The following is a 576,716-nucleotide window of genomic DNA, read 5'->3' as shown; positions in this document are numbered from 1 at the left end:
TTTGTAGTATAGTTTGAAACCAGGGACCATGATGTTCCCAGATTTGCTCTTTCTCAAGATTGCTTTGGTTGTTCAAGTGTGTGTGCATGTGATTCTTTGTGTCTTTAGGGTTTTCTGCATATCATATCATGTAATCTGCATAATAAAACTGTCATAATGACAGTTTTGCTGCTTTATTTCTGATTTGGATAACTGATTTCTTTTTCTTGTCTAACTGTCCTGGCTAGGAAATTCAATACTCTGTTGAATAAAAGTGGCACGAGTGGGCATTTTTGTATTGTTCTTGGTCTTAGAGGAAAAGCTTTTAGCTTTTTACACCTGAGAGTGATATTAACCCTGGGTTTGTCATATATGGCCTTTATTATGTTGAGGTATATTTCCTCTATACCACTTAGTTGGGAGTTTTTGATCATAAACAGGGTTGAATTTTGTCAAACATTTTTCTGCATCTATTGAGCTGATCATATGATTTTTATCCTTCATTTTATTAATGTGGTATATCATACTGATTGATTTACAGGTATTGAACTATCCTTACATCCCTGAAATAAAGTCACAGTTTATCTTGGTGTATGATTCTTTTAATGTATTGTTTGCTAATTGAATTCTGTTTGTTAATATTTTGTTGAGGATTTTTCATCTATGTTCATTAGGAGTATTGGTCTGTTATTTTCTTTTCTGGTGGCATCCTTTTCTGCGTTTGGTAACAGGATAATGCTGTCCTCCTAAAATCAGTTTGTTTCTTCCTCTTCCATTTTTTGGAAGATTTTGAAGAGAATTTGGTATTAGCTTGCTTTTAAATGTTTGATAGAATTCACCAGTGAAACCATCTGGTCCTGGCCTTTTGTTGCTCAGAAATTTTTGATTACCAATTCAGCCTCCTTACTGGTTAATTGGTGCATTCAGACTTTCTATTTTTTCGTGCTTCAGTCTTAGTAGGTTGTACATTTCTAGGAATTTATCCATTTCTCCTAGGATGTCCAATTTGTTGATGTATAATTGTTCATAGTAGTGTCTTATGAGCCTTTGTATTTATGGAGTACAGTTATAATTTACCCACTTTCGTTTCTGATTACTTCAACAAACAAGCAAAGAGAATCTCTCTCCTCACAGAAGGCCCAGTTCCTTTTTAAAGGGCTTTTTCCAGATGAAGTCAGGCCCATCCAAGATAGTATCTCTTTTGGTTATTCAAAATAAATTTTTATGAGACCTTAATTACATCTGAACAATTCATTCACCTTTGCGATATTCTATTGGTTAACTCTGGGAGATAGTGGAGGACAGAGTTGCCTGGCACGCTGCAGTCCATAGGTTCACAAAAAGTTGGACATGACTTAGTGACTGAACAATAACAACATCGGCTGGAAGGAAGTCATGAGTTTTGTCCACACTCAAGGGGAAATGATTACACAGGGTGTGAATGCAAAGGTGTAGAGATCATCTTAGATTTCTTTTCATTATACTTCCTATTCCAAGAAGTTATTTCTTAAGTTTTCCCAGGTTTTCCTACATAACACCTCAGTAAACTACTCTGAAAATTGGAGGACAATAAGAATTATCAGGTTATGGTTCATTCATATTCTATCTTATTGGTAGTATAGGATATATAGATAGAAACTGCTCAAAGTGATCTATGTTTGTGACATTACTACTCTGACAAATATTACTACTATTACTACTACTATTGCTACTATGATTACTATTAGCTAACACTCATCAGGTATTAATGCTAGTATATACTCAGAATTCCTCAAAGTGTTTTATCATAAGTTAATCTTTGTAAAAACATTACCAGATAAGGGCAATTTTTACCATGCCTATTTCATATTTCTGAAAACATTTGGATAGAGAAGTTTAGAACATGTAGTAAGAAGCTGAGCATGCATGTGTGCTTAGTTGCTCAGTTCAGTTCAGTCGCGCAGTTGTGTCGGACTCTTTGCGACCCCATGGACTGCAGCACGTTAGGCTTCCCTGTCCATCACCAACTCCTGGAGCTTGCTCAAACTCATGTCCATCGAGTTGGTGATGCTCAGTTGTGTCCAACTCTTCGCGAATCCATGGACTGCAGCATGCCTGGCTCCTCTGTCCATGGGGATTATCCAGGCAAGAAAACTGGAGTGGGCTGCCATACCCTCCTCCAGGGGATCTACTCAACCCAGAGATCAAACCAGGGTCTCCTGCATTGCAGGCAGAGACAAGATTTTAATTCAGCTAGTATATCTTCAGAGCCCATTTTTATAAGCACTAAATTAGACTGTTTCTAACAGTACTTACAAACTCCAGCTTTCCTCTTTAACTGTTCTTTTCTTAAGTTTATATTGTTTTTCAAAAGTTTTATTTTCCTCATTCAATTGCTGCTCAATTGCTTCATTTTAAAATGTTTACTATTTTAGGTTTTTTTGCTTTTTGTTTTTTGGAATTTTTTTCTGTGATATTGCTTTACTCCACTTTTTTTTCTAGACTATTCCGTCTGTATATATAAATAAGCCCATCATGAAGGGTAAAATATATAAATCCTTCAGTACTTACTGGTAAGTAGCTGCCCTACCCCAAATATCCCTCCTACCAGCCAGTCTCTCAATGCTCAGCTGAAGAACCCCTGGACCTTTCCTTAAACCTACAACTAGAGGATTAACACCTGGTAAATTAGCGGTCTTCAAACCTTCTTGGGGCTTCCCTGGTGGCTCAGAGGGTAAAGCATCTGCCTGCAATGCAGGAGACCCAGGTTTGATCCCTGGGATGGGAAGATCCCCTGGAGAAGGAGATGGCAACCAACTCCAGTACTCTTGCCTGGAAAAGCCCATGGGCGGAGAAGCCTAGTAGGCTACAGTCCATGGGGTTGCAAAGAGTTGGACACGACTGAGCGATTTCACTTTCACTTTTACTTTTTCAAACCTTCTTCTGTTCTAATGGGTCAGCGCCTGGTACCACAAGGATTGATAAATATTCTAAGTATCATCCTACTGTAAATTTAAGCCACATCTTTTTCTCTTTTCAGTGCCTTTGCATTTCTGTTTTACCTAACTTGAATCTTCTTTCTTTTGTACCTATGCTGACAGCCACTTTAAGTTCTACATTATGAGTCAGATCAAGCATCACCTCTTCTGTGAAATTTTCCTACATTCCACAAGGAAGATTTATGTTCTCTTGTTTTATATTTCCTTTATTTTTAGTATATAACCTCATGATTGTAATGATCTCATAATGTGAATCTGTATATATGACTCCTTCCTGATTAGAGGCAGTGTCATTTCCTCTGGGCATCTCTAGTACTTAGGAAAGTGTGTGAATAAATAATAAACACTGTACTTGTTGAATGAAACAATGAATGATTGGTTAGATTAACCAGCAGGTAGAATGGCTAAAGAGCCTATAAACATGTGGTTGAGGATATATGGGGGAAGATTCAAATATAATAAAACTGTCTAATTGGAGTTTTAGGGAGGCAAGTCTAGAATATGAGCAAGAAAGAATATTGACCAATTGGTGAGTTTAGGTTCAATTATTTTCCCTTTGTCATTAGCCAAGACAATTAAGAATGAACTACTATGAAAATGATTCCTTTTTATTTGCTTATAGAAGACAAAGAGAAAGCTAATGAACTCTACTATACCAATCTCATTTCTTATTGTAGAATTTTAAATATTGATAGATTTATAGTTTGCTGAGCATCTATAATTGAGCACTATGTTAAGTAAATTATAACACATAATTTGTTATAATTGAGCCTCTATTTGTAATTCATTGAGCACCAATGTACTATATTCTGTGCTAAGGACAGAATCAAATTATAGGAATAAATATTAACCACCTCACATTAATTTCTAATTATTTACAAAAACTTCCTGTTAACTTTTTTGTCTCCTCCACTATAGTAGAGATTTCTTAAAGACAGGCAAATTAATATAGGTCTGGAACACACTCATTGCTAAATAAATACTGAATGAATAGATTAAGCGTTAGAGTTTACTAACGATATTAAAAAAAAACCCAACCAAACCTCACTATCCGTTTGTCAGTCTGCTTTTGCTTTGCAGAACACATTTACATTTATCCGATCATTTAGCCTCCTCAACTGATTTGAATTACAGTTATTATCATCATTTTGGAGATGAGAAAACTGGGTAACACACTTATTTCAAATAACAAGCAAGTAAGCAGAAGTAACTGGACGTAAGCCCAGATTCTTCAAAAAAGAGGAGCATCTTTTTTTTTTTTTAAATTGCACTCTGTGGCCTTCATGAGGGTTTGGCTCGCAATAAAAAACTGAGTAACAGGGATACAACAGGTGGAAAGGTGTAACTGGAAGCGCTTGTTCTGGCAGAGAACAACTTAAAGAAAAGATGTGTTTGCGCCATTCCCTCGTGACTTACACAGTTTAAAGTATATTTTCCGAGTTTTTAATATAAACGATAAAGTAACATGCTACAGTCTTTTTCGAAAACCTTGCCCTAGCTCTTTTAACTTTCACCCACCTATTTCCTTTCTTCTTTCCTGAGGCTCATAGAGGGCGCTCACAAAGTGCTACTCACTGGTTGAGCGATGCGCCACTCAAAAAACACACCTCACTGCAACTAAAGGGCGCAGCGCCACCACCTCAGACTAGCTTCTCTTTCCACGGCAGGAGGCGGGGCCAATATTTCTCATTCAAATGAAAAACCAGGAGATTTGCATGGGGAACGGCCAATCCGGGAGCCTATTGGCTGAAAGCACGGAGGGCGTGGCCAATATTACGACCACCGAGCCCCGCCTACAATAATTTGCATAACGGCCCCGGCGCGTGCAGGGGAGAAGCGGGTTTGTTTTTGAATCTGCGGAGGCGGCGGCGGAGGCAGCGGCGGAGCGGCGAGTGGGGAGCGCGAGACTGAGGCGGCAGCGGTGGGGACGGCTGCGCGGGACGGCTCTGTAGGACGGAACTTGGTTCCTCCTGCCTCATCTCCCGCCTCGAAAGGTATTTGTGAGTCCCAGGGGCTGTTATAACCACATTTTGTTAAATTACTATTGTATTTCTTAAGAGTCGAGACCGCATTATGGCGGCTGCGGGAGTTGTGTTTGCGCCTGCGCGGTTGCGGAGCTGCGGGCGGGCGCTGCATGGGAGCACGTGATCTTGCGGGGTCGGGCTCTAGCTGCAGTTGTGCAGCTGGCGGGGCGGTGGCTGCGCAAGCGCAATATTCATTTTCAAGATCTAATGTTCTTGGACGCCATTCGGGTTCTAGATTTAATTTTTCTCATTCTTGAGGGGTTTCATTCTGTTACGCGGAAATTCCTGTATTTTTCAAGGAAAACGTTTCTCTTATGCTGTATTCCTGTAGTGACCTGAGAGTTTTTTTTTTTTTTTGGGTGTGTGTGTGTGTGTGTTTCTCCTATTCTCTGAGAAGCTGTGGTGTTAATTTTGTGTAAAAATGATTGTCCATTTGTGGTTCTCGATTTTAATTTCACTCTAAGTGTATTGCTGGATTCAAGTTTATACTTAGGGAGCTAAAGATCAGCACCTAGTGGTGTTCTCACGGGAAGTGCAATTATTTGAACTGCATATTTGCAAATACATTTTTAACCCTATCCTTACCAGTTCTATTATGGAATGTTTTCAAAATAGGAACAGTTTGAGGTTTAGAAATACTAGAGGGAGGGGGCATTGGAAGAATCTATATAATGTTGTTTAAAAAGAAATCTCAGTCTCCTTAGGTATTTATATTTTTTAAAATAATTTGATCTTCAGTCGGTGGAGTTTTAATCAGTGGTGTGACTCTGACCTTGGTTGCATTTGAGTTTTACATTTTTTCTATTTCTGATTGCTTGTCTATTACTGCTTCAGTTAGATTATTTTTGTTACTTTGACTTTTAAAATTGTAATGATATGTAAAATATAACTCTTAAACTCGATAAATTTTCCTGATAAAGAATTCTACAAATAACTCCCAACTACCCTGAGGCCTTTATGAGGAAATTGTGAATCATCAATAAATCAGTTGATTAAAAAACCAGCCTGCTATATATAAATGTGTGTAAGATACAGTTTGTGTTTGATTTAAGTTGTCTGTTCCTGGTTTTAGTTTCTTAAAGTACTTAAAAGTATCCTGATTATTTTAGTTTAAAATGGCACTGTCACTATATTTAAATCTTATGTAAGCCTCTGGGAGAAGTTTTATACAATTTAATATAATTCTACCATTGTGCAAATGATTTCTTACTGGCCTGAAAACTTGTAAATTGTTGTCATAAACGTCATCTTTGGCTTGTATGTACAACAACTGTTTTCTTGGTTGGTTATGTAACTCTTAAGTTAGTCACCTGTCAAATGAAGAAGTGGCTGTTGCTTTATAATCTTGGTTGGTTTAGGGACTTTATTGCCTACAGGTACTGTTAATAAGTATTAAATAGTTGAAAGGAATACTTTTGGTTGATGGGTTTTTTAAAAATGACATCGCATAGGGGATAGATTGCAGTGATAGGAATAATTCCTTTTTTCTGAACAGAGTATTTGTTGTTGTGATATAATTTTTGAACCTCCTAAGTCTTTCACACAGAAATATATTTAGAGGGCAGTTGTGTAATTTTTTCCCTTTTATGCCTCTGGGTTGATTACCCAGCACACCCCTTCCATCTCCAGATATAATTTCAAATATTTTAGAGTGAAACGTGTTGTTTTTTCTGTGTCTGTGTATGCGTATGTAGTTAGGTTAAGAAAAGAACTTCTGTCATAGGGCATGTTTCGTTCTACACTTCCAGAAAAGCGAAATATTTTGTTTTATATATTTAAGCTTATGTTTTCATTTGCATATACAAATGATTGCCTCTAAGGTTAATGTTGAAGCTTATAAGAGTCACTTGACAACACTGAAGAACCTAATGAACTATGTAAATATGTATTGGTAGGACAGTTTTGCTATTAAGCGTTTGTTAAAAAGGCAAGTATAGTTCTATAAACTAAAAACTAAAAATGTACTGTGTGAACATCTACTATTTTTTGTTCATTAGTACTCTGTGAATAACAGGCATGATTTGGAATTTAAGTTACTATTAAGACTGAAAGAATACTGAATGAATTCTGTTACTGGGAGTCAATTAAAATCCTTTTAGATTTGTACATTTTATTTTTTTTTATTTTTATTTTTTTCACTTTTTAAATAAATTTATTTATTTTAGTTGGGGGCTAATTACTTTACAATATTGTAGTAGTTTTTGCCATACATTGACATGAATCAGCCATGGGTTTACATGTGTTCCCCTTCCTGGACCCCCCTCCCACTTCCTCCCCATCCCATCCCTCTGGGTCATCCCATTGCCCCAGTCCTGAGCATTTGTCTCATGCATCGAACCTGGAATGGTGTTCTCTTTCACATATGATAATATACATGTTTCAATGCTATTCTCGCAGAACGTCCCACCCTCACCTTCTCCCTCAGAGTCCATAAGACTGTTCTATGCATCTGTGTCTCTTATTTTGTCTCGCAAGATTTGTACATTTTAAACAAAAAATTGAGGAAAAAAGGTTTGAATACTTATGCCAAAGCCATTAAAGTTTGTTTTTTTTTCTTTAAATTGTGATTTGAATATTGATATTTAAAACTTTTTACTTGTACGTTTTAGCACATTTAGAAGGTGTTGAAAATTAATTAGAAATAAACACACTAAATATTTTTGTGACTTTCCTATTGATTGATCGATCAATTAGTTTATCTTTTGGATCATAATTTCATTCCTGCCCCTTAACCTGAGCATATGCATACACACATAATGTCGTATTGTGGATATTTACTTCCCCGGTGGCTCAGCAGTAAAGAATCCGCCTGCAATGCAGGAGATATAGAGGAGACATGGGTTTGATCCCTGAGTAGGGAAGATCCCATGGAGGAGGAAATGGCAACACATTCCAGTATTCTTGCCAGGGAAATTCCATGGACAGAGAAGCCTGACAGGCTACAGTCCATGGGATTGCAAAGAGTTGGACACAACTGAGCATGCACACACACACACACACACACACAACCTACAGTTATATTGTGGGTATGTATCCATTTCATTGTTCTTTAGAAGTATGTTTTTCAAAAATGATTGCATAATATTCATTTTGTGAAAATATTGCAAATTATCAAATGTTCTGGAAATACATTTTTAAACAGCCACATAATATCAGTGTCTTTAATAAGAATGTACTGAGACTTTCCTTAATGAACATTTTGTTGCCCATTTCTCTATTATAAATAAAGCTACAGTGAACATCTTGTACATGAATCACAATCTATATCTTATTTCTTTGAAATTACTGTTTCAAAGGGCTTTTAAAGTAATTTACAAAATAGATAAAAAATAAGTTTGTTTGAAAAGCATTTCCCATGCCACCATGATTTTGATGGTTGAGAAATAGTAGCTTATTAACTTTTTTTCCTGGTAACTAGTAAAATTGAACTTTTAATTATTTAATGTATATGCAACTTTCTCATTTTTCCTGACTTTGCTGTTTGAGGATATTTTGTGTATCTTTTTTTGTGGTAAATGTTAATATTTTTCTTATTTGTAACAGGTATTTGTGAATAGGAAAATTGCTTTTCATATTTTTTGCAGGTTTTTTTTTTTTTTTCAGTTAAATTTTTTAAAACACTTGCTGTGGGCTGAAACAGTGGTAAAGAATCCACTTGCCATTGCAGGAGACACAAGGGGTATGGGTTCGATTCCTGGGTTGGGAAGATCCCTTGGAGTAGCAGTGGCAACCCACTCCAGTATTTCTTGCCTGGAACATAACATGGGTGGAAGAACCTGGCTGTCTACAATCCTATCGGTTCACAGATTTGGAAATGGTTTTACCTACTTAGAATTGTTATATTTTAATGTAGTGATGTGCACTGCTTTTTCATTTATTATTTTTCCAGGACTTCGCTGCATAAAAAATATTACTTGTTGTAAGATGAACTAAATACTTGTCTGTTCTATTTTTTCCAGGTGTTTTAATTATCTTAAAAAATACCTTTGTACCTACATAGAGTTTATTTTCACATTGTGTAAAGTAATGGGTTGCTAGTTTCAATCTTTTCCAGATATCTAATTTTCTTTGAATTTTGTGTTGGTGATTCATTTCTTATTGCTCTAAGTTGCTTCTTTGACCATAGCTTACTAGGTTTGAGCTGTCAGTTCTGCTTCATTTACTAGGGATATTTAATTAGGTCCATTGACCTTTGGGGGATCTATAGATAGGTTTGAAAACTTGCGTGGGTTCCATGATATACACAGTTTTATGTGAGTGAACATAATTTGCAAGTTTTTCTGGGGAGTTACAGTTTTATCAGCTTCTCACAGTAATATGTTATGTAAAATCTAAAAGCAGGTTAACAACACTGTAACTGGGCTTTGTGTATATAGCAGTACTGCATTGTTTTATCTGCTATAGTGCTATAGACTATATAAATATATGAAGGGACAATACATAGCATTCCTTTTCATAATTTTCTAAGTGAGTTCTCCCTGTCTTTGTAATAAATTTGGCAAATTTTAAAACAGCCAACTATTTGAAGTTTTGTTTAGAGTTGCATGAAACCTAAGTTAGGATAATTTACATCTTTATACAGTTTTTCAAAATTCATGAATATGATGCATTTCCTGTAGATCCCACAAAAATGTACTGTTTTCAGGAACTCTGGGAAAAATTGTGGTACTTGTTAATTTTTATTAAGGTGTTACTTTACTGGTTTCCTTTAATGATATAATGTTAATAGGGATGATAAGGTAGAGGATGTAGGATTTCATTTTCATTTTTAATCAGCTTTAGGATATAACATTATGTTAATAGTGCAAGTATAAAGTTAGAAGTAAGAGAAATAGCTTGCTGAGGTATAATGTTCTACAATATTTGAAAACCATTTTTCTTCTTTGTTTAACATAGACCTTGTTTTTTAAATAGGAAAATTTTGAAACATTATCTGATTCATTTTTTGGTCATTATGGCGCCTGGTAAATAATATGTAATAAAGATTAAAATTTTTTCTTTTTAATCTCTTTGGTAACATTAAATATTTCTCTCATAAGGATGTTTTCCTAATTATTAGCATAAATTCATTCTCTATTAAATCTATTCTTTGTGCTGATTGCAGTGAAAAATATAATCTTGATTAATAGTGTATTTCAGCTGTAATTCTACTTAAAAAATTTTTTTTATAATAAGTACAGGAAAGAATATCAAATAATTGCCAAAATATTTATGTTGAATATAGTGAAACTTGAAAATTCGTGTCATGTGTGTAAAAGGAGAAATCAAGGAAATAGAGATAAAAATCAAATGGTAAAATGTTGGCTTCATAAAAGTGAATCTAGGACTAGTTAGAAATCATGTTAAGATACTAAATTACTTTTCTTCAGTATTTTCTTTTTAATGAGAAATTTTGTCTTTGGATATTTTTCAAGCAAATCCACTTATAGAAGTTTGCATATTTTTACTTTTTTGTGTATGACGTTTGCCCTTACTTGAGAATTTTTCCTAGTTCTCAGTATTGGGATTCTTATGTTTCCAGATAATAGATAAGTTGCAGTAAATTAAAGAGTCTGCCTACAATGTGGGAGACGCAGGAGACATGGATTTGATCCCTGGGTCAGGAAGATCCCCTGGAGAAGGCACTGGCAACCCACGCCAGTATCCTTGCCTGAAAAATCTCATGGACAGAGGAACCTGATGGTCTACAGTCCAAGAGGTCACAAAGAGTTGGGTGCAACTGAGCAACTAAGCACATAGCACAGTAGTAAATTAGGGAGAGGAGAGAAATGCTACTGGAAAAATGCCTATGGATAGGGTCAGAAAGTGATGACTGGCATCTTGATAGTGAATTGGGGTTAGGTATCAACTATGAGAACAAAAATTTACAAAGTTAGTTTTGAGGTTATTTCCCTTGGGAATTGTTACTCCTAGAGATGAACCAGTATTTATAGAGTGTTCATTATGGTAACTGAGGATCTTATTAACAATTCTGAATTATAGAGGATATCTAATGATGTTAAATTTGTTCAAGAAGGCAAAGAGGTTTAGATATGATTTGCCTTACCAAGATTTCTATTACTTTGTTTTTAAGTTTTGAGGTATATGGAAAATTCATATATTATCATACCTAGTTTTTCAAAGGAGTCACATGTAGAAAGAAGTTTGAGAGTAAAGATCTTACTTTCAAGTTCCTAACAGCTGTGAGGCATTATAGGTAAAAATTAGGTGATGTTTTAACAGTAAATTATAAAAGTATCATTGAGTAATTCTGGGGAGCATTGTCCTTCTTAGTTTCCTAGAGTTCGCAGAAATTGCCTATCCATTAGTGGAGCTTCTCTTTTAACATTCTTGCCCATTTGATCTTGTTATGTTCTTTAGAGATTCCAAGACTAGAAATTACTTCTCAGTATTCTTTCTCAGACTGTCATGCAGTCTAGGGAGTAACTCAGTGGTCTTTTCTGTCGTTTTAGTTTTTTTTCAAAACAGAAAAGTGAATTCCAAAGTTATACTATGTTTATATATGCTTCAAGCTGTATGGTGAAATCCATTCTGTATTGGAGACGGTATGAGTGCTGGGCAGCATTTTCAGTGTTTTTAAGTGCTACAAAATGAGAAAACTAGGGTATTAGTATTGATTTATAATGGAATGTTTCCAGGTTTAAATTGTTATCTTTGGGTTTTTGAATCTTTAAGAGAATGACTAGGACATCTCGTAGGTCCTCCTCCTAAAAAATGTGGCTGGCCTAAGGGTACAGTTGATAGTGTCTGCTTGACAGTCTTTATATAATAATTGGACTTATATAAACACAAATGTCTGGGAGAAGATGATCTATTAACTTTACTGTCAGAAGTACATTATTTACATCTACAATGTTTCATTGTTCAGAATATTATTAAAAAGTTTTGTATTATTTTGTATCAGATAACTATGAATAACTGGCTGTATCCCTTTTAGTTTGGGAGGGAGGGAGAGCGAGCCTGTTTGTGTGATGATGATGTGAGGTAGTAGTGTCATTATGTCAAACTATATAATCCTTTCTCCCTCTGTTGTTTGTGTAACCCTGTGCTACTTTGTGAAACATTGTTTTGGTAGGTACCCAGGAATTATGTGTATGGCACTTTTACGTTCTAATAGAGAGCTTGAATTGGATGTAAAAATGGAGGTTCTTGAAACTGAGAGAGCTGTGAAAGAATCTCTCCTTGAGTCAGTAGTTGTCAAAGATGATGTCTTCCATTTTGTAGAAGGGTAAACTTAGATGTTAGGAAAAGATTCGGCCGTTTTGAGGACCAGGGACAAAAGAAAAAGAGATTGGTGAAGCAATAATGAATGACTTTACTGCTTCAGTCTTTCTCAGTTAAGACTTTTCAGCTTAGGTGTGTACCTGTCCTGTTACCCTTATTAGATTAAATGTCTCCAGAAAAGGAATAAATGGGGAAACGTATGGAAAAGAAGCTGTTTTTGAACTTCCTTTGTTTTCTTTTAGGTAGTAAGTGTCAGGAGCTGTTGGAGTACAGTAGAGGCTAAACTTTCTGAGAAACTGTTAGTATTAAGGATAATGAATGTTTATTTCTCTTATAAAATAATATAGAGGAAAACTCTTCAGGTGCGTAAGTGGCTTTGGCTTAATAGTTGCGGTTTCCGTATGTCGAACATGGTTTCTAGGTTGAACATGGATGATTTCACCAGCCAGGGACAAGGGAGAAAGAACAATGGGAGTGCACAATCATTCTTTTGAGAGCCTCATATGATGTGGCATATATTGGTTTGATTCATATTTTATAGATCTGTATGTAATCATTGGAACATACATAGCTGGAGAGGAAGGCTGGGAAATGTAGTATCTGGCTGGACAACCATTCGTTCAGCTAAAGTTAGAAAATTTTATAAAAGAAGGAAAGAGATGGATATTAGAGAAGTTAGCATTTTCTGCTACTAAAGGAAGCTGGAGAAGTGGTCTCTAATTCATAATTTGATACTGAAAACTGACTCTCTGTTTTAAGACTTAGATCCAATTATAACTCTCTCTAGCTTCCTTTGAAGGGCTTCCCTGAATGTTCAGTGGGTAAAGAATCCACCTGTAATGCAGGAGACACAAGAGACATGGGTTTGATCCGTGGGTTGGGAAGATCCCCTGGAGGAGGGCCTGGTAACCCACTCCAGTATTCTTGCCTAGAGAATTCCATGGACTGAGGAGGCTGGTGGACGGCAGTCCAAAGCTTCGCAGAGAGTCAGATGTGCCTAACTGAGTAAACACACATGCATACACACACACACATCTTCCTTTGAAATGAAATTTTGAGAGCTTTACAGGCATGATTCCTGACTGAGGTTCTAGTTACTATGAATATCTCATTAGGTAGAATTCTTTCTCTTTCTACTTGCCTCTGAAAACGTTAAATTATGATGAGTTTTGCAAGAACTCAATGAACTCGTTGAATCTTGCCAGTTAACTTACTTTAAAAGGATGAAAGACTGTAGGTAAACTCTGAGTGACAGTTTGAACTGCTTCTTTTAGCTTCAAAGTTGAGTTTATGTTTGAATTATCCAGATACTATTTTTCTTCCTTTATAACTATATAAATAAACTATACTTTTTTCAAGATAGAAAATGTCATTTTTGAGGGCTTTGGTAAAAAAAGTTGTGGTCATAAATTCTTTGCTTTCAGGTAAAACTTAACTGATGAGTAATAAGTAAGTAAGTAACAGTAGTTGTTTACAGGTGATAAATATAACACAATAGATATTTGTGTGAGGCACAAAAAGTGGGACTCTGTTAGATGGAGGGGAGGTCAAGGAAACTTTAGAAGAATTGTATTTTAAAGGAAGAATTAGAAGGATATTCTTAGTAAAGGGTATTCAGAATCTCAGAGGTGGGAAAGTAGTATGTTTAGGAGAATATACTCATAATGTGCCTAATAAAGGATATTGTTATCCTGAGCTAGGAGTTCTCTAATTTCTCTTTTTACTTTGCTCTACTTTGTATCTCTTTTAAAGGCTTTTATTCCTTTCAACTTTTATGTATATAATTACTTGTGTAGAACTTTATAACCATCCTGCAGTTAGGAATTTTATCTTATTGATGTATTTGACAAGTATCACATTTTAAAGACAAACCCCTTTTAATTAGGTATAAGACTGGTATTAAAATTACAAAGTTGTTTTCCCCAATACTTACCTTATTATTCAGTAACTATTTGCTTAGTGAAAGAACAGAACCCCTTTATTTTAGGTGCCAAAAAAAAGGGGGGCAGGGGGAGGAAGATGTTTTAACTCCTTTCATTTAACTCATGATGATCCACACATGTCAGAACTTTTCAGAAAATAATTATCCATGAAGTTTCAAACCCACTGGATAAATTGTCAAAAGATTTGACAGACACTTTGCATCTGGAAAATTATAAATAGTGAAATAACTTTTGGAAAAAAATCTTCAGTTTCATTCATTAAGAAATAGAAAAAAATTAAGAAAACACTTTTGCTTACCTATTAGTAAGTTCTTAAAATATAAATCTGAAGGACAAATGTATGCAAATTAATAAGGGTTTGATGAAAAGGTGGAATGACTTAATTTTGTGTTGTTTGTGTGATTGTCTTCTTCCCCGTAAAACTTAAGTGATATAATAGTTGGAAGATTAGAAATATGCAAGCGAATTAAGAAGAAGAAAAAGAGGAAAAGAAAAGGCAAAGGATTTTTCTAAAACCATTTAGTATTATAGTGAAATGGAACATATAGTAATTTTGTCTTGGAGCCTGGCCAACTAGTAAGCAGTATTTCTTACACATAAAATGGTGATACCACCTACCTGGTAGGCTTATTTTGAGGATTAAATGAGATTAGTTATACAAAATGCCTAGCATTTGTTCCTGACATACTTTTATTTGGCTTCAATCAGTTGATGAATCTTTTAGTAAGACATGAATATTTACTAAGAGGCAACCATGTGCAGCTTTAGAGAGCCCTGCAGTACAAGGAGGTAAATAGAAAATGACAGTATTCTTGATTACTGGAGTTAGAACTTTAAATGTGTTTAAAAAGTAACTTAAAGAGTAAGTTTGATAATGCCACTCCTTAGTAGGAAAAATATTCATTCAGAAAAGTAGTTTATTTGCAAAGGTTTGTGAGAGTGTCCAGATTTAGGACTTAACTCATTAAATTAAAACAAAAACAAAAAACAGAAAATACCACTAGAATATTTAAAGAATAAAAATCTTTCAGGGATATTGAATTCACCAGCCTCATCATGATGAAAAAGCAGCCATTTTCTCACATTAGTTATTTATCTTCAAGGTTTATCATAATTCTTCAGACTGTCATTATTGTCAAAGTTAGAAATGAAGTCATTTATTTGGGGGCCTAGGTCCATACAGAATTATCCTGTTTCTTTTTGTAATTTCAGGGTGCAGTGTGATCCCTCACCGCTTATTTACCTGTCAGCTGTGGAACTTGCTGGACATGCTAACTTAAAATTGAGGCAAAATAAAGTGTCAGTTTTCTTCCATAACCCTTCCTGTGACCAAGTTTCTATCCCATAAGGCATAGACTTGACCATATAAGTTTGTTTAATGATTTTCTGATTCTTTATTTTATTTTGATGTTTTATTTGACTACTTTATTGATCTAATGAAGTACTGTTAAGTATAGAAGGGCTTCCTTTTATCTGCTTAACAAAACTATATATGTTTGATATGAATTAACTTCTGTCTAGTTGTTTTATAAAGTATAATAACTTACTTATTTATCTGCTTGATTACAAGATTAGGAGCTAAGAGCCATCTAGTTTGTCTCGGTGAGTTTTCACCTGGAGTATTTAAAGCTGTACTGTATCATGGTTCTTTAAGATTCCCACACTTGTCAGTGTGCCTTGTCTGTCAGCAACTGATATTCTTTAGTCCTCTCAGCTGGGAATCCATTAAGTTATGAAAGAGATACTATAATGATTTCCTGTGAAGACCTACAAGGCATCATTTCTACACTTGAGGTGCAGTCCTTGTTCCCTGTCATAGCTAATTAAAAGAGATTTGTTTTTAAATGTCACCTGTCTCTGTGGTCATGCTTACAAGTTTTATTTATCCAGTTTTATCCTGGAAGGAAGGAAAAGAAATTCTTATTGGAAGTGTGTACGTGAGTTCATAAAAAGTAGAGAGACTTAGTTATGCTACTTTATACAAGATTTAATCATTCTTCCAAGTAGTTTTTAAACAAGGCCAATCAATATATTTAGTATTCTTCTATAGAATTGTGCTTAAAATAACCTGATGGTTTATTAACTTACAACATATATTAAGATCTTTCATAGAATATTTTTTTCTCCTGAATTCTGAGGGTATTGGATCAAGAGACTATTTAAACAATCTTTTGTACAAAATGTATCTTAAATTAAGAGTTAAAGGTACATTAAGAATATAGTGCTTTTCTTATATGGCCATTAAAAATAAAATGTTAACTGCAATTAGTTAACTACAGTGTAAACTAAATTAAACTTTAGTCCTAGGTAATTCTTACTCTCCTGTTCTAGGATTAAGTAGACAAAGTTGTCTACATTGAACTAATAGAATTATGGAAATCCTGACTCCTTTTCTTGATATAGTCATGACAGAAGTTGATCATGAAGGTAACTTTATACTAGGGTGTGTGTACCCATGAATCTCATCTGTACAATAGTTGAGATGTAGTCCAGTCTGACTCTGGGCAACCCTACAGACTGTAGCCTACCAGGCTTCTCTGTCCATGGGATTCTCCAGGCAAGAATACTGAAGTGTGTTGCCATTCCCTTTTCCAGAGGATCTTCCCCACCCAGGGATGGAACCCACTTCTCTTGTGTCTCCTGCATTGGCAGGCGGGTTCTTTACCACTAGCGCTACCTGGGAAGCCTGATAGTACAATTAGTACAGTTCTTTACTAAGGACTTTTTGATGTTTGTTTAGAAGACACTCCCCCTCCCCACCCATCCAGCTTCAGTGTCAGGAAGGATCATGATTCATTTTTGTTTCTTAATTCTCATTGCTCAGGGCTACCTACTCACTTTCTACATCTGGTACACTACTTTAATCCTTAAAATTTTATTCACTGTTGTGGGGATTTCTCTCACCCCTCTTCTGTGTAGGACTTTTGTTTTCTGTGTGCTATATCTTTTTATTGACTTACTCTGTCATTAGGAGGAGTGGACCACATTCTCTAGTAGCTTTTTGAGAAAGAGTATATGGGAAATATGTTTTTTGAGTCTGTGTGTCTGAAAATTGTCATTTTATATTTTTATGCTTGATTGATAGTTTGGCTAGGTATACAAGGCTAGGTTGGATATCATTTTACTTTAGAATTCTAAAGGCACTGCTCCATTATCTTCTTGCTTCTGTTACCACTGAGAAATCTGAGGCCATTCTTATTCTTGATTTTTTCCTTCAATGGAGGCATGTAGAATCTGTTATTACTTTCCAGGTGTTCTGAAATTTCACTTTAATTCCTTGATATTGATCTATTTATTATTGTTTCCTGGAACTCATCAGTCCCTTCCAGTTTAGCAACTGTTGTTTTTCAATCCTAGAATTTTTCTTAAATGATTTTACTGGTGATATCTTCTGCTATTCTATCATTCCAAGCTGGATTTTTGGGTAGATACTCACATTTTTTTTCTCTCCTGTTTACGACTTTGTCTTTTTGCTCAGGTAGCTTTTTTTGATGTCCTTCTATTGAGTTTTTCTTTTTTATCATGTTCTTAATTACTGTTGTGTATTCCTTGCCTGTAGTATTCTATTCTTGACACATGAATGCAGCATCTTTTAATATATGTGGATATTAATTTATTTTTGAAGTGTTCTCCCTGTGTAGTCTGTTGTTTTGTGTTTTATTTTGTGTGTGTTTGTCTTCCACATTAGACTTTTCTTAGTTGTCTTTCTCTTCCTTTCATGATTGTATAATATGTTGTGGCAGAGTAAAAAGTTGATTAGAATATCTAAATTTGTCAGTTTTAGACTTTATTATGGGCTGGTCTGGGTGGGCTGTTTTTGGAGAGTTCCCAAGACCTAAGGTCTTGTGTCTTGTGCTTGTTAAATACCCTTGGAAAGTAGTCTTTCATTTTCATACATGGAGAATAAGGATGTTATTGCCAGCATTCTGGAAGATTAATGGAGGAAGAGGATTGGGTTGTCTTCAGTGAGCACTCAATCCCTCTCTTTTTCGTATGCTACTCTCAGTTTTTTAAAAAACTTTTTATTTTATATTGGAGGATAGCTGATTAACAATAGTGTGATAGTTTCAGGTGGACAGCAAAGGGGCTCAACCATATATATACACATGTATTCATTCTTCCCCAAACTCCACTCCCATCCAGGCTGCCACATAACATTGGCTGTGCTGTGCTGTGCTTAAGCTCAGTCATGCCTGACTCTTTGTGACCCTATGGACTGTCACCCGCCAGGCTCCTCTGTCCATGGGGATTCTCCAGGCAAGAATACTGGAGTGGGTAGCCATGCCCTCCTCCAGGGGATTTTCCCAACCCAAGGACTGAGCCCAGGTCTCCTGCATTGCGGACAGATTCTTTACCGTCTGAGCCACCAGAGAAGCCCAAGAATACCAGAGTGGGTAGCCTATCTCTTCTCCAGGGAATCTTCCTGACCCAGAAATCGAACTGGGGTCTCCTGCTTTGCAGGCAGATTCTTTACTAGCTGAGTTACTACTCTCCTTTTAAACTGTGGATGTTGTTTTCAGATCTTTGCTAGGACTGGGGAGAGCAGGCAGTCAGTGGAATGTGGTAAGGACATCTAGAGATTTCACTGCTTCACAAACAGCTTTCACTAGTATTCTCTTTTTTCGTCATGCTCAATTTCCAAAGTGTTTAGTTCTTCTGGTTTCTATGTCTTTTGAAGACATAGAAATGTAAATCAAATTGGTGCCTAACTTATGCCCTATGCAACTTAGAATGTAGTGTTTTGGGAACTGCTTAGTTAGTTACCAGTGGTTCTGCTTATTTTCCAGTTCCCAGAAATCTTTGTAGCTATTGTCCCTCTTACTTTTCACTTTGTTTTTGAGGATTCATGCCTTCAAAAAATGGCCTCCAGTGTAGGTTAGTGGGATTTGAGTGAGTGAAGTCAGGTGTTTTCAATTTACTGTCTTAATAACCTTCTAATGTTACTTTTATCTTGATAGTAACCTGTGTAATTAAAGTGTATTAACAAAATTAATAAAAATATATTTTCTACTTAATACAGTGAAGCCATTTGTTTAGGTTCCATGGAAGTTTCAACATTCTACATATGCAAAGTTTTCCAATAGTGTGATATGTGATATATAAAAAGTATAGTAGTTGACTAAAGTTAATTCTCTTATAGTTCTTTTTCATTACTACTTGTGTGACCCCTGGCAAATGATTATATTCTCTAGTCATAAAATGTTTGAGGTTATAGTACCGTTATTTTACATGGTCATAGTAAGAGTGAAATGAAAGTGCTAGTTTTACTTAGGAAAAGGGTAAAACATTGAGTAATCATGGAGATGTTTACCTTACATTAGAAATGCCTTCCAAATGTGTTTGCTTTTACAAATAAACGTTAATTGGGTTTATTAAGACTCACTCTACCTGAAACAAGTTTCTTTTTTTTTTTTTTTATAAATTTATTTATTTTAGTTGGGGACTAATTACTTTACAATATTGTAGTAGTTTTTGCCATACATTGACATGAATCAGCCATGGGTTTACATGTGTTCCCCTTCCTGGACCCCCCACCCACCTCCCTCCCCATCCCATCCCTCTGGGTCATCCCATTGCCCCGGCCCTGAGCCCTTGCCTCATGCATCGAACATGGAATGGTGTTCTGTTTCACATATGATAATATACATGTTTCAATGCTATTCTCCCAGAACGTCCCACCCTCACCTTCTCCCTCAGAGTCCATAAAATTGTTCTATGCATCTGTGTGAAACAAGTTTCTTATAATCTATGACATTCTATAATCAAGCTGTACTCTTTCTTAGTACTATTGAAAATTTTTAAAGTAGATAATGTGATTATATCTGTAATTTTCTATAGACTTTTTTTTTTCAGAATTCATCTATTCTAAGCATATGTTATCTCCTGTATAGTGCCTATAAAAACACTTTAAAAACTGAAAAATGCTCTACAAAAGATATTTTTTCCACCTTGGATTTTGAAGTGCAGAGTTTTTTGACAGTTAAAAACTTAGCTGACATATTCTCCTTGCTAGAGAGTAAGAGTTGAGATCCTAAAAGTAAAGATTCTTAAAGATGTAAAATTTTCAGAGATTTTTGTGGAAGAAATGAAAACGCAGGGAATTACCCTGGATATGTTTGAGTGCCTCCTGGTTTATAGTCTGTGGGAACTTGAGTAGAATTTGTATCCTGCTATTGTGTGTAACGTTGTATAAGTCTTTTAATTATGTTGAATTAGTTCATAGTGCTTGTCAGGTCTACTATATCCTACTTTTCTGTCCATTCTATTAATTTTTGAGAGTTTGATATTGAAACTCCAGCTAAAAATCTTCATTTACTTAAAATAATTGTAATATATAGTGAAACTATATGTAACTTATGTTCTGTATTTTCCAAGTCTCTTGTGAATGTGTTATGGTACTTTCATAATTTAAAAAACAAGAAAAGAGAAAGACAAATACCATAAGAAAGCACTTATATATGGGCTTTGAAATTTGACACAGATGAACATATCTACAAAACAGAAACAGACTTATAGACATAGAGAACAGACTTGTGGTTGCCAAGGGAGTAGGGTGGGATGGGGGAGGGATTGGGAGTTTGGGATTAGTAGATGCAGACTGCATGTTATATAGGGAATGGATAAACAACAAGGTCCTAAGGTCCTACTGTGTAGTACAGGAAACTGTATTCAGTATCCTGTGATAAACCATAATGGAAAAGAATATGAAAAGTTATATATGTGTATGACAGTCACTTTGCTGTACAGTAGAAATTAACACAATGCTGTCAATCAACTATACTTCAATAAAATGCATTTTTTAAAAATTAAAAAATACAAGGAATTAATTCCAACTCACCAAATATTGAGCAAATAAATACTGTGTTTCACACTATGGAAGTGAGTGGAAAATGAATTAGGTTGTGATTTCTGTCCTATAAGGACTCATATGTAAAGATGTTAATGACAAAAGATGCTGAGTATGTTGGTGGTGTGTATAAAAGATCTTGAGAGAGCAAGTACACCTGGTTTGGGGTTTGTGCATAGTAAGGGAAAAGAGGAGCAAAAAAAGGATTGTCAGTGATAAGATAATTTAGGTTGAATTATGAATAGGATTTATTGGGTAAACCAGCATAGTTTCTTTAGGGTAAGGAGTGAAACTTTGGCAGTGACACCAGTTCTCTGAGTAGCAGCCTAACCATTATTCTTTTCTAAGTTGTTTAAGTGTTGCACAGAAACTGAACCAATGTAGGAAGGGATGGACAAAGCTCAAGTAGGCTTGGGCTGAGTGTAGTCTAGAATATATTTTAGCTATTAGCACTTTCATGAAGTTATTTAATCTCTAAGCCTGTTCCCTCAATCACGAATTGGAGATAAACCTACTTTGTAGGGTTAGTGTGAGAATTACTTTAAACAATGTATATAAAACTTACATGAAATCTTGATTTATGTTAATATACTTTTCTACTCCTTTGTCTTCTAAAGCCCCTTGTGTGTGGACAATTGATATATTTATTGATTTGACTTAAAGTGTCTTGGGATAATAGAGAGAATACAAATAAATTGGTGGTAAATTGGTTGTAGTGGCCGGAGGAGGACTGGTATAAGGAGGGAACTTAGATAATGTTTCTTATTTTGAAATCTAAATTGGGTGAAAAGGTAGCTCTTACAGCCAATAGCTGTTGGAAAGATCCCCTACAGGACGGCATGGCAACCCACTCCAGTGTTCTTACGTGGAGAATCTGCATGGACAGAGGAGCCTGGCGGGCTGCATACAGTCCCTGGAGTCACAAAGAGTGGGACACAAGTGAGCGACTAAGCACACATAGCCAGTAGCCAGCAGCTTAGCTTGCCCTGGAAAGCTTAGATTGAGAAAAAAGTATTTAGTATTTACATTGAAAAGGTATTTGGAAAGACACAGGAGGTTTAAGGGAGTGCGGGAGAGCAACCTACACTTGAAGGTATGTTACATAATGGTAAATCTTTGTAGAACAAGCTTCCAGAAGAATCTGCTTCTTGAATATCAGCTGCTGTTCATCAGGCAGCTCAAAATGTTTTGGTTGTTTGTCTCGCCATTAACCTTAGCCACATTCTGGTGCTACAGTAATGTCTGTCCTGTTGGAATCTTTCCCAGTTTACCAATTTCTTGCTTTTAACAAATAGATCTGGGCCTCAGAGAATCCATTATATTTTTGAAGAATTAATATGGCTTGGATCAAGTATTAATATCAACTTTTCTTCCCCTAATGCAGTACTTAAAGCAGTTTACATTGTATGGCTAATCTCATGGAGGATAAATAAGGACTTTTAAAAAGCAGAATTTTTTACCTTTATTATGGACAGTTTCAAATGTATACAGAAATAGAATGAAATAATGAGCTCCATGCGCCCATAACTCAGTTTACGCAATCATCAGTTTATGGGGCCAATCTCCTTTTGGCTAATCCCTACCACACTCTTAGCAAGTTTTCATAAATACCTACCTTTAGTGGTGGATAGAGACAAGAGAGCACAAGGCAGCTAAATTTAGGAAGGTAAACCAAGTAAGAGAAAAGGAAAAGATGGATTTCCTAGCTGATGTGAGTTTTCAAGCAAACAGGTTCTTTCTGTGCTTTTGTCCTTTTTCTTTTAATGGTTGGTTAATGCTAAAAACTAATTCTTGTTGTTAATACACCCACTTTCAGACTGAATTTTACCCTTTTGTTCTTCCTATTTGTTTTTTCCCCTGAGGGTGTCTACATTCTTTATTTTTACTTGCTTTTCACCCATGTCAAAATGTTGAGAGGTCTGTGCCAGGGCATGAAATTAAATTTGCCCTGGGACCAACCACTCACCTGGAGATGTCTTTGTGACCATCTGGACTACAGATGAGAAGAAATTGTTTTTACCTTTATGGAAGGTTACTCAAAATAAGCTTTGTTGCCATTTTAGCTCTAAAGTCTCTAGTCCTCCCCAGTACTTATTTAAAATTATTGTCAAGAGTCAAAAATCTGATTGCAAGATTTAACCATTTGGCTAGATTTGAGCACTTTGGAGCTTAGATTCTGTGGGCAAATCTTTAACTAGTTTTCTATAAATTGAAATTGATTATCAGGATTTAAAAAACTTAATTTTCTAGAAATTATAAAAATTGGCACTCTTTTCATGTAAAAAGTACTATTAAAAGAGTTAAAAAAAAAAAAAGACCTTGAGCAGAATTTGACTTTTTTTTTTCTGGACTGAAATGGAGGCTTTCTTTCAAGCGAATTCCCTGATGTTTGCTGTGTGTGATTTGGCTCTATCTCTGTAACTGCTAATATGTGGCATGGACTTTAAGCTGTTTGGGATCAGGATGTACCCAAACTCTGTATTGCAAGTCGGGATTCGCAGGCATTATGTTACAAAACTGGCTTGCTGCCTTCTGTTTTCTGTGTTCTGAGTAGCTGCATTGTTTGTTGCAGTATATGCATTAGCTGTTGTCAGTGTTCAGTTTTTGCAGGCTGACATAGTGGGAGGGGCTTTGTTTGATACATAGCTGAGTTTCCACTGTGTGAGTTCCTGAGTGCACACTGCAGCCATCTTAATTACACTTTAGTGCAACTGAGACAGTGCAGCTGTCTCAAAATGGCTGCTAACCTAGTCTTTGTAACTGCTTAGGCAGCCACTATGCCACTAAGGAGACCTGTCACATGCATCAGGATCAGAGGTAAGAACCAATTACTCTTTATCTCAGAACATTTTAATTAAAAAGTATTTGCATTTTACTAAGTTTATATAGGAAGGTGAACTTAGAGCTTGCTTGCCAAGAAGTTGAAATGTTTGCTGATAGAACCTATAAGCCTCTCTTACGGAAACAGTACATAGCATACTGAGGTCAAAGGTTAAATTCCTGTAATTTCTCACCATCTTATGCTCTGTCATTACCAGAACATTTGATCACCACAGTAGTGCTTTTCTGGCCCTGATTAACTTCATGTTCCTTTTATGTTGGAAAATTCAGTGTGCTTGTTATTTATTTGTAGAAACAAAGAACAGTATATTATCTCAGTAGATTTTTTTTTTAAAAAAGAAGCCATAAATAAGTCTTGTTTTGCATGAAGATTGTGATTTTTCTAAGTTTGTATGTGTGTATCTGTATGTTTTGGAGGTATTGTTTGGTAGCTTTCTGGGAAGAATGTTAATTTTCTGGACATAAATCACAGTTACAAAAATTTAAAAAAAAATTCTAACACTGTTACTTTTTTTGTACTGTGCGTTCCGGTTCTTTATTATTATACTGCCTCCTCCCAGCCACCCAGTTCTTTCACAGTTTTGATGGGGCTAACTTTTTATCGTTATATTTTTTGCTTAAATTGATATTCAGATTTTGAATTTAGAAATAGCTCACATTTTTTAGGTCTGGATACTCTTTTTCTTTGTATCTAATATATACTTATGCAACAGGACTGAAGTAAATCTCAGTTTTTTAGTTAATTAAGTGATATTATGTGTGTCCAGTTTACCTTAGTTAAAATCTGTAGTACACTTAAATTAATGACTCAGTAACTTTGTTAATTTAGTTTCAAAATTTTCAAAAAGCTTTCTTAACGTTGTTCTGAAGTAGAAAAGTTTATTGAGATATTGTAAGTCGGTAGTGACCCAGAAAGTAGAAGAATAAAATTTTTGTTACTGTATTATTTCAGATAGCAGAACAGTTATTTATAATTAAAACGCTGATGCTTAAATCGCAGTACTTAACATTTTTTTTCTAAATGATATAGTGCATCCGTCTATCTTTATCAATAGAGCATTATGAATATATCCCTGACTAATATGACATAGAACAGTAAGTTGTGAACTTTCTAAATACAGCAGCTTCTAAAAAATAGCAACTTTTTGCACCTTAAATTGTTATAAAGAATCCTAGCATATAAAAGGGATATGTGAATGGTGTATTTATTGTGTAAGTATTTTATAATGTAAACTTATGACAGTTACTTATTATAAACTTACTTAATAACATGAGAACAATTAGGCTGTTATGATGAAAATGAATGTTTGAAACCAGATCATGTATGACAATTGTGGTCTTTAGGATCTAGGTCACCTATTTGTAGACGCCTAGGTGCTAAGGGGCTGTGGAATTCAGCTTGAAAAATACTCTAGAACATATATCCTTCATTTCTTTTCTGATATACAAATTTTCATGCAAGTAGTGTGCAAGACCTATATTTGCATGATTTAACAGTTTAAAATTGCTGCCTTGCCCTGAAATTGTTTTTACTTGTTCGTTTTTTTAAACTTTTTTAGCAACATTATTGTTTTTCCTAACTTAATCCGTATTTATTTATTCAGTGGCCTAAAATGTGTTTGGGATCATTAGCTCAGTTTTATCAACAGCTGCAGTATGTTCGTTTTATGTATTAATTTATTACTTTGTAAAGTTAATAGGACTGTTGTGTGCCGTAATGAATTCTCATAATCTGAACATTTCTTTATGTAAATGTACATAGGAGCTTGCCTGTGAAAAAGTAAAAGAACTACAAATCCAATATGTGTGACAAATCCAATATATGTGAGCGATTCTATCCATTGTGCATTTTGTTTCAGTAAGGTTTTGCCCTAGAGTATGAAATAGGAAAGTGAATATGCTGTGACTCTAATCACTCTTATTTTTTTGGCTTCTTATAGTACAAACAGCTCACTGTATTTCATTGCATATGAAATTGCATATGATGTAAACCAGCTACTTGGTTTTATATTCTTTATTGCTGGAGAGAAACTGACTAGGTTGAAATTATTGATCAATTTATGTTAACCTTCAGAGTAGGGCCTCAGGGAAATTTTAATGATCCATTCTTCTTGCCTTCTATTGTGGACTATAAAATTTACATCCACCTTCCCCTCCACAAGATGAATCCACTAATTATTACTTAGACAAGGGGAAACACCAATACACTGTGGTTACTCATTTCTAATTCTTTCAGTGCCATGTTGCACTTTTGCAGCTATGAACATAAGTAACTATAAACATAAACTTGACCTCACTGGGATTATTACTTTTAGGATTGGTGACAGTTTTTAAATTTTCTATGCTGAATTCCATGTTAGCTACTATGCTTAATAATTGAGGGCATAATAAATCTGGGTGCTGGGTAATTAACGTGTTACATTATTATTTTGTCACTTTTTGCCCTTCTCATTTGGTTATCCCTTTTCACAAGCCATTTTGCTAGCATAAACCTTCAAGAGAAATGTTGAGGTAGCAGAAAGAACATTGACCAAGAGTTCAAACCTACATTTGAATTATACTTTTGCTACCTTTTTCTTCTATTGGCTAACTTTTACATCTTTTGACTCTCATTTCCTTATCTATAAAATGGAGGAAAAAATCCTATCTATTTGGCAAGGATATGTTGGCAATTTACATAATGTTTTTGAATAACACCAGAAAATACTCCACAAGTATCTAGCGTGCTAATTTCCCTGTAGTACTTGAATGCTCTTCAGTTTCTTTTCTCAGATGTCATATACTATATCAAATACGATTGGATCAGGGAATGTGTTATGTTTAGAAAAAATGGGAAATTTCTCATAGAACTCATGCTCAGAAGTGGTAACTAACACCATTATATCCACCTGGCCAATTGATATATTCATATTTGTATTCCTGGGTCCTCTCTGTTGAATAAATCAGCCTTCCTTTGCTGTATGTGGGTAGTGGCAGATGTATTTATTAAGTCAAGCCAATATAGAATGTTGTCATTGCAGAATTAGAGTAGGAGAAATGTTTCGGTTCCAGTCTGGCTGAGTAGTCCACACATGCGGTGAGAAAATAACTTTTTCTAAAGAGATAACTTGAATTCAGGGCCTAAGAGTTATGTGTTTCAGTACTGACGAGAGTCCTTACAGTATAGTTCTCTTTCAGTGGGCGCAAACTGGCAGTGAGCAGACTTCTTTCATGTTTTAACCACTGCTGTATTTCTCTAACACTTAGAGTTGCCAGATTTTACACAAAAATCTGCATGTCTCATCTTTTAGAAAATAGAATATTGGGTAGTGCTAGAAATGTATTTTGCTTGAGAAAAATAATCTACAGTTGAGTACATAGTCTCCTTCAGATAGGGCCTCCTCCTCACAGCTGGTCCTCTTCATTGATTCACATTACCTTCTGGGCTCCTGTGAGCTGTTCCTTTTAAATCCCTATCCTGCTTACTTCACAGATTGTTGGCGGCTGTTAATATCTAAAATACAGCTTCTCATCCAGAAGAAAGTAAACATAAGTAAAATCTAACCTACTTCATGTGGTAGGAGAGATAGCATATGTAAAATCAGCTTACTCTTTAGAAGATACGGCACATTTGTCTTGTCCTGGATTCTATATTAGAGTACCATGGTTACTCATTGAAGGAGATCCATTGACATCAGCAAAAAGTGACATTCATTTGAAAGTAAAGTGGTTAAAAAAATACAAACTAGGAACATTTAAGTTCCTCAAAGTCTTTTAATGTGATAATAAGTTCTCTTTACATGTTATCACTGTATTAAATCTATCACTGTATTTATTTGTTATATCACTATTGATGTTTTTAATGATGATATTGAATAAAAAATGTTAAATTATATTCACGATGTGCAATTTACTGAACAGGTAAATGGAATGAACTTTATGAAAGAGTTTTGCTTAAATTGATTAAGAAATATTAGCACTTAAAATGAGTAAGTTCCTAATAGAAAGTTCTCTTCACTGTACTAAACTAGATAATTTCAGAGGCCATTATATATACTTGTTTTTGTTAATATTTCACTTCCATGTATAAAACCTTTACCATCTCAACTATGTGAAGACTTCCTTGATGATACCTGAAACATAGTAGTGTATAATTGTGATCTGATGTGAATTTGAATTCCACATTTTCCAGAGTGAGCCAGCTTCTTAGTGTTCATGTAATGCCATGACATTGGTAACTCCGCTGATGTGCTAGAAGAATGTTACTCATTTTTAGAAAGTGAGTTTCAAGTTAGAGAGAAAGCTTTAGGGAAAATTGAAAATCCAGTTAACTTGCACAGGAAACATTGATTGACTTCCTTGTTTTCCCACTTCTTACACTCCTGAAAGAGAACGTGATTTGGAAGAAAGCCTAAAGTTTATTCACATAAGGGATTTTTAATAAATTACTCAGGTTAGAATTTTCACTGAGTGTTCTCTATTAATAATTTGTAATAGTCTGTTATGGGACATTAATGTGTAAATATGGAAATGATGAAAATAGTGCTTACTCAATAAATCTTTGAGTTTAATGAGAAGGGAGAGTTTAACACCAGAAAAACATCTGGAGTTGCTTCTGCATTTTCTTGAGGGCATCTGCCTTCTCTGCTGAAGTAAACCAGACAGTACTGCCCAGTGGAATCATCTGACTGATGCTTTTTTTTTTTTTTGGCTGACATACAACCATCATGGCATGCAGAGCGGAAAGTATTAGTGTAGAAGTCAGGAAGTGATTGTTTTGGTGCTGCTAGTGAGTAGTTGCATAGTTTGGATAAATTATTTAAGCTCTAGATGCCATTTTGTGACCACTAAATGAGGAAGGTGGTTGGACTACAGGTAAGAATACAAACTTTAGAATCAAACAGGGTCAAAGTGAATTCATGTTCTTCCACTCATTTGTTAGAATAGTGCTCAGAGTATCAATATAATGCCTATTTATAGTAAGTGCTCAATTGGTCCTATGCATTATTTTTTATGGGATGGAGGCTATTTGCTTATTTTCAGAATTTCAGTTTTCTTTAAAATGGGGATAAAGTACCATATAGAGTTGATACTGGGATTTAAATGGGCAAAACAAAGTAGTACCTAGTGTAGTGTATCATACAAATAAAGTATGAGTAAGATTTGTTGCTTGTTCCTCACAAGGTTCCCTCCAGCATGAATTGTTTTGCTCAGTGTTTATTTTTTTTAATCATTATGAAATTGAGAGGTCTTTATCCTCTAGAAAAGGGTTTAGGGAGAGAGGATTGTTAGGGCCCTGGCTTATACACAGTAACAATGCCCAAGAGCAAGGTGTTTAAATCTCAAATTGAAGACCTTCAAGAGCCTGAAGGGGACAAAACAAAGAGTTTTTATTTGTGCTAGGGCAGCATGATACAGTGAAACAAAAATGTAACTGAATTGATCAGTTGAATAAACAAATTTAATACATTTAAATTTAACAACAAATTTAAGTGCCTCTTAATTTGCCAGGCACTGTTTTGATGGCTGGAATACAAGATCCCTTGCTCTCAAGGAGTTTACATTGGGGCAGGGAAAAAAGGAATATAGAAGTAAATGTGAGACGCTCAACTCAAAATGCTGGAGGTGGGATGGGGTAGTGACTAGCTAGGTGAACCCTACTCAAAATGTGTTCTGTGGGTCAGTTATCAGTTCATCTGTTCCTGGTCCTCCATTAGATAACTAAAATTAAGAATGTCTAGAAAATTTTACATCAACCTAAGAAAATAATTTTATATCAGATCAAAGAATAAAAGTCATATATTTTATATGCTTCCCTCTCCCTCCAGATAACTCATCTTCATTGTGTTTTACAAGAGTACTAATCTGTAATGGAAATAAAACCTTGATTCTTTACCTTTGTTAGTTTGAGAAACATTGTTTCTCAGTGTTTCTCAACTTTAATTTAGTGTGGTAACTTCCATTCTTGGCACTTAGGTAAGCAGGCTGCAGAAAATTTGAGCTTCTTATGATTAGTTAATTCATTGTTGGGATTAATTTGCTTTAAAAAACAGTCTCTAAATACTTGTTATTAACATTATATTTTATGCTGGACTAAAGGACTTTAGGTCTTTTGATTTTAAAGTACATTATTCAAAGAGTTGGGTGTATAAAGTAGAAACAGAGAGAGAGGAACCAAAATTAAAACTGAAATGAATACAATACTTAGATGATTACCGACTCTGAGATTTTTATGATCAGTTGTTCTTTTGGTATAAAATTTTTCCTCCCACCAAGTGTTTACTTGCACAGTGTCTACTATATGAAGTCACACGATCTTATATATTTGTCCCTGTCCCTTCATTTGATGCTGGTGGAGCACAGATCCTAAGAAGAGAATATAGTTGTTTGAGGAAATCTACTACTGCTTATCAGAGATAATGTGGGTAGCATTTAGGATTATCCACATATTAGAAATCTACCAATTCCTGTTTATATATAGCTTTATCATTTCCCTATTTAGAGCCTTATTTATTGCACAGTAGGGATAATTTAAGACCTATGTTTTAAGACAACTGAACATAAGATTAAAAAATAAGGAACATATTTTGGATAACCCTTAGTTAGCATATTAAATGGACTTCCCTGGTGGCTCAGATGGTAAAGAATCTGCCTGAAGTGCAGGAGACCTGGGTTCAGTCCCTGGGTCAGGAAGATCCCTTGGAGAAGGGAATGGCAACCCATTCCCGTATTCTTGCCTAGAGAATTACAGGGACAGAGGCTATAGTCCATGGTGTCGCAGAGTCAGACATGACTTGAATGACTAACACTTTCATAGATAATGAGTCAATTCTTACCCAGTCAGATATGATCCATTAAAACAATACATAAGTGATTTAGGTTCAAAAAGAATATGCCACACAAAATATGTTCTTGTGTAGATACTTGTAATATAACATGCCTGAGTGTTGATGTTGAGTGCATACTTTTTTAGTATTCACCAGTGGTAAATATGTCAAATAATTTAAATATCATAATAGTGACACTTGAAGATGTATTATCTTATTATCTGGTAAAACATAAAGCAGTATGATTCTAAGAACACATCTATTTAATGATCATTTACTATTTAAGTGATTAATTAAAATTTGAAAGGCAGCTGTAGAATAGAAGGACAGCTTTTAGCTAATATGAATTATAATTTATATTTTTAATGATTGTTAAAGTAGCAATCATTGGATTTATGTAATCATGTTGATCTATGCCACAAATTAAGGCTTTTGACTATCTTTGGGGGTAAAAAATATTTTTGATGTAGTGGGGTTAGAATTTCAGTTATATAAGAACTCTAAGTTGGTTTTTTCTTATTACCTGGATTTTAATCATGTTAGTAAATAGATAACTAGATATATTCTAGAACCAGTCAGTGCCTGTTGGGGAACAAATGGGGGAGGGTTTACTCAGCAGTATTCTTCAGTTTGGTCATGAAATGAGGACTGCTTTATGTAAATTGTTCTTACTGGCGCCAGCTAGCTGTAACTGCAGTCTGGCTGTGCTAGGGCAGCAAATAATATATGTCATGGATTTCCTGTTTGGAATGTATAAGAATGAAGCCTTTTGGACTGAAAGAACAGAGTTGATGCATTAGAATAGGAGTACTGAGACCTCCACAATTGCCAGTGAATATGTGAAATAGTAAGAAGCTGTAAGCCTTTTAAGTTTCTGTTCTGCTTTTATAGATTTGTACCTATTGATACTATTGGGTAATATGTGGGAGGTACTTAACTGCACACAGTTGCTGCAGACCTAATAGTTGGCAGCATAGAAAGCTATACAAAAGAATTCTGATTCTAGGCATCTTCACTTGCAACAGTCCTTTGGAAGATGCACGTTGAGTGTTCTGTGAGCTTCACTGACATGCTGTCTGATGTTTTCTGGCTTTTGTGGTTGATGGGATGTTTGCTGCACAAACTACACAACAGATGTGAACCACTGAAAGGAATTTTAATATGTAGCCAGTCTACTGTATTCCTATTTTTTAAAAAATGAGTATGTACCAAACAAGGAATTTAGGCTCAAAAAAAGCTGATCTAGAAATCTGCATTAGCTTTTATGCTTATACAAATGAACTGAGTTGCAGTGGTTAACAGAAGAGGAAGTCTTTTTCACAGTATCAAGCTGCCCACAGGTAAGAGATTCAGGTCCTTTTTCTATGATAACTCTTTTCCCTCCACTACCTCCTCAGGCCTTATATCTGTCTCTCGCCTTTGGGAAGTTTTTTTTGTTTTTAGTTTTATTAATACCAGGATTGTTTAATGTTAATTTTCAGGAGATTCTGAATGTCATATTTGGATTTGATTTCTTAAAAATATTCTCATCGTCTCTAATTTATCTCAGGTTTAAATTGAAATTAACAGTAGACTTCATATATGAGTATTATTCATGCATACAATATGTTCTTATTACATAGAAATCAGTTTTAGGTCTCTTCATTATAATCCTGTTACTGTGTTCTCAGTTGTAGTGACACCAACTGGTACATACAGGGCGATGACTTTTTGTAATAACCTTACTAAACATGAAGTTTTAGTTTAAATGTACCCCTTTGACTTCAAAACCAGAATGCTTACGTTTTCACAAGTGACTCATTAACATACATTAGATAATGTATGTTTATACACATAACATGGTCAAGTGTTCCCTACCACCTTTATCATTTCCATTTCCACATATTTAAATTCATCACCATTTTATGAAGTGAATTTAAGAATCTAAAACTAACAAGAATGTATTAATTAGAAATTCTGTTGAGTCTAATATTTTATTTCTTAAGCTAGGTGAAAGGTACATGAGCATTTATTATTATTTTTTTGTGTGTCTGAAAAATTGCATACAAAAAATCTCATTGAAATAAAAACAAAGAGCTATATAAAATAATGAATATGGTAACCATTATTGTAAGTCGGGCATAACAGAGACAACTTAGCATGCATGAAAACATTTGAAGATTTATGCTTATAAAGAAATGCATACTGATATATCAGTATTGTTGTTCAGTTGCTAAGTCTTGTCAGACTCTTTGTGACACCATGGATTGCAGCATGCCAGGTTCTCCTGTCCTTCACTCTTTCATACCATACCAGTATGGCCAATGATAAGATACATTACAGATTGATATAATAGTTTTAGAGGAATGAGAGTGGTTGAATGAAGCTAAGAGGGGGTAGTGAGGCTAGTTTAGAGAAATGGAGGGAAGGAATTAGAGTAGGCAGTTCTCTGCCTTTGCATTCTTTTCTGGGAGTTAAATAGCAGGTTCTTCCTGCAACCTGAAAGGGCTGGTTTTAGTTGGGACTTCAGTTCTCTAGATGAAAGGTAGTTGGTCCTTTATTACTGTGTAGTTGAATACTTAAAATCTAGAGGTTAACTGTGATAAAAGGCACACTCATGTTTCAGGGGCCCGAACTATTTCCCGTTGCCCTTTGACTGTATTGCTTGGGATTTTAAAAATGATTGTTTTAATATATGTTCTGTTGAAGTATAAAAGTGAATGTTTGTGGATATATTTCCTCTAAGTAAAGAATTTCACTAGAATTGGAGAAAGGGTGATGGTAGAAATATATCAATTTTGAGTAATATGCTTGAGGTTCAGTGGAAGAGTGAGGCTGGATGTGTTCTCTTGGTGTAGAGAGCACAGCTGGGAAATGTTTTCAGACTTCTCCTTGAGGCAATGTTTGGGGGAATGTTGGGCTGGGAAGACAGTGTAGACAGACTGGTTTACATATGTATATAGATAAAGAGGCAAGGAGTTGTTAGACCAAAACAGAGGCATTTATTGATTCCTATTAGAGTTAGGGGTCACGGCAAAGAAAGATGATGGAAAATAGGGAGTATTCTGTCTATAGAGCATAATAAAGATGTGTAATCTTCAAGACTATTAAGCTTGAGTGTGCATGATCCAAAAATCTAGGGAATGAAATTTGAATTTTTAGTTTTGGTGTTCCTCTTAGACAACAAAACTTCTATTTAGCAAGCAGTGTAGACTTAGAAAATCTTCGAAATGAAACGGACATGAGTGATGTAGTAGTTCTAACATCACACCTTGCACTGGAGTCTACTGTTTGTTACTTCTGACAGGTAGTTATTTGGCTTCTGCATCAACATTTCTAATGACAGAAAAGAAAGGCTCTAATTTTTTAAGGCAGTTCCTTCTTTTGTTGGACATCTGAAACAATGAACGTTTGCAGATTTTGAGACAAAAATGGCCTTTCATTGTTTTGTTCCTGCCCTCTACCTTGTGTCTGTCTCTTTCTCCCTGTATCTCTCTATATTTTTTACATGACAGATCTGCACTATTTAAAGAAAGCCATTAAAATTCTCTTGTGCTTTCTAGGCTAAATATCCACCAATTTTCTAATGTTTGCTCATATACTGCATTGTTCTAGGTCATTCTTTAGCCTGGTCATCCTCTTGTTTATTCTACTGTTTTCAAAAGTCTCTTTTTATCTGTGATGCTCATAAGTAAATGTATTACTAAAAAGAATGTTCTTTTTTTTTTCTGACAGTGCACTTCTGTTCTCCAGTTTTAAGTTTGCATTGACATTTTTGGCAGCCACTTCCCACTGCTGAATTTTATTGAGTTTGCAATAAGTTAAAATCCCTTAGTCTTTTTCATGTATTCCATTGATAACATTTAATATACTTAAATATTTGAACCAAGTATTATAATTATATTTTCTTCTTAATTTCTAAAGTGGCTTATTATACTTTCTTTGATTTTCCTTGCTTGTTTTCCCCCTTTAGGAAGTCTTTCAAAGAGCTGGTTTTAGATTTCATCGATTGCTTGTTGTTTTATTGAGTTTCCCATGATAATTTCCAGTTTTTATTGTAGTTACTTTCTTTGGGTTTATAACTTTTACTAGCATGTTTGAGTTTGTGCTTCTTTATTAATATATGGATTTAGGTTTTCTCCTGAGTATCATTTTAGTTGAATTCCCTGGGTGGTATTTTGTTAATACTCTGTTGTTTATATTATTTTACCACTGATTCCTCCTTAATCCAAAGTATTTTTTTTTAATTTATAAGGAGATAACTTTCCCTCTCATTTCATTATTGTTTATCTAACTGTATTAAGTTATGGCTAGAGAATGTGGCCTTGTGTGAATTTTTTTGGGGGGGTGGTCTTTGAATTTATTAATATTTCCTTGTCACCACATGCACAGTCAATATTAATGTATGTTGATTTTTGTTCATAAAAATTTGTATTCTGGGTTTTTTGGATATACAATTCTATTTACTTTTCTACTGAGCGACTTCAGTTCTTCACTTCAGCATGTTAATTGAGAAATGCATTTTTAATATTGTTTTTTTCATCTGTAGAGTTTAGAAAGAGGTGTGTATATCTTTCTGGATTTATTAGTTTTTCCTTGAATTTTTAAAAATATATTTTTGGTTTATGTGATTTGAAGTGGTATTATTTAGGTATATCAGACATAGTGTTTCTAGTGGATTGTACCTTTTATTAATTAGAAATATCTTTTTTGTTCCATTACTGGATTTTAAATTTGAATTTTTTTTATATTTTACATGTAGGTTTTATACATATACTTAACTTTTTTTTTGGTTGGCATTTGCCTCATGTATCATTTTTACCCGTTAGTTTTCAATCTTTCTATGCTGTTTTATTATAAGGTAATATATAGCACATATTTGATGTTATCTTTGTCATTTTACCCAGTTTGAAGCCTAAGTAACTTTTAGATTGATAGTTTTCTTTATTCCTTTGTACCCTATTCCACAATCTTAAAGTCCATTAATTCCCATTTTGTAATTATCTTGTATTTTGTTCCAGAATATTTGTTTTAAAGATGGTCAGTCCTGAATTATTTTAGTCTGCTCATGAGTTTTACTTGTTTGTGGAGCATTGCTATTTCCCTTATCTGAGTTTCTTCCTAGGGTCTTTTGCTGTGTTCTGTCTGTAAGTATATCTCTATATAATTACGTTAGCAATAATCCATTAACTCAGTCTTTGCTCAAAAGTAATACTTTTATTTTTTCTATCCTTGTTGATTTTCTGGCAGTAGGATTCTAGGCTAAAAATAACTTTTCCCCTGAACTTTGGGGATATTGTTGTTTTATTTTAGCATTTAGTATTGCTGATGACAAGTCTGATGTCAGTTTAATTCTTATTCCTTTGTAGTTAAATGATTTTTAAAAAAATTCTGAGTTATTAGTATTTCTTCATACGGGTTTTCTGAAATCTTAATATGTCTATCTAAGTGTTAAAAATTTTTATTTAGCCTGTTTTGGTAATTAGTAGACCTTTTCTTTGGGAAAAAAATTTTTTTTTTTTTTTTAGGTCCGTGAAGTTTTTTCCTTATTTTTCTCCTTTTTTCCCTCAGTTCTTTTTTTCTATAACTCCTCTTGGATGAAAGTTGTTGCTTCTGGGTATATCCCTCATATCTCTTAGCTTTCTGATTGTCCGTGGTATAATCCTTACCTCCCCCTGCCCTGAAATTTTTAATTGATTGTACTCATTTTTGTGCTTGAGATTTCCTGTTTTACTTTGGGTGTATGCTGACCCAAGTGATTATGAGCGAGCTGTTGCTTGCTGCTCATGGCATAAGCTGGGAATTTGTGTTTTCAATGGTAGCCTTCCTTCCCTGTCTCTTCTGGAGCTTAGTGTCTGTGTCGGTCACTACCCTGTCTACATTCATAAATGTCACGTCACCTGCTGCCTTGGTTTAGCATTAGCATGAAAGAGATTGGGAAAAGTGGAATGAGCTTAACTGTTAAGATAAATCACACAAATATGTTGTCATTTGAAAATTGAAACTGATATATCAGGTCTAAGTAAAAGTTTATATTTATGTTCTGTTGTCTTCTTCTCAAGGGAACTGCTGTAACTAGTTTGGCGTTTATCCTTCTAGACTTTGAAATATCACTTATATGCATATGTAAATGTTTAGAAATATATTATTTTGCATTTTAAAGCATAATTGCATAAAATTTGGAAGACTTATTGACTACTTATATGTCTAAGAATTTTCTATTTATGTCCTTATTAATCTCCATAACATTTTTATGAAGGCAGGCATTATAATAGTCTCAGTTTCATAGATGAAGATACTGAGGCAAGGAGAGGATAAGTATCTTGGACAGGTAATTTAAGAAGGAAATGATCATACCTGTATTCAAAGAGGTATGTCTGACTTCAAAGTTTGTACTGTTGAGTACGTTGAATTCTGTAGCTACTTGTTGTATACTTAATATTCACACCAATAAAAAGTTATCTACTGTGTTCTTAATTTCTCTTATTGTTCTTTATTCTTTAGTGGATCTTCCAGTATTTTTTAACTATTAGGGATTGATTTTTAATTTGTTTGTTTGCTATTCTAGTACAGCAGTAGATATCCTGATGCATTACCTTTTAAAAACATATTATTAAAGTGTCTTTGGTGTGTCAAAGTGAAAGTGAAAGTGGCTCAGTCTTATCAGACTCCTTGGGACCCCATGGACTGTAGCCCACCAGGCTCCTCTGTCCATGAGATTCTCAAGGCAAGAACACTGGAGTGAGTTGCTGTTCCCTTTTCCAGGGGATCTTCCTGACCCAGGGATCTAACACGGGTCTTTTCTCTGCAGGCAGACTCTTTACTATATGAGCCATCAGGGAAGCCCTTTGGTGTATCAAAGTGATACACAGTTCTGCTTATTTGCTCCTGAAAATAGTTATGACACTGAAGTCTTATATAGCAGTGTATGATGCTACTCATTGCTGTATATTATCGCTAACAATATTCTTTACCATCTGAGCCACCACGAAGCCCAAGTAGTTGCCAATCTGATGTAAACAAAGTATTTTCTCTTTGTTTTGTCTTTCTCTGATTATTATTGAAGTTGAATATTTTTTCTATGTTCCTTTTTATGAATTGCTTATTTGATTTTTTTTTTGTCCTTTTGAATTTTTTGTCTTTTTTATTCACTAGTAGATACTTTTTTATTCTGGTACTAATGCTGTTAGCACTATGCTTTTCTTTTTTGAACTGGGGGCTGCTCTGCTACCGCAGCTGCATGGTAGGCTTGTGTCCCACCCCAGGCCACAATCTCCGCCTATTTGGCAGTGCAGCCACTAGGCTGGCAGGCTGCTGCCCACTGATTGGCATGCCCCTGGTGCGAGGCACCCCAACTCAGTGCAGTGTCCTCCCCGGAAGATAAGCCGAGATTGGTGCCCATGGAAGAAGGGCAAGTGGAGGAGCGGAGGAAGGAGGCCTAGCGCCTGAGAAGGGCCAGGGTGCGAGCCCACTATGCTTTTTAGCTTTAAAGTGTTTCTCAAAACTTGTGGTTACTTGTTACTTTTCTGTGCCTTTGATATTTCTCTACATTGAATCATATACCCAGCATAGTTCTAATATTTCACATATTTTCATAGCTTTATCAGTCTTTTTCTTATATGTTGATGTTTCTAAATACCTTTTTTTCTTGCTATTCTGAATTAAATGTTTTCTTCTTTATATCTTCTCTGAGGTCTTGCTCTTTTTGTCAAGATTTCTACAACAGTAAATGTATGAATATAGTACCACACTTTTTGTTTTTGCCTTTTATGGTAATATCTGTGATGTTTTACTATTAAATATGAAGTTTCCTATTGGTTTGAAGTTGCCATTATCAGCTAAACAAGCAATCTTTATGTTCTTAATTTTCATTTTTACCAGTGAATGAGTCAGGGAACATACTCAATGCCTTTTCAGTTTCTGTTGAAAAATGACAGTTAATTTTTAGGTTGTTAATACATATCTGAATATGCTTAATTTTTAAATTATTAGAGGTGTTTAAAATGTTTAAAAAGTGCAATTTAAGATAGAAAATTCTTTTCATTTAGTAGTTAGCCACGCCTATAGGGATAGAGTGCTTCTAATGAGAATGTATAATTTTTTGTTTATGGGCCTTAAAGATCTAATAGGAAGTCTCAGTCATTTCATACAGACTGCCCTCCTAGTTTCTCCAAGGACTGTTCTCTGCACAGTATATTATTGAGAGAGTTGTTATTGCCATTAACAGTGACCTGGCTAATCACATGTCTTCTCCAGTAGAATAACTTTAGAATATGTATTCCAGTATTTAAAGGATGGTAAAAAATTTTGTAGAGAACTGTGATAAATATTTGAAAATACCAAAATAAGGTCTTTGATCTGAATTTGTGAACCCTTGAAAAGAACTTGGTGGCTTATTGCATTTATGATTGTATTTCTTTGGGTTTCCCTCCCCAACCCCTTCCTTTTCCCTTTCTTTCATTTTCTTTTCTTTTTTTTTTAAAATTCTGGAGGCTCTAGGCTCAGTTAAATATTTTAATGTGGCAGACAGCCAGATTTCCAATAGTCCTGAACTCAGCATGTTGCTGTTGCTTAGCAACTACTTGTGAAGTCTTGTGGATATAACTGAATTATAAGTAGGGTTATGGGCAGAAGTGCAATTGAAATTGAGATTGGTAAGAAAGGCATACTCTTTTTTTTTCTCCTTCCGTTTGAATTTGAGTTATTCTTTATGCAGAGTCAGTTTTCAGAAATCTGGCTCATAAAAACTGGGTGTACTAACTCAATCAGAAAGACAGTAAGGGCTCTGTAGAGGTCGTGTTTGTAATTACACATTTGAAAGCCTGTTTTTGATTATTAGGATTAAATAGTCTATACTGGAGAGATAGCAGTGAATGGAAAATAGAGTACTTCTTCTAATTTTCATGGTTATTCACGTAGAAAGGTTTCTACAGATTGTATTACTGCCTAATTTCTTTTCACATTTATGTTAAAATTTACATGTGTAACACTTTAATTTTTGGTCATATTTCTACAAAAGTTATTAATCACATTGTTTCTTTAGTGTCTTAAAAACTGTCCTATAATAGTGACCATGTAGGCATTTGATAAATACACAAGTACTACAAGCTATCTTTGCCATTTCTCAGTAGAGTAGTGGGTTTTCGAGTGGAATTTATTAAAATTTTATTTAAGAATCAGAATTTAAGGATCCTCTCAGTCCTTTGTTTTCTGTTTATTCCAGATGGAAAACTTTAGACCTAAAGATCTTGAATGATTTGCCCAAGTCAAATCTCTCCAATCTGTGTTTTTTTCTGCCTTATTATCTTCTACTGATACAGATCTAAAAGCTTTTTTTTTTGCACTCATATTTCATCAGTTTATACAGTTTAATTGTAGTCTGTAATTTAAAGTAAAAACATAAACTGAATTCAGTAGCAAGCACAACTAATATGAGCAGATTTAGATGACAACAGAACAACATGAGATCTCAGTAATACTTCTGGTCATCAGTCAATCTGTTTATAGAATGGGTGGAAACATTGGCTTCCTTGGTCTAATGGTTAGTAGGAGAGAGATTAAGAGAGTTTCCAAAGTATAATGTCTTGGTCAGATTTGCAGATTTTTTTATGTTCTGAAAGAAAACAAAGTGATAATCCTTAGTTTTTGGTAAAGGAACTGTGTTTTCTTAAAATACATCACAAGCTTTTCGTAGTAGCTTCTGATAGCCCAACTTGTGAAACTAAGCTTTTTAGGAACATTTGCCTAACGCAAGTAGATTATATTCTCATGCATTTTTTGCCAGGGAAATTTCAGAGTGGGCATGTAATTTTTCTTTTTTTGCTCCCTGGAAGAGTGCTGGTCCATTCTGAGTTCTATGCCTAAGAGAGATCTTGTTATCAAAAGCATAAGTTTTTTCTTAAATTCTAACAGAAGAAAAACATAGATTTGCAAATAAGATCAATTCAAAAAGTTGCAGTAAACATAATTTTAGTTAAATCTATTCATTGATAATATACTAGCAAATATTGCTTTGCTACAGAAGAGAAAAATTATAGGTACAAAGAATTGAAGTTTCCTCTTTGAAATGAAAGATTAGGCTTCTTTTTTTAATTTAGTTATGTTTGTTGTTAGAGTTAGACTTCTATACACATAGGCTATGGCCACAGAATATCTGGTTCTCAGATGACACTTTGAATTCCTGTGTTGTAGGAGGGGAGGGTCTAGAGATGGGTAAGAGTATAGAGAGATGGAGGAGGGTGACATTTCTGGCACGTATCTAAACTTCTCTAGAGCATTTACTTGCTGTACTGATTTTTAACTCTAAGGTGCCATTGATAGTTCAGTCCTCCCAGAATACCAATTGGTGTGTGATTAAAATGTTTACTTTGAATAATATTCTTCAAATTTCATGCTTTTTCTGTTCTCTTGAAATATAAAACTGGTATCAGTAAAACTAAAACGTATCATAACTGCTTTAAATAATTTTAAGAAAATATGAAGTGCTGAGATATATATTTAAAGTGATAATTTGACTTACATATCTGGAATTGTAAAATACTTTTTCCCACTTGTTGTGCCTTGTTATCAAATTTTGACCCATTTGTTACATTCTTCCCCCCTAATTATTACTCATAGGTTAATTCATGTCTTTCCTTTTGATGAGGATCATAGTTTGTTCAGGTAAGTAAACAAGATGAATTTACATTTAAGATTCAAATTATCTTAAAGATGTGGATACAGTTCTAAGTTAGATCTGAATATCCAAGTCACACGTGAATACAACATTAAGAAAAATAAGTAAAACAATAAGCTAAGTTACTTTTCATTCAGACCACTGCTTAAAATAATATTTATGTTTTTAAAGGCTTGGTTAAACTTAATTTTAAAATCTAGCTATCCTTAAAAGGATATACTACCAATGGATTGCTTTTTTTGATGTATTTTCATCCTTCACTGGAGCTCTTTTTGTTACTTAAAACTCTTCTGCATTTTTATGTCTTAAACACATTGTTTATAAGCTTTATTAAAATAAGTCTTTTACATGTAATTTTCATAATGAAGTGTTTAGACTTTCCTAGTATCAAATACATAAGTTCCTTTTTTGACAAAAGAAAACATTTTAAAGTTAATTTACCACTTTATTAAAACATAATGGAGGGTTTGAGATATTTAAAACATGAACTTTGATAAGCCACATTTGTTTTAATATGATTTGATTGTAACAAACCTTTCATTTCAGGAGCTATAATTTAAATTCTTGAAATTAAAAAAAGATTTTTTCCCCTTTTACCTTTTCTCTTTATTTTCCTTTTATTTAGTTATTTTTAATTTTGGTATTCTTCAGTAGCCCATGAGCTTCATAGTTAATTACATTAGACTTCACATTGCTTCGCATCTTTATGATTCTCCAGAGTAAATGTGTTATATACATACAAGCATGCATACTAAGGATACTTGGGGCTTCCCTGGTGGCTCAGATGGTAAAGAATCTGCCTGCAGTGTAGGAGACCCGGGTTTGATTCCTAAGTCAGGAAGATCCCTTGGAGAAGGAAACAGCAGCCCATTCCAGTATTCTTGCCTGAAGAATTCCATGGACAGAGAAACCTGGTGGGCTACAGTCCATGGGGTCGCAAAGAGTTGGACACCACTGAGCAACTAATACTGAGAGAGACTGAAGCATAATTAGGTTGGGAAGTTAGAATGATGACAAACATTCTTTTATTTGGGTGACAGAATGTGTTGTTAACTTTAATATTATCCCACATTAGACAAAACTGAAAAACTGAACATAGCGGTATTGTAAAGATTACATATTTATATGTTTAACTTTTACTTGACATGAATAAGAAGATTGTTTGTTTTCCTCAGGAATTGTTTTAGTTTGATTGAGAAAACAGTTATTGAATGTTGACTGTGTGGAAAGCACTATATGTTGGAACAAGTTTGTGTCAAAAATAAATAAGGCCTAATCCCCACCTGTTTAGAGATCTGCTTTGATTAATATTTAAACTTTGTATTTTTAATAAACAGTAAAATCTTTTACCCTTAAGTAAGATTCTCAAATGATTGCGGGGAAAAGTGTTAGGAAAAAAATGCAGCGCTATTCAGATTTTGACAGATTTTAGAGGTTTAGAGATGTAAGAACTATGATTAAAGTGTTAACTTTTTCTCCTGAAAAAAGAACACTTAAATATATATGTACATATATACATGTGTACATATATAGGTAAAATGGTATGGACAATGGCATGTAACTTGAAATTGGTCCATTAATTTAGCTTAGAATTCATTTTTCTTTAATTGCCACTTAATAAGAAAAATTTCCAAGTTAATATTCTAGATGATGAAATGCAAGGTACATCATTTCCCCAGGAAAATAAAGTGTTTTTGATGGTGGTTTTCCTCTTATATTCACATCTATTCTGGGATTCATACTAGCATATTGTTTCTATTTTTAGGCTGTTGCTAGGAAGATTAAAAATTTCTCCTCTTAGGATTGCCCACTTTCTAGTTTTCTGATTGGTTACATGAACCTGCTTTCTTTAGCCAACCACAGTGACTATGCAAATTGTAGTTCAATTTCTGTTGCAGTGAGAGAACTGATAAGATGGCTGCAGGGGTTTTCCTTTGGGGTATGTTTATTATTCTAAAGAGGATTTTCATCGTTATGTAATAATAAGCAAAAGTAGATTTTTTTCAAAATGGTATTTTATTTTTTGAAATGTGAAATCAACTAATTAAACCAGTTTTATAAGCCTTGAAAAATGCCTCTTGAGTCAGATTAGGTTAATTTTAATGGAGCTCTGTATTGAACCTTGTTAGAGGCAGCATTTTGTGTGAGTGGGTATATGTTACTTTTTGTTAGTAAATAAACATCCTGACTTCTCAGAGGAAGGTTGACTTCTGTGTATACCTGCTATATGTGAACATCCCAGCATGTTAGTGTCTAATTCTGTCAGAGATATTCTAGATTACTACCTTTGCTCTATAAAATAATTTCATTGTTTCGCTTAAGAAGCATTTTTTATTTCAGTTGTATGTATATAGCCCATCATTCTTTTAGTTGGTGTTCACTAAATGTATACTATATTTCAGACACTGTGTAGCTCATTAATATTATTCCAGGATATTTACTTTATTTTTTATTCTTTTGTTAAATGACCTGTGAAGTACGTCATAGTGATACCAGCATATTTTTAAGATGTTTTCTGACAGCAAAACTTGGGCATTTAAAATGTATTAATCTTATATTAAATACATGATGAGATGTGCCATAGTATTTCATAAAATATACATAAATGTAGATATTATAGTCCATTTATAATAATTATTTATTTTTAAAATTGAAGTATAGTTGACTTACGGTTTTACATTAGTTTCAGGTATAAAACGTGATTCAATATTATTATAGGTAACATACCATACAAAGTTATTACAGTTTTACTGACTGTATTCTCTGTGCTGTGACATTCCTTCCCTGTGACTTATTTATTTTATAACTGGTAGTTTGTACCTCCTGATCCCCTTCACCTGTTTCACTCATTCCCCACATTACCTCCCCTAATAATTATTTCTAGAAAGATACATGTAACATACTGGTAAATACAGTGGCAAGACACTTCATATTGAATAAAGACAGCAGTGATAAACTGTGACAAAGCATTATGTAACTCCAGAAAGTTCAGTAAATAAACCTTGTTTATAAGCAAGTTTATCATTAATTACATGTAAGGCCTCTTGGTTATAGTGTCAGTTTATAGTAAAAGAGAATGCTCCTAAGTTTCACTTAAGACTCCCTAGTCCTTTTGGAAAAGACAGTTGATTGCATTTTCTGTGTATAGAATACTTGATTCATATATGTACCTGGAGTGTCCATTTGCACCATGCTCAGTATTGTTTTCTTGTTGGTAAAATTTGTTTTGTTCTTTTATCTTATATGAGTATCTCATGCCCATTATTACATCCTGTGAGATAAACATACTATACAATTATGTCCCATTTAGGACAGGGGGAAAAAAGTAATTGGCTTATCTGAGAGGAACACATGGAGAACAAGGTTGCTGTTTTTTTCTACATATTGCCTTTTATAGAAGTATACTAGTGTAATTACAGGTATACTTGTTGACCTAGAAGTGTTAATTCCCTAAAGTGGGAACCAATACTCAGTTCTTTTTGTTTTTGTTGCTTTGTCTATGTTGAAAGTGTGACCCAGTAAAAGTTATAGGTTGAAAACAAATGAAAAAGTATTCAACTCTAGTTTTGCGGTTTAAAAAAAAAAAATCACAGGCTTACTGAGATGTAATTCACATGCCATACATTCTGAATGTTTAAAGTATACAACTCATTGGTTTTTTAAAACATTCACACAGTTGTATAACCATCACTACAATTAATTTTAGAACATTTTTTATTATATTATAAAGAAATCTTGTATCCGTCAGGAGCCTCATTTCTTCCCCAACCCCCAGTCCTAGTCAGCTACTTATCTGCTTTCTGTCTTTATAGATTTGCCTATTCTGGACATTTCATATAAATAGAATGTGGCCTTTTGTGATGGGCTTGTGTCACTCAGCATGTTTTCAAGGTTTATTCATGAAGTAACATTTGTCAGTACTTCATTCCTTTATATAGCCAGATAATATTCCATTTTAATGGATATACCACATTTTATTTATCAGTTGCTGGACATCTGTTATTATGGCTGTTATGAATAGACACTTTTAGGAAGTTATGAGAGGTGCTTCTATGAGTATTTGTGTACAAGTGTTTGCATGGACGTGATTTTATTTCTTGTGGATATGTATACCTAGGAGTAGAATTGCTAGATTTTTATAGCAGCACTGTTGAAGAAGTGCCAGCCTCTTTTCCAAAGCACCTCCTCCACTTGACAGCCCCATGAGCTATATGAGGATTCCAATTTCTCTCCATCTTTTGCTACACTTGTTATTTTCTGCTTTGGTTATAACCATCGTGTTGTGTGTGAAGTGTTAATTATGGTTTTGATATTCATTTCTCTAATGACTAATGATGTTGAGCATCTTTTTATGTTTGTTGCTTATTGGCTTATCTTTGGAGAAATATCTATTCAAGTCTTTCGCTCATTTTTAAATTGGGTTGTTTTCTTATTATTGAGTCATAGCAGTTTTTATATATTTTAATAGATACAAGTCTCTTTTCAGGTATATTATTTACACATATTTCCCATTGTATGAGTTATCTTTTCACTATCTTGATGGTGACCTTTGCAGCACAAAAATTTTTAATTTTTATGAGGTCCAGTTTTTTTTCTTTTGTTGATCTCTTGGGTCATATGTAGGAAATCATTGACTATTCTAAGGTCATGTAGATTTATATCTGTTTTCTTTTAAGATTAAAAAATTTTAGCTGTTAGATTTAGGTCTGTGACCCATTTGGAGTCAGTCTTTATTTATGGTATGAAATAGGGGTCCAAAGTCATTATTTTGCATGTGGCTATTCAGTTATTTCTGCACTATCTGTCTGTTGAAAACACTGTTCCTTATTGAATGGTCTTAGCACTCTTGTCAAAAATTATTTAACCATAAATGTGAGGGTATATTTTTTGACTGTTCTATTCCATTGCTCTCTGTGTCTGTCCTTTTGCTAGTAGTGCGTGCTCAGTTGCTAAGTTGTGTCCTACTCATTGCAACCCCATGGACTGTAGCCCACCAGGTTCCCCTGTCCACGGGATTTTCCAGTCAAGAATACTGGAGTAGGTTGCCATCTCCTCCAGGGGATCTTCCCAACCTAGGGATCAAACCTGCATCTCCTGCATTGGCAGGTGGATTCTTTACCACTGAACCACCTGGGAAGCCCTAGTAGTACCACACTGTAAAGATTACTGTAGCTTTATAGTAAGTTTTGAAAATGTGAAGTGTGAGTCTTTCACTGTCTCCCTCTCCCCCACCCCCCCAATATTGACTATTTGGAGTTTCTCGCATTTCCATATGACTTTTAGAATCAGCTTGTCAGTTTCTGCAAAGAAGATAGTTGCGATTTTGATAGGGCTTTGCCTTGAATCAGTCGATCAATTTTGAGAGTAGTGACAATATTAAGACTTCTGGTTCAAGAGTATAAGGTATCCTTATGTTTATTTAGATCTTTAATTTCTTCAACACTTCGTAATTTTTTAGAGTATTGGTTTTGTACTTTTTGTTAAATTTACTTTTTATGCTGTTATAAATGGAACTATTTTCTAAATTTCATTCTGAAATTGTTTTTTGCAAGTGTTTTTTATTATTTTTTTAATATATTGATTTTATATCTTGCAACCTTCTAGACTCATTTACTGGTTCTAATAAAATTTTTAATGGATTTCTTAGGATTTTCTATACATAGCATTTTATCATCTGCAAATTGAGATAGTTTCACTTTTTTCCTTTCAAGGTGCATGACCTTTATTTCATTTTCTTGCCTAATTATTCTGGCTAGAACCTCTAGTCAGTGCCTAATAGAAGTAGTAAGAGCAGACATTTTGTCTTGTTTCTGATCTTAGGGTGAAAGCTTTCTGTCTTTGACCATTAAGTATGTTAGCTGTGGGTTTTTCCTAGATGCTCTTTATCAGATTGAGGAAATTCCCTGTGGTTTGTTGAGCTAGTTCTATTGTTACTTGCTTGGATGACTTAATGAAAAGTTACTTTTAAAAAAATACTTGGATGTTTAAGAGCTTCTTGGTTGGAGCTAATACGTGAACCCGTCTGTAGGCTGATGAAATTGAGAGTGTACAGTCAGAACTCATTCACTGTGTGAATAGGCCTTAGCAGTTATATTAAATGACTTTTCCATTTTCAAAGAGAGAAGAAAAAAGCAGCAAGTACAGTATAGTTTATTGCTTATTGTTTTGAACACTAGAACACCCCCATGGTTGCAAAATTTAAAGGATGAAATGCATAAGAAGTGTACATATGCAAAGAGAGCAATTTCATGCTGAATCAAGTGTCTTTTTGCTTTAATTATTTAATTTAATTATTATCCATGTAATGAATGACAGCAGCATGGCTATTGATGTATTAATTCAGATGTAAAGTTGAACTTGTATAACTTGTCACTTAAATGGGAAAAAATATGCCTTGGTATAGGGTCTGACATATAATTACCCCTTGATAATTGTCAGTTTCTTTATCCCTTTAAGGTGGGTTGTTTCATTAATAAAATGGGGAATTTAGAATATAGAAAAAAAGTATAAGACATACCTGGGAATAATAAACATCAGATTCAAGATTATGCTTATCTTTGAGTTAAGGAGTTGGGATGGGGAAGGAGTAGCATGCTGATAGTGTTATACAGAAGGCTTTGTTTTTAATTTCTTATCTGGATGATGGGTACACATATGTTCATTATATTAGAGTTTATATCTTGCTGCATGTTCTCTGTATTTAATAATGAAAAATTAATTGTAAAAGAACATCAGTATACCTAGACTTTAGTAAAATAATTCAAAATTTGAGCTAGAATCAAACTTAGCAAGCATCTAGTCTAACCTCCTCAGTTTTACAGTTGAGTGACGTGAAATCAGGAGAGTTTGGGTGATTTATCCTGTGACAACCATTATGCTAATGTTGGAACACAGAGTAGATTTGGTTTTGTTAGCTTAGAAATCTTTGTTTTGTCAAGCTTTTATAATTATGTATTTTTGAGTTGTGGTAGATTATATGTGCATGCATGCTCAGTTGTGTCTGACTCCTTGCAACCCCATGTACTGTAGCCTGCCAGGCTCCTCTGTCTATGGGATTTTCCAGGCAAGAATACTGGAGTGGATTGCCATTTCCTACTCCAATGAGTAAATTATATAGTTCACTGTTATTCTTGTTCTGGTAAGATTACATATCCCTGCGTTTTGATATGTGACATGAAATGTTTCCCCATGAGAGCTTTTTTCTCTCTACCCTCTTAACTTGGGCTGTGAGTGAAAGTGGTGTATACTGTGTCTAAGAAAAAGCTTTAAAATCCATTGTATATTGTATGGTTCTGTCATTGTGGGCTTTTTTTTTTCTCTGTCATTATGGGCTTTTCTCTATTCCACAAGGCCTGGAATTGTGGGGGCTGGGGAAGCACATGCTGCTTCTTCAGCTGATGACCTAGAATGAAGAAGATTGTTAGTTATTAGCCAGTAAAAAAACATTTTTTTTTTTCGTACTGCTTTATTACCTAGTGAAAGCTGACTGACACAAAGTAAGCTCTCAGTCCTTTCTCCTTAGATTGAGTTGATAAGAAAAGTAAGCACTGTTTCCTATCATTTGAAGGATTTACATCTTTCAACTTGCCCTCCTAAATCATTCTGGGTGTTTTAAATTCATCCAAGTAAAGTGTGAAAATTTTTGGACAAGTGGTTCTTAAATTCTTGAGGAAATAAAATACATAACTGTCTGTAACTTTGCTCATTGCTGCCTAGGTGCTGGTGGAGTTTGATGAGTTGGATAAGCTAGTGGGCCCTGATGGGTAACTGGCTAATTTTCTGAGGGGATGTAATTTAATAAGTGTGTTCTATAATTGAGTTTGTTGAATCAGGTCAGTTAATTTGACTTTGCGTATATAACAGAATGATCCCCGAAATACACTGGAAGAAGTGATTTTAAGATACATTGCGTTTGCATTTTTTCATGTAGACTAGTATTCTTCAAAATACATCAGTGAATGCAACAAATTAGACTGTAGTGACTGTTCTGGTTTGATGTGCTTATTAATCAATATTGATTTGCTCTTGCTTTGTCTATTTGTCTAAGGGATTGTTGGTAAAGCAAACTTCCTGTTTCCTTTGTTGCTGATTACTTTTAAATATTTAGTTAAGGGATATCCCATTATATGTTTTGATATCTCAGCTGATATCGTGAGGTTGCTGAGAGGCAGAAGAGGTTATTTGTTGCATCAAATATTATGAGCGCTTAAAACCATACCGAACTCGTGAGTATTAGATAAGGAACAGATTTCCACCAGTTAATGTTTCCTTTTATTTTTTAAAGTAGTAGTGTTTTTCTGCAATTGAGGGAAGAACCATCGCATAGTAGAATTGAAGAATTGGGATTCTGGATTCTCAAGTAAATATTGCCAGTGCTTTGTGAGTGACTTAAAGAGAAGTTTGGAAACAAGATGAAAATCCTTGTGGAAGTTTTAATAGGAGTAGTGATTATGTTTTACTACAGTTTTAGAAAAATAGTTATTGACAAAGTTGACAAGATATCTAGTATTTAAGATAAAAATTTAGAAACTATATTAAATCTGCACAGATAAATATCAAGAGGATGAATCATTTCACTCACAGTTTCACCAGTCTTCACTAACGAACAGTAAACAGTATGCAGATTATTAACATTTACTGTGCAGCGGAGTGATTATTCTTTATGATTTTATTTCCAGAACTATTGCAGAATTCTCAAGTAAAATTTAGGAGTGCAGAGTAAAATCACACGGTTCTCAAATCGAGAATGAAATTCTTAGCACAGTAGCTGAGTTGCATTTCTACAGAGGCTAGGAATCCTCAGCATAAAGTGATTATTTAAGAGCAAGCCATCATTAGTCAAGCCTACTGACTAATGTTTATTTAATCCATTTAACATAAACTCAAATCTAAATAAAAATTATTTTCAGCATCCCATTATTCAGAATAATGTTATAGTACTATCAGTTAAAAGCATGAATTTAATTGGAGTACCTGTGTCAAAGATAGAAGTGTCAAGTCCACTTAAATGGCTTTGCTTAGCATTTTGCAAGTTTTTGCTAAAATTTTATTTTTAAATAGACTTCATCACATATCCATACTTTGAATTAATATAGTGTTTGTGTATGTGTCTGTGCGCTTTGACCCAATAGTTTTGGTACTTCCTGTTGTTTTGTTAGTTGAAGCAGTTCTTGGAAAGCAGTAGTGTAGATCCCTGTTTTTTTAATCAGGAAAACCCTTCTATGGGCCTGTTATTGAAATAAGAATCTGGGGGTATGTTACAAATATATATCAATTTCATCGTTCACCTTTAATTTTACACCGTTTGGATTCTTGGTAGAGCACTTGCCCTCATCTGCTTCCCTTGTTGCCGGGCAAGGTTTGTGATGCTGATGTCTGATTGGTGTAGGCAGCTATGGCTTTCAGCCAATCAGACAGTAAATTTCAGTTCTCTCACAAGACTGAAGCATTCAAGCAGCTGCTGATTTATTTTTTCTATGGTGAGATTATATAAACTTAAGAGTATGGCTGCAGCAAGCTCCCTCTTGGGTATGTTTGAAAAATTACAAGGTTCATCTGTAATTGAAGGAGGAAAAAATGAAGTTTATTTTAAAAACTTAACTACTAAAAATCTCATAGTGAATTTGAGAAAAAATATTCTGATGACAGATTTCCTATTTTTATTTTATAATTTTGTATTTAAAGGACTAGAATGATGTCATATAGAAAAAATTTCGCTTCAGTTTCAATGAATATTTATTATGTAGTATATATATTTGCTTTATTTCTTCAAAAGGGGAGAGCTCATAACCTTTTTGTAACCTGCTGCCAAAGGCAGTTAAGGTGAAAAGAATATAGTAACTGTACTTATAACACTTAATACAGGATATCAAGAATCACATTTTAATTTCATTAAATGAATCAAACTAAGTCAGTTCAGTGCAGTAGACAACAAAACACTGATAATGCTATCCATAGTTAACCTTTGGGTCCAGAATACAATTAACTTTTGGAATTGAACATCTATAATGATAAGAATAGATGGGTTTGAAAATAATCTTGGTAGTTATTTGGATTTAAGATTTTGCTGGATTTTTAGTATAAATGTTTTATATACGTTAAGGACTATGGAATTTTAAAAAGAAATTTACAGTTGAATTTTGCAGATTCTAACTCATTGTGTAGAGATGTATGTTCTTGTTATGTATTGTCCATATTTGACTCATTCCCCAGGTAGGGCATGGATTTATATTTCTGGAAACATTCTTTAAATGAAGATAAATAAGATTTACACCTTTTATCCTATTTTATTTATGTGGTATATTTTGTGCATATTATAGGTTTAGAATTTTATGCAATTATGTTCTAGATTACTTTTATCAGACAAAGAACCTCACTGAAGTGTTGTGAATCCAGGTTTTAACTATGTTTTTCTGACCTTATTGTCTGTCTCCTGTTGCTGGGCAGGAATCAGAATGCTGGCTGCTGATTGGCTGAGTTTGTGAGCAGCTCTTGAACAGCCACTTAAATTCTTGAGCTTTTTGAGCAGGCAGATTGTAGGCTAAGACATTACAGCTTTTGGTAATACTTCTCTTTGTTGTTTCATAGCTATAATCTCTTTGCTAGAAAGAAGAGTGTGAAAGGAATGGGTAGAGGGGGATGAAGCAGAGAAGAAAATAATGGTTTCACTTAAAGAAGAAGAGGCTTATTGGGCTTTCCTTAAAAATAATTTACCCAAAATTTGAAAAAAAAAAAAAAATTCCAAGCCATAGAGACTTATTTGCAGGTAACACACCCTTCTTGGTTATTTAAATACAAATTCCTTTAGTAAAGGTGAAATTCTTGTTAATGCTGTAGAAAAAGATTTTTTTTTTAAGTGATGATATTTCCCTAGAGTTCTTGAATCTGAACATTAAAGTAAGGACTTAAAACATTTTTGTCTTACTATCTTCCTTATGAAAAATGTTTTCAGGAAAAAGTAGTTCATTACCTTTTACACGTTTACTTCTAGGTATGGCAGACACTTTCTGCTGTAAAATATAAGTGCTTGTCCTATGAAAATAAATTACAGTCCTGTGAGAGCTTCATGACTGTAGTGTTGCCGCCTAAAAAAGTAGTATTTCTTTTGTAGTATAGTTTTGTGAATGACATGTCAGTTCCAGATGACGATATTTAAAATGATCTTTAGAAATGTTTTGTTCCGGTCATATAGTAATGGAGACTTGTTTGCAGGTAACACACCCTTCTCTCCTGTGTCTTCCTTAAATATACATTATTTATTAAAAATAGATTTTAAAAAACTTACTGCTGATTGGTTTGCATAGATATGGCTGAATTAGTTTGAACTGGTTGTTCATGCTACTTCCTTCTTGATTTTCTTATTCATTATATTTACTTAGAACCCTTAAAAGATCTTGTAAATGGCTGTAGTGTGTGCCCTTGTGGGTATAGATGGTAGTTATTCTGTAATTCTTTGTATAGTCTTTTATTGTACTGTATTGATGGCAATTTTGTTGATAAAACCAGCTTGCTTTGATAACATTTATTAAATGTTACTTGGTGGCAGTTAACATTGAAGGTGATGTTTGCATGTTAGATTTTCTAATGCATATACAAACTACCAAAAATATTTAAGAAAAACTTGTTTCAGATTCTGTATGCCTAAAAACATCCTGAATATACATACACAATTACAGTAACATTTGTTGAGTGCTAACTGCCTTCCAAACACTTAATGTATAGAATCTCATAATCATTACTGCAACCTCTGTGTCGGGTACTGATATTCCCTTTTTAAGGTGGCTGATATTAAACATTGAAATGCTAGGTAACTTGCCCTGTGTCACATAGTAAGTGCATGGGAGAGTTAGAAATCAAGCACATGTTTCTGTTGGCAGAATTCATGTTCTTACTGGAATTACTAAAGATTATGAAAATAGGCTTTTTAAAAAAGAGGAATGTTTGTTTTTAATGCATCTGGCAACAGCGACCAGTTATGTATATAACAGCTGAGAAATATGGCTGTTACAATGTCAAAGTCCATAAGAATTGCAGTTCAGTAGTTGAAAATATTTAAAGGGTAACCACACTCCTAGTACTATAAATTTAATCATTTTTATGTTTGGAGTCAGCAAGGAAAATGTCTACAAAACTTGCATTGTATCTTCTTTGCAGAACATTTTTCAGTAAGTGTGAGTTTAAAATGGATTGTAGGTGGGAAAAATTTTGAAGTTTAAATTTTAGCTGCATTTAATAATCCTTAAAAATAGTGCTATGATAATTTTGCTTTGACATTTCTTCTCATATTAAGGTAATTTTTGTAAATAGTTTTACTCAGCTCTATAACTTAAAAACTTAGGAAGACTAAGAAATATAAATAGTTGGCTTACAGTGAGAGTATGAATGCAGATTTTATACTGCAATCTAGAAGAACTGTGACAAAATGGTTGGTTCTCAAGCTTTATTGGCCTCCAGCAAATAGGCTGGGCCATAGTTTTGTGCTTTTCAGCTAAATGGAATGTCAGGAACATACCTGTAATTGAAAAGTTGGGATTATTATTTGTTGCAGTGAGAGGAATGCTCCCCACAGGGGAAACTGAGGCATATCAGTAGGAGGATATTAGAAAAAAACCTGGTAAAGGGTTTATTTATAGTATAGATTGGGTTTTGCGGGGAGGATTTGAGGCAGGAGAGCCTTGCTCTGGATTAGGTACTATCAGAAAGGGGCGGGGGAGCAATTCTGTGCTCAGTAACTATCTCAGTAACTGTTATCTATAAGGAAGACAAACTACAGTGAGGATAAAACTACAAGTGATTAAAAAAAAAAGTGTAACCATCACTTATTAAGTCAGAGGAGGAGATAATTAGTAATTTATGGGTTGCTGGGTTGCACAGTGACCTTGTCTAATTCAAATGCTGAGGTTGTTTTATGTCCAACATGGCTTAGCTATAAGCATCAGATCAGTTTATAATAACACTGAGCTTTGAACCTTAAGTTCCTAGATTTCAGAGCTGCTTTTTTCCCTTCTCCAAGCAAGTATATCCTAGCATCATTCGTACTGGTAATGGTGATATTAAGTGAATATCCATTTAAAAGCAACATTCATGATTCCTGTATATCTTAGTCCTTAATAGGATGTTTGTTTTATTCCACCATAGAGTGGCAACATTGTCATTTTCTAGGACCAAATCTGTACTGGCCAGATGTTAACACAGAAACATTGATAGAGAACATCCTTATCTTAGTTCTGATCTTATTTTACCATTAAGTATGATATTTGCAATTTTCTTTTGTAGATAACCTGTATTAGATTTGAGTTGTTTACTTCTATTAGATTTCTGAGAGCTTAATTATGACTCAGTTTTGAATTTTGTAGAATGAATATCCTGTGTTGAGATGATCTGTTGTTTATTTTTACCTTCTATGTGGTAAATCACACTGCTTGAAAAAGAAAAATTTTTTTCTTAAACAACAGAAATGTATTGTCTTACGTTTCTGGCAGTTAGAAGTCTGAAATTGAGGTGTTGAGAGGGCCATGCCCTCACTGATGAAGCTAAGGAGGGATCTGTTCCATATTTCTCTCCTAGTTATGGCTTGTGACTGACTAACTCCATTTACCACACAGTGTTCTGATGTGTATGTGTCTGTATCCAGATTTTTCCCTTTTAATAAGTGCACTCATCATATGGAATTAGGACCCACCCTAATGACCTATTTTAACTTTATTATCTCTGCAAAGACCCCTATTCAAATAAGGTTACAATTTGAGAAATTAGGTCTTAGGGTGCTAATTTATTTTTTCAAGTGGACGTCTTCGTTGGGCCTAAAATCTGCAATATTAGTGACTTGTAAATCTACACTGCCTGACTTTTTTATTAATGAAATCGACTTTATATATATATATTTTAAAGAGCTTATTCACATAGTTGTGTGTTACTACCTTTTAAAGAAATATACTTTGAAATAACTCACAGATGAAAGAAGAAATCACAATGGAAATTAGAAAATATTTCAATAAAACTGAAAAATAGGACACATTAAAATGTGAGGTGCAGCTAAAGCAGCGCTTAGAGGGCAATTTATAGCTTTACATGTATACATTACAAAAGAGAGGAAAGATTAAATTTAATGCTTAATATTTAGCATGTTGTGGAACTGCCAGACTATTTTTCCAAAGCAGTTGTACCATTTTACAATCCCATTGCCATTGTATGAGAGTTTCAATTTGCTCACATTCTTACCAACACGCGTTATTTCTTTTGATAATAGCCATCCTGGTGTGTGTGAGGTGTTACCTCATTTTGGTTTTGATTTGCATTTCTCTGATGACTAAATGATGTGAAGCATCTGTTTATGTTCATTGCTTATTGTCTTTTTTTGTATCTTTTAGAGAAATGTCTGTTCAAGTCTGTTGCCCATTTTTAGGTTGGGTTTTTTTGTTGTTATTTTTCAATTGCAATAGTATTTTACATTTTCCAGATGTAAGTCTCTTATCAGATATATTATTTGCAAATATATGATTTGCAAATACAGTTGACCCTTGAAAAATGTAGGGACTAGGGGTGCCCAACCCCTGTACAGTTGAAAATCCTTGTGTAACTTCATAATTAGCCCTTGTACCTGCAGATTGGACCAACCGTGGGTCAGGTAGTAGTGTAGTATGTATTTATCCAAAAAAAAAAAAAATTCCAAATTTAAGAGGACCCCTAAAGTTCAAACCACAGTTGTTCAAGGGTCAACTGTATTTTCTTCTATTGTGAGTTGTCTTTTCGCTTTCTAGATAGTAATCTTTTATTAATGTTAACAGTTATTTAGATATTTCTGGTTGTAAATGTAATATTTCCTTATGTTCCTTAATTCTTTCTTTTTTCACCTATCTCTGTACCTCTCCCCCATTCCTCTACTTCTTTCATTCTCTTATTTTTCCTGTGACAACTACTTTTTTACTTCATGGACTTTTTTAACACTCTCTCCTCCATACTCTGTGAATCCATTAGCTTACTGAGAATGAAAACTAGAAATTAGTCACTTTTCCCCTAACATTGCCTAGTAATTGATCTCTTATGAACTGTACCTGTTATCAATTTTATGTTATATAAATTCAATAAATATAAAAATTAATACACAGCGTTATGTGTGTTATGCTTTAAATAAATTAGCATAAATAATTATGCTTTGTGTAATTACTTTAAAATTACATAAAGTGGTGCTTGCTTCTAAGATCAATTTGTAATAAGTCTATAATTACGTGGCTTTGGTTTCAATTGTTAAACTCTTTCTTTTTCTTTCTTTTTTTAAAGATTCAAAATGGATAGTATAGAAGAACCTCAAAAAAAAGTCTTTAAGGCTCGAAAAACAATGAGAGTGAGTGATCGTCAGCAACTTGAAGCAGTGTACAAGGTCAAGGAAGAATTGTTGAAAACTGATGTCAAGCTGTTAAATGGCAACCATGAAAATGGAGATTTGGACCCAACCTCACCTTTGGAAAATATGGACTATCTTAATGACAAAGAAGAGGTGAATGGCATAGAGGATCTTTGTTTGGACCCTGAAAAAAGTAAAGCAGAATGGAAAGAAACACCCTGTACCTTAAATGTTCATGTAAAAAGCAAGCAGGATGATGACTTTAAGTGTGAACCTTTGTCTGCAAATAATGTAAGTCCAGATCTAGCCTCTAAACTGACTGCTGAACCATCTTCTGGTGATCCAGCTTCTGATCTGGCTACTGGAGGTCTGAGGTCTGGAGATTCTGTCTCTGGAGACCTGGCCTCTGAAACATTAACCTCTGGTGATCCCACCTCTGGTGATCCTGCTTCTGGTGACCCTATCTCTGGTGAAATTGTCTCCAGTGAACTGGTCTCCAGTGAGCCAGTTTCTAATGAACTGGTCTCCAGTGAACCAGTCCCTGGTGAATCGGTCTCCACTGAACCAGTCTCCAGTGATTCAGCGTGTGATGATCCGGCCTCTGGTGATCTTGCCTCTGAATCACTGGCCTCTGATGATCCAGGCTCTGGTGATCTGATTTCTAGTGATCCAGCTTCTGGTGATTCAGCCTCTGGTAATCCAGCCTCTGATGAACCAGCTTCTGATGAACCAACTTCTGAGACAGCCTTTGACCCCACCTTTGATCCAAGTTCAGTACCAGCCTGTGAACCAGTTCCTGAAACTGATAGTACAGAGCCCAGTAGCAATAAAGGTGATGATTTTCTTCAACAAAATAGAGACGATGAAAAGTTAGATCAAATTTTCTCATTTGATGAGAAAAATAAAGCTGATAGTAATAGTGATGCTGATGCAGAAGCTCTCAAAACAGATGATAGAATTATTTGTTCAGATCTGTCTCCTGAAAAGAAGTTAGAAGAAGATGCAATCACAGAATCCACTCTTGGAGAGGAGGCTATATCTAGCAGTGTGGAGATTGACCAAAGTGAAAAGAATGAAGGAGAAAATTCTGCAGACCTTATGGAAACCATTAGTGAAGATGTTATGAAAGATGACAAAAATGAGAATATCCTAGAAAATACAGATTCCATGGAGACAGATGAAATCATTCCTATTTTGGAAAAGCTTGCACCTGCTGAAGATGAACTCACTTGCTTTTCTAAAGCTTCTCTCCTTCCAATTGATGAGACAAATCCAGATTTGGAAGAAAAGATGGAAGGTTCTTTTGGTTCACCATCTAAACAAGAAAGTAGTGAGAGCCTGCCAAAAGAAGCCTTCTTGGTCCTCTCTGATGAAGAGGATATTTCAGGTGAAAAGGATGAGTCTGAAGTTATATCACAAAATGAGACATGCTCTCCAGGTTAGCATATTATTTAAATTTTAAAGATTTTGATTAGCTTTAATAAACTGCTTAGTAAAACATTCTCATAAAGTTTTAAGTTTCTTTTAGTTATGGAGGAAGTTGAGAATGATGGTGACTAGAATACTCTCTTAACTTGACAGATTCTTAACTTCACAGAATTCAGAATTAACAAAGACACACTCTGAGAGCAGCATTGTGTAAAGTGCTGAGAAGGGAGATAAAAAACGTAGAAAATATGACGCTTGCCCATAAGGAGCTTGTAGACTGGGAATAGAGATAAGATGGACCAATATAACACTGTGATATAACAATTTCTAGTACATAATTAATCAAAATTCTAAAAGTTATTCTTGCTATCACTTACCAACTGAATAACTTTGAATGTTACAAAGGCCTACTGTTTAGTTTATTTTCTTCAAGTGTAACAAATTCCATTTTACAATTTTCCAATTGAAATCTGATTCTTTTAATATTCTTTGTCCAGGAAATGATACCATCATTGCTGGAATTCAGAAACCTGGAGGCCTAATTATATGTTTGATAAAGACTATCCATTTGCTTCCTAAGCGTTCTAGATTCTACCTAATGTTTGACTCATTTTCTAAATGATCTCTTAATAACTTAAATCTCTATTATTTGATTATGTTCCTCTCTTTGGCTAGATCCCTATTACTTTTAGGATTATTTCCGACTCCTTATATAAAAACTGTATAAACATCATGATTTGGTCAATGCTTGTCTTTCCCATCTCTTTTATTATTGCTAGAGAAAAAGGGAGAATGAGAAAATCCTATTTTGCTTTCATGGTCAAACTCAAGCATCATTACCATGTGAAACTTTCTCAGTTACTTTCAGACTGGCGTGAGTACCTTTATGTTTCCATTGTGTCACATTCTCTTAGCCTTAGAGCCCTGTGAGTGGAGTGACCTTGTGACTAGAAACACAGCATTTGGTTTTAGTTTGTTTGAAGAAAAAAAAAGGCAAACCTAGAAGACACAGGATTCCCCCACCCCACTCCAATATATCATACCTACATTTCTTGTGGAGATAGAAACTTTTCCCTTATTAAAGATGACTTCATTTCCAAAGAGCATTCATTCATTTATTAAACCTGTATATATAGAAAGGCCAGGTTCTTCTTGGCTTGGGGATTTAAAGGTAAAATTTATTACTTGCCCTGAGGATTCTGACAAGAATTAAACCACAGGCCATTAAATACAAGGTTGTGAATACAGTAATAATGTTAAATTGGTAGACTGGGAGTTTAGAGGAGAGTAACTTTATGAGATATAGATATATTCAGGGAAGCACTTTCCTTTCACTATCTGTGTCACATAGAGTTTTAGTGAAGATAATCCCTCTTAATTGCAGCTCCATCCTACTTGCTTAGGTCAAAGATCTTGGAATGATTCTTTTTTTGTTTCGTTCATGTTCCATATCCAGTCTGTCAGGAAATCTTGTTGTTGCTACCTGCAGAATAGATCTAGAATGTAGTCTCATCTCGTCATCTTCACTGCTATCACTTCTGCTCTGAGCCATCATAATCAGGCCAAAATAATGCTTGGGTCACAGTTAGTGCTCAGTAAATGTTTGTGGGATTAATTAAGTAATTCATAATATAAGATATATAAGAATATTTTAAGTAATATAAAGAAAAGTGTGTCATGGAGGACCTTGCTTATAATGCTGAAGCATACTAGCACTGGGAAACCATTGAATGAGTTCAAGGAGAGGAGAATAACATGATCAAATTTACATTTTGGAAAGATAATAAGTAACAGTGTTTAGGGTGAACTTCACTCATTTCTCAGTAAGTAGAGAGACAGTAGTATTAAAAATATCTTTTGGTAGTGAATATAAGAAAGTGAGAGCAAGCTGAACCTTTAATGGGTTTATACGTTTTACCTTTATTCCAGAATCTGGGCTATTGGAGACTATCCCTCCCACACAGTGCTGTTTGTGTAAATGCAGAAAGATGAATATTAAGCTACCCCTTTGCATACTTTGAAAATTCAGAGTTGGGTTTATTTTTGGTTACTTACTTTTAGACCTTTCTTTGGTTGTATGCTGTTAATAGAGTAAGTTTAGTAATAGGTTTAATTTCTTAGCTGGTAACTGAACTTTTATTTTCTGTCCCCGGATCCAAAGGAAATTTTGTTATTGTAGATTAAAGTATAGTTTCTTAACTGTTCTTTGTGCTCTTTATGTGGTGGTAGAATCTGTTTCATGTCATATTTGTTGCTGTTCATATGTCGAGGTATTACTTTCTTCAGATTTCTTATTCTTGACTAAGTTTTAGTATTTTCAGAACACAGAATTGTAAATCTGGCTTTTCCCTCTAAGTACTAATGCTTATGTGCTGTACTAGTAGGAAAACATAAAACTCATTATTTCAGACACTTCTTTAGCAAATTTGTTTTAAATGTAGCAGTTATGATGTGTATTAGCATCAATAAAAAATAATGAATGATATCAGAAAACAAATAGAAAAGCTATTTCAGGTTTACAAAGATAGAAACACCTAACAAACAATTGCAGCTATTACTACTGTATAATAACTGATACCCACTAAATGTTTAAAATCATAGTCTGTGTAAAAAGGCTAGGAAAAGAAAGGTTTCTTTCTGGGAACATTACAGCAACACTAGAGGAGGTATACACATTAATTATACCTTTCGTGTATTTTCCATACTATACTCTCCTCTAGCTACTGTTCCATCTTTCCCGTCTTTCAGTGCCACTCTTCAAGTTATGTTAACAAAGCTAGCACAGTGTCATCTGTTCCTGTTTACTCTCTAACTTAATTGAATTGTGATTTCCACATTGCCAGCCTCCTACCTAATTGTTCTCAGTGGAGTGATGTTGATACTCCTGTTGTTAAATCCAGGGGCATCCTTTTTTTGATTTTATTCTCTCATGCTTAAATGATCTCTTAGTAACAATCCCTCCCTCTTGAGATTCTCCTTAGCTTTCAAGCTACTGCATTCTCAAATTTTTCCTCCATTTTTGCCTTTTTCATTCTGTTTCTTATGGAGAAATGAAAGGGAGAGCTCTTCTGACTACTTGGCTTTTTAAAATTCTTTAAACATTGTTATTTCTTAATAATTTTGAGGAGAATAACCTGTTCTGGAGTAAATAAGATTTTATACTAAGTTCTGACATAATTCCCTTCCAGATATTATTTCAGATTTTAAAAATATCTGATTGATTTGTTTTTCCCTTTTCATTGAATCCTTAAGATAAATTCAGTTCAGTTCAGTCACTCAATCATGTCTGACTCTTTGTGACCCCATGGACTGCAGCACGCCAGGCTTCCCTGTCCATCACCAACTCCCGGAGCTTACTCAAACTCATGTCCATCGAGTTCGTGATGCCATACAACCATCTCATCTTCATTTAATTTATTTATAAATTAATCTCATCCAAATTTATTTATAAGATAAATTAAGTGATCATAAATGCTAATAAAGATAATTGCATGGGAATAGAATTGAAGATTTCTGTCTAATTTTGCTTTAGGGAAAGTGATAGAATTGCCATAGTTTAGACAATTAAAATTATTGATAATTTGTTTTCACTGTTTACTGTGTTCAGCTAAAATTCTTTATTATCTCAGCCCATTAATATTCAACTGTCTTACCTATCTGGATTTTCTTTATGGAACCTCGTATTCCTATACACTGGTGTGAAAGTTGCAGGTTTTTCTATCAAGAGTTGAGGAAGATCAAAGATAAACAAGTTTTGGAAAAGGAAATGTGAGAGGAAGATAAGCTTCAGATGGCTGTTGTTGCCCATGTTAGATATATATCTGGATTTTAGGGCAGAGGCTTGGACTGTCTAGGAATAATTAGGAGTAGATAGATTACCATATAGCTGGAGTAGGAAATGGCAACCCACTCCACTATTCTTGATTGGAAAATTCCATGGACAGAGGAGCATAGCGGACTGCACTTCATGGGGTCTCAGAGATTTGCACATGACTAAGCATGCCCACATAGATAATGTCCATATGACCATATAGACATTAGTTGATGTCGAGTGAGAGCTGAAATCACCTCCAAGTGAGTATAAGTGAGTGAGAGGAGGTCCAAGAACTGAACTCTTTATAGTCCATTGATTCGAGATTAAGGAGATCAGGAAGAACCAGCAAAGAGGACCAAGAAAGAGCTTCAGCTAGAAAGAAAATTAGGAGGTTTTGTTGTCTTAGAAAGTCAAGTAAAGAATGTTCTGAAAAGGAAGGAATAACTAGCTCTATTTATGTATCAGATGCTGCTGTTTGTTCAGTTAAGGTGGAAGAGAAATATTTAATGACCTGGAGATCATTTGTGACCTTGACAAGGGGCAGTGGAGTTGAAAGCCTATTTGAAGTTGAATTTCAGAGAGAATGGGAGAATTGGAGATAATAAAATGTAACTTTGCCCCCCAATTTTGCTTTAAAAGGGAGCACAGAAACTTACTGTGGAAAATATATTATTTGGAAATTTGTATTACTTAAATAAAGCCTTTAAAAATGTTCTGGAAAAGACATATTACCAGTAGTAATGCCATATTTTTCTGACATTTAATATATCATGTGAGGTTGACATTTACATTGGCTGTTTATGCTCCTAGTATCTATAAATTGCTTGTTTATCTTCTTTGCCCCCTTTTTTTTTCTGTGGATTATATTGCCTTTAGCTAGTCTGTAGGAACTTTTTAAGTGTTTCTCATAGAGCCATTGATCTAAGGCGGGGATTGGCAAACTATGACTGATAAGCCCTAACTGTTTTGGTCAATAAAGTTCTGTTGGAACATAGCCACATCTATTTGTTTATGTGCTACATATTTTTTATCAGTAGTTCCCATCGTAAGTACAGAATTGAGCAGTTGTTTCAGAGACCATAGAGCCCACAAGATTGAAAATACTTATGTTTTGGCCATTTACAGAAAATGTTTGTCAACCCTGACCCAGGGCAATGTTTTTGTCCGTATTTTTTTGGAATAAAGTTCTATTCCATGTAATTCTGAAAATGGAGAACTAACCCCTGATATAAATTCTGTCTTCTTATCCTCTACAACACAGTTTTTCTACCTTAATTTAATGGAATTATATTAAGGATAACTCATCAGAAAGATTTGTCTCATTTCTTTCCAAAAGTTTTTAGGATTACCAAAATTACAAGGTTTGGTACCTGCTCTTAGGGAACTTATCATCTCATCCGGTTGAAAGGAAAGAATACCACAGATAGAACTGCATATGAAAGCATGCCAATATATGAGGCTGTACTCAAGATGGGAGGAATTACAGCAGAAACTGTGGATGAGGACAGCTTCTTAAAAAAAAACGATCTTAGCCTAAGTATTTGGATAAGTTTTAGGAATCTCAGAAACTACTCTAAGTTATATATAAACCTGTCTGTGTACACAGACTTTTGATTATTATTCTGAGTTGATGCAAGTTCACTTAGATTCTGTATAGGCTTTGTGAACAACAACAACAACAAAAATTAAAGAAAGATAGGGCCTTAACTCCTTTCTGTAGATTCTGTTAATACCATTTTTTTAATCCCAGGTTCTTTATTAAGTCAAACTCTAGCCTAAATTTTAATTCTCTTTGTCTATTTTTAAGTCCTAATAAGTGTTTTAAGTATTGAGAATACAGTCACATTTTCTAAACATATCTGGAAAATGGGAATTGGATGATAAGAGGAATTTTGTGAATAAAATGAAGGAATTGCAAGCTCAGCTTGACATCTGTCTCAGAGGAGAGGGAGAGTGACATACAAGAAGACAGCAGAGCAACCTGGCTTGGTTTGGCCTGCCTCTGCCTCTCACCAAACCAGGCCAGGTTGCTCGCTGGTTTCTGATCAATTGAAGTTATAAGGCTTAATTTTGTCCTTTGGTGGTATGATGGTTTGCTGAATAAACACTAGGTAAATCTTCATCTTAAGCAACCCAGTTACTCTGTAAACTAGCAAACTATGGGAGTCACCACCCTTAGTATTAAAGACAGGAAAATTTGGAAAAGTGAATATAGTAAATGCTTTGTAATGAGTGTGCCGTCTACAGGGGAGCAAAACAAACTTTCATTGAACTGAGGTTGAGGGATGAGATCTTAAAAACATTTCTCATGAGCATAGGGTGGTAAGTGGGAAGTTAATTTTCTAATACTCATTTATTTTAAAGTTTAAAAATAGTCTCAGTAATCCTTGTATGTACTGTGTTAACATTCTTGTTTTATTTTGCTACTGTCATATTTTACAGATTGATTGTTTTCATATCTTAGTGTGAAAAATATTGTAATAGGTTCATCAGTGATCCTCGTCTTTGCCTGTTATCATGTAAAAATTCTTTTTTTTTTTTTTCAACCTCAGCTTCTACTTAGTATTCTTGCCTGGAGAATTCTGTGGGCAAAGAAGTCTGGTGGGCTACAGTCCATGGGGTCACAAAGAGTCGGACACGACTGAGCGACTAACACACCCACACACTATTCAGGGCTGTTGAAACTAAAACTCTGGTGTTTGAAGCAGAAATGCCTTATCAGAATCTTTATATAGTGCTATATGCACATGGTTGCTTATTTAATTTTGGTTGCAGTATATGATGAAATATGACATGTTTTATTGAAGCTAAAGGATATAAGGGAGAAAAATAGAACCCAAATATATTAATGGTTTGTTCTTCTCCCCTAAATGATTAAGTTAGTTGAGGAGCTATAAATGTATTGACCAAAGGCCATTTCTGGTGCCTCTGGAATTTTCTTTCTTATAACAATGCAGTTGTATATATATCTTTATAAATATTTTTTGGTCACATTCTTTAATTGTTAGCTTTTATATGCCTCTTGTGAAAATTACTTGTGCTGCATTGCTTCAGTCATGTTCTATTCTTTGCAAAGCCAACCGGTCTCCTCTGTCCATGGGATTCTCCAGGTAAGAATACTGGAGTGGGCTGCCATGCCCTCCTCCAGGGGATATTCCTGATGCAGGGATTGAACCTGCATCTCTTACTCTCCTGCATTGGCAGGCGAGTTCTTTACCACTAGTGCCACCTGGGAAGCCCAAAAATTACTTAACCTTTCTGAATGTTATTTTCCTTATCTACCTGATGGCAAAAATACTGTTTATAGTGTAGGATTATTTGGAGGATAAGAAATAATGTATGTCAAAAACCTAGCTAAGTTAGTTGTTGGCACTGGTATTGAAGTAGCTATTACTTTTTAGTAAAACTTTTTTTTATGTTTAGGATAGATTTTACCTATCCATAACCATTAAAATAATGAGTCAGCGTATCTGGTCAAAAATATTAGGTGTTTTGAGTTTGTCAGTAATTTGTAATTTTTTTTTGTAATGTCACAGTTAATGTTTTTGTTTTAATAACTGAATATAAAAGAGTCTAAACATACTATAGTAGTTGTTTTCACATGTGTTGATGACAGTAAATTATTAAGATATTTTGTTTTAAAATCAATATTATTTTTTTTCCATGTTAAGAGTTTATTATGAACTTGCAAGAACATTTAAAGCTAGACTTGGTCATTGATTTCCACCAGTTCATGCTCCTTTTTTTATTCCCAATATTTTACAATTTGAGACTGATTTCATAAAATATCATTAACTGGATGATTATACCAAAAGTGTAAATTATTATGAACTGTTGACAAATTATAATGGAAGAAATTTTCCTTTTCTATTTTTGTTACAGAAGAAGTAGAAAGCAATGAAAAGGACAGCAAACCTGAGGAGGAAGAGCAAGTAATACGTGAAGATGAAAGACCTTCTGAGAAAAGTAAGCATGTACCAACAAACCTGAAATTGTTTTAAAAATTGTTTCTGCTTTTAAGGAAATACTTTTGTAGAAATACTTTTGTAGAAAATACTCTTCTGTCCATGAAATGATGGTAAAATTTTTCAGCTTAAGTAAGCCACAGTAAAATCATTTTGTTGATGGTTAACTCAGTTATCTTTGAAGGTGTTAATTATTTCATATGCTTTATTGTTTTGTTTATTCTTTCCATTGTTCCATAAGGAAGATTTAAGCTTACTATTTAGTAAGGTACTATCTGAATATCTTAAGAGAAGTTGTTTTAGATTTTCTTTTAGAGCATGGGCCTATAGGAATTTTGTCTGAGGTGATACTGGCTAATGGAAGTATGTATCTCAGTTTATTTAAAGTTCTTAGGCTTTATGGGAAGGGGAAAACAATGTTACTGAATGTCATTAGATTTATGGAAAGATCACTGGACCAGAAATCAAGAAATCGGTATTCTGTAGCTGTCTTACTGCTCTCCATCTCTGCATGTGTAAGTTGTAATACAAGAGAAGTTGTGGAATAGAATTGGATTTTACATACATATGGATATAGGGTGAGGTAGAGAGGAAGATTTATGGTCACATATGGCCATTTTTCTTTAATAAGTGTGGAGATTTTAATATTTTCCTTCTTACATATTCAAAAAGAAACCAGATAAAACTTGCTTATGATCTCATGAGTGTTGTCAGTATTTAAAACATATTCCAAAGTGAAGGTCTTTGAATATTTATTGTTTACCAAATTACTTTCATAATAACATAATTTTATTATTTTTATCAATATATAGTTGCAATTTCTTAAGATATATTAAGAATAACTGTTGATATGTTATTTTCCTAAGGCTAGTGATTAAGGAAGAATTTTTCCTGAATTTAGTGAAGAAAAAATTTTACTGAGGGGAAAGAATTAAATAATTAAAGCTATGCACAGTTGTAGAAGTATGTGATGTGAGAATGAATACTGAGAAATCTGTGACTTGTGAATGAATGCTGTATTTTGTTGGAATTCATACTGTAGTATAAAATTTATTAAAAGGAATGAATTTAAGATGATCTCATATTGTTAGTGCATCTTCCATCTTAATACGAAGATTTTGAGGAAAGGATGTCCTTTGTTCATGTTGTTTGTCCATTTGCTTATTTAGCCGTTAGGAAGTTCTTATTTAGCATATTGAAAATCATTTCAAGTTTAAAGCTAAAAGATATCTACTAACTTTTCTGATCACAAAAGCAAATGATTGAGAATGCTGTTTTGTAGATAGAAATAATATTTTCCTGAGGATGGAAAATAAGCATTAAAGCCTATCTATAATAAAAGCATCTGATTGGTGTTTAATAAAAACACCTACTTTTTCTTCTCAGGCGAATTCTTTAGAAGAAAACGTTCTAAGTCAGAGGACATGGACAATATACAGTCCAAACGCCGTCGATATTTGGAAGAGGAATATGAGGCAGAATTTCAAGTGAAGATTACAGCCAAAGGAGATATAAACCAGAAGCTACAAAAGGTGTTAGAGAGTATAAGTTAAAACCATATTAAATAAAAGCCACTACCATCTTTATTCTTCTAGGTTTTTGACTTTACTCTGTATTTTATTGACATTCAGATTTCTCATAGAAACAAAGAACTTGAAAAAAGTGGTTGGGCTTATTACCTTTAATTCAATTCTGAAATTCCTTGTGACTCTTTTGAAGCTAAATCGTTCTTGTTTTTTTAAAGATACGATAATAATCATCAAAATGGGAGAGAAATTATGACTTCTTATTTGCTTTATACAAAACTGAGTATCAGTTTTCAGCTTGTTTTTCCTTCTACACTCAACTTCATTCTAGTAGGAACATTAGAGCCTCATATGTTAACATTTTAGCTTTTATAATTTTTTTCATAAGCTAGTTTCATGGCTGTTAAGTCCCTGCATTCTAAGATCTTTATTATGTATTTTAGGCTTAGTATTAAAAATGGTATGAACAACAAGGCTCTGGAAGGACTAGGGAAAAGGAATATTTAAAGTACAGGCTTTGGAAACTTCTCACTATATATATTAGACTAGAGATAGAAATAATGAAAATATCAAGTATTTAATATATTTTTCAAAATGTGTTCATAAATGTTAACAAATCGTTTTTTAAGAGAAGAATAGGAGACTTGGGTGAAATTAATTTTTCAAAGCCTTACAGATTTAATGGTGAAATTATAAATAATCTAGGCCAATGTTCTTCTATTCAAGGTGTTAATATCCCCATTAGAGTAAGGAACAGAGAGACAGTAAAAAAGTGGCTTTTTTTCCCTTGGATCTTTTTATCATATGGTGATAATAATGCCAGTTTAGTCTTTCTTTTAGGGCTATTAGAAATAAGAAGCTGGCTATGGGAAAGGATTTTGAAAACATCTATGTATACTGAGGGTTTAGGAAAGTGTTATTCGAGTGTGGTCCATGGATACGCACCATGTGTCCTCTTTATGGGTCTATAATGAGATAAATATAAAAACTGTGAGTAAATTTCATAGTGCAGTGAGATTCTTAGTGTCTCATAAAAATATCTTCTGTAACAGATTAGAAAATATTAAAATCTGATCCTTCACCTGGTTTCCTTAAATCACAATTGAGGGTATGGGAGGAAAATATTAAAACTTCAATTTCAAATTGTTTTAAAAATTTCACCCTCTGGAAATTTTCTATTTTTAGTACATTTTATTCTGTTACAGTAGATATTATATAGGCAGAAGTAGAGGATTTCAACAGATAGCAAGCATTGTGTTATGGATGCCAGTAGTTTTTTTTAAAACAAACTACCTAATGTATTAGTCTTATTGATACTTATTAGTACTTCACAATATTTACTGTTTGCTGCTTGCTTGAAATTCCTTTTTTGTAACAAAGGAATATATATTTTTAGGTTGTACAGTGGTTGCTGGAAGAAAAATTATGTGCGTTGCAGTGTGCTGTATTTGATAAGACATTGGCAGAATTGAAAACACGAGTGGAAAAGATTGAGTGTAACAAGAGACATAAAACAGTTCTTGCTGAACTACAGGTTTGTACAGTGAATTGCCTATCCACGTGTCATCATTTTCAGAACTTACTTTCTGGTATATGTTTTCCAAGTTGACAATAAAGTATATTTAACTTTTAAGTATTAAGAATAAAAAGAATCTCTATTAATTTGCTCAGAGTGCCATTAAAAAAAATACCATTGACTGGGTGACTTCCAAAACAGAAATGTAGTGTCTCATAATTTTGGAGGCTAAAAGCCCAAGGTCAAGCTGCCATCGGTATTGGTTCTTTCTGAGGGCTGTAAGAAAGAATTGTTCCATTTGTCTCCTCTAGCTTCCTATGGTTTTCTGGCAATCTTGAGCATTTCTTGTCTTGTGGAAGTATCATTGTGATTTCTGGCTCCATCTTCACATAGTGCTGTGTCTGTATGTGTGTCTGCTTCCAAATTCCCCCTTTTCTAGGGATACTAGTCACTCTGGATTGGGACCCACACTATTCTAGTAGGACCTCATCTTAACTATAGTTGACTTGTGGACAGTGTAGGGTTAGAGGTGCTGTCCCCACTGCCTGCAGTTGAAAATCTATGTACTGGTACCTGCCTCAGAAAATGAAGAAATTCATAAATGACTCACCCACAGCAGTAAGCTGAAACAGTTCAGATAGAATCAGAACTCGAACCCTGGTTCCTTTGATTTCAGTTATGGTGATCTCTAATTGAACACAGACGCTCACTCAATTTAAAGATCTGTAAAATGAAAATATGAATAGTATATTTATTGAAAAAAAATTTCTGTGTATAATTGGACCCATGCAGTTCAACTCCATGTTGTTCCAGGGTCAACTGTAATTACCTCTACAATGACCTATTTCCAGATAAGTTTGTGTTCTGATGCTTGGGGTTCAGTCTTCAACATACTTTTGAGATAATGTATCAACCCATGCCAAGCCTCAGAAATAATCTTAGTAGTGCATCTTCAGTATTTCTTCAGTCAATGAAGAAAGGCTATCATCTAAAATGCTGTTAAGTACTAAATAATGTTTGCTGTGATTCTTTTTATATTAATCTATTTCCTCCTATGAATTGTATTTTTAAAGACTTTAGTTTGTTGATCTATGTTCATGAATAATTGCTACTTTTAATTTTTTATTGAATATATCTGTATATTAACATGTAGTGCTTGAGTTTCTAATTAGTTGAAATGAGCACATGGTAGCATGCTTTAGTAATTCATTTTATTCCAGGATTAAGAAGCTGGGAAATGACATCAATACATTCATTCTGTCATAAGAGAATGTGTGGTTTCTATTTGGTAGGTTGTCTGAAATATGAGCATTGTCTCAGATGCTGACTTGAAAACCACTTACAGAGCCTTATTTACAAATAAGGGAGAGGTGGTTCATGAAAATAAAGTTACACAATTGAAAGCAAATTGCAAGCAACTGTGACTAGATTTTAGGAATTATATATCTCAGCCTACAAGTTTAGTTTTTTAATTTTATTTAAAGTGAGAGTTTATTAATAATAAGGTTATTGTAGTTATTTTATAATGCATCGTTTAGGACAACACTATTTCTGTTTCTTACTTTTAGTGGGTCCTTATATAGTTAGTGATAGTATTATCTAATCATTAGACTTTATTTTACTAGTACTATTTAGAATGTTGGATTAGAACTTGAAAATATTGGAAGATTTAAGAGAATAATTTCATTCATGGTTTGTTATCAGTCCCATGGCTGCATCTATGATTTTGTGCTTTTAGAACCTGAGATTTAAACTCTCATAGTTTTAAGATACACGTCTGTCTCTAACTTGTAGTAATAAACCTTTGCACTTGGATATTTCTTTGTAGCCTTAGAATCTTACTCTTTCCAACATCAAACCAGTTATCTTCTCCACAAATACGTCTGCTTGCACATTGTTCCCCTTACTCAAAATTCTTGAATTCTTAGAAAAATCTTCAAGGAATGTCTTCCCATTGTTCCTTTTATTCACAATTTTTCAGTTCTTGGAAACTGATTCCTCTGTATCACTTCACATACACACAGTGAGTTGCCAAATTAAAACTTTTAAATTTCTTATAAAAGTCTGTGTTTTGCATCTTTTAACTTTCTACAAGGCCATCATTAGCCAGTTCCTTGATTATAATAGCAACCTTTTACATGACCACTTTGACACTGCTTTTTACATCTTTACTAGTCCTTCTCAAGCATTGTATTCGTCTTTCTAAAATGCTGCTTGTTAATTCTCTTCTGTATAGTCCAGTTTCCTCAGTTGTGTACCAGTTTAAACCTGTCTTCATTTTCTGATTTGTGGTTTAGATCTCCTAGGTTTTGATCCACTTTTCCTAATCCCACCAGTTGCTTCACTGTCCTACAGAGGTTTGTTTTTTTTTTTTTTAAGATTCTTTTTGTAATAATTTTATTTATTTGTTGGCTGTGTTGGGTCTTCATTGCTGTTTGGGCTTTTCTCTAGCTGAGGCGAGTGGAGGCTACTCTCTAGTTGTGCTGGCTTCTCTTGTTACTGAACATGAACTCCAGCGTGTGCAGACTTTAGTAATTGCAGCACATGGACTAAGTAGCTGTGGTTCCCAGACTATTGAGCACAGGCTCAGTAGTTGTTGTGCACGGGCTTAGCTGTTCCACGATATGTGGTATCTTTCCAGACCAGGGATCAAACCTGTGCCTCTTGTATTGGCAGGCAGATTCTTTACCACTGAGCCACCAGGAAAGCCCCCTGCAGAGTGTTAATGCTCACAGTATTTTTATTTCAGCCATTTGACTTCATATTGTATCTTCCATTCATTTATGGTTATCATGCCATTTATTTACATTTTACTCAGCCCAATTTAGTTCCCATCTCTTTCTTTGTTATTCTGATATTTAGATTTTTATGGAAGTAAAATTTGGGTAGCAGTTACTTTAAAGTTTACAGTTCATTGTCATTTGGTACCTTCACACTGTTGTATGATCATCATCTTTATCTAGTTCCAGAACATTTTCATCAATCCAGAAGAAAACCTTGTACCCATTAAATAGTCACTTCTCATTTCCTTCTCCCTCTAGCCCTTGGGAACCACTAAACTGCTCTCTGTCTCTACTGAGTTACCTATACTGCATATTTCATATGACCAGAGTTATACAATATGTGACTTTTTATGTCTGGCCTGTTTTTTCATAGCATAATATTTTTAAGATTCATACATGTTGTAGCATGTATCACTACTATATTCCTTTTCATTGCTAAGTAAGTAATATTTATGTTTCTATACTGTTGAAAATAGGAATTAATTCAAGAATTTAACTTGTATATACACACACACACATACCCATATTTTGTTTATGTATCTTCAGTTGATGAGCATTTGAGTTCTTTCCACCTTTTGAATATTGAAAATAATGCTGTTGTGAACATTTGTATACAAATATTTGTTTGAATACTTGTTTTCAAATTTTTTGGGCATATACCTAGGCATGGAATTGTGGGTCATATGTTAATTCTTTTGTTTAATTGATTGTACAACAGTCAACTGTTTCCTGTTTTATATTCCCACCAGCAATGTTGAGGGTTCCATTTCTCCATTTCCTTGTTAACACTTTGTACTGTCTGTGTTTTTTAAAAATAATTATAATGTCCTAATGGATATGAAGTGGTATTTCATTGTGGTTTTGGTTTGTGTTTTCCTAATGGCTTCTGATGTTCAGCATCTTTTCATGTGTTGTTTAAACATCTGTGTATTACTTTAGAGATAATTTAAGTTCTTTTTATTCCTGGATTTTTTGTTTTTGCCTTTTTGTTGAGTTGCAAAAGTTCTTTACATATTTTGGATATTGAACACTTTAAAGTATATGATTTATGACTATTTCACCCACTCTGTAAGTTTTCTTTTCACTTTCCTCTCTTGATAATGTCTTTTAATGCACAGAAATTGTACATTTTGATGAAGTCTTGTAGGCAGCATAGAGTTGGGTCATGATTTATTATCCACTTTGCCAATCTCTGCCTTTTAATTGAGAGTTTCTCATCTGTTTACATTAAAATTAGTTACTGATAAAGAAAGACTTAGTCCTACCATTTTACTTGTCTTTCACCTTTTTTGTTCCTTAATTCCTACATTACTGCCTTCTTTTGTGATTTTTTTCTAGTGAAACATTTTGATTCTTCATTTTTCTCTTTCTATATTTCCTTAGTGATCACTCTGGGGATTAAACTTAACCTCTTGAATTAATACGTATTACTATTATACAAAAAAGTATACAAAACTTTTCCTTCACAGTCTTGTCCTCCCATCTCTGGTGAATTTCTTAATTTCAGTTATTGTACTTTCAGCTGCAGAATTTATACTTTTTAAAAAATATATAATATCTGTCTCTTTACTGATATTCTCTCTATTGGTGAAACTTTTTTTTCCTTTTTTTTTTTCAAGTTCTTTCTCAATGGTATTCTTTAGCTCTTTGAATAGATTTAAAACCATTTATTTAAAGTCTTTGTCTAGTAAGTCCTATGCCTGAGCTGTATTTCTGTTAATTTTTTTTCTTTCTGTGAATAAACCACACTTTCTTATTTCTTTGTATACGTCCTAATTTGTTCATTGTTACTGTTTAAATGGATATTTTGAGCATTGCAATGTGACAGTTCAGAAAATCAGATTTTCCCCTTCTATCCAGGGTTTGCTATTGCTGTTTGTTGTTGTTTGCTTGATTAGTGGGTTTTCTAAACAATTTTTGGAAAGTATATATTCATTATTGTATATGGTCACTGAAGTCTATGTTTTGTTAGCTTAGTGGTCAGCTGGTATTTTGACAGTTACCTTAAATGCTCAGACAGTAAGGAATCCACCTGCAATGCAGGAGACCTGGGTTCAATCCTTGGGTTGAGAAGATCCCCTGAAGAAGGGAGCAGCTCACTCCAGTATTCTGCCCTGGAGAATTCCGTGGACAGAGGAGCCTGGCAGGCTACAGTCCATGGGGTAGCAGAGTCAGACATGACTGAGCAACTTTCACTTAAATGCCTGAAGTCTAAAAAAGTAAAAAAGTTACTCTCCCAAATCTTTGCAGATTAACTGCATTGGGGTACTCTTTCAACACTTAGTCTAGGCCATTTACAACCTGTTTTATCACACTTGCCTTATCCTTCCCTTCCTGCTTGCATAGATTCTGAAGGCTAGTCTGAGGTGACAGCTTAGAGTCTTTTCAGGCCACTTCTGAGCTTGCATTCTGTCCTGAACACTCAGATATTCTTCTCAATTTCCTGAGATGGGTGAGAGCTTTTAAAGCCCCCTTCTGCCATGTGTCTTCTTTCCCAATCTTTTCCATCTCAGGCATTTCTTTTCTTTTTTTTTTTAATACTTTTCATTTTATGTTGGAGTATCACTGATTAATAGTGTTGTGATAGTTTCAGGTGGACAGCAGAGGGACTCAGGTATACACATACATCTATCGTTCTCTCCCAAATGCTTCTCCCATCCAGGCTGCCACATAACACTGAGCAGAGTTCCTTGTGCTATACAGTAGGACCTTGTTGGTTATCCATTTTAAATAATAGCAGTGTGTACATGTCTGTCCCAAACTCCCTGACTAACCCTTTCCCATATCCCTTCCCTCTAGCAATCATAAATTCATTCTCTAAGTCTGTAAGTCAGTTTCTGTTTTGTAAATGTTGATTTGTATTATTTCTTTTTGGATTCTGCTTGTAAGAGATGTCATACAATATTTATCCTCCTCTGTCTGACTTTACTCAGTATGAAAATCTCTAGGTCCATCCATGTTGCTTCAAATGGCATTATATCATTCATTTTTATGGCTGAGTAATACTCTGTTGTATATATGTACCTGATCTTCTTTATCCATTTCTTTCTCAATGGACATTTAGGTTGCTTCCATGTCCTGACCGTTGTAAATAGTGCTGCACTGAACACTGGGGTGAATGTGTCATTTTGAATTATGGCTTTCTCTGAGTATATGCCCAGTAGTGGGATTGCTGGGTCATATGGTAGTTCTGTTTTTAGTTTTTTAAGAAACTTCCCTACTGTTCTCCAGGCTTCCCTTGTGGCTCTACTGGTAAAGAATCTGCCTGCAATTAGGGAGACCTGGGTTCGATCCCTGGGTTAGGAAGATCCCCTGGAGAAGGGAAAGGCTACACACTCTAGTATTCTGGCCTGAAGAATTCCATGGACTGTATAGTCCATGTGGTCACAAAGAGTTGGACACAACTGAGTGACTTACACACACACACATACCGTTCTCCACAGTGGCTGTATCAATTTACGTTCACACGAAGAGTGTAAGGGGATTTCCTTTTCTCCACACCCTCTCCAGCGTTTGTTGTCTGTAGATTTTTTTTGATGACCATTCTGAGCAATGTGAGGTGATATCTCATTGTAGTTTTGATTTGTATTTCTCTAATAATTGGTGATATTGAATATATTTTCATGTGTTTTTTGGCCATCGGTATGTCTTTTTTTGAGAAATGTCTATCTAGGTCTCCTGCCCATTTTTTGATTGTTACTTTTTTTGTTTTGATGTTAAGCTGGATGAGCTGTTTTTATATTTTGGATAATCCTTTGTCAGTTGCTTCGTTTGTGAATATTTTTTCCCATTCTGAGGGTTGTCTTTTCATCTTATTTATGGTTTCCTTTGCTGTGCAAAATCTTTTAAGTTTAATTAGTCCCATTTGTTTATTTATTTATTTTTCATTACTCTAGGAGATGGGTCAAAAAAGATCTTGCTGCTATTTATCTCCCAGTAGGTTAATTTTTGAAAAGAAGTATTTGAGTACTGTAGATGTAGCTTCCCTTGTGGCTCAGCTGGTCAAGAATCCACCTGCAATGTGGGAGATCTGCGTTCAATTTCTGGGTTGGAAGATCCCCTGGAGAAGGGAAAGTCTACCCACTCCAGTGTTCTAGCCTAGAGAATTCTATGAACTGTATAGTCCATGGGATCAAAAAGAGTCCGATACGACTGAGCAACTTTCACTCACTCACATATGACATGAAGTTCTCTTTACACTGGCTGGCAATCATAACCTCTAGAGGTTAACTACTGTTAGCTCACTATTTATTTTTCTAGACCTTTCCCTGTATATAACATATGCATAATAATGTTTTAAATTTGCTTTTTAAGAAAGATTGGTATAATAATATTATATACATTATGCAATTTATAGAATACCAGATATCCAAGAGAAAAACTGAAAGACATTCTTGTATAAGTTGGAGTACAGAAAGCACTCTCATGTACCTTTCTTGAAAAAATTACTTAAATATTAATATTTAGTCACAGAAAGGTAAATCCATAATAAGAATTTTAAAGATTATGCTGTATGTCCTTGGGTGTTAATAATATAACTAAGTCCTGAGGAAAATCTTCATTTTGAGAGTCATAGGTAATTGATGGCCTAGCCTATATCAGTGGACTTGAATACTTTTTAAGTTTTGGGGTCTTCTTTAGAAGTGAATGTTTTGTGAAAGATGATTTGAAATGTAAATAGTATTTTCTTCATGATATGATTCTATTGGATAGTTGAAATTATCTGGAGGAGCACTTCTTTAGAGGTCTCGTGAATACCGTCAGAAGTCTAGTTTAAAATTCTTAAAAATATATTTACCGTGAAATGGCAGCAGCAACAGCAACAGGAAAAACAGTTGAATATCATAGCTTTGCCTCAGTAAAAAACTTAAAGGAAATACCAAAAAAAAAAAAAAATCATGTGGCAATTTGGTAATTTTTCTATTTATTCCTTCCTGCCTTCTATATTAAATTTTTATAAATATTGTATGTGGGCAAAGTATGTGATCAGGCAATTTTTAATAAGCAGTACAAATTAATAAAATAATCTCACTGCCAAATGTGAGCACTAAAAAGGTAACATTTTTGTCAGTTTGTTAAAGATTAACAGACTATGAAATTAAGTACTTCAAAAAGGAACGTTACACAAGCACTTATATTTATTGCTATTGAAATTAGCAAAGTTTCTCTGAAAAGCATTCAGATAGGAGCCTTAAAAATATACTCTGTCTTAACAATCCTCCCTCTGTGAATGTAGTTTAAGTAAACAATCTGAAAGAACAAAAGTTTTATTTGCAGTCTTATTTGACTATAGCATTTAATTGCGATACAATTGAACATATCCAGTAGGAAAGAAACTGTATAAACAATGAGTATATTACACATAGACTCATATGTACTATTGGTTAGGGATCTTCTGTGATTTATAGATATGTTTACTATTAATATATAATTCTCAGTGAGAAAATTAAATGTGTTGCCAACTATGTTAAATAATAAGAAATTCAAGCACATATATTCAGAAATATGCTGGTTTGTGAGCAAGGAGGAAAAAAGCCAATCTTCTAAAACTTAAGAGTGTTTACTTTGGGTTTTAAGTCAATTATTATACAACAACTTGTCTTATTTTCTTTGCTGTTGACTGTCTTCTGAGGATCCTATTACCCATAGATTTCTTGTTATGTATGCACAGGTTCCTTTTTAATACTATAATACCATTTGATTTTTGTCTCGTTTTTGCTTTTTTTAGGCCAAGATAGCCAGATTAACCAAACGCTTTGGAGCAGCCAAAGAAGATCTTAAGAAAAGACAAGAAGTAAGAATTTCTATTCTTGCATAGTTGATTTTTAGCTTTAAGTGGTAATCGTAGGAGGTACTGACCTAGGAAGAAAGAAGTCTGAAATTTTCTTTCATACTGTGTACTTCCTGCATGTTGTTTCTGGAACTTCTGCTCTAGAACTAGTCATTAACCCTTTCTAATCCTCACTGTTTTCATATGAGCATCAGTATATATAATATGTATATGTAAGGCATTCTTGAAATTGTATTTTCTATCCACCTTTAAAATTAAGCTTTGGGGATTTGCCTTACCATGTTTTTCTCAGGCATACCTTGGAGATACTGTGGGTTCAGTTCCAGACCACTGTAGTATAGCAATTATTGCAATATAGCAAGCCACAAATTTGTAAAAAAAAATTTCATTAAAGAAAAAAATACATAAATGTTATGTTAATTCTGTAGTCTATTAAGTGAGCAATGGTGTTATGTCTGAAAAATCGTCTAGATACGTTTTAATGTACATAATGCAAAACATAAAATAATTGCAGTAGTATCAGAGATCACTGGTCACAGATCGCTATAGACTGTAATAGGGTCTCCCTAGTGGCTACATGGTAAAGAATCTACCTGCCAATGCAGAAGATGCGGGTTTGATCCCTGGGTCAAGAAGGAAATGGCAATCCACTGCAGTATTCTTGCCTGGGATATCACATAGACAGAGGAGCCTGGTAGGCTATAGACCATGGGACCGCAGAGAGTTAGACACAACTTAGTGACTAAAACAACAGCAAATAACAGTAAAGTAATATTGAAGAAGTTTGAAATATTGTAAGAATTACCAAACTGTAACACAGAGACACAAAGTGAGGAAATATTATTGGAAAAATAGTACCAAGCTTGACGCATGTTGCTACAAACCTTCAGTTTTTTAAAAATGCAGTATTTGTGAAGTGCAATAAAGCAAGGTATGCCTGTACTTGCCAGTGTAGTAGTTTAGTCTATTATGTCCTGCAAAATAGTTCAGTATTACATGGCCTCAAGTAGCCCAGTTCTCCTCTTCCTTTCTTCCTCCATGTAGTTTAGTCCAGGTGTCGTAGCATAGCACAAAATGTGGTCTGTAATCACACTTTGCTTTCTGTTGTTTCCTTAGTTATTCTGTAATATGTATTTATAGTATAGCATTGTACACTGCAGTATTGTTTTTAGTTGACTTTCTTTTCCTCTTATTTTCATTTGAGCAAGTTATATTTCTTTGTGTCTTGATAACTTTATTGCCTGGTACATAGTAATTTCCAATAGTAGATTTTTCAGTAGTAGTCATTATTCCTATAGATATTTCTGTCTTGAATCATTTTCATATCTTATTTACTTGACTTTTAAAAACAACTTATTTTGAAATGATATATACACAAGAAATTGCAACAATAACACATAGACTCCTATGAACCCTTCACTCAGCCTCACTCACTGGTGAAATCTATACCCGTAGTACATTATCAAAACCAAGAAATTAGTACAGTTGTATCAAATAGTTTTGTAGCCTTTATCAGTTTCCTTCAGTTTTTACATAAATTAATTCTGTATATCTGCATGTTTCTCTGCAATTTGATCTCATGTATAGATTTATGTAACCTGCCACCACAGTTCAAGATACAGTCCATCACCACACAGGGACTCCCTCCTGCTTCTCTTTTACAGTTTCAACCTTGCCTTTACTCTACCCTCACCTCCTGTATTCTGGCAGCTACAAGTCTGTTCTGCATCTTTCTATTTGAATTTAAATTTTTAAGCTCTGATTTATCTTTCTTGAGCAACTGACAGTTTGTTTACACAGGCTAATCATCAAATCCTCATTTGGCCACACCCAAAGATTTTTTTATTACGGTCTTCTTCACTGATGTAATTACTTTTCTGATTTTAAACTCTGGTTTCTCAGCTTTAAAAAAAGGTTTTTTTTGATCACACTATAAAAGCTGTTTCTTCTGTTAGAAAATTGGTATAAACCTTTTTTTAACCTTTTATTTGCTATGCCTGAACCAAACATAGGGGTTTGAAATTTTTCCGTTGTTTTTTACAATATGGTTTTCCATTTTTTTCTTTTCATCCTGTGTCTGAACTAAGTAGTGCTGCCCACCTTTTACTTTCCCAGTGTAGGAGTTCTTTTTATGTTCTGGATATTAACACCTTAACAGTTACATGATTTGTAGTTATTCTGTGCCATTACGTAGGTGTCCTTTTCACTCTGTTGATTGTTTCCTTTCATGAGCAGAAGATTTTAAGTTTGATGTAATCTTCTTTGTCTTTGTTAATGCTTTTGTTACCTTTGCTTTGATCCAAGAAATCATTGCCAAATCCGCTATCATGAAGCTTTCCTCTGTGTTTTCTCTTAAGAATTTCATAGTTTTAGGTTTTACATTTAGGTCTTTAATCCATTTGGATTAAATCTTGTATATGATTTAATGGCCTGACTTCATTCTTTTGCATTTGGATATCCAGTTTTCACACAGTTTGTCGAAAGACTGTTCTTTCTCCATTGTGTAGCCTTTACACCCTTGTAGAACATCATTTGAGTGTATACATTAAGAGTATTTCTGGGGTCAGTATTCTGTTTCACAGTTCTATGTGTCTGTCTGCATTCCAGCACCATACTGTTTGGATTACTGTACCTTTGTAACATGTTTTAAAATTAGGAAGTATAAGCTTTCAACTTTGTTCTTTTTTAAGATTGTTTTGGCAGTTCAGAGTTTCTTGAGATTTCATTTGAATTTTAGGATACTTTTCCCTATTTCTGCAAAAAATGACAGGAATTTCAATTGAGATTGCATTGAAACTTTTGACCACTTTGGGTAAGATGGACATTTTAATAATACTATAGATTTTTTTAATGATGGCCATTCTGACTGGTGTGAGATGATATCTTATTTTAGTTTTGGTTTGCACGTCTCTAAGTTTACAACTGTTTTAAACTGGAAATAAATTCAGGTCACTTTTTTCCTCCCACCACTTTGTTGATATCATACATTATATCTTTTTGTATTGTGTGTATGTTAACATAGATTTACAATTATATTTTATACCTAAATTCTGTACCTGAATTAGATGTGATTTCTGTTCCCACTTTATGGTGATGCAGTATTCTGTATTTATTTTTGTATTTACTTTTACCAGAGAGTTTTATATTTTCCTTTGCTTTCAGGTTGCTGTCTAGTGTCCTTTCATTTCTACTTGAAGGACTCCTTTTGAAATGCACTCAGCTTTGTATTTACTGTGAAAATCTTAATTTTGCCTTCATTTTTGCAATGATAGTCTTGCTGGTTATGATATTCTTGCTTGGCAGTATTTTTCTTTTAGCACTTGAATATATCATTCCACTCCCTTGTGGCCTGCTAGGTTTCTTCTGAGAAAAGCACTGATAATCTTAAGGGAGCAGCCTTAAATGTGATAAGTCCCTTTTCTCTTGCTACTTTTACAATCTTTGTGACTTTTCACAGCTTGACTATAATGTTTCTTAGTGTAGGTCTCTTTGAATTGGAAGTCTTTCACCTTCTTGAATTTGTCAGTTTTCTTTCTTAAGTTTGGGAAGATTTTGGCCTTTTCTTAAGTAGGCTTTCTGCCTGTTGTCTTTCTTTCCATTCTTGTTCTCCCATATTTGTATATTGGCCCACTTGATGGTGTCTAATAAATCTCTTGTCTGTCTTGACCTTTTTTTTATTCGCTTTTTCTGTTTGATTCTCTTAATTCAGTAATTGCAAATGATTTATCTTCAAGTTTGCTGATTCTTTTTTCTGCTTGATACAGTCTGGTTTTTATCCCATCCAGTAAATGTTTCAATTCAGTTGTAGTCTTCAGCTCCAGAATTTCTGTTGGTTCTATTCTGAAGTTTCATTTTCTTCTTGCTTTGTTTTCCTAATTTCATTTAGTTTTCTGTCTGTGTTCTTTTCTGTCTCATCGAGCATCTTAATGATAGTCATTTTGAATTCTTTGTTGGGTAGTTCCTAGAACTATTTCTTTAAGGTTAGTTTCTAGAGATTAATTTCATAGATTGATTCGTATTTCTCTGGTGTTTTTTTTTTTTTGTATGTTTCTCTTTTGTTGAAATTAGGCATTTGAAAAAATATACTTCCCATCTTTTTGGAATATCTTTGTATAGATGAAGACCGTTACTAGTTGGTCCAGTTAGATAACTCTGATCTCCTTTCAGACCTTTTTTTCAGAGATGGTATTTTCTTGGAGTTTGTGTGTGTATCTCCAATCTGAAGAGTTTTGTCTGGTTCTATTTGGGAACTTCCCATCCGCCACCTGGTATCTGCCTTTCAAATTGCTGCTGCTTTAGCAAACCATTATATTGGAGTTATCCCTGTTGTCTCTCTGCATTACTGCCAGTTTTCTGGTTTAGTACCAAGCCAAGAGGTTTACCTTTCTTCTCATCTACCCCCAAGACACCCAGTGTGTGCTGCTTCTTCCAAGTTGGGTGAGACCGAAGCCAGTACCTTGATCACTGCCCCCTGAAGCTCAGAGTGTTGCATGTAAATTCCACTGTTTCTTTCCTGAAGGAAAGGACACTTGTTGGGATTTTTTTTCTTTTTCCTTTATATTTTACCACACTGTGTAAGGAAGGAGGTGGGATATGGTGGTTAAGTGCAACAGACTTTCCTACCATTTATCTCTTTTGGGCTTGCTCTCATTTAGGGTGCTCTAATCCCTCAACAGGTTTCTTGACTTCTTACAAGTGAAATTTGATCCTTAAGTTGTTAAGTCATTGTTTTCATAAGGGAAGGAATCCATAGGATTTTCAGTTCTGCCATCTTGCTGATGTCACTACTCTGTAGCGTTTGAGGTCCGCCATCCAGTGACACTAAGCCGTACTTTACTTATTTATACTTATTTATTATGCTTATACTCCTCCTTTTATATTTTTTTTCCCTCTGAAATGTTTACCTTCATTTTAAGTGTTTTGAGTGTACTGATTACTCAAAGACTCATTAGAAGATGTACTTCTTTCCCCTAAATTTTTTTTAAAACTTTTCCCAGTGATGCTACAATGTTACTTTCATTTGCTTTTCTAGATATTTCAAATGTTTCTGTGTCAGAGCAGTTTCTGTGTCTGTGTTTCTGTGTCAGAGAATTAAGATATTCTTTATCTTTTTTCCTCCTCTGAACAGATAAAATCATTCTTTTATCCTATAAAATGTAGCAAAATATATTTGTTGTTGAGAAGAGTGATTAGTGGCATCTGCTTCTGATCCTAAGTGTTTGTCACCTTTTGTTTAATATGTATTATTTATTATATTTAATAAAGTCTTGAGTGGACTTATTTTTCTCAATTTAAGAAATAGATGATGATAGTGGCATTATAATGGAGGCCCAAATAATGGTAATTAGCATATAAATGTTACAACTCTTATTTCTATAGTCCCTGTTTTGGAGGATGGAAAAAGGCTTAAATTAGTTTGTACTGAAGTTTAGAACTGGGGCATCGTTTTATGAAATTATAAGTCACATAGTGACAAGTAGTTATTTTTTAAACAAAAATTATAAAAATAATTTTGATTTGTGACCTAGGATATCACTTAATTGGTAATCAATTACTTCTGAGTATAAACAAATATTTTCCTTGTTTGTTGAGTTTCTGCTTGTAATCTGGTGCCTCCTCTGCCAGGTATATAGTAGGCATTTACTAGATGTTTATTGAATAAGTATCTAGTTATTCTTTAGATTCATATTGTTAATGCTTACTGAACACTTTTAGCATATAAATTATTTTTACATTCTTTATTTACTCATAAAAAACTGAGGTCTAGAAATTATTCACTTTTACATGATAAGTAGTTGTGACAATAGACTAATTTGTGTAAGCACTTTAATATGTGCCAATGCCAAGGTTTAACTTATTTTTCTTAGTAAGATTTTCTCCTGTACTATAGAAATAACAGATAACATGTTAACAAAGCATTTAGAGGTCTGAAAGATTCCTTGTGAATTGAGCTTTATTTTACCTTGGTATTTTTCTCCCCAGAACCCACCAAACCCACCTGTATCTCCAGGAAAGTCTGTAGTTGATGTCATCAGCAATAACAGTGTACCCTACAGGTGAGAACTGTAAACAGGCTGTTTATCAAGTTTCTCATTAAGAGAACAAGGTTCTGATTTTCTTTATTGTGCAGAAAGATCTTAGAATGTGATGCTATGTATTATCTAGAGATAAGTGTTTGGTATACTGAATTAAGTATGTTTGCGTCTTTTTGCTTTGCTGTAATTGTTCTCCTATGGATATTGATTTTGCTAGTTTTTTTATAAGGCATTCTTTTGTCATTGCAGATTTCTTTAGCCACTTGTGCTAAATAGTATTACCTTAAGTATTTGAGAAATTCTTTGGTCAGAGTTGATAAAAACTAATGTGTGCAGATATTCGGACCCATATTTGGTTTTCAGGTTCAAGTATTGAGGACATAGAATATAAAAGGAAGACTCTTCCCTAATGCCCTACACCCCAGCATTCTAGTGTTTTCGTACCAGCTTTGCTTCACTGCATTTACTCCCAGTTTAGTGCTTTAAATTAATATCCAAGTCTAGCTACCCTTTCTTCCTATGGGCCACTGCTTTCTGTGTGCATAAGTAGATATCCCCTAGAATGGCATGTCCAGTGACCATTTGTGTGTGTATATATTTCATAGAAATACAAACACGGTGAGACAGATGTTGGAGTCCAAAAGAAATATAAGTGAGAGCACACCGCCATCTTTTCAAACCCCTGTGAATACAGGTAATATTCTTAACATCAAAATACATTTTGTTAGGAATTGAAGGCTTTTGTTCTCTTTTCTTACACTCTTTTGAGCTTGAAATGGACTAAGAAACTGAACACAGTTATGTAAAATTGAGTGCTAAGAGCAAAATTTTTTTTAAAAGTAGGATCACAAATGTACATAAAAATACAGAAATTCAGATTTCTGCTGTAGTGATTCTCAAACTTTTGGGTGTTGACATGCCTGTATAATCTTAAAAATTATTAAGAATCTACAGAGTTTTGTTTATGTGGGTATATTAATTGATATTTACTATGGCAGAAATTAAAACATCATTTTTAAATGTTAATTAATTCACTTAAAAATAATTGCAAACCTATATTTTGTACCATTATACAGTCCAGTATTCTTGCCTGGGAAATCCCATGGACAGAGGAGCCTGGCAGGCTACAGTCCATTTGGTCACAGAAGAGTTGGGCATGATTTAGCAATTAAACAACAGAATTAGATACCATAAGTAACAAGTTTTGGTGAAAAGTAACTCTTTTCCAAAATTAAGAAATTAGCAAAAAGTATTATTACATTAAATTTTTATGTCTCTTTTATACTTCACTTAAAACATTAAGATGGCCAAACACACCTGGATTCTCATATCTGCGTCTGCGTTCAATCTGTTGCAATTTGTTGTTTTAGTTGAAATATGTGAAGAAAATTCAGCCTCATACAAATATGTAGTTGGAAAAGGCCTAGAGAGAATGTGGGTATTATTGTTTGACACAGCAAGTAGTCATTTCTTAAAGGTTAATTGCAAAGTGAGATCAGAAATCACACCAATAAACCTTTGTAAATTTTTCACTAAATTTGTTTGTCTGTCTTGTACTTGGATGGGTCTTTTACTAATGTCATTCATTGATCACTTGGAAAATATTCACTGAGTTTTCTAAGTCTTCCAAACACTGGTACATTTCATTAATAATTTTTTTTTAATTGTATTTATTTACTTTGTTATCAGTTATTCTCAGAAGAGCCTTTAAAGATTTGGGAAGCTAACCATGCTCTCAGGGTGGCAGGTAGATGTATTTTCCCAAGTTCTAAGTTTTTTTTTTTTTTTTAACTCAGATTTTACTGTTGCCAATATATACTGTTGGTTGTTTTCTTTGAAGTCTCTGCCTTATTTGGTTTATTTTCAAGAAAAAATTTGCCAGATACCCAAGTGTGAATAACCATAGTATGTTTATAAGTCAGTCTTTCAAGTAAAAGTGGCATTCCATTAAACAGGCTGTGAGCTCAGCTTATAGCTCAGCCAGTTATCCAAGCACTTTTCCTTGAGCCAGCCAGCCTTATTTGGTATGCAGCAGTAATGCTTTATGTGTGCCTGTGATTTTGGAAAGACTTTACAAATCAGTGAGAAGGAGACTTGGTCATTGATTTTTATTAAACCTGCTCAAACGAGAAGAAACACAAATGGCTGAACTAAAAAGACTATAAAACTCCAGTGACCAACACTTTGATTTACTCTGTTCTTTGTTGTCAGCTCCTTAATTCTTCTCCCATCTTTCCTATGTTATTTTCCATCTGACATAATGTCAATAGAATGTTAATAGAGGTAGTAGCCTCTCCTCACTAGTTCCTCTCCCAGGGAATTCAGTAAAATCGGATCCACAGGTACAGGTTTCACTTTATCCATATGGCAAAATATCATCACTAAGTTTACCTATTATGAATTTATGATACTCTTTCTAGATATTCGAGTTTATATATTGCCAGTGTTCTAAGGCATTTTTAATGTACTTTCAAAATTGTCTTTACAGTTTTCCCTAGTTTTCACTGTTTTTTAGTTGTATTTCCAGCTAGTTACTCTGAAGTAAGCATGCTAATTTTCAGACTGTTGATATAGAGATAGCAGTCCTCCATCTTAATGATAAAACATGTGCTATTTTCATAATGTACCAAATGTAGATGCAGAAATGACTCTGCAAATGATCTAAAAATTCAAGGATTTAACTCAAAAGATATGAGAGACTACTGTATATATTGCAGTATATCAAATTTGTATTATATTATCTTAGCTGATAAAGATAGCTATTTAAACTGAGACTTCTCGTTTTTTTTTTTTATAGTGTCTTCAACCAATCTTGTCACTCCTCCAACGGTTGTCAGTAGTCAACCTAAATTGCAGCCTCCAGTGACTTCAGGTTCTCTGACAGCCACGTCAGTTCTTCCTGCACCCAACACAGCTACAGTAGTTGCTTCTACTCAGGTGCCTAGTGGAAATCCCCAACCTACAATCTCTTTACAGTCTTTACCAGTGATTTTACACGTACCTGTTGCCGTATCCTCCCAGCCTCAGCTCCTCCAGAGCCATCCAGGGACTTTAGTGACCAATCAACCATCAGGCAACGTTGAATTCATTTCTGTACAAAGCCCACCTACAGTGAGTGGTCTTACCAAAAATCCAGTGTCTTTGCCATCTTTGCCAAACCCCACGAAACCAAACAACGTTCCTTCTGTGCCCAGTCCTAGTATTCAAAGGAATTCTCCTGCCAGTGCTGCACCATTAGGAACAACACTTGCTGTACAGGCCGTTCCAACAGCACACTCTATTGTACAAGCCACAAGGACTTCTTTACCTACAGTAGGCCCATCAGGACTGTATAGTCCATCAAATAATCGAGGTCCTATACAGATGAAAATTCCAATTTCTGCTTTTAGTACTCCATCTCCTGCAGAACAGAGCAGCACTACCACCACAAGAATTGGTAAGTCAACATGTAGATTTAATAATAGAAATGCAAGCTTGTTAACAGTCTGTAGATAATTGAATTCTGTGTGTATGTGTGTATGTATTTGACTAACATTATTAGAAGACAGAGTAAATAGAATTGCACAGAGACTATTTTAGTTACCTAAGAGAAATGATGGAGAAGGCACTGGCGACCCACTCTAGTGTTCTTGCCTGGAGAATCGTAGGGACAGGGAAGCCTGGTGGGCTGCCGTCTATGGGGTCGCACAGAGTTGGACACAACTGACGTGACTTAGCAGCAGCAAGAGAAATGATGTTGTTAAAGTGGGACCTGAGAGTTTATTTTGAGTGAGAAGTTACCATTTGTAATTTATCTTTTACTAGTTTTCCTAACCTGGGCAAATTTTTAATTTTGGCTTTGTAGCAATCATTATGAATTACTTTTATAATACATTTTCCAGATATATCTGAATATACAGGAAACAGTGTTTTAAAGTATCTAAGTGACATAATATATGCTAATAAGAAGAAAATAACAACCACACATCTTCTCTAGTGAAAGCGTTAGTCGCTCAGTCATGTCCGACTCTTTGTGACCCCATGGACTTGTAGCCCGCCAGGTTCTTCTGTCCGTGGAATTCTTCAGGTAAGAATACTAGAGTGGTGCTCACTTGGGCAGCACATGTACTAAAATTAGAATGATACAGAGAAGATTAGTATGGCCCTGCACAAGGATGATACACAAATTCGTGAAGCGTTCCATATTTTTTGTTCATGTTTGGCAGAAACCAACAAAATTCTGTAAAGAAATTATCCTTCAATTAAAAAATAAATGAATTAAAAAAAAAAAAAGAATAGTGGAGTGGGTTGCCATTCTCTTGTCCAGGGGATCTTCCCCACCCAAGGATCAAACTTGAGTCTCCTGCATTGAAGGCAGATTCTTTACCATCTGAGACACTAGGGAAGCCCCTGCCCATTACCCCATTTGGAAAAATCCTTTGTGCATTCTTCACTCCTATCTTCCAAATTTGAATGGTTTTATACTAGGTCTTCCCTCTTTAATTTACTATAGAAGGTTTGCTTGCTTCTTGTTTTCTCTTATATATTTTCTCATATGGCATATTTTACATGATTATGTTTGTATATTTATATATACTTGGAAGTATTGCAAGAAGGAGAACTTGATTGTCCCCTAATTTAAAATCTGTAGAACTCTGTCTTGTTCTTAGAAAGCATAGATTGTATATACATTCTTGAACTTACTTATTCTTCATTTCTGATTTTAGATTTATCCCCACTACTTTTGGAAAGACAGGAAAGAGTACCTGGGCATCATGTATATAGTGAAATTGTTGTAGTAGCTGTCCTATTGATATAGTTGACCTTGAAATATAAGAAAAATTTATAAAGTACAGAATTTCTTTTTACAAGTGAGATATACTGGGCTTGTTTTTTTAATTTCTTATGTGGTCTTCAGTAGAGTACTTGTCTTCTGAGTATTTATTCTCATAAAATAGAGTTTCATAGAGTTATTGAGAGAGTAAATGAATGGTAAATAAAAATTCATACTGGAATGAAGCTTAATATCACCCTCATACAATTAATATCTGGGATATAAGATTAAATCTGAAATTTCAAATACAGTTATTATTAGTATTTAAAATTAAATATTTGCATGGTACAGTAATGATATTTATTAGCATTATCTGCTGTCACAACATTCCTTAGATGCTTACTTTTAATTGAGTTCAGTGAGTGAGCAAGATTTTTGGGGAAGGTGGTTACATTTCTTCCAGTCATTACTATTTTTTAACATGTTAGGTGGAAGATGATTATCATGGACATTGTTTTCTGTGATTTTGGAGTTTTTCTTCTTTATGAAATTTTGAGCTTAGTTGACACTGTTTTTAAATCATGGTTACAAGGTGAGGTAAATTCTTAAATATAGAACTTTCCCTGAAAGACCATAGCCTGAAAAGAAGTAAATAACTTGAAAGATTACTTTGTCTAATGTTATGATTGCAAGTTCCCTAAATACTTGTACAGTATCAGAGTTTCCCAGGTGGCTCATTGGTAAAGTGTCCACCTGTCAATGCAGGCAACACAGGAGATGGTGGTTTGATCCCAGGGTCAGAAAAATCCCCTGGAGGAGGAAATGGCAACCCACTCCAGTATTCTTGCTAGGAGAATCACATGGACAGAGAAGCCTGGTGGGCTGCAGTCCATAGGGTTGCAAAGAGTTGGACCTGACTGAGCATACACACACACATCAGAATTATAATTCAATTTCATTATCCTGTTAACACTGTATGAACATTTGTTGGCCCAAAGGGTGTGTTTTTCCCAAAATTATCTAGCTTAATGTGCTTTATTAGTTGTAATGTCGGTCTGTTTCTGTTTAATTACATGGCTGTCATTAATTATTTTTGTATATAAAATTAATTTTAGTAATTATTATTAGTTTTGTGATAATACATTTATATTTATACTTAAAACTTTATAGTTTAACATATACATATTTAACACATATATACTTTAATACATAAATTATATTATGGAGATCTTCATTTTGAGTTCTATTTGGAATACTTACATACATTTGAAAGTAAATTATTAGATATTAACCAAAAATATTAATGATAAGCTTGGCTTTGTTTACCATGTTAATTAGAAGGAGGTCCTATGAGATGATATAGTCTCTGTTATGCATAATTTTAAGGATGCCATAAATGGCATGAAAGTAGGCATTTAGCTATTGAGACTTGCAAAACACTAAGCCAAAGTCAAATAGCAAAATTTGGCTGAATATGAAGGTTGAAGCCAAACTTTAATACATCCATAAGGTGATAAATTAATTAGTTATTTAATTAAAACTTTTTGAAAACTATGCTTATGTAAGTTTTATTTACATAATGTATAACTAGACAGCATGCATTTGCATATATTTATATACATATATCTTCATAAAATAAGTCAATATTTTTTATAAAGTGTAAAATAAAAGTTGTCCTAAGGATTACTTGGAAATTTAGAGACCAGATTATAGCTTATCTGATTCATTCATAAAACATTGAATGCCTGTTTTGTTCTAAAATCATGCAGACACACAGAAATGTACAAAATAGTCCCTCTTCTAACCAAGCTCAGAGTCAAATAGGGAACTTGAATGTTAAATAATTATAAATGTGATGAGTGTAAATGTATGCAGGTTTCTGTGAGAGGATATGGGATTTCTGGGAAGGTATGAGAATGGAGTGAATGGCACGATGGTGGGAAGTAGAGTTTTAAAGGGATTTTACAGAGAGGAAGGAGTGTGCCATTCAGGAACAGGAGGGGAGAAATGGAGTTGGAGAAACCAGAGGCTCTTGGGAGTGCGCTAGATAAGAGATAGGGTTGTAAAAATAACTTAAAAGTTTTTGCATCCCATTTATTTTCATTCAGTTATCCAGCACCTACCAAGGTGCTCTACTAATGCCTCCTGTAAAATGCACATGCTCATAATGCACATCCGTTTTATGATGCACATAATGTCCTGTGCACATAATGCACATCCGTTTTTTGGTGCTGGTAAAAATTCAGTGTTCGTTAAAACTGACAATATCTTTTAAGAATAAAGAGACAGAGATGTTTCTTATATGATAGAAAGAATTTGGTATACAATTTTTGACTTTATAGCCTGCCAATTTTATTGCTTGATAGATTCGTAACTTTTTACTTTCAAAATTCATCTGAAGTAGTAAAAGAAAACAAAAGATGCAGTGAAACTATAAAATGTTACATTGAGAATCAAGACAACAATCTAATAAAAGGGTAGGAGAAGTTAATGGAAAATCTAGGATAAAGAATATTATTACAGCTTTGTGAATAATTAACTTTGTGTCCTGAGACAATTAAGTCAAAGAGAGAATCATGCTGGATAAGAAAACTCTCATATTTATTAGTGTGTGTGTGTGTGTGTGTGTGTGTGTGTGTGTGTGTAGAAATAAAACATTTCATTAATCAGTTTAAGTCATTCCTGAATCTTGAGAATAATTGTATGAGGATAATTCCACAGAAAATTCCATGGACAGAGGAAGTCTGGTGGGCTATGGTCCATGGGTTGCAAGAGTCAGACACGACTTAGAACTAAACCAGCCAACCAACCAATCAACAGAAAATAAAAATGAAACTTCCCTCACCTGTTTTGCTTCTTGACTTACCTTTTATTTTCACTTGAAAATGTAATTTAAATCCAAATGAATGTATTCTAACACTGTATATATATTTTTAAAAATTGATAGTAAATTGCTTATGTTTTGGTAATGTCTTGAGTGTGTGTTAATACTCTGCATGTCAGTAACCAGGAATTAATTTTTTTTTATTAAGTAGTATTTTTAAGAAGTAGTATTTAAAATAATTTTTTTTTATTAACTAGTATTTCAAGAACTTTGCAGTCCAGAAATGAAGCTGATTCATTATAAATGAAGTAATTTTAAGATATTAAAGATATGTATATGTCTTTTTAAAGTTACACACACCTTAAATATATCTGGGAGATTCCTTAGGTTATATATACACACACATGCACATGTACATATGTGTATGTGTATATATGTATATTTTCTTGCTATGCAAAGAACTAAGATAATTCAGATAGGGTAGGCAGAAATTGGAAGGGCCTCTTTTACTTACCTAGCCTGTAAAACCTTAACAGGTAGATATTTATCCTCATTTTTTTTAATGTACAGATAGAAATAATTCTATCTACCATTTCTGGTTTTGTCTTTTTAAATATATTGATAAATGATTTACTTTGTATGTATGTTATGAAGATTTACAAATGAAAGGAGTGTCATATTTTGACTAAAGTTTTTTTGACAGAAAGTGTGGATAGGATGTTTCAGCATTAGAAAACTCCTGTTAATGTAATTGACCATATTACCAAAGAGAAAAAACAGATTAATCACCTCAGTAGATGCTCAAGACATTTGACAAAACTTAATACCTTTTCTCTAGAAATTGAGGCAAGAAAAACATACTTTGTTTCTTTTCTGTGCTGTTTTTTCATTCAGCTATCTTTTGTACAACTATATAGTTGTAGTTCTATACATGCAACATTCATATGTATGTTTGTGTGTGTGTACAAACTCAATACAAGTTTATTGGAAAATGAATGAAGGAAAATCATCTGTGATTGACCTGTTGAGATTACACATGTATGTTTCATCAGGATCACTTTATTTTTCTAGTGAATTTATTACATTTTTGCCATGTTACTAAATTTTTTTCTCCAGACGTGTGTAGTATGGAAGGATTATATTTTATTTAACTTTTTGTGTTATAGCATTTAGGTTATACACATCTTAAATTGCTTCCCTGCAATATTCCTTTGGTTAGAGTTAAAATTTCTGTTTAATGGGTATGAAGTGTTTGGATTTCTAGTATCAATTTGTCCTTCAGAAAGATTTGTAGCAGTGGTCTATGAGAGAGTAATTTACATATGTAACATGTTGACAGACAAAAAACTATTGGAGAAAATTAACGTGAATTGTTGTATATAAAGAAACCTGTCCTTTCACATTTTGTAGGTTCCTTTAAAAATAGCTCTGAGTTTTGCTTTGTTTTTTGACTCCTTAGAAAACCAGACAAACAAAACAGTAGATGCTTCTGTTAATAAGAAAGCAGCCGATAGCACATCACAGGTAAGATTTTTTCCTACTGTTTCAAAATAGAATTATTACAGTCCATGAAAGAATGGATTTCTATTGATATTCTTTGATAAAATGAAAATTATTCCAAGTCTGTCTTTTACAACTGTCCAAAATTTTTCAAACAGCTTCTCTGTGTTGTTTGACAAGAATTGAATTTTTTTAATTAGTAATTCTCTTAGTGATATTGGATTATATATAACTGACAGTCTAGTTATTTTCTTTCATACAGTGCAAAGTTTTAGTCTCCACATGTAATTTTCTTCCTGGCCCATCTTTTTAAGGTCTCACTGGTTTGTCCCTCTCCCCACGCCTCCCCATCCTCTGTCCTGCCGTTGCCAATGCACACAGAGACACCATTTTAGTTTGCTCAAAGCTGATCAGAAATAGTTTTATGGAAAGAAAATTTTGGTTTTTCTGATAGCTTATTAGCATTTTGCCAGTCTTGGTACTTTTTCATGTTAAATTTAAGTCACCCAGGAGTGGAGTAACTCCATTTTTCCTGTATTAATAAAGTTCATCATGATTCTTTTTCTACATTGCTTTAGGTGTAATAGATTTGTAGGGAAGTCATTGCATGTTTGATAGTCTAATTTCTTCCCTTCCTCTTAATCATATCTAGAAACTCATATATTTTCCTAGTGAGAGAAAAAATCTTGAATAAGTCAGACGTGAATAAATGATGTGAATTTTAAAACAAGGGCATAGTGATCTTTAATTTTGACTATTCATCTTTAAAATGATGGATTTTTGACCAAAGATAGATATATACCATGCTGTATAGATCAAACTAAAGCTATTAGAAATATTTTATTTCTTACGAATTTTAGCAGGCTTTTTGTATGATATTAAAGGTCAAAGTTTTGATTGTTTCTGAGGATGTCTTGTACCTATGTTTTTAATTAAAAGTATATGGAGTACTTTTTTGGAAGGCATGTAGTATAGGAAACATCGATATATTCAGTGACTTTTATGTAACATTTATAGGAAGTCTAGCTTTACTTTATAAAGTAAAACTAAAGCTAAACAAAGAAATTACAAACATCCTCATTTCTCTCAGTAGTTTTTTTCTTGTTTGTTTGGACATACTAGGTAATGTTTTAGGAGAGGAAGATGGACACTGTAATGGCTGTGTTTTCATCTTGTTATAAATGGTGATTCTTCTAGAGTTGTGCTGTCTAATGTGGTAGCCACTAATCACATGTAGGCTATTTAAATGAAAATTGATTTAATTTAGCCTTAAGTAAAAAATGGACTTCCTCTATCACAGTAGCTCCATTTCAAGGCTCAAAAACCACATATAGATAGTAACTACCATATTGGAAAACAAGGATATGGAATCCTTTCATCATTGCAAAAAGTTATATTCCAATGTTATATGGCAGCCTGGATGGGAGAGGAATTGGGGGAGAATGGTACATGTGTATGTATGGCTAAATCCCTTTGCTGTCCACCTGAAACTGGCATAACATTGTTAATTGGCTATACTCCAGTACAAAATAAAAAAATTTTTTAAAGTTATATTAGATTGCTGAAATAAAGTATATGTAATATTGTAAACATTTCAGTGAAATTAAAATTGATATAAAAGTTTGCCATACCTTTAAAATTATTTACTTAAAAATATTCTTTTTAATTTGGCTTACAGAAATAGTAATTCACTACCATTGTATGAAAAACACAAGTAGCATGACTAGGCAGCTAATCTGTTAAAGTCATGCCTTATCAAAGAAAGCAAGACGTTCAGGTTTGAATGAGTTCTAGTTGTGGATTTAAATAGTAAATATAATATGCAAGTTTTATTATATAATAAGAAATTATTATGGAAATATATATGGGCTGCTAGTTATAAAATGATGCTTTAATGGCTTTTTGCGTTATAGATAAAATTTTTGTTGTGCAAAAATACTTTGATAATGTAACACTACAGGTTTTTTTGAACATATGTTAAGAAATTACTGTTAGCTTTTTACCCTGTATGTTACTTGGTAGCAAATAGAATCTGGTAGAATCTGGTGTGAAATGGGTAGCGTATGATTCTTTATACTCTTAGCTTTCTAACCATTCAGATAACTTCTTTTTTCTATGCCAAGTCTTACTTAGTTGTACTTCTGAACACTTTTAAGACTATCATAATTTAGAAGGAATCTAGATGGCATGTATGGAAATGATTGTTGTTCAGACATAGCTAATGAGAAGATAATTAAAGATATAAAATATTCTCTTTTTGTAGTCCTTGAATGAAGATTTTTCTAATGTCTTCCAAATAAGCATTTATTAGCATGTTCCGTATAATTGTTATTACATATTTTATTCATAGATCTCATTTCATATAGTACATTACTAATATATTTTATGTGGTAAAGCATTATTTATTGAAACTACCATCATATGTTGTAAAACAGTGTAGGAATCATTTTCTGCTGCATCTGTAGTTTTATATTACTGTTTGGAGGGACTTGAGATCCACCTCAATTTTGCTGATTTGCTAGAAGGATTCATAAAACCTGTGACAGGCTATACTCATGGTTATGGTTTATCACAGCAAAAACCAGAACCAAACCAGCAGGGAAAAAACAAGCATCAAGTGGGATCAAGTGCAGTCAGGCTGAGGCTTCCGTGTTCTTCCCTGAGTAGCTCGGGAGGGGCTTCCTCTGTGGCTGTCACCTTAAGGGACAAGTGACGAAAGTCTTTGCCCAGGTAAGCCTGATTGAGTATCATGGCCTGAGCTGACTGGACACCTACTTGTTTCTGTGTAACCAGCTACGGCAGTCAAAATGCAGGACTCCCAACAGTGAAACCAGGTGTGCATCATCAGTCTTGGTGTTTGTGCAGATCAACCTTGATAAGCCAGTATGACACAGTTCATGGTTTAAGGTGTTTAAGGTGCATAAGAAAATTATCAATTTATGTAAACTTTCTAAGGACCACATTTCTGGTAGCCAACCAAACCTTAAGGTAGTTCCCAAGTTCCTTTGGAGAGATGTGTGTGGAGTGAACAGCCGGGTCTTCTGTGCTGGCATTCTCTGCAGTTGTCGAAGTGCCCTATTCTAGCCTTTCAAATATATTCTTTGTTATTGCCTTTTAAATATGATCTTATTATTTGTTTTAGTACAAAAAAAATACCCTACAAAGCCAATATCTTTGCTTTCTTGAAATTTTCTTAGTGTTCATACGATGAGAGTGGTCATTTGGAGGAAGGACACATGATTAAATAACTTTTTAATAAAATAGATTCTTAGTATTAAAACTTATTTGACACAAGATGTTTTTTAGTAGTTTTGGAACTTCAGTAATATGTATAAATGCAGATATAGGCATCTAATGTCTCTTAATTACATAAGTTTTCTCAAGAATTGATGGCAGAAAAAACATGACCCTAGTGACATAGAAATAAAAGGCTCTAGAGTCAGACAGACTGGCAGCTGTATCTCACCTAATACGTAAGGCTCGAACACGTCATCTAAACCTTGGATTTGATCTCTTCCCTATAAAATATGGCTAACGCTGATCCCAGCCACAGATTATTGTAGATGAAATTTGTTAATGAATGTAGAACACTGACCACAGAGCCTGATGGAAATAGTTTCAGCTATCATGACTATCTTTTATTTGCTGTTAATAATTATTGAAATAATTAGACTTTATTTCTTAAGAAGAAAATAGAAACAGGAGACTACTGCAGTATGTGATAGTAGACGAATTTTATCAGTCAAGTTAGGATAAATAAAAATGCAATTCAGTAGATTAGCTCATTGATTATAGACCTTCTCTTCCTATTATAGATTATACACTATAGGAAAATATGCACCTTATAATAGAACATTAAAACAATAAAAAGAAATAGACAAATTGACCCTTTTATCTTTATAAGGTTTACTCTTTGTATCTTCTCTAACATGAATGTAATTACAGAAGTTTTTTTCAGTGTGTTTGTGTGTGTGTATTTAAAGTGAGTATCTAGGAGGAAAAAACTAGTTATTTCTTGATTTTTTGATATGTTATTTCATCTGACAATCTCTAATATTGATAGGAAATTTCATTTCATTTAGTTGGTTTAGTCATTGATATGGTTGAATTTAGGTCTGCTGTTTTATAATTTAACAAATACATCATCTATTTTTTGTTTTTGGGTACTTTTTCCCCTACTTTAATTTTGTGTTGATTTTTAATACTCTTAATTTTTCTGTCTGTTGTCTATTCTTAAAAAGTTGAAGTATAATTGATTTACAATGTTGTGTTAGATTGTGGTGTACAGCAAAGTGATTCAGTTATACATATGTATATATTCTTTTTCGTTACAAGTTATTACAAGATATTGAATATAGTTCCCTTAGATATATAGTAGAATCTTACTGTTTTCCATTTTATACATAGTAGTTTGTATCTGCTAATCCCAGACTCTTAATTTATCCCTCCCTGCCTTTTTCCCTTTGGTAACCATTAGTTTGTTTTCTGTGTCTATGAGTCTGTCTGTTTTATAAGTGAATCCATTTGTGTGTTTTAGATTCCATGTGTAAGTGATATCATATATTTTTCTGACTTACTTCACTTAGTATGATAATCCTTAGGTCCATTCTTTTTTTTGGCTGAGAATATTCCGTGTGTGTGTGTGTGTGTGTGTGTGTAAGAGAGACATCTTTATCTATTTATCTGTCAATAGACATTTAGGTTGCTTTCGTATCTTGGCTGCTGTAAATAGTGCTGCTGTGAACATTGGGGTGCATGTATCTTTTTGAATTAAGAGTTTTCTCTGGATATGTGCCCAGCAATGAGATGTTTGGATCAAGTGGTAACTCTAGTTTAAGTTTTTTAAGGAGCCTCTATATTTTCCTCCATAGTGGTTGCATCAGTAGTTTACATTTTCATCAATAGTGTAGGAGAGTACCCTTTTCTCCACACGCTCTCAAGCACTTATTGTTTGTAGACTTTTCAATGACGATCCTTCTGACCAGTTTGAGATGATACTTCCTTGTAGTTTTGATTTGCATTTCTCTGGTAATTAGCCGTGTTAGCATCATTTCATGTGCCTGCTGACCATCATCTTTGGAGAAATGTCTGTTTTAAGTCTTCTGCCCATTTTTTGATTGGGCTATTTGTCTTTTAGTTATTGATTTGTATACCCTATTTATATATTTTGAAAATTAAGCCCTTGTCAGTTGTGTTGTTTGCAAGTATTTCCTCCCAGTCTGTAGGTTGTCTTTTTGTTTATGGTTTCCTTTGCTGTGCAAAAGCTTATGAGTTTTTTTAGGCCTCATTTGTTTATTTTGCTTTTATTTCTATTTCTGTTTATTTCTATTTCAGCCTTGGAAGACTGACCTAAGAAAACATTGCTGTGATTTATGTCAGAGAAAGTTTTGCCCACGTTCTCATCTGGGAGCTTTATGGTGTCATGTCTTACATATTTAAGTCTTTAGCCATTTTCAGTTTACTTTTGTGTATAGTGTGAGGGAATGTTACAGCATCATTGATAGACATGTGGCTGTCCAGCTTTCCCAACACCACTTGCTGAAGAGACTGTCTTTTGTCCATTGTATCATTCTTGCCTCCTTTGTCAAAGATTAGTTGACCATAGGTGTGTGGGTTTATTTCTGGGCGCTCTGTTCTGATCCATTGATCCATGTCTGCTTTTATGCCAACACCATGTTGTTTTGATTGTGATAGCTTTGTTGTATCGTTGATGTTGGGAGTGTTAGGCCTCCAGTTTTGTTCTGTTCTCCCAGGATTGCTTTGGCAATTCTGGGTCTTTTTTGTTCCCACGTAAGTTTTGGGATTATTTGTTCTAGTAATTCTTGGAATATATTTTTAACAGCTGCTTTGAAGTCTGCTAAATTCAACATCTGGCTCCACTTGGAGTTATTTTTATTGATTATCTTTTATTTCTAGTTGGGTTCTACTTTACTAGTCTTTGCCTATTGTTCTAGTAACTTTTGATGAATTTAAAATTTAATTTTAAAAGTGGACCTTAGTTGGACAAGTGGATCTTATAGATATGTTGTAGCAAGTGGATTCTGTTATGTTCTTCAAGGGTTTGTTAAGAATTTTTCAGTTTGAGTTTTACAGATTTGTGATGTTTATTAACAAGTCATTTTCTGTGAAGTCATTATCTTAGAAAAGGTTTATAATTGTAAAAGATTTAGAGTTACATCATGGTCTTTGGCCTGTATATCTAACATCAAGAAATCATTTTCTTTAATTTTGTAAAACTTTAGTATTGTAGATGAAAACCTTAATCATTTGGAGTTGACATGAGTGTAAATATACCATAAAGTAATTATGATTAGCATTTATTGAGCGGTTACTGTGTGTCATGCCTGGTGTTAAGCTTTTTGTATGCATATTTGTATTAATCCTTATAATAGACTTCATATCCAATTTTTGGAAATAAAAAAATGACATTTTAACATGTTCACGTAACATAAGTTAACTTAAGTTCACATAACTTGTAAGTGTTGGAACTAAAAGATTCAGTCATTCTTTCTGACTTGGAGATCTTGGCTGTTTAGGTCTATGTTGTACTGCTTTCCTGTTTTTGTTGCCATTACATAGTTAAAAAAATTTTTTTAACTACATTTCTAATAATTTTGGACAATGGGTTGACTTTGGTCAAATTGAATGTCATCTGATTATAGCACATTACATCCTATGATACCATACCATTCTTTAGGGAGAAAAATAGATTATTTTATGTAACCTAATTCTGGCTTTAAAATTGCCTTTGGTCTTTTTGTGACGGAGAAGGCAATGGCACCCTACTCCAGTACTCTTGCTTGGAAAATCCCATGGACGGAGGAGCCTGGTAGGCTACAGTCCATGGGGTCGCTAAGAGTCGGACACGACTGAGCGACTTCACTTTCACTTTTCCCTTTCATGCACTGGAGAAGGAAATGGCAACCCACTCCAGTATTCTTGCCTGGAGAATCCTAGGGACGGCGGAGCCTGGTGGGCTGCCGTCTGTGGGGTCGCACAGAGTCGGACACGACTGAAGCGACTTAGCAGCAGCAGCAGCAGCTTTTTGTGAATTAATGTTGATAATTTAGTGTAGGTTTGGTCAACATTTAAATATTAGAAATGAATTATGTTTGCATTTAATCACTTAAAGCATCTGATAGTCACTGTAATAGCTCTATGCAATTGACAATATAATTAAAAAAGAAAATAATTTATTGTGAAAGATTTCTTTTCTTTTCTTTTTTTGTGGCAGGTATTTAACTCATGAGTATCCTTGGGTCATTTATCTAACAAACACTCTTTAGGTAAAGTCATTTAGGGGTCCGGATTGAACCAGGCTATGCATTATCATTGCTTCCCCTGAGTATTGTTTTATTTTCCTTATGCCTACCGGAGTTCCCATAGCAAAATGCAAATGTTTTGTTTTTTAGAGTGCAAAAGCCACAAGCAGCGATTCAGGTGGTGTCATTGATCTCACAATGGATGATGAAGAGAGTGGAGCTTTACAAGGTACTTAAATATAAGTAATCACACTAAGGAATGCTTTGGTACCGTTTTTCTCTCTTCATTCATTATACTCAGTGAGTACAAATCTTGACAGCATTGTTTGTGTCCTTTTTAGAAAGAGTTTTTAAGATTAGAAGTAAAAAATAGAAATCAAATCTTGGGAGAATATTAACAAAGCATAAAGGAAAACAGAGCAACTAGGAGAATATTTAACTTATGGAATACTTTTCTTTTTATATCTGTTATTTCACTTGATCCTTACAATAAACCTATAATGCCCATTTTAGAGTTGAGGATAGATTCAGAGTACAAATTAAATCCAGGTCTTTTGACTTTAAACGTTTTTTCCGTATGTGTATATGTGTATTTTAACGTAGGCGTTAAATCAAGATATTGTTAAAAAGCATGTATACCCAGAATTCTCAGTATTATTCTGAGTTATAATATTTAGAAATTATATTGGTTAGCTATTGACCAATATTCCAAGTTATTCTTCCACAGTGTTAACAGCTGTTCTGTAAATAAAAACTTGCATGGTTAAATATACTTGGGAAATGCTGAGTTAAAATTATATGGTTTTTTTTCCTTAATACAGATATCTCTGAACCTTTACTGTACTGATTTACAATGTAAATCTCTAAGAATGATTCAAGCGATAGAGTATTTCTCAAACTTATTTGACTGTACAAAATAAGCTTTGTTCATAGACATGTCTATAAAACTTTGTGGTGGTAATTATATAATGCATGTGAAAAATCTAGTAGGATCAGATGTTACTATACCTTTTAAGACATTAATTTTTTTATAAATACTAGAGATTTTAAGAAATTATATTTTAGGGAATAAGACAGTTCAGTTGGTTTTAGGAAAACAAAGTTAAGTAGCTATACAATTCATTATGTGACATTAAAGTCAGGTTTTTTGTATAAAACTGATGTAAAATTGGATGATTTATGTCATCATTTGTTGGAGTTGAATTCATGCCTGTCTGATTACTGTTTAAACATTTCAAATTTTCTATATTGCTTTTACTATTTTTTTAATACACAAATCTTAATGAAAGAAATTTCCTAGAGCACAAAAGTAAATACTGGTTATTTTTAAGAGGACACAGATAGGGCTGGTTTTGGATAAAACAGTAAAATAAAAGTTTGTTATCTGTACTCTTGCCATTTCGCTTTGTAGCACCCCTGCCTCTTAGAATCTCTCTCCATTGCCCAACCATTGAGTGTTACTTAAATTCTCCCATCTAATGTGCGTTTTCTTCATCAACACTCGAATATTAAAGCAGTTGCTGCTAAAGCCTTAAGCTTGTTGTATTAAGTTAGAAGTAGGATTCTTTTCATTTTTAAAAGAAATTACAACTATATTTTCTTTAAATGTGATTTAAAATCTATGGTAGAACCAACAGTGAATTCTTTAAGCAATAATTCTGACTTGGTTTGCACATTGGCAAAAGTACACTTAATTAAAATAGAATGAAATTGTTCTCTTGGTGGTAAAATGCGACTGAATGGCAAAGATAAACTTGTATATCTAATATTTTTCTATCAGTAATCATATTGCCTCACTTTTAATTAACAGACCCTAAAAAGGTAAATCACACCCCTGTGTCAACCATGAGTTCTTCTCAGCCTTTATCGCGACCATTGCAACCCATCCAGCCAGCCCCGCCTCTTCAGCCATCAGGAGTGCCAACAAGTGGACCATCTCAGACAACCATACACTTACTACCTACAGGTAAACTTGCCGAATCACTGAGCTGAAACTTCAGTTTTGCCTGTTGTGAAATATGACTGTGAAACTGAGTGGAAAGGTTAGACAGAAAATTAGCTCATTTAGGTAAGTACCAATGGACGTGATTACTGGATCATAAATAAAGAATGTGGTTGGAACCACATGAAGAATGTGGTTTTGCAGAAACTGCCAGAGTAGAGTGGCTGTACCAGTTTGCATTTTTACCACCAGTGAGTGTGAGGAAGGAACTGTTGCTCCACATCCTCACCAGCATTTGATATTGTTAGTGTTTTAGATTTTCACCATTCTAATAGGGATAGTAGAATCTCATTGTTATTTGATTTGCATCTCCCTGATGATATATTATGTTGAGCAGCTTTTCCTGTGCTTGTTTGCCATCTGTTCATCTTCTTTAGTGAGGTATCTGTTCAGATCCTTTGTCCACTTTTTAATTGGGTTGTACATTTTCTTACTGTTGAGTCTAGGAGTTCTTTGTATGTTTTGGATGAGTCCTTTATCAAATAATGTCTTTTGCAGATATTTTGTCCTTTGTCTTCACATTCCCTTGAGATGAACTTGATTTTAACCCTAATTATATTAGTAATAAGTTATAAAAGCTGTAACTATTTTTTTAAAAGATTAGAAGATTAAGAATAATCTTCATTGTTATTTTTTTATTTTTTAAAAAGTTGTATTGGAGTATTCCTCATTGTCATTTTGAAGACAATGTGTGTTTTTGAATGCAATGTGACTTAATTTTTCAGACAGTCTTTTAACTAGTAGCACTGATACAGAATGGTTATAAAGAAGAGTTAAACTATATATGTCTTTGTCATCTGAGAGTGTAAACAGCAGAAATGAATATAGTTTCTCTGGAAGGGATGAATATAATGATTCATTCTAATTATAACCAAGATGTTATAATTGATCAAACAAGAGTTTTTCAGTGGTTCTTAAACTAGAAATTGTTTTAACTGGCCTAACACTACTATCAGAAGATAACCATTAATAAATATTTTCCCTGCTACCTCTCAAGAAGCTATTAATTAGACATTTTCAAGATGTAGCTTGAATCTGCTAATCTGTTTGGAAACCAATTAAGACAGGTCGTCTTCTTCATAAAATAGCCCATTGCTTAAGAAATTTATCTGTGAAATGCTTATATAAACTCTTTTCTCATTAAGGAAAGCATTGAGCTTACATGGAATTTTATCCAGTGAAATAAAATGACAATCAATTTAGATAATTTGGAAAGAAGTGTTAATAATATAGATAATAAAATGGGGGATAAAGAGATGAAGAGCTAAGTATTCCTCCTTATATACTTTCTTCTTCTTTGTAAAGATTCACATTGAAAGTTAGGATATATAAAGACTAAGGAGTCTCTTTATTGTATACAGTTTTTACCTCCAGATTTGTTTTATCATAGAACATATTTTTCCATATGAAAGTATATTGATTATTGATTTGTACTATATAGCTAACACGTGGTCATTTGTAAAATGTAGTTCTAATTCAGAAAGTTTTTAACAAAAAATTGTTAACTCCTTAAAATCATTATTTGTACTCCTTGCTGTCGGTGAACATTTAGAACTCATTATTGATAAATATATGTTAATATCACTCAAGGCATTAATGTTCTCTGGAACATAAATTAGGCGGAATGCCATGATAGAGAAGGAAGAAGCCTATATTTTAATAGGTATTTTATTGTTCGGAATAAGAGGTGGTTTGACTCATCTGAAGAACTTGTCAGTTATAATAGCCAGTCAGCTTTTTGAACTATGGGACCACAAGTTACTCTTTTGGATTTATACCCATTGGTAGAAGTCCTGGAGGGCCTAAAATTCCACTCTGCTAAGAATAATTTAACATTGAGGAAGGGGAAATTCACCCCTCTAAGTCACTCCTATAAGATCATACTCCCCAAAGTCTAAACCCTTTCTTCATCTTCACATGCTTATTTATCTAGACAGACTAGTGTGGGAAGGGCCTTGGATATGGCTAAGGTGTTCTTTTCTTCTGAAACTTGGATTGTACTAATATTAACCTTGGTTGACCCTGTCATTCTTTTTTTTTTCTCTCTCTCTCTCTTTTTTTTTATTAGTTTATTTATCTATTTTTTAACTTTACAATATTGTATTTGTTTTGTCATACATTGACATGAATCCACCATGTGTGTACATGTTTTCCCCTTCCAGAACCCCTCTCCCACCTCCCTCCACATCCCATCCCTCTGGGTCATCCTGGTGCACCAGCCCCGAGCACCTTGTATCATGCATTGAACCTGGGGCGAGGGTGGGAGGATATAGGAGAATGGCATTGAAGCATGTAAATTATCATATGTGAAACGAATCGCCAGACCCTGTCATTCTTAACTTTTTCATGATTACAAAAGGAGACTCTTGTCTATTTTAGTAAATTAGATTTTGTATAAAGTGAATTGTCATTTAATATTGCTTACTTAACATAGAATTTACTGCATCTTAAATCTATTTTTCTGCTTTTCATTAGCTCCAACCACCGTGAATGTAACACATCGTCCAGTAACTCAGGTGACCACGAGACTCCCTGTACCAAGAGCTCCTGCAAACCACCAGGTGGTTTATACAACCCTCCCTGCACCACCAGCTCAGGCTCCCCTGAGAGGAACTGTTATGCAGGCTCCTGCTGTTCGGCAGGTCAATCCCCAAAACAGTAAGAGACCATTTTCCAGTTTATGTTGTTCTTTTGCATGTAGTTGGAGTGGCTTATATTGATATTAGATGCAGCAAAAAGTGTTCAATATCATACTAAAATCATTATTCATTCATTTTCTTTTCTTAGGAGAGTTAACCAGAAAAAAATGGACTGGTATCTGATTTGTGTTCTGTGTGTTGTCTTCAGTTTAATTATTTATGGCCTACTTGATTTGATGTTGGTCTGTACTATACTTTAGAGACATCTTCCCTAATTAAAGTGGGAATGATCAATTGTGACTTAGACCAGATGGAGATAATGGTAAAGGATAGCCTCCAATGAGAGTCTTAAAGGTATGGAAAGTGACTGAGAAATACAAGATGGGAAAATGTTTAAGGTAACTTGTAATTTCCATATGTATGTGTATATATATGTATGTATATTGTGTATGTATGTGTGTGTATATATATATATACACACACACACATGCACACACACACATATATGAAATATATATGTTTTTAGTTGCAAAATATACAAAAAAGTTTCTATAAAGGATATATTTAAAGCTTAAAGAAAAATAGCAAAATGAGCCACCTATGAACCCTCCACTAGGCTAAGAAATAGAACTTTTATCAGAATCCAAAAGTCTACTATATGCCCGCTCTTAATTGCATCCTCCCTATCCATCAGAGGTAACCATCACCCTTACTTAATTTCTGTTTTTCTGTATGGTTTTGCAATCTCTATAGGTATCACTAAAAATACTTAGTTTTGCAAAACTTAGCAAGTAGGGACAAATCCAGCTGTTTACTGAAACTTTAGTCATGCCATTATTAGGTGATGGCTATAGGAGAAAATAAACTAAGCAGAGTCTCTAGTTCACATTCTGGCTTCGGCTTTCTCAAGTTTACAAGAGCTTTCTCTGGGGAAATCAGTCAGCAGTGTTTTAAATGAATTCTGGGAAACAGGGCTCACCCCAGGCAAGGTACCCACAGTACTGGATATATGGCAGAAATATAGTTGGGCAATGAGTGGCTTCCAAATTTTCTTCTTTTTTTAATTAAAAAAAAAATACATGTTATTTTTGGCCACGTTGGGTCTTCATTGCTGCACATGAGCTTTCTGTAGTTGCGGGGAACAGGGGCTGCTCTCTAGTTGTGGTGTTCAACTTTTGCATTGCGGTAACTTTTTTGTGCAGTACAGGCTCTAGGGCCTTGGGCTTCAGTAGTTGGAGCTGTAGAGTAGATTGGACTCTAGAGCACAGTCCCAGTAGTTGCCCTGTGGCATGTGGGATTTTCCCAGACCAGGGATCAAAGCCGTGTCCTCTGCATTGGCAGGCGAATTGTTATGCGCTGTACCACCAAGGAAGTCTGCTTTTAAATTTTCTGCTTTTGTTGCCCTGATGTCTGTATAAAGAGTTTTCTATTGGATGAAATGAGTATCCTCAACTGATCAGCAGGGCATGGAAAGGAAGAGAGGAACCTTGTTAAAATGAGGCAAGATTAACTTGCCTCTTCTGGAGGCAGCAGAGATCTTTGTGAAGAGAGCTTCGTGTTTTCTGTCTGTAGAGTCACAGTGCTCTGTCTGGCCTATTTGCCTTCTATGTTCTGTGTACCTCCAGTGTTTCAGTGTGCTAGGATTTTGGGTAGGGATTGCATTTCTTTCCTATGCTGGATCTCTTGTTCACTGTGTCTCCTCTTGTCCTTTGTTGATCTTCTCACTCGTGTGGCTACTTGAAGAAAAGTTCATGGAGGTAGACTATTTATTTTGGTAGCTTGCATATGTGAAAATTTCTTTATCTTCATGCTCAAATGATACTTTAGCTGAGTATAGCCTTCTAGGTTAGATATATTTTTCCTTTTGAATTTTAAAAACATCACTTTACTGATTTTTAAATGTTTAATTCAGTGTTCTACCAAATTTAGAATAGAATTCTAATTCTGTCACTTCATTTTCTTTTATAGGTGTTACAGTTCGAGTGCCTCAAGCAACTACATATGTTGTAAACAATGGATTAACCCTGGGATCAACGGGACCTCAGCTCACAGTGCATCACCGACCACCACAAGTGCATACTGTAAGTGTGGACCCTTGGCTTCACAAAATTCTCACCTATAAAGCTGTCAGATACCATTGCAGTTGGTACTTTTTCTTTAAACTAGTTATATCAAAAGAAAATAATAGGTCTTCTGTTTTTCCAACAGATGTTTATTGAAGAAAATAGATCTTACAATGGTAAGATCTATCACCATTACCCAGAAACCCTTCTGGGTAATGATGGTTGGGGAGTATAGAGTTTGCTTGTGGTGGTGTGCAGCCTATAAAAAGAGTCCACGTCTGGGGCATGAGAAGTGAAATAGACCATGTTAAAACTTATGATTAGGTTAAAGAGAGCATTCTTGAGGAGTGAATATTTTTTAATTAAAAGTATTAAATATTTTAAGAAATATTGTTTCATGTTTAATTTTATTTTTTCCTCAGAATCTTATACTAGTTCTGTTACATTGCTATCATTTTATTGGTTTTATTTTAAACTTTTAATTAAAAAAAATTTTTTTTAATTTAACTGTAGTTGATTTACAGTATTGTGGTAGTTTCAGGTATACAACTTCAGATTCTTTTCCATTATAGGTTATTATAAGATATTGAGTGGAGTTGCCTGTGCTATAGAGTAAAACCTTGTTGTTTACCTATTTTATACATAGTGATGTGTATCTGGTAATCCCATACTCCTAATTTATCCCTTCCCCTCTCCTTTGGTATCCATAACTATTTTTTGTGTCTGTGAGCCTGTTTCTGTTCTGTAAAGAAGTCCATTTGTGTTATTTTTTGGATTCCACATATAAGTGATATCATATAATATTTGTCTTTCTCTGACTTATCACTTACTACTTTTAATCATCCAATGGTATTGGGAATTCATTGGTTAAGAGATAATAGAGAAAACCAAAGATTTCTCCTTAGTTTTAATCTCCAAATCAATGTCACATTATCCTGTGACCTGACTGTAATACTATTTGGTATGATAGGGTGTGTGAATAGAAATGCTGGCTCTAATGGTGGTAGGAGATTGAGGCTGATACCACTTTTTACCAAGCAAAGCATCCTTTTTAAAATATACATAATAGTGGCTAAATTTGTGAAGTGCTTTCTATGCGTCCGGCACTGTTAATTTATGTGGTCTTTATACAGAAATTCTTTAGAACTCTAGCTTTCCTTTTTTTATCCTTTATTATAGGTATGGCAGCTAATGTACAGAGTGGTTGAGTAACCAGCCTAAGGTCATACCTCATAAAACCCAATTCCACTTCCAGAGCCTGTGCTCTTAGCAGCTGTTATTTTACTGTCCCACTGCAGTGAAAAAAAGTTACGTTAATGGAGCACTTCACATATACGAGGCACTCTACTATTTTACTTGTATTATTTTATTTACTCCTCCCAACCCTGTGTGCTTAGTTGCTCAGTTGTGTCCGACTCTCTTGACCGCATAGACTGTAGCCCGCCAGGCTCCTGTGTCCACAGGGGTTCTCCAGGCAAGAATACTGGAGTGGGTTGCCATGCCCTCCTCCAGGGGATCTTCCCAACCCAGGGATCAAATGCAGGTCTCCTGCATTGCAGGCAGATTCTTTACCGTCTGAACCACCAGGGAAGCCCTTGAGAATCAATATTCTCTGTTTGATAGAAGAGGCTACTGTATCTTAGAAATATTAAGTGATTACTCAGTGTCATTACCAAGCTAATGTCAGAGGCAGAGCCATTTTAAAATTCAGATTTTCTGGTCCCAGCACCTCCAGCATGTTGTCACAGTGCTTCAGATCGAGCCCTATAGGATCCATGGCAAATATCTCATTACTGTTGTTTGCAACTACAAATAACTTACTTCATCCCATATTCCTTCAAGAAATATATAGTAAAAATCTCTTATTTATGCCACAGTTTTGCCAATGTGATGATCTATCAGAGCTTTTTTAAAAACAGGATTCCATATGAATTGTCTTATAATAAATACACTGTATCTTATAGGAGAAACATTCTAATTTAATTTTAATAATATTTTTAACTGGGAATTTTCAAATATATATAAAAGTAGAAAGACTAGTACAGCAATCCCCACATACCCATCACCTGTCATCAGTAGTCATCAGTCTTCAGCAGTCCTAGCCAGTCTTCTTTCATCTGTATTGCCACCCACAAACTCCCACAACCTGTGTATACACTGGAATAATTTGAAGCAAATCCCTGATACATTATCTCTCAAACTTCAACAGAAACCTCCATTGCAGTGGCAGAAACAAAACAGTAACTCAGTTGACTTAACTGTTTTGAGATATGAGAGGATTCAGTAGCCTCGAATTTTAAGAATTAGAAAGGGTTGTTACAGGCTGTAAGCTATTATCATACTCCTTAAATTCCTACTCTCTTCAGTCAAGTTCATGACTTCAGCCTCCTTCTCTTAGATCTTACTAGTTGTATGCTTATTTAATGTTATTTACTTAATTTGAGAGAAGTAACGATGGCCAGCAAGATGGCCAGTATTCGAATCTATTTTTCTTCAGCTTTTGATGTTTCATGTATTTGCATTTGCTTTTTCCCCCCTCTAACTTTGTATTTATTTTAGCTTTTAAACTGCAGATTATGCTTTTTTACAGATGTGTATATGAATTTTTTTCCATTTCACATATGAATTTCAGCGTATTTTCATCCTTTGAGATTATTTGGCAGATCCTTTTTTGAGTTGTTACTATGTGCACGTTACTAGCACTGAACTTTGAAAAGGCATGGAGATTTAGAATATATCAGATCTTCACAGAATTCACTAGTGTATGCAAATTATCCATTTAATGAAATGCGTATTAAAACATAATTTTGTTAAATGAATTTCAGTTAAGGAAATCTTAATTTTTTCGTGACTTCCAAACTAAAGTCATTGAGCAATAATGTTTCACTTGGGGGGAAAAAAGACCACTTATATCTCTGTTTCCTGGCTCTTACTTAAATCTTTTTGGAAAAACTTATCACTGTAATCTTAAAACCCAGATGATAATAATGTCCAGCATTAGGTCAGTTTGTAAGCTTAGTATTCATGCTTTTTCATTATCTGGCCTTAACTTACCTTTCCAAATTTGTGTGTTCTTCTTCACATTCTCCATGTTTTTGCCCATAAATCCCTTCACTTGCCTATCCCCATGCCCTTCCTCATGCTTTTACCTATTAGCAGAAAGATTCACAACTATTTCTACATTTCTAATCTCTCTCTCACAGTCCGGTATAAATGTCACCTTTTTCATGCAGACTGACCAAGAACATAATATACAGTCATTGTTATATGAACTTACTTATAAGGATATGCTACTGTCTTTATATGGAGAAACAGTCTGAAAATGAAAGTAGAGTTGATACTCAAATTTTAGATGATAGACTGCCAACACATGTTATTAAAAAATGTTATATTAAAACAAGGGTCTGTGGTATAGATCATTAAATCATTAATTATTTTGTCAGAAGTAGATGATTATTTCAGTTTCTGTCAAGATGATGTTCCATCAGCCAGGGCTTTTGTTTCCCAAGGAAAACTCAGTATCTCAGATCCAAAAATCACAGAGGGAATAATCTCAACACTCATCTTCTGGGTCGTGACTGGTTACAAATCATCAGGGAGAACTTGCCAGATGTGTGATATTTGCTATTTCCCAGTATTCTTGATGTAAAATGAAGACTCTCTAAAAGTAAGTGATTTCTAGGATGTTATAGTTCTCGCATTAAGAAACAGTCCTTTCTCCGATCATTATCCATCAACATGACTTTTTTTTCATTAGGAGCCCCCACGCCCTGTGCACCCAGCACCCTTACCAGAAGCCCCACAACCACAGCGTCTGCCCCCTGAAGCTGCCAGCACGTCTCTGCCTCAGAAGCCACACTTGAAGTTAGCACGAGTTCAGAGTCAAAATGGCATTGTACTGTCCTGGAGTGTTCTGGAGGTGGACAGAAGCTGCGCCACTGTTGACAGCTACCACCTGTACGCCTACCATGAGGAGCCCAGCGCCACTGTACCTTCACAGTGGAAGAAGATTGGCGAAGTCAAGGCACTTCCCTTGCCCATGGCATGCACTCTCACCCAGTTTGTGTCTGGCAGCAAATACTACTTCGCAGTACGAGCCAAGGATATTTATGGGCGTTTTGGACCTTTCTGTGATCCTCAGTCAACGGATGTAATCTCTTCCTCGCAGAGCAGTTAAACCTTGGAGCCTTTCTCTCTTCCTCTTTCAGAAGTTCTACTTTTGGGTCTTGTTTTAATCTTGTGCATGATACCCATTGTAAAATGCACATTGTGCAGGATTTCTTGGACCGATGTGTATATACACTACATTTGTTTATAATCAGAATAAACTCAGCCCATAAAGCAGAATCTTTTCCTGAACAATTCAGGCTTCAAGGTTTTGAAATGTAAATGTGCACCTTGCTTTAGTTTTGAGGCTGGGGTATATGTGTGGTGTGTGCTTTTCTGTATTTATATGTTTATTACAGTGGAATCTCCCATTTTCATTCTTAAATTTACCTCTCTTCCAGTGTGAAGTAAGTAGATCAAAGGATTTGAGGTATGTATCTGGCATGATTCTGCTTCTACGTGATCTGTAGGCTTATAGATAGATGATTTAAACTGACTCTAAATGGAACCCAAAGAAAAAATAAAAAGCAAAATGGTCAAATAGTTGAAAATAGGTTAATTTGAACACAGGAAAAGATCTTTTCATATTTTCTTTTGTCTTTTCTGGGTTGTCCATTTGATGAAAAAGATCTGCAGTGGGCCCTCCCTTTTCTAATCTGAGATTTTTTCCATTTATTTTTGTGCCTTAAAGATTAACTGTAAGAGTAAACAGGGCCATTTTTCCATTGTGGTTTATTCTTCTCTGTCAACCTTTTATCTTCATTTCTCCTTTTTCTCCACCAAATGTAGCACATTTCCCTCAAGTAAATTTTAGACCAAGGCTTTTTTATGTAGTCTCATCAGTGACATCATTACATTTAACTTGCTCTTTTCTTCCAAGAAAATAGATGCTTTTTATTTCTGGTCACTATTTAACTCTGTGTAAAGTGAACCAAAAGAAGACCACATTGTATAAGCCAATTTCCCTTCAAATATATTTTAGTATCTATGTTGCACACTGTCTTAGAGATTATGAAAGCAATTCTGGTTTACCTTATCACCCAAAGTATACCTTATCACCCATAGTATTCTTTCAAAGAAAGTAAATAGTAAAATTCACAGAGTACAGTGAGCTAAACTATCAAAGGGAAAGCTCCATTTCTTCTTTATCCTCATATCATTCTTCCTGTGTTAATCTTTTCTTTTGATGGTGCTAAGTTTTATCTGATTCACCATATGTCAGCTTTGGATAGAGTTTAAAGTATATCCTTTGGGGTCATTTTATGTAAGAATGACTTTACAACTTCTGTGCATCTGTGTTCTCTTCAAAGTTTTAATCAAACTTTGGTCGTGGATTTTCTGTTTGAGTGCCAGTTATACTGGTATCAGGTACGTGTTGGAGTGTAGGTAGCTTAAGACAGGAGAATTGGCGTAATTTGGGGGATGAGAGTGGGGTTTGGTGATGCTTGGAAAGGAATTTATGGAGTTTGTGGGATACATTTTCAAGCCATCTTCCATATCATATTTGAAATCATATTCGTACCTTCTTAAATAAGTTAGTCATTATTTTTTTCTGGACTTACAAGAGGGAACTATCATTTCCATATTAATGCTTCTTTGTTTGCAATTTCAGTGGCTTGTAATAGGAAACATTCTATTGTAAAGAAACTCTCTTTAGAGACTTTTACTGGCCACTGTACTGTCAGGTTGGATGTGAAGTTTGATTGATGCTAAAGAAAGCCTACAGATTGCCAAAAGTAAATGCTCCAAAATCTTCCTTTTGCTTTCAGAAAATAGACTGCATTGAGAATTAAAATTTCCATGAGTCATATTTGCCAACCAACTGTGTAGGCATTACTCATTGTGGGTCTAATGATGATGGTAAAGAAATTGCCAATGTCATGCCAATGAAAATTTTAAAGGGAGAAATTGATGATCTTCTAGATGTATGTGAGCACCGGTCTTATATCTGCATGTACATATGTTTTTACCTGCAATGGTTGCAGTGTTGATTATGTGTTGAAGATCATTTCTGTCGACAGAATAGAAAGCCCATGTTCAAAATTGTTCTTTATTGACCGGTTTTATGGTCACGTGATAATTTGCTTACCTAGCCTAGAAAGCTTCCCTTGGTGAGTACTTTATGTTTACTAATCCTTTAAACAAACAAAAAAAAAACACAAAAGCTTTCATAGCATTATATAATCAGGTGAAGAAAGCCCAGTAGAATGAAAATATTATTTTGACCTATACTGTGTGATTTCTGTCAGAGAAAAAAGAAATAAATAGTAACCCTAAAATCCAGTACTCTTGCCTGGACAATCCCATGGATGGAGGAGCCTGATAGGCTGCAGTCCATGGGGTCGCAAAGAGTTGGACACGACTGAGCGACTTCACTTTCACTTTCCACTTTCATGCATTGGAGAGGGAAATGGCAACCCACTCCAGTGTTCTTGCCTGGAGAATCCCAGGGACGGGGGAGCCTGGTGGGCTGCCGTCTATGGGGTCACACAGAGTCAGACACGACTGAAGCGACTTAGCAGCAGCAGCAAAAAATAGATTTACTACGGTAAAATAAAACTTTTTATTCCAAGTGGTGGAGGGAAGGTACAAAGAGAGATTGTAGTTATTTGAGGGAAAAGATATAAGATGGTTTCTTTCAATTAGCCTGCCACAGGATATATAGGCAACAACTATGTTGGCGTTACCGATGGGTGCTAGACTTGAACTCTAGGTTTTTATTTCAGGCAGGTTTTTTGATGTTGAAGAAAGCTTTCTTTCTGTTTGGTTTGTTTCTTTAGAGACAGAGAGAATGGAGGACTCAACTAGAAATAGCTACTGGTCACATATTTTTTAATAGCATTTCACACTTCATGGTACCTTTTTTAATTTCACAGTATCTTTTCACAGAGTATTACAAATAAGCTTAATAATCCCATTTTGGGAATGCGAGTTTGCTACCTTTTTAGCCTGACAATACTTGTGTAAGTATTGCCTTATTGGAAATCCTGGAAACTTCTGACACTTCAACCTGAAATATAGGATGTTTATATGACGTTTAAAGGTAATGGTGATGTTTGTTACTGTCTACTTTGCACTTTGTCAGAGTAACTTTCACCCAATTTTAAGTGTGAGTAAACCTCACATTTTAAAATTATATTCTTGCCAGTACATTTATAGAGTATATACAAAGACATCTGTTGGTAACAGGTAACTTTATGAGGTAACTATATCCCTCTATTCCTCTGGACTCACTTTTTAAAACATGCAGAATACTGTGTGCTATTTAACACAGTTGAAGTTTATGAGAGAAGATCAGAGCTTGCTTCCTTGAAAAGTGAATGTTTGTTGGGATGCCATTTGCCTCACAGTCATGTGTTCCCCACTGTCCCAACCCCCACTGCCAGATAAGAAATGAAGAATTTGATTGAATAAAATGACCTCAAACAAGGAGCTTAGGACCACCTGTCAGCAGAACTCCTTAGGCAGGCTGCACCATACAGTTCTCTTCCTTTAGCCAATAAGTGTTAACGTGGTTTTTTTTGTTTGTTTGTTTGCTCTTTTGCTTATATTTTCCAAATTATCGTTTATGCAGCAAGATGTTAATATTGCATGATATGCATTTATCTTGTTCCACAAATTTTCCAGTACTGTACAAGGTTAACAGAATAATGCCTGCATTAACCTCCTCTCTCACTTGTATACACTGTGATGTTGGCACAGTACATTACTGCAAAGACTTCCAAGTGTTCTCCCAGACTTTCCTTGTTGGGCTATTTCAATACCCTGTGATTTATTCATTATTTTAGCTTTATCATTGACTAGTCATTGGCCCGTTTTATTCTGATTTCCAGAAAAATCATGTCCCAGTATTAGATTATTGCAAATAACTCTGTCGAAAACCAATGTATAATTCTGCCTGCCTTACTCTCTACTGGGTAAGTGATGGCCCCTCCCCTTTCTGAAAATTTTGGGACAAACAAAAAGGGTTAGAACAATTCCTGTAAAGTGTTTCATTAGTGTGGCAGGTTTATCCAATTCCAAAAACTTATTTCCCTTGAGCCAGCCAATGGGGAGGAATAGAATGATACAAACATGTGTTTTGTCTTCTCATCTTCAGTTTTATCATGCTAAGTTTGTCATTCTTTTTTTTTTTACTTGTAGAGTCAAACCCACCCTTTATATTTAATTGCTATCTTAAAAAAAAAATGTTTTTTTTTTGTAAATAAGGTAACTGGGCAATCAAACACCATTTGGGGAATCCTGGCTTTAGAATTTTATCAGCCATTTCAAAATTAAACATAAAAATAATTCCTTTGTAGGAAACTTGCATCCTAATATTTCTTTATTACAGTTGAAAGTGTAAATAATAAGACAATGTAAGACCTTCTGATGTCTAATAGAAACTGGGCTGTAGCAAGTTGCCCTGTTTTTATTAGGTTTTGAAGGTTTTTGTGTTTTGTTTTTTTTTTCTTTTTTAAATGTACAGTAGAGTGGTGTCTGTATAAGTGTTAACTGTAGTGGGATTTTGTCCAGCAAGCCTGAAATTTATACTTTGAAATAAACTACTGGGTTTTTAACATTCTGAGTACTCTGATTCATTCTGTTATTCTCAGACCTTGTGAGTATTTTTTTTTTTGCGAGTCTCTCACCTTGTTAAGAGTCACTGTTACACTGTTCAGTATGGTTTACCTAATTTGACAACACCATGACACTCAAACAACATATAATCCTCCAGCTTTGAAAGAAATGTTGTTAGGCAGAGCTGCTGCTAGGTTAGATAAGCTGTTTTTAACTAATAGGAGACAACATTAAAGTCTGCTGTATTATGTTTGTGCACCACAGAAAGACTTCAACTGTTGCTTGTTAATGACCAGAAAAAAACAAAAACATACTAACTGCATTTCTGTTGGAGGTTCCACCATCCCCTAGGGCTTTGTCATGAAGTCCATCCAGGGAGGAGAAGGGGAAAGAGCTTGAGGCAGTCAGGGTCTTAGGAGCCGGGCCTGGGAGTAGCACTCGACTCGGAATCCACCCTAAGAACTCTGTCACATGGCACAGCTGCCCAAGGGAAGCCGGGAGGTGCAGCCTGTGCGGCCAGGCATACATGGAGACAGTGGATCTGGGGCGAGGGAGCGTTTCTACTGTACTTTCTGGTGTATGAGCTTGTGTGCTGAAATGGTATTGTTTATTTATCACGTGTTTCTTCTGTGGTGCCCCACCCAATTGTAGGCGCTTGTTTTAAAAATGACAAAATCAGCAGCAGAAAATGAAAGTGATAGACTGAATTGAATATATTTCGTTAAAACTAATTCTGAATGGAAAAACACAGCTAAAATAGCGCCTTTGGTATCTTACTTGCAGCCTTCTATTCCCTTATCTCCCTCCATTTTATGTCAAGTTACAAAATAGGTTTCATGGTAATAAAATCAAAGTTGTAGGCCTCTGGCATGCCCTCATGGAGAGTTTTGTTGAAACGGCTCCAGTGAAAAACAGGGAGGCCACCTTGTACAGTGGGCCCACTGATGGCATAGGCTTTGTACTTGGATGCCAGGTAGACGTCTGCCACCTGCAGAGAGAGAGGAGGGAGATGTTTTAGAAAACCATTGGGAAAAAAACATGACTAAGCCCCTTTTGGTGTGGTCCCTGCTCTTTGTCCAAAGTCACAATATTAGCTTCCCTTAAAATCCTGCAAGCTTCCACAATATGCTCTTCTGTATCCATTTGGCATCCAAATGTGAATTGACTAGTTGTTCAGTCGCTAAGTCATGACCTTCCAGGCTCCTCTGTCCATAGGATTTCCCAGGCAAGGATACTGGAGTGGATTGCCATTTCCTTCTTCGGGGGGGTCTTCCCAACCCAAGGATCGAACCCATATCTCTTGCTTGGCAGGTGGATTCTTTACCACTGCACCACCTGGGAAACCCTGCATTGACTAGTAGAAGTGTATTAAACTAACAGCCCAAAGTGTGAGATCTGGAGTCAGGTTACTCATATTTAGAATTCAACCTCCAAAATTTATTTTGACTCAGTTTTCTTACTTGTAAAATTAGACTAATAACTCTACTTCATAGAAGAGTTGTCATGAGGATTAATGAGAGCAAATACTTGAAGCAGTGCCTAGAATGTATTAATTCCTCAGTAAAAGTTGTTATTAATCAGAGCAGTAACAAGAGTATTAAAGTAGAAGGAACCTAATATCAAAAAATAAGGTCCATGTTTCTTAAAAACACTTGAACATTGGGTTGCAGCAGATCTTAAGTTTAGAGAGGAAAGCAGAAAATGTCTTATAACTTCAGATTTTCCTCATATTCAAAATGGCTCAAGAGAAGTGATATTTTTAAAATATGTGCTTAAACAGAACCTTTTTTGATGAAAAACTGGCAGGCTCTTGTCTCCTGAAAAAGGTAAAATTTGGCAGATGAAAGCTTGGCAGTTCAAGTAATTCTCTTTGTGTACTCTGGAATGGATATAACACTTTTTACACACTTTGCTGAATGTTTGCAAATACCATTAAAAAGAAATAAATACAAAAGCATTCACTGGGGCTTCATGTGTGCCAGGCTCACTACATCCATTAAATTTTTTGTACATTACACAAAATCTTAAAGAGTCATTAAGACTAAAGCTTGGCTCAAACTGTTCTAAACTATCTTCTGTTTAGCCATTAGGCTGGTAGAAAAAATAATGTGTCAGGGGGTTGGCATTTTTAATAGTTTTCAGAGCTTCAGATAGAAAAGTTAACGCTAAATCTAATAGATTTCTTCAGAATTTAGGACCATAGATATAAATGAAAAGATGCATGCCTAAGCCCAAAAGGACAAAAGGATGTGGTAGAATGATTCTTTTCCACCCACTAGGTGGTTAATGCATAATCTTGGACACTCCAGATGCCGTCATGTGCCAATAAGTTGTTAACAATTAGCTCTCTTAGGAAAAAAGACCCTAATTTGTAGTGTTTGCTGATTTCTGTGATGGAAATATTCCACCATTTCAGGCTATCAAACTGGTGTTGACATTTTAAACAACTGGTTCTCACAAGCCTATATGAGTGGGCTTCACCCCCACTGTAAACTTACTTATTACCTATATTGTGAGACACATGACAGCACTTAACAATTCTAGTGTAGTGAAAACCCTTTAGTGCTTGAGCATCTGGCCCAATACTTATTCCTTCAGCTCAATTCAATTCCTCTTTAAAGTGATAGCACTGTGCTCTCGATATGTTCTCTGGACTTTGGGGCAGTCTGGTAAAACTTAAGACAGCAACACTATCACTATCACCATCACCATCATCATCATCATCATCATCATGGTTATGCACATTTACAAATAACATGCTAAGTACTGTTGTAAACATTTTATAGATATTAAATGTTCATCTTCACAACAACCCTAGGAGGCAAGTACTCTTCTTTCCATTTTTCAGATGAGGAAACAGAAGCACTGTGAGATGATGTGATTTACAATGAAGTGCAGAGCAGGGACTGAAAGTTAGTCCAAGGGACCTACTACTGTAACCTCTGAAAAAGATGATTCCGTAATTGAGTTCATGTTTAAGAGACATTGGGCTTCCCAGGTGGCTCAGCAGTAAAGGATCCTCCTGCCAATGCAGGAGACACTGGTCAGTCCAGAGTCGGGAAGATCTCCTGGAGAAGGAAATGGCAACCCATTCTGGTATTCTTGTCTGGGAAATTCCATGGACAGAGGAGCCTGGCAGGCTACAGTCCATGGGGTTGCAGAGTCAGACACAACTTAGCAACTGAACACAGGCACAATAAGTTAAGAGACATTATTGTGTTTTATGCCACAAAAATCTCTGCCTTTGAATAGGCCTAGGCGCTGGTGGAAATTAAATTCGAAAACCAATATGGTGGGGCTTCCCTGGTGGCTCAGTGGAAAGAGCCGCCTGCTAGTGTGGGAGAACGGGTTCGATCCCTGGTCCAGGAAGATCCCACTTGCCATCAAACACCTAAGCCCATGTGCCACAACAGAGCCTGTGCTCTAGAGCCTCGAACTGCAACTATTGAAACCCGTGAAGCCACTGCAGTGAGAAGCCCAGGCACTGCAACTAGACAGTAGCCTCTGGTCACCATAAGTAGAAAAAAGCCCGAACAACAAAGACCCAGCACAGCCAAAATAAAGCAAACAGAACCCAACAACACAATACCTTGGTGTCATAGCAACCTCCAGGACTCGGACTGTGTGAGTTTAGGTCCTCACGGCAGCAGATGGTGTTGCAGGGATCACCCTTGCTATAAGGGTCCTCCTTGTAATCTAGGGAACAGTGATGGGACAGAGTGAGCACTGGCCATTCCAAGATGCATTTTTTCACAGTAAGCTGTGTGGCCCTATTCAAGCCTAGGTGTCCCGAGTATACACCCCAGAGGCCTCCTCTGCCCAGCCTACTCCCACATATGGAAGGCCCCTATGGCTTGTACAGGAAGGAGGCAACCTCGAGCCCCCACACTAGGCTCAACCTGCGCTCACAAACCTTCACAGTGATGACTGGATAGAAGAGAAATAACAGAGCACAAGTGTGTGTCCAATTTTTTTTTTTAACAAATACGAACCTGACTTTGATATTGTTCATCAAAAATAAAGTGTTTATGGGTAATTTTTGTTTTAGTAGCTGCTTTTGTCCTTGGAAGGAAATCTGTGTTTGGGATGGTAGGGTAAAAAAGAAAAAAAAAAAATTTACCCCTGTATGGGTTATTTCTTTTGTGTTTTACATAAGACTTTTTTCAATTAAATCCATAGAACCTTCTTCCCTATCATTTTTATAAAGAAGGACAAAATTCTATTTGTTGAGTATATAATATGTATAGTATCAACTGAATACTAAATAATTCAATAACTTCTTAGACTGTCTTCTAGTACAGAGGTGATTAACTTATATGGATTCTTTATCCATGAGGAAGAAAAGGAGTTTTGAAGAATGATCCTTGAGAAATGTGCTACGTACTGTTGTATCGCATGATATATTTCATGGATTCCATATCAGTCACTTTTCCTTGGTCACGCCGGAAGATTTTAGCTCGGGAAGCCAGATCGTACGAGTAGTCCAAACCCAGCTTCTTAACCAGTATTGGATAGCCACTCCAGTTGTAAACTTTTTCATGGAAAGGAATGTTGTAGGAGGGCCAATATCCTGATTTGGAATGGAAGGGAGAGAAGGGTGGGATTGACAGGGAGGAAGACAGAAGAAAGAGGAAACAAAAGAAGTATTGTGAATGGTACTATCTTTTGAACATCAGCACAGCTGTGTAATTACAAAGTAATATTACACAGAAAATAATGGCTGTGAACTCTGGTAATCACACAGATCCTTAGAAATTTATAGAACCAGTATAGTCTAGATTATTCCATTAGGGGGAGGAGAATTCTTTGGTTTTTTACCCTAAATTCTTAAAGCAATCTATTAAGCAGAAGGAAACGTGACTTCTAGGCTCAGAGTTGAATAACCAGGCCTTTGTCAGTTAACCTCATTTCTGCCCCCTCTTTTTTTTTTAGTAAGAAGAGGGAAAGGAAGAGTTATATTGTGAAGGGATTGGAGATGATCTTAAGATTCCAGTAGACTTTTAACTCCTCTGACCCTAAACATTCATAAGGCTCAGCTTCATTCAAAGCTTCACAGTGTGCCAGCCCTTCGTCACTAGGCATCAAACGTGACACAACTTTAATAAAATCGCCATTTCAGGAACATCTCAGATTACAGTAGCCTGGGGTATTGCTACAGGACTGTCAGCCAATGTAGGGCAACCTTCACTGTTCAGGGTTGAACTTCCACTCCCATCTTCTCTTGGCTCTTGTCTGCCTTCCTTTCTTCTTACTATTTTATAGGATCCACTGCTTGGGGTGAAGTTATTAGGACAAAACAAATGACAAAACGTTCAACTCACTGATTCTGGGGCATGGAGCCAGCATCAGGGTGAAGGGAGACAAAAACAACATTGAAAGTACAAGCTAAAAATCAGGTTTATTATTGCAGTGTATCTAGGTAATTCAGACTTGGGAGTTAGACTGCCTGGCTCTTAAGCCTGGTCCTGCCATTATTAGGTATGTGACCTTACAAAAGTTACTTAACCTCTCTGTGGCTCACATCTTCATCTGTAAAATGTGAACAATGACAGTCTTGCCTCACAAGGATCACTGCTGTGAGCATTAAGTGAGTTCAAATGGATGGCAGAACTTACAACAGGGTCTGGTACTTTGTAAGCACTAGATGAACATTAACTATTACAGTTCTCTATGTGAATAGCTCAAATGAATAATAAAAATGGTTGCTGTTTACACTTTCAGAAAGCTTTATGATTAAAAAAGCATTTAAAAGAGTATCTTGTGTTGGGTTGGCCAAAAAGTTTCTTCACGTTTTCCCATCACATTGGCTGGAAAAACCTGAACGAACTTTTTGGCCAACCCAATATAGCATCAAAACCACCTGCTGATGTATAAATATTACCATCCTTCCTTCTAAAAGAAGAAACAGAGATTCAGAGAGGTTGAATGCCTGCCTTCTGACTAAAAGCACCCAGGACTTCTATCGATGTATCACTGCAGCTTCTAAATACTAGGTTTGTGGGGCTTTTTAAAAAATGGCTATATGATATCACTTAATTATTTGGGAAAATCATATGTTTCTTCCTCAGCTTTTCTTCCCTTCCAGTAAGATGGTAACAATACTACTTATAGGGAAATATGTTGTATGTGTGTGTGCTCAGTCACACAGTCATGTCCAACTGTTTTTGACCCCATGTGCTGTAGCCCGCCAGGCTCCTCTCTCCATGGTATCTCCAGGCAAGGATACTGGAGTGGGTTGCCATGCCCGACCCAGGGATCGAACCCAACACTCCTGTGCTCCAGCATTGGCAGGCAGATCCTTTACCACTGTGCCACCTGGGAAGCCCTTGGAAATACATTATGAAGGTCAAACAAAAGAAAATAAATAAAAGATACATCAAGTATATAGTAGGCAGTGAATTTAACTCTGTGTTTTCTGCCTCTGGCGGAAAAAATAAAACATAAACCCCCCCAAACTACAGACAGATCAGCATCAATTTATTTAATACCAGGGTAGATTTCTTCATGGGATATAAAAATGGGATTGCAAAGAACCCAAATCTACCATCATGTCATCAGCAGCCGTCCAAAGAAGAAAAGGCCTGGGGTAACTAGTCCACTTTAACAAGCATCTCCCTCTTGAGGCTGGCTATTACTGTCAGGCACTTAGGAGCTGGATGCTCCAGTCTTGAGTCAGATAGCTGGGTCCTCAGTTTTGAATTGTCGTGCTAACCAAATAACCGCCTAGTGATCTGACTTCTCAGGTGGATTTCCCAAGAAGAAGTGGAGGTAGGTCCACTGCTTGGTAGCACCTGATCTTCTTGGCAACTGAAGTTTCCACCTTAGTCAATTCTGTTTTACGCACTGGTATGCGTTTCACTGGCGGGAGCCACCATGGAGTGAGGCATCTCCCCCTGGGTGTCATTACAAGATGAACGCGAGGACCTGGGAAATGAAGGACCAGCCCTGATCCCCAGGATCCACACGTTATCTTGGTTCTGTTCCTACTCATCTCTCAGTGGACCTACTTCAACAGTTTCCTAATTCACCTCCTGTCTTCTCTCCGACCTTCAGTGTGTTCTCCCTTTTCCAAGACTCCAGTTTTCTAAAGCAAGGTCCCCAACCTCCGGAATCTAATGCCTGATGATCTGAGGTGCAGCTGATGTAATAATAACAGAAATAAAGTGCACAATGAATATAACGCATTTGAATCATCCCCAAACCCAAATCATCCCCACCCCCATCTCCAGGCTGTAGAAAAATTATCTTCCACGAAACCAGTCCCTGATGCCAAAAAGGCTGGGGACTGATGGATGCTCTAAAAGATAAAGTCTAAACTGCTCAGCAGGATCCAAGGGCTCTAGTTTTCCCATCACTACCTTATCTTCCACATCACAGCCTCCTCTCCAGCCATCCTGGGCTAATACATTCTCCTTCATGCCATGGTCTCATGCCTCTATCTGATTGATTAGTCCCCTTGTCAAACTGCTGAGCTCCTTCCTCGCATGTCTCTTCATTGTTTCTGGAGTTGTTTGTCCACTGATCTCCAGGAGCATAGTGGGCACCTACTGACCTGGGAAGTTCAACTTTCAGTGTCCGATCTTTTTGCCTTTTCATACTGTTCATGGGGTTCTTAAGGCAAGAATGCTGAAGTGCTTTGCCATTCCCTTTCCCTTCTCCAGTGGACCACATTTTGTCAGAACTCTCCACCATGACCTGTCCGACTTGGGTGGCCCTGCACGGCATGGCTCATAGTTTCATTGAGTTAGACAAGGCTGTGGTCCATGTGATCAGTTTGATTAGTTTTCTGTGATTGTGGTTTTCATTCTCTCTGCCCTCTGATGGATAAGGATAAGAGGCTTATGGAAGCTTCCTGATGGGAGAGACTGAGGGGGAAACTGGGTCTTCTTCTGATGAGTGGGGCCATGCTCAGTAAATCTTTAATCCAATTTTCTGTCGATGGGCAGGGCTGTGTTCCCTCCCTGTTGTTTGACCTGAGACCAAACTATGGTGGAGGTAATGAAGATAATGGTGAACTCCTTCAAAAGGTCCTGTGCACGCACTGCTGCACTCAGTGCCCCCAACCCTACAGTAGGCCACCAGCGACCCATGCCTCTGCTGGAGACTCCTGGACACTCACAGGCAAGTCTGGGTCAGTCTCCTGTGTGGTCACTGCTCCTTTTTCCTGGGTCCTGGTGTGCACAAGGTTTTGTTTGTGCCCTCCAAGAGTCTGTTTCCCCAGTCCTGTGTAAGTTCTGGTGGCTCTGTGGAGAGGTTAATGGCAACCTCCTCCAAGAAGGCTTATGCCATACCCAGGTCTGCTGCACCCAGAGCCCCTGCCCCTGTGGCAGGTCACTGCTGAGCTGTACCTCCACAAGAGACACTCAAACACTCAAAGGCAGGTCTAGTTCAGTCTCTGGTGTGCACAATGTTTTGTTTGAACCCTCCAATCAGTGGAGAAGTAACTCCAGAAAGAATGAAGAGACAGAGCCAAAGCAAAAACAACACCCAGTTGTGGATGTGACTGGTGATGGTAGTAAAGTTCGATGCTATAAAGAACAATATTGCATAAGAACCTGGAATGTTAGGTCCGTGAGTCAAGATAAACTGGCAGTGGTCAAACAGGAGATGGCAAGAGTGAACACTGACGTCTTAGGAATCAGTGAACTAAAATGGACTGGAATGGGTGAATTTAACTCAGATGACCATTATATCTACGACTGTGGGCAAGAATCTCTTAGAAGAAATGAAGTAGCCCTCCTAGTCAACAGAAGAGTCCAAAATACAGTACTTGGATGCAATCTCAAAAATGACAGAATGATCTCTGTTCATTTCCAAGGCAAACCATTCAATATCACAGTAATCCAAGTCTATGCCCCAACCAGTAATGCTGAAGAAGCTGAAGTTGAACAGTTCTATGAAGACCTACAAGATCTTTTAGAACTAACACACAAAATAGATGTCCTTTTCATCATAGGGGACTGGAATGCAAAAGTAGGAAGTCAGGAAACACATGGTGTAACAGGCAAATTTGGCCTTGGGAGTACAGAATGAAGCAGGGCAAACGCTAATAGAGTTTTGCCAACAGAATGCACTGGTCATAGCAAACACCATCTTCCAACAACACAAGAGAAGACTTTACACATGGATATCACCAGATGGTCAATACCGAAGTTGGATTGATTATCTTTGCAGCCAAATATGGAAAAGCTCTATACAGTCAGCAAAAACAAGACTGGGAGCTGAGTGTGGCTCAGATCATGAACTCATTGCCAAATTCATACTGAAATTGAAGAAAGTAGGGAATACCACTAGACCATTCAGGTATGACCTAAATCAAATCCCTTATGATTATACAGTGGAAGTGACAAACAGATTCAATGGATTAGATCTGATAGACAGAGTGCCTGAAGAACTATGGTCAGAGGTTTGTGACATTGTAGAGGAGGCAGTGATCAAGACCATCCCCAAGAAAAAGAAATGCAAAAAGGCAAAATAGTTGTCTGAGGAGGCCTTACAAATAGCTGAAAAAAGAGAAGCCAAAGACAAAGGAGAAAAGAAAAATATACCCATTTGAATGCAGAGTTCCAAAGAAGAGCAAGGAGAGATAAGAAAGCCTTCCTCAGTGATCAGTGCAAAGAAATAGAGGAAAACAATAGAATGGGAAAGACTAGAGATCTCTTCAAGGAAATTAGAGATACCAAGGGAACATTTCATGCAAAGATGGGCTCAATAAAGGACAGAAATTGTATGGACCTAACAGAAGCAAAAGAAGATATTAAGAAGAGGTGGCAAGAATACACAGAAGATCTTTATGACCCAGATCACATGATGGTGAGATCACTTACCTAGTGCCAGACATCCTGGAATGCGAAGTCAAGTAGGCCTCAGGAAGCATCACTACGAACAAAGCTAGTGGAGGTGATGGAATTCCAGTTGAGCTATTTCAAATCCTGAAAGATGATGCTGTGAAAGTGCTGCACTCAATATGCCAGCAAATCTGGAAAACTCAGCAGTGGCCACAGGACTGGAAATGGTCAGTTTTCATTCCAATCCCAAAGAAAGGCAATGCCAAAGAATGTTCAAACTACCGCATAATTACACTCATCTCACATGCTAGCAAAGTGATGCTCAAAATTCTCCAAGCCAGGTTTCAACAGTACGTGACCTGAGAACTTCCAGGTGTTCAAGCTGGTTTTAGAAAAGGCAGAGGAACCAGAGATCAAACTGCCAACATCTGTTGGATCATCGAAAAAGCAAGAGAGTTCCAGAAAAACATCTACTTCTGCTTTATTGACTACAAAGCCTTTGACTATGTGGATCACAACAAACTGGAAAATTCTTAAAGAGATGGGAATACCAGACTACCTTACCTGCCTCCTGAGAAATCTGTATGCAGGTCAAGAAGCTACAGTTAGAACTGGACATAGAAGAACAGACTGGTTCCAAATCAGTAAAGGAGTACGTCAAGGCTGTATATTGTCACCCTGCTTATTTAACTTATGTGCAGAGTACATCATGTGAAATGCCAGGCTAGATGAAGCACAAACTGGAATCAAGATTTCAGAGAGAAATATCAATGACCTCAGATATGCAGATGATACCACCCTTAGGGCAGAAAGTGAAGAACTAAAGAGCCTCTTGATGAAAGTGAAAGAGGAGAGTGAAAATGTTGGCTTAAAACTCAATATTCAGAAAACTAAGATCATGGCATCTGGTCCCATCACTTCGTAGCAAATAGATGGGGAAACAATGGAAACAGTGAGAGACTTTATTTTTGGGCTCCAAAATCACTGCAGATGGTGACTGCAGCTTTGAAATTAAAAGATGCTTGCTACTTGGAAGAAATGCTATGACCAACATAGATAGCATATTAAAAAGCAGAGACATTACTTTGCAACAAAGGTCCGTCTAGTCAAGGCTATGGTTTTTCCAGTGGTCATGTATAGGTGTGAGAGTTGGACCATAAGAAAGCTGAGCACTGAACAATGATGCTTTTGAACTGTGGTGTTGGAGAACACTCTTGAGAGTCCTTTGGACTGCAAGGAAATCAAATCAGTCAATCCTAAAGGAAATCAGTCCTGAATATTCATTGGAAGGACTGATGCTGAAGCTCCAATACTTTGGTCACCTGATGCGAAGAAATGACTCACTGGAAAAGACCCTGATGCTGGGAAAGATTGAAGGCGGGAGGAGAAAGGGACGACAGAGGATGAGATAGTTGGATGGCATCACCGACTCGATGGACATGAGTTTGCGTAAGCTCCGGGAGTTGATGATGGTCAGGGAAGCCTGGCGTGCTGCAGTCCATGGGGTTGCAAAAAGTTGGACACGACTGAGCGACTGAACTGAACCTTCTAGCCTGTAAACTTCCACCCACACATCATCTTCTGTTTCATTTATTCAACAAATATCCAGTGAGCACTTCCTGTGTGTGCTGAGCACTATGTTCAATGCAAGATGCTAGGACTTGCTATGGGCCGGTAATATGCTTCAGAATCGATAGGAATTATCTCAATTCATTTTCATAAAACCCGGTGAAATTGCAAAGGTGGGCTTCCCAGGTGGCCCTAGTGGTAAAGATCCCACCCACCTGCCAGTGCAGGAGACTTAAGAGTCTCTGGTTTAATCCCTGGGTCGGGAAGATCCCCTAGAAGAGGGCATGAAAACATACTCCAGTATTCTTAGTTGGAGAATCCTACGGACAGAGGAGCCTCGCAGGCTACAGCCCCTAGGGTCACGAAGAATTGGACATGACTGAAGTGAAGTGGCTTTGCACACGTGCACACACATGTAAGAGTACACTGTCATGGGACTTCCCTGGTGGTCCAGTGGTTAAGACTCCATGCACTAGGGGTGCAGGTTCGATTCATCCCTGGTCGGGGAACTGAGATCCCTTATGCCGCATGGTGCGGCCAAAAGTATTGAGCTGCTACTCTGTACTAGGAAAAATCATCACTGTGACTTAACCAGTACATGCAACAGAAGTCATAAGTAAATAGTAGAAAAACCTTTTTTTTTTAAAAATAAATAGTACAAAAAAGAGTACACTGTCATGTAAGAGTTTGAGGTGTAGGTTTTACATGTGCTGAACCTTGTCACTCTTTCCTTGCGTGACAAGCAACAGCATTCCCACCCCTGCATCCCCACCATATACCCCCCCATCGTACATTCACACACCACACATTATCCATCATATATGTGTGTGCATACACACACACACACACACACACACATACACACTCATCAGACTTCTAGCATGAAGAAAGTACCTCTCCGCAGAACAGCAGTTTGTTCAGAATATTCTACATATGTAGGAATTTGCTCCACAATGTACAGAGTGCCTTTGTCAAGGCTGTGGTTCAGGTTTACCTTCTTCAGGTCCAGGACCATGTACTGATTGTTATATGTGCCTGAAACAGAGAAGACATGAAGACAGGGCATGGGTATTGCTTGGCTGGTTAATTAAAAATCTAAAAAAAAACATAACATGCCTAAACGTTATTCTGCAGGGCCACTTACCAGAGTTGTATTTTGAAAAGACCTCTGCCCACTGCTCGCCATTATTAGCCATCATATTGGCCACCCGGACTCTTTGCCAGGCCAGGAGAGACTGGGGTACCACGTGCTGCAGTAGGGTTTTATTATACACGCTGTTTGTGGTCTGTAGCAATACCAAACCACTGCTAAGAAGGTAAAAGTCATCCAGAGACTCCAAAAACCCTACAGGAAACATAAATATATGAATCAGCATACATATATGCAAAATATCAAACCATCATTGTTAATGCAGAGCTTCACATACACAATGCATTTTGCAGAGTATCAGTTATTATTTCTTTGGGTTTTTTTAAAAAAATTTATTTGTAAGTGGAGGATAATTGCTTTACAATGTTGTTGGTTTCTGCCGTACATCAGCATGAATAAGCCATTGGTATACACACGTCCCCTCCTTATTAAACTTCCCTCCTACCTTCCATCCCATCCCACCCCTCTAGGTTGTTATAAAGCACCAGGTTGGGCTCCCTGCATCATACTATAAATTCCCACCGGCTATATATTTTACATATAATATGTATATATTTCAGTGCTACTCTCTCAATTCATCCCACCATCTCCTTCCCCCGCTGTGTCCACACGTCTATTCTCTGTGTGAGACTCTATTCCTGCCCTGCAAATAGGCTCATCAGTACCATTTATCTTGATTCCATATGTGTGTGTTAATATACGATATTTGTGTTTCTCTGACTTACTTCACTGTTTATAACTAGCTCTAGGGTATCAGTTACCATTATCCTCTCCCAGCTTTGGTTCACCTCTATAGCAGGTGCCAGTGAACCTCCATCCTGAGTTCTCCATTGAAAAATTTTGATTTTATGATTTGACAAAAATACTTTAAATCAGGAACTAGACCTAAGGATGCATGATTGACAAGCAAAGTATGAAATGAATTTTAATGACTATTCATTCACCACTTGGGCTGGAGTCATTTTTCAGTGTTTCATCTGAACAACCATACTGGCAGCCTTGAGGAAGCTCTCTGATAGAAAATCTCCACAGGATGGAAAGCTCTGTTTCTGGCCTGATACTCTTGCTAATTCACTCCTTATTATAGCAGCCTCTATGGACACAAGAGGGCAGGCGTTCTTTAATACGTATAAGTAAGTGACTAATACTAACATGAAAGGAATAGTCTTTCATTCAAGAGCAAGACTGTTTATAGAAGACCAAAAAAAAGAGTAGGCTATCCAGAGTTATGGAACAAAGAAGATAAACTGCCTTACAAAAAGCTTGAGTCAAGGAGTCTAATTTTATAATTTAAAGAAAGGAAAAGGCCCAGGGAAAGGACAAAGTCCTGAAATATTGCATTATAAGAGAAACAAGTGTTCTTTGACTATGTAAAATTATATTATTGCTCTAATCTGTCAGTAGCAACTTTGGAAAGCACACTATGTTAGATAAGGATAGAGTGAAACACTCCAGTATGAAAGCCAGCCAGCAAATTACATTTCATAGCAAGCTTCTTGCTAAATTTAATTAAGAGACAAAAGAGAACCCTTACAGTTAATAAAGCATCTTCCAGGACTTAAAAAATAACCACTTGAGGTCTTCCCTGGTGGCACAGTGGATAAGAATCTGCCTGCCAATGCAGGGGACACGGATCAGGCCCAGCAAGATTCCACATGCCGTGGAGCAACTGAGCCTGTGCACCCTAGAGCCCATACTCTGCAACAAGAGAAGCCACTGCAATGAGAAGCCCTTGCACCACAAGGAAGAATAGTCCCAGCTTGCTGCAACTAGAGAAAGCCTGCACAAAGCAATGAAGATCCAGTGCAGACAAAAATAAATAAGTAAAATCTTTTAAAAAATGGACTTTCAGAAGGTTTTTTTTTTAATAGCCACTTGAATTATAAACAATGACCACTCTCCTCTAATTCTATTTAGATCTATTGCTTAGTACAACCCAGAAGAGTTTATCCTTATTATCTTACCAAGTGTATTTAAAATGTGCCCCGTTTGGAAGAGTGACATCACCATCACAGGGGTGTGAGACACTCCCTTTATCTCTCCCCCTCAATCTACAACCAGTAAAACCAGTAAAGCCTCCATAACTCAACAAAAGTGACTCTGCCCCACACAGCAGGATGCTGGAGAATGTCACACATCTGTTATCTAAAGGTGGGTGAACTGGACCACGTGGAGGAGGAAGAACCAGAGGAACAATGGAAGGCAGTACCTGTAGTCCTGAACCCCTGGCCACAATGGCTGGGCCCAGAGCCCGGAAGAAACCCCTAACAGCTGGGGAGGTGGCACACAGGGAGTCTGGTGGCCTGGTCACAGCACCCACAGCCCAACAGCCAACAGCTGCTGGTTGCAGCAGGCCCTGCAACCCTGTTCCTCAAGCTACAGGGGCACCACGACTCAGCCTCCCCTCCCCCACTGCCTCCAGCAGCAGCACCCACAACCCCAGTCAAGGCAGAGACACCAGCGATCCCGGTTCCCTTTAACCCTCTCCTTCCCCATACCCAGGGAACTGCACACAGCCCAGGCACCTGCTATCTCGGTGCCCCAGGTGGCATTGCCAGCAACGCCAGCAGCAGCAAGGCACCAACTACACCGGTGACAATGAGGGTCCAGGGCAACATCCCTGACAGAGACAGTAGAGGGTGGGAAGTGGCAGCTCTCAAAAATAACCAGAGGCAGCTCTGGGAAAAGAACCCCCACCAATCCCCGTCGTAAAAAAGAAAAGAAAAAAAACCCACAACAAAACCAACTTGCGCTATATCGCCACCTACTGGAAAGCAAAAGAAAAGCATCTAATGATTAAACATTGCAGGCGGATTCTTCACCAACTGAGCTATGAGGGAAGCCCCAATTACTAAACTACTGAACAGTTACTCAAGTGAGGTAAAAAAGTTTTACCTAAAGAAGAAATATTTAACACTTCAAATTCACTGGATGAAGCACAAGCTGGAATCAAGATTGGCGAGAGAAATATCAACAACCTCAGATATGCAGATGAAACACCTTTATGGCAGAAAGTGAAGAGGAACTAAAGAGCCTCTTGATGAAAGTGAAAGAGGAGAGTGAAAAAGTTGACTTAAAACTCAACATTCAGAAAACTAAGATCATGGCATCCGGTCCCATCACTTCATGGCAAATAGATGGGGAAATGATGGAAACAGTGAGAGATTTTATTTTCTTGGCCTCCAAAATCACTGCAGATGGTGACTGCAGCTTTGAAATTAAAAGACACTTGCTCTTTGAAAGAAATGCTATGACCAACCTAGACAGCATATTAAAAAGCAGATACATTACTTTGCCAACAAAGGTCCATCTAGTCAAAGCTATGGTTTTTCCAGTAGTCATGTATGGATGTGAGAGTTGGACTGTGAAGAAAGCTGAGCGCCAAAGAATTGATGCTTTTGAACTGTGTTGTTGTAGAAGACTCTTGAGAGTCCCCTGGACTGCAAGGAGATCCATCCAGTCAATCCTAAAGACAATCAGTCCTGAATATTCATTGGAAGAAGACGCTGAAGCTGAAACTCCAATACTTAGGCCACCTGATGCGAAGAACTGACTCACTGGAAAAGACCCTGATGCTGGGAAAGATTGAAGGCAGGAGGAGAAGGGGATGACAGAGGATGAGATGGTTGGACGGCATCATCGACTCTATGGACATGAGTTTGAGCAAGCTCTGGGAGTTGGTGATGGACAGGGAAGCCTGGCATGCTGCAGTCCATGGGGTCTCAAAGAGTTGGACATGACTGAGCAGCTGAACTGAACATTATGTAAGTTTTTGTATATATAAATATTACATTTCTCCTCCGGTATACACTCCAGTGTGCTCATTCCCAAAATGCCCTCCCCTGCCACCCTTCCCCTTTGGTAACCACTAATTTATTCACTGTATCTATGTGTTTGTTGTTGTTTGGTTTGGTTTGTTCATTTATTTTTAATTTATTTTTGTATTCCACATATGAGTGAAATCATATGATATGTGTCTTTCTCCAGCTGACTTACTTCATGTAGTATAACACTTTCAAGTTTCCCAAATAGCCAAAACAATCTTGAGAAAGAGGAACAGAGCTAGAAGAATCATGCTCCCTGACTTCAGACTATACTACAAAGCTACAGTCATAAAACAGTATGGAACTGGCACAAAAAAGACACATCAGTTGCTTAACTTCATAGACTTGTATGTCCAGTTTTTCCCCCAGGTTTGGGTAGTCCTCAACTGTTATTTATTTCAATACACTCTCTTCACTCTCCCTTCTCCTTGCTGGGATACCCATTACCCTAATGATTCATTTCCTAATGGAGTCAGATCGTTCTATAGGATTTTCTTTTTTGTAGATCTTAATTTCCTCTCTTCTATCTATATCATTTCTAGATTTGTCTTTGAGCTCACTAATTCTCTCTTCCATGTGGTCTCCAGTATTTCCAGTGCTTTCTAATGCAGTCTTCATCTCATTTATTAAGTTCTTCAGCTCCAGAGTTTCTATTTGGTTCTATTTTCAAATTTCAGTTGGTATTCAGAAAATACCAATTTCTCTTTGGTATTCTTTCTGTTCATTAATTTTATTTCTGAGCTCACTGAATTGCCTTTCAGTTTTCTTATAGCTCACTGGATATCTTCACAGGTATCTGAATTCTCTATCACTTAGATAATGTTATAAACCACTAAAAATTTAAAATGTGTTCATTTGCACATCACATGCATTAACTGCTCCAAAGCTTTTGAAACCATAAGCCCCCATGTCCTTGTCTTCTGAAATAAAATATTGACTCAAGAGTTAATCATTGGAAAATGTGAAGATGTAGAAAGAAAGAATAGCTGTTGCGCTGAGGAACTGGTAACAATTTAGGCTATAATTCTGCCATACAGAAGAATCACTGAACTCCCAGTTCCCTGAAAGACATAGATAAAGGCCTGACATATGACATACATTCCTAAGTTGTTTTTACAAGAAGCAGAACCACCACCACCCCTTTCATCTGGAGAGATGAAAACTGCTGGCCACAAGCACAAAGACCCTAGACTGGTTGAAATCAGAAGACAGATGGTGACTGAAGCTTCACCCTGATGCCAGCCAATCCAAAAACTGTTGATTAGCTGATCATGCCCTGCTCCTCACACTATGAAACTCCTCATTACCCTCTTCAGGGTGGGTCATATAGTTTTGAGGGCATTAGCCCTCTATATCCCTCTTTGCCTGGCAAAGCAATAAAAGCTACTCTTTTCTACTTCACCCCAAACTCTGTTTCTGCCTTTCTATTCAGCACCAGTGAACAGAGGCTGAATTTCAGCAACACTCTGAAGACCAAAAACCTTCCTTCCTTTCAAAAGAATAGACTCACTGTTGACCAAGGACATGAATGACATACAACTCAGGGTCAGGCAGGAGGATCATGATTGTAAAAATATCTATGCTGCATGTCTTCACTCCTTGCTTTATCCATACTTAGCGATGGGACGTTGCAGCATCTCCCAGCAAGAGGCATTATCTGTTTCCCCACCCCTTAAGTATGAACTGCTTTGGCTTAACAAAAGGCGCCAGTTCTAGCCTAGGCCTCAAGAGACCTTGCACACTTTTTCTCACTCTCTTATAACCCTGTTACAGCTGAGAAAACTGGTGCAGCCTAGCCTAGTCTCTGGGATGGGAGGCAAAGTGCAGGAGGGCCAGTCTCTAGCTGGGCCGCCCCCCAAAGTGCAATAGAGTTCATCCAAGATCAACAGAGCTGCCCACCCAACTCCAGCCAACCATTGACGCATGGATGTGCCCAGCTGAGACACTCTCGTGTACACTCAAAAGCAATACTAATCATGTATGTGTTTACAGCACAAACTTTTGGAGGTTCAGCAGTAGCCAGTATAATAATAGTAATCCAGTTACACAACATATTTTGTTTTCAAATGTCTTACTGCCATTTGATTTTAACATAGATGGATGTGACACTTTGGGAATAGTTTTCTTTTTTAAAAGGAAAAAACAAAGTAATATCTTGGCATCATACTCACCTTTCTGCTCAGGTTTTTCCCACAGCTAAAGAGGAACAATATCACTTCTCAGACCTTGGGGAAGGCAATCACCTATGCTGGGCTGTCTGATGTCTCAAAGACTATCTAATACTCATTAAAACTTTATTTAATACCTACTAGATCCCAAGCACTGTGCAATGACCCCAGGCTAGAGAATGTAGTAGAATTCCTTCAGCTTCTCCAAAAGTCACATGCCCAGACATGCACATGCCCTGCCCACCTCTGCTCCACTCTGAGTCTCCACCGGGAGCCCTGCACTAAGGTGACTGCAGCGGGAAAAACCTCTGCTTCCTCCCTAAGAAAAGGTGCTCTCCATGTCATCTCACGACATGAAATCTTCCAGTCATTTGTTCTGTCTACTCTACAATGGACTCAGTCTTCCTACCTTACAGAATGGCATTCATTTACTTCTCTTTCTGCCAAGAACCTAACTGATACCAACCAATTTCCCCCTTCATTTTCCAGTAATTATTCTTCAATCAAGTATGGCTGGTTTTTTGGTTTTGTTTTTCAGCACATTTCTGCTTTACCCTGCAATAGGAATGTGATCAATGAGAGATTCATACTATTAGATATTCAGGCACATGAAGACCATACTCTGGAGTCGGAATATCCTGAAGTAGCTCATATAAAACAATAAGTATAACTCTTATTCTAAGATAATAATAATCTCTTGGGCCATAAAGATGGCTGAGCACTGAAGAATTGATGCTTTTGAACTGTGGTGTTGGAGAAGACTCTTAAGAGTCCCTTGGACTGCAAGGAGATCAAACCAGCCAATTTTAAAGAAAATCAATCCTGAATATTCATTCGAAGGATGATGCTGAGGCTGAAGCTCCAAAACTTTGGCCACCTGATGTGAAGAGCCACCTCATTGTAAAAGACTCTGATGCTGGGAAAGACTGAAGGCAGGAGGTGAAGGGGACGACAGAGGATGAGATGGTTAGATAGCATGTCACTGACTCAGGGACATGAGTTTGAGCAAACTTGGGGAGATAGTGAACAACAGGGAAACCTGGCGTGCTGCAGTCCATGGTATCGCAGAGTTGGACACGACTTAGTGACTGAACAACAGCAAAGATTATACAGAGTAAATATGAAGAGGTGGGTATATACACTTAATCAATGTTCAGTTATTATCCACATCAAAATTGTTTGCTTTTCTGCAATAAGAAATTATTTACTTTAGGTTATATTACTTGTTTACTGTTTCCTTTTCCATCTATCCCGTAGCATGTAAGTGCCACCAGGGCAGGAACTTTTTCTGTCTTGTTTACTCCAGTGGCAAGAAAAGGATTTGACACGTAGTGTGTTTGTGCTCAGTCACTGAGTCGTGTCCAATTCTCTGTGACCCCACAGATTGTCAGTGGAATTCTCCAGGCAAGAACACTGGAGTGGGTTGCCATTTCCTTCTCTAGTGGATCTTTGAGACCCAGGGATCGAACCTGTGTCTCTTGCATCTCCTGCACTGGCAAGCTGATTCTTTACCACTGCCACTTGGGAAGCCCCTTTGCACATAGTAGGTGCTCAATAAATAACTGTTCTGTACAAGAGAGAAGAAGATGGTGGTGACTAACATTTATAGTGTACCTACTACACATCAGAAACTTTGCTTTAGAAGGATGGATACTTTCATTTGATCTTCACAAAAAGAGCACTTAGATGAGCTTTTTTTTTTTTTCAAGTATTTAGCTTTTTAAAGCTTATAAACAGCGTTGTCAGGGACAAATCTAGAACTGAATCTCAACACATGCCTTTTCCACCCTAACATATGTCTGACAAAATTGAGGGGAATAATCATGCAAATGGCAACAACACATATGCACAATGGAGCAAATACATTAGAAACAATTAAGGAGAGGGTGAATCATGGGGAGTTGCATGTTTAAACAGGGTGGAGTTGGGGAAAATCACCTTATGACCAGTCAACCAAGAAAAGTGTGGAGAATAAGGTGGAATTTCTGGAAAGATAGAAGGGAAGAAGCTTTCTTAAGATTCAAGGCAGGTGTGGCCTGGCAGAAGTTATCAGCATCCTGGTGCTAAGTTGCTTCAGCTTGTCTGACTCTTGGCGACTCTTTGGACTGTAGCCCCCCAGGCTCCTCTGTCTATGGGATTCTCCAGGCAAGAATACTGGAGTGGGTTGCCATTTCCTCCTCTACGGGATCTTACCGACCCAGGGATTGAACCCACATCTCTTACATCTCCTGCAATGGCAGGCGGGTTCTTTACCACTAGTGCCACCTGGGTGGCTACTCAGTATCCTGGGATGGTACCAAAGAGGAACATAAAACAAAAGAAAGGTACATAGGAAAGCAGGAATGAAGTGCTACAAAATCTATCTACATCTTTGGAATAGGTGACCGAGTTCTACTTTTATTTAGTTCTACTTTTATTTCTTCTCCTCCTTTGGTTCTGCTTTTTAAAAGCAGAAGATATCAATCTTGGCATGTGTTAAATCATAGATTGTATATATTTCAGCCTTATGATCAAAGTATCTAAGATAGGTAACATGAAATTAATAAAAGTAATTGTACTTCATTAAAAATGTTTACAACTATAAAGGCAATTTAATAACGAATGAAAGTAGTAATATTATGGATTATGAAGGAGACTTGGCTACATTTTCCCCAGGCTTTGAGGGTATTCTTTTATCTTCCTGTGCACCTACTTTCAAGTATTAGAACTTCAAACAGGAGAAGGCTGAGCAAAATCATGTCTACCCAGACCCGAAGGGCTGCCAGAGTCTAAAAGGATAGACTTGGAAACCCAATAAGTCAGAGACGCCTAGGGTGCTTGTTCAAATGCACCAACCCAGATCAACTGGATAAGAATTCCTATGGATGGCACTTTAGAATCTGCATTTTTAACAAGCTCCAGAGGAAACTGTAAGGGGTATGTACATGTGTGTGGGAGGCGATGGAATGCCCAGATGTAATGCAAAGTAGGAACACATGCATGTTTGGTGAAACATACTGACTGCACTCTGGAGAGCTCCACTTACAGATAATTAAGTGGGAAGCCTCAGCCTCATAGGCATCATCATTATTTACTGTACTCCTCAATTAGAACACTTTGAATAGGTTCCAGCTTAGGTTCCCATGCAAAAGTTCCACCCACCCGCATCTCAGGAGGCCCTTTGAGTCCACGTCTCTTTTAGTTTTAACCATTTAACTCAGATACAAACGGAACCATTTCTGAAAACAAACAAACAAAAAAATGGGTATTTTGTAGTCAGATATGTTTTGCTTGAACCGCATTGCCCAACCTCTGAGCAGTATGGTTCTGAAAAGGCTATTTAACTTATCTGAACCTGTTTATTTGAAAAATACCGATACAATACCCTCCTTGTTAGGTCTTTATGAAAATTAAGTGACATAATACACACCAAATGTGTATTATGCATACACTGAGTGTCAGTTATAATGCCGGACACGTAAGTAGGAACTAAACAAATGTTAGTTTGAGGGGCTTTTTTTTCTTTTTATTTCAAAGACAGGTTAAGCACAAAAGAGTTTAAAGTAACTTACTTAAAACTTGGGTGCTGCTTCATTCCCATACAACTAGTTGGGTCCTATTCATGTCATTCCTATTAAGGTCCTAACTTGCTTCAGTTGTATCTGACTCTTTGAGACCCTATGGACTGTAGCCCGCCAGGCTCCTCTGTCCATGGGATTTTCCAGGCAAGAATACTGGAGTGGGTTGCCATTTCTTCCCAACCCAGGGATGGAACCCACATCTCTTCTGTCTCCTGCACTGGCAGGCGGCTTCTTTACTAGTGCCACCTGGGTGGCTACAAAGGATCAACTTACGGGTCCAATCCCTACGCTGCCAAGTGTGCATCTGAGATGCCTGGATAACAATTCCTGAGCATCTTAGAGTCTTGTTTTCAAATCAACAGTATAAAGGGAGGGTGCTAAGTAATTAAGCTAGCTTTAGAAACATGCAGTTTATTAAAAAAAAATAAAAGGGAGGGCAGGATGAAGAGAAGACAATGAGATTGTGATAGAGATGATGATCTCTTCAGCAGGCCCTTCTCCACCTCTCACTGAATTTCCCTTCTTTCTCTCTCCAGTCTCCACACGTCCACATCAGGATGGGTTGTCTGTAATCTGTCTGCTGTCTCCTTTCCTTTTTCTTTCCATTATCTTTTTTTTCCTTCCTGGCCTCCATAAGTATTTATTCAATGATTACCATGTACAAGCCTCTGTACTGGCCCTGGGGATGCAGACATGAATACGGAACATGGGCTCTGAAGAAGTTACCCACAGGCACCAGGGAAGCTGAAGGAGGGGTAGCTGGCTCTGCCTGAAAGTTAGGGAAGGCTTCGAAGAGGAGCTCTTGTGAGACTTTTGTTAACATGGAAAACATTTGGGTAAGATGCATTAAAAGACAATAAAAATGCTCATAGGGTGAACATGTCAATAGCAACACAAAGAAATTGGATGAGTCCTCCCACAAGTAAAAATGATAAACTGTATGGTGGTGGTGGCTTAGTCACTCAGTCACATCTGACTCCTGCGACCCCATGGACTGTAGCCCACCAGGCTCCTCTGTCCATGGGGTTTCTTAGGCAAGAATATTGCAGTGGGTTGCCATTTCCTTCTTCAGGGGACATTATGATTAATTGGGGCTTACCCAAGGAATGCCAAGTTGATTTAACATCTGAAAATTAATCAGTGGAACTCACTGTATTAATATAAGATGAAGATCAGATGATCATTTTAATAGAAAATGAGAACTGCATAAAGTGCAGCAGTTATTCATGATAAAAACATACAGAAAAGTAGTAAGAGACGGAATCCTCTTTAACCTTATAAAGGGTATCTACAAAAAGCCTACAATTAACATCATACTTAATGGTGAATGACTGCATACTTTTTCACTTAAGATCAGGAACTAGGCAAGAATTTCCATGCCACTTATAGTCTATAGTCTATAGACCTGGAGGTCTTCTCCAGTGCACTTGTGGAAGAAAACAAAGACAGACAAGGTAAGGGGGAAGTAAAACTGTCTTCCTGCAGAGATGAGCTGATGATACATCTAGAAAAATCCCAAGAAATCTACCAAAAAAAAAAGCTGTTAGAATGATAAATGAACTTAGAAAGTTCTCAAGATAAAAAGTAAATATACAAAAAATAGTATTTCGATATTGTGATGGTTTTTAAATTTCCACAAATTCCTTGGCAATTTTCCCTTGAAAAGATAGATTCTAACGTCCTCTTCTTGAGTGTGAACTAATCATAACAACCTCCTTCTAATAAATAGAATGTGGTGGAAGTGACAGCCTGTGACTTCTGAGACTAGGTCATAATAGTCACTGCTGTTTCTGCCTTGTTCTTTTGGATCACTTCGTTTGGGGGAACCAGGAGCCCTGTTTCAAGGATACTTGAGCAGTTCTGCAGACAGGCCCATGGAGGGGAATCGATTTGTCAGCAGCATCTTATTGACCATGGAAGTGAGTCACCTTGGAAGCACATCCTTTCGCTTCAGTTAAGTTATCAGAGATTTCAGCCCCTCAGTCTCTGAGTCTTCGTAGACACAAGCCATCCTAACTGGGCCCTATCTAAATTCCTTATCCATAGAGACTATGAGATGCTAAACAATTACTGTCATTCCTTCAAGTCACGAATTTGGGGGATGACTTGTTACATGGTGATAGATAACTAATGCATATATACAAGCAATGAACAATTGAAAAAGGGAATAAAAAACTGATTCTGATTACAGTAGCATCAAAATTCACTTAGGATTCAAATTAGTTTAAGGTATGTAAGACCAATATACTAAAAACTACAAAAAATTGCTCAAATTAAAGAAGAAGACCTAAATAAATAGACAAACAATATTTGTGGATGGGAAGACTCAGGATTACTGACATGTTGATTCTCTCTGATTGATTTAAAGCTTCAATGCAATAGAAATCAATAGATCTTTTTTTTTGACATGAACAAATTTTATTTTTCGTACAATTTCTGAAGGTTGCACTTCATTTACACTTTTACAAAATATTTGCTGTATTCCCTGAGTTGTAAAACGCACCCTGTAACCTATCTTACACCCTATAGTTTGAACCTCCCAGTCCCCCTACCCTCTGTAAACCCTTTCTCCTCCCCACTAGTAATAACTAGTTTGTTCTCTATATCTATGAGTCTTCATTTCTTCTTATATTCACTAGTTTGTTCTGTTTTTCAGATTCCACATATAGTGATTTCATATAGTATTTGTCTTTCTCTGTCTGACATAAGTGAAATAATTCACTTAGCATAATGCATTTCAAGTCCATCCGTGTTGTTCCAAATGGCAAAATTTCATTCTTTTTATGGCTGAGTGGTATTCCATCGTGTGTGTGTATCTATATATAATATATATATCACATCTTCTCTATCAGTCATCTGTTGATGAACACTTACGTTGCTTCCATGTCTTAGCAACTATAAATGATGCTGCTATGAACGCTGGGGGGCACATATCTTTTCAAGGTAGTGTTTTTGGCTGTTTTTTTTTGGATATGTATCCAGGAGTGGAATTACTGGGTCATATGATAGTTGTAGTTTTAGTTCTTGAGGAACTTCCATACTGTTTTCCATGGTGGCTGCACCAATACAGATTTCCACCAACCAGTGTACAAGGGTTCACTTTTCCCCACATCCATTAGAGATATTGAGTAGAGTTCCCTGTGTCATACAGTAAGGTCCTTATTAGTCATCTAGTTTACATATGTGTTGTCTGCCAGGCTCCTCAGTCCATGGAATTTTCCAGGCAAGAATACTGGAGTGGGTTGCCATTTCCTCCTCCAGGGAGTGCCTAGTGATGGTGGCAGAAACTAAGGATCCAGACAAGTATATAAGCTTTTTTAAAATTGTTTTTTAAATTAATTAATTAATTTTTGGCTGTACTGGGTCTATGTTGCTGCAAGCAGGCTTTCTCTACTTGCAGTACATGGGCTTCTCATTATGGTGGCTTCTCTTGTTGCACAGCATGGCCTCTAGGCACATGGGCTTCAGTAGTTGTGGTGCACGGGCTTAGCTGCCCTGTGGCATGTGGAATCTTCCTGGACAAGGGAGCAAACCTGTTTCCCCTGCATGGACAGCAGATTCTTATCCACTGGACTACCAGGGAAGTCCCAGTGTATAACCTTTTATCTGGGAAGTGTTCCCGAGCTATAGTGAGGCCAAGGGGGTGTGCCAGCATGATGTCTCCTAGCTTATGTTCCCTGGCTATGTCTCCTTAGCCTCTAGAGGGGTGGGAAACCTGAAGCCTGTCTGAAGCTAGAGCTCCAGGCTAAGTAAATAGGTCTTTTTCACAGGAATACTTGGGTTTTATTTCCACTTGCTATCTGTGCAGTGCCCTGGGGGTGTTTGCCTGCTGAGAACTGTCTTTCTGATGGTTACAGCCCTGTGGAGCTCAGGAATGCCAGTGTCCTTGGCCAGCAAGGCCAAAGGATCAAAGGGTGTCCCCTGTGTGGATTGCACCTGCTCAGCGGCTTTAGCAAGATTGCTGGGGAGTGTAGCGGGTGGGGCACACTCACTGGCTTCAGAAAGACAGCTCTCCAGCCCCAGCCAGGAGGTGAGGGAGTGGTGCAACCACTGTACCTACAGACTTCAGCAAGGACGTGGGACACTGTCACCACCATTCACCCCTGCCTGCTTAGCTAGGCAGTTGGGAGGGTGTTGTATCCAAGCTCACCAACCTGTTCTAGCATGCTAGGTGGAGAGTGCAACAACCAGGTCCATCAATGCCTCTGCCTTTGGGAGGGTTTTTTTTTTCTTGCTCTTATTTATTTATTTTTGGCTGTGCTGGGTCTTGGTTGCTGTGTGAGCTTTCTCTAGTTGAGGCGAGTGGGGGCTACTCTCTAATTGCAGTGCATGGGCTTCTCATTGCTGTGGCTTCTCTCGTGGTGGAACACGGGCTCTAGGGCACACGGGCTTGGTAGTTGCAGCTCCCTGGCTCTAGAGCACAGGCTCAGTAGCTATAGTAGCTAAAGCACAGGCACACAGGTTTAGTTGCTCTGTGGCGTGTGGGATCTTCCCAGACCAGGGATCGAACCCGCATCCCCTGCACTGGCAGGCAGATTCTTTACCACTAAGCTATCAGGGAAGCCCAGGAGCTTTCCAATTGTCCCCTGCCTCTCCAGCTGATGCCTTTAGACTGGCAATGAATCTTCTTCACATATGGCCCTTTCCAAGCTACTGTTATTCTACTCACTCTGAGGGTAAGACCACATGCAAAATCCTTTAACAGGAGAATTTCACACTCCTATAGCACTTTGGAACCCTTGGAGCTCAGCCCTGTTGGGTCTCTAAGCCAGGAGTTTTGGGGGCTCATCTTTCTGGGGCAGACCCCACGGGCTGGGGTGCCTGGGGTGGGGCACCAATCCCTTACTCCTCCTGGGGAAGTGGTAGGCTCACGAGAGTCCTCCTTGTCCAGTGTTGCTGCATACAATAAGGGGAGAGGTCTTTTGCAAGACCATGTCTCTGCCTCTCCTACCTGCCTCAATGAGTTCCTTTTATTTTGTGTTGTGGGAAGCATTTTGTCTAGTTTTCAGATCATTTTCAGAGGGAAATGTTCCATACTTAGCTGTAGATTTAGTGTGTCCACGAGAGCCCGTGAGTTCAGAATTTTTCTACTCTGTCATCCTGGATACTGCCTTAAAACCTTATCTTCGACAAAGGAGGCAAGAATATACAATGGAGAAAAGACAATCTCTTTAACAAGCGGTGCTGGGAAAACTGGTCAACCACTTGTAAAAGAATGAAACTAGAACACTTTCTAACACCATACACAAAAATAAACTCAAAATGGATTAAAGATCTAAACATAAGACCAGAAACTATAAAACTCCTAGAGGAAAACATAGGCAAAACACTTTCCGACATAAATCATAGCAGGATCCTCCATGACCCACCTCCCAGAATATTGGAAATAAAAGCAAAAATAAACAAATGCGACCTAATTAAAATTAAAAGCTTTTGCACAACAAAGGAAACTATAAGCAAGGTGAAAAGACAGCCTTCAGAATGGGAGAAAATAGTAGCAAACGAAGCAACAGACAAACAATTAATCTCAAAAATATACAAGCAACTCCTGCAGCTGAATTCCAGAAAAATAAACGACCCAATCAAGAAATGGGCCAAAGAACTAAACAGACATTTCTCCAAAGAAGACATACAGATGGCTAACAAACACATGAAAAGATGCTCAACATCACTCATTACTAGAGAAATGCAAATCAAAACCACAATGAGGTACCATTTCACACCAGTCAGAATGGCTGCTATCCAAAAGTCTACAATAAATGCTAGAGAGAGTGTGGAGAAAAGGGAACCCTCTTACACTGTTGGTGGGAATGCAAACTAGTACAGCCACTATGGAGAACAGTGTGGAGATTCCTTAAAAAGGAAACCATATGACCCAGAAATCCCACTGCGGGGCATACACACTGAGGAAACCAGAATTGAAAGAGACACGTGTACCCCAATGTTCATTGCAGCACTGTTTACAATAGCCAGGACATGGAAGCAACCTAGATGTCCATCAGCAGACGAATGGATAAGGAAGCTGTGGTACATATACACAATGGAATATTACTCAGCCATTAAAAAGAATACATTTGAATCAGTTCTATTGAGATGGATGAAACTGGAGCCCATTATACAGAGTGAAGTAAGCCAGAAAGAAAAACACCAATACAGTATACTAATGCATATATATGGAATTTGAAAGATGGTAATGATAACCCTATATGCCAGACAGAATAAGAGACACAGATGCATGGAACAGTCTTATGGACTCTGAGGGAGAAGGTGAGGGTGGGACGCTCTGGGAGAATAGCATTGAAACATGTATATTATCATATGTGAAACAGAACACCATTCCAGGTTCAATGCATGAGACAAATGCTCAGGGCTGGGGCAATGGGATGACCCAGAGGGATGGGATGGGGAGGGAGGTGGGAGGGGGGTTCAGGATGGGGAACACATGTAAACCCATGGCTGATTCATGTCAATGTATGGCAAAAACCACTACAATATTGTAAAGTAATTAGCTCCCAACTAAAATAAATAAATTTATATATAAAAAAAACAATAAAATGGAGGATATTATATTAATGTTTTCTTGAATAACCTCCTCTGTTTTTATGAAGTCAGCCGGGACTCTTGGTGAACACAGAGCATGAGATTGGCTTGAATAAGTCTGGGTGTGCTGGGGTAAGCAAATCCTTTGCAATATTGACTAAGGCACTGTGAAGGATTACTATGCTCCTCCTATCCCCCTATGCTGGAGGACAGTTTTGAGAGTGCCCTTGTAATAATGCTTACTAGGCAATTATCCCTCAAAGATTTTGGAAAGAAAAACAGGAATATAGAGACAGTCAAGATCTGCTATAGTAATTCAGCAGTCATATTTTTTTTTCTTCTTGAAGATGAATATTAATCTTCTATCCATATATTGATCTATAACATGTTATGTGGTTTGAGTTGCCTGGATTGTCGCCTCAGCCTTCTACATGTTCTGTTGGAAGCCTCTCTTGTCCACTGCTCAGGGGCTTGGCATTGTGTAATTCTAAAATGCAAATCTATTAATATCACTTCCACTTGTCACTTTAGTGGTCTTGCATTGCCCTTCATTCCCTCCCTCTGGGCTTCTCTGAACTTTTTCTTGCCTACAGGCTTTTACATGTGCTATGTTCCATGTGGAACATTCCATCACCCCGTTATCCCGATTGGTCTGGCTAATTTACACTTGCCTTTGTGTCTCAACATAAACTTCACTTTCTCTTAAAAGTTTTCTCATCATCCCCAAACTACTCTTCTCTATTATTATACAAATCACACTTTAAGCATTGCTTTCTTTATTTGTCTCTATTTTTCACCAGAAGGTAAAATTTTGTTAAAATAGAGACTGTCTGTCCTGTTTTTCATCACAAACAATCTGTCTAGCACATTTTAACAGAAAATCATAGATGAATAAATTATATCATGACTTGATCTATCAGTTCTGACTCAACAATTCTTAGTATATTTATCCATATTGGGAAGAAACTCCAGGTCCTGCTACTCTGAATACAAAACCAACATCACGATCCTAATTCACTCAATCTACCGTGGCATTCCTCCACCAAAGAAAAACAAGTCACCCAGCTTCTTTTCTGGGATCAACAGCACCTTCACATGGCATAGAGTTCATGGCAAAGCTTTGTTCCACACCTATTGAGTGAATCCAATGTGGCCGATCCCTTAATTAAACAATTCTTTGTAATATAAATAAAATTCTACATGGTTTTCATGTTTGCTGTTGAGAACAAAGCAGTTTAGTTAGAGAAATTATGAATTACACTGCTCCACTGGCTCATATAAAAACATCTTGGAGTAAGAAAGATGTCTTTTGTTTTCTCTCAGTTATATATATACTTCTGTATCTGTCTATTCTGGAAGGAAATCAACCCTGAATATTCATTGGAAGGACTGATGCTGAAGCTGAAGTTCCAATACTTTGGCTGACTCAAAGAGCCAACTCACTGGAAAAGACCCTGATGCTGGGGAAGATTGAAGGCAGGAAGAGAATGGGGACAACAGAGGATGAGATGGTTGAATGGCATCACCAACTCAATGGACATGAGTTTGAACAACCTCCAGGAGATGGAAGGACAGGGAAGCCTGGTGTGCTGTAGTCTATGGGGTTGCAAAGAGTCAGACACAACTAAGCGACCGAACAACAATAACATATGCAAATATTAGCAAGCCAAACATTTTCATATGAAATCCCTCCATGTCCTTCTCCCTCACTACTTTTGGGATCCAAAAGTTAAGATTGGAGAGATTTGAAAGCAAAGATTTCAGGTAGCAGTTGAATTTTGCATTTTACCAAAAATAGGAGGAAGAGTAGGAATGGTTCATTGTCTCAGTATTTTGCTGTCCTTAAATTTTGGCACAAAGAATCAAAGCATGGTCTAACCTGCAGAAAGGAGTCCTCAGTCCCCCTCAATACTAAAACAATTCAGCAAACAACAACAAAGATGAAATCCAAGTGGTCTCAAAGGAAGGATCAGGTCACACAGACAGTAAAACAGACCACTATTCCCCAGGTCAGAATTCCTGATAGGGTAAAGCTAGTATTATCAAGAACAACAGAATCAGAAGAGGCAATAATACTCTGACAAAAATACTCTTTCAAAGGTAGATATGACAGGTGGTTGGTATAACCACTCTGTAAGTTGCATATTTGTAATTAGAGGTTAGTGTCCACATCATATCCGTGTAGGACACTTGGATGTTTGGTATGAACTTCCCCCTTGTCTTTTTGCTGGTGATGTTTCCTGAAGAGGTTGCAAACCAGATGTTGAGGGCAATTCCAGCTATCAGATACAATTTTATGGGTTTACACAGTGGGTTTTGTTTTTTTTTTTTTTGTTTGGGTTTTGTTTTTTAAATCCATATTTCTCTCTTGAGAAACTAGAGGATATGGAAATACTGATCTCCAGGTCATGTCCGGGTGACAACAGTCAGTAGGTGCTAAACAGCTGACTCCCTTTCAATGGACCCTGTCTTTGCTACAATTGTTTCCACTTCTATTTACTTTTACTGATCCCTTTTATTCACTTATATCATCCTCTTGTCTCCTTTAGGCATGCGTGTGTGCATGCTCAGTCTCTTCAGTTGTGTCCAACTCTGTGACTCCATGGACTGTAGCCGACTAGGCTCCTCCGTCCAGGATTCTCCAGGCAGGAGTACTGGAGTGGGTTGCCATCCTCTCCTTCAGGAGACCTTCCTAACCCACATCTCTAATGTCTCCTGCACTGGCAAGTGGTTCTTTACCATTAGCACCACCTAGGAAGCCCATTGCAGGCATGAGCCTCCCGGGAAGCCCCCTGCTTTAGGCACAGGAGTTTGCAATTCCTACTCTATAAAGACTGTCCTTTCTCATCCGTCTCTACTTGCTCAAATTCTAGTCATCATTCATGGTTCATCTCAAATGTCAACTTTTTTCCTTTTCCCAACAATCAGATGTGAATTATCCCTATTTTGAATACTCACAACATTTCTAACACTTCTTTTGTAGCCTATACAGTATTCAGCAGTAATATTATTCTTATCTGTATTTTATCTTGTTAGTATAAGACCTGTAAGCTTGTACATTCATTCACTCATTCATTCAGCAAAAATTTATTTAAATACATGTTGCCACACACTAGGTAAAGTCCTGTGGATTCTGCAAAGAATAAGAGAAATGGGTAAATCAACCATACTTCGACTAAAAAAAATCATAAAAAAGAGAACAGGAGACAGGCTCTCAAGGAGAAACTGCAATCAGGATCTTTCTTGCTCATCTTTGCTTCCACTGCAGAGCCTCAGAAAGTGACTTGTACTTAATAAATACTCAGTTGGCATTTGTAGAAGTGAATTTCTGGCAACCCTCTTAACATAGTTTATGATGTAGTACTTTAAGTAATAGTTATGTTTCTTCAAACAGCACTCTAAAAACCAGTTTTCATTAATATATGCTAATCACTAAGCATTTCTTCATCCATTCCAGTTACTCTGAATCACCAAGGTTTTATCCTGAAATAGGACTCAAAGTACTGAGATGTCCCTCTAAATTTAGTTACCTGGGTAACTGCTGAAAGAGAGGCGACTGCTGCTGGTGTCTTTATCAACGATGTTGAAGTCCCAGTGTTTATATATCCTGAGCATGGCTGCATATGTGTACCAGCTTGAGTGAGCGAAAAAGACGTTCTCATATCCAGGAAGAACCTATAGCCAGAATCACATGAAGTAAACAGATAACTGACTGCAAATGTGGGAAATGTACAGGGATTACATCTACTGAGGTGTTTATTGCTATATTTGGTAGTGGAAAATTAACCTTTAATGTACACAAGACAGATTCTGTCCTAGCTTCCAAAATGGAAGATTCTGGAAGGTAGAAGTGGCAGGTACATACAGCATGAGAAAAATGATGGAAGAAACAGAAGTGCTGTGTGCATGCTGAGTTGCTTCAGTCGTGTCTGACTCTTTGCGACCCCAGGGACTGTAGCCTGCAAGGGTCCTCTGTCCTTGGGATTCTCCAGGCAAGAATACTGGAGTGGGTTGCCATGCCCTCCTCCAGGGGATCTTGCTGACTCAGGGATCGAACCAACGTCTCTTGCGTCTCCTGCACTGGCAGGTGGGATCTTTACCACTAGTGTCCAAACAGAGGTAACATCATGTACATCCAGTTCCCTCTATCAGTTCCTTCCAGTTCTTAACTTCCATGACAGAGGAACCCATGAAGTGATATGTAACTACAGCAGAGGTGATGAGATGCCATGTTTGGGTGACATATAGAAAGAATCTCCACAGACCAGAAGAAGGACAAAGAGAAAGGCTACTGAGTGACTCACCTTAATAAGGGCAGAGCAATGTCCCATGTCCCATCTCTTAAAAAACTGCAGGCTGGAGTTTTTTGTGGGAGAAAGTGAGGGAATCAGATCCAGCAGGTCTCCAATAGCATTCAGGAACTGAATCTGGAACAGGGTTATGGGCTGGGGATAGACAAAGACTACACTTAACACTGATTTGTTACTATCACATGTCATTTTCTATTGGGAGGGTTCCTCTTGTTAGGTATCCACTACATCATTCCTTTGTGAAGAGTCCCTCATGTAACAGATACCTAAATTTTTTTGTACTTTATAAAATAATTTTTATTACTTTATAGTTTACAAGATGTTTTAGCCTGTTATCCACAGATTTGAGGAGTGGGTCCCAGGAGAGGAAAACAGAGCACTCTGCTTGCATTTCTCTACCGCAAGTTTTTTCAGTCTTGGCACGAGTGATACATACGTACATGTGTGCATGCCCAGTCGTGTCTGACTCTGTGATCCCATGGACTGTAGCCTGCGAGGCTTCCCTGTCCATGGGACTTCCCGGGAAAGAACACTGGAGTGGGTTGCCATAAGATCTACAATGGAAATTCTTTTCACTCCTCTTCTCTATTTGCTCAAGCTTCAGTCCTATCTCCAGCTTACCACTTGAATTGGTTTCTAGCGTATCTCTCTAGATTTTTAAAAATGCCTTGTGCTGTGCTAAGTTGCTTCAGTCGTGTCTGACTCTGCAACCCTATGGACCGCAGCCCACCAGGCTCCTCTGTCCCTGGGGATTCTCCAGGCAAGAATACTGGAATGGGTTGCCATGCCCTCCTCCAAGGGATCTTTTAAAAATGCCTTACAAATACATTTTTTTTTAACATAAATGATAGTATATTATGTGCTTCTTTTCACCTTGATTTTTTTTTCCTCTTTGTTTCTTTTGGTATCTTGGGGACCTTTCTATATTGGATGTAAAAATCTTCCTCATTCTTTTAAACAGTATGTCAATGAATGGATGCACTATAATGTTTTTAATCAGTATTTTATTGATGGACTTTCAGGTGATTTCTAGTCTTTTACTATTAAAGACAATCTTCCAATAATCAGCCTTGGACACATTATTTTCTATGTGTGTAACTGTGTGTAGAACAGATTTCTAGAGATGATTTTGATTTTTTAATAGATATTTCCATATTATCATCACAGGGCTTATTTCAATTATACTATTACAGCCTCCACCACGAATTAAACAATTAGTTTATTTCCAATTTGATAAGGAAAAAACAGTATCTGGTAGCTTTTTTAAGATTTTTTTTTTAATGTAGACCATTTTTAAAGTCTTTATTGACTTTGTTACAGTATTGCTTCTGTTTTATGTTTTGTCCTTTTTGGCCATGAGGCATGTGGGATCTTAGTTCCCCAACCAGGGATCGAACCCCCCTGCACTGGAAGACGAAGTCTTAGCACTTGACTGCGAGGGAAGTCCCCTCATTGTAGTTTATCTTGGCATTTATGAATACGGCTCAGTATATATTTAAGAATCTTTGGATTTACTTTTTGTGAACTGTTAACATGCATTATTTTTCTACTACGTTATTCTTTTTTATCTACTTTTAAGAGCTCTTTAAGTCTGATACGAATTGCAAGATTTTTTCAGTTTGTAATTTGCCTTTAAATTTTTTGCCTTTATTTTAAAAATCAAGAATGATATCATACATATGAAAGAATGAAGATGTATATGCACATTTTAAGAAAAAATAATAAAAATAAACTCCTATGTACCTGCATCCCAGTTAAAAAATAGAATGTTTTAAATAGAATATTAGCTGTGTCTTAGAAAGTCACCAATCTCATTTCCGTTCCCCACCAGCAGTAACCACTCTGCTAAATTTCATGTTGTTCATTACTTGCTTTCCTATCATTTTATCATCTATGTATAAATCCCTAGGCAATACATTTTTAAAACTTTGCCTGGTTTAGAATATGGATAAATAGAATCCTATCATGTGCATTCTTTTGCTCAAAAATTATTTTTTGACATTGATAAATGTTGATAGTGTGGAAATGGTTCGTTCATTTTCATTCCTATATAGTATCCCATTACATGAACATATGGTATCACAATATACTTAGGATAAACATTTGAGATGTTTACAGTTCACAGTAAACAATGGTGCTGTGAACTTTTACATATGTGGACCCCATGTTCAAGACTGTATCTAGTCTCTGAGTGGATCTGCCAGGTTGTAGAATATGTATTAACCTCAAATGTTTCAAGTAATGTCCAATCCTTCTCCAAAGTGGTTGTAAGAGTTTACTTACACCAATAGTGGTTGGGATTTCCCAATTCTGGTGTGTAATAGGATTTCATTGTGGCTTTATGATACATTTTCTTGAAATCGTGCATTTCTTCACATGTTTATTGGTCATTTGTATTTCCTCTTCTGTGAAGTTCCTGTTGATGTTCTGTGCCCGTTACCCATCTTTCTACCAGGTATGTTCTTTTTAAAAAATTGTCGACATTCTTTATGTATTTTAGATACAAATCCTTTGTTAGTTAAATGTATTGCAAATATCTTCCCTTGGTTTGCAGCTTATCTTTTCACTCTCTATATTGTCTTTGGATAAAAAGAAATTCTTATTTTAATTAGTCAGATTTCCCAATCTTTTTCTTCGTGGTTAGTGCTTCTATGTCTTGTTTAAGATAGACCATATCCTCCTAGGGAAGACTAAATGCTACTGGGTCCAGGCTATTGTCATTACTTCTAGGCTTTTTCAAGGGACAAAGAAAGGAAATGTACATTTTTTTTTTTTTATTAAGGAAGCTAAAAGTAATGATCTCCTACCTATATGTCAATTAAAAAATACACAGCGTGTATACTTCATTAACTTTTCTTGCACTGAAAATCTTGTTATCTAATATACTTCTTTGCTTTATCTTTATCTATCAAACTCTATCAGACTTCAAAATAGCAATATCAATATTTTTACTAAAGTAAGATTACAAGTCAAGGCTGTCTATTTTTGTTTTGGTGATTTTCTTACCCTTAGCATCTATTCCACTGAGGATGCCCTGTTTCTTGAGGATAACTGGTTTTTGCTCCTTTGTTTTGGCCATGCTGTGTGGCACATGGGATCCTCGTTCCCTGACCAAGGATCGAACTCATGCCCCCTGCACTGAAAGTGTGGACTCCCAACCACTGGACCACCAGGGAAGTTCATTAACTTTGTTTTGATGTCATTTGACTGTTGCCCATATGGTTATACCATGAACTTGATGTACCATTAAGTATATTTGTTAGCATTTGTTTTCAGGTCTTAGGAATTGCTTTGCTTTCAAAAATTTCGTGAAGTATGAACAGCATTTACATGGTTTCAAAGTCAAATGTAAAAATACAAGTTACATCCAGAGAAATGTAGCTTTCCTTTCTCCTCCCTCCACTCTCCTTTCATTTATCTTTTAGTTATTGGTTTATACTTTCATTGCTGTTTCTCCTTGAAAATATGAGTAAATCTATCATCTATCTATCTATCATCTATTATCTATCTATCTATCATGTGTCTATCAATCATCTATTATCTATCACTCTATTTCAATTTCTTATGCAGAAGGCAGCACACGATATACACTAGTCTTTACTTTTTACACTTAATAACAGATTCTGAAGGTCAGCCCATAACAATATATGGAGATACACCTCATTCCTGTTTATAGCCACATCATTTGTACAGCCAGCCTTCCATGTCTTTGGCTGTTTTCAGTCTTTTCACTACTGTAAATTATCTGCAATGAATAGGCTTATATTGTTGCCAGTGAGCCTTTGCGATAATCCTGGAAATCCTGCGTCAGAGGATAAATGAGTATGTGATTTTGGTGCTGGGTGCCAAACTGTCCATAGCAGATATGCCATTTTGTATTCCCACCAGTCTTTTAGAAAAATGTCTTTTCCCCCCTATTACCTGTCAACACAGTACGCTCTCACACTTTGGAATTTTTGCCAAATTGATAAGTGAGAAAATATTTCTTAGTATGGCTTTCCAGGTGGCTCGGTGGTAAAGAATCCACCTGCCAATGCAGGAGACATGGGCTCGAACCCTGGGTCAGGAAGATCCCCTGGAGAAGGAAATGGCAATGTACTACAATATTGCTGCCTGGGAAGTCCCATGGACAGAGGAGTCTGGAGGACTACAGTCCATGGGCTCACGAAGGGATTGGACACAACTTAGTGACTAAACAACAAGCATTTCTCAGTATGGTTTTAATTTGTATTTCTAATTTTATTACCAAGGCTGAGCTCATGTGATTAAGAATACTTATTGCACCTATTTTCTATAAACTGTCATTTTATATATTTTGTCCAGTGCACGCACACACGTGTGTGTGTGGGGTATATATATTACCCCCAGGAATAAAATCTTCCTGATTTTCTAGAGTATATTAAACAGTACCTTTCTATCCTCAATGATTCAGTAAACTTTTCAGAAAAAATTATGATGTGTGGGCCTGGGTTGTGTGTGTGTTTGTGTGTGTGTATGTGTGTGCATGTGCTGTGGAGGATGGAAAGCATAGTACTTGCACACTTTTAAAAACTTATGCATTTTTCTTTATCATATTGTCTAAAACTCTAGCTTCAGTAGGTTAATCAAATAGCCAGTACATTCACATCGGACTTTAACCTGACCCAGGGCACATGAATGAGACTGAGAAGATTCAGAAACAAGCTGGTTTATTTGTGTGTTAAGCTTGGATTTTGTGTCAGACATTGAGTCAGGTTCTAGTAATGAGATAGATAAGACAGGATTTCTATGCAAGAAATTATTCTTTAGTCCTAATTTTATCTTCTCCTTAATTGGAATGTAATTTTAAAGACCATTTTTCAGTATTCTTGCCATACCATACAAATCCTGAGTAGCTTTTTAGAAATCTTACCTTTGTTCCTTCTAATTTAGCTCTATTCATTGCCCCTACATACAGCCCATCCATTTGTGCCATAACATAGCCTGCGTGTCTCCAAAATGGGTCATTCTTGTAATATTTGATATTCTCCCGGGTCCACTGATCTTGCTTCCTGGAAGACAAATTAGGTTTGTACTAGTGGTCTCTATGGTTGTTCATCCAAAGCCAAATTAAACCCAAGCATTTAAAGATTATATATTCAGATACTTATGCTAGTATAGGGCTTCCCTGGTGTCTCAGATGGTAAAGAATCTGCCTGCAATGTGGGAGACCTGGGTTTGATCCCTGGGTTGGGAAGATCCCCTGGAGGAGGGCATGGCAACCCACTCCAGTATTCTTGCCTGGAGAATCCTCATAAACGGAGGAGCCTGGTGGGCTACAGTCCATGGGGTCCCAAAGAATCAGACACGACTGAGCAACTAAGCACACACAAAGGCTAGTATAATTTAAATTCTGGCTCTTGCAACATCCCAGTCATTTTGAAAAGAAATCAGAGCAAATCCTAAATGATTTTTAATTTCTCCCAAGGACTATGAAAGTGAACATGTTAGTTGGTCAGTCATGTCCATGTCTCTATGACCCCATGGACTGCAGCCTGCCAGGCTTCTCTGTCCACAGAATTCTCCAGGCAAGAATACTAAAGTAGATAGCCATTCCCTTTTCCAGGGGATCTTCCTGACCCAGGGATTGAACCCAGGTCTGCTGCACTGCAGACAGATTCTTCCCCATCTGAGCCACCAGGGAAGCCCCAAGGACTATGACTCTTTCTTTATAACTCCCCATGCTTTACCTAGAACTATCTAGAAACACAGATGTGATATTTATTTATTTATTCATCTGTGATATTGAGACCTAAGAAAGTTGAGGACAGACTACTCAAATGCATCTCATATAACATTATAATGTTTTCACTAAATCCATAAGGACAAGTTGATTAACTTACTTTTGTAGATATAAGTGGTAAAGTTAAACAACAGGAAAAAAATGAAAGCTCTTAAGGACATAGTGGTTTGTATTTGCTTATATTTCTCTCAGATCATTTTCATAGTTTATGGTTTGTTCTATTCCAGTTTTTGCCAATAACTGCCTCAATGACTGTCCTACAAAAATGTCTTTTTGTTGTTGTTTTACACTCCTTTCATTCTCTCTCATATTTTAGTTGTCTGCACTTTATGCAACATGAGTTGACATAACTTTTTATACTAAAAGCAGTTTCTGATTTTTTTTGTGTGCAGGCTATCTCCAGATCAATTTAAAAACACAATATCACTGCTTCATGAGATCTAGCCTAGATGCTCTGAAGGACTTTCGCATCTGACAAACAGGTTGTTAGGCATATATTTTAGAGGGCCAAACCAAGAGTTCTTCTATCCCCAAATTAGTCTCAGTCTGTCATTCCCACAAATATAAAACAAATTCTGAATATTGAAAAGTATTAGTCTCCAGAAAACTTTACTAAAATAAAAATATTCTCAAAGGATGTTAGGAATTATAACTTAAGATGTGCACTGACTCCCCAGCTAGGATGAGTCACCAGGTCCATAAAAAGCCCTTAGAGAGGGAGGAGGGGGTTTTCTGAAGGAGAGGAGCCCCCAGGTGGAAGGGATGCAAGGGTTTGGTTTTGCCTATCTTGTACTGTGAGGTTTCCTCTAGCTGTGTTGCAGCTGACAATGTGATATATTAACCTGACCTCTGAAAGGGCATAAATTAGAAGGCATTTGTCTGCAACCAGTTTTTATGCTATTACCAAAAGGTGCTACACTTAACTACAAGAACCACTCCAGAGTCCTGCCTTAGAGATGGAAAAGAAGTTGGTGAAGGAAAAATGGCTGTTTGAAATGACATATTCAATCCCTGAAGCCTCAGTAACAATGAGAAGAAGAATGCTAACCATACGTACGTTAAAAAGTCCTGCACTTTATTCAACATGGAATGTTTCTTAATCAGCTGTGGGTAGAGGTTTGTGAAGTGGTCATCCATGTGTCTGAAATGAGAGATGAAAATTGTTACATTTCCATTTTTCTTCTGGGATTTTTCCCATCACAGTAAATTACTTGATATTTTGGCTAACTGGGACATCCCCTATTGCAAACCTTCCCTATCTTTTTAAATAAATCAAACACACAATTTAAAATTGAAACTATTTCCAATGTATAGAAAAGCATAGAATATAACAAACACCCAAGTATCCACTAGTCAACTATATTAAATCATTCATTATATTTTACTATATTTGTTTCATATTTTTAAAAAAGATATAAAACATAAGCTAGAGTTGAAGTGCTGACAGTAATTGTCCTCCCTTCTCCCTACAGGCAACTGCAATCTTGAATCAGTATTTATTATTCTCATACACATTTTAATACCATATATATATTTAAATATTTAATCATAAATAATGTAGAGCATTGCACCCAAGTACTACATTTAGGAGTCTTTTGTTGACTGTGAGGGCTACTTCATTTCCTCTAAGGGATTCGTGTCCATAGTAGTAGATATAATGGTTATCTGAATTAAACTCACCCATTCCAGTCCATTTTAGTTCACTGATTCCTAAAATGTCAATGTTCACTCTTTCCATCTCCTGTTTGACCACTTCCAATTTGCCTTGATTCATGGACCTAACATTCCAGATTCCTATGCAATACTTTGGCCACCTCATGCGAAGAGTTGACTCATTGGAAAAGACCCTGATGCTGGGTAGGATTGGGGGCGGGAGGAGAAGGGGATAACAGAGGATGAGATGGTTGGATGGCATCACCGAGTCTATGGACATGGGTTTGTGTAGACTCCAGGAGTTGGTGATGGACAGAGAGGCCTGGCGTGCTGCAATTCATGGGGTCGCAAAGAGTCAGACACAACTGAGCGACTGAACTGAACTGAACTGATGAAATATTGTGTTTTACAGCATTGGACTTTACTTCCATTACCAGTCACATCCACAACTGGGTATTGTTTTTGCTTTGGCTCCATCTCTTCATTTTATCTGGAGTTATTTCTCCACTGATCTCCAATAGCATATTGGGCACCTACCGACCTGGGGAATTCACCTTTCAGTGTCTTATCTTTTTGTTCTCAAGGCAAGAATACTGGAATGGTTTGCCATTTCCTTCTCCCTTCTCCAGCAGACCACGTTTTGTCAGAACTCTCCAGCATGACCCGTCCGTCTTAGGTGGCCCTACACGGCATGGCTCATAGTTTCACTGAGTTAGACAAGGCTGTGATCCATATAATCAGTTTGATTAGTTTTCTATGACTGTGTTTTGCATTCTATCTGCCTCTGATGGATAAGGTTAAGAGGCTTATGGAAGCTTCCTGATGGGAGAGACTGACTGTGGGGTTCCAAAGAATAGCGAGGAGAGATAAAAAAGCCTTCCTAACTGATCAATGCAAAGAAACAGAGAAAAACAATAGAATGGGAAAGACTAGAGACCTCTTCAAAAAAATTAGAGATACTAAGGAGACCCCAGTTCAATTACTGGGTCGGGAAGATCCACTGGAGAAGGAATAGGCTATCCACTCCAGTATTCTTGGGCTTCCCTTGTGGCTCTGTTGGTAAAGAATCTATCTGCAATATGATAAACATTTCATGCAAAGATGGGCACAATAAAGGACAGAAATGGTATGGACCTGACAGAAGAAGAAGATATCAAGAAGAGGTGGCAAGAATACACAGAAGAACTATACAAAAAAGATCTTCATGACCCAGATAACCACAATGGTGTGATCACTCACCTAGAGCCAGACATCCTGGAATGCGAAGTCAAGTAGGCCTTAGGAAGCATTACTATGAACAAAGCTATTGGAGGTGATGGAATTCCAGTTGAGCTATTTCAAATCCTAAAAGATGATGCTGTGAAAGTGCTGCACTCAATATGCCAGCAAATTTGGAAAACTCAGCAGTGGCCACAGGACTGGAAAAGGTCAGTTTTCATTTCAATCTCAAAGAAAGCCAATGCCAAGGAATGTTCAAACTACTGCACAATTGCACTCATCTCACACACTAGCAAAGTAATGCTCAAAATTCTCCAAGCCAGGCTTCAACAGTACGTGAACCGTGAACTTCCAGATGTTCAAGCTGGATTTAGAAAAGGCAGAGGAATCAGCAATCAAATTGCCAACATCCACTGGATCTTGAGCAAGAGAGTTCCAGAAAAACATCTACTTCTACCTTATTGACTACACGAAAACCTTGGACTGTGTGGATCACCACAAACTGTGGAAAATTCTTAAACAGATGGGAATACTAGACCACCTTACCTGCCTCATGAGAAATCTGTATGCAGGTCAATAAGCAACAGTTAGAACTGGACATGAAACAATGGACTGGTTCCAAATCGGGAAAGGAGTACATTAAGGCTGTATATTGTCACCCTGCTTATTTAACTTATATGCATAGTACATCATGCGAAATGCTGGGCTGGATGAAGCACAAGCTGGAATCAACGTTGTGGGGAGAAATATCAATAACCTCAGATATGCAGATGACACCACCCTTATGGCAGAAAGTGAAGAGGAACTAAAGAGCCTCTTGATGAAAGTGAAAGAGGAGAGTGAAAAAGCTGGCTTAAAACTCAACATTCAAAAATTTAAGATCATGGCATCCAGTCCCATCACTTCATGGCAAATAGATGGGGAAACAGTGGAAACAGTGAGGGACTTTATTTTGGGGGGCTCCAAAATCACTGCAGATGGTGACTGCAGCCTTGAAATTAAAAGACGCTTGCTCCTTGGAAGAAATGTCATGACAAACCTAAACAGTATATTAAAAAGCAGAGGTATTACTTGGCCGACAAAGGTCCATCTAGTCAAAGCTATGGTTTTTCCAAGAGTCATGTATGGATGTGAGAGTTGGATCATAAAGAATGCTGAATGCCAAAGAATTGATGCTTTTGAACTGTGTTGTTGGAGAAGACTCTTGAGAGTCCCTTGGACTGCAAGGAGATCAAACCAGTCAATTGTAATGGAAATCAGTCCTGAATATTCATTGGAAGGACTGATGCTGAAGCTGAAGCTTCAATACTTTGGCCACCTGACGCGAAGAACTGACTCACTGGAAAAGACTCTGATGCTGGGAAAGATTGAAGGCAGGAGGAGAAGAGGACAACAGGATGAGATGGCTGGATGGCACCCCAACTTGATGGACATGAGTTTGAGCAAGCTCTGGGAGTTGGTGATGGACAGGGAAGCCTGGTGTGCTGCAATTCATGGGGTCGCAAAGGATTAGACATGACTGAGTGACTGAACTAAACTAAACGTATAGCATTATTTATCATATTTCAGAACAAATATAAATAAGTAAATAAGATCATACTATCTACCACTCTAACTTATTTGTTTCCACATGACATTTTTTTAATTTTTTGCATTTAGGGTCATAATATTTATTTAATACAAATCTATAGTATTAAATTACATTAACATAATTTATTCTGTATGTGGTCTAAATGACATGGTCAATTCTTTAAATATTTTGGTTGGAGGATAATTGCTTTACAATATTGTGTTTGTTTCTGCCATATATCAGCATGAATCAGTGATAGGTATACACACATCCCCTCCCTCTTGAACCTCCTTCACACCTTCCACCCCTCCATATGACATTTTAAAAGAATTATCTATGTTATTGTCTGTAGCTTAAATGTATTCTTTTCATGTGCTGATGGTGTATCCATGCTATGACTATATAAAAATTCATTTATGCAGTCCTATGATAAACATTTAACTGGTTTTTAATTTTTCACTATAATACAACTTCAAACATTCTTGTAAATATATCTTTTTACACATTTGTTTTTCTAGGAGATATACACACACACACACACACACACACACACACACATATAAAAACGCTGGGGTGAATATTCTATATACCTAGAGTTATAGATATTGCCAAATTGTTCTCCACAGCGATTGTACCAAATTACATTCTTCTGAACTACATGTTAGATTTCTCTTTGCTCCATAGCCTCACCAACACTTGGCACAGTCAGACTTTCAAATTTTCAACAATTTGATGTATTTGAAATGATATGTTGTTTTAATTTCCATTCCCCTCAGGATTATTGGCTATTTGAGCTTCTTTAAAACTTACTTGAAAAATTAAATGTCCCTCATATGATATACAGTAAGCATTTTTGGTGAGCTATACTTGACATATAACATTGTGTAATGATTTGATGCATTCATCTGTTTCAATATGATTGCAACCACAGTATTAGTTAACACCTCTATCATGTTAGTTAACACCTCTATCATGGTACATAATTATAATTTCATTTTTTGTGATGAGAACAATTAAAATCTAATCTCTTAGCAACTCTGAAGTTTATAATACAGGATGGTTGACTACAATCACTATGTTGTGCCTTAGAGCTCTAGGACTTATTTACCTACTGGTGGCAAGTTAGTGTCCTTGAATAACATCTCCTCAATTGAACATTTTTTAATTGATGAAAATAATCCTTTTACATCTATTGTGATTTTAATATACTTGGATTTATTTTTATAATCTGTCCTGTTTTCCAATTACCATCCCTTTCTTTGTCGTTCTTTTATATTTTCCCTATTAGATAACATTTTATTATCCTTCTTTTAGCTTCTGCTAATTTAGAAGCTATAAAATGTACAATTGACTTTTGAACAACATGTGTTTGCACTACAAGGGTCCACTTACATGTGGATTTTTTTAAAAAAATACATACTCTTTAAATATGGAGGGCCAACTATAAGTCTACATGAGGGTTTTTGATTGCATAGGGTTGGGAATGGGTGTACCAATGCCCCTAACCCCAGCATTGTTCAAGGGTCAGCTGTATATCCATCCTGAGGGCAACCATCATTAAACATTTTTAAAACATTCAAAACTATGCATTTTGTTATAAAATCTAAGTGAATTTTTTTTGGTTTGTTTTTGGCTGCACAAAGTGGTAGATGAGATCTTAGTTCCATGACCAGGGAGCAACCCGTGCCCCATGCAATGGAAGTACAGAGTCAAGCACTGACCCGGCAGGGAATTCTCATATAAAATCTGAATGAATTTTAGATTTGTCTCCTCCTCCAAACATGCACATCTTAGCAAGCTTTACCTACCCACTGACATCATCCATCATGTTATTGTTCAAAGATTTAGTTTTACCTTTTCAGTTAAATTATTAAATTTTTTCAAAGTTATATAATTAAATCTTATTAATTTCTTTGTTTCTTATGTTAACGATTGTTCCTTATATCCCAAATATTCCCTCCTGCTATTCTTGTCAGTGTGTGTCCTATAATATCAATAGGTTAATAGAAGTCTGGGCATGGTGAAATATTTTATTAATCTAAAAATATCCTTATTTTGCCCTTGCTCTTGGATAATTTAAATAGTTTTAAAACTCTAGTTATTTTTCCTTAGCACTTTTAAAATATTGGGCTTCCCTGATAGGTCAGTTGATAAAGAATCGGCCTGCAACGCAGGAGACCCCAGTTCAATTACTGGGTCGGGAAGATCCACTGGAGAAGGAATAGGCTATCCACTCCAGTATTCTTGGGCTTCCCTTGTGACAGGCTCAGTTGGTAAAGAATCTATCTGCAATGCAGGAGACCTGGGTTTGATCCCTGGGTTAGGAAGATCCCCTGGAGAAGGGAAAGGCTACCCACTCCAGTATTCTGGCCTGGAGAATTCCATGCACTGTATAGTCCATGGGGTCACAAAGACATATCTTCTGGCTCTATTGTTGCTAATGAGAAATATACTACAAGTCAAGCTGAGATTCCTTGGTAATCAATGTTTTTCTTGCTGATAGTTTTTAAAATTATTCCCTTTATCCTCAGTTCTCTGTAGTTTCACCCTCTGGGTTGTAGCAATTTAATAGGCTGTGTCTTCTAACCAAGGACTCCTTTGTTTATTTGTTGTGTTTTTGCTGCACTGCGTACCTTGTGGGATCTTAGGTCCCTGACCAGGGGATCGAACCTGGGCCCATGGCAGTGAAAGTGTTGAATCCTAACCACTGGACTGCCAGGGAACTCTGAGAGTGGTTTTTTTTTTTTTTTTTTCCTTTCTTTCTTTGTTTTGACTGCACTGGGTGATTTGCAGGATCTCAGTTCCCTGAGCAGGAACTGAACTTGGGCCATGGCAGTGAAAGCCTGGAATCCTAACCACTAGGCCATAGGGAATTCCCTTCATGTCTTCTTCAGTTTTGATCAATTCTCAACTCCTGTTAACTCCTCCTTATCTGAAATTCCCTCCAGTTTTTTTTTTTCTGGGGCTCCTGATAGACATATGTTGGAGTTTCTTAATCAAATCTCTATTTAATAACCGCTCTCTCGTTATTTTTACCCCTTTCTCTCTATGGGCAGTGTACTATGTACATCCCTCAATACCAGTGTTTGATTCAGAAATTATTTCTCTGACTTTGTCTTGGCCAAGGTTTGCCCACTTATTGATATTTTAAAAAAATAATTTCCCTAATTTTCATTTATGATATTTCAAACAAGTTCTTATAAAATATCTACCTGTCTTCTTATCTGCCTTCTTGTTCCACTAATTCTTCAAGTTTTCCTTCACTTATAACTTAGAGTACCTTAAGTATATTTAAAGTGTTTGTTCCAAAGACAAGGGCCCAGTAAGAGGCAGAGGAGCTGAGGCTGCCTGAGCTGCACACAGCAACACGCTCCTTCCTGCTCCCCCATACTGGCATCGGCCTGCTTACTGGCTGTAGAAAATGGTGAAAAAAAACACTTCCTATGATGTCTTGGGGGTCAAACCCAACGCGACCCAAGAAGAATTGAAAAAGGCTTACAGGAAACTGGCCTTAAAGTACCACCCTGTTAAGAATCCAAATGAAGGTGAGAAGTTTAAACAGATTTCTCAAGCTTACGAAGTGCTCTCTGATGCAAAGAAAAGGCAAAGGAGGAGAACAGGCAATTAAAGAAGGTGGAGCAGTGGTGGTTTTGGCTCCCCCATGGACATCTTTGATCTGTTTTTCAGAGGAGGAGGCAGGATGCAGAGAGAGAGAGGTAGAAACATTGTGCGTCAACTTACAGTAACCTTAGAAGAATTTATATAATGGTGCAACAAGAAAACTAGCTCTGCAAAACAATGTGATTTGTGACAAATGTGAAGGCCGAAGTGGTAAGAAAGGAGCAGCAGAATGCTGTCCCAGTTGCCAAAGTACTGGAAAGCAAATAAGAATTCATCAAATAGGACCTAGAATGGTTCAGCAAATTCAGTCTGTCTGCTGGAGTGCCAAGGCCATGGGGAGTGGATCAGTCCTAAAGATAGATGTAAAAGCTGCAACGGAAGGAAGATAGTTCGAGAAAAGAAAGTTCTAGAAGTTCATATTGACAAAGGCATGAAAGATGGCCAGAAGATAACATTCGATGGTGAAGGAGACCAAGAACCAGGATTGGAGCCAAGGTATTATCATTGTTTTAGATCAGAAGGACCATACTGTTTTTACTTGACGAGGAGACCTTTTCATGTGTATGGACATACAGTTGATTGAGACATTGTGTGGCTTCCAGAAGCCAATATCTACTCTTGACAACTGAATCATAGTCATCACTTCTCATCTAGGTCAGATTGTTAAGCATGGAGATATCAAGTGTGTGCTAAATGAAGGCATGCCAATTTATCATAAGCCATATGAAAAGGGTTACCTAATCATTGAATTTAAGGTAAACTTTCCTGAGAATGGCTTTCTCTCTCCTGATAAACTCTCTTTGCTGGAAAAACTTCTGCCTGAGAGGAAGGAGGTAGAAGAGACTGATGAAATGGACCAGGTAGAATTAGTGGACTTTGATCCAAATCAGCAACGATGGCACAGTTACAATGGAGAAGCATATGAGGATGAGGAACAACATCCTCAGGATGGTGTTCAGTGTCAGACCTCTTAGTAGGGCCCGTGAATAACACTCACTGCTGGTGTTTTATTTGCAGTAGTGATTGAGTGAAGGACTGTAATCATAATACGCTCACTACTTGCTTTTGTTTTAATATTCAACTATAGTAGTGTTTTAAAAATTAAATGAAGGATAAACTTGAATATGAAAGCTCTGACTTTGCCCTGTATGTATGATGACTTCACTGTGCAAGATAAGTTTAATACTTGTAAAAACTACTTTAAAAAATTTCCCCTAGCATTTGTTAGGCCATACTTTGTAATTGATTTCAGCTATATACATGGAATAGCTTAGACTGAAATGCCAGGTATAGGTATTGACTTCAGTGTACGACCCTTAATTGTTAAGCTATGAAATTAAAATTGTATTTAACTGGCAGTCAGACAAAGAACTTAATTTGTAGAGAAGTGTTGGTCTGTATAGTTGTATTAAGTGGGATTCATTGTGATGCTTCTGTATTTATTCTATTGCTTCAACGGTTACTTGAAGATGGCATGCTGTACAATTTAATTTAGCCTGTGGTATCAGTGATAGGAATGATACCTTTCTAAAGAAGGGGTTTATCATAACATGCTGCTTCTTAAGGGCTTGCATTTGTAGAACTGCATTCTCTTCAGCTGTGTCGTCTTTTATTAATATATATGGCTATTGGTCCTTGTTACTTTTTTTTCTCCCCCTTCTCTTTGGGCCACAGTAAGCCTTAGAGTAGTGACTTCTGGAGCAGGGAAACTTAGAGGTTAGAGTAATGAGACCTTTACGTGGAGAAGTAATTTGCATGTATGTGATAGGAAGGTATTTTTGTAGGTATGTTACAGGCTTACTTTAAACCATTTAACTTATGCTCCAGAGTAACTGTAATTTAGTGTTGGTAGTATAGCAAATTATGATGAATAGCTTTAATCGTATGTTTAAGTCATATGTTCACAAGCTTAAATCTGGGTATCAGAATTAAGCAATTCTTGAAATGTCTGATCAGTTCAGTTCAGTCACTCAGTCATGTCCAAATTCTTGCAGTGTATGAATGTCTCTTTAATGTACTGATTACAAAGCAAAAAAAAAAATTCTTCAAGTTTTCCTTAAGCATATTTAAAGTGTTTGTTCCAAGGACAAGGGCCCAGCAGATCCATACTCCCCCTCTTTGCTTTTTGCTCCATTTCTGGTTCAAGAGTTGTTCGCCCTGTTTGGGGACCAGCGATATTACCACGAAGCTCTCTTGCTGCACATTTTGTCTAACATTTGCTCTAAATTTAGAGCAAAGTAGGTCAAATTGTGAGCCCCTTGCATTCTCTGGATTGGAAGTTTACCTAAAGTCTGCGTTCTGGTTTTCATTTGATGCTTTTTGTGCTGTTCTGTGCTATGCTGTGCTGAGTCTCGTTCGTCTCTTTGCGACCCCATGGACTATAGCCTGCCAGGCTCCTCTGTCTATGGAATTTTCCAGGCAAGAATATTTTAATGGGTTGCCATTTCCTACTCCAGGTAATTTTCCCAACCCAAGGATTGAACCTAAGTCTCCCTGAGTCTCCTGCATTATCTGGTGGGTTCTTTACCACTTGTGCCACTTTGGAAGCCTGATGCTTTTATTGACCTAGAGTTCAGCACTGTAAGCAGGATATGATTCAGCTTTCAAAAATGGGAATTTGGCCTCTGGCACAGTAGAAATCTAGATAGCCTTTATCTAATAGTTTCCAGCACTGAAACTGACAAGATGGGAATAGAGTTTTATTGCCTGTTAGACAAAAAACATTAAAATCTTTTGAAATCTTTTATGATCCTTGACTTCAACAAACTTCATGAGGCCGTTTCCTTCAAATTATTTGTATTTTTTTTTAAATTGAAGAATTGCATTTAAATTTTGTTTATATATCTCTTATGCTGCCATATTCCTCTATCAAGTTGATTCCTTTTCTATCACCTCTAAAATGGAGGGAGAGAACAGCAATAAAGCTAGACAGGTATGTGGGTGATGGGGAACAGACCCTCTGCCCTGGCCTCATACTTCAGGGGAATGGAATGCAGAATGACAGATATGCTGGGAGACTTGATTTAGTTGCTTAGAAGCAAGAGCCCTGAAGTTTCCCTTCCAACATTGCCTGGGGAAGCAGAGATGGCTTCCTGGACTGTCTGGGTTCATGAGCTAAATGCAGCAAACCCTGCACCCACCTTGAGTTTTAGGGGGCAGCCAAAGTCGCTCTTGTCTGGTCTAGGGTGGAATAAGAGGACATTGGGAGCTGATGAACCTCCTCAGGGCAGAGGACTAATACTTGGGGTGACTACAGCAGCCTCAATGGCATTGATTGTGCAACTGGAGACCAGGGAGACCACAGAAGCCTCACCTGATGTCAGGTGGGGAAACATCCAAGCTAAAAACTCAATGAGATCCTTCTACTTCAGTAGATGCTCCAGAGAAGGACACAAGACAGACAATCACTACTTAAACATCTCCCCTCCCTCCACGATGCCTCAGTAAAACAAGTCCATTCTGGAGACAAGTGTTTGGGAGAGGAGTGTAATATTCTGAACTGCTTGTGTGTGCGTGCTCAGTCAAGACTGATTCTTTTTGACCCTCTGTCCATGGGAATCTCCAGGCAAGAATACTGGAGTGCGTTGCCATGCCCTCCTCTAGGGGATCTTCCCAACCCAGGGATTGAACTCATGTTTCTTATGTCTCCTATATTGGCAGGCGGGGTCTTTCCCATTAGGGCCACCTGGGAGGCCTATTTTGAACTGACTTAGTCTCAATGATAAATTATTTTGTCTTATTGAAATAACTATTGTCACATTTCTTGCCACAAGGAGGAATAGGCTCTTAACATTAAAATGAGTTAAGTGAAAACGAAGTTCTATTTTTTTGGAAAAAAATAATTTGTGGGCTATTGACCCACAGTGGTCACTCAGGTAAAGAAACAAAAGTCATACTTTTTAGCTGAGGTTTCCCTTATTTTTCCGGGCTCCAAAATTACTGCAGATGGTGATTGCAGCCATGAAATTAAAAGACGCTTGCTCTTTGGAAGGAAGGTTATGACCAACCTAGATAGCATATTAAAAAGCAGAGACATTACTTTGTCAACAAAGGTCTGTCTAGTCAAGGCTATGGTTTTTCCATTATCATGTATGGATGTGAGAGTTGGACTATAAAGAAAGCTGAGTGCCGAAGAATTGATGCTTTTAAACTGTGGTGTTGGAGAAGACTCTTGAGAGTCCCTTGGACTGCAAGGAGATCCAACCAGTCCATTCTAAAGGAGATCAGTCCTGGGTGTTCATTGGAAGGACTGATGTTGAAGCTGAAACTCCAATACTTTGGCCACCTGATGCAAAGAGCTGACTCGTTGGAAAAGACCCTGATGCTGGGAAAGATTGAGGGCAGGAGGAGAAGGGGACGACAGAGGATGAGATGGTTGGATGGCATCACTGACTCCATGGACATGGGTTTGGGTAAACTCCGGGAGTTGGTGATGGACAGGGAGGCCTGGCGTGCTGGAGTTCATGGGGTCACAAAGAGTCGGACACGACTGAGCGACTGAACTGAACTGAACCACCACTGCATCTTGCCCAGCTCCATTCAGAGTTCTAGATCCTCTCTACTTTTCAGTTTATTTCAATACAGGGCCATGTTTCTCAACTGGAGTGATTTTTTCATCCATTTGGCAATGTCTGGAGACATATTTTGTTGTCACAATAGGGGGAGGAGGGAAGGTGCAATTGGCATCTAGTGGGTAGATAGCAAGGACGTTGCTAAACATCCTACAATGGACAACAAAGGATAATTCAATCCCTGATGTCAAAGTGCTGAGGCTGAGAAACCCTGAAACAGAGGAACATTCATCCTGACTTGGGGGTAGAGCTGAGGAGGTCCACATCACAGTAGACAGGACAGATAGAGATAGAGGAGGGTAATTAGGCTAGAATTATTAAAATTGCTTCTTTCTTTTTTGGGTGAGGGCTAAATTTTTTGATTCTGACATTCAGAGCAGGCGAAGAGAAACCTGTACCTTGAGATCAGAAGTGGAGGCTTCGCCTGATTCTGCCCCATCCAGGGGCCGTGAGGAACATAATCCACTCACAGCCTCCTCAGAAGGCTGAGGCCCTTCTCTGACCCTTGGCCCTGGGATTCTACACTTTGTGTGTGCTATAGCAACACAGGACAGCAGATAAGAGCAGAGGCTTTGAATTCTGAGCTCAAAGCTCAACCCACTCCTTCTGGGCTCTTCAACCATACGAAAGACTCCCAACTTCTCCATGTGTCCTGATTCTCATCAGAGAGAACCCACACCAGTCTCCAGGTCAAGGATGTGTTAGATTTAGTTCCAGCTCCTATGGTGTGTCAAGTCAGTAAGTTTCCTCCTAAGCTGGCGGAGACTTCACCCACCTTTCCATCTCTCACACACTTGTATGTGCCAATCACGAAGACATGTGTATGCCCACTTTTCCCTGAATCTATCTGCATTATGTTAATACCATATCACTTGACAGCCCACTCCAGCATTCTTACCTGGAAAATGCCATGGACAGAGAAGCCTGGTGGGCTACAGTCCATGGGGTCGCAAAGAGTTGGACACGACTGAGTGTTTCACTTAGTGCTTGCCAGAAGCTCTCTCCTACTCTTTCCTAGCTGTTCTGATTTCCTGCTTCCTAGGTCTGAGACCAGATCAGGCTCCTTTAGTATTTCCCATTGTGATTAATCTATTTGTGTGTGTACATGTTGTGTGCATGTGTGTGGACTCCATAGCCAGATTGCTTGTTTCCAAACCTGGCTTCTGCTTACTAGCTTTGTGACTTTCAGCTAGTTACTGAACTTCTCTGTGCCCAAGGTTTCTCATCAATGATATGGAGATAATAATATATATCTTATAGCACTACTGTGGATGAAATAATTTAATGGGCTTCCCAGGTGGCTCAGTGGTAAAGAATCGCTTGCCAATGCAGGAGACACAAGAGTTCTGGGTTCAATCCCTGGGTCAGGAAGATCCCCTGGAGGAGGAAATGGCAACCCACTACAGTATTCTTGCCTGGAGAATCCCATGGACAGAGGAGCCTGGCAGGCTACGGCGCATGGGGTTGCAAAGAGTCGGACACAACTGAGCGTACACACACCTCATACAAGTAATTTAACATATATAAAATGTTTTGAACAATGCTTGATGTATTTTAAATTATATATATATATATATATGCTAGTCATTATCATCATCATCACCATTTTGTGGTTCATGTTAAGTTCCAAATAATTACTGGTCGATGTGTCATTTGATAATTTGAGGGTGGAACTGTGTCTTACTTATCTTTGCTGTGTCTACACCCTTGACCAGAAGCCATAGTCAGTTTCTAATATCAGAAGGAGCAAGTTTGGGGGTATGGAGGAGATTCTTGAAGTATCTCTTGATGGTAAGACAAACATTGAAAAGGTTCCACCTTGTGACTGCCTTCCCTACTTGTGAAAAAATCTTGCTAGAATATCTTTTCATCATAGTTCGAGCAACTGTTGTGTCAACACATTAACTTAAAAAGAGTGAGGAAAGTACTGAGGAACTCACTCCCCATTGTCTCTCTGTTCCCAGAGCCCAGCACAAGGTAGTATTCACAAGTGTTGGCTGCATGGAATTCACTCATCCAAGCTGGGTAAACCCTGAAGAAGTCATTTCTGCAGCTGCTCCAGCAATGCACGAGATCAGCTACTTTGCTAAAAACTAGAGCAGACCAGGTCCCCACACCCTCATCACCATTCTTTCCAGAAAGGTCTCATGACTCATTTTATCAAAAATCAATCTATGGCTGTTTATCAGCTTTTACCTCATTAGTGAGCCATCAGAGACTCTTAATTTGCAACTCTTAGGGAGCCACCCCAGTAGAGTTTAAAACAAACAAAAAAAAGGAGGAAAAAATTCCATCTGGCCAAGGCTGCTAGACACGGCATTACATGGAAATAGGTAGCTCACACTTCTGATTCATCTCTAATAAAACTGGAACAACAATAGGATTCAATTCAACTTAACAAGCCTGTTAAGTAAGTGCTGGTGGCAGAAATGCTGTGCTGGACTTCTGGGGTATGCGCAGATGAAAGATGGGGACCCTGTCCTCAAAGCACTAACAGATGGTGGAGGAGAGATGGGGCTTTGACCCAGTAGAAATGGAATCAGAAAGAGCTTCATCAAGGAGACAGTGTCTGAGACGGGTCTTGGAGGTTGAGCAGTATTTTGATCAGTAGAGATGTGAAGAGCAGCATCAGGCTCTTAGGAATCATAGTTCGAAGAGTTGCTAGGAAGGGGATGTGCAAGAAGTGAAGGAGCATCACGGCACCGCTCATAGGCGCATGTGAAATGCGTGGTGCACCACGCAGAGAGGAGATTCCTCGGGGGATAGGGGTGGGGCAGCGAAAGAAGAAAGAATAGAGCATGAAGAAGAGCAAACCAGTGAGAGAAACCCCTGAAAACAGTGAGTGCCTGCTCTAAGCTGGATGTGCCACTGCTCCACACGAGATCACCCTGCAGAAGCAGCGCAGGTAGATGGTCATGAGCTTCAGGATAAAGTATTGATACAAAGGGCTGGACCCAGGAGGGTGTTGTAAAAGTTCAGAGAAGCTGCAAATTGCTGAATGCTTCAAAGGTAATGATGGAGCATATGAGGATATGTCTTTGCGTTTTGATTTGGTTTCTTGAATATTTCATATTTCAAATGATATTTTCCAATGTCGTCCAACCAACATCCTTCAAGTCGTTCATCCCACGATCTCCAGCCTTCCACACACCTCTGCCCCCAGGAAGTGCAGGAGACTATAAGGAACACTCCATTTTAAAAGTGGAAGAAAGTGGCGGGCCTATACCTTCCACTGCTCTTGGCAGCTGCCTGAGCAACTCTGTAAAATGAGAGGGAAACAAGGCAACTCTTTCTTCTGGCCTCTGGCACAAACTCACCTTCTCTGCCCTGGCACCAAGGCTGTTTCTGGGTATGTGGGACTGTACTTTGCAAAACAGTCTCCAGCAGTATATGTTTTAAGTGGATGAAATGATGCCTGGGTATGAAGATGCTATTGCTTCTCATACAACTCCCCTTGTGTAGCTGAAAACAAAAGACTCTAGCCTGTGACTTGTCTCTCCACCACTGGCTCGTGGCTACAGTCCTTCCAGAGGGTTGATATTTTAAGCTACTTCTGCTTTGCTTCAAAGAATGCTGGATACTTTTGCTCAGAGGGAGCCCCACTGCCTCCCTGCCCTGCTGAGACAGTGCATGGAATGCCTACTGCTGCAGTCCTTCTTTGATGGGGCCTTGGGTCTAACAGTCTCAATCCCAGGAATCCTTCCAGCCGCCATTCACCACTACCCTGCCCCTCTCACCCTATCTCCCTGCTAGAGCTCTTGTCTCTGTGAGCCCCAGCTCTCTACTCGATTTGGCATTTCTCCTTCCTCCAAATTAAACTCTTGCACCACAGAATGTGTACTAAGCCTTCACCACCTGGACCATATCACAGAGGAAGCAGGAAACTGGTAACCACTTCCCTTTCCTCCTCCTTCCTCAGCCCATTGCCAGGGGTCTGTCTGACGCTTGCTGGATCATATCCCGTGGTTCCGAGCTTTGAGCAAGGCACAGAGCAGAGCCTTGGAATGTGTGCTGATCCAGAAATTCCCTTACTTACTGAACTTCTCAGTAATGCAGTCAGAATGACAGCCTCTGAAAGGAGCTTATGGGAAATGCCCTTTTAAAGATGGTTTTGGGGGACTTCCCTGGTGGTGCAGTGGGTAAGAATCTGCCTTCCAATGAAGGGAACACAGGTTCGATCCTTGGTTGGGGAACTAAGCCCATGTGCCACAGTGAAGACCCAGCATAGCCAAAATGTATTGAAAAAAATAAATAGAAAGAGGGTTTTGGTTGTAATTCTTAAAAAAAAAAAAAACATAGTATTTATTTATTTATTTGGCCACGCAGCTCATGGGCAATTCATTCCCTAACCAGCAATTGAACCTGGGCCCTCGGCAGTGAGAACACAGAGTCCTAACCACTGGACAGCCAGGGACATCCCTTGGTTGTAATTCCTCCTCCTCCTCTTTTCTGTTCTGTTCCATCCTTCCTTCCTTCCTTTCCTCTTTCCTTTTCATCCTGTCCTCCTCTCTTTCTCTTTTCTCCTCCTTCAAACATACAAATATTGATCTCACTCTTCCATCTACCCTCTTCCATCCTCTATCAGGCAACTTCCTGCTCACCAGCATCTTCTCGGGATCAGTGAGATACAACAAAGTCCCGCGCAGAGCAGAGCTCCTCTCAGACTCCTAGTACCACCCACAGGGGAAGCCCATCATGAGCAGCTGGGGAGAGTTTCCACACTCACGAGTACTAGATGGAGATGAACAGAGAGGCTGTCTTGCCAATTCAAGAAAACTCTGCTTGAAAAAGAATGACCACCGTCAAATAGGCCTCTATCCAGAGCTTCCATGACATGGCTGCCACCTGCCTTTTTAAACCAGATGTCCCTGCTTGCTCGATTGGAGCCTCCACTCCTGGTCACTGTAAATGCAACTTATTCAGACTCGGTGCCTTTCTTCGGTGCTCTCTTCTGTTACCTTCCACCTTGAATGATTTTGGCTAAGCCTAAGGGTTCTCATCTATCAAGTGCCTGACCCAGCACTCACTGCTTCCACAAAGCCTCCCCTGGCTGCTCTGGTCCATGGGGGTGTCTTCCTCTCAGACTCCCATGGGATTAATGATTAAATCATTTTCATGTGTTCTCTGTGGCAGAAATGCTGCCAAGAATATTTCCCAACGTTTCCTCAAGGATCCTGTAATGAGTGAGCTTCCTAGGCAGTCCCTCCCTCACTGCTGATCCCCGGTCCCCAGGCTGCTGCTACAGGATCCTAGGGAAGGCGGATTCAGAGTCTGAAATCAGGAGCTTCTCTGGTGGCTCAGTGGTAAAGAATCCATCTGCCAATGCAGACAGATTCCATCCATCTTCCATCCCTGATCCAGGAAGATTCCTCAAGCTGAGGGGCAACTAAGCTCATGTGCCTCAACTACTAAGCCTGTGCTCTAGAGCCTGGGAGCCCCAACTACTGAAGCCTGAGGGCCCTAGAGCCCATGCTCTGTAACAAGAGAAGCCACCACACCACAACTAGAGAGTAGCCCCTGCTCGCCACAACTAAAGAAAAGTCTGCACAGCAACGAAGACCCAGCACAGCCAAAAGTAAATAAATAAATAAAAATTTTAAAACAGAGAATGCAATGAGAATTCAGTGGATCCAGAAACAGATAAAGATTTGGAGGGAAAAAGAAAAAAGTCTGGATTGTTACATGAAGAATAACAGTTTTAAACATGTTTTTAAACATCGTATTCACTTTATAGTTTTCTACATCTCCAAATAGAGAGTTCTCTACTAAGGGGACTTGTATGGCAAGGTAATACAAATTTGGTAGAAAGATAAAAACAGGAATTTTTAAGGTTAAAAAAAAAACAAACAGCAGCCAGAGCCCAGTAATTAGCCATTCAACATTTAATATAATTGCCAGCACTTAGAAACAGATTAAGACCAGCACTGTGTTTACTATGACTAAGGGTGTAACAGGGGAAAATGAGGTTTGGTTAAACTTGCACTCGGCAATCTAGGTCACAGAGCGTAAAAAGAAGAAAGCCAAGTCCTCAAGATATTTTATATCAAAGGAAGAATGAGGCTTGTTTAAATAATTTGCAACTTTCCTTTCCTCAAGGAACAGTTCTCCAAAAAGGATGCCCACTTGAAAGTGGGCAAAGTGTCTTCATCCTAAGACAGTTGAAAATAAATGCTCTTACATTTTATTTTTAATTAATTTTTAATTAATCCTCTCTGTTTTGTGCTTCTCAAAGAGCCACTCCACCTCCCTTTGCTTTCTCCCTGTCAATAAATGACTAGTGAGATGAAATGGCTTAGCTATCTTTAAAACAGGTTCATGAGAGGGAAATGTTTTAAAATGTTTTAAATGTCACAACTGGGGGCTTTGCTCCTTCTAGGCAGGCATGACTATAGATACAAATGTAATTGTGATTTTTTTTTTAACTTTTGGCCATACTGCACAGCACTTGGGATCTTAGTTCCCCGAGCAGGGATTGAACCCGGGCCCCCTGCTCAGAGTCTTAACCACTAGACTACCAAGGAAGTCCCTGTAAATGTAATTCCGATGTTTCTATCATATGAGAAGGACCATGGTGACTTTTCACTTCTAGGAATTGATGCAATTCCTAACAATGCTAGGAAGAAAAATGTTACTGCTGAAAAAAGAAAGGGACAGAGGTTGCCTTGCAGTTCTCTACCGTGACTGGAGTACTTACGGGGCAGTGAGGTAACCCTCCAAAAAGCCGGCGGCAAACATGATGATCTCGTTGCTCAGGGATTGAGAACTGTACCCTGCTTTGATCTCCAGGATACCCCAGCCTGTGGTTTTCACAGAGTTATTGTAAAAGCCATAGGCATCCCCATTCCTGTCTAGGACATTTTTGACTTGTATTCTCTTCTCGGTAGGCATCCAGTACGCAGTTGCATAGTAGACTTCTGGAAGAAAAGAAAAAGGAATAATGCTAGGATGTCATTGAACTGAATGGCTGATGCCTTTCTTTTTCTGTGTAACCAACAATTCTAGCACATCTGCTTTTAAAGAGTTTCATTCTATTAGAGTTGGGAAATCTGTCACACCATAGTTTGTCCTTGTTATTGTTGTTGTGAAGTCGTGTATGACTCTTTGCAACCTCATGGACTGTAGCCCACCAGGCTCCTCTGTCCATGGGATTTCCCAGGCAAGAATAGTGGAGTGTGTTGTCATTTTCTTCACTGGATCTTCCTGACCCAGTGATCAAACCCATGTACCCTGCATTGGCAGGCGGATTCTTTACCAGTAAGCCACCTGGCAAGCCTTTGTCCTTGTTACAAATGGGGAAAAACCAGAGCCTTGATCAAAGGCAATGAACCTAGAGCACAAAGAACCAGGTCAAAGGTGGGGGTGTAGTTGGAGCATCAGAGAGGGGGGTCTAAGTGCTTCAACTTAGGGATGGAATTCTGGGCAAGGCAGGGGCTGGACCTCTCACCCTCCTTGTCACTCAACCAAGAATAAGATCTGGGATTTCTCTGGTTGAGAGTCCACCTTGCAATGCCGGGGACTTGGGTTCAATCCCTGGTTAGGCAACTAGGATTCCACATGCCTTGGAGCAGGTAGGCCTGTGCTTTGCAACTACTGAGCCCAAGTGCTGCAACAAAAAAATCCCACATTACACATGGAAAATCCTGCACGCCACAACTAAGACCCAATGCAGCCAAATAAATAATAAAATAAATAAATATAGTTTTTCAAAAAAGAATAGGGTTCAACTCTAGTCTGCAGCCCTTTTCATCCCCCTCAGTAGTTGGGCCAAAGCATCCACATTCTCTCACTTTCTACCCTATCTCTCCTGCTTAATTCTTTTTTTTCTTATCAAAAACATTTTATTTACAAAAAATTCAATGGAAATACACTGAATAATTGCTAAAATAAATTCAGGCAATTCATTCAATCTTTTGTAAGGAGAGAATTTGACATTTGAATGTTACTAAACCTTAACTTAGAACATAAATAGTTAGAAAGGCAAACTCAAGGTTTAGTCTCACTTAATGGCATGGTCTGTTTGTTTCCCACAAGCTCTCCAATCAGTGCAAGTGTACACTGTAGAACATTATGAACTTTTTTGTACTCTGAAGGTAGGCTCTGCAGTTTTTTTCTTAGGCAAGATGGGTGGAATATAGGTGTCTGCATAAAAAGGAAGCAGAAAGGCAGGAAACACATGGTTGAACACTTTTCCACATTTCTGCTTCATCACAACACTTTTTATTCAGCTCTTCATGTGTTCAACTGTGTTTTTAACACAGGTCTACAGAGCACCAGCTACAAGGCAAGATGGGTCATCTCAAAAGTCAAACTGGATAAATAAGATCCCAGAGTAGCTAAATGAACCAGGCTGAGGGTACCTGGTCCATCAATTTTTTATGTGCCAATTATTGATACAGCTATTAATATTAAACCTTGATACCACGTCTACTATGTGAACATATTTATGTAGGCCAAGAACAGAAGAGATGAAGCAATTATCTGTATAATTCAGAAAAAATCTTTCCTGCTGCTGCTGCTGCTGCTAAGTCGCTTCAGTCGTGTCCGACTCTGTGCGACCCCATAGACGGCAGCCCACCAGGCTCCCCCGTCCCTGGGATTCTCCAGGCAAGAACAATGGAGTGGGTTGCCATTTCCTTCTCCAAAGCACAAAAGTGAAAAGTGAAAGTGAAGTCGCTCAGTCGTGTCTGACTCTTTGCGACCCCATGGACTGCAGCCTACCAGGCTCCTCTGTCCATGGGATTTTCCAGGCAAGAGTACTGGAGTGGGGTGCCATTGCCTTCTCCGAAAATCTTTCCTAGAAAGTTAAATAACAAAAGGTGGAGCTTGATTCTGCCAGTTTTGAATCTATATGCTTTATCCTTGTTATAATTTATCCCACTCACCCATATAAACCTCATGGACATGAGTTTGAGCAAACTCCGGGAGACGTTGAGGGACAGGCAAGCCTAGCATGCTGCAGTCCGTGAGGTCGCAAAGAGTCAGACACAACTTAGCGACTAAACAACAACAACAAAGTAAACTTTGGAAAAGAAAAAAAAAACTTCGGGGGAAAAAAAAAGGTAGGTGAAGTATGTTCAACATATGGACAGGATCCAGTGAATACAGGTCACAGATCAAAATGATGAACTGTACTGTATTTGTCCAAATTACACAGATAATTTTTCCCACTTTCCTTCTTCTTGGCCTGGAAAAACACTGTGAGAATCTCCAAAGACTGTCTTTGATATATAAATTTCATCTATTGCTGGATACCTAGTGCTTTCTTTTGAGAACAAGCACTCGCTTTTGTTTTTCAATCTTATGAAAAAATTGCATTTTTCTACCCCTTTGGCTTTGCTTTTCAAGGACTTCTTTTTGGTACATGTAAGTATGAATTTCTACTTCCAAAGTGTGACAGATATATTGGCCTTTTCTAAAATAAGTGAAGAAAGGGACTTCCCTGGTGGTCCGGTGGGAGTGGTTAAGACTCCTTGTTCCCAGTGTAGTGGGCCCTGCTCAGGGAACTAGATCCCACATGCCTCAACTAAAGATCACACCTGCTGCAATGAAGTTGGAAGATCCTGTGTGCTGCAACTAAATAGTTACAAGAGCTCCCAAATAAATAAATATTAAAAAATAAATGAAAAAAGTTAAAATCTTGAAAATATTGAAAGTTTAAGCACTTTTTCACAGAAATAAACTATTTAATTTTAAAGGTAGAGAGAAAGAAACACTTTATTCTTTCTATCATGAATAATATCAGTCAACCAAGCTTCACATTTTGGGTAGACATTTTTCAAGTATGAATTTTTCCAGAACCTATTTTATTTAAAAAAAAAAAAAAAAGAAGAATAGGTGAATTTTGGCAAAGGAGTAAAATATAAAAATATGCACAATTTGTTTTAAGATTGGCATACAAACTTTTAAAACAGTACAATTATATAAAAGTATGGCCTGTAAAATATCCTTTGGCATTTCACTATGTAGTTAAACAGAAAAATTTTCTTAAAAAAAAAAATGCTACCAACACAGTCCATAAGTTAGGGTTGTATATGTTGAAAGAAATATCCCTTGAGTTTCAAAATCCATTTCTTCCATAATAACTCAATGGACATGAGTTTGAGCAAATCCAAGGAAATAGTGAAGGATTGGAAAGCCTGGTGTGCTGCCATTAATGGGGTCGCTAAAAGTCAGGCACGACTTAGCTACTGAACAACAACCACCCATGTAAGTCATCACTAGTGAGGTATATAGGGCAGAACACTGTTAGGCAAATGTAAAGTAAAGAAAGAGTGCATGAACAAAGAAGTCTTCCCATTTTCATAGAAATACCATGTTAAATCTGAGTCATCCTTCTTGATGTATCACTTTGTTTTGGCAGAATTAAAATAAACCCATACAACTGTCTTTGTTCAAGTCCTAGCAGCAGCGTTATGTCTCCTTCGCTGGCGTTATTTGATGCCAAGACACTGTCCAGTCCCCCGGAGGGATGAAGATTGTGTGCATGTGTCTGCATCTACAACTGCAAACACCAAATGTAAGATCATATATCAAGCACCACGTTGCACTGTTGTTCCTTCCTCCGCCTGCCGCACTTCTTGATGACAACCGCATACAGTGTCAAAAACAGGACCCAATAGCATACATAGAGCAATGTTCCTACAACTACAACTGTCTGTTTCAATTCTGAGAATGGCTTTTTAGATTCCATATAAATGGTGAAAACCACACCACCCAGGAGGATTGTGAACCAAACTGCTACGGGGATAAGTCCTATGAAATTAACAACAATGGTCTTCCTTCCAGAAGTACCCCACCCGGCTTTGTTAATTGTTACAATTGCAAACATCTTGGCAGGAAGTAAACTTGACATGTATAATACTGAGTAGAGGGACATGAAGACCATGATGGTGTTTCCTCTAAGGCAGCTGGCAAAAGAGGATTTTATGAGACCCACTAACTGGACAGTTAACAAGAAGAGGAGTATGTTCCAAGTTTTACCCCTGTAGAAAAGCTGGATTACTGTGGCAATGAGAAAGAAAGGGAAGAACCCAGTGATGACAGCTTCATAGGTCATCCACAGGTGATGTTTGTGGAACCACATTGCGTTGTACAGCCACTCTCGGAAGTAGGACTTGCTCCAACGGGTCTGCTGGTTTAACCATCTGAGATATTGCTTAGGTGTTTCAGTAAGGCACTTGGATCGAGCTGTGTATTTCGTTGCATAGCCCAGACTCAGCACTCGGTTCGTTAGATGCCTGTCATCTCCAAAACTACAGTGACTGCCCATAAATTCTTGATTGTACCAGTCTTCCACAAATTCCTGCAGTAAGGAGTTTCGGTACATTCCCAGGGGTCCACTAATGCACTGGACACACCCAAAATAAGACTGACAGGCCCTTTCTATGTTAAAAGCCATCCAGTATCTCACGCTGCTGAGGAAAGAGATCCAGGAATCATACTTGTTTAAAATCTGGACATCTCCTCCAACACCTCCAACCATGGGATCTTCTTCTAAAACCTTTACCATCTCCACTGATGAGGCAGGGTCAAGTATGGTGTCTGAATCACAGACCTGTACATAATCCACACTCCGTCCCAGTGCTCTGAAAGCCGTGTACATGACTTCTCTTTTTCCACCCCATTTTTGCATGATGCAGATATTCTTGTTGGACAAGACCAACTGGGTGACATGTTGTGAGCTCTCTTTATGTGACTCATTTCTCTCACCAGGACCCTTCATGTGGAAGTTGCTCTTCCAGATATATGTGGCTGACATGTCCCTGCCCATGACGTCATTGAAGATGTCCATCATGTAAAGGTCATCTTCTGAGTTTCCGTCTATGACCATGACAACTTTAATTCTGGGGTAGGTTAGCCTTTTCACAGATTGCAAACATTTCCGTAAGTAGCCTGGATCTTCCTGATATGCAGCAATGCAAAGAGCAACAGTTTTGTTCAACTTAACAGGGGTTTCTAGAGATTTTTTCATTTTCCGGTGCTCCAAAAAGGCAAACAGGCTTTGGATGACAAGGTGTGATACTAAAACTGCACCATATAGCCCAAAAGAGAAATAGTAATTATCCGTTTGGAAAAATTGGTAGCCAACAATATAAGCAGCTGTGATTCCAAGGAGGAGAGAAACTCCAAAAAGTGTGGTTCCAATTATTCTCAGGATACACAGTAACCTCCCACAGTGCATCTTGTTCGGCTCTGGGTCATAAAGTTGTCCTCAGCCTGTCTGTCCTGGAGGGTTGGCGGCAGGAGTTTCCAAAACTGAGCTAATAGGAGATCAGATGAATTTGAGACAATGGACCAAAAAACAAAAATTAAAACACAACATTTAAAAAAGATTGAGGAGCTTTTTATTTTATGCTCTAGTTCCCCTCTCTTAACACTGGAAAGTCTCTTCTCTCTTTTGTATTTAAAAAAAAAAAAAAAAGGCCTGGTGAAAACTCAACAAAACCCAGGAAGTGTAGAATTGGGAGAAAGTCTTTGGCAGGGCCTGGTTCAAGTCCTGAGTCAGTGGGTTGCTGGAAGCCAGGTCTGATTAACTCTTTTCAGATGCCTTGATTTCTTCTTTCTGGCCGTTGCCTTTCTGCCTCCTTCAATGGAAGGGGGGTCTCCTGCTTAATTCTTCACAAATGACATTAGATTCCTACCTTATAGAAATGATAGAAACTATCACCTGTGGATTCCTCAAGTTCTTGATAATTTTGTGAATTGATCCTCACAGCTTCTGTGTCCATCTTACCCTTCTTTGTCTCCTCCATCCCTCCGCCCATGCTCTGGGTTCCACCACTTTCCTTAAGTGGATCTCTCACTTTCATTAAGAACTTCACTGCATCCTGTATCTTCTTGCTCCTGTACCCTAAAGCTCCCTCTCTGCAGTGGCTCATCCCCATTCAGGATATTAACGTGCTCCACTGTCTCACAGCTCAAAGCTAACCAACCACAGCAGCCCTCTCTGGATCACAAATGAAATTCTTGAATCCTAATGTCACATGACCTTCCAAAAGCATATGACCCTGGTGACCACTTATTCTTAAAGCTCTTTCCTCCCATGGCCTCTGGAATAACAATTGTTCCTCTACTTGCCTTTTCCTTACTTTCCCCAGGAGTCCCTCTTTATCCCCAACAGCACAATGGATAATATCTTCTGGATGATTCCTTTAGCACTAGGAATTAAAAATATCCAAAGCAAAATTCATAATCTCTTCCAATCCATCCCCTACCCTCTGCTTTCTAGCTCTGTGGTCTTTCAGCCTAAAACCCAAGTCTATCCAGGTCTCCTCTCTCCTCCACAACTCATGTTTAATCAAAACCTCCTAAATAGCTCTCCCGTTAGTAAGGGCCTCCTTAGCTCTACCTTTCTATGCTAGTTTTTAAAAAATAAATTTATTTGTTTTGGGCTGTGCTGGGTCTTTGGTGCTGCACACAGGCGTTTCTCTAGTTGTGGCAAGCAGGGGCTACGCTCTAGTTGCGGTGCATGTGTTTCTCGCGGTGGCTTCTCTTCTTGCAGAGAACAGGATCTAGGATGCTTGGGTTTCAGTAATTGCCACACACAGGCTCAGTAGTTGTAGTTCCCGGGTTCTAGAGCACAGGCTCAGTTGTTGCAGTGCACAGGCATAGTTGTTCCACAGCACGTGGGATCTTCCAGAACCAGGGATCGAACCCATGTCTCCTGCATTGGCAGGTAGATTCTCTACTATTGAGACACAGGGAAGACCATTTCTATTCTAGTTTCAATATCACAACTAGTCTAAACTATGAAGAGGTTTTTTCCCCCCCAGGTCGCTCTGACTTTTAATCCATTTTTCATACTTTGCCAGAGTGACCTTCAGTTCAGTTCAGTTTAGTCACTCAGTCGTGCCCAACTCTTTGCGACCCCATGAACCCCAGCACGCCAGGCCTCCCTGTCCATCACCAACTCCTGGAGTCCACCCAAACCCATGTCCATCGAGTCAGTGATGCCATCAAACCATCTCATCCTCTGTCGTCTCCTTCTTCTCCTGCCCTCAATCTTTCCCAGCATCAGGGTCTTTTCCAGTGAGTCAGCTCTCTACATCAGGTGGCCAAAATATTGGAGTTTCAGCTTCAACATCAGTCCTTCCAATGAACACTCAGGACTGATCTCCTTTAGGATGGACTGGTCGGATCTCCTTGCAGTCCAAGGGACTCTCAAGAGTCTTCTCCAACACCACAGTTCAAAAGCATCAATTCTTCAGCCCTCAGCTTTCTTTATAGTCCAACTCTCACATCCATACAGGACCACTGGAAAAACCATAGCCTTGACTAGACGGACCTTTGTTGACAAAGTACTGTCTCTGCTTTTTAATGGCTGTCTAGGTTGGTCATAACTTTCCTTCCAAGGAGTAAGTGTCTTTTAATTTCATGGCTGCAATCACCATCTGCAGTGATTTTGGAGCCCAGAAAAATAAAGTCAGCCACTGTTTCCACTATCTATTTGCCATCTATTTGCCATGAAGTGATGGGACTGGATGCCATGATCTTAGTTTTCTGAATGTTGAGCTTTAAGCCAACTTTTTCACTCTCCTCTTTCACTTTCATCAAGAGGCTCTTTAGTTCTTCTTCACTTTCTGCCATAAGGATGGTGTCATCTGCATATCTGAGGTTACTGATATGTCTCCCGGCAATCTTGATTCCAGCTTGTGCTTCCTCCCAGTGTTTAGCCCAGTGTTTCTCATGATGTACTCTGCATATAAGTTAAATAAGCAGGGTGACAACATACAGCCTTGACGTACTCCTTTTCCTATTTGGAACCAGTCTGTTGTTCCAGGTCCAGTTCTAACTGTTGCTTCCTGACCTGCATACAGGTTTCTCAAGAGGCAGGTCAGGTGGTCTGGTATTCCCATCTCTTTCAGAATTTTCCACAGTTTATTGTGATCCACAAAATGCAAAACTAATTTGTTTACTTTATCACTCCCAATTGTCAATGGCTTCCACTTCCTAGAATTAAAATTCTTTGACTTAACCTGTTGGGCCTTCATGACCTGGTTTCTGCCTACCTATCTAATTTCATCCACAACCTCATGAACTCCATGTGATCTCGAAACCATTACACACAGCTCTCTGGCCTACCATGAGCTGGTCCAACACCTCTGACTTTGCATATGCTGTTTCCTTTGCCTGAGATTTTCCCCCTTGTTAACTACCGAGTAGTCTCAAAACTGTTATTTAAGACTCAGGAAGCAGCACCCCCTTTATAGGGACTGACTCGCTCAACAAGCTCTATGTACCTTGTATGTAGGTCTGCTGGTCTGTATGTAGGTCTGCTGGTCTAATGTAACTTACACGTCTGCTCCTGCTCCCAGCCTATGAACTTGTTTCCTCAGCACCTGATACAGTGTCTGGCCCACAACAAGTACTCAATTTTTGTTGTTGTTTAGTTGCTAAGTCATGTCCAACTCTTCTGTGACCCTATGGATCGTAGCCCGCCAGGCTCCTCTATCCATGGGATTTTCCAGGCAAGAATACTGGAGTGGGTTGCCATTTCCTTCTGCAGGGGATCTTCCAACCTAGAGAATGAACCCATGTCTCTTGTATTGGCAAGTGGATTCTTTACCACTGAGCCACCTGGGAAGCCATAGGTATTCAATAAATATCTAAAAGGAAGGAGGACATAGGAAGAGAGCAAAATGAAGAAAAGAAATGGTATGTACAGCATTCATTTCTCTGCCTAAGAAACCATTGCACAGCCGCTCAGGTTAAAGAGAAACTTTATATTCAGGTCATCAGGGAGGTGGGAGGAGGCCAGAATGACTCAGATTCTGGGCTGCGACTCAGCAGATGGGTGTTGTATCATCACTGAGAGAGGGGGTAGAAGGGAAACATGTCTGGGAGGGAGCATATGTTTAGTTTTGGACATACTAAGTTTTTAGTGGTTAAGATACTAGAAAGCTCAGATACAATATTTAAATATGGTTATCTGCTTTCAACATTCAAAACTGACTATTTTATTTATTTGGCTGAGGCATGTGGAAGCTTTGGTTGCAGAATGCGAACTCCTAGTTGCAGCACATGGGATCTAGTTCCCTGACCAGGGATCAAACCCCAGGCCCCCTGCATTGGGAGTGCAGTGTCTTAACCACTGGACCACGAGGGAAGTCCCAATATATATATATATATATATTTTTTTTTTGATGCAAAGACTGTCTATGAAATGAGCACTAAAATTAGAATCTTAATATTAGAGCATCATGGCACCTTGGCCCAACAAGGTGATAGACTGGGATTTGGTCAAGCTGTGCTAATCAGCTAATGTTATAACTGTTAAAGAAAGATCTTGAGCAGGAAAGTCAATTTATTCTCAGTCAAGCATGACCATAATGGTGGGATTTCTTTAAAAATGGTAAAGTGGAAGTAATGGCAGTGATAAACATAGGCAGGTGCAGAATACCTATTCACCAGGTTTCTGGTGATGAAAGAGAGTCTAATTGTTACTGAGTCAATTGACCACAGTTGGATAATTGTGGGCAACATCCACAGAAACGTCCTTTCTGCTCCTCCCAAATATAATAAGTATGCTTTCCAAACTGTTCTTGGACCATGAATGGTACAGCCTCAGCCCCTTCCCAGCTTTTCTCCTGCATTCTCGTCCACCCTTACCACCAGTGAGCTAGGAGGGAAATGAGAAAGGATGGCTGTTTCACTGTTACTGATACTACCCCCTTTTCTTACCACAAATAATAAACTTCTGCAAATCTGTGCTTTTTTGACATTCATGTGCCCCCATATATGGAAAAAATCAAAAAACTTTTACCCAGTCAATGAGAAAAATTTACTGCTAACACACTGACCAATTTAGCAAGTGCTTTGAGAATTAAGCCAAAATCTGAGTTTCTTGTGCTACCCCTAATTGATGTCCTCCGTTCCTCAATGTTTTCTCCATATATCAACTCTTCCTGGTTGTCTAGTCTCATGCCTTTAAAAATTTTTTTTTCTTAAATACTTGATCAGTTTAAGCCTTATGCTTTTCTATTTAAAAAAAAATCTCCATGTTGTGAAGTGACTGGTGTGGAAACTGTAACAGCAAAAATGTAGAAAAATATCACATAATTCTAATCTCAACCTTGCTCTATGCAGGCTCTGTGAAGGCAGGGGCCACTTTTGCTTATAACCCCATATCCTGGGAATGCTAGAGCTGGCACAATAATGTTTCTGTGATGGATCTAGATTACATGTGTGTGTTCCTGACCCCAAAGTGAAATTTACCTGAACATTCACAGAAGTTAGTCTAAAATAACTCAAGTCGTTAAGTCCTCAAGATTGGGTAAGAAGCCTAGAGGACATTCAGATACCCAAGGGGCAAATGCCATGTTTGTGAAAATGAGATTTAAACATTTCTAACAGAAACATCCTTAGAATCAATGCACTTGATAAATACTTATTGAATGATTGAGAATATTACTTTCTAAAAAAGTTTTTCTTCCACAAATAACGATAAAAGAAGCCCCATCAATTTTTGATTTCTCTCTATGTAAAAGCCCAAACACCCAAATTGAATTTCTTCCCTTTACCTATGTATTATAATATTTTCTATAAGTTAATTGTTTTCAGTTGAAAAAAAATGATAACACTGTCTTAGAATTTGTAAAACAGTCATACATGGTTGAAATCACTTTTTCCCATAGTTGGAACCTGAGTTTGCTAGCACTTCATTTATGAAAGGGGAAGTGGTTTTCAATCCTGAGCAATACAATTTGCCCCTAATATAGACAGTCAGTTAGATAGAAGAAAAAAAGAAACATGAGAAAGAAGAGCATATGTCAGAGAAAATACAAAAGCAAAATTGCAACAATCTATTCAGATCGGTTTTAGCTAAAAATTTACTATGATCCTCGAATTGCTTTTCTCTTTCATGTTCAATGAGCACAGTCACTCAGCTTCCTTCTCTGTACCCTGGCTTTGCACCTTTCCTTCTCTGAAAGGACTTAAAGTAAATGGATACCTGGTTTTTAGATTTGCTTTGTCTCTTTATCAGAGTCACTAAGAAAATAACTGACTAACGAATAATCAATCTCCAGGCAACAAAATCATAAGTTGGTATTTTAGCTCTCACTCTCTCTAGAAATCAGAGCCTGGGATTCTGGATGGAAAGGGAATCATTTGGTGAAGTGCTCCAGAGAACAGGAGTAGGGGGCTCAGAGAGTGAAACACAGAGGGAGGGAAAGCAGCAGGGTGCATTTTAAGATGGTCCAAAGAGGTGTGCAGAATAAGCCTCTGAAGACCACACCCCAGGGATGGAAAGAGGGAGCATTTATCCACCCACTCCCATCCTGCATAGGTCAAAGGTGGCACATGCTCCAGTGCTAAACAGCTATGATTTCAGAGGAGCTCTGAGGTAGAAAGTGGGGGCTCTTGCAGTTTGGCTGAGGTGAGGTGCCTCAGCTTACCTGAGTGAAGCTAGAGTAAAAGGCAGAATATGAGGTGGGTTGAATAATGTGTCTAATACACAAAGCAGGTTGAAAGGGATTAGTTTTAAAAAATAGCTGCAAGGAAACAAAATACTAGTACATAAAAATGCTGCAGATTTGCTTGGCTCTAGAATGATCTCTTTCCTTCACCTCCTAGAAGTGTACCTGGTTCTTCACTGCTGGCTTAACTCAGAGTTCTTGTCAAAAGTCTTATCAACAGAAAGTCAACTTTGCCCCATTTTGATTCAGCACTCAGCTCACTGCTCATCTAGATCTCTCTTTAGTTATATGAATTTGTGTGTATTTGTTGCAGTAAATTTGACTATAAACTTCTTAAGAATGAGGGGTGGCATCATGTACCTCATTGTATTGACTCCCTTGGGCTTAATATAATGTTTTATCCTATGGCCACTCAAATCCCCAGCTTTTACACTGGCTGGAAGGTTACCATTGGTAACAGATTCACATCAGATTCACATCACATCTGCAGTACATTAATTCTTGATTTCTCACTGTAAATTAGAATTTTGATATCTTAGGTCTGGTTTGAGTAACTTGACGCCACTTTGTACTGGAACTGTAGCTGTGTTTGCAAGGCTACAGGACAAACTTCAGAGCAAGCCTGTCTCTCTCAATCAAGAGACTTTCACAATTTTTCCCAAGAAGATTATAACATATCTGCTGTCTATACAGACATGGAGTTTCAAGTGTTAGACTCAAGTTTCCTCATAATTTCACTACCTCTATTAGTTTCATTTTTAACCACATTAAGTAAATTCCTGTTTCATAGTAGTACAAGAAACCTACTATAATAGCATTATTAATACATTTTCTAGTCACATCTTAAAGCTAAGTTATCAAAAAATTGTGAGACATAGTTGTAGAAGCAACTGGAACCTTCTCTATTTAAAAAAAAAAAGGTAAAACAAACGTATTCTTAAACAATTCTTAAAATGTTAAACAAAATTAATTCCTTGAGATTCATTACATTATTGCTGCTACTACCTTTTTTCTATTTCAGTAGTTAATGCTTTGTAATTTGGAATCCAACAAAACATAACAGGTGACACAAGTAAAAATAATGTCTAAATAAGTGTGAAAACTAAAGTTTCTATTTTGTGTGTTAGAACCAAGACCCAAGATGAAGTTCACGGATAAACACTTCATATATTATGGAAAGCAAATCACCAATAAATAGTTATTTAAAATTCTCTACCCCAATTTTGGGGCTTCCCTGGTGGCTCAGATGGTAAAGAATCTGCCTGAATGCAGGAGACCTGGGTTTGACCCATAGGTTGGGAAGATCCCCTGGATAAGGGAATGGCAATCCACTCCAGTATTCTTCCTGGAGAATCCCATGGTCTGAGGAGTGTGGCAGGCTAGTCCATGGGATCACAAAGAGTTGGACACAACTGAGCAACTAACTAACATATACACACATACCCCAATTTCAGGACTGAAGGAGGGTCTTTTAAATTTTCTTCTGGAGAAAGTTTTTTATCTTTTCTATAAGTTTCAGGACCAGGAAACAAAATTTAATAATAAAGATTAATAAGTATTAATACTTCTCCCAGAAATTCTTCTGAACTTATCTATTAAAAAAATGTTTTTAGCTAAGGTCTAATCAATAAATGTGATGCCATGCTTGTATTTGCCCTGTCAGAGTCTATAATAAATGTTCAGTCAAAATATTTGTATGTTAGTCTTTATGAGAGAACCTTCCTAAATTTTCTCAAAATATCCCAAACTCCACACATCCCAAACGAAAGTCACCCTATTCCCAACCCTCAGATAAGCACCTTTTCCTTTAGTTCTTACCTTGATGAAGGCAAGAAACATCTACCCGCTTTGATCTGGGTATTCTCAACTCAACATTGCTAAGTATTAGAGAAATGCAAATCAAAACTACAATGAGATATTACCACCTCACACCAGTCAAAATAGTTATCATAAAAAAAATCCACAAACAATACGTGCCAGGGAAGGTGTGGAGAGAAGGGAACCCTCCCGCACTGTTGGTGGGAATGTAAATTGATACAGCCACTATGGAGAACAGTATGGCGGTTTCTTTAAAAACTAAAAATAGGCCTACCATATGAGCCTGCAATCCCACTCCTGGGCACATATCTGCAGCTAAACATTATTGGAAAGGATACATCCACCCCAATGTTCTTACCCTAAAAAGGAAACTGAAGTTGTTCCTTCTGGCCATTTACCAAGTCCTCACGCTTTTGTCTACTTCCTTTCCTTCCCTATGTATCACTGTAGTTGAGGCTTTTCCCATTTCTGGGAATTATCTTGTATATATTCTGATAAACAAACTGGTTTAGCCCTTGAATTGGTTCAAGATGGCAGAGTAGAAGGATGTGCACTCACTCCTTGAGAGAGCACTGGAATCACAACAAACTGCTGAACCATCATTGACAGGAAGATGCTGGAAGCAACCAAAAAAGATATCCCACATCCAGAGACAAAGGAGAAGCTGCAATGAGATAGTAGGAGGGGTGCAATCATGATAAAATAAAATCCCATAATCACCAGGTGGGCTACTCACAAACTGCAGGTCAATTATATCACAGAATTTCTCCCCCTGGAGTAAAGGTTCTGAGCCCCATGTCAGGCTTCCCAATGTGGGGGTCTGGCAATAGGAGAAGGAATCCCCAGAGAACCTGACTTTGAAGGCCAGTGGGATTTGATTGCAGGACTTCCACAGGATTGGGGAAAACAGAGTCCACTCTTGGAGGGCACACACAAAATCTGGTGTGCATTAGAACCCAGGGGAAGGGAGCAGTGACCCAATAGGAGACTGAACCAGACCTACCTGCTAGTGCTGGAGGGTCTTTGCAGAAGAGGGGGGCCAGCTATGGTTCACCATGGAGACAAGGACACTGGCAACAGCAGTTCTCAGGAGTACTCGTGGGCATGAGGCCTCCATGAGGTCACCATCATCCACACCAAACAGCCTGTAGGCTCCAGTTTGGGGCTGCTTCAGGCCAGACAACCAAGAGGGAAGGAACACAGCCATACCCATCAGCAGACAAGTGGGCTAAAGCTTAACTGAGCACAGACTTGTCCACAGGAGCAAGACCCAGCTCTACTTACCACCAGTCCCTCCCATCAGGAAACTTACACAAAACCCTTAGACGCTCCATCTGCTGGAAGGTGGACAGCAGAGGCGAGAACTGCAACCCTGCAAACCACTGTCTCAGAAAGTTAGGGAAAATGCAACCCTGCAAACCACTGTCTCAGAAAGTTAGGGAAAATGCAACCCTGCAAACCACTGTCTCAGAAAGTTAGGGAAAATGCAACCCTGCAAACCACCGTCTCAGAAAGTTAGGGAAAATGAAAGTGTGGAGGATGATGTCTCAGATGAAGGAGCAAAATAAAACCCCAGAAAAGCAACTAAATGAAGTGGAGATAGGCAACCTTACAGAAAAAGAATTTAGAATAATGATAGTGAAGATGATCCAGGATCTTGGACAAATGATTTAGGCCAGGATCGAGAAGATGCAAGAAATGTTTGATATAGACCTGGGAGAACTAAAGAACAACAAACACAGACAAAAAGTACAATAACTGAAATTAAACAGAAGGAATCAAGCAGAATAAATGAGGCAGAGGAAAGAATAAGTGACCTAGAAGGCAGAATGGTGGAAATCACTGCCACCGAACAGAATAAAGAATGAAATAAAGAAAACCTGAGAGACCTCTGGGACATATTAAACACACCAACATTTGCATTATGGAGGTCCAAAAATGATAAGAAATAAAGGATCTAATAAAATATTTGAGGAGACTCGAGCAGAAAACTTCTCGAACATGGGAAAGGAAACCCCTCAACCAAGGTTGGGAGGTGCCGAGTGTCCCAGGCAGGATGAACCCAAAGAAGAGCACAGCAAGACACGCAGCAATCAAACTGACAAAAATTACAGACAATGAAAACACATTAAAATCAACAAGGGGAAAATGACAAACAACATACATGGGCACTTCCATAAGGTTATGAGCTGACTTCTCAGAAACTCTTGTGGAAACTCTGCAAGCCAGAAGGGAGTGGCACAATGTATTTAAAGTGATGAAAGGGAAGAACCTACAACCAAGAATACTCTACTCAGCAAGGATATCATTCAGATTTGAGGGAGAAATCAAAAGCTTTTCAAACAAGCAAAAGTCAAGAATTCAACACCATCAGACAAGCGTTACAACAAATACAAAAGGAACTCCTCTAGGTAGGAAAGAGACTAGCAACTTAAAACAACCTGTGCATCTATAGACTGCTATATCAAAACCTTGTAGAAGCAGCAAACCTAAAAACCACAATAGATATACCCACAAAAAAGAAAAAGCAACCCAACATAACACTAAAGATGACCATCAAACCACAAGAGAAGAGAACAAAAGAGGAAAGGAAGAAAAAAGACCTACAGAAACAAATCCCAAATAATTAAGAAAATGGCAATAGGAACACACATACTGATAATTACCTTAAATGCAAATGGATGAAATGTGCCAACCAAAACACAGAGACTGGTTGAATGGCTAAAAAAACAAGACCTGTACATATGCTGTCTATAAGAGACCCACCTCAGACCTAGGGACACATACAGACTAAAGTGAGGGGATGGAAGAAGGTATTCCATGCAAATGGAAATCAAAAGAAAGCTGGAGTAGCCATACTCACATCAGACAAAATAGACTTTAAAAAATAAAGACTGTTATAAGAGACAAAGGAGGACACTACATAATGATCCCTTGAATCCAAGAAGACGATATAACAATTGCAAATATATATGTACCCAACAAAGAAGCACCTCAATTCATAAGACAAATCATAACAGCCATAAAGGGAAAAATTGACAGTAACACGATAATAGTGGGGGACTTTAACATCCCACTTTCATCAATGGATACTGCCGAGAGCTGCATTAGGCATTACTGACAAAATGGAGGCACGGCCCCAACGCCCTCTCCTCATCCCACAGTCACAGTCCCAGGATGAAGGAGTTAGGTCTTGTGATTCTGACTTGTCCTTTTCTTTCTTCTGTTGAGTTGGCTGGAAAGAATGTTAAGGTGCTTGTTGTTCTTGCCAGGAGCATGAGAAAGCATAAAGCCTTCTGCAGTTATGCCCAGGACCATAAAGTTACATTTGTTCAAGGATCTTTACAAAGAATGTTCCAGGATGAACACATAGGCTGCAGCTTGAGGCCATGGGAAAGATTGTTATCTGAGTCCTGCTTGTGAGGGAAATGTTTATGGCAAAAGAAGTTTGCTGAGTTTAGAGTTTAGGAATAATTAAAAATAGTTAGAAGCTAAAAGTTTAAAGAATGTTGTAGTGTTGGCATATTTTACTATAGCTTATAGAGATTAGGAATTTTAGAGATACTAATAGCTAGAAGCCTTTTTAAGAAATAAACTGAGGAATGTGGTATGCAGCCCAGAGATAAGCAGGAGTTACAATGTAATCACAAGGACACTTTCTGGAGACAATAAATCTGGGTGAGGGGAAACTGAAGATGTCACACCTCTGACCTAATGCTTTTGTCAAAGTATAAAAGAAAACCTGATGCTTGAAATAAACATGCAGCCCCACACTTTGAGTCAGAGGCTACATCATTCTCAGCAGACACCGCTCTTCCCTTCAGGCTGATTCCCTGGCCGCTGGAGCTGGACTCCAGCAGGATACATCATCCAGTCAGAAAATCAATAAGGAAACACAGGCCTTAAATAACACATTAGACTAGATGGACTTAATTTATATTTATAGAGTGTTCCATCCAAAAGCAGAAGAATACATGTTTCTCAAATGCACATGCAATATTCTCCAGGATTGACCACATGCTTGGCCACAAAATGAGTGTGAAATTAAGAAAACTGAAATCATATCAAGCATGTTTTCCAACTACAACACTTTGAGATTAGAAATAAAGTACAAGAAAAAAACAATAAAAATACAAACACATAGAGGCTAAACAATACATTACTAAACAAACAATGGATCACTGAAGAAATCAAAGGGGAAATAAAAAAATATCTAGAGACAAATGTAAATGAAAGCACAATGATCCAAAGCCTATAGGATGTAGCAAAAGTAGTTCTAAGAGGAAAACTTATAGCAATACAATCTTACCTCAGGAAACAAGAACAATCTCAAATAAACAACCTAACCTCACACTTAAAGTAATTAGAGAAAGTAGAACAAACAAAACCTAAAGTTAGTAGACAAAAAGAAAACTTAAAAGATCAGAGCAGACATCAGTGAAATAGAGACAAAGAAGACAACAGCAAAGATCAACAAAACTAAAAGCTGGTTCTTTGAAAAGATAAAACCCATAAAAGTCTTAGCCAGATTGAGAGAGGACTCAAATCAATAAAATTAGAAATGCAAAAAATGTTACAACTGACACCACAGAAATTCAAAATATCATGAGACTTCTACAAGCAACTGTATGACAATAAAATGGACAACCTGGAAGAAATGGACAGATTCTTAAAAATATGCAGTCTCAAGACTGAACCAGGAAGAAATAAAAAATATGAATAGCCCAATCATATGCACTGAAATTGAAACTGTGATTTTAAAACTCCCAACAAATAAAAGTCCAGGACACAGGTGAATTCTATCAAACATTTAGAGAAGAGCTAACACCTATCCTTCTGATATTGTTCTGAAAAAATGGCAGAGGAAGGAAAACTCAAAATCATTCTATGAGGCCACCATCACTGTGATACCAAAATCAGACAAAGATACCACACAGATAAGAAAATTACAGGCCAATATCACTGATGAACACAGACACAGAAATCCTCAACAAAATACTATCAATTCTAATCCAACAATACATTAAAAGGCTCAAATACCATGATTAAGTGAGATTTATCCCAGGGATGCAGGGATTTTTCAATATTCACAAATCAAGCAGTGTGATAAACCACATGAACAAACTGAAGAATAAAAACCATATGATCATCTCAATAAAAGCAGAAAAGGCTTCTGATAAAATTTAGCACCGGTTTATGATAAAAAATACTCTCCAGAAAGTGGGCATAAAGGAAACACATGCTCATTCGTTCAGTCAAGGCTGACTCTTTGCAACTCCATGGACTGTAGCCATCCAGGCTCCTCTGTTCATGGAATTTTCTGGGCAAGAATATTGGAGTGGGTTGCCATTTCCTTCTCCATAAAGAAAACATACCTCAACAGAATAAAGGCCGTATAAGACAGACCTACAGATAACATCATAGTCAATGGTGAAAAGCTGAAAGCATTTCCTCTAAGATCAGGAACAAGGCAAGGATGTCCACTTTTGCCGCTTATATTCAACATAGCTTTGGAAGTCCTAGCTACAGCAATCAGAGAAGAAAAATAAAAGGAGTCCAAATTGGAAAAAAAACAAAACTGAAACTGCCATCATACTATACATAAAAAACCCTAAAGATACTGCCAGAAAACTACTAGAGCTCATCAATGAATTCAGTAAAGTTGCAGGATACAAAATTAATACAGGGAAATCTCTTGCATTTCTATGCACTAAAAGTGAAACATCAGAAAGAGAAATTAAGGAAACAATCCCATTATCATTACTTCAAAAAAATAAAACACCTAGGAATAAATCTACCCAGGGTGCAAAAGACCTGTACATGGAATACTATAAGACACTGATTAAAGAAATCAAAGATGACACAGATGAAAAAATATATTATATTCTTGGTTTGGAAGAATCATTATTGTCCAAATAACTATATTACCCAAGGCAATCTACAGATCAAATGCAATCCTTATGAAATTACCAATGACATTTTTCACAAAACTAGGACAAAAAATCTTAAAATTTGTATGGAGACACAAAAGATCCCAAATCATCAAAACAATCTTGAGAAAGAAAAACAGAGTTGGAGGGATCAGGCTCTCTGACTCCAGATTATACTGCAAAACTATAGTCATCAAAACAGTATGGTACTGGCAGAAAAACAGATATATAGATCAATGGAACAGGATAGAGTTCCCAGAAATAAATCCATGCACATGTGCTCAATTAATCTATGACAAAGGAAGCCAGACTATACAATGGTGGGGAAATAGTCTCTTCAATAAATGATGCTGGGAAAACTGGACAGCTACATGTTAAAAAAAAAAAAAAGAAATTAGATTATTCTTTAATACCATACACAAAAATAAACTCAAAATGGATTAAAGACACTACACAGCTCCTAGAAGAAAACATAGACAGAACACTGTCTGACATAAATGGCAGCAATAACTTTTTTGATTCATCTCCCAGAGTAATGGAAGTAAAAACAAAAACAAATAGGACCTAATTAAACTCAAAAGCTTATTAATAGCAAAAGAAACCATAAACAAAACCAAAGACAACCCAAAGATTGGGGAAAATATTTGCAAATTATGTGACCAACAAGGGATTAGTCTCCAAAGTTTATAAACAGCTCATGTGGCTTAATACCATAAAAAACAAACAACCCAATCAAAAAATGGGCAGAGGACCTAAACAGACATTTCTCCAAAGAAGACGTACAGATGGCCAAGAGGCACATGAAAAGACGTTCAACATTGCTAAGTATTAGATAAATCCAAATCAAAACTACAATGAGATATCACCTCAAAATAGCTATCATCAAAAAATCCACAAACAATAAATGCTAGGGAAGGTGTGGAGAGAAGGGAACCCTCCTGCACTGTTGGTGGGAATGTAAATTCATACAGCCACTATGGAGAACAGTATGGAGGTTTCTTTAAAAACTAAAAATAGGGCTACCATATGACCCTGCAATCCCACTCCTGGGCACATATCTGGAGGAAAACATGATCGGAAAGGATACATCCACCCCAATGTTCATTACAGCACTGCTTACAGTACTCAAGACATGGAAGCAAACTAAGTGTCCATTGACAGAGGAACAGATAAACAAACTGTGGCACGTATGCACAATGTAATATCACTCAGCCATTAAAAAGAATGAAATAATGTCACTTGCAGCAACATGGATGGATCTAGAGACTGTCATACTGAGTGAAGTAAGTCAGACAGAGAACGAGAAATATCATACAATATTGCTTATATGTGAAATCTAAAAAGAAATGATACAAATGAACTTATTTACAAAATAGAAACAAACTCACAGACTTAGAGAACAAATTTATGGTTACCAGGGCAAAGAGTGAAGGGAAGGGATAATGAGGGAGTTTTGGGATTGACATGTATACACAGCTGTATTTAAAACCTATAACTAACAAGGACCTACTATATAGCACAGGGTACTCTGCTCAATGTTATGTGGCAGCCTGGATGGGAACGGAGTTTGGGGGAGAATGGATACATGTATGTGTATGGCCAAGTTGCTCTGCTGTGCACCTGAAACTTACATTGTTAATGGACTATATTCCAATGTAAAATAAAAAGTAGTTTTTTTTTTAAAAGATAATACATTACCACATTAAAAAAAAAACAAACTGGTACAGAAAAACAGGAAGTGAAGTGAAGTGAAAGTCGCTCAGCCATGTCTGACTCTGCGATCCCAGGGACTGTACAATCCATGGAATTCTCCAGGCCATAAGGGTAGGTAGCCGTTCCCTTCTTCAGGGGGTCTTCCCAACCCAGGGATCAATCCCAGGTCTCCCACATTGCAGGTGGATTCTTACTAGCTGAGTCACCAGGGAAGCCCAAAAAACAGGAAAGCATTGGGAAATTCTAAAGCTGCCATGGTTAATAAAACTGCACTTTGGTAAAAATAATCATGATGACTTCAGACACTTACAACCCAGGAAAGTGCTTTCTGAAAGAGCTGCTTAATGTACTGGTATGGACCCCAACTCCCCAAAATGTTAGGCCATGATTAAGAAAATCTGTTTTTATAACAATTTATTACTTTACCGAAAAGGAATTATCATCAGCAATTCTGTTGCCTTATCAAGAGATTCATGATGCCTTTTCAGAGAAAAGCAACTCCCATGGCTGGTCATAATAGTCACTCAATTATATAGCCCCTACTATGTGCCCTAGTTAGTTAAGCTTTCCTGATAGCTCCGTTGGTAAAGAATTCGTCTGCAATGTTGGAGGCCTGGGTTTGATCCCTGGGTTGGGAAGATCCCCTGGAGAAGGGGAAGGCTATCCATTCCAGTATTCTGGCCTGGAGAATTCCATGGACTGTATAGGCCATAGGGTTGCAAAGAGTCGGACATGACTGAAGGACTTTCCCACTATGTGCCAGGCACTGTTCCTCATAACAAACTTACGATATAGGTATTATTATAATACCCATTTTACAGATGAGGAAATTGAGGCATGGAGAGATCAGATAATTGGCTAAAAGTCATGCAGTTTGTCAGTTTTGGAGCCAGGCTTCAAACATAGGCAGTCTGGCCCCATGGCTTCTGTCTTGGAATTCTAACCTCTCTCTCTAATATTTGACTTCCAAGAATGAAGACCTGCCATGGAAAGAGTGAACATATGGTACAACTTCCACAGGGAATCTGGAAATAAGGAAGCCCTCAGAGATAAAGGATCAATTGAGATTGGCCTCAACTGCAAGTCTGCTGTGTCAATTAAGGAGCCTGAACAACTCTCAGGACTGTAGCCTCCTTGACAGCCACTTAAAGGGATGTCTAATCTAGACAGGCAGTCAGTTAGTCTCAAGTGGTACTGGTGAGCCATGGAAGAGAGGAAAAAGAGTCTGTGACCAGCTGTTTTGGGCAAGCAGTGATCAGTAAGGAGCAGCTATGTACTCCCTGAAACGCCCAGTCCTAGTGAGAGGCAGATGAATCAGGCCCTCAGCCTGAGAATCCCTGATATATTTTTTATCCCAGGTAGTTTGATTACAGTGAGAATGTGCCTGGAGCAGGCTACACAAATAACCACATTGTTAAAAATGAACAACAGTGGTTTGATGAATAGACCTGTGCTTATCAGGACAAATCAGTTTCCTTATATCTGATCAGCTCTGGAGATCTGCAAAAAATAAATTTCTAGAGTCTATCCCTGAGAAACCCAGGGCCAGATCTGAAACTCGCTTTACCAAGGCACATGCCACTTTATGAGTGTCTTGGCAACCAACCCATCTCTTTCCCTAGTGACAACCTGACTGCCCTATACATATGACTAGAAAAACTGGTAATTCCCTGGTGGTACAGTGGTTAGAACGCCATGCTTTTATTGTCCACGGCTTGGGTTCAATCTCTGGTTGGGGCCACAAGCTGCTGGGCGAAAAAAAGAAAAATTTACAAAGCATCCTAAAACACACGTGGGGCTTTCAGTCTGGAAAGATAAATGCAATGTGATTATATGTTTTAAGTCTATAATAGACTGAGGCCAGAATTGGGGACTCAATTTAAGAAGCAATTTCTTGCAGGGTAATATTTTCCTAAATAAACAGTGCCCCATCTTCAGAAAAACAATGTCTCCACCTCACTCTTTAGGCTGCCCACTCCATCTACGGGAACATTTAAAACAAGCCCAATAATCTAAAAGGAGACCAGGAAAGGGAGAAAAGTTTCTGCCATCGTTCCAGACACAACCGCAATTTCCGTTTCCGGGGCACTCCCCAGCCTGTCCCAGATGTGTTCAAATGAGCAGTCTCAGGGGCGACGAGCCGGCATCAACACCATCGCCTCCAGAATGCACAGGCAAATCACGGGTCAGAAGCCAAGGCAGCTTCAGAAACTGGAAAAATTTAAGAGTGATAAGTGGGCACATTGCGAAAGTTAAGGGTTTGAAATCTGGTAACTGCACATACTGGTTGATGGAAGACGGTAGAACAAGAACCCATAAGGCGCTTTTAGGAAGGGATAGCCCTGCTGAACCCCACCCTAGTCTTGCGCAAGGTCAGCACAGAAAAGGGATTAGGAAATAAAATGAATCCTCTCTCGTTTTAAATTGTCTCTTATACGTTACTTTTGAAGTCTTTCAGGTTTTTTTTTTTAACTTAATCTTAGTTTTACTCATTGAGAGTGAAACAGACAAAACCCAGACCACCGCCCCCCCCCAAAAAAACACACACACACACACACCCTCCTTTTGCTTTTGAAGCAAAGGGTACAGTTCAGTGTCAATACCTGTAGGGATAAAACCTTGTTTAAAACCTGTTTTACTAAGAGGGGAGTAGTAAAGTACATGCCCTTTTGCATTTCAGCTCTGCTTCCATTTGCTGTGTATCTTTATGCAAATCATTGAACTTGCTCAGTCTCAAACTTTCTCATCTGTAGAATAGGGATAATAAACCTATTTAGGATCGTGTTATTGTTGTTGTTTAGTGGCTAAGTCGTGTCAGACTCTTTGCCACACCATGGACTGTAGCCTGCCAGGCTCCTCTTTCCATGGGATTTCCCAGGCAAGAAAACTGGAGTGGGTTTCCTTCTCCAGGGGATCAAATCCCCGCCTCCTGCGTCTTCTGCATTGGCAGGAGGATTCTGTTTTACCACTATGCCACCTGGGAAGCCCATTTAGGATTGTAGTGAGCAGTATATGAAAGAACATAAATCCTTGGGTACACTGCCTAGCACATTTCAAGCTAACAACACCAGGTTGCACTTCTCAACACTTTAAACCAAAGCCATTGTCAATTAAAAAAAACAAGTGGCAACCTGGATCACATTCTATGACGAGAATAAACATATTTAGATGTCCTTTGGCTGACGCTTTTAGGATCAGCCAAGAATCAGCAAAGCCAAGAGCCGTGCCGGAGCGAACCGATTTGTCTGCCAAGAATTCGGGCCAGCACTTTCTAAGTTCGGAGAAACACACCCGCGAGTCCTCGTCCGGGGCCATCCCCGAGCGCCAGCAAGGCTGGAGCAACCGGGGCCGTCCCGCCGGCAGAAGCGCGTTCCTTGGCGTCCACCCAGAAAACAGACGGACACCCGCGGGAAGTCAACTTGAGTGGACTCGGGAGCGCACGGGGCGGCACGCGCGCAGAAGGGCTCCCAGGGGGTCCCTCCCAGCGCCCCCAGCCGGGGCGGAACGCTGGGCGCGCGGCTCACCTGCCAGGCTCGGAGGCACCGCGGCGGCCAGAAGCAGCAGGAGCAGCGGCAGCGGGGCCGGCGGCGGGGGCAGCCCGAGGCGCTCGACCCGGCTGCAGCGGGACATTGCTCGGCGACCGCGATCTCCGCTCCGCTCGGCAGGACCAGGCAGCTGCTGGCAGAGTGGCTCTGGGGCCGGCAGCGGGGCGCCCGGACGCGGAGGTTCGGGCGTCCTTCTTAACTTTCCTCTCTCATAAGCCCGGCCTGTTTGGGGCTTTTTAGGGGCGAGGAAGCCTCACGTGGTCTTGAGGACAAACTTCGCCCAGCAGGGCCCGTCTGGGAAGGGCGGGTCCTTTCTGACCCTCTAGCGCCCCGTGAGCCGGGCCGGGCCGGTTCTCCTCCTGCACTCCTGGGATCTACGTGCTGCTTTCTCCGCACTCCGTCGGGCGGTTTGGCGACCCAGGGGTGGGACAGATCAGTCAGTTCACGTCCACACCGCTGGCCTCCAGGGCCGGCCACTGGTCTGCAGCAGCGGAGAGGGGGCGTCCTGGGCAGTGTAGAAATGCATACCCCTGCCTACACACAGCTCCGATTCCTCGCCCTTTCGGAGAGGGCTTCCCAGGTGCTTACAACTCAGGGTTTAGTGCCCCTCTCCAACCCCGCTGTTTAACCTAAATCCATTTGCTGCCGCTCAGGACTTCGGATCGTTTGTTTTTCTCTTCATTGGCTGGAGCCACCACTGGCGAATGATTCAGATCAGATGGGGCTGAAACCAGAGATATCCCAGAAAACGCCTGTGAAGTCCCCATTTCTGTGCGGGGTCAGTTGAAAGTGACATTGTGAAGTAGGCAACACCGTGCCTTGGGGGACATTGTGAAGGTGGCAGAGGGTGCCCTAGGTGACATTGTGAAGTAGGCAAAAGGCATTTTATTCATCCAACAAGCCTCTGTTGAGCCCACCTTGTGTGTCCCCTACAGGTGGTATAAAGACCATTAAGACCACAATCTACAGCAGGCCAGGAGGGACAAAGCCCTATAAACAAACAGGTACCGGAAGTTGCCATCAGTGCTGTAACAGAGCCCTGCTTACCTATGATTGCATCCGCCTGGGGACCAAGGCACCACCTTCTCCATCTTTCTTCTGAGCTTAACCGAGGTGTTGAGGGGAGATAGGAAGGGAGAAAAAGAGGCACCTTTCCTAGAGGGCGAAACACATTTGTCATGCTAGGAAAGATATAAAACAATTACATCAGATCTCTATGCAAACTGTTAAACACATCATGTAAACCTGTTTCTTTTCCAAAAGGTGTAATTAACTTAGCATTTAAACACTTATGCACCGATGGCAAAAATTTTAGCATGCCAGATTTAAGGTTACTCAATCTCATTTGGGCTAAATTCTAAGCATTCTTCACCTCCTCCATATTCTTTGCCCCTTTCCTTAAGGTTCATCTTTGTTTCAGGCGGCTTATGTATTGACTGAGTAGAGGGCATCTACTCTGTGAGTCATCTTTTTGGCTTGGTGGCCTCCAGGGAGATGTAGTTCATCTCTTCTGGTCCTCCTCGTGGTACAGCAGTGGCAGGAATCCACTGTTGACATCTGAGGTTCTTGGCCTCACGTCTGGATTCCTACATGCTCTGTGTATTAGTTAGGTAATGACAAACTCCCAAAGTTCGATGGGTTAATGCAACCGAAATGCATTCCTGACTCATATACCAGTCTAATGTGGGAGTTCTTGATTTGTTGGTGGCTTTCTTTCATGTGGGAATTAAGAATCTGGTATCCTTTCATCTGTGGTTCCACCATTCCCTAAGGCAGATGTCCCCATCTTTCTTGGTTCACAGTGCCCTGAGAATCTTGGGACAGCAGGCCAAAAGAAATATCTAACAGTTTCTTTTATTAATTTGTTAGGGTCAAACAATTTATAAGTAGTAATTTACTGTGTCCTAGATGGTACTATGTTTTCCTGAAAGATTTATAATATCTCAAATGCTCCCTTTAGTTCATTGTGGTATGTTCCACTGATACTATTATTTCCTGTGAATATTTAGCATATCCTAGGTCTCCTGCATTGCAGGCGGGTTCTTTACCATCTGAGCCACCAGGGAAGCCCACATATTAGGTAGCCCTTGTGAATTCACTGTGGTTGTCAAACTGGATACAGGAACCATCACCCAAGGGACTTGGAATGTTTTCTTCTAACCAGAAGAAGAGAAAAGAATATGGGACAGCTCTCCTACTTCTTATTCACTTTCACTCACATTCCATCAACAGTAACTAGAGTATTGCCATACCTCGATGCTAAAGAGACTGGGAAATGCAGCCTCTGGCTGGGATGTCACCTCTCAGCATGGAAAGAAAACGTGCATTTTTGGGGAAGGAAGCTGGCTGTCTCTGGCACTCTTGGCAACCTCTCCATCCAGACTTGGATTCTACTGGATCCTCTGGCTCATTCTCAGACCCCTCCGACCCCTCTATGTGTGTGTGTGGGGGGAGGTGAGGGGGAGGGCGGGGGGCATGTGGAGTAGGGACTCAAAGATCCTCTGACGTGGGGTGTGTTAGTCAGCCTCCCCAAACAGTACCCTCTATCACTGCTTATCTGCAATTCAGATGTCATTGTAGGGCACATAACTCCTTGCAAATTCATGAGCTACATTCTTAGAAGTTTAAACACAGCCTCCTCTGCTCTGGTAACTATAGACCTATTTGGAGTTTCTATTACCAAATGCTCCCACATCCCGTCCCACCCATCAAATAGGCGACTCATCTCCTAGAGGAAGGGTGGTGCTGGCCCTTGCATCAACCCACTGAGTTTTTCTCTTATCAGCTCTTCAAACTTTGTAGTTGTTTGCATAAGAGTTATTCTACATTCTTATACATTATTATCTTTTAAACATTTATTATCTACTATATACCTAATTATGTATTCTTCTTATTCCAATTTATTGTTCTTGAATATTTTTCACACCACTTTATTTCAGTCTGTGCTTTTCAATTGTCCAAGCCCAACTGTTGAATATTTCAAAATATTTCTCTCTCAAATGTACACATCTTACATTTGAATGACTTTGAATATTATGGTTTGTGTCTACACAAGACCTCAAAAAGTTACAAGCTTTACTCTTTGGTTTTTTCATTACTTTTGTCTCCTCCTTCCTTGAGAAACAAGTCTTAGCTTCTTGGATTTAATCTACTACTGGAAAATTTACTAAGTTTTACTAAACGTGTAGGGTAATATTCAACTTCCTTCTGTATATTTACTTCTGTAGTTAATTTTCCTTGTATTTGTTTATTATTTCCCTACATTCATTTTTGCGCAGGTTGTTTTGGTAGTTGAACTTACTTGCCATTTGGTACTTTGGGATCAGATTATTGAGTTCAAACTGTTGCAGAACCAAAGATGGACATTCCTGGGCTCAAGCTTGATGCCCGTGGAGCTTGTTTTGCTCACTTATAATACAGTTCTGTACTGAGCATCACCGACTCAATGGACATGAATTTGAGAAAACTCTGGGAGATACTTAAGGACAGGAGAGTCTAGTGTACTACAGTCCATGGGGTCGCAAAGAATCAGACATGACATAGCAACTGAACAACTATACTATATCCCTATCCTCTCTTCTACTCACTTGCTCACACTTTATATAAGCTACCATCCATTGTAATTTCCAGACTGCAGGTGTTTTGTAAATCGGTTACATAAAAGAGGGGCTGCCATTGGTCAGCGATTGTAAGGCCACTAGCACATATTAGCTTTGGGACCACAGTATAAGGGTGAGACGTGAATCAGGCATGGGTTGACTGAAGTAGATGGAGTAGAGTTTAAAAGGGCAGTTGCTATACAAGTTGAATACTGATTAGAGTAGATGCTTAGTAGAGTAGAGTAGATGGGATAGAGTAGATCATTTAGTATCGTTATCTTTCTCTACAGATAACTATAAACTTTTTACCGAGCTGATAGGCATCTTGGTCCCCATCTTTACATTCCAAAGAGGCTGAAAAAAAGACTGAATACCCTTGAGGACAAGCACATTTTCTTCATTGTTTAATAAGAGATGTAATTTTTTTGCCTGACAGTTCTTTTTTCATAATTTTTCTTTTTCTATTACTTTTCTAAATTCAGTGGCTATCTCCTGGAGTCAGTTCAGTTGCTTAGTCGTGTCTGACTCTTTGCAACCCCATGGACTGCAGTACGCCAGGCTTCCCTGTCCATCACCAACTCCCAAAGCTTGCTCAAACTCGTCTTCATCGAGTTGGTGATACCATCCAACCATCTCATCCTCTGTTGTCTCCTTTTCCTCCAGCCTGCAATCTTTCCCAGCATCACGGTCTTTTCTAGTGAGTCAGTTCTTCACATCAGGTGTCCGAAGTACTGGAGAAGATGCCACCAATTTCTCTATTTACTTTCCTTCCCCGACTCTTAATTATCTTAGTATTTTCTTTTCTTTCTACAGACAGAAATACCAATGCCAAGTAAAAACAGTTAACAAAATGCAACCCTTTTTTAGTTCTGTTTAATCTTGACTACAGATGCAAAATATTTCTGTATTAAATGTCCCAGATCTTCTTTCAGATTATAAAAAAGGATTTAAGCCTAAACCATGTATAACAGTGAATAAATGAAAAGTGTTTGATCAAGATTTGGTTGGTCTAGTTGCTACTGATATTTTTAAATGAAGAGAACAAGAATACAAACCTTAGGCAGTTAATTCTTGGAAAGTAGATAGAAATTAACATGTAAATGAAACCCAGGGTCAAAACCCAAGAAAATGTTACTAGGAAAAGATCCTATTTCAGTCTAGCTGAGTAAACTAGATGAACATCCCCTGGATACAGAGAATTGTGTTCTCAACTGTGCATATCAATCTTCCAGAAAACTGCAGTCTGAGAAAGGAGTACTAGTAAGCATTGCCAAGAGAAATTTGAATACTCTCTCTGTTGAGAAACACACTGTCTGCTAGCTCTTTCAATGTAAAGATGAGTAATCAGAAGCAAGAGCCAGCACAACATGGAGTCTTTTAGAAATATTCCCATACGAGGGAAAAGGAACATCATCCTGAAAGCTCAAATTTCCCAAAACTATCAATTTTAGGAACCCAAAGAAATTTTAGGAAAATAATATTAGCATCTTCTATAGAATATGAAAAGATAGGCTCTCTTTATGAAGAGAAGAAAATTTATAAAGAAAAACAGGTTGAGAAGAAAAGGCATGAGATGAAATGGGAGACGGATAGAATAAGAGAGGGTTGATAGAAAACTAAAAATTTCATTGTATTATTGACTTTCCGTGGGAAGCTATGAATGAAGAGCAGAAACTGACACTGTTGAAAATGGAGTCAGGAATTTGACGGAAAAATTGATGAGGCCCTCCAAAATATAGAGGGGAAAGATAGAAATGAAAAGGAAGGTAAAGGTGAGCGACACAAAAGAGTCTACAGTCCAACCTAAGAATGATATTAAGAAAATTGAAAATTTTGAAATTTTGAAAATTGAAAACTGAAAATTAAGATGAAATAAAATCAAACAGAAGCACTGATCAAAACATTATCCGGAAAACTTTCCTGAGCTGAGTGCTTTTCTTGATATGATGTGATGGGAGGTATACATCATCAACTTACGTTGTAGTCTTGGCAATATTTTTTGCCTAAATCAAATCATGGGGATCATACCTGGCTGGGGACAGCTTCATGGGCACATGACCTGTGTGGTGAAATATCCCCCATCCTCGATGGGAGAGATGCACAACAATGTGGATGTACTTAGTGCCACTGAACTGGACAGTTAAATAGGGTTACAATAGTAGGTTTTGTATTTTGTGACTTTTATTGCCTCTGGACTACAGATGCAAAATATTTCTGTATTCAACATCCCAGATCTTCTTTCAGGTTATAAAAAAATGATTTAAACCTAAACAATTTTATAACAGTAAGAAAAAAAATTTTTTAAATAGCAAGATGTGTTCTGAATATAAATTATAAATGAACACTTTAGTAAGTTACCAGTTTATAATCTTACAATCTCTAATTTGCTCTAAGCAAAATAAAAAATAAAAGTTTCAGCAATCTTTACTGCAAAAATATATATATACACACACATACACACTTACATCATCATCATCATTATCCTTAGAAGGGACCCACGCTTGGTTTAACGTCCTGCTGTCACTTGTCCTGAAATTCTTACTAATTTCTGAACAGACAGTCTTGCATTTTCATCTTGTGTGGGGCGTCACAAATCATACAGCCATTCCTGAATCTACCAAATCCACATTGTGGGACATTCTGCAAGACAAGTGGCCTATATTATTTTTTAACATGTTAGTTACTTAAGAGATATCCTCTTCCCCACGCCTCAAAAACCCACTGCCCTAGAAAAAGCATGAAGAAGTACTCTTCCAGGTTAAAGGCAGTTAAGGAGACGTGACAACCCAAAATATTAATATGAAAAATGTGTAAGCTTTAATTGGATCTTGAGTGGGTATATGTGTATGATGGGGGGATATCCACAAAAGACATTTTAGGGGAGAATATTTGGAAAAATTTAAATAAGGACTATATATTAGATGGCATTGTACATTTAAACATTTAGTGGGCATGAAAATTGCATTCTGTGTATGCAAAAGGAGGTCCTAGTTTTTAGCCAATACAGGCTGTGGTCAAGTGTCATGATGTTTGCAACTTACTTTCAAATGGTTTAGTAAAAATAAACACATGTAGTTTGGTCGCTAAGTCTTGTCTGACTCTTTTTGCAACCCAACGGACTATAGCCCTCCAGGCTCCTCTGTCAATGGGATTCTCCAGGCAAGAATACTGGAATGGGTTGCCATTTCCATCTCCAGGGGATCCTCCCAGGCCAGAGATCGAACCCACGTCTCTTGCATTGGCAGGCGACTCTTTGAGGCACCAGGGAAGCCCAAATGCATATATGGACACAAGTAAAATAAATATGACCAAAGAACTCCCACAATAATCCTCTCAGCAAACTTCTTTTCTAAGGGGGAGTTTTTAATGAGTATTTGTCCACTGACTTTCTAATTGGTTTACATCTCCAGACTCTCCCTTTCCACGGTGCCACTAATACCTAAGTCTGGGCATCTCCTCCCTGTGCTCTTTCAGTAACCAGCAGATGACTTCTCTTAAACATAGATGCTCTCAAGCCTGAACTCAATCTACGGGCCCTGGTCCTGGAGGTTAAAACTTTACCTTTTAAACTTATCAAAGCCTTCACTCAATAAAGGTAAGTCTTTCCCTAGGGGTAACTGTCTATCAACTGTTAAGAAAACAGTAGGTTCTGAATGGTATATAAGAGGAGAAAAAACAAACAAACAAAAACACCCAAGAACTGTGATTGTTCCAGTGAAGGGAAAATGGAAAATGTTACCTGCAAAGTAGTGAAAAAGGAAAAAAAAAAAAAAAGATTGACTTCGCCGTTCAAGAGTCATCTATAGCCTTTGTTGAGAGAAAAGGCTGTGGCCATGAAATTTTATAATGCGTTAATTTTAGTTCATGTGTTAAGGTAACCAGTGTTCAAGGACTCAGAAAATAGAATTTGCATGAATCGTTTTTGAAAGAATTACTTTGATACAGTTCAACAGGCTGGATGACAAGTCAAAATTAAGAAAAATAGGAAAGTTATAATGTAAAAACTTAGAAAATCTTTTGCTTGGTTTAGTAACTTCAGGACCCCACATTCAGGAATCGAGTGGGTTCTGTATTCTCCAGTGAATTCTGCTAGCAAGGTGGCAGCTCACCCTTCTGTGCTTCCATTAGCAAGGCTGTGTTTTTTTCCTCTTCCCCTTCTTGCCCCCTGAAACAAGGTGGATTTCTCAAGTTGCATTTTCCACAGTGCAAGGTGGGTTGAGTCCCTGCTGTGGTTGATAACTTGTAAGTGCTTTTCTGCCCAGCTCTCCCTGCCAAGCAATTTGATTGAAACGTTGTGTCAACAAGAATTACCTAACAGAAGTCAAGTTGCATAAAAAAAACCCATAATGGCTATTTTCATTGCCAAATAAATTGAGCAATGATTTTTCTACATCCTGGCAACTCCTCTTGTAAAATGTGTCATGTTTTTTTAAAAACTGGCTGTGAAAAGCAAATCAGCTGGGGCAATCGGTTAGCAGTTATGAAGCCCATCCTCTTATTGTTCTTCTAGGGAATGATCAATCTTTATTCATTAGGTTTAGTGGTGTGGGGTCTTGGCTAAGCAAAACTAAGATTCATGTTTGGACATGGCTGATGAATTGCACGTGTCCACATGTATCCATCTACCTGCATTGAGTTGTACTGAGGAAGGAAACTGGAGAAGTAGGTTTGGGTTGAGCACCTGGGAGAAAGCAGAATAGGTGGGGAGAAAGATGAGTGGGTGGAGAGAAGAGCATGGTGCCTCTTCCATCATTTGCCTGCCTTGTTAACTTGGTTTCAAAGCTTGAAGAGAAAGGGGCTTCAGGCAGAAGCAACAAATTTCAAAGAGTTTTTGAGACTTGGAGCCATTAGGGCATTGTTCTGATGCCGGACGACACATGGGCCATGCAGTAGAGAGAAGAAACATGGCTTCCACAAGTAAAAACTGCAAAGGGGCCAAACTGCACTGACACTGGTAAAGATAAAGTGCATATATATGGAAAAACCCTATGATAATGCTGTGAATGAGTGTGAAAGTGTTAGTCACTCAGTCGTGTCTGATCTTTGTAACCCTATGGTCTGTAGTCCGCCAGGCTCCTCTGTCCATGGGATTGTCCAGGCAAGAATGCTGGAGTGGATTGCCATTCCCTTCTCCGGGGGGTGGGGTGGGGTGGGTGTGTCTTCCAGACTGAAGGATCAAACCTGGATCTCCCGAATTGCAGGCAGATGTTTTACCGTTTGGGCCACCAGGGAAGCCCTCCCAAATTAAATAGTTTAACATCACGGACACCCTTTTGCAAGGTTGTTGTTATTGTTTGGCCTCTAAGTCGTGTCCAACTCTTTTGTGACCCTACAGACCAAAGCCTGCCAAGTTCCTCTGCCCATGGGGATTCTCCAGGCAAGAATACTGGGGTGGGTTGCCATGCCCAGCTCCAGGGGATCTTCCCATCGCAGGGATCAAACCCATGTCTCCTGAATTGGCAGGCCGGTTCGTTACTGTCTGAGTCACTGAAATGAAAATGGTGACTGGGAGGAGGAAGGGAATCAATCACCAATTGTATTATAACCAAATTTGTTTTACTGCATGCATATTCTTATATTCAGTTCAGTTGTCGGTTCTGTCTGACTCTTTGCAACCCCATGGACTGCAGCATGCCAGGTTTCCCTGTCCATCACCAACTCCCAGAGCTTACTCGAACTCATGTCCATTGAGTCAGTGATGTGAAGCCATCCAACCGTCTCATCCTCTGTTGTCTCCTTCTCTTCCTGCCTTCAATCTTTCCCAGCATCAGGGTCTTTTCAAGTGAGTTAGTTCTTTACATCAGGTGGCCAAAGTATTGGAGTTTCAGCTTCAGCATCAATCCTTCCAATGAATATTCAGGACTGATTTCCTTTAGGATTGACTGGTTTGATCTCCTTGCAGTTCAAGGGACTCTCAAGAGTCTTCTCTAACACACAGTTCAAAACACCAATTCTTTGGTGCTCAGCTTTCTTTATAGTCCAACTCTCACATCCATACATGACTACTGGAAAAAACACAGCTTTGACTAGACAGACTTTTGCTGGCAAAGTAATGTCTCTGCTTCTTAATATGCTATCTAGGTTGGTCATAGCTTTTCTTCGAAAGAGCAAGTGTCTTTTAATTTCATGGCTGCAGTCACCATCTGCAGTGATCTCGGAGCCCAAAAAAATGAAGTCTGTCACTGTTTCCATTATTTCCCCATCTACTTGCCATGAAGTGATGGGACCAGATGCCAAGATCTTAGTTTTCTGAATGTTGAGTTTTAAGCCAACTTTTTCACTCTCCTCTTTCACTTTCATCATGAGGTTTTTTAGTTCTTCTTCACTTTCTGCTGTAAGGGTGGTGTCATCTGCATATATGAGGTTATTGATATTTCTCCCAACAACCTTGATTCCAGCTTGTGCTTCATCCATCCTGGCATTTTGCATGATGTACACTGCATATAAATTAAATAAACAGGGTGACAATATACAGTCTTGACATACTCCTTTTCTGATTTAGAGCCAGTCTATTGTTTCAGGTCCACTTGTAATGGTTGCTTTTTTGTCCTGCATACAGATTTCTCAGGAGGCAGGTCAGATGGTCTGGTACTCCCATCTCTTGAAGAATTTTCCACAGTTATGATCCACACAGTCAAAGGCTTTGGAGTAGTCAATAAAGCAGAAGTTTTTCTGGAACCCTCGTGCTTTTTCAAAGATCCACTGGATGTTGGCAATTTGATTGCTCATTCCTCTGCCTTTTCTAAATCCAGCTTGAACATCTGGAAGTTCACTGTTCACATACTGTTGAAGTATGGCTTGGAGAATTTTGAGCATTACTTTGCTAGCGTGTGAGATGAGGGCAATTGTGCGGTAGTTTGAGCATTCTTTGGCATTGCCTTTCTTTGGGATAGAAATGAAAACTGACCTTTTCCAGTCCTGTGGCCACTGCTGAGTTTTCCACACTTGCTGGCATATTGAGTGCAGCACTCTCAAGCATCATCTTTCAGGATTTGAAATAGCTCAACTGCAATTCCATCACCTCCACTAGCTTTGTTCATAGTGATGCTTCCTAAGGCTTACTTGACTTCACATTCCAGGATGTCTGGCTCTAGGTGAGTGATCACACCATCGTGGTTATCTGGGTCATGAAGATCTTTTTTGTACAGTTCTTCTGTGTATTCTTGCCACCACTTCTTAATATCTTCTGCTTCTGTTAGGTCCATACCATTTCTGTCCTTAATTGTGCCCATCTTTGCAAGAAATATTCCCTTGGTATCTCTAATTTCCTTGAAGAGATCTCTAGTCTTTCCCATTCTATTGTTTTCCTTCATTTCTTTGCATTGATCACTGAGGAAGACTTTCTTATCTCTCCTTGCTTTGGAACTCTGCATTCAAATGGGAATATCTTTCCTTTTCTCCTTTGCCTTTAGCTTCTCTTCTTTTCACAGCTATTTGTAAGGCCTCCTCAGACAACCATTTTGCCTTTTCCCATTTCTTTTTCTTGGGCATGGTCTTGATCCCTGCCTCCTGTACAATGTTACAAACCTCCATCCATAGTTCTTCAGGCACTCTGTCTGTCAGATCTAATCCCACTGTATAATAGTAAGGGATTTGATTTAGGTCATACCTGAATGCTCTAGTGGTTTTCCCTACTTTCTTCAATTTCAGTCTGATTTTGGCAATAAGGAGTTTGTGATCTGAGCCACAGTCAGCTCCCAGTCTTGTTTTTGCTAACTGTATAGAGCTTCTCCATCTTTGGCTGCAAAGAATATCATTAATCTGATTTCAGTATTGACCATCTGGTGATGTCCATGTGTAGAGCCTTTTCTTGTGTTGTTGGAAGAGGGTGTTTGCTATGACCAATGTGTTCTCTTGGCAAAACTCTGTTAGCCTGCTTCATTTTGTACACCAAGGCCAAATTTGACTGTTGCTCCAGGTATCTGTTGACTTCTTACCTTTGCATTCCAGTCCCCTATGATGAAAAGGATATCTTTTTTGGATGTTAGTTCTAGAAGGTCTTGTAGGTCTTCATAGAACTGTTCAACTTCAGCTTCTTCAGCATTACTGGTTGGGACATAGAGTTGGATTACTGTAATACTGAATGGTTTGCCTTTGGAAATGAACAGAGATCATTCTGTTGTTTCTGAGATTGCATACAAGTAGTGCATTTCAGATTCTTTTGTTGACTATGATGGTTACTCCATTTCTTCTAAAGGACTCTTGCCCACAGTAGTAGATACAATGGGCATCTGAGTTAAATTCACCCATTCCAGTCCATTTTAGTTCACTGATTCCTTACCCAGCTGTGGATGTCACTGGTGATAGAAGCAAAGTCCGATGCTGTAAAGAGCAATATTGCATAGGAACCTGGAATGTTAGGTCCATGAATCAAGGCAAATCGGAAGTGGTCAAACAGGAGATGGCAAGAGTGAATGTCGACATTCAGCGAACTAAGATGGACCGGAATGGGTGAATTTAACTCAGATGACCATTATATCTACTACTGTGGGCAGGAATCCCTTACAAGAAATGGAGTAGCCGTCATGGTGAACAAAAGAGTCTGAAATGTAGTACTTGCATGCAATCTCAAAAACGACAGAATGATCTCTGTTCGTTTCCAAGGCAAACCATTTAATATCACGACAATCCAAGTCTATGCCCCAAACAGTAATGCTGAAGAAGCTGAATTTGAACGGTTCTGTGAAGACCTACAAGACCTTCGAGAAGTAACACACAAAAAAGATGTCCTTTTCATTAAAGGGGACTGGAATGCAAAAGTAGGAAGTCAGGAAACACCTGGCGTAACAGGCAAATTTGGCCTTGGAGTACAAAATGAAGCAGGACAAAGGCTAACAGAGTTTTGCCAAGAGAATGCACTGGTCATAGCAAACACCTTCTTTTAACAACACAAGAGAAGACTCTACACATGGACATCACCAGATGGTCAATACCGAAATTAGATTGATTATATTCTTTGCAGCCAAAGATGGAGAAGCTCTATACAGTCAGCAAAAACAAGACCGGGAGCGGACTGTGGCTCAGATCATGAAGACCGCTAGACCATTCAGGTATGACCTAAATCAAACCCCTTATGATTATACAGTGGAAGTGGCAAATAGATTTAAGGGACTAGATCTGATAGACAGAGTGCCTGATGAACTATGGATGGAGGTTCATGACATTGTACAGGAGACAGGGATCAAGACAATTCCCATGGAAAAGAAATGCAGAAAAGCAAAATGGCTGTCTGAGGAGGCCTTACAAATCACTGTGAAAAGAAGAGAAGCGAAAAGCAAAGGAGAAAAGGAAAGATATTCCCATCTGAATGCAGAGTTCCAAAGAATAGCAAGGAAAGATAAGAAAGCCTTCCTCAGTGATCAATGCAAAGAAATAGAGGAAAACAATAGAATGGGAAAGACTAGAGATCTCTTCAAGAAAATTAGAGCTACCAAGGGAATATTTCATGAAAAGATGGGCTTGATAAAGGACAGAAATGGTATGGACTTAACAGAAGATATTAAGAAGAGGGGGCAAGAATACACAGAAGAACTGTACAAAAAAGATCTTCACGACCCAGATAATCACGATGGTGTGATCACTCACCTAGAGCCAGACATCCTGGAATGTGAAGTCAAGTGGGCCTTAGAAAGCATCACTACGAACAAAGCTAGTGGAGGTGATGGAATTGCAGTTGAGCTATTTCAAATCCTGAAAGATGATGCTTGAGAGTGCTGCACTCAATATGCCAGCAAGTGTGGAAAACTCAGCAGTGGCCACAGGACTGGAAAAGGTCAGTTTTCATTCCAATCCCAAAGAAAGGCAAGGCCAAAGAATGCTCAAACTACCGCACAATTGCCCTCATCTCACACACTAGTAAAGTAATGCTCAAAATTCTCCAAGCCAGGCTTCAGCAATACGTGAACCCTGAACTTCCAGATGTGCAATCTGGTTTTTGAAAAGGCAGAGGAACCAGAGATCAAATTTCCAACATCCTCTGGATCATCAAAAAAACAAGAGAGTTCCAGAAAAACATCTATTTCTGCTTTATTGACTATGCCAAAGCCTTTGACTGTGTGGATCACAATAAACTGTGGAAAATTCTGAAAGAGATGGGAATACCAGACCATCTGACCTGTCTCTTGAGAAACTTGTATGCAGGTCAGGAAGCAACAGTTCGAACTGGACATGGAAAAACAGACTGGTTCCAAATAGGAAAAGGAGTACGTCAAGGCTGTATGTTGTCACTCTGCTTATTTAAATTATATGCAGAGTACATCATGAGAAATGCTGGGCTGGAAGAAGCACAAGCTGGAATCAAGATTGCCGGGAGAAATATCAATAACCTCAGATATGCAGATGACACCACCTTTATGGCAGAAAGCGAAGAAGAACAAAAGAGCCTCTTGATGAAAGTGAAAGAGGAGAGTGAAAAAGTTGGCTTAAAGCTCAACATTCAGAAAACTAAGATCATGGCATCTGGTCCCATCAGTTCATGGGAAATAGATGGGGAAACAGTGGAAACAGTGTCAGACTTTATTTTTTTGGGCTCCAAAATCACTGCAGATGGTGATTGCAGCCATGAAATTAAATATGTTACTCCTTGGAAGAAAAGTTATGACCAACCTAGATAGCATATTTAGAAGCAGAGACGTTACTTTGCCAACAAAGGTCCGTCTAGTCAAGGCTATGGTTTTTCCAGTAGTCATGTATGAATGTGAGAGTTGGACGATGAAGAAAGCTGAGTGCCGAAGAATTGATGCTTTTGAACTGTGGTGTTGGAGAAGACTCTTGAGAGTCCCTTGGACTGCAAGGAGATCCAACCAGTCCATCCTAAAGGAGATCAGTCCTGGGTGTTCATTGGAAGGACTGATGTTGAAGCACAAACTCCAATACTTTGGCCACCTCATGTGAAGGGTTGACTCATTGGAAAAGACCCTAATGCTGGGAAGGATTGGGGGCAGGAGTAGAAGGGGACAACAGAGGATGAGATGGCTGGATGGCATGACCGACTCGATGGACATGGATTTGGGTAGACTCCGGGAGTTGGTGAAGGACAGGGAGGCCTGGCGTGCTGCGATTCTTGGCATCGCAAAGAGTCGGACACGACTGAGCGACTGAACTGAACTGAATGAACTGAACCATCTAGGAAGCATTTTCAGAAGCATCACAGTTGCTTAATACCCTATCAGCCTGATCTTCTCTGAGCTGGGATTTGAAATACCACCTCAGAAGATCTGAACTTCCCCTGGCCTGCACTATTAAAAGTCACCAGCTGACATGAGAAAGTTAAAATTTCATAACTTAGCCTTCACAAATATGACTCTGTATGCCTTTCTACCTCATTTTCTCTCTCCTGGGTGAATCCCCTCCTGCTTGACTACTGTGTCTGAAATATCTTCCCCTTTCCCTTTGTGATGCAACTGCTCTCCTAGCTTATCTTTGTTCTGTCTTTCTTTAAAAAACCATCTTGGGACTTCCCTGCTGGTCCAGTGGTTAAGAATCCTCCTTCCAATTCAAGGGTCATGGGTTTGATCCCTGGTCAGGGAACTAAGATCCCACATGCAGTGGGGCAACTAAGCCCATGTGTCACAACTAGAGAACCCAGTGCAGCCAAAAAATTAACAAAACAAAAACAATCTGTCATGTAAGGTTCAACTCTAGGTCCAAATCAGATATCTTCAATAAGCATTTTGGAACACCTGGTAAAAAATAGGTTTATGCTAGATCATATAAGAACTCCAATTAGAAAGTTTGTAGCTACTGTTTTGGTTAAGAACTGGTTAAATGGTCCGTCTGATCAAGGCTATAGTTTTTCCAGTGGTCATGTATGGATGTGAGAGTTGGACTATAAAGAAAGCTGAGCGCGGAAGGTTGATGGTTTTGAACTGTGGTGTTGGAGAAGACTCTTGAGAGTCCCTTGGACTGCAAGGAGATCCAACCAGACTATCCTAAAGGAGATCAGTCCTGAGTGTTCATTGGAAGGACTGATGTTGAAGCTGAAACTCCAATACTTTGGCCACGTGATGCAAAGAGCTGACTCATTGGAAAAGACCCTGATGCTGGGAAAGATTGAATGCAGGAGAAGAAGGAGAAGACAGAAGATGAGATGGTTGGATGGCATCACCGACTCAATGGACATGAGTTTGGGTAAACTCTGGGAGTTGGTGATGGACAGGGATGCCTGGCATGCTGCAGTTCATGGGGTTGCAAAGAGTCGGACATGACTGAGCTGAACTGAACTGAACTGAAATGCCCCAAGCTCTGAAGAAGAGACTCCACTAAGACTCTCCAAATAAACAATCAGCTTGGTGAAAGCAACGAGCTTGCTCTTTGATCTCCAAGACTGGTCCCTGGCTCTTCCTCTCGGCCATATTGCTTCACTAGCTCTGTATGTATACATTCTGATGCTCTTAAGAGACTGACTCGCTCCCTTTTAAGACATTATATTTTCTATCAAACAACTCTTGTTGACACTAGGGTCTGAAGGCCTAGGGAATGACTTGTTTTTACTTTCCTTCTTACCTCCCTTATGCTGGTCAGTGACACATAATGTAACCACTATGGGTATGTTGTTTCTAGAACCAAATCAGATGGTTTTAAATCTTCACTTTGCCACTAACTAGGCTAGTAACTTCATAGCTCCATATCTTTATTTTCCCACCTTTATAGTGGGAATAATAATGCTAGTACCTGCCTCACATGTGTATCATAAGTATCAGAGTGAATAGACTTAAGGTGATTTAACAATACCTGTGTGATAGAAGGGGCTTCCCTGGTGGCTCAGATAGTAAAGAATCTGCCTGCAATGCTGGAGACCCAGGTTCAATCCCTGGGTCAGGTGACAGAAGATTTCACAAGTGCTCTCTTGATCCAGTTTTTAAGTCAGGGCTAAAAACTCTCCATTCATGTGAAAGAATTAGAAGTCTTCAGAGTCAAGTTTCTAGTTACCTGAATAAACCAACCTGATTCTATATATAACAGTCTTCATTATAGCTAATGTGATTTTATTTTTAAAAACTTTATTATATCTATCAATTTGCACTTACTGGAAGTCTACTCAATTGAATTATTGAAATTTTTGACTTATTCTTAAGAAACATTTCTATATTTTCTTATAAACTATAACATGACTTGCACTATTATCAGTTCAGTTCAGTTCAGTCGCTCAGTCGTGTCCAACTCTGCGACCCCATGGACTGCAGCATGCCAGGCCTCCCTGTCCATCACCAACTCCCGGAGTTTACTCAAACTCATGTCCATTGAGTCAATGATGCCATCCAACCATCTCATCCTCTGTTGTCCCCTTATCCTCCTGCCTTCAGTCTTTCCCAGCATCAGGGTCTTTTCCAATGAGTCAGCTCTTCGCATCAGGTGGCCAAAGCATTGGAGTTTCAGCTTCAACATCAGTCCTTCCAATGAACACCCAGGACTGATCTCCTTTAGGATGGACTGGTTGGATCTCCTTGCAGTCAACATTGGTAAAAAAAAGTTTACAATTAGCATAGGCTTGGAAACCTTCTAATGGATACTGTATCATTCTGCACATTATTTGAATGATAAATTCTTACGGCTTGATTCTGTTTATGCTCCTAATGTTCAATAAAGTAAAACTGTCTCTAAAATTAAAAAAAAAAAACAAAACCATCCACTCCTTTTAGAGGCAGTTTTCTAAACCCCCACTTCAACTTCTTTCCTTATCAGGTTCTGACACCCCTGAGTTACAGTATTCAATACTCAACTGCCAGAGGCCTCAGATATTTAACACCCAGGAATGGCCTCTTCTTCTTCCAGCCCTCAGAAGTATTCAAAATTTCCAATCCCTGAGAAGCCACAAAACCTAGCTAACCTCACCGTGTTTGCTATGAAACTACCATTACAGCTCTGGCTTGCTGACCATGTCTCCAGGAGAAAACTACTGTGCGGCCTTGCATGGCATCCTTCTCTAGTTTGGAGCTGTAAAAAAAAATTCAGCCTTTCATCCAAGTGTCACTGTGCTATATCTGGCTATCCAAAGAACCTACAATCATATCTAATATCATGTAATTATGAAATAACCTGTTTCATGTTAATAACTCAATAACTTTTACCTTTTAAAAAAAAGACTTTCTATTCCCATTTTATGTAAAGTTTTATGCATGCAAATATTGCAAGACTATTCCTTTTGAAAATTCATGGGGGCTTCCTTGGTGGTCCAGAGGCTAAGACTCCCCTTGCAATACATGGGCTGGGGTTCAGTCCCTTGTTGGGGAGCTAGATTCCACATGCCCCAACTAAGAGTTTGCATGCCACAGCTAAAGATTCCGAATGCTGCAACTAGGACAGTATGCACAATTAAAAAAGAAAAAAAAAGTTAAAATTGTTTAACCTTTAGATTGGAGCTAGGTTTTGGAGAAGACTCTTGAGAGTCCCTTGGACTGTAAGAAGATCCAGCCAGTCCATCCTAAATGAGATCAGTCCCGAGTGTTCATTGGAAGGACTGATGTTGAAGCTGAAACTCCAATACTTTGGCCACCTGATGCGAAGAGCTGACTCATTTGAAAAGACTCTGATGCTGGGAAAGATTGACGGCAGGAGGAGAAGGGGACAACAGAGGATGAGATGGCTGGATGGCATCACTGACTCAATGGACATGAGTTTGGGTAAACCCTGGGAGTTGGTGATGGACAGGGAGGCCTGGCATGCTGCGGTTCATGGGTTTGCAAAGAGTCAGACATGACTGAGTGACTGAACCGAACTGAACTGATAGAAAAATGTCTCTGAGAATGACCTGAGGACTAACATAAAAAATTTACCACAATTAAAGGTAAAAAGGAAAAGCCACATGAGACAGGTAGGAGGGGTCAAGATGTGATCTAGCCAAAATCCACACCCCTGACACTGTGACCCACGGGTGAGAGGGATTTCATAGCCTTGGAGGGCCCCTTTGAGGACTGAGGGCACCGAATTCCTCACTGGGCTCCTCAGGAGAGGATAAGCCCAGTGACTCCTGGCCATAAAAGCCCATGGGGATTACATCCTGCAGAACCAGAGGGTTACAGGAAACCAAGACCCTGGTCTTAAAGGGCATATGCAAAAAAAAAAAATCACTTACTGCAAGTCCCAGCACAGAGGCAGCAATCTGAAAAGTGCCTGGGTCATACATGAAGGAGATTCATTGACTAATTTTAGAGCATGTGCCCAAAGATCAGGGATCTGTTGAAACTTTCTCTGGGCCGAGAGGAGCTGGCAGGCATCATTTTCATTTGCAGCTCTTACCTAGCTGGACTGACACTGGAAAGCATCATTTCTGACTCTTCCCTTCTAACCTATTTGTGCACCTCACCCTGCTCCAAGTTCACCTGTTGACCTGACACAGCTGGTGTTCCTCCAAGGCACCACCTCCTCCCCCTCACACACACACACACACACACACCACTACCACCACCACCACCAGACCTGGCAGCTGCTCTCAGCTGGTAGCTGGGTCCCTCCTAAATAGCTCCCTGCTTTATCAGACCTGGTGGCTGCCCTTGGCCAGACAGTGGAGCCCTCAAGTCCCATACCCTACCAGATAGGATATTCACCCTCAGCCAGCACCAGCATTTCCTGAAAGCAGCTCCCATCCCAGGGGCTAGCCTGCACCCTAGTGTGGCCCAGCCAGAATAGGAAAACATACACAGTTCACACAGGCTCATTCCTGGAGCACCTGGCTCTGGTGGCCAGGGGAACCGTGCTACTGGGCCCCAGAGGACAACTTCCACACAAAGCCACTCTTTCAAAAGCAGAAGACACAGCTCACCTACCTAATACATAGAAATAAACACAGTTAGGCAAAATGAGGAGACAAAGAAACATGATCCAAATGAAAGAACAAGAGAAAACCCCAGAAAAATGAAACAAACAAAATGTAAATAAGCAAACTTTCAGCTAAAGGGTTCAAAAGACTGGTCACAAAGATACTCATTGAAATCAGAAGAAGAATGGAAGAACCCAGGGAAAATTTCAACAAAGAGAAAATATGAAAAAGAACCAATCAGAGCTGAAGAATTCAATAACAGAAATTTTAAAAATACACTAGAGAAAACCAACAGCAGATTAGATGATGCAGAAGAAATTATCAACAATTTTGAAGACAGGCCAGAGGAAATCACACAATCAAAACAGTTAAAGGAAAAAAGAAATTAAAGACAAGCTATTAAAATCATATACATCTATAATAATTAGTTAAGGGATACCATAAAATAAAATGATGTAAAAGATAACATTAAAAACAAAACATGGGTGGGCAGAGTGAAAATGTAGTGCTTTTAGAATGCATGCAAACTTAACCAGCCATCAGCTTAAAATAGAGTACTATACACATAGACATCATATAAGAACCTCATAGTATCATAAGCCAAAAACTTATAATAGGTACACAAAAAATAGAGAAAGGAATGCAAATATAATACTAAAGAAAATCATCAAATCACAGGGGAGAAGAGTAAGAGAAAGAACAGACAACAGCAAAACTAATCAGAAAACAATGAACAAAATGGCAATAATTACTTATCAATAATCACTGTAAATTTAAATGTACTAAATTATCCAATCAAAAAACATAGGGTAGCTGAATGGATTTAAAAATAAAAGACTCATATATATGTTGCCTACAAAAGACTCACTTCAGATCTAAAAACATACGCAGACTGAAAGTGAAAGGATGGGAAAAGATATCCTGTGCAAATGGGAACAAAGAGAAGGCTGGAGTAGCAATCCTGGTAGAGTATCCGCCTACCAATGCAGGGGACACAGGTTCAATCCCTGGTTCGAGAAGACCCCCCTTAGACGCAGGACAACTAAGCCCATGCACCACACCTCTTGAGCCTGTGCTCCAGAGCCCAGGACCCACAACTACTGAGCCACGTGCCTAGAGCTTGTGCTCTGCAGCAAGAGAAGCCACTGCAACGAGAAGCCCATCCACTGCAACTAGAGAGTAGCCCCCCTAGCCGCAACTAGAGAAAAACCCGTGGGGCAATGAAGATGCAGAGCAGCCAAAAAAAAAAAAAAAAAGACCAAAACAAAGACTGTAGTAAGAGACAAACATGGCATTGCTGAGGTATCACTGACATACAATAAACCGCACAGATCTAAAGCGTACAATTTAAAGTGTAAATATGTTTTGACCTATGTCAGTTCCACCCGCACTCTGAGACAGGTGAGACTGAAATCAGCCCTCAGGCAGCCTCCTGACAAGTCTGAATGTCGTCTGTGTGTTTAGGTCTTCTCTTTCTCTCCTCAGGGATAAGCCAGGAGCTGAGAGTGTTCCCAACTGGGCTGTGCTGAGTCAGGGTTAGGGACTCTGTTGGCGGAGGACATGCTGATTCAGACTTCTGCCTTATTCTCAGCAGCCTCTAGGCTTTGAGAGTACACTGGCTCTCATCAGGGCTCTGAGACAAGCAAGACAGAAGCCGGTCCCTTGGGAAGCCCCCATCTCTCTCCCTCCACAGGGAGAAGCTGGGATAGGAGGATTTCCATTTGCTCACCCTACACGAAGCCAGGAGGATGATCGATGCCAAGTGCCTGCCCGCTTGTCCAAGCTGTTGTCTTTGTTCTGTGTCTCTCGATCTGGGATCCCCTGCTGTCCAGGCTCAGATTCAGATAAGACAGAAACAAGTGCCTTGGGCAGTCTCCAGAACAATCAACATGTTGACTGTAACATCCATTCCTTTCCTTCCCTCCCCAGGGAGAAGCTGGGAACTGAGAGTGTCCTCCCAATTCGTGAAAAAGAAATAGGAAAAACTACTACAATATTGTAAAGTAATTAGCCACCAACTAAAATAAATAAATTTATTTAAAAAAAAAAAAAGAAAGAAATAGGAGGGATAAACCAAAACCTTGTAATGCTAGTTATATACGCTAGTTATATACAGGGGATAGACTGGGATGGAGTGTAAAAAATGTGGGAATTGGAGCCAGATAGAAGGGAAGGGGAGGGCTTTCCTAGTGGTTCAACCGGTAAAGGATGTGCCTGCAATGCAGGAGACCCGGATTTGATTCCTGGGTCGGGAAGATCCCCTGGAAAGGAAACGGCAACCCACTCTAGTGTTCTTGCCTGGAAAAATCCCATGGACAGAGAGACTGGTGGGTTACAGTTCATGGGGTTGCAGAGTTGGACACGACTGAGCGAGTAACCCACACACCAGAAGGGAAGGGAGGCTAGGTGTGACATTTCTCTGAGTATAACATTCTATGTCCTGAACTTTAGAACCATATTAAGGTTTCATCTACTCAGAAAATATAAATAATTTATAAACCAGGATTAGGGATGCAGGACAGACTAAAACCGGAATAACAACTAGCAATATAAGCAGTACAACCTACATGTGGGTTTGGAATCAATTTATTTGAAAATTTAAAATAACAACAGTTTTCTTGTAGCACCGTTTTGAGAATTAAATGAGCTAATGGGTTCACTGACTCAAGGACACGAGTTTGAGCAAACTTCAGGAGGTAGTGAAGGACAGGGAAGCCTGGCATGCTGCTGTCCATGGAGTCAAAAAGAGTTGAACACAATTGAGCAACTGAACAACAACAGTAACAACAAAATGGATATAAAGTGATTTACCATGCTACATGCCCAGTAAATGTTACCTATTATTTTTGTGATTGTAATTATGTTGTCAGAGGAGTAGGTTTTTGCAACTAAATATCAAAGTATATAGATTCAATATGGAAATAAATATAAAGTAATACAGCTGTCTTTGACCTTCAAGTTTGACTAGTGCTCCAGTTATTCACTTACTCATTCATAAAGAAACATCCGTATCAGGAACTTTGTTAGACCTTAGGGATTACAAAGAAGAATAGGGCAAAATCTCTGTTTTCAATGGTCTCACAGTCTTAGGGAAGTCAAAGAATAACCACGTAACTATAATACACTCTGGTAAGTGCAGTGACTGATAAACACAGGGTACTTTGGGAAGTTCCAAGAAGGAAGTATGCAGCTTGGGATGAAGTGAGTCAAAGAAATCTTCCTAGTTGAGGTGAACTTGCTGCTGCTGCTGCTAAGTCACTTCAGTCATGTCCGACTCTGTGCGACCCCATAGATGGCAGCCCACCAGGCTCCACCGTCCCTGGGATTCTCCAGGCAAGAATACTGGAGTGGGTTGCCATTGCCTTCTCTGAGGTGAACTTAAGCTAATTCTTAAAATGAATAGCTGGGAGCAGAAGAAAGAGAGGAGGCAGACAGGGGAAAGGTTTTGAAGCTCCTCTGTCTACACAATTCAACTCAAAAGCAAGAGAATTCCATGCTTTAATTAATTAAAAAAAAAATTGTAGGGCTTCCCTGGTGGCTCAGTGGTAAAGAATCTACCTGGCAATGTAGGAGACACAAGTTCGATTCCTGGCTTGGGAAGATCTCACATGCCACAGAGGAATGAAGTCTGTGCATCACAGTTATTGAGCCTGTGTGCCTGAGAGCCTGTGCTTTGCAACAAGAGAAGCTCTTGCACGGCAACTAGAGTAGCCCCGACTCTCTGCAACTAGAGAAAAGCCTGAGCAGCAACGATACCCAGTACAACCAAATATAAATAAATAATTAAATTTAAAAAAAAATTTAGAATGGACTGTCAGCTACAGTACATGGGGTCTCAAAGAGTCGGACATGACTGAGTGACTAACAATCTCTTAGGAACTGGTTCAATTTAAAAATAGGAGATGAAAATAAAAGTGACAATGCATTCATGTAGAATAAAAATAGGAAAATGATGCAAACTTAAACACTCATGTTGTCATGACTGGTACATGTGTTCCATGTAGGCAGGCTGAACAGTTGTCTTGAGAGCCTGAAATCAGAGCAAAAGGAATTAGCTAGAACAGGCAGCTGCCTGGTTGAGAACATGTGCCTGATTTCGTGTTCTTAATCTATATGATTTCCTGGATTTAAAAATCCTCATGACTATGGTTATGTGAAAGATGAGCTTGGGAAACAGGGCAAGGTCTTAGACTGATAAGCATCAAATGAGAATACCTTTTAGAACTGGCACAAATAGTGCCTGCTGAGCAAGCATCATGAGCTGAAGTCATGTTAAGGCATCAGGGGAAAGAAATTAGCATGGGAACATATACCTGCCAAATTATTAGTACCACATTGGCTGTGAAATTGGGGTGTCTCTGAACCTTTGAGAGTCAGATAAACCATATTAACATAGACTCAGAGTATTATGCAAATCGGGCTTCCCAGGTGGCACATTGGTAAAGAATACACCTGTCAATGCAGGAGACACAAGAGTCGTGGGTTCCATCGCTGGGTTGAGAAGATCCCCTGGATGAGGAAATGGAAACCGTCTCCATTATTCTTGCCTAGAAAATTCCATGGACAGAGGAGACTGTCTACAGTCCATGGAATCAAAAAGAGTTGGACACAACTGAGCACTAATGCACACATGCATTAGGCATATTATCCACTTAAATAAAAGAATTGTGTGTACATGCATAGATGCATAAGTATGGATGTGTATAGAAAATATTATGAGTGGTTTTCCTACATAAAGAAACCTAGGTGGAAGCATGGGGTGTTCTTTATTTTCTTTTCACCTTATCTGTGATTTCACATTTTTTTAGAATAAAAATGTGCTACTTATACAGTAAGTATATTGTATAAAAAAGCTTGAAAAATTAGCATCAGAGAAAAAAGACTGTCTTCTACATTCACTGGGATGACTAAGAGTAGTGCAGCCTGGATGGTGCTAGACGTGAACAGGTTAAGATCGTAGGGAACACTGAGGAGAGTGGCACGTAGGGAGGGCCGTGGTGCTGCACAAAAAGGAATTTCTTTTCGGTTTGGACTGAAAAACAGGAAAGGACTATTTTTGGTAGGAGTGTTTTAAATGCCCCTCCCACTGGCACAACTGGCACAAAAAATATTTATCTTGCATAAAGAATGCACATGCTATTTTTCGAGCACATTCAAGTCATTTATGTTCTAGGCTACAAAGCAAGTATCCACAACTTACAAAGAGTTAAGGGTGTATACATCACAATATAATGAAAACAGAATCGATTAGACAAAGGTATCAAAAAACTTCCCCAACAACAACAATAAGAACAAAACATAAGTAAAGTGTTTTCTCAAGTTCTGTGAATCGTCCTAGCAAATTATTGATCCTAAGGAGAGGGCCATGGGAACCTCTGGATTGTAGCCATTTGGTTAGATGTATGGGTGGTCCTCTGGGACTTGAGACTCCATCTGCATTCGAGGCAGTCTTGTGAGACTGAGCCCTTAACCTGTGGAAAGTGAAAGTGAAGTTGCTCAGTCGTGTCCGACTCATTTCGACCCCATGGACTGTAGCCTATCAGGCTCCTCCATCCATGGAATTTTCCAGGCAAGAGTACTGGAGTGGGTTGCCATTTCCTTCTCCAGAGGATCTTCCTGACCCAGGGATTGAACCCAGGACTCCTGCATTGCAGGCAGACATTTTACTGTCTGAGCCACCAGGGAAGCCCTAACCTGTGGAATCAGTGCTAAGTTGGTAGCTAGTGTCAGCACTGAATTGTTGGTCACCCAGTTGGTATCAGAAGGTTGGCTGTTGGTGTTGGAAAAGACACTATATATTTGGTGCTGAGAAGAAAAAAGCTCAACATGTTAAACTGAAGCTTCTGTTTTTTTCTTAATTACTGTTTTTTTTAACTGAAAATTTCATACATTTTTCCAAGGTGTAGAAACATTCTAGGTCAGTTCTTCTGGCCTTTCCTAATTTACTATGGGAGTATGCATTCCTTCTTCATTTTAGCTGAGCTAGAGGTCTGGACTTCTCTCTGGGGAACACATTTCTGGAAGGACATACTGCTCTATGTGAGTGCCCTGGGAAGCTGGGAGGGCAGTGGTGTGACAACAGCAGAGCGTGACTTTCTGGTTTACTGTTTTTGCATTTTGGCTTTTCAATATTGAGGGGGGTGGGTCATGATGAAAAGCTTAGTGTTTTTTTTTTTCAGGCATGATTGCAGTTAATCCCATAGGCTCTACTTGGAGGCTGCCCTCCCCACACCTGTCCTGGTGCATAGCCTGTGCACTGCTATCTCTGAAGGGAGGTGAAGTCAAGTGACAGGTGACTGGCTCTCTGGCCAGTTATACTCTTTGATAATTTGCCTTCCTGGCCTGGGTACCTTCATTCCTGGATCTCTTTATCTGAAGCCTTGGCCAGGGGTCCCCTCCATGTGTTTCTATAGAGATCACCTTATCAGGAGGAGGAAGAGGAAAACATGAAGACACTTTACCCCATCCTGACTCAGGACACGGTACTTTTCCATTCCTGGCCCTGCTCCCTTGCCCTCTCTTGACCCTAGAGCTCGTAAGACTGCCTGGAGACTCCCTCAACAGCAAGATGAATCATCTGAGCTGATCCACATTACCACCAACAGGTGCGCTGTTCATGGGGGAAAGTGCAACAGGGGGAGCTGGTGTTTTCTCTGATTTCAGACTCTCACTTATACCATCACAGTAGATGATAGAGGCTTCACTCTCTTTGTTGGCCTGTTGCTTGTTTTTTTTAAAAAATAAACCAACAGAGATTCATTTCTCATAGTTCTGGAGGCTCAAGTTCTGAGATCAGGGTGCCAAGCATGCTTGTTCTGGTGAGCAACCTCTTCCAGGTTGCAGACTGCTGACTCCTCCCTGTATCCTCACATGGCAGAAAGAGGGTTTGGAAAGCTCTGGTCTCCTTTATAAAAGCACTAAACCCACTCACAAGGGCTGTACTCTCAAGACCTAATTACCTCCCAAAGTAAAGGCCCTACCTCCCGGTAACCACCCGGTAACACCACATTGGGGATTAGGTTTCAACATAGGACTTTTGGAGAGAGACAGACATTCAGTCTTTAGCACTTCATAGTGAGCCTAAAGTCAACCTGGGAATTTTAACTTGGATTTTGGGGCAAATATGGGAAAACTGACTTGGAAATGAAGGCAGAGGAAAGTGTGGCCTCAGTTTCAGATTCACCAGGACCTAGAAACAGGTTAGGCATAGAAACGGTCAGGCATATGCTTGTTGCTTTAATCAGCTACACCGATCATGGACAGCTCAGATTTTCTCCCTGCCTAGCCAAGCTCACAGCAAATCTCAGGCCCAGTTTGTTAACTTGAGCCAAAAGATACTTAAAAATCAAATCAATTAGACCATAGTAGTTATGTACAGATGTGAGAATTGGACCATAAAGAAAGCTGAACGCTGAAGAATTGATGCTTTCAAACTGTGGTCCTGGAGAAGACTCTTGACAGTCCCTTGGAATGCAAGGAGATCAATCAGGCAATCCTAAAGGAAATCAACCTTGAATACTCACTGGAAGGACTGATGTTGAAGCTGAAGCTCCAACACTTTGATCATCTGATGCGAAGAGCTGACTCACTGAAAAAGACTCTGATGCTGGGAAAGATTGAAGGCAGGAGGAGAAGAGGGTGACAGAGGATGAGATGGTTGATTGGCATCATTGACTTAATGGACATGAGTTTGAGCAAACTCTGGGAGATAGTGAAGGACAGGAAAATCTGGTGTGCTGCAGGCCATGGGGTCGCAAAGAGTCAGACACGACTTAGAGGATGAACAACAACATTTCAATAAATGTACATAAAGGGCTTACAGTACTCCAGGCACTGTGGCTATAGATGAATGAACCTTAGCCCCTGCCTTGGAAGAGTTCATGGCCCAAAGGGGTCTAGAAGGTTAGCAATTCATTTCACAGTGTGGTAAGCGCTTAGAGGTAAGCACAGGGTGTTTTGGGGGCACAGAGGGTGGGCACTGAGCACAGAAGGGAAGGAGAAGAAATCACAGAAGTCCTGCAAGAGGAGGTGAACCTGTAAATGAAGAATGTGGGAGAGATTTCTAGGCAGTGGAATCAGCGAACCACAAAGTCATGATCAGTATCAGCAGTGAAAACGTCAACCTATGTTACTGATTATCCCCTATTTGTAATGCAATGGGATGGGTTTTTTGTTAGAGTTGGGTTTTTTGCTTTGTTTTTCTCTAGAACTACATGGCTTCGTTTTCTACTGGTTGAGACTGGTTGGTGGTGGCAGGTGGCATGTCCACAGGAAAATGGAGCAGATCTTCTTGGAAAGCTCGGAGCAATGTGAGGGCAGCCATGTCTGAGCAGCTGGTATTTTCATCATGCACACGCCAGAGGCATCTGGTCCTTGGGGACAACTGTAGTGCTGTTTCTGGATCTCAGTTCTGAACAGTGCTGGGCAGCAGACCCTGTGGGGCTTTGGCTGAAACAGTCCTTTGTTGTGACAATCCAGGTTTCATTCTTGCAGTCTCATGGTTTTGTGGTTGCTAAGCTCAGTTCTCCTACACTTTTAGAGACTGGAGAAGCTACCTGATAAAATCCTTACTTTTAAACTAGCTGGAGCAGACTTTCTTCTCTGTAGTTGGGAAAGGGCCTTCTTACTGGGGAAGACAAAGGTCTGTTTAGTCAAAATTATGGTGTTTCCAGTAGTCATGTATGGATGTGAGAGTTGGACTATAAAGAAAGCTGAGCGCCAAAGAATTGATGTTTTTGAACTGTGGTGTTGGAGAAGACTCTTGAGAGTCCCTTGGACTGCAAGGAGATCAAACCAGTCAAAGGAAATCAGTTCTGAATATTCATTGGAAGGACTGATGCTGAAGTTGAAGATCCAATACTTTGACCACCTGATGCAAAGGACTGACTTTCCCTGATGCTGGGAAAGATTGAAGGCAGGAGGAGAAGGGGATGACAGAGGATGAGATGGTTGGATGGCTTCACTGATTCAATGGACATGAGTTTGAGCAAGCTCCGGGAGATGGTGATGGACAGGGAGGCCTGGTGTGCTGCAGTCCATGGGGTCGCAAAGAGTTGGACATGACTGAGCAACTGAACTGAACTGGGGAAGAAGTGTACAAGCAACGAGGCAGAATCAAGACAGGAAACTGTGCTTCTGGGGGAAATGGAGGACCTCATGGAGGGGACTAGGTATTGGAATGTGGGACTTCTTGTTCCCGTGGTAACACTGAGTCCTGTCCCCAACTTGCTGCTCAGGATACACGTTCTCTTCCAAGTGGAACCTATAAGTTTCCAAGAGCAGCCTTTGTTTTTATCAGTTACTGTAGACTTCAGGGAGTGGAGCCAAGGGTCAGGATAGAGGATGGGTCCTGTACAATCTACTCTATGTGCGTGCTCAGTTGCTTCAGTTGTGTCCAACTCTTTGTGAACCTATGGACTGTAGCCTGTGAGGCCACTCTGTTCATGGGATTCTCCAGGCAAGAATACTGAAGTGGGTTGCCATGCCCTCCTCCAGGGGATCTTCCTGACCCAGGGAATGAACCTGCGTTTCCTACATTGTCAGGCAGATTCTTTACCCAGTGAGACACTACACTGTATCAACAGACTGTCCACACCTCTTGCTTTATTTAAACAAATGCATCAGTACACAGAATGGTTAAAGTTTAAAGTACTATAAAGATCATCTCCAACTCTCTTTGAGTCACATTAAAACTGAGGTCCAGAGAGGTTAAGAAGATAACTAATATGATGATAGGGGCTTCCCTGGTGGCTCAGATGGTAAAGCATCTGCCTGCAATATGGGAGGCCTGGGTTCAATCCCTGGGTTGGGAAGATCCCCTGGAGAAAGAAATGGCAACCCGGTCCAGTACTCTTGCCTGGAAAACGGACAGAGGAGGACAGAGGAGCCTGGTAGGCTATGGTCCACGGGGTCGCAAAGAGTCGGACATAACTGAGCGACTTCACTTCACTTCAATATGATTATAGTTCTCTGCTCTTTACAAAGCTTTGCCTCTATAAAAACTTTGGTCCTTGCAGCAGCCCTGTGAGGTTAACTGACTGGTCCAAAGGCTTTTGGATTAGCCTTGGCAAAGCTGAGACTGAAATCTGCACTGAATTCAGGGGCTCTGCAGGCCAGTCCTGGTTTGCAATGGCACCTGAACTGTCGCCACAACATCTAAACATAGGCTTCTGTGTTTTAAAAAGTATCATTCTGAGATCAAGTTGAAATGAAAAAAAAAATCCTCAATCACAGAATCACAGTGTGAAAAATACTGCTCAATATAATTTTTGTTTCTGTGCAGAAAGGATGACTGAGTAATCTAGGATCTTCTTAGAAGTTGCAGAAGGTTCTGGTGCAATTCCCACTCTTACAAAACATCTATCTTATCACAAACCACAAAATCTGATTATTTATTTCAAAAGAAATACAGAACTGGAAGTGATAACTCATGTTTTTTGTAACAAATGTGAACTCTGAGTCATGATCTGTCCAAATATTAGGACACAAACCAGGAGCGTGTCACTAGTTTCTCTGCTGGGAGCTCTATTTCCCTGCAGTCAGGTTAATGCATTAAACAATTTGGTGGAATAATCTACATGAGGTTAAATTGCAATTAAAGGTGCTAGATAAGATGTGTTTTAACTGGAATTGCTTTGTGCAATATATGTGTAAATGCACAAAGTTTTACATTCTATAAAAATACAGAAAAAAGATAATGACATTTTTAGCAAATGTGAAAACAGTGTGCTGTTGCTGCAAATACAAAGTGTATCCATGAGAATTCTAGGCTGGAAAGTCTTCTACTTCTATAACGGTTAACTTATCACCACTTAATAGAACAAGGTCATTTTCAGAACACATCATCTAACATCTGGTCTACCATCTGCTGGCTGAATAAAAATTCACACGACTCACGCACAAAAGGAGCAATTTCCTACACCATTTCAGTTGTTATTATTCTCTCAGTTACAAAAACAAAGGCTACATGATCATTTAAAAGATGCTCTAGGAAAGACACTTGAACTTCATTTTATTCAAAAGGTAGGTTTCTGAAAAAAAATTGCATGAATTATTTTTTCCTTGTTTTATTGAACCTCATTTCCTATGCATGGGAAACATCCAATTTTTAAACAAATTTTATTCTGAATCTTTTAAAAACATAGGAGTTCCAATTTTTGTGGAATACTGTTATTTATTTTTGCATTTTTTAAAATTTATTTTTTGTTGAAATAGTTGGTGTATAACATTATATGTTACAGGTGTACAATATAGGGATTCACCATTTTTAAATGTTATACTCCAATTATAGTTATTATAAAATATTAGTTATATTCCCCAGAGAAGGCAATGGCACCCCACTCCAGTACTCTTGCCTGGAAAATCCCATGGATGGAGGAGCCTGGTAGGCTGCAGTCCATGGGGTCGCTAGGAGTCGGACACGACTAAAGCAATTTAGCAGCAGTAGCAGCAGCAGCAGCTATATTCCCAAACTATACACCTAATAGTTCGCATGTCTTAATCCCTTGCCCCTATGTTGCCCCAGCCCTGTTATTTATTTTTTAAAATAATCTAAGCAATTAACCAGCTTCCCTGGTGGCTCAGACAACAAAGAATCTGCCTGCAATGCGGGAAACCCAGGTTCAATCCCTGGATCCAAAAGATCCCCTGGAGAAGGGAATGGCAACTCACTCCAGTATTCTTGCCTGGAGAATTCCATGCACAGAGGATTCTGGTGGGCTACAGTCCATGGGGTCACAAGAGTTGGACACACTGAGTGATTAACACTTTCACTTTCAAGCAATTAACACACATTTTTTTATTCTTGCTATTTTTAATCAAGGTTTCTATTTTTATTTAAATTTTTTTTTCTATATCTTCAAATTCTTTTCCCATTTAGGTTATTACGGAATACTTAGTAGAGTTCCCTGTGCTATACAGTAGGTCCTTGCTGGTTGTCTATTTTACATATAGCAGTATGTACATATTCATCACAAACTCTCAGTCTGACCCTTCCCCTGACCTTTCCCCTCTGGTCACCATAAATTCATTCTGAGTCTGTGAGTCTGCTTCTGTTTTGTAGATAAGATCATCTGTATCATTTTCTTTTAATGCACATAGTTTAAAAAATTACAGATGCAATTAGTATTTATGTCGTTATTCAGTTGCTCAGTCGTGTCTGACTCTTTGTGACCTCATGGACTGCAGCACACCAGGCTTCTCAGTCCTTCACCATCTCCTAGAGCTTGCTCAGACTCATGTCCATTGAGCTGATGATGCCATCCAACCATCTCATTCTCTGTCGTCCCCTTCTCCTCCTGCCTTCAATCTTTCCCAGCATCAGGGTCTTTTCTAATAAGTGTTCATAAAGCGAAGTAAATCACCTGACCTACACTTCTCTTCCTCTAGTAGTACCATGTCTCTAAGGCTGTCCCTTTTTGCTTTCTGTTTTTAGGTCTTCTGAGAGTTGTCAGCATGAATCAAATCAGTATGCCAATGCTGTTATTTCTCTGACTTTCTGCTAGGATAAATAAAGAGTCGGCTCACCTATGATACTGTCTACCTTATTCTCCATCTCCTTCCATTATCAACGGTATCAGCACCTCTACAGATCATTTCTAACTTCAAACATATTTCATTTCTTAGTCCTTCAACCTAAGAGACAATCTCATAGGATAATTCTCATAGGGAATTCTCAATAGTGAGCTATTTCCTCCAACTTTATTCCTAGAACTGATTAAGTATTTTGTAGAATGTCCCTCAATCTGATCTTGTCTGGTGTTTTCTCATGATGACAGTAAGGTTACTCATTTTAAGGAAAAATCACACAGGTGATGAGACCCTCTCAGCACATTGTATGAGAAGGTACATGAGGTCAATATTTACCACTGAATTATCTGGTTATGGTGGTGTTTGGCTTTTCCCCTTTAAATGACTACTTTTCCTTTGTAATAATAAATATTTGAGGGAAGATACTTTGAAACTATGCAAACATCCTGTTTCTCCTTAAATCTTCAGCCACTAATTTTAGCATTAATTAGTGGATCTTGCCTGAAAAATTAGTCTGGTGTTCTCATAGCCATTTTCTTTTTTTTACTTTTTTTCTTTCTTTTTTTTAAAATTAGTTTATTGTCTATTTTTTAACTTTACAATATTGTTTTTGTTTTGCCATACATTGACATGAATCCACCATGGGTGTACATGTTTTCCCCTTCCAGAACCCCCCTTCCACCTCCCTCCCCATCCCATCCCTCTGGGTCATCCTGGTGCCCCAGCCTCGAGCACCCTGTATCATGCATTGAACCTGGACTGGTGATTCATTTCACATATGATAATTTACATGCTTCAATGCCATTCTCCCATATCATCCCGCCCTCGCCCCCTCCCATAGTCCATAACACTGTTCTATTTATCTGTGTCTTTTTTGATGTCTCTCATACAGGGTTATCATTACCGATTGACTAAATACCATATATATGTGTTAGTATACCATACTGGTGTTTTTCTTTCTGGCTTACTTCACTCTGTATAATAGGCTCCAGTTTCATCCACCTCATTAGAACTGATTCGAATGTATTCTTTTTAATGGCTGAGTAATATTCCATTGTGTGTATGTACCACAGCTTCCTTATCCATTTGTCTGCTGATGGACATCTAGGTTGCTTCCATGTCCTGGCTATTATAAACAGTGCTGCGATGAACATTGGGTACATGTGTCTCTTTCAATTCTGGTTTCCTTGGTGTGTATGCCCAGCAGTGGGATTGCTGGGTCATATGGCAGTTCTATTTCCAGTTTTCTGAGGAATCTCCAAACTGTTCTCCATAGTGGCTGTACTAGTTTGCATTCCCACCAACAGTGTAAGAGGGTTCCCTTTTCTCCACACCCTCTCCAGCATTTATTGCTTGTAGTCTTTTGGATAGCAGCCATTCTGACTGGTGTGAAACGGTATCTCATTGTGGTTTTGATTTGCATTTCTCTGATAATGAGTGATGTTGAGCATCTTTTCATGTGTTTGTTAGCCATCTGTATGTCTTCTTTGGAGAAGTGTCTGTTTAGTTCTTTGGCCCACTTTTTGATTGGGTTGTTTATTTTTCTGAAATTGAGCTGCAGGAGTTGCTTGTATATTTTTGAGATTGTTTGTCTGTTGCTTCGTTTGCTATTATTTTCTCCCATTCTGAAGGCTGTCTTTTCACCTTGCTTATAGTTTCCTTTGTTGTGCAAAAGCTTTTAATTTTAATTAGGTCCCATTTATTTATTTTTGCTTTTATTTCCAATATTCTGGGAGGTGGGTCATGGAGGATCCTGCTGTGGTTTATGTCGGAAAGTGTTTTGCCTATGTTTTCCTCTAGGAGTTTTATAGTTTCTGGTCTTACATTTAGATCTTTAATCCATTTTGAGTTTATTTTTGTGTATAGTGTTAGAAAGTGTTCTAGTTTCATTCTTTTACAAGTTGTTGACCAGTTTTCCCAGCACCACTTGTTAAAGAGATTGTCTTTTCTCCATTGTATATTCATGCCTCCTTTGTCAAAGATAAGGTGTCCATAGGTGCGTGGATTTATCTCTGGGCTTTCTATTTTGTTCCATTGATCTATATTTCTATCTTTGTGCCAGTACCATACTGTCTTGATGACGGTGGCTTTGTAGTAGAGCCTGAAGTCAGGCAGGTTGATTCCTCCAGTTCCATTCTTCTTCCTCAAGATTGCTTTGGCTATTCGAGGTTTCTTATATTTCCATACAAATTGTGAGATGATTTGTTCTAGTTCTGTGAAAAATACCATTGGTAGCTTGATAGGGATTGCATTGAATCTATAGATTGCTTTGGGTAGTATACTCATTTTCACTATATTAATTCTTCCAATCCATGAACACGGTATATTTCTCCATCTGTTTGTGTCCTCTTTGATTTCTTTCATCAGTGTTTTATAGTTTTCTATATATAAGTCTTTTGTTTCTTTAGGTAGATATATTCCTAAGTATTTTATTCTTTTTGTTGCAATGGTGAATGGTATTGTTTCCTTAATTTCTCTTTCTGTTTTCTCATTATTGGAGTATAGGAATACAAGGGATTTCTGTGTGTTAATTTTATATCCTGCAACTTTACTATATTCATTGATCAACTCTAGTAATTTTCTAGTAGAGTCTTTAGGGTTTTCTATGTAGAAGATCATGTCATCTGCAAACAGTGAGAGTTTTACTTCTTCTTTTCCTATCTGTATTCCTTTTATTTCTTTTTCAGCTCTGATTGCTGTGGCCAAAACTTCCAAAACTATGTTGAATAGTAGTGGTGAAAGTGGGCATCCTTGCCTTGTTCCTGACTTTAGGGGAAATGCTTTCAATTAGTCACCATTGAGGATAATATTTGCTGTGGGTTTGTCATATATAGCTTTTATTATGTTGAGATATGTTCCTTCTATTCCTGCTTTCTGGAGGGTTTTTATCATAAATGGATGCTGAATTTTGTCAAAGGCTTTTTCTGCATCTATTGAGATAACCATATGGTTTTTTTCTTTCAATTTGTTAATGTGGTGTATTACATTGATTGATTTGCGGATGTTAAAAAAAACCTTGCATTCCTGGGATAAAGCCCACTTGGTCATGATGTGTGATCTTTTTAATATGATGTTGGATTCTGTTTGCTAGAATTTTATTAAGGATTTTTGCATCTATGTTCATCAGTGATATTGGCCTGTAGTTTTCCTTTTTTGTGACATCTTTGTCTGGTTTTGGAATTAGGGTGATGGTGGCCTCATAGAATGAGTTTGGAAGTTTACCATCTTCGGCAATTTTCTGGAAGAGTTTGAGTAGGATAGGTGTTAGCTCTTCTCTAAATGTTTGGTAGAATTCCGCTGTGAAGCCGTCTGGTCCTGGGCTTTTGTTTGCTGGAAGATTTCTGATTACAGTTTCGATTTCCGTGCTTGTGATGGGTCTGTTAAGATCTTCTATTTCTTCCTGGTTCAGTTTTGGAAAGTTATACTTTTCTAAGAATTTGTCCATTTCTTCCAAGTTGTCCATTTTATTGGCATATAGCTGTTGGTAGTAGTCTCTTATGATCCTTTGTATTTCTGTGGAGTCTGTTGTGATCTCTCCATTTTCATTTCTAATTTTGTTGATCTGATTCTTCTCCCTTTGTTTCTTGATGAGTCTGGCTAATGGCTTGTCAATTTTGTTTATCTTCTCGAAAAACCAGCTTTTAGTTTTGTTGATTTTTGCTATGGTCTCTTTTGTTTCTTTTGCATTTATTTCTGCCCTAATTTTTAAGATTTCTTTCCTTCTACTGACCCTGGGGTTTTTCATTTCTTCCTTCTCTAGTTGCTTCCTTCTTTAGTTGCTTCCTAACTCTAGTTGTAGAGTTAGTTGATTTATTTGATTTTTTTCTTGTTTCTTGAGGTATGCCTGTATTGCTATGAACCTTCCCCTTAGTATTGCTTTTACAGTGTCCCATAGGTTTTGGGTTGTTGTGTTTTCATTTTCATTCGTTTCTATGCATAATTTGATTTCTTTTTTGATTTCTTCTGTGATTTGTTGGTTATTCAGAAGCGTGTTGTTTAGCCTCCATATGTTGGAATTTTTAATAGTTTTTTTCCTGTAATTGAGGTCTAATCTTACTGCATTGTGGTCAGAGAAGATGGCTGAGATGATTTCAATTTTTTTGAATTTACCAAGGCTAGATTTATGGCCCAGGATGTGATCTATCCTGGAGAAAGTTCCATGTGCACTTGAGAAAAAGGTAAAATTGATTGTTTTGGGGTGGAAACTCCTGTAAATATCAATTAAATCTAATTTGTCTATTGTATCATTTAAAGTTTGTGTTTCCTTGTTAATTTTCTGTTTAGTTGATCTATCCATATGCGTGATTGGAGTATTAAAGTCTCCCACTATTATTGTGTTATTGTTAATTTCCCCTTTCATACTTGTTAGTATTTGCCTTATATATTGTGGTGCTCCTATGTTGGGTGCATATATATTTATGATTGTTACGTCTTCTTCTTGGATTGATCCTTTGATCTTTATGTAGTGTCCTTCTTTGTCCCTTTTCACATCCTTTATTTTAAAGTCTATTTTATCTGAAATGAGTATTGCGACTCCTGCTTTCTTTTGGTCTCCGTTTGCATGAAATATGTTTTTCCATCCCTTCACTTTCAGCCTGTGTGTGTCCCTAGTTTTGAGGTGGGTCTCTTGTAGACAGCATATATAGGGGTCTTGTTTTTGTATCCATTCAGCCAGCCTTTGTCTTTTGGTTGGGGCATTCAACCCATTTACATTTAAGGTAATTATTGATAAGTATGATCCCGTTGCCATTGACTTTGTTGTTTTGAGTTCGTGTTGAAACATCCTTTCTGTGTTTCCTGTTTAGAGAAGATCCTTTAGCATTTGTTGGAGAGCTGGTTTGGTGGTGCTGAATTCCCTCAGCTCTTGCTTGTCTGTAAAGCTTTTGAATTCTCCTTCATATCTGAATGAGATCTTTGCTGGGTACAGTAATCTGGGTTGTAGATTATTCTCTTTCATTACTTTAAGTATGTCCTGCCATTCCCTTCTAGCCTGAAGGGTTTCTATTGAAAGATCAGCTGTTATCCTTATGGGGATCCCCTTGTGTGTTATTTGTTGCTTTTCCCTTGCTGCTTTTAATATTTGTTCTTTGTGTTTGATCTTTGTTAATTTGATTAATATGTGTCTTGGGGTGTTTCGCCTTGGGTTTATCCTGTTTGGAACTCTCTGGGTTTCTTGGACTTCTGTGACTATTTCTTTCCTCATTTTAGGGAAATTTTCAACTATTATCTCCTCGAGTATTTTTTCATGGCCTTTCCTTTTATCTTCTTCTTCTGGGACTCCTATGATTCGAATGTTGGGGCGTTTCATATTGTCACAGAGGTCCCTGAGGTTTTCCTCATTTCTTTTGATTCTTTTTTCTTTTTTCCTCTCTGCTTCGTTTATTTCCATCATTCTATCTTCTACCTCACTTATCCTATCTTCTGCCTCCGTTATTCTACTGTTGGTTCCCTCCAGAGTGTCTTTTATCTCCTTTATTTCATTATTCATTCTATATTGATTCCTTTTTATTTCTTCTAAGTCCTTGATAAACATTTCTTGCATCTTCTCAATCTTTGTCTCCAGGCTATTTATCTGTAACTCCATTTTGCTTTCAAGATTTTGGATCATTTTTATTATCATTATTCTAAATTCTTTTTCAGATAGATTCCCTATCTCCTCCTCTTTTGTTTGGTTTTGTGGGCATTTCTCATTTTCCTTTACTTGTTGAGTATTTCTCTGCCTTTTCATCTTGTTTAGATTGCTGTGTTAGGCGTGGCCCTTCTGTATTCTGGTAGTATGAAGTTCCTCTTTATTGTGGAGGTTCCTCACTGTGGGTGGGGTTGGACAGGTGGCTTGTCAAGGCTTCCTGGTTGGGGGAGCTTGTGTCGGTGTTCTGGTGGATGGAGCTGGATTTCTGCTCTCTAGAGTGCAATGGAGTGACCAGTATTAATTTTTGAGATGTCTATGGATTTGGTGTGCCTCTGGGCAGCCTGTATATTGATGCTCAGGTCTATGTTCCTGCGTTGCTGGAGAATTTGCGTGGTATGTCTTGCTCTGGAACTTATTGGCTCTTGGGTGGAGCTTGGTTTCAGTGTATATATGGAGGCTATTGGATGGTCTCTTATTAATTAATGTTTCCCCTGGCTTTCAGTCTTATTCTTGCAGTAGCCTCAAGACTTCTCCTTCCATACAGCCTCAATAATAAAACTTTTAGGTTAATGGTGAAAAGATTCTCCACAGTGAGGGATACCCAGAAAGGTTCACTGAGTTACATGGAGAGATGAGGTGGGGGGGGGGGTTGAGGTGACCAGGAGGGGAAGAGGGGAATTCAAATGTGGAGAGAGCAATCCAGCCAGTAAGCACTTCCCTCTGTGCTTTCCACAGTTTGGAACCCTCAGAGTGGTTCACAGAGATACATAGAGATGGGGGAGGAAGGTAATAGAGGTGAGCATGAGTAGAAAGGGAGGAATCAAGAGGGGAGAGAGAGATCTGGGCAGTATCCTGTTCCTGAAGTGTTCTCCGGTACCCAGATCACCCTCAGAGATTCACAGAATTGGGTTGAGAAGAGAAGGAGGAGGGTGGGAGATAGAGGTTCCCTGGGGGAGAAGAAAGAGCATCAATAGGGGGAGAGAGTAATCAGGCCAGTGATCACACTCCTGAGTAAAAATGGGTCCTAATGATTGGGTTCTTAAATGTACAAAATTGATATCAAATATGTAAAACAAAGATTAAAAATCTAGAGTGGAGGTTAGACTCTTATAAAACTTACAATATAAAAAAAAAAGAAAAATGAAACAGTGTAAAAATTAAAAAAAACAGTAAAACAGTAAAAAAAAGAAACAGTAAAAAAAAGTAAAACAGGAAAAAAACATTAAAAAAAGAAAACACAAAAGGTATAAGATATATGTATGTAGTTTGCTTCAAAAATAGGGTTTTTTTTTTTGCAAGTTAATAGTGGGTTATGAAAATGAAAGTTAAAGGTGTAATAGAGGACTTGAAGAAAAAGGAAAGAAGAGAAAAAAAATGTTTTTAATTTAAAAAAAAATTAAAAAAAAAAAATAATAGTAAAAAAATATATATCCCGGACTTTCTCTGGAGCTGTTGTGAGCAGTGTGGGATCTGCTCAGTTTCAGATAGATCCTTATTCCTGCTTATACTTTTCAAGATCTATAGGTCCTTTTCAATGCAGTCGGTATTAACTACAGGGATTTTAATCTGTTGGCCTGTCCCTTCCAAAGCGCTTCCCTCTGTTTATTTGGCTTCTGTTTGGAGATCTCTTCAGTATCTAATTTCCGCCCTGCAACAAAGCGGTGGAGGTGATCTCTTTAGGTTCGCTTGTTCAATCGTGCTGTGGGGAGGAAGGAACACTGCAAATCTGGCGTGTGTGTGGTGAGCTCGCAGTGTCTCGGCAGCACTGGGTTCGCCCTCGCTCACGGCGTGTGTGCTTTCCCCGTCTACCCTGCTCAGGCTTCAGGTTACTCCGCCGGGGAGTGGGCCGGGGAGTGGGCCCTGAGATGCGTGCACTTCCCAGGTCTAAGCCGTTCAGGTTCAGGCTCCCGGTTACTCCACAAAGGCGCAGACTCGGTTTCGCCCACGGCTTGTGCCGTTCCCGGTCGGAGCTGCTCAGGCGGCCAGGAGTTTGGCGAGCGCGCTCCCCCCTGTTGGAGCGGTGCGGCTTATCACCTCCCTGGTCCCCGCCTCGGTTTACGGGCGCGCCCGGCTCCGGTGTGCTTTGTGTCGGTTCTGGGGAGCTGGTCTCTGGCTGCGACCCTCCCGGCGGCTGTCGACCCTCCGGGATCTCAGGCAGTCTTTGCTTAGAAACTGGGAGCCTGTTTGCAGTTTGGTAGGGGGTGCCCTCTCTGGGGCCGAGTTTGCCCCTTTCCGGCTCTGGCGGGCCCCGCCTGCCCGCTGTGTCCGGCGGGGGATGGGGCGGTCCGCAGCCGGCTAGCTCTCCTCTGGTATTGCTCAGTCCTTTGTTCTATGAGCGGGCCGGCAGTGCCTTAGAGTTGGGCTTTTCGCGGGATAGTTCTCTCTCTCTGGCTGTCCCACAGTTTAGGTTACTATCTCACGTTAGCTCCCTCAGATTGCCCTCGGGGCACTCGGGCCCGGTCCTTACCCTAGGCAGTGCCGCCCGCTCCTCTCCGTTCAGCCCCCACTTGCTGGTGGCGGATGATGCGAGCGTCTGGGGTTCTTTGCTGGGAGTTGCTTTAGGCACGTAATCTGTGGATTTTATTTATTTTTTCCTCCCAGTTACGTTGCCCTCCGAGATAAGAAATCTTCCCCCACACCCGCCGGTGAGAGGGTTTCCTGGTGCTTGGAAATTCCTCCTCTTTTACGACTCCCTCCCCGGGACGGGTCTCCGTCCCTAACTCTTTTGTCTCTCTTTTTATCTTTTATAATTTCTCCTACCTCTTTTGAAGATAATGCGCTGTCTTTGTGGAAGCCTGACGTCCTCTGCCAGCCTTCAGAAGTAGTTTTGTGAAGTTTGGTCAGCGTTCAGATGTTCTTTCGATAAATTTGTGGAGGAGAGAGTGGTCTCCCCGTCCTTTTCCTCCGCCATCTTAGCCCCGCCCTTCAAACACATTTTAATAGAGCTACATTTTTAACTCCCTCTCCCCATGTTATGTGTTTTTGGTATCATATTTCACATTTTCATGTTTGTGTGCTCGGTCGCTACGTCATGTCCCACTCCGCGACCCCATGGACTGCAGTGCTCCAGGCTCCCTGTCCATGGGATCTTCCTGGCAAGAATACTGGAGTGTGTTGCCATTTCCTCCTCTAGGATTTTACATTTTCATGTTTATCCCTTATTTCTTGTAGTTATAGTTGATGAAAATTTTTTTTTAACCTTCATACTAGCTTATTTAAGTGGTTGATCCACAGACTCTACTATATACTTGCATTTACCAGTGGATTTGTCCTTTCCTATAATTTCTTATTTCTTGTTGTAGCCTTTTCCTTTTTCACTTAAAGAAGACCCTTTAATGCTTCTTGTGAGGTTGGTTTAGTACTAATGAACTCTTTTTTAGTTTTTGCTTTTCAGAGAAATTCCTTCTCTCTCCTTCAATTCTGAATGATAACCTCAAGTTGTACATTTTCTCTTTTAAAACTTTAAATATGTCATGCCACTCTCTTCTGGCCTGCAAAGTCTCTGCAGAAAAATCAGTTGTTAGCCTTATGGGGCTACCTTACACGTGACTCTTTGTTTTTCTCTTGCTGCCTTTAAAATTCTCTTTAACTTTTGTCATTTTAATTAAGAGATGTCTCTGTATGGGTCTCTTTGGGCTCATTTTGCTTGATGACTCTGTGTTTCCTGTACCTGGAAATCTGTGTCCTTCCTCAGGTTCAGAGAGTTTTCAGCCACAATTTTATTAAGTACACCTTCTACCCCTTGCTCACTTGTCTCTCCTTCTGGGGCCCCTATATTGCTAATGTTAATAAGACTGATGTTGTCCTGGAAGTATTGAGGCTATTCTTATCTATCCTCTTTTTAAATTTGTTTTTCTTTTTGTATTCTGAGTGGATGATTTCCATTATTCAATCTTCTAGGTCACTTACGTGTTCTTCTGTATCAAGTAATCTGCTGTTAATTCCTTCCGGTATATTTTTCATTTTAGCTATTGGATTCTTCGGGAATGACTGGTTCTTTTTTATATTTTCCAGTTCCTTGTCAAAAATTTCACTCTATTCATCTTTTCTCTTCCCAGGTTTCAGTTAGCATTCTTATTACTGATGCTTTGAACTCTTTATGTGGTAACTTATCTCTGCTTTATTTGGGTTTCTTTTTTTTTTTCTTGTTCTTTCATTTTAAACAAATTGCTCTGTCTTCTCAATTTGTTTAACTTTCTCTGCCCCATGAAATTAGGTGAAACAGTTACCTGTTATGGTCTTGAAGGCCTGTCTTTGTGTCGAAGCATCCTGAGCAGTCTGCGGTGCCCAGTGGTTTTGGTGGCAGAGCTGGATCTGAAGTGAGCACGTCTTCCCCTGGGTGTGCTGGCAGCCCCCACCTTGGTGGGAGGTGAGGCCGCTTAAGCCGGAGCCAGGGACAAATTGGAGCTTCTCCTATGATCAGTGGCTGTTATCACCCTGTCAGAGGTGAAGATGGGGCCCAAGAGGCTGTAGCAGGAGCCCTGAGGGAGTTGAGTTTCTCCCCAATGTGTGATGGTCGTCATGGTGGTTTCCACCTTGGTGTGCATCATGGCCAGGGCGCGAGGGTTTGCTTGGTGCTTCACTTTAGTGCTGGTTTCACCTTTTCCCTGGTACATGTGACTTGGTTAGAGGCTGGATCAGGGTCAGAGGGGCTGTTGCCACACTACTTAGCTGGTTTGGCTCTCGTTAGTTATGGTGGTCTCCACTCCGGAGCTAATTCCACTCCTCCCAAGGGTGAGCAGGGATGCGCATGCTGACAATGGCTGCCTCAGTCTCCATCGGAGGCAGAGGCAGGGACCAAGCTGGCTCCATTCCCCTAAGTGTGTGCGTGCTCTCTGGCAGTGGCAGCCTCCGCCCTAGTGCTGGTTAGCTCAGAGAGCCTCTCTTCCCACTCTGCTCCTGAGCCTGGAGCTCCCCCAGGACACGTTCTCCTTTTTCTAGCAGTCCTCTTCTACAACTGCTTTGGGCTTCTCTTCCCTTGTTTAGTCTGATCCCATTTGATTTTCTTTCCGAACTGACTCGTAATTTCTATTTCACTAAGGATATTCTTTCTTGTTTCTCAATTCTTTATATAAAACTTTTCTGTCCTTTTGGGGGCATGAGGTGGGAGGGGGCGATTAAAACTTGTGCCAAATGTGGCACTATAATCTAGTCTGATTATGATCAGATCATTATTGATCATTGGAGCTGGATCTCAGTGTATTATCCTCCACATCTAAATTCTCCTTTAGGAGACTGGCTAAATTATCTTGGGCAACTATTAAACCTCCCTCTAATTATCTTCTGGATCTAACTATCAAATTCCAAGAAATATGGAAAATACAGCAAATTAAATAAAACCATCTGTAATCAATCAGCTAAATTCATTGAGGAATTATGTAGGAAAAATGACTCAATTTCAACAAATCAATGTCATAGGAAAAAAGTGTGTATGGGTAAGGCAGTATAGGTAAGAGACTAGAGGGACATTTCAAGCACATGCAAACATGTGGACCTTTTTGGACCCCGCTTTGAACAAACTAATTAAAAAAATTTTTTGAAACAATCATGGAAATCGTTTAATAAATATAAAGCTATTATTAGTTAATATTAGAGAATTATCATTCATTTCATTGGCTATGATAAAGGGTATTTTAGTTATATTTTTAAAAATTCATTAAAAAAAAAAAAATTTTTATCTGCTAGAACAGGCGTAAGCAAAAAAACGTGTGCTTACTCACTCAGTCATATCTGACTCCTTGCAACCCCATGGACTGTAGCCCGCCAGGCTCCTCTGTCCATGGTGATGCTCCAGGCAGGAATACTGGAGTAGGTTACCATACCCTCCTCCAGGGGATCTTCCCAACCAAGGGATCGATACCAGGTTTCCTGCATTGCAGGCAGATTCTTTACTGTCTGAGTCACCAGGGAAGCAAACAATAGCCATAAGTAAAAATAAACTTTGATTGGAATACATTCTACCCACTGCCATTGTCTATGGATGCTTTCCTGATACGACAGCAGAGATGAGTAGTTGCAATGGAGACAGAGCAGCCCGCATAATGTAAACTATTTATTATCTGGTCCTTTACAGAAACTGTTTGTCAACTGGTTAGTAGGGGAGAGGAATAAATAAGTAGTTTGAGATAAACCGATGTATACTACTATATATAAAATAGATAAATGACAAGGCTCTATAGCACAGGGAAACTTATTCAATATCTTGTAATAACCTATAATGGAAAAGATCTGAAAAGAATACATATATATATATATATATGATACCAAATCACTTTGCTGTACACCTGAAACTAACACAACATTGTAAATCAACTATACTTCAGCTAAAAAAATCATTGTAACAACTCCTTGAGGTGGATGTTATGATTTATTAATGCAACATTAGGGGCTTGGAGACATTAATTTATAGCTTGGAAAGAGCAGAGAAAGAATTTGCCTGATACTGTCCTTAGTCACTGTTGTCACTGATATGACATATCCACATTGTTAGGTGGACAAGCCAAGCCCACACATCCGTTTAAAGGTCAAGAAATATTTCACAAGCATGTAGAGTCTATAAAAGAACACAAACACCTGTGCCTTCAGCTGAGAAGCTGTTCATCAACGTGCTTCCCTGGTGGCTCAACTTATAAAGAATCCGCCTGCAATGCAGGAGACCCAGGTTTGATCCCTGGTTTGGGAAGATCCCCTGGAGAAGAGAACAGCTACCCACTCCAGTATTCTGGCCTGGAGAATTCCACGGACTGTACAGTCCACGGGGTCACAAAGAGTCTGACACGACTGAGTGACTTTCACTTCATTTCATGAGCCTTAAAAGACCGATTTTCTGGTCGGTCTTAGAGTTGCTAAGTTTGCCTGTTTGTCAAGGTAGATGTTTGGTCTTCACACCCATTTATTACTTTACATTTCTCTCTCCTGTAAGATTCAAGGCTTGGTAGAGACCATATCTATACCATATACATTAAGCCCAGCTCCTGGAATAAGAAGAGAAGCTCAAATATGTTTCCTGAATGAATGACCAACAATGTCCACATCACAACCTCATCCCTGAGTGTCAAGTCTCCCTGTGCTGGACACAGAGGCACAAACAGATCATAAAGCTCCAGGCACCAAGAAAGGACTCTTGCTGCATATTAAGTGCTCAGCCTGTACACCAGGAGATCGTTTATTACTGTTTGATGGTCTGCTTTTCTAGGTGACGGAGAAGATGTAACCTATTTCTTAACCTCTAGAGTGGTTTTCATGGCAGAGGCCTGGGGAGGTGTATTGTGGTTGGAGCAATTGTTTTAGTTGTGAAGGTCAAGGTTGTTACATGCCCGTTCTTGCCTGTGCTGATATTAGTCTACTCAACCTGGCTCTGTCCTTTTCCAGAGATTTCAAGTGAATGAATCATGCTTGGCTGCCATTAAAAGGGGAAGGAGATGACTGCTGGATGTGAGAGGGGGATATTTGCAGAGTCTGGAGTAAGGTGTCTTTACAGATAGACAGGATGTGAATTTACCACCTGAACAGCCTCTGTGGTAGAGAACTAGACACAAACCACCCCCATGCACACAGGTGATGCTGAACATCAAGGTTTGGACCTCTGAGCAACGATGCTAGCTTTGCCCTTCTTCAGTGCAGGGGTATTAAGTCAGTTTTTCAACCAGCACAAGGCAGTGGCTTGTGCATTCCAGGAAAATGGGTGCAACAGAAAGAAACACATCCACAGATCCAGGAAATGTTTAACTTTTATTCCTGCCTCATATACAGCATATTGTCTGCCAAAATTAGGACTTAAATATAATTTAATGGAGATAAAATACTTAAAATATCATTGGGACGATTAAAAAAAATGTTATCACGAATACAGAAAGTAAAGAGTCAGTAAATAAAACAAAGCTGAAACAGGTGAAATAAGAACAAAATCTCTTCAACTTTGAGATAGTACATATTCATTTCTCTTCTTTCCCAGGTTGGAGTTCCCTGGAGCAGCTATTGAGATCAGGCCGCAGAGCAGAAGGTAATTATTGCACCAACAGTGTACATGATTCACAGAAGCAAGCCTGCATCCCGGACAGGGCAGCTGAGGCTATGGAGATGCATCTAAGTCTTCTTCTGCTTTATTGAGGTCTCAGAGAAGCGGAAGCGTCAGGACAATTGTGCTCATTGCCCCAGGTGCAGCTGGACTTAGTTTTTCCTGAGTCCTTAGCTCTTACTGAAGTTTAAAAATGAGTGCTCTCATTGTCTGTCGTGTCCAGCTGCAAATATTCCAGGGTGCCCTTCTTGTAGCTGGCCACCCGGGTTGGTTTTCGGTTCCTTATCCCCAAGGCCTGTCTTTTCTGTAAAGAGCTGGCAATCATGTCGGCAAACTCAGCTTGCAAGCGCTGTTGATTCTCCCTGGAGAGACAGAGTATGGAGGGAAAGGGGAACTTCTCAGCCATTCAAATAGACTAGCCCTCAGCTCCAGAACCTCCTGTTTCGTTCACTGATTCCTTGTTGAATGCCTACTCCGTGCGGCACGCAGGAAGTCCAGAGAACACAGAACGACCCTTGGCTTCCACCAATGAGCCTAAAGAACTGTCACCCTTGCTCTGTGTAGTTGTAGGGAAAGCAGAATATATTTCAAGCAGGAAATTATATTTCAATTTCAAAGTGAGACAACAGTGCAGAATTCAGAGGTGAGGTTAGGTTTACACATACCACTGGAGCGAGAGGAAGAGAAGCCAGGAGGGTGCTAAGCCCTGGTGTGTGTGCTACGTCATTTCAGTTGCTACGTCCGACTCTTTGCGACCCTATGGACCGTAGCCTGCCAGACTCCTCTGTCCATGGGATTCTCCAGGTAAGAATACTGGAGTGGATAGCCATTTCCTACTCCAGGGGATCTTCCTGACCCAGGGATCGAACCCGCATCTCTTATGTCTCCTGCATTGGCAGGCGGGTTCTTTATCACTAGTGCCACCTGGGAAGGCCACTAACGTGTTAGTCGCTCTACTAACACTTGGAGAGCTGTGTTCTACTCTTTGCAACCCCATGGACTGTAGCCTGCCAGGGTCCTCTGTCCCTGGAATTCTCCAGGCAAGAATACTGGAGTGGATTGCCATTCCCTTCTCCAGGGGATCTTTCCAACCCAGGGATCAAACCTGGGTCTCCTGCATTGCAGGCAGATTCTTTACTGTCTGAGCTACCAGTCACCATAAAACTCTGAAAACGTGTTAGTCCCACACTTTCCTAGGAGTGTGGGTTTGTCTGGGGGAGGGCTTTGAATGAGTGGAGGGTTTTAAGAGATTAGAATAGACCTGGGGTGCTCTTAGTAAGGGGCAAGGTCCCCCTGTGCCATAGGGATGGTCTGCATTGTTTTGGCATCTCTATGGTGTTGCCATCTGTCTGTGTCCCGCATCCAGGCGTCTGCAGGATAGGCTTTCTCTACCACAGCAAATGGCCACATGACTCACTGCAGTGGCCCAAAGGCAACTGGAAGACCGTTTGAGTCACCTTTAGGGGAACTGAAACTGGTTAATTAGACGTGAAACCTGTTTTCCTCATCTCAGGGAGAACACACACTCCATGTGAAGACCCCAAACCGCATTCCTGGAGCTGGGGAGTTCCTGTTTCATCAGGTGATTCAGCAGAGAGCTGCAAGCAGGGGTGGAAATGCATTGGCCTCTTGTGCTCTACTCTTGACCACATGTGCAGGGGGTGAGCCCTAAACAGTCCTCTGGTCTCCTGAGCGAGCCTGAAACACTCCAGCAGCCAGAGAAGAGGGGGTTTCCAAGCCTTTTCAATGTGTGTTGCCTCTTACCTTGGATTCAATGCCTCACTGCCACTGGCAAAGCACTCGCCAACAGTTAAACTGCCTGCACACAGTACAAGATACAAAGCCAAGACCTCTACTTCCCGGCCCCTCCCCGCCCCAGCCAGCAGCTTACGCGGTTGGAGGGGTCGGCAGGTTGTACTCCTGGTCCTTCACCCCGGTCAGCCAGTAGGTGGTCTCAGTTCCTCTTCCCTAGAGAGACAAGAAAGGTGTGTACCATGGAGGCCAACAAGGCAGTCAGCTCTAACCCACCGTTCCGACAAGTATCAGTTTCCAAGAGACATTTCCCCTCTGAGTTTGTCATCAGAGCCTGTATTTCAATACAGCACCTGTTCCTAGTATGATTTGTGTTATCTCTAGGCCAATCTTTATTTCTAAGCACCTTTAAAAAAGTATCTCTCATCCACCATACATGTTTTTTTTTAATTCAAACTAGAATTTTCTTTTATTCCCCAAAAGATATTTCCAAATATCATCTTAGCAACAGCACAAAAACTCTAAATGAAGAAGGAAGAAAATTCATCTATGATCCTGCTATTCCAATGAATCCAACTGGTTTCCACTGTCCACATTTTATTCTGGCCGTTTTTGCCACAAAACTTTTGCCACAGTTCCTCACCTGAAGTGTGTAAATTACAAACACACGTGCCTCATAATAAACACTCACTAATTGACATTTGCTGGGTACATCTGCAGGCTGTAAAATAAATGGAAACAACAGGAAATTCTATTTTTGGCTGGAGGATCACCGACTTGATGGACATGGGTTTGGGTAAACTCTGGGAGTTGGTGATAGACAGGGAGGCCTGGTGTGCTGCGATTCATGGGGTCGCAAAGAGTCAGATACGACTGAGCGACTGAACTGAACTGTGTTTGAAAAGCAGACTGGATAGTTATATTTTTAAAAACCACTCATTCAAAAAAAATTAGTGATTTGGGACTGTGTTTGGACTGTAATATTTGAACTTCCCAAGTGGTGCCAATGGTAAAGAACCTGCTTGCCAATGCAGAGAGACTTGGGTTCAATCCCTGGGTTCAATCCCCTGCAGTAGGAAATGGCAACCCATTCCAGTATTCTTGCCTAGAAAATTCCACCGACAGAGGAGCCTAGCCGGTTACAGTCATGGGGTTGCAAAGAATCAGACACCACTGAGCCCACACACCTAACCACTTGGACTGTAATAATCCATACACCACTTCTATTTTGGCAGGAACACTGCAGAGAATGTGTTTACGGAAATTAAAAAAGCCAGTGTGTTGTTCGGACACAACTACCTAAAGGAGGCTCTTCCGCGTTGCAGTCAGTGTAAAGGCCATCAGGGCTATGGCTGGTGGAGGCAGACGGTCTTAGCTGATCACTGGCTTCAGACCAGTTGTGAGTATGGTCACCTTCAACAGACAGCCTGCGGGCCACCTGGTGGCTCTGCGAGGCAGTTGCTCTAAATGTGTGGGACAGCAAGGGGTTCCCACACTTCTCTATGCATCACAGTCACTTGTCAGTCACTTGTTTAAAATACAGATCTCTGATCTATACCCAAAGAGAGTGGGACTCAGCAGGTCTGGTGGGTCGTCCGTGCTTAATCGCTAAGTCATGTCTGACTCTTTGCGACCCTGTGAACTGTAGCCCGCCAGGCTCCTCTGTCCACGGGATTCTCCAGGCAAGAATACTGGAGTGGGTTGCCATGCTCTCCTCCAGCGGATCGTCCCAACCCAAGAATCGAACCCACGTCTCTTATGTCCCGTGCATTGGCAGGCAGGTTCTTTACCACTAGCGCCACCCAGTGGAGCATCCAAGCATCTGCATTGTAACAAGTGCCTGAATGATGCTGAGAAAGGATCTAGGGCCACAATTTGAGATTCACTGGCCCAGAACCTCAGAGCAGTAAGGCAAGAGAGGCGGCCTTCGAGAGCAGCGTTCTGCAGTGAAAGTGAGGATGTAAGCAGATGGATGGGGGCTTTGGCTTAAGTAAGATCTGCAACAGACACTGCAGCTCTTGGGGTGGAGGAGGAATTGGGAACAAATTTGGGCAGAGGTAGAAGAAATGGTGGCAGCATTTTATAATGCAGTGGCTATCATTCAAAACATTAAAAGGGGTTTTTGGAGTAGAGAAGAGGTCTAAGTTTATAGTCTTCAGTGGTGGCATCTCCTAAAGGGAAGAGTGGGTGACCACTGTGGGGAGAACAGAAAAGGATTCTTCATCCTTGTGGTCGTCAGCATCCCTGACCACTGGATGTCCAGTCTCAAAGTAGGCATCCCCTGGGTGCCAGTGTGAGCTTTCTCGATGGGTTCCTTACCTTTAAGTAGGTTTCTCCTCTTACTTCATAGAGGAACTGGCACTCCGTCCTCTTCAGGATGGCTATGGTGGAGCCACTGACATGGATTCTCAAGGCTGGAAATGCAAAATAGATCAATGAAGACCTCATCCATTTTGAATGCTATCACAGGGCCCCGTTTGTTTCCCCTTGAGCCAGAATGTTTACTATGAGTGCTCTTGACAGCTTAGATATTGTCATAAAAAAAAAAAAAAAACACTTAAGAATAGCATCGGTGAGATGAGAACTATTATCAGACAAGGGGAGAGGGTCTGGTGCTGGTTTTCAGGGTCCTGAGTGAGGAGGCTCTCTAGATTAAGCCCTGGAGCTTCTCATTTCCAGCTCAGAGAGGGGAGCCCCTGGGCCTGGGTTTGGATTTTACTTTGTGGTGCTGAGCTAAAAAGCTGAAATTTGGTTTGGGATCTCCATGTAAATGGCAACCCCCTCCAGTATTCTTGCCTGGAGAATTCCATGGACCGAGGAGCCTGATGGGCTACAGTCTGTGGGGTTGCAAAGAGTTGGACATGACTAAGCAGCTAAAACTTTCTTTTACATGGATCTGAGACTATTCTAGGCAGAGCATGCCTGAATGCACTGCAAATGAACACAGACTAATAAGAACAGTCAAACTGAGCCATAAAGGAAGTAAAAAATTATGATCAGTAAATGGCAATATGTAGCAAGGACTGGATTGACCCAGGCTCACAGTCAGTCAATGTGAAGAGTCATTCTTCACCTCACTGGCAGTATTATGCATTGTTATCCTACAGTTCCCCTTGGTTGGGAGACAGAATCTTTGTCCTCTAAGAAAAGTCTTCTCCTTTCTTACGGAGGCCAGTGGATTCCATCCGAGAGGCTGTGTTGACTGTATCTCCGAACAGGCAATAACGAGGCATCTTGATCCCCACGACTCCAGCAGCACAGGGACCTGTGAGGGACAGAAAGCAAGAAGGTGGAGGCCAGGGAAGTCACCAAGTGGCGTCAAGGTGGGTGAGCTGCTTCTCAAGATCACAATGCTCAATGCCTCATTAGATGGGAGAAGTGGTTTAAGGGGTAAAATGTGAGCTGTGACCTTGGCTCTAAATGAATGTATTTGTTGGGGGTAGCATCATTATCCAAATCACGCTTTCAGGAAGTGTTTTGCTCTAGCATAGAAGAGCACATTTTCAAGAAACAAGAAGACATTTTGAGTTCAGCATGCAAAGGTGGAAAATGCTCCTTAATATATTACACAGAAGGCTCTCAAGAAGGATGGAGACCATCTCACCACTTTCTTGCTGTGCCAGCCACACAGCCCAGAGCTCTGAACCATCGGTGGGCACAGTACACTTGAAGGTTCAACGGCCCAAGTTTGTTATTTTGGGGCTTCCTTGGTAGCTCAGCTGGTGAAGGATCCACCAGCAATGTAGGAGACCCCAGTTCAATTCCTGGGTCGAGAAGAACCCCTGGAGAAGGGATAGGCTACCCTCTCCGGAATTCTTGGGCTTCCCTGGTGGCTCAGACAGAAGAATCTGCCTGCAATGCGGGAGACCTGGGTTTGACCCTGGGTTGGGAAGATCCCCTGGAAGAGGGTATGGCAGCCCCTCCAGTATTCTTGCCTGGAGAATCCCCATGGAGAGAGGACCCTGGTGGGTTGCAGTCCATGAGGTTGCAGAGTCGCACATGACTGAATGACTAAGCATGGCACGGCACAGCATTTAAGGGATTGGTGGCCTGATGATGGAAGACCCAGATGACAAGGACTTGGTATCTTCTTCCCTGAGCTTTCCACGCACCACGTGAATGCAGCAGGAAGGGGGAGCCTACGACACAAGGATACCCCAAATGGCAGAACAAAAGCCATGGCCAGATGATGTACAGGGGCTTATTAGTTAGGGAAGAAGGGCTGCCCAAGCAAGTATTTGTGCGGAAAGACAGAATGCAAGGAGTTAAAATTTGTAGAAGTTAAAGATTAACTGAGAAACTGCAAAACCAGGTTTTGGATAGAGGTAACTACTGATTTTCTGGTTTGTTTATCAGGTTTTGATCTATATGAGTTTCTTTATAGATTTGTCCTTTGAACATTGTGTTTACAGACACTGAAAAAAACGGAACATTAAGTTGTGCATTGCTTATGTACACTTGAAAAAAAAATACTGAGTACTGAATCTTCCCTGCTAGGTTCAATGCAAAAATACAAAACAAAAACAAACAGAAGCAGCAGCAGCTACTTGATTAGATCTCTGAGGAAGCTAAAATATGACACAGATAAACTTATCTACGAAACAGATTTACAGACATGGCGAAAAGACTTGTGGTTACCAAGTCGTAGGGGAGGGATGGATTGGGAGTTTGAGATTAGCAGATGCAAAACTATTTTATATATATGTATAACCGAATCACTTTGCTGTACACCAGAAACTAACACAACATTGTAAATCAGCTATACTCCAATTAAAAAAAAAGTCTCTAAAACTTCTCAATCACATCAGAAAGATAATAAAATCCATTTACAATACTGTAATATTTTACTGGAAAAACATTTACAGAAGTCAGGGATGGGGAGAGGGAGGGAATGCTGCTACTGCTGCTGCTAAGTCGCCTCAGTCATGTCCGACTCTTTGCTACCACATAGACTGTAGCCCGCCAGGCTCCTCTGTCCATGGGGATTCTCCAGGCAAGAATACTGGAGTGGGTTGCCATGCCCTCCTCCAGGGGGATCTTCCCAACTCGGGGATCGAACCCAAGTCTCCTGCACTGCATTGCAGGCAGATTCTTTACCATCTGAGTCACCAGGGAATAGGGTGACTTACGTAGGAGGTCTGGAGCTTGTTATTTTAGTTTGTGGTTGGTGTTTATCATTTCATGAGTGCTGTCGTGACTGCTGTTTCCTAGAACTCTCCAGACACTTATTATAGGTCTATGTCAGGATGTGTAACTGGACCTCGTATTTGGCAGGTGGATTCAAGAGTAAGCCTCATGTGAAAATTGATCTCGTCTGAGGATCCTTCAACCTTTCTGATTTAGTTGGTGTGCAGAGGTACACACGGTTCCCGACTGCTACAGTGCTCAGCTGCGTACCGGAGTGAATTCCAATGCGAATCCATATTGGGAGGCCAGGAAGATGCTCCAGCTCAAAGGTCCCCACGAAGCTGAGGAGGTCCAAGGCCATCTTGGCAATGTCTATTGCATGCCGGTTGCCATTTCTCTTAGGCAAACCACTGGCCACCATGTAGGCATCACCAATGGTTTCCACCTGTGGAAGTAGTTTCTCATCAGTATATCTGTCCCTTCTAAAGGCACCAGAAAGTAAACAGAAGCAGTTTATTGCACATCAAATTCAGAAATGTTCGAGAACTCACATGAGCATAGCCCTGTAAACTTATTCTGGGACTAGTTCAAGACCAGTACTATGCTAATTTCTTCAGGGTTTTTATAGCCTAGTTAGGATGTGGTGTGTGCATGCTCAGCCATGTCCAACTCTCTGTGACCCTATGGACTGTAGCCTGCCAAGCTCCTGTGTCCACGGAATTTCCAAGCAAGAATGCTGGAGCAGGTTGTCATTTCCTTCTCTAGGGGATCTTCCCGACCCAGGGATCAAACCCGCATCATCTGCATCTCCTGCATTGGCAGGCAGATTCTTTACCACTTTGCCACCTAGAAAGCCATAGCCTAGTTAAAAAGTTGATAAAACAACTATAAAGATTTTAACTAAGTGAAGTACTTTATAATAATGTAAGTCATCCAGATGTGATGACAATTCTACAGTGTTGAAACAATCTGAATGGCTTTTTGTAATTTTAGGAAACCATCTCTAATTACCAGAAAAGTCATCTTTAGCGCTTTACTTTTCAAAAACTAGTTGATAAAAAAATAACTGTAGGTTCCTCTAAGACATAAAGAGGCTTTCCTGGTGGCTCAGGCAGTAAAAAATCTGCCCGCAAGGTGGAAGACCTGAGTTCGACCCCTGGGTTGGGAAGATCTCCTGGAGAAGTCGTGTCTCAGGGACATGACTGAGTGACTTTCATTTTCACTTCACTAAAAACATAATACACATTGTTGTACCGGATGCTTCCGAACACTTTTCTTGTAATAGGCAGTAGACATATTTTAACATTATTCTTTGATATTCTCCCTTTTAATGTCATTTTCATAACCATATGCATGGTTCATATGTATTGGTTAGTTAATTTCTTCTTTCTGAATATCTCTAAAATGCATAATAACTTTCTATTGAACTGGAACTCTTGTTAGTAAGACTTTCTGATCTACACAGGGTGACAATTTCAACTTCTGACCACTCTTATTCTTCTGTTTCACTTGTAGCTCAGACTCAACCACTAGTTCACTAACTCTTAAATGACAAAGGAAAAGATCTGAGCAGAGTCAGCTCTCTGAGCCTGTAGGTTCCGCACTGTGGACTCAATGAACCATGATTCAAAAATATTTAAATAAAACTCCAGAAAGTTCCAAAAAGTAAAACGTGAATTTGCCACAACTCCAGCAACTATTTTACACAGCATTTACATTGTACTAGGTACTATAAGTAATCTAGAGATGGTTTAAATTAGAGTACATGGGGATGTACATAGGTTGTATGCAAATACTATATTATTTTATATCAGGGACTTGAGCATCTGGGGATTTGGGGATCCATGACAGTCCTGGAACCATCCTGCGGCAGAGGTGGTAGGGGTATCAGAGGAGAACTGTAATAACAGAAACAGCCAATTCTGGCTCTGCTGACCTGGGGTCAAACCATCATTCAGTCTGTTAGGGGTAGTGGTTACCTTGTACACGTCGTGGTGGTCCAGAATGTGGTCAAAGTTCTTATAGATGTCATTGAGCATGTCCACCACTTCCATGGGGGTACTGTACTTGCAGATGGTAGTGAACCCTACAATGTCACTGAAGTAGACTGTGACTTCCTCGTAGAGTTCAGGCTCCACGAAGCCTTTCTCCTTCAGAGACTTGACCACCAGCCTAGAGGAGGAAGGAAAAAACAAGGCCTTCAACTTCAGTAAATTCCTTCTTCCCCTACAGAAATCTTTGAGACAGGACTAACTGTCCCTCAGGAATTCTAGAACTGAGGATTTCCAGTGAATGGTGTGGCGAGGAACCAAAGACAGTTTGCAAATACCAAGTCTAGGAACATATTATACACACAGAGCACATGTATGTGGCCTCAGATGAATAGGAGGTTCAGTATTAATTTAATACTTGAATCTAACTCTAATAAATGTGACTGTTCAGTTGCTTAGTGGTGTCCGACTCTATGCAACCCCATGGACTGTAGCCTGCCAGGCTCCTCTGTCCATGGAATTTTCCAGGCAAGAATACTAGAGTGGATTGCCATTTCCTCCTCCAGGGGATCTTCCCCACCCAGGGATTGAATCCGGTCTCCCACACTGCAGGTAGATTCTTTACCATCTGAGCTACCAGGGAAGACTTCCTCCACGAACCTATTTTATCTTTAATTAATTTTTACTGGAGCATAGTTGCTTTATTAATAAATAGAATGTGTTAGTTTCTACCGTACAGCAAAATGAATCAGCTGTACATATACGTTTATCCCCTCCGTTTTGGACTTCCTTCCAATTTAGGTCAGCACAGAGCAGTAAGTAGAGTTCCCTGTGCTATTCAGTCAATTCTCATTAGTTACCTATTTTATGTGTGTGTGTACATGTTAGTTGTTAAGTTGTGTCCGACTCTTTTGTGACACAGTGGACTGCAGCCCAACAAGCTCCTCTGTCCATGGGATTTCCCAGGATGGAATACTAGAGTCAGTATCGATTCTCTTCCCCAGGGGATCTTCGCAAGGCAGGAGACCCAGGATTGATCCCTGGTTCTCCTGTATTGCAGGCAGACTCTTTACCATCTGAATCACCAGGGAAGCTCCAGCATCTATTTTATACATAGTATCAACAGTTCGAATCTGCCAACCCCAATCTCCCTATTTCTCCCACCCACTCCTTTCCCACTGAGTGTCCATGTGTGTGTTTTCTACATCTTTGTCTCTGTTTCTGCAAATAAGCTCATCTATATCATTTCTTGTAATATGGCCTCTGCTATGAGGCTGAAAGAAGATGGCAAAGAAATTAATGCTTTAATTTTCATTTTTATATGACATTCATTTTATATGACAGTGACTGGCCTAAGGTCTCAGACTCAGTAAAAGTGGCCAAGAGGTGTTGGAACCTAGGTGGCTCTAACTCTGCCATCCATGCTCTTTCCATAGCACTGGATAACAATCTCTTTCTTTTAGCAATTTAGACAGTGCAAACCGGGACAAAGCTTAGCAAGAATGTGCATCTTTAAACACAACGATCTGATGAAAAAAATGCAAAAGGGAACAATCCTATATAAATGTAGAGAAGGGACTTCCCTGGTGGTCCAGTGACTAAGACTCTGAACTCTCAATGCAGGGGACCCAGGTTCGATCCCTGGTCAGAGAACTAGATGTCGCATGCCCTAATTAAGATTTCACATGCTGCAAATAAAGATCCTGTGTGCTGCAGCTAAGATCCAGCACAGCCAAATAAATACATAAAAATAAATAAAGTAAGAAAAGTACAGCGAAAACCAATGCTAGACAAATATGCTTTGGCTTTCAGCCCTAAGGGCTGAGGCACAACTCTGGAGTCCTGTACAGTCACATCCTTGGAAGGACTTCCTTACCTTGGGAGCAACATGAAATTAAGTTGGTCTGCCCTGTCCCTCTCTGCCTTATACAGCTGTGTCCTTTCTTCCACCAGATGTTCCAGGTTCCGGGAATACAGCTGTAGACGTCGGATCAAGGTATCCATGTAACTTTCATTTTTTTGGTCATGGAAAAGGCTGTAGGTAGAGACAGATAAAGAGCTTCCCATATTATTAAGAAAACATGAATATCCATTAAAGCAACAGGCAGATATTATGAACAGGTAATTAAAGAAAGAATAAAAATGGCCAACAAATATGGCAAAAAAATTTAATCTCAGGAAGGATCAAAGAAATAGAAAAGACATTAAAAATAAAGAAAAACAAATGTTAGCACAATGGTAACCAATGTAAGACAGAGGAAAAATATACATTATAGTCTTCCTGGAGGGAAATACGGTAAAATGCATCATAAGTCTTAAGAATGCTTATGTGGACCAGCCTGTCAATTCTACTTCTCAAAATTATCTGAAGGCAACTATCATCAATGTGCTGAAAGTGAACTATAAAGAAAATCGCAGTTATTCCTCACAAGCAATCATTTAAAAATTACCCTAAATGTGTCACAAAAAGTAATTACATTATTATGAAATGATGGAATATCAAATATAAATTAAAATCGTGAAGTACACAGAAAGATACTACCTTTACATTATTTAAGTGAAAAAATCCAGTTTATGTAACAGCAAACATTATCATCTCATTTTTAGTTTTTGAAAACTGGTCCTTATCTGTTAAAAAATAGGTGATGTTTTTACTTTCTTGTTTGCTTATTCATATAAAGTTTTAATAAGGAACAACTTGCAATAAAGGGAAATATAAGAAAAGAACCTTGTACGGCAGAAACCATCACGACATTGTAGAGCAATTTTCCTTCAATTAGAAAAAAAAAAGGAAAGAATTAAGAATCAAGAAAAATAAAACTTATATTATCCCTCAGAATAGAGTCAGGGTCCTCAAGCAAAAGCCCTAAGTCTATTTTGTTAGATCGAGATGACTTAGATGAGATGCCAGCTCTTCGTGACCCTGTGACCCGCCTGGGTGAGGACCCCAGTCGGAAATTGCAACTGTTGTGAGAACTGGAGACAATGTTCATGACACAACCAAGGGATGAATAAATCGTACTGTTTCATCATCATAACAACAATTAAACTTGCCATTTCTGTGCTCAAAAAGACAGACTATGTTGTAATCCCCTTGGTATGGGGTGGGATGTTTGTTAAAAATTCGATACATTTCTTACTATGTTGTAAGGCAACAACAACAACAACCGGAAATTAACATGTGGACTTCCCTCGTAGTGCAGCCGGTAAAGAATCTACCTGCAATGCAGGATACCCAAGTTCGATTCCTGGGTCAGGAAGATCCCCTGGAGGAGGAAATGGCAACACACTCGAGTATTCTTGCCTGGAGAATCCCATGGACCGAGGAGCCTGGCGGGCTACAGTCCATGGGGCTGCAAGAGTCAGACACAGCTGAGCGACTACAGCACCACGACCACTACAGTCTTCTTAACTAAGGTATAGATTTTGTTCAAACTTCACAAAATTGTATGCTAGTGTGCATTATTTGTGTTTATGCCTTATTCAAGATTTCACATTGTATTTAGCTGCACGGAGCAGCTTCAGCTGCATGCAGCAAATTCTGGTAAATTCTCTTTTATTTTTATTCTGTTATAAGTATTTTCTAATTTTCCTTGTTATACCTTCTTAATTTACACCCATCATTTAAAAGTGGTCATTTAATTTCCAAATCCATGGGGTTTTAAAAAATCTTTGATTTTAATTTCTCATTTAAATGCTTTCTTCTCTGCAATCACCGTGTTTTTTCATTCTTCTGACTTTATTGAGGCTTTCAATGGCTAGGTCTCTCTTGGTAAATGCCATACTGGACTTGAAAATAGGTGGGTTATCTTCAAGTATCTTTTGATACTGATTTCTAACATAATTTCACAGTGATAAGAGAACATATTCTGTATGATTTCAATACCTTTAGACCATGAAATGTTTGCACTTTGTTTTATGTCCCTGGATATGTTCCAGAGACTCTTAGTTTATAGTCTATGGGAACCTGAAGAGAATTTGTATCCCACTGTTGTATGAAAATTGTATAAATCTTAATTATGTTGAGTTGGTTCATGGTGCTTTTCAGGTCTACTATATCCTTCTACTTTTCTGTATATTCGTTCTATTACTTTTGAGAGTTTGATATTGAAACTCCAACTAAAAATCTTAATTTATCTACTTAAAAAATAATTGTAATATATAGTGGAACTATATGTAACTTTGTTCTGTATTTTCCAAGTCTCCTGTAAATGTATCATACTTTCATAATTTAAAAAATAAAAAAGAAAGAGAAAAAAATCCATACATTTCTGAGTTCTATCACAGACCTGTTACAACTGGAAACTGCTAGTTTTGGGATGAAGAGAAATTTTTAACAAGGTCCTCAGGAGATTCTCACCGGAAACCATAGAGAAATCTAGCTGGGTAGAAAGAATGAGGAAGCAGGTGGAAGGGATGAAGATGGATAATCTGATTTCATGATGAATTGATTCAATTAAAACAGTTTCCTCAACCTTGGCTGTGTATTTCAATCACCTGAGGAGCTTATTTAAACTCCCAGTGACACCCTGCACCCAGATCAATTACATCAGACTCTCTTGGGTAGGACTCCGGCATCAGTAGTTTGCAAATATCCCCAGATGATTTCAATGTGCAGCCAAGTCGAGAACCACCACATTAAAGGCTAAATACCAGGGGCCTAGTTTTATCTTCATGAGCTCACATTTCATCTGTCACACATACAGTTTCATCTGCTCTTAGTAATAGATCTGGGAAGGAATGAAAAAGGGCAAGATTGAAATCATTTATTATTTCCTGCTCTTTTCCCACATTGCGTGGTTTTGATCAAGCAATCAATGGCCACACTTTCATTGTCTTCACTCTACCCTAGAGGTCCCCAACATTTTTGGCACCAGCGACTAGTTTCATGGAAGATAACTTTTCCATGGACTTGGTGCGGGTGGGGGTGGGGGAGGGTATGGTTTCGAGATGATTCAAGGACGTTACATTTCCTGTGCACTATATTTCTATTTTGTGGCAATCTCAGGATACTCTGCCCTGACTTTAGGGTTAGGGTTCATGCTCCTATGAGAATCTAATGCTGCTGCTGATTTGAAAGGAGGCAGAACTTGCGTGGTAATGTGAGCAAGGAGGAATGGCTGTAAATACAGATGAAGCTTTGCTCGCTGGCCCCTCAACCTCGCCTCACCGCCTGCTGTGTGGCCTCTTGTGGGGGGGTTGGGACCCCATCTCAGCCCTGGGATTTATTTAGCTTCACTAAGTGTCTGAGTCTTTAATTTAACGAAACTACCGAAAGAGCTAGAAGGAACTGCAGGAATCATCTACAGAAAATTCATTCCAATTTTACAAGCAACAAAATTGGTACCCATAACTAGCTATTATTAGATCCTAGCCTAGAAACTGGATCTCCTAGAGCTATTTTTCTCACTTTGCATTGTGTCTACCTCCAAACATGGGAAATCTAAAATTCAATCTTACTGGATAACTGTATGTTACTTTTCTCTTGATCCTGAACTATACTCTGATTCAGCCAAAGTTCCTGATCTTACGATTTTTAAAACTCTAAGGAACTTGCTGATGTTAAGAATTATCCAGGGGTTTTACAGATTCTCAGGATTCTACTAGACTTCTAAATCCTAATTACCTGCAGAAGGGTCAGGGAACTATATATATTTTTAACAGATATAATCATGATCAGTCAGAATTTATTTTCTAATTAGGATTGTTTTGCCCTTGAACATAGTACTTAGCTTTTCAAGTGATTATTCCTCAAGAAAATGGTCTGTTCACCTCCATATCATTTTAATTTTTTGGAGACAGGTATTATAATCTGTGATTTTTCATTGGACAAGGCATTCTCATACTTAGCTACCTCTGAATGTCAACTATTATTAGAAAAAACTGCAATTAGTGGGGAAAAGTAAAAACGTCCGCCATACCCAAATATCTTGGCCAGGGTATTCTCAATTTTCTTGAAATCTGGCCTCTTTTCTGGATCTTCCTCCCAGCAGTTTTTGACAAGTAGATAGACCTGGAAGAAAGAAGAGGTCGAATTGAAGTAACTCAGAAAGAGACAAATGCAATATGGTATCACTGATATGTGAAGTCTAAAATATGACAAAAGGGAACCTATCTATGAAAGAGAAACAGACTCACAGGCTTAGAGAACACAGTTGTGGTTGCCAAAGGAGCAGGGAGAGGGAAGGACTGGGAGTGTGGGGTTGGTAGATGCAAACTATTACCTTTAAAATAGATAAAAACAAGGTCTTACTATCTATAGCACAGGGAACTATATCCAATCCCCTTGGGATAAACTGTAATGGAAAAGAATATGAAAAAGAATGTATAAATGAGTCACTTTGCTGTACAGCAGAGATTGGCACAAGATTGTAAATCAGCTGTACTTCAAATAAATAAATAAGAGGTGGATTAGCTTAGAGGGTGGTATCCTATACTATTCTGTCCCGTGATGTAAGTAACTGAGGCAGAGAATATTTTTAAAACATTTCAACTCTCACAAGGAGGATGAAATGGCCCAGTTCCCTGCGGTCATCACTGCCTGCACTACTTTGCCTCACCCTTCCTTTCGATCCTAGGCTAAGGAAAAATGGCAATATTGATTTGAACGAGGTGGGGTTGATGAGAAAGACAAAACGCCTTACGGACATTTGCAGGGTTTGTGCTGGGGAGGGGGATAAATAGCTGGGCTTGGTGAGTACAAGGCGGCTCTAAAATGAGAGTGAAGCTCTATGACATTAGTTTTCAACTGTGCCTGACGATGGGATTGTCTGGGGAGCATTCACAAAATTTCTTAGGACTTCAGGAACTTCTGAATTAATTGGTTTGTGAAGGGGCCTTGTTAGGGTTCTCATATATAGCAAATACAAATACAGGACACCCAGTTAAACTTGAGTTTCAGATTAAAAAATTAGTAATTTCCTTAGCACAAGTATGTCCCAGGTATGACATGGGCAGAGGACATTAATGCATGTACGTTTGTAAGTTCCCCAGCTGCAGTGAAGAGAAATAAGGAAGGCAGGGTGGGGGGTTGGGAGGGGAGGTGGGGGTAATGGGAGGGTATGTGTGTTGGGGGAGTGGGTTCGGAGGAAGAGGGAGATGAAGGGAAGCCCTTGGAACCATCATGTCATTTGATACCGCCTGTTTGCAGCTTTTGTGGGATCAAATGCATGCTGAAGACCATTTGCTTTAAATTAACTTTGTTCTTCACTCTGAACACGAACAGGATCACAAATGGTACTAGATACAGCCCCTGTCTGCATTCTTTTGCTTTAACAAAGAGTCCCTGCTGAGGGAGAGGACCACGGTACAGAACTGTAGTTGCCCGTATTCACCACTAGGTGGTGCCCCTGCCTGGGAAAACGATCCACGGGCTGACTGCATTAGAGGAAGGGGCAGAAGCGCCGACAAGTGAGCTGATGCAGCATGCGTTCCTGCCAAGTTGCTTCAGTCGCGTCCGACTCTGCAATCCCATGGCCCGGGGCCCACTAGGCTCCTCTGTCAACAGCACATGGTCTTCAGGCCAAGTCTTGGACTTTCAGACCTGTATTCTATTGCAGCCAGCTACTAGAAGACAGAATCGAATTCCTCATTTCCAATTTCAGAACCATCCAGCCGCACAAGGAGGTGGCTTTGGTGAAAGTGGTTTTAAACATGAGGAAATACTCAGACTAGAAAGGAGGGTTTGAGAATAGAGATGCTGATGTTCGGAGAAGAATTCCAGGATCTACAAAAACAGCAGGAAAGGAAGGGATGAGGAGAAGGCAAGAGAGTAGTGGATGTAGCTCAGAACACCTTGGGGAACACCATGTTGAAAAACAGAAAGAAATAAAAAAGGCCCATTCATGCTCAGTAGAGTCTGACCATAAGCCTCATCTAGCAGGTCGCTTGCAAACTGAAGCAAAATGTTTTTATCTGTATCCTGCAAGGAACAAAAGTTTACAAAAAATTTCTTTAACAACCATAAATATTTTTTCAACATTTACTTACAATATTCTGGATTCTAAAAGCTCAGATAAAATTCTAAAGAAAAAATTAGACTATTTCCCCTCACAGTCCTTAAAGGCCTTTGTGAGGGATTATACAACAATTAAGCAAATACAGAAAATCTCCATTTTCTTCGGAGGAAGGATAGAAAGAGTGAATGTACATTTCTTCATTGTTTCTAGATGTTGGCATATTTATTTTATAATCAGGAGGCAGTTTTATAAGCCTAATAACTGTATTACACAGACATCTTGCTCTTCTAGCTCCTAAATACTGAGAACGTGATGTGTGCTGGAGGAGCTCTTTCGTGAGTTGGGAGGATGACAGGCTGATAACGGCTCTCAAGGATGTGTCTCAACCCCTGGACCCAGTGAATGTTACCTTACTTGGAAAAAGGGTCTTTGCAGGTATGATTAAGGATCTTGCAATGGGAAGATAATTCTGGATTATCCTTTTAAAAAAAGTTTTTTTAAAAACTCAATTTTATTTTTTTAAAACTTTTGGGCCACATGGTATGTGGTATCTTAGTTCCCTGAGAAGGGATTGAACCATGCCTCCTGCATTGGAAGTACATAGTCTTAACCACTGAACCACCAGGGAAGTCCCTGGATTGAGACTCTGTACTTTGGCCACCTGATGCAAAGAGCCAGCTCATTGGAAAAGACCCTGAGGCTGGGAAAGATTGAGGACAAAAGGAGAAGAGCGTGGCAGAGGATGAGATGGTTAGATCGCATCACTGACTCAGTGGGCATGAATGAGTTTCAGCAAACTCCGGGAGTTAGTAGTGAAGGACAGGGAAGCCTGGCATGCTACAGTCCATGGGGTCGCAAAGAACTGGACACGACTTAGCAACTACATAACAGCAACAGTCACATGTACCCTCCTACAGGAGAGAAGTAGAAGGAGATTAGACAGAAATGGAGAACGTGGCCTGTAGGCAGAGATTAGTATTGTGGCCACAAGCCAAGGCACGTCAAGAGCCACCAGAAGCTCCTGGGAGAAGCGAGGAATGGATTCTCCTGTAGAGCCTCTGGAGGAGGCATGGCCTCTGACAACTCATTTCAGACTTCTGGCCTCCAGAACTGTAGGTGGATACATTTCCTTGGTGTTCATCCACTGAGTTTGTGCTCCTTTGCTGCTGCAACCCCAAAGAAACTCATGCAGGAGACATACTCACTTCCAGCTCTTTTTCCTCTGCTGTTTCCAGGAACAGATCAGGGCGGAAGGGTTTCACTCCATTGGAATTCTCCACTCTGAAAATCTTCTCTGATGGAACGAGAACCATTCGAATTACAAGAAAGAATGCAGTGTGAAGAAATTTTAGCAGCAGCCTCCAGACTCTGAACGGGTTCCCGGACCCTGGATGGGGACCCGGTGGGAGTGTGGCAGAGCTTAGGCTAGCACTCAACAAACAGATGTGAATGAATGGATGAGACACCAGGGGAAGGGGGCTTAGGCCCTCTTACACCCAGGAAGTACTTCAGTTAAAGCTACAATCCCTTTAAAACTTAACTCAAAGACCACTGTCTTAGGGAAGTTTCCTCTGACAGAGATGCTAGCCTGTCCTGCCTACACCCTTCAGCTACCTTCATCCTCCATACTGGTAAGAGCTGGCGCAAAGTAAGTACTCAGTAAATCGAGAATTGGATGAATGGAATGAAATATTTCCCCCCAACAAGGACCTACTGTACAGCACAGAGAACTCTGCTCAACGTTATGTGGCAGCCTGGATGGGAGGGGGGTCTGGGGGAGAATGGATACACGTATATGTATGGCTTAGTCCCTTTGCTGTCCACCTGAAACTATCACAACATTGTTAATTGGCTATACTCCAATACAAAGTTTAATAATAATAAAAAAAAGAATAGTCAAGTTTAATATTCCATGGGGAGTCAATATAATCTCCAAATCAACTTTCTAGAATTTAATAAACTGTGCTGCCCCCCCCCACACACACATGAGCTGGATAGCATCACTGACTCAGTGGACATGAACTTGAGCAAACTCCGGGCATGGAGGATGGGGAAAGCTTGGCGTGCTGCAGTCCATGGGGGTCACAAAGGGTCAGACACGACAGCGACTGAACAACAGCAACAACCCCCCACACACACACACACACATAAAAAGAGGACATGTGACAAAACTACTATAGATATTCTCTTAGTAAGACCTCAAGGATGTGTGTGGTCCTTTAGTGATCTAGTTCAGGTGTTAAAGATGCACATCTCTTAATGGAATCAGAGGAAAGCAGGAAATTTTAAGGCACAGCTCTTTAACTCAGGAATGCTGACAGTGGTGGCGGCTGGCAGCAGGGTATTGTCCTACGCTTTTCAGAGCCCGCTGATGTTCATACTGTCATTGAATCCCTCCAACCACCCTGTGCCGTGTGGACGGCGGGAATGACATTGCTCTCACAGACAAGGGGACTGAGATGTGGTCACAGAAACCTCGGGGTCTTGGTTGGCCTAGAATTCCTGCTGGCTCCCAGAGAAGGCCCTCACCTTTCTGGTCCCGACAGCTGAGCGTGTAGAAGGTTTCTCTCCGCTGGATGATCTCCTGGGCGATGATGCCGTAGCTGTACACGTCTCCTTTCTGTGAAACGCCAGCAACGCGGAGATGCTCTGGGGCCGTCCACAGGTCTGTGTGTTCAGCAGTGAGACTGTGAGGTTGAGGGAGGTGAGCAGCCCAGAGATCCCCAACCTGCTTTTCTTTTTAAGCCCCTCCACCACGCTAATGCAGGTGATGGGGGCAGAATACACACTTGCCTTCCGAGCTGACTAGGTAATGCCAGGATCTGGGTGAGGAAACATGGAATGCCTTCCCTAAAACTGCCTGGGTCATAGTCCTGGAAACCCTCAAGGTCTACCTAGAACAGCGCCTGGGGTACAGGGAGTGCTCAGTAAATATTTGTGGGGTGAATTCAGTAGAATGCAAGAGGGTGAGGATTTAATAGTTTATGGAACATGCAGCATAAATCTATGAAAGCCTTTATAAATATTTTAAAATTATATATTTTATGTAATATAAAACACTGTGTGCATGCTCAATCACTCAGTCATGTCTGACTCTTTGTGACCCCACGGACTGCTGCCCACCAGGCTCCTCTGTCCATGAGATCTCCCAGGCAAGAATACCGGCATGGGTTGCCATTTCCTTGTCCGGGGGATCGTCCTGATCCAGAAATCAAACCCAGGTCTCTTGCACTGCAGGCAGATTCTTTATCACTGAGCCACCTGGGAAGCCCATATAAAACACTACATATATATAAATACTTAATAAATATATACTTACAAATTTTATGCAATATAAAACATATTTCTTTTAGTAAATATAAATATATTTACTATATATATGTTTGGTGGTGGTGGTTTAGTCCCTAAGTCATGTCTGACCCTTTTGCGATGCAATGGACCGTAGCCCACCAGGCTCCTCTGTCCATGGGATTCTCCAGGCAAGAATACTGGAGTGGGTAGCCATTCCCTTCTTCAGGGGATCGAACCTGAGTCTCCTGCATTGCAGGTGAATTCTTTACTGACTGAGCCACCAGGAAATTGCCATATATGTATATTTACTAAAAGGAAATAATGGGCTTCCCAGGTAGCTCAGACGGTAACAAATCTGCCTGCAATGCAGGAGACACGGATTCAATCCCTGGGTAGGAAAGATCCCCTGGAGAAGTGAATGGCAACCCACAACAGTATTTTACTGAAAGAAAATAAAGACAGCACATTTAAACAAGGCAGTCACTGATATTTTCCAGATGGGATATAGTAGCAGCCATGAGGTCAGCTATTACACAGATGTACTTTCTTTGGTTCCTGTGGTATTCTTTTTTTAAAAAAAAGCATACGATTTACTCACATTTTACTAGCGTGCATGCTATTACTAGTGCTTCCCATCAAGTTCGTTTCAAGAGTGAAGCACTCCTGTGTCTGGCTCCTATAGTCACTTGGGTTTCGGACCCCCATTACATACCTTATTTATAATAATGGGGGCATACAATTAATTACTCTCCAACATCCCTTGGGAGTTTTCCAGCATCACCTAGCTCCCTGTAGACTTCTTGAGATTTCTACCTTTAGCAGTTTCAATTAAATAAATCAACAGATTTGTGTGTTTAGGTATGCTGCTAAGTCGCTTCAGTCGTGTCCGACTCTGCATGACACCATAGACGGCAGCCCACTAGGCTCCTCCGTCCATGGGATTCTCCAGGCAAGAGTCCTGGAGTGGGGTGCCGTTGTGTGTTCAGGTATAGTGAGATGCTTATGATAAAGCACACTTTCCCCATTTGGCTTTCCATCCAAGTGTTCACTGCCTTTTCAGATTTACGTCTTGTGAATTTATGTGGCTTGTGATTCATTAAAAATGGATCCTAATGGTTGGGCTTGTAGGAGAGGGAAGTAAATCTACTTATGCTGATTTCAGGTAACCGACCCCACAGAGAGGCTCATATAACTGGATGTTCAGGAGGGTAGGCTGGGATCTGCAATTCATCTGATTTTGTGTCGTGGTGAGTCATTTCATGAAGGGGATTTGCTCACTCCACGGTGAACCCGGGCACACAGCAGGTTCTCAATAAGCACTAACCAGATTTAGTCCAATGTCTCAGCATCCTTGACATAGCTCAAGAAGTGGGTGCAGGATTGTAATTTTTCATCTATTATGGAAAACTAAAAGGATTGCAACACAGAATTAGAGGTAGAATTTAGTTTCTGAGGAATTTAGTGGTATTTTGAGGCATATATGAGTCCTAGCCCCCTGAGGCTGTTTAACCCTGAGTTCTAATAAAGGACTGGCAAACGTGCGACATGAAAAGCCCTTGATACTTTACAAGTCACTTTTTTTGACCCCCATCACCACTCCTGAAAGGGATAAGTAAGAATATATTTTACCGATAAGACTTTTTTCTAAGTATCATCATTTGTTATCATTATCACAGATAAATGAATGATGTCTAGAATTTGGAATGGGGTCTTCAGTCTTATACTCTATCTTTGGGCAATTCTCTTAGCCTCTCTGAGCTTTAGTTCTGTCTTCTATAAAAGAGGAGGGTTCAGTAAGGGGATTTCTAAGGTCTCCTACTGCTCTAACTTTCTGTATTTTTTCACACAGTCCTGCCTCCACAAGCCAATAACTCCTTCATGATTTCTCCCTTAAATCAAGGGACACATAGATGAAGGAAACCCACAGAGGAGATCTGTTCAACTTGACAAGTACACGCTAAACACTGAGAGGGAGGTAATGCTGGGGAATGAGCCAGCTACTGCCTCTTATGGAAGTGTTTTTTTCTGGCTAGTATCATCATTTCCTGAGCACTTTACATGGACTTGTGCGAAAATAAAAAAAAAAAGTCTAAGTGGGAAACTAGTGAAAATTTCATTCACGACAGACCTTTTATTGGAGGCAAAATGGAATTGCAGCCAAAATCGGTGATCTTCACCACCATTCTACTGTCCACCACGCAGTTGGTTGATTTCAGACGGCCGTGGACTTCTGTCTTGCTGGAGTGCAGATATGACATTCCCTGTAGTTTTTCAGATGACAGGAAAACAAAGAGATATGACACTCCTCAGCTGCTCTGTCCTTTTCAGGAAAGAGATGACTTGGTGAAATCATTTCAGCATGTGGATAGAATCACTGTCGAATTTTAAATTTAACTCCATTAACTTTATAAAATATTGTTAAAGCTCTAATATTTGCCTAAGTACTGCATGCAGTTTTGATGGTTATTTAGGTGACACAGTAAAAGGCAACTGTCTAAAGACCCTGGTTAAGTAGTTGTAGACAATATGAAGCAAAGATTGATCCTATTTTTTTTTTTTTAAGTGTTTTTGCTTACTACTTATTTAGTATGTAACCTTGGGTATGTCTCTGGTCTTCTGCTACCTCAACATGAATATGAAAATAATATGAATAATAAGGCTTTGCCTTCCTGAAGGGAGAGGTTAGGCTAAATTGTGTCTTAAAATCTAATTGCTTTTGATCTATTCTGAAACAGAATGTTTCCTTCCGTTTTGAAAGAGGAAGTTCTCTTTTGCCTGTTGTGTCTCCCCCTGGTGGCCAGAGGTGGTGGTATTGCAGAGAGTAGTGTTCAGCCTTGGTCCTGGGAGTGAACTGAGGCAAATAAGATATTGATTGTACTACTTTTTTTTCCAACTGATTCCGATGCTATGTGTCTTTCAGGTGATTTAAGACTGGATCAAATAGCTCACTCTTGGGACTGGCTTTTCTTCATTCTTGAATGGGCCCTAGTTACTGGTATCCACTTCCTTTTCATAGCATGTCTAGGAAATATACATGTCCAAATTTTTTATTGCCTCATGCAAGATGAATGCCTGCTCTTACATTTTCTCTTACATTAAGCTGAAGATTCAGTTATCTTCCCTGAAACTTTATGTGATTTTACTTCCAGCAAATCTATGAAAATGTGTGCAACTCAGTGTAGAAAGAATTTAATAATAAAAATAATAAATCAATATATATATTGAATTCTTGCTTGCCAGGCCTTATACAAAGCCCATGTGTTGTTTCATAAAATCTTCACAAAAACTCTATGACACAGGTACTACTTTCATTATCATTTTACAGATGAAGAAACCGATGCGATAGCTGGCTAGGTCTGTTTTCCAGATTTAACTTTCATAAATATCTTTCATGTCTGTGGGTCTCTTACCTTAGCAATGTCATACAAGACAGAGATCTTAAACTCCCAGTCCATGAATGTACCATCAGGGTAAGAAATTGTGTCATTTAAAACTTCCTAAGCAGGAGAAAAAGAAAAGGAAGATGAGTTGTCTAAAGGATACCACTGTGGAGAGATTCTTACAGCCAAATAATGATCTTCTTTTGTTTTTTATTTTTTAACATTTTGATCACACCCCAAGGCATGCGGGATCTTAGCTGCCCAACCAGGGATTGAACCCATGCCCTGTGTGGTAGAAGCATGAAGTATTAACTATTGGACCACCAAGGAAGTTGGTCTAATCTAATCTAAGTTGGTCATGATCTAATCATGAGTCCTTGGGCTCAGGAACAAGCTGGAACTCCACTGTCCTGTTTTTCTTGAACATATGTTTCTTTTCTAAGAAACACTGCGTGGTTCTTTATCACAAGGAGATGAGCATGAGATGCCCACAGACCCCAAATCCTGGTTCTTCACCAGACAGCGGTAAAGGAATGAGCAGATACCTGCCAGGAGAGTGGGCTGGTGAGCCTGATTCACAAGTGCCTGGGCTGCAGGCTCTGTATCATCAAAAATAACACTAGTGTTTTCCAACAAGGAATTGCTATCTGGATATCCCTTCACTAGGCTTCCATTTTTACTTACAAGACCAATTGCATCAATTGGTTTAATAGCTCTAAGTGTTCCGTTTGTTTATTAAGTCCTCTGTCATTAAGATAGAGCTCTTGAATTTTTGCGTGAACCAGATGACCTAGAATTTTAAACTCATAGTATTAACGTGGAAGGCAATGGCACCCCACTCCAGTACTCTTGCCTGGAAAATCCCATGGACGGAGGAGCCTGGTAGGCTGCAGTCCATGGGGTCGCGAAAAGTAGGACACAACTGAGCGACTTCACTTTCACTTTTCACTTTCACGCATTGGAGAAGGAAATGGCAACCCACTCCAGTGATCTTGCCTGGAGAATCCCAGGGACGGAGGAGCCTAGTGGGCTGCCGTCTATGGGGTCCCAACAGAGTCGGACACGACTGAAGCGACTTAGCAGCAGCAGGTGATGGTTCTATCAAGATACAGGGTATTTAAACTAAGCTAATTCTTCACAGTAAGACTCTAGGCAGGACCCTAACTGAAAACCTAACAACAGTTTCTTGTTTGGGGAGAAAGCCCAGTTCTAACTTAGGTACTGTACCAGTAGTTTCCAACAAAGGGCCCAAAGTCATTGGTTGTTTCAGATGAGGTTGCTGAAGCGGTGGGTAACCAGTCAGTTTAAAGGAGGGGAGTTATGAGCAGACAGACTCTTCCCTTAGCACCTGATATATGGCTTTTGTTTATTTGTTTATTATCTCTTTTCCCTATGAAAATGTCCTCTGTGATAATCTTCACTTACTGGTGTATCTAAATTTTTTGTCACGTTGAAACCAAATGATTCAGATATGGTCTAGCCCTTATATGGAAAGTATTTCTAATTTTGAAAGACTTGAAATTGTTATCATTAGGAATGTGTGTTTATTTTATTGTATCAGCAGCAATTTAAATGAACATTTTCAGCACCAGTTAAAATGATCTTATATAGCCTTTCTCCAAAGACCAAAGATATGATGCATTAGAGTAATATTTTTTCCATTCATAGAACTAGCCATATCTGACTGTATTATGCTTTTCATATATGACTTGGCTTAGAGTTACCTGTATTGTGTTTATAATTTTTCCATTTACATTGATAAAGGACATTAGTCTTTAATCACATTTTAGTATCAACTTTATGCTAGCCTTGTTGAATGTTAAATGAATTTAGAAGATGTTCATGTTTTTCTTTAACTTTAGAACAGTGTTAATATAGACAATGAGAATTATTCATTGCAGTTTAGAAAAATTAAACTGAATCTGGTTTTCTTTGTAATGGAAATGTTAATGTCTTCTACCATTATTGACCTCTTTAAGTTTTTACTTCTTGAGTCAAGTTTTCATAATTATATTGTTTCTGAAATTTTTCCCTTTTTTAGACTTTATAATTTAATAGTCATGATATATTCTTTCATAATTGAAAGCATCTTTTTTATAGCTTTATTTTTTATTTTCATTTTATTTTTATGCTTGCTTTAAAGATTTAATTAGAAGTATAAGAGGCTTGTATATTTTGTAGTTTTTTAAAAATAAACAACTCAAGAATGCACTTTAAAATTTTATCAGTTTTATAATAATTGAATTGTGGTTTCCTTTCCTTTATGCCATAGTTATTCTAAATTTTGCATTGAATACTTAGATTATTTTTTAAAGAGAGAACAGCATTTAAGGCTATGATTTTTTTTCCTTGAGGGTACGTTTGAGTTTATGCATACATACATTTTTAAATCTACATTTTTTTCTAATAACCATCCAGTTTTCTCTTAATACAAAAGGAAATATGCAAGTAAAATAAAATGAATGGAGAGGAAATCACTTTTCCACATTTCCACATTTGTTCTTTGTTTTTTCAAGTCTACACTCCTGAATATTTTTTAACTAGTTAGCTCAACTGGTAAAGAATCTGCCTGCAATGCAGGAGACCCCAGTTCAATTCCTGGGTCAAGAAGATGCCCTGGAGAAGGGATAGGCTACCCATTCCAGTATTCTTGGGCTTCCCTGGTAGCTCAGCTGGTAAAGAATCCGCCTGCAATGTGAGAGACCTGGGTTCAATCCCTGGGTTGGGAAGATCCTCTGGAGAAGGGAACAGCTACCCACTCCAGTATTCTGGCCTAGAGAATTCCATGGACAGAGGAGCCTGGCAGACTACAGTACATGGGGTCCCAAAGAGTTGGACACGACTGAATGACTTTCACTCTCACTTATAAAGATATAATAGGGATAAATGGACAAAATCTGAGTGATCTAGTTTGATAAGCATATGGGCCCATACACTTTTCCTGATAGCTCTCTGCTGTTATTATTTCACTGAGTGAGCATTTAAAATTTCTACTACATATTTTTTTTTGCACACAGTTGGCTGGTTAGGAAATTGGAAATGATTCTGGTTCCTTACCCGGAGGGATCCTCTCTCGCAGTACTCAATCACCCCAAAGATTGTGGAATCAAGCTTCACCGTGCCGTAGAACTTAGTTAGGTTGTAATAGTCAATCTGAAGCAACTAAGACATAACACACTCATTTGCAAAGCAGCTCAGCCAGAAAAGAGCACCAGATTAAAAACTAACAATACACTAATAAAATGTGCCGTGTCTCCGATCTCCGGGAAGAGGTACTACTGCTCTTGATGCAATGAAGCATCAGTGCGTCTCCTTCTGCACTTGGCATTAATCTGACCTCATGGCCTTTCTTCTGTCAGCAAGAGGACCTGAATACAAACCTTTGACTACTCTCCCATCACATCAGGACCACTTTCTAGGACATGCCAGCATGTTCTGTACCATCAAACATCTTTGACAAAATTTGGGGGGAGAATTTTCCACAAGAAGTATGGTCACCCATTCCTTGGTCTGCAGGCTTCTCTGTCAGGACCCCCTAATAACACCTTGCTCCACCAGGGACCTCAATGCTTGGGGAAAACGGAGTAAGGTTGTTTCTCACTTAAAGGTCTTAAGTAAGGGACGCATACCTTGTTCAATTCTATCTTCTGTTTCTCAGTGAAATTGCCATCATTGTGCTTGAGATCCTTTAGAATCACTCGCTGCAAACATCAATTGAATTAAGGAGATAGTGTAGCATGACTGCTATATGCATGTTATAATCATCTGCTCACATGACTATCTTTCCACTCTACTGTAAGCTCTTGAAAGCGGTAACATTCTTTTACTGCTGTTTATATCCCTGGTGCCTAATGCCTGGGAATGGCAGGCTCATATGAGAATGTTTCTTTAAAATGATTAAGTGAAAAAAGAAGGCAGGAAGGAAGGAAAGAAGGGAGGGAAGAAGGAAGGAGGGGAGAAAGGAAGGAAAGAAGGAAGAAAGGAAGATACAAAACCCTGCTATGGGATTGTCACATCCCCATTGCAATGATTCAAAATACAATACAGGGTTGCCTGGACTGCTCTGAATCTATTATTTTTCCTTTTCCTTCCTACACTCTCCCCCTCTTAAAAATTTTATTTTTCTTTCTGTATACCCAGGACTTGTGAATTTTGTAAGCGGTGAAGCAGTGCCCTGCCCAGCCCCGTGAAAGGCTCCAAGAATACCCCCTGGGTCAGCCCCGGGACCCGGGCCATCACACCGCCGACATCAGAGCTGGGGCCACAATGAGTCAGAAGGCCCAGCACGTATCCCCGATTGAGAGTTCGGAAAGCAGAGGAGACTAGTCACCTTTTTGTCGTATTTGCACTGTCGCAGTCTCTGGATTGTGTCTCGCCTCTTGTCATCATCGATCTGGCACAAGAACAAGCTAATTATTCCAGAGGCTTCATGTCTTGGCTCCCTACCTGCTGGCCAAAGGCTGAGAGACTCTGCCTGTGTCTACTGTAGTTAGTTCACAGCATGCCAGGCAGGCTCAGAAAAACTGGTATAATTGTCCTGTGTCCCCTCTCATGCTCACCTACCCCCTCCAATGGTACCTTCTTTCCAAGTATCCACCAGCCTCACACTTAACTCTGGGTTTTCTCCCTACTTCTTCTTGTGGTCTATTTCAGCCAGAGATTTCCTCTGCTTCCTTCCCTCCCCAAATCCCAGACAATTGGGAACCATTGCCAGATGCTCTCAGGGAATCATGTTTGGCATCTGAGTTGTGAACTCATGCCTCAAGGCCCAAGGAGCAATGCAAGTGAGGACACCTTGCTGGAGCTTAAGAAGGCAGCCACATCAGCTCGGGGTTCAGCCTGGAGTTGCAAGATCATCTGGTTTGTCAAAAGAAGCCGGTAATGTGGATTTTTCTATTCCATTCCAAGATTTGTGTATTTGATAATTAATTTTAAAAAATATTCATTTATTTATTTGGCAGCACCGGGTCTTAGTTGCAGCATGTGGGATCTAGGGATTGAACCTGGGCCCCCTACATCAGGAGCTTGGAGTCTTAGCCCCTGGACCATCAGGGAAATCCCAGTAATTAATTTTTGTTTTTTTTGTTGTTGTTGTTGTTTTCCAGTAATTAATTTTAAAAGAAGTTAACTATTGACCGAAACACAAAACACACACACACACCCTTGCAGGCTAGATGTGGCTCTTGGTCTGCTACTTGAAAGGCAGAAAAAAGACTGTGAACCATTGCATCTTTTCATTCAGTTCTTATAAAAACCTGTGATGTATTTTATTTGTTAACAGTTACCTCATAGGGACATTTTGAAAAATGTAAGTGAAATAAGTAATATCCAATTCCATGTATGATGCCTGGCATAGCGCAAATTAATAAACGTCACTTGTCTCCCCTTCTCCTGTTTCTTATTTTATTTGTGAGGTATAAAGGGTTACATGGCACCATGTGTCACCTGAGAATGTACGGAACCTGAGTGTGACTTCTCGTCTAGTGTTCTTTTTACCCTCTCAAGCCTTGATTGCGTCATTTAAACCATTTGAACCTCAGTCTCTTATCTGGGCAATCCTAACTTGCAGGGATACTTGGGGATCAAATAAGACCAAGGTGGTGATACTTTCTTACAAGCAAAGGTGTTTTACCCTCAAATGAGTCCTCTGCATCTTTATCATTATTTTCTGTCTGCTGCCCTCCCCTCGGACTTTGCTGACATCTCTCCCTCTGGCTGCCTTGGTTTGCTGACCCTCTCCATTCTAGCCTGGGATACATTCTTCATCATCTCGCCCTTGAGTCTTGCTTCCTCACCCAGAGCTTGAACCATTGCCTGTCCAGTCACATGGCATTTTCCCCTCTCGCTGACTCTGGTCGACCCCCGTGGGTCTTCTTCCAGTCCTGTCTGATTCCCAGCACCAGAAAACCTCTTCTTACAGCTAACCCCTGGTCGCCTGCTCCCCAGCTGGTCTGTAACTCGGCATAACAATGCCTCTCCATGCTCTGAATCACTTCTAACCTTCCTCCTCATGGCAACTCATCCCAAAGACCTCCTCCTTAGCCAGGTGAACGGCTAACAATGAATTAACTCATAAAAATTCTGTCATATCCAACAAAGGGTAGATGAGTTATCCTCCTAGGATTATTTCCATTTTAACAAAACACACAGCAACACGATGTTTTAGGCAAAGTGCAGTACAGGGTTCTGAGGCGGTGGGGGAGGCTTGTGAGGGGTGGAGCTATGGCGGAACCTGGGCAGAAGTGAACCATGTGGGAGCCCAACTTGGGGTCACACCAGAGACAGGGACTGCTCACTCCTTCTAGAGGTCTCCTCCTCCCTTCCTAGGGTACTGCCACTAAGTCATTCAGGTCGATGAATTCTCTCTTTCAAGATCAAATGATCTTACAATCATTTACAATTACAGTCATAGGCTTTGATGAGAATCAAATGGAAAGATGCAATGTGAAATGTAAATGATTGTAAGATTATTGGATTTTCAAAGAGAGTATTCATTGATTTCTTTCTGACATGTGCCTGAGATAGATTGATCTTTTCTTAATTTTACAATTTTTTAAAAATTATTTATTTTTTTGGTTGCACTGCAAAGCATGGGGGAAATCTTAAGTTTTCTGACCAGGACCTGAACCTGTGCCCACTGCAGTGGAAGTGCGGAGTCCTAATCACTGGACCGCTGGGGAAGTTCTGGTCTTTGTCAATAGCATTTTTATCTTTGTGGCTCAGGATGTAATAGGAGTGTTACTTTGGTGTATTGAGCATTTCTGGAGGAAAAGGATGTTGGGAGCCATTCTGGATCTACTGCCGGATGACAAAGTCACGGCACCACTCAAAAAGAAACTGCACAGCGGTTTCTCTCCAGGATTGGAAACTTCACCCCTTCCTGTTTCTATGCTTTTGTTGCGGCGAGCTGTATTTCTTTCTTTGTTGGCAGGATTTAAAGGGGCTTCTGTAGTGAGTTCACGAGAGTCCAGGGAAAAGAAAAATGATCCTCTGTCCCAAAGAAATATTCCCCAAAATGATTAAACCTACTGAGGCCCCTGGCTGATGGGTCCCTAACACTCAGCCAGGGAATAAGGCCATGTTCATTTGGAAAACAAGCCCTAAGCCTATTGTGACCTGGCCTCATGAGGAGATTATTATTGATGACTGGAAAACTTGGGTCATGTATCAAGGAAAATTACAGAAACTAAGCCAATTACCTTTTCTCATAAAGATTGGGACATTAGAGATATTTGTGCCCCTTAGAATGTAAGAGTAAACAGAAAGAAATATATGAATTGTATTGTAAATAGTTTCTAGGTAAACTGCAAAAGACTTGCCCCTGCCAGAAATAGTCTTGTGGTATGTGGGTAGATGGTAAACAAATCACCACTGACAATGGCTGTACTATGAGGAACTCTTAACCTTAGATGCCACTATAGTACTTATTCACTGAAGCAAGACGCTGTATTTGCTGTAGTAGCAGGCTGTACAGAATAAGTAGATGGAACAATATGATTCATAGACTATGTTTAAGTAGAATAAAAATAGGTTTCGGGGTAAACATGTAACCAAAATGTGACAAAGGACTAGGAAAAAACTTTTAACACATTTTAGAATCAGGGGATGTTGATCTGAACAGAAAAATATTGTAAGAGTCATTACGTAGAAGAACATGTGCTATATAAGTAGATACTGAAAGTAATAAAGAATATGGTCCTTGGGCCATCAAAAAAACTCTGTTTCTTTCTTTCCTCTTGCTGACGCCGTTCATCCCTTGGGTACTCCTGGACCAGCTGGAGCAGGACTCTGGCAAAGAGAGGCCTAATCCTCGCTCAGCCATGAGGGGATCTGAGCCACTAGAGTGCCGTGTGCAGGACTTGGGGTGGGATGCCCAGAGAGATGGTGGAAAGGCTCCAAACACAAACCTGACTCATGTGGCAATTTTATTTTTGCTGATTCTAAGGAGGGAGGCGTCTCAAGTCACAGTGTCCTGTCAGCTTGGCCTTACTCCGAGGGACCCCGCTCATTCCTTCACGTGGCAGTTCTGGGACTCCACCTCCCCCTAGTTTGCTTTGGTATAAAACCTCTGGGATTTCCCTGGTGGTCCGGTAGTTGAGAATCTGCCCTGCCAAGGCAGGGAACACGGGTTTGATGTCTGGCCTGGGAGGATCTCACATGCCACGGAGCAACGAAGCCTGGGTGCCCCAACTACTGAGCCAGCGCCTGAGAGCCTGTGCCTACAGAGCCTGTGCTCTGTAACAAGAGAAGCCACCGCAATGAGAAGCTCAAGCACCGCAACTTGAGGGTAGCCCTCGCTCGCTGCAGCTAGAGAAATCCCGTGAGCCGCAACGAAGACCCAGGGCAGTCAAAAATAAATGAATTAAAATCTGCAAAAAACCCAGAAAACCTCTGATGGTTAAGTGTTAGTGTCACATTTACACAGGGTGGGTTCAGACTGTGGCCTGTTCTTGAAATTCTAGCCCTGTTGCCTCAAAGAGCTCAGAAACAATGAAACAGGTCCAGGCATTGGGCACATGAGAAATGCTCAGAAGTGCTGGCAGTTACATCTGCAGTAACCTAATTCACTAGCGTGTGTGACCCGGCCCCACTGCTCGACTCTTTGTCCTTCATTTTCCTCATCAGCAAAGTTAGGATGATAAAGTTCATCTCCTGAGGTCCTGGTGAGGAGGAGATAAGACCACGCAGGTCCCGAATTAACCGTGGCCCATGGGAGGCGGTATTGCTGGTGGCTGCTGAGCCTTCCTGGATGAGCGCAAGTGTGGGCAGAGGACTCTGTCTTCAGCAGTGCGCAAGTAAGTCAGATGTCCTGAGTGTGAGAGAGTAGTTCCCCAAGGTTTAGGGGAACTCAGATGCCCTACCCATTCCTACATCCCTTCCATGACAAATCCTCCTTCTCTGCACTCCTTTTCTGAGTCACATGCAAAAAATGAGTAACACACCATATCTCAGCCTCCACCAAAGTATTTACTGGATCAAGTAGCATCATGAAGAATCAAGGGAAAGGCAGGAAGCTGAGAATTCTAACATCTAAGTCTTGGATTCTAAAACAAATGACCCTGCCTGGCACCTTCCGTACCATGGACCAAAGTCTCCTCAAATCCCTGGGAAGTTGCACCAGCCTGAGCATTCTTCACCAGGTAAGGGATGGCTTACCTTCAGGCTAACATGGTTGGTCTCATTGGACTCTAGAGGAAAGATGTTTTCAGGAGGAATGTGGGACCACTTCTTCTGACGAAGTGCATGTTCTCTCTTATATTTTCTGTGAAAGGAACAGAACCAGCCCATAGGCTTTTATTATGCTCTTTTATTATGCCATTCCATTTCTGATCATTAGTTGACATCTAGAGCTCTGATGGGGGGTTTCCCCAATGGCCCAGCAGATAAAGAATCTGCCTGCAATGCAGGAAACATGGGAGACTCAGGTTCGATTCCTGGGTCAGGAAGATCCCCTGGAGGAGAACATGCAACCCACTCCAGTATTCTTGCCTGGAAAATCCCACGGACAGAAGTGCCTGGCAGACTACAGTCCACGGGGTTGCAAAAAGATTCAGTCAGGACTTAACAACAAAGCCTCTTCAGCCTGAAAGTATGTAATAGAGCGACTTTGAAATTTCCCATAATGTATTAACAAAAGAGCAGAAATAGCTATTTCCACCTGCAGAATGCCAATTCTATGGTCACTATACAGACTGTATTTCAATTCCCCACAACAGCTCAGATGAGGATACTGAAGCCAAGTAACATGTTTAAGTTGCTAATAACACAGTTAAGATCACACAACTGGCGAATCTCAGAACTGAGATTTGAGTTCAGGTGTCTCAGGAAGACTCCCTGGAGGAGGGCCTGGAAACCCACTCCAATATTCTTGCCCAGGAAATCCCATAGACAGAGGAGCCTGGCGGGCTACAGTCCATAGTGACGCAAAGAGTTGGACATGACTGAAGCAACTTAGCAGACACGCGTGCATGCATCTGAGGCCAAGCTCTAATTCATCTGCCTAGGAGTATTCTGCCCTAGATAGACCTTCTGATGCAGAATGCCTTTATAATCTTAGCTCTGTCCAGAGACCTTCTTGTGAACGTATACTGTCAACAAGCATCAGATGCCCCGCTCTCACCCACCCCTCCACCTGAGAGATGAGCACCGCAGGTGAGCCGGCAGGTACCTGAGTACCAGGAGAGCGATGAGAAGCAGCAGGACCACCGTTCCCGCGAGCGTGAAGACGGCGATCATCAGGATTTGAGGGCCTGTGGCAGAAAAAACAGTGAAAACTGCATTAGGAAGGATCCCTGAAAAAGAGAGCAAACGCATTTCACAAGATTCGAGTTGTGTAGGATAATTTCAGCAAGGGGAAAAGAAGAGATCTTTTAAGATACCTGTCTTTTAGAGAAAGACAAACGTCATATGATAATACTTGTATTTGTAATCTAAAAAAAAGATACATGGACTTCCCTAGTGACGCAGTGGTAAAGTGGAAGACTTCGCCTTCCAATGTAGGGGGTGTGGGTTTGATCCCTGGTCGGAGAGCCAAGATCCCACATGCCTCGTGGCCAAAAAACCAGAAGATAAAACTGAAGCAATACTGTAACAAATTCAATAATGACTTTAAAAATGGTCTACGTCAAAAAGATCTTGAGAAAAAATTTTAAAAATGATACAAATGAACTTATTTACAAAATAGAAACAGACTCGCAGACCTAGAAAGCAAACTTATAGTTACCAAAGGGGAAAGGTGGGAGGGAAGGATAAATGAGAATGAACATATACACAAAACTATATATAAAACAGATAATCAACAAGGACCTGCTGTATAACACAGGGAACTCTACTCAATATTCTATAATAACCTATATGGGTGAAGAATCTCAAAAAGAATGGATATATGTATCTGTACAACTGAATCATTTTACTGTATAACTGAAACTAACACAATATTGTATTTCAACTATATTCCAGTATAAAATAAAAATTAAATTTAGGGGTGGGTTGGGATAGGGGGTGAGAAGGAGGTTCAAGAGGGATGGGACATATGTATACTTATGGGTGATTCACTGTGTTGTGTGGCAGAAACCAATAAAACATTATAAAGCAATTATCCTCCAATTAAAAATGAAAATTTTTTAAAAAGTAGGAAAAGTAGGCAGTACTTCAAAAGTAGGAGGTCAAGACATACCTGGAGTAACAGGGAAATTTGACCTTGAAGTACAGAATGAAGCAAGTCAAAGGCTAACAGAGTTTTGCCAAGAGAATGCACTGGTCATAGCAAACACCCTCTTCCAACAACAGCCAAGAGAATGCACTGGTCATAGCAAACACCCTCTTCCAACAACACAAGAGAAGACTCTATACATGGACATCACCAGATGGTCAACACCGAAATCAGACTGATTATACTCTTTGCAGCCAAAGATGAAGAAGCTTTATGCAGTCAGCAAAAACAAGACTGGGAGTGGACTGTGGCTCAGATCATGAACTCCTTATTGCCAAATTCAGACTGAAATTGAAGAAAGTGGGGAAAACCACTAGACCATTCAGGTACGCATGCTGCGCAGTTAATCACTCAGTCGTGTCTCACTCTTGCGACCCCACAGAAGGTAGCCTGCCAGGCTCCTCTTTCCATGTGATTCTCCAGGCAAGAACACCGGAGTGGGTTGTCATTTCCTTCTCCAGGGGATCTTCCCAACCCAGGGATCGAACCCAGGTCTCCTGCGTTGCAGTCAGATTCTTTACCAACTGAGCTACGAGGGAAGCCCCCATTCAGGTATGACCTAAATCAAATCCCTTACGATTATACAGTAGAAGTGACAAACAGATTCAAGGGATTAGATCTGATAGACAGACTGCCTGAAAAACTACGGATGGAGGTTTGTGACATTGTACAGCAGGCAGTGATCAAGGCCGCCCCCAAGAAAACAGAAATGCAAAAAGGCAAAATGGTTGTCTGAGAAGGCCTTACAAATAGCTTGAGAAAAGAAGAGAAGCTAAAGGCAAAGGAGAAAAGGAAAGATATACCCTTTTCAATGCAGAGTTCCAAAGAATAGCAAGGAGAGATAAGAAAGCCTTCTTCAGCTATCAACACAAAGAAATAGAGGAAAACAACAGAATGGGAAAGACTAGAGATCTCTTCAAGGAAATTAGAAATACCAAGGGAACATTTCATGCAAAGATGGGCACAATAAAGGACAGAAATGGTATGGACCTAACAGAAGCAGAAGATATTAAGAGTTGGCAAAAATACACAGAAGAATTGTACAAAAAAGATCTTCATGACCCAGATAATCACGATGGTGTGATCACTCCCCTAGAGCCAGACATCCTGGAATGTGAAGTCAAGTGGGCCTTAGGAAGCATCACTACGAACAAAGCTAGTGGGGGTGATGAAATTCCAGTTGAGCTATTTCAAATCCTAAAAGATGATACTGTGAAAGTGCTGCACTCAATATACCAGCAAATTTGGAAAACTCAGCAGTGGCCATGGGATTGGAAAAGCTCAGTTTTCATTCCAATCCCTAAGAAAGGCAATGCCAAGGAATGCTCAAACTACTGCACAACTGCACTCGTCTCACACGCTGGTAAAGTAATGCTCAAAATTCTCCAAGCCAGTCTTCAATAATACATGAACTGTGAACTTCCTTATGATCAAGCTGGTTTTAGAAAAGGCAGAGGAACCAGAGATCAAATTGGCAATATCCATCCGCTGGATCATCAAAAAAGCAAGGGTACCTTCAGTCACCCTTCCAGAAAAACATCTATTTCTGCTTTATTGACTATGCCAAAGCCTTTGACTGTGTGGATCACAATAAGCTGCGTCAAACTCTTCAAGAGAGGTGAATAACAGACCACCTGACCTGTCTCTTGAGAAATCTGTATGCAGGTCAAGAAGCAAAGTTAGAACTGGATACTGGTTCCAAATAGGAAAAGGAGTATGTCAAGGCTGTATATTATCACCCTGCTTATTTAACTTATATGCAGAGTACATCATGAGAAATGCCAGGCTGAATGAAGCACAAGCTGGAATCAAGATTGCTGGGAGAAATATCAATAACCTCAGATATGCGGATGACACCACCCTTATGGCAGAAAGTGAAGAAGAACTAAAGAGCCTCTTGATGAAAGTGAAAGAGGAGAATGAAAAAGTTGGCTTAAAACTTAACATTCAGAAAACTAAGATCATGGTATCCAGTCCCATCACTTCATGGCAAATAGATGGGGAAACAATGGAAACAGTGAGAGACTTTATTCTTTTTGGGCTCCAAAGTCATTGCAGATGGTGACTGCAGCCATGAAATTAAAAGACACTTGCTCCTTGGAATATAAGCTATGACCAACCTAACAGCATATTAAAAAGCAGAGACATTACTTTGCCAGCATAGGTCCATCAAGTCAAAGCTATGATTTTTCCAGTAGTCATGTATGGATGTGAGAGCTGGACTATAAAGAAAGCTGAGCACCGAAGAATTAATGCTTTTGAACTGTGGTGTTGGAGAAGACTCTTGAGAGTCCCTTGGACTGCAAGGAGATCCAGCCAGTCCATCCTAAAGGAAATCAGTCCTGACTATTCATTGGAAGGACTGATGCTGAAGCTGAAACTCCGATACTTTGGCTACCTGATGCGAAGAACTGACTCACTTGAAAAGACCCTGATGCTGGGAAAGACTGAAGGTGGGAGAATAAGGGGACAACAGAGGGTGAGATGGTTGGATGGCATCACCGACTTGATGGACATGAGTTTGGGTAAACTCTGGGAGTTGGTGATGGACAGGGAAGCCTGGTGTGCTACAGTCCATGGGGTTGCAAAGAGGTGGACATGACTGAACGACTGAACTGAACTGACTGAAAAATGAAAATAAATTTTAAAAATTAAATTTAAAAAAGATACTGTCTTTTATTAATCTCTTCATTGGTAATAGAGATGGTGCATCTTTGGGTCCCTGAAGAAAACTGTTTGGAATGTGCCTCCAAAGTGGCATTATTTCAGTTACCCTTACAGTTTATACATCTCTTTTCTTATGGGAGGGCTTCACTGGTGGCTCAGATGGTAAAGAATCTGCCTGCAATGCAGGAGATCAGGGTTCAGTCCCTGGGTTGAGAAGAACTACTAGAGATGGGAATGGCAACCGACTCCAGTATTCTTGCCTGGTGAATGCTATGGACAGAGGAGCCTGGTGGGCTCACAAAGAGTTGGATACGCCTGAGCGACTAACACTTTCTTATGGGAATCATTGAATATTACAAGAAGATAAAATAGTTTCCAGCACAGAATTTGGAAGGGAAGACTATCTGATGTCTTTGAAACTGATATACCTAAGGAGGATTCATAAAGGAAGAAATTGACAACTGGTTTTCAACTCAGAGAACTAATCGGAGGAAAAGTAGGTCAGTGTCGAATGCACAGTAAATGATAGTGTTGCCCGCTGGTCCTTTCCAAGCTCATTCAGATCATTGAGGGAAGTCAATGGGAAGTGTAAGGAATTTGATTTATTAGTATGTAGGTGAAGCTGTGTAGATGGAGGAGTTTGAAAGATTCACAGAAGAGTAAGTGGAATTCAGGAAAATGTGAATTCAACCCAACAAAACACTGAAGCAGAGACTGCGTGTGCAGAGGACTAAGCCTAGAGTAAGAAGGACAACAAAAATAAAATTGTACAAGAAGGTCATTGTTCACACATGCCTCCCAGGCTGCTTCTTGAATCCTCTAACTTCTTATTCAATTCGGAAGGTAGCAGGTTCAAGAAGAAGTGGAATGGCCTCGAAGCAATAGACAGTGTATAATAAGCTAGAAGATAATAGCAATATGGTGAAGGGGACAGGTATTTTTCTTATAGCAAAAATACGAGAGATAGTCAAACTCTAAGGATAAATGTTCAAGGAAGGTGTAGTCTAAAAATAAAACTGTAAAATATTTTGAGAATTTGGCATTTAAAAAATCCATTTGTGTGCATATGTGTCACAAAGGAGAGACAGCGGAGCTATACAGAGAAATGCTATTCTGACACACTATTGGGCCTTATAAAAATAATAATAACGAAAATATTTAATGATTTTCAATTTAAAGAATCAACTTACAGGTAAATGACAGAAGGCTTCCTATGGCTAGCAAATAAATATTATCAGCCCTGACAAATAAAAGAAAAATACAGGAGAATTTGGGAGGTGAGAAGGAGGTAGAAGGAAGGATAGAGACATGAACGTCTTCATCTTACAACTTTGGGAAGCAAGAAGCTTTGTACATGTTTGGTAGAACTCCAGGGTTATGCATATTAATTAAAATTACAAATGTAAAATTATAATACACTAAATGTACTGACAAAAAGACAGAACTACATTGAGAAGAGCTTAGAGAAAAGTATGCCTAATGAAAATGAACTAAATTTTAAATTATCAATACAAGAAATAGATACCATAGATAATTTAATTTACCAATACAAGAAATATATAACATCTAAAGCTCATAAATCAAGAAATACATGCATATAATATGCAAAAAACTAAGCAGAACAAACAAGACCAGGGATGCACAGAGGCGGGACTAGGTACACTCACTTTCTGTTATGAATATTTCTACTCTTGGATTTTAAAATCATGTGCACGAATTTTTCTACAATAAAAATATAATGAAAAAAGTCATTTTATTAATAGCGTTTACACCTTTTTTTGGGCATCTTTGGACGTAAATATTTGTTCAAATTTAAACTTTTTTCCCTAAAAATTGATTAGTAATGTGGAATTACTTACTATTCATTGTGGAAAGCCCCGGCCAAGCCAGCCCAGGGCAGAGCATCCTGAGACCTTGTTGCTCAGGAGACACTTGGCTGGCCTGCCTAATGACAGTCAGTGTTAACACAGTTGTACTTCAAGTTGCATGGATAGAGGTCTGGCCGTGTTAGGGCTTTCACGACATGATGGGACCTGACCTCGGCTGGTAGGTGACCACTGTTATGGCCCAAATGTGTGCTCTAAGGCAAAAGGGGAGAATTTAGAGGTCAAGTTCACTGACCACCCGTCAGCCTGATGACATCAAGTATCCCTTGCTGAAATATATTGAATACATTCCTTGAGTTTCCTGTAGTAAAATGTAAATGGAATGAGACTATGTGTCTCTGTGTTCATTCTGCCAATTGCCAAACCTAGTTTTCTATAGGAAAATTTATGTCAAAGGGTGGATAGAACACATATTAAAGACAGGTATAGCTAAATTAGAATGGAATATTTTCAGTGTTTTATCAGAACTGTAATATGATTCATTGGGCAGAGAAGTAAAGTCCACATTTACAAATCTGGCACATCGTATTCAGACAATAAGTAAACAAAACTAAACAAAACCACAAGCTCATTGCATAAACCGTAGCATTTACTCTCCTTCCCCAAAAAACAACTTCAGGGAAAGGAAATTCATGAAGGATCTCTTACCCTGGCCTGGAATATCATTAGGAAGTTTGTGGTTCTTCCAGATGAACGTGGGGCTCTTATCCACAGGGGTAGTCTGGTTCACATGGGTGTCATAGGTCAAAAGAACCTTGTACTGTGTCAGGGCATGAAAGAGAAGAAGGGTGAACAGAAAAAGACACTTTAGGATGACTTCTGATGAGATTCACTGTCCTTCCCAATGACATTTGAATTTTTTTAAATTAATTTTTATTGGAGCATAGTTGCTTTACAATGTCGTGTTAGTTTCTACTGTACAGCACAGTGAATCTGCCATATACATTTCTCAGTGAAACAAGGCAAACGTTACACAGCTGGGAACTAGCGAGGATCTAGTTGGTTCACATCGTGAACACTATTAGGCTGAATAGTTTTCTGTTTTAATGACCATACACTATGCCTGCCCAATAGACATTCTCTGGGTCTTTAGAGAATTCAAGTCTTTCATTTTACAAATGTGAAAACAGAGGCAAGAAAAATTAAATGGCTAGCTCTAAGTCACATGACAAGGGAGGCACCAGTGTTTTCCACAATATTAAACTTCTATTAAAAATGATGGCTTGAGAAAATACACCATAGTTAGAATTCATTATCTATATTTATACACGTCAAAGGGCTGCTAGAGAATTCTACATTCCTTAAGTTCTATCAATTACATCATTTTTGAATCTCTTCTATCTCTATGCTCTAATGTGCTTTCTTATAAAAAGTTTCTTTTTGAAGCAATGTGCCAATAGAAATATTAATATATCCTTAAATTACTGCTGCATATATTGAGTCAGTTTTGTAAGAGACATCTCTAAAATGATCATCCTTCTAAAATTCACCACCGCTCCCTCAAAACATGCTGGACCAGTTTTACATTCTCAAAACTATACTCTTAACTTGACAGCAGAATATAAACTAATATTACATATTAATATAATAATATGTATTATATTCACACACAATACTATACCATGTGTATATATAGTGTGTGAATATAAAGCATAACATTACAGGGCTATTTTTATGTGCCAGAGGGATCACACAATTAATGATTTTCATGAGACTGCAGAGGGAGAGAACAGGGAATGTTTCATTGAAATTTTTAGTTTTGGAAATGAATAAACAATTCTTAGAAAAAAAAACAACAACCAAAAAGAAAACCTGTCATCTTCTCATTGGTATCCCATCAACAGTCTGGTATTCATGTTGGTGGGTGGGTATATTTTATATAGTAAATAGAGTGGATATTCTGAATAAGAAGTTCTATGGGAGAAAATGTTTAAGGAATATGGCCCAAAGAGGGGCATAATTGTAAATCTGAAATTAACTTGTAGATTCTAAATGTAACTTCTCCTAGTCCTTCTCTATGACTTGCCTTCCAGGATAACCCTCCTCACCCAGTCACCTAACCCCAAGTTCTTGATAAGAACATACTTTGCTGGTGTCCACAGAGGTGTACAGAAGGTACATGGTATTGTCAATATCCCCACAGGCATCCAGAGTCACAGGACCCACATGCCCTAGGGCAAAATCAGAAACAGTTAGAGACCATCATTGACTTCCTGACTGAAAGACCAGTTACATCCTGACACGGGGCATAAAGCAGATTCAGATTGCTCTATTTTACTTAAAAATTGTTGACCTTAATGATGTAATTAGGAGGCATTGGTTCTTGGCTCTGAGATTGCTGAAGGATATTTCTATGAGAGATGCTATTTAGTAAGAAGGAGAACTCTCTTTCACTGAATTTAGGATGATGACACTAAATGTAATTAGTCAGGAGATTTCTCCTGATGATTCGAGACAAGTTTTTGCTGAGTATTAACTAGTGGCACAGTGTTTAAGTCATTGCACAACCTAAAGTAGATTGCCAAAAGGTCAAAATCCCTTCACAATCACTTATTAGCTGAACACGCTGAGAAAATTAAGTTCCTGGAGCCTCAGTTTTCTCATCTATGAAATTTTAGCCATATAGCATGAGTCTATGAAATGGCTGGTTAGGTTCAAAAAAAAAAGATCAAGTATCAACAATTTCACATGGTTCAAAATAAGAGCTAGTATTGTTTACTGTACCAGGCTCTGTGCTAAGTGCCTTATATGCACTTATCATTTTAATCCTCCTGGAACACCATGACACACAAACTATTATTATCTCCATTTTACTGATAAGAAATCTGAACTCAGAGATATTATTTAATTGCTCCAGCTTATAGGTACAGCTAGCAGGTGGCTAATTACTACTTATGATCACAGAGGTGCAAGTAAAAAGGTGGGGGCCACTGTTTTTGCATCTCCTCCTCCGTCCATTGTTGATGTGACAGTCCCCCACTGTTGATGCGACTTTCCCCCATTGCCGATGTGACTTTCAAGGAATGTAAGGGGTTGGTGCTCCCTTTCTCTCTTTTCTCCTTTGAAAGCCAGGCCTTGAAGACTACAACATTCAAGGAACTTCACATATGGGGGAAATTAGAAAGTGACTACACATGCCGAAGGGAAGGCAGAGACTCAGAAAACCTGAGAAGACCTTAAGTTTCCATCTCAGGCTGATCCTCAGCAGAGACGGCCTACAACAATAAAAACAAAAAGCAAAACCAAGTAATACTAAGCCCTGAGAAGGAGAAAATTCACCATTCCCCAGGTGATTTCTCAGGATTACCACATTATTAGATTCAACTGTCCAGTTTTCACCCAAATTATAAGTCACATGAAGAAACAGGAAAATATGATTTATTCAATAGAAATAAATAAATAAATAAATAAACCAGTGGAAGCTATCCCTGAGAAAGTGATGGTGTGTCTACTAGACAAAGGCTTTGCAACAACTACCTTAAAGATGCTCAAACACCTAAAGGAAGACATGGGTAAAGTCAAGGCAGTGATGTATGAACAGAATGGAAATATTAACAAAAAGATAGAAATCATAAAAAAAAGGAAATTCTGGAATTGAAAAGTACAGTGGCTAAAATGAGAAATTCAAAGGCATATTTGAGCAGGCAGAAGAATAATTAGTGAACTTGAAGATGAAAAAGAAAGTGAAAGTGTTAGTCACTCAGTTGTGTCCGACTCTTTGTGACCCCATGGACTATAACCCAACAGGCTCCTCTGTCCACGGAATTCTCCAGGTTAAAATACTGGAATGGGTAGCCATTCCTTTCTCCAGGGGATCTTCCCAACCCAGTGACTGAAGCTGGGTCTCTCTCATTGTGGGCAGCTTCTTTGTCTGAGCCCCAGGGAAGCCTGAACTTGAAGAAAAGACAATGGAAACCACCAAATCTGAGGAAAAGAAATAAAAAAGATCGCAGAAAGGTGAACAGACCTTAAAGGACCTGTGGGATACCACTAAGCAGATCAACATACGCATCGTGGAAGCCCCAGAGGGAGAAGAGAAAGAGAGAGAAAACGGGAGAGAGAATCTTTGAAGAAATAATGGCTGAAAATGTCCCAAATCTGATGAAAGATATGAATGTAAACATCCAAGAAGCTCAACAAATGCCAAGTAGAATGAATTTAAAGAAATCCACGCCAAGAAATCATCCACAGCTGAAGACATAGAATTTTGAAAGCAGCAAGGAGAGAAGTGATTGATCACATATAAGAGATATTCAATAAGAGTATAAAGCAGATTTCTCACTATATACTCTGAAGGTTAGAAGGCAGTGGGCTGATATATTCAAAACGCTAAAAGAAAAAAAATATCAACTAAGAATCCGTTATTCAACAAAGCTGTCCTTCAAAAGTGAGAGGAAAGTAAGATATTCTGAAATAAATAAAAGCTGAGAGATTTTTACCAATTAATCTTCCCTGCAAGAAATTCTCAAGGGAGTCTAGGAGGTTAAAATGAAAGAACACTAGACAGAAGCTTGAAGCCATATGAAGAAATAAACATTTCAGTAAAGGTAAATAAGGAAACACTTACAAAAACTAGTATTATTATAAAAACAATGTGTTATTCCACTTTTTCTTTTCTATATTACTTAAGAAATTAATATGTTTAAAAAATTAGTCTAAAACTTGTATTATTGTAACTTTGATTTGTAACTCCACCTTTTGTTTTTGACAATTTAAGAAATAATTAGTTTACTAGTTGGACACAAAGTATAAGGATGTAGTTCTGCAACATCAGTGTTTGAGAGGGATGGAAATAGAGCTATTAAAGGAGCAGAGTTTCTGTATTTATTGAGGTTAAGCCAGTATAAATTCAAATTAGAGGGTTACAATTTTAGGATCTAATCCCCATGGTAACCACAAAGAAAACAGCTAAAGAATACACATGAAAAAAATTTAAACATTTCAGTGTAAAGAAATAAATACAAAAGAAGACAGTAATGGATAAAATGGGGATGAAAAAGCTATGCAGCATATAAAAAACAAATAGCAAAATTACAGAATAAATCTCTCTCTATCAGCAAGGAGATCCAATCAGTCCATCCTAAAGGAAATCAGTCCTGAATATTCATTGGAAGGACTGATGTTGAAGCTGAAACTCCAATACTTTGGCCACCTGATGCAAAGAGCTGACTCATTTGAAAAGACCCTGATTGTGGGAAAGATTGAAGGCGGGAGGAGAAGAGGACGACTGAGGATGAGATGGTTGGATGGCATCACCAACTCAATGGACATGAGCTTGAATAAATTCTGGTAGTTGGTGATGGACCAGGAGGCCTGGCATGCTGCAGTCCATGGGGTTGCAAAGAGTCAGACACACTGAGAGACTGAACTGAACTGATCAGTAATTACTTCAAATGTAAATGGATTAAATTCTTCAATCAAAGATAGAAATCGGAAAATCAGATTAAAAAGTGATCTAACTATTTGAAGTCTATAAAGAGATTCACTTTGATCTCAAGACACAAATGGTTTGAAAGCGAAAGGATGGAAAAGGATATTCTACGCAAGTATTAACCAAGAGAGCAGAGGTGGCTATACTGATATCAGATAAAACTGATCAGACTTTTAATCAAAAAAGTTTATAAGAAACAAAGACTTTCATTATATATATTAATAAAACACTCAATAGAGCAAAAATATATAAACAAGTATAAACATTTACATACCTAATAACAGACCAACAAAATATATGAAGCAAAAATTGGCACAAAATAAACAATTCTACAATAGTGGTGCCAGTAGTCAAGAATCTGCCTGTCAATGCAGAAGATGCAAGAGACACAGGTTTGACCCCTGGGTTGGGAAGAGCCCTCAGAGTAGGAAATGGCAACCCACTCCAGTATTCTTGCCTAGAAAATTCCATGGACAGAGGAGCCTGGCGGGCTACAGTCCACGGGATAGCAAAGAGTTGGACACAACTGACCACACATGCACTCTTTTATACAATAATAGCTGGAGATTTTAACACTCCACTTTATCCAATGAATAGAATAACAAGATAGAAAATATGTAAGAAAATAGAGGACTTGAACATAACAAGAAACCAACTAGATATAACAGATAAATACAGAACATTCTACCCAACAACTGAACTTTTGCACATTTGTTGCCTCCAGTTAAGTTAAAGGTATTTAACTGTTGACCCATCTATTGCCACACCCTCTCTTTACTGTCCATATTTCATCAGATTTCTGGAGAAATTGTGAGTAAATTGTAGTTTACTCTTAGGAAACTGGTACCTTCAAAAGTGATGTTCCTGAAAGCATGAGCAAATTTAGAGGTGGTAACATCTTCTCCATTTTCAAGAAATATCTTCAGCATATGTCCAAAAAGCAAGACTCCATCCAGGTAGGCAGCAGCAAAATCATTTTTTGCCTAAATTAGAAAGGAAAAAATCTTAAAATGAGTTCCCAAAAAATACAAGATTCTGGTCTTAAACCTGGTAAAAACAGGGGTTAAGCAGGGTAACTGGAAAGGTAAAATGGAATTGCAGGGATGGGATTAAAGGAAATTTTGGAAAAACTTTCCTTGGACCAGGGATCTTTCTCATCCCCACATCACAATTCTGTCTTCTCTTGGGATCAATAAACTGTGAACAGTGCCTTTAGGGAAGGAGCTAAAAGTGGCTGTGCTTCCTCCTTCCCATGATGATAAAATATTTTATTTCAACCAGGAAGAACAACATACAGCATTTTCAATTCTCATAAGGTTTTATATAGAAATAATGTTTTCATTTGAGAATAAAAGAGAACAGCAACAAAAACAACCCCACTGCCTTTGGGTATCGTGATGGATAGGAAGAGTTTTGATTGGATGATACCACTGTATTTGCTCTGGAGAGAGTCCTGATTGGGTATGCCCTGATTGGGTATTGCCCTGGGGAATGTAAGAAAGGGTCAGGACTCCTCTGCCTCTGTGACAGTTGTGTTGTGGTCTTCACAGAATTGGGCTGGATTGAAAGCTCAGCGCCCCTGAGACTGAATGAGCTCAGTCAGCTCAGAGAGTTTGTCCCACCCGCCTGTAAAGAATCAGACTTTTGCCAGAGCCTAGAAGCTGTGCAAGTGAAATCTGAATATGACACCCAGGAGTATATTTGCTAGAAAATATAAAAAGGAAAAACAAAAACATCTCTCATTGGCTTCAGCGTCTTTTGCTGAAATAATCTTTTCATGAGATGAAAAGCATCAGTTAAGACCCAGCCCCCAAAGGGGTTACAGCCCCAAATTTTGGCAGGGTTGCAAAACAGAGGGCTTAGAACTGCCAGTCTAGGCAAAATGGTGATTCTCTCAAAGGTCCCCAACTTTCCTTGCTGCTCTTTGGGTCTCATCACCCTAAAGTTGTTTGGGGTCTTCAGGACTGACCACCCCTTCCCCCCGTCCCTTCTCCAAACCTGCTCTCAACCATGTGTGAGGGCAGAAAACATCCAGTGAGTTTAGCTGCATTAAAGTGCAGTGACCATCAAAATCCAATGTGGTATTAGAGTCTGGGGTCTTGCATTTAATCAAGACATTAATGATTTAATGTTCAGTTGGAGGCTCTTCTTCTGGGACAAATGCTAAACCAGATGGGATGCTGGAATAAGAGGAATAAACCAGGCCTCTCCTGTACAAATTCGGATGATAATCAACCTAATGATAATAAAGGACTGTGTCTTAACCTGGGAATATGGATCTTTAAAGGCAGAACTCTGATACCAGGGCCAGCAGAAAGTTTCTACATTGTCTAATATGTACTTCCCCTAAGTTAGCAGGGCTTCTTCTGATCATCCCACAATGTCGCTTCTGTTTGGATGTTACAGCAGCATGCAGTGTGGTGCTGGACTACAGCCTAGCACAGTGACATACAGAAAGAGTCTGATTTTTTGAAAATTTATTTATTTATTTTTGGCTGTGCTGGGTCTTCATTGCTGTGTGTGGGCTTTCTCTAGTTCTGACAAGTGTAGCTGCTCTCTAGTGGCGATGTGTGGGCTTTTCATTGCGGTGGCTTCTAAGCACGGGTTCTAGAATTGCTGCCTCAGTAGTCACGGTACGCTGGCTTAGATTCCCCCATGGCATGTGGAATCATCCTGGAGAAGGGACTGAACCTGTGTCTCCTGCATTGGTGGCCAGATTCTTAACCACTGGACCACCAGGGAAGTCCTGGAGTTTTAATAGCAAGAAGCCTGCTATTACACATAATTGGCTTGGTTAACATTTGCTGAGTGACCTGGAACCAGTGGGGGAAAAAATTGCTCATTTTAGAATCTGGGTCCTAAATGGAAGCATGGTATCTTACCCTTGCCAGAAGAATAAGAGTATATATGTCTATGAAGTTTACCAGTGATACATTCTTGGAGGAGGAACTATTTGAGGCGGAGTTTTCCGGAGGCAGGGTCAGAACAAGAACATTTTTCATGTAGTCAGGGGCTGTGACATTGTCCATGAAGTAGTGGTCACTGGAATGAAAAGCACAAGTTTCTCATGAAAATCAGATTGCTCCAAAAAATGGAAATGGAACTCCTACCGATTCGTACATCAGCTTTGAGATATTTTAAAACATTTTTTTTCCCCTGCAAAATTTTCTACTTTCCCCAGATAAGTTTATTTTTTTCTACACCTGCTACCTTGAATAGCAGAACTGAGATGCTGTGGTTAACAAACACAAATGGAAAGGGAAGATCAGAATACAGATACTTACTTTTTTATAAAGTTTATATGAATTTTAATATTTTTAAAATAAATATTTTGATAGGTTATTCTGAAATTAAAATAAACATGAAGGATCTAGAATATACTAACAAACAGAGGTTCATTTATTTCTTTAGCAATTCACTGCAGATAATTCTTTAAAAAGATGGAAGACTTTTGGGGAGCCCTCGATATGTAAGCTTGTTTTCAAGGTTTAATGACTCCTGGCTGATACCTAGAAACTTTCTTTTCCTTAAGTGTCCATAACACTTTAGAGATTTAGGGATAGGGTAGAGAGAAAGTTTATGAATTAAATTTACTTTCCAGATGGTGAAACATACACATGAAAAAAATGAAGCATTTTCTCTAACACTGTATACTTCGTAACATTAGCTAACTGGTCCTTGTATTCTCAATTCCTGGGCTTCCCAGTTGGTGCTAGTGGTAAAGGATCCACCTGCCAATGCAGGAGACATAAGAGACACGCTCTTGCAATGCAGGATACCTGGGTTTGATCCCTGGGTTGGGAAGATCCCCTGGAGAAGGGAAAGGCTACCCACTCCACTATTCTGGCCTGGAGAATTCCATGGACTATATAGTCCATGGGGTTGCAAAGAGTTGGACACGACTGAGCGACTTTCACTTTCACTTTTGCTGTTTGGGTTGGGAAGATCCCCTGGAGATCTGGCAACCCACTCCAGTATTCTTGCCTGGAGAATCTCATGAACAGAGGAGCCTGGAAGGCTACAGTCTGTGGGGTCATAAAGAGTTGGACACGACTGAAGCAACGTAGCAGTATGCATCCTCAATTCCTAGACACATTTGGCACACTTAGGACCCTCGATACTGTATCTATTTATTTTTAAGATATTTATTTATTTGGCTGCGTTGGGTCTTAGTTGCAGCATGAGGGATCCTCATTGCGTCACATGGGATGTCTTGATGTGAAGCACTGGTTTAGTTGGTCCGAGGCATGTGGGATCTCAGTTCCCAGACCAGAGATCGAACTCGTCTCCCCTGTTATTGCAAGGTGGATTCTTAACCACTGGACCACCAGAGAAGTACCTGTTAATCATTTTAATGTTTTAATCTGCAAATAATCTAACATGCTTGAACTGCTGTTAATCAGGATGACCATCATTTAATATTCAAACAATAGGTGAATATATCTATGTGCTGAGGATTGTGTTGAAGAGTTTGTTTATATTTCCACACCTCATCCTAAAGGATCCTTATAGATATTTTTATTATCACTTGATAAATGAGAAGACTTAATCTCAAGATGCTAAGTAATACCCAAGAGGCAAATGAACCGAAAGTGTCAGAATTATAATTTGAAATCCCAAGTTATGTCTAGTTTCAAATGAATCTCATGATCTTCCCAAAACAGAGCCAGGTGTCCTTAGGGAATAGTGATAAAAGGAGGCCAACACTTTGGCAGTAGATGGAGGAGTTTCTAAAAATAAAGTTACACCAAACTGGTTCCACTGAGGCCTCCTTCCAGGAGGCAAAGCAGTTATTGAAAGTGGCTATCAATGTGGTTGTGGGAATAAAGTATTGATAATTCTGCCCTCTTTCTTGTATTCTGCAGCTAAAAGGCTCAGCTGACTATATTATCTTCATAAACTAGATAAGCCTGCAGTTCCCATGCTTCATTTTTCTTAACACTGGGACAAGTACATTCAAGGTGTCTGAAATGACTAATCAGATATAATACACCACGGAAATAGCTTCTGGTCTGAATACAGACAGCAAATGATCAATGGTCCAGTCAGATAAGTGGAGTCATATGATTCAGCTGATGAAGCAAGAGACACAAGAGGTACCAGCAACACCTTTCTAAAGCTTAATCTGACTCAGATATTACCTTGGCACTTTTTTTTTTTATGGGTTCTCCGTAAAACGGTAACTACATTAGAAGATGAGTGGTAACAAAGAGGGGATGTGATAAAAGATGGTTTCTGTTCTCCAGAATTTTCTCCCCTTAGTGCCAGCGCAGTGCAGAGGAAAATTACCACCCAGCAACCACGCTGCAGAGGGCAAAGAATAATCGTGTCAATCAAATTCACTTAATGGGAACTTTCCTCTTACCAAAGGTGGCTGAAGGAAAAATAATCTAGGACCAAAGGCCACTAGCAATCGAAGGCACAGATACAGCCCATGTTCTCAGAAATACGACGGGGATATTAGCTTATTTATTACTGCCTGGGAGAAAGACCTTACGATCAGGCTGGAGACCAGGATATTTGTTGAATGGGCATGTGGGTTTAATAATTTTTTTCTTTTTAAATAAAACTTTTGTATTTATTTACTTATTTTTTAGTTTTTAAAATTTTATATTGGAGTATAGTTGATTAACAATGTTGCATTAGTTTCAGGTGGACAGCAAAGTGATTCAGTTATACATATACGTGTATCTGTGCTCAGTCATGTTAGACTCTTTTGTGATCCCAAGACTGCAGCCCACCAGGCTCCTTTGTCCATGGAATTTTTTCAGACAAGAATGCTGGAGTGGGTTGCCATTTCCTCCTCCAGGGGATCTTCCCGATCAAGGGATCGAAACAGACTCTTGAGTCTCCTGCCTTGGCAGGTGGATTCTTTACCACTTTGTCACCTGGGAAGCTCACACATGTATCTATTCTTCTTCAAATTCTTTTCCCATGTAAGTTGTTACATAATATTGAGCAGAGTTTCCTGTGTCACACAGTAGAAAACTTTCATATGGTCCTTAGACATGATAGCGATGATATCAAAGGTATGCATCTCTGCTAAGGCTATAATGAATTAAATAAGAATGATAAAGAAGAAATGAAACACTGGTTAAAATATTATCTTTATACTGAGTCCCATTTGAGGCTATGAAAAACATGAGAAAAGAGAGTATCTTTTGGAAATCCTTATTTTCTTTCTGAAAGGAGAGTTCTTCCAAATATTATACCTACTTGAATAAATCCACTAGAATAATGACGATGTCTTCAGCCACTGCTCGGTCACCTCTGAGGTCGCGGATGGTTTCCGGTCTACCACACATAACAATCACTGCAGGAGAGCAAGACAGGGAGAAAAATATACAATAATCTCTTCCCAGGCAAGAAGGGAACCACGTGCTTGATTCTGAACTCAGTAAGTCTATGCTACATTTGTGTTTTAAGATTAACACTAATTTCTCAAATTTATTCTCCCCCCGTTTTTTTTTACAGAGTCTGAGTAGAGCTGCATGGGATCTTAAAAAGAATCATCTAGGCCAGGGCTTCCTTGGTGGTCCAGTGGTGAAGAACCTGTCTACCAACTCAGAGGACACAGGTTTGATCCCCGGTCTGGGAAGATCCCACATGCTGCAAGGCAACTAAAGCCAGAGTGCTACAACTCCTGAGCCAGTGCCCCAAAGGCTGCAAGCCACAACTACTGAAGACTGCGTGTGTGCCTACAGCCTGCACTCTGCAACAAAAGAAATCACCGCAATAAGAAGCCTGTGCACTGCAACTAGAGAGTAGCTCCTGCTTGCCCCAACTAGAGAAAGCCCATGTACAGCAGTAAAGACCCAAGACAGCCGAAAAATAAAATAAACAAATATTAATACATTTATCTTTAAAAAAGAATCATCTAGTCAATTTCCTTAATTTTACTGATTTAAGGAAACTATAGCCAAGATGCCAATGAGATAAAAAAAAAACTGGTAGACAACAGAAACAGCTGATAGTCAAGTATTTGAGTCTGTTTAGTGCTTACTCCATTACATAAGGCTGGAGTAGTTACAAAAACTATTTTCATTAATAAATGAAATGCACTACCCACATGTAAAGTTGTTGGAAAATATATAAGTTAATGTGAGCATTAATAAAATCTTCCTAAGCACCTTTCCTTGGGTTTTGCTTGCAGCTTCTTAACTCAGAACTCAGTGACAGGGTTCCAATCTGACTCTCTAAGCTCTCCAATGCATTGTAACCAGATTTCCGAAATGCACGGCTTGATGAGTAAGATGAGTGAGTTGGGAGACCCTTCATTAGATGTTTTCCTACACTGTGCTGTCCAGTTGAATTGAAAACATTTTAGGGACATGAATCATTTTATGTTTCCTTTTTCCCATATCTCAGTCAATGTTTTGCAAATGGTAGGTTCTTAATATGGCAAATGCTTGATAATGACAGCAAATGATGTTTTGAGGGATACCAGGAAATCCTGCCAAGCAAGAACCTTTTCTGGTAGAAAATTTGACAGTTGATTCCTGATATATCCTTATTTGTAAAAAGAATCTTTAATACATAAGTATTCTGATATATTCTTATTTGTAAAAAGAATTCTGTGGAGGGTGAAATAAATCACTGAATTACTTAGTGAGAATGATTTTATACCATTCACTTTTCATACTTGGTCTATAAATGAGAGATCACTGAGCAGGTGAAATAAAGAGAGAATAAAGCCAAGTGAAACAGTTTTGGCTTATCTTGTAATTTTGCCTAAGGCTAGATATCAATAAATACGTCCTCTTGGTCACTGGGGAAACAGGATTCAGAATATTTGAGGATTCGTCACAGATTCAACAGTGTATTAGATTGTGGCGAACTTAAAAAGCAGTTTACTGGGACTTCCCTGGTAGTCCAGTGGCTAACACTCCACGCTCCCAATGCAAGGGCCCTGGGTTTGATCCCTGATCAGGGAATTAAATCTCAAATGCCACAACTAAGACCAGGCACAGCCAAATAAATAAATGTATTTTTAAAAAGCAGTTCACTGATGGTGGGGATTGTGATATCATTTTGGTTTATAAAAGCTGGATTTTAGCCTTATCATTACTTTCATGACACTGATATATTTTAAAATTTTACTTTATTTATTTATTTATGGCTGCACTGGGTCTTCCACAAGGGCTTTCTGTGGTTGTGGTGCAAGGGCTTCTCATTCTGGCAGCTTCTTTTGTTGCAGAGCACAGGCTCTAGAAAGCATGGGCTTCAGTAGCTGTGGTGCTTGGGCTTAGCTGCCCCATGGCATGTGGAATCTTCCTGGACCAGGGATTGAACCCGTGTCTCCTGTTTTAGCAGGCAGAACCCCAACTACTGGACTGCAAAGGAAGTCCCATGTTAATATCCTACTTTGCTAATTTCTCTGAGGATAAGGTTTGAATCTGCAAAAGGAACCATATAATGGAGTTGCAAGCAGCTACAGATCTTCCCAAACACACAAAATATATAGTAATGATGACAGCTCTGGGGGGTAGATTTGTCCAAATCACTCATAGGGAGGTGACGGTTGTGAGGAAGTAGCCGTCAAAAAAAGATCTTGCTTCATGTCCTCTTACCATTGCTTTTCCTGTTCTGGTCCATTAAGATAGCCTGAAACTCAGTGTCTCCTCTCAACATCTCCTTGAAGCCTAGTTTCTGAGAAAAATAGGAAACTCCAGCCTCCAGAGCATTGAGGTACCTAGAACAGAAACAAAGAGAAACTCTAAGAATCAGCTTAGTTTCTTCATGGCTTTCCATGTCATTTGCTCACTGCTTACAGATCTCTCCAGGGGACTCGTTCATCTAAAATCCATTTCCACTGTTAACACAATGGACAATACACACCACGATATCCGGGGTTAGGATGAATGTCTAATTTAGGGAGAGTATAGGGACAGTTTCAGGGGATCTTCGTGTATTCATACAAACAGGAGGTATTTCCCAAATCTCTTTTAAAAGCTTCTTGCTATTTGCTGAAGGAAGGCTACTCTGTTCGCATCCCATTATCACAGAGAAATGGAAACTTCTGAATCTATAGCACAAAAATTCAGAGCTGATAGGAGTAATTCTTCCTCCTGTATGAACAGACTTTTATTCACCCCGAAGCTTCTAAGATGATGCCTAGTGTTGATTGTTACAGTTCCCTAGATGTGTGTTCTCAGGGGTAACCTATTTTAGTCCTCTGCATGCTTTGGTGGAGACAGACTGCAGGTTCCTTCAACTCATTCTTTCTGCCACCTTTGCTGTAGTTGTGTGAGCTCTGTAGTTTCATTTTAGCAATGGTGCCCGATACTCTGTTCTCCCCAACAGTCTTATTCCTCTGAAAAGCTGTGAGAGAAATGATTTCTAACCTGTTGTGTAGGACAGGCAGAATGCATATTCTCTGCTATCATGTTTGATTTCCATTCTCCTTATCAGTAAAACAGAGATCATGGTACTCGTCCTCTTTTCTACAGAGGGTTTACTGTGGGGAATTGATAAAACTAACGTGAAAGTACTTTCAAAACTGCAGAGTGTCACACATGCAATGTATGTTGATTATATTAATGACATCATATTTCTTTCGGCCCCTTCACTTTTACTTATTTATTCACTTCTAATCACTTTTAGTGGAACCAAAGTTTTCATCAAAGCTATACTTACTGCTACTTCACTTATGCTATTTGGAGAGAATTAGAAAAATATTTAGTCAATGTATTTACCATTACATAGACACTTTATATCAATTACATCGAGGCAAGGAAAACAGATCATTGTTAACTAACAGACTCTATGAGAAAAGGCAACTTTTTGAAAATATGTTAAAAAAACATCTATTCAGAGTTCTCAAGACATATAACACACTCCATATGATTCCTTTTTATTAATATGAAACATTAGCTGTTGCTGTTGATTTAGGTCATGAAATCAGAGGAAGTGTCATATGCTTCTAAGTGAAATTTCAATTTGACCTGAAGTTAAGGGGTACCTACTTCAGAAAACTCTGTTTAATATATCTAGTTCAAATAGGAGTAACAAGCAGCCTTATCTAAATATATTTATAGCTTAAGAACGAAATCAGTTAAACGTAAACTATGTACCAGTTGCATGTAAGAAAGTGGGTTGGTTTCCATTCCCAATGCTGTAACTTCATGGAATGAGCATCTGATAATAACTAGGGGTCTGCTGAGAGTTTATGGTTTCTCTCCATGGTTTATGGCTGAATGTCAGAAGGATATTAATGGTTTTGCTTACCAGAAACAGTCCTCAGACTCTGTACTATTCTTGAAAACATACGCAGTGTTCCAGGAAAAAGGTTTGAATTGAAAAGAATTGACTTTCCAAAAGTCAACCAAAAAGTACATTAGCTTCCGAGCTGGAGACATCATCCTGGTTAAAGTTTCTTTGTAGTCACATGACAATCCAAAACTCCCAGCTGAAATCATGGGATAGTTTAAATCTGTGTCAAGGCTGTGCCAAGAGGTGAGAAATAAACCAATATCAGGATTAACTGAAGCAGCACAAGTAAAATCCTTCTTTAAGCTGTTTCAGCATGTGGGTGGAAATGACAAGAATGAAATAGGGTCTTTCAAGCAGGTATTTGACTCACATAGGTCCCTCCCACACAGGTGAATTTAAAGAATATTTATTGAACGTATGCTACATTCTAAGCATACTCTGGATGTTTTCTTGTATATGTGGCTTGGTTTCCAGGTGGTGCTAGTGGTCACCTCCCAATGCAGGAGACGTGAGAGACGTGGGTTCCATCCCTGGTCCCTGGAGGAGGGCATGGCAACCCACTCCAGAATGCTTGCCTGGAGAATCCTATGGACAGAGGAGCCTGGTGGGCTACACTCCATAGGCTTGCAAAGAGTCAGACATGACTGAAGTGACTTAGCACGCACAAGCACACACACATGTGGCTTGGTTACTTTGATTTATTCTAAGATGAGTTTCATTGGGTTGTCCTAACATCTAGGATAGGACATACGGACTTTGGGGCGTAGGGCTAAGAAAAACAGAAAATCGGTCACCACAGCTACTACAAATGTTGTGAAGCCCAAAAGATGTCCCTGAAATTCCCCTCCATGCACTGCTTTATTTTCAGCTCTTATACCCACTCCAGTATTCCTGCCTGGAAAAATCCCATGGACAGAGGAGCCTGGCGGGCCACAGTCCACGGGGTCCCAAAGAGTCGGACACAACTTAGCAACTGAGCATGCAGGTGCTTCAGACTACCTTTGAGACAGGCATCACCTGAGGACTTTATGGTTTTCCTTCTCCTGTTCGGCACATGGATCTACTTGTGGTTCCTTAAACATCAGGTCAGTTCAGTTCAGTCACTCAGTCGTGTCTGACTCCTTGAGACCCCATGGACTGTAGCACACCAGGCCTTCCTGTCCATCACCAACTCCTGGAGTTTACCCAAACTCATCGCCATTGAGTTGGTGATGCCATCCAACCATCTCATCCTCTGTCATCCCCTTCTCCCACGTTCACTCTTTCCCAGCATCAGGGTCTTTTCAAATGAGTCAGTTCTTTGCATCATGTGGCCAAAGTATTGGAGTTTCGGCTTCAACATCAGTCCTTCCAATAAACATTCAGGACTGATCTCCTTTAGGATGGACTGGTTGGATCTCCTTGCAGTCCAAGGGACTCTCAAGAGTCTTCTCCAAAATCACAGTTCAAAAGCATCAATTCTTCGGGGCTCAACTTTCTTTATAGTCCAACTCTCACATCCATACATGACTACTGAAAAAACCATAGCCTTGACTAGATGGACCTTTGCTGACAAAGTAATGTCTCTGCTTTTTAATATGCTGTCTAGGTTGGTCACAGCTTTTCTTGCAAGGAGCAAGCATCTTTTAATTTCATGGCTGCAGTCATGCCTTAAACATATCAAGCTTTATTTTCTATCAGGGTCTTTACAAATGCCACAAATGCTATGCCCCTACCTCTTTGCCTGGTTGATTCTTACTGATCCATCAGGTCCTAGATTAAATCTCTCTTTATTTATCAGGAGAACTTTGGTACCTGAAACCAGGTAATCATTTGAGAGAGAATCTGTTTAATCTCTGTCTCCTCCACTAGACTGCAAGCACCATGAAGGTGAGGATCACACCTGGCTTGTTCACCTCAGTATCACTGGTCTGCCTAGTTCGAATGAAGATGTTTAATATGTATTTGAGAAAGGAAAATAGCAACCCCTCCCATCTTTGGTGGCCTGTTATAGGTTTTCTCTGTGTAGACAAAGAGTGATCTTGATTGAGGGGGAGATGGAACAGGTGCAAGAAAGGCATGTGGGAGGGATTTTTATTGGGGAAAGGTAATTTGATAGAATGAAGTATTTTGTGGTGGTGAGAATTACACTGCATGGGACGAACAAGAGGGATGGGGGTGATTTTCCAGAAGCCAGAGAAGTATTTTCCCTTTACATATACTGGAAGATTTTTTCTTCTAAGTTGATATGGGCACTGTGTAAAGTACTTTAGTATGTTGTTCATATAATCCTCAAATAGTGCTATGAAATAAGAATCCTACCACTGTTCCTATTCTTACAGACCTAAGGATGGAACAGAGCCGTGCTAAGGCCCTAGGGTGCTTTCCTTTGTGTTTGTGTCTGGGAATATTTCATTTATTCAATTTTCAAATTATCCAAGTTCACTATCTTCCCTGCATCTTTCCAGGAGTCTAACTTCAGTGCTGAGTCAGTTCAGTCATGCCTCTTTGCGACCCCATGGACTATAGCCCTCTAGGCTCCTCTGCTCATGGGCTTCTCCAGGCAAGAACACTGGAGCGGGTTGCCATGCCCTTCTCCAGGAGATCTTCCCGACCCAGGGATCAAAACCAGGTCTCCTGCATTGCAGGCAGATTCTTTACCGACTGAGCCACCAGGGAAGCCGCAACTTCATCTGTGCTGTTTTGCTTCTCACGCTCAGTTGTTAGTAACTGAACTGAACAGCTACTGTCATTCACCCCACACTGAACAAAGGCATAGTTACCTGGATGAAGGCATGACAGTTATTAGAGAGGCTGCAGGATACGAGGGCCCCACACCCCTGACTGTATTACCTGAACTAGATTGCTGTTTGATAAATCACTTAAATATTGATGATTTCGTCGTGACTTCAAGTCACGGGGGCATGAAAACAACAAACCAAGCTACTTACTACATTTGGAAGGTGGAATAGGTACACGAGGGCCCCATGAGGACACAGCCCATCTGTTTTTTACTCTGTAGGAGAAAAGAAAAACAACTAATCCCTAAAAATAAAACATGAATCATTGCACAGGAAAGAAGCGGGCAAGGGGGAGGCTCCGAGAAGGCTGGAAAGTGGGCCTTTCTCTCTCATTCTAACACCTCTGGGATATCTGAGCTGGGAGAGGCTGTGGGAGGAGGGAAGAGAATCCCTCCGAAGGCGTGCTGCCGGAACGTGAACCTGGACTCTCTTATCAAGGGGAGGATGTCCAGTGGCCGAAGAGGGACAGGCAGACTGTAGCATCAGCAGTATCTGTAGGCCACGTGGTGAACAGCCTAGATGTGGAGGGGCTGTGGAGAGAGAGGGCAAGTTCCGGTTTTCGGGGAAGCGGCAAGCAGGGCTGCGGAGAACAAAGTGCAGTGTAACTGCTTTGAAGACTATAGATCTCATATTCCACCCTTTCTCAAGGGGCACCCAACTAGTAATATTCCATCGATGGTGTTGGAGAACCAGGTTATATCTTCATCTGGAGAGGTAGAGAGAGGAGACACACCTTTGTAGAACTGCAAAGTGGAGTGTATTCAACTCTTGCTCGCTCAGCACCCTCCACGATTTAGAACAAAGACTATAATGAGCCACGCCTCCTGACATGAGTGTGGCCAATCAGGTTGATTCTGTTATTGATTAGAGCTTCAGAACCATGCTCTGTACCCAGCGCTCTGCTTTCTGGAGGGCTTTTTCTTAGGTTTCTGTCACAGAGGGGCATCTCACAGCCTACTTGCCTCTAGAGAGCTTGGAACAATCTTCAGCTCCGTAAAGCTCTGGTTGGGGTTAGGGCTGGGGGTGGGAGAAGGATGTAGGCAAGAATCTCTCTCTTCCTATTTCTAGATTTTGACATTACAGTTACTACTTTAAAGTTAGGTTTCAGATTCCACTCTTAAACAATCAACCTGGGACCATGTATATGGTGATGACTTGCAATAGGTCTCTGGTGTAGGGTTTTGGGGGCCTCCCCAGTGGCTCAGCAGTAAAGAATTCGCCTGCAAGGCAGGAGCTTCATGTTCGATCCCTGGGTTGGGAAGATCCCATTGAGGAGGGCATGGCAACCCAGTACAGTATTCTTGCCTGGAGAATTCCGTGGACAGAGGAGCCTGGCAGGCTACAGTCCATGGGGCCCCAGGGAGTTGGACATGACTGAGCACAAATGCACACAGGGCTTTGGAACATATGTTTGTAATAGGGCACCTCAGATATTTCTTGAGGGGACACAAAGGCACATCAGTTAATACCAACACTTCAATTTTTTTTAAGACTTTTAAAAACAATTGAAAACAAAATAATCCCCCTCCATACCACTGACTATGTACAGACAACATAGCTAAGGTGCTCCCTACGTTCCTGGGTTCCTGGAGGGCCCTCTCACTTGGGAAATAGATGGGGAGAGAGTCAGAGCACCCCATCTCCAAATCACTCTGCTGTGTAGCTGGAGGTGACAGGGGAAATGCTGGTGGACAAGAGAGATGCTGGTGGACAGGTGGGATGCCGGCAGACAGGTGGGATGCTGGCAGACAGGGGAGATGCTGGCGGACAGGGGAGATGCTGTTGGACAGCAGAGATGCTGGTGGACAGTTGGGATGCTGGCGGACAGGTGGGATGCTGGCAGACGGGGAGATGCTGGCGGACAGGGGAGATGCTGTTGGACAGCAGAGATGCTGGTGGACAGTTGGGATGCTGGCGGACAGAGGAGATGCTGGCGGACAGGGGAGATGCTGGCGGATAGGTGGAGTGCTGGCAGACAGGTCGGGGAACTCAGCCACCATCCCCACAGGGAAGGAGGGTCAAAGCTGACCCCGCACAGGCAGGCACTCACTGAAATCGTCCTGAGGAGATCAAGGCCTTCACAGGTACTGCTCCGGCAGTCACTGGACTTATAAATCACACCTTCTGAGTAGATGAAGGTGGCATTCACGGTCACATTGAGGCCTGTTATCCAGAATGAGGAGAAAGAGAAGACTAGTATTATTTCTCAGTAAGTTTATACTGGCTGTGAGATTTATCTTTTGCCAACTGATCCTGGGGGAGGGGGAACTGTATATCCAGTTTTAGGCCCAGAAATATTTGAGTTCTGAGTTCTTATGTCACTCCCTGTCACTTCTTTCTTATTACCACTTTAATGACTTTAGCATATTGTTTAGTTATATTCTGGGGCCACGCTGTGTAGCATGTGGGATCTTAGTACCCCGACCAAGGATCGAACTTACACCCCTGCAGTGGAGGTATGGAGTCTTTAACCACGGGACCACCAGGGAAGCCTCCACTGAACACTTTTTAGACAACGGGATGGGGATTTCAAATTAAAGCTTAACTTATAAGCAGTTCCTCAGGTGTCATTTCAACCCTATTCTGCTTGCCATCTGCACACCATACCATGAGATCTCAGTACTGGAAGGGTGAGGGGGATGTTATAGAATACAGGGTGATCTCAGATGCTCTCTCTCCTATACGGAGCTTTGACGATGGGATGGGACCAAAGTGAATTTGGATATGGGCTCTGGAGTCTAGGAAAGGGACCCCCTCAGCACATGAGAGCATGTGGAAGGTATGGACCAGGTGGGTGGTATGGACTAGGTGGGGGGTATGGACCAGGTGGGGGGTATGGACCAGGTGGGGGACACATGGAGGGTATGGACCAGGTGGGGGACCGGTGGAGGGTATGGACCAGGTGGAGGGTATGGACAAGGCAAGGGGTATGGCCCAGGTAGGGGGTATGGACCGGGTTGAGGGTATGAACTACTGTGTTTAGCCATGGCATATACAACCTTGGGAAGTTGATTTCCTAAGATTGAAGGAATCTTGTTTTCAAGATTTCCACCAAGTCCTGTGTATTCTTCCAAACCCACAAAGCTTTCCTAAGTACTTGGGGAAAACATTGCTCTCTTCCACTTGGACATCACTGACATTTGAACTCTTTCTATTCTTCAAGTTAGCCCTTAAGTATATTGTCTTAAATTTTTCCCAAACATCAATGCTTAATAAGCTTAGACCGTGAATCCATCTTTCCTCCACAAGCTGCATTTCTTGGGTTTACTATGCATAACCATCCATCTGACAAAATGCATCATCAGATGCAGAAATCTGGGCCTCAGTTTATTCTTTCAAGCCCCTCCACCTTCTGATTCTCCTCCTATTGAGTTCATGCAAAGGCCTCACCATCATTGACTCTATTTTGCAAATGAGATGACTGAACGTAGAATCAATACCTTGCTCAGTGTCACTCAACTAGTAAATGATGGAGCAGAAGTGCAAATTCAGGTTATGTGAGTTCAGAGATCAATATCTGAGCAACGCACTGCGCTGTTTATTTTATGTGCTGGGTAACTTGCTCTGCTAACAGCAGCAAGAGCACAGCAACAACCACAACATCAACGTCCTTGACAAGAACAACAGGAAGAGTGGCCACAATAAACACAATGGCAATTCAGTGAGTGCACAGTATGGGTCAGTCAGTGAAGTAAGCACTTTATGTGGATCTCCTCATTTAATTCACACCAGACTCACCAGAGGAAACTATTTACTCTGATTTTATAGGTGAAGGAATTGAGGCTAGGAAAAGTTAAGTATAACTTGCTCGAGGTCACAGGTGATAAACGGTTGGATAAAAGGCTAGAATGTGAACTGGCCTCTGTCTGACTCCAGACCTCTGCTTCTAACCACAATGTTCCACTACTTTATGTTAATGAGCAAGTTAGTTCATGGTGGGTAAAGATCTTACAGTGGCGACATGATACACTCTGTGGAATAAGACAGATACGGGTGTGACTCCTACTTCAAACAGACAACTTGCATGACTTCAGCAAAGTTATTAAGCCTCTGCTGTGAAACGGTGTCAGCAATGCTGATTGTACAGAGCTGTGGTGAGTAAAGAGATGATATATCTTACCTAGCACCTGTGTGTGTGTGCTAAGTTGCTTCGGTCATGTCTGACTCTTTGAGACCCTATGGACTGTAGCCCACCAGGCTCCTCTGTCCATGGAATTCTCCAGGCAAGAATGCTGGAGTGCGTTGCCATGCCCTCCTCCAGGGGATCCTCCCGACCCACGGATCGAACCTGCATCCCTTACATCTCCTGCTTTGGCAGGTGGGTTCTTTACCACTAGAGCCACCTGGAAGCCCCACCAAGCACCTACTGGTACTCAAAAAACAAGAACACCGAGCTCAGGTAGACAAAGATAAACAGGTCACAAAGAGAGAAAGCTCTGGAAAAGGGACACCAATTTGGATCCTCGGACTTCAAATCAAATGTTCTTTCTACTACATCACACTGCCCAAATAAGGGGGTTTTATTAAATGACCTCCTAGTTACGTTATGGCTCTAGATCAGATCCATCCATTTATATTTGAATCTGGGTTGAAGAAATGTATATTGTACAGAAGACAGTTATCACACATACATGATGTATGACAACTACTGCTGCTATTGACACAGAATTTTAAATAAAGAAAATTAAGACATCGTCTCCTTAGAGGATGTATCCTCATCCATAAGTAATCTTTAAGTTGTATGAAACAGTCACTGACTCAGTAATCACACTTATGGCAATCTCGTCTCAAGGCATGGGGGGAGTGAAACTACGTTTGTGAAAATGTTTATTGTACGTGAGTGCTAAGTCGCTTCAGTTGTGTCCAACTCTTATGGACTGCAGCCCTCCAGGGTCCTCGGTCTGTGGGATTCCCCAGCTGGAGTGGGTTGCCATGTCCTCCTCCAGGGGATCTTCTCAACCCAGGGATGGAACCTGTGTCTCTTACGTCTCCTGCATTGGCAAGCGGGTTCTTTACCACTGAGTCACCTGGGAAGTTATTGCAGTAGCTTTGAAATAATTATGAGAAACTAAAAACAATGGAATACCCCACTGTAGGGAATTACCAGATGATCTGGAAGGGTATCTAAGAGATATGGGACATCCATTCACATGATACTATGAAGATTAACCAACTCCAGGAAAGCCACTTGTAGAATACTGTGAAATGAAGGACAGAAAAGTGTTTCTGTGGTGTAATGACTCCAGCGATGTTCTTAACAACAAGAAACTTGGAAGCACATGAAAAGAATCTGGAAATATCCAGGTGACTGGAAATTATCAGGGGTGATAACTTTCTCTTTATCATACATGTTTTACCTAATGCTATAATTCATTTTAATAATTAAGAGATACAAACTAGTATAGGTAGGATGGATTAACAACAAGAACCCGCTGTATAGCACAAGGAACTATATTCAATATCCTCTGGACAAACCACAATGGAAAAGAATACAAGAATATATATATGAACAACTGAATCATTCTGCTGTACACCAGAAATTAATACAACACTGTAAATCAACTATTATTTCAATAAAACATAAAAAATAATTTTCTCATCCTCCGAAAAAAGGGGTACAATAAAGGACTGTCACACTGAATTTGGGGCTTCTCTAGTGGCTCAGATGATAAAGAATATGCCTACAATGCTACAATGCAGGAGACTCAGCTTCAATCCCTGGGTGGGGAAGATCCCCTGGAGAAGGGCATGGAAACCCACTTCAGTATTCTTGCCCGGAGAATTCCCATGGACAGAGGAGCCTGACAGGCTACAGTTCATGCAGTCACACCAGTCAGACACAACTGAAGGCATTTAGCATGCATACACTGAATTTGATTGCAAATTTATCACATCGACTGCATTTTACAAGAACCGCCACCAGAGATGCAAAGAGAGAATAGATGGATTAAAAATCTTCATCAAAGACTCAGCATCTGTAGAAATTTTACTTGATTCATCTTCTTGATAGGCAGCCCTGTGAAATCTCAAGTCCAGACCAAATCCTGTCTCTGAGATGATGCAGAAGGAAACCCAAGGCCCTGACACTGAGTAGTAAATCCAGTTTTATTTGGGGCATTTCACTGCTGTGAACACCTGGGTCGGATCCATTATTACAGCAGAGCGTATCATGAGTAAATTCATTGAGGTAGGACTCAAATCCTTCTTTCTGAAGATCTACTGCCTTGAAAGAGAGAAGGGCCCTTAGAGAAGGTTGGGTGATCAGGCAAAGAATGCGAGGTCTTCACTTAGCAGCCCTCTGGTTCCAGAGGAGGTAACAGGGAGGAGAATTCTGTTACCGTGTTCTTACCGGCTTCAAGCAGACGCTGCCTCACGATTTTCACTCCCTCCTTCACCACCTCTTCCAAGCTGTTCAGGGACTCTGGAAAGGCTGAGTTGTTCATCATCAGGACACTGATCTCGTAGCTCCCATCCTGACAGTTTCGACTCACGTGGGAGGTCCAGAACGGGAGCCCCGGCTGGAGGAGCAGTGACCACAAAGCCAAGGCCAACAGTGGCGTCTTCATGACCTCCCTCCCCTCAGCACCATGCTCCTTGGGCTCGCTGGCTTTACTTGGGGCTCTCAAGGAGGCAGGAGCTCCAGCCCGACAGCCTGTTGCTGGGTCCCTCAGTCCACTCGTCCCCACGCTCCTCTCTGGTCACCCCACTGGTCACGTGGACCGTAGGAGACAGCCTGCCTGCCGGCAATTAGCAGCTACATTATAGTGGGAGATAAACCAAAGTTCACTCTGTGTGTTTGCTCACAGAAAGGTCAGAGTTATAAACAGGGAGATTACCTGTGCCTCACCCAATTAAAACACATCAATTGGTGACACATCACTGAGAAAAGGGGAAAAGAGGAAGAGGGAGGTATTGTACACACCAAAAACGCTTTGGAAATTGAAAATAAAGGTCAAAGTGTTTAAGGCAAGCACAAATATGATGGGTTATTAGCTTTTAGGTTACAGTTGCACACTGAAACCAAACTAGGAAGATCTGTGTTTCAATCACCCAAGTCAGCAACTATTATTGAGACCTGACTGTGAGGCATTGGCAGGCCACTGGGTGTACAGCCATAAATGATATGGATACGTTAATGTCTTCATGGAACCTGCATTCTGCTGGGGAAGACAAATATTAAATAAATCATTATGAATAACTAAACTCAATAATCAAAAACAGTGTGGAGCACATGACCAGTTTTTGCTGACGTTGTTCAGTCCCTAAGTCCTGTCTGACTCTTTGCATCCCCATGCCAGGCTTCCCCGTCCTTCACTATATCCTGGAGTTTGCTCAAACTCATGTCCACTGAGTCGGTGATGCCATCCAACCATCTCATCATCTGTCACACCTTTCTCCTCCTGACCTCAATCTTTCCCAGCATCAGGGTCTTTTCCAATGAGTCAGTTCTTAGCATCAGGTGGCCAAAGTACTGGAGCTTCAGCTTCAGCATTTGTCCTTCCAATCAATACTCATGGTTGATTTCCTTTAAGATTGCCTGATTGATCTCCTTGCTGTCCAAAGGACTCTCAAGAGTCTTCTCCAGCACTACAGTTTGAAAGCATCAATTCCTTGGTGCTCAGCCTTCTTTATGGTCCAACTCTCACAAGTGGTATAAGACTACTGGAAAAACCATAGCTTTGACTGCACAGACCTTTGCTGGCAAAGTGATATCTCTGCTTTTTAATACGCTGTCTGGGTTTGTCATAGCTTTCCTTCCAAGGAGCGTCTTTTAATTTCATGGCTGCATGACAGTTTAACTTAACCTATTCTAGAGAGTCAAGGATGCTTCGCTGAGGAGGTGTCCTTTGAGCTGAGCCTTGAAGGATGAACAGGAATTAGCTGAATGGAAGAGAAGGAGGGAATGTGGGCAGGGGCAGAGCTTGTGCAAAGACCCAGAAGCAAGATGTGGCATGGATGTTTGAGGAACTGAAAGAGATACAGTATGACTGGGGTGAAGAAAGCTAGTCCCGTGCAATAAAGAATGCCAGAGGAGTAGGCAAGGGTAAGCCAGGGAGTTTTCTGTAAACCATTAAGAATTTAGAACTTTAATCAACAAGGGAATGGATAAAAAAAGATGTTGTCCATATACACAATGGAATGTTGCTCAGCCATAAAAAGAAGCGAAATTGTACCATTTGTAGAAACGTGGATGGACCCAGAGTCTGTCATACAGAGTGAAGTAAGTCAGAAAGAGAAAAACAAATATCGTATATTAATGCATACATGTGGAATCTAGAAAAAATGGTATGTACTTAGTTATTTCAACCATGTCCAACTCTTTGTAACCCTATGGACTTTCACCCGCCAGGCTCCTCTGTCCATGGGATTATCCAGGCAAGAATACTGGAGTGGGTTGCCATTTCCTCCTCCAGGGGATCTTCCTGACCCAGGGAACAAACTCTCATCTCTTGCGTCTCCTGCATTGGCAGGTGGGTTCTTTACCAGTAGCACCACTTGGGGAGCCTGAGAAAAACAATACAGATGAACTTATTTGCAAAGCAGAAACAGAGACCCAGATGTAGAAAACAAACATATGGATACCAAGGGAAGAAGACACATAGCAAAGCCAGTCTACTGACAGTGGGTTGTGGTGAAGGAAAATATAGTGTTTATTATAGGTGCCAAGCAAGAAGAACAAGCAGCTAATGCTCAAAGACCAAAACTCCCCGATGGTCTTCAGGGAAAGGTTTTTAAAGACAATGTTGGGGTGAGGGTTGCAGGGTGTGTGATCAGCTCATGGACACTTTTCTGATGGGTAGAAGGTGAGGTGACAAGGTGGCGTTTCAGGAATCTCAATCATGCATTTTCCAGCTCCAACCAGGCTAGGGTCTATGTGTTTAGCGTCAGCAGTTTCCACCTAAGGCAGGGGAGGGGGGTCTGGTTTCTCTAAGAAATAACTTAAGGACGTGTGTCAGACACTGTTATATGTTTTTCTCGAGGAGAACTAGGACTTTATGATCCCATGCTTCAGTTTTACTTATTGCTCAAGTTATTATCACCTTCCTCGCTTGACTGACTCTTCTTAGCTCCCACTTTTGCCCCTTCAATGATTAGTTGCATGAGTCTGTTTTCTGAAACAGGCCAGGGAAACTACGGTTTTTTTTTTTTTTTCTAATGGTAGAATGGGGAACACAGAAGGGTCTGCAATGAGGAAGGTGCGGCAGGGCTCTGCTCGGATTCACATATCCAGGTATATTTCTAGACTTGTGTCTGGAAGATGAGATTGTTTGTGTATGATTGTTTAATAATTCTGAAGGAGGTGAGTCATCGGCTGAGAATGAAAGGAGAGCTGGGCTAGTCCTAGGCTTGAGAAGGGAGGGACTTGAAAAGTTACCATGATGAGTGAGAGACAGGACTGATAAGAGGTGTGTCCTAAGGTTGTTTGGTGGTGGTGAGTAGGGAGACCAGGAGATGAGTGACCAAATCTATGGTGGTCCTACTCAGCCTAGATTTATGATTTTCTCCAGCCATGCTGAGCTGCTCTAGAACAGGGACAGCAAAGTGAATGGCAGGGCTTACTTGGGTCTGGAGTTTTTCTAGGTACGTGCAATGAAAGAACAAATGGATTGAAAAAAAAAAATGAAGAAAGCCAAAATAGTGGGGAGATGGACTGAAAGATCTAAACTGAATAAGAATGAAATGCATGCAGGAGGGGAGTGAGGGAAAGCCATAAAGAAGAGGCTTGAGGGAATTCCCTGGTGATCCAGTGGTTAGGACTCAGGGCTTTCACTAGGGAGGGAGGGCTGAATTCTTGGTCAGGGAACTATGATCCCGCATTCCCTGAGGCGAGGCCAAAAAAAAAAAAAGAGAGAGAGAGAAGGGGCTTGCCGGGTACAGTAGTGAGGCAGAAGAACAGGTGGAAAGGGGACAACTGAAACAAACAAACATCTGGAAGGGTACAGTCTGCCATTAAAGGGCGGACTTTCTACATTAAAGGGTGGGCTTTCTGCATTACTGATCTGAGCAGTTCAAGGTGGCTGAAAGCAGGGGAGGGAAAATGTCTCTAAACAGAGGAGCTCAAGGAACTCAGAGTCCAGTCTGTTAGACAGTCACCTCCTGGGTATGAAAATCAACCAGATTGATGGCAAGCCCTTACTGGAGAGGAATCCTCGAGGGAGAACAACCAGGACTTCAGTAACTGACAGTGGTTGACAAAAAGGGATAGTGTGTGTTGTGGCTTGATGATACAGGCCTCAAGGGAACAGAGGTAGGTTTTATTTTTTTAAATTTTAAATCATGAGGTAGATCATACATGTAAAGGCATATCTGCAATAAACATACACCAATTAAAAGAACAATAAAATGAACACTCACTTATATACATTATAGCCTATAAAACATTACTAGAGTCTTCGTACCACTCTGCGCCCCATTCCTAACATATTACCCCTCCTTCTCTCAATCTAGCCTGGAGGTGTACAGAAGAGTTATGAAGTAATAAAGGGTATTGGGGCATTTATTGATTATGGTGTAGCAATATGGGGATGAAAAAAGGCTAGGGAAGGTAGGACACCAGGGCTTCCCAGGTGGTCCAGTGGTTGAGTCCACCTTGCAATGCAAGGGACACTGGTTCTATTCCTGGTCCTGGAAGATCCTGCATCTCAGCCCACGTGCCACAAGTACTGAAGCCCGAGTGCTTAGAGCCTGTGCTCTGTAACAAGAGAGGCCACTGCAGTGAGAAGCCCCCACTTGCTGCAACTAGAGGAAGACTGCATGCAGCGACGAAGACCCAGTGCAGCCAAAAATAACTAAATACCTAAAAGTTAAGATGCAACACCAAGTGTCCATGTTTGAGGAGACGACTGATGTGGAATAAGGTGGGTTCAACGCTAGTGTCTCCTGGAGGGAGGAAGGCAGATGCTCAGACTTCAGAGGATTCAGCTTTGATTCAGAAGGAAGGTTATTTTATAAGGTAGGTGGAGTAGGTGGTAATGAGTGACTGACAGTGGTCATGAGTAAGTACCCTGGAGACTTTTAGTGGCCATCAGGAAGAATGGAACACCAGGCTGTAGAGAGGCATGCGGCCATGACACCAGGCTGCAGAGAGGCACACGGCCATCACAAGGCTGATTAACCTTTGCTACAGGTAACAATTTTATGTGTTGCACATTGGGTGGCCAAGTCTGGACTCAAACCTGGTTGTCTAACTGTTAATTTGTTGCTATTCCTGTTTCCCGGGGTAGGAGAAACAGTAGACTGTTTTTTTCTATTTCATCCGCAAATTGCAAATATAAAAAAAGCCATATCAAGGGATGGAGAAATTGTAACTGTCAGGTGCTTTTAATTCAGATGTGAAGACAAAGGGCAGATGCAGTTCTGGGAATCCTCTGATTAGAGCATGAAACCAGGAAAACATTTTCAAAAGGGAAGGAACAATAAAACATTCCTTCCTGGATCCTTTAAGGTAAAAATCATACGTCTTCTTTACGTTGCCAAACTACTAGCATGTAGATCATGATTAAAGGGAGGGAGGTTCTGCTGGGAAAGTTTCAAGGGTCAAAAGCAAATATTGAACACCGAGTTGGCAGATTTATGACATGTACTTTACAATAAAACACAAAAGCCCTAAAGATATGAGAAAAAAAAGGGGGAAACTATTTCACGTGGGAAGGAGCAGCTGAGCAGGTCACCTGCATGTGCCACTCTTTCATTTCTGACAATACTTTGGGTCTCTTCTGTGTGTTTCCCATTAAGATCCCCTGCTCTCTATTGGAACCCTTAGCATCTCTACATTCCATAGCAGTCCTAGGCTTCCTCTGTCCTTATTTCAGTGGACACACAAAAGTGAGTTGTTCAAAAGGGATTTTAGGAACTAAAACATGAAAGCTTTTTTTTAAAATAAACACAAAGGTAGACATTCTGATTTGAACTTGTTGAGGAAAACTGGCTACAGTAAAGTACTTCTCTTTTTTCCAGTGTTATTGAGAAATAATTCACATACATCACTATATAAGTTTAAGGCATATAGCATGATGGTATGTTGTGAAATGATTATAATAGGTTCAACTAAGACCCATCTTGTCATATACAGACAATGAAAAGGAAAAAAATGAAAACATTCTCCTCGTGACGAGAACTCTTAGAATTTACTCTCTTAACAGCCTTCCTATACATCACACACGGAGAAGGCAATGGCATCCCACTCCAGTACTCTTGCCTGGAAAATCCCATGGACGGAGGAGCCTGGTAGGCTGCAGTCCATGGGGTCGCAAAGAGTCAGACACGACTGAGCAACTTCACTTTCACTTTTCCCTTTCATGCACTGAAGACGGAAATGGCAACCCACTCCAGTATTCTTGCCTGGAGAATCCCAGGGACGGCAGAGCCTGGTGGGCTGCTGTCTATGGGGTCGCACAGAGTCGGACACGACTGAAGCGACTTAGCAGCAGCAGCAGCAGCATACATCACACAGCAGTGTTAGCTGTGGTCTTCATGTTGTACACGAGAGCATTTCTGAACCTATGATTTAATAGACTCACCAGATTAGCTGAAATACACCCTGAATGCCTGCAGCCACTGGACATGTGTAATTCTGTTTCCTCCAATCAAGTCATTTGTTTACCAAGGGTCCGTTGTGCTTGTGCCCAAATTTGCCAAAGTGATAAAGACTCCACTTGCTAATGCAGGAGACACGGGTTCCATCCCTGGGTCAGGAAGATCTCCTGGAGTAGGAAATCTCCAGTATTCTTGCCTGGGAAATCCCATGGACAGAGGAGCCTGGCAGGTAACAGTGCATGGGGTTGCAAAAGAGTGGGACATGACCTATTGACTCAACAACAACAACAAACCTGATAAAATAATTAAAAAACTGTTGAAAATTTTAAACAAAGACAAATTACTAAGAAAATAGCTGTGGAAAGACTGCTATAAAACACCGGAAAATAATAAAGAAACCTAACAAAAACTTGGTCCTTGGAGAGCTCGTCAATTACCTTAAAACATGTAACACCAAAAGTAGTATTAAGATGCATTTTGCTTAAGAAATCTGATATAGCGGGGAGGGAAAAATTGGGAATTTGAGATTAACAGATACATGCTATTATATATGAAAGAAAACAACAAGGACCTACTGTATAGTACAGGGAACTATATTCAATATCTTACAATAACATAATGGAAAAGACTCTGAAAAAGAATATATATATGCATATATATATTCACACACACAACTGAATCACTTTTCTACAAAGCAACTATACTTTAATTTAAAAAAAAGAAAGCAAGCTGATATAGAGGTTCAATCTAAGGACTAATGTTCAAAGAAAATTACCTGGCCTGATATCAACCAGTGAGGGAATAAATAAACATGAATATGTTTTGAGATTTAAAAAAAACAACTTTTAAGGTATAAATAAAAAATTTTAAATGATTTCTACTTTACTGTCTTTTCCTGGGGAGGAAATACTTACTGGTCCTATTCACACAAGATAACATGACGCCAGTTGGGTTCAGGTAACTAAAAGCCCACATGGTTTTGTTGAGCACTCAATAGTTAAGGTGGCTCAGATGGTAAAGGATTTGCCTGCAATGCAGGAGACCTGGGTTTGATCCCTGGTTTCGGAAGATCCCTTGGAGAAGTGAATGGCAACCCACTCCCGTATTCTTGCCTGGAGAATTCCACGGACAGAGGAGCCTGACAGGCTACAGTTCACGGGGTCGCAAAGAGTGACTAACGGACACAAAGAGCTCTATCGGACACGATAGAGAGACTAACATTTTCACTTAAGTGTGTTTGGTTATGCAAACCTTCTGAGTTAGGCACAGAGAAACATAAACCGCTTGATATAATAAAATGAGGAAATGTGAAGTTCCCAGGGCTAACCCAGGAACAAGGGAATGAGGAGGAGAGATGGAAAGTTAAAAGGAAAGAAATGGGAGTTATGTATTGGGTTGGCCAAACAGTTCATTTGGGTTTTAAGTACACTGTACAGAAAAATCTGAACGAAATTTTTGGTCAAACCAACAGAAAGAAATGGCCAATGGGATGGGGACTGAAGACTCTTGAGAACAAGGATATATAAAATACATAAGAGGCTGCAGGTTGATTGTCTTTTCCTTGAGGAAAAGATGCCTAACTTCATCCATACAATAGATTATTTATTGAGCTCCCTAAACTGTCTCAGCATTGGAGTTACACAAATGAACCCCTTTCTGCCTTCATGATAATTATATTCTAGCGGGAATTTAAAACTGGTAAAACTGGGTGGAAGTTCCTCCATTATGTCTGACTCTTTGGGACCCCACAGGCTATAGCCTGCCAGGCTCCTCTGTCCATGGGATTTTCCAGGCAAGAATACTGGAGTGGTTTGCCATGCTCTCCTCCAGGGGATCTTTCCAACCCAGGGATCGAACTCAGGTCTCCCACATTGTAGGCAGATTCTTTACCATCTGAGCCACCAGGCAAGCCCACTGGGTAACTCTTCCCAAACCTTCAGTCAAGTCTGTGGCAGACACTACTTGACTAACCTGTGGGAATTATGGACAAGGGCTCACATCTGTGTCTAGATGGATGAGGCAAGAACAGGAACAGGATGGCTAGGTGATTCTCAGAAGCAGCAGTCTCAAGTCAGAGATGATCATGGTAGTTTAAGTCTTCAGGGCTTGATGAAATACTGGGGAGTGTTTTTGGACTTTCTACAAGGATGAGATGAGAGTCAAAGTCATCATATGTAGATCTCCAGGTCGGGTAACCCAACTGACACTCGAATCACTATTGTACACTAGGGCCGAATAGCTAAATTCAGCACCAGTGCCTGGGCGCTTCAGGCTGACAAGTTTGTTTCTTTTCCTGGTCCCATTCCAAAAGAAACTCTATTTAATCCTTGAGCAATGTTTTCCTCAGGGCTTCCCAGGTGGTGCTAGTGGTAAAGAGCCCTCTTGCCAATGCAGGTAGACATAAGAGACGCTAATTCCATCCCTGGGTTGGGAAGATCTCCTGGAGGAGAGCACAGCAACCCACTCCGGTATTCTTGCCTGGAGAATCCCATGGACAGAGGAGCCTGGCGGGCTACAGTCCATAGGCTCACAAAGAGTCAGACACGACTGAGGCGACTTAGCGCACACACAGTCTTCTTCTCCCTCCTTCCCCAGCCCATTTTGTACAGTCTTCTTATGTGCTCAGGAAAGGCTGGAGTAGAAGATTGCTATATACTTGCAGGGGCAGCTGGAATTCTGTTCAGTTTCCCAGCGACTCTTGCATTACCTCCTGGGTCCAGGTGGCTCTGTTTACATACTAAGGGAAATATGCGTTAGAGACACCAGTAATGCATCTCAACTGTCATAAAGATCCCCGTGCTCTGGAAATAACTTTGTTTGTTTTCTCTTACCTCCCACACACGGAAGGAAACAGACCCTAGGCTGCCAGAGTGGATATTGGGTTGACAAGTCAGTTCTGAAAAAGGAACTCTGTATTCTCCTGTAGAGAAGTCAGAGGTTACTCTTCCCCACCCCTACTCACCCTCTACTCCCCCCTTCCAAGGGCAGCTGACGAATTACTTCCTCATAATTATATGGGTTAAAATAATAGCTTGGGAAAGGAGAAAAAAAACCTGATCATTTCCTTAAAGTGTAAACTTCTTACAAATTGCCAGTTTTGTTTACTGATGCTTCTCTAGGTAGTAGGAAATATCGGGCAAGCATTTAAACAACAGAATTGTGTACCTAGAGGTAAAGAAGAGCTTCTTTGAGTCTCAGGAGGCAGTCTGATATTTTTAAAACAAAAAACCCAAACCCACAAAACTTGAAGCTGGATTTGAGTCATGTCTCAGACCCTTGTTAAGCATATGAACTTGGGCAGATTACCTACATTTGCTGATCTTCAGTTTTCTTTATTATAAGATAAATTCAATTTCTAGTCTAGCCAAGAAGCCTGAGCTGTGACCCTTGCTGGTGTCTGGACGTGGGTAGGTGTGCCAGGTGATGGATGCGATTTGTCCAGACAATATTCACTCACCTGGAGTTCAACAGTCACACCATAGGTGATTCATTCTCAGGGAAACAGCCAAACAATAGTTGCCAGATTATTCAAGCCCATCTCCAATCCAGTCCATACACGCAGACCTTAGTTCAAAAGAGAAAAAGACCTGGAATAAAAAACTAGAACCACCTGATACACAGCTCAGTAGAATACTGAGTCAGAGATATAACTGCCCAGGGGCTCTCTAACAGGTTCCCTCACACAAAGCAGAGGAATGTTCTTCACTTGATCAAAAGTTGGCAGCCCGTTCTGGAGCTTTGAGAGTCCTCGGCGAATGCCTGGGGCTGTGGGAGCTGTGGCTGCACCCATTGGGGGACTTCAGTGCATGAGCAGACCGTAGCCACCAGGGGGCAGAATCCGCTGTAGACCCTCATGTCTATAGGACAAACAGACTTACTGGACAATATTCAGGACACGCCTGGCAAGTTCTAGAAATACTCACGAGAGCTCCAACAAATGAAAATTAAGTTTCTACTAACTATTCTGTTAAGTTTCTAGTGACTACTGTTATTGTGAACTTTGCAGATTCTTGTATGGCGAAGTTTGGTTTAATTAAAGCAGAAAATGATGTTATAAAGTTCCTGGCACCTAGTTGGGCTTCCCTGGTGGCTCAGCTGGTTGAGAATCTGCCTGCGATGCAGGAGACCCCAGTTCAATTCCTGGGTTGGGAAGGTTCACTGCAGAAGGGATAGGTTACCCACTCCAGTATTCTTGGGCCTCCCTGGTGGCTCAGAGGGTAACCAGTTAATGATTGTTCTTCCCGGATGCCATTCTCTAAACGGCAGGATCAACTGCTTCTTCCTTTGTGATATTTTTGTGTATAGTAGGTATACCTTCTCTAATTTTAACTGAAGATGTATTTAATTGAAATTAATTGAATTGAAAAAGCTAAGTATATGACAACTTCACTTTATTAGAAAAGAGTGGTAGGGGAAAGAAATTTCAGTTGTATTCAAGAAGTAACTGTGTAACTGCTGCTGCTGCTGCTAAGTCGCTTCAGTCGTGTCCGACTCTGTGCGACCCCATAGACGGCAGCCACCGGGCTCCGATGTCCCTGGGATTCTCCAGGCAAGAATACTGGAGTGGGTTGCCATTTCCTTCTCCAACTGTGTAACTAGATGTGATTAAAACATTATTCCGAAAACAAATATCTGGAATCTACCACAGGAACAAAAGTTTAAACTACGTTTATTTAGATAAACTTTTTTTATTATTTGAAATATATTTACACTGCATTAGCAGGATATATTTGAGAGAAAGAAAGGAAATTCTGAAATGTAGAATGGCAGACATTCCTTTTCACGTTATGTATGAGATTAGGAAGAGCGAATCTATCGAATGCTTAAAACTTGGCAAAATTATTTGAAGAAGGAGCAAATGCCTGGTGAAATAGGATTAGATGGAAAGGGATAAGAAGGTCAAGGGGAGAAAACTTATTAATCCTTTAAGATTGAAGAAGCTGGTTGCCTAAAGACATATCATATCAAATGTATCAGACATTACTACATTTAATACATTCTGTTTTAAAAAAAAGTCTGTAAAAAATTGAAAGGAGTCTTAGTTTTGTTACTGGATTTGAGCAAACTCTGAGAGATAGTGGAGGACAGAGGAGCCTGGCATGTGCTATAGTCCATGGGGTCGCAAAGAGTCAGACACAAATTAGCAATTAAATGACAACAAGTTGGAATAATATACCAGTTTTTATTTATTTATTTTTTTGTATTTGGAGCCAAGACTTCTTTCTTTTAGGTCTCAAACACCTTTATAGACTTTTGAGATCTAGACAGTGATAGACTGTCCCTGATAAGTAAGGATGTAAAAATAGACTGTGAGAAAGAAACCAAACCCATTTACAGCTGGCACGCATAACATCCCTGTGAAATAGGAGGAGAGTATTTAAATTAAGGTGTGTGTCAGAGAAATGGAGGCCAAGAGCCAACAAAACAGAGTACAAAACTGTAAATTTGTCAGGGAAGAAAATACAGTCATATGAGGATGTGACTGTAGGGATGAGTAAGAATTTCTGGCATATATTTCAAGAGCAAGCTGCATGGGCACTCTGAAACATAAATGTGAAATCAGCAGGAATGATAGTGATGCTGGAGGTTTGGATTTTGCTATTGAACCAAACTTGGGTCCGCCCACCCCCACATAAGGGCAACTGACTGAGTTGTGATAAAGGAAAGTGCAGCTTTTATTGCAGGCACCAGACAAAAAGTCTCGGACAGCTAAGGCTCTAAAAACCCAGATTCCCAATGGGTTTCAGGGAGGCATTCTTAAAGACCAAGTGAGGCAGGGGAGTCCCAGGGTATGTGACCAGCTCCTGCAGTTCTCTGATTGGTTAGTGATGAGGTGACAGTGCAGTGTCACAGGGGTTAACACCACCAAGGCTCAGGCTCCAGTATGTCCGACAGCTCGTGCTCACTTCTCCCGTTTGGTGGGGATTTTAGCTTCTGTAAAACAACTCAGGAAATGTGCATCAGATACTGCTAGCCTGGTACTTCAGCGAGGAGCTAGAGCAGAGGACCTGGGGAAGGGGTCCGATGGCTCCACAGGGTCCTGCTATGTCACAACTTTAACATGAAAACATGGAGGAAGTTGGATCAAGAGATTCCTGGTATTGTATTTCTTGTGTATGGTTGCTATGTATGCTTAGTCACTCAGTCGTGTCCAGCCTTTGCGAACCCACAGACTATAGCCTGCCAGGCTCCTCTGTCCATGGGGTTTTCCAGGCAATAATACTGGGGTGGGTTGCCACTTCCTTCTGAAGTTTATGGTTGCTACTCAGGGTATACAGTGCTACTGATGGATAATTTCTGCATGACTATAGAGGAATTAGAGGCTTAAAAAACAACAGCAACAACAACAAAAAACAGGCTATGTGTTTCCTCCTGAAAGAAGGATGGTTAAGACAGATGATTAGGAATAACAAAACATTTTCACAGCTTGGTTTTAAGTTGAAGAAAGTAGGACAAAGTAGACAAAAATTGAGATAAATTTCAAATTCCCTCTTTCAAGTGGAGGACTTCTAGAAAAGCTGTCCTCAGATGAAGGAAAACAATCCCCAAATCAGAACACGCAAAAAGCATGGAACAATAGACTGGTTCAAAACTGGGAAAGGAGTTGGACAAGGCCGTATATTTTCACCCTGCTTACTTAGCTTACATGCAGAATACATCATGAGAAATGCTGGACTGGATGACTCACAAGCTGGAATCAAGATTGCCAGGAAATGCTGCAGAAGAGACAGAACGACTCTCCTCTTGGTCCTGAGAGGTCCCTTTCAAATGGTCCAAGGGACTCTACATATTGCCAGCCCACTTTTGGCCTTGACAGTTCATGCACAGTTCCAGCTGAATTCCTCTTAGCAGTGTCAAGATTTGCTTGTTTCAGAGATCAAGCCCTGAGCCTTTGGAGTGGGGGCACTGACTCTAAGACCCTAGACTACCAGAGAACTAACCTTAGGGAGTATCAAATAGTGAGAACTCACAAAAAGGAAACCACTTGAATACAAGACCCAGCATCACCCAACCACCAGCAGCACCCTGCGCAGGATGCCTCATCTAAACAACAAACAAAACAAAAATACAAACCAAATCATCAGCAGAGAGGATTACCACCATACTCAGCCTTGCCCATCAGAGGAAAAACAAACAAAAAACTCAGCACAAATCTCACCTTATAGGAAGTTTATACAAACCACTGGACTAAACTTATGAGGGTAGAAACCAAAAGGAAGAAAGAATTCAACCTTGAAGCCTGGGAAAAGGAGACCTCAAACACAATAAGTTAAAAAAGAAATTTAAAAAGGCAAAGAAATACTGTACAAATGAAGGAACAAACTAGAAACACAGAAGTCCAAATAAATGAACAGTAAGTAGGCAAATTACCTGAAAAAGAATTCAGAATAATGATAGCAAAGATGATCAAAAACCTTGAAAACAAAATGGAGAAAAGGCAAGAATCAATTAACAAAGACTTAGAAGAATTAAAGAATAAAATACAAACAACACAGTTACTGAAATTAAAAATACTCTAGAAGTAATCAATAGCAGAATATCTGAAGCAGAGGAACAAATCAGTAAGCTGGAAGATACAATGGTGGAAATAACTTCTGAAGAGCAGAAAAAAGTAAAAAGAATGAAACAAACTGAGAATAGTCTCAGAGACCTTTGGGACAATATCAAACACACCAATTCAAATTATAGGGATCCCAGAAGAAGAAGAGAAAAAGAAAGGATATGAGAAAATTTTTGAAGAGATTATACTTGAAAATTTCCCCAACATGGAAAAGGAAATAGTCAATCAAGTCCAAGAGGTGCAAAGAGTCCCACACAGGATAAACTGAAGGAGAAATATGCCAAGACAGATACTATTCAAACTAACAAAGACTAAACACAAAGAAAGAATATTTAAAGCAGCAAGGGAAAAGCAACAAGTAACATACAAAGGAAACCCCATAAGTTTAACAGCTGATCTTTCAGCAGAAACTGCAGGTCAGAGGGGAATGGCAGGATATATTTAAAGTACTGAAAGGGAAAAATGTACAACCAAGATTACTGTACCTGGTAAGGATCTCATTCAAAATTGATGGAGAAATAAAAAGCTTTTCAGACAAGCAAAAGTTAAGAGAATTCAGTATCACCAAACCAGCTTAGAAAAAAGATCTACAAAATCAACCCCAAACAATTAAGAAAATGGCAATAGGAACATACATATCAATAATTACTTTAAATGTACATGAAGTAAATGTTCCACACAAAAGACAACAAACTGACTGAATGAATAAAAAAAAAACAAACAAGTCCCATATATATGCTGTCTACAAGAAATCCACTTCAGACTTAAAGACACATATAGACTGAAAGTGAGAGGATGGAAAAATATATTCCATGCAAATGGGAAGCGAAAGAAAGCTAGAGTAGCAATTCTCATATCAGACAAAATAGACCTTCAATAAAGAATATTGCAAGAGATAAGGACACTACATAATGATCAAGGGATCAGTCCAAGAGGAAGATATAACAATTGTAAATATCTATGCACCCAACATAGGAGTACCTCAATACATAAGACAAACGCTAACAGGCATAAAATGAGAAATTGACAGTTAACACAATAATAATAGGGGACTTTAACAACCCACTCACACCAATGGAAAGATCATCAAAACAGAAAATCAATAAGGAAATACAAGTCTTAAATGATACACTACATGAGATGGATCTCATTGATATCTTCAGGACATTCCATCCAAATGCAGAAGAATATACCTTCTTCTCAAGTGCACATGGAACATTCTCCAGGATAGACCACATCCTGGGTCACAAAGCAAACCTCAGTAAATTTAACAAAATTGAGATTATATCAAGCATCTTTTCTGACCACAATGCTATAAGACTAGATATCAATTATAAGGAAAAAACTGCAAAAAACACAAACATATGAAGATTAAACAATATATTTCTAAATAACCAACAAGTTACTGAAGAAATCAAAAGGGAAATCCAAAAACTTCTAAAAACAAATGACATTGAAAACATGACAACTCAAAACCTATGTGATGCAGCAAAAGCAGTTCTAAGAGGGAAGTTTATAGCAATACAATCCTACCTCAAGAAACAAGAAAAACATTGAATAGACAACCTAACTTTACACCTGAAACAGTTGGAAAAAGAGAACAAAAAAAACCCCAAAATTAGTAGAAGGAAAGAAATCATAAAGCTCAGAGCAGAGATAAATGAAAAAGAAATGAAAGAAACAATAGTAAAGATTAATAAAGCTAAAAACTGGTTCTTTGAGAACATAAACAAAATTGACAAGCCTTTAGCCAGATTCATCAAGAAAAAAAGAGAGAAGAATCAAATCAACAAAATTAGAAATGAAAAAGGAGAGGTTACAACAGACAATGCAGAAATACAAAGGATTATAAGATACTATTATGAACAACTATATGGCAATAAAATAGATAACCTGGAAGAAATGGACAGATGAAATGTCCAAGATTGAATGAAAAGTTCAATCTTCCAAGACTGAACCAGGAAGAAATAGAAATTATGAACAATCCAATCACAAGCCCTGAAATTGACGCTGCGATCAAAAAACTCCCCAAAAACAAAAGCCCAGGACCAGATGGCTTCACAGGAGAATTCTATCAAACATTTAGAGAAGAGCTAATGTCTATCCTTCAGCAATATGTGAACCATGAAATTCCAGATGTTCAAGCTGGTTTTAGAAAAGGGAGAGGAACCAGAGATCAAATTGCCAACATCCGATGGATCATCAAAAAAGCAAGAGAGCTCCAGAGAAATATCTATTTCTGCTTTATTGACTATGCCAAAGCCTTTGACTGTGTGGATCACAATAAACTGTGGAAAATTCTGAAAGAGTTGGGAATACCAGACCACCTGACCTGCCTCTTGAGAAATCTGTATGCAGGTCAGGAAGCAACAGTTAGAACTGGACATGGAACAATAGACTGGTTCCAAATAGGAAAAGGAGTACGTCAAGGCTGTATATTGTCACCCTGCTTATTTAACTTATATGCAGAGTACATCATGAGAAACACTGGGCTGGAGGAAGCACAAGCTGGAATCAAGATTGCCAGGAGAACTAACAACAACCTCAGATATGCAGATGACATCACCCTTATGGCAGAAACTGAAGAAGAACTAAAGAGCCTCTTGATGAAAGTGAAAGAAGAGAGTGAAAAAGTTGGCTTAAAGCTCAACATTCAGAAAACTAAGACCATGGCATCTGGTCCCATCCTTCAAGGCAAATAGATGGGGAAACAGTGGAAACAGTGGCAGATTTTATTTTGGGGGGCTCCAAAATCACTGCAGATGGTGACTGCAGCCATGAAATTAAAAGACGCTTACTCCTTGGAAGGAAAGTTATGACCAACCTAGACAGCATATTAAAAAGCAGAGACGTTACTTTGCCAACAAAGGTCTATCTAGTCAAGGCTATGGTTTTTCCAGTAGTCATATATGGATGTGAGAGTTGGACTATAAAGAAAGCTGCTGAAGAATTGATGCTTTTGAACTGTGGTGTTGGAGAAAACTCTTGAGAGTCCCTTGGACTGCAAGGAGATCCAACCAGTCCATCCTAAAGGAGATCAGTGCTGGATGTTCATTGGAAGGACTGGTGTTGAAGCTGAAACTCCAATACTTTGGCCACCTGATGCAAAGAGCCGACTCATTTGAAAAGACCATGATGCTGGGAAAGATTGAGGGCAGGAGGAGAAGGGAACGACAGAAGATGAGATGGTTGGATGGCATCATTGCCTCAATGGACATGAGTTTGGGTAAACTCCGGGAGCTGGTGATGGACAGGGAGGCCTGGTGTGCTGCAGCCCATGGGGTCGCAAAGAGTCGGACACGACTGAGTGACTGAACTGAACTGAACTGAAGAAATACAAACTTCCAGTTGCAAAACAAATGATTCACAGAAATGGTATGCACTATGCAGGGAATACAGTCAGTAGCTATGTATAATACCACCTTTGTGTGATGGCAGATTATGGCTAGATTTATAGTGGTGATCATTTTGAAATGTACAGAAATATTGAATCACTGTTGTGTAACAGGAAATACCGGTGTTGACGGTCATTATATTTCAAAAACGAAAAAACAAACTCATAGGAAAAGAGATCAGACTTGTCGTTACCAGCGGGTGGAGTAGGGAAGGAGAATTAGATGAGAGCAGACAAAAGGTACAGATTTCCAATTACAAGATTAAGTAAGCACTAGGAATGTGAATAACATGATAAATATAATTAACATTGCTGCATGTTATATGTGAAAGCTGCTAAGAGAAAATTTCAAGAGTTTTTATCACAAGTCTGTCTCATAGCTCAGCTGGTAAAGAATTCGCCTGCAATGCAGGAGACCTGGGTTCGATCCCTGGGTTCGGAAGATCCCCTGGAGAAGGGAATGGCTACCCATTCCAGTATTCTGGTCTGGAGAAATCCATGGACTGTATAGCACATGGGGCTGCAATGAATCAGACATGACTGAGAGACTTTCACCTCACTATCACAAGGAGAAATATTTTTTCCATTTCTATAATATTGTACCTATGAGATGATGGATGTTCACTAAACCTATTGTGGTAATACTTTCATGATCTAAGTCAAGACATTAAGTTGTACACCTTAAACTTATATGGTGCTGTATGTCAATTATATTTCAATAAAACTGAAAGAAAAAAATAAAACCTGTAGGAATAGTTAAAAATAAGTAACCAAGCAAATAATAAAGTATCTTTACACCTACCCCCAATATACAAATAAAACATATATAATTTATATATACACGGGAGAGTCCCTGGGGAAAATGAATAACTTATAAGATAGCTTAGAATTCAGGCTTAAATACCATTTTAACAGGGAAAGGGGAGGAGGAAGGTAGACCTCTTGGGGAGAGTAAATGATTTTTAGGAAAGATGAATGGACCTTCGGAAGAATAGATGGGAAGTATGGTAATGTGTGACAAAGTCTGTCTGGCTGTGGTATCCACTTTTGGCCTCCTCTTCTCTGACAACAGTCTATCTTTCCTAAGTGATGGAACTCCCAGGGAGGGGTGTTGTTCTTGTCATTCAGTTGTTAAGTTGTGTCTGACTCTTTGCAACCCCATGGACTACAACATGCCAGGCTTCCCTGTTGTCCACTGTCTCCCGGAGTCTGCTCAGATTCATGTCCATTGAGTCAGTGATGCTATCTAAATATCTCATCCTCTGTCGCCCCCTTCTCCTCCTGCCTTCAATCTTTCCCAGCATCAGGGTCTTTTCCACTGAGTTGGCTCTTTGCATCAGGTGGCCAAAGTATTGGAGTTTTAGCTTCAGCATCATATTTAGGACTGATTTCCTTTAGGATTGACAGGTTTGATCTCCTTGCAGTCCAAGGGACTCTCAAGAGTCTTCTCCAGCACCACAATTCAAAAGCATCAATTCCTTGGCGCTCAGCCTTCATAATGGTCCAACTCTCACATTCATACGTGACTACTGGAAAAACCATAGCTTTGACTATACAGACCTCTGTCGGCAAAGTGATGTCTCTGCTTTTGAATATGCTGTCTAGTTTGTCATAGTTTTCCTTCCAAGGAGGAAGTGTCTTTTAATTTCATGGCTGCAATCACCATCTGCAGTGATGTTGGAGCCTAAGAAAATAAAGTCTGTTACTGTTTTCACGTTTTCCCCTTCTATTCGCCATGAAGTGATGAGATTGGATACCATGTTCTTAGTTTTTTGAATGTTGAGTTTTAAGCCAGCTTTTTCATTCTCCTCTTTCACCCTCACCAAGAGGCTCTTTTAGTTCCTCTTCATTTTCTGACATTAGGGCGGTATTATCTGCATTATCTGAGGTTGTTGACATTTCTCCCGGCAATCTTGATTCCAGCTTGTGAGTCATCCAGCCCAGCATTTCACATGGTGTACTCTGCATATAAGTTAAATCAGCAGGGTGACAATAGACAGCCTTGACATACTACTTTCTCAATTTGGAACCAGACAGCTGTTCATGTCCAGTTCTAACTGTTGCTTCTTGACCTGCCTACAAATGTTGTAGGAGACAGGTAAGGTGGTCTGATATTTCCATTTCTTTAAGAACTTTCCAGTTTATTGTGATCCACACAGTCAATGGTTTTAGCATAGTCAATGAAGCAGAAGTAGATATTTTTCTGGAATTCCCTTGCTTTCTCTATGATCCAAAGAATGCTGGCAATTTGATCACTGGTTCCTCTGCCTTTTCTAAACCCAACTTGTATATCTGGAAGTTCTTGGTTCACCTAGTGCTGAAGCCTAGCTTGAAGGATTTTGAGCTTAATCTTATTAGCATGTGAAATGGCATTGCCCTTCTTTGGGAATGGAATGAAAACTGACCTTTTCCAGTCCTGTGGCCACTGCTGAGGTTTCCAAATTTGCTGACATATTGAGTGCAGCACTTTCACAGCAACATCTTTTAGGATTTGAAAAAGGTCAGCTGGAACTCCATCACCTCCACTAGCTTTGTAGTGATGCTTCCTAAGGCCCACTTGACTTCACACTCCACAGTGTCTGGCTTTAGGTGAGACTGATCACACCATCGTGGTTATCTGGGTCATTAAGACCTTTTTTTGTATAGTTCTTCTGTGTTTTGTTGCCACCTCTTTCTTAATCTCTTCTGCTTCTGTTATACACACATAGTTGCTCAGTCATGTCTGACTCTTTGCAACCTCATGGACTGTAGCCTGCCAGGCTCTTCTATCCATGGAATATTCCAGGCAAAAATATTGGAATGAGTAGCCATTCCCTTCGGGGATCTTGCCTACCCAGGGATCAAACCAACGTCTCCTGCATTGTAGGCAGTTTCTTTACCATCTGGGGCTTCCCTTGTGGCTCAGCTGGTAAAGAATTCGCCTGCATTGAGGGAGACCTAGGTTCAATCCCTGGATTGGGAAGATCCCCTGGAGAAGGGAAAGGCTACCCATTCCAGTATTCTGGCCTGGAGAATTCCATGGACTGTATAGTCCAGGGGGGTCACAAAGAGTCGGACATGACTGAGTGACTTTCACTTTTCCACTTTACCATCTGAGCCACAAGGGATGCCCCTAGTTCTGTTAGATCCTTACCATTTCTGTCCTTTATCATGTCCATCTTTGCATGAAATGTTCCCTTAATATCTCCGATTTTCTTGAAGAGATCTGTAGTCTTTCCCATTCCTCTATCTCTTTGCGTTGTTCAAGTAAGAAGGCTTTCTTATCTCTCCTTGCTATTCTCTGGAACTTTGCATTCAGTTAGGTGTATTTTTCCCTTTCTCCCTTGCCTTTTGCTTCTCTTTTCTCACCTATTTGTAAAGGCAAATATCATGTTAGTATTCTTCTGAAAATAGTTTAACTCTGTTGACCCTTTAAAGTGTCTTGAGGACCTTCACCCGAGGAGTCTACAGATCATGCTTTGAGAACCACTACTTTACATGGTAGTTATCTTATCACGTTATAGGTCTCCTCACCTATCCTTCTCTGCCTTGCTAAATTGCACTCACTTAAGGATGTTTGCATCAACTGCTCCCCAGGCTGGGAACTCTCTGTCACTGGTATCTTTATTGTTTTCAGATTTCAACTCAATGGCACCTCCTAGAGACACCTGTTGTGCTTAACCAGTTTAAAGAACACCTCTCTCCCCTAGTCACTATTATGTTACTTCACATTACTTTCTTTATGAAAGTTATCATCATTTGATGCTGTCTTGTTTGTTAATTAATATGCCTCCTCTATTAGAATTTTAGTGTAGTAATTCAAGGAATTGAGTTGTTTTACTCATTTCTGTACCTCCAGCTCCTAGAAGAGTGCAGTCAAAATTTAATATTTTCAAAGACCTTGAGGAATTAAAAGAAAAAATAGATACTGCAGCAATTTGAAAAGCACAAAGCCTTATAAGGCAGTTTATTATAGTTTTCAGTATTAATCTTCCAATGACTACTATCTCATGACATTTTTTTCATTGTTTATAATCAACTTTAAGTTTTCTCCACACCAGTATAGAACTTCCATTGTTCTATTTGCCATTTCCCATAGAATGTAAAATACTTTAGGGCATAAACAAAGAAGCTAGAAAGGCATGTAAAATAGCCTTCTGCATAAAAAAAAAGTAATTTTTTCCGTAGTATTTTTAGAGCATAGTGTGTGTAAAGGTTAACATTTATGAGCATGATCAATCTGGGGTATTTGACATCTTTAGTATTTTGAGTCATCTCAAAATACTCAACATGGTCTGTCCCTTTACTTATGTCTTTATTGATGCATCTAAATGAAGTTTTACTATTTTCTATATAAGTATACTGTATATTTTTTATTAGAATTATTCATAACTACTATGTATTATATACTTCTGTTACTATTGTAAGTCAATCATAAGTTTTATCTTTTAAATCTTACTGTTCATGTAAAGAAATTTAAAACTTTTTATATTGATCTTGTATCTGGCAATCTTGCTAAGCTCTTTTATGGCACACTAAAAATTTGTAAATGAATGCTTTTTTGTATATAAAAGCACATCACTTACTAAGTGATTTTTTTTCTCTTTTTATTATATTGCTCCAAATAGAAATTGGGAGACTACGCATCTTACTTTGCCTAGGTGGGTTGGTAAGATTGTTTTTATATCCTCATTTTCCCTCCTTTCTAACGTACTGCTTTCACCTAACAGTATATATCTTGCTGTGTTTCCTATTTTTAAAGATAATGATATTTAACATTTCACCATGAAATTCACTGTAGGAATTCAGTTTTTATTTTTTCAGATTCTTTTATCATGTTAATACATTTCCTTCTATTTGTAGGTTCCAAGTTTCTAAACATAAATAATGTTTTAGTTGTATTCTTTTCTCTATCTATTGATATGATCAAATGTTTTTTCTACTTTTATTTTTTCATGAGGAAATGATATCAGTATATTTATCATATTGAACTATTGCTGGAATAGTTGCATCCTGAAATAAACTCCACTTGGTCATGATATATACTTATTTTCTTATTTGTACATTGCTAGATTTGGTTTGCTATTATTTTATTTGGACTTTCACATCTATGTCTTGAGTGATATTTATCTGTAATATACATTTATAACATGAGAAAGTATTGCCTGTGTCAGGTTTTGGGGTCAAGGTGCCAATCTCATATGTTGGGGAGCATTGTTTCTTTTTTCTATTCTTTTGAAGAGTTTGTATAAGATTAGAATAATCTGCTGAATATTCAGGGAGGGTGAGATGTTTTAAGACAACAAGAAAAAGTGAAAATCACAAAGGAAAAGCTAGGTTTTTTTCTCCTACATTAGAATTATGAACTTCTACTCATCAAGTGCACTATAAAGAGTGAAAATACAACTAAGAGAGAAAATTGTAGTATGAACAACAAAGGGTTAATATGCACATATTACCATAAGACATCTACAAGTCAGTAAGAAACAATCAAATGTAAAAATGATGTACATAATTTCATTCTAATCACTGTCCCCTGTATCTTGTTCTACTGAGCTTATGTAGGTAAGTTTTTATTAAGTTCACTTTAAATCATTCCAGCTTTTTAAAGGCATAGAGGAATATATATTCTTTAACCTTCTTTCTTGCCTACTGACATCATTTAAAGGCACAAGTCCCTAGAACCATGCTCACACCTGTACAGAGATCTTCATTCTTGTTTTTCAAATAGCTGCACAATATTTCATCATGCAGCTGTTCTTTATTATTTATTTAGGCAGTCTTACTTTATTGAACATGAATTTTTACCAATCCTTGGCTACAAATATTGCTCCAATGGGTAATCTGTACATGATTTATACGTGGGATTTAATGTGGCATGATTTTGAAATTAGCCTCCAACTAGAACCATAGCTCCATTGGTTTTTCATGGCAACAATCTCTTTGGTTGGTAACTACAGCAAATTTTACTGAAAATCCCAAACCCACCATACACCAGGAATTAGTCTGGGTCTGAATATATATGGCTTAATCAGAGATGAGGGCTTAATCAGAGATGAGGGCTTTCTGAAAAGATCTAAACAGACTGAAGTTTCTGTACTGGGTTGTGTCTCTCCCACTGGAGATAATAAATGAAAGTTGCTCAGTCGTGTCCAACTCTTTGTGATCCCATGGAGTATATAGTCCATGGAATTCTCCAGGCCAGAATACTGGAATGGATAGCCACTCCCTTCTCCAGGGGATCTTTCCAACCCAGGGATTGAACCCAGGTCTCCTGTATTGCAGGCGGATTCTTTACCAGCTGAGCCACAAGGATACTGAAAGATATGAATATGCACCGGTAGACATAATTAAATAACCAAGAAGAAATTAAAATTCCTTGTAAACAGTTTACAGACAACAATAAAAGGGAAATGTTAATGCTTCAGGGTAATTACAATATTAATCTCACTTAAATTATAAATTGCTGTTTCTCAAAATGGATCTTAAAAAAAATTTAAAAAAGTAGTATGTGTATGATATCAAATCAAATAGAAAAAAATCTTATGATGTCCCTACAGATATGTCAGCCCCACTTCACATAGGAAATTTAAAGTCTGACTCCTTGTTTTGTACGTTTGAATATTATTGCTTCTATCATTGCCCTCTATGGTTCCTGCATATCTTTCACTCCAACAGTGTAAAAGTTTTATTGCCAGATTGCTAACATTTACTTTCTACTCTGCAAAGACAAAGCAAAAATAGCCTGCCTTGTTACTAGCATAAGACTAGGTTTGCTCTTCATTTCTCATGAAACCATCTACCTTATGAATATAATTTTAATTAGCTACATTCTTATAAAGGCTTTCCTGGTGACTCAGAGGTAAAGAATCTACTCAATCCTCTGAGTCAGGAAGATCTCCTGGCGAAGGAATGGCAACCCATTCCAGTATTCTTGCCTGGGAAATCCCATGGACAGTGGAGCCTAGCAGGCTACAGTCCATGGGGCCGAAAAAGAGTTGGACACAACTTAGCGACTATGCAACAACAACACATTTCTATTAGACCAGACACTGTTACAGAGTCCAAGATACATAAAAAGGTAAATTCCATGGTTGATAAAACTAAATGGAGTTGTCAATATCTAGCTTACACCTACAGCTGGTACTACATATTTATTTCATAATTCCAGAAAAAGATACATTATGTAATAGCAGGGTATCAACTGCAAGATGATTTTGACTGAATTGATTATTTAAATCAAATTACCAGTATTTTTTTAAACGCCCATGTTAACTTGATTGTTTCACTGCAAAGAATAGGTTCCATTTTAGCAAATTAAAAGACCAACTTGATAAATGTATTAAATGTTCATCTGAGAATAACAGAAGTATTTCTACATGTCTCAGTTCAGTCACTCAGGTGTGTCCGACTCTTTGTGACCCCATGGACTGCAGCACGCCAGGCCTCCCTGTCCATCACCAACTCCTGGTGTTTACTCAAAACTCACATCCATCTACATGTCTAGATGATACAAATATCAAGAAATTGTCTACAGTTAATTATACAACTAAAAGTGGAGATAGGAATGACCACGCTGGGGCATAAAGAAATATAAAAGCTTAATGAGTTATTTAGCAGTTGTTTTTAAAGCTAAAAGTCTCAGTCCTCACCTGGAATTTGTCTTGCCACCCCGAGCAGGTAAGTACCCAGTCAGAACCACAGTTCCATCTATCTGTGCATGACAACAGTCTTCTCAGTTGGTTGGTGACATAACAACATCCATAGTCCATGGGTAACCCAGATCCATGATTCACAAGGGGTCATTACCTTTGTGGGGTTGAATACAAAAGTCTTTATCAAAGTCCTTCACTAAAGATCCACTGGTATCTCAGTCAGAACATATCAGAAGATCATGGATATTGGATCATGTGGATGTTTTTCTCCTGAACAGTACTTGACTTGAAACACCAAATTAAATGATAGTCAAAGTGAGCTAGGCAAAAGCAAAGTGCAGAATGGATAGCTGATTTTTGTATGGGCAGTAGTGGAAAAAGTTTTCTCATTTCTTGAAGCATTTATATATAAACTACATCTCACATCTACTGGTCTAGCTAAAATGTACCACTTTACTATTAAGAATTCAAACCACCAATTGTCTGCTGATTCTCTACAAATGGCTTCATGCAAAAGAGTCAATCTGTAATGATTCACATTTAGGTTCCAAGTTTTAAATTAATTCTGTTGTCAGGATATGGCCTGGAATGAATGACAATTTTAATGGTTATTCTAGTCTTTCCCATTCTATTGTTTTCCTCTATTGCTTTGCATTGATCGCTGAGGTAGGCTTTTTTATCTGTCCTTGCTATTCTTTGGAACTCTGCATTCAAATGGGTATATCTTTCCTTTTCTCCTTTGCTTTTCTCTTCTCTTCTTTTCACAGCTATTTGTAAGGCCTCCTCAGACAGCCATTTTGCTTTTTTGCATTTCTTTTTCTTGGGGATGGTCTGGATTCCTGTCTCCTGTACAATGTCATGAACCTCCATCCATAGTTCATCTATCAGATCTAGTCCTTTAAATCTATTTCTCACTTCTACTGTATAATCATAAGGGATTCGATTTAGGTCATACCTGAATGGTCTAGTGGTTTTCTCCACTTTCTTCAATTTAAGTCTGAATTTGGCAATAAGGAGTTCATGAACTGATCCACAGTCAGCTCCCGGTCTTGTTTTTGCTGACTGTATAGAGTTTCTCCATCTTTGGCTGCAAAGAATATAATCAATCTGATTTCGGTGTTGACCATCTGGTGATGTCCATGTGTAGAGTCTTCTCTTGTGTTGTTGGAAGAGGGTGTTTGCTATAACCAGTGCATTTTCTTGGCAAAACTCTATTAGCCTTTGCCCTGCTTCATTCTGTACTCCAAGGCCAAATTTGCCTGTTACTCCAGGTGTTTCTTGACTTCCTACTTTTGCATTCCAGTCCCCTATAATGAAAAGGACATCTTTTGGGAAGGTCTTGTAGGTCTTCACAGAACTGTTCAACTTCAGCTTCTTCGGTGTTACTGGTTGGGGAATAGACTTGAATTACTGTGATATTGAATAGTTTGCCTTGGAAACCTGCCGGGAGCCAGCTCATGAGATCCCCCTCATGACAGAGTCATGAGGAGAAGACCTGACGAGCAGAGCAACTCAGGCCTCAGGGAATCTCGGAAGGCTGCTTCAGCGCTCACCTTAAAGATGATATCTATCTTTCTGATGTTTTCTATAATAAACTTCTTATTTTCTGTGACTTAAGTAGAAGGCCTTTCCTGATTTCTTCCCAAATAGATCTATCTAAAACCTCAATCAACTAGGCCCCCGACGGTGGCACCCTATAAAATTATCTAGGATATAAAACATTTTAATCTAAACACCTCTTGCTAGTGTATTAGTTTGTTTGATAAATATACCTGTGCCTTTGGAGCTGATGTGCATGACTGCTCCTTAACAATAAAACAGCATTGAGAGCCTGAACGCACAAAAAGCCCCAATGGGCACAGAGCCCTTCATGGGGAAAAAGCTTATTAGAAAATATAAAAAATATTACTTTATAGAACTGTTAGTCTATATTTACTTGCTATGTTCTTGCTCTTAACTTGCTTAGCCTATATAATAAAAGTATAATAGTTAAGGACTTATATAAATAAAAGTTTAGCCTTAATACAAATAATAAGACAATTGTTAATTTAGCTGTGATTCTTGCTTAGAGCTGACCTTTGTGCTACACTGTTTCAGCTTGCTGTACCATGATTTTATGGGACCCCACTCTTTTCTGTTAGGATCAAGGCGTAGGATAGATTACAGAAAACAGGTTTTACTTTGAAACTCTGAGTTGATGAATTCTTTGTCATAATCTGCTGTGCCTGTATTCTTTAAAAAATGTAACTCTGGTATGTTCCGTGCCTGATACAAAAGTGTTCTGGCTGATGAACCCTTATCAATAAAGACTCACAAGATGTTAGCAGGCCTCCAGGCCAGAAGATGATGTAAACAATATGAAACTTTTTGTAACTAAGATATACAAACGGTATCCTGGTTTCGATAAGGGTCAAAAACTGCTGACCCATTGAGCTGATTTGGCATGACTCTACACTTTGCATTTGTTTCTATGTACCACTAAAGATATAAAAGCTGTCTTGAAAACAATAAAGTCAGGAGACACTTGGAAACACTAAGACTCGCTGTGTCTTCTCATTTGCATCGCCGACGCCGTCCATCCTGAGGGAACCCTGGACCAGCTGGAGCAGGACTCCGGCAGAAACCAACAGAGATCATTCTGTCATTTTTGAGATTGCATTCAAGTACTGCATTTCAGACTCTTTTGTTGACTATGATGGCTACTCCATTTCTTCTAAGGGATTCCTGCCTACAGTAGTAGATATAATGGTCATCTGAGTTAAATTCACCCATTCCAGTTCATCTTAGTTCACGGATTCCTAGAATGTTGATGATCACTCTTGTCATCTCCTGTTTGACCACTTCCAATTTGCCCTGACTCATGGACCTAACATTCCAGGTTCCTATGCAATATTGCTCTTTGCAGCATCGAATCTTGCTTCTATTTGGAATCAAGATTGCCAGGAGAAATATCTATAACCTCAGATATGCAGATGACACCACCCTTATGGCAGAAAGTGAAGAAGAACTAAAGAGCCTCTTGATGAAAGTGAGAGGAGAGAGTGAAAAAGTTGGCTTAAAGCTCAACATTCAGAAAACTAAGATCATGGCATCCGATCCCATCACTTCATGGCAGATAGATGGGGAAACAGTGGAAACAGTGGCTGACTTTATTTTTTTGGACTCCAAAATCACTGCAGATGGTGACTGCAGCCATGAAATTAAAAGACATTTACTCCTTGGAAGGAAAGTTATGACCAACCTAGACAGCATATTAAAAAGCAGAGACATTACTTTGCCAACAAAGGTCTAGTCAAGGCTACGGTTTTTCCAGTGGTCATGTATGGATGTGAGAGTTGGACTATAAAGAAAGATGAGCGCCGAAGAATTGATACTTTTGAACTGTGGTGTTGGAGAAGACTCTTGAGAGTCCCTTGGACTGCAAGGAGATCCAACCAGTCCATTCTAAAGAAGATCAGTCCTGGATGTTCATTGGAAGTACTGATATTGAAGCTGAAACTCCAATACTTTGGCCACCTGATGTGAAGAGCTGACTCATTGGAAAAGATCGTGATGCTAGGAAAGATTGAGGGCAGGAGGAGAATGGGACGACAGAGGATGAGATGGCTGGATGGCATCATCGACTCGATGGACATGGGTGTGGGTGGACTCAGGGAGTTGGTGATGGACAGGGAGACCTGGCATGCTGCGATTCATGGGGTCGCAAAGAGTCGGACACGACTGAGTGACTGAACTGAACTGAACAGTTATTCTCACTGCTTTGACTCTGTCCTATTTATAGCTAAAGCATAAGCAAAGGAGAAAAAGATGATATTTTGTGTAATCTTTATTTCTGTCATCTTCCTCACATATATTTTTTTCTGATCACTACTACAAAATCAAAGATTATTTAATTTAGTGAAAGGAACAAAATTATTACGTTAATAAGGAAGTTGCTTCACTGAGTAATTTTTTTTAATCCTAAAACAATTTTGGACCTCTAGGAATAAGAAATGGAAGAGACAAAAAAAGTCAATTACCAGATGAGAGGTTTGGATGTTGCTAGGAGAAGAAGTGAGACCTTTCATGCAAGTAAGACAAAAGTGAGTTAATTAATTTTTAAAATTTTCCATAATTTTAAATTATTATATAAACATAGCATTTATGGATTAAAAAGTAAAAATGACTTTTGTGTGTGTTTTACTCCTTTCCTAATAACACTGCTCTCCCAAAATAATGACTGACAGTTCAATTCTTTCAGACTTTTTTATACGTGTTTTCCTATTGTTCTTATTTCCCTTTTCTACCCTGAATTTCTTTTCATCTAATTATGCCAAAATCTTTTCTTCCCAGAAGGAACAATATCAAATCTAAAGCCCTGACAGCGTATTTACATGGCAAGCAGATGTATTAGATGGATGCTACCTTTGTATAAAACAAAAAATATTCAAGTTACCTAGCCATAGTAGTGTCATATGTACATAAATGACATACATATATAGGTTTGTCTGATGGCTCAGATGGTAAAGAATCTGCCTGCAATGCAGGAGACCTGGGTTCTATCCCTGGGTCGGGACGATTCCCTGGAGAAGAGAATGGAAACGCACTCCAGTATTCTTGCCTGGAAAATTCCATGGACAGAGGAACCTGGTGGACCGTAGTTCATGGGGTCACAAAGAGTCAGACATGACTGAGTGACTAATATATAAACACAATAAATGATTTTTCTTAGAAGGTATTTTAGATCATTTTGAAGTGTACTTGTAAATTAACTGGCTTGCCAAAATAATGGATCTGTGTTAAAAACAAGTTCATAATTAAAAAAAGGAAGGTAACAATGATAATGACAAAAAATGTTTCAAGGAAAGCCAAACAGTTGACAATAAGCAAAATATACTTTTGCTTTTTAAGACATAGCTTCACCAAAACATCATTATCAATTATATTAAATTTTATAATAACATATTGATTTATAGTTTTCTGGTATTTAATTTATAAAGTCTGCTTTCACAGTATTTTTAATATGAACTGTAAGCATAAAGAGTAAACATTTGCTGTACTTTGACATTTAAATAACATAAAAATCAAAATGTCTTAACTAATACAGGAAGTCTGTAAGACAGTTTTCCCTTCATTCAAAATTGAGAAAGGGCTTCCTCAGTGGTTCACTGGTAAAGAATCTGTCTGCAATGCAGCAGACGATCCTTATGTGGGGAAGATCCCCTGGTGGAGAACACCGTAGCCCACTCCAGTATTTTTGCCTGGAGAATCCCATGGACAGAGGATCCTGGCAGGCTACAGTTCATGGGGTTGCAAAGAGTCGGGAACAACTGAGCAACTAACACATAGAACAGGCTGGTATAATTTTTAACAAAAATAAAGAGACAAGAGGATGATCAGAAACAAGAAGGAAAAGCTTGAATGAAGAATGAAGATCATGGCAATATGCTTACATTAAAAGAAAAGAAATATCTCAAGTCAACAACCTAACTTGAAAGCTCAAGAACCTAGAAAAAGAAACTAGATCGCTGGTGCATTAAGAATTGCAGGTGACAAAACAGTACATCAGATGAGGCAAAATAATAATAAATAAATGGAATTCAAGTTGATTGATACCCAAAGGCCCCAAAAAAATACAATTAAACCAAAAGAGTTACTCAGACTGATAAAAGGTAACAATGTATAAAGAAGGTATGGCAGTCATGAAGTTTAAATACCAAATCAGACAAAAGAATTCTGTAAAATAAATACTGTTCAACATATGAGGATACATTGACAGAAACATAGGTGACAAGATACTATCAGGAACAACATGTATTGAGTAGATAAAAACAGCAACAAAGTCTGTTTTGAAAATACAATAATTAGCAATATTGAATAAATAGATATAAATTGAGTTGTCATATTGTAAAACACATGTTATGCCTCCTTGTCCAAGATCCAGAAGACATTTTCAAAACTGGTCATATATGAAATTTCAATAATTTCCAAAAGAAGAAATTACAGAGCTCACAAATTTCTAGCTCAAATTAATAACTAGAAATTAATACTGATAACTAAAACAAGAAAACATTACAACTATGGGTAAAATTTTAACCTCTTTAATAATTAGGTTAGGATGAGATGAGATAAAAATAAAACTTTATTATTATGATGAATAAAATACACTATAACATTTCAAAAGTTTGATGTTTGTCCAAAGCTGTAATAGAAATAAATCCAAAGTCATAACTTATAACTTTATTTTAAAAATAAAAAATCTAGAAGGAACTGGGGATAACAGGTTTTGGAGAAGTGGTAAAAAATGATATTAAGGAAATTATAGGATAAGACATAATATAAGTAAAAGTTGTTTAAAGTTTTTAAAAAGATAAATTATTTTTGAAGATAACAATAAACAGATTTCTGAAAAATATCAGAAAAAAGATAACACAAAGTCAATGTGATGACTTTCATATGAATGTGTTGACTTTAAAATGAAGTGGTCTCCCTGCCTATTCCTCCATCATCTTGGGAAGACACATGTACCTTAATGCCCATTTCAGAGCTGTTTACAACAGCCAGGACATGGAAGAGGCCTAGATGGCCACTGGCAGACGGATGGATAAGGAAGCTGTGGACATATACACAATGGAATATTACTCAGCTACAAGAACTAGAGCTTATTATACAGAAGTTAGTCAGAAAGAGAAAGACAAATAGCATATATATATGGAATATATATATATATCCATATATATATGGAATCTAGAAAGATGGTACTGACAACTCTACATACAGGGCAGCAAAAGAGACACAGATGTAAAGAAGACTTTTGGTCTCAGTGGGAGGAAAGTATTCTTGCCTTGAGAACCCCATGAACATTATGAAAAGGAAAAAAGGTATGACACTGAAAGATGAACTCCCCAGGTCGGTAGGTGCCCAATATGCTACTAGAGAAGAGTGGAGAAATAACTCCAGAAAGAATGAATGAATGAAGGGATGAAGCCAAAGCAAAAACACCCAGTTGTAGATGTGACGGGTGATGGAAGTCAAGTCCAATGCTGTAAACAGCAATATTGCATAGGAACCTGGAATGTTAGGTCCATGAATCAAGGCAAATTGGAAGAGGTCAAACAGGAGATGGCAAGAGTGAACGTTGACATTTTAGGAATCAGCGAACTAAAATGGACTGGAATGGGTGAATTTAACTCAGATGAGCATTATATCTACTACTGTGGCCAGGAATTCCTTAGAAGAAGTGAAGTAGCCATCATAGTCAACAAAAGGGTCTGAAATGCAGTACTTGGACGCAATCTCAAAAACGACAGAATGATCTCTGTTCGTTTCCAAGGCAAACCATTCAATATCACAGTAATCCAGGTTTATGCCAAGACAAGTAATGTTGAAGAAGCTAAAGTTGAACGCCACTATGAAGACCTACAAGACTTTCTAGAACTAACACCCAAAAAGATGTCCTCTTCATTACAGAAGACTGGAATGCAAAAGTAGGAAGTCAAGAAACACCTGGAGTAACAGGCAAATTTGGCCTTGGAGTACAAAACAAAGCAGATCAAAGACTAACCGAGTTTTGCTAAGAGAATGCAATGCTCATAGCAAACACCCTCTTCCAACAACACAGAAGACTCTACATATGGACATCACCGGATGTTCAACACCAAAATCAGATTGATTATATTCTTTGCAGCCAAAGATGGAGAAGCTCTATACAGTCAGCAAAAACAAGACCGGGAGCTGACTGTGGCTCAGACCACAAACTCCTTATTGCCAAATTCAGATTTAAATTGACGAAAGTAGGGAAAACTACTAGATCATTCAAGTGTGACTTAAATCAAATCCCTTATGATTATACAGTGGCAGTGACAAATAGATTCAAGGGATTAGATCTGATAGAGTGCCTGATGATCTATGGATGGAGGTTCATGACATTGTACAGGAGACAGGGATCAAGACCATCCCCAAGGAAAAGAAATGCAAAAAAGTAAAATGGCTGTCTGAGGAGGCCTTACAAATAGCTGAGAAAAGAAGAGAAGTTAAAGGCAAAGGAGAAAAGGAAAGGTGTACCCATTTGAATGCTGAGTTCCAAAGAATAGCAAGGAGAGATAAGAAAGCCTTCCCCAGTGATCAGTGCAAAGAAATAGAGGAAAATAATAGAATGGGAAAGACTAGAGATTTCAAGAAAATTAGAGATACCAAGGGAACATTTCATGCAAAGATGGGCACAATTAAGGACAGAAATGGTGTGGACCTAACAGAAGCAGAAGATATTAAGAAGAGGTGGCAAGAATACACAGAAGAACTGTACAAAAAACATGTTCACAACCCAGATAACCACAATGGTATGAGCACTCACCTAGAGTGAGACATCCTGGAATGCGAAGTCAAGTGAGCCTTAGGCAGCATCACTACGAACAAAGCTAGTGGAGGTGATGGAGTTTCAGTTGAGCTATTTCAAATCCTAAAAGATGATGCTGTGAAAGTGCTGCACTCAATATGCCAGCAAATTTGGAAAACTTAGCAGTGGCCACAGGACTGGAAAAGGTCAGCTTTCATTCCAATCCCAAAGAAAGGCAATGACAAAGAATGTTCAAACTACCACACAGTTGCACTCATCTCACACGCTAGCAAAGTAATGCTCAAAATTCTCAAAAGACAGGCTTCAACAATACGTGAACCGTGAACTTCCAGATGTTCAAGCTGGTTTTAGAAAAGGCAAAGGAACCAGAGATCAAATTGCCAATATCTGCTGGACTATCGAAAAAGCAAGAGTTCCAGAAAAACATCTATTTCTGCTTTATTGACTATGCCAAAGCCTTTGACTGTGTGGATCACAATAAACTGTGGAAAATTCTGAAAGAGATGGGAATACCAGACCATCTGACCTGTCTCTTGAGAAACTTGTATGCAGGTCAGGAAGCAACAGTTAGAACTGGACATGGAACAACAGACTGGTTCCAAATAGGGAAAGGAGTTCGTCAAGGCTGTATATTGTCACCCTGCTTGTTTAACTTATATGAAGAGTACATCATGAAAATGCTGGGCTGGATGAAGCACAAGCTGGAATCAAGATCACTGGAAGAAATATCAATAACCGCAGATATGCAAATGACACCACCCTTATGGCAAAAAGTGAAGAAGAACTAAGCAGCCTCTTGATGAAAGTGAAAGAGGAGAGTGAAAAAGTTGGCTTAAAAGCTCAACATTCAAAAAACTAAGATTATAGCCTCTGGTCCCATCACTTCATGGCAAATAGATGGGGAAACAGTGGAAACAGTGGCTGACTTTATTTTGGGGGGCTCCAAAATCACTACAGATGGTGACTACAGCCATGAAATTAAAAGACGCTTACTCCTAGGAAGGAAAGTTATGACTAACCTAGACAGCATATTAAAAAGCAGAGACATTACTTTACCAACAAAGGTCCGTCTCGTCAAGCCTATGGTTTTTCCAGTAGTCATGTATGGATGTGAGAGTTGGACTATAAAGGAAGCTGAGCACCGAAGAATTGATGCTTTTGAACTGTGGTGTTGGAGAAGACTCTTGAGAGTCCCTTGAACTGCAAGGAGATCCAACCAGTCCATCCTAAAGGAAATCAGTCCTGGGTGCTCATTGGAAGGACTGATGTTAATGCTGAAACTCCAATACTTTGGCCACCTGATGCAACGAGCTGACTCTTTTGAAAAGACCCTGATGCTGGGAAAGATTGAAGGTGGGAGAAGGGGACAACAGAGGATGGGATGGTTGGATGGCATCATCGCCTCAATGGACATGAATTTCAGTAAATTCCGGGAGTTGGTGATGGACAGGAAGGCCTGGCGTGCTGCAGTCCATGGGGTTGCAGAATCAGACACAACTGAGCAACTGAACTGAACTGAACTGAAGGCTTATTTATTTCTGAACCTTCAAAAGTTAACAGTTGTTGGGATAAAAGAGGCATTAAATGTTCAAACTAGAAGAGATGACTTTGCTACAGAATCTAATTTCAACAGCACTTCATTCCACACGGCAAGAAAGCATTTTAGAAGAGCTTTAGATTAAGTTCTTTATTTAACAAACATATGTAGTAATGCATTCTACATTTTCTAAATTTAACTCCCGAAAATCTCAGTTCTAATTTCAGATAACTTGTGTTTTTAAATTATGTGACCCCCTTTTGGTTTGGAAAATCATTTCTTCCGGATTGGATACTACTATGGGACTCAAACAGAAACGAAGACTTCCCATGTTCAAATAATTTGGTATTATTTTATAAAGTACATAAAACATGAACAATACGCTGTGCTACAAGGGAAAATTAAGTTCTACTAGACAGGTTTAAAAAATATTGAGGCCACCATCAAAAATATAAACAAAAAATAAATAATCCCAAGTAACTTAAATACTTAAGGAATAGATAAATTACCATATGAATACTTATTTTCATGCTCCACTGCAGTCCCACCTTCATCCTCAATAATCTGATTTACACTAAATTGGGGATTTAATAGGTACATTACCTATCTACTCAAATTCACTCATTCAGTCACTCAACAAATATAAACGTACTCAAGTGTGCCATACCCTGATGCTTCTTTTTAATTAACTCAAGGGTTTTCTTCACTTGAACTAAAGAAAGTTGAGCTTCTGGAACTGTTTCACTGCCTAGAAATTTTATATATAACCAGCACCACAGATACGTTTGAGTATGGAGCAGAAGAAAGTGTTAAGAAGTGAAATGTCAGCAAATGGGAGCTGGGGGCTCCCTGGAAGGGGCAGTGGCACATAAGGATTAAGAACCGGGCTGTGTTCAAATCCTGATTCCAGTACTTTCCCCCTGTATCCGTTATCTCGTCTGTAAAATGGTAATTAATAATAAATAATTCATAGATTTGCTGGAGAATCGAATGCAAAAAATGGAATACAATGTGTTCCAAAGTGGCTGATATTCATTAAACGGTATGATGCCAGCCTCTGCTGCGGGAACACGGGAAATGTTTTCCTGGCTAGAGTACATGTCAGATATATATGGCTTAAAATGACAAGTATGTACATCACTGTCAAGGCTGGGAAACTACCCCACAGCCAATCCAGGCAACCAGTCCAGGAAGCGAAGTGATTTCACGATGTCCAGACAAGTCAGAGCTAGGGGAGATTACTTAAGGTGCATGGGATCACACTGCATTTTGGGGTTCTAAGCCCCTTCCCAATTTCCATCACACAGACAAGTTGGTGAGGAAGGACAGAGCCAGAAATCGAGCAAGGCCCTTAAAGGACTTCGGTTCCAGCCTCGCCCTTGCCGGCAGCACGCAGGTGGAGCCCCCTGTCTTCAGTCCCGCCTTTGACCCCAGGAAGCGCCCGCAAACCGGCCCTCCTTACCCGGTCTCGTGGGCAGGACAAATGGGTAGGACTCCACGACTATATAGTTCTCTCGTTACACCATCGTCACCGAATTCGTTCGATTCCAAACCGCCGCCTCACTCGCAGCCCCGGGCCGGGCTGTTCTGAACAAGACCCTCACTTAGGAAGCCAGGGTTTATCTCCTGGGAGCGACCGGGTCACAAGACCCTCTCTCTCCCGGGCAACAGTACTGCCTGTGCCCCGGCAGCACTGCCGGCCAACTCCTGGATTCCCACGCCCTGGGGCTTGAGCACCGCCGCCGGGCAGTCTGGGGTTGGGATGCTCACCTGCTCGGCGCGACCACCTTTGTGCAGCCAACCCACAAGTAGTGCAGGGGCCGACGGTTCAGGCCCGGCCTTGCACTTCGCCCACACGCGGCCGCCCTCCATTCCGCGTCGGAGCTGGATTACCTCTCAAACATTCCGTCAGTATATAAAATATTCACGCTTGGCAGGACTCCTGCGCGCAACTCTAGGCCTGCACCTCGCGCTTTCCTATTGGACAGTAACAACATCCCGGTTCTCAGAGGTGGGGCCGGCCACATCGGCGAGAACCACGCCTTGATACCTCCGTCCAATCGGAGGCAGAGAGCCGCATTGGCCCTATTTGCATACAAGTTACTCTACATAAGCTCAGACCCGGAGGCATTCGCTTCAAAAACACCTTTAAGTTGACGATACGGAGTCCAAACTCAGAACTTCAGCGTCTGAAACAAAAGGGAAGATCACTTACTGCCCTGCGATGCATTCCCCAGGCTATGTCCCTACAGCGGGCCCCGGGCTCCCCACTTCGAACTTTGCTGCTCACACCTCCCGCAGCCTCAAGCCTAAACCCGAATCATCCATCCGATCAACTGCAACCGTAAAGTTTCCTCTGAAACACCTATTTGCACATTCACCAGGGAACTTAAGCGTTAACAACTCTTTTTTTTTGAGGTTTTGGTGGCCCTAAAAAGGGCCTTTTGGAATCTTGATAAGCCGAAGGCACAGCTCAGCCACCGAAGCCGTACAGGGTGCGGCCCTGGCGTTTCAGAGCATACACCACATCCATGGCCGTGACTGTCTTGCGCTTGGCATGCTCCGTGTACGTTACTGCGTCGCGAATTACGTTTTCCAAGAACACTTTGAGCACTCCACGGGTCTCCTCGTAGATGAGCCCTGAAATGCGCTTGACACCACCACGGCGGGCCAGACGGCGAATTGCGGGCTTCGTAATGCCCTGGATGTTGTCCCGTAAGACCTTCCGGTGACGCTTGGCACCTCCCTTACCCAGCCCTTTCCCTCCTTTGCCCCTGCCAGACATCTTCGACAAGAAAGAAATCCCAGCCGCACAAAGCAAGTTCGCAACAATTAGGGGAGCGAAGAACCTGGGCTTATATATCCTTATAGCGGACCTGGTTGAAAACCTCAATATAGTGGGCGGAGCTAAGTCCCCAAGAGGTTTTGTGTGTTTTTTTTAAAATGCCCTCCCTACAAAATTTTTCGGTTGCTTATTTGGGAAAACTTTTTGTTATTTTTGCCATGAAATTGAGGAAAGACTCGATAGAAATTATATTGCCGTTTCTCCACACTTTAAAAACGGTAGGCCAGATCCAGTGAGCGCTGGTTTTCCTTTCTCTCTCCACCTCGTCCTACCCCGCCTCTCTCTCTATCGCGCGGGAATTCCAATTTTATAGTTTTCAAACGAAATGCACGCTTTTATAATACTATTCTTAGACTAATTTGAAACTCAATAGGAACTGGGAATGCTTTATTACTTTTTAAATTTCAAAGCAGTTGCTTTACACCTGTGCGTCTTTTTAAGTCACCAGTTGGGGTAGAGGGAATCTTTCAGTCGTTCTTTTTCTCTTTTGTGGCCCCGTGAAGAAAAAGTTAAAATCTTTTCAAAAAGTGTAACCTTACCTCTTCCTCCTCACCCCCACCTCCGACTTTTCTCTTGTAGCTTCTTCTGCAAAATTTTCAGGTTTTACTGCTTCCTCCGTCCTCGACTCCCAGCCCAAGCACGGGTTTTGCTTCTCAATCAAATAACAATTTCTGTGATTAGTTAAAATAATGTAACGTTCTTATCTCATTAAAACTCGAAGTTCTTGTGAAATAATGGATGGATCATGGCTTTAAATCAAGAGATTCTCATTTCTTAAGAAATCCTTTGAGAAAAACGGAACTTTAAGTAGTGTCACCACTCTAGGAGACAGGACTGTTTTCCCAAAAGGTTCATACTGCGAAAAAAGGCAGCACTATTTAAGTATGATTCATAACTCTTTCTCAGGTACTTAACACCATAAGGAATGAATATTTTGGTAAATTGTGCTCCCTGTACCTAGTCCTGACGAATAAGCTTTTCCAGTAGGAAAGCTTTATGGCAAATATTTGCTTATTGTGTACCTATCCTCACCCATCTCTATAGCACAAAAAAGATACTGTTATTGCAGTTGTTAAAGCAGAATTAAAAGAACCCTCAGAACATTGGATGGCTGGGGGCGGCGGGAGGGGGGAGGTCCTAAAGAGTCAAATTGTACCGCATGATTTTAATGCTTGATTCAAAAGAAAGAACAGTTTGGATGAGTCAGGATTCTTGTAATGGTAAAATAGGTTGTTTTGGAGTTATTTTTTAGTATTTACTAAGATATCAAGGTTAGAACATTTTCAAGTTAGAGATCTCTTTTGCTTACAAGGATTTAAAAAAAAAAGTGCCAATAATAATAAAGGTAATGTGTCAAAAATTTCGGGCATACCCAGCCTGAACTGCTAGAGGCATTTCTTGCTTGAGTGCTTAGTATTTGTTGACTAAGTTAACTGAGGAGGAACTCTCCTTTCTGATTTTTCTGTTTCTTACCACGGTTCCTTAATTCTTAAGACATTCTTTTCCTGAGAGCGAGAGAGGACGTTGAAACGTCAGAATCCGCTAACTTCTACCGAACTCAATAAATTCAAAGGAACCCCAACCGCGGAACGAGTGGACCTAGATATTCATATGAGCGGTTATGTAAATGAGGACTTAGCAGTTTGCTCTTTTGGTTGGAGAGAGCTGGAGAAGGCGGTCCTTCTGCCAGCGTGCTAATTGGGAGCAGAGCCTGCCTGTCATTGGTCACCGGAGCCAAGGATGTTGCGGAGCCCAATGGGAAGGCGCTACCTACTGTCAGCAAAGTGTTGGTAGAAGCAGTTCCGGTGTAGTACGTTGCATTCCTGTACTAGGAACCGGATCGCTGGGTTTTTACCTCTCGCTAGAGTTTTAGGAGAGAGACAAACATGTCTGGTCGCGGAAAGCAGGGCGGCAAAGTGCGGGCAAAGGCCAAGTCCAGGTCCTCCCGAGCAGGCCTGCAGTTCCCAGTGGGCCGAGTGCACAGACTGCTGCGCAAGGGTAACTACGCGGAGCGAGTGGGCGCCGGGGCGCCGGTGTACCTGGCGGCGGTGTTGGAATACCTGACGGCGGAGATCCTGGAGTTGGCTGGCAACGCCGCGCGGGACAACAAGAAGACCAGGATAATCCCTCGCCACCTGCAGCTCGCCATCCGCAACGACGAAGAGCTAAACAAGCTTCTGGGGAAAGTGACCATCGCTCAGGGCGGCGTCCTGCCCAACATCCAGGCCGTGTTGCTGCCCAAGAAGACGGAGAGTCAGAAGACGAAGAGCAAGTGACCCTGATGCCGCCACAGGGGATCCGGCTTCCCCAGCAAGGGCTCTCTCCAGAGCCGCCCCGCCCGCAGTGTTTTTGAATATGCTTGATGTTATGGAGGGCCGGAGCCATCTAGTGGGGAGGTGGGCGGCGAGGAGACCAGCTGGGTCGGGGGCCCAATAAAGTCGGTGAAAATCGTCTGGTCGAGAGAGCTGTGTAGTCGCGGGGCCCTGCCGGGAGACCCAGGGGCGACCGGGAGACCTTTGGAAGAGGTACTGGTGGGTAGGCTTGAGCCACTTTCTGGGCAGCTTTGTTCCGCAGTCACCCTCGAGGCGCTACGGGCGGGTAGAGGGAGACCAGAAGGGACCCACTGGCGTGGAGGTGGGCAGAGTCGGGGGCTCTCCCTGCTCGCCTGGAGGCAGAGGCGACGCAGAGTAGGTGCGGATGAGGCTGGGCGAGTTGTTTTTACATCCACCTCCCAGGGCCTGTGCTCCCCTGCCCTGTTAGGGCAGTTCCGGAACCAGTTCTAGGAAAGAAATAGTGATGACGATGTGCTCTTGGGCAGGAGGTTGTCTGTCCGGCCACACTTTTCAGAAGGGAGAATAACTTTGCAGCTTGGAAGAGTAGCTTTGACGACAGAGTGTCAATTTAACAAATTTTTCTTTGTCTGACAGCTGTTGTGTTTTCTTGTTTGGGGTGTCAGATATTTTTGTGTGCACGCTTATGTTCACATTTCTTTAAAATGAAGGAACCATCCAGTAATATGTGTAGTACAGAAGCCTGAGTCATGAAGTTGGAAATTTGTTGCGCTGACACTCGTGTTGTGTAATAGTGCAGCATCTTTAGTTATGAGTTACCTATGCTTGAGGAGCTTTTAAAATGACTTTCTTAAGTTTCTAGCTTCATAGTGGTATTATCTCCACAATATCATATCCCTTTGGAAAGGTAATTGTTTTGATTTTGCTTTATAACAACAAATCCCCCTCTTAAGGTCCCTTATGTTCTACCACTGGGCCTGAGGTAGTGACCTCGTTCCAACAACACCTATTGGGTTTGTGTTGCTTAATGGCACAGTAAGGCTTTCATAAATATGTGAGATGTGAGAAAAGGCAAGGACAGATGGTATGGGAAGAAACATTTCTCATCAGGAATTTACATTTAAAAGTTACACAGTAACAACCCTGTTCTGTCCTAGATTGACCCTACCATTTCCCCCTTTTCTACAAGCTTCCTCCTGGCTTACAAAAAAGATCCCCGTTTATTTAGATTTCACATATTTGGATTCATCTTTTCCTTAAGTCAGAGTTGATGTCATTCTGGGGAAAAGGAAAGGATATGTCTTCTACCATCAATGGTAGTAGTTGGCCAGCTTTCTCAGCATGGACTTTTATTTCTTCCCCAGTATTGACTGAGAACCTCTGTATGCTATGCACAGTACTGCATAATGGGTTGCTTCGGCCAGCACAGCAGGTAGGGATAGAAAGTGGTCAACTGCACAGTTTCGGAAAAAGAAACTAGAGACAGAATTAAAGTTTTAAAGGTGGGACCGGGGGACTCAAGACCTCTTGGGTCAAGAGCCACATCACTTTTATTTAGTGTTTTGGCAAGCAGAAAGAATCTGTTGTGCTACAATGAAGTCAGCCTCCTTTGTCCCCAGTCACGTCTCCCATTTTATTGATTACTTTAAACTATCTTTGTTATTTTCTTGTACAAGGGCTATCACCTAGCTGGAGGTCATAGACCTGCATATGCCTTGGGAAAACATCTTAGTGTGTGCACAATCAGCATTCTGAACTTGCGCTGACCCAGTGTTCCAAGGTCCACACTATGTTTTTCCTTAGCTTAGAAGGGCATGACAACCCCAACTGATCAATCCGATGTACTTTTATTTGGGTAATGCTGTATTGCTATATTTTGCTTTTATTCTTTTCCCATGGTGATTTTCTCATGGCTTAGCCAGAGCAATAGGTGGCTATTAACCCCTGCAACGGGTCGTGAGGGTACCCTGGTCTATGAGACCAACTAGATTTACATTCCTGAAGCTCACTCTTTTTTTCTGGGTAACTGAAGACCGGACAATAAACAAATAAGTGACCATCAAAGAAAGGATTCCCCTTCAGCTTCTGCTACTACTTGTATCTCTCTGTTGCTTGTGGAATGGATGTTGGGATTACTTCTCCCATGTGATCAAGTTTGAAGTATATACAAAGGTCAGGCCACATGTACCCCTTTTAGGAGGCAGATTATTGCCCCCTATGTCCTAAAGAGAATAGACCCTAACGGTACATACCTTGGGCAGTTTCCAAGACGTCCGACTGTTTATTCCACTTCCCGCCTATTCAGAAGACTTCCTCATATAAAATAGTCATAATAGCTATTTTGATGATCGAGATTGTTCCTTTATTCCATGCCAGCTATTGTTCAGTTCAGCAGCTCAGTTGTGTCCGACTCTTTGCGACCCCATGAACTGCAGCACGCCAGGCCTCCCTGTCCATCACCAACTCCTGGAGTCCACCCAAACCCGTGTCCATTGAGTCGGTGATGCCATCCAACCATCTCATCCTCTGTCATCCCCTTCTCCTCCTGCCCTCAATCTTTCCCAGTATCAGGGTCTTTTCCAGTGAGTCAGCTCTTCGCATCAGATGGCCAAAGTATTGGAGTTTCAGCTTCAACATCAGTCCTTCCAATGAACATCTAGGACTGATCTCCCTTAGGATGGACTGGTTGGATCTCCTTAAAGTCCAAGGGACTCTCAAGAGTCTTCTCCAACACCACAGTTCAAAAGCATCAATTCTTCGGGGCTCAGCTTTATGGTCCAACTCTCACATCCATACATGACCACTGGAAAAACCATAGCCTTGACTAGATGGACATTTGTTGACAAAGTAATGTCTCTGCTTTTTAATATGCTGTCTAGGTAGGTCATAACTTTCCTTCCAAGGAGTAAGCATCTTTTAATTTCATGGCTGCAGTCACCATCTGCAGTGATTTTAGAGCCCCCCAAAAATAAAGTCAGCCACTGTTTCCACTGTTTCCCCATCTATTCGCTATGAAGTGATGGGACCGGAGGCTATAATCTTAGTTTTTTTGAATGTTGAGCTTTAAGCCAACTTTTTCACTCTCCTCTTTCACTTTCATCAAGAGGCTCTTTAGTTCTTCTTCACTTTCTGCCATAAGGGTGGTGTCATCTGCATATCTGAGGTTATTGATATTTCTCCTGGCAATCTTGATTCCAGGTTGTGCTTCCTCCAGCCCAGCACTTCTCATGATGTACTCTGCATAAGTTAAATAAGCAGCCTTGACGAACTCCTTTTCCTATTTGGAACCAGTCTGTTGTTCCATGTCCAGTTCTAACTGTTGCTTCCTGACCTGCATATAGGCTTCTCAAGAGGCAGGTCAGGTGGTCTGGTATTCCCATCTCTTTCAGAATTTTCCACAGTTTATTGTGATCCACACAGTCAAAGGTTTTGGCATAGTCAATACAGCAGAAATAGATGTTTTTCTGGAACTCTCTTGCTTTTTCAATGCCAGCTATTGGATGCTCAGTAAATAGAAGTACCAGTTTCTACAGGGATATGGGCTTACCATTATAGGTTAAAGTAGAGATAACTGATGAATATTTTGTTGTTGTTTTTAATGCCCAGTTGTTAGGAATAGTTCTCGGTATTACTGCCTTGTGGCATGGTGAGCAGTGCAGAAGAAAAAAAAGTGTTTATCAGTTGCTGGTTTTGACATTTACGTCTTAATTTCCTAAAAAATTTGAGGCATCTCGAAGATTATTACCAAATGGTAAGGAAATAAGCGTAAGACATTTATAAAAAAAAAAAAACAAAAAACAAAAACTTTTCTCTCTAAATTTTCACAGGCATCTAACCCTGTTACCTGAAGATATAAACAGGCAAGATTCACAGATGTCAGTACACTGACAACCCCATTCTCACCCTATCTCAATCACCACTGTCCCAGAGATTCATAGGCTTCCCTCAAATACTTCCCCTGCTGCAAGATTCAGTCAGTCCATTTTAACATCACCATTTCTGTTTTTGAGAGCTTTTTAAACCTGAATACTTTATTAGCAGTTAAAAATGCATTTGTTGTTGTTCAGTTGCCCAGTCATGTCTGGCTGTTTTGGACCCATGGACTGAAGTGTGCCAGGCCTCCCTGTCCCTCACCATCTCCTGGAGCTTGCCCAGGTTCATGTCCATTTCATTAGTGATGCCATCCAGCCATCTCATCCTCTGAGGAGGATACCCCTTGCCAAATCAATTCAGCCTGTGAATCTTCTATGCACAAACAGTTCTTGCCAATATATGATTATTAACTTAAAAGGCCAATGTTTTTTTCAAGCATGAGACCCAATGGAAAAAGATTTAGGATAGAAACTGGTGAGACCTGAATTCTGGTCTTTAGTAGATTTCTAATCCATAACCATGTGTGTAGACACACCTGCGCTTTCCCATGGAGATAAGTCATTCAGTGTGGCACGTTGTGACTTGGCCAGGATTTGTTCCTTCTCTGCTTTTCCTGCAGGGCCAGTCTTGTCTTTGTGTCTCTGAGAACTGGTCTGCTTAGTTTTATCTGCCTGGAATGAAAAGGTTTAGTCTGGCCCCATAATTGGTGATGACTATACGCAAACTCTTCACAAATTACTTTCCAGTGGTTGAAAGGTCATATACCACAACATTTAAGAACTTACTCTCTTGGAATGAGTTCAGTTCAGTTCAGTCGCTCAGTTGTGTCCAACTCTTTGCGACCCCATGAACCGCAGCACGCCAGGCCTCCCTGTCCATCACCAACTCTCGGAGTTTACCCAAACCCATGTCTATTGAGTCAGTGATGCCATCCAAACATCTCATCCTCTGTTGTCCCCTTCTCCTCCTGCCCTCAATCCTTCCCAGCATTAGGGTCTTTTCCAGTGAGTCAACTCTTTGCATGAGGTGGCCAAAGTATTGGACTTTCAGCTTCAACATCAGTCCTTCCAATGAACATCCAGGACTGATCTCCCTTAGGATGGACTGGTTGGATCTCTTTGCAGTCCAAGGGACTCTCAAGAGTCTTCTCCAACACCGCAGTTCAAAAGCATCAATTCTTCGGCACTCAGCTTTCTTTACCATCCAACTCTCACATCCATACATGACCACTGGAAAAACCATAGCCTTGACTAGACGGACCTTGTTGGCAAAGTAATGTCTCTGCTTTTAAATATGCTATCTAGGTTGGTCATAACCTTCCTTCCAAGGAGTAAGTGTCTTTTAATTTCATGGTTGCAATCACCATCAGCAGTGATTTTGGAGCCCAAAAAAATAAAGCCTGACACTGTTTCCACTGTTTCCCCATCTATTTCCCATGAGATTTGAGTTCAGATCCACTCATCTCCTCAATAGCTGAGTGACTTTGGAAATGCTACTCAATTTCTTTAAATGTCAGTTTCATCTATTAAATGGGCATAATAGTAGAGTTACATCAGTGAGTTTAGAGGAAGATTAGAGATACTGTAAATGAAGGCACTGAGTTTCCCGTATAGAAATGCACTCAATGAATAGTAACTAATAGTATGTGAAACTGGATTTAGAGCAAGTGGCAGTCGTGATGGGACCTATTGAAGTTAGTAAACATCTGGCATTCTAATAATTCTTTGATTTTTCATATATCTCACCATAAAAACTAGCATAGTGGCTGTTTACTAATTATAGAACATCTACAACTCAGTCTAGAACAGAAAGGAGTCATAAATAGCAAAATTAACTTTGTGAACCTGAATTTGTATCTCCTGCTACAAAGACAACCTAGTTTGGAATTAGTAGGTTAAGTGCACCGACTCAGATTAAAAATAGAACCCATTTGTTCAACAACTTATTGAGTGTATATTACATGTTATACCCATGATTGATAACCCACTGTCAAGAAAAATGATGACAGTGTAATTCAGAAAGATGATCATGATCTAGCAGACCACATGTTAAGAAAAGGAGATGCTCAGGGTGTTACAGGTACAGGGAAGAGGCACCTGTGTCCCTCAGCCTGGTGGGGAGGGTGGCGCCTGAGATGGGTGCAGTGCAAGAGTGTGTCTGACATGACAAGGTGTGCTAGGAAGACAGCATGCATGGAAGTACAGAAGTCAACAGACAGTACCTGTGGCCAGATGTAAGCATAACCAGAGGAAAAGGTCTGGCCTGGAGATAAGAATTTGGGAATCATGATTAACAATGGTCTTAGTGGGTAAAATCATCCAGAGTGAATATAGATCTAGAGAGTATATGTACAGAGATGTTATCAGTGAATCTCTAGGAAACAGGAAACGGCAAGTGGGGATGGGCGAGGTCTAATCCACTGTCAAGAAAGAGGAGCCATTCAGGGATGAGAGGACGTGGCCTGGAGAAAGCATCAAGGAATACAGATTTTTCACGATTTGGATCTATCACTGTGCTCCCTGACTCTACCTAAGTTGCCTTTACTTTTACCTATAACTGGGATATGTTCTATAAAAGTTACAACATTTTCCTACCCAGGAGCTTCCCTGGTGACTCAGCAATAAAGAGTCCGCCTGTCAATGCAGGAGATGTGGGTTTGATTCCTGGGTCAGGGAGATCCCCTGGAGGAGGAAATGGCAACCTGCTCCCCTATTCTTGTCTGGGAAATTCCATGGACAGAGGAGCCTTGGCAGGCTACAGTCCATGAGGTCACAAAAGAGTTGGATGTGACTTAGAGACTGAACAATAATTACCCAGTAAATGCTGCCCAGTTGGCTTACTTTACCAGTGGCCCTGGAATGGCGATGTACTTTTCCCCTTTGCATTTTCACACTGCACATATAGAAATTAGAGGTATATATCTGTGGTGACAAAAAACCATTTTTTTGAAAAAGCCCAGAAGAATATTGACAAAGAACCATTTAAAAATACATCTTTTGTTATCATCCCATTTATTTAAATAGCTTTTTACATATTTTAACTTTAATCAGTGTTTTAATTTTAATTTTTTTAATCTTAGAATGATTAAAGCATGAGAAATTTGACCCTGACAAACTTAATTCGTTGATGTTTAAATGTTTAGTTTGCCATGAGAGGGAAATGGAGAGAAAGAGAAAAAAACCAAAACTTTAAAAAAAAAAGGAAACCAGCTGGCTTCAGGAAGATAAGAAATTATCACTGTAAGGCTTTATTTTGTTTACAAGGAGAGAAAAAAGAGAGTTTATAGGTGTTGAAAAACACATTTTAATATATGTGTGCATGTTGGTCGCTCAGTAGTGTCCAATTCTTTGCAACCCCATGGACTGTAGCCTGCCAGTCTCCTCTGCCCATGGAGATTCTCCAGCAAGAATGCTGGAGTAGGTTAGGAAGTTAGGGGATCTTCCTAACCCAGGGATCAAATCCCGGTCTCCTGCATTGCAGGCAGATTCTTTTTTTTTTTTTTTTTTATTTTTTTTATTTATTTTTTTTTTTTTGCAGGCAGATTCTTTACCATCTGAACCACCAGGGAAGCCTCATTTTAACATATGTGTGTATATATGTATGTATATATATTTTATATATATATATATAAAGGAAAAATTCTTAAAGAGATGGGAATACTAGACCACCTTACCTATCTTCTGAAAAACCTGTATGCAGGACAAGAAGCAACAGTAGTAACTGGGATCTTTGATAATTTTATCAAGCCATGCAATTAAAAAGTCAGCACTACTTAGCTCCAAATTATAGAAACAAAGGAGGGATAAGCCCTACATTAAACAAAATTATCTTTCTTTTAGGCAAACCAGACAAGCAATTTGCTTATGAAGGTTTGTTTGCTTTCTGTCTTGAAGTATTAATGCATCTCAAATGAGCTATCTTCATGTCAAAAGCCCAAGTGGTCACTGCTGCTCTAAAATATTCCTGATGAAATTGAGTCTATTAGAGAGGTCAGTGTACAAATTACTCTTACTAATGAGAAGACACAAAAGAAGCAGATGTATGGCCTGGAGGAGGTGCTGTTTTAGATTGTGACAATGGACAAGGAGGAATATAATGGTTTGTAAATATGTGTAACTTCTGATCCCCAGAACCTGGGCAGTGGTCAGTCATTACCAGTTGTGGGTCCAGGCAGACAAAACTAAATGGAGCAGTTCTCAGACACACAAAGACAAGAATGAAGAAGTCTTCATCCGATTTAGAAATGGTGACCCGAAGCAAAATTGGTCCGAAGGTCATGATCTGAGGAGAACTTCTGAACTCAGCCCTCAGAGGTTCAGCTCCAAAACAGACTTATCAAACCTCTAACCCTATGGACTGTGCCTCTTACACACAACACTAATTATTAAGCAAGCTAACAATAATAAAGCAGGAAATAGAAGACTAAAAACAATTTTACTAAAGAACACTTATCAGTCAAATTCTAAGAGATCTTATTCCCAGGGAAATAAAACAGACTCAACACTGCAGTGTTTCAGCAAACTATAGGAACTTGCACATGAACTTATCAGCCCTGGCATCACCTACAGAGGGAATCACAAGGGGTCCCAGATGTTCACAATATTGCTAAATTGAGAGTCCTGGTCCAAGTATGAGCCCTTTAGCTGAGTCTGTATTTTTGTCTTTACCCTCCAGCCAAAGCCCACCAAGAACAAACCTGTATTTTAACAAGTTGGGTTTATTGCTCTTTGTGGCAGGGAGCACACATACTGGGAAGGTGTGAGGTGTTTCATTAAAATATTCAAAAGAGTTATAGGGCTGGAGTTTGTGTATAGGTTACAGGGCTGGGACTTTGCCCAGGATTCCATACTGTTGGGAACAGAGGAGATAAGTCTTAGATTTGGTGTCTTAAAACAGCTAATCAGGTACAAGGAAGGAAATGAGGCTAAAGCTGCAATAGATGAAGATGCTAATGCATATGGGCCTGCCCAGGAGTCTCTGGTCATTTTGGGGGTTTGCACAATGCTCATGTTTTTGTGGACTGGCCAATGCTTATGTTTGTGTATGTGTGTGTGTGTGTGTGTGTGCGCCTGCCTCTTGAGCATCGTACTTCACCTGCCTACTTAAGATCACCATAGGTTATTTCCCTGGGGTTTCATCCTCAGCTGTTCCACCCTAGACCAATTCCCTTCATTCCACACCACCCTCCCCAGTCCACTGCTGAGGTTTGAGTTTCTGCTCCCTTAGTTGTGTGACCCTGAACAAGTTATCAAATCATTCTTTACCTCAGTGGGCACATCTGTAAAATGACAGTAGCTGCCTCACAGGGTTGTTGCAAGGATTAAATAAATGAATACATATAAAACAGTTCTGAGCGTCCCAGGTGGTGCTAGCAGTAAAGAACCCACCTGGCAATGCAGGAGACAAGAGAGACAGGTTTGATCTCTGGGCCAGGAAGATGCCCTGGAGGAGGGCATGCAACTCACTCCAGTATTCTTGCCTGGAGAGTCTCATGGACAGAGGAGTCCGGCAGGCTACAGTCCATGGGGTCACAAAGCGTTGGATATGATTGAGCAACTAAGCACAGCCAACACTATTTTGAGAGTTTTATAATATTAGCACATTTGTTATCTGTATTCAATGACTTCTCTCTCTTGTATATATTTATTCAATGCATCCTATATTTATTCAGATGCTAAGTCAGCCAGGATCCTGCCAGGAAACAGATGGCATGCCCAAATGTGGTGATTTGAGGACAATTTAATAAAAGGACTGCTTACAGTGATGTGAGCAGCATACAAGGAAAGCACATGGAAGGAATGGTGACGGCTGCCCTCCGCTCCCACCCCTCGGCTGATGGAGTGAAGGAGAGTGGCAGCCAGACCTGGCAGGAGTAGGTAGTGTGAGGGGCCCGAGTGACAGGGAGAGTCAGGAAAAGTTAACCCATGGTAGCCATGCAGGGAGGGGCCAGGGGATTATTAATTTCATGACCTCAAATCCCTCCCTCCCTCCCATACCCTGTTTATCACCCAGCCTAAAAGGATGCCAAAAGCTAAGAAAACCCGTTGAGACAGTCTCTACAGTTCAGCCTCCCGGGGACATAGAACACGGTGGAATCATGTAAACAGGGAATCTGAAGCGGCAGACCCTTAGTTGTTCAACTATAACGTGAGCCGGCACCCTCTGCCATGGGGAATATCACCCGACCTTTCCAGGAGACAAAGGTTACCTGAGAGTTTACACAAAACCCTTGATACACAGTGTTCTATTAAGAGCAAACAGGATAGATGGAATTCCCGTGTTCCGGAAGTTTCCCACATAAGTAGCCCTTAAATGAAGTCGATAAAATTTATAGATGCCAGCCTGTTCTGCTGTGTTTTCGTAGATTTGCCAGTTGCCAGCCCTGTAGCAGTCCTTTCTGTCTCTTCCACCAGCACCGGGTTGGAGTACAGGGAACTCACACCCACCCCACTTTGCTTCAGCAAACAACTAGTTCATGCTTAATCTCACTGCAAAGAAACCTGGAAAATGCAGAACACAGGAATTTTTTTAGTGAGTACCACTGTCTCTGTCAGAGTTTCTGAGTATTTATATTTTTTGCTTATTTCTCAGGTTTTAGCTTTGTTCTGTTTAACAACCCCCTAACAGAGTCGGCCAGTCAACTGCAGTTCTCTTGAGATTTTTTAAGAAAAAAATGACACACACACACACAAATTCTATCATCAGCTAATACCTGTAAGCTAATATGATTGCCAGGGGGTAAAGAGGGGGAGGGATAAATTTGAAGACTGGAATTGATGTATATACATTACTATATATATATAATAGATAAGTAATAAGGACCTGCTGTATAGCACAGGGAACTCTACTCAATACTGTGTAATGACCTATATGGGAAAAGAATTGAAAAAAGTGGATATATGTATACCTATAACTGAAGCACTTTGCTGTACACCTGAAACTAACACAACATTGTAAATCAACTATACTCCAATAAATTTCTTTTAAAAAAGAGCAAAAGCGACACACATAAATTTTATCATCGGCTAATACACCTGCGCTAGTGGCTAACTACCTGATAGAAAGAGCTTGAGAAATATTCTATACATTTTCATGAAAGGAGGTTTGTGCTGACAATTTTATAACTAGGTTGTAATAGCGGAAGTAAAAAGATTGAGTTTTCTTTATGCTCTCCATGCCAGTTTTAAATGTATTGCCTCTGAGCCCCAAATTCCAATGTCAGTGTGGGCTCCGTGATAATAGTTGGCGTTCTTCTGGGCCAGTCTTCCTAAAAGAAGCGCGATGCTAGGCTCTGCTGGAAGAGGGCACCAAGGGCCTTTGCAGGCGGGAAGGGTGACTCTCACTGACTCAGGCTGCTGCGTGGTGCTGGTGGGTAAGCAGTGAGGGGGAGAGGCTATCCAATGGCCTCTGCTCCAGCCGTGCGCCCAGAACGCACACTGTCTCCACGACCTGCAGCCCTGACTCGCCCTGGGGACCACCTTTCAAGACCCTGCCAATGGGAAAACCGAGCACGCTTGGCTTCCAGCTGTCAGAGGTCCCCTGACTCCCTCGCAAGTCAGCTTGCTCAGGTTTCTCTCCTGGGTCCGTTTGCACGTGGCCGTGGAGTACAATTGGTCACCTGCTTATACTGCGGGTTTCACACTGCAAAGGCAGGTTTGTGGCAGCAACTCTGTAGCTCCCGGAGCCCCAAATATCTGTGGAAATTTTGCTGATCCTTGTTCTGTTTAATTGGTGGAAACAAAAATAAGAAGTAATAAACACAAAGCATCTTTTTAAACAACTCCTGTTGCTCTATTTGGTTTTTCTCTCCATAAAAGTGATATTTTCATGTCATCCTTTACTTTCATATGTTACCCCTCAAGTTTTTTAAATGAACATGTATTTTATGGGTAAACTCGGTACAAATAAGGATTTAAAAGGACCTCCTCCTGCGATCTGGGTTACTCTGCAAGAAGAATGGTCCTAGAAACAGATGTTGGATTTGTTCTCTACCTGTATTTTAATTCCCTCCTCATATAAGGAAGTCAATAGATATTATTTGAAGGTATGGGTTTGCTTTGTAGTAAGTTCTTAAATATGGCAACCTTTATCAACTCACTGTAAAAAGCCAGGCCTTTGTGAAAATAATAAGCCCTTTTCATTTGTCAGTGGTATATTTCACGAAACCAGGCAAGATTTCAGAAATATACTAAAGTTCTTTTTTTCCCCTCGACCTGCCGTAACTTTGGCTGTCACCTCCCTTGTTCCTTTACCTCACTCCCCAGTTTATTGGGACAAGTTTGCTGGGTGCAGTGATAATGAATAGTGTAGTTAACTCTTGTTTTTTTGGAATCTAATTTTTCCTGAGATTCAATGAATATAAACACTATAGCATTATACTTTTCCTCGCAAAATATTGTTACAAAAGAGCCTTAAATCATTTTTTGCCTCTCACAGTATTTTTATTTTAAATTAAAAAAAAATTTTTTTTTTTGGCATTGAGATCTTAGGTTCCTCAACCAGGGATCAAACCAGCATCCTCAGCAGTGAAAGTCTGGAGTCCTAACTAAAACCAGCATCCTCAGCAGTGAAAGTTTGGAGTCCTAACTATTGGACCTCCAGGGAATTCCCTCACAGCATTTTTATAGTGTTAAATCTCCTACATATCAGTTATTTATGCACATGTGGTATAATTCTGTGGATTCATTATGGTGACAATAGAAAACATCTTATTTTTAGGTGTCAGATGGTTAACAAGGGAAAATACTCTGTATAGGATAACAGGTCAAAGAAAAACATATTTGGGGATCCATGGTTTTTGCTTTGAAAACTTTTTTTAAGCAAAATGTTTTCTCTATTTGGTTGTAGCGCCATGAAGGTAATCAGCTGATATTTAGTATTTTTAAACGTTCAGATAAACATTTTCATTTTTAGTAGCTTCTCTATAAAAAGGTAACATAAAAATCTTAAACTTCTGGTGAAGATGTCTTTACCAGCACACAGCATGTATAGCCCTCAGATTATTTTTTTTCCAGATTATTAGTGCAGATTAAAAAAATAATAAATTCTTAAAAGAAATTAGCACTGGTAAATACCATATGGTATTTACTGTCTCGTACTGTAGGTCTCGTACTGTCTCGTATTGTCTCGTACTGTAAGCATCTGGTCCCATCACTTCATGGGAAATAGATGGGGAAACAGTGGAAACAGTGTCAGACTTTATTTTTTTGGGCTCCAAAATCACTGCTGATGGTGATTGCAGCCATGAAATTAAAAGACACTTACTCCTTGGAAGGAAGGTTATGGCCAACCTAGATAGCATATTTAAAAGCAGAGACATTACTTTGCCAACAAAAGTCCGTCTAGTCAAGGCTATGGTTTTTCCAGTGGTCATGTATGGATGTGAGAGTTGGACGGTGAAGAAAGCTGAGCGCCGCAGAATTGATGCTTTTGAACTGTGGTGTTGGAGAAGACTCTTGAGAGTCCCTTGGACTGCAAGGAGATCCAATCAATCCATCCTAAAAGAGATCAATCCTGGGTGTTCATTGGAAGGTCTGATGTTGAAGCTGAAACTCCAATACTTTGGCCACCTCATGCGAAGGGTTGACTCATTGGAAAAGACCCTAATGCTGGGTAGGATTGGGGGCGGGAGGAGGAGGGGACGACAGAGGATGAGATGGTTGGATGGCATAACTGACTCGATGGACATGGGTTTGGGTAGACTCCGGGAGTTGGTGATGGACAGAGAGGCCTGGCGTGCTGCAATTCATGGGGTCGCAAAGAGCCGGACATGACTGAGCAACTGAACTGAACTGAACTGTAGGTGTGACTCAGAAGCAGTGTAGACATTTATGTTTATCTCCTGAAATTTCTTTAAGGCCCATGATAGTAAAGACGTTATCTGATTTTCTTACTACTTCTTTCCCAGCAAGCGCCTAGCTCTCAGCAGGTTCTCAGTAACAATATGGAATAAACAGTTTGTACTCCTATATGCCTCCACAGACCCTTAGGTACCTCAAACAATCAATTATCCTCTTCCTCCAACCCCTCTCTCTACTGGTTATTCATCCTTGGTAAAATGAACAGGTTGATTAAGGAAAACCCCTCTGCTCACCCAGGCCTGGCCACTTGTCCTGTCCTCTTGACTTTTCCTTCACAGCCAACTACAGGCCTGTGCATGCGTGTATTTTGTTAAGTCACTTCAGTCATGTCCAACTCTTTGTGACCCTATGGACTGAAGCCCGCCAGGCTCCTCTGTCCATGAGATTCTCCAGGCACGAATACTGGATCAAACCTGTGTGTCCTGCAGCTCCTGAACTGCAGGCAGATTATTTATCGCTGAGCCACCTGGGGAAGCCAACTACAGGCCTTCTTAGAGACAAAAGACCTGGAGTAGGTAGTTACTTTGGTCTCACAAAAGTTCCAGTTCTCACCTTTGCCCAAAGTCCTTATTATCCAGGAACGTAAAGCTTCCCCACTGCACCCAGGACCTGGGAGTGAAGTTATCCATGGCTCTGCTAGGGAACAGCTTTGAGCTCCACGAGTCTTGCCATCAGGTCTCTCCTCCAAACTGGTTCTGGCTGAGGAACATTGCCAGGTGCTAGACCTGCTCGTTTTGAGTTCAGGACAAAACAGAAACGTGCAGTTATCCATGGGGTGGTGGCTGGGGTATCTTCTGTGTCTGAAGAATTGCTTGAATGCAGCAAAAAATAGTAATAAAAGTCTCCCTGCTAAATAGGGAGATATCTTAATAAAGAGCACAAACTAGAATATACAAAATGAGAATTCAAAGAGAAACTTAGATGTCAACTCAGGCTTTATGCTGATTCCATGCCATGTGGTGATCCTTAATTCACACCTTACAGTACCTTAAAGGAACTTCAAAATGGTGTTAAGGATCAATTAATGTGTAATAAAGTGACACTTTGATAAAGGATCAATATTTATCCATATACCTGACTGAAAATTTGTATCAGACTTATGTTTCATAGCAGTGATTTAACTAGAGCAAACATTTTTAAAAAACCAGGAAAGTGAGTGTTGCTCAGTTGTGTCTGAGTGACCCCATGGATTGTAGCCCACCAGGCTCCTCTGTCCATGGCATTCTCCAGGCAAGAACACTGGAATGGGCAGCCAGTCCCTTCTCCAGGGGATATTCCTGACCCTGGGATCGAACCTGGGTCTCCATGATGTAAATGACAAAAACCTACCCAGAATCGACTGATTTCTCCTTTCCTGCAGATGCAGCTAACACATGAAATGTGCCAGATTTTACCAACTAAAAGCATTTTCAGAAGGTAAAACTAGCAATATTAGAAAATGACTTTTAAGATAAACCATATAGCTTCCTTAATGTCAAACAGAAATCTCAGAAAAAATATCAACCTCAAGCCAGAACAATAAAAATGTTGCAAACCAAATATCGTTATTTACACTTAAAATATTGATCTGAGAATGTAATTGTGTTCTACCTTTGCATCTAAACAAAGATTCAATTCACCTGCTGACCCACAATTATACTAAAAAATAATAATCCCAAAGAGGTCTGTAGACTGCTCTGGCAGGATCTGCTTTAATTTGAAAGAACAACTTCCCAGTCACATACAGAAAAGATCTCAGGACAAATACTTTAAATCCATCCAAGAACTCAGTTGTAAAAAGTATTCTTGTAGTACCTTTTTTAGGATATCAGCAATTTTTGATGAGATACACATGAAAGACATATACGATACTATGGAAAGAATCAGGTATGCCTAGCCTAAACACATGGAGAAGGAAATGGCAACCCACTTCAGTATTCTTGCCTGGAAAATCCCAGGGACAGAGGAGCCTGGTGGGCTGCTGTCTACGGGGTCGCACAGGGTCGGACACGACTGAAGCGACTTAGCAGCAGCAGCAGCAGCCTAAACACAATGCATACATTGTCTCACTATGTGTATATACATGGTGTGTGTCTCCTTATGTATAAGACACACTTTGGGTCCCTGGACATGAGCCCTTTAACACCACTACCTTCACCCGTAAAATGGGGAAAATATCCGTGGAAGTCATTCCCCAGTATTACTGGATAGATATTAGCACTTTGTAAAGAAAATACCAATGCAAATTAAAAGCATTAAGCATTCTTATTCATTTTCTGTGCTTTTAATAACAAAAGCTCACAGAAGTGACAAATTCAAAAACAGCAATAGCAGTAGCCTTTTCTGGCTATCTAACAGCCTAGAAATGATTTAAGAGAACTTTTCACTATTCAATGGATATCCATCCATTCACAGAGCTCTGGAAAAGTAAGTAATCTTTGAGAGTAAGACTCCTCTTCTTAGCAATAAAACCTCTCAACTTCCTAAGCCAATATATAATCCTAAAGGAAAATAATTATCTCTTCTTTATCCTTTAAAGTTAAAACTTAGTTCTAACCATTTTCAATAAAATTCTCATTCCATATTCCATACCAGAAATGGCAGTTCCTTAAAACCCAAGTTTTAAACATTTGCTTTTCTGCCCACAAAAGTTATTACATTTATACATTGTCAGTAAGACAGAAGATATCTTGGTGTAGAACATTTATTTATTTATTCCATGGAACACTCAAAGTTTAGATCAGTGGGAATTTTAATCAAAGAATTGTACATTTTCTTCCCACATATATCGCTTTGTATTAGGAAATGACATTGTGATCCATTTCACTACAATATTACAAAATATTTACAAGAAAATATTAAAAATAACTCAAACATGAAAGGCAAGATGGGGGTGAAATAAACTGGTTTTTCCAGAAATCTCTACTCCAGTGCCCACAGCACACAATAAGAGATCCAAAACAAATAACCAAGTTCCCCTTGATCACAAGTTTCCAAGGAATTGGAGTAGGGGAAGAAATCGGATGAAAATGATGGTATGAAAGGGGATGGATGTTACTAGCAGCACTGCTTCAATAACCAATTTATTTTGCATGAAATACCCTCTCTTTTATATGCAGTAAGTTCTGAACAAGGCTAAACTTTAGGATATTCCTTGAACTGAAATTAAAAATACCCTGACAGTGAAAGCAACTCTTCCACCTAAGCCTCTTTCTCCATGAACCACTGATGTGAACAGAAGCCTGTTCTGGCATCCAAGCTGTCACAGCAACCCTTCCATCTCTTTCATGAAAGCCTCATATACATCGTCCTTAGTCTGCACCGACACGGGAACAGATGGGCCAGATTTGGGCGCTGTTTTGGCAAGAGGCACAGCAGAATCATCCTCCGACTTTCTCTGGGGAGCAGCAGCAGCCCCTTTATTCTCTCGACGCACCCGCAGTGCAGTGGGCACAAATCGCGTGATCTCTGCCTTGGGATTAGTGATCTGTGGCTTGGCACTGATGGTTGCCGTGGCTTTCTTCTCGATGGTGGCTGCGCTTGTGTCATCCGCCTTGGGTCGCTGGATCAAGTTGGGGGGAGCACTTAGAACCCCCGGGTTGGGCAAGGGAGCTGGTGGGAAGAGCCCAGGTGGGGCAGGTCCAAGTGGAGGCACCAGAGGTGGGCGCATCATGCCAGGACGGGGTGGAGGGATACCTAGACAAAGGAGAACACAAGAATAAAATGTAACTACTATTAAGGACTTTACAAACACAGGCTGACAATGTCTTGAAGTGGACAATTTGTAGAAAATAAATCATACTGCCTGCTATATGAAACTCAGGAATGTATTTTGATAGTAAAGAATATTTTGTTGTAAAACAGTATTCACCTTCCATCTGTATCCCAATTCTTATGTTTTCCTCCTCTCTTAATAATGTACTACTTTAAACTATAAAGTAAAAGTAACAATACCAACTGTTTTCAAATATGATCTCAAGATGGCTGAATCTGTAATTTGACAACCTAAGATTCTATTGCATCTGTACAGTGCAGATGCTATCAAACCAAGGTTGGGATTTGATTCCCATGTGTTAATTTACTGATTTACACAATACTTCTCCCCCTTAAAATGTAGCTGAATGAGCAGGAAATACAATTTTAACACTGGAATGAGAAAATCTGACTAATCATAAAATGTCATCATTACTGGAAAACAATTTATGTCTTACTGATGGTTTGGACATACCATTATCATTTACCAGGAAGTGCAGATTAACTTTCTCCAAATACCCCCTTTAAGACTGAGAATAAAGTACCAAATTTCCTCAACCTAGTACACTATTGCTTATAATTATTCCATATACCACTGAAAGAGAAAAAAATGTCCAAGAACAAGCTGAGGAGCTTAAAAGGAGACCTTCACATTAAATTGAGACAGTCAATGTAGTAAACCAGAAATATACCTGCCACATATAAGATCACAAGGAAATTTGCCTATCTAACCTTGACACTGGGTAGAGAAAATGGAAGAAAAAAAAGTCCCCTTGTGATTGTAAACTTAAAGTTGATACCCATGCAGATGTACAGAATGACTTCACAACTCTTAAGTGTAGTCCTAAAAAAAATCTTAAGTGAACAATTTAATCCAAAGTGTTCTGTGGCAAGGAAAAGTCCCCTCTGTGACAGCATCCAATTCAAACACCCCAGGGAAGAACTCAACTTCTACCTAGGCCAAAAGCAATTTAAAAACACCATTTTAAGATACCACTTGATTTTAGGATACTGAAATGTGAAAATGTCTTAGGACCAATAAAATATATAGTAGACAAATTTTTGTCATAGAAAGCAAAGCTTCACCTGGAGGTGCAGGGGGAGGTAGCCGTGGTGGGGGTCCCCGAGGAGGAGGACCAGGAGGCAGACCTGGAGGTGGACCTGGGGGAGGGCCAGGGGGTCGACCTGGTGGTGGGCCTGGAGGTAAAAGTCGGGGTAGAGGCCCTCGGAGTCCTGGCATTCCAGGTGGTCTCAGGAATGGAGGAGCTCCTGAAAGGAGAAAAGTGCTTAGTAAACATCAAACAAGTATATCTGAAGTAGTAATTGTGGTGTAAGATAACTGAGATGTGGTTTCACTTTAACCTAACATCAGATAACTTCAAAATTTACTATGGTCCATTTCTCTTTACTTCCCAGTCCTAACATAAAGCATTTTATTAAACCACAGCTCTGTTGGGCTGGAGATACACAAAGATGACATTTCTTAAATGGCTCCAACATAAGCTGAAAATGCAGTACGAAAAGCACGGTGCTTTAAGGATCCTTTGAAACTCATTAAGATATACAAAGACCACTGAGAATGTCATAAAAATAGGTAATTTTGCTTTGCACTAGTCAGAAGAGAAGGAACTCAACTGAAGACTTAACTAGCAGACTATCGGACTACAAACCATAACTGGCCAATACGTTTTATATGCTGTTTCAAATGGTAAATTAACTTACTATACTTTGAAGCTGAAGACCTGATTAATACTGATGACTTCAGTCTCTAACTATACAGATTACACTAACATTCAATAACTCCCAACCAAAGAAGGATATACAGTAGCATCTACTGTGCCCTAGTCCTGTTCATAACCAACTGAGAACTGCATCAACTCGGCATACTAAAGAGTAATTCTAAACAAACCCTCAGTTACATACTCCAGTTTCTGCTTGCTTAACTGCTAGTATCAGAAGTGATAAATTCTGAAAAAGAAGATCTCTGGAGAAAGAGACAGCTGTCACAAGTTCTGTGACTTGCAAATAGTGATGTAGGAATGAGCAAGTTGTGCTTATCCTTGGAGAATCTTGATTTCTTAGAAAATTACACTAGCAGGAAACCAGTAATCATTACTACTAATGATGTCTACTTTCTGGAATAACTTCACTGTAACCACATTTAGACTTATTTATTTATAGCATGTAAGTACTTACCTGGCGGTGGTCCAGGAGGAAGGCCTGTAGGTGGTCCAGGTGGCCGTAAAGGTGGAGCAGGTGGCGGTCCAAGTGGAGGTGGTCCTGGCATGGGGGGTGCTTGTATCTGAGATGGAGGAACAGACTGTGGAGGGGCTTGCTGCTGGGAAGCTGCAGACGTGCCATCAGAGAGAGATTCCTCCTTATGCTGTTTCTGTGATTGCTTTTCTGCTTCGGAATCATCCGAATCTTCATCATCGTCCTCTGAGAATTCCTCGACTTCTCGTCCCTCCTCAGGGATTTCCTGACCTGAAAGAAATTTGAAACCAGACAAATGGAGCAGATTCGTATTTTACAGCCTGTGAAATAGCGATGCCTACAACACATGCTCAATAAATGCTTTCTTAAAATTAACAACCAGTCTCCTTCAATAGAATACTCAGATATGCAAGAATATAGTAGTATTCTTCTCATCCATACTAGGGCAGCAGAGTGCAAGGAGTCCAAGTTTTAGAACAAGATAGACCTGAACTTAAATGCCAGTCCAACTACTTACTGGCCGGCTAACTTTGGGCAGCTTACCTCAATGTCTCCAAACCTTGACCTTTGAAAAACAAGAATTTATTACTTGATTGCTGAGATATTAAATAGAAAAATGTATGTAAAGCAACTGGCAGGAGGAAATACAATCACTGTTCTTTCCATGCCTCACCTGCCATTCGAAGCATCATGGCTTGGAGAGGAGTCAGCTCCTTCATGTTCTTCTTCTTCTTCTTCCTAGATTTTCCAGGCATATCTGCAAACCGTACACTCAGACCTAAAGGATCAGAGAAGGGTAAGGATCAACAAAATTCAGTATATGTTTACTATAAACAAATACTCTAAACACTAGCTATAACTACTTCCCACTACTTGGCAAAAGGACAGAGCTACATTCAAGATAGTAAATCAAATGCCCACTGGTGGTAAATACATGCTACAGTGATTTTAAAGTTGAAAGTGAAAGTGTTAAGTCACTCAGTCGTGTCGGACTCTTTGAGACCCCATGGACTGCAGCCCACCAGGCTCCTCTGTCCATGGAATTCTCCAGACAAGAATACTGGAGTGGGTTGCCATTTCCTTCTCCAGGGGATCTTCCCAACCCTGGGATTGAACCCAGGTCTCCTGCATTGCAGGAGGATTCTTTACCGACTGAGCCACTACTACTAAAAACTTTATGCCAATAAAACTGAACACACAGGTTAATTGATAATTTTCTAGAAAAATGCTACTTACAATTGGCCAAAGGGGTGACAAGATCAGAACATAGAAATTAAAATGGTAGTCAAAGATCAAGTTCCTCAAAGGCACCTGGCCCAAATAACTTCACAAGGAAATTCAGCCAAATGTTAAGTTACAGCAATTTCATGTAAAAGGGCACAGGAAAAGATGGAGTGCTATCCAGAACTTGAAGCCAGCATAACCCACATACCAAAACAAACCTGCTGGCCAACATAAAACATAAGCAAATTGAATTCGACAGTGTTTTAAAAGAAAATAACTTCATAAACATGTAGGGTTGGTCCCAGAAATGCAAAAATGATGAAACATTAGAAAAGCCATGAATGTAATTCATTACCATAAACAGCTTAAAGAAAGAAAAATCATTAACAATATCCCAGGAGATGATTAAAAAGTATTTATAATAAAACCTCTTAGCAAACTTAAGACTAGAAGGGAACTCCTTAACCTGACAAAGGCTCTCTACAAGACACCTAAACTAAATGGTGTAGTATTAGGAGCGTTCTTATTCTTAGATGGTAAACATTTACAGGAGAACAGAAGTTCTATGTAGTCAGGCTTTACTTTTCTTTACTCTGCATCCTTAGTGTCTAGAAAAATGCTTTGTATATAGTAAAAACTCAATTATTAGCTGAATGTCAAGTGATAGTATAACCATTTCCAACACATGTGCATCAATGAATATATTGATATTCGTATTCATCATCATTCAACATATAAAAAACCAGTTGGTCCAGAAAGAGGAAAATGAGGCAGATGACCACAGTCTACAGAAAAAGGGAACTGGTGTGGCTCTAGCAACTTTCTACTTTTCAGTACCACTTCTTACCTAAGTGTCCTCTACCATTTTTCACTACCAGTTCTATCTACCTCTTTAAACTAGCTTTCTGGTTTGCGACCATGATTTAAGGAATATCTGGAGAAAAATGTATCATCATTATCAATACTGTAATATGAGTAATATTACTAATATATAAATACTGTTTTGAAGACTGCAAAACAATTACAAAAGAAGCTGCAAGGCTACTGGAATATGACAGATGGTACATTTTGTAAATTTCCTTAATGAATGCCATAGCTACTTTCTGAAAGTACATGTAGCTCAGTCTGAATTTATAATAAACAGATAACATATATTATAAGTATGACGTTTCCATTAAATCATGACTTCACTCACAGGTGTACCTTTATTTTAACTATGGTTCTTGTTCATAAGATTGCATGAACATAGAATAATATAAAGGACTTGAAACATAGATATGTAAACAGATTCATTAAAAAACAATCAGGTGAATATGGTTTTCTTCCTATACATAACCATGATAGGACATCTTTATGCTTTTTCCCCAAAAGTGGACTTTACCATGTAGACTTTTTTTTTAAATAACATACACAGCTCAGTTTTTTCCTCTCACAAACATCCGCCAGGTACTTACTGTGTGTCAACAACGTTGAGACTTTGGAGCTACAAAGATGAATAGAGCACTGATCCTCCTTTCAAGGCACTCACAATTACTTTCATGGATCCATTAATAAATCAACACCTTCAGCTTGTGTGCTTTTTATTGCTTAATACTATGAAACTTTCATCTTCACATACCTGATTTTTTTTCTTCATTGTTTTCTCTCTCAGTGTCATCACGATGCACAAATTCATCCCCTTCACTTTCGCCATCTGATCTGTCACTGTCGCTGTCATCAGTACTGTCGTCATGCTTATCTTGGTCCATGTCTTCAGGATAGCCATCATCTTCACTGGTGCTAGAAACATCATCGTCATGACCCCGCTGAGCTGCAAAGGGAGGAGGGAGCCAGGATCAAGTTACATACCTGGATCCTATATGGTACCCCCAAATACAGAAAGCCAGGCTATTTGACTCAGAATAACTTGATTTTTTTTGTATATGAACTCAGCTATTCATATAGTCTGACAATATTTCCACTTGACAATAGTTTTAAATTCTTTTTTATAATGTAAGATTTTTTTAAAGCTTTAAAACTGAAAACAAATGCCACTCAGAAAGCTATATACAGACATGCACATACACAATCATTGTAACTGTATACAAGGATGCTCTAGTCGGATGAAAATAAAGCTAAATGGGAAACAAGTATACAAGTTACCCAATTTTTAAGGTACTGACGGTAAGAGAGTGGTATCTTCAAGGAAAATCTAATTTAAAATACAGCAGACATTTCTATAGTTCCTTATGCACGCTGTTTTCCTAAGTAGATCTATGATTTATCCATCTGTTGGTATGTACAGGATAGCCTCATTTATTTCCCAAGTTCTGAGGGTGGTGAACAAGATGTTATACAGCCAAATTAAAAGTGACAGTGGAGAGGTTCTGAGAGCAAAAGGAATAGTCACTCCTTACCAAGTTCAGGACTATATAACATATCTTCATCTCGCCTACGAGCGGGAAGATCTAGGGCAAAGCCCACTTTGCGGCCATACATTTGTAAGACTTGAGGAGGAGGTGGGCCTGGGGGAGGACCTGGAGGCTTCCTGCCAGGGGGCAAACGTGGAACGCCATGTCCAAGAAGAGGAAGTATAGAAACTGCCCGAGTTGGAGGTCTGTAAAGAAAATTTACAGTGATCACATTACCAGTAATGAGATATCCACTTCCTCTTCTAAACAGTTTTTAAAGGAGCTCTCAGGTCCTATCTAACCAAACGAGAACTGCTTACATCCCCACTGTCCTTTCCTTTCCACTGCAATAATTTTGGCACAGGACAGTCAAAAGGTGCTTTTACTATATGCTATTTGGTTCTGTTACCACTTCCTTACCCATAGGCTGAGGTCTTCTTAAGGATGGAGGGTGGCTGGGCCCCAGGAAGTGGAATGTCCTGGATCAAGATGTTGGAAGGAGCATGCGGCATATCTGGCAGAGGAATACTCTCCACTTCCACATGCTGGGCATTCTGAAAGAGAGAGTCTTCTGGTTGGTAAGAGTAATCCCCCAACTCAACACTACAAACTCGACATCAGCTGTTTCATTACCTGGATTTGCTTTCCACTTAACGTTAAGTATCATGAGAAACAAAGATAGAAAGCCAAGTCAACATCTTTAAGATTGTCAGTAAGTTGAAACTTCAGGATAGTATGTATTCACTGGTAGCACTTGGGCTCTAAAATTAGCCTGCTGCTGTTGAATTTCTGTCATATATACAAGCTGTATGATGAAGTAAGTAACCTTAGCTTCCTTATCTGTAAAATGGGACCCATGCTACCTACTTTATCAAATTAAATCATTTTTTAAAAACATTTTTATCTTGAGGCAAAATTTACAATGAAATGTACAAATTCAGTGAATTTTGACAAATGCATATAATCTCATACTCCCTCCCAATCAATCCTTAACACTATCCCAAGGCTACTACTGATACAAATTACTTCCTCCATAAATTAGTTTTGCCTGGTCTAGAATTTCATATAAATGGAATCACAACAGTGAAGAAAGGATAGTATGTTTTTGAGATTTAGCCATGAAAATTTTTACCTCATGTTTTTTGGATTATTAGCTGATCATTCCTTTTTATTACTGAGTAGCATTTAATTTTATGAATATGTACAGTTTATCTGTTATCTTATTAATGGGTAGCTGGCTGTTTCCACTCCAGCTATTACTGTAGTGGCAGGTAGATCAAGTTCTCTTGTATAAACACATAGGTTTAGATTTGCTGGCTAGTGGGGTAGATATATGTTTAGTCTGACAAGAGGAGGAGGTTCAACATCATCGAGTCTCCCAATATCAACTTGGAGAGTAAGTCTAACTATAAAATTTTAGTTTAGCTCTCAAAAGAAACGTGATTACCTTGACAGCATCAAAATATTGGCTAAGTTGAGCCCTCTTCTGTTCATATTCTACTTCTAGCTTTCTCAATTCTTTGTAAATATCTGGATTCTCTTTCTCGTAGAGTCGTAGAATACGTTCAAATGTTTCACGTAGCTTTTTACGCTTGTCTTTCAGCACTTTTTCATTTAACTGTGGCTGCTGCACTGGGTTAAACTCTGAGAGGTAAAAAAGCAGATTATGGCATTAAACACAAAAAAGTCACTTCATCTAGGTATCAACAGATTACATCATTTAATAAAAATATACTTATATGTTAAAACTTTTCAAAAAGGGATTTAGACACCAGATATATTCTTGTCAAAAAAGAACTGCACAGTTTATTGAAATTTCATCCCTTTAAGATGGCTATTAATTTTACTTCCTTTCCTAAGAAATATCACCTAATTGACTTTATTATCATTGTAATAAAAATCAATTTTCATTCCTCAATACTAACAACCTGATACAGCTATTAGTATATCAACAACTATAGGCCTGGGTTTACATACTACACTGGGTCTGTCATTTAATTCTGAGATCCTGCGCACTTGAACTCTCTGATCTTCAGCTTCTTCATCTGGAAAATGGGGACATCAACTACTTCACAATCAAGCTCTGATGATCAAATGAGACTGCAAACATAAACTGGTATGTGGCTCACCACTCAACTATTATTTTTATATGAGTTAGTGTTCCTTGTTGAGCTACTTAAACCTTTCTCTTCCGGTGTGTTCAACATGGAGCTTAATTTCACGTCTCCAAGAGAGACCAAAAGGGATTGGATTAGCACAGGACTCCCAGGTCTGCCTAGTCAACCATACCTACCTCCCTCCATCTCCCTTGCCAGTGACTGACTCAGAGATCAACCGGCACATGAGCCAAACTGGAACCAGATCCTTCTCTGAGACTTTAAATATGGGAGAGAAGCTCTCACAAGTAGGAATGAAATAAACCTAGAGCTGTCTATAGCCTCATCTCTCATCTATCACTAATTCCACCACATATTCCACCTTCTATCCAAGAAATTCACTGGTTGGATAGAATTCTTCTAAGAAATTCACTAGGTCAGACAGATGCACAGTCTTGCTCAAGGTATTTGGGTTTTTGAGGCCCACTTCCTTCCACGATTTCCCAATTATGGGAGTCAAGGAATACTTTTTCTGTTTAAGTTAGTTTGTATTGAGTTTTATAAATTATAATTAGAGCTCTGATGACTAGTGTTCCTTCCTCCTTTTTCTTAAAGAATCACAAGCTTACTTATTGTCTTTCTTAAATCTTATTAACACTTTGATGATGTATTAAAAATCAGAAGTGTGGTCTCAAAGCACACTATTCCTAGTGTGATTCATGAAAGTGCTAAGTGTTTAACTTTAAATCCCAGCTGTGCCCCTTCCGAACAGTGTAACCTTGAGAAAGGTTATGTCTCTGTGCCTAAGCTTCCTCAACTGTAAAGGAAGGACAATACACCCACCCAAAAGAGCTGTCACGAAAGCGAAGATTAAATGAAAATGTGGGGAGAAAAAAAAAAGAACCAACCCTGGCATGTAACAAGAAAAGAGCTAAATAAACCTAAGTTATTAATACACAATTTAGGGTCATGTAATAGGTAAATATCTTAACATACCAGGGAAAGCAATTGTCCCTACCAATATTTAGACCAGAGGCAACAAGTGGAATCAGTTATAGCTGAACTGGGAGAGATGTGAGATGATGCAGTCTGACCCAGAACTCTTGCCCATGCTGGCTTCAGTATCTGCCACATTATTTGAGAAAGCTTTTAATACCACAACCCCACATAACTGGATTTTTTTGGAACCCCACTTAATGCATCAATGAGAAGTTTCACTGCATCTCTTTCACTCACTATCTGTTTTCTTTGGGCAAACCATGAAACCTGTATGGAAACCTCTGTAAACAAAACTTGTAAAGATTCTTTCAACATGCAATTAAAAAAAAAAAATGCAGGGGACAGAAGGCAGAATTGGCAAAAACTTGACAGCTGAAAACTATGGAGTTAATTAGACTATTTTTGGATGTTTGAAAGCTACTAAAAAAAAGGAAAATTATGTTCTCAAGTTAACAGAATGGGTTGAATACAGAATCCATTTTGTGACTCGTCCTCTGTATTATTTATAACTACCTAAAGTCACTTTACGCCATTCTGGACTCCTACTTTTAATTAATTGTAATCTGTTAAAAATACTTCCAAAGACTTTTTTCCTTACATACCTGTAAGTATAAAGTATATAAATAAGGAAATAAGGGTTAATTAAATATGTTATATGATCTTTGGGAATTGGTAAAACTGCATTCTATTTTGAAGAGGTTTTTTAAACTAAAGGAACTTCTCTGTGTTAGAATAGAACTTCCAGTGGCAGCATCACAGATGATTCTCAAGCAACTCAGATACAAGAAAAGACAACATGCAGCTATTTCATATGGATTCCAGTAATGACAAAGCAGTGATACTGAAGATGCATGTGATGAGATTGGATAAAATAATCCTATAAAATGCAAAAAAGGAAGAAATTCTAATAGGGTATGTCTTAAAATGTGATTTTAAGTATTTGATTTCTTCTATATCCTTACTAAGTAGTCATTTGTCTTTGCATCGTCTATTGGAAAAGAGGGGCAACGGACACATTCATGGTGGCCCAATATTATGCCATGGAGATTTACATGGTGGTTGCCAACACTGAAACTCAAAACAAAAAAAGCCCAAGGTGATTTCAAAAAGCAGACTTAGTCTTCTCTTAAAAAAATGAACTGGCCAAACTGGGCTTTTGTTATCTTATGGAGTAGCCATCATGGTCAACAAAAGAGTCCAAAATGCAGTACTTGGATGCAATCTCAAAAACGACAGAATGATCTCTGTTCGTTTCCAAGGCAAACCATTCAATATCACGGTAATCCAAGTCTATGCCCCGACCAGTAACGCCGAAGAAGCTGAAGTTGAACGGTTCTATGAAGACCTACAAGACCTTCTAGAACTAACACCCAAAAAAGATGTCCTTTTCATTACAGGGGACTGGAATGCAAAAATGGGAAGTCAAGAGACACCTGGCGTAACAGGCAAGTTTGGCCTTGGAGTACAGAATGAAGCAGGGCAAAGGCTAATAGAGTTTTGCCACGAGAACGCACTGGTGATAGCAAACACCCTATTCCAACAACACAAGAGAAGACTCTACACGTGGACATCACCAGATGGTCAACACCGAAATCAGACTGATTATATTCTTTGCAGCCAACGATGGAGAAGCTCTATACAGTCAGCAAAAACAAGACCGGGAGCAGACTGTGGCTCAGATCATGAACTGCTTATTGCCAAATTCAGACTTAAATTGAAGAAAGTAGGGAAAACCACTAGACCATTCAGGTATGACCTAGATCAAATCCCTTATGAGTATACAGTGGAAGTGACAAATAGATTTAAGGAACTAGACCTGATAGACAGAGTGCCTGATGAACTATGGACAGAGGTTCGTGACATTGTACAGGAGACAGGGATCAAGAAAATCCCCATGGAAAAGAAATGCAAAAAAGCAAAATGGCTGTCTGAGGAGGCCTTACAGATAGCTGGGAAGAGAAGAGAAGTGAAAAGCAAAGGAGAAAAGGAAAGATATTCTCATCTGAATGCAGAGTTCCAAACAATAGCAAGGAGAGATAAAAAAGCCTTCCTCAGCGATCAGTGCAAACAAATAGAGGAAAACAACAGATTGGGAAAGACTAGAGACCTCTTCAAGAAAATTAGAGATACCAAAGGAACATTTCATGCAAAGATAGGCTCGATAAAGGACAGAAATGGTATGGACCTAACAGAAGCAGAAGATATTAAGAAGAGGTGGCAAGAATATACAGAAGAACTGTACAAAAAAGATCTTCACGACCCAGATAATCACGATGGTGTGATCACTCACCTAGAGCCAGACATCCTGGAATGTGAAGTCAAGTGGGCCTTAGAAAGCATCACTACGAACAAAGCTAGTGGAAGTGATGGAATTACAGTTGAGCTATTTCAAATCCTCAAAGGTGATGCTGTGAAAGTGCTGCACTCGATATGCCAGCAAATTTGGAAAACTCAGCAGTGGCCACAGGACTGGAAAAGGTCAGTTTTCGTTCCAATCCCAAAGAAAGGCAATGCCAAAGAATGCTCAAACTACTGCACAATTGCACTCATCTCACATACTAGTAAAGTAATGCTCAAAATTCTCCAAGCCAGGCTTCAGCAATTCGTGAACCGTGAACTTCCAGATGTTCAAGCTGGTTTTAGAAAAGGCAGAGGAACCAGAGATCAAATTGCCAATATCCGCTGGATCATCAAAAAAGCAAGAGAGTTCCAGAAAAACATCTATTTCTGTTTTATTGACTATGCCAAAGCCTTTGACTGTGTGGATCACAATAAACTGTGGAAAATTCTGAAAGAGATGGGAATACCAAACCATCTGACCTGTCTCTTGAGAAACCTGTATGCAGGTCAGGAAGCAACAGTTAGAACTGGACATGGAACAACAGACTGGTTCCAAATAGGAAAAGGAGTACACCAAGGCTGAATATTGTCACCCTGCTTATTTAACTTATATGCAGAGTACATCATGAGAAACGCTGGGCTGGAAGAAACACAAGCTGGAATCAAGATTGCCGGGAGAAATATCAATAACCTCAGATATGCGATGACACCACCCTTATGGCAGAAAGTGAAGAAGAACTAAAGAGCCTCTTGATGAAGGTGAAGGAGGAGAGTGAAAAAGTTGGCTTAAAGCTCAACGTTCAGAAAACTAAGATCATGGCATCTGGTCCCATCACTCCATGAGAAATAGATGGGGAAACAGTGGAAACAGTGTCAGACTTTACTTTTTTGGGCTCCAGAATCACTGCTGATGGTGACTACAGCCATGAAATTAAAAGACGCTTACTCCTTGGAAGGAAGGTTATGGCCAACCTAGATAGCATGTTTAAAAGCAGAGACATTACTTTGCAACAAAAGTCCGTCTAGTCAAGACTATGGTTTTTCCAGTGGTCATGTATGGATGTGAGAGTTGGACGGTGAAGAAAGCTGAGCGCCGCAGAATTGATGCTTTTGAACTGTGGTGTTGGAGAAGACTCTTGAGAGTCCCTTGGACTGCAAGGAGATCCAATCAATCCATCCTAAAAGAGATCAATCCTGGGTGTTCATTGGAAGGTCTGATGTTGAAGCTGAAACTCCAATACTTTGGCCACCTCATGCGAAGAGTTGACTCATTGGAAAAGACCCTAATGCTGGGTAGGATTGGGGGCGGGAGGAGAAGGGGACGACAGAGGATGAGATGGTTGGATGGCATCACCGATTCGATGAACATGGGTTTGGGTAGACTCCGGGAGTTGGTGATGGACAGAGAGGCCTGGCGTGCTGCAATTCATGGGGTCGCAGAGAGTCGGACACTACTGAGTGACTGAACTGAACTGAAAGAACAATTAGCTGAAGCTAAATAACGGCTTCCCTCTTATTCTAGATGAGATTTCAAGTTGCTAATAGCCCTTCACGCCATTTTGTTTTTCTAACACAAACTAAATCCAAGCATCACATGCTATCATGCTTTTTCCTGTAATTCTTGTATCTGTTCTGCTTCACTCATTAACTGCCTGTCTCTATGTATCAGACTATTATCTCTGCTATAAAATCCATCCCTTTACAAAATCTTACCCATTTCATCCAGTTTTTCCATGTCCCGGATAATTTGTTTGGGATCCTTCATCTTTAAAACTGCAGCTCGTACCATCATGCGCTGTTTTTTGTTCTTAAAAAAAAAAAAAAAAAAAAGAGCACAATTTGCAGAAGCTGAATACACCCAAGTTTTCATTTCAGCGTGTCTCAAAAGTCCATTTAAACTGAAGCCGAATTTCTTGGTTTCTGATCACTTGTTTCAACCACCCGAAACAGGAGTAATATCATTTTTTTATTCCCCCAAATGTTTCCAGTTTAGACAAAAAGATATACATTATGCAAAATTTAATGCTAGCAATGAAACAAGAATGAACAGTTGAAAACTACTTAAAAACTGGGTTCTCTCAGTGTGTTAAGGCATGATACTAAAATGTAAATCCTTTTTTATTCTGGGGACACTTTTCCACAAATTCAACAAAATCATCATCAGGAAAATTTAGTGTCACATTTACTTCCATTCACTAATTCAGTAGCTTCCAACAAAGCAGTTAAATGGCAAGAGAAGCATTTTTTTTTAAAGTATTTGTTTAAGTCACTGAGAACAGTAATCAAATAAAAAATGTTATAATAACTCATCATGAGCTTATCTACAAACTTATCTCAGTTCAGTTTCCCGGTACTGTGGCTTAGTAAATCTTACGGTTTGTTATGAGAAGCATAAAGTATCTTTTCTGGCAAATAACTGGAAATGTTTCTAAATCCACTCATCTCAAATAAGAGGGGTCAAACTACACTTATGTCTAACAGGATGCTTCTGGAATCATACCTTCTTTAATTCTCTTTTCCGAGCTTCTTTTCCTTAAGAGAGGGAGAGAATATAAAACTTAAAAGCCTTGAACATTAGCATTTTCTCCAATTTAATACAGGTCATTTTTTATTGTCAGAGGTTGCTCTGTGCGCTGTAGGATATTTAGCACCATTCCTTGCCTCCACTAGATACCAACAGCACCCTTCTAATTATGCCAACCAAAACTGCCTCAAGACATTTTTAAGTTCCTTTAAAAAATAACTATGAATCTGAATATGGCATACTAAAAAGGCACTTGCAAAGCAATTTGTTAAAAATGCCACACACACAAAAAGAAGGCTTTAAGCTAATTCTACTTTGCAAGTCAATCAAATTAGAAATATGGGTACTATCTTTTGTTGCATGTTTAAAGTTTTAATCATGTGCCCACTAGAACACTAGATAAACTTTAATTACAAATACTACAGATTTTGTAATTAAGAAAATAATAAAATAGACTCCCTGAAGCAATTTTTACCACCCCTCTTCTTCATCATACCACACATTAATGGACACTTACTGGCTTGGTCTGTAGGGTTCATAAATTTCCCACTTTTGGTGGATGATGTGGATCTCCGCCCCATGTTGTCAAGTTGTTTGATTTACCTGCTTGTTTGAAAAATAAAACCTAAAACCTGCGAAGACAAAAAGGCTTATTTTTCCTTAATTTACAAAATTTCTTCCTTTTTATAAAATTTTCTTCCTGACTATCTCTGAAAAGAAACTTCAATTAAGACCTTGTTCTTTCCCTGGTTTTAAGTTAATGCCCAGGAAAAATAGCTTCAACTTCTCCAACCACAAGCAATTAGATTCCTATTATTTATAAAGGTAATGAGTATGAAGATTACTACAAGTATCATTAACTCATCAATTAACTTACTTTTATGGATCACAGTACTGACCTATCAACTGGAAAATATCAATCATCAAAGAATGTTTCAGCAATATGACACACACTGTGTACATGAGAGATCATTTGTTCTTTTCTTATATTCTCCCTTTATTTATATGCAGGGTGAAAAAGGAGTAAAAAGGAAATGGGGATAATGATCTGGGCTCAAGGACAAATAGCTCACCCTTGTCTTTCTCCATGATTTCTTGACATGTATTCTCATCACCTCTAAGACAGTAAAAACTCATCAATTTAAGCCTATTTATTAATTTAGATTTAGTTCCAATTCAGATATAATTCTTGACTCTTAAAGAGAAACTTAAAAACGCAAAACCACAAATAGTCAAAATATTATATGAGCTTGTATAAACATCAACATTAAGATACAAATTTTTCTTACTAATGTCTACTTGACTGCTGACTTGTATTTTCTAAGGTAACTGAAAGGGGTAATTGTATATCAGGAAAAATATTTTGTAAGTCAAAACTTTAATTAACCTAAGAAATTATTATGGGTTTCCCAGGAGGCGCAGTGGTAAAGAAAGAACCTGCCAGTGCAGGAGATTCAAGAGATTTGGGTTCAATCCCTGGGTGAAGCAGATTCCCAGAGGAGGAAATGGCAACCCACTCCAGTATTATTGCCTGAAAAATCACCGGGACGGAGGAGCCTGGCGGGGTCCATGGGGTCGCAAAGAGTTGGACAAGACTGAGCTCACATGCAGGAAGACATTATCATAATCACCTCTTCCGGTTACTCCAAATGAATGACAACTTTCTGATACTTTTCTCTTTCCAATAAGAAAGAGTAATAAATTTCCTTCCCTTTGAAAGCACACACTTTTAAAGTGAGGGAAAGGGAAGATCATGAGGCAGATTTTTTAAGCAGACCAGAGAATTATACCTTCCCTTCACGAAGATTTTGTCAGGCAAGTTTATTAGTTAATGCGTCTTCCATAAAGTGTCTAACTGCCTTGATTTCTGCTAAACGCTTCAAAGTTGTTCCAGTCGCAACTAATTTACCCTGTCAAGGGTTTGCTTCTCAGAAAAACTGGAATTTGGGAAGAAAGGAAGCGGAAACAAGCAAAATTAGCACAAATACAAGCACTCATCTTTGATGGCCTGTATCTTTTTTGCTTCCCTCTCTCAATTACCCTCAGGCTCATTTTTTTTTTTTTTTTTTTTTTACCCTCTTCTCCCATAAATGAAACCTAGGATGGTAACAGAGGACACTGGAGCCTTAGTCTGCACAAACTATTTGTCTTGTCTAAAACCAGAGGAGATAGGCAAATCGGATCACGAATCGTTTAGGGCAACTCTCAACAGTCAAAGAGGCTCCCAAGGGACGGAGCCCAAGTCCAGCAAAGCAGCCAACAGCATTTGCAACTGCCGAAACCATAGCGACGGTTGACCCCCGACTCGAGGTAGCAGCAAACCTAAGGCAAAAAACCGGTCAGCGTCAGGAGGCGGCGCTGACCGACCCAGGCGAAGACAGCCGCTTAACCGCTGGACACAGCGCAGCCCCAAGAGATCCCCTAGTCCGCGACTGGGGAGACCCCAACCGCGGAGAAGAGCGGGACGGAGGGGCCTGGCGTTCCCGAGGAAAACGCGCGGGCCCCGGGAAGGGACGGGAAAGGTGAAGTAACGGAATGGAACGATCCCGCACACTCACGCTTCTGCTGGGCTCCTGGAGCTGTGAGAAGCGGGGAGGGGACGATTCTCGGCCCGTTTGACTTCGTAGGGGCCTTCACCTCTGCCTTTCGGTCAACCACCCAACCACCGCCATCTTGAAACCTCGCGCCCCTCCGCCATCCCTACGTCACTTCCGGGCCGAAGATCTCCGCGTTTCTTCGCCCTGAAACCATAGAGAGTAACCGAAAGCTGCAGGAGCAGAGTCTCTTCCGCCCCAATACAGTACCGAATTGGCTGGTTATCGGCTAAGCGCCCGCCTCCACCACTCAGTACAACGGTTTCATGTTGATTGACACTTGTCTAGCCCAATAAGAGTGTGAAAATGAAGCCGGTGGGATATATGTTTGGCTGAGGAGCCTTCGGTTCTACCTCTCGGGCCGCAGGCTTTCTGACCTAATATCCGAGAGTGACTTTTATTACAGGCCGATTCCAGATAGGGAACTGTTTAGCGCTACTTGTGTCACCTGGAATTGTGTTTCTGTAGGTTTTTTTTCGTTTATGACGTAAGCGCATGAGATCTTTAGGGAGTTTCTGTTTGAAAAGGAATCCCGGAATAACGCTTGCTGCCGTGCTTCATGCGTTTCGCTAGCTTGGTTTGCTCCCGGAAGTTGATATTTTTCCACAGAACATTTGTAGACCTGAGGAAATCAGTGTAAATGTTAAGAGTCCCAGATTGCTAATCTACAGGATTCGTTTTTTGAAGAGGAAATGTGAGGACACACGTATAGTCAAATTTTAAGTTTACGAGAGGTGAGGTTGGTTTATATTGTGTCTTTCACCTACCGGTCTTTTCACTCACAAAAGATCCTTTATGACGTCACCGTACAAAGGGATTTGTTCCCTTAGGTCTAATCTTCGTCCTTTCCTTCTCTTTGTCTGCTCTTTATCTAAGACTCCTCCCATATCTTTTCCCCTTAAAGGTGAGTTTAAACATTCAAAAATAGTATCTCTTACAGGAAAGTATGTTAGATATGGGCTTCCCTCATAGCTCCGTTGGTAAAGAATCTGCCTGCAATGCAGGAGACCCGGTTGGATTCCTGGGTGGGGAAGATCCTCTGGAGAAGGAAATGCAACCCACTCCAGTATTCTTGCCTGGAGAATCCCATGGACAGAGGAGCCTGGCAGGCTACAGTCCATGGAGTCGCAAGAGTCGGACACGACTTAGCAGCCAAAGAGAGAGAGAGAGATGTTATCAGTTCAGTTCAGTCGCTCAGTCGTGTCTGACTCTTTGCGACCCCATGAATCGCAGCATGCCAGGCCTCCCTGTCCATCACCAACTCCCAGAGTCTACCCAAACCCATGTCTATCGAGTCGGTGATGCCATCTAACCATCTCATCCTGTGTCGTCCCCTTCTCCTGCCCCCAATCCTTCCCAGCATTAGGGTCTTTTCCAATGAGTCAGTTCTTCGCATCAGGTGGCCAAAGTATTGAAGTTTCAGCTTCAACATCAGTCCTTCCAATGAACACCCAGGACTGATCTCCTTTAGGATGGACTGGTTGGATCTCCTTTCAGTCCAAGGGACTCTCAAGAGTCTTCTCCAACACCGCAGTTCAAAAGCATCAATTCTTGAGCGCTCAGCTTTCTTCATAGTCCAGCTCTCATCCATATATGACTACTGGAAAAACCATAGCCTTGACTAGATGGACCTTTGTTGACAAAGTAATGTCTCTGCTTTTAAATATGTTATCTAGGTTGGCCATAACCTTCCTTCCAAGGAGTAAGCGTCTTCTAATTTCATGGCTGCAATCACCATATGCAGTGATTTTGGAGCCCCCAAAAATAAAGTCTGACACTGTTTGCACTGTTTCCCCATCTATTTCCCATGACGTGATGTTAGATATAAGTCAGTTCTTACTATTAGTTATAAATATTCCAAGATCTTGACGGAGATACATACTAATTTTTTAGAGAATATTTAAATGTGCGTTTAACCTGTAAGATTGGTCCCTTACCTAAAGCTTTGTTTTACAAGATTATCAATTTGGTTTTTGGCTGAATTCTGAGTCTCACAAGAGCAATACGTTTTTAAGTTTCGGAATCAGATAAATGCAAAATAAAAACTTTGAAGGTGAACTAAATTGTGATGTTTTGCAACTAATTTATAGAAGCAGTGTCAGAAGGGAAAGAAAATGAAGACTAATTTTGAAAAGCTATAGTGTTTCATGTAAATTTTTGAGATACGTTGTGCTTTTAAAATTTCAAGACGTTTCTTTTAACTGGATGCAAGAATCAACTGTAACGAACATTCTTGCAGGAATAACTTTTAAAATAATTTTGTAAGTAGAACCCACAAGTCTCAATGGGGAGTTACTGGTCATTGAAGGATTTAGAAAATAAACACTTGCTTCTTCAGAAATTCAGCTGAACTGCTAGGCCTCTATAGCCTTGGGATTTTTCTGAAATTAGATAATTAATGTAAGGGATCACCTGAGGTTTTTATATAGCAGGGAAAGCTTCCTCCTTTTTGCTAGTATTGAAAATGAAATTTAGTTTTTCTTAAAACTCATAAAGTAATAAATTACAACCTTGCTTTAAACAACAAATTCTTAAAATAGTAGCAAGTGCCTCTCCTACATTTAAATGCATTATATATATATATATATATATATGTATATGTGAGATTTGCTTGTTTTAAAAATATTCCAAAGTGTTTAGACATTCACTTGAGGAAAATTTAATTATCATACCACAGTTGGTCAGGATTGATTGCAATTACAGTAACAATTTTTATTTTTTATATTTTAACTTTTATCTCTTAACAATCAATCTGAATTACAGAGTAGTAGTTAGTAGAAGTTTCCAGAACAATCGCCTCCTTTGAAGTAAATTGTTACAAACCAGATTTCAGTCTCTTCGAGTTTAGGGCAAATTACATTTAAACCGATGGTCACAATTACCATAGTCTTTCTGTTCCATTCGAAGGCTCAGCTTTCATGTGCGGGCAGAAGTTACTGTGTCCCTTAGAACTAAATGATGTCTGAAGCTAGTGATAGTCTCTTCATTCAATGCACATTTTGAAGGTTTTGACTGGGAATTAGAAAAGGAAAAGGTCACCCCTACACGCTGCGCTGCAATCGCATTCACCCTAATGTTGATCTGTAGAGCACAGTGAGAGGACATCCCAGGATGCAGTCTTTCACTCACAGGTTTAGCACCAACTGATCCAGACATTCATTGTTGATAGAAAACTCGAGAGTCATCTAGTTGTAGCATTTCTGAATCTTCAGAGTTGTTTACTGTATTTATATCTTGTTGGAAGCTTATGGAAAATGAACCTAATCAGAGGAGCAAAACACCATTATGGAGAGCGAAGCAGAGAAATATTCCAGTGGCAAATAAAGCAACTTTATTTCATTTGATGTTTCACTGTGTTGATGACCTCAGTAATGGCATGATGATATTTTTCTGAAGCTGACTTGAATTCCACCAGATGCTTCTCGTAACTTTTGATGGCTGCTTGAAGCTGTGTTTTCTCCACTGCTCCCAGGATGGCACGGAAGATCATATCTATCCCAAGGCCAAGAACAGCGACTCCTATGCTACCGAGGAGAGACGCACCAATCTGAGCTAGCACAGTGACCAACTTGTTAATTATGCCAGTTGTGACATTTGAGCCCACAAGTTTAACAGCCACTGCACTGGCAGCAGAAGTAGCTTCTCCCAGGATGACTGAAATAACCTTCTGTACTATCGCAATTTTCTCGGTTTCTCTTTCCTTAATATCCTGAAGTTTTCTGTAAAGAGTTGGCTCTAGTTTATCTTTTAGTGCTTCATCCACATTTTGCAATTCTTTTTGGATGTTCATCATGGCTTGGATGATGATATCACAGTTTTCTTTGATGGTCCCATCTCTTTTCATTTCAATGGAAGGTAACATACACCCTAAGTGCGTGTTTAAAACCCCAATCAGCTTATTGGTGGCATGGAAGCTGTCAGATAAGCAGTCAAGGAGCTCCTGGTGAAGACGGTTTACTTCTTGTCGCCTTTTTGGGTTCTCTGGATAGAGGAAGTCACTTTCAGCCATATTTCAAATATGGTCTCTGAAAAATACAATAGGAAATCTTTACTAAAAATCTTGAAAAATACCTGCTGGTTGCATAGATTTCACCAGGAACTCTTTTACTATGTGTATAAAAAAAGTAGTATGCTACCTAAGGAATTTCTCAGAAAACTCAACATGTTCTTCAAAATCATTTTTTGAAATGTGAAGTCACTGTATGAAAATACGGGTAATATAGTACAATCCACGGATGCATTAATTATGGCATTAGATCTTGTGATGGGGAGAATCCTAGATAGTACAGATTTATGTTTGTCTAACATCTGATTATTAATAGATGTGATTATTTCCAAGTAATATTTAATAATGTATTTGAAATGGTTAGCTCTTGATTACCAGTACTCCTTAATTTCCTCAATCTATAGTCACCACTTTGAATAGACCTACCAAATTGATTTTTCTGATATTTGAAATTAGGGTTAGAAGAATATTAAGATCTCTGAGTTTACAGGGCAATAGTTAATTTTATTTAATCACTCATCTTTTATTTGAATGGTTATTCTATTCGCATTGTTTAAAAAGTATATAGTGTATATAGTATATGTAGTTTAAAGTATAACATATGCTCTGTTATTTTAAAATATTAAAAAAGAAATCAAAGCACTTTATATCTTTACAGGCAAACTATTTGCACTCCAGAACCTAAGAAGCATCCAGAGGCAACACGTAGAATAGAATATTTACAAAAAAATCCTCATGATAAAAGTATATTTGCAAGATTACTTAGATTAAAGTCTAACTTGCAGAGGCAGTCATGCTGGTAGAAGGGACAGGGCAGTTACGAATATCTCTCTGGTTCTCTATTTGCAAAGCTTGTAAGTTAAATTCTTTAGAATTGTCTTACTGCACTTGGCCATTATTCAGATAAGCTAGAGTTGGCCTCAGAAAGAAGATAATGCCATTCCAGGAAGGTATTAAGGAATAAGTAGCAAGAATCCACCATAGGGGAAAAAAAAAGAGTACACCATAGAATGAATAAACCTGATGTTTATATCCTGCTTGTGTTTGTACTTTTGGCTCAGAGAAAGGAGGAACAAGCAACACTCTTCTAAGTGAACGTGGGTGAAAGTTTGGACCCAGTGAGAACAGTGTTCCTCGGTATGCACACTTAGAGTAGTCTTCCTATGTGCCTAACACTGATTTTTTTGTTTGAACTCTGGGGAGAGAAGAATAAGAAAATGGAGTCCTTTTTACCTGTGTGGGATCTGGCATATTCTCATTGAGAAAACAACATCCTGATTAATTGGGGCCCTATCTTTCTACGACCATGGTTTTGGATATTTATAGTGTATTTATAGTATATTTATGGCTTTTCTAGGCCTGGATATTGGGAACCTTGGAAGCAAGGGATGAAGGAATGAAGATATTTTCTCAGGAAAGTAAACATGAATATAACCTATCCTCCATGTTAGAAAGATACAATGTAAAAATGGAAATGGGAAATTTTTGAAAAACAGATTAGGAACATCATTATTTTTGCTCTTAGTTTTAGAAAAATGCACTAGTACTCCTGATGGAGTAAATTGTATCATGATCAAATATTCATTTTTATCTTTTATTTAGATATAGTACACACACACACACACACCAGAGTAAATTGTATCATGGTCAGAAATTCATTTTTATCTCTGATTTAGATATAGTACACACACACACACTAGACACAATTGTCCACAAATCAGTAAATAGAAAATGTCTCAATTCCATTTAAAGAAATTGTTGAGTGAGTGAAGTGAGTGAAAGTCACTCAGTTGTGTCCGACTCTTTGCGACTCCATGGACTATACAGTCCGTGAAGTTCTCCAGGCCAGAATACTGGAGTGGGTAGCCATTCCTTCTCCAGGGGATCGTCCCAACCCAGGGATCGAACCCAGGTCTCCCACCTTGCAGGCGGATTCTTTACCAGCTGAGCCACAAGGGACTATTAAATATTGCCCAAATTCACTATTGGGTTGCAAACTGCAGTTTGCTAACCACAAACTATTACTTTGATTTTGCTTTTTTTCTCCTAGAAAATTTACATTAAACCTTTTTGTTGTTGTTCCCTAGTATTCAGATCTTATCATGAAGTGAAAACTCCAGTTTCTGACTTTGAGTTCTGAAGATCACAGACGACATCCCCACTCAGAAATTTAGGTGAGAAGAGTCTTTCATACTCGGAATAAGTGAAAAATTTCTCTAAAAACTATCATATGCCATTATTTGAAGGCATAACTTTTAGAAAAGGTGTGTGGTTCTATTTACCTCAAGATAAATACTTGGAGAGATAACCTTCCTCCTTGATAAGAGGTTATATGCTTCCAAGTGGTCAGTTGCTTTACAATTAATTCATTGTTTTAACACAGCTTGACAAATTAATCATAAAGTACATTTGAAAGACTAGACTTTTCGTTTGCTAAACATTGAAGCACCTTAAAAACACAGTATGAACCAGTGTTGTACCAGGTGCAAGAGTAGATGGAATTATGGAGCAAAATAGTCCCCAAAGGAGACCCTGATATATGTTTGATTTAGTATATAATATATGTAGACCCTCAAATCAGTAATAATTGAAATTAGTATTCCATAAGTGATTCTGGAGTATTAAAATTTTTTAATGTTACCAGTGTAAAATTTTAAATGTTATCAGTATAGTACATGTAAAAAAAAGAACAAGTGATACAATAGCTAGAAGAAAATAGATAATTTTTAAATGTCTGTATGGAGGGCTTCATAGGCTTAAAACCACTGGGAAAAAGTCACACAAACTTTAACAATGATGACCATGTAAAAAGAACTAAAAACAAACTGGTTAAAATGGAGGAAAAATGAAAAAATATTGATTTCTAAAGTTAAGCTGTTAATAAGGGGAGCAGTAATAATCTCATAGCTAAACACACTTTTAACAGACAGTAAAAGAAGAAATAGTAATAACTAATTGATGAAAGGTTCAGTCTTACCATAAATCAGACACAGTGTTTTTTCATTTACAAAAGTAATATTTTCTTTCCTTTACATACTAAAAATCCTTGGGCATTCACTTTTATACTCTTTTTCCTAGGTTCCAGATATCCATAATTTTGTGCCAATAACAAGTCTGAGTAAGAAACATCATGATGTGCTGAGAATTATTTTTTACATCTAATGAGGAAAGACTTATTGTCTTGAGTCAGGCTTACCTTCCTTTTTTTCGCTTGAGTAAGGGGGCTTGACAGTTTCTTTCTGCAGAGGGATCTTCAGCAGGCCTGCCACTATACTTGCCCCAGTACTGAATACAGTTTAAAATTATTTCTATCCCAAAAGTGAGATAAACACTAGAGAACTAGGTGGAGGAGAGGTGGCGTTTGAAGGTGAAACCAAGACTTATGTTTTGGACAGGTGAAACTTGAAGAGCCCAATGAAGGAAGTAATTTAATAATGCAGTAGCAATTTATCTAATGGATAGTAGTACTTTACTATTATAAGGTAGTATGCCAGGCTCTGTAGAGCCTACAGAAATGAAGTAGATATGGTCCTTGCTTTTATAGAATTCCTAATGTAGGTAGGAAGTTAAGACATTTAAGACTGCAGTGTCAAGTTGAAGGCAGTATGTAGTACCGAATTATAGATAGAGGTGGTACGTGCCTTCTGCAAACTCATTTAAAAGAACTCACACTTTGAAGTAAGATACATCATATGGTGTCACTTATAAGTGGAATCTAAAAAAATGGTGTATGTGAACTTATTTACAAAACAGAAACAGAGTCACAGATGCAGAAGATAATCTTATAGTTACCTGGGGTAAAGGGAGGGGAGGGATGAACTGGGAGATTGGGATTGACATATACACACTACTATGTATAAAATAGATAAGTAATAAGCATATGCTATGTCGCACAGGGAACTGTACCGCATATTATGTAATGACCTATGTGGGAAAAGGATCTAAAAAAGAGTGGAGATACTTAAAACTGATTCACTTTTCTGTACAGCAGAAACTAACACAACATTGTAAAGAAAGAAAAGAAGAAAGTGAAGTCACTCAGTTGTGTCTGACTCTGCGACCCCATGGACTGTAGCCTACCAGGCTCCTCAGTCCATGGAATTTTCCAGGCAAGAGTACTGGAGTGGGTTGCCGTTTCCTTCTCCAACATTGTAGATCCGCTTTATTCCAATAAAAATTGAAAAAACAAAAAAAAGAACTCATGCTTTAATAATATTGACTCTGGGGCCATGTGGAGACATCCAGTTATCTAGGGAAATGATTTGTACCCTTTCAAACTGATGCTCTTAGATACGTGCTTGATATTTAAAGGACAGGTTATACACCATTTGAAAAATCTTAGTTGGCAATGGGCAGCATTTGCACTATTGCCCATGACAATTTAGCTCTGACACTTGAATTGCTCCCTTCCCTCAGCAAAACAAAAAAGATCTGCCATCAGTTGGAGTCACCCTTCTTAAAGATCACAGTTGTTACTTAGGCATGCCTCAAGTGATACTTTACCAACAGTATGTAGTACTGTACCTAAGAGGAATTCTGGGCCGTATACTTTCCTCTATCTTATTGCATTTCAGGTTTGACCTTTTAAATGCTGACTTTAAAATTCAATCTTTTAAAATAATTTTAAAGTCATTTAAAAAATGACTTTTAAAGTTCGGCATCAGCAGACAAAAGTGGTGTATTTAATTCAGCTCTGATCAGCAGCATCTTTTGTATGGCAGATGTCAGCTTTACACTATTTTTTATCACATGATAGTGCTCCTTATTAGTAATGGGCCGTTACCATTCACTTCTCTACAGCCGACTTTGAGCTGCTACTTGAGCATTTTATTGTAGTGGTTCATGAAACAGAAAAAGAGCCCTGCGCAGCTTGATGGGGTATTGCTAACCAGCAGGGGGAGCGCCGGGCCTCTGGCACATTAATTTCACCCCAGCCTTTACTAAAGCAGCTGTGCTTTTTCTGCTGCTGCATTTGGGCTGTGGGTGCGTAAAATTTTGTATAATAAGAGAGTTCTGTTGCTAAAACAGTTTGGAAATCACACGTGTTTTGGCTTATTTTATTTAAAAGAAGTAGATGAATCTTGAAGCAACAGCTCGTATTAGGGACTTGGAATGAAAACAAAGACTAGCTTCAGATGGATTCTTATTGGACCTAACTCATCAATTTTGTTGAAATGACAAGTAAACATTCATAATTAAAGAACATGTAAGAAATGGTAGAAATATACTGATGATTGTATCTAAAAGTTAATTTTGTGATACTGGGCTTCCCTGGTGGCTCAAATGGTAAAGAATCTGCCATGCAGGAGACCCGGGTTCGATCCCTGGATCAGGAATATCCCGTGGAGAAGGGAATGGCTGCTGATGATTGTATCTGAAAGTTAATTTAGTGATGTGACAGTTTTAGTTTTTCAGGAAAGGAACCACCTTAAAAATAAAAATGTATTGATTATCACATACGTAAATAAATATTTCTCAGGATACTTTTGTGAATTACGTAGTGCATTGACTGTCCAGTGCTATAGAAATTTAAAGAGAAATTTTAGGACCGAGATTATGAGAGTAAGATTCATGGAGAAAGTGACAGGTGATTGTGCTTTGATAGGTGGTAAAATTATAACACGAAGAAATTAAAAGATTTGGTAAAACAAAGTATTTTAAAAAGTTTACAGCAATAATATATAAACACTTTAATATCCACAAGGAAAAATATCCATAAACCTACCATCTTGTTTTTTATGAATTATTCCTTTCCAAATTACAAAGTTGTGATAATAGTATAAATAAAATTTCATCTTATATTAATTTAAATACTTCCCCTTATTTCTAGTTTTATAATTATTTTATTGTTTATATAAAATATACATATTTATATTGTATAAAATATTTCATATGTATTTACCATAATTTACTAAATCCTTAATTGTTTCACTATCTTAATATAAGTATTTTAATACACATGATCCTTCTTCTCTCAATTATTTGGATTATTTCCTCAGGGTAAATTTCCAGAGGAAATTCAAATCATATAAACATATATATAATCAACAGAAATAAAAATTTATATTACTTTTGATATGTACTGCAAATGCATTCCAAAAGCTTTTCCACCTACATCAAAAATTAATTTTTATAGCAGGACACTGGGTGTGTTTCAAAGTCAAAGACAATTCAGTTAAATATTACTGGTTTGAGAAGCATAAGGTCAAATTTCAGAGAGTTCTTGCTTTTGTGGAAATGCATCCTGAAAAAGTTAATGATGAAATGACACTGAAATTTGCTTCCAAATAATCTGGAAGGGAGATTGTAGTAGGTTCATAGAAGTAATAAGATCAACCTTATACTGATGATTTTTGAAGCTGGATTACGGGTATAGGGGAGTTTATTATTGTCTTCACTTTTGTGTATGTTTGGACTTTTCCCATAATAACAATTAAAAATAGGAAGAAAGAAAGAAAGAAAGAAAAGACCTTGTCTTAGCTTCTGATGTCTGGTCATTAGTGCTCTCTAAGTTTCTACCTTTCTCCATGCTGTCTCTTATCCTCACTATCCATATTGGGTCTAACTGTACTGCAAGGTTCACTTATCTGGGGGTGTGGGTTTAGGATATGGGTAAAGTCAGAAGCTTTTCAGGAGAAAATAACAGCTACTAACTAGTTCTGAGCCTCTTTTTAATCAAAACCATGGCCTTTAATTTTAAAAAAAGTTGATCATGCTGTGATGACACTCTGATATAAAAATTGTTTAAAAGAATATTTCTGGCCAGAAAGCAGAATATTGAGGTCATTCACCAGCATTTATCAGATGTTCACTTGGGAACCTCTGCCATATGCCTTGAGTAAACAAAGTTCCTTGCCCTCAAGAAGATAGCAGTCTATTTGGAGACACACAGCAAATGCCCAGTGGTATTTAAATGTAATAGAACTTATGAAGAAACATAAGCACTAGACATTAACTAGAATTAGATCACACATTCATTCTTCTAACGGTACTGAATCATAAATGAATGTTAAAGACATAAAAGATGTTACAATCCATATAAACAGCACACTTTCACACACAGGTGTCCTTTCATCATATTCTTTTCTAAAATTGATGTCTTTGCTACTTTATCTTCCCTGCTGACTTCATTATATAAGCTGTTAATTATCTTCTTTCTTGGTATCCTCAGAGACATAAATATCACCAGGAACATGTCATGGGATCCACTTAAAGTTGTTTTGTTGCTTTATTATATTTATAGCTAGGATTCAAGTCTAGCATATTACTGCAGATACTTTTCAATATGGAGAAGCAGAGTATTATATCAATACTAACAGAAATACCCATATTGCTTACCTTGCTGTGTTTCTGAGTCCAGTGGTCCCAGCAGTTGTTTAGGAGTAGTTGCTGTGCTTTTCCATCTGGTTTCATCTGGATGTTTCTAATGGAATGTGATGACTTACAGGCTTTTTAGTCTCTGCTGGGTCCCTCTGCCTGTCTGGTTTATTGACTGTTTCTACATGGTTTAGTTCTCAGAATTGTTTTATCTTCCATATTAATATAAAATGGGTATGTATTAAGTAATTAATTGGACTGCAAGGAGATCCAACCAGTCCATCCTAAAGGAAATCAGTCCTGAATATTCACTGGAAGGACTGATGCTGAAGCTGAAACTCCAGTGCTTTGGCCACCTGATGCAAAGAACTGACTCATTGGGAAAGACCCCGATGCTGGGAAAGATTGAAGGCAAGAGGAGAAGGGGATGACAGAGGATGAGCAGTTGGATGGCATCACCGACTCAATGGACATGAGTTTGAGTAAACTCCGAGAGTTGGTGATGGACAGGGAGGCCTGGCGTGCTGCAGTCCATGGGGTTGCAAAGAGTCAGACATGACTGAATGATTGAACTGAACTGAACTGAACTGAATATAATTTGAAAGACTAATACAATGATAAAACATTCAATTTTTTATTCTTTAATGGACTTTTAATTTGAAAAGCTCTGTCCAGCTGAGCTAATTTGATTCAGTAGAGAAGATGTCTGATTGAAACTCTCAAAATTTTGAGGTTCCATCACGTCAGCTATTCCAGATATTAAATTTACTTCAGCTTCTGTTGCCTTTTGTACCTCCTGTTGCTGATTGCTGTAAGTTCTCAAGACATATGGAAAGAGATATTTTCAGCCAAATGTGTTTTATATGTGTGTGTGTGTGCGCTCTTCTTTCCTGGCTGGAAGTTCTTCTCTTTATTACTGTCTTCTGTGTTATCTTGGTTAATCATCTTGACTCCTTTCCCTTAAAGCTTAGATCAGAGTCTCCCACGCTTCTTTCTCTAGATTCTGTCCTAATCTCTATTGATTCCTCTACAGCAGAGATAGATCAGAAAAGCAGGAAAATCACTCAACCTCAATAACTTAGTGGAAACACCATGGGCTTTAGAGTTGGACAGTCCCTGTTTTGTGTATAGGGGCTTCCCTGGTGGCTCAGATGGTAAAGAATCTGTCTGCAGTGCGGGAGACCTGGGCTCAGTTCCTGGGTTGGGAAGATCTCCTGGAGAAGGGAATGATAACCCACTTCACTATTCTTTCGTGGAGAATCCCATGGACAGAGGAATCTGACAGGTTATAGTCCATGGGTTGCCAGAGTCGGACATGACTTAGCGACTAAATCACTAAGACAATAGGGTGTAGAGGTAAATGTCTAGTCTGAAGGGAACAACCTCAGTTCTAGGAAATTTCTCCACCAAGACAAAGGACTTACTATTACCAGTTCATTTCATTTTTTCAATAATCAATAGAAATCTAGATTTCTATGTTTCAATTTAAAATTTGCAACTGGTAATGAATTGTGGTATGTCAAACAAAGCATATCTGGTTAGATATTTCCTGTGAATTGTCAGTTTGTGACCCTTTGACAAAAATATTGAGATCAAATGTGAGACCATTAAAACTGTCTAGATGAGAGTTCACTGGAATAGTAGTTATGGGAGTGGAAGGGAAGGGGTGGATTGAAATAAGTTCAAAGAGAGTTAACAAGTTTTAGGGACTGATTCAGTATGGTGAAGAGAAAAGGAAAATAGATTTTGAGCCTCAACAATGAGGAAAGGATAAGAGGAGAATGTTTTTGGAGGAGATGAGTGCAGTTTGGGATAATTGTGTGACATATACTGGTACAGTTACCATATGATGGCCAGTAGATAGTTGGAAATGTAGATCTGGAGATAGGAGAATTTCTGAGGCTACACTGGGAGATTAGGGGTCATCTGCACACAGATGACATTTATAATTAATGGGGACAGGTGAGATCTTTTTTTTTAAACAAATAATTTAACCTTTATTTAGTAATATTTAGGCTTCACTGGGTCTTTGTTGCTGTGCATCGGCTTTCTCTAGTTGCAGCGAGTAGGGGCTACTCTCTAGTTGCGGTACACAGACTTCTCATTGCAGTGGCTTCTCTTATTGTGGCTCCCGGGCTCGACAGGACAGGCTCAGTAGTTTTGGCACTTGGGACTTAGCTGCTCCGCAGCATGCTCCATGGCATGCTCCGCGGCATCCCCAGATCAGGGATCAAACTTGTATCCCCTACACTGGCAGGCATATTCTTTACCACTGGACCACGAGGGAAGTCCCCAGGTGAGGTCTTGAAGGGAAAAAGTACAGAATATGAGAGGGGCCAAAGACACAGCCTTGCTGAGCTTAGGAGACTGGAAAGAACTTCCTGGTATAAGGAAGAAAAGCCTACAAAATGAGCAAATTCTTGGAGAGGATGTAGAAGGACCAGATTTGTACAGCATCGTGGAGGCCTCTGGAGGAGAAAAACTTGAAGTAGAAAGAGGTATTCAGCAATTTTAAATAAGGCAGAGAATTCAAGATGTTTGTGTGTGTTAGTCATTTAGTCATGTCAACTCTTTGCGACCCCATGGACTATAGCCCGCCAGGCTCCTCTGGCCATGGAATTCTCCAGGCAAGAATACTGGAGTGGGTTGCCAGTTCCTTCTCCAGGGCATGTTCCTGACCCAGGGATTGAACCCAGGTCTCCTGCATTGCAGGCAGATTCTTTACCATCTGAGCTATAAATAGGCCAAGAAATTTTATGATTAGAAGTTATTGGTGCCCTGTAAGAAAATAATGAGGGATAGAAATAAATTATTGTTGTTTTTCAGTCACTAAGTCATGTCTTACTCTTTGTGACCACAGGGAGTGTAACCTGCCAGGTAACTCTGTCCATGGGATTTCCCAGGCAAGAGTACTGGGAAATGCTGGAGTGGGTTGCTATTTCCTCCAGCAGAGAATCTTCCTAGACCAGGGATGGAACCCACATCTCCTGCATTGGCAGGTAGATTTTTTTTAACCACTGAGCCTCCAGGGAAGGCTAGAAATAAATTACAATAATGTGAAGAATTTCTCTCTTGGGAAATTTGAGAATTAAAAGAAGGAGTGAGATGGAATCATTACTTAAAGGGAAACTGGGGTCAAGCATTTTTCTTTTTTAAACTGAGTGGGGGGAATTCTCTGGTTGTCCAGTGATTAGGTCTCCATGATTCCACTGCAGAGGGTATGGGTTTGATCCCTGGTTGGGAACTAAGATCCTGCATGCCATGCAGCATGATCAAAATAGAAAATAAAATCTAAAATGAGTAGGGCAGTTTTTGGCTGCACGGCGTGGCTTGTGGAATCTCAGTTCTGTGGCCAGGGATTGAACCCAGGTCACAGTGGTGGTGAAAGCCCAGAATTTTAACCAACTGAATAGGAAAATGAATATATATGTAGTCAAAGGAGAAGGATAAATGAAGAGGGAGAGATGGAGGATACAAGATGTATTAGTCAACTTGGGCTGCCATAACAAAATACCATAGCCTTGCAGCTTAAACAACAGGAATTATTTTCTCATAGCTCTGGAGGCTGAGAAATCTCAGATCAAAGTACGGGCCCATTCAGTTTTTGATGAGGGCTCTCTTCCTGATTTGCAGTAAGTCACCTTCTTGCTGCAGTCTCACAAGGTGGAGAGAGTGAGGGAGAGTGCTCTCTGGTGTCTCCTCTTACAAGGATACTAATCCTGTCATATCAGGGCCTTATGACTTCATTTAACCTTAATTACCTCCTAATAGGCCCTGTCTCCAAATACAATCATACTGGAAATTAGAGTGTCAACCTACTGGGTTTCAGAAGGATGCATTCATAGCACAGTTCAGTTCATAGCACAAAAGGAAGAGGGGGTGGTTGATAGAGCGTAATTCTAGAGAAAATATCAAAAGAGGACTGTGAACATTGGTTATAGACATTAATATTCCTCTCTATTGCAGAAGAGGACAGGTTGTGATGAAAGGACATTTTTAGACAAGATAGACATTTTGGGAGTTTGGATTAGATAGCCTTGATCTTCTTTGGAATACTGCCATCTCTACCTCCTCTGTCTGCTGCTGTCTACCTTTCAGAGTTGTTTAATAGTTACTTGAGATATTCTGTTCAGGATTTTTAGCTGTAATTAGTAGGAAAGACTGGATGGAGTGTGAGTGAGTATTAATCATTCAGTCATATCTGACTCCTTGCAACCCCATGGACTATAGCCCACCAGGCTCCTCTGTCCATGGGATTCTCCAGGCAAGAATATTAGAGTGGGTTGCCATGCCCTTCTCCAGTGGATGGAGAGTACTTGCTCTGTTTTAACTGGAACCAGAGTCCCTCTACATAACCTTTAATGCTTTATCCAATTTTTTCCACTAGACTGGATGGTTACTGGGGGTAATGCCTGAGTATCCATAGATCAGCATATCCAATACAGGATCTAGCATGCAGTATTTAATATGTGATTTAAAGTTTACAAAAATCCCTATTCTACTCTGCTTTAATTATTTTTGTTACTATTTTCATTAAAGCACAAGATCATTTATGCTTGTATAGTCTTCCAACCTTTGACAGGAGTTATCCTCATGTTTAGATTATACTTACAGTCTCTTTATGGTTGACATATGCATTTAGTTTTCATTTGGATTCCTACTTGCTTTACAGTGCTGAAACCTTTCTGCTGGAGAAATGTCTTCAGAGTCAGAAAAGGATAAAGAGAGGCTCGTTCAAGCTGCCAAAACATTCTTCTTTCACATGCAAGATCTTGCTTCCTTCACAAATGCACTCACCAAATTGTTCAACAGCAGTATGAGCACTCAGATACTCTTGATGACTGTGAAAGAGGATGGTAATGTGAAGGCTGTCTTTGAACAAATGCTTAAAGTTTTTAAGGAGATGCAGTCTGTGGTGGTAGCCAAGCAGGACCCAATGCAAAGTGAACCTTTTAAGTTCCAAGATTGCAACAGCTATGTCCTCTGTGGTTGAGAAGAGTAACAATATAAGGGAGTTGCAACAGTCAACCAAAGAAATGTTCAAAAATGTCCAGTCACCTGTCATTGCCTCTCTGCTGAATAGTGGTAACATTCTTGAGAGTTTGGAATCTTCTCTTTTACTCTTGATGAAATATCCCATCATGAATCTCCAATTAAGTGACTTCTACACCAAAGAACAATCAGATGCCACCACATCTGAGGAAAGTCCAGGGCAATCCAAAGCCACTACAATAGATGCTTTGAAAAAGTTGCAGGATGCACTCAACATTGAGAATGCTAAGTATACTATTAAATCAGCTGCAGATCAAATGGAACAAATTGTCAAAACTATGGGACCAATCTTAGAGGTCCTCCAAAAAGCCATAAAAACTATGGAAACCAAGTTTTCTGTGTTTAAGAAACCCAATAACTAATAGGAGTGCAACAGAAGTCTTCATGCTGGTCAGAAAACCAATTCAAACCATGCAAGTTTTCATAGTACTCCCTAAGACCCTCAATGCCCAACATGTGGTCTATTGGGACATGAATTCAAAGAGTAGTCACCTGGCAAACCATGTACCTCAAGTTTTGCTTTATTCAAATAAAAATAAATAACCAAAGAAATCCTGTTTAAAATGGTGGTTCCTGAAAAGAATATATTGTTCAAAAAAATCAAGTATGATATTATATTTGAGGATATTTCTAAACATTGTATTTCATCTTAAAGCATAATTGAAGTAACCTTCAATTAATTTCTACTCTTAGTAATTCTATTTCTAGTTTCTACAGTGAAAGGTCTAGGTAAATATATACATTATCACTAAATAATATTGTTCAGACTCTAGGAAACAACGTCTCCATTTTTGTCACCCATATACCAATTTATGTACACTTCAGTGGCTTGCCTATCATAAGCCATCACTAAATACCTTTGATATGATTTATGCAGAAGTAAAAAAGGATAATGAATGAGGAATAATAGAATTTTCTTGTCTATGTGAATAAGACCAAAGCAGATGAGTCAGTCTTTGTTTCCTACTGAGGTCTTATGAGGAGGAGATATTAGAGGTTGAAAAATGAAAGTACTCTAACATTTTACATGGACACAGACACACACAGACACACAGACTCACACACACACACACACGAAGACCTAACACTTGTTACTTGACTGAAACAGAAGTAAGATTTCTGAGATGTGCTTTTTTGAATTGGGGGAAAAACGTTAGACAGATCCATTTGCCTGCCATAAAGTCTTTGGTTCTCATGAACTGCAAATGAGTGTATGCTCTCAAGATTGCCGTATTTCCCTTTATATCTAATAGGAACTTTGTGAAGCACAAGAAAGGCAATTAAGGGCTCTAATATTTTTTTTTCTTTTTAAGAAGTATGGCATTTACTATTTATTTTAAAAGCAGTTAACTCTAGTTCTCTTTTGGAATTTTCCTTTCTGAGAATACTAGATCTTTCCGTATTTAAATATTTTCTTGTTTAAAAATCTTAAATCCCATTTTCTCTTTCAAAAAAATAAATGCTTGCTTTTCATCTATATCTCAGAGGAACTAAGCAGCCTGGACTTTCAGAATTCAAGGATATGGAACTAGCTTTCATCTTCACCCCATTTAGCTCAATTAGTAGGGTCTTTAGAGACCTAGTGATTCCCCATCAACCCACTTATCTTGTCTACTCCCCGAAAAAAGAGTCGGAGAACATTCTTAGCTGGGAAGTTTGATTTGCACTTTTTAAAAACCTAATTGTTTGCACATAACGGGGATTCAATATATCTTTGATATTTGCTGGGTACTTAGATGTTTTACTTCTTTATCTTCACACACATATACTTGCTTTCTTAACAAATGTGCTTAAATTTGCAATGAAGGCTTAAAATCCAATTTGCCATAAAGTCCTCTGTAAATTAACATATGAGTTTAAATTCTAACTTTTGAAATAGTTTAGAAGAAACGTGTATGCAACACCCCATTACAGGCAGTGAGTGAGATTCCACTGACATCTTTCATTAACATTCCCTTTTATTTCTCGGGTTTCTGTGTTTTCTCCCATCTGAGACTGAGACAGGCTGGGACCTGGGATTCTTTGCTACAGTCCTGCAGTACTTGGACCTGGACACACCTCTCTTCAAGCAACAAAATGCAAAGAAACTGTATGGGACTAAAAATAACTGTGTGCATATGTAGGTGGTATAAATTCTGGACCCAAAAGATACAAAGAGACCAAAAACCCAACTGCCACATCTGAAGAGCCCTGAGCAAACACAGGGTATTGCACAAGCCCCTGAACACAACACCACCCCTCTGGCCTGACCGGTGGACACACCCCTACCCTTCCCCTCTCTCAGGGAGCAAGCAAGCAAGGGAGCCTGTTGTTTGCTCTCAGCTTCCTCCTGCTGCAGCAGGGGTCCCAATAAAGTGAAAGTGAAGTCGCTCAGTCGTGTCCGACTCTTTTTGACCCCATGGACTGTAGCCCACTAGGCTCCTCCGTCCTTGGAATTTTCCAGGCAAGAGTACTGGAGTGGATTGGCATTTCCTTCTCCGGGGGATCTTCATGACCCAGGGATCAAACCCAGATCTCCTGCATTGCAGGCAGATGCTTTACTGTCTGAGCCACCAGGGAAGCACAATAAAGCCTTGTCTGAATTTCTTGTCTGGTCTCTAGACAATTTCTGTTGATTGAGGATGGCCAAGGACCCTGGTTGATAACAAGACTACACTAGCTTTGTCTTGAATGCTGATAAAATTCTCTAACAAAATTATAAAATTGCTTGAGAGCAGGGGAAAAAAAATCTTTAAAGAAAATTCACGTATTTAGTTTTCCTTGGGGCTCATCAAATTCTTTGATGAAGAATTTGTCCTTTGCTAACTCAGGTATCTCTGATGTGTTCCTAATATTTGGGCTTTCCTGGTGACTCAAACAGTAAAGAATCTGCCTGCAATGCAGGAGACCCTGGTTTGATCCCTGGGTTGGCAAGATCCCCTGGAGAAGAGAACAGCAACTCACTCTAGAATCTTACCTGGAGAATTCTGTGGACAGAGGAGCTCAAGTATTTCTGATGTGTTCTTAATATTTAGGATTGGTAAATAAAAAATAAGGGAAAGTCTTTGTATTCATCATAAAATTCCTTCAACTGAGATAGAAAATTTAATTCAAACTATTAAGGCAGAAATATAATTTATTGATTTATGTGATGAAAAAGCTCAGGGTATCCAGTATCATAAAGTTGGATCTAGGCGCACATAGACTGTCATCAGGATTTACTTTCTTTTCATTTCGCTGCTTCTCTTTCATTGTGTTAGCTAGGGAGGTAGAGTCTCTCTTTTTGGTGGCAAGAGAGCTGCTAGAGGCTCTAGGTTCATATTCTGCTTTCACTAATCTCCGCTGAAATAAAAAAGGCCCCTACCCCACTCCCAGCCCTAATTCCAATAAAGTACACTGATTGTATCTCACAGGCTCCTAATGAGTCATTTTCTATCCAACGTGACTCCTTGTATCCATGGAGAAGAAATATACTTACAGGCCTACTCATAGGCAGTGGACTGAGCCAGTTCTACATCAGCTGATAGCTCAGCAGATTGATTCTCTATGGGTATTCAGGGTGCCCTGACTGGAATAAAGCAAAAGGGTACAGGAGGGGCAAAACCATAAGCTTCCTTTATGCTCCACTTTTGGAACAGATGATGACACTGGTCAAAAAGGAGAGAGAAGCAATAACTAGAGGAGTAGGAATGCACTTTCTGCTGGAAGCTGTGAAAACAAACAAAAAAAGAATTAGCGATGTTTCAGGTAACAGAGGTTTTTTTTTTTTCCCTAAAAAATCTACTTCATTTCTCCTTTGATTCTTGTCTTAAACTTAGAAAATTTGTAACAAAAAATATTTGAAACTACTGGTTTTTAAAGGTGTGTAGTCTTTTTTAATAAGATGACTTTTTTTTTTTTCTCGCCACATCATGTGGCATGCAGGATCTTAGCTCCCCGACGAAGGATCAAACCTGCCCCCCTTGCACTGGAAGAGCAGTGTCGTAACCACTGGACCACCAGGGAAGGACTGAAGCTAGCTACTTTTAAAAAATGTATTCTCTCTTAGATTTTTCTAAATGACAACACAGATCACTTAGGTCCCAAGATGATAAAAGGTGTACCTCAGGGTTGATAATAGAAGTTGATGGTAGAGATCTCCCAATTTTACGTCTTTATTATCATCAGCAGCAGAATTATTACCATTACCATTACCATTATCCTCATCTTCATCACCATTATGAAAGCTAACATTGTTTAAAGGCTTATTCTGTTCTGGGATCTTTTTAAGCACTTGCTGTAAATTAACTCATTTAATCCACACAACAAAACTATGAGGTATTTATCCTCATTGTCTTCATTTTTTTATTTGATAAAGCTGTGACAGAGATGTGAAGAAACTTGTCAAACGTCATGCATCTAGTATGCAGTGGAGGCAGCCATCAAATTTAGGCAGTCAGGTTCGAGCTATATATATTTAAAAGCTTTTATTTCTGTAGTTATTTATGGCTGTGCTGGGTCTTCGTTGCTGCATGGGCAAACTTCTCACTGCAGTGTCTTCTCTCGTGGAGCACCGGCTCTAGAACACAGGTGCTTCAGTAGCTGTGCACAGGCTTAGTTGCTTGGCTGCCTGTGGGGTCTTCCCGGACCAGGGGTCAAGCTGGTATCCTTTGCAGGGCAAGGCAGACTCTCAACTCTGTATTTTTAACCACTGTATGGTCTCTACATATATTGCATGTCCAGTCATTTTTTTTTTTTTAATTACAAGGTGAGCAAAAAGTATTCATACAATCCTGCTTGAGTTGTGTTTGTGTGTCTGTGTGTGCCTACATGGACACACACTTCACGGGAAAGGTTAGAAGACAGTAAGGTGTGGCTGATGGAAGCGATACTTATTATACTAATCGGGAATACAATGGGATGAGAATATTGGATGAGATGGAGGATGGAAACCTTTAAAATATGCTCTAAATAAAGAATGGAATCTCCTTTTCAACTAGTCTTCACTGATTATTAGTGTAGAAAAGACATTGAGATAGAAAGCCATTCAACTCTGTGATTGCCTCAGTATTTGACCATATTGTTTGATAGGATGACCAGATAATGGAGAAATATTTTTCCACCACTTTCATGTAACATATAAGATCCCTAGAATTTCTAGGGATTTCTATTTGGAATTCTACATATACTTACCATAAATTTCAAAACCCTAATTTTCTTAGACAAACAAATTAAGAATGCAAGCATATTTCTAAGCTTTTGTCAAAGTTTATGTTAAAATTGTACTATTTGAATTCTCAAAGGGACTAAGAGCCATTAATATCACTTTAGCAGGTCACTCATTAGAATGATTCTTACGTGTTTTCTGTTTTGTTTTCTCTTAGACAAACAAATTAAGAATGCAAGCATATTTCTAAGCTTTTGTCAAAGTTTATGTTAAAATTGTACTATTTGAATTCTCAAAGGGACTAAGAGCCATTAATATCACTTTAGCAGGTCACTCATTAGAATGATTCTTACGTGTTTTCTGTTTTGTTTTCTCTTCGTTGAGACTAGAGATCACAAGGACCTCTAACCCCACCCTTTCTCACCTTTCTCATTTTTTCATGGAGTAAGATTCTACTGAAGAGTTGTCAGAAAATATTGACTGACAAGAAAACAATATAACAGTGAAAGATCTTGATTTGGGGGTGATTAGCTTTGTTAATCAAAGAGCCTCTTGATGAGGGTGAAGGGGGAGAGTGAAAGAGCCAGCTTAAGACTAAATATTAAAAAAAAACTAAGATCATGGCATCTGGCCCCATTACTGTATGGCAAATAGAAGAGAAAAAAGTGGAAGTAGTGACAGATTTCTTCTTCTTGAGCTACAAAATCACTGTGGATGGTGACTGCAGCCATGAAATCAGGAGATGATTGCTTCTTGGCAGGAAAGCGATGAAAAACCTAGACAGTGTGTTGAAAAGCAGAGGCATTACTTCTGCTGACAAAGGTCTGTATAGTCAAGGCTATCTATGGTCTTCCCAGTGGTCACGTACTGTTGTGACAGCTGGACCATAAAGAAGGCACAATACCAAAGAATTGATGCTTTTGAACTGTGGTGCTGGAGAAGACTCCTGAAAGTCCTTTGGAGAGCAAGGAGAGCAAACCAGTCAATCTTAAGGGAGATGAACTCTGAATATTTACTGGAAGGACTAATGCTGAAGCTGAAGCTCCAGTATTTTGGTCATCTGATGAGAACATATGACTGACGACTCATTGGAAAAGTCCCTGATGCTGGGAAAAATCAAGGGCAGAAGGAGAAGAGGGTGTCAGAGGATGAGATGGCTGGACGGCATCATCAATGCAAGGAACATGGACTTGGGCAAACTCTGGTAGATGGTGAGGGACAGGGAGACCTGGAATGCTGCTGTCCATGGGGTTGCAAAGAGTCAGACATGACTGGGTGACTGAAAAACAACAAAGCTTTGGTATTGAAGCTTTACCCTTAGATGCTTGACTTTGATAATTTTTGTTACTTTCATTGGGACTCAGTTTTCTCAGATGTAAAATGAGTTTTTTACATCCCTGGGTCGGGAAGATCCCCTGGAGGAAGGCATGGCAACTCACTCCAGTATTCTTGCCTGGAGAATTCCAAGGACAGAGGAGCCTGGTGGGCTGCAGTCTATAGGATTGCAGAGTCAGACACGACTGAGGTGACATAGCACCCAGGCATAGAGCTATTAACAAATGCCCAGCTCTCACTGGCTCCATCACCTGTTCTTCCCATCATGCTTTGTGGTCCATCTCCCAGATTCATTCCATTACTTATTCTTCCACCCATTCATTTCAGATGGACACTGAACTTCAAGAAAAGCATAATGTCACAAATTGGGTAAACTACTTTGGGATAATTGAAGCCCAAAGTAAAAGAAAATAGGAAGGAGTAAGTTAATAAAGATGAAAGTCGCTCAGTCGTAAGTAACTCCAGACCAGAATACTGGAGTAGGTAGCCTTTTCCTTCTCCAGGGGATCTTCCCAACCCAGGGATCAAACTCAGGTCTGCCATATTGCAGCAGATTCTTTACCTGTTGAGCCACAAGGGAAGCCCAAGAATACTGGAGTGGGTAGCCTATCACTCTCCAGCGGATCTTCCCAACTCAGGATTCAAACCGGGGTCTCCTGCATTGCAGGCAGATTCTTTGCCAACTGAGCTATCAGGGAAGCCATGGTAATGGTAATAGTAGCTTATGGTTCTAAGAGCTTTTGCATGCATTCATTCATTTTCTCTTCAACAGAATCTTATAAGGTAGTTTTTTTTTTTTTTAATTATTCCCATTTTACATATCAAGGAAATGAGGCACAGAGAGAATAAGCCATTTGCCTGTATTCTCACTGCTAGTAACTGGCAAGATTAACATGTAAACCCACGCTGACTGCAAACAATTGACTATATTTTTTCTAGAAGCGTACTTAAGAATTTTAATTATGTGAAAGATTTTAACAAATAAACCACACTTCTTTGTGAATCCAATGGTACAGAACAGAGCATGTATTTGTGTGTCTAGAGATTTTTGGCACTGATTATTCTGCTGAAAGAAGCAACATTTAAGGACAAATACCTAACATAACGTATTTTGAATTTTCCAATGGGTATGAAAACATCTGTTTCTATGGTAACAAATATAGGTCACATGAGGGGTGGGAGAAGAATTAGAAGAAAAAGCTGTTCATTTAGACTGTCTTTTAACAATTTTTCTTTTGCAAATTTACTTCCTTCAGTGTAGTATGCTACCAGTTTGACCTTGTGACTCTCTGAAGGTGACAGATTCTTGGGAACTCTTTGAACCTGAGAACTTCAGTTGCAAGTTAATGGAAGCAATTTTGAAATACATTGAAGGACTGAAGAAGCTCTGCTCTTTAATCTACTGTCTACTGTCGTTGGGAGAAACGCAGTGTCCCAGGTTGACCCATTTTAAAAGCCTTCATGTTGTTTTTCGCATATTACATCTGGCAGATTAAGAGGGAACTGGAAATGAAATGTAAGTCACCGGCTCAAAGGGCCTTTTTAGGATATAAAATAATGGGACTTCCCTGGTGGTCCAGTGGTTAAGACTCAGCTTCCAGTGCAGGGGATCTGGGTTTGATCCCTCGGTGGGGAACTAGGATCCCACATGTTGCAGGGCACAGCCAAATAAATAAATAAATAAAAATAATATATAGACTAGTTTATGACTTCTGCTGGTGAAAAAATTGAAAGAATAGAAAACAATCTCCTGAGAGGATTCCAGTTTCATGAGAAATTAGATACTGTGAATTCCCCGGGCTGAGGTTAGTGATTATCCAGGTGACTGGCCAGGAGTAGTGATGTGTACAACACCAGCCATCTAGAAAAATGGGGCTTGAGAGTCCACTGACCTTCCTCCCTCTTCCCAATGAAGGACTCCCAGATATGAAAAACACACGCCATCTCCCTCCTCCCACTGTTCATGTTTGCATCAATCTAATACTGCTCCAGGATGTTGGGATAAGCAAAGTGTCACTTATCAGTTAATAGAAATGACTTCAGAAATTTGAGTACTTCCCTAGTGGCTCAGATGGTAAAGAATCTGCCTGCAATGCAGAAGATGTGAGTTTGATCACCGAGTTGGGAAGATCCCCTGCAGAAGGGAATGGCTAGGCTGAACACCCAAGAATAGATGCTTTCACATTGTGGTGCTGGAGAAGACTGTTTAGAGTCCCTTGGGCAGCAGAGAGATCAAACCAGTCAATCCTAGTGGAAATCAACCCTGAATATTCACTGAATCTCCAATACTTTGGCCACCTGATGTGAAGGGCCAACTCATTGGAAAAGACCCTGATGCTGGGAAAGATTGAAGGCAGGAGAAGAAGGGGGTGACAGAGGATGAGATGGTTGGATGACATCACCAACTCAATGGACATGAGTTTGAGCAAACTCCTGGAGATAGTGAAGGATAGGGAAGCCTGGCGTGCTACAGTCCTTGTGATTGCAAAGAGTCGGACACGGCTTAGGAACTGAACAAAGAACAACAAGAAATTTTGGGCTTCCCAGGTGGTGCTAGTGGTAAAGAAGCCACCTGCCAATGCAGGAGACACAAGGGACACGGGTTCGATCCCTAAGTTGGGAAGGTCCCCTGGAGAAGGAAAGGCAACTCACTTCAGTATTCTTCCACGAAGAATTTCATGGACAGAGAAGCCTGGTGGGCTATTGTCCATGGGACCATAAAGAGTCGGACATGACTGTGTGACTGAGCACACAGCACAGGAAAAATTTCAAAAAGAGCTTTCCCACTAAGGAATGAAAACCTCCAGAAACAAGAACAAAATCAAAAACGCTGCAGTGAATAGCTGAAAACATTCTGAAGGCTGTCAGATTTGTGTGTGTGTGTGTGTAACCAATAGAGACAGGTGAATAGTAGCAAGACTGTGCTTAGTCCCTCAGTCGTGTCTGACTCTCTGTGACCCCATGGACTGTAGCCCACAAGGTTCCTCTCTCCATGGGATTCTCCAGGCAAGAATACTGGAGTGGGTTGCCATGTCCTCCTCCAGGGGTTCTCCCCAACCCAAGGATCGAACCCAGGTCTCCTGCATTGCAGGCTGATTCTTTACCAGTGGAGCTACCAGGGAAGCCCAGTAGCAAAGCTATCTATCTCAAATGATGAGAATGAAGTCACAGTATTCCAGGCAGATGCAATTCCGGAAAATCCTAGAACCTGGCTATGGATATTCTCATGTATTATCAAAAGCTCACTATTTCATTCACATTCAACCCTAGTTTTTCATTCTTCTCTATAAACATTAATCTCTTGGGTCTGTGGAGCAGAAACACATGCCATTCATTACTGCTATCTTCCCTGCTGCCAAGGAGAAAAGGGTGTGGATGAAAGTCCTGGTAGAGCACCTCTCCCTCGGTCTGTGTTTACAGATAGGCCAGAGTGAGCAGGATCTTGACCTCGGCAGGGATACCAGTGTGAAGACCATTGCAACGCTGCAGCCTTAACATGCTGAGAAATGTTGATGGGCTGAGTTATTCACAGTAGCCATGATGATGGAGTAGAGGAAGAGTCGGGGATATTTCAAAGGTAGACACTGTAGATGAGTAACAGTTGACTTTGTAAACGAACACACATGTCGATCAGGGTAGTCTTCCTCTTTCTGAATCAAACAGGGCACAGCCTTTGCTATAGAATTTTCGCTGCGTTTGTTCCATCAAATGACTGTGGCTGGCAACATACAAGGATAAAATGGAATCAGTCGTATGTGTTTCTATAAAAGAGCTTAACACATGTTTATATTGTGATAACTAATTTCTCCTACTTCAGTTCATTTTTCATGGTATCATCAGTTGTTCTGTTATTTAGTTGCCAAGTCGTGTCTGACTCCTTGCGATGCCATGGACTGCAGCACACCAGGCCTCCCTGTCCCTTCCCATCTCCTGGAGTCTGCCCAAGTTCATGTCCATTGAGTCGGTGATGCCATCCAACCATCTCATCCTCTGTCTCCCTCTTCTCCTTCTGCCTTCAATCTTTCCCAGCATCAGGGCTCCTGCTAAAATACTGATCTGACTGATACGCCACTCCTTACAGACTCTAATGATTTCTCACTGCTTACGGCATGAAGTTTGAAAATCCTTGGCGTGAAATACAAGAGTTTTTACAAACTGGCCCCATCAGATCTCTCCAGCCCAAATCCATTTCCTACTCCTTTTCTACTCCTGGCTTATTCCTACATCTTACACTCTGGTTGTCCAGAATTTTGAAATTTACCTGAATATACCAGATTGTTTGAAATCTCTGAAATTCAGTATATGTTTTTTCTGCTTGAAATGACTTTTTGTCTTGTCGTTACTGAAAGCCAATATACATATTTTTGGCCTTTCCCCCACAAGCCCACTCGAAAAATAACGTTTACAAAAGAATAGTGATGCAGAAAACAAATTTATGGTTACAAGGGGGGAGATGGGGGGAGAGATAAATTGGAAGATTGGGATTGACATATATACTCTGTGTGTGTGTGTGTGTGTGTGTGTGTGTGTGTGTGTGTGTGTGTGAGTCGAATCAGTCATGTCCAACTTTTTGCGACCCTACAGACTGTAGCCCGCCAGACTCTTCTGTCCACAGGGATTCTTCAGACAAGAATACTGGAGTGGGTTGCCGTACCCTCCTCCAGGGGATCTTTCCAACACAGGGATCAAACCCAGATCTCTCGTATTGCAGGTAGATTCTTTACCAACTGAGCTAGTAGGGAAGCCCCCACATACACATTACTGTGTACAAAATGATAACTAATAAGGACCTATTGTTCAGCACAGGGAACTCTACTTAGTACTCTGTAATAACCTTTATGGAAAAAGAATCTGAAAAAGAATAGGTATATGTGTATGTATAACCAATTCATTTTACTGCACACCTGAAACTAACACAACATTATAAATCAACTATACTCCAATAAAACTTTTTTAAAAAAGAAAAAAATTAAAATTACTTTTTTGACAAGATTTAAAAAAAAATAGTGGCCTGTGATCCTAGTAATGTATGTGGTTTAGTCGCTCAGTCATGTTCAACTCTTTGTAACCCGACGGATTGTAGCCCACCAGGCTCCTCTGTGCATGGGGATTTCCCAGGCAAGAATACTGGAATGGGTTGCCATGCCCCTCTCCAGGGGATCTTCCCAATCTGGGTCTCCCGCACTGCAGGTGGTCTCCTTACCAACTGAGCCACTAGGGAAATCCCAATCCTGGTTACAGTGAATTGAATTTGGATCAATAACAATACCTTTTAGCAGCTGACAGTTGTACATGCTTTGGGTCCCATTTGACAGCAATTGCAACCAATTTCCTCTTGGATGGTAGCTTGCATTGACAACTTTGAACAGCTCATAGGGAGGGACCAAGACCTTCTTGAGAGAGAAGTTTTGTACCGGTGCCCCCAGGCAGGTCAACATGGTAAAGAGAGTTTGGTTCCCAAACCTCTGTGCCTGTTCTCTTGCTGGGGAGGTGGAGAGGAATTGGCCAAAGCGAACAATGGCACCCACGGGGGCTTGCAAGTAAACGCCCTTCAACTCATGCTGCACCTCGTAACACAGAGAGTCTTTCCTCGAGACAATCTCTTTCCTCAGCAGCTGGATTGCTGAGGTCAGGAAGTAGTGTAGATATTTGAAACGGAATGAATGTTTATACTGCTGTGGAGACCCAGCAGCACTGGCCATGGCTCTGGAGAAGTCTAAGTGAACTCTGTCATCCGATAAATAAACCAAGACAGCCACAGCATGTGTAATAGTCATGTTCCCGGGGAGAGGTTTTTCTTGGTTCAACCAGTTTATGTGTACTTGATTCCAGGCCTTGCGGTAATGCTTACTGGATTCTAGTTCTTCGGTGAAATAATTCCCTTGAAGCAGCATCTCCATGACTTGTTGGCTGCAGCCTTGGTACTGATCATCAAAGGAATTTGGTGCCAAGTCGAAGTCGATTTTAACTGCAATCTATAAGGAAAGAATTTCACATGCTAGCAAGGTAATTCTCAAAATCTTTCAAGCTAGCTTTCAACTTGAACCAATAACGTCCAGATGTACAAACTAAATTTAGCAAAGGCAGAGGAATCAGAGATCAAATTGCCAACATCTGTTGGATCATAGAAAAAGCAAGAGAATTCCAGAAAAACATCTTCTTCTGCTTCACTGACTATGCTAAAGCCTTTGACTGTATGAATCACAACAAACTGGAAAATTCTTTTTTTTTTTTTTTTTTTTAGCTGGTTATTTTTATTTTTATTTTTTTTTATAAATTTATTTATTTTAGTTGGGGGCTAATTACTTTACAATATTGTAATAGTTTTTGCCATACATTGACATGAATCAGCCATGGGTTTACATGTGTTCCCCTTCCCGGACCCCCCACCCACCTCCCTCCCCATCCCAACCAAAGAGATGGGAATACCAGACCACCTTACCTGCCTCCTGAGAAACCTGTATGCAGGTTAAGAAGCAACAGTTAAAACCGGACAAGATTGCGTGACTGAACAGCAATAAGGAAAGAAGAATCTTGATTATAATTTTTCAAATCAGATGGTGAATCTTGTTGACCTGAAATAAATAGACTGCCAGGTATTTCTCCAGCAAAGATAGGTTTATTCAGGATCAGCAAAGAGTTGCAATTAGGGTTTGTAACCACGGTGCACCATGTACAGGTCCTAACAGGGCAAGGGGAGAAAAACACTTTCCTAGAGAAGAAACGGAAGATGGAAGGATATAGCAAACAGAGTTCATGGCTTTTCATTGGCCCAGTCCTTGCCAGGAAAGGGGCTTCCGGGGCTTCCCTGATAGCTCAGTTGCTAAAGAATCCGCCTGCAATGCAGGAGACCCTGGTTCGATTCCTGGGTTGGGAAGATCCCCTGCAGAAGGGAAAGTCTACCCACTCCAGTATTCTGGCATGGAAAATTCCATGACTGTATAGTCCATGGGGTCACAAAGAGTCAGACACGACTGAATGACTTTCACACTCACTTTGCCAGGAAGGAAGAAGTGCTTCTCTTCTTCCTGTTGAGCTCTACTATCCCGGGATCAAGGCTTCCCCAAGAGAAAGTGAAAGTGAAGTTGCTCAGTCGTGTCCGACTCTTTGCAACCTCCTGGACTATAGCCCACCAGGCTCCTCCGTCCATGGGATTCTCCAGGCAAGAATGCTGGAGTGGGTTGCCATTTCCTTCTCCAGGGGGTCTTCCCAACCCAGGGATTGAACCCAGGTCTCCCGCATTGAGGGGAGACACTTTAACCTCTGAGCCACCAGGGAAGATGCAATGCAGGAGACAGTGGAGATGTGGGTTTGATCCCTGGGAAGATACCCTGGAAAAGGAAATGGCAACCCGCTCCGGCATTCTTGCCTGGGAAATCCCATAGATGGAGGTGCCTGGTGGGCTACAGTCCAAAGGATCGCAAAGAATTGGACACGGCCACTCCAGTACTCTTGCCTGGAGAATCCCATGGACGGAGGAGCCTGGTGGGCTGCAGTCCATGGGGTCGCGAAGAGTCGGACACGACTGAGCAACTTCACTTTCACTTTTCACTTTCGTGCATTGGAGAAGGAAATGGCAACCCGCTCCAGTGTTCTTGCCTGGAGAATCCCAGGGACGGGGGAGCCTGGTGGGCTGCCGTCTATGGGGTCGCAGAGAGTCTGACACGACTGAGGCGACTTAGCAGCAGCAGCAGCAGCAGCAGCAGCAAGGGACTAAGCGCACACACACAAATCCTGGGAGTAAGAGCTCCCCCTTCTGGTCTTCTGACTCTATTTAATTGAGGTTTCTGTTTTTGTTTTGTTTTTTTTTTTAATTTTTGCAGTGTGGTAGCTGATTTGCTTTATTTGCTATACTCTTTAAGACCAAGCCGTTTCCTCAAAATCAGTATCTGCTGAAATAAGTTTCACTCATAGCCATTACACTGCTCCAGTCCTTCCTGTGTCCGTGACCCATGTTAGATATTGAATTTAGTTTGACAAATACTGCTAAAAACACAAATATCCTCATCCCCCACGGAGAAAGTGACTCTTCTGTATCACTGCAAGTCTTTTTGTACACTGAATATTTTGAAGAAAAAATAATAATCTTAAAGTTTAACTATATTTTCTGTTTCTTTTTCTGACCCCTTCACATTCTCACATTGATGTTATAGGGAATATCTCTTTTATGAACAGCTAAAGACTGTATTAGAAGTCTTTGAGACTTCCCTGGTAGTCCAGTAGTTAAGCCTCTGCATCTTCACTGCTGGAAGCACAGTTTGGATCCCTGGTCATGGAACAAGGATCCCTCATGCCATTCATTTCTTCCAAAACAAAAGCAAAACCAAACCAAACCAAAACAACAAAAAATGACTTCAGTGATGAGTGATGTTGAGTTCTCTAAGGGGGCTATGACAACTCTCTCCTCTGCCCAGGACTTGAAATATGAAGGCTAACATACAATCTTTGCTACTGAATGAGAACTTGTTGAAACACCCATCTTTAGGTCTGATGGCTGGTGGGCTTTGGGTAAACCCCAAAATGAGTTGACTTGCCCCCCTTAGCTGCAGGCGGTATTGGATTGCAGCCTGTCCAGGTGGGATTCTTGTCATGGAGGAACTCATAACTCATGCCTTTTGCCGTGGGGCTAACTCCCAGGAGGAAGAGGAGCAGAGTCAAATGCAGTATACCCAGTTATTCTTCCTGACACTACCAGTCAAGTAAATCTGCCCATTTCCAGGGGAGCAGCATGAGGAAAGAGCTGGACAGAGGTCAGTAGGGTTCCCGGGAAAGTCTCTCCTCTTATTAATAGAAATGAGGAGTGGGAAAAAGGCATTCTGTCATAGGGAGCCAATGGAATATTACTTATTGATATCTAGTGCATATTAAGTTTACCACAATAAAGTTAGTGACTTCAAAATACATGGGATTCCCTGGTGGCTCAGATAGTAAAGAGTCTGCCTGCAATTCAGGAGACCCAGGTTCAATCCATGGATCAGGAAGATCCTGTGGAAAAGGAAATGGCAGCCCCCTCCAGTATTCTTGCCTGGAAAATTTCACGGGCAAAGGAGTCTGTTGGGCTATAGTCCATGAGGTCACAGACAGTCAGACAAGACTGAGAAACTACTAAGCAACACTTTTTCACCTTCAAAATAAATGAATAAATAAATAGAAGTTAGAGATTTGAAGACAAGTTCATTAAGTATCATCCACCCATAACTGAAAGCCATATTCTTCAGTTATCTGAATTCCAAAATGTTTCCTTCTTGGCAAAGAAATGATGCTTTCTTAATAAACAGTACTTATTAAGGAACATATAAAGAGATAAAATTCTATCCAATGAGTGTCAACAGTGCAGCAGCTGCAACTCAAAAACATACCATTGGGTATTTTTGCTATGTTATTTATGGCAAGAAGTCAACTAGTTTGTGTAAATTGGAACAAAATTTTAAGACTGCTTAAATGATTTTAACCAATGACTCTTCACAGCAGGTTTACAAACAGTTCTACAGAATATATCTAAGCCAAAAGCAAAAGGAAAATACCTTCTGTCAAACCTCATGCACTCCAAAACTTTAATCTATTACTAGATATCAAATCGGTATGCTGTTTTCTCTTAACATGAGGTCATATAGAACTTTATAATGCTTCTTTTGAGTTGATCTATATGATGTGGCTTGGAGAAGGCAATGGCAACCCACCCCAGTATTCTTGCCTGGAGAATCCCAGGGACAGCAGAGTCTGGTGGGCTGCCGTCTATGGGGTCGCACAGAGTCGGACACGACTGAAGCGACTTAGCAGCAGCAGCAGCAGCATATGATATGGCTAATGTCAGATAGTGAAAGTATTAGTCGTTCAGTTGTGTCTGACTCTTTGCAACCCCATGGACTGTAGCTCACCAGGTTCCTCTGTCCATGGAATTCTCCAGGCAAGAATAGTGGAGTATATAGCCATTCCCTTCTCCAGGGGATCTTCTCAACCTAGGGATCTAACCCAGGTCTCCGTCATTGCTGGTAGGATTCTTTACTGTCTGAGCTACCAGGGAAGCCAAAGCCAGAAAGACTTGGTTTATTTTGCATTATTTGTCCTACAGATGTAGTCTTTTATGCAAATTTTATGGAGAGTAAAAAATTAATGCTGAGACTTCCGTGGTGGTTCAGTGCTTAAGATTCTACATTTCCACTGCAGGGGGCACAGGTTTGAACCCTAGTCAGGGAACTAAGATCTTGCATGCCACCTGGCACAGCCAAAAAAACCACCAAAAAATCCAAAACAAAAAATAATGCTATGTTTCTAGCTTGCATGTGTGTATGCTAAGTTGCTTTAGTCATGTCCAACTCTTTGTGAACCTATGGACCGTAGCCTGCCAAGCTCCTCTGTCCATGGGATTCTCCAGGCAACCTGGACTGGGTTGCTATGCCCTCCTTCAGGGGATCTTCCTAACCCAGGGATCAAACCTGCATCTCTTATGTCTCATGCATTGGCAGGTAGGTTCTTTACCACTATCGCCACCTGGGAAGCCCCATGTCTCTCATTCATGTGATGCCAAATCTACAAACTAAGAAGTCTGCAATTTTTAATAATTGTGTTCAACCCTCTTTGCTAGCATTACTTATTAAAATGTCTAAATGCAATTATATCCCAAGGGTAGTAGTAGTAGTGTTAGTTGCTCAGTAGTGTCTGATTCTTTGCAACCCCATGGACAGTAGCCTGCCAGGCTCCTCTGTCCATGGGATTCTCCAGCAAGAATACTGGAGTGGGTTGCCATTCCCTTCTCCAGGGGATCTTACTGACCCAGGGATCGAACCTGGGTCTCCTGCATTGCGGGCAGATTCTTTATGGTCTGAGCCATTAGGAAGCCCCTATCCCAAGGAACTAAAGGTCATTTAAAGGTTATCACCAGGAGGATGCACCAACGGAGCCCTGATCATAAAGAGATCACTTCTTCCACCATAACTTACCGTGGGTCTCTGCAGACCAGAGCACAGCAGCAGAAGAAGCTGCCCCCTCAGGAGCCAGATTCTCACCACAGAGGCTGCAGTATTTGCTAGAAGAATCCTTCTGCAACGATTGGTCAAGGGACAGCATTTGTTTGTGTGCAGAGAGCTTCTTTGCCCTCGCAGCTCCATCCTGAAATCAGCTTTCAGGATGCCCCTTTGAAGTTTTTCTCTTGGAGTAAGTCTCAGCAAGAACTCTCCTCTCCCACGTGTATCTCGAGACTTCTGTTGACCACCACCAACTAGCAGTTTTTCCGAGAGAAGAATTCAACTCACTTGTAAAGCTGGAACCACTGTTGAACAGCCAGACTTGCGCACCAAATAAGGGATTCTAAAGTGAACGCAAGTTAGTTCCCAATTTAAAAAAAAAAATCCTGGTCTAGTTTATATGTGGGGAAATTCCAAAGGCTTATTAAGGGTCAGGCTCACCAGCTCAACCTTAAACTTCCTTAGCAAAGCAGGAAAAGGCATGCCCTGTATGATGTTTGGGGTCAAACAGTATTATCTTGAGCTGCAGCCTCCCATTGTGAGTGATATGATTGGCTGGTGCAGGTCCCTGGGAACATGCCACCACAAGGTGAGCCTGTGTTGGGTTCATCTGGCACTGCTGATAGACCTCACCCAGAAGGGGCTGCCACGAAGCAGAACAGTAGGGAGACTGCCAAAACAAAGCCTCTCTTTGACTCACCAACTTAAGAGAACAAACTTACTGTTGCCAGGAGTGGGGGATGGGGAGGAGTTAGGGGGTTTGGGATGGACATGTCCACACAGCTATATTTAAAATGGATAAACAACAAGAACCTACTGTATAGCATAGGGAACTCTACTCAGTGTTACATGGCAGCCTGGATGGGAGGGGAATTTGGGGGAGAATGAATACACGTATGTGTATCATTGAGTCCCTTTGCTGTTCACCTGAAACTGTCACAACATTTTAAGTGGCTATATTCCAACACAAAATAAAAAGTTTAAAAAAACACAATATCTGCAAAGTGCAAAAAGAAAGAGGCTTCTCTTTGCTGCTTTTCCACTGCACACTTGAAATCAGCCACTCTAAAAATTATACCTGTTGGGGTCACAGATCGTCTATGTTTTTCTCTTCTAAAGGCATCAGATCCTCAATCCACGCTATTTCAGTCTGCAGTGAATCCAAATGACTACTCTTAGAAAAGGAGCTAACAGTATTCAATGACATGGATCAAGAAGAGGTTGCAGGGAGCTAAGTTCATTCACCACAAGTGTCCTATGAAACTGTCTCTCTTAGTCACTTCCTTTTCTAGTCTGAACACCCTTCCTCTGTTCTCAGTCCTTGGGGTAATTGTTTTACTTGTGAATCTTTCCCAAACTTACTCTTTCTGATTCATATTTAACTGTGAAGGGAAATGAAATCTTGTTCTTGGAAATTCTGATTTTTTTTTCCAGCAACTTAAAATATTTTTAAGTTGAAACTTCTGATAATATCACAGCAGTTATGCCTCATCACCAAAGTTCAGAGTATCTAGAAAAGTATGTCAGGTTGGTTCATTTCTCTCTCAGTTCTTGTCTCAACACATCAAAAGTTTGGAACAACAAACTAAACAGTTTAAAACATGTATATTATCATATGTGAAATGGAACACCATTCCATGTTCCGTGCATGAGACAAATGCTCAGGGCTGGGGCAATGGGATGACCCAGAGGGATGGGATGGGGAGGGAGGTGGGAGGGGGGTCCAGGAAGGGGAACACATGTAAACCCATGGCTGATTCAGGTCAATGTATGGCAAAAACTACTATAATATTGTAAAGTAATTAGCCCCCAACTAAAATAAATAAATTTATTAAAAAAAAAAAAAGACAGACAAATGATAGCTCAGTTACAGCCCAGGCAGACAAATCTTTTATTAAACAGACATTCCCAGGACATAGGAAAAGGTTAACCCCAAAGGCGCCATGGTAATAATCCTTCTTGGCTTCCCCCTTTTTACACTTCTTGTCTCCTCCTTTTGGTTGGGCCCTGTGCAAAATATGGTTTGTACCCACCACCAATCAAGAAAGCGGATGCAAATGGGCATATGCTCAAGGCTGATTGACAACTACAAGTTATATAACAGGCTCCTATATGTTTTCCCACAGTTCAGTCTGTTATAATCAGTTGTACATATATGTAGAATATTTATGAACCCTTAATGGGCTCCTAGCTCCCTAAGGTTACTTGCGAAAACAGCTGAACGGTCAAGGGCACATGTGCCAGAGTTAGAGAAGTCCCTGTGGTTAGTTTGTATCCACCGTGTGCCTAGGGCGCATATGCAGAAACTGGAAAAGTCTCTGTGGTTATTTTTGTAGCATATCTGTGAGCTCTCCTGGGTGTGTCTGGGATGGCGTTTAGAGATCAGTTGCATCTTTTTCAGCTAGGCCATCCCTTGTTGCTCATGCCTAATCTTCTACCCAACAAGTATAAAGGAGGAAACAAAATTACCCATAAGCCATCATCTGAAAAAAGGTACTATTTTGATTTAGATTTTAGTTTTACACACATACACATTCTAGGACTGAAATAATGTGTGCAATTTTGCATGCTGATTTTTTCCCTTAATTTTTTTCTTCTACATCTTAGGTTTTTTTTAAAATTGAAGACATAAGAAAGCCTTCCTCAGCGATCAATGCAAAGAAATAGAGGAAAACAATAGAATGGGAAAGACTAGAGATCTCTTCAAGAAAATTAGAGATACCAAAGGAACATTTCATGCAAAGATGGGCTCAATAAAGGACAGAAATGGTAGGGACCTAACAGAAACAGAAGATATGAAGAAGAGGTGGCAAGAATACACAGAAGAATTGTGCAAGATGTTCACTACCCAGATAATCAAGATGGTGTGATCACTCACCTAGAGCCAGACATCCTGGAATGTGAAGTCAAGTGGGCCTTAGGAAGCATCACTATGAACAAAGCTAGTGGAGGTGATGGAATTCCAGTTGAGCTATTTCAAATCCTGAAAGATGATGCTGTGAATGTGCTGCACTCAATATGCCAGCAAATTTGGAAAACTCAGTAGTGGCCACAGGACTGGAAAAGATCAGTTTTCATTCCAATCCCAAAGAAAGGCAATGCCAAAGAATGTTCAAACTACCACACAATTGCCCTCATCTCACACGCTAGTAAAGTAATGCTTAAAATTCTCCAAGCCAGGCTTCAGCAATTCGTGAACCGTGAATTTCCAGATGTTCAAGCTGGTTTTAGAAAAGGCAGAGGAACCAGAGATCAAATTGCCAACATCCTATGGATCATCGAAAAAGCAAGAGAGTTCCAGAAAAACATCTATTTTTGCTTTATTGACTATGCCAAAGCCTTTGACTGTGTGGATCACAATAAACTGTGGAAAATTCTGAAAGAGATGGGAATACCAGACCACCTGACCTGCCTCTTGAGAAACCTGTATGCTGGTCAGGAAGCAACAGTTAGAACTGGACATGGAACAACAGACTGGTTCCAAATAGGAAAAGGAGTACGCCAAGGCTGTATATTGTCACCCTGCTTATTTAACTTATATTCAGAGTACATCATGAGAAACGCTGGGCTGGAAGAAGCACAAGCTGGAATCAAGATTGCCGGGAGAAATATCAATAACCTTAGATATGCAGATGATATCACCTTTATGGCAGAAAGTGAAGAGGAACTAAAAAGCCTCTTGATGAAAGTGAGAGAGGAGAGAGAAAAAGTTGGCTTAAAGCTCAACATTCAGAAAACTAAGATCATGGCATCTGGTCCCATCACTTCATGGGAAATAGATGGGGAAACAGTGTCAGACTTTATTTGTTTGGGCTCCAAAATCACTGCAGATGGTGATTGCAGCCATGAAATTAAAAGACCCTTACTGCTTGGAAGGAAAGTTATGACCAACCTAGATAGCATATTAAAAAGCAGAGACATTACTTTGCCAACAAAGGTCCGTCTAGTCAAGGCTGTGGTTTTTCCAGTAGTCATGTGTGGATGTGAGAGTTGGACTGTGAAGAAAGCTGAGCACCGAAGAATTGATGCTTTTGAACTGTGGTGTTGGAGAAGACTCTTGAGAGTCCCTTGGACTGAAAGGAGATCCAACCAGTCCATCCTAAAAGACATCAGTCCTAGGGGTTCATTGGAAGGACTGATGTTGAAGCTGAAACTCCAATACTTTGGCCACCTCATGCTAAGGGTTGACTCATTGGAAAAGACCCTAATGCTCGGAAGGATTGGGGGCAGGAGGAGAAGGGGACGACAGAGGATGAGATGGTTGGATGGCATCACCGACTCGATGGACATGAGTTTGGGTAAACTCTAGGAGTTGGTGATGGACAGGGAGGCCTAGCGTGCTGCGATTCTTGGGGTCGCAAAGAGTCGGACACGACTGAGCGACTGCACTGAACTGATAAAGGTCTTGCTGATTTTCCTAATGAGACTGTCACTTCCCAAATAAGACCACTAGGCGGCAGCAGAAACCTTTGTAACCTATTCAGTTCAGTCGGTGATGCCATCAAAACTATCTCATGCTTTGTTGTCCCCTTCTATTCCAGTCTTCAGTCTTCCGCAGCATCAGGGTCTTTTCCAGTGAGTCAGTTCTTCACATCAGGTGGCAAAAGTATTGGAGCTTCAGCTTCAGCATCAGTCCTTCCAACGAATATTCAGGATTGATTTCCTTTAGGATGGGCTAGTTGGATTTCCTTGCAGTCCAAGGATTAAAAGTGTAACCTTTTAATACAACTGAAATTTAAAGGTGGGGGAGAAGAAGAAGAGGAGGGGGGAGGAAGGAGAAACAGGGAGACAGAAACAGAAAAGAGACTGAGACAGAAGAAGGGAAAGAGAGAAGGAAGCAAGAGAACATCAACAATCATATCTGGGGTAAGACCACAGATCTGGAGTGTGTGTGTGTGTGTGTGTGTGTTACAAGAAATTATGTTTTCCTGCACAGAGTCATAGTTGTGGCCTTCAGAATCTAGTTCCTTGACCAGGGATTGAACCCAGGGCACCCTCCCTTGGGAGTTTGGAGTCTTAACCACTAAACCATCAGGGACAGACATTCTGAGTGTGTGTACATTTTATTAGAATAGTTTTCTGATGCTATTTAGAGTCATTGAAAAAAATGATCTTTTGCTCGAGGGTTATTTTATTAAATTTCCCATGAGATAATTTAATTTGAGTTAATTAGAGCTTAAGATTCACTAGTTACCTTTTTTTTTTTTTTTTAATAACACTCAATTCTTGAAAATACAGTCTGCTGTCTTGATGGGTAACAGGATATGGGTTTTGAAGTTGCACAGAGGTATGTTGCTGTTTTGCCTTCATGATTTCTCAGCTTTTGTGAATTGGAATAACTAATATTAGTCCTCCATTTCAGTTTCTTTATATACAGAAGCAGAGATGACAACTCCATTCCTGCAGGGTCATGTTGGCGACGAAACTGATATACTTTTGCAAAATATCATGACATGGATCCGTGAACTACACTGTCTTAGAAGCAGATTGACTGAGAAGTAGAACATGGGCTCTTGAGAAAGACAGTGCTTGTGCTTAGTTGCTAAGTCACAGTCGTGTCTGACTCTTTCGAGACCCCATGGACTGTATCCCGCCAGGCTCCTCTGTCCATGGGATTTTCCAGCAATAATATTGGAGTGGGTTGCCATTTCCTACTCCAGGGGATCTTCCTGACCCAGGGATTGAGCCCAAGTCTCCTGAGTCTCCTGCACTGGTAGACAATTCTTTACCACTGAGCCACCAGGGAAACTCCTTGAGAAAGATACCTTAGCTCAATTCCGTGTTCTGTCACTTGCTTAACATTTGACCCGGACAAGTATTTTATGTCTGTGTCGTGCAGTTTCTTCAGTTTTCTGATGCCCCTGATGCTCAGCAGGTGCTCAAAGCGTGTTGCCTACTCAGATATTTGAAGACCAACAACTCACAGGGGGTTTAACACAGTGAAAGTTAATTTCTGTTAAATACTTTATAAACCAGCATAAGAAAATATTTTGCTAATTTTCTAGAACATTTAGACTAGTTTTCTAAAACTAGTTAAAATAGTCACTAGAGGGACTTTGAGGGGGAGGGAGGGAGTGTATCTTTTGCCACTGGCCCCAAGGTTGGAAAATGGCTCTTGGCATTTTCTGTTTGAGTCTCGCTAAATTCCTTTGGACCTGTGTTAATTTCACGCAGGTTCTGCCAGAAGTCCTTAATATCGAAAGGAAAGTGGTTTGTTAGCTATCCTCAAAGTAGATAGTCAGAATGGCTTTAACATTTTAACTTGCCTGTTCTCTTTTACCCTCAAATCCTTATAGAAGTGAGCAAAACTCCTGCAATTATTTCATATTTTTAAATAACTTTTATCCAGATCAAATTTTTTTCATTTTTATTTTTTTGTTTATATCTTACAGATATGTAAGAGCTTGTGAGCATGCCTGCATGCTCAGTTGCTTCAGTAATGTCTGGCTCTTTGTGACCCTATGGACTGTAGCCCTCCAGGCTCCTCTGTCTATCAGACTTTTCAGGCAAAAATACTGGAGTGGGTTGCCATGTTCTCCTCCAGGGAATTGTCCTGACCCAGGGATTGAACCCACATCTCTACATTGCAGGCAGATTCTTTACAACTGAGACACTGGGGGAAGCCCTCCAAATTTTTTATTTTTTAATTAATTAATTATTTTTGGCTGCGCTGGACCGTTGTTGCTTACCTCGGGCTTTGTTTAGTTGCAGCAAGCAGCAGCTACTTTTGATGAGGAATGAGGGCTTCTCATTGTGGTGGCTTCTCTTCCTGTGGCTCCCACGCCCTCGAGCGTAGGCTTCAGTAGTTGCGATGCATGGGCTTAGTTGCTCCTCAGCATGTGGAATCTTCCCAGACCAGGGATTAAACCTGTGTCCCCTGCATTGGCAGATGGATTCTTATCCACTGCACCACCAGGGAAGTCCTAGATAAAATTTTAAACTTACAGAAACATTATAACTTTCTGCTGTTGTTTAGTTGCTAAGTCGTGTCCAACTCTTTTGAGACCCCATGGACCGTGGCTCACCAGGCTCCTCTGTCCATGGGTTTTCCCAGGCAAGAATACTGAACTGGGTTGCCATGCTCTCCTCCAGGGGATCTTCCCAACCAAAGGACTGAACCCTCATCTTCTGCATTGGCAGGAGGATTCCTTACCACTGAGCCACCAGGGAAGCCCTAAGTTTCTGTATAAGGAACATATGCATGTTCAAGGAACTCCTAGGCCCTATTGTAACTGAGCAGGACACTATAGGGGGGGCTTCCTGGGACAGACCCTTCCCTCGTATTTTCTGCTATGGCTCCTCTCTGAAGTACCCAGGTAACAGTAACTCATGCATATTTTCTGAGTTTTTTCCAGATGCTAAAGTGAAGTGAAGGTCACTCAGTCATATCCGTGGGACCCCATGGGCTATACATTTGCAACCCCATGGACTATACAGTACATGGAATTCTCTAGGCCAGAATACTGGAGTGGGTAGCCGTTCCCTTCTCCAGGGAATCTTCCCAAGCCAGGGATCGAACCCAGGCCTCCCACATTGCAGGCAAATTCTTTACCAGCTGAGCCACAAGGGAAGCCCAAGAATACAAGGGGGTAGCCTATCCCTTCTCCAGTGGATCTTCCCGACCTAGGAATTGAACCAGGGTCTCCAACATTTCAGGCGGATTCTTTACCAACTGAGCTATCAGGGAAGCCCTCAGATGCTAAAAACCACCACCAAATAGAAGAAATGAAGAACATGACCCCAAACCTACAGGCGCCTAAGGATTGATAATATGACCTCACCATCAACCAATCAGAAAACTGTACGTGGGCCCATCACATACCCTGGGGTGTCTTCCTTATCTGGACTTCAAAAAGGCTTTGCTGAAGCCCTTTAGGGAGTTTGGAGTTTGTGGGGCATGAACCATTCATTCTCCTCGCATGGCCCGCAATAAGCCTTTCTCTGCTCCAAATTCCAACGTTTTGGTTTGTCTGGTTTCACTGTGCATCTGTCACTTGAACTGTATTCACACGATCCACATTCATCCATTGCTTATATTTTGCCCCATGTGCTCTCTCTCTCTTTTCTAAACCATTTGACAGTAAGTTGCAGACATCATGCCCCTTGAGGCAAATTAAAAAATTTTAAGGGTTTAAGCAAAAATCAGTTCAAATTGAGCAGTTGCCAAACTGAGATGGTTAGGAATGCTCTGTTGATTGGCTGCAGAGAAGGCAATGGCACCCCACTCCAGTACTCTTGCCTGGAAAATCCCATGGACGGAAGAGCCTGCTGGCTACAGCTCATGGGGTCGCTAAGAGTCGGACACGACTGAAGCAGCGGCAGCATTGGTTGGCTGTAGCTTAAGCATTTGTCTTATTTGGAAAAGCTTCATTGGCTGTTTGTGATGGCTGTCCTTGGATTTCGAACTCTCCACCTTGAAGCCAGTGCACACTTAGGTTTTGGTTTGCTTGCGTAGGCTGCTAAGGTATTACCATCACCTTAGTCTCATGGTCTCCTTGTTTAGTTAATTTAACATCTGTAGGGACAGAGATATTTTCCCTTCTACCCTTCTAGGGTCTTTGGCTGGTGTGAAAATTAGATTGATGCAAGACAAAGAAACAGGAGAAAAACAAATTTTCTATGTATGGGATTCCCATAAACAATACTAATACTCCCCCCTGCCCCAATGTGAAACCCAAAGGCAGTCAAGTAATTGAGACTTGTATGGCATTCTGATAAAGGAATGTATGGCCCTGAGGCTTCAAAGGGGAGGAGGACAGATCACAGGATGATGAGAAGAGCAGATGTGTGCAGTGCCATGTAGGTGAGTCTTTCAGCTAAAAAGTTATCTCTGCTGATAGCTCTCTTCCTAGCAGCCCCCGATCTAAATTCTTTCAGGCAGTGAAGAGAGGTAATAAGTTTCCTTGAGTCTGTTGGGTCTTGATTGCCTTCAGTTCAAAATAATCCACATGGGACTTCCCTGGTGAAACGGTGGAAAAGAATCTGCCTGCCCCTGCAGGCAGGTTCGATCCCTGGTCCAGGAAGATTCCACATGCCACGGAGCAACTAAACCCGGGAGCTGCAACTACTAAGCCCTCAAACCTAGAGCCTGTACTCTGCAACAAGAGAAGCCACCACAATGAGAAGTCTGCATATCACAACAAAAAGTGCCACCTACTTACTGCAACTAGAGAAAACCCATGTAAAGCAATAAAGACTCACTGTAGCCAAATATAAATAAATAAATAAATTTATGAGAAAAAATCCCACATGACAGAGTGGGAGACCTATTTTGCTCCCCTTCACACCCTTTTCCCTTAAATACCTCACAACGTATTTCCTAAAGACAGTCTCATATACAACCATAGTACAATTACCGATATCAAGAAATTTAACATTTGTACAAGACTGTTGTCTAATCCATACTCCATATGCAAGTCTCATCAACTGTTCCTGTAGTATTCTTTGTAGGTATTTTGCAGGATCACAGTGTGCATTGACTTGTCAAGTCTTTTTGGTCTCTATAAACTGGAATGCTTCCTCAGTATTTATTTTGCTTTTTGATGTTGACTTTTTTGAAATGGTCAGTTATTTTGTAGAATGTCTCTCAATTGAGGCTTGTCTGTTATTTCCTGATGATTAGATCCAGGTTCTGTGGTTTTGGCAGGGAAATCACAGAAGTGATGTACTGTTCTCAGGAGCCACTAGCATCCATATTTTCAATAGATTTTATTATAACAATTGTTGTTAGATCCATTGCTTCATTATGAAGGAAGTTATCTAACCTTTCTCATTTCCACTGCCCTGTTTTTTAAAGCATAGTGAGACCATTTAGGTGTCATTTCTGGGACTCTGAAGAGGTCCAGTACCACAATCCTTTATATCTCAATGCAGAAAGGAGTTCAGTGAGATGCCGAGTGATAGATAGGAAGTGATTTATTAGAATAGGATGCTTGTAAGGCTCACAAGTGGGCCAGCAGGCAAGCATCATGTTGCCCTGAGTACTCAGGGGGTCACAGTTTTATAATCAAAGGAAGAGAGGCAAGGGGAAGAAGATCCTCTTTGTCTTTCTTTTCTTTGTCTTTCTTGAATAGACCTCATATTTCCATCACCAGCTCCTCCCCCAGGTAGGGCAGGGAAGCTTTCTTGTCCTTACATAGTCAGGCCAGGACTGTCATAGCACTTGGAAAAATTGTTCCAGGTCTCAGTACAATGAGGGTCTTTTATTTTGAGAAGTCACCTTTCCCTAAATGATTGTTTTTGTGTGTGTGTGTGTTCACAGAGCATACCCTGGGAGTCATAAACTTGATGACATTGCTGGGCAGATTTTAGGCCTTATTTGCTACCACCATTTTATTGTTTTGGGGGCATTGTGCAAAGAACATGTCTTAAAGTCCAAAGGGCATGTTTTGGGGGTCATTAACTCACTGAGCTCATTGGGCAGAATATGGTTCTCAATCACCATTGTTTTATTGTTTGTGGGCATGTCTTGCTTCTGTTGCATAGTTTTGTTGCAAAGCAAGTTAGCTTGATTGTATTGTTAAACAAGCCAATCTAGCTTTGATGCTAAGGGACTTGCTCTGCTTTATGAGTCAAGCAAGCCCACACTGTTTCAGAATTTTCACATTACTTTCTTGGGTGATCATTAACCTTACTGTGGTCTTCTGAAGCCCCCTAAAATTCCCTCTCTATCTATAATTTCCTAATCAGGTTTCTAAGCTATTTGATTATCCTACTTTGTCCCTATTAATAGGATCTTAGCGTTGGGAAAGAACATTGTAATCCTCTTCCATCCAGTGTGAATCTCTTTCTCAACATTTTGACAGAGGAACTTCTGCCATGTGTGTTACTGTGATATTGTGATTTTCAGTATATATTCAGTCTTTTCCATGGTTCCTGGCACATTGCTCCTAAAACCTTTGTAATTTCCTAACTGATAAGAATTATGGAGCATCTTTTGCTTCACTTTCCTGAAATAGCTTCAGAGGCATAAAAGTGAAATGGATATCTCTTTCTTTTTCCTAATTGAGGTATTGTAGATGCACAATATTATATACGTTTCAGGCGTACAACATAGTGATTCATAATTTTGAAGGTTATATTTCATTTATATTATAAAATATTGGCTATATTCCCCGTGTTGTACAATAGTCAATATATACTTGTAGTGTATTTATTTTGCACAAAGCAGTTTGTATCTCTTAATCCCTTACCTCTATCTTACCCCTTCCCTCTCCCCACTGGTAATCACTAGTTTGCTCTCTTCATCTGTGAGTCTGTTTCTTTTTTGCTATATTCACTAGTTTTAAAAAAAATTGATTAATTAATAATTAAACTTAGAGCAGGAGGAGAAGGCACAGGGACCTGGGGCTGGACAGTTAGAACAGAATTCCTTGTGACCCAGAAGAGGGTCTGAGTCAAGGCTTACAGGGAAGGCAGAGATCCAAGGACTATGGCTGGGTGTGTCCACAACTCTGGGCACACAACGGGCAGCAGAAGATCCAACATAACTCTGGGAGCATCTCAACACTTGGGTGGAACAGAGTCATTGAAAATACCTGGAAGGGAGTAACCATCCACACAGGTAGCTGTTTATGGCACGTTTAACTGAGCTTTGTGTGAGGTTCTGGAGATTCAGTAGTGACCAACCAGATACGGTCCTGGCTCCCAAGGAACCTAGATTTATGCAGTTTTGAAGGTTGGCTTGTAGGTAACAGGGGTTTAGCAGTTAGGGAAAGATCCATGGGGTTTCAAAGAATCAGACCAACTGACTCATAATCATATTATTAATTTTTCTATAAAATTCATATCTCTGTCCTTCAGCTAACAGAACTTTTGCTCTCCCTCAGCTCTGGGACATATTACAAACCTTACATTAACTAACAACGAAAGGCACAAACATGCATCACATTTATTTAATCATTAGTTTTTTGTTTGATCAGAGGGGAAATGTTTGTCTACCTTACCCCAAGTATAAAAACATATCAAATAATGCAAAATAAGTTTCATCTACTCCCAATATGTTTACTACTCCTAATGTTGTTTTAAATAATTTCTGCTCTCTGGGGCCAAATCCTGCCTCCCAACCTCCACCTCTTTTCTTTTCCAGTACTTGAAGATGATGTTCTGTTCTTTCAGGTTTCCCTTTGCAGACTTAATATTCTGACTCAACTCTTCCTCAGACTATCATCCTGGCCATCTTCCTCTTTCTAAATTCCGGTAAGTCAGTGACTCTTGTGAAATATGGCAACAGGATACCACACATGTATCTCATCAATGGGACTAAAGGCTTCTTTTGTTCTGAATGCTTTCTTTCACTGATGTAACCTAAGGTGAAGCAGGTTTTCTGGGTAACTATGTCATTCTTTTGACTTGATGAATTTTCATCTATTTAAAAGTCATGAAGTCATTTGGGTATAAACTTCTATTATTAAGTCAGATATCACTGATCCTAAACACCTGTAAATTTTTTAAAAAGATTTTTTGATGGAGATCTTTTTTTAAAGTCTTTATTAAATCTGTTACAATATTGCTTCTGTTTTATGTCTTGATTTTTTGACCCTCAGGCATGTGGGATCTTAGCTCCCCGACTAGGGATTGAACCTGCATTGGAAGACAAAGTCTTCACCCTTGGACCACCAGGGACGACCTAGTGAAATGAGTGAAAGTCTTTCAATTGTGTCCAACTCTTTGTGACCCCACTGACTACACAGTCCATGGAATTCTCCAGGCCAGAAAAATGGAGTGGATAGCCTTTCACTTCTCCAGGGGATCGTCCCAACCCAGGGATCTAACCCAGATCTCCTTCACTGCAGGTGGATTCTTTACCAGCTGAGCCACAAGGGAAGCCTAGGGAAGTCCTAATGCACCTGCAAATTTGAAGTAGATTTAGCAGGTTCACTTTTAGGACCTTACATATATACATCCTTAACTCCTTTATTTTAACCTTATCTCCTTTATTTTAACCTGACTTCACAAATCCTGATTCTGATGCAAAGTGTTATAGCAATAACTCTTGGTTAGTTTTATGCAAAAATTAGAATACCATTCTTCTTATAGCTTCACTGAAACAGTAATTAAAATATAAAAAATAGCACAGGGTTAAGTAAACATTCCTGGGGATGACAATAGGAATGAAAATGATACATGCTGAAGTTCTCTTTAGTGATGCATCAACCAGTTTCTCAACCAGACATGAACGCACCTAATTCTGCCCTTGTCTTAACCAGGGATCACATCTCATCAGTTGAATTAAAAAGATACATTTCATTTAAATAATTTAAAAACATTTAAATACCCTTCGGTGGTCATACATTCTTCATTTAGCCATAATTCATACCTGTTGCTCTTAAATTAGTTTAATCACTTAGGTTATCTGTCTACCTAGATCTTCAGACATTTGCAGCCCTATCTGAATTATTCCACTTTGTGTAAAGAAACCTTAGGCTTTCCAGGTGGTGCTAGTGGTAAAGAACCCACCTGCCAAAGCAGGAAACATAAGAGACGTGGGTTTGATCCCTGGGTTGGGAAGATCCCCTGGAGAAGGAAATGGCCACCCACCCCAGGATTCTTGCCTGGAAAATCCCATGGACAGAGGAACTTGGCAGGCTACATTTCATAGGGTCGCAAAGAGTTGGACGCCACTGAGTGACCGAGCATGCTCGCAAAGAAACGTTAAGAGATGTCACCACACACTAAACATGAGAAAAACCTCAGAGATCTTCAAAATCCTAAATTTTCTGGAATCCGTGAAACAGCCAAGGTCACGAGACAGCCAGGTAAACTGAGTTTCAAACTGTGAGAACCCCTCTGGGGAGAGAGGGGGCCCATGAGTTGCTTCATCTTTGTTAAAGTAGAGCAGAACGAGGCAGCTGTTATGAAAGTGTGTAAAAAATAAACAGCCAACATTTAAACACATCTTTAAGAGTGGGCTGGCAAGACAGTTGAAGAATTTTCTGGGGCTCCAGACTCAAGGGGAAGAGGCACTGACTCAAGCTCTTTTCTAAGCCTCTTCTGGGTGTTCATGAAAAAAACTGGGGACAGGACAAGAGAAATTGCCCCCTTTGGTGATGAAAGCAGGTACAAAGCTTCTCTCTCTCTTTTTTAAACATTTTGCTTTATTTTTAATTGGAGGATAATTACTTTACAATATAATGTTGGTTTCTACCATCCATCAACCTGAATCAGACATAGGTATACATATGTCCCCTCTCTCTTGAACCTCCTTCCCCATCCCCCTCCTCTAGGTTGTCACAAGGCACTAGGTTTGGGTTGCATGCGTCATAGAGCTAATTCCCACTGGCTATGTATTTTACATATGATAATATATATGTTTCAGGCTTCCCTGGTGGCTCAGTGGTTAAGAATCCACCTGCAATGCAGCAGCCACAGGAGATGCAGTTTCGATCACTGGGTCAGGAAGATCCCCTGGAGAAAGGCATAGAAACCCACTCCAGTATTCTTGCCTGGAGAATCCCGTGAACAGAGGAGCCCTGTGGGCTACAGTTCATAGGGCCGCAGAGTTGGACACAACTGAAACGACATAGTACATACGCATAACTTTATTTAAATGTATGTGCTTTGGAGGAAATGGACAGTGTTTTAAGGGTTTGCTGTCTTTGTCTTCTTTTCTCAATAATTGATGTTTATGTAGTATGTTGTTATTATTGTTCTTAAAGGCTTTTTTTTCTACTTGGGAATGTGATTCTGCTGATTTGCCACCTACTGATAAGTTGTGTGCTTTGTGTTTTTAATACTTGGATGATTCTGTGCTGACTCTTCTTTGTCCTGAAAAATTTTGTTTTCTCCTCTTTTAGTGCTATTTTTAGTTTGGTCCACCCACTAGTTTTTATTAATACTAATAAGTCATCTGTAGGTCTATCATTCTTAGAAAATCATATTACCACCCTGATTTAATATGCAGTTCAGATCAAACAAATACTTCAGGAGCATTTTCAGAGTGTAAGCTTCATGAGGGCAGAAATCATATCTTTTCTTCAGTGCTCTATCATTTATACTTGTGATGGTGCCTGTCACTGGATAGGCCCTCAGTGAATTATTATTTTTTTTAATTTTTAAAATATTTTTTATTCTAAAAATGAATTTTCCACAATAATGCAATTAGTTCCCCCAAATGAGCTCATTTATCTGGCTTTTGTACAAAGGACAATTGAAACATTTAAGGCAAGATTCACTTATTCATCTCCATTTTAAGATGGAAAGAAAATAGCAGACTTCAGATACTGGTTTGGAGAAGGCAATGGCACCCCACTCCAGTACTCTTGCCTGGAAAATCCCACGGACAGAGGAGCCCGGTAGGCTGCAGTCCATGGGGTCGCTGCGAGTCAGACACGTCTGAGCGACTTCACTTTCACTTTTCTCTTTCATGCATTGGAGAAGGAAATGGCAACCCACTCCAGTGTTCTTGCCTGGAGAATCCCAGGGACGGGGGAGCCTGGTGGGCTCCCGTCTATGGGGTCGCACAGAGTCGGACACGACTGAAGCGACTTAGCAGTAGCAGCAGATACTGGTTAAAATTAACAAAATATGGTAGAGCTCCTTTTTCTTTTCTTTATTTCTTTTTTGGTGGTTTCCTGTATAAGAGCTTTGCATTGCTGCTGCTGCTACTGCTAAGTCGCTTCAGTCGTGTCTGACTCTGTGCGACCCCATAGACGGCAGCCCACCAGGCTCCGCTGTCCCTGGGTTTCTCCAGGCAAGAACACTGGAGTGGGTTGCCATTTCCTTCTCCAGTGCATGATAGAGAAAAGTGAAAGTGAAGTCGCTCAGTTGTGACCGACTCTCAGCGACCCCATGGACTGCAGCCCACCAGGCTCCTCCGTCCACGGGATTTTCCAGGCAAGAGTACTGGAGTGGGGTGCCATTGCCTTCTCCTTGCATTACTCTGGATATGTTATAGTAAGACACTTTTGTTTCTGACTTTATATGTTGAAAATAATTTTTTGTATGTGTAAATGAATCAACCTATGCTTGAGAGGCTAAGCATTTTCTAATATATTCTCACTTAATCCTCCTGATGATTTGGTAAGTAGGTATTATAGTCCCTTTTTTTACAGGTGAACACATGGAGACTCAGATAGGTAGCATAACTTGCCCAACACAGCTTAGCTAGAGCGAGCAAACAAGATTCAAACCAGGTCTTCTGACTTAGCCAATGAGTACACTAAACTGCACTATATAAGAAAGCTGAAGGTGGCCTTTTAAAATGATAAAATCACCACCATTGTTTATTGAATACTTTCTATAAGCCAAATATTATGCCAAGTACTCTATATGCTTAATCTCATTCCCCCAGTTGCCCTTTTTGGTAATAACATCATTAGTCCAAGTTTACTGAGGATCTGAGGTTTGAAGTAGCTAAAGGAACTTTCAGCCTTCTTCCTAATTTCTGTTATATCTTGATCTCCAGATCCTTTGTTGGGGTCAGGGCAGTGGAGAGATGTTTTGTCCTCACTCCCCTGACTTGAATTTATGACCTCTAGCACTCTGAATCTTATTTTCCTGAAGTGGTGATACAAGTCTGTTTTTTCCCTAACTAGCAGATTTTTCTGTTTGATTCGTGTCCATATGAAAAATGGTGCCTGGTGGCACTTCTCTGAACTTCATAGGGTTTGTCAAGTTCCCAAACCCTGTTGGGCGGAATTTGGAAGTTTCTGACCTAGTCTTGATGAATTCTGGACATGGTTTTAACACCTCTTGGCCAGCCCTGTAATTTTGATGTTTAAGTTCATTTTCTCTTTCAAGTCCTGCATGATCAAAGAACACAGTATTTAAGAGACAGGCAGATGTGGGCTTCAATCCTGATTCTACTTTTATTTTTATGTGGGCAATTTTTTAAAGTATTTATTGAATTTGTTACAATACTGCTTCTGTTTTGGTATTTTGGCCACAAAGCATATGTGATATCAGCTCCCTGACCAGGGATCGAATCAGCACCCTTTGCATTGGAAGGCAAAGTCTTAACTACTGGACCACCAGAGAAGTCCCCCTGATTCTACTTTTTCTGATCTGATGACACTGAGCAAATTACTTTCCCTCTCTGAGTCTTTGCTTACACTTTTGTAAAATTAAGTTAATACTATCTACCTGAATGGTCACTCTTAGGACTGAATGAGCAAAGTTTGTAAAGTGTTTAGGACAGTGCCTATTATATAGGGAGTGTGCAGTGAATGGCAATTATTACTCTAGCTTATATTATTTATGATAACTATTGTTTAGAGGGAGGTTGTCTAGACCCAAATTGATATCTCTGTTGTTCTTAGCACTACAGGTTAATTGTCAGATCAAATCAGTCAAAATCATCTATCTACACAATAATTTTCTGAAGAATGGACCTTGCTTTTCATACCATGTTTTCAGTTGTATTTAATAGATTGACTGCTTAGCAAAGACGTTGAGGAGCTAGATGGGTGGAGGAGGGGCCTTTGGGTTCTTTTAAATTAAAAACATTTTATTTATTTGACTGCTCTAGGTCCTAGTTGCGGCATGCGGGATCTTTGATCTTTCTTGTGGCATGTGGCATTGAACCCAGGCCCCCTGCACTGGGAGTGTGGAATCTTAGCCCCTGGACCACCAGGGAAGCCCCTTAAATTTTAAATTATGTAATTTCTTTAAATTGCAACTGCTCATTTTATTATTGTTCATTCCCCCCCCCTTTTTTTTTAGCAGCCATGAATGTTTTCAGTATTATTATTTTTTTCTTACCGAGAAAAGTATATGTGCAGTTTGCAAATAGATGCTTCATCATTTCAATAAATATTTACTATATTTAATTGTAAAACTGCCAATTGATAGACATCATATCATTGTCCCCATGTAGGGAATAATAAGAATATTTTAACTGAGATACAACATAGGTTTTCTGTACCTGGTATACAGATTCATTGCCTAATTAATAGTTTTTTTCTTTCCTTTAATTTTAAAAATATGCTTTTAGATGTTGTTTCAGGAGGGAAGATCTTTGGGTAAAACCTTAATTGCTGTCAAGGAAAACATAATTTTCCGGCCAACATAATATAACCACACAGTTCAACATTCATGTAAGGTGTATACAAAAGCAGAATTGTACTGTAATGTTGAGAAGGAACGTTTTGGTTAGGCTGGTGCCTCTGGATTTTGACTGTAGTTACATAAACATTGACATTTTGTGACTAATGGCCAGGAAAACAGCTACTCACACCAAAAGTTCAGGGTTGAAGTATTCACTCACTGACCTAGCAGGACAGCTTACCATGATTCTCTCAATGATTTGAATTGTGAGGCAGAAGATTTGGGCAACTAAGCACATGATTTTCTCCACTAGCTCACTTGTATCTGATCTTCCCTAAATTAGAGCCAAGATTTCAGACTATAACTAGGGATACATCTCAGAAGGCAACTGAGGATGGAAAAAATGATACATGGACTTCCATGTGTCAAGGTACACAAGACCGCAGATTATTTCCCAATGGGAGATTTTTGACTAGGGTTAAAGGGGTTGACACAGGGTCACACTTTACCAAGATGTAAGGGGTGGGGGAGTAAGGAAGTGCAAACAAAAGGGAAATGAGAGGCACTAAAGAAAGCAAAACTATTTTAGGATTTTACTTCTCTCTTTTTAAAAAAATTTTCTTGGCCGTGTGACACATGGGATCTTAGTTCCCTGACCAGGGATCGAACCCATGCCCTTTGCTTTGGAAGTGCAGAGTCTTAACCACTGGACCACCAGGAAGGTCCCCAGGAGTGTACCTTGAGTGGCCCTTTGTGTGCTGAAGAGTCTTTTGTTCTCAGATTTAGAAGTATGGAAATTATTAGAATCAGTATATTTTCATAATTTTGTGTATAGTGTAAAGAAAACTCCCATTTTAAAGAGTGGAGCTAGAAATTTTTTAAAAAAGGAAGTAATTTAGATCTCCTAAAAAGTAGCTGACTAAAGTATATTTTTACAAGTTCTATATAGAGACGTATGCAACAGTGTACATAAAAATATCTAACCTGGGTCAAGAATTCTTTTTATGCATGCTTTCCCACTCATATACTAAATTTTCAGTCAGCGGTTTAAAATTTTCATTATCCAATGTGATCCTAATAATAGGACATAAAGTAGATAGAATAGATGTTGTTTTTTCTGAGTGTGGGTCAAACTAAGCTACCTAGTTAAGTTACACATGACTAGTATATGTGAGGACTAGGCACAAGACTCACATCTACTATGTACACGCCCAGATTCATTTCTACTAAATGGCATGAACCATAGCAAAATAAAATGTGCAATACATGCTTTTATTAGTTTAATTACCTTTAAGATTATGAGACATGAGATGCTTAGAGAATAATAGGAATTCTTTCCTTCCTCGTCAAACTCTATCAAACTGTCACCTGCATTTGATCACATTTAATTCACAACTCAGGGTAAGGTTATAATGAGACCTAAAGAATTAAATCAGTCATCTGAAAAATAAAATGCAAGCGCCTCACAGTTATGTTTGTCTGTGCATATTAATAAAGTCGAGAGGTCAATGCCAAATCAAGATACAGTGTCAGTTACTTAATTTTATTTCGCTGATTATTTACCAGTCTAACAGCTCAATTATAATCATCTCCTTTTCTGCCTAACTTCACCTGCTCATTCAGTCTGTTCTGGAGTTTCTTACTTAAAAATTATGAAATATTAAGGTTTGAAACTTCCTCTGGTCTAGGTAACAATCCACCCTCCAAATCTCCTTTTGTTTGTCCCTGTCAAGCAATGTTAACGAGGAATGAAGAATCTATGAGCTCAGTTGTGTCCAACTCTTTGCTACCTCATGGGCTGTAGCCCACCAGGCTCCCCTGTCCATGAGATTTCTCAGGCAAGAATACTGGAGTGGGTTGCCATTTCCTCCTCCAGGGGATCTTCCCAGCCCAGGAATCAAAGCTGTGTCTCTCATATCTCCTGCACTGACAGGAGGATTCTTTACCACTGAGTCACCTAGGAAGCCCCATGTTTAAATATCTCCCATGATGAGAAGCTCACACCATAGCCTTTTCCAAATTTGAACTTGCTCCTTAAATTTGCATTTTTTGAAAAAAATTTTCTCTGAACATTGGTCATATAGCTTGAAGTTTCTTTTTCCTCATGTTTATTCTCCTCTAGACATAGTGCTCCTAATTTCCAGAGCTCATCTCTGGGCTGTAAAATAGAACCATATAACAATCCAGGATAAAGACAGTCATTGGAAATGTTGTATTTTCTTTTGATAGCCCAATTTGGTTTCAGTTTTGAGACTATTCTTTTTTTTTTAATTTTTATTGGAGTATAGTTGCTTTACAATGTTATATTAGTTTCTCCTGCACAGAAAAGTGAATCAGCTATACATATACGCATATCTCTTCATTTTTGGATTTCCTTCCTATTTAGGTCACCACGGAGCCTCGAGTAGAGTTCCCTGTGCTTTACAGTAAGTTCTTATTAGTTATCTATTTTATACCAGTATCAATAGTGTATATATGTCAATCCCAAGTTCCTAATTCATCCCACCCACCCCTCTTTCCTCTTGGTATTTATGTTTATTCTCTCTGTGTCTCTATTTCTGCTTTGTAAAGAAGATCATAAGATCATCCGTATCAATTTAAGGGGAATATGTATCTGAGTTTTCTGAAGGGGATTGATGGGCTACTTGAGATTATGATGTGAGGAGAGGTCAAACAAAGGAGGGGATCTTCTAATTTAGGCAGTCTTTGGTTCCAGTGACTAGGATAGAAGAAGACACGAAGAGGGATACTGAAAATAAATCCCAGCTAAGCTTAAAGAGGTACAGAGAGGTACAAAATTTCTTGGAAACCTAGAGGCTTATAAATATGGACACTGAAAAAACTGTAGTGTATGTAAGGGCTAATCCTAGAGCTTGAGTATTTAAATACCTAGTTATCCATTAAGATCTTATTTAGCCTCTGCAAGTAATACCTGCTTGTCTTTAATATGAAAGTGATAAATCATGTGATTGTTTAAAATTCTAAGGTATGTGTACACCATGCGGGCACAAACCTGAATGATGACTTTGAAGCTTTCTAATGGCAGCATTTAGAACCCCAGTTCAGCTTGTGGAAAACCATGGACGTATTTTGGTTTGGCTCCAAGCCTTCTTTTCATCCTCTAGGTTACTGAGTGCAAAGGAAAAAAAAAAAAGAACACTGTATATACTTTTGAAGCACAGGTTTATTTTCTCCTCTTGCAAAACTGACATTGAATTATTTGATTTTTGTCCAAGGGATTTAGCTTGTTGTATGACAGGAGACTGATTATCCTGAAAAATGCTTTTTACATTGACTTTAAACATGTGACTCTGTGATTCTCAAGGAAGTCTTATCAGAAACCGAGAGATGACTTCAAAGGAGCTTTTCCTTCTCGACACTTTTTCTAGTGTTAGGGCTGGGCCTTCGCTCTCTTTTTAAAATTATATTAATTTATTTATTAGGCTGTGCTGGGTCTTAGTTGAGGTGTGTAGGATCTAGTTCCTAGATCCTAGACCAGGGATTGAACTTGGGCTTTCTGCATTGAGATCTTGGAGTCTTAGCCATGGGACCACCAGGGAAGTCCCTGGGCCTTCTCTTCTCTATGCTGTTGCAAGTTTGGTCAGTTTACACTCATTGCCTAATCTTACTTTTGCTTTTGCAAAGACCCCCAAAGCTTCTTACCAGTGGTAAGGAGATATCTAGGTATTGAAAACTGAGGTTCACTGCTGGTTTTGCTTTATGCTACAGGTGACTTTGTAAGTAAGTGTATGTGTTAGCTGCTGAGTCATGTCTGACTCTTTGCAACCCAGTGGACTGTAGCCCACCAGGCTCCTCTGTCCATGGAATTCTCCAGGCAAGAATACTAGAATGGGTAGCCATTCCCTTCTCCAAGGGATCTTCCAGACTCAGGGATCGAACCTGGGTCTCCTGCATTGCAGGCAGACTCTTTACTGTCTGAGCCATCAACTTTCAGTTCATTTCAGTTCAGTTGCTCAGTCGTGTCCGACTCTTTGCGACCCCATGAACTGCAGCACGCTAGGCCTCCCTGTCCATCACCAACTCCCGGAGTCCACACACACCCATGTCCATCGAGCCGGTGATGCCATCCAGCCATCTCATCCTCTGTCGTCCCCTTCTCCTCCCGCCCTCAATCTTTCCCAGCATCAGGGTCTTTTCCAATGAGTTAGCTCTTCGCATGAGGTGGCCAAAGTATTGGAGTTTCAGCTTCAACATCAGTCCTTCCAATGAACACCCAGGACTGATCTCCTTTAGGATGGACTGGTCGGATCTCCTTGCAGTTCAAGGAACTCTCAAGAGTCTTCTCCAACACCACATTTCAAAAGCATCAATTCTTTCATGCTCAGCTTTCTTTATAGTCCAGCTCTCACATCCATACATGACCACTGGAAAAACCATATCCTTGACTAGATGGACCTTTGTTGGCAAAGTAATGTCTCTGCTTTTTAATATGCTGTCTAGGTAGGTCATAACTTTCCTTCCAAGGAGTAAGAGTCTTTTAATTTCATGGCTGCAATCACCATCTACAGTGATTTTGGAGTCCAGAAAAATAAAGTCAGCCACTGTTTCCACTGTTTCCTCATCTATTTGCCATGAAGTGATGGGACCAGATACCATGATTTTAGTTTTCTGAGTGTTGAGCTTTAAGCCAACTATTTCACTCTCCTCTTTCACTTTCATCAAGAGGCTCTTTAGTTCTTCTTCACTTTCTGCCATATGAGTGGTGTCATCTGCATATCTGAGGTTATTGAGCCTTCAACTTTAACCTACCAAATTTTTAGTTTTCGTACCTCTTGATTATGGATTATAATTCCTGCTTTGCCTACAACTCATAGACACTGTTAGTAGCAGTAGAAATAATGTATGTATGTGAAAGCATTTAAAATAAATACATTTATGAAAATGGAAAATTAGTATCATACAACCAGGACTCCTAGGGCAGAAGTAAGGGCAGAGCTTGTATGGAGAAGATCTTGAATTGGGCTTGCCCTGAGATTGCTTCTCCTTTTTCTTTCAATACATGCACACTCACACTCACACACAGATGTGCATGTGTATAAATACAGTCTTGATTCTAGGTCTGCATTCATAGCTGACATTCTAGATGTGAGTCCAAGTATGCTTCTCCTTCAAACCAATCCTGACTTCTTTATAGATACTGGGGAAATGCTGGTGATCCAGAAACTAGTAGTTCCCAGGAGTCCAAAAAATTTTCAGCTTCCCTTTTATCTAGAGAACCCCTCAGAGACCCAGTTGGGCTGGGCCTCGTTTTCCTTTACTCTCAGTTTACAGCGTGAGAAATTGCCTTGCTGTTCAGCTGGCAAAGCAGAGCTTTTACTTGTCAGTACACTAGATTGTTACTCAATCATATGATTTAAGAGGTGCTCTGGGAATCATACCCCAAAGCACCTTGTTCAGGAGCTTGTCTTTCTGCCTTTAAGGACACTGTTTGAGACTAATTTTTGTCTTTGTGTCAACATAGTCCTCTCCAAACCCTATTTTTAAAATGAAGACATCTCTTTGGAGGGACAAAGGTTAACTTGTTTTGGCCAGTAGTGGGGAGGGAGTAGATAGAAAAAGAAAAGCTGAAAAGGAAAAGTGTGGATGCCTGAGACAATATTTTCCTTCTTTGTCACAATTCTGTCTCAGGTTGACCTGGTCTCAGGTCATCCTATGCAAAACACATGTTAGTAAACACTAAACATGGACTTAAAGCTCTGGGCTGGGAGGAGTGAGTAAGGCCTGGCCTGGAAAATCTTCTAAATTACCCTTCATTCAGAAGATTTCATTTGACACATTGTCAACTGTTAACGGACTTTATTTCCTGGTCTCTTGGTCAGGGTAACTGGGTTTACACTGGATTGTATATCAGCTAATTATGTAGCACCTGAAGACTCAGTTAGGCATTTTGAATGACAAGGGAACAAAACAGACAGAATCAAATGACCGAACACAGAGAGCCTGTGTAATTAGCTTATTGGCTCCCTAAATCTTCATTGGGATCTCGAAAATCACAAGCTAGCCTAATGGGAATACATATGTTACAATGAGGGCTTCCCAGGTAGCACAGTTGTAAGGAATCTGCCTGCCAATGCAGGAGACATGAGTTTGATCCCAGGGTCAGGAAGATCCCTTGGAGGAGGAAATGTCAACCCACTCCAGTATTCTTGCCTGGGAAATCCCATGGACAGAGGAACTTGGTGGGCTACAAGTCCGTGGGGGTCACAGAGTCATACACGACTGAATGACTGAGCACACACCCACACACATGCCACAATGAGTGACACAATTAACTTTGAAGTGAATTTTACTGCCCAGCACTGTTTCCTCATGTTACCTCCCCAGACCTTTCCTCACCCTACCTCCTTTGGTTCTTTCCTGCTAATGAATCTGTTGCTAATCTCCATTGATCAACACATTTTATTCAAAAACATGGAGCAAGACATACTTATCAAATATTCGGATGTGTCAAATCTCCGAGAAAGAGGTAACAAAATAAATAACAAAAGTATCTCCATTATTGAATGAACAAGATGACATTTTATTTTTATTTTTTAAAATATTATTTCTATGTTTATTTGGCTGTGCCGGGTCTTAGTTGTAGCACTCAGGATCTTCTTTGGGATATGCAGGATCTTTAGTTGCAGTGTGTGGGGTCTAGTTCCCTGACCAAGCATTGAACCCAGGCCCCCCGCATTGAGAGCACGGAGTTTTAGCCACTGGACCACCAGGGAAGTCGCAAGATGACATTTTAAAAGAGATAAAATATACTTTGCATTTAGATTATAAAATGTGCTGGCAAAGACAGGATGAGAGAAGGTGTGACTTGCTAGGAATTTATGTTAAAAAAAAAACCTGAAGGGCTTCCCTAGTGACTCAGTGGTAAAGAATACACCTGCCAATGCAGGAGACACAGGTTGGATCCCTGATCCAGGAAGATCCCACATACTTTGGAGCAACTAAGCCTGTGTGCCACAACTATTGAACCTGTGCTCTAGAGCCCATGTGCCGCAACAAGAAAAGCCACCGCAATGAGAAGGCTGCACAGCACAACTAGAAAGTTGCCCCTGCTCACAGCAACTAGAGAAAAGCCCAAGCAGCAGTGAAAACCCAGCACAGCCACAAATAAATAAATAAAGATTAAAAATAATACCTGAAGATTTTAACAGGCCATGAGAAGCAGCCTTGAGAGAAGCAATGGCAGGTTTAGACAGCCCAGAGATGAACAAGTTTTGGGTTATGAGCAGTCACAGTTAGTTGCACCCTGAGACCATCAGACAACTTGCTGTGCTTCACATTGGGTCTTATAGAACTGACACCCATAAGCTAGAATCTATTCAGGAAAAGAGGCACTGATGGAGGAGGCAGTGACATAAGCCAGATGGTGAAGTAGAAGGTCCTGGGCCCTATTTCTTCCTACAAAATCACCAATTCAGCAACAATTCACAGACAAACTGTCTTTGTGAGAAAACCAGGATTTCTGAATTCTTCTACTCAGAAGGCTCCTACACCCTGGGCAAGCACAAAACCAGGCTCACTGGAATTTATATGAAGGCTTGGGACACTCTCATACCAGGGTCCCTGCCCCCAGCCCAGCCATAAAATTTAGAAGAAACCTTTGAGCTCCCAGCTCCTCCCAAGAGAGGGAAGTCATTGTCCTGTACATTCAGCATCCCAGCTTTTCTAAGAGCAGTTACCCAGAAGACTGGCTTCTTCTGCCTGGTTAGACTTGGAACTCTGACGGGTCTCTCACGGTCTAGCCACCTAAGGGAGATAAAAATGGCAGCCTGAGGTGGTATAGCTGATGGAGCTGGTGGAGCTGGTGAAGCACTGGATCCTCCTCTCTGCTCAACATGGAGTGAATCGGATGAAAAAAATCTGAGCTCTCAGCTGTACCCTGAGGAGGGAAGAAGTTGATCCATGTGTCCAGTATTCCAACTTTTCTAGGGCTTCCCACGGAACTAGCTTGTACCAGTCTTGTCAGTCTTGGAGGACTGATGGGTTTGGCACAGTCTGGTTGTCTGGGGAAGAATGGAGATGGTGGTTTGGGCACATAGATGCACCATAGATCCTCTCCCTGGCTTAGCAGAGAATAAACAGATGAAAAATTTCTCAGCTCTCAGCTTCCCCTAGGGAGGACAAGAATGGATACTTTCACCCAGTACCCCAACTTCTCTGGAGCTACCCAGGGAGCTGGCATGTATCAACTCTTCCACCCAAGGCACATGTTGTCTGTATAGGGACACTTCCATATAAGAAGCCCCCTTCACGATCTCAATAGGTAACGGTTTCACCTAAATTCATAGAAGCAGAGAAAGTTAAGTATAATAGAAAGGCAGAAGAATTGCTCTCAATTGAAAGAGCAAGAGAAAACACCTGAAAAAATAATGAAACAAAAATAAACGGTTTACCAGATAAAGCATTTAAAGCATTGGTAATAGGAATGTTAATTAAATTAAAAAAAGAATTGATGAAAACAGTGAACATCTTAACAAGGAACTGGAAAATATAAAAAAGATCCAATCAGAAACAAAGAGTTCAATAACTGAAATAAAAAAAAAACACTAGGAAAAAAGATGAATAGCAGTGGTACAGAAGAATGCATAAGTGATCTGGAAGATAGAATAATAGAAATCACCCAATCAAAACAGCCAAAAGAAAAATCAGTTTAAAAAGTGGAAACATTTTAAGAAGTCTCTGAGATAACATTAAACATACCAACATTTGCAATATAGGGACACCAGAAGGAAGAGAGAGAGAGAGGATCAAAAATCTATTTGAGGGCATCGTGGCTGAACACTTTCCAAACCTGAGAAAGGAAACAGAAATTCAAATATAGGAAGCACAAAGGGGCCCAAACATGATGAACCCAAACAGACCCACACTAACACATATCATAATGAAAATGGCAAAACTTAAATATAAATAGAGAATTATAAAGGCAAACAGAGGAAAAGAGTCATATATAAGAGAATCCTCATAAGGTTATCAGCGGATTTTTCTGCAGAAACTTTGAGACCAAAAGAGAGAAGCATGATCTGTTGAAAATGCTGAAGGGAAAAACAACAACTTAGGATAATCTACACAACAAGGGAATGCTTATACTCTGTTGCATGTGTGCATTTACTTGAGTCGTGTCTGAGTCTTTGTGACCCTATGGACAGTAGCCCACCAGCAGGCTCCTCGGTCTTTGGGATTCTCCAGGCAAGAATACTGGAGTGGGTTACCATTTCCTACTCCAGGGGATTCTTCCCAGCCCAGGAATCGAACCCCAGTCACTTACATCTCCTGTATTGACGGGCAGGTTCTTTACCAGTAGCGTCACCTTGATGGAAATGTAAATTGATGGAGCCACTGTGGAAAATAGTAGGGAGATTCCTTAAAAAACTAAAAATAGAAATACCATATGATCCAGCAGTTCCACTCCTGGGTAAATGTCCAAAGAAAGCAAAAATATTAACTCAAAAAGGTACATGCACCCCAATGCTCATAGCAACATTATTTACAATAGCCAAGACACGGAAGCAAACCAAGTGTCCATCAACAGATGAATGGAAAGAAGACACACACACACACACACACACACACACACACACACACTGAAATACTATTCAACCATAAAAAGAATGAAATTCTGCCATTTTCAAAAACATGGATGGATGTAGAAAAATATTATGGTTAGTGAAATAAGTCAGAGAGGAAATGACAGTATATGATGTCACTTATACGTGGAATCTAAAACAAATGTATCTAGCCAAACAGAAACAGACTCGCAGGTATAGGAAAAAAGATAGTAGTTACCAATGGGAAGAGGGAAGAGGGGGCAAGACAGGGATACAGGATTAAGAGATCTGAACTACTATGCATAAAATAGGTAGGCAACAAGGATACATTGTATAACAGTTGGAAATATAGCCATTATTTTGTAATCATTTTCAGTTCAGTTCAGTTCAGTTGCTCAGTCGTGTCCGACTCTCTGCGACCCCATAAATCGCAGCACGCCAGGCCTCCCTGTCCATCACCAACTCCTGGAGTACACCCAAACCCATGTCCATCGAGTCAGTGATGCCATCCAACCATCTCATCCTCTCTCGTCCCCTTCTCCTTCTGCCCCCAATCCTTCCCAGCATTAGAATCTTTTCCAATGAGTCAACTCTTCGCATCAGGTGGCTAAAGTATTGAAGTTTCAGCTTCAACATCAGTCCTTCCAATGAACACGCAGGGCTGATCTTCTTTAGAATGGACTGGTTGGGTCTCCTTGCAGTCCAAGGGACTCTCAAGAGTCTTCTCCAACACCACAGTTCAAAAGTGTCAATTCTTCAGCGCTCAGCTTTCTTCACAGTCCAACTCTCACATCCATACATGACCGCTGGAAAAACCATGGCCTTGACTAGATGGACCTTTGTTGGCAAAGTAATGTCTCTGCTTTTAAATATGCTATCTAGGTTGGCCATAACCTTCCTTCCAAGGAGTAAGTGTCTTTTAATTTCATGGCTGCAATCACCATCAGCAGTGATTTTGGAGCCCCCCAAAATAAAGTCTGACACTATTTCCACTGTTTCCCCATCTATTTCCCATGAAGTGATAGGACCAGGTGCCATGATCTTAGTTTTCTGAACATTGAGCTTTAAGCCAACTTTTTCACTCTCCTGTTTCACTTTCATCAAGAGGCTCTTTAGTTCTTCTTCACTTTCTGCCATAAGGGTGGTGTCATCTGCATATCTGAGGTTATTGATATTTCTCCCGGCAATCTTGATTCCAGCTTGTGTTTCTTCCAGCCCAGCGTTCCTCATGATGTACTCTGCATATAAGTTAAATAAGCAGAGTGACAATATACAGCCTTGACGTACTCCTTTTCCTACTTGGAACCAGTCTGTTGTCCCATGTCCAGTTCTAACTGTTGCTTCCTGACCTGCATACAGGTTTCTCAAGAGACAGGTCAGATGGTCTGGTATTCCCATCTCTTGAAGAATTTTCCACAGTTTATTGTGATCCACACAGTCAAAGGCTTTGGCATAGTCAATAAAGCAGAAATAGATGTTTTTCTGGAACTCTCTTGCTTTTTCGATGATCCAGCGGATATCGGCAATTTGATCTCTGGTTCCTCTGCCTTTTCTAAAACCAGCTTGAACATCTGGAAGTTCACGGTTCACGTGTTGCTGAAGCCTGGCTTGGAGAATTTTGTAATCATTTTAATAGAGTACAATTTACAAAAACATTGAATCACTATGTTGTATACCTGGGTGAGTGAGCACTTAGTCACTCAGTTGTGTCTGACTCTTTGCAACCCCTACTGTAGTGCATGAGGCTCCTCTGTCTGTGAGATTTCCTGGCAAGAATACCGTAAGTGGGTTGCAATTTCCTCCTCCAGGGGAACTTCCTGACCCAGGGATCGACCCCACATCTTCAGTGTCTACTGCATTGCAGGAGATTTTTTACTGCTGAGCCATGAAGGAAGCCTTTTTACTCCTGAAACTAATACAATATTGTAAGTCAACTATACTTCAAAAATCACATAATCATCTCAATAGATGTAGAAAAAGTATTTTACAAAATCCAACACCTTTCTATGATAAAAACTTTGAACAAATAAGGAATAGAAGGACTATACCTCAACATAATAAAGGCCATATATGACAATCCCAAAACTAATTTTAAGTTCAATGGTGAAAAGCTGAAATCTTTTCTTCTAACATCAGAAACAAGACAAGAATGCCCACTCCCACCACTTCTCTTCAATATATTACTGGACATCCTAAGCAGAGCAATTAAGTTGAACAAAGAAATAAAAGGAAGGTAATTCCACTTACAATAGCACTAAAAAGAATGAAATATTTAGGAATAAACTTAAAGTAAAAGACTTGTACACTGAAAACTACAAAACATTGATGAAAGAAATTAAGAAGACACAAATGGAAAGTCATCCTATGTTCATGGTGAAAAATTAGTATTATTCAAAAGGCCATAGTAGCCAAAGCAATCTATAGGTTCAAAGCAATTCTTATCAAATTATAAATGACATTTCATACAGAAACAGAAAAAACTACTCTAAAATTCATGAGGAACCACAAATGATCATGAATAGCTAAATGAACTCCATGAAGAACAAAATTGGAAGCATCACATGTCTTGATTTCAAAATATACTGCATAGTTACAGAAATCAAGATAGTATGGTAATGGTAAAAAGTCATATTTGTAGATGAGTGGAACAGACTAGAGAGCCCAGAAATAAATCTGTGAACATGTGGTCAAGCAATATTTAATAAGGGTGCCAAAGATGCACAATGGAAAAAAGAATTGTCTCTGCAACAAATCGTGTTTGGGGAACTAGATATCCATATAGAGAAGAATGAAATTGGACCCATACGTTATACTATATACAAAAATCAATTCAAAATGGGTTCAAGACTTAAACTTAAAAGACTTAAAATCATAAAACTTTCAGGAGAAAACTCTTTATGATATTGGTCTTGGCAATGATTTCATGGATAAGACACCAAAACATAGGTATCTGAAACAAAAATAGACAATTATGACCACACCAAGCTAAAAAATTTCTGTACAATAAAAGAAAACTCAACAGAGTGAAAGGTTACCTAGCGAATGGGAGAAAATATTCATAACTCATGTATCTGATAAGAGATTAATTTTCACAATATATAAGGAATACTTAGAACTCAGTAGCAAATAAATAAATAACCTGATATTTTTTGAAAAATGGGCAAACGTCTTAAATAGATATTTCTCCAAAGAAGACATACATATGACCAACAGATAAATGAAAAGATACTGACACTAATCATCCAGGAAATGCAAATTAAAAGCACACAGAGCTATCACCTCACAACCGTCAGGATAGTAATGATCACAAAGATAAGAGATAAGTGTTGGTGAGGTTAAGGAGAAACTGAAATTCTTGCATACTGCTGGTGGAATGCAAAATAGTGCAGCCATTATAAAAAACAGTATACCAGCTCCTTAAAAAATTAAATATAGAACTATCATATGATCTAGCAATCCCACTTCTAGATCCAAAAGAATGAAATCAGAATATTGAAGAGATAACTGTATTCCCATGTTCATCGAGACGCTATTCACAATAGCCAGGATGTAGAAATAAGCAAGATGTCCACTGACAGGTGAGTGGGTAAAGAAAATGTACACAATGGAATATTATTCAACCTTAAAAGAGAAGGAAATTCTACAGTGCTCAGCAACAGGAATGAGTCTTTCAACACTATGCTTAGTGAAATAAGCCAGTCCCAGAAAGAAAAATACTGCATTATTCCACTTATATGTGGTATCTGAGATAATGAAATTTGTAGAGTTGAAGAGTTGTTGGTGATTGTCAGAGGTTTGATGGTGAGATGAAGAGTTACAATCAAGGGGCATAAAGTTACAGTTATGCAAGATAAATAAGCTCTAGAGATCTGCTGTACAACATTGTACATATAGTCAACAATGCTATTGTGCTGAACACTTAAAACAGTTAAGATGGTGGATACGGTATTAAATTGCTTACCATGATAAAATAACATAATATAGAATAAAGTATATAGCTGTCTTAGAATCATGGCAAATGGAACATGTAGCATTGGGTCATTTTTTGCATTGAAGTGAAAAGAAAACTTTGCTTGGTAAATGAAATAGACCCTTATTCCTAAGCTCCTGGTTGTGATGTCCTTCTCAGGCTGTGGCTGACTTACAAGGTTAGCATGCTTATGAAAAAAATGCATTTGTTTTACCCCTAAGTGAAGCTTTGTTTGTGTTTGCTAAAAAGTTTTAAAAAAGAAGAAAGGGAAAAAAAGATTCAGGAGAGTGTGAAGGTGTCTGAGCAAGGTATCAAATGTGGAAGTTCTAAAAAAAAGAGAGAAATGAAGCAGTGGACTATATCCCTTCTGTTTTATTCTAGAGAGAAGCATTAATGCCAAAATGTTAAAAGTGATTCAGATAAGTTTCTATCCTAACATTTAGTTATCCAAAAGTGAACTAATACGTCACATGACCTAGAGAATTTCATAACACTAGAGTTTTAAGTGCAGATTGCACTTACTGTTACTGTATGGCATATTGAATGGCATAGAGCAGGTACATGATAACTATTTAAGTGTTAAATTCATACTGGCCACGCTATTGAGGGAAAGAGTGAGAGGTTGGGCCTAACTAATTCTAAAATAGGTTGTGCAGGATGTTGATCAATGCCCTTTGAAAAGAATGGTCTATTGTCAAATTATCTTGTGAACCCCTCAGATTCCTTTATTGATGGACCGCAGAGAAGGCTTCATATATTAAATGATCTCTCTCTCCATGTATGCACACATATGTCTCAAAAACAGAATATATAAAAACAGTAGAACTTATTTGAGCATAAAACAACTTTTGGCAGGATTTTGATGGCAATATTCTTCCTTAGAACAGATGCTTGGGAAACTGGTCTAAATTTGCTCTATTTTTAATTCAAATTTCCATTCCATTTTTGTTTTCAAAGAGATGGGTGCTATTTGTTCATATGCTTCAACTAAACTTTCTAGTTTTAGCCACCTTTTCCTGTGGCTATAAAATACTGTGGCTATTTTATAGACTTGCACTTGTCAGTTTAGTGAAAAATTTATCTCCCCTTCCTCAGTTCTAAATATCTTCTTTGGTATACTCTCAAGTTTGAGGACTAACTCACTGATATGATTGAGCACTTTTGATTTTCTTTGAGTACTTTTATAATACAGAATTATTATCTTTTAGAAGCATTTCCAAGACTCTTTGTAAGAAGGAAAATTCTCTCTCAGGATGTTTAAACACATGCATCCAAATGTATGCAGTTAATTTTCCTACTTTATTACAGGTTTGTTGTCAAAAGGAGTGGTCATTATCCTTAGATGAAATGGGTAGGGACAAATTTTGTATATTGCTTTATCCAAAGGAAAGGAATCAGAGTGTTTCTAGGCAAACACCATAAAAATCTCCTGTATTAAACAGAGAAAAGGGCGCATTTCTTGAACAGTAGTTTCAAAGCTTAACCTCATGTTTTAACAACCCCAGATGACTTATGTTTCTGGCTTTCATGTTTGTTGGTTAGCTTTCAATGCCTGAATTCACAGAAATGAGAGATGGAAAAAACCCCCAACAGGTCACCCAGTTTATTTCTCTAAAGAAATTAACAGATGAATCTCAATGTAGTCTCACAATATAGTCTGATGTGTGGTGGGGAGCTACATTTTAAATTCAGAAAAATTGAGGTCAATGTAAATCCTAGGATGAATTTAGATCGCACCAAAAGCTTTCCATATCCTACCTCTGCTTTATATATATATGTGTGTGTGTGTGTGTGTGTGTGTGTACATATATTCATAAACTGACCAACTGAGCCATGACACATTCTGACTCTTTAACATTGAAGTAGCAGGAGAAGAGAAGAAAGAAGTGGGACTACCCTGGTGGTGCAATGGATAAGAATCCACCTGCCAATGCAGGACACACAGGTTCTTTTTTCTTTTTTACGGTGATGGTTATTTAGTTGCTAAGTCGTGTCTGACTCTTTGTGACCCCCTGGACTGTAGCTCACCAGGCTCCTCTGTCCATGGGATTTCCCAGGCAAGAATACTGGAGTGGGTTGCCATTTCCTTCTCCAAGGGATTTTCCTGACTATGTATGTTTTATTTTTGGCTGTGCTGGGTCTTCGTTGCTGCACAGGCTTTTCTCTGGTTGCAGAGAATGGGGGCTACTATCAGGTTGTGATGCTAAGGCTTCTCATCACGGTGGCTCCTCTTGTTGTGGAGCAGGGGCTCTCGTAGTTGTGGCTCCCCAGCTCTAGAGCATGGGCTCGATAGTCGTGGCTGTGGCGCAGGTGCTTAATTGCTCCATGGCCTGTAGGATCTTCCTTAATCAGGGATGAAACCCATGTGTCCTGCATTGGCAGGTGGATTCTTTGCCACTGAGCCACCAGGAAAACCCCAGGGACACAAATTTGATCCCTGCTCCAGGAAGATTCCACATGCCACAACTACTGAGCCCACAGGCTACAGCTACTGAAGCTCACCTACTCTAAGGCCTGCTCTAGGAGCAGCAGGAGCTTGAGTAGGACTCTTTCAACGTCCGTGGTGAAATTGTTCTCTCTATATGAACCAGGATTTCCAGGCTTACAGATATTAGAATTTTAAGGAAGAAAACAAATTCCTCATGTGGGTTAAAAAATATAATAAAGCCACTTTTGCTTTTATACCTTAGTTCTCAGATCCATGTATTCTTCCTATTGGAGACCCACCAGTATAAAATGCTTGGTGGTTCAGGGTGTATAACACATTCCGGATACAAGTGCCCCATTCTTTTAGGAAAAGCAGAGTAGATTAATATATTCATTCTGAATTAACTTCAATTGTCAGGAATTTTTACTGGGGAAGAGGGGGCATGGAAGAAGGCGATAGTCAGAGAGATAACAATGTCTGGGTTTCAGAGAAGGGCCATCTGGGATGAAATTTGACCCTACTTCACAAGTGAAAATTCAGAGGCAATCTAGGCAATGTTTCAGAATTTCAAATCAAAATGAGCTTGAGGTAGAATTTACTCTCATTTGAACTTCCTTGGCACCCCAGTGATAAAGAATCCACCTGCCAATGCAGGGGACATGGTTTCACCCCTGGTCTAGGGAGATCCCACATGCTACAGAGTAACTAAGCCTGTGGGCCACAACTACTGAGCCTGAGCAAACCCATGAACCACAGCAAAGAGTAGCCCCTGCTCTCCACAAGTAGAGAAAGACCGTGTGCTGCATCCAATGACAACCCAGCACTGCCAAAAATAAGTAATACATACATTAAAAACAACAACAACAACAAAAAAGTTACTGAAAGCTTTCAGCAAGTCCCTTTAAAGGCAAAGGTGAAGGATGGGCATGGTTAGTAATTGCAGACTTCTTGGTGTCAGATCCTTTTTACTTGAGGTCTGGTCGTGGTCAAGTAATCATGTTCCTGTAAATCTCTACCAGATGAATGTTATTCTCTGTCCTGACCAGAAAGGGCAAAGCCCCAAGGCACAACTCTGACACTCCAAGGTCCCAGTCCTGGTTAAGAAGAGGTAGATCTTAGTTGGCAGCTCCTTCAGGGTCAGGTTCCCACATCCTGCCCAGCTGTCATCTTTGAGGGAGCCAGGCATCCAACCCAACTGTCCCTCAGTCTGCTCAGGCTGCCCAAATGGGGAGACCAGGGCACAAACTACGGCCCAGACAGACAGCCACTGCCAGAAGGTCACAGAGACAGGGATAGAGGAGAGGTTCACCACTCCTCAAGGCCTGGGCCAAGGCTAGTGGAGGGCCTTAGTCAGGGCTCTGGAGCCCCTAGGATGTACTCCCCAGTCTGTTCCCCGGGCCCCCCGGCTCACCCACTGGCCCAAGGCTGGGTGAGCTGGAGGGCCTCCAGAAGAAGGCCTGAATCTGTCTATTAACTTACTTTCCACCTGATGACCACCACACCACTGACCCTTGACTGAGTCACTTCCCCAGTTGTTCCTCATTGACCATTACCAGTGGACAGGCCTCACTGCAATACTGACCAAAAGCTGAGCAGGACAGCTAATGGCCACTCATTGACAGCTTGTTGCTTGTGGGAGGGTCCCACTGAGGCACTTGAACAATGGCTGAGTAAGTAAGACCTGTGGCCTAGTGACAGGGAGCAGAGTAGTGAGGCACAGCAATGGCTACCTCCTAAGGGCTGAGCTCATCCTGATCTGTTACAGTGTGACAAAGAACTAAACCAGAAGTAGTAAGATGGAGAAGTGGAAGGAAAGTCTACTAATGATGGATAATCATGGTGCACAAAAATTCAGAGTAGAAAAACAGTATCACTTGCAGATTTCTATTATTGAAAAGGTAGATGTATGAATGAAAATTAAAAGATGCTTACTCCTTGGAAGAAAAGTTATGACCAACCTAGACAGCATATTAAAAAGCAGAGATATTACTTTGCCAACAAAGATTTGTCTAAGCTATGGTTTTTCCAGTAGTCATGTATGGATGTGAGAGTTGGACTATGAAGAAAGCTGAGTGCCAAAGAATTGATGCTTTTGAACTGTGGTGTTGGAGAAGACTCTTGAGAGTCCCTTGGACTGCAAGGAGATCCAACCAGTCCATCCTAAAGGAGATCAGTCCTGGGTGTTCATTGGAAGGACTGATGTTGAAGCTGAAACTCCAATACTTTGGCCACCTGATGAGAAGAGCTGACTCATTTAAAAAGACCCTGATACTAGGAAAGATTGAAGGCGAGAGGAGAAGGGGATGATGGAGGATGAGATGGTTGGATGGCATCACCAACTCAATGGACATGAGTTTGAGTAAACTCTGGGAGTTGGTGATGGACAGGGAGGCCTGGCATGCTGCAGTCTGTGGGGTCGCAAAGAGTTGGACACAACTGAGCGACTGAAATAAACTGAACTGATGAATGAAAATAGTGCTTGAACATACTACTACTATGTAAGTATTTAAGTTTAACTTCATTCTGTTGTGGATATTTTATTATGATACAAAAGTGTAGCTATAAGAATCCCAAGCCTAGTCGAGCACGAAAGCTAAGATCATACGTTTTCCTTAAATCCTGTCCTGATCTTCTGAAACTGCATGTTTTGTCAGCATAGGTAGAAGAGAGGAAGAATGGTGTGGGTACAAGCTGACTGGTGCTACCAATAGTCTTTTGTTATAAGACTGCCTTTAAGATATAAATGAAACTCTCCAAAGAGGAATCGTCTTGTCATTTCTTAAGATCCAGAGTATGGTGCTTTATAGTAATAGTAATAGTACAATAAAAAATAACAGAAGAAATACTTAACACTTATTAGCCCTTACTCTATGCCAGGCAGTGTTTCAGGCATTTTACGTATATTTGTTTATTTAATATTTACAACTCTACGGTGGGAACTAGAATCACCTTGTTTGACATAAGGAAACTGAGGTTCAGCAAGATGAATTAACGGAGAATTTCACAGCTCCAAGTGGTGGAACTGGGAGACCCAGTTTTGTAGTTTTTATAATTCTCAAATGCTATGCTAAAATGCTAAATTGCTTTTATGGGATGGGAGCAGAATATCTTGTCTGTGTTTAAACACTGGTTCCCAGGATTTACTACTCCCATGAAAGGACTTACCAAGATCATGAAAGGGAAATAGTAAGACCTGTGAACTATCACTTTATCTGTCTTAGCTCTGGAAAAACCAGAATATACCAAAAAAGAAATGGAACTGAGAACGTAGATAGATAGAATTCTGACTGAGGTGGAAACCACATTAAAAATAGCTTTATCAGATGGGGAAGTGTGACTATTGGGAGACTATCAATCTCCCAACTGGAGATTGATACAAATATATGGACCGTTTTTTTATAACCCTTTAAAAATTGCCTTAAGAGCTTAGATTTTTATGAGGTCAATACAAGAGAATTTCTTAAGAGGATAGAATTACCTGTCCTTGGAATATTCATTTAGTCTCTTAGCTCTCAAATTAATCAGTTTAAAAGGAAGGAGTTGAATTAGGTTATTGCTGAGCTCCTTGCTAGCTCAAAAACTATGAATTTAGTGTTGTATAATATACAAGAGTTCTGGCACTTAAGGACCTTGGGCCCCCACTATATTATCTGAATGATGGTCATAGATCTGGTTCTTGGAACTTTAAGACTTGGAAGTTAGTGTGTGCATGCTAAGTCACTTCAGTTTTGTCTGACTCTTTGTGACCCTATGGACTGTAGCCCACCAGGCTCCTCTGTCCATGGCATTCTCCAGGCAAGAACACTGGAGTGGGCTGCCATTTCCTTCTCCAGGAGATCTTCCCAACCCAGGGATTGAACCCTGGCCTCCTGCATTGGCTGGTGGATTCTTTACCACTGACCCATCAGGGAAGCAAATAGTCACCATAACTGTATCCAATATGTTAAAAAAAGTTGAGACATGGAGAATATTAAAACACCTATACCAAACTTCTAGAGATGAAAACTGTAATGACTGAGATGAAAAATACATTCAATAGGATTAATAGTAAATTATACATTGCTGAAGATAAAGTTGGTAAACTTGTAGATATATTAAAAGAAACCATAAAAAATGAAACAGTAAAGAAAAAGCAACTTATAAAAATGAAAATAATGTGATGGAGCTATGGAAAAACTGCCAGTGATTAATGTGCATGTCACTGCAATCTCCAAATGAGGAGTGAAAATATTTGAAGAAATAATGACTGAACATTTTCTAAATCCAATGCATTTCAAGAATTCAGTAAACCCCAGAACAAGAAAAACAGACCAGACCACACCAACAGGCATTTACTACAGTATCTTCAGAAAGTTACCTCTTTGAGTTTCAATTTTACCATCTAATATTACTTATCTTCTGCATTGTTCTAAGATCTAATGAATTAGAGCTTGCGAAAAAGATTAGAAAATTGTAAAACACCTATCACTATATTAATATGATGATAGTTGAAATTATACAACACATTATTGTGATGAATCAGTTTCAGAATTGGCTGATCACTCCCCATGACTGTCAGTCTGTTTTTTCTGCTTTCATTGAATTACCCTTTACAGCCAGAACATAGCACCAAGGTTATAGAGAGAAAAGAAATTGCAGTTATAGTGCCTACCCTCCAAGAATTTACCATGTTATACAAATATACATAAAAAGAAATTTAATCAAAACATGAATTGAACAATATCATTGTACTCGAATCTTTACATACATGCATTCTCAACATGAAATATAGTTGATTTACAATGTTGTGCCAATCACTGCTCTACAGCAAAGTGACTTCACATACATCTTGAGGGGCTGGATGCTGGCTTGAGTAGCGTGATGGGAGCTGGGTAGATTTAGCCATCATAGATTTCATAAAGTGTTTGAAATCTTAAGCTGGATTTTGAAGGCTTGGAAAGATACTACACTAAAGTGATGAAGGCAGTGGGCCTACCAGAAAGAATTGATGTAGAGATGGACACGCACCAGTCCTCATGGCAGAGAAGAACAAGGTCTGAATGGGGATTGAGAAATCCTGGATTTTGTCCCTAATTACCAAACAGGAGACTCTGCAGCCTCCTCATTGGCAAATCAGATTGAAGGGAGCTCTAGTATTTTGTATGGCTCCAAAATCCGGGCTCAAATCCTCTAAAAATGTTGAGTGGTTTTGAAAGCACACATATTTTCTTGGTTCCAGTAAGAGTCAAAACTGTAGCCTCTTAGGATATGATAATATTCAGGTGAGGGTGATGAGCCAGGGTACAGAATCTAGAATCCACACAGAAGGAATTTAGGAGCCATTTAAATTTGGGGAGCAGGAAAATCATATGGTTGATCATCTTTGATGTTTGAAAATCCTGGAAAACACATAATAGGAAGCAGCCATTCACTGATCCCAAGGTAGAAAGAGTCTAGACAAACTACAGCTGGGCAAGTGTCTTCTAAAGTTAGTTTTTTCCTGTGCACCTAATCCTCATTAGAACACGATTAACAGAATCTCCTGTTCTGGGCTAGGTGGGCCATGATTGAAATATCTCAGTATTTGCCCAGAAGAAATCAGACTCAAAATGTAAGTATCCAACCAGAAGTTTATTATGGAAGAATCACACATCTTCACTCCCCTTGACCTTTACTCTGCTTCATTTTGATTACTTTTCAACTTGTGGGCGGGAAAAAGGGATGCAGCCAGACAAGAATGTTTAAAGAACAATTAAGCGATTCGTATGTTTCTATATAGTTCAGTAATGCTACTGCAAGGGATTACAAAACCAGGCACCAGGCTCTGGAAAGAAAGAGGCTTTTGTCCAGTCTCATTTGGCCCCTCGGCGCTGCCGGAAATAACGGTCGTAGGCAGCATTGTATCCATACACCATGGCATAGCGTTCACAGAGTTTGAAGTCATCGCAAGCTTCCCGGTTAAGCTCATACTGAGGCTTGTTGAGTTCTCGGATTCTAGAAAGTGAGGGAAAAAAAAGAGAAGCCGAAATTGAGAGGCATAAAGAAAGTGGAGAAGTAAGAAAAAAAGAATATGAAAATATCACAGAGAGATCCTATAGTGTTAGTGTTAGTGGCTCAGGTGTGTCTGACTTTTTGTGACCCTGTGAACTGTAGCCGGCCAGGTTCCTCTGTCCATGGAATTTTCCAGGCAAGAATACTGGAGTGGGTAGCCATTCCCTTCTCCAGGGGATCTTCCTGACTCAGGAACTGAACCCAGATATCCTTCACTGAAGGGGGATTCTTTACAGTTTGAGCCACCAGGGATTCCCCCAAGATGAAGAGATATTTGCAGAACAAGGCGGAAAGGTGAAAGAGGGGGCATTTTCTTTTTCAATAAAAATAGAAATTTTCTGTCTTTTCTCCTTTACCTCCTCCTTCCCTCTCCTTTCTGGGCCTTTCACAAAATAGTCTTCTGGAAATTCAGTTATTTTTGTACATTGTTTTTAAATTATTTGATTTTGGAATATACTTAGAAATAATATATACGATGGAAAAAAAAACCCCATTTCTCTCTCCATTCAGATCTGGGAATAATGATTTCACCATCACGTGTAATCACCTACCTCTCTTGGGCTTTCGCTCTCCATCTCAGTTGTGGTGATATAAAGGTGTTAGCATTTCTCCTGTTAATGAAGGGATCTTAAAACAGAAAATAGGCACAGTTTTAGGCAATCAGTCATTGAAAATATTTCCATGAGTATTCTCTGACACAAATATATTTGAAAGATCACTCATTCATTTATGCATTTCATGTACCTATGAAAATTAGTTTCATAGTTTCATAACTGAAGAGTAAAGGGGGAGATAAAGCAAACTTCATAACCTGTCTGATCCAAAGAAATTAATAACCTACATGTGGGTTACTGGAGACTTGGCATATAGGCTACAGTAGACTTTGCTTGTTTATTTTGCATTGGGTCATCATTTTGCCTTTCTCGATTTTGGTATTTCTACTCGAGTGTGTTTTTTATTCCTGTGAGGAGAAATCCTCTTTGTCCCGAGGACTCATAAAACATAATTTTAGATTTTCAGTAAATGAACAGTTTAAACATCATAGAATAGTAAACAAATTAAAGATGAGCATGATATTTATTTCTCTACTCAGTCTTTATAAGTTGATATTCAATAGCATCCAATAGAATGCTGATGTCTGTGGTCTCCCAGCTGACTTGGCCTCCAAGCCTGTACTTTGTCATTTGTCACTACTCCTTATTTTCCATCTGTGTGGTTGTTGTGGTGCCAACTTAAAATTTCCAAGTGAGATTTTATGGTTCCTAAGTATGTCGAAAGCATACTTGCCATCTTACAAATTTAAAAATTGCTCATCTGGTGATTTTTTTTTATAGTCATTGACTTTTAAAATTTACTTTACTTTTCCAAAAGATACTCTCTTTTTCCTCTCTGTTATAGGTGTTACCATATCGTCTATTTAAGAATTAGAAGAGATTCTTCAATACCTCAGATTTCAATAAGGAATTCAAATATTCACTTACTGATTTCATAGGATTCCAGGCTTTCATGAGATTCTGGAATAAAAAAAAAGATTCATTTTATTGTTACTTTTCACAGACCGCATGAGTTTAAATATAGAGAAGGAAGGGAAGGGAAGAGTCAAAAAGATGGGAGGAGTATATTTAGCAGTGTGGTTATTACAAATTTCAGGCATTTAGGATTTATGAGCTGTTTCTCTAGCTCTGTTCTTGCTGGGATATATCTACTCTTTAGTTTTTCTGGTGTTGAAGGAGCCAGCGGCCCTGATTTAAGCTAAAATTTTCTAAGAGCTATGAAGTCTTTAGGCTGGTGAAATAAGACAATTTAAGTGCTGCATGTAAGTCTGCCTTGATTTAATTTGGGACCTGAAATGAGAACAGGATCAAGGAAGGGACATAGGGTTAAGGAGACAGGCAAGACTCTCCAGGCAGGCTGGGCAGATGGCTTGGCCGGGCTTCTCCATGACAGGTTCCTAAGAGGTTCTGAAAGCCTCTTAAGAACCTGAGTTAAACTGACAGCCACAGAAACCACTGGCTTCAGCTGACATCTCACACTGGGCACGATGCCAGGTCAGAGAAAGAGCTGAGACGATGCCGAAGGAAAAGATTTCTTCTTTCTCCCATTCTCCTAGGCAAAGCAGGTAAATTTGGCAATAAGAAACTCATAGTTGTAAGCATATGAGTGTGCTTGAAAAGTTAAAAAGAAGGTGAAAAACCAAATACTCTGATATAGAAAACTGGCGAATAATTTCAAGACTAAGGAGCAAAATACAGATAGCTGTTAATATAACTGAGGCTCAAGGATACCTAGAATATCCACATAATTGAACCATAAGACTGAATGACCTAAATAATGTTGCCTGAGATTTCTTTTCATTAGCTTCGAACAGACGCACATATATTTAACAACACAGAGAAACCAGGCAAAATTGGTCTTTTAACAACAGAAACTAAGAAAGCAATTTTTTTCTGAGATTCTTTAAATGTAAAACTTTATTTTTAAATTCATTCACTAAAAAAAAATGTCATTAACTTCATGAGATTGTCCCGCTCCTAGAGAAGGCCATACATATCACTTCCAGTGAAAATTGGTTTTCTTAAAGGTGAGTGATTCAACCAATACCCTTAACCAATTGTAACCAAAGTCAAAATAAACATCTTTGTTTGTTTAAATGAGAGCTTAGGGGCTGGAGAGTTGATATCTTTTTTTTTTTCTTTTTTCCTGAAATAGCAAAGTTTCCAGGTATAGAGCAACTTACCATAGAAAGAACTTGTCTGTTAAGTTACATACAAGAGTCTGGATATTGAAGAGGTAAAAAATACGATGAAAAAAAAAAAAAGACTTGATGGAGCAGATCAGTGCTCAGAGGACTTGGGGAATGTCAAATTCATGGTCCTCTAAGATTACAAGAGCAAAAGGGAAAGAAGAGAAGGAGGGAGAGGAAAAAATCCATGAAAACTGAAGTCAGAGGCAGAAAAGAAAAAAACAAAAACAGAGAGACAGCAGGAGAAAGTTCTCACCATAACACAGAGCTGCCATGGCCAAGGCAGCCAGGATGGAGAGAAGGAGCAGGCTCTTCATGGTGTCTCCGGGTCACTCGCACCGTCTCCTGCAGCAGCAGTGGGGAGAGACAACTGCAGGCTGTTGGTGAAAGGCGGTGGGATTTTTATAAGAATCAGAGCAGCTGAAAGGGGTGGAACCAGTGGGAGGGGGCCGGAGAAGGTGGAGACTGGTTGGCATTCAATGAGCACTGGGACTTTTCCCAAATACTCATTCCTTCCAGATATTATCTACTCCGGGTGGGCAGTTTTCCCTCACTCCTGGACCTGACTTGTATGGCAGGATACTGCCCTGGTACACAAGTTGTGGCTGCCCTATGTTTGGGTCAGACCTGGGCACAGGTCCACAGAGAAGGGAGTTGCCACAAACACGTGTTTGCCTTTCTAATTCCTTCTCTGGTCTGCCCTCCTTGGCCTTGACTTTGGGTCTTTCAGGTTTGGTTCATACACAGAGCCATAGTGTTCTCTTCACTTCCCTGATGGATGGATGTGAGGTTATGGGGGAGAAAGGACTTCACTTTCTGTGCTGGCTCTAATTTAGAATTATTTTCCTAGTAGGGCTGAACTGTTAATCGTAACCACTTGGGTGTTCGCCTAGTGATATATCCCTTTTGCAGTTTTTCCAAGTGCTCAGCAGGACAGGGATGGCCAAGGACTCCCTGGCTTCTGTTTCCTCCATTGGTTCAGCAGCAACTTGCCGATCCAGTTTTGTGACTTGAGTCCAGACCTGCACACTGATGCCCTCTCAGGCTGGCTATCACTCATCTAAAGTGCAGCAAGGCTACCCATCTCACATTGTCTGAAGGCATTGTCTTGATAATGAACTAATTCAATACACTTTTAGTGAGTGGCAGATGAGATACAAGGTACCCTGCTAGGTGATGTGGGGACCTAGAGACAAACAAGACAGTCCCTAAGGAGGTAAGAACCTCCTTACTATTCACTTTGCTCTTGAGCTGTCCTGTATTCTCCAAGACAGATTTTCACAAACACACACCTCCATCAGAATCAGAAGCTCTATTTCTCTATTTCTTATTGCAATCCTTTGATTGCAATTTGGTGTCTCAGGTTGTCTTGTAGACAAAGCTCTTTTATTTTTTTTATCCTCTTGGACAATCAGAAAACCTTTTCTATCAGATCTGTCCCTATTGCCTGGGTACCCAAGAGTCTTCTCAACAGAAAAAAAGACTTGTGTCACAGAACAGCAGATTGTGGAAGAGCTAAAGTTGCAGAACCTCTAACTTGGGGTGGAAGAGCAAAAGGGGCTGCGATGTGGGGGTTGGGTATACTTTTCAATGAAGATTAATTTCTAGGAGCAATGATGAACAGTTAGGTGGAACCTCATGCCTCATTGTTTTTGTCTTATTGGGGTGGACTTCCCTGGTAGGTCAGATGGTAAAGAATCTGCCTACAATACAGGAATCCTGGGTTTGATCCCTGGGTCAGGAAGATCCCCTGGAGAAGGGAATGGCTACCTACTCCAGTGCCTGGAGAATCCCAAGGACAGAGGAGCCTGGTGGGCTACTGTCCATGGGGTCGCAAAAAGTCAGACATGACTGAGAGACTAACACTTTCACTTTTACAGATTCTCTCTTCTCCAGCTACAAACATGTGCTTTGTGATGTACACTAGGCTCCATCTTTTTCTGGTCGATTCTAGCAATCCCCTCTACTCCCAAATGCAGAAGGCAGCCATGCTCTGTCAGCCTTCTGACTTCACAATTATTTATTTTTCCATTCTCTAAACCCAAACTTGAAAATCTTACATTTCTCTTTCCAATTTAAGCTTCAGCTTTTTTTCACAAGTCATTTTAAACACACCCTCCACTGGGTTTCCTAAATGTTTACGCATCTCTCTTTATTGTCCTTTTTCAAAAATGTTTTAATAAAGGATTTATTATTTTCTTCTCAGGAAAAACAGGAAGTTAGGGAAACACACTACATTTTATGGCCCATATTAGTTTGTAGTTGATCCTAACTCTTCCTGGCACAACTTTCAATAGCATTAGCTGTTTTAACCAGAACCAAGGTGTTCACTCTCAACAGAACGTACACAGATGATGCTGAAAGGCTGCAGGTTTTCCTCTGAGAGTAGCATCAGACTTGTTTTGGTTTTTGAAAGTCTAACACTTCCTTCTGGAAACTGTATCTCACAAGTCTCTCATCTTTCCTTTCACTGTTTCTATCTATGCCTGAGTTCTCCTATGCTCAATTCCGTTTACACATGATTCGTAAATGATAAGCATGCGTGCATGTGTGAGAATTCAGAGCCCTTCTATTTCTTTCCTCCACTATCACTTGGTCTTCTCTAGTGCCAACTGACTATCTAAATTGTCTCAAAGACAATTCTGTATGTGTCAGCTCCAGTCATGTATCCTTATAAAGAGAATCTGGACTAACTAGATGGAGCTTTTGTATTGGAAAAGGCCAAGACTGACTTATGAGAGAGAGAAAAAATGGAGGTAGAAAAAAAGTGGAGGGGGAGAAATGAGGAAGAGCTTTGTAGGCTTGGTTTGCTGGATGGGGGAGTTTAAGGAAGAGATTGAGTTATAGAGAGAAAAGCTTTGAGACAGCTGTAGGATGTGAGACATGTTGAAAATAAGACATGAAAACAGACAAATCAGAATAGCTTTGGTTATGAATAGTATTGTTTAAGGTTGTAAAGGATCTAGAAATGGCAAAAAATATTAAAATTGTTTTTAATTAATGTTGGCTGCTAGTTTGCATTTTTAAAATTTGGATGTCTTGGAAGACTAGACTATGTGAAGTTTTAACTTACATTTGGATTTTTGAAATCCAATGAAAAACATTTATATAGTTATTTCCCCCAATTACTCAAGAGAAATATTTTTCAGTGAAGAGAATATTTGAAGACACTCCCAGAAGTGATAACCAAGCTCTGAGAGAGGCAGTGATAGGATTACCAGTTTTTATTTAGATTGTACAGGAATTTTCTCGTGTGATATTGGCAGTGTGGTATAATCCAGGCAACAGAAATACAAGATCTCCTATTCTACCTGTCTCAGGAAGAAAAGACAAGGATGGCCACACCTTTTCAGAACCAGAAGTAGCCTCAAGGTTTTAGTCATCCATCCATCAATCCATCTCACAAATTTATTGAGCATTTATTTACTATGTGCCAACTCTAAGCTGGAAATACAGTGACGAAAAATGCAGATGTGAACTCTGCCCTCATGAATAAAGCGTGTTTTTAGATCACAAATTTAATCAGTGGCTCTTCTTATATGGACATTTGTTTAAATAGCCGATTGGCACTAGATAAGACCAAGTGATATGCTTTCACATTGGACTGACTTTTTTATGGGCACTCAGGGGTGCCTTTGTTTGCAGAGCCTCGCGAAAAACACTGAGGACAAGCTCAGGATTCAAGGAGAGAATTTGATTTGGGGGAAGGTTGGCAGAGTTGCCAGGAATTACTTAGGGGAGAAGTTTCTCAGAAAAATATGTGCTGGGACATATGCCAAAAGAGTTGTTGCTTTTCTGTAGTATTTCTGTGACTAAAATAATGGTACAGTAATAAGGACTGATGCTAAAGCTTCAATACTTTGGTTACCTGATGCAAAGAGCTGACTTATTGGAAAAGACCCTGATGTTGGGAAAGATTGAAGGCAAAAGGAGAACGGGGTGGCAGGGAATGAGTTCGTTAGATAGCATCACCGACTCAGTGTACATGAATTTGAGCAAACTATGGGAGATAGTGAAGGACAGGGAGCCCTGGTGTGTGCAATTCACAGGGTCACAGAGAGTCGGACACGACTTAGCAATTGAACAACAGCAACAAATAAAGTGAATGTATTTCTCCACCAATTCTACATCTTCCTCTTTCTCTTCTTTCTTACCCTTTCTCTAGGGTAGAGACTGCTACCTTTATTTCAGACTGCTAGGCATTTTGTCTTTTTTAGGAGTTTTCCTGGCCCCCCTTCAGGTTTTTTTTTTTTTTCTGTCCCATGAAATTCAGCTTTATTTACACAATGTTGGTTTTATGAGTTCATATTATTATTTTACTGGCAGCACTAAAACCTCACTCTTGCCAGTAAAGGAGAAAAGGCAAAGGAGAGAAGAGGAGGAAGCAACAGCCCTGAAAATAAAAACAGGAATCACTTTCTAGGATGCCAAAAGGCAATGAATTGAAAAACATCTAACCAATTTTATGAGACAATGCTGACCTCTTTGTTCTATTCCTTTAAGGGAAGCTCCTTGAATGGATTCTTCATCTCATATTTATGAACCCACATAGCTTTCTGTGAATCAAATTCCCCAGTCTTTTTCTTAATTTGTCTTGTAGTTGAACTAAGTGAAAATCAATCTTTGTCAAACTCAAGTATGGGAGGAGCATCTTGGAAACCTGGGCACAAAATTCTAGGGAAAGGTGAAGAAAGCTGGATAAACTGAACTCCTGGCTAGGAAAGGCTGTCATTTTTCTCTTCTTACTATATAGATGATTTCCTCTACCCTTTTCTTTTCTACTAAAAGCTTCATTTTAAAAAATGCAATAGCAGATATAAAAGATACAACTATCAAAGTAATATATCATACATCAAGTCTGCACTATATACTAAGCACTGTGATAATTACTTTTTAGTCATTGTGGTTTTTACTTCTCATAATAATCCTACATACCAAACATAATTATTCACACATTCTATATGAGAAAATTAAGCTCAAAGAAGTTGCATATTTAAATCAAGGCCATACAGCAATTAAGTGGCAAAGACGAGATTCAAACACAGGGTTGTTTGACTTAAAAGAGTATGACTTTAACCACTGGTACAATCACACATTATTCCCTAATGTTCTGATTCCTACTTAAATAATTCTGTGATTGTGTCTGCAGGGAACATTGGATTTCCAGTTTCAGAGCTAAAGATAAAATTAAACAAAGATATACGTATTTACTATAATAATTTATTCAATGTCCTTTACATTTTGACAATAGAAATCAAGGATTTTCATAACGCCATTTCATCTCAGATAGTTGAATGACATAAAATCGGAGAAAAGGGATGCATTCGGTATTGGAACCCAAGTCCCTCATTTCTATATCCAGCACTCTGCATGCTAAATTGCCTGTCCAAACAAGCTCCAACTCAAAAAGTGGCTTCCCCAAATCTTTCAGCTTGCTTCAGGAATCACCAAGTCATCTGGTTTGGTATAGGAATAGAGGCTCCATCGTGTCTACAAAGCCAATATCTACAGTTACTTATACCTAATCAGATGACAGTCAGCAAACATGTGTGTTCATAGAGACTTGGTTATTCCTGAAGTAAGCTGAAAGGTTTGGGGAAGCAACCTATTTGGTATAAGAATATAGGCTCCACGGTGTCTACAAAGCCAATTTCTACAGTTACCTAGACCCCAAGCAAAGCTGGAAATCTAGATTCAATTTACAAAATGCTCCTTCAACTCAAAGCAAAACAGAGAACAAGTTCTGTGTCCCAAATCTTGGCTAGAGATGAAGTTGGGGAAGGCTGGCTGCTTACTCATCAGACTCTGGCTGCTTCCTGTGGGAAAGGTGTGAAGTTAAAGTCTGGGGAACTTTTCTCATGGCACCACGACCTTAGCTGGAAGGGAAGGGGCCCCATCAGATCTATTCTCCTCCCATCCCACCCTTTGCCACATCCTGTGTTCTCCTTTCGTTATTCCAACTCACCGACATAAAAATAGTTCTTCCTATATTCAGGACATTTACAACGGCAAGAAATAGAGCCAAGTAACTTGCAGGAACTGAAGAAGGTATTGGTGACTGGCAGAAACAGCCGGTTTGGAGATGGGACTGGTAAAATGTGATGTGAGAAGGATGAAATGATGTCTCCATGGGTAAGATGAAAGCAGTGCTCAGTTGTGTTCAACTCTTGGAGACCCCATGGACTGTGGCCCACAAAGCTCCTCCGCCCATGGAGTTTTCCAGGCAGAATACTGGAGTGGGTTGCCATTTTCTTCTCCAGGGGATCTTCCCGAACTAGGGATTGAACCTGCATCTCTGAGGTTGGCAGGAAGATTTCTTTATCACTGCCCCACCTGGGAAGCCCAAGGTGAAAGCAGAGCGGGACTGTTTTAAACGTTTGTAAAAATGTGAAGGGAAAGGAAAGGATGATACCTTTATTCACCAAATCACAACACACAGGAACTTAAGAGTACAGTTTTAAATTACAAAAAGTAGTTTTAGGGAAGATAAAACAATAGCTTTAAACAATAGTGAATGATTCAAGAGAAATTTAAGTAAGTATAATAATGGTGTCATTAGTAATAAGAGAAATTAAAAATAGTTAGCCACTTTTAAAGTTGACCTGAAGTAATGAAAATATGTTCTTTGAACTCCCTCCGTCAGAGGTAGATATCTGGATGGACCTTGAGTATAACCCAAAAGTACTTCATTTAAGTGGAAATTTAACTAATTCTTAAGGTGATTTTAACTTTAGGTAGTGAATCGAGTGGACTTCCCTGGTGGTTCAGTAGTAGAGAATCCATCTGCCAATGCAGGAGATGCGAGCTCAATCCCTGGAAAGAGTGACGATACCTTGGCTTTACTCCACCTTGGTATTCCTTCTGTATCTTTGCTACTTCCTCAGAGAAGCAATCTTCATATAAGCTAGACTGGGTTCTGAAGAAGGACCCTGTAATAGGTAAATAATCCTACTGGTTGAGGGATGTTATTTTTGGAAGTGACCTAAGTGTCCATCAACAGATGACTGGATAAAGAGAAAGTGGTACCTAGACAATGGAAAGTTATTGTGTGACATTTGATAAGTCATTTAAGTTCCTGAGCCTCATATTTCTCAGCGACACACTTAGGGGATATAAAACTTGACTAATAGGACTGTTGATTGGATTAAATAAGGCAACACATGCAGAGTTTTCTCCACCAATGATTAGATGTATTGCCATTGAGTACACACAAGCACATACACAATGTTATTTCAAAAAAGATTGGCTTAACTCCGTTGGTTTAGTGTTAAACCATGTTTTTGGTTTGGTTTGGACATACATTTTGGTTTTCCCCCAATAGTCAAGGAATAGATCAAAACAGAGGAGAGAAGGTGAAAAGTAGGAGCAATTGAATCAGCAAGGTTTCATCCAATGGGAACCAAATTGGAAGCTGGAAGGGCTCAGTTTAGTTCCAACAAAATGCTGCAAAATGCCTGTGTGACTTTTGAACAAAACATTTAATTCTCTTTCTAAACATGAGTTGGAATAGACTGCTGTAATTGTGTGCGTCTAAATTATTTCATCCTTGAAATAGGTAAACAAGATAGAGAAATAATTATATAATCCAGGGTTTAAAGGAACACTGTGTTCTTAGTGCTGTTTTGCAAGTGTTTCTTCCAGGGTTGATGGGTATTTGGGTGTCCACCCTGGGCTTGAAAACCACTAGCAAGATGTTTTGCAAAAACTTCATCCAAATCATTGCTTCTCGGTCAGCCCTCTTATTTCCCAGTGTTGTCAGATAATTTCATTCATTCAAGCTGGACTTCGATATGCTTCGAAATCCTTGGGACAAAAAAAAAAAAAAGGCAATCTTTTTAGCCAGGGTTCGGTCAGTAGAGAAAAATCTCATGGCAGAGATCTAAAACTTTGCAATTCCTCTGCTTTGTCTCATCATCTGTCACTGCAAACCCTGGAAATAGGATGAGATTCAGAAAAAGTTAAAAGAGGACAGGAAGGAAAAATTTCCAGGTTAGTAGTAGAGAGAGCATAATGCAGAACATGTATTTGCTGATCAAGCTAAAAAGTGAACAGTCTGTGAAAATAGATTGTTTTCACATCTGACTGCTCCCTGATAGAACTGTGACGGAAAATACTGTTGTGAAGTGTGGGTTGGTATGACCTGTGGAAATTTAATTCAGCCTGCCTGTTGCTGTTCTCTTAAACAGTCCTATAGCCAGTGTTTGTCTGAATCTTGGAGTCACCATCCTTGACTCTGATTCTTCCAATTTATCATTCTCCCTGTTTTCTGTCTTTCTTGTAATCCTAGATTATTTCATTTGTTTCCACTCCGAAATTTTAAAAGACATTTTTATTCTGTTGAGGAGAATGAAAGGATTTTTTCGCTGGAATGCTTTCTCTGGCTTTTGGTAGGAGATAAATGAGTGGGAGTAAGGATGGGATCAAAAGGAAGAGGAGAGAAACTGAAGGGAACAAGATGTAATGTAAATTTTGGTTTTGTTCTGCTTTGAGAGAGCAACAGAAGGGCAGGTGAAATAGATATGGGCTGTGGTGTGGGATGTACAAGGAGGAGAGTCCAGCATGAACTCTTGTTTGTCTTGCTCTCCCATCAGACTGTGAGGTTTTTGAGGCTGGCCACTGGAAATATATGTGTGTGTGTGTGTGTGTGTGTATATACATATATATATATATATTTTTTTCTTTCTTTCTTTCTTCGTTTTTGTTTGGCTGTGCTTTGCAGCATGCAGGATCTTTGTTACCATACAAGGGTTCAAACCTGTGCCTTCTGCAACGGAAATGTGCAGTCTTAACCACTGGACCACCAGGGAAGTTCCTAGCCAGTGGATATTATTCATCTTTCAAACCTCCAACAACAGTCTGGTGTTTGAATTGAGCCAATATCCTTCTTATCTAGGTCTGGGGACCTAGTAGATAGACAGTGGAAAAGAGCATGTGTTTGGAGTCAGCAAGATTGAACCTGAATTCTGTCCTCTTACTGAGTGATCTGCTGTTTGTTTGATTCTCATTTTGTGTATCTAAAAGAATGGGAATGCTGATGGAGAATAGCTTATGGAGTTGGGTATGCAGGTGTGTCCTCAGTCACTCAGTCGTGTCTGATTCTTCTGTGATCCCATGGACTGTAGCCCATTAGGCTCCTCTGTCCATGGAATTCTCCAGGCAAGAATACTGGAGTGAGTTGCCATTTCTTCCTCCATGGGATCTTCCTGACCTGGGGACTGAACCTGTATCTCCTGTCTCTCCTGCATTTGCAGGCAGATTCTTTACCACTGAGCCACCTGGGAAGCCCCTTATAGAGTTGTAATGATGATTAAGGCAGAGTGCTGGCATATAGTAAATGTTCCATGAAAGTAGCTCTTAGTTTTATCCTTGCTGTGTGACCCTGGATAAGTCATTTCCTCACTGTAGCATGTGAGGGATGATAATTGTTACATAAATTGCAAAGATTTAATCAGATAATCCTTGTAGAATACCCAGTGTCTGCAATACGGTAGCTGCTCATTAAATATTAGTTTCCTTCCTTATATTCCCAGTTGTCTGTTCCACTCTTTTCTTTCACTTTTTCACCTGCATGTGACCAATCCTTCAGCCAAACTGAGTAACTTGTTCGAAGATGATCCACAGTGTTTGCCATCACATTTTTTGCTCATTGCATCATCTTTTGTTCTGCATTCCTGTCTCTGTCTATAGCAACCCTGGGCACATTTTAAGGCCAATCTCAAATACCACTTGCTTCGTGATGTATTACATAAGCAAGCTTCCCAAATGGGTTATTTCTCCTTCCTTCAAACACTCCCTTAGCATTCTGTTTTCTTTCTTTTTGGAACAGAGAAAGGCAATGTAAGGAGACGAGTGGTTCATGCCTTACAAAACCCTGAAATCTTGTTTTATTTCTTTACCAGTGCATATCTTCTTCCTTTTTCAAATTATAGGTTTTCTGTTCTCTGCATGTGTCATAAACCCGCTCCCCAAATATTGATAGTACAGTCACCAGTCTCCTACTCATCCACCAATCCAGACACATTTATCTACCAGACTCCAACTGATTATCTAGGAAACCTTCATCTCTAGAAAGACTGGATTCTTTCTTGTTGAAAGAAGAAAAAAAATTCTTTTGTTGAATTCACATATTGAGTTAAATGCCTTTGGTATGTCCTCATAGTAACCCTAGGACACCCTTTCATAAATCACACCCAATTTCATTGCAAAATATTGGAACTGTTTACATGAATGAACTCTACAATGAATTTTAAGCTCCTCAAAGGGAAATCAGGACTTTGTAGCCCTTAGTCCCATATACATTGTCTTACCTGCTAACCTTGTGCAGTGTCTGAAAATCATAAGAACCCAGTGAAGTTACCCTTAACAATCCACTCCAACAGTCTCATAACACACACAGAATATTCCTATCCATTGGTTGAAGCACAAATTTAATTCCTTGTGAAAACAGAAAATTGCTATACTTTGAAAAACTAAATATGTATGCTCAAAAAAGGGAAAAATAGTATTTCACTCATATTTTTTCTACATTTGGCTCATATGGCAACCCAACTATTAAATTAGCTAATTATTTGCTTTATGAAATAGAAATATTTCTGAAAAACTTCCAGATGATAACATTGTAAAATTAAGTTATGGTATAAATACATGAAAAAAGTATCCTCTCTCTTCAAAGAAAATCACTTGAATAGCAAGAATGCCTCTGGAAGAGCAAAACAAGAAATGCTCCCTTTACCATAGTGGGATGTAAATTTTTCCCTTATGTATTTTTCTTTATGTCTAGATTTTTACACATTGATCAAACCTGTATATATCAGTTGAGGTCATGTAAAGAAACTGACTCCATGCAGCCAACATTGCAGATAATATATATAAGAATTTCAATGGACTGAAAACAAGAACATGTGAAAGATGGCTAAAAGGCCATCTTTAATTAAGTAATTAATCATGTTTTTCATTAAGTTGATTTATTTTTATTTATTAAATAGTATTTCACTTCTTTCTTTTCTCTTCATTTTTCTGGTTCATCCAAGCAAGCCTTTCATCTACACTAACTATCTTTAAAAAAGCACAGTTTTTTTCAAAAGGAAAAATGTGAATGTCTTATCTATAATATAAACAAAGTTAATTCTCAAAAAAGACAGCGCAAGGCTATTCAAAACCTTCCCGAAGCTCGCTCTCTACATGCAATTTTTTTTTTTTTTTGCATTCACTAACATTTGCTGAATAGCTGAAGGGAAGAAAATTTTGTTCCATTTTCTTTTTCCCAGAAGTTGTGCTGTATTTCTTGGAATGAATTTCAGTCCTTTCTTTCCATCTTCAGATAACGATGACATATGAACTTTCTCACAAGGTCAGCAGCCAGAGCTAGAGGATTTGTGGGGATACATGTTTAGAAGCCAAAAAGTCTTGGGAATGAGAACGAACTCGAATACAGATATTGGCTCTTTTCTATACTGTGGCCAGAAAAGCTGGGCTTAAATACTTAGTATTTTGGTGCTGGAAATAAATCAAATGGACAATGGTGCAAAAGTGAAAATGTGGAAGTCAGTTTTGACCTTGGCTAGTGTGGCAACTTGAACTTGGATTTCTCAGCTGAACATTTGGTCTTCATATTATGCTTTGTACCTAAACTCACCCCTTCAAAGGCCAGGCACAGTTCCTCTGGTTGGCTGAGGTTTTTCCTGTGTGTGCTCAAAGATAAATAAAACAACTGACTCACTGCTCCTCTTGCCAACGTGTCTTTCTGTTGCACAAAAAGAAAACAACCATATGGGCTGCCATGAATTGATTTCGCAAGGCTGGCTTGTAGGGATAACTTCCATATGGTGTAAGATTAGAATTAATTATTCAAACAAAGACAGTTAAAGATCCCTCAGGCATTTTAAGTGTTCTGAAAGAAAAAAAAAGATCAAAAAAGGAAAAGATACTGAAACATTTCAGAGTCTATCTAAATATATTTATACAGGCTCTGGCATATAGCATATTATTTAAAATATCTAGGACTTAAATGATACTTTAAGGAAAGAATGATCACTACTGGCATACACCAAAATTGATTAAAAAAATAGAATGCTGCTGCTGCTGCTAAGTCGCTTCAGTCGTGTCCGACTCTGTGCGACCCCATAGACGGCAGCCCACCAGGCTCTGCCGTCCCTGGGATTCTCCAGGCAAGAATACTGGAGTGGGTTGCCATTTCCTTCTCCAGTGCATGAAAGGGAAAAGTGAAAGTGAAGTCGCTCAGTCGTGTCCGACTCTTAGCGACCCCATGGACTGTAGCCTACCAGGCTCCTCCATCCATGGGATTTTCCAGGCAAGAGTACATACAAAAGAGGCAATTCTTAGTACTCTTCAAAGAGGATCAGTAAATAAAAGGTATGCAAACAACCAAGCAAGTCTACAATAAAAATTCACACATGCATATAAATACAAGAGTCTAAAATATTATCTTGATAAAGAGAATATAGTTTATCTTTATAAAGTTCTTATGGAGAAAGTGACACACGGAATTGTCAATTGACTTGTCCAAAAAGATATCATAGGCTTGGATACCTTGGATTTCACTTGACTTCAAACAGTTCTCTGTGTGCATGTTTATATGTGAGTGTATCTATCATTTGTATTGGATTGTATATCATTTTTGTATTAGATTATAGGTATCTAATGAGTGAAGATCATGTATTCTAATATTCATAATATCTGTGTTCTAACGTAGTACATAAATCATTGCCTGGCAAATGATAAACACTTAAAAATTATTTGCTGAATAAAATTTACAAAAACAAGTCAACATATTACTGACAAGGCAATTTCTAAGCACAATAAAGACAATCCATTCATTTGCTAATTTTTCTACAATCACTTTTAAGCTACTTACTTTATTCTAGATACTGTATTAATTGGAATTCGTATCAGTCTCAAGAAAATTATAGTCTATAGAAGGCTAGGATGATATATAAATAAATAATTGTAAATACCATGATAAATCTTTCATCAGTTATATAAAAAGCATTGTACTGTAGTGTAGTCTTAATAAGTGGTAATTCTAGTTAATATAGAGAAGGAAATGGCAACTCACTCCAGTCCTCTTGCCTGGAGAATCCCATGGACAGAGGAGCCTGGTAGGCTACAGTCCATGGGGTTGCAAAGAGTCAGACATGGCTGAGTGACTTCACTTCACTCACTTAACTCATGTCTTACTTTATCATTGGAGAAGGAACTGGCAACCCAGTATTCTTGCCTGGAGAATCCCATTGACAGTGGAGCCTGGCGGGCCATGGTCCATGGGGGCGCAGAGGGTCGGAGACAACTGAAGTGACTAAGCAGCAGCAGCTAGTTAATGTAAATTGGCCAAACTCACCAATTAACATACAGACTATGGCTTCCCTGGTGGCTCAGATAGTAAAGAACCTGCCTGTACGTGCAGGAGATGTGGGTTCAATTCCTGGATCAGGAAGATCCCCTGGAGAAGGGAAGGGCAACCCACTATGGTATTCTTGCCTGGAGAATCCCATGGATAGAGAGCCTGGCAGGCTATGGGCCATATGGTCGAAAGAGTTGGACTTGACTAAAGCGACTTAGCCCGCATGCATGAGTTAAATGTATAAAGGAGGTAATAAGAACAGGAAGAGAAAGAGTCTTACAGGCTCAAGGACTGATAACTATATAAGCTGTAAAGTGGAGTTAAGCATTGTGTTTTTTAAAAGCACAAGATCTTAAGTGTACTCACCATACACATACACACATACCATGTACACACACACATATGTACAAGGTGGCTATGTGAGGTGATAAATGAGTTAATTAATTTGACTATAGTAATTGTTTCACACACTGCTATACCTTAAAAAAAATCACAGTGTACAACCAAAATAGATACAATTTTTGTCAATTATACCTCAGTAATAATTGACAAGACAAGGCTGGGGAATCAGGCAAGACTGTGTGAAAATGCCAAAAGTCAAACTTTTAAAAATCTTTTTTTTAAAAAAACTTTAAAAAATTTTATTTATTTATTTGGCTGCACTGGGTCTTAGTTGCAACATGCATATCTTTAGTTGCTGTATGTGGGATCTAGTTCTCTGACCAGGGATTGAACTCAGGTTCCCTTCATTGGGAGCATGGAGTCTTCGCCACTGGACCACCAGGGAATCCCATGACTTCTTTGAAGCTTAAAGGTATTTGAAAGCCATTGAAAAACTTTAAGAAAGAAAAGAGTGATATAATTAAATTGTGTTTTAAAAAATGAGTCTAGCTGCAGTGAAGAGAATAGATTAGAAAGAGGTAAGAGTTTATGCATGGAGATCAGTTTAGGGGGTCAGTGTAGTAGCGCAGTGATGGGAGCTTAAACCAAGAAAATGTTGAAATGGAACAAAGGAAGAGGGATATGAAAGTTATTTAGAAGGTAACATTGAACCAATGAATGTAGAGATAAAGGTGTGTTGTCAAAGATGGCGACCCTTGTTTCTGGTTTGCACAAGTTGGTGCTAATTGAGAGTAGTTCATAGCTTGTGGGAGAAATGAAAACGGATATATATAGTGAGTTGAAATGCTTTCATGATATCCAGCTAGAAATATAGAGTAGGTGATTGGAGTTCAGGGTCTCATCTGAAGTGGAAATACAAATTTGAGAGTCATCAGCTCATGCAAATAAAGTGGCTACATTTACTTTTTTAAAATAAATGAAAATACACCTTTTCCTAAATGGTTTCCCATCTGTCTTCCTTCACAGAATAGATAGCTTTGTAAACGCAGGGATGATGAAGGGGATGAATGAATCCTTAGGTGTAAGTGACTGTCATTTCCTTTTGCTTACTATTTTTCAACTCTTTCACCAGTAACTATAATAAACCAAATAATAATAGTAGTAATAATAAAATCAAACAATATATTGCACAATCTCAACAAAATTAAGTTATTTATAGTGAATTTAAACTGCTTAAGTCCACTGGAATGATTTGTTCAGAGTAGGCGATCAATACATATTTGCTGCTTGACCAAGTCACACGAAAAGTATTACTAAATCACTTTATAATGATGGCTTATAATTGAGTTTGTTGTAAGAACCATAACGATGGCCATAAATACTTTTACGTATTTGAGGAGACAAGAGAAAGCCCTTCCAAATCTGGAGAGGCTGACATTGGCTACCATAGTTCAGTGACCTAGCTTAACCTCAGACCCAAAGTTTCAGGCTGTCGCTTAGCCTTTGGTGGGCTGTGGGCCTTCACACCTAACATAATTTGGCAAACACAAAGTGTTTTATAAGACAGGCAATGTGGAAAGAACTCGGTAATTTTGCCAATGTTTTTAACCACTCACCTTCCCAAATACTGCCTCAGTCAAATTAATTTACAAAGGTCTTGTATTTTCCATGTCCTTTTCCATTCCCTCTCTAGGGACCAAGGACTTGGCATGAACCCGAGCTCTAGTAGCCCCATGGGATCAGGCTGAATAGTTAGTTATCTGGAAGGACCAGAAAAAGACACTATTTAAGAGGCAAGTTCAGGTTCAAGGAAACCAAATCAAGGGTAAAGCCAGAGGGACAATATATTATACACTGGTGCCTAGGGTAGAGTGTGGGGCTATAGACAGGAAACATGGCAAGAAATCAAGAGATCAGGGATAGGTCTCCTAGCCAAATGCTAGGATACAAGAATATGGAAGAAAATCCACATGTAGTTGTGAAGACCTTTGCAAATTAATAAATAATTAATAAGATAAAAAATAAAACAAGGGTGTCAGGAGTTTCTTTTATTGGGGTTGGGCAATGAGGATATTTAAAAGCTCAGGATCATCTCAGACACCTGAGTCCTTTTGCAGTACACTCCTCCTTTCTTTTGGAATGTTTCCCTTTCCCTTTGCTTACTTAAATACTTTCTATTTTCTGCACACCAATTCAAGTCCTATATCTTGTGTAAATGTTGATATAATATTTAATAAGTCTGAGAACTAGTGTGGGAAAATCTATTTCCTAATAAAAATGCCAAGTCACTGTAGCGTGTTTGTTTTAGGAAGTAAATTTTGCCATCTTTGGTGTGTCTTAAAGTATTTTGTTCTCTTTTCTCCAGAACTTTCAGTGAATTTTTCTCTTTTCTTTTTTTACCATTAAAATTTTATTTACTTATACATATATTTATTTATTTTTCACTGTGCTGGGTCTTTGTTGCTGTGTGCAGGATTTCTCTCGTTGAGGTGAATGGGGGCTACTCTCTAGGGGTGGTATGTGGGCTTCTCCTTGCAGTGGCTTCTCTTTTCACAAAGCAGAGAACTGAAGTGGCGTGGGCTCAGTAGTTGTGGCCCACCGGCTTAGTTGCCCTGTGGCACGTGGGATGTTCCCTGGGCGAATGATCAAACTTGTGTTCCCTGCATCGGCAGGTGGATTCTTACCACTGGATCACCAGGGAAACCCCTCTCTTCTTTTGCTTTTGAAAAAATTTCTATTTTCAGGGAATAATTACTGAGGATGTTTTAGCATTAAATTTAATGTATCATATACTTCTTGAGGGTTTCTTAGGTGGAGCTCAGTTCAGTTCAGTCACTCAGTCATGTTCGACTCTGCGAACCCATGAACCACAGCACACTAGGCCTCCCTGTCCATCACCAACTACCGAACTCCACCCAAACCCACGTCCAATGAGTCGGTGATGCCATCCAGCCATCTCATCCTCTGTCGTCCCCTTCTCCTCCCGCCCTCAATCTTTCCCAGCATCAGGGTCTTTTCAAATGAGTCAGCTCTTCACGTCAGGTAGCCAAAGTATTGGAGTTTCCGCTTCAACATCAGACCCTCCAATGAACACCCAGAACTGATCTCCTTTAGGATGGACTGGTTGGATCTCCTTGCAGTCCAAGGGACTCTCAAGAGTCTTCTCCAACACCACAGTTCAAAAGCATAAATTCTTCAGTGCTAAGCTTTCTTTATAGTCCAACTCTCACATCCATACATGACTACTGGAAAAACCATAGCGTTGACTAGATGGACCTTTGTTGGCAAAGTAATGTCTCTGCTTTTTAATATGCTATCTAGGTTGGTCATAACTTTCCTTCCAAGAAGTAAGCATCTTTTAATTTCATGGCTTCAATCACCATCTGCAGTGATTTTGGAGCCCAGAAAAATAAAGTCAGCCACTGTTTCCACTGTTTCTCCATCTATTTGCCATGAAGTGATGAGACCAGATGCCATGATCTTAGTTTTCTGAACGTTGAGCTTTAAGCCAACTTTTTCACTCTCTTTCACTTTCATCAAGAGGCTCTTTAGTTCTTTTTCACTTCCTGCCATAAGGGTGGTGTCATCTGCATATCTGAGGTTATTGATATTTCTCCCGGCAATCTTGATTAAAGCTGTGCTTCTTCCAGCCCAGCGTTTCTCATGATGTACTCTGAATATAAGTTAAATAAGCAGGGTGACACTATACAGCCTTGGCGTACTCCTTTTCCGACTTGGAACCAGTCTGTTGTTCCATGTCCAGTTCTGACTGTTGCTTCCTGACCTGCATACAGGTTTCTCAAGAGGCAGGTCAGGTCGTCTGGTATTTCCATCTCTTTAAGAATTTTCCACAGTTTGTTGTGATCCACACAATCAAAGGCTTTGGCATAGTCAATAAAGCAGAAACAGATGTTTTTCTGGAACTCTCTTGCTTTTTCGATGATCCAGCGGATGTTGGCAATTTGATCTCTTGTTCCTCTGCCTTTTCTAAATCCAGCTTGAACATCTGGAAGTTCATGGTTCACATATTGCTGAAGCCTGGCTTGGAGAATTTTGAGCATTACTTTACTAGTGTATGAGATGCTAGTGGTAAAGAAATTGCTGCCAGTGTAGAAGACATGGTTTCAATCCCTGGGTTGGGAAGATCCCCAGGAGGAGGTTGTGTCAACCCACTCCAGTATACTTGCTTGAAGAATCCCACGGACAGAGGAGACTGGTGGGCTACAGTTTATGGGGTCACATGGAGTCTGACATGACTGAAGCAACTTAGCACACAGCATGTAATACTTCTTGCAGGTTAAGAATTATGTTTTAGTTATATTGCTTTATATACTTTTGAATAATAATGATATCTATTATTCATGAAGTCCCAAATATATTCCAGATATTTCACCTTTATTATTTTTAATTTTCATAAAACCGTTACAGATATGGATATTATTCCCATTTTGGGTTTAGAAAGGCTGTGCTTAGGCACTCAATTATGTCCAACTCTTTGCTACCCCATGGACTGTAGCCTTCCAGACTACTCTGTCCTTGGAATTCTCTAGGAAAGAATACTGAAGTGGTTTACCATACCCTCCTCCAGGGGATCTTCCTGACCCAGGGATTGAACCCAGGTCTCCTGCATTGCAGGAAGATTCTTTACCACCTGAGCCACCAGGGAAGCCCTTAGAAAGTTTAACTTCCTCAAAGATTGAGCCAGTAGATGCTGGGGTTGAGATCAGGCCTCAGGTTTGATCTCTCTTCTCTACGCTAGGCTGCCCTGGAAGACTTGTTGACTTGATTGATTTGAATTGTTGATTACATAATTTATGTGCCTCATCTCCTAGACCCCACTCCAGTACTCTTGCCTGGAAAATCCCATGGACAGAGGAGGCTGGTAGGCTGCAGTCCATTGGTTCACTAAGAGTCAGACACAAATGAGCGACTTCATTTTTACTTTTCACTTTCCTGCATTGGAGAAGGAAATGGCAACCCACTCCAGTGTTCTTGCCTGGAGAATCCCAGCGATGGGGGAGCCTGGTGGGCTGCTGTCTGTGGGGTCACATAGAGTCGGACATGACTGAAGCGACTTGGCGGCAGCAGCAACAGCATCTCCTAGAGTTTCTGTGATCATCTCCAGAGCCAGTCTAAACAGGAGCCAATGAGAGAGAGAAGGAGAAAAAGAGAGAGATCCGCATTTTATGCCTTCTCGTTTCAAATGAGAAAAGCTCCTATTTCTTCTCTTTTGGTTTTTGTCTTTCTTATTTTATGCCTTTTCTAGTCTTTGTCCTTTTACTTGCTCATAAACACACTCATTTATTTAAAAAAAAATTAATTTTCTTGCATATCGATCCTTCTTACCACCTCCCTGATACAATTTTCCATCAGTAAATGCTTGGTCTAATCTAAAAATTTTGCAAAAGCTCTTTAGATAATGAGCTAAATTTCAAAAAGTTAATTTGTTCAGCAGGGGCTGGTAATTTCTATGGCCTTCCAAGGGGGAGGGAAATATACATACAGTTTCTTAGAGGAGAAAACCAATAGATTCCAGCAAATGTATTCTTGGAGGCAGCCAAGCTAATTTTCTAAACCAAAGAGATAAACTCGATGGAGTCTCTTCATTTGTTCAGATCTGGTCCTGAGGTTTAAGGCTCTACTTACTGTGCTTCAGCCATGTGTTCAAGAGCCTTCTATATGCTCAGATAGGTCTGAGTCTTTTGATGGTCATGGTCATGTGCTCACACATTATCAGAGCATCATAGATGTGATGGTGGAAAGAAACTATTGAAAACAGGTTTGGAGATATTTCCCAGAGATCAAAACTATGTATTGTGCTCTCAGTGTGTGCTATATGCTTTGTAAAGATATATATATATATATAAAATATCATTTAAACATATACTATGTAATAAATTAATACTGGCAATAAGAGGAACGAGACTCAAGGAAAGCTTCAGAGAGACCCATTTGAGTGGGGCCCTTGATGATTGATGAGGGGCTGCCAACAAGGAAAGGTGGGAGTGGGCATTTCTAGGCAAAATGAACAGTTAATACCTTAGTACAAACCAGGAAAAGGAAAAACAAAGAAAGCTTGTGAAGTGTGTGACATCTGCCCATTTTTGAATATTTCTCAAGTAGGATAACAGATACTTGCTCTGTGCCAGGTCATTACTTTGCTATTTGATGTAATCTTCACCTAGGAAGTTAGCACCGAAAAACTGATGCTTTTGAACTGTAGTGTTGGAGAAGACTCTTGAGAGTCACTTGGACAGCAAGGAGATCCAACCAGTCCATCCTAAAGGAAGTCAGTCCTGAATATTCACTAGAAGGACTGATGCTGAAGCTGAAACTCCAATGCTTTGGCCACCTGATGCAAAGAACTGATTCATTGGAAAAGACTCTGATGCTGGGAAAGATTGAAGGTGAGAGGAGAAGGGGACGACAGAAGATGAGCTGGTTGGGTGGCATCACCGACTCAATGGACATGAGTTTGAGTAATCTCCAGGAATTGGTGATGGACAGGGAAGCCTGGCGTGCTGCAGGCTATGGGGTCGCAAATGACTGAGTGACTGAACTGAACTGAACTGAGGAAGTTAGTTCTGTTATGATTCCCATTTTACATGGTAGAAACTGAGGCACAGAGAAACCAGTAATGTTTTGAGAGTCCATACTTTTATTACACAATTGATAAGTAGTAGAATCAGGCTGTCTGCCCCTAGTGTCTGTGTGCTAAAGGCTATACTTCCTTCCACATGTTTTTTGAACTAGAAATAAATAGTAGTGTTAGTTCCTTCTGTGGGTCACTTGTGTCTTTCACTAATTGTAAACCCTTATGTATTTTTAATTAATTTTTATTGTAGTATAGTTGCTTCTTTGGTGTCTCAGTGGTAAGGAATCCTCTGGCAATGCGGGAAGTTCTTCCCTGGGCTAGGAAGATCCCTTGGAGAAGGGCATGGCAGCCCACTCTAATATTCTTGCCTGGAGAATCTCCATGGACAGAGGAACCTGGCAGGCTACAGTCCATGGTGTCACAAAGAGTTGGACATGACTGAGTTACTAAGCACATAGTTGTTTTATAATGTTGTATTAGTTTCTGCTGCACAGCAAAGTGAATCAGTTATACACTGATATTTTCTCTTTTTTAGATTTCCTTCCCATTTAGGTCACCACAGAGCACTGACTAGAAGTCCCTGTGCTAAACAGTAGGTTCTCATTGGTTGTCTATTTTATACATAGTGTCAATAGTGTTCATATATATATCAATACCAATCTCCTAATTTATCTCACCCTTGCTTCCCTTGGTAACCTTAAATTTGTTTTCTACATCTGTGACTCTATTTCTGCTTTGAAAATAAGTTCATCTGTATCATTTTTCTAGATGTCACATATAAGTGATATTATAAGATATTTGTTTTTCTCTTTCTGACTTGCTTCATTCTGTATGACAATCTCTAGGCTCACCTATGTCACTGTAAATGGCACTAATTTGTTCCTTTTTTATAGATGAATAATATTCCATTGTATAATGTACCACATCTTCTTTATCCATTCCTCTGTCTATGGACATTTAGGTTGCTTCCATGTCCTGGCTGTTGTAAACAGTGTTGCAATATCCTATAAATCCTTATATTTTAATAGCCCTTCATAAAATCTCCTGAAGAGAAAAAAAAAAAAAAGGCAGACCTAAAAGGAAAAGAAAACCCTTAAAAGTGGAAGGGAGAGGGCCGAAAATAAACTCAATCCTGGGTTTAGTTATAGGTCTGAATATCATGTTGGGACAGGAAGTAATAAAGACCACCATCCCTGCTTAACACTAGAAGGGCAATGAGAACCCAAAAAACATGGAAGGCAAGATTCAGGCAAGAAATGTGTCTCATTCACTGGGATGAATGTGCCAACTTTCATAAAGGAAGATAAAGTTTCCTGCTAGGGTTTAGGTAATTCGTGTTTTGTCAGGGCCAACTTGATTACTGCCAGTAGCCTTTAGGAATTTCTTGTATTCTTAGCTCTATTTTTCACTGAGGTGCTCTACACAGATCTGAGGTAATAAGCACATGTTGGAGCCCTGGATTCTGAAGGCTTTGGGGGGAGCAGATTTGTGAGAAAAGAGTGGAACGGAAGCAAGGAGGAGGATGTTTATTTTTAATAAAGAGACCCTGCCCTCCCTTCCTGAACTCAAGTCCGTCTAGACTTGTTTTTCCCATTTTGCACAATGTTCACAACAACAGAATAAATGTATTAAAGCCAAACAAACTGGGGGCTGAGTTTTGGCATGGAGAGTCAGACAGGAATAGAATTAGCTGCTTTTCAGCTGAGCCGAATAATTGATTTACAAACCAGTGGTAGATTAAGGCTGTGCTGGCCTGAACTGAACCAAAGTTATTTTCATTCTGAGGAGACAATAAGGAAGCAATATGTCTGGCCTGGCGCCCAGGATAGGAACTATTCGTCCGTTGTGCACTCTTTGTCCCTCAGTTTTCAAAATTGACAGTGTTAGTTCAAGGAACATTTCCAGTCACGTTTCCCATCACCTATTTTGTGTGGTGGGAACTAGGTTTCAGCGAAGTAAGATGTCTTCCCTTCTTAGCACTGGATCAAACCATGTTTCACTAAATTATCAGACAGTACCTACAAAGGGGCAGGGGGCGGGGGTGAGGGGTGGCTTCCCTGGTGGCTCAGACGGTAAAGAATCCGCCTGCAATGCGGGAGACCTGGGCTTGATCCCTGGGTTAGGATGATCCCCTGGAGGAGGGCATGGCAACTCACTCCAGTATTCTTGCCTGGAGAATCTCCATGGACAGAGGAGCCTGGCAGGCTATAGTCCATGGGGTCTCAGAAGAGTCGGACGTGACTAAGAACAGCATAGCACCTACAGAGGGGGAGTTTCAGTTTTGGCTCTTCTGGGTTGAGAAATCAACGTAGGAACAATTTGGCTTGAACACAGCTGATCATATATTCTGAGTTAACTTTATGATGAATAGACTCCATGTTTGAGGATTCTCCTGTTTTGTCCCTTCTCCTTAGCCATTCAAGACTGCCTTTTATAGTACATCTGGACAAGGGTGTGTGTGTGTGTGTGTGTGTGTGTGCACGCGCAGGGCTAGTTACAGGAGTTTCTGAGTCCAGGCCAAAGTCAATGTGTATTTTTACATCTCAGAATGTTTTACATTCCTCAACTCATTTAATCCTGCCTATATAAATGTGAGGAGTTAGAAAGTTATGACAACCCTATTTTATATGCTGGGAAAATGAGACCTATGATATTCCCAAGATGACATGCTGAATTTAATGGGCAAATCCAGATTGAAACACAAATGTCCTCTTTCTCACTTCATGTCCCTCTTCTACCGTTCCCTCCTATTAATATGAATTAGAGAAATTGTCTAATAAAGGAAGACTGGAAGGTATGTGTGCTCCTAGGTTTATTTTCACAAGAGATGCTTCTGTTTAATATGTTGGGCTAATTTTGAAGAGCGTTTGGATTCTTAAGAGTCACTTCTTTTTTGGACTCTATTATTTTAAATTTTAACTCTCCATTTCTAGTCTAAAGAGACAGATCCTTTCACATACCTCTTTGTGTACTATCCATGCCCAACACTTCTAGTGGACAATCATATTATTATGACAGATTATTAGCGGTTAGATGTCTAAAACAAACAAAACCTATGACAGTCTCTTAAAAAATGTTTTGTTTGTTTATTTGTTCATTTGGCTGCGTTGGGTCTTAGTCGCAGCACGCGAAATCTTCATTGTGTTATGCAGGATCTTGTGTTGTGTCTCACAGACTCTCCAGTTGTGGCATGTGGGCTCAGTAGATGCAGCGCATGTTGCTCCAGGGCATGTGGGTTCTTAGATCCTTGACGAGGGATTGAGCCCATGTGCTCTGCATTGCAAAGTGGGGTTTTAACCACTGGACCACCGGGGAAGTCCCCCATGACCATCTTTTAAGTGCTGAAGAGAGGAGTAACTCTGATGGAAGGGACAGTTGCCTGGAGAGGAGATTTTTTCCTTAAGAGATTTCCTATTCCCTTGACTTTTCTTCCTTTTCATACAACTGTGACCACTTTGCTCAGATTCTAAGAGGTCAGTCCCTCATAGGAAAAAAATAAAATATTTTATCTTAATGGATTATTGAGTATCTGTTTTTTTAAGGATAAACTGAAACATGGTCAAGAATTTGTAGAGGTGCATGAAAAATTACCATTGGCTTCCCAAATGAAAAAGCCTTTGCTGTGGTTTGGATTCTATTCCATTTTTGGTGACTAAGAGTTGTATCTATCATATGGTTTGTTCCAAATACATCCCTTTTAAGATCCTGCTTGATGGTTATCACAGTCTTCCTCATTCATTCCTTACTTATATAGCAACAAAGTCCTTTTAAAGTTTATTCTTAAAATTTCTATCTCTTCTTGGAAGTTGAGAACATTGTGTTTAAAACCAGATATTTTGAAAACTATGTGAAAATTGTGTTTTGTGACTTTTAAGACATGGCTTGTGCTAATAAGATGCTAAAATGTAATTAAAATCATGCAACTAGAAAATGGTGACTTTCTCCCTGAAGAAGCCCTGATGAATTTGAATATGCTGTAATTTAGCAAATTGGAAAATGAGACAGTGGAAGGAGAAAGAGAGGGTCATAAGTTGATGGCAATTCTAAAACCACCACCTTTAGTAAATTGCCATTTTAACACTTGGTCTAGCTTCCATAATTATATCCAGGCTTAACCTCACTGACTACCATTCTTTTCCAAACACTGGCTGACCCCATCTCTGCAATAGTTCTCTGACCCATTAGCCCGCTGCCTTACAAATCAACATCCCATCATTGGCTGCTACCATTCTTGCACTGCACCATCATGTAAATATCTTACCACAAAACCACCTGCCTGCCCACAAACACCTCACATTTCCACTTGTTGACTGACTTAGCCTCTTCCCCTCTCCAGCCCTGGCATATTATTAGTGGTGTGAAGGGAAACGAGCAGGTGGAGTGAGCAGAATGAGTCAATACAAGTAATTATTTCCCATTTTCATTCAGTGGCACATCTGTCCAAGTGCAGTGGAGTGCCCCCTGAGACCAGTAAGAGTCTCATGGTCATGGTGATAAAAGTGGATGGTGTGGGACAGGGCCAGGACTTTCAATATAATGTTCAATATGTACCTACTTCCTTCCCGATACTTCTTTCCCTGAATATGACCCTTTGTGCTCAGCGGTCATATTATAACAACCTGTCTCAACCTCTTCCCCATGTAGTCACCTGGAGCAATGTCCTAGGATAGGTAAAGACGGAGGAAAAAGTCGAGAGAGAGACCATGCTTTGGTGGGAAAGTAATAGAGGATGGAACTCAGGGTTGGCAATTATTAGCAAGCAAGTGAACATACCAGAGGGAATGGGAAACAGGAAGTGGAGCCAGGAAGGTAAGACACTGGTATGACCCTGCAAAGACATTTCAGCACTTAATAGCCCCATGGGATAATCTGAGACATTGTGTGACGGTATCACATCCCAACTTTTCCTTCTGCCCAATCCGATTTTCTTCATTTCCTCATAGGTCCTAAGAACACTGCCCACCCACCTCCCCGCACCACCCCGCCACCCCCGCAACAAACTTCCTGTAAGGAAATTCAGTCTCAGAGTTCTCTTTCTGGGAAACAGGACCTGAAACACTACATATTTGTTAATTTTTAAATTCTTACTTCACTACAGCTGGAAATACATCAAATCTCATCTATTTTTTTCTTCCTCGAGCCTAGGCTAAAACCATGTTACCATATTAAGAATAGTGGGTCTAATGTAGACATTGAATCCTGCTATTAAGACCTAGTGCAACTGTTTGGACAATGACACATTAAAGTGTGGATTCCACACAACTTTTCAAAACCCATACATGCAGCTTAACCTCCTCATCCTTCACTCTCCCTAACCTTCTGCTGTAGTGTCACTCAGAGATTTTGCTGTGAAACTCACAGAAACAATGACCTCTGGTTGTGGAATAGAAAAAAAAGAATGACACCCTGATCTACTTTAGATATGATTTGAATGCAGGTGAATTCATGCCTGTTTACAGAGGTATGATTTTAAAATTCATTTGTTTCTTTGATTTCACAAGTATATTTTCTCCAAAGATTCAGAATGTAAAAGAAGTTTTAAATGTTCTTTTTTTTTTCTATTCTTATGTCTCTCAATGTAAAAGTGCTGTAATTAGGGGCATGCGTCAGATACCATCCCACTTCCTGTTTATTTTCCTTCCTTAGGAAACCAGATCCTTTCAGGAAGGTGAAATACATAGCGAATGTTGTTAGTCGCTCAGTTGTGTCTAGCGTCTGACTCTTTGTGACCCCGTGGGCTGTAGCCCTCCAGGCTCCTCTGTCCATGGGATTTTCCAGGCATGAACACTAGAGCGCGTGGCCATTTCCTTCTCCAAGGGATCTTACTGACCCAGGGATAGAACCCCGGTCTCCTGCCTTGCAGGCAGATTCCTTACCATCTGAACCACATAGGGCTGGTTCCAAACTCGATTGTGAAATAACGTTTGTCTGTGATGAGCCTCTTCCCTTTTGTGGGATACTCCTGACACTTTGTCTTTTCTCTTCCCCTGACTCTGGGGTCTCCCCAGCCCACTGCCAGCCTCTTATCCATCTCTCCCTATAGCACTCCATTCCTTTTTATCCAGCTTTTCCTGCTCTACTTTTCTCTGTCCATGACCCAGAATCAGTCTGATGGATTCTGTGCTGCCTGTTGTCACTACAGTTTAAACTTCCCTGTTCTGTCGCTCATCAGTCAAGGCCAACTTTCTCTCTTAGGAGGCATTTCTGCCTAACTTACTTGAGTGGAAATATGAATAAGTGAACTGCTCTCTCATAATGGGCCTCTTAGCACCTGTGTTATCCCCACACACCCAAGGTGTATGTGTATTCATAAGGGCCGGATAAGGACAGTATGCCTTCCTTTGTAGCATGACCAAACCAGGTGAGTTGACAGAGAAATCTCATGACAAGTGAATGATAGAAGATTGCAGAAAAACAATGAATGTTTCTGATGACTTGACATCTGGGAATTTGCTGCCCTTGGAGAGACTGCTCCTCCCAGAGCTAGCCAATCCTAGAGATAATAAACAATTCACCTGATAGAGTTTCTTTCATATGCAAACCAAAAAGTTCATACTTTATACCCCAACTACTTCCTTTACTGAGCTCTCACAAGACTCTCATCACATTCTGGGACACAGTCCATTTGCTCTAATAACACCAGGGCCAGGTTCAAGGCAACTAAGGACAGTTTCTATAACCCAGAGTCTGCTGAAATTATTTATATCAGTCCATCCTGCTTACCCTGCCTTGACTGTTCCTTCCCACAAAAGCCACAATGAAGGCCCTTGCCCATATTTCCCGCTTGGTCCTTCTGTCTCTTGACCAACCCTGGTACTTCCCCACATGGTTCTTTGGGACAGAGCTGTTCCCTCCTCTTGGGAGCTGTGAGTAACAAGCTCTCTTTTCAGTGGCGATCATCTCTCGATCTGTTGGCTTCATCATACCTGGGTGATAATAAAGCTTACATTTTAAAAGTTATTTCAAGAGAAGACAGGGTGGAGCTCAGTGGTAGAGCACATGCATAGCAGGAATGAGGCCCTGGGTTCAACTCCTAGTATGTCCATGTTTGATAAAACCAAAGCTTTAAAATTTATTTCAACTATTCCTCCAATCTCAGGTGTGAGGCCCTGCCCCCCATGCTAATTCTTTTAAGACCCTGAAGGAAGCCTCTCCTTTGCTATAAGTTCAGACAATTAGAGAAATGATTATTACCCAGAAAAGGCAGGGTAGAATTAAATTTAAAACATGAAAGTAATGATTGAGACTTTCCTGGCAATCCAGTGATTAAGACTTCACCTTCTAGTGCAGGGGGTACAGGTTCGATCCCTGGATGGGGGGATCCTACGTGCCTCGGGGCCAAAACACCAGAACATAAAACAAAAGCAATATTGTAACAAATTCAATAAAGGCTTTACACAAATGGTCCACATCAGAAAAAGTCTTCAAAAAAAGTAATGACAAACCTTATTTAATATATGTCGTCACTTTGAGATAGCAAAAAAAAAAAAAAAATCCTATGAATTATTATTGTATTATCCTCTGTAAATGGAAGTTCTAAGATAGAAAGTGGTTTTTCCAAGGTCATAGAGCCACAGACAGAGAGGTGAGTCTCAAATACAAACTTTCCTGGCATTCCTCTGACTCATGCTGCTCCCACTCCTTCCTTCTGTCATAGTCTTCCAAACCACCCAATAGCTTTTACAAAGTATTGTATAACATCACCACTTCCTTCATAATTTAAGGAAAAAAAATATGGCAGTCTTGCCAACTAGAACTAATGAATGGTTCCACAGTGAAAAATAGCTGTGACATATTAATATTTAGATATTTCAACAATAATACAGCCTTGGGGAAAGGAATATAGAGTCTTAGGAAGATAATTACACAAAAAGAGGATCTAGAGATGACAGAAGTCTCTAGTACTAAGTCTGATCTTTAGTGAATGAATGAGAACCTTTAGAAATTTCTTCTTTCTAGAGAAGTTCCATTCTTTGCTCATAAGTCCCTGGTGGCTCAGACGGTAAAGAATCTACCTGCAAAGCAGGAGACACAGGTTGAGTCCCTGGGTTGGGAAGATCCCCTGGAGAAGGGAATGGCTACCCATTCCAGTATTCTTGCCTAGAGAGTTTCATGGACAGAGGAGTCTGGCAGGCTACAGTCTATGTGGTCGCAAAGAGTCAGACGCAACCGAGCAACTAACACTTTCCTATACAAAGAACAAGATTGGCCGTGAAGGAGATAGATAAGAATATCTTTCAGTTTTGGAGAGACATAAACCTAAAAGGACTAATTAAATACCATAAGATAAAAAGAAACATACAAAGTACAAAGTATAATAAAATTGCTATTGAAGGTCATCATGAGAAAAATACCCTGTAAAGATGTTAAGATCTGTGTAGTCAGTGCTAACCATAGATATTGGCGGGAAGACTTCAAGTAAAATAATTGAAAAATGAACCCAATATTGAACAGAATATAGCTCATAATATAGAATTTATGTGTTAGCATTTAACAAATACCTACAATGGTTTGGAATCCCATTCTTTTAAGCAAAGAGAGGGAATGTTGACAAAAGAGGAAAAGAGAAAATAATAAAGTCAATCAAATGACTTGGCAATGTTTTGAAAAGGTGAGAAGTTTGGATTACGATGAGTATGGAGGAAAGAAGACAGGTTAAGAAGGTTTAAGAGCAATCAGCAAGGAGTTAAAGGTACTATTTAGAGATGGTGATTGGCAGCCGTTAGGAATTTCCATGCAGTTTAGGTTAGAAGAAACGAGCTTGTGTGGTTAGTGGACCTCAGCAGGATATCAGGAAGAATTTCCTGATGGTAAATGTCAAGAGTTCTGGTTCGCAGGATCAAAGGGCAGCTTCTGGGATGTGCCTATCCCAGGAATATTTTTCAGCCTCAAGCAGGAGACTGTTTGGGTGGTTTTCAGCAGCCCTGTGGATGGATGGGTCTGCCTCCTTGGAATCTGCTGGTCTCATGTTGCCGCGGGGCGTGCCCTCCACAGCTGCTTTCAGGGACTTCCAGCCAGCAGCCAACTCCCAGCTCACAGGCCACGGAGTTATCCCCCCAGAAAGGAACAACTAAGTCTTTCAGTGTCTGTTCCCCACTTGGACCAGCCCTTAGGTATACACTGTGGTTTTTCAGCTCTTCAGCACTTAGGCACTTTCCTTCAGAGCCAAAGGCCTCCTGGGAACAATGCAGCATTTGTGTTTTGACAGTAACAGCCTGTGGGCTAGAGACACTCAGCCAAACTCTCCCTCTGTCCCACATGGGTTGGATCACAGACCTCCTCTGCAATAACCCACAGTCAGCCCCATCTGGCCTCTGGGGGCCAAGTGCTCCCTACCTCTTCCCCAACTTCTTACCTAGTTCGATCCCCAGCTCCACTGCCACATTTATCCCAATGGTCATGAAGGACCGTCTCCACCAGCTCCCATCCCACCCACAGGGAACAATGACACACAGGTGGCTCATGGCCTGACCCTAAACAGCAGGGACTGAAGAGGGAGGTCCACTCTGCTGAGTTGGGCAGTTGGGTATTTACAAGAGGTTAGGTCTGCAAAGAGATGCCAGTCTTTTCCTATAAGATAGGGCTTTTAATTTATCATGCTGTTGTTGATTCGTATGGGGAGTTAGGAACGCGAAACAAGCATAGAGTTGTACACGGTCTGTTTCTGCTGAATTCAGAGACTCAGAAATATTGTTTGACTTCTGGCATGAAGACGATTCCAGAAAGGTGTTTAAAACCATGTTTGTGTCCTTGGCTCTGAGTCAGAGAGGGACAAGAGCTTATGAAGAGTAGGGTTTCAACCCTTAGGCAACCCTACAAGAGATTGCATGTAAGTCTCGTGTAGTATGAATTCAACATTAAATGACCCATCAGAACAGTCTCCCTCTAGGAATGCTCCCCGTCCCCCCACCTCCCTCCACCCCCCTACTTCACAGCAAGAGTGCAGTGTTTCTCTGAAAACCTCCATCCAGTGTATGGGTCCACTCAGTATGAATGCAGAAGAGAAAAATCAGATGAGTAGTAGAGAGTATAGAAAATTTTAAAGAAAGGGCAAGTAGAGTAATTGAGATTTTAAGGAACAAACTGGAGTTGTGTGTGTGTGTGTGTGTGTGTAACTTGGTGAGTCTGTTATTTAGTGTCTCTGAGATTTGAGTCTTTTTATGGACCCCTTTTTATTCAGCATAAAGTAGTTACTTGATTGCATGCAGAAGAAACAGGGAAGCAATCAGAGTTCCACCTTTGATGTCTTATCTTCTGATTCATGATTTTCTCTCTGAAAAACATCATGACATGGATATTCAGATCTGAAGCCCAATCTTGTTTTTGAACACTGAGATTAACAAACTGAGCTATTTAATCCCTCTTGAAAGCCCTAAATCCATCTTCCACTGTTATCTCATGAACTCCTCATCTGAATTTGACTTGTTTCCCATTGATATTGTGCAGAGAATGGTAAAATCCAAAATTCAGCTCCTTTGAATATGCAAGACCTTCCCCAGAGTGCTTTTGGAGTTCTGTTTTGGTTTGGCTCCCATGACTACGGGCTTCCCTGATAGCTCAGTTGGTAAAGAATCCACCTGCAATGGAGGAGACCTCCGTTCAATTCCTGGGTCAGGAAGATCCCCTGGAGAAGGGACAGGCTACCCACTCCAGTATTCTTGGGCTTCCCTTGTGGCTCAGCTGGTAAAGAATCCACCTGCAATTCGGGAGACCTGGATTTGATCCCTGGGTTGGGAAGATCCTCTGGAGAAGGGATAGGCTACCCACTCCAATATTGTGGCCTGGAGAATCCCATGGACTGTAGTCCATAGGGTCACAAAGAGTCTGACATGACTGAGCAACTTTCTCTCACTCCCATGATTACACCCTAAAAAGCGTCTCGACCCTGACCACCATATCCTCCTGCTCCTTCACTCTTAATCAAATCCAGTGGAGGTCAAAGAATTTTTATTCAACAGAAAATTAAAGGGACTGAGAGGGAAAATGGATCCGATTCAATGGACATGAGTTTGAGCAAGCTCCGGGAGTTGGTGATGGACAGGGAAGCCTGGCATTTTGCAGTTCATGGGGTTGCAAAGAGTCGGACATGACTGAGCATGGAACTGAACTGAAATGAGAGGGGAAAAACCCTCAACTTGCTTTACCTGCAGTTTCATACTTACCAATCCCTTCCCTTTCAGGAATCCATCACAAAAATTTTGCACTTGCTCTACTAAGACTTCTGTTATAGGCAGTGTATCCCACTTATCATCCAGAGTCTGGTAAATTGCTAAAGCAGGCAGTTCAGACAACTTTAGTTTGAAAAATGATATTGCCTTTTCATTTTGCTTCACTCCACTGTCCACCAGAATAAAAAGAATCTGCAGTTGGGGAAATTTGAAATAGAAAGATCTGTCTGAGGTCCTTGGAAGAAAGAGACATTTGATGATTGTTGCAGTTTATACTGATTGAACTTAGGGTCTGTGCCACGCAATTTAAATCTTCATTGAATTAAAATAAATTTCTTCTTTTACTTTGCATTGTTTTAGTTTTTTTTCCTTTGGATCAGGTCTATTTAATTTTAAGAACAGAGAACTGGAAAACAGTTTAATGATTAGCTAAGGGAGAAAGTCGGAGAAGGCAATGGCACCCCACTCCAGTACTCTTGCCTGGAAAATCCCATGGACGGAGGAGCCTGGTAGGCTACAGTCCATGGGGTCGCTAAGAGTTGGACACGAATGAGCGACTTCACTTTCACTTTTCCCTTTCATGCACTGGAGAAGGAAATGGCAACCCACTCCAGTATTCTTGCCTGGAGAATCCCAGGGATGGCGGAGCCTGGTGGGCTGCCGTCTATGGGGTTGCACAGAGTCGGACACGACTGAAGCGACTTAGCAGCAGCAAGGGAGAAAGTATGGTCTAAATGGCTAAACATGGAGAATTCTTCTTAAATGTTGCCTCTAGTACTTTCTAGCTGTGTGACTTTGGGTACATTACTCAGCCTCTCTGAGATTCAGTGTTCTCATTGGATTTTGTTGGGGGGAAACTGAATGAGAGAATAGATAATATTTCTAGTACAGTTTTTAGCATATATAGTAAGTACTTGATAGGTCTTCCTTAGTGGCTCAGACGGTAAATAATTGTTAACTATTTTATATTATTAAATCAAACCTTCTTCCCGATGAGGAAATCTCCTTGATAACAGTCTAGTTAGAGAGTTATCTATATTTGGTAACACTGAAAACTTCCAGTGTTAGGGAAACAGCCACCAGAAAGATTTTTTTTTTTTACCAAACAGCCCTCATCATTGAGGTCTCTAGTTCAATGCAGTAGACTTGAAGTAACTGAAGTTTTACTATTTCAGTGACATAAGCAGAATGGCACAAAGCGGGGAAGGGAAAGAAAGAAATATTTATTGCTTATCCAGTGGGCACTAGGTACAGGATATGTGTTTTATGTGAGAAATAAGCCCTGAAGTCTAAAACTTCAGAGTTTATAGTAAGGAGTAAATAAATCACGGGGCTTCCCCAGTAGCTCAGTGGTAAAGAATCTACCAGAAATTCAGGAGACACAGGTTTGATCCCTGGGTCAGGAAGATCCCCTGCAGGAGGGCATGGCAACCCACTCCAGTATTCTTGGCTGGAAAATCCATGGACGAGGAGCTTGGCAGGCTACCAGGCCATAGGGTCGCCAGGAGTCGGACACGACTGAAGCTACTTGGCACAGCACAGATACATGAAGCTATCATGACTAACAGGTGATTTGTATGTTCAGTCTCTTTGGATCTCTATTTTTTGTCCAACCATCAATGAATAAAAAAGAAATAGACTTACTACTAATGGAAGATATGATTAAATACATCTTTAACAGTTCAAAATACATCTTAAGTTTTAAGGCAGAGTAATGGGATTTATTATACTCCAGTTCTCACTTTGTTATCTCTTAACCATAATTATTTTCCTCATTTCTCTCACTTCTCTAGCCCCATCTGTCTTTTTCCCGTGTCCTACAGCTGAGTATTCAAAAGGGAATCTCCCCGCCCAGACTTACCCTCCCTTGGAAGAGCTTAGCTGCCTCCTGAAATCTTTGCAGGTTTTCTTCAAACTCTGAGGAGGCCTTATTCATAATCAGCAGAAGATGAACCGGAATCATACTATTGAACAGGCCAATTGCAGTCTGGCAAATGGAAATGTATTAAAGCAGAATGAAAGAGAAAAGGAGGGGAAAAAATATTAGTGGCAATTCAGTGACTAGGTACACTGGACCATAAATGATAGCTGTCCACCCATCACACCAATGGCAACTCCTACAAGATGGCTTTGGAGCAGTTTCACTCTCCTAATTTTCATGCAACTTAGTAGATCCCTCATCCCCACACTGAACAGGGTGGAGCTGAGTACCCAAAGGGATACTGCAGTAGTGATGGAGTGTGACCTCCAACGGTTAGGTCATAGAAGACATAGCAGCATCTGCTTTGTTCTCTCCCGTATCACTTACTCTCTTATACTGTCCACTCCACCAGCCCCGGGAAGAGATTCACATAGTTTCTATGAAGGAACTAAGTTCTCTTGCTAACAACCAGCACTGACTTGCCAATCAGGTGACTGAATCATCTTGGAAGAAATCCTCCAGCCCTCATCAAAGCTTCAGATGATTGCTTCCCTGACCAATGGCTGCAACCTCACATGAGCCCCTGGGATCAGAGGCCCCCATCCCTAGCCACTCCCAAACTTGACCCACAGAAACTGTATGAGATAATCAGTTTTTTTCTGTTCTAAGTTGTTACATTTTGGAGTAAATTGTTATGCATCATTAGACAACAAATACACCATGGAATATTTTAGTCACTTTTTTCAACCCCTTTTGAAATGTGGTGGTCCAGTGGTTAGGACTCCAAGCTTTCACTGCCGCAAGTGTGGGTTCATTCCCTGATTAGGGAACAAAGATCCTGCTGGCCACATAGCACAGCAAAAAACAAACAAAAACCCAAGAGAAGCCAGATACACTTAAAAGGGGATTTTGAAAACTTGTTAGTAGTGTACACTTTTGAGTGCTTATGATGTGCTGGGTAGTGTTTTCAGGTCTTTATGTATAATAAGTAATTTAATCCTCAAAGTCCCAGTTTTATAAATAAAGACATTGAGGTGCATAAGTGATGTCACATAAGTGATGAGCTGGAATTCTCAGCAGGCAGTGTGACTTGAAAGTCTGTACTCTTTCTTAACCATGAGACTCTTATACAGCTGATGGCAAAACCTCAACAAAATCAACTTAGCCCTAAGCACGGTTGAGTTAGTCCATCTTAGGTCAGCCGTAAGAAAAGTGCTTCAGGAGATGGGAAGTTTGGCCTTTTTTTGTTGATTAGAGATGGTGATTTCATCTGAGGCTGTGGGCGGTAGAGGGGAGGAGACAGCTGTGAGGCAGAGGTAAGAGAGAAGGGAGACTGTAAAACTATGACTCTAGCCCCCTTTATTTCCCTTTTCAGAAACAGCGCTGCAACTGTCTCTATTTTAAACAAAATCCCATTTCTTCTTACCTCTCCCTTCTAAATAGAGTATTGCTGTAAAACTAGCATGTGCACAGACAGAGGGAGCTATAGGTTAATGAACCTTTGGGCAAAGTCCCAAGATGATGGGAAGGGGAGTCGCTAGATAGGATTCTTCCAGAAGCTACATACTACCCTGTAGAGAATTTTCAGCTCTACTGGCCAACATGTAGGCAAGGAGTCAATAAGTTCTTTACAAAAACTTTCTCCCTGGAGTTTAAAACCAGGTCTTCAATTTAAATTTGGAAGATTGGAAATTTAAATAATTGTCTCTTGTTTTGTTACTTAAATTTATAGCGTGCAATCTACCCACCTAGAGCAGAGATAGAGGATAAATCTTGGGAAGAGCCAAGAAACCAAAGCTAAAGAGTCAAATTATACAGTGAAAGGATAGCGGAAGAGAGTGAACATTGCAGAAATGATGAGTTTAATCCTAATAGACACAGTCTGATTTTCATCTTGAAGCCAAATTTGAGTGTATGCATTAACAGTACATAGGAGGTCATCTACAGGACTGGGAATTTCTGCCCAGTTGCTACTGGTACAAACCTGCACCAGAAACAGATGAGAAATAACCATAGTAGTGTGGGCAGGTCTCAAAAAGAGAAAAATACTACCTTGGGGAAATGAAAAAGTCATGATAAGACTTGCTTCTCTGGAGAAATTCTTTCCTGATTTCTTCTTGATATAAGTTGGTATCGCCTCTAATGTAGAACTTAATGAAACGTGTCATTGTTCTATAAGATGAGAGATGGCCCAATCATCAGAACTTAGGAAGGCTAGTCTTTGCCTCTGCCCTCATTCACCTGCAGAATTCCAGGACCCTGGGTCATAAACCAGGGATTGGAAGATCATCTTTTCTGGTCCCCAGTGCACTCCTGGCAGCTTTATAGACAATGACCAGAATGATGATGGTCTAGGCACTTTTCAATGCCTTTTTAATTATTGCTGCCAATGCCCCTGGGATGCATGTGTTTGCAATCCCAGCAGAAGTGGAAATGGGATCACTATTCCATGGAGAAAAATATGGTGTGAGAGGCGGACAGGAATTTAGTCGACAGGAAGAGGGGTGTTTTCTGTTGTAGGATATGTGCGGGAATGGAAAAACCACAGGACTCAGTCAGATCAGTCACGAAAAAAGCTGGGACAAGTGGACAGGGCTATCACTGAACTTCAAATGACAAGTTGTAGGGCTTGAGGAAGTTACTTCACTTTTCTGAACTCCCATTTCCTCTCCTGTAAAATGGAAATAGACAATATGACTTTATGCAGCATCAAATTTTCTGCCTTCAGTGATGTCTTTTCTACTTACTGTATAATATTGAATGTTGTTTGGAACTTGAGAGTCCTCCTCTATAAAATGGACGTAATACTCTCCTCTCTTCTACCTCAAAAAAATCTGTGAGTATTATATGAAAAAGTAGCATAAAAGGATTTTGTTAGTTCCAAAAAGCATGACATGCATATAAAGTACTGTTACAAGAGAATGTGCAGCATTTCGAAGCCGAGGTAGATCCCTGGAAATCAACACTCCATCACTTAATGATGTAAGTTCAGGAAGGTAAAAGGTAGGACATATAAGGTAATTCTATAAGCTGGAGGACTTAGAAGGCCAGAAGATTAACAGGTGGACCAACACCTTCACCCAGGTTGTAGACAGCATGCAACAACCAAGGAAGACACCCAGAGAGAAACCTGAGACTCCAGGAGGGTCTAGGCCAAGTGCTAATTGTATCCAACTGAGAACTGCTGGTCATGAGTCTGCAAGGAGGTAGACACAGAAAATGGGAATAAGTGTGTAAAAACTTTTTAGAAATTTCACATTGCTGCGACATCCAAATATGTGGTCAGTGTTTTTAAACAGCTCATTTGTATTTTACAAAAATATTGGTCTTCACTGCTTTAGGAAAAAAATTGACCTTCAGCATTTTTGCAATTGTGGCAAGCTTGCCATCTTATTTGAGAAGCATGGTCTAGAATGCTGGTCATATCAGAGTTGCTTCACTGAAATCTCTTGCAACCAAACTCAGAAGTTTTTGATTAGTCACCTTAACTTTGCATTCTCTCTTGCTAGTCATGGAACGTGTCATCTCACTTTTCTGCTTCTTTCTTTGTTGGGTAGGAACAAGTTTATCAATCGTAAGGGTTGTAGTAGGGATGGCAATATAAAAAACTACGAGTTGACTTAATGGTGGTTACTGTTATCATGGGCTGCCCTGGTAGCTCAGTTGGTAAAGAATCTGCCTGCAATGCAGGAGACCCTAGTTTGATTCCTGGGTCAGGAAGATCCACTGGAGAAGGGATAGGCTACCCACTCCAATATTCTTGGGCTTCCCTTGTGGCTCAGCTGGTAAAGAATCCACCTATAATGCGAGAGACCTGGGTTTGATCCTTGGGTTGGGAAGATCCCCTGGAAAAGGAAATGGCAACCCAGTCTAGTACTCTTGCTTGGGAAATCCCATGGACAGAGGTGCCTGGTGGGCTACATTCCATGGGGTCCCAAAAGTTTCTGACATGACTTAGTGACTAAAGAACAATAACAACTGTTATTATTCATTAAAAGCTCAGAATGCTTGGAGGAAAGGATTTCTCCTATGAAAGCAATTACCTTCTCTGACAAAGGGACTTAAGGGTCTAGAGACAGGGGCGACTTACTATAGCGTTGTACTCTGTCACCAAGTGGAGATTGTTGCTCTCAATGAAACGGCTTAACTTGGTGGCATCCATGCTTTCAATGTCTTCACCCTTTAAATCCAGTTGTTTGTTATCCACCTGGGTCACACAAAAAGGATAAAACTGTCACTGTTCTGTCATCAATAAATGTTTCTGAACTATTAACCCCAAGTCAGGCACTAACTGAAGCTCCAAAGACAGAAAGGTAAATGTTCCTGGCCCTCGAGGAACGCACTGTCCTGTGGGTCACAGAGAAGTTAACAGGAATATCCCACAGAGTGTGACAAGTATCATCACAGACCCTATGATGTCTGTGTGTATGTCACCTAAGGAAGAGGAGAAACGCTTCCAGGAAGAGACAGCTCCTAATGAATGACTAAGACTTGGTCAGATGAATGAGGATGGGGTGGGAGTTTTAAATAAAGAACAGTATTTGTAAAAGGCAAAAACATGACAGATGTTCCGTTCTAGAAGCTGCAGTTAGGTTAGCTCAACCATAGCAGTGGATGTTAAGTGTAGAAGGAGAGAGACATGGGCAGTGGGGTGGAAAGTGACTGCACCTGGCCAGACTCCTCTATCCTTGTGATTTCCCAGGCAAGGATACTGGAGTGGGTTGCCATTTCCTTCTCCAGAGGATCTTCCTGACCCAGGGATCAAACCCAGGTCTTCTGCATTGCAGACAGATTCTTTAGGATCTGAGCCATCAGGGCAATGGGGTAGGCAGGGCAAATTCCCAAAAAACCTTGAGGTCAAGATAAGTAATTAAATTCTAACCTGAGGGCAAGGGAAGCCACCTACAGGATCAGATTTATGTTTTATTTATGTATATTTCTAATGTGAAATAAAACACACATACAGAGAAAAGCACAAAACGGAAAATATAAAGCTCAGAAAATTGTCACAGAGCAAACAACTGTGGAACCACCACTCAGGGAAAGACATAGAATATTGCCAGAATGTCTGAAGCCCTCTGTGATCCTTCTATTGTTGTTGTTTAGTAGCTAAGTTGTGTATGACTCTTTGCGACCCCATGGACTGCAGCTCACCAGGCTTCGCTGTCCTCCATGATCTCCCAGAGTTTGCTCAAATTCATGTCCATTTTATAATCCATTATTTTTCTGCCAACGTTCGCCATTATCCTGACTTTTACAATGACTATTTTCATTCTTTATAGCTTTACTGCTTAAAAATGCGTCTCAGTGTTACAGTTTAGCTTCATCTTTTAAAAAATATTATGTAGGGACTTCCCTGGTGGTCCAGTGGTTAAGATTTCATGCTTCTAATGCAGGTGGTGTGGGTTTGGTTCCTGGCTGGGGAACTAAGATCCCACATGTAGTGTGGCCAAAAAAAATTATGTAAGTGGAAACAGACTATGTTTTTTTGTTTGTGTATCTCAATTATTTTGTTTTTAAGAGTCATCCATATTATTGCATATAGCTGTAATATGTCCATTTTCCTTGCTGTATAGTATCCCATTGTATAAATATGCAAAACCTTATTTTACTACTGATGGAAAGTTAGGTTGTTTCTAGTTTCTGGTTATTAAAATAATGATGCAATGAACTCTCTTGTTCATTTCTTTTGGAACTCATGCCTCTGTATCTATTGAGTATGTATTTAGGATTGAAATTTTTGATTATAGGATATGTATATTTTTGACGTGAATTTTGATGTTTATTTGGGAGACAAGGCTAAGCTATTTTCTAAAATGAATAATAATGTACACTTGCATCTGTGTTGTTTGAAAGATCCCAATGCTTCACATCCTGGCCAGCACTTGGTATTATCTGCCTTTCTAGTTTTATTCATTTTGATGAATATGTGGTAGTATTTCATTGTGGTTTAACCTCCAATTCCCCAATTAACTAGTTATATATCATCTTTTTTGAAGTGTCTGTTCAAGTCACTTGCCTATTTTTCTATTGAGTTGATTCTTTCCTTGTTGATTTGAAGCTGTTTTATATATTCTGGATATGAGCCCTTTATGGTTCTATATTACATATCTTTTCTCACTGGGAACTTCTATTTTAATGGTAACTGCATGTGAATAGAAGGTAATTTCAATGTAATCACCAACCTTTTTGTTTATAACTAGTGTGTGTTTTTGTTTTGTCTTGTTTAAAATGCTTTGACTACACCAAAGTACTGAGATCCAGAAGTGCTGACATTCACTTGACTGGCAACTTAATCACTTTATGATTGTTTTTTTTTTTTCACAACTCAAACTTATGAAATACATAAATGCTGAAGTACAGAAAATGTTTGTCTTTCAAAAAAAGAATCTTGAAAAAAATTCATCAAAACCACAGGATATTTTAAAATGTGATTTCCCTTTGCGTATTTAATTGTTTTAAAATCCAAACTATTTGAGAGAAAGCTTGGGGGAGAACTATGAAAGCAAGAGAAAAAGTCATCCTAGGTGGGGCCTCGTCCACCCTTCTCCCATCCCTCTCTTCTAGGAGAAAGAAAGTGAGCACAAAGGATTTTTAAAGCTGCATAATGCCCGGGTGGTGCTAGTGGTAAAGAATCTGCCTGCAAATGCAGGAGAGGCAGGAGATGAGAGTTCAATCCCCAGGTCGGGAATATCCCATGGAGGAGGAAATGGCAACCCCCTCCAGTATTCTTGCCTGGAGAATTCCATGGACAGAGGAGCCTGGCGGGCTACAGTCCCTGGGGTTGCAGAATCAGACACGACTGAAGCGACCTGGTAATGCCTTGTACGTTTCCTTCCTAAGGTTTTGCTAATTGCACAACCATCAGAATCATTACTATAATCACAACCAGGGTCCTTTTTATGTTTAATACGTCTAAATACTTTCTGATTATTTTTCTAGAAACTTGGAGGCCTGGTGTCTACACCATAGCGGACAGAACTGTGCTCTGAGCCAGGAGCTCCTCCCTTGCTCCTCTCTTTTCCAGGCAAACCCTCGCATTTCCCAGAACAGGATGAACAGGAAATGCCAGCTACTCCAGGTGGCTCTGGACTTGAGGAATGCAGTATAGCAGAGGGAGAGTTTGTTGAGTGGTGATAACATTCTCTAAGAAGCAAAGACCTTTCATAAAAGCCACCCTCCCAAAGCCTCTCCAGCTGGTCATGGCTCTTTAAATGAAGCATACCTGGTTATTTCTCTATTTCTTAAACCAACATACTCTGGAGCGTTCATGTGTAGGGTTCCTGGAAACATTTAAACAGAAAGCCTCCCTTCTGTAAAGGGAATTTATTTGCATAATGCCCTGGAAAGAAAATCCGACCCTGGATCCCAGAGTAGGAGAAAATATTTTTTAATATATTTTTCCAGTTTTTGGAAAGAATTTTCCTTGAAAAATCATATTATTTTTCTCCTCAAGAAAAGAGGCACCAGAAGAAAAACAGAAACAGTAAACCAGAAGGGTTGTCACCTTACAATATAATTTTGAGGTTCCCCGAGAGTATCAGATGTGGATTATTATATGATTCAGACACTGTATCATACCAATGGATTTCATCATTCCTTTTCTGTTTGCTAGTATTTCAGCAATACTCCTTTGAATTAATTCCAGTAGATTCCTGTAATTAACAACCCAGCTTTTTGTAAAATATTAAAGTTGTTTTAGTTTGCACCAGTTACAATATTAAATATCTTGGTTACCATGGAGAAATCATTTGTTCAGTACATGCCCTCTTGTCTCTGGGGTTTGTTTTTATAAGCTGCTTGGTTACCATATACTTGGTAAATGTAAACTTTAGGATTTCTCTGGTGGTCTAATGGTTGGGAATCTGCCTGCCAATGCAGGGGACATGGGTTCTAATCCTGGTCCAGGAAGATCCCACATGCTTCAGAACAACAGAGCCCGTGTGCCACAACTACTGAGCCTGAACTCCAGGACCTGTGAGCTGAAACTACTGAACCCACATGCTACAACTACTGAAGCCCGAGTGCCCTAGAGCCCATGCTCCACAACAAGAGAAGACACAATAATGAGAAGCCCACACACCGCAACTAGAGAGTAGTCCCTGCTCACCACAACTAGAGAAGGCCCGTGCACAGCAGTGAAGACCCAGTGCAGCCAAAAATAAATAAAACATATATATATACTTTAGAAAAAATGTTTTAAAATTTGGCATATCTTAGTTATTACCTTTCTTATCAGTTTATTTTTATGCACTCTGCTCTGATTCTCTGCTTGGCGAGATGCATTTCTTATAATTGGTTTCCAGGAATAATTGTGAAAGGCGTGAAAGGATGCCTCTACTGTATTTCTATTACTATCCCGTTGGGTCAAAGTTAGACTAATTATATTTCTTCAAATAGAAGTGATGGAGAATATTCATAATGAGGTACACATTCAAATAATATCTGAGATTCCATTTTAGGACAGGTTCATGGTTTATTCAGCACAGGATTACATCTCTGTTAGGGTAATAGTAAGAGTCCTATTGAGAGTGGGGGGCTGTCTGTGGCCACACCACCCTGAATGCCCTGGATTTTGTCTGATCTCAGAAGCTAAGCAGGGTTGACCCTGGTTAGTGCCTGGATGGGAGAGTGGGGAGGGACTTCGTACTAGTGCTAGGACAAGCTGTGTCCTCACACAGACAGGTTGTCATACACAACTTACTATTGCTCCATTTTAATTTTTTCTCAATCACATGTATATAGTTGGCCTGAGCTATTTTTGCAGACTGATGCATTCCATAAATACAGCAAATGCTGCCCTCTTATCTCTCCTATATAACTGTCAACTCGTATTCCCACTTAGTATTTCAGCTTATTTCTAAATATGTTCTTGCAGTGGAAATTTGCTATATGGGCTAATTCTGAAATTTCTTTGCCAAAATACATCGTGTGTGTGTGTGTGTGCGCGCTCAGTCATTCAGTCGTGTCTGACTCTTTGGGATTCCATGGACTATAGCCCACCAGGCTTATTTGTCCATGGAATTTCCCAGGCAAGAATACTAGCGTAGGTTGCCATTTCCTACTCCAGGGGATCTTCCTGACCCAGGGATCCAACCCACGTCTCTTGCATCTCCTGCATCGGCAGGTGAATTCTTCACTACTGCATCACCTGGGAAAACCCAAAATATGTCATGCCTAGGTTAAATCTGGAGAAATAAGCCGGGGGTTTGATTAAATAGTGCTAGGGAGAGAGAAATGGTTTAGGAATTTTTGTTTTTTTTAGGTTTATTTAATAAGGCTTTATTTAATGAGGAGCATTAGATTAGGTAGAATATAGGAGTAAAAATAGGCTTTTTTTCAGAGTTAAATATTGTAGAAAGTCACTATAATAAGGTAGAAAAGGTTGGTTTGGAGTCGGCCATGCTGGGTATGGGCTTCCCTCATAGTTCAGTTGGTAAAGAATCCGCCTGCAGTGCAGGAGAACCCGGTTCGATTCCTGGGTTGGGAAGATCCTCTGGAGAAGGGATAGGCTATCCACTCCAGTATTCTTGGGCTTTCCGTGTGGCTTAGCTGGTAAAGAATCCACCTGCAATGCAGGAGACCTGGGTTTGATCCCTGGGTTGGGGAGATCTCCTGGAGAAGGGAAAGGCTACCCATTCCAGTATTCTGGCTTGGAGAATGCTGGGTATGAGGCAGATGTCTGTGACTCCATAGTTCTGAGAGTCTAGACATCAGAATTAATCTCATGGAACTTTAGTTTCTTTATTGATAATGCAGGGACGATAATGGGCTTCCCTGGTGGCTCAGATGGTAAAGAATCCCCTTGCAATGGTGGAGACCTGGGTTTGATCCCTGGGTCAGGAAGATCCCCTGGATGAGGGCATGGCAACCCACTCTAGTATTCTTGCCTGGAAAATCCCATGGATAGAAGAGCCTGACAGGCTTCAGTCTATGGGGTTGCAAAGAGTCAGACACGACTGAGTGACTAAGGGCACACAGGGATGATAATAATAATTTCATCAGATTCTAGTGCCTATCATAAATTAGGCACTAACACAAACAGGTGAAATTCTAGGTCTTAAATAAAAGAAAGTACCAGAAGATCTGCAATTGGTTCACATTTCCCAGCGTCAAGAACAAGAGTCTTAACTACAGATGTAAAAGGGCCTCCTAATGGGTCTACATAGAGTCACAGAGACCAACGGGCAGGAATCAGTGAAGACCGTGTCCATTGTGTAAAAGTCTGTTCACTCCCAGACAACCCCTACAGGACACAGGAATTGATTATCATTTCTAAACATGACATGCCCTCTTCTGAAGGGCACAGTCACATTGTATGGCATTTTTTTGAGAGTATTAAAAGCCTCAGTTTGTTCAATGCCAAACTTTAAAATATACCTCAATTTAAGAAAACACTAAAAAAAGAGAACAGTCTTGGTTGATGTTCTTTTTCTTTTTAAAAAAAATTATCCCAAAAGCCTGACTAATAATCCTAGTAAAATTTGGACTGAATTTTCGAAAGTGTAAACTGAGAAAAAAGTGTTTATGTGAAAGCTGTCACCACAGACCTGCCAGTGGAGCAGGGTGCTTGTTTTCGGTATGGCACATAAATAATCTTGTCCACAGAGGTTCCAAGAGTTCATTCGGAGTAGGTCTATCACTGGTGGGAAACAACCAGCAGATTCTACAGAAGAGCGAGCAGCTCTGGGAAGTCATCAACAGGGCTTTGTAGAGAATAAATCGTAAACAAAGTTGAAGCATTCGTTAGAGGTCGTAAAGCCTGAAGAGACACGGCAAGCAGCAAACACTTGTTTTTCTTCCCAAATGTGTATCTTGGTGGAACCAGGACTTTTAAATCAGGCTTTCATAAGACTATAAACAACAAACTGGGAAAGTAATACTTGTGGATCTGTGGCTAATTGGAATTTTTTGTATTGATAGGTTGCTACAAATAGTTCAACGGTACCAGGAAATGCATTAGTGTAACCTTCTATATCTTTCTTTAAAAAAACATTTTTTAACTGAAGTATAGTTGACTTCCAATGTTATGTTAGTCTCTGGTATACAGCAAAGTGATTCAATTATATATTTTATATATATAATGTATGTATACTTTCATATTCTTTTCCATTATGGTTAATTATAGTATATTAGATATAGCTCCCTGTGAAATATACTAAGACCTTATTATTGATCTATTTTATATATAGTCCATATCTTTCTCACCAAATTCTTCAAAGGATTTGATTTAATCCTATTTTACAGTGCAAACCAGCAGCTGCTGTCCAGGTGGGGGAAGAACTGCTGAAGGGACTCAGGCATCTTCAGACAGAGTTTTGGAAGTGAGTAAATTCCTCAAACACTTTCTGAGTGTCTTCGAGGTACCAGAGACCTACTGTAGATCTTTGGAAAGCAAAGATAAATAAGTGATGGTTCCTGCCTTGAATAAGCTTGTGGTCTAGTAGGGTAAAAGGTGAAACAGACACAGAAATACATGACATGGACTCTAAATGGTCAATTACATGGGATTTTAGAGGAAACTCTGTCTGTGCTCAGTCATGTCCGACTCTGAGACCCCATGGATTGTAGCCCACCAGGCTCCTCTGTCCATGGGATTTTCCAGGCAAGAATACTGGACTGGGTTGCCACTTCCTACCCCAGGGGTTCCTGACTCAGGGATTGAACTCGAGTCTCCTGCATCTCTTGCATTGGCAGGCAGATTCTTTACCACTGTGCCACCTGGAAAGCTTTAGGGGAGTAGTTAGGACAATTTGGAGATTCCAGGGAGCCTTTCTGAAGGATAAGCTACTGGAACTGGTTCACTGGAATATGAGGAGGAGTTGGTTGGGTGAGCCTAAGAAAAAGGGGCCCTGAGGGGGGCTGGCATTCTCGGCAGAGAAATAGCCCACATGACATGATAGAATCATGTCATCCTACTGTGTATAGTTGGGTATTGTAAGGGCAGAGGCCAGGGTGGGAATGTGCTAGAAAAGGGCATGGAGAAGCAGGTAGTGGCCTGGTCATAAAAACTACACATTTAAATGTCCTCATTTTGTTCTTGTAATATGGGGGAATATTGAAGAGTTTCTAAGAAGGAGGTGTCGTGGTCAAATGTCCATTTTAAATCCATCATTGTGATACCAATCTAGAAGCTAAATATGAAATAGTGAAGGGAAACCTATTAAGAAGGTATTGAAAATGTTTATGTCAAAGGTGCTAAGAGTCTAGTGAGTGAAGTGAAGTCGCTCAGCCGTATCTGACTCTTGGTGACCCCATGGACTGTAGCCTACCAGGCTCCTCCATCCATGGGATTTTCCAGGCAAGAGTACTGGAGTGGGTTGCCATTTCCTTCTCCAGCGTTTCTTTCCAACCCAGGGATCGAACCTGGGTTTCCTGCATTGTAGGCAGACGTTTTACCTTCTGAGCCACCATGGAAGTCCTGAGAGCTAAGTGTCTAAGTGAGGAACAAAATAGAAAGGGCAGAGGAAAAGTTAGTTTTGTGCATAACACCATCAGTACATTAGTTGAAACAATAATAATAATACAGGAACAACAGTAGGATTCAGGGAGCTATAGACACAGAAAATACTTCAATCTATTAATAAAGGTGGAAGCATTAACTGAATAATAAAACAGCGTGTAATGGCCATGGCTGTGGGACTGGCTAAATCAGACCTCTATCATGGAGCCTTACCAGTGGCAACACCGAGTTTTCATTGCTGTTAAGGGACCTCCCTCACAGCTTAGATGGTAAAGTATCTGCCTGCAGTGAAGGAGACCTGGGTTCAATCCCCGGATCAGGAAGATCCCCTGGAGAAGAGAATGGCTGCTCACTCCAGTATCTTTTGTTGAGAATTCCATCGACAGAGGAGCCTGGCGGGCTACAGTTCATGGGGTCCCAAAGAGTCAGACATAATTGAGCCACTAACCCTTTCCCTTACATTTATGAACTCATTATTGTAGACTACTGTCTTCCTTCAGAAGTTATCACTTGTATTTTATGTGTCTCTACAAATATTGTGATAGTGCCTGAATACACTGATGTAATTGAAAGTAAAAGAAGAGTGAAGGAGAACGTAGGCTCCAGATACGGGGTGGGAGGTACAACTGGCAAAGATTAGAGACTGAATGAACGTAGCCATACAGTAAAATAGCGTTTTCATGGGAAGAACGCGACACAGCAAGGGAAGATGACAAATTCAGCTTTGACTAAGCGAAGCCTGTAGTCAGTCAGTTCAGTTCAGTAGCTCAGTCATGTCTGACTCTTTGCAACCCCATGGACTGCAGCACACCAGGCTTCCCTGTCTATCACCAACTCCTGGAGCTTGCTCAAACTCCAGGACTGCAGTATTTATGAGGGTGTTCAAATAGTTATATCCAGCAAGCATCTGAATTATGAGAGAGGTCCAGGCTAGAAATAAAGCATTCCAAATCCTCAACAAACCCATAACCGTCAAACATTAGAAAGGATCCTACTACTGAAGAATTACTCATTCATTCATTAGTTGATTCATTCACAGGCAGAGTACAGAGGAATTTAAAGGCAGTGAAAATCCTGGGATACCATAATGATAGATTTATGCCATTACACATTGTCCAAAACCATACATTGTAGAACACCAAGAGTGAACTATGATGTAAACTATAGAGTTTGGGTGGTAATGACATTTCAATGTAGCTCAATCGGCTGTGACAAATGTACCACTCTGGTGGAGATGTTGCTGATGGGGAGGCCATGGATGTGTGCGGCAGGAGATATAAGGGGAATCTTTGCATTTTACTCTCAATTCTGCTCTGAATTTGAAACTGCTCTAAATAAATAAAGCCTTTTTCAAAAATTAAAAAAAGAAAGATTCATTCACATATTCATTTATTCAAGAAATACTTATGAGTACCTGCTACATGGCAGACACTTTTATTTTTTATTTTGTTTTTTAAAAGATGTTTACTTAAATTTATTTTTAGTTTATTTTTGGCCACAGATCACCCCATGCAGAACCTTAGTTCTCTGATCAGGGATCGAACCCATGCCCCTGCAGTGGAAGTGCAGATTATTAACCACTGGACCACCAAGGAAGTCCTGACAGACACTGTTAAATGCTCAGTGGTTGAAGTAGTGAATAAGACAGTCTCTGCCTCCGTGGATTCTATAACTTAGATTGGGAAGAGCATTGGGTCAGGCAGTAGTGTGGATAGAGAAAGAGAAGATCTCAAGGAGACTAAAAGAAGAGGTGCACCCAGAGAAGCAGGCTCCTAGGTCAAAGAAAGAGAGAATATTAAAGAGAAAAGAGTGGCTAACAATGTCAAATATGGCAGAAATGGTCAGTAAAATAAGACCTAAACAATGTTGGTTGGGTTTGGAGATATGGAAGCCATGGTGACCTGGATGAAAGCAGTTTTAATGGAGTGATATGCAAATTAGATAACAATGTATTAAGGGCTTAAAGAAAGCTGAAGACACTGAATACAAAATACATTTTAAAGAAATCTGGATGAAGAATGCAAGAGATAGAGAGGATAAAGAGTAGAAGGAAGGACGTTCAGACCAGAAGTTTGGAAACTTTAATGTTTGCTCAGTTTCTCACTTCCAGTGGACTCTGGTCATCTTCACCTTGACATTCCACCAAGAACATCAACTTAACAACCAAATAAAACATCAGAAACACCTACTTCTGTTACACCCTCACTATTCCTTAGATACTGTGACTTTCAACCTCTCCTCCTTTCCATAATGTGATACCTGATCCTTGCAGTAGTGTGGATAGAGAAAGAGAAGAACTCAAGGAGACTAAAAGAAGAGATGGACCCAGAGAAGCAGGCTCCCAGGTCAAGAAAAGAGAATATTATGCCTTTTTTTCACTTTCTGCTGTGACTTCTTTGCTACAGATCCTTAGTACACGATCTATCTTGTCAGCCTAATAAAAGTTCTATTTATTCTTGTCTTTTTTACCTAACCACCCACCCAACTCATTGCTGCCAAAATAATCTTGTGCAAACACATTTCTGTTCACGTTATTCCCCTCATCTAAAGGCCTGAGGGGCTGCCCAGTGCCAGTTAACTTAAGTGCAAACTCATTAAGCTGGTATTCAAATTTCTCGACAATATGGTTCCAATCAAACTGCTCTTTTATTCATCCGCCCAAACCATGTTCCCTGAGATCCAGTCAAGTTGGCTTGATCACTCTTTCCCAAGTTTAATTTTTTCCCCCCATTTTGGCCATGAATTCTCCTCTATGTTGTCCAAATTTTATCTGTTCTTTAAATCCCAGTTCAGCTGTCTCCTTCATAACTTATTTTGGTCAGAATTCCTACTCTGCTTTTTTTTTTTTTATCCTGTTTTTAATTCTTTTTATTAGAATATATTAGCATTCACATTGTGTTGATAATAGCATTAACATTAGAAACTGTGTTGATGTTAGTACTGAGAACATCCTTAAGACAGGAACAAAGGAACTACGTTCCAATACTCACTGCAAACTTCTTAACCTACCCTTGATTTTCTTCATTGTAGAAGGGACAGGGGAAGTGTAAGGGTTTGGGAGATGGTTCAAAGGAGGAAAATGGCATATTATATTCTGGACATTTCTGGATTTAATATTTGCAGGCAATACAGAAGGTCCAGAATGTGGAATAACTCTTAAGGCCATTCAGCCAGAACTTGGATCATAGGTTACAAAGATGATGCTCTGGGCCAAGTCATTTAGTGCCTATCCTGCTTTGACCATTTAAACTCTTGTAATGTTTCACCTGGAGAAAGAAATGGCTACCCACTCCAGTATTCTTGCCTGAAGAATTCCATGGGCAGAGAAGCCTGGAGAGCTCAAATAAGGGCCTGGAGGTCCATGGGGTCTCAAATAATCGAACACCACTGAGCAACTAACACACACACACAACATTTTACCCATGGTGATGCTGTTTGTATTATAGATACGTGTATGTTATGTTTACAATCTCTACCATATTTTAAGAGCTATGAGAGGGGAGAATATACTTGTATTTTTATGATCATTACCTTGCATAGGGAACCCAGTAGTTGTTAACACGTTTGATAAATGTAAGTGAATTCTCAAAGATATGAAAATATTAAAAAATATATAGATTTTGGGCTCCAAAATCACTGCAGATGGTTATTGCAGCCATGAAATTAAAAGACACTTACTCCTTGGAAGGAAAGTTATGACCAACCTAGACAGCATATTAAAAAGCAGAGACATTACTTTGCCAACAAAGGTCCGTCTTGTCAAGGCTATGGTTTTTCCAGTAGTCATGTATGGATGTGAGAGTTGGACTGTGAAGAAAGCTGAGAGCCGAAGAATTGATGCTTTTGAACTGTGGTGTTGGAGAAGACTCTTGAGAGTCCCTTGGACTGCAAGGAGAACCAACCAGTCCATCCTAAAGGAGATCAGTCCTGGGTGTTCATTGGAAGGACTGATGTTGAAGCTGAAACTCCAAAACTTTGGCCACTTGATGAGAAGAGCTGGCTCATTGGAAAAGACCCTGATGCTGGGAAGGATTAGGGGCAGGAGGAGAAGGGGATGACAGAGGATGAGATGGCTGGATGGCATCACTGACTCGATGGACATGAGTTTGGGTAAACTCCAGGAGTTGGTGATGGATAGGGAGGCCTGGCGTGCTGCGATTCATGGGGTCGCAAAGAGTCGGACACGACTGAGTGACTGAACTGAACTGAATATATATAAAAGTATATATATATGGTAATATAAAAATATAAAAATCTGTGACCCAGGGATCAAACCCAGGTCTCCCACATTGCAGGCAGATTCTTTACCGTCTGAGCCACCAGGGAAGCCCCATAAAAGCATTTATTATAGCACTGCAGTAATACAAAATATTTGAGATTATCTAATTATCTGTAGAGAGCTTCCCTGGTGGCTCAGAGGGTAAAGAATCTGCCTGCAATTCAGGAGACCTGAGTTCAGTCCCTAGGTTGGGACGATCCCCTGGAGAAGGGAATGGCAACCTGCTCCAGTATTCTTGCCTAGAGAATTCCATGGACAGAGGGACCTGGTGGGCTACAGTCCATGGGGTTGCAAAGAGTCAGACACAACTGAGGGACTAATATACACATTGACTTATCTATAAATAGGAAAATGGCTAATTAAGCTATGCCATGTCCAAATTATGGAGCTGTATGCAGTAGTTTTTTTCTTGGTATTTTTTCTTTTTAAAATTTATTTATTTTAATTAGAGTATAATTGCTTTACAATATTGTGTTAATTTCTGCTGTAAAACATGAATCATCTATATGTATACATATATCCCCTCCCTCCTGAACCTCCCTCCCATTCCCCTTTTATTTTATAGATAAAAGAATTGAAGCCAAGAAAGTATTTTGTGACTTGCCCAAGTCACATGGTTGCTCAGTGACAAAGCAGTACTGTAAATCTTATGTCCTGACCCTCAGTCCAGGCCTCTTCCCATTTCATGACAGCATATGTTTAGGAAGCTTGAGTTGAGCCATCCTCCTCATATGATCCCTGATGCTGGCATCACCATTGTGGTTCAAGATCTAGACTCCTTTCTGGTCTTAGAAGTCTGTGCATTCACAACCCAAGGAAAAAGTAGAAGGCTGGAGCTGCCCACCTGACTTACCAGACGGAAGAGGGAAATGGTGTTTCCAGTAATGTTGTAGTGAGCCAGAACCTCGGAGGCAGTGCTGATTCCAAAAGACACGTCTTGAAAATTTTGCACCACACCGTGGATTAGGGACACTGCTGGTACTTCTAAATCCTAAAGACAAGAAGGACAAAAAAGAAAAAAAGAAAAAAATGCACAGGTTGTTTCTGGAGTAAAGTGACAGCGAAAGAGACTAGGGAGTAGAAATATGCTCACACATCTCAAATCAAAGTGTCCAGTGAGACAACATTGACCTCTAAAAATGTAGGCTGGCTTCTCAGGGACATGGTTGAATTTTCCAGGCTGAGTGGGTTAATAGGTAACTACGACATAGTGGCTAAGTCTAGAACACCTATCTGGCTTTACCGTAGAACTTGTAGTTTGTTGGGCTTCACTGGTGGCTCAGCTGGTAAAGAATCTGCCTGTAATGCAGGAGACCCAGGTTCGATCCCTGGGTTGGGAAGATCCCCTGGAGAAGGGCATGGCTACCCACTCTAGTTTTCTTGCCTGGAGAATTCCATGGACACAGGAGCCTGGCGGGCTACCATCCATGGGGTCGCAAAGAGTCAGACATGACTGAACAGCTAACTTGTAGTTTGTTAATAGCTGAGAGGGGGCTCAAAATCATAAAGACCTGAAGAGTTGGCCTCCATAGTCATTGATAAACCAAAGGAGGCAAATATTTGGGGGATAATTTGTAGAGGAAAGAAGAAACGTAAAAATCAGAAATAGGTGCTGTCAAAAAGACCAAAAAAGAGAAAATAAAAATAAGAGAAATTAAAGTGGAAGCTTAGAAGGTTTATTAACAAGGCTGTGTAGGATGTTGGGGAGCAGTGCCCTTTCCACTGTGTGTAAGCTATGAAGATACTGTTCAGGCGTTGCTCATACTCTAGAACCAAGGCCTGCAGAACAGAGCAGGGAAGCCTGTTCTGAATGATAATTCCAGGTCTTCTACAGCAACCTGGCCTTATTTCCCTGCGGTCGTGGGACCCTCGTCCCCAGAAGCTCTGAGCAATAAACAACTGTGAACGTTTGTCCTTGACATTTCTCTGGCAAGAGAAGATGTGCTCAGAGAAAAGATCATGGTTATCCTTGCAGCTGGGGTCAAGCAGAGGGAGTTGGCACTTTGCTCATCCAAAAGAGCGTGTGGAGTTCATTTTAGGTTATGAACAATTGTTCTTCAAGGCTTCGTCTTTTTTTTAATCCGCTCCTTAGAATGGAATTGCTCTCGGAGCAAACAGCGACACCTGGTGGCCATTTGAGTTATCGCACCCTCCTCCAGTTCCACTTCCTTGCCACTCCCTCCTGAGTGTAGGCTGCTGTTTTTGTCTACAGCTTAGATTTCTCATCACTGAAAAATTTGCCCCCAGGCCTCACTCCCACTCCCCCTCTCCACCCTGTCTTCCTCCCCTACTTATATCTCATCAATTCTATTTCCAGCTGTGTACACAGAAAAGACAAGATAATGGTGATTTGGAATTAATGAATAGAAACAGGCAAGAAGGTCTGAGAGGAGAGAGTAGGGGATTAATTAGCTGTGAAATCACCAGATGTTACCTCCAGAGAAAAAGAAAAATGCTGGAATAATGCCTTCTCTTTTATGGTCGTTTCTTTTTTTTTCGCCAGGCAGACAATCTGGAAGATGGAGGCTAAGACCTTCGATATGCAAAATGTCATCCTTATTCCACATTTCAGAGCAAACAAATGAACAAAAAAAGAAGAGTGTGTATGCATGCCCAGTTGCACAGTTGTTTCCGACTCTGCGACCCCATGGACTGTAACCTACCAGGCTCCTCTGTCTGTGGGATTTCCCAGGCAAGAATACTGGGGTGGGTTGTCATTTCCTACTCCAAGGGATCTTCCCGACCCAGGGATTGAACCTGTGTTTCCTGCATTGGCAGGTGGATTCTTTACCATGGAGCCACCTGGGAAGCCAAAGAAGAGTGGGGGACTCCTTACTTGGTAAGAGGTTCTAGACTGGAGGCAGCTTTTGACAAATGTGTTGCTTGCTTGATACAAGTTGGTTTACTCTTGGCCCTGCCTTGGAAATTAAAATACTGACTGAAGCTTCAAAGCATGTACAGATGGGGAGACCCAGACAGCAGCCTCAGAACTCTTGAAACAAATATGAGAAAGATGTGATTCAGAGACTGGGAATGTCTAGAAATTGTGAGATCTTGATTGACAAGCTAAAATCAGACTCTGCCCTTTGACTTTTAAGGCAGTATCATCCGGCTGGCAAGTGACTAGCATGGCTCCCTTAAGGTAGCATATTTCTGGTTCTTTGGGAGAAGGGCAGGTGACAATATCTGAACAAACCTGGAAGAAGCCTATAACAGCCACCTCAGCAGCAGCGATGAATTCCATGGCAGCTTGGACATCTGTGAGCTGCACAGGTTCCTGGGCACTGGGACCATCTAGACGGAGATGAGGGTAGGGGTGGGAGGAAGAGAGAGAAAGACAGAGAGTTTGCGGGCACTGAGTGGAGAAAAAGCAGCTCTAAATTATGAGGGCATCTCTATTTTTCCTCTTCATGCTAAGGCCAAAGAGATTTAGGAGTGCATTTGTCATTCCAAGGCTTTATTTCTTTACTAAATTGTGGAGGGGGGACTCCTCTCATAATAGCCTATTTTAAAATAATATTTATTTGTTTATTTGGCCGTACCGAGTCTTAGCTATGGCACACAGAATCTTCAGTTGCAGCATGTGGGATCTAGTTCCCTGATCAGGGATGGAACCTGGGGCCCCCTGCATTGGGAGCATGGAGACTTAAGTCATGGGACCACCAGGGAAGTCCATGATAGCCTATTTCTGAAGGATGCCAGACTCCCCTCTTCTCTACTAGGCAAGGCAGATCTTTATCCAGCATCTCCTGAAAAGTTTCTAGGTTTGGGAAACAAATACCCAGAGTTCTACCAATATTCCCTTTCCTTCTCCCAACAATACTTTGCCCCCCACCCCCCCACCCCCGGTCATTTAAGTGCTCTTTTCTTTTACCTGATGATTCCTGAACCTCTGCAGCAACTTCCGGGGACAGTTTGCATGTGAAGAGAAATAACATAAACAGGCATCTGGACGGCATGGCTTCCATTTTCCTGCTCCTGCTCCACGCCCTGGTCTTGGTGTTTGGGGCCGCTGACGCAGGGCAGCCCACTCTGCAGTTAATGGATTGTGGCGTAATTTGTGCTCTGGGAACATTGCAGCTGGCTCAGGGGCAGAGGGACCTTCAACTTTTGAGATAAGAGACAGGATTTGGTGACAGGGCTTCAGAACAAAACCAATCAGAAAACAGTCAGGCTAGTTCCTTTAAATAAAACAAAACATTCTATGCCAGGTGTTGACTTAGGCACTAAGGATATAGCAATAATGGTGATCTGATCACCTCTCCCAGCTTAGATTGTTACTATGAAAGATGCGCAATTAAGTAGATCATTTAAATGTAACATGGAAAGTGATTTAAAAATTGGGAAGCTCATAGGGTGCTAGGAAAAGATGAACTAAGGACATTTTGGACAATGATGGTGTCTGGTGAAAGCTTTCTTCCTGCAGGGGGTGCCCAAGCAGTGCATGTGTGCGTACTCAGTCATGTCTGACTCCAGGGAAGAATACTGGAATCGGCTGCCATGTCCTTCTCTTTGGATCCTCCCCACCCACGGATCGAACCTGCATCTCCTGCACTGGCAGGCAGTTTTACCACTGCACCACCTAGGAAGCATGCCTAAGCAGAGTCCTGGGTAAATAAAACTTTTCCAGGCAATGAAGGTGGAAAGGGAGTTTCATGTAAAGAGCCAAAGCACTGAGATGCAAATGTGATGTACATATTACTAATAAGAGAATTATTAGAAATTGAATATTACTAGAAAATGGAATAATAAATCTGGGCAGAAAGGCATTCTGAGGCCAGATCCCAGGGGACCTTGTATATTAAGTGTAGGAGCTTCAACTGTATTTTGCAGGTGATGGGAAGCCACTGAAGATCTTAAGCAGGAGAGAAAGAATGCCTGATGTGGTCCAGGTGCCTGTGGAAATCCAAGGGATTCTCATAGGCAGGGGATATGTAAGTCTTAAGCTTAGTAGAAACTTCTATCCATGGGTTTGCAAAGAGTTGGACACAACTGAAGTGACTTAGCATGCATGCACTATGTGATAATAAAATAAAATACAGTGAGAGACTTCCCTGGTGGTGCAGTGGATGGGAATCTGCCTGAAGATGCAGGGAACACAGATTCCATCCCTGGTCCAGAAAGATCCCACATGCCTTGGAGCAACTGAGCTCATGAGCCACAACTACTGAGTCCGTGCTCTAGACCCCAGGAGCTGCAACGACTGAGTCTGTACTTTAGAGCCTGTATGCTGAAACAAGAGAAGCAACTCCAATGCAAAGCCCGCGCACCACAATGAAGAGTAGCCCCTGTTCACCACAACTAGAGACAGCCTGTGTGCAGCAAGACCCAGGAGGGCCAAAGATAGAAAAAATTAATTAAAAAGACTCCTTGCTTCTATTTGACCCTTGTTCGATCTCTGGTCAGGGAACTAGATCCTGCATGCTGCAACTAATATCCACCAGAGCAAGTGAAAGTCATGTCCGACTCTTCCAGATCCCCTGGACTGTAGTCTGCCAGGCTCCTCTGTCCATGGAATTCTCCAGGGAAGAATACTAGAGTGGGTTGCCATTCCCTTCTCCAGGGGATCTTCCTGACCCAGGGATTGAACCCGGGTCTCCTGCATTGCAGGCAGATTCTGTAAAGATGGTAGCATCTGAGCCACCAGGGAAGCCACAGTAAAGCAAATTTTTTAAAAAAGAAAGTGAAAGTGAAGTGAAGTCGCTCAGTTGTGACCGACTCTTTCTTTGTGACCCCATGGGCTGTAGCCTATCAGGCTTCTCGGTCCATGGGATTTTCCAGGCAAGAGTACTGGAGTGGGTTGCCATTTCCTTCTCCAGGGGATCTTCCTGACCCAGGGATCGAACCTGGGTCTCCCGCATTGCAGGCAAACGTTTTTACCCTCTGAGCCACCAGGGAAGCCTTAAAAAAAAAAGAAGACCATGCTTATTAAAGAATAAATAAATAAATTGAGATTTTTCTAGCATTTGCACTGGACCAGGAGTGTGAAACTGCTCCCAATGATGTAAAACCTCCTGTACTGAGCTCTGCCCACCTCTTCTGAGGAAATGCATGAATGGGAACCATCCAGTTACCGTATTTGCTTGAAGGGAGAATGCAGAGAAAGGAGGGTCTCAATCAGCTCTTATAACTGCTTTATTCTTGTTCTCTTGTGCTGTTTACAGTATCTCCCAGAAAAGAAGAACCCCAGCTGGAAGGGAACGTGATGAGGGACCTTCACTGAACCAGTAGTAACCACAGGAGAATCCCTGGGTGGGAGGGAGAGACAGGGACCCGAGGCAGAAGGACTGTGCTAGTTTGCCCATTTTCTGGTCTCCAGTTGCTCAAATGGGAATAAAAGAGGAAATATTAAATGATCGTCTATGGGACAGAGAACTTGGGAGATCTGGCCGTGATCAGAGGGAGGGCAGGATGAAAGGCCAATTTTAAGCATCTTGTTCGGCTATCACTGGGAGATACCGTGTGGGAGAGGGTGCAGTGCTAAGAGATAGTGGAGGGTGCTGGGGGAGGGGCCCAACTGTGATCAGGGAAGGAGGGGCCGAGGGCTCTTCTGGGTGACAAAGATAGGCAGAGCGAGGGGCAGAGGCGCTCATTCTGTCCAGTCCTTCTTAATGGACAGGTTCCACTCCCAGGTGAGGTGGTCATGCTTGTCGTCGTCGGTGAAGAAAGACTTGTTGTGGTAAGTGCCTCGGGCCAGCATGCCCTTGGGGGCCTCCTCAACTGGAGTCAGAAACTCATATTCCTCCGGCCGAGGCCCGTAGCTGCCCACCATGAACGTTGCTTTATCCACTGGGAAGAGAGAAAAGTTCATTAGGGTGAGAGCCTGTTAGATGGGAACACTGTGATCAAAACCAAGAGCAATAGTTTCCAAGCCTGGTTACGTATCAGATTCACCGGGAGCAACTTTTTTTTTTCCTTAAAAAACATTTTTAAAATTGGAATCTCTTCATAGTGCAATATACTTTGATCCACTCTCAATCTATGGTTAATACTGTTGTGAGTCCCAAGAATCAGCATCTTTAAAACGCATCACAGCTGACTCTGAGATGCAGGAAAGCTGAGGAATCAGTGACCTAAATCAATGGGGATCAAGACTCTATGGAGATGTAGCAGATTATATCATTAAAAAAAAAATTCCAGGTACTCCAAAGGTACACACTTCCAGTTACAAAATAAGTAAGTCCAGGGATCTTCTCAACCCAGGAATCGAACCTGGGTGTCCTGTATTGCAGGCAGATTCTTTACCAACTGAGCCAGGGAAGCCCTAAAGTACAGTGTAGCGATCATAGTTAACAACACTACACTGTGTATTTGAAAGTTTCAGAGAGAGTTGATCTTAAAAGTTCTCTCATCTTAAAACTCTCATCTGAGTTCTGGACTCAGCTCTGCAACTATCTACCTTTAGGGGATTCTGTTTCCTTTGTATATAATACACCTTGAGGATCTTCTATCTACAAACTATCATTCTGTGGATAGTTCCAAGAGATAAGGAAACAGCTGGTGATCAGAATGAATGAAATCATGGAGGGAATAATTAGATGAAATGGGAAAACCAATAATTTGGATTAAAAAAAAAGTATCGGTGAACTGAAACAGATGGTAAAAGTAGCAAACCAGAGTTATTAAAAGGTGAGCAACTGGGATGTATATTAAGAATAATAAGGATTAGAAAGTTTAAGTAAAGGTAGGTGGGCAGGCAGGCAGGCAGGTGACGTTTAAATTGGCTGTTATTTTGGGTAAGTTTGGAGGAATAGCTGCAGACATCCTTGATGACCATTTGCCCAAGTGACACATCAGAGTCTTTACACCCAAAGGAAAATAGGAAACTGAACTATTTTTTCGTGAGACTAGGTATTGGGAGAGCAAGGACGATCTTTCAGGTTAACAGTCTTCTGTGGAATTTGAGTCATTAAGTGGTTCTTTACTTCATGCTAATTGATCATTGTCTTCCTTAGCCCTCATTGTTGGATTTGGTGGACCTGACCTATGCATTACTGCTTCACACCTCTAGGGGGCGCTGTTTCACACCATCAGGTTAACGAAACGTTAGAAGTGCTTTCATCAGCCTTCCGCCTTTCATTTTTCTTTGCTCTTTTTAACAGAACACAACTGAACATGTACCGTTTAGGTGCAGCTTGTCAAGAAAACTGTAGATTAAGTAATGTGATATTATTTGTTTCAGTTACGAAGTGAAAGTGAAGTCTCTCAGTCGTGTCCGACTCTTTGCAACCCCACGCACTGTATAGCCTACGAGGCTCCTGCCTCCATGGGATTTACCAGGCAAGAGTACTGGAGTGGGTTGCCATTTCCTTCTTCAGAGGATCTTCCCGACACAGGGATCGAACCCGGGTCTCCTGAATTGTAAGCAGACGCTTTACCGTCTGAGCTGCTTTTCTCAATTTTAGAAAGACTATTTTTTTTTTCCCTAGTCTTTGGCTAGGAAATTGAGCACCGCAGCCCACCCCTCCCCCCTGCCACCTGCCCATTACATGCTACTAGCACCTGCCATTTGGGTAGGTCTTTCCTCTCTTGGATTTCTCTGACACTCAGGTTTTTTTGCTTGTTAATGCTTTTTAAAAACATTTTCAAGAGTACATTTATGTACCTGAATTCAAACTTGGTTGTGTTCGCTTGTGTGCTATGTTGCTTCAGTCGTGTCCGACTCTTTGCGACCCTATGGACTGTAGCCCTCCAGGCTCCTCTGTCAATGGGGTTCTCCAGGTAAGAATATTGGAGTCGGTTGCCATGCCCTCCTCCGGAGGATCTTCCCAACCCAGGGATCGAATTCTTATTCTTCCCCTTTATAGGTAATAAAATCGGATTTCAAAAGCAGAAAGCTGAAAGTTGGTGCCTGACCCAGTCTTAACTAGGTTTCCGTTAACATGAAAGTATATGTGTGCCTCTCCAAGGGTGAATGTCCACAGCTGTCATCAGATTCTTAAATGAGTCTAGGACGAAACATTGCTAATAACCTGAAGTTTACATGTCCCTGAGAAGCAGAGTTTGGGACAGTGGAAAGTGTGCATACTTTACCTTTCACCCCCGTCCGATAGGTGTGTTGAACATACTTCAGTCCTGACACAATATCCCTGTTCACCTGCAGGTGGGAAGGAGCCAAGTGATTCATATTAAAGAGGGTCTTCAACTTTTCCTCATCTTTCATGTTGATCTGACCTAGCTGAGGCTTCTCTAAGGATGAAATGACTGAAGGTTTAGTTCAGAATAAGTTACTACCATCATTTAGCCTGGTGATGAGGCAGAGATTAGGAAGTCACAAGACTCAGTGTTACCGAAGCTGGTTCCAATTGTTGAATACTATGATTTCTGGTGTGGGGGAGGGGATGGTTAATTAGAACCCTGTCTCAATATTCTGCGTTACATTTCTCCTTCCTCCATGGCCCAGAGAAGGGTCTTGAGCTCCTTCTCCCTGAAGACTGGCCATAAGACCTTTCTTGTTTTTAGGTTACAAAGGCATTAATGGAAACTAATTATTATGTAAATATCTGAAAATCCTAATCTCAGAAATGATCCACTGAGCATATGAAAAACAAACAGGGAGAAAATTCGTAATGGAAAGTTGGACCTAGAAGATGATTTTGCTTGTAACGTAACTGTGATTGGAGTCTAGAGATGAGAGGAGTCACAGGAAAATAACCCCCTTGGATGAAAATAATGGGTGAAATCCATTTGCCTCTGGCATAGAGTTTGGATGGCTGTCATTCTCAGATGTTGTCTGGAATCTTGCCACTTTCCCAAGCCTTTCAGAGAAAATTTACTAAAGCAGAATGAAAATATAGACAGCTCAAGCACTTTATTTTTCCATGATTCATTCTACCTAGGGCTGAACTGGTCTGTTAATTTTATACCATGGTCATGTTTATACAAGCAAATTAAAGTGGGCATGGCACATTTAGCTGGATGGCTTGGTTAATTGTTCACCCATGTAAGAATGAAAGTGTATTGTTTCTTCTCTACAATAACCAGAGCTCCGTTTTTGTTTTGGACAGAACAATTAAAGCAATCTCTCAGTGATATATTTCGTTTTGTTGGCAATGAGGTAGTATAGCTGTGAATACTTCCTGCTTAGGTTTGGAACAGTCACTCAGCAAAACCTGTAGCATAAAGCTATCAAAAGCAGACAGAAGGAAAACAGCTTCATTGAAGAAAGTGTGATAAAATGAAACCCGAACTTTCTAATTCTTCTAACTTCTGCATGTGACTCATAGATATAGGAAATAAACCCCACATCCTTCTAGAGGCCTCTAAGCTGGTCTCCTGGGCATAGTAGAAGATGTGGTCTGGTGGGTGCTGCTGCTGCTAAGTCGCTTCAGTCGTGTCCAACTCTGTGCGACCCCATAGACGGAAGCCCACCAGGCTCCTCTGTCCCTGGGATTCTCCAGGCAAGAACACTGGAGTGGGTTGCCATTTCCTTCTCCAATGCAGGAAAATGAAAAGTGAAAGTGAAGTTGCTCAGTTGTGTCCAACTCTTACAGACCAAAAAAAGACAGAAATGGTGGTGGAGTAGTAATAAGGACTTCAAAAAAGAAAGACTCCTGTTTTTCTACTGCTCCACAAATGGTCCATTTAATATAAACATGGTTGAGATAGACAAAAGAAAAGTGTGAATATTCCTTGTTATTCCCTGCCTCTGCCTGCCCATCCTTCCTGATTGTCTTCCACCCCAAGAGGAAGAAGCTTTGGGAACTAAAACCGAGAGCCAGATTTAGGGAGAAACAGAAATTAACAAAAAGTATGCCAATGTGATAATGCAAGAAATTTGTGGTTTTTTTCTTCTTCTGATTACAGAAAGAATTTAAACTTTATACAAACATACAGGGCCAGATACTTACTTTGAAGTTAATTTTGACTCTATATTCAACACCTTCCTTTAGGACAAAGTTCTCTTTTTTAAGGGCTTCCAGATCCCCTGTAGAAGTGAATTTTAAAAGAGTTAATTCTCATTGGAAGGACTTGCACAAGGAGATGAATGAAGTTGAAGCTCCTGAGCCATTTTCTGGACTCCTCAGAGCAACACGGTCCCCATGGTCCTCAGGTCAGAGAATGTTTGAGATTAGTCGCTGCACAAACGCACATTTGGACGCCTGAAATCTTACAGCCGATGTGAAAGAAACATGATAGAGCTTTCCCTCCAAGTTTGACTGCAACCATAAGAATACGTAAGACTTTATGCTTAAAGACTCTGCCCCCAGTCCTCAAATATATAGGAGAAAAATATTATGTAAGAATGCCAGCTTTTTGTAGATTTGTTAACGTGTGTGGTGTTTTCTAAGCTTTAGAAAATGTGCTTGTTTGGTTCCTTTTTATCATTCTAAAAATGTAAATATATAAAATAAAAAAATTGAAAAAATATACTTTTGTACTTAATTTTGCTTTTGCATTTGCAATTTCATACTTTTTTTTCTTAAGGAAAAGAAAACATCACTTAAGTTCTAAAGGCTTCAGGCTCCATAAAACTGGGATCTGCCCCCTAATTCCTGTACCTTGGTTAGAGAGGTGGTCTTTGTTCCTTTCCCAAAGTGATCCTGTATGATTTCACATTTGGGGTGACTGTGTGTGTGTGTGTTGCACAGTTTTGTGCAGATGCTTCATGCATATAGCTGGCACCAACCTCCTCTGTATACGTCTAAGATTCACTTAGTAGCTTTTTTTTTGGTGACAGAAAACCAAGGTTTTCTTGTTGCTGGGAAAAAGGGACAGAGACCAAGTTTTCCCTGCAGGATCGATCATCGAGCCCTTCTGAACAAAGCAGGTTTCCTTAGCACTACTTCAGACTTTATCTTGCCAGATGACGGTTATACCTGTTAACTTTACACAATTTCTCACAGGAAGAGGCCTGAGGCCCGGTGAGAGAGAGAGAGAATTTCTTTCTGAGAGATGCTAGAACGTGGGGGTAGTTGAATGTGTGACTCTGCCCTAATGATTTCCGTTGAACAGGAAGTATGTCTTCTCAGCCTCCAATTTCCTCTCTCTGACAAAAAGCCCATATAAGGTAAAGAGTGGTTGTTTTGTGAGAGGGGAACTACCTTGCTCCTAAGCTTACTGTTCTCTTGTCATGCTGTGTTTTGTCTCATGAGTCTGTTTTATGAATCTGGTAATAATAATTATTGGTTTTTTTCACTAGAGTCCTGCCTTTATGTCCCCAACCCCTGGCTTGGTGGCCCTTTCCTTATTTCTCCCAGTGGCTGACTTTTCCCCAAATCAGCCACCTTTCCAGTCTCATCATCTCCTCCAGACCTAAATCTCAGGAAAGGACTTGACCTTGGCAGCAAAAAAGTGAAAGAAAATAACATGTTAAGTTGTACATCTTCAGTGAGGGAAGTTGCTTCTTTCAAAGAATCAGAATTTTAAGCTAAAAAAAATCCTGCATATTTAACAATGGGATTCCTAGCATTAATCAGGAGGTCTTAGATTTCTTCTTGCCTTCAGGTAAGTTCTGTAGCTGATATAAGAGCAATATTTTCTCTGATCTTTGTATTGTATGTGTGTGTGTTTGTGTGTGCGTGTGTGCACTCAGTTATGTCCGACTCTTTGTGAGTCCATGGACTGTAGCCAGCCAGGCTCCTCTGTCCATGAGCTTTCCCAGGCAAGAATACTGGAGTGGGTTGCCATTTCCTTCTCCAGGGGATCTTCCCGACCCTGAAATGGTAAGATATTACCATTTCAGAAGCCTACAACTTGCTTCTTAATATTTTCATTAGCAGTCTTTTTCCATGAATAATAATTCTCCTATGCCATGTGGAGATAAAAACCTAAAATAAATATAATACATGTAGACATATCTAGTACTTATGCTTGACCCCTTTCAATTAAATAGAAATGGAGGTTGGGCATTTCATTAAGCATGGTAAATACTGTGAAAACAATGATTTGTGAGCTGGTCCCAGCACACCTTACTAGAATTCACCTTACTGCGTGCATACACGCTCAGTTGTGTCTGACTCTTTGCGACCCCATAAACTGTAGCCCGTCAGGCTCCTCTGTCCATGGGATTTCCCAGGCAAGAATGCTGGAGTGGGTTGCTATGTCCTTCTCCAGGGGACCTTCCCAACCCAAAGATCAAACCCAAGTCTCCTGTGTCTCCTGCACTGGCAAGTGGATTCTTGACCACTGTGCCACCTGGGCAGCTGTTTACCTTACTAGGTTTTTTTTTTTTTTGGCTGGGACAAGGGACAAAAACCAGTGATGCCATGAGGCCCCACTAAACAGAAGAGCTGTGACCACTTACCAGTCAGGTCCATGGTGATTGGTCCTGGGGCACTTTCACAAACAAGGGTCAGGCGGGTGACAGTGACATTGGGGGCTGTTGGGTCTGCAGGAATTAAAAGGGCATTGTGAGCACAGAAAAGAGGTATATACATACAGTGTGTGTGTGTGTGTGTGTGTGTGTGTGTGTGTGTACATTTCAAGTAGGAAAGAGAGAAGATGAAAAAGAAAAATGGATCTCTGTCTCTAGAGGAGAAATAAAGATGGAAGTGGCAGATTCACCAGGCTTGGTTTTAGTGGCCTTGGACCTTCCTGTGATGCTATTTCTGCTTCAGGTACTTGTAGGCCCACCTTATTCATCAATAGTAAACATTTCCCGAGTGGCTAAGGGTAAGGTACTCTGTTAGTTGGGCGGGGTGCATCCATATCTTTGGGCCATGTCTGACTCTGCCATTGTGTATTGGAAATGATGGATGTTAGGTAAGGAGTGAGAAGGAGAAAGAGAAGAGAGAATGTGAGAGACCATGGGGAGAATCCAATTCTGAGTAATAGTCTGAAACTCCTTCTAAATCCTTCCTATGTGTTATTTTTGTCTATTTCAAGGCAACATATGCCTTATCTCCAAAGAAAACTTAATTATCCATCTATAACTTGGTTTGGCACATGGAGATTGCAGCTCACTCCCTTAACCTTAGAAGCACTTGGTACTCTCTCCTTTGCACCTGCTCCTGAGTAGCTCAAATGTCTGCCTTCTCTCTGCCCCTTGACCTGCCCCACTCTGTCTCCTCACACACACATACCTGCTACCACAGGACCGTCCCCCAGGAGCGTTTTCTTGTACTTAGTTAGACTTTCATCATCTTTGTCCATCTCCTGCAGCTCCTTCAGGGACTTCTGTGGGGGGGGCTTATAGTTGAGCTTGCCATCCAGCTCATCGTCATCCTCTTCGACGTGTGGTTCTGGGGCCTTTTCAGTCATTTTGATCTAGAGGGAGAGAGAAAGAGAGACAATGATGATCTCTTGGTCAAAAGTCCATGGATATGAGCTATGCTTGAGGGGCTGCTCTTAGTCTTCTTGTTATTTAGTCACTAAGTCCTGTCCAACTCTCTGCAGTCCCATGGAGTATAGCCTGCCAGGCTCCTCTGTCCCTGGGATTTCCCAGACAAGAATACTGGAGTGGGTTGCCATTTCCTTCTCCAGGGGATCTTCTTGGCCCAGGGATTGAACCCACATCTCCTGCACTGGCAGATGGATTCTTTACCACTGAATCACCATGGAAGCCCACTCTTAGTGCTATTTATGCCCTAAATAAACTTCTGTAATTGTCAGTGATTTTCCAGGAGATGTCCCTTTGATTCAGCCTCATTCTATTTCACAAAATAAGACTATAAGGCATTCTAGGCTTTCCCTTGACATGTTTGAATGTTTTCATACTGTGATGAATCCCTCCTATTCACTGAATGAAACTGACAGAAAGTAAGTAGCTCACTTGTGAATTCTATAAAACAGGTGAAGCAACATTGCACAAGCTGTCCTGAACAATGAATGAACGGCCCCAGTTCAGAGAGTTATAGAAATGATCATAGTCCTACAAATCCAGCCAGTCTTGCAGGTGTCAAAGTGCTCAGCATGTATCAATACTATCCCAGTTATAATGGTGTCAAGTACTTGGTAAAGCAAGTTAGTTTTTCCCCATTCATTGCATCTTTCCTTCAACTCCTGCAAGAACTCAAAGGCAACTCATGAGAAGTTTTAGGCCCCTGTGATACCTGCCTGAGTGTCCTCTCCGCCGCACCCCCCCCACCCCCCGCAACATTGCTAGTAATTCCTCGAGGCCAGCTAGTGGGTTTTGTTTCTCTCTCACTTTTTAAATTTATTTGGCTGCCCTGGTCTTCATTGCATCATATGGGATCTAGTTCCCCGACCAGGGATCAAACCCAGGTCCCCTGCATTGGGAGCGCAGAGTCTTAGCCACTGGACCACCAAGAAGTCTCTTGAATCTCCCGAAACACTTAAATACTTGTCATTTTATAAGTGCTCATTGATTGGCTTAATAGGTTCTATATCTAACAAGCTTCTGTTCTTTTGAAATAACACAAAATAACAAAGGACTCCAACTTCTTCTAGACAAATTGCAACCGTCTCTTTAGTACCCTTCTATCCATCTCCACTTCTCCTTTAGTACCTCCTTCCCTTCTCCAGATCTCCTGTGACCTTATGCTCTAAGACCTCACCTGGGCATACCCTGTTTTCTTCCTTCATCATCTACATTTACTTGTTTTGTGTTAAAACATCAAGGGAAGATCTAATACAATCATTTACACTTAAGTGTTAATGACTGATTATAAATTTAAAAATTATTTTTCTTAAGGCATGTATAGTCAGAGCTTTTCAGAGTTGAAATGAACCTTGGAGGTGACATAGTCCAAAAATTGCTAGTCGCTCAGTCGTGTCCAACTCTTTGTGATCCCATGGACTGTAGCCCACCAGGCTCCTCTGTCCACGGAATTCTTCAGGCCATAATACTGGAATGGGTAGCCATTCCCTTGCCCTCATTTTATCACCGAGAAACTCGAAACCCAGAGCTTAAGAGAATTGCCCAAGATCATGTATCTCAATGAGATGCCCCGTCCTAATAAAGAGGAAGGAATCTCTAGGAAGAACTTCAGGCCCGGGGTTGGAAGAAATGGACCTATTTGGGGGAAACAAGGGAGATATTTAGACAAGGAGATAATTTCCTGGTTTCCTTTCATTCTGCTCCCAGGGTAGCTCTCTTCCCTGCCTTGGGTAAAGGCTTTACTGTTCTGAAGTGGTAGAACTCTAAGACAATACCTATCACATCTCATCTTGAGTGACTCTGCCAAGCTCTATAAAGTTCCTCTGAGAGTGAAGCTATCTGTGGCCAAAATCAGTTGTGGTTTTGATTTTTAATGTTGCTATTATTGGCAATGGGAAGAAAAATAATTTGGAAGTGAAGCCAAACAAAAACAATTTTAACAGGGGGAAAAAAAGGAAAGGAAAAGAAATGATATCTCTTGGCTCATCAATCCTCTTCCAGAAAAATAACAAGCTGAACACTATGAGCCTTGATCAACTCTGCAAACAGTATTGCATTGCCTGGGTCCACTTCCTGTGCAGGAAGGAAGCTTGTAGGCCTGTTTCTATGGCAACTCTTGCTTCTGCAGAAGAACCAGCACCACTCAGAGCTGAGCCTCTAGAGAACAGCACAATAAACAGAGTGACTAATTCAAGTCCTATTCCAAACAACACTCAGGGAAAGTGAATGAACTGGCTGGAAAAACAATGAAGGATGCAGTGGGTGGAGGTTGTCGGTTGTGGGTAGTTTAAGGACAACCATTAAGCCACAGATAAAGAACAACACAGATGAGACTAATTAGATGGGACAGGTTCTCCTCTGGTGACACCCAGGAGCCTGACCAAATACCCAGGGTAGAGGTCACATAAAAAAACTGTAGACAGAGCATCAGCAAAGCTATCACCATATGAGGACATCTCAGCACTGTAGAGAGGCCTTTCTGGAATGTATTACTTGGTTCTTACAAGTCATGTGCTTGAAGTTTGACTATGAGAGGATGACATCACATCCGGCCACTAATTAGCTCAAGGTGATTTTAATAACCTGTAGGGAAATGACAACCCACTCTAGTATTCTCGCCTAGAAAAATTCCATGGACAGAGGAGCCTGGCGGGCTACAGTCAATGCGGTCATAAAGAGCTGGACATGATGGAGTGACTGAGCGCACACACAGGGAATTGTAATTCTGCACCCTCAAGTCTCAATTTTGAAAGGAGAGGGAAACAGAGACAGAGAGAGAGAAAGATCTGGTCTAGGACAGTATTTTATAACTTTTAATAGTGTCGTACTTGGCAACAGAATTTATCTGTCATCTAGATCTTGATTTTTTAATTGGTAAATCAGAGACATGTCACTTTTAAATTCCCTTAATCCACTGCAAACAGATACAATAATTGCTCTATGAAAATGAGCCACACCTTTATTTAAAGACATTGAAGAGCAGAGAATAATGTGAGATTACGATATGAAATTGTGGCAGTCAAGAGGAGGAAATTTGGGACCACATGAAAATAATTTGGTTTAATTATATAGCATAAGAAAAAGAGATATGAAGTCAGATGACTGCAAACCAGTTCACTCTGCAGAGCTGATTAGAAAAAAGAAAAAAAGATGAAAATGTCATAAAATGACAAAGAAAGGACTGGAAAGCACTTCTCAGGGAAAGTCCTTCTGAAAGCAAAATGAAGGTCACAAATATGTGATGAGCATCTAGCATTTACAAGACACTGTTCTTTAGCACATATTGACGTTTAAGTTATTCTCCAAAGTGGAAAAAGTTGGGGGATGAGCAATCTAGCCATACCAAAAAGGCCCAGCTGGTTTGATTGGTGGTTCTTAATCTTTCTGGAGATGGCAGGTTTCTTTAAAAATCTAGTAAGAGTCATTGTCTTTATAAAAGGAGAAAAGGAAGAGCCCATGAAATTCTTCAAGCAGCACAGGGATTGGTGGAGCCCTGAAGTCCTTTGTAGCCTCTACTGGAGCCCATGATTAAGAACATGACCTTGAAACTATAACTTTTGGAAACAGTGAAGCAAAGCATCGAGTGTTAAGCATGGGCTTCCGTGGTGGCTCAGATGGTAAAGCATCTGCCTACAATGTGGGAGACGCAGGTTCGATCCCTGGGATGGGAAGATCCTCTGGAGAAGGAAATGGCAACCCACTCCAGTACTCTTGCCTGGAAAATCCCATGGATGGAGGAGCGTGGTAGGCTACAGTCCATGGGGTCACAAAGAGTCGGACACGACTGGGTGACCTTCACTTTCTTTTTCACTTTTTGCTTCTCTCTGAGGCCTGGCCAGAACAACAACACAACTCAGCCTCAAGCCAAGGATCATGTCTGTGAACCTGAAACACTGGACCTGCAGAAGCAGGAGGAGATACTGGGCAACACCTGGATCTTAGGGAACATGACCATAGTCCAGCAGAAGAGCGTTGGTTTGGGAAGAGTTCTGTGTCAATCTACTTGATTTTGGATAATTATCCCCTCAATGAACTAGGCCTCAACATGCATGAGTTTTCATTCTGGCTTTGCCACTAACTAGCTGTGACCCTGTGAGCAAATGTTCCAACCACTGTGATCTTCTTTTCCTGATCTTTGGAGGTGACCATTCTCTAGGTGCTTCCTTTTCTAAGGTTGCTACCTGTAGTCAGGTGTCAGCTCAGTCATCATTCAGTTATCTTATTTACCTGTATAAAATTTCACCTGTATAAAAGGCTATCTGCCTCTGTTTTATTATTTCATATTGTTTATTTATGTGAATTCCCCAAAGAGTCTGCATTTTCAATTTTACAATTCATTTCCGGGAAATTTCAGATTCTCCCAGAGCCCCAACTGGTTAATATATCTTGACAACAGTTTCCTAAGCTAACTGTGTATATATAATGAACTACAAGTATCATTTTTCTCCTTTTAAAAATAGTTTAAAACTTTTTTTTGCTTGTGTTTTTTGTGTATGTGAGTGTTTTGCTTGTTTTTATTGTTATTTTTTTGTTTGTTTTTTGGCTGCACCATGTGCCTTGTAGGATCTTAATTTCCTGACCAGGGATTGAACCCTGGCCTCAGCAGTGAAACCACAGAGTCCTAGCCACTGGACCACTGGGGAACTCCCTCATTTTTCTCTTTTTATCCTTCCATTTTATGGGTGCTTGCTGAAGAATAGAAATTTTAGGGAAATGCCAGATTGCTTTCCAATTGCATCATCTAAAGAACAGCTTTTTTTTTTTTTTTTAACTTTTTATTTTGTGTTGGAGTATAGCCAATTAACGACGTTGTAATAGTTTCGGGTGAACAGTGAAGGGACTCAGTCATACATACACATGTATCCATTCCACCCCAAACTCCTGTCCCATCCAGGCTGCCCCATAACATTGAGTAGAGTTCCCTGTGCTGTACAGTAGATGCTGGTTGGTTATCCATTTTAAGTATAGCAGTGTGTACATGTCCATCCCAAACTCCCTAATTATTTCTCCCCCCCCAACCCCCGCAACCATAAATTCATTCTGTAAGTCTGTGAAGAACATCTGGTTTTGTTATTGATAATGATAATTCTAACAGCTATCACACATAGCTCTAAACCTTGTCCTGAGGATTATCTCACTTAGTCCTCACCACAGCCTTAAGGATGGCTGTTATCATCATTCCCTTCTACAGATTAGGGAACTAAACTTGAAGTAAATAACTTGCCCAAGAAAGCATGCTGTGTAAGTGACAGCATGAATATGAGCCCGGGGGGCGGTTTCTGACAGGCAGCTCTAAGCTCTGTCACTCCAGCTATTTTTATTAAGATGCAATAATGAAATTAGAGAGCTCATTGGTTATCTTGAGAATCTCCAAGGGGTTGCTGCACAGGCAGTGGTAAGTGCTGCTTTGCAAAACTCTGCAGGACGGCTTTAGCAAGTCAGGGAAGTGTCATCTAAAGAGAATTTCAGTGCAACTCTACCCCATGTCCCCTTGCGCAAGTCGCTGAACCTCTGCTCCAGTTTTGGCTTCTGCAAAGTGAAACGGTTGCATTGAAAGATCTCTGAGGCTCCTCCATAATTCAATAACTCTAATGTTCTCCTTAATTTAAACAAGGCTGTAAACCAAGAAAGGGAAAGAGGAAGTGGATGTGAGGTTGGGGAGAACCCAGATCATCAGCATAGAACATTCTAGATTGGGCTGTGCTCACCTCCCTCTGGGGCTTGCACCCTGTTCGACAAAGATCAGGGCTGTGTTGCTTGTTTTCCTGCTGTGTTTGACTACAGTTTTTTACACAGTAAAAGTGAAATGGGGAATTATCAATTATATATTTAATAAGGCCCCAAAGCACATAGGCTTTTCTTTTTTGTTTTCATATGCTCACCTCTCTAGTTATCTTTGTTTCCTGCTTCACAGATGCCTATACAGGTGAATTTTCACAGCGAACCCTTACACACCCATGTTTACTGCTCAGTGAAACAGGGTCAAGCATTAGATGGGCTGAGGCAGGAACTTAATCCTCTCAGGCTCAATTAAAATGCCAAATTAAATTAGGGTGGGTATTCATGCCTGGGTATAACACCACAAATCAGTGTTTTTGCTTAAAAATTCAGTGAAATTTCCAAGACACTGGAAGTGTCACCTAAGAATTCACCAGTCTCAGGATGGAGTTCATAATGCAGTTCCAAATAAGTGGAAGGCAATGAAAAGGTAAAACTCTTGAATTTAGATGAAACAAACCATCTGGTTAATTTATAAAACAATGACCCTTTGTTGTGTCTCTTGGGACTTGAGCACTGAGTCAGATAGACTAGAGATTCAAAATGTGTATGCACGATTGACGTTCCAGAATGTAAGGGTGTTATTAGCCTCACTGAGCCTGAGTTTTTCTACCAGTAAAGCGGGAATCATAATCTTTTCTGATGGGGTTGAAGAGTTGGAGAAGACGTGAAAAGTTCTAGGACTATTCTGGCCAACAGTAGATGTTCAATGACCCTTTGTTCCCTTCTTCTCCTCCCTTCTCTATGATACTCCTTGTTTGCTAGTTTCCGCTTCAGCAAGGTACCTGACTGCCAGGCACCAAGGCTTCCTTTGGGTTCTGCCATGTTGACAAAGTCCTCTCCTTCCTTCTTAAAAATAGATTTGGTTTCTTTGAGGAGCATGGAAGAGACAAGAGGTTCTGGGAACTGCCAGGATTGTTTAGGAACTGAATCAGCCTGTAAAATGCAATCGTCGTGATTCTGGTTCTTTAAAGAGCAATTTAATTTTAGATTCTGTTTATTGCTCCCTTTCCTAAGTGAAGCCAGAGGTCATTCTGGGACTGATGGGAAATGATAGGAGACACAGGCACAGCGAATAGAGAGATTTTCCTTTGGCTCTGGAGGAAAGTACAGTGGAGACTTGACTCAAGCCCGAAGTTGCCTGATCACACAACCTGATGCACTGGCCGGGAGGATTAGACGGAAGAGGTAGAGTTGAGGGAGGGATAGAAAGAAATGGGGAAGTGGCAGGAGTAGGGGGTTTCCAGCAGAAACCTATGTGAGCATCAGCATTCTATGTCACCCCATCATCTTCACTTCCTGATGTCTAGGATATGCCCACTTTCCCCAAACTGGAGGTCGTTGGTCTACAGCAGGTCATGGTGAGCTGGACCATCTCTGAAGGGCCACAGACATTTCGGAGCCAGTTGAGGAGGATTTGGGTCTGCTCTGCTGCCTGGTGATTTGGCTTCATTGGGGAATCTAAGTTTATCCCTCGGGACAAGGCACGCTGTCTCGGTTCTAAATTCTTTTCTGGTGTGTCACTATTTCCTAGTGACCCAGAGGAATTGATGCTTCAATTAGGAGCTGCTGTCTACTACCTCCATCCCACCAAGAGCTTGAGAGCTCTGAAACTGCAGAGCTGGAAGACAGCAACCAATCCAGTGCCTGAGAGGACAATGTCCCCTTACATGCACTAAACATTAAGATCAAGCCAGAGAAGGGGTACAGATTCTTAGAAGCAGAATTCTTTAGTGTTTCCCTTGAAGTAATTATTTCCCAAGATATAATACATTGTTCCTCCCTGGGCATTCATAGTAAGGTTGGTCCTCTTGATACCAAGAGCACGGGACTTGCAGCATCCATGGATTTTGGTATCAAGGAGGATGGGGGTGGTCCTAGAACCAATGCCCCATGGACACTCAGGTTCATATGCAAAAGGAGAGAGAACTCAGTGGATGCATTCAGCTTTTCTGAGTGTCTACTATGTAAAGTCATGGTGCTAGGTGCTTTCATGAATACTCATTTTAAATAATCTGCAAAGAAAATTGCATAAAGGCAACCATTATTGGGCAAAAGACTACACTGCAATTACCAATTACTCAGTCCACTCACAGAGGTTTTAAATTAAACATGAAAAATTATGGCTCAGATGGTAAAGAATCCACCTGCAATACAGGAGACCAGGATTCCATCCCTGGGTTAGGAAGATCCCCTGGAGAAGGTAAGGGCAACCCACTCTAGTATTCTTGCCTGGAGAATCCCACGGACAGAGGAGCCTGGCAGGCTACAGTCCATGGGGTCACAAGGAGTCAGACACAACAGCAACTGACACTTTCCCAAAGACAATTTTTATAAGCACAAATGGTGCATATTAGCTCCTCTAAGAAAACGCAAGTGAATTTTTGCCAGATCTGGTTGTGGGGACCAGAGTGTGCGGAAACCAGTAGGGAAGGGACTCAGTAATTCTTTATTGAGTAGATAAATATTGAAGTTTCAAAAACAACATGAGACCCATCTGTGAGGGGTGCCAGTATGGACTCTAACACAAGATTTGGGGTGACAATAATACTGACCCAGAACAAGGATGCTCAGAATGGGGGCTTGAAGGACATTTCTGCCACGGGGCTTCTCCTAAAATGTCCTTCTGAGGCAGCATAGTTACTGATTGTTTTTTGCATCAGTGTGTGACTTTAGTCAAGTCATTGCATACTTCTGAGCATTCTTGTCCTCTCAGTGTCCTCACGGGATTCAGTTTTATATGTTTCTCACACCAGATCTGACTCATAGAAGGCCCTCCACATAAGCTGGTTTTCTTTATCTTCTTAATTTTTACCGCCCCCACCCCCACGCCTCAGGGTGTCTCTCTGTCTGCCTGCTGAAGTTGGAATCTATTGTGCTCCCATGAATTGGCCAAGGCCCTCATCTCCCATCAGACTGACTTAGCTATTCTGAGCTTCCACTGAAAACAGAACCCCCTCATTGCTCAGAACATTCTGCCTGAGGGACAAGCTCATGCTCTTCCAAATAAGGAAGGACCATAGTCCAGTGCCTGGAGGTTGTCAGCCTTTGTTCAGCTATAACCTGGTTGTTCTTCATGGGCTGTATCTATGTAGTATGGGTGGTGAATGAACTTTTCTTTCAGAATTGCACACATCTCAGGAAAGAATAAAATGATCTTACTGTGCTTGTGTCATATCCAGATCTGTGAGGGGCCTTTTCTTATAAATGTAATGAAATCAAGCAATGGCAAAGATAAATGGCGAATGCCTATGACTGAACTTCCTGGGTGCCAGCACAGACCTCTTGACTTCCCTTGCTTGATCATTCCTGCCCTGAGCATCCAATATGTGAACTCTGAATCCAGTGTTTCTTGGTCTTGCATGAAAGTACAACCATGGGACCTCCAAGTAAGGGCATCTGCCTTCCCCTACCTTGAACAGAACAGCTCAGAGTTTATCAGACTTATACCACAAATTACCCTAGGTCCAGAGTTTAACCCACTCCACTATGCTTGCCTGAGAAATGCCAGGGACAGAAGAGCCCAGTGTGCCCTGGGGTCACAAAAAGAGCCCGACATGACTTAGCGACTAAACAAAAAACCAGAGTTGAATTTCAGACCATGTTTGTAACATGTGCTGTCTGGAACATCCTCTAAAAGACAAGAAAGTATTTCAGGTCACATCTAAAGCACTTCTCATGACTGCCAAAACCAGACTCCAACATGTGGAAGGCCCACTGACTGGGTGTCCTAGCTGAGCCTACTTGGATTTTTCTAGAATGCATCTTTTAATAAGGGGCTTCTCTGATGGCTCAGCAGGTAAAGAATCCACATGCAATGAAGGAGACAGGAGACGCAGGGTTCAATCTGGGTTGGGAAGATCCCCTGGAGGAAGAAATGGCAACCCATTCCAGTATTCTTGCCCCATGGACAGAGGAGCCTGTCAGGCTACAGTCCACGGGATCCTAAAGAGTCAGATACGATTGAGCAACCAAGCATGCATCTCTCAATAAATTGTTGGGTGTCTTCTGGGTTTCCTTTTAGCTCTCTCAGATGTAAAGAGTTGGTCTTTGCAACAGCAGCAGTTATCTTTCTGCCCACCTCACTAGTTTTTGCTAGTGGTAGAAATGCCATCTCAGTAGACTGATGAATCAATCATAGCCATGCATTCTGCTATGCTCCCCCATGAATTGTTAAATCTCATTGGACCCCAGGGGAGGCTTTCATTATATGATTCCTTTATGTGCCCAGAAAATTCTTCCCGTGGAGAACAGTTTCATGTTTGACAATTTCAAATCAATTTTTTTTTTTCTTTTCAACCCATCTCTTTAAGTCTGCTTAAAAACAGGAAACCACACATCTCCACCCCAGCACCAACCAACTCACCATGCACCAGCTTGGTTCTACAGTCTTTTTGCTTCTGAGCTTGGCCAGATGCCGGCTTTGACCTTGTAGGAAACCGGCCAGGCACTGCCGGCGGGTGCCCCCGGAATCCTTCTCCAGGACATGAGGGATACAGGTCTCCCAGGCGGGCGTGCACGCCCTCCCTCATAGACCAGCCTCCCCTTAGTCACTGTTGCCATTCCCTGCCCGGACTTCCCCTTCTCTGCAGCCTCCTTAATAACTTTCTTATCATGGTTTCTTTTAAAGAGGAACAACCCCTCTTAAATAAACTGTACTGGGCGGTAGCCAGGTTTAGAAATTTCTTGCATTTGTCTATGCTAACCTGCAGCCTTCCCCACCCCGAAGGGATCTCAACTTACAGTCAGTGGTCCACGTCTCAGTCCTGGGTGCCTCTGCCTCTCAAGCCTGACTTCTGAGCACTGGCAGTTAGAACAGGAAGGAAGTTGTGAGGAAAAAAAAAAATGTTTTAAACCTACCCAAAGAGGAAACCCTGGGCTGTCTCAAATCCTGTTCTTCTGCGCTGTGTATCTCTTGATCAGCCAACTCTGAGCAGCACTCTTGACAATTCATGGTGCATGCTAGAGCATGACCGACCCGGTGAACACGCAGCTGCCTGAGTGTTCAGACAAGGGTCTGCAGCCTATCACTGTGAGTGCTGTGAATAATTGTGTGTCTAAAAATCAAGCCATTTCGGTGCATACACTTCTGAGGCAAGTTGTCTAAAACCAGTAGCAGAAAATTCACATAGGCCTTACTTTATATGACTAACTTCTGTTCCTTTGGGGTCTCTGCCAGCTCCCTTATCAGCCAGATATGTTGAAAGTTTGCTGGCAGTGAATACTGCTAAGGGGTGCTAAGAAATTATGAATTTTAACTACATATATTTAGCCCTAAATCTTAACATTGGTCCTCAAACTGATTTTTAGAGTTTTGTTGGTCAGAATTTCAAGATGTAGCTTGTATGCCAGCACAAATCATCACATGTTATGTATTGTAGTTTTCACTAATTTTTCTTTTAAATGAAAAAAGTCAAAGCCCTGTTTTGATTAAACCTAAGGATTGCAGATAGCAAAATAAAACTTCATTAATTCATAGTCTTCTAAGTCAGAACTTGTTATAATTTAACAAGTGCTAAAACTGACTTTATACCTTATTTGAGGAAATGGCTTGTGAAGAAATTTGAATGGGAACAAGTTACAGAGGCCATATTTAAATCAATTGAGGGAACAGTTTTTAAAGCACCCAAACCACATTTTCATTAGACATCTCCACAACTGCTGCCAATAATAAAGGCTTATTACTAATTTTAAATATTCAGTATTTCGGGGCTTCCCTGGTGGTGCTAGTGGTAAAGAACCCACCTACCAATACAGGAGATGTAAGAGATGTAGATTCGATCCCTGGGTGGGGAAGATCCCCTGGGGGAGGGCATGGCAGCCCACTTCAGTATACATGCCTGGAGAATCCCTTGGATAGAGGAGTCTGATGGATTATGGTCCATAAAATCACAAAGAATCAGACATGAGTGAAGTGACTTAGCACACATGCATTCAGTATTTACATTGTTCCAATTAGTTTAGAGCTGATTAATTATGCAAATATATTTGAAGAAACTGACATTTATTTTGTTGTCATTGAAATGTAATGCATTTTGTTTACTTGATTTTGTATATTGATGCCACCAGCTAAATCTTATCTTTAGTCAATGGAACTGAAGTAATCAAGGAAGTGGTGATCATTTGATGGGAGAAAAGAGATTAATCTAGAAAAATATGAAAGGAAAAACAGTAAAAGTGCTGAAAACCAAAAACAGATTTAGTCTATAAATTTCAGGATGATGTAGATACAAAAGAGCTGTTGAAACAAAGAGGCTGAGCATATTATAAATAGAAGCAAATACTAATTTACTCAGTTGACAGTAAATTTTGCAGCACAGAACTCTCAAGAGAGGACATATTTCTTTTTTCAAAAATATTTTTTGAGCACATAGTTCCTCCAGGTCTTGTTCTAGACATTGCATCTAGATTCACTGTCGGTAAATACAAAGGATCAAGATACAGCTGCAGGCAACAGGCATAATCTCAAAATCTCTGCTCTCTTGTGGAATTTATGTTCTAGGAGAAGACAAACAATTTAAAAATAGGTTGAGTTTTAAAACAGGAAGAGTTACCATATGATCCAGCTATCCCGCTCCTGAGCATACTTCCAGAAAAGACAAAAACTCTAATTCGAAAAGATACACACATCCCAATATTCACAGCAGCACAGTTTACAATAGCCAAGACATGGAGGCAACCTAAATGTTCATTGATAGATGAATGGATAAAGAAGATGTGATGTATATATACACACACACATATATACGTAGATGTTATATTTATATATATGTATTTATATATACATATATAAATGCAATAGAACATTACTTGAAGAAAAGAATGAAATAATGCCATTTTCAGCAATGTGGATGGATCTAGAGATCATCATACTAAGTGAAGTAAGTCAGACAAAGGCAAGCATTATATGATATCACTTAGATGTGAAATGCAGAAAAATGATACAAATGAACTTATTTATAAAACAGAAACAGACTCCCAGACATGGGAAACAAACTTATAGTTACCAAAGGGAAATCCCCAGGAGTTTGGGATTAACAGATAACACTACTATACAACAAGATCCTACTGGGGAACTATTTCAGTATCTTGTGCTGTGCTCACTGTGTGTCGGTCAGTCATGTCTGACTCTTTGCGACACGATGGACTGTAGCCCACCAGGCTCCTCTGTCCATGCGGATTCTCCAGGCAAGAATACTGGAGTGGGTTGCGATGCCCTCCTCCAGGGGATCTTCTCAACCCAGGGATTGAACCCAGGTCTTCTGCATTGCAAGCGGATTCTTTACCATCTGAGCCAACAGGGAAGCATTATCTTGTAATACCTGTAATGGAAAAGAATCTGAAGAAGAATCCATACAACTAAAACTAACACAACACTGTAAATCAACTATATCTCAATAAAAACAACAACAACATAGGTAGAATACATTATTTGAAACAAGAAGGGCTTGAAGAATCGGGAATGGTAGATTCAATGGGTGCCACTACCTATGTCTTAGGCTATTAGGGAAGACATCACTAGTCAAACAGGGTGTTTTTTCCTACTCAGCCCAATGTGTCGTCAAAATTGTTCCTAATGCACTGCTTTAGGCGCAGACATTGGAAGATATGGAAAGCCCTAAAAGTGTCTGTGACATCAATATGTATATATGCAGTGTTTCTTGCATTTACTGGAGGTGGAGGGGAGGGGAGAGCATTCGTAAGTTTCATCAAATTTTCAAGGAAGTCCATGACCTCAAATGGATTGATTTGCTAATGAAGAGCCTCTCTTCTTTTTTTTTTTTTTTAAAGTTTTATTTATTTATTTATTTTGACCACACTGCACAGCATGCAGGATCCCAGTTCCCAGACCAGGGATATAACCTGTGCCCCCTGCAATGAAAGTGAGGAATCCCAACCACTGGACCACCAGGTAAGCCCCTAGAGTCTCTTCTTGATGATACAATAGTAGACTTTCAGTAAGTTGGAAGAAAATTTCATATTCTTCTAAAATGACTTTCAGCATCACTGTCGGGGCTGGGGTCTACCTGAAATTACCATTTCTCACTTTCTTCTGTTGTAGTTCATTTTTTAGAACCCACCTGCCTATCCAGGAGACATAAGAGATGTGGGTTCCATCCCTGGGTCTGGAAGATCCCCTGAGGAGGGTATGACTACCCACTCCAGTATTTTTGCCTTTGAAATCCCATGGACAGAGGAGCCTGGTGGGCTACAGTCCATGGGGTCAAAAGAGTCAGATATGACTTAGTGACTAAACCATCACCAGTAGAAGTATATCTAAATTAGATAGAATTGGGACCTCACTGGTGGTCCAGTGGCTAAGATTTCACTCTCTCAATGCAGGGGGCTCATTTGATCCCCGGTCCAGGATCTAGATCTTGAATGCTGTAACAAAGAGTTTGCATGCCTCAGCTGAGACCCAACACAGACAAATAAATACATAAATAAATTTATAAATTAAATAAAATAAATTAGAGTTGCCTACATGCTACCATCAATTCCTTCTCTTTTCTGGGGGAAGAATATTGCCTCGGGGAAAGATGAGCATGAGAGTGGTCACTGAGACCAACCTTCCTATTTCTTCCTGTCTTTTATATATATGACATTTTAAACTACACTATTCAGGGTTTCATAGCCTTGGCATAAAAATCTCATTTCTTAATTTAACAAACCCTTGATCATTCCCAGTCTACACCAGGCCAGGACTTGTGCATAGGTACAGAGATAAACAAGACACAGTCCTACATCTGTGCCACTAGTCCTAGTTGCCAAAGATGTAATGGGGGAAAACAGAAATAAGCAAATGGAAAACTCTTTTGTTAGTTTAGGAAAAGTAATATACTTGGGGTATTATGAGAGCACTAAGTAACCATATCAGAGAAGGCTTCTCGGAGGAAGTGACTACAGCTCTCAGTCTCAAAGGACAGTAGGTAGTTGACATGAGGAGGGTTGGAACGGGAAGAGAAGGCATTTGAGGAAAGGGTCACGTATATGTGTAAAGTCGCTTTAGTCGAGTCTGACTCTTTGAGATCCTATGGACTGTAGCCTGCCAGGTTGCTTTGTCCATGGGATTCTCCAGGCAAGAATACTGAAGTGGCTTGCCATGCCCTCCTCCAGGGGATCTCCCCTACCTTGAGATCGAACCCGTGTCTCTTGCATTGGCAGGCAGGTTCCTTACCACTAGCGCTACCTGGGAAGCCTTAGGAGGAAAGAGGGAGCATGAGCAAAGATGCAGCATCCTTAAATAATATGATACGTGCAGGGGATTACAAGAAAGCAGCTCAAGGTGGCTGGACCTCAAAATGTGCATCACACGGAGAAGAAGCATGCCTGGAGGTGGGCAGGTGCGGGTACAGATCACAGTAGATGTTTTATGCTATGTAAACAAGGAGCTTGGTTTTGGTTCTGTCCATGGTTCAGAGCCATTGAAAGTGAAGAAAGAATATGTTTTCTTTTGCAGTTTACTCTGGTAGCTGTGTGGATGAATTTGACGGGAACAAAAACCGTTTGGTGACAGTTTAGGCCTGAACTAGAGCGCTCATAGTAGAGACAGGCAGATTTGAGAAATATATAAGTGAAATTGGCCTGGCTTGTTGGTTAATGAGATGTGAAGGATGAGGGTGAAGAGAAGTGAGGAATCACAGATGACTTATGGGTTTCTTGCTAGAATGAATGGGTCCTTGGTAGGTGTAGGGTAAGGGAGTTAGAGTAGGCGAGGTTCGGAAAAAGAACGAGACCGGTGCTTTACAGGAACAGATCAGCTCTAATGAGGCGAGAAGGGACAGCAGTCAGATTAGTGAGCTGCTGCACTAACCCAAGAAAAGAGGAAGTATGTATAGGCATATATGTGGAAATCTACTGTCTTAAGGGGGCCTGTTCTTCTCCAAGGTTGTTCGGAGTAGTTCTCTCTTAAACGGCTGGGACAAGGAATTCTGGAGATGGGCCAGAGGCTGGACCGGCTGGGAGCTGGGCGTAATCAACCTTAATGTCCATTTTTTTTCTTTGGGCGAGAGTTCTTTGTTTTGCATAGAATGGTGGGGGGACCCAGAGGGGAGTTTTAACTCCAGGCTATTTTGAGCCATGTAACCTTCCTTCAGTGGGAACACAAGTTGAGATAGAGAGCACAGAGGAAGGAACAGAGGTGTTGGGGGAGATAAAGACTCAAGTTTGAAAATGTTGAGTATCAAGTCTGAAAGTCACTGGGTCATTTCTAGGAAGTGATTTCAGACTGTAAGTGAGATGAAGAAAACTGAATTTCAACCCTAAATTGATGATTTACACTTCATCAAGTCATAGGCAGTAACTTAAACCAGGTTATCCAAACTGGTTTGAGGATCAGCAGATCAGTATACCCAGGAATTTGTTAGAAATGGAAATCCTTAGGCCTGATTTCAGGCCTACTGTATCAGAATAGGGTTGGTGCCAGGAAGCTGTTGAAAAAACAACAACAACAACAACAACTCTGAGGTAAATTGTAAAGTTTGAGAAACACTGGTTTAAACCATGAAAATGGATGAGATATTCCATTGCTGAACTCACTCATAAGGTTTAGGAGATTTTAAAATATAGATTCCTTAGGATTTTCTAATCATGTCATCTGTGACTAGAAACAGGCTTTTTTTTTTTTTTTTTCCTTTGTCTCCAATCTTTGTGGTTTCTGTTATTTTATGCCTGATTGCACTGGCCAGAGCTTTCAGTTCCATGTTGGTAGGAGTGATGAGAACAGACATTCTTGACTTGTTCCTTATCTTAGAGAGAAAGCATTCGGGCTTTCACAATTAAATGTGATGTTTCTGTAGATGCTTTTTATTAGTTTCTCTCTATTTCTAGTTTGTTGAGAGTTTTTTTTCATTAATAGATGCTGGATTTTGTGAAATGCTTTCTGCATCAGTTAATATGATCATATAATTTTTCTTCTTTAATTTGTTGATGTAGAGCCTTATGTTGACTGAGTTTTGGATATTGAACAAATCTTGCATATACAGAATAAACTCCACTAGGTCTTGATGTATTAGCATTTTTATATATTACTGTATTAGATAAGGTAATATTTTAAGGGTTTTTACATCTGAGTTCACAGGAGATACTGGTCTGTATTTTCCCTTTTTACTATTTTTGTTTGATTTTGGTGTCAAAATGTTACATGAGGGTGTGGGTGAAGGGGTCAACTACATGACGATATATGGTAACTGGACTTGTGGTGGTGATCACTTTGTAGTGTATACAGATGTTAAACTATAATTCTTCCATCTGAATCTTACATAAAAATAATTTTAAAAATCCATGAGGGTAAAACTGGTCTCATAAAGTGAGTTGAGAAGTGTACTCTTCTATTTTCTGAAAGACTATTGTATTTTTAATGAGGTTATTTTTTCAAGATTAAGAGCGTTGTTTTGCATGGATGGACCTAGAGAGTGTCACACTGAGTGAAGTAAGTCAGACAGAGAAGGAGAAATATTGTATGCCATCCCTTACATGTGGAATATAAAAAGAAATGATGCAAATGAACTTAAGAGACTCATAGAAAATGAACTTACGGTTGCCAGGGGGAAGGATGCAGGGAAGGGATAGTTAGGGAGTTTGGGAGTGACATGTACACACTGCTATATTTGAAATGGATAACCAACAAGGGACCTACTCTATAGCACAGGGAACTCTGCTCAATGTTATGTGGCAGCCTGGATTAGAGAAGAGTTTGGGGGAGAATGAATACATGTATATGTATGACTGAATCCCTTCACTGTTCACCTGAAACTATCACAACATTGTTTGTTAATTGGCTATACCCCAATACAAAATAAAAATTAAAAAAAAAAAAAAGAAAGAATGCTGTTCTGGAGAATCCCTAAGCATGGTAAAGTGTTAAGGGAAGGAGGGACCAGCCTTGTACATTCCTCCTTCACATTTAGAATGTTCCTCTCTAGAGTCCACTGTGCATTAATAGAGGGGGAAGTTCAGTCTAGGAGATTCAAAGTGTGGAAGAGATGTGACTTTGATGTGTGTCTTCCGACTCACTGGTATTTTAAGAAACACTAAAGAAAGATTAGAGATTAGCATTCGTGTAAGCAGCTTATAGGATAGCTAAAATTTTAATCACATTCTAATGACTTAGTACCTGCCCTTTAACTTTTTTCCTGTATATAATTAATAACACTTTCCCATCTACTGGAAAAGATCAAGAACCAAGGATTATAGAACTATGGAGCAAAGGTTTTTTTTAAATAAGTATCTTATGATATTTAGGTTTAAACTGGCATTAGGAATACTCAGTCTATGTGGTGTACAATTCTATAGGTTTTGACAAGTGCATAGAATTACATATCTACCTCTAATATCATTACATTTCTTTTCAGAAATTCCTTTCATTTCCCTTTATAGTCAGCTCCTCCTCTCAACTCCTGGGAATCACTGATGTGTTTGCCCATGACATAGATGTAATGAAATTATTTCATAGATAAATATTAAGCACATTTTGCCAAGTGAAAGAATCAAAGTCAAAGGCTCTATGCTGTCTGATTTTACCTTTCCAAGAATATCATAAATAAAATCAGACAGCATAGAGCCTTTGACTTTGATTCTTTCACTTGGCAAAATGGGCTTAATATTTATCTATGAAATAATTTCATTACATCTATGTCACTTCATCTATCCATAAGTTCTCTCTTTTTCTTCTCACTCAACAAGTTTCCTGCTGGCTTTGTTTCTTCTCTCTCACTGGCTTTCTTCCTTTGTTTCTTGGCTACACCTTGTTGCATGTAGACTCTTAGTTCCCTGACCAGGGATTGAACCAACATCTCCTGCGCTTGAAGCAGGTTGTCTTAATCACTGGAGCACCAGGGAAGTCTCTGGCTTTGTTTCTTTTGCCCATGAAATCAAGGCACACTCAAACTTCTTCCAGGAAATTACTTGGTCATTGGTCATCTTAAACAAGATGAAACAGCTTTAAACAAAGCTGTGTGACCCTATTACTTGATTGGTAAGATCAGAGATAGATAACTGACCAAAAGTATGCCACACTAGGCAAGGCAATGACCAATGAAGTGACATGATAGGAGAACTCTGTCCAACAAAGGCAGAGCATGTTGGCTGACTGGCCAGTCTATTCCAATCCTCTAGGACTCAGTGGTAGCAGGAGTAGTAGAGATAGTGGCAGAAAGGACATCCCCTTGGAGCAGGGAAACCTGGGTGCACTTTCTGAAAGTACAAGGTGACCAGATTTTTAGAATGTCAGTGTCTTTTTTTTAATTAAAAAATATTTTTGGTTGCACCATGCAGTATGGGGAACTTCCCTGACCAGGGATGGAACCTATGCCCTCTGCAGTAGAGGTGCAGAGTTTTAACCACTGGACTACCAGGGAAATCTAGAATGTCAGTGTCTTGAACGATGTTTCATTCTCCATATAACCTTCTTGAGGGTGACTGTTTCCTGTCTTTCACACTCCGCCTCAAATCCCATAATTTTTTCATTGCTGTTTCTTTTCAGATGTTCAACATTTTCTTCTGTCTTTTTTTTTTTTCTATTTCAAGAACTTCCTTTATTATTCTTATGAGGTATTTAGGTGACAGATTCTTCTAATCTCCCTTTTTCTGAGGATGTCTTTATTTCCCCTTCATTCCTGAAGGATCAGTTCACTTGATAATAGAATTGAAAGTTGACAGTTTTTTTCTTTCTGGATGTGAAAAATGTGCCACTTCCTTCCAGCCCCCTCTGTTTCTGATGAGAAATCCTCTGTCCTTCACCAAAAAAATGGAGACAGTGGGAGGGTTCAGCAGAGAAGTATCAAAACATCCATCTGATGGAGAGAAAGATGGGAGTAATAACGGAGATAGGGAAGGACAGGGAAGCCTGGTGTGCTGCAGTCCATGGAGTCCCAAAGAGTCAGACACAACTGAGCAACTGAACAACAACAATGATGGAGACTAAGAAGGGAGTGGAAGGACCCATCCAGAGACAAAACACCCTGCCACCTTCGTGAGGTGTTTGCTGCCATCAAAACTCCTCTAATTTTGGTAGTTACCAAGGGAAAGCTTACTGAAAAGAACCCTTAAGCTGGTTAGCTGCCTATGTAATCTGCTTGGGTGGGCAGGTTAAGAATCTCCTTGCCTAGAAAGGATAAACTGACCTTCTTTCTGTATAATCTTACAGAGTACACTTTTCTTACAAGTGACAATTTAGAGAAGCACATTGCAATTTTCCAGCAATGTGTGAGAGTGACCAGAACAAGGAATCTTGGTCCAGATTCACTTTGTCTTCATATAGTACAAAGGTAGCTGAATATGCAAGATACTTGCAGCATTGGGTCTTACTCCTGGCTCCCCTTCGAACTTTATATGCAGCCTTTAAAAAATATTTTATTTTTTATTGACGTATAATTGACTTAAAATACCATAGTAGTTTCAAGTATAGATCATCATTGTTGTTCAGGTGCTCAGTCATGTCTGAATCTTTGTGACCCCATGGCCTTCACTGGTGGCTCAGTAGGTAAAGAGTCTGCCTACAATGCTGGAGACCTGGGCTCAGTTCCTGGTTGGGAAGATCTCCTGGAGAAGGAAACGGCAACCCGCTTCAGTATTTTTGCCTGGAGAATTCCATGGACAGAGGAGCCTGGTGGGCTACAGTCCATGAGTCACAAAGAGTCGGACTGCAGCACGCCAGGCTTCCCTGTCCTTCACTATCTCCCAGAGTTTGCACAAACTCATGTCTATTGAGTTGGTGATGCCATCCAACCATCTCGTCCTCTGTTGTCTCCTTCTCCTCCTGCCTTCAATCTTTCCCAGCATCAGGGTCATTGGCCAAAGTATTGGAGCTTCAGCTTCAACAGCAGTCCTTCCAATGAATATTCAGAGTTGATTTCCTTTAGGATTGATTGGTTTGATCTTCTTGCAGCCCAAGAGACTCTCAAGAGTATTCTCCAGCACCATAGTTTGAAAGCATCCATTCTTTGGTGCTCAGCCTTCTTTATGGTCCAATTCTCAATATTTTTATTTTTTATAAGTGCAGTCTTGAATAAATCATTTGATTTCTCTATGAGAAATTTGTCAAAAGAGCTTAACGGTACTGACACATGAGTTACTGTGTGTGTTAGTCACTCAGTTGTGTCCGACTCTTTGTGACCCCATGGACTGGGACCCGCCAGTTTTCTCCATCCATGGGATTTTCCAGGCAAGAAGACTGGAGTGGGTTGCCATTTCCTTCTCCAGACATAGGAGTTCAGGTCCTTTCAAAACTGTATAAAGTGATGTATAAATTCATACTAGTGGCTCGATGCAGTTGGAAGACTGAAGTCAAGTGTCACATTGAGTGGGATTATAGCCTGGACCTTTTGGGTGTAAAAGATCCAGTAATCAATTCTCAAATATAGAGTTATCAGTTAAGAGTTCCCAGCTATAGTTTGGGCTCCTTCTCAGTTACATATCACTGGAACTCAAGTTGTTCCTGATTTGTGGTTTCATCTCTCAGAGGAAAATTAATATAACCTCATTTAGGGAGAGATGCTGGTATTTTTCATTGTCATGGTTCACATGATCAGTTCTCAGTGAAGCAGGTTGCAGTGTAAGAATTACGTGATGATGGTAATGTGTGTGTGTATATGTGTGTGTGAGAGAGAGAGAGAGAGAAGAGAGAGAGAGTGTGTGTTTGTCAAAGAAAGGGAAGGATGGGGGTAAAAACTAAAGGTAGCAATGGAGAAGGAAAAAAAGTATTGAATTATAATCTGCAAATCTTCCCCTTGGAAATCAACACTTCGTGTGTGTTTATGAATTCAATACCTGTTTGTGGACAGGAGAGAGCCCAAGTCAGTTTGTAAGAGCATCCGATTAGCAGCAAAGCTTGCCCCAGTCTCACCCCACACCCTTCCAACTTCTTTGCACCTAGGCCGATGCTCTTAAGCCTATGACGATGCGATTAGGTAGCACGAGGGTATTACAGAGAGATAAATCAGGATGCAAAGATCCTTTATTCATCTACTGTGAAGAAGGCAGCTGGACAGCTTATAAGAGAAACATTTAACTCTGTGAGTATTTCTCAACTTCTGGAGAGTTTAAGCAGGATGTAATCAAAGGGCTCTTGTGGGAGTTTGGGGGTTCAATCTGACTCTAAAACCAAGAAACAGAAGAAAAGAACACATTGAACCTGTGGGTCTGGACTAGGGTTGGGGGTGGAAACAGGCGAAAACGTGGAGGAAACACATCAAAACTTCCTTATGTGACAAGCTAGTAAGTGAAACTTCATTATTACAAGGTCACTGCACACCTTGATTACTAACCCCAAACTGATCCTCCCTTTTTGGTGGCTCCATAGCAAACAGCTTTCTGGAAAAGGAGGGATCTGGGGCACTTGATGACCACAGAGCAAACAGTCCTTTACTCCTAGGATGTGCTTGGAAACTTGGTCCAGCCATCAAGAGGCTGACAGGGGAGTGGGAGGATGAAGGTAAGAAGCCCAGAGTCAGCCGGGGAACAACCGCAGTGCAAGGAGGGTGCGTCCAACCATCTCCCTCCAAGGTGAAAGTGTCTGTTTGTTCCTAGCTGAAGCAATGTACTTGATGGATTTTTGTTTTTGTTTTTTCATGGCTTTGGTTTGGGTCTTCTTTGACTCTCTGAATTATTTGATTTTCTCTGCCTCAGCGGGACCCTGGGTGACATCTCTGGGTCCAGTGGCATCAGTGGAGGAGACAGGTCTTCTGCTTGTCTTCTCCCCGTCCTTGGCCATCAACAACAGAATCGGTTATCTGCTCATATCTTTGCTAAGAAAGAGGAAGAAGAAGTCTAGGATGATAATCATAGCATCCGAGAGCCTGACTCAAGAATCTTCAGAAATCGCCCTTATTTAGCTGGAGTTTATGGAGCATCACCTTCTTGCTCCCTACAGCTGAGCTCTGCTGCTTTGGGTCTAAGGCAATGCCAAGCTCAGTGCCCTGCAAAACTATGCCTTAAATCTTACAATGCTGCATCCACTTCTTTCTACAGGAGAACACTTTGTCATCTTCAAAAGGGGAAGGGCTAACATTGTTTTAAAAACAGGAAAACATTCTGCCTCCCAAAGGAATGAATTACTTGACCCTTTTGGAGGCAAAAATGTAAAATGTCTGCTTGTAGCTAAAATCATGTCTGATACTGGATTCAGGTTTATTCAGCTCCACAGAGGCCCTTGGAGTTCCTAGGAAAACATGGTCAGGATAGGTTCAGCCATAGGTGATACCTGTGGCTGACAGGACTGACTTCCAAGGCAGGACAGGGTCATGTTTGTTCTGCTCCTCCAAAGGGTTTTCCAGGGAAATTTGGAGGGTAAATCTATGACAGAAACATCCTAGTGATTGGTGGACTGTCCTACATACTCACAAATGAAATACTGTACCTGAAATGTGCAATAAATGTAGAAACAGTTATTCATAGGGCAAATCTTGAGTGCCATGAGGATCCAGGGATTAGCCAGGCAACTATTACATAACTTTCTGAGGAGAATTCTTTTACAGAATGCATTGCACCTAAAATTAGACATGAACTCAGTCCCGGCCTAGAGTTGTAACTTCAGAATTAGATAAACATGCAAAAGAAACTCACCAGAGAAAAGGGGAAGTGTAATCAGGGGGACATAGAAATCAAGTGTCAATTTCAAATTCTTTGGGTTTAAGCCATCCAAAGATAGCTTCTTAAGAGGGAATTTTGAGACCAGAAATGGGGAATAGGTGGAGTGTTTGAATGATGCAGAAGATTACCCAGGAAGTGAAGATAGCAATTACCTCTCTGGTGCTTGTCAAGCACTTGTCAACCCATGGTCCTAGGGGGATGGGTGTGGATTCAGGTGAACCTGTGCTGCAACCATAAGTTTGTTTTCAGGGTTCCCTTGAATGTCAGAAGGTCTACTACACAGTTACTCCGTTTTGAGTACTTTTCACCAAAAGCTGTACATTGTTCCCTCTTATTTTCCCCACTACCCTAAAAAGAAAAAAATATTTGATTCACTTTATAGATTGAATGAGATCCAGAGACGTTATGCAGCTTATCCAAGTTCATATTAAACAGTTTGGTGGAGCAGGAATTTGAAATTATTTCTATTTAATCTGAAAACATCTGCTCTTGATGCTGTTTTGCCCTCAAAGGGTGATTTGGCTGATGAAGGTTACCTTTGCTGTTGTTGTTTAGTTGATAAGTCCTGTTCTACTCTTTTGCAACCCCGTGGACTGCAGTCCACCAGGCTCCTCTGTCCATGGAATTTCTCAGGAAGGAATACTGGAGTGGATTGCCATTTCCTTCTCCAGGGGATCTTCCTGACCCAGGGATTGAACCTGCATCCTCTGCATTGGCAGGTGGGTTCTTTACCACCAAGTCACATTATGGATTTGGAGTCTTACAAAGTAGGATCCCAGTTACAGTTGCCAGAAATCATAGAAGATGCCCAGTTACATGAGAATTTCAGATAAACAACAGTTTCTAAGTATGTACCATGAAACCTATGAAATATTTGGGATATACTTATACCAAAAAAAAAATCATTTGTTGTTTATCTGAAATTCAAGCTTAACTGGATGTCTTGTATCTTGATTTGCTAAATCTGGCAATCCTAAACTTAGTAGGGTCTCTAGATTGGAGAAACATTTGTACTTTCTCATTGCTTAAAGAGAATCGGGAAGTCCAGAAAGGTTGATCTGAGAGCAATTCTCCAGTTTTCCTCTGTGGCTTTGGCAGAGTTGGGATGTGTCAGTCACTGGTGACACAGGGTGAGGGTAATGCTGCCCTTGGCTGCCCTCCAGCCGTTCCCACGGCCCCAACCACACTTGGGAGAGGCACAGACTTGGCCTGTTTACCAGGGCAGGAGAGGGCTCGCAGCACAGAACTGGATTCAGTGGGCAGAGGAGCTGGCAGAACATTTCCCAAAACCGCTGAGGGCTTTATGAGGTGAGGATCAGCTGATGCCTTCCCTATGGCTTGATGGAGAGGATCACAGGGTTGGGATCTCAAGACCCTAGGTTCAAAGCATTAGTTCAGTCTCTTCACTTACATATTCACTCATTGGACAAATATATATGGCACATCTATTATGTACTGGGTACTCTTGTAGGTTCTGAGGGGACAGGAATAAATAAAGACTGAAAAAACAGCTTCATGGGGCATATTCCAGTGAGGGATTAAGACAAGATCCACTGGTGACTTCCCTGGCAGTCCAGTGGTCAAGATATCACCCTCCAGTGCAGAGGTGTGGGTTTAATCAGTGGTCAGGGAGCTAAGAATCCCTCGTGCCTCATGGCCAAAAAGCCAAAACTTAAAAAAAAAAGCAATATTGTAACAAACTCCATAAAGACTTTAAAAATGGTCCACAACAACAAAAAAATATTTAAAAAAAAGAAAAAAGACAAGATCCACTGCATGCACAGGTGATCCAAGGCCTCGACCATCTTCAGCATCCTTCTTGGTTCTAGCTCATATCAACGTGTTTCTATCAGACAAGTTGAGGATTGGCAGGAGAGAATGAAAATAGTAATTGAGGAAAAGAAAATAGGAAAAACATCTTAGAGGCAAGGACTTATTAATAGTTTAACATGGTTTTGAGAGTCATAAGAAAAAGTTGACAAATTTTACAATGTAAGATTTTAGGGATGCGACCTCAAACCCCATTACCTGCAAGATGAGACAGAGAAAGAGTAGGCATAAGCGAGCCGGCGGGCATACACTGACCCACAGCAGGTGCCAGACGCGGCCTGGGGCAGGCAGGAGGGTCTCCGATCTGGAGAACAGGAGGAGGGTCTCCCCAGGATGGCCTCAGCGCCCACACTTGCAGGGATGAGCACGGAGGTGACAGGGAGCGTGGGGAGCAGCCAGCCAGAAAGGCCGAGGCTTGGAGGCCACGGCCCACCTGCTGGAACTGCCACCAAATGAAAGTGCTAAGAGACCAGCACGGTGTCCATCTGTTCGGACACAAACAGGGCAGTCAGGCCCTCTCCCTGATGGGGGGACAAGGCCAAGGGCTCCCACTCCCTCTCCGGGAGCAATTTTTGAGGGATGTATATTGGGTTCCCCTTGTGGCTCAGCTGGTAAAGAATCCGCCTGCAATGCAGGAGACTTGGGTTCAATCCCTGGGTGTTGGGAAGATCCCCTGGAGAAGGGAAAGGCTACCCAGTCCAGTATTCTGACCTGGAGAATTTCATGGACTATGTAGTCCAGGGGGTCACAAAGAGTCGGACACAACTGAGTGACTTTCACTCATTGCCAATATTAAATGAGTTGGTGTTTTTATATTTAGAATATTACCTGAAATCTAGTAGCTATGGAAATGTTAACATGTGTAAGGCAACACTGATAGCTACCACCCCAATAGACCATGGGGTTGCAAAGAGTTGGACTTGACTGGGTGACTTTCACTTTCACTATTGTAGCAGAGAGAGAGAGAGAGAGAACATGGTTACATGAGCCTAGCATCATCAGGGAGAATTGAAGTTAAGGATACTAGCATAAATTTATAATGGATGAAATATGGAATTCTATGAAAACAGGTGGTAGGTCATGGAAGAGGTTGGTTCAAGGAAGGAGTTTAAGGTTTTGGGAGCTTTTTCAGAATCTCCCTTCCCAGATTAAGCGCTATCAACTTTTGTGATAGAAAAGGAAAAAGAAAAAAAATCTTTTAGTTTATCGTGTCGTATTAATTTGTTATCACATGTTATTATAACATGTAATAACAGTAATTTGTTATGTTCTTTTCTTTGTACTCAAAGAATGACAATGTATCTTTTTGTAGCTAAAATGTAAGTCTGGGAAAACCATATGGGATAAGTCCGTGATTTGGATAGGAGAAAATGTTGAAGATTTCAGAGAAATAAGTGGCTAAAGAATTTCTTATCTGGTAGGGGAGTTAAAGTACAAACTTACGACTTAATCATCTCCTATTGTCTTCCATGTGTGTGTGTGTGTGTGTGTGTGTGTGTGTGTATTGGGAATGTATTGAATGCTTTTGAAGTGTCAGTATACCTGGTTCAGAGTTACCCCTATCCAGACAACTACACTGTCACCTCCCATAACTAGAAGTCTTTGGATCACATGAGGATTAAATTAAATACAGACCATAAAGAACACAGGCCATAAGAATGGGTGGATAAACATTTAGAATCAGATTATTTTACAGTTAGATGGAAAAATATGTAAAGCTTACAGAACATTTTAGTGCTGCCAAGACTAGATAGTCTTTAGCACATTTCTCTCCCTTTACAGATGGTGGAACTGGTGGTCAATGAAAAGGACATAAATATTATACATTCACACAGAAAGCTGGTGGCAGACTTAACTGGAACAACAAACCTACCTAGATTTATCAGTTTTTGGCTTATAGCCCACTCTGCTGGCTGCCTCCCTTGATGCATACCTTATTTTCTTAGATGGTAACTTCTTTAAAAGATGGTAACTTCTCCCTTTTGCTGTCAATACAAAATGCCAAGCTTCTTTATCAAGATGCTTTTCTCCCCATCCCTCCGCCCCCAAAGATTATTGTAAAGGTTTAGTAAGCAATGGTCATCATACGCTGAAGAATCTTTCTTTCTCTCTCTCTCACTGTTCAAACAGCCTGAAAGAAAACCAGCAGCCACCCAAACACTAGCAGAATGAGCGACAATACTGCGTTGGCCCCTCCAACTTCAAACCAGGGTCCCACCACCCCACGCAAAGGGCCCCCCAAGTTCAAGCAGAGGCAGACTCGTCAGTTCAAAAGCAAGCCTCCTAAGAAAGGTGTGAAAGGGTAAGACCAAAATGAAAAAGAAGGTTTCCTATTTTTTTGAGAGATTAATGCTCACCATATTAAATAGACTTATAAAAATTTCCACCTCACTCTCTGTTTCCTAACACAATCTTTGCTCAATCATATTTTTTCAGTCCTGGAATCCTTTCTCTCTCAGCTCCCACATATACCGCCAAATTTAACATGGAAAATGGACCCTTTCACAGTGACCTTTGGCTTGATTTTCCAGAATCTTCTTGACTACTCTCCTTTGCTGATGTAAACTGTGCTTTAATTTGGAACACAGAATCACTGGCTGCTTCTAGAACACACAGTTTATTTTTCTGGCTTCAGATTTTCTCTCTTCGGTTCTTTGTTTTTCTCTTTTTCTCCCTGGCAAAATCTGATTTATTTTTCAAAACACACTCATGTTAATTTACTTTGGAAACCATTACTGACTCCCTTAGACAAACATTATCATTCCTTCCATGTTTGCATTTTGTACATTCAACTATTGTAACTTGTACTATTTTATAGTACATCTATTTCTTTCATCTGTTCCCTGAGACTGAGATCCCTGAGAGAAAATTTGTGTGTTTGTTTTTTCCTTAACTCTCAGAACCTAACACAATTCCAGGAACAAAGCAGATGCTTAATATGCACTTTTGGATAAACTAAACAAATGGATAAATTAATCATTTTAATGACTTTTCATATTGCTTTCTCATTCCAATTTTTAGTTTAAAAAGTAGAGCTTGACTACGTTGCCCCACTGATTTTTATTTTTATTTTTCTGGATCTCAATTGTCTTAGTTTACATTTTTACAGAGGGAAACTCTCTCTTCTGGGACACATTGTTTAAAACCTGCTTGAGTGACACTTCCTTTGCCCCTGTTCAATGCAAACAAAAGGGTTTTCTCAAATACAAAAACTGAAGCCTCTTCTTTTCCTTTGAATCAGGAAACTCTTCATATGACTCATTCCAGGATCTTTTGGTCCCGATATCAGCTAACTTCTCTTGTGTTTTTTCCATAGGTTTGGAGATGACATTCCAGGCATGGAGGGACTAGGAACAGGTAAGCAATCTGAATATTTAAGTGAGAATCTTACCCCTGGACTTTGACCATTTTTTCTGCTTCAGGCCTCAAGGAGCAGTTTAGCGTTACTGGAAATATATAACGCAACAGATTTTTTTGAAGACCTAGGAGTGTAGGGTTTTAATTTAACTTCCTAAATAAGTATGTGTGTGCCCAGAGGCAAAAACTCAGAGAAATCAGGCTAGCCCCAAAGTTCAATGAATCCTTGTGTTTTGTTATATACTCTAGAAGGTGTGGGCTTCCTTGGTGGCACAGTGGTAAAGAATCCGCCTGCTAATGCAGGAGATGGATGGGTCGTGGGTTTGATCCCTGGGTCAGGAAGATCCCCTGGGGGAGGAAATGGCAATCCACTCCAGTATTCTTGCCTGGAGAACCCCATGGACAGGGGAGACTGGCAGACTACAGTCTGTGGGGTCACAAAGGAGTCAGACACAAATGAGTGTACACACATAGACACACACACACACACACTCTCTCTCTCTCAGGCATACAATGGTGAATTGTAGACATTCACAGTAGAACGATTCTCAGAATGAGTCTAACCCAACTCCTTTATTTTTCAGGAGAGAAATCTGAAACATAGAGGAATTAAATGACAATCTGAGGCCACAGAGTGAGCTATTGGAAACAAGGGTGGAGCCTGGAGAGCCTTTCCTCTCCACCGGGCCAGCCACTGCCTCACAAGCTTCCTCTTTTTTACACATCCTCTGGCACTCAGAACAGGGCGCTAGACACTAACGTATCTGGAGTAATAAGTTTTAATTGGCTAGAATTTTTATTTGTTGGATAATGCATACAAACTACTTCACATTCTCTTTAAAAAATTAATAGACTTTAAATTTTAAAGAAATTTTAGGTTTGCAGAAAAATTAAGCAGAATTTTTAAGGGATTCCTACAGATCCCCTCTGCCACCTTCTTCCCCCGTACATCAGTCATACCCCCTTATTATTAACCTCCTGTATTAGTGTGGTACATTTGTTATATACTTCATGAACCAATATTAACACATTTTTATTAGCCAAAATAGCTTGTTCATTCTTTGTGTTGCCCAGTTCTTAGATATCCACCAGGTTCATATGGAATCACTAGCCCCTCACATCTCCTGTGCTCTATCTGTTCACTCCTTTCTCTCCATAAACTCCTGACAACCACTGATCTTTCTACTGTCTCTATTGTTCAGTCACTCAGTTGTACCTGACTCTTTGTGACCCCAGGACTGCTACATGCCAGGCTTCCCTGTCCTTCACTCTCTCCCAGAGCTTGTTCAAATTCATGTCCATTGAGTTGGTAATGCCATCCAGCCATTTCATCCTCTGTCACCCCCTTCTCCTCCTGCTGTAGAGTTTTGCCTTTTCCAGATAGTCCTACAGTTAGAATCGTAAGAGCTCTTTCAGTTAGTAATATTTATCTAAACTTCCTCCACGTCTTGACATGGTTTGAAAGCTCATTTCTTTTTTATCACTGGATATTTTATTGTATGGTTGTATCACAGTGTATTTATCCTGTTGATAGGCATCTTGATTGCTTCCAGGTTTTGGCAATTGTGAATAAAGCTACTATAAACTTTGTGCAGGTTTTGTGTGTGGACACAAGTTTTCAACTCATCCAATACACTTTTGACAAATGATGGCATTCATAGCAATCAGTTTCCTTTCTGGGCAACTCTCAGTATATTTACTTTTTTAAATTTATTTTTAATTGGAGGATAATTGCTTTACAATATTGTGTTGGTTTCTGCCATACATCCACGTGAATCAGCCATAGGCATACATATTATTTACTTTTTATTGTCCAATGCCACTCCTTGGATCTCAAATAGAATTTCTAGTCACTTTGATAAAGCTCATCTGCTATTCTAAATCAAGTGCTTCTCTATTTTGACCATGTGTGTATGGGACCAGCAAATTCACTTTGGACTCTGGAATATATCCTTAACTCTGCCAAACTATTTGGAATAGTGACAAGAGGTTTATTCTGAAGGAAATTCTGAAGTCTTTGACCTGGTTCTAGTTCAGTCTCTACAACCATGAGATTTTTTTTTTTTTCTCTAGGCATTTATCCTCTTTGGGTATCAGCCAGCGTCTTTGTAACTTGGGAACAATATTATAACTTATAACAATACATAAAGGAGCTTGAGAGCAGTCAGAGAGGCTCAAGGAATGCATCTGGTTGGTAGATAGTAGGGAAGCTGGATTTCCAGACCATGAGATCTTAAAGCACCCCAAAATACAGGTTCGATCCCTGGGTTGGGAAGATCCACTGGAAAAGGGAATGGCAACCCACTCCAGTATTCTGGCCTGGGAAATCCCACGGACAGGGGAGCCTTGAGGGCTACAGTCCATGGAGTCACAGAGAGTTTCAGACACAACTTAGCGACCAAACAACAACAACAACAATTTCTCACTTTAACCCATGGCCTAACTAGAATTCCACCTCTGTCCCCTTCTTAGTATTTTGGTGAGACTTCGCATGATCAGAGAACTACACTCCCACAGAATAGTCCCAGTCCAAAATCTTGGAGCATCTCCCCAGGAAGGATGCCAAATAAAACCAACACAGATCCTGCGGGAGCCTGTTTGGGGGGAATCAGAACCCTGAGGAGGATTAATGAAACAATTGTTCTGATCCTTCCTGGGATGAAGGGCCATTCTAGACAACTTCCCCATCATCTGGGCAACAGATGGGAGACAGGGACGAAGTGTCTCTGCCTGAAGGATGTCCTTTTGTACAGAAGAGGCTCTTCTGGGGAGGGGTGAGATTGGCTTATCAGTTCTTCTTCTCTCTCTTGCAGATATCACTGTGATCTGTCCTTGGGAGGCATTCAGCCACTTGGAGTTGCATGAGCTCGCTCAGTTTGGGATCATCTGAGTCACTGGAGGTTCTGCCACTCTCATTAACATCTGCTGTAACTTTGATTACTTCTGCCCTATTGATCTGCCAGAATTTTGACATGCAGGTGTGGGAAGTGGTTTCACAGACATTCACTTCCCTTAAGTGACTACTAAGAGTTGTCTTAGTGACAGACTCTTTCATGCAGTATAGTTTAGCTCAGAATAGTGGGTGAAATCAACTTTTGATGAGCCATTTCCAACATTACCCCTTTTTCCTATCAGCTGGTTAGAAGTCATTCATATTTCTCTAAAGTCCTTCAAATCTGTTTTTGCTAGGTACTCATTACTCTTGGTAGAAGGCTTTTAAGATATCATTTATGTCCCTCCTCTCCCCTTTTCTTTAATAAAGGAGACATTTACCTCGACTCTCATGATGAAGTTGTATTAAATGCTATAAGCAAATATCTGTGGCCTTTTCTGAGACCCAGTTAAACAAAGAAGGCACAGTTACACAGGAAGTAAGCATTGTGCATACAAAAAAGCGTGGGATTAATAGGCAAGTTCTGATTTGACTTTGTCACGACCTCTTGGGTTCTAAATTTTATTGCACCAGGTTATCCCTGAGACCTGATGCAGCTTTGAACTGTACAGTTTTGAGCTGGTGGCAAACTGGAGATGTAAACTCAAGACCCTGACAATGAGTCTTCTTTTCAGTGCCTTGGTTCCATTGATTGAAAAGCTGTTTATCCTTTAAAGTTTAGACTTAGATGCAAAAGCTAGGTTATGGAATCCGAAAAATAAAATGATGGTTTGCTTCACCCTGAAGTTGTGTCAAATGTAATGTGCACACAGCTATCTTTCCCTAGTACTTTCAAGGCAGTTGTGCAATTCAAGGGCTTTCTATCTGAACTAAATGCTTTAGGGTACTAGCAGTATTCATTTCTTCATGTCAGTTTTGTAATTTGTGGTAAAAGAATGAAGCAAATTAACTGAAAAGAGAGGCAGAATGATAGAGGGGAAAGAGTTTTGGGTTCTAATGCTATGTCATCATTTTGAGCAAAGATCTCATGCTTGGGATCTTCCAGTTTGCCTGAATTAGACAATCAAAGTTCACAGTAGCCATAAATCCTGGGATTCAGAATGGGCATGAGAGGTGCTCAGCACTGGAGGACATTTCTTCTGCTGCTGGTTCTACACTGTTGTGCACCAATAACACTGTTACCGTCTGGCCAGAAATCTGGAAGCCCGAAGGACACATCTGGATTGGAATTGGGTAAAGAGAATGGATTTCCAGAGCAAGGGAATTTAAAGCCCACATCATTTCAGTTCAGTTGCTCAGTCGTGTCCAACTCTTTGCAACCCCATGGACTGCAGCATGCCAGGGTTCCCTCCATCACCTACTCCCAGAGCCTGCTCAAACTCATGTCCATCGAGGTGGTGATGCCATCCAACCATCTCATCTTCTGTTGTCCCCTTCTCCTCCCACCTTCAATCTTTCCCAGCATCAGGGTCTTTTCCAATGAGTCAGTTCTCTGTATCAGGTGGCCAAAGTATTGGAGTTTCAGCTTCAGCGTCAGTCCTTCCAATGAATATTCAGGACTGATTTCCTTTAGGATGGACTGGTTGAATCTCCTTGCAGTCCAAGGGACTCTCAAGAGTCTTCTCCAACACCACAGTTCAAAAGCATCAATTCTTCAGTGCTCAACTTTCTTTATGGTCCAACTCTCACATCCATACACAACCACTGGAAAAACCAAAGCTTTGACTAGACAGACCTTCGTTGGCAAAGTAATGTCTCTGCTTTTTAATATGATGTCTAGGTTGGTCATAGCTTATCTTCCAAGGGGCAAGTGTCTTTTAATTACATGGCTGCAGTCACCATCTGCAGTGATTTTGGAGCCCCCCAAAATAAAGTCTGTCACTGTTTCCATTGTTTCCTCACCTATTTGCCATGAAGTGATTGGACCAGATGCCATGATTTTCCTTTCTTGAATGTTGAGTTTTAAGCCAGCTTTTTCACTCTCCTCTTTCCCTTTCATCAAGAGGCTTTTTAGTTCCTCTTCACTTTCTGCCATAACGGCGGTGTCATCTGCATATCTGAGGGTAATGATTTTTCTTCCTGCAATTTTGATTCCAGCTGTGCTTCATCCAGTCTGGCATTTTGCATGATGTACTCTACATATAAGTTAAATAAGCAGGGTGACAATATTCAGCCTTGATGTACTCCTTTCCCAATTTGTAACCAGTCCATTGTTTCATGTCTGGTTCTAACTGTTGCTTCTTGACTTGCATACAGATTTCTCAGGAGGCAGGTAAGGTGATCTGGTATTTCCACGTCTTTGAGAATTTTCCACAGTTTGTTGTGATCCACAAAATCAAAGGCTTTAGCAAGTCAAAGATGTTTCTCTGGGATTCTTTTTCATCCAGTGGATGTTGGTTGGTAATTTGTTCTCTGGTCTCTCTGCCTTTTCTAAATCCAGCTTGAACATCTGGAAGTTCTCAGTTCAAGTACTATTGAAGTCTAGCTTGCCCAACTAGAATTCCATTTTGTCCCCTCTTTATGTTGTTGAGACCAACCTCATACTGCTTACCTCATGACAGGCCAATAAATCAAGAGATGAGTCATTTGGGAAAGAATGGTGACTTTGTTTGGAAAGCCAGCAGACCTAGAAGATGGTGGACTAGAGTCCTGAAGAACTGTGTTGCCTAGGTTTGGATGCTACTTTGTTTTATAGAACAAAGTAGGGGAGGTGTTAGGAGGTAAAATTTAAAAAGGTGATAATTTTTTTTAAGTATTTTCTGATTTTGACCATACTCCGAAAGGGACTGTTAATTTCTTCTTTCCTGCAGCCATTTACAAGTGGGCCTGGTCAGGAGGTTTCCAATGAGCTTAAACAAAGGTATTTTAGCCCAACATTGAGGCATGGGAGCCAGGGTTCCCAGAGATGGGCAGTCATGTATACTTTGCATGTGTGCATGCTCTGGTGTGTCCGATTCTTTGCGACCCCATGGACTACAGCCCACCAGGCTCCTCTGTCCATGGAATTTTCTAGGCAAGAATACTGGAGTGGGTTGCCACTTCTTTCCCCAGGGGATCTACCTCACCCAAGGATTGAACCTGGGTCTCCTGCATGTTCTGCTTTGGCAGGTGGATTCTTTACCACTGAGCCACCTGGGAAGCCCCATGTGTACTTCAAGTTATAGGTAACATCCCTTTAGTGATTAACTTATAGCAAAAGCACTAGAATACAAAGGTTAAAGTAAAAGAAGCAGATCCAATATGGGGTCACATTTGTTCTTCCCTAGTACACTTAGTGAAAGAAAGTGAAGTTGCTCAGTCGTTTCCAACTCTTTGCGACCCCATGGACTGTAAATTACCAGGCTCCTCTGTCCATGGGATTTTCCAGGCAAGGGTACTGGAGTGGATTGCCATTTCCTTCTCCAGGAGATCTTCCCAACCCAGGGATCGAACCCAGGTCTCCCACATTGCAGGCAGACGTTTTACCATCTGAGCCACCAGGGAAGCCATAGTACACTTAGTGGAAAATAAAAAAGTATAGAAGTAAAAGTAGGGTCTAAATTTAAAAGTGAAACTATGACGTGCAAGGTGAGTAGTGGTAAGGATGCCTTACCACCCTCAGGAACTCCTCTCTCCACTCGTGTGCCTGTTTTCGAGGAGCTGCTTTGCTTGGCAGCCAGAACCTTCAGTCTGCATTTGCTCTTCCTGGTGGAAGGGTGTGCCTTTCACTTAGGGATGCCAGTGCTCTTCTCCAGCTGGAAGCCTGTCCACATTCAGCTTACTTTGAAAATGTTTTCTAAACGTGAAGCAATAACTTTGACACAACAGAATTCACCCAAAGGAACACAGCCAATGGCCAAGATGGAGAAGGATCTAGAAACCACCCTACATGAAGAACTGTCGAAGAATGAGTAATAGTTAGGCTGAAAGAGAAAATGATCATTGCCAGCAAATTTTTTACAAAATTGCAATGAACAGGATGGTGCAAACATTTCCTATAGAATTCTAGTAATTAATAGTAAGTTAGAATAGATATAATTCATTTAGTATTTCCAGTTTTATTGAGATATAATTGACATACAGCACTATATAAATTTCAGGTGTACTGCATAATGATTTGACTTAAGTATGTCATGAAACAGTTATCAGAATAAGTTTAGTGAACATCCATCATCTTCTATAGATACAAAATTAAAGAAATAGGAAAAAATGTTTTTCATATGACAGAACTTTTAGAATTTACTCTCAACGGTTTTTACATATAACATATAGCAGTATTAATTATATTTGTCATCTTTCTGGGGCCTATTAAACAATTTTTGGACTTCCTTGTTGGCTCAATGGGTAAAGAATTCACCTGCAATGCAGGAGATGCAGGGGACATGGGTTCTATCCCCAGGTCGGGAAGCTCCCCTTGGCGATTGGCAACCCGCTCCAGTATTCTTTCCTGGAGAATCCCATGGACAGAGGCTCCTGGCAGACTGCAGTCCATGGGGTCACAAAGAGTCAGAAATGACCTAAGCGACTGGGCACACATGCATGCATGTTACGCCAATAGTACTAATTTACCTTATAACTGTTAGTTTGTATCGTTTGACTGTCTTCATCTAACTCCCTCTCCTCCCAGCACCCTACCCCTTGGTAACCACAAATCCGTTCCCTTTTTCAATGAATTCGTTTGCTTGTTTGTTTGATTTTGAAGTATATTTTACCTACAACACTACGTTAGTTCCTGTTACAAAACATGGTGTGGAATAGACATAAAGCTGTTTCAAACTATAAAGTTTCATTCTTTATATTCCTAAATTCTAAATCTACCTTTTCTAGTATTTTAAAAAGAAACAAGAAAATCCTAATTGCACAAACAGCACATATGAAAGAGATAAAGCTAAATTATTGTCCCTATCAAAATCTCAGGAGCAGAGATGCCATATTAAGACAGAGTGAGGAAATTTTTAACAAAGGGACTATTTGCAGAGGTTTGGGAAGTGTTAAGGAGAATCTACAAAAGGTAGTAGAGTAACTTGGGGCTACATGACCAACCTAGACCTGGAGGAACCCTAAGGTCAGCTCTAATCATAAGAAAGCACCACCACCCACCACCCACCTGGTGAGCGGGAGGTGGTCTTCAGTAGTGAGATACTGCCAAGCCACCTTGATCACATGGGCAGTCAGGAGGGCTGGGGTGAGGCTAATCAATACCCCAACGTTGTTCTCCTGTGCTCTACTCTTGCGCTGATGCCTCCCATTGGATAAATCTAACTTTGAAGCAAAGGAGCTTATCAATGTGACAGTAGGGTCCACTTTCAACACCAAAGATCAGGTGAAGAGGAGTGGAAAGTGGGTGTGAAGGGGCGAATTGGAAATATACTGCATAGTAATAGTATGGAAGAACAGACACTTTGTCAGCCAGTGATGTTTTCTCAGAAGTGAGAAATAGCATGGATACGTTTGAAACCTCCAAATGTGATTCTAAAGGTAAACCTCGGAAGTGGAGGAAGAACAGTGTCAAATATGAAGAACACAACAGATGAAAGAGAACAATTGCAGAAAATCTCATCAAATTTTAGGGTTTGGAGGATTTTTAAAAAAAATCTTTTATGTTTTGTTGATAAATAAGAGCTGTTGAGAATCTCTTCTTAAAATGCACAAAATTTGAGCCCCACTCCAGGTTTTCTGAATAAGAATCTCTAAGGAAGGTATCTTAGAATCTGTATTTTTAATGAGTCCCCAGTAATTCTTCTTTAAAACACCTTTATTTTATTTTGTATTTTTCACCATGGAGGATCTTAATTCCCCCATCAGTGATCAAACCCATGCCTCCTGCAGTGGGAGTGCAGAGTCTTAAACACTGAACCACCAGAGAAGTCCCTCCCCATTGATTCTTATATTTGTACCAGTTTGCACCTTGATGTGGTCCAAGCCTACATTTTAAACATTAGGAATTAGCTAATGCTGAACATGTTGCCACCCAGTGACTGATTTAAGTGGTTCTCTGTGTTAGTCACTCAGTCGTGTCTGACGTTCTGCGACCCCATGGACTGTATGTAGTCTTCCAGGCTGTACGGTGCATAGAATTCTCCAAGAATACTGGAGTGGGGAGCCATTCCCTTTTCCAGAGGATCTTCCCAACCCAGGGAATCAAACCTGTGTCTCCCACATTGCAGGCAGATTCTTTACTGTCTGAGCCACCAGGGAAGCCCTTATTTGCCCCTAGTAACATACGTAATGTGTGAGAATAGGGCCTAGTAGCATGAGTTCTGACTCAGGCTTGTGTTGACTAATAGAATAGACAGTGCTTCCCTCCTCCACACCCAACCCAGTTAAGTGCTTCTCCAGTTACAGAAAATATCAGAGAGTTTAGAATCTAAGTGCTGGACAAATTCCAAGAAGCTAGAGCCAAACAGGCACCATTATTCCTGGGCTGACCTCTTGCCGTGGCCCTGCGTGGCCACTCTCCCTCTGTAGCCTCTGTCACTCCCTGTCCTTGTCTGCCTCCTCTGACAGGAGTAGGTGGACCAGGGATGTAAAGAGCTTTCTCTGGACAGGTGGTGGCAGTGAACCTCACTTATCCTCCACCTCTTTCCTGTTTGTTTGTATCCTTGGGTAGAATTTGGGGGTGATGGGGGTGGTGAGGTAGGCACCAACCCCCATTCCAGACTTCCGAGCACCACAGTTAGAGCAGAAAATAATAAATAGGGAGAAAAAATGCTCCTCTGGTATGCACGCCTGAGGCAAATAGACACAGCTACTACTAAACAATTGCTATGGTGCTGTTGACCTTGATTGTGAAAAAAAATCAAGAAGCACTGTAAACTGAGGAAAGGAGAGCATTTTCTCAACAGCTAGAGATGTGAAGGGAAAAGATACACAGACAAAAGTAATCACTAAGCCTAACATTCGGTGCAAGAGGGAAAATGATCACACAAGACTGAACAACATCAAAACCAATATTATGAGAACTAAGCCAATGTGACACTGAATTATTTAAAAGAGAGAAACAGAGGAGGTCTTATGTTTTATAGACGACTAGGGGGGAAGGGTTACACAGGTCACAAAAATAGCACGTTTGTATAAACTCGCTTGTGCTTTTTGCAACTGGAAATGAGCTGCCTGATTTCTAACATCACTATGGCAGAGTCAGACTGCGGAAAACTCACATTTACAAGTGAGAATCATGGGGAAGATTCTCCACATCAGTCACACCATCTCCTTGGGGCAAAACAGCCAGGAGGCCTGGGCTCTGCCTGGCTGTGCTGCCCAGAGCCTACTAAGTAATCAGGAATTCACTTGTCTTCTTTGGGCTCAGTGTGTAAGAATTAAAGCAAGGATATTGCATTCAGTAACCGCCAAGTATAAGATGCTAAAAACCAAGTAATAAATCTGGACGTATTTCAAACATGAACAAACCGTTTCTCTTTATGACCAGAAGTCCTAAGGCACTGAGCCTATTTTCCAGCTTTTTGCATTGAATGGTTAACTTCTTTCACATTTCTCCAGGGTCCCCTAAACTAAATCATATGTAGTGCTGCCACCTGCCGTCATGAATGAGCACTTCATGAACACGTGAAGACCTTATCTAACAGACTTTTGAATCCACGGGGCTGATTCTGAATTTGTTCCTTTCTATTGACCAGTTTGAACTGTTATGCTACTTGGCTATTCATATTTGAAGTGCAGTGAAGTGAAGTCGCTCAGTTGTGTCCGACCCTTTGCGACCCCATGGACTGTAGCCTACCAGGCTCCTCCGTCCATGGGATTTTCCAGGCAAGAATACTGGAGTGGGTTGCCATGTCCTTCTCCAGGAGATCTTCCCAACCCAGGGATTGAACCTGGGTCTCCCGCATTGTAGGCAGACACTTTACCATCTCCGCCAGCAGGGAAGTCCTATTCATATTCATCATGTACATATTTGTCTACCCACAACATAAACATTGAAAGAGTACACAAGTGAACACAAATTCAACGAAAGTCTTATTTCCACTCAGTGTCCTCTGTCTATATCCAGTGTGACTGTTATCTTTAAGGAAAGGGGAATTTATGACTGAGTAATATTCCATTGTGTATATGTACCACATCTTCTTTACCCATTTTTCTGTCGATGGATATTTAGGTTCCTTCCACGTTTTGGCTATTGTCCTGCAACAAACATTGGGGTGCATGTACCTTTTTGAATGATAGTTTTCTCTGGATGTATGCCCAGGAGCGGCATTATAGGAATCATCTGTTAACTCTATTTTCACTTTTTAAAGGAACCTCCATACTGTTCTCCATAGTGGCTGTACCAGTTCACATGCCCACCAACCGTGTAGGAGGTTTCCTTTTTCTCCACTTCCCCTCAGTATTTATTAACATTATTTGTAGACTTTCTCATGATGGCCATTCTGACCAGTGTGAGGTGATATTTCATTGTAGTTTTTCTTGCCTGGAAAATTCCACGGATGGAGGAGCCTGGTGGGCCACAGTCCATGGGGCTACAAAGAGTTGGACACGACTGAGCGACTTCACAAAAATTAGCGATTTGGGCATCTTTTCCTGTGCCTGTTGGCCATCTGTATGTCTTCTTTGGAGTAATGTCTATTAGATCTTCTCATTTTTTTATTATTACTCAGCAATAAAAAAGAATGAAATAATGCAATTTGCAGCAACATGGGGACCTACAGATTATCATACTAAGCCAGACAAAGACAAATATCATATGATCTTGCTTATATGTGGACCCTAAAAAAAGATACAAATGAACTTATTTACAAAACAGAAAGACACTTGCAGACATAGAAAACAAATTTATGGTTATCAAAGGAGAAAGAGGAAGGGGAGAGATAAATTAGGTGGTTGAGATTAACAGATACTACTACTGTATATAAAATAGATAATCAACAAAGAGTGTATAGCACATAAATATATATATATAGATAGATAGATTGAGATATATATATACATATATATTCTTTTTGAATCTTTACCCATATGAGTTATTATAAAGCACTGACTATATATAATATATTAATATTTCATTATGTATTATATTTATATTATATACATCATATATACATTGTATATTAATATATATCAAAAATTTTACCCTTAGTATTAGAAAATATTGACTATTATCATATATTAGTATGTCAATTAACTATATATTAATACATATCAATTTTTACTTTTATAAGTTATTATAAAATATTGACTATACAATAATTAATTAACATATATTAAGATATTATATTGGGCTTCCCAGGTGGCACTAATGGTAAAGAACCCACCTGCCAATGCAGGAGACGTAAGAGATGTGGATTCAGTCCCTGGATCAGGAATATCCCCTGGAGGAGGGCATAGCAATCCACTCCAGTATTCTTGCCTGGAGAATCTCATGCACAGAGGAGCCTGGCAGGCTACAGTCCTTAGAGTTGCACAGAGTAGGACATGACTGAAGTGACTTAGCACCCACACACAATATATTATATTAATCCTATTATATTAATATATGATATATACACATACAGAGAAGGCAATGGCATCCCACTCCAGTACTCTTGCCTGGAAAATCCCATGGACGGAGGAGCCTGGTAGGCTTCAGACCATGGGCTCGTGAAGAGTCAGACACGACTGAGTGACTTCACTTTCACTTTTCACTTAAATGTATTGGAGAAGGAAATGGCAACCCACTCCAGTGTTCTTGCCTGGAGAATCCCAGGGACGGAGGAGCCCGGTGGGCTGCCATCTCTGGGGTCGCACAGAGTCAGACATGACTGAAGCGACTTAGCAGCAGCAGCATATACAAATATATATATTATATTAATATATATTCAACAACTAATATATTACTATATATTCAGTATTTTGTAATAACTTATAAGGGTAAAAGAGTCAAAAAGGAATATATATATATGAATCAATGTGTTACACATTTGAAACTAATGTCATACTGTAAATCAACTGTACTTTGATAAATAAGTAAATAAATAACAATAGAATAGGAAAAAAAGAGAAAGAGAATTTGGACACAGACACAGACATACAGAAAGAAGATGGCCATGTGACAATAAAGGCAGAGATAGGAGTTGTGCTGTGACAGCCAAGAAACATCTGTACTATCAGAAGCTGGGTGAAGTAGGGAAAGATGCTTCCTCAGAGACTTGAGGCTGATACAGAAGTGAAGGTGTAATAGGTTTGGCAGATAAAGCACCTGTCAAGCATTTCAGAAATAGCTGGGTGGCTTGGGGAAATGGGCAGCAGACTCAACTTCCTTCAGTGATGGTGAGGTGCAAACCAGAGAATTTGGTTTTGTGATGGTTTCTTGGCCATGCTGCATGGCTCGCAGGATCTTAATTCCCTGACCAAGGACTGAGTCTGCTCCCTCAGCAGTGAAAGTGCTGAGTCCTAACCACTGGACCACCAGGGAATTCTCTATGATTATTATTTTGAGACCACGTTTACACTCAAGCTGTTACAACTTGTGTGTGTGTTTGTGTGTGAGTATGGTGCTCAATTGAGTCTGACTCTTTGTGACCCCATGGACTGTAGACAGCCAGGCCCCTCTGTCCATGGGATTCTCCAGGCAAGGATACTGGAGTGGGTTGCCATTTCCTTCTCTAGGGGATCTTTCCAATCCAGGGATTGAACCTGTGTCTTCAGGATTGGCAGGTGGATTCTTTACCCTGGAACCACCTGGAAAGCACAACAATGCAATTCACAAACTGTTGGAGAGCATTTATTTATCATAAATTCTTGAAAGTTGGGAGAAGTAGGCCTGGTCTGTGGGTGGTGTTGATGGCTACAATGAATTTCCCTCAAAATATTTCTCTTAGTTCTTTATGGTGTGTAGTTCCTACCGGCAAGACTAAGAGAGCTATAAAGCAAAATAAAGGCAGAATCTTCATAGAACTGGACTTAGACTGCCATCTTGTGGATGTTTAGATTTACAATCTAGTGCTGACAAAAACAAATACTAAACAAATGTACACATTCATTTTTAAGGTATGTGAAAACTATTGGAAGAGATTTGATTATTCACTGAAGGCCCTCATGTTGCAGAAGAAAAGCTTGAGGCCCAGAGGATGAAATGACCTCGTGACATTTTCATTTGGCCAATCTGACGGGTAATTTTGATACATCAGTTATGCACTCCCAGCTCTGTAATGAAGACTCAGTAAGTTCCAAGTTGGACAGATACGAGATTTGGGGTGAGATTAAAGAACTGGACATGGAACAACAGACTGGTTCCAAATAGGAAAAGGAGTACGTCAAGGCTGTATATTGTCACCCTGCTTATTTAACTTATATGCAGAGTACATCATGAGAAACTGGGCTGGATGAAGCACAGGCTGGAATCAAGATTGTCGGGAGAAATGTCAATAACCTCATATATGCAGATGACACCACCCCTATGGCACAAAGTGAAGAGGAACTAAAAAGCCTCTTGATGAAAGTTAAAGAGGAGAGTGAAAAAGTTGGCTTCAAGCTCAACATTCAAAAACTAAGATCATGGCATCCGGTCCCATCACTTAATGGGAAATGGATGGAGAAACAGTGGAAACAGTATCAGACTTTATTTTTTGGGGCTCCAAAATCACTTCAGAGGGTGATTGCAGCCATAAAATTAAAAGACGCTTACTCCTTGGAAGGAAACTTATGACCCACCTAGACAGCATATTAAAAAGCAGAGACTACTTTGCCAACAAAGGTCTGTCTAGTCAAGGGTATGATTTTTCCAGTAGTCATGTGTGGATGTGAGAGTTGGACCATAAAGAAGGCTGAGTGCTGAAGAATTGATGCTTTTAAACTGTGGTGTTGGAGAAGACTCTTGAGAGTCCCTTGGACTGCAAGGAGATCCAACCAGTCCATCCTAAAGGAAATCGGTCCTGGGTGTCTGTTGGAAGGTTCAATTGGGTGTTCAACTGGGTATTCAATTGGAATTGAAGCTGAAACTCCAATACTTTGGTCACCTGATGAGAAGAGCTGACTCATTTGAAAAGACCCTGATGCTGGGAAAGATTGAGGGTAAGAGAAGGGGACGACAGAGGATGAGATGGTTGGATGGAATCACCGACTCAATGGACATGAATTTGGATAGGCTCCGGAAGTTGGTGATGGACAGCAAGGCCTGGCGTGCTCCAATTCATGGGGTCACAAAGAGTCGGACACGACTGAGCGACTGAACAGAACTGAAAGATAGGATGAGGTTCTAGAATGGGAATGAGGCTGAGGGATGGTTCTTAATATATTATTTTATCACAATCTTAGGGTTATAAAACCAGCATAAAAACATGCTTTGTAAAGCTAAAGAGCTTATTCTAGCAGCAAAGTACTCATACGTTTTCAGTTCTCCGCTTCTTAGAGGCGACTCTTTCTATGCTTACGCTTCTATTTTTTTATCTTCCTGTAGTTACCACAACTTTAAGTAATAGGCTATCTTTATTTAATCGCCGTTTAGAGACTCCTTGCTATAAAAGATGAAATATTATCTTATACCATTGACTACTTGCCCCATCTATTCTTATTCCCTAAATTCAGTCCCTCCCAGAGCCTCTGTCTTACTGGACCACTCTGGACTCATTGTCTTCCAACCTCATAGCATTACTGTGTCATCCCAGACACCCTCGTGTTTTAGATCACACTTGTGTTTTCCTTTCTAGAAATGTTTATGATTATCTTTTATCCTTGGTGATCTAAAAATGACAAAGATTTCTCACACATCTCTCTCAGCTATCAGGGAATCTCTGTTGAAAAGTTCTGTCTTTCCATGTTTGAGGATTCTTTTTTAAAAAATTGACTTTGATAATATCCTCTCGACAATTTTCTCTGTCCTCTTTTTCTCTGGAATTCTAAATCAAAAGATGGGTTCTCTTTTTTCTCTTGTATTATATTTCTTTCTCTTTATCATTTTCCTTCCATTTTTTGACATTTCTCTTTTTTATTTTTCTACTATTTATTGGGTTTGTTGACAATCCTATTTTTAACCTCTTTATTGTCCTTTGCTTGCTCCTTTTTCTTTGCATGGATTCATGGATATAAAGTCTTTTTGAATATCTTGAATTCTCATTTTTTCCTTGTGATTTTGTTTTTGCTTTTCTTTTTTTCTTTTTTTGGTGCTCTTATGTCTGGCTATCTTTGGTTATCTTCATATTTAAGAATGAGAGATGGCATCTGGTACAGGCATCTCCTCTGCTAAATTGATTTCCAATTGCTTTCCTGATAGGCTGCTCCATGGAGTAGAAATTCTGAGATGGAGTCGTTTACACAGATGTGAGCTTGTGGAATGGCAGACTTATCTGTAAAATGAGATGATGTGGGGATGGCTGTCAGGTGGGGTTCCTTCAAAAGTGAGAGTGAGAAAACTTTACTGTGGGTGCCAGCTAGAAGCCTCAGCTCCCCGGATGAAGGAGGTGTAGAGAGGAGAAATAAACTGTCATACCTCTTCTCTGTTTATATGTTCAATAAATCCATCTTTTTCTAGGACTCAGACCAATCTTTCCTCCTGAGTCCAGAGCCCCACTGAGATTCTAGTTGGCAGATCATGACACCCCCATCCCCATATTGGCCCCCTTATGGAACATTCCAGGCTTTGACTTCCTTTAGTGTGGTCCATCAATATACTCCCATCTGTTTTCTGTCTTCCAGGAGTTTATTGAAAGCTTTCATCCATTGGTTATTTTCATCCCTTATCCCTGCTGTTTGCTGGATTGTGTGTGTGTGTGTGTGTGTGTGTGTGTGTGTGTGTGTGTGTTTTGAAACTATCTCAGTGTGTTCTGGGAGGTACAGCATACAAATGCACTTACCCAGTCCAGCAACTTGAACAATTTGTTAGAATCCTTTTGATGTTAAATTGTTGTATTTTATTAAAGCTAGTGTGGCTTTCTGATTCTCAATAAAATATTCTGCCTCTCATTTGTGTTTTTAGGATGCTGGTTTCATGATATGGAAGTTGTTTCAATCTACTTTTTAGAGTAGGAATTCACAAAGGAATTTGGAGGCAGTTTCTGTCTCTTCCAGACTGAGGACCTTCATGTACTCTGGAACAAGATGTGCACTTTCGCACATAGGAAACATAGCATATTATTCCTGCCTTCTGGGAGTGTAGATGATAGCAGGGACACAATTATTCAAGGAAAAGAGAAATCAATAAAAGACATTATTACATCATGAAATACTAAATTGTATAAAACAGGCTGATTGCCCTTTGAGCTCTTTTAGCAGGGTGAGAACCATGAGGCCTGGAGATTGCATGGATGACTCCTTAGGGGAGCTAGAACCTGAGCTGACTGAAGAAGGGACCGCAGTCAGAGAGAAGATAGGTGGGTGAGAATGATCAAGGTACATTCAGAGGTCCATTGAGGCCCATGAGGACTAGATGAAGGCCAGCCTTTTATTGTCTGATGAATGAGACAAAAGCTAATCAAATGTGTGGAATCATGTCCTCAATTAGTAAACATTAATTGAGCATCTTCTATGTGCAAAGTACTATTGTCAGGCACTGGATGAATAAAACAGGAAAAAGGATGTGAGAAAGAAATCTTTGTCCCTCATTGAAAGTGAAGGTGAAAGTGTTAGTCATTAGTCATTCAGTCATGTCCAACTCTTTGAGACCCCATAGTATGTAGCCTGCCAGGCTCCTCTGTCCATGGGATTCTCCAGGCAAGAATACTGGACTAGGTTGCCATTCTCTTCTCCAGGGGATCTTCCCGACACAGGGATCGAACCCAGGTCTCCTGCATTGCAGGCTGACTCTTTACAATCTGAGCCACTTTTAAATGGCTTTCACCTTCAAATTGTCACGATTAGATTACATAAATAAACACAGCTGATGGAAATATGAAAATATACATAAAGATGACTCCCATTTTAGGTCACTCAGTTTCCTCACTTGTAAAATCAGGTGATAGAATCTCTAAGTTTCCTTTTAAAGATTATTCAATAAGTTGTTGGCCTATTTCATTTTTAATCCAGAAGCTTTCAATATGCTGGAAATGAATGGCAAGGACAGGCAGAATTGAATTAATCAATATTCACTAGTTTTTCAGTGATAAATATTAATGGTAGCAATAGGATTAATCTTTTAACTACTGTAATTGGTTTTATTACATTGTAGTAGGGTACTTCCCTGGTGGCTCAGATGGTAAAGAATCTGCCTACGGTGTGGAGATCTGGGTTCAATTCCTGGGTTGGGAAGATCTTCTGGAGAAGGGAATGGCTACCCACTCCAATATTCTTGCCTGGAGAATTCCATGGACAGAGGAGCCTGATGAGCTACAGTCCATGTGATCACAAAGAGTTGGACGTGACCAAGTGACTAACACAGTAGGGTAATAAAGCACTTCTTATAAGAGTCTTATTGTGAAAATATAGAAGGACTACACTTTGGGGCAGGGCTAAACTTATTATTCTTAGTCAATAAAATAGGTGCAAAGGCCACTGGGGAAATGAGAAAGGGAGAGAAATTGTACCCAGAAGTTTAGGAACATTCTCAATGTGAAAATGAGCTTAACTAGAGGCTTGAATATCTCATTTCAGAAAAATGGAGTAATAAATTTCTAAGTCTATTCTTTTTCATTTTTCAGCAAGGTAGGTTCATTCTTAGTGTGTGTAGGAAGGAAATTGTTTAAAGACTGTAGAGAAAATTCAGGAAACACACCTTGGCTTCTAACTTTTATCCCACTCTTTCAAATCCTTCGATCTAAATACATTTACATTCCCTAGTTCCACAGTGTGCTCACCAGAGACTATATTCCAGAATTGTATAACTTTAACATTTGCAATTTATTAATTAGTATTGTTTCCAGTTGCAATTAATAGGACATTTGTTTATTTTTTAACCTTCACTTTTTTAAATCATGAAAAAGTAGAGTGAACATATGTAGATTCTAGTGACAGTTCAGTTGCTCAAAGATGTCCTGGACTGGATTTTCATGTCTTTTCTTTCATGACTTCAAGATGGCTGTTTCAGTACCAGCCATCACATCCATGTTTAAGATAGGATGAAGAAAATATGGAAAAGATCCAAAAATAGCCAGAGAATAAAACACTTACACCTATCCTCACCCCAGCAGACTTCCTTTTATGGATCAGAGCTACATTATATGGTTACCTCTAAGCAAAATGGACCATGAAGATTTTCAGCTGCTATACAAAGAGACCACTAGGATGACGGGGTTGGGAATAGCTTTTGGGTATAGTCACTAACATCTGACCCATTTTCCCATAAATCAGCAGCATATTTTAAACAAATAAATGCCTAAGCTTACGGACTTTCCCTACAAGGATTTGCCAAGATAGTTTATGGATTGATATTCATCTACTTATCTGTTCAACAAATGTTTATATTAAGCCTTACTCTCAGCCAAGTGCTATCAGAATGATAAGTAAATGGCACAGTCTGTTCCCTCAGGGACCTTCCAGTGGAGATTGATAAATTGGAGCAAAAGGAGAACACCTAAATCAGCTTGAAGTTGGAAGGGTATGGGCAGAAACATACCATGTGCCAGGCGCTGTCTTATGTATGGAAAATACAAAGTCCAAAGAAACTCTCAGTCCAGTGGAAAGGGAAAGATAAGTGGAATAAGGGATCTAATAGAGGTCTTGTTGCCCAAGTTTTTCCATTATGAGGCCTGCAGGCCCAGGGAATCATTGCTTTTCTTATCAATTTTAGGACAGGAGTCTCTTAGTTGTTTCCTAGTATTTGATAGAGCTCAAAGTTCAGGGCCTCAGAAACGATATTCTCTTGAAACCATGTAACTCACATTGGGATGTAAACCCACAGTCTTTTAACTGAGATCACATACCTCGTCTCAGGATTTAATAATGCTCAGGTTCTTGATGTCTCATCACAGAAAGAATTCAGTGAGAGACAAAATGATAGGTAAGAAGTGGACTTATTTAGAGAGAAACACACTCCACAGACAGAGTGTGGGTCATCTCAGAAGGTGAGAGCAGCCCCAGGGTATGGGGTTGTCAGTTTTTACAAGAGTGGGTAATTTCATACCCATGGGATGAGATGGTTGAGATGGTTGGATGGCATCACTGAATCAATGGACATGAATTTGAGTAAACTCCAGGATTTGGTGATGGACAGGGAGGCCTGCCGTGCTGCAGCCCATAGGGTCACAAGGAGTTGGACTGAGCAACTGAACTGAACTGAACTGAATTTCATAGGCTAATGAGTAAGAGGAGCATTCCAGCTATTTGGGGGAAGGGGTGGAGATTTCCAGGAATTGGGTCACTGCCTACTTTTTGATCTTTATAGTCAGCCTGGGAATTATCTGTCATGGAGCCTGTGGGTGTGTGATTTAGCTTGCTGATGTGTTACAATGAGCATATACTGAGGCTCAAGGTCTAATGGAAGATGACTCATCTGTCATCTTGGACCTATTTGGTACTAATCAGTTTTTGTCATGCATGTCCTATGCTTATTTCATTCTCTTAAAAGTTATGCCCTGCTCCCTTTCCTCCTGTTTCACTTTCTACTCTCTACAGGCTTTCCTTAGTTAGGTTTTCTGGTATACACACACACACTTTCTTCCTTTATTCTCTAGATTTATGCAACTGAAGATCCCATATCTTCTTTCTTCACTCCATCTTTTCTTTCACTTCTCTATTTTTTCTCTCAGTAGTCACCTTAAACTCGTGAAGAAGTTTCATAACTCCTTTGCCTAAAGTGTTCACCTAGATCTGACATTCAATCAATATGACCATGTGGGTTGTTCAGATATTGATATTTTCACAACATAGGCAAGTAACTACCACCCTGAGCCCCCTAACTTTTCCCTGCACCCCCACACCCTAGCCTCTTCTCCTCACAATCAGAAACCAAGAGGTTAATACCTAACATGGCCTAAGACCTTTAGAATTTGGCCCTATTGCCCATGCCTTACTGGTTATTAAATATTGTTAATATCTCTTCTGAGCTGTTCAGTAGAATACAGAGTCTGAAAAGCTCAAATACCTCCAGGGCCAGTAGGTGACGGAACCGGGTAAAGCTGACTGAGCAGAACCAGAGATTGTGCTACATTTTTGATGACATCTACAAGCAGTAGCCACTAGGAATCTGGAGGAAGCTACAAATAGGTGATTCGTCACTGAAGCTTTAAAAGAAACATCAGTCCCTGAAACATCTTCTCTAGGTTTTAATTTCTCCTACAAAATCTGCACCTGCAGCTCATCAGAAAAACTCATTGAGATGGATCATTTCAGACACCCATGGAATATGTCTGGGACACCAGAACATCCTCAAAGAAAGTATCCTGCAGCCCACCCAACTCAAAGAGCTGGACTTGAGCTGATGTGTCTGTATTAAGGATCTTCCCAGAAAGCAACAAATCTTAGATGTTCTTTTATCAGGTATATGCTGTCAATCAGGCTGCTTATCAAGAGCCACTGACAGTTGAAACAATGGCTTATGGCAGAGAGAAAGTTAATGTAAAATGTCAATCCAGGTAAACTGGAGCAATTATTGTTGTAAAATTTTCTATGTGTTCATCACATTAGGGAAAGGATGTGGATTGAATACACCATTTTTCCCATGGACCTAACACTACTGGCCATTAGAAGCTATTGATCACTCAAAATTTCTCTTCTATTTAATTTTAGTGTCATATTGGTCTTTGGAACTTCAGGTTTCACATTTCCTCCATAATCAGCTTTCCATTGAAATTTGAGGGCTTCTTATAGTGTTTTTCTAAAATTATGTAATTTGGGGGTATTTTGTTTAGTAAACATTGATAGAATATTTATTATATGTTTGATGCATGCATGCCAAGCCACTTCAGTCATGTCTGACTCTGTGTGACCCTATGGACTGTAGCCCCCCAGGCTCCTCCGTCCATGGGGATTCTCCAGGCAAGAATACTGGAGTGGGTTTCCATGCCCTCCTCCAGGAGATCTTCCCCACCCAGAGATTGAACCCGAGTTTCTTGTTTCCTGCATTGGCAGGCAGGTTATTTAACTACTAGCGCCACCTGGGAAACCTATATATTTAGTACTGGTATGCAGGGTTTACTGCAATATTAGCCTAAAATAAATAAAAATAGCTTGGTTTATAAATAAGAGAAACTGAGGCTTTCCAGTTACATTACGTGCCCTACATGGAAACCTTCAAGTTGCAAACGTTCAAAGATGTGAAGGTGCATTCATCTATCCAATCACGTAAGTTATTAGGCGTTCACGTGTCTGGTGTACACTGTTGTGTGCCTTTATCCTCGAAAGTGGTTGTGTGTTTGTGTGCTTTTCTGTACAGGGCATAGAATACAGGAGTACAGTATCTTTATTTCAAGCCCAGGACATCCAGAAGCAGTATAAAAGCAGCAGTGATGTAGCTGGTTGTTGCTGTTTAGTCACTAAGCTGTGTCCAACTCTTTTGCGATCCCGTGGACTGTAGCCTTCCAGGCTCCTCTGTCCAGAGGATTTCCCAGGCAAAAATACTGCAGTGGGTTGTCATTTCCTTCTTCAGGAGATCTTTTCTGACCTAGTGATTGAACCCCTGTCTCCTGTGTCTCCTGCATTGGCAGGTGCATTATTTACCACTTCACCACCTGGGAAGCCCGATATAGCTGGTACTACTGTACTTTTCAAGGTACTGGACTATAAGATTAAAAATGTTTTCTTTATTTTTTGTGTGTTTGTTTGTCTATTATTTGTGTGAAGAGTATTATAAACCTATACCAGTACAGTGCTATATAGCCAATTGTGTTAGTTGGATACCTAGGCTAACCTTGTAGGACTTACAAACAAATTAGACTTATGAATGCACTCTCAGAATGGACATTAGTTCATATGTAAGGGACTTTCTGTAACTGCTAGATGAGAGGAGAGTGGAGCCATGCCTCCAACCTAAGTCTATTCAAAGCCATACCCTTGTCCCCCAAAACACAAAAATCCATCTGTCTGTCATATGCACTGTGCTCGCACCCTCACCCAGAACTTGTCTGAAAGCAATGGTTCACACAACACGTTCCTGGCTCCCTGGTGCTTTTGTTCACTCCAGAGCCAGCAGTACTGTGTTGATGCCTGCAGAACACTGATCTAACTCTATTGTAAAGGATTGCTTACTTCTGTCACCCTAACTTGACAGGAAGGGCTTTTTTCACTGTTTCCTTCCAGCTCTTGGCCTAGTGAGGAGCATGTAGTTGGGATTTAACAAACATGCATTGAATAAATGGATGAAAGATTCCGGGCTCACCAAACATATGCTCAACTTTGCCTTCAGTGCTTGATCTACCTCGGGGGAGTTTCCATCTGCTTTGACTACTGTCAGATCTCCATCATTAAACATGTGGTGGTTGTCACATTGGTAAGAGATATTTGTTGGTGACGAATCTGATAAACTGATGCAGAGAAATAATTTCTCTGATTACTTACAGGAGCAGTGAGAAATGCCCTCGAGTAGACATGGTATTAACTGTACATTTTACTGAGATTATACTGGCTGTGCTTCTTTTGCTGCAAGTGGCATAAACCCAATTCACAATAGCTTAGCAAAAAGGATATTGATAATTTTTAACCTATAACTGGGAAGCAGAGTATTGAAGTTGCCTTTAGACCCTGGTGGGTCCCAGAGTGGAACAATTTTGTTTCTGTTTCTATCTCTGTGCCTGCTTCCTTTCTCTTGATTTTGTGCTTCTCACTCTGGCTTCATTCTGCAGAAAAGCTCTTTCTATTTGAGCAAAAAGGAAGGGCCAGGATAGGAAGAGCATAGGTCAATGGTTCTCAGACTGCTCCCAGCAGAGTTAGCATTATCTGGATTCTGGCTGGAAATGCAAATTCTCGGGGCTTTTCCCAGACCTACTGAATGAGAAACTCTGATAGTGGAGACCAGTAATCTGTGCTTTTTCAAGCCCTCCAGATGACCGCGATACACACTACAATTTGAGAACCACTGGATTAAGGATGAGAATTAGGTGAAATGAATGGACTTCACTCAGTGACCTTTCACGTACAGAAGTGCAGGGACACGAATGTGGCCCCAAATGAGAGCTGTATGTCTGGAATTCATCTGAAGTACACAGCACTCATTTGAGGAGAGCCTAATTCATGCACCTCATTGTTGTTTTTTGTTCAGTCACTCAGTAGTGTCCAACTCTTTGCGACCCCATGGGCTGCAGCACGCCAGGCCTCCCAGTTCCTCACCATCTCCTGGAGTTTGCCCAAGTTCTTGTCCATTGAGTCGGTGATGCCATCTATCATTCACCTTAATGATATATTAATGCTTATTTTATAGAGTCTTTAAGAAGTAAAGGATTTGGAGAAAATTTAGTAATGAATTCTATTTTGTTAAGCTCCACCTTTTAAGAGTGACAGAAAAATGGGAGGACACTGGCATCTGTGTTCCATGCAAGAAAGGCATTCAGGGTCAAAATCCCAAAGTTTCCTAAGAACTTTGAGAGCTCTGCAGCTTCCCAATTTTATTTTTTGAGAATTTTTATTTTTTTTAATTTTAAAAAAATTGAAGTATCTTTTTTTTTTTTGCTCTATAGTAATAGAATTCTTGGAATGAAAAGTGTTGTTTGGGGAGACAGCACAAAGGAAGAAAGTTAGGTGAGAATTGTGATCCACTCTGTAACCAGTCTTGAGGAAATAGATATCCCAGTAAAAGGATTTCCCTGGTGGTCCAGTGCTTAAGAATTCACCCTCCAAGGCAGGGTATGTGAGTTCAATCCCTGGTCAGGGAACTAAGATCCCACACGCCTCTGGACAACTAAGACCCAATGAAGCCAAACAAATATTAAAAAAAAGAAAAAGAAATCTCAGTAGATGAAAACAGAAGTCACAGCTCAGAGGAGGCGAAAACTGCCTAAATTCCTTATATTTCCTGAAATAGAGCCTCCCTCTCCCTCACCCTGGGGGGTGACAAAGGCTCCCAAGGGACCTCAGTTCCCTTAGCAGTAGTAAAAAGTCACTTTGGAAAGTTGTGTTCTGCATTACCTTTCTTTTCAGATATAACTGTTTTTGTTCTTGTTCGGTCTTTTAATTAAAAGAAATGAGAGACTTTAAGGACAGTCAAGATGGTGGCAGCAGCTTGGCAGTAGCTGAGCTGAAATAAAGGTGGCAAGAACTAAGAGAGAACTAAATAATAACTGTAAATAATAGAACTATTCAGAATGAAATAACCCTAAGAAGTTATTCTAAATAAAAATAACTCTAAATAATAATAATACTAACATGATAATAGCAACACTCATTGATCTTTTATTATGTGCTAGGCCCTTTGGTGTCTAACTCAATGAAACATGCTGTGTAAGGCCATCCAAGATGGACGGGTCATGGTGGAGAGTTCTGACAAAATGCCATCCACTGGAGAAGGGAATGGCAAACCACTTCAGTATTCTTGCCTTGAGAATTCCATGAATAGTATGAAAAGGCAAAAAGATAAGACACTGAAAATGAACTCCTCAGGTCGGTAGGTGCCCAATATGCTACTGGAGATTGGTGGAGAAATAACTCCAGAAAGAAAGATGGGATGGAGCCAAAGCAAAAACAATACCCAGCTGTGGATGTGACTGGTGATAGAAGCAAAGTCCAATGCTGTAAAGAGCAATATTGCATAGGAACCTGGAATGTTAGTTCCATGAATCAAGGCAAATTGGAAGTGATCAAATAAGAGATGGCAAGAGTGAACATTGACATTTTAGGAATCCACAAACTAAAATGGCCTAGAATGGGTGAATTTAATTCAGATGACCATTATATGGGCAGGAATCCCTTAGAAGAAATGGAGTAGCCATCATAGTCAACAAAAGAGTCCGAAATGCAGTAATTGGATGCAATCTCAAAAACAACAGAATGACCTCTGTCTGTTTCCAAGGCAAACCATTCAATATCACAGTAATCCATGTTTATGTCCCGACCAATAATGCTGCAGAAGCTGAGGTTCATCGGTTCTATGAAGACCTACAAGACCTTTTAGAACTAACACCCAAAAAAGATGTCCTTTTCATTATAGGGGACTGGAATGCAAAAGTAGGAAGTCAGGAAACACCTGGAGTAACAGGCAAATTTGGCCTTGGAGTACAGAAAGAAGCAGGGCAAAGGCTAATAGAATTTTGCCAAGAGAATGCACTGGTCATAGCAAACACCCTCTTCCAACAACACAAGAGAAGACTCTACAAGTGGACATCACCAGATGGTCAACACCAAAATCAGATTGATTATATTCTTTGCAGCCAAAGATGGGGAAGCTCTATACAGGCAGCCAAAACAAGACTGGGAGCAGACTGTGGCTCAGATCATGAACTCCTTATTGC

The 576,716-nt window shown here is 39.8% G+C and overlaps 14 protein-coding genes, 1 long non-coding RNA gene, 1 other non-coding gene and 2 pseudogenes across 73 annotated transcripts in view; 7 read left to right on the top strand and 11 right to left on the bottom strand.

Moving 5' to 3' along the window:
• The window catches only part of GRIN2B (glutamate ionotropic receptor NMDA type subunit 2B), an 815,960-nt gene extending 811,331 nt beyond the window's left edge, over positions 1 to 4,629 (bottom strand). Inside the window, exon 1 of the mRNA XM_081589234.1 lies at positions 4,476 to 4,629. The gene's annotated coding sequence lies outside the window, so the exon portion shown is untranslated. The remainder of the gene's footprint in view (positions 1 to 4,475) is intronic.
• A 178-nt stretch (positions 4,630 to 4,807) lies between these two features.
• Positions 4,808 to 115,208, top strand: ATF7IP (activating transcription factor 7 interacting protein). 8 transcript variants are annotated; one of them, XR_014081951.1, is made up of 16 exons: positions 4,808 to 4,951; positions 56,576 to 58,077; positions 65,767 to 65,847; positions 67,233 to 67,378; positions 68,769 to 68,906; positions 77,400 to 77,465; positions 83,445 to 83,518; positions 84,103 to 84,191; positions 86,295 to 86,933; positions 92,534 to 92,598; positions 99,987 to 100,065; positions 101,647 to 101,802; positions 104,314 to 104,496; positions 106,446 to 106,558; positions 110,050 to 110,207; positions 110,298 to 115,208. XR_014081951.1 is itself a non-coding variant. In XM_081589242.1 (15 exons), exons 2-15 carry the CDS (start codon positions 56,583 to 56,585, stop codon positions 110,715 to 110,717), a joined length of 3,744 nt encoding a protein of 1,247 aa, XP_081445368.1. In that variant the 5' UTR covers positions 4,808 to 4,951; positions 56,576 to 56,582; the 3' UTR covers positions 110,718 to 115,208. The 8 variants fall into 8 exon arrangements, 4 of the variants coding, with proteins under 4 accessions (XP_081445368.1, XP_081445367.1, XP_081445364.1 ...); XR_014081950.1 differs by having other exon boundaries at positions 65,764 to 65,847; XR_014081948.1 differs by lacking the exon at positions 4,808 to 4,951 and adding an exon at positions 14,940 to 18,538 and having other exon boundaries at positions 65,764 to 65,847.
• Positions 87,581 to 87,686, top strand: LOC145504020 (U6 spliceosomal RNA). The gene has a single exon (XR_014052013.1). It is a non-coding gene; the product is annotated as a U6 spliceosomal RNA (small nuclear RNA).
• A 688-nt stretch (positions 115,209 to 115,896) lies between the features above and the next one.
• PLBD1 (phospholipase B domain containing 1) lies at positions 115,897 to 198,143 on the bottom strand. 2 transcript variants are annotated; one of them, XM_081589243.1, is made up of 11 exons: positions 197,912 to 198,143; positions 173,205 to 173,424; positions 154,935 to 155,018; positions 153,008 to 153,146; positions 148,111 to 148,251; positions 147,337 to 147,481; positions 127,709 to 127,909; positions 127,459 to 127,599; positions 119,592 to 119,777; positions 118,797 to 118,903; positions 115,897 to 116,195 (listed from the first exon to the last, which is right to left on the bottom strand). In XM_081589243.1, exons 1-11 carry the CDS (start codon positions 198,015 to 198,017, stop codon positions 116,028 to 116,030), a joined length of 1,638 nt encoding a protein of 545 aa, XP_081445369.1. In that variant the 5' UTR covers positions 198,018 to 198,143; the 3' UTR covers positions 115,897 to 116,027. The 2 variants fall into 2 exon arrangements, with proteins under 2 accessions (XP_081445369.1, XP_081445370.1); XM_081589244.1 differs by lacking the exons at positions 127,459 to 127,599; positions 127,709 to 127,909.
• On the top strand, positions 139,059 to 155,168 carry LOC145545239 (uncharacterized). The gene is made up of 3 exons (XR_014081961.1): positions 139,059 to 139,185; positions 154,270 to 154,359; positions 154,788 to 155,168. It is a non-coding gene; the product is annotated as an uncharacterized LOC145545239 (long non-coding RNA).
• LOC145545234 (dnaJ homolog subfamily A member 1-like) lies at positions 161,060 to 163,974 on the top strand (annotated as a pseudogene). Its single transcript, XR_014081953.1, has 2 exons — positions 161,060 to 162,034; positions 162,594 to 163,974. The product of XR_014081953.1 is annotated as a dnaJ homolog subfamily A member 1-like (transcript).
• On the bottom strand, positions 176,198 to 179,095 carry LOC145545233 (hyaluronan synthase 2 pseudogene; annotated as a pseudogene). The gene has a single exon (XR_014081952.1). The product of XR_014081952.1 is annotated as a hyaluronan synthase 2 pseudogene (transcript).
• A 45,014-nt stretch (positions 198,144 to 243,157) lies between the features above and the next one.
• GUCY2C (guanylate cyclase 2C) lies at positions 243,158 to 347,039 on the bottom strand. Of its 28 annotated transcripts, XM_081589212.1 has the most exons (31): positions 346,466 to 346,578; positions 345,532 to 345,641; positions 327,775 to 327,989; positions 317,144 to 317,250; positions 315,658 to 315,825; positions 303,200 to 303,312; positions 301,300 to 301,364; positions 298,385 to 298,600; positions 296,728 to 296,849; positions 294,374 to 294,470; positions 291,082 to 291,199; positions 289,005 to 289,140; positions 284,812 to 284,897; positions 283,375 to 283,486; positions 277,130 to 277,211; positions 276,118 to 276,223; positions 271,292 to 271,354; positions 270,591 to 270,662; positions 270,019 to 270,123; positions 266,992 to 267,078; positions 265,710 to 265,842; positions 262,820 to 262,957; positions 261,496 to 261,584; positions 258,254 to 258,345; positions 254,209 to 254,367; positions 252,321 to 252,513; positions 250,612 to 250,786; positions 248,381 to 248,479; positions 247,534 to 247,628; positions 245,354 to 245,430; positions 243,158 to 243,824 (listed from the first exon to the last, which is right to left on the bottom strand). In XM_081589212.1, exons 7-31 carry the CDS (start codon positions 301,350 to 301,352, stop codon positions 243,650 to 243,652), a joined length of 2,880 nt encoding a protein of 959 aa, XP_081445338.1. In that variant the 5' UTR covers positions 301,353 to 301,364; positions 303,200 to 303,312; positions 315,658 to 315,825; positions 317,144 to 317,250; positions 327,775 to 327,989; positions 345,532 to 345,641; positions 346,466 to 346,578; the 3' UTR covers positions 243,158 to 243,649. The 28 variants fall into 28 exon arrangements, with proteins under 28 accessions (XP_081445338.1, XP_081445347.1, XP_081445337.1 ...); XM_081589221.1 differs by lacking the exon at positions 248,381 to 248,479; XM_081589211.1 differs by lacking the exons at positions 345,532 to 345,641; positions 346,466 to 346,578 and adding an exon at positions 343,610 to 344,136.
• H4C16 (H4 histone 16) lies at positions 343,949 to 344,932 on the bottom strand. Its single transcript, XM_081589230.1, has one exon. The coding sequence runs from the start codon at positions 344,930 to 344,932 to the stop codon at positions 344,621 to 344,623; it is 312 nt and encodes a 103-aa protein (XP_081445356.1). The 3' UTR covers positions 343,949 to 344,620.
• On the top strand, positions 346,879 to 347,445 carry H2AJ (H2A.J histone). 2 transcript variants are annotated; one of them, XM_081589228.1, is made up of 2 exons: positions 346,879 to 346,959; positions 347,065 to 347,445. In XM_081589228.1, the coding sequence occupies exons 1-2, from the start codon at positions 346,879 to 346,881 to the stop codon at positions 347,266 to 347,268; spliced, it is 285 nt and encodes a 94-aa protein (XP_081445354.1). In that variant the 3' UTR covers positions 347,269 to 347,445. The 2 variants fall into 2 exon arrangements, with proteins under 2 accessions (XP_081445354.1, XP_081445353.1); XM_081589227.1 differs by having other exon boundaries at positions 346,879 to 347,445.
• A 16,240-nt stretch (positions 347,446 to 363,685) lies between these two features.
• On the bottom strand, positions 363,686 to 381,228 carry WBP11 (WW domain binding protein 11). 10 transcript variants are annotated; one of them, XM_081589183.1, is made up of 13 exons: positions 381,088 to 381,228; positions 380,326 to 380,472; positions 379,053 to 379,167; positions 378,512 to 378,543; positions 377,725 to 377,818; positions 372,024 to 372,220; positions 370,997 to 371,130; positions 370,583 to 370,782; positions 369,805 to 369,996; positions 367,636 to 367,740; positions 366,945 to 367,232; positions 365,835 to 366,017; positions 363,686 to 364,691 (listed from the first exon to the last, which is right to left on the bottom strand). In XM_081589183.1, exons 3-13 carry the CDS (start codon positions 379,114 to 379,116, stop codon positions 364,258 to 364,260), a joined length of 1,923 nt encoding a protein of 640 aa, XP_081445309.1. In that variant the 5' UTR covers positions 379,117 to 379,167; positions 380,326 to 380,472; positions 381,088 to 381,228; the 3' UTR covers positions 363,686 to 364,257. The 10 variants fall into 10 exon arrangements, with proteins under 10 accessions (XP_081445309.1, XP_081445313.1, XP_081445307.1 ...); XM_081589187.1 differs by lacking the exon at positions 378,512 to 378,543 and having other exon boundaries at positions 379,035 to 379,167; XM_081589181.1 differs by lacking the exon at positions 380,326 to 380,472.
• A 398-nt stretch (positions 381,229 to 381,626) lies between these two features.
• On the top strand, positions 381,627 to 398,056 carry C4H12orf60 (chromosome 4 C12orf60 homolog). The gene is given in 4 exon segments (XM_081589194.1): positions 381,627 to 381,863; positions 387,223 to 387,309; positions 397,125 to 397,403; positions 397,405 to 398,056. Coding segments are annotated over 2 exon segments (717 nt in total). The 5' UTR covers positions 381,627 to 381,863; positions 387,223 to 387,309; positions 397,125 to 397,148; the 3' UTR covers positions 397,867 to 398,056.
• SMCO3 (single-pass membrane protein with coiled-coil domains 3) lies at positions 384,428 to 385,138 on the bottom strand. Its single transcript, XM_081589195.1, has one exon. It carries the CDS (start codon positions 385,136 to 385,138, stop codon positions 384,461 to 384,463), a length of 678 nt encoding a protein of 225 aa, XP_081445321.1. The 3' UTR covers positions 384,428 to 384,460.
• Positions 398,057 to 400,601: 2,545 nt separating the features above from the next.
• On the bottom strand, positions 400,602 to 415,188 carry ART4 (ADP-ribosyltransferase 4 (inactive) (Dombrock blood group)). Of its 3 annotated transcripts, none has more exons than XM_081589192.1 (4): positions 414,901 to 415,162; positions 411,439 to 411,446; positions 409,234 to 409,939; positions 400,602 to 401,191 (listed from the first exon to the last, which is right to left on the bottom strand). In XM_081589192.1, exons 1-4 carry the CDS (start codon positions 415,070 to 415,072, stop codon positions 401,100 to 401,102), a joined length of 978 nt encoding a protein of 325 aa, XP_081445318.1. In that variant the 5' UTR covers positions 415,073 to 415,162; the 3' UTR covers positions 400,602 to 401,099. The 3 variants fall into 3 exon arrangements, with proteins under 3 accessions (XP_081445318.1, XP_081445317.1, XP_081445319.1); XM_081589191.1 differs by lacking the exon at positions 411,439 to 411,446 and adding an exon at positions 410,402 to 410,413 and having other exon boundaries at positions 414,905 to 415,162; XM_081589193.1 differs by lacking the exon at positions 411,439 to 411,446 and having other exon boundaries at positions 414,905 to 415,188.
• A 4,270-nt stretch (positions 415,189 to 419,458) lies between these two features.
• PDE6H (phosphodiesterase 6H) lies at positions 419,459 to 554,281 on the top strand. Its single transcript, XM_081589179.1, has 8 exons — positions 419,459 to 419,794; positions 427,046 to 427,126; positions 435,300 to 435,339; positions 502,281 to 502,357; positions 535,626 to 535,746; positions 549,384 to 549,555; positions 550,570 to 550,610; positions 553,424 to 554,281. The coding sequence occupies exons 6-8, from the start codon at positions 549,422 to 549,424 to the stop codon at positions 553,498 to 553,500; spliced, it is 252 nt and encodes an 83-aa protein (XP_081445305.1). The 5' UTR covers positions 419,459 to 419,794; positions 427,046 to 427,126; positions 435,300 to 435,339; positions 502,281 to 502,357; positions 535,626 to 535,746; positions 549,384 to 549,421; the 3' UTR covers positions 553,501 to 554,281.
• MGP (matrix Gla protein) lies at positions 453,556 to 458,026 on the bottom strand. The gene is made up of 4 exons (XM_081589178.1): positions 457,904 to 458,026; positions 456,386 to 456,418; positions 455,456 to 455,531; positions 453,556 to 454,847 (listed from the first exon to the last, which is right to left on the bottom strand). Exons 1-4 carry the CDS (start codon positions 457,962 to 457,964, stop codon positions 454,706 to 454,708), a joined length of 312 nt encoding a protein of 103 aa, XP_081445304.1. The 5' UTR covers positions 457,965 to 458,026; the 3' UTR covers positions 453,556 to 454,705.
• Positions 475,728 to 513,593, bottom strand: ERP27 (endoplasmic reticulum protein 27). Of its 8 annotated transcripts, none has more exons than XM_081589170.1 (8): positions 511,650 to 513,593; positions 510,972 to 511,069; positions 508,629 to 508,766; positions 495,124 to 495,240; positions 490,974 to 491,099; positions 489,107 to 489,304; positions 488,139 to 488,217; positions 475,728 to 476,481 (listed from the first exon to the last, which is right to left on the bottom strand). In XM_081589170.1, the coding sequence occupies exons 1-7, from the start codon at positions 511,741 to 511,743 to the stop codon at positions 488,170 to 488,172; spliced, it is 819 nt and encodes a 272-aa protein (XP_081445296.1). In that variant the 5' UTR covers positions 511,744 to 513,593; the 3' UTR covers positions 475,728 to 476,481; positions 488,139 to 488,169. The 8 variants fall into 8 exon arrangements, with proteins under 8 accessions (XP_081445296.1, XP_081445297.1, XP_081445295.1 ...); XM_081589171.1 differs by lacking the exon at positions 475,728 to 476,481 and adding an exon at positions 487,510 to 487,757 and having other exon boundaries at positions 508,620 to 508,766; XM_081589169.1 differs by lacking the exon at positions 475,728 to 476,481 and adding an exon at positions 487,510 to 487,757.
• On the bottom strand, positions 513,893 to 532,639 carry ARHGDIB (Rho GDP dissociation inhibitor beta). 2 transcript variants are annotated; one of them, XM_081589176.1, is made up of 6 exons: positions 532,201 to 532,639; positions 521,800 to 521,983; positions 521,022 to 521,105; positions 518,626 to 518,702; positions 516,809 to 516,872; positions 513,893 to 514,564 (listed from the first exon to the last, which is right to left on the bottom strand). In XM_081589176.1, the coding sequence occupies exons 1-6, from the start codon at positions 532,201 to 532,203 to the stop codon at positions 514,365 to 514,367; spliced, it is 612 nt and encodes a 203-aa protein (XP_081445302.1). In that variant the 5' UTR covers positions 532,204 to 532,639; the 3' UTR covers positions 513,893 to 514,364. The 2 variants fall into 2 exon arrangements, with proteins under 2 accessions (XP_081445302.1, XP_081445303.1); XM_081589177.1 differs by having other exon boundaries at positions 532,578 to 532,639.
• Positions 554,282 to 576,716: the final 22,435 nt, after the last annotated feature.

The sequence above is a fragment of the Giraffa tippelskirchi genome, chromosome 4 (genome assembly GCF_054371585.1).
Source record: "Giraffa tippelskirchi isolate mGirTip1 chromosome 4, T2T-mGirTip1v1.2.pri, whole genome shotgun sequence".
Taxonomy (NCBI): Eukaryota; Metazoa; Chordata; class Mammalia; order Artiodactyla; family Giraffidae; genus Giraffa; species Giraffa tippelskirchi.
Note: the sequence above shows the minus strand (reverse complement) of the source record. Positions and strands in the feature narration are given on the sequence as shown.

Excerpts from the sequence above, each read along its gene's own strand:
- ATF7IP (XM_081589238.1), top strand. The coding sequence starts at position 18,360 with ATGGACTGTCACCCGCCAGGCTCCTCTGTCCATGGGGATTCTCCAGGC. Across the intron at positions 18,539-56,575 it reads AGAAGCCCAAGAATACCAGA|ATTCAAAATGGATAGTATAG; the intron begins GTGGGTAGCCTA and ends CTTTTTTTAAAG. Across the intron at positions 58,078-65,763 it reads AAATGAGACATGCTCTCCAG|AAGAAGTAGAAAGCAATGAA; the intron begins GTTAGCATATTA and ends TTTTTGTTACAG.
- PLBD1 (XM_081589243.1), bottom strand. The coding sequence starts at position 198,017 with ATGTCCCGCTGCAGCCGGGTCGAGCGCCTCGGGCTGCCCCCGCCGCCG. Across the intron at positions 118,904-119,591 it reads ATATATCATGCGATACAACA|ATTACAAGGAGGACCCTTAT; the intron begins GTACGTAGCACA and ends ACTGTTCCCTAG. Across the intron at positions 116,196-118,796 it reads GAGGTTGCTATGACACCAAG|GTGGCAGACGTCTACCTGGC; the intron begins GTATTGTGTTGT and ends CTCTCTCTGCAG.
- GUCY2C (XM_081589196.1), bottom strand. The coding sequence starts at position 307,715 with ATGAAGACGCCACTGTTGGCCTTGGCTTTGTGGTCACTGCTCCTCCAG. Across the intron at positions 303,313-307,498 it reads GCAGCGTCTGCTTGAAGCCG|GCCTCAATGTGACCGTGAAT; the intron begins GTAAGAACACGG and ends TCTGGATAACAG. Across the intron at positions 252,514-254,208 it reads AATTTCATGTTGCTCCCAAG|GCTGGTGGTCAAGTCTCTGA; the intron begins GTAAGGAAGTCC and ends TTCCTCCTCTAG.
- H4C16 (XM_081589230.1), bottom strand. The coding sequence starts at position 344,932 with ATGTCTGGCAGGGGCAAAGGAGGGAAAGGGCTGGGTAAGGGAGGTGCC.
- H2AJ (XM_081589227.1), top strand. The coding sequence starts at position 346,879 with ATGTCTGGTCGCGGAAAGCAGGGCGGCAAAGTGCGGGCAAAGGCCAAG.
- WBP11 (XM_081589183.1), bottom strand. The coding sequence starts at position 379,116 with ATGGGGCGGAGATCCACATCATCCACCAAAAGTGGGAAATTTATGAAC. Across the intron at positions 372,221-377,724 it reads GGAAAAACTGGATGAAATGG|AGTTTAACCCAGTGCAGCAG; the intron begins GTAAGATTTTGT and ends TTTACCTCTCAG. Across the intron at positions 367,233-367,635 it reads CATGATGCTTCGAATGGCAG|GTCAGGAAATCCCTGAGGAG; the intron begins GTGAGGCATGGA and ends AATTTCTTTCAG.
- SMCO3 (XM_081589195.1), bottom strand. The coding sequence starts at position 385,138 with ATGGCTGAAAGTGACTTCCTCTATCCAGAGAACCCAAAAAGGCGACAA.
- ART4 (XM_081589192.1), bottom strand. The coding sequence starts at position 415,072 with ATGGAGCTGCGAGGGCAAAGAAGCTCTCTGCACACAAACAAATGCTGT. Across the intron at positions 401,192-409,233 it reads CAACTGTCAGCTGCTAAAAG|CTTCCAGCAGAAAGTGCATT; the intron begins GTATTGTTATTG and ends TTGTTTTCACAG.
- MGP (XM_081589178.1), bottom strand. The coding sequence starts at position 457,964 with ATGAAGAGCCTGCTCCTTCTCTCCATCCTGGCTGCCTTGGCCATGGCA. Across the intron at positions 456,419-457,903 it reads CATGGCAGCTCTGTGTTATG|AATCTCATGAAAGCCTGGAA; the intron begins GTGAGAACTTTC and ends TTTTTATTCCAG. Across the intron at positions 454,848-455,455 it reads AGAGCGAAAGCCCAAGAGAG|AATCCGAGAACTCAACAAGC; the intron begins GTAGGTGATTAC and ends CTCACTTTCTAG.
- ERP27 (XM_081589167.1), bottom strand. The coding sequence starts at position 511,743 with ATGGAAGCCATGCCGTCCAGATGCCTGTTTATGTTATTTCTCTTCACA. Across the intron at positions 511,070-511,649 it reads AGAGGTTCAGGAATCATCAG|ATGGTCCCAGTGCCCAGGAA; the intron begins GTAAAAGAAAAG and ends ATCTCCGTCTAG. Across the intron at positions 508,767-510,971 it reads CTGTTATAGGCTTCTTCCAG|GATTTAGAAGTACCAGCAGT; the intron begins GTTTGTTCAGAT and ends TCTTGTCTTTAG.
- ARHGDIB (XM_081589176.1), bottom strand. Across the intron at positions 516,873-518,625 it reads GAGTCAAAATTAACTTCAAA|GTGAACAGGGATATTGTGTC; the intron begins GTAAGTATCTGG and ends TCCCACCTGCAG. Across the intron at positions 514,565-516,808 it reads CTATCGGACGGGGGTGAAAG|TGGATAAAGCAACGTTCATG; the intron begins GTAAAGTATGCA and ends CTCTCTTCCCAG.
- PDE6H (XM_081589179.1), top strand. The coding sequence starts at position 549,422 with ATGAGCGACAATACTGCGTTGGCCCCTCCAACTTCAAACCAGGGTCCC. Across the intron at positions 549,556-550,569 it reads CCTAAGAAAGGTGTGAAAGG|GTTTGGAGATGACATTCCAG; the intron begins GTAAGACCAAAA and ends TTTTTTCCATAG. Across the intron at positions 550,611-553,423 it reads CATGGAGGGACTAGGAACAG|ATATCACTGTGATCTGTCCT; the intron begins GTAAGCAATCTG and ends TCTCTCTTGCAG.